The sequence below is a fragment of the Canis lupus genome, chromosome 20, assembly GCF_011100685.1.
Source record: "Canis lupus familiaris isolate Mischka breed German Shepherd chromosome 20, alternate assembly UU_Cfam_GSD_1.0, whole genome shotgun sequence".
Taxonomy (NCBI): Eukaryota; Metazoa; Chordata; class Mammalia; order Carnivora; family Canidae; genus Canis; species Canis lupus.
The window spans coordinates 12,813,190-13,280,825 of record NC_049241.1 but is presented as its reverse complement, the minus strand read 5'-3'; the positions used below and the strand labels follow the sequence as shown (position 1 = coordinate 13,280,825).

Below are 467,636 nucleotides of genomic sequence, written 5' to 3'. Positions count from 1 at the left end.
ATCCCAAATGTCCATTGACTGTTGAATTAAACAAAATGCAGTATCCTTACTGTGGAATATAATTCAGCTAGAAAAAGCACGAACTACTGAGATACGCCACCACATGGATGATTCTTGAAAATTTTATGCTAAGTGAAGGAAACCAGGCTACATATTAAATGATTCTATTTCAATGAAATACCCAGAATAGGCAATTCCATAGAGATATAAAGTAGATTAGTATTTGCCAGTGGCAGGGAGGGAGGGTGGGAGGTATAGGAAGTGATTGCTAACAGGTACAGAGTTTCTTTTTAGGGTAAATATACTAAAAACCACTGTCAGGGGGGAGTTTTATGTTATGTGAATTATGCCTCCATTAAGTCATTACAAGAAAAGGAAAGAAGACATAGGTGCCTTTCCCTTGGAAGCTGGTTCCCGATAACGCTGAATGCTCCTCTCAGGAAACACACTTCAGGGAAATGCTTCTCCACTCATCTTATATCCTCAAAATAAAACAGAAGTGTGCTTAATGCTGTGATTGTGGCCATTACCACTATCAGAGATGTGCACTGCTTCAGAGTGCAGTGAGATTTTGAAGAGCAGAAGTGTTTGGCTTAATTAGAACATTGAATGAATGAATGAATGAATGAATGAATGAATGAATGAATGAACTTGTCGTATGCTTCCTCTCGGCATGAATTCAATTCTTAAATAACAAAGCGTGGCTCCCTTGTAGTGCTGAATGTCAGTTTTCTTGCTTCTCTTTCTGTTTGTAGTTTTGGAGGTACTCCCACATTAGCACTGTATTCATAATAGTTGCACATGGAAACAAATAGTTTGCAACATTAAACAATTCATATTACTTTTAAACTTGTAGATGTGTGAGTCTAGAAGTTTGATATTGGTTCTGCATGTTATTTCACAGTTGATTCTCATTACATTAAGAAATAGTTAAAATGGCAATTTAAGTGATAGTTGTTTATTTATGAAATTAAACTATGTTCTACAATAATAATTTACTAAATGTGATCTCATTACAGTGTTTGAACAGGATAAGTAAATTTCATGGTTTATTTTCAACTCTGTCTTTGCAGGGTGAAGCTTTTTCAAATTGAAATTAATAAATTATCAAAGAGCTATGCTGACTCCAGAAAGATGGTCCATTTGGTATCATTGTTAATAGAACATCAACTATGTGAAAATCTTGCTTATAACAACACAATCAATGATTTTACTAAAAAGAATATAAGAAAAAAACAGATTTTTTTGAAATAAATATGTAACAATTTATGATGCAGGTCATAATTTTATTATCCATCTAAACATGGCCAGCTCAGTTGGATGCCCAGGCATGAATGAGAATAATTAAATTTAGTCATATTTGATATTTTGCCAACTTTAAAAAAACACAACTTTATACATGCTTTCCATTCTTGTGGTTATAAAGATATTTTTGTCTGAGTAGGAAGAGAACTTGGTTTATAACTTTTAACTATTTCTACATATTGCCCATGGCTCTCTCACAAGCTGACCTGGCACACCCCAAATGTCCATTGGGGTGTGCCAGGGGAAGGAAGGAACTAGCTTCCCTGGCAAGGCTCACATGAAATAATGGATGTGTATAAGCTATAAAATACCTTGTAGATTTAGATATCATTTCCGACATATTTCTGGGTTAACACTGTGGTATGCAGAACAGAAAAGACAGCATATTATCATAGACATCTTTGGTTACATCAATATTCATGGTACATCAGGTTCTTGGTGGTACAGGTTATAGAAATATTAGAATAAATGACCAAAGGGGGTTGTTAGTCATTTAAATGAAAGGATACCTGTCTTTGGTCATTTAAGCATAGCTAGACTTATAAGCAAAATCTCAAGTTGGAGTTCCCTTTTGCCTTATAACTATTAGGGATTTCCCCAGGATAATAAAAATCCTCTCTCTTCTTGTAGATATTGTTATTTAGCATTAGTTTTTGCCTCATTACCCAAAACTACAAGTCATCCGGACCTTTTACTCCTCCGAACGGCTGATCAACCACTAAATCCTATAAATTCCCTCCATGATACATGTCTGAAATCCATTTTATACACCTTGTAACTGTTTTATGCCATGTGTCCATCATTTCTTCCCTGCAACAGCCTCTCTCACTCCAGCTTCACCATCTCCACTGTGCATTCTCCCCACCTCTAAACCCATCCATGACTTCTCATCACAACATGACGAGAAGGCCCCTGACTGCCTTTCCACCTCATCTCTCACTTTTATTTCTCTCTTTGAAAAGCCATGACCTCTCTCATCTCTCATCTTGACAACTGGTATTCCCTTCTGGAAGAAGCTTAAGGAAGCAGGTTGATTACCTTTGCCTGCAGAGGGCATTAGAAGGAGTGTGTGTGTGTGTGTGTGTGTGTGTGTGTGTGTGATTTACTTTGAATTACTCTTACCCTTGCCTTCTTTATAGAGAATATTCTGGATTTTCTTCATCCTGAAATCTTATTCAGATATTGTTGGGACTTCTTACCCTCCATTTCCTATGCTGCCTGTTTACATGCGTACTAGGTAGCTAAAATAACAAGAGAACCAGCAATATATTCTATTTTATTTCCTTTTCTCTTCTTCCTTCCTTTCCTCCTTCTCCCGTGTGTTTGCTGCTAGCTGGCTATTCCCCACTTCCATAGCCTGTTGTCTCCTTGTCATTTACCTTCCTCCACCACCTGCCCAGTCTTGTCCTAAAGACCACATTCCCACGGTTGAACTGGGAAAATACAAATTATTTGATTTATCATATAACCATGCCTGCCAGGTACTGCTTGGCTAACTTTGTTAGTCCTCTGGTCCAGACATATTCAAAGCTCCCTGTTTATAACGGCAGCCAATTACAGAGTGCTGATGCCACTAATTACAATCTCCACGTCCCATGGCCTCTGCTCACCCATGCCCTCCTCTCTGACCAGCCCACATTCCACCTTCCTCCTACCCCTTGACCACTTCTTCCTTCTTTTCCTAAACGTCCACCACCTCAAAGCATTTGTGAATAGTAGGTGGACAAAGAAAAGTGCTTCCAAACAAATCTGAGACTTATTTCTCCTGGCCTGTATTTGAACATAATTGAACTCCTCAATTAGAGCTTCCATTTGCCCTCAAGAGGTTTTACATTTGTTTATATTGTTTATATTGGAGATGTTTGCTTTGTTATCAATCTGTTACTCCTGTCTTCCTCAACTCATTAAAATAACCTCTTTCCCCTCCCCTCACCTCCTTCTGCCCTACCCCCCAATCATGGACTCATTGGTATACATCTTCAGCCCTTTTCAAGGGTGGAAATTAAGGACAGCTCAAAGACTAATCCTTGACCTTCAACAGACACCAGAATGTCCCACTATCCTAAATGGCCCTATAGAAATTGCTCCCAAAATTCTGACTAATTTAAGACAATGTTAGCTATTAAATTTTTGACTTTTTAGAAGAGTATTTCACAGTAAACTAATACTTACTATCACCATCCTTCCAGAAAGAAAAAGCATTTTAACACAAGGAAAAGGGGCACAAAATCACTTGAAATCTCTTAGCAGTTCTTCAAATGAAGTCAGTATAGCTTTAGAAACAATATGACACGTTGTCCTTACTTTTCTTTGCCAAGACCAGCACTTGGGAAGTATTTCTGGCTGACCTAATTAGTCATCTAAACAGTTCTGTTATTCATTCATTCATTCAATTCATTCATTTGTCAAATACCTAGTTTGTGCTATTTGGTGTGAGGTCGACTTCTTGAGCTCTTAATTCATTTAGCAAGTGTTTGTGAGCATCTACTATGCTACATTCTGGACATTGGGACAAAAAACAATCTTTATTCTGTAAGTATTCATAGTCCAATTAGAGAAAAACAACAACAAAAAATTAGAGTGAGAGGGTCTCAATTTAGGATCCATGTTTTATGTCTACATTTCATAGGTCTTTGAAACATTTTAATTTGGTGTGTGTGCAAATTTGACATTTATGGATTGGTTTATGTCTAGCTCCCCATGAGACCATGAACTCCTTGAGGACTGGAACCAGGTCCATTTTTGCTTTACTATTACTCTGTAGTACTTAATGGGCATTGTCGAGTGAACAAACTACTAAATGTTAGTGTGATGAATCTGACATTATCTTTAGGATCAAGTCCAAATTCTTTACCAAGGCGCCTTCATTCCTCAATCTACTGTTTGAGCGAAGCCCCATAACTCCCTTCTCATTTCATTATAAACAGGCCTGAGGATAAATTTGGCTCACTCTGCTTTCCTCCCTTGGGACATCTCCCATCTCAGATCCTTCTACCCCTCCCCTCATTGTTTACTGACTTCTTTCCCATCCTTCTTTATTTTTTTAAAGATTTATTTATTTGAGAGAGAGTGAGTGAGAGAGAGAGCAGGAGCAAGGGGAGGGGCAGAGGGAGAAGCAGCCTCCCCGCTGAGCAGGGAGCCTGATGTGGGGCTTTATCCCAAGACCCTGGAATCACGACCTGAGCCAAAGGTAGATTCTTAACTGACCAAGCCACTGAGGCACCCCTCCCAACGTTCTTTAAACTCTCAACTCAAATCCCATCTCTGTGAAGCATGTGTTTGAGTTCCTCAGGAAGAAGACTCTGAGAGGAGGGTGGGAATGTGAGGAGATGATTACGGGGTGCTGTTGAGATCAGCACCTGTAGAATGTAAGGAAAGCAAGCAGACTGGGTAAAGAAAAAGTTGGGCTGCAATAAAATCTCAACGAAGGCCACAGCCAACCCAAAGAGCTCTGAAGCTGAGGTGGCCTTTCAGGGTTGCCTCTCGTTGAAATGAGTAGGGCCTTTTTAAAAAAAAGACATATTTATTATCTTGAGGGGTAGAGGAGAGAGAGCACATGCATGTGCACATGCAAGAGGTGGGAGCGGCTGGGGGAGAGAGAGAGAGAAGGAGAGAATCTCAAGCAAACTACTGCTGAGAGCCTGATGTGGGTGGGACTCAATGCAGGGCTCAATCCCAAAACCCTGAGATCATGACCTAAGCCAAAATCCAGAGTCGGTGGCTTAACCGAATGAGCCATCTAGGCACCCTAAAGTGGGCTTTTAAATTCCTGCATTAGCAGGTCACTGATGCAAACTGCCTCTGGAAAGGGGTGGGGTCTCGGATGAGAAGACCTCTCAGCAGCTACAGAAATAAATCCTTCAGTCCTTCAGGGGGTATGGCCACAGCACACAGCACTCTCACTTCACCAATATTCTCAAGTTTTATCACTCATCAAAATCATCCAGAGGGCCCCAATGCTAGAATTTTTGATTTAGTAGATCTGGAGTAGGACCTGAGAATTCGCATTCCAGAAGTCTCCAGATGATGTTGAAGCCCTTGCGCTGCAGACCACACTTTGAGGACCACCACAGAACACACTGTGATCACATAAAGCCTCAACTCATTAATTTCTGACATTTACATTGCTCTTACCGCTTGCTGCCTTGTGCTGTATAATTTGGGTGTATCATCTTTTCCTGAGTCTCACCCTCTTGAGATTGCAAAATCGACATGTCATGTTATGATTTATGTTTGTTATGGACTGAATATTTGCATCCCCTCAAAATTCATAAATCAAAGCCTTAACTCCCAATGTGATGGTATTACTTCCCATGGGAGGTAATTAGATTTAGATAAGGTCATGAGAGTGGGGCCCTCACGATGGGATCAGTGCCCTTCTAAGAAGAGGAGGAGATACCTCTGTCTATCTGTGGTGTCTCTCTGTCTCTCTTTTTCTCCACAAGCACACGTCAAGGAAAGGCAAGGTGAACACACAGGCAGAAGACAGCTGTTTCTAAGCCAGGGAGAGAGGCTCACCAGACACTGAACCAGCCAGCTACTTGATCTTGGACCACTCGGACTCCAGAACTTCAAGAAATAAGTATCTATTGCTTAAGCCATCCAGTCTATGGTGTTTTGTCATAGCATCCCAAGCTCACTAAGACCATGTTCTTCCTGAAAGTACATGGAAAGCCACTAGCAGAGTTGGAGCAAAGTGGGGACATGACCACATCTATATTTCTAAACGAAAAGGCTAGAGTGGGAAGAACTGATTCGATTTGGAGGACAGAGGTTTGTCAGAGAGGATCCAGGGACACCGATTAGGAGATTTATGGTAATCGGAGGGAGATGTGATTGTAGGTAGAGAGAAATAGCCTGACAGGTGAGTTTTTAGAAGGTAGTAGTACCAAGCCCCGCAGATGGACTAGATGCGGGAGATGAGAGAGAGGGAGAGGTCAAGAATGACGCTGTGGTTTCTGGCATGTGCACCTGGACGTACTGAGGCACGTTTCCTGACCACTGGGAGAGCATCAGTGTGTAGGACACACGGTCTCAGATACAGGGCTTTGACGCATTGTGGGGAGGGGGTACTTATTCTCAAAAGTATAAAATTAAACATGCTTTAAAAAATTAACTCAATAACTTGCTTCATTTTTCTTCTTCTTCCTCCAAACCTGATTTTTCCAGGGGTAAGGAGACGTAAGTGATTTGGCTTTTGTCTTCAGGAATGCTTCTTTGAATATTTGACCATCAAAAACCAGTTTCAAGTCTCATAAGAGAACATCTTGTTCTGAACTGGCTGTACCCAAAAAAAAAAAAAAAAAAAAAAGTGACAAAGAACATCACATGGGCTGGCATTGTTGCCAGAATATCAGCATCTTACCAAATTTGTTCTCCCATCTCAGTTACAAGTCCTAGGCAGTCTAGGAATGAGAGAAAAAGGAGAACAAAAGGAAGGGAGACAGAAAGCAGAATATGATCAGCGTAGATAACCGGGTTTAGTTCAAGCAAACCTCCTACGATGAAGCAGAGGTGTTTAAAATAATGATACATTTGGGAGACTAAAGGCATTTTGGTTTTTCTAAAGGAATGTTTTTTCCTGTTTAAATCACATTTTATTATTTTTTCCACTCAAATCAGTCTGTATTACTATGATTATTTTTGTAACGTATATCTTTAAATGGTTTTAATATATAATATTTTAATATCTAATATCTTGTGGAATAAATTTTAACATGACAAGATGGCAGAAAAGAAATGTGCCTTCACTATTCATCTCAAATACACAGGTAACATTCTGCAGTACTTTTAAAATCTAGGCTTATTTATCCCTTTTTCTCGTTTTATCCTTCGAGATACAATTGATGTATAACATTGTGTAAATTCAATGTGTACAATTGTGTTAACGTGAAAGATGTTTATAACATGTTATATATTACAATATGATCATCACCCTAGTGTTGCCTAACACCTCCATCAAGTCACATGATTACCACTTCTATTTTGTAGTGAGAATATTTAAGATCTAGTTTCTTAGCAACTTTGAAATACACAATACAGTATTGTCGATGATAACCCCAATGCTGTGCATGAGATCCCCAAAACGTATTCATCTTTTAACCTTAAGCTTTAACCTTTAAGATTTAGGAGTCTCTTTCTCATCCTGCTATGAACAAATATATAGCTTTTCTCTTCTATTTTTTTTATTACGATAACAGATACAGATAGGTTTTAAAATTTCAAAAAATCAAGAGACTTATAAGGCTACAAGCAACGGGGATTTTTTTGGAAACTATTATTTGAAATAGTTTAAGGTACAACAAGCATTCCTTAAGCATTTGTCACCAGGCAGAGATCAAATGGATTCATTAACCTTTTTTCCCTTTAAAAAGACTATCTCTTTACCAACACACCTTTTTTTTTGTGTGGCTCCCTAGGCACGTTGTCCACCCCCCCCACTGCCACAAAAATATCAAAGGTGATGACAAATGCTATTCACACTCTTTTTTTTTAACTAAGAAGAAATTCAGTTGGAATTCTCCAATTGCAGTTTAAGTTGATTTGTTTATAAATAGTGTCACTCTGAGGACGTACAAGGCAATCAGGCAATCAGTAATAATTTATCCTTTGTCACAAAACCAACTCGGTTATGAGTGTTGCAGACATTCTGGGACACAAAAGTTTCAATCTCCAAGTTTAAATTGCAAAACCCAAGTCCAGGAACACCTGGGTGGCTCAGTGGTTGAGCATCTGCCTTCAGTTGAGGGCATGATCCCGGGGTCCTGGGATCAAGTCCTACATCGGGCTCCCTGTGGGGAGCCTGCTTCTCCCTCTGCCTATGTCTCTGCCTCTCTCTGGGTCTCTCATGAATAGATAAATAAAATCTTTAATTAAAAAAACCTACAGGTCCCAACAAAGAAATCACATGCCACGGATAACCAAGAGGCCACATACCATCAAGAAGCTGCTAGCAGGTTGACTTTAGTTCCCTTCCCACACATGTCCAAACCTCAGGTCATTTAGCCAAGATTTCTGAAGCGCTCACTGCATACCAGCTATTGTTCGGGTGCTTCGATACTACAGTGAGCTTTCTGTTGCTTTAGTTTTGTTCTGATGTTATTAAATAATCTCTACACCCAAAATGGGACCCAAACTAAGAACCCTGAGATCAAGAGTCGCATGCTTTACTGTCTGAGCCAGCCAGGAGCCCCACTGTTGTTTTTTCAAAGCTACCAAAAAGCAAACGCTACTCTTTAATTTCATGAAGCTGGTTTTACCTTGGTTTTTACTTCACCCAGGAATCCCCATCACAGAATTCCAGAGTGGAAGGTTCTTTGAAGATTGTGAAATGAGGGGCGCCTGGGTGGCTAAGTCAGTGGAGCACCCAGTCCTTGGTTTCAGCTCCAGGCAGGATCTCAGGGTCCTGGGATCCAGCCCCATGTCAGGGTTCTGCACTCACCCAGGAGTCTGCTTCAGATTCGCTCTCTCTCTCTCTCCCTTTGCCCTTCCTCCCACTCACACTAGGCTCTCTCTCTTTCTCTCTCTCTCTCTCTCTCTCTCTCTCTCAAATAAATCTTTTAAAAATTATAAAATGAGAAGTCTACAACAGGGCTATGTGAAGGGAGGCACATACATTTTTTTCTGTCTCACCTTTCTCCCAAATGATTTTATATCATTCCAGAGGAGTCAAGAAATAGAGCCTAATGTAGAAGCAGCATCTGTCACTCAGTAACAGGGCCACCAGATGGATAGATCAGTGACTTCCAGGAGCAACTGTCCTAATCTAAAGCCTCCAGGCAGAATTTTCCTGATCACCCTCTTCTCCTTCTTCCTACAGCAAAGCTCAAATAACTGAAGCTCTTGTTTTACAGATAATGCAACTACAGCTCCTAAGGGGCTCAAGGCTCAGGGGGTGAGAACGGGGAAAAGTATCTAACCCCAGGCACCATTTTAGCCCTAGTTACTCAAGTCTTCTTGGGGAGGGCTTGGAAAAGAGCCATTTTTTACAATCTCCCCCAAGTACTTCTAACTCAACAAGCCAGGTGAGGCCCAGGGACCCACTCTGAGGACATGAGATGGGGGAGGGCGATGGGTGAGAGGAGCCTGGAGAGATTAGTTAGCATGTAAGATTCCTGACCTTCAGACTGATTTTTTAATTTCTCAGGGGCACATGACGTCTGAAGCATCCCCAAACAAGCCATACTTAGGAAAAGTCAGAATTATTAACTCAGAGCATTTGGATCACCAAACCACTAGGAGAAAAATAACATGGTAGTTAGAAGCCATTAAGAGGTCACTATGGATTACAGGCAGGGGTGGGGAGTAGAAGAATTTACTCCTGAAAACTGATTTCATTAAGTCACTTTTTGCAGACCAGAGTCATTTGCCACCAAGATTGGACCAATTAGCATACTCCAGGGTGTATTTCAGCAATGGACAACCAGGAATGCTCTAGTGCTGAGGCCAGACGAAGAACCCCTTGATTTCATTCATCTTGCCTGCCAACTATTCCTGAATCCTACAGATGAATTTCCTCTATGCTGAACTACCTTGGTTGTTCTCAGATTCATTTTAGGATTAAAAAACAAAAAAACTGGAAAGTTGCAAATTCACTGTGCGTGGGAATATAAACTGGTACAGCGCCTTTTTTTTAAAAAGCTGTCAATCAATATCCACCACAATTTAAAATAGCCATGTGCTTTGATCCAGGATTTAGACTCCCAGGAATTTATCCTCGAGAAATATCTGCAGAAATTGGCAAAGATGTACATAAGTGCAAACAGGTTTATCGAAATATTTTTAAACAATGAAAACCAAAAATAACCCAAATGCTCAATAGTGAAATGCTTAAATAAATTAATTCAGCTATTTTAAAAAGAGTTAGACCTATATAGTATTTTCCTGAAGTGTATAAAATAAATGAATAGTGCTTATAGTATGATTCTATTTTGTTTTATAAAAACCAAATACAAGTTGTATATACTGTGCCTGATTTTTCTCTGTGTGTGTGTATATATATATATATATAATTCATATATGAATTGTCCATGTTCAATATATATCAACATTTTACATGTGTAATATATGATTGTAAAGGCAAAGAAAAAGCCTGGAAAGATATAGTAACTAGTTGATAGTAGTGACCTGCTGGCACGGGGCTTAGGAGACCATAACTTACAAAATGAAGGGCTTCTAAGGATACTTTGTGTATTTTTTAGAGTTTCTAGGTTTACTCTATACATTTTACTATTCTTTTAATTTGAAAAATAATAGTTAAGAATTTTCTAATGAAATTATGGATAGTCACTAATAACATAATTGTTAACAAAGGTAGTAGAAATTCAGAAAATAATCAGAGTAAAAAAAAATAAAGATCGTTCCAAAGCCTCTTCTCCCTTCTGCAGGTGACATTCATCATCTCCATCTCCTCTAAAAAGCTAGAGATTGGGGCACCTGGCTGGCTCAGTCAGTGGCATGTGTGACTCTTAGCCTCAGGATTATAAATTCGAGCCCTATGTTGGGTATAGAGATTACTTTTAAAATGTTTTTAATTAAAAAAATAAAAAGCTAGAGACTAGAATGGACAAATACTTTAGAATAATTTTTTCCTGGGCAGCCCGGGTGGCTCAGTGGCTTAGCGCCACCTTCGGTCCAGGGTGTGGTCCTGGAGATGGGGGATCGAGTCCCACGTCAGGCTCCCTGCATGCAATGGAGCCTGCTTCTCCCTCTGCCTGTGTCTGTGCCTCTCTCTCTCTCTCTCTCTCCTGCTTCTCCCTCTGCCTGTGTCTGTGCCTCTCTCTCTCTCTCTCTGTCTCTGTCTCTGTCTCTGTCTCTCATGAATAAATAAATAAAATTTTTTAAAAAGAATATTTTTTTCCTATGGAAAAGAGATTTGCACTCCCCTTTCCATCCCCTCTTCCTAGACTTCCCAAATCCAGAGTACCCCTAAACAAAAAGTTCTCCACCTCTAGAGAGCATTTGTACAAAAAACAGCAAAAACCAAAAAAAGTCTGACCACTAGAGGGGGAACATTACACATGAAACCAGTGTAAATTGCCACTTCCCATAAAAACATTCCCACAGATGGAGGTACACGGCTGGCTCCTAAAGCAGTTGTCCAAAGCTAACAGCCCACAAGTAATAATCAATGTAATTCAGTCCTTGGCTTGCCTAATATGTCCCAGAGCAAAAGGTTCTGTTAATAAATAAAAAATTACAAATGTGAATGTGGTTCCCATATTAGTGAGGTTTTCTTCCCTCCCCACAAAACTGAGTATTTACAAATGTTCTGGAACAGAGGCAAATGTTGAGTTGGAAAGTGCCCTGAAACTGCATCCAGTTTTCAGCCCAGCAGCAGAGTGAGTGAGAAACTCAAGCCTAGTCTCACAAGGACCAGGGTATTTAATCTTATCAAGGAAGCTTCTCCTGCTTTTTCACGGTGCTATTCAACAAGCCTGGTGCCGGGACACTGTTCCTTTCATTCTTCACGCATGATCTCAGTGGTCATTATCAGCTGTATTCCTTTCATGGATTTGAACGTGGTACAAATGAGCTGATAACTTTTCATCATTATGTCCAGAGGATCGGTGTTTCCCATACACCCGGCCTCCCCCACCCATGCCACCTCCAAATCCACTTCTTTATGGATACATAATCATTTAATAAAAAGAAATAGCATACTGGGGGAGGGGAAGATGTGATGAAAACATGCCTTTTGAAAATGTGTAGCCTCAACCTCGGATATCTCATTACCACATGGAGGATGATTACTGCATCAACCTTCAAAGTTCAGAATGGACGTAAAACAGGTCAAATGTCTACATGCAGATAACCCTATTCTGACTATGTTAGACCTTCCTGCCTAGAATTCGACCTTTTCTAGAAGTACTTCCACTTAATTTTCAAAATCTAAGACAAATACGTTCAGTAACTTGCCCAAAGTCAAAATACTAGCAAGTGGTAGGACAAGAATTTAAACCGAGACAGTCTGGCTCCAGAGTCTGTGTTCTTAACCACGAATCCGTTCCACCTTCCTGCTCCTGGCCTTTCTTCTCCTTGAGGCTATCTCCTGCCCCAGGAAGCTCCCCTCCTCACTCCTCCCCTCCCCACCCAAACTTACAATAAAACCACGGATTTAATGGTACGATGGCGAGAGCGTCTCAAAACTGCTATGAGCCCTGGTTCTGCCCCAAGCAGCTGTGTCGCCCCAGCACCTTTCAAAACACTGTGAGTCCCGTTTCCTAAGTGCACACTGGAAATACTAACCAAAAATAACTGGTCCCTCCCAAGATTGCCTGCAGGTTAAATTAGACCATGTACAGAAAGCACCAAGCACAGTGCCCAACTAAGGAGTGACTAAAATTGTTGGCTGGAAGACAAACCAGCCAAGTAAAGAGGCAAAACAATCACAATTTATGGCAAAATGAAGACAAAATCCACCAGGAGAAAGTGAGCTGCTTCATGAAAGTAAAACTTTGATCTCTCTCACTGGCTTCACAATGTAACCGCCATCTGAGGGAGCAGATATGGGTGACATGCAGGGTCCCACTACCATGTCACCCTGAGTAGAGGCTGCAATAGTGGAGGGGATTTTACACTACGCGCACCTAAACTTGTGAGGTCCTTTTGGGGATTCCTATATCAAAGTGATTCCAAGTATGAGACTATTTGAGATAGTTCACACACAGAATTGTCTTTCAAAGGACGGGAGTCCATATATCACCTCTGCATTTCATAGATCTTCCAAGATGAACAGAAGTGCTCCTTAACAGTTATTTTTTTAAAGATTTTATTTATTTATTCATGGAGACAGAGAAAGAGAGGGGGAGCAGAGAAACAAGCAGAGAGAGAAGCAGGCTCCATGCAGGGAGCCCGATGTGGGACTCAATCCCAGGATTCCAGGATCAAGCCCTGAGCTGAAGGCAGATGCCTAACCACTGAGCCACCCAGGGATCCCGCTCCTTAACGGTTAATTTCACTTTCTCTTGTGGTCATTTAAACTCAATTCTTGACTGTTTTCAAAAGAGATGGAGAGGGCTGGTCATTATTCTCAAACTCGCACACTATCGGACCTTGTTTTTCTCCTAGACCAGCAGCTCCTAAACTTTTTGCTCTCAGGACCCTTTGACATACCTACAAATTATTGAAGACCCCAGAGAGAAGCTTTCATAATGTAGGTTATATCTAAAGACATTTAGCATATTAAAAATTAAGACTAGGACTTTTTTAAAAAGATTTTATTTATTTATTCATGATAGACACAGACAGAGAGAGAGAGAGAGAGAGAGAGAGAGAGAGGCAGAGACACAGGCAGAGGGAGAAGCAGGCTCCATGCCGGGAACCCAACGCGGGCCTCGATCCCAGGACTCCAGGATCACACCCTGGGCCAAAGGCAGGCACTAAACCACTGAGCCACCCAGGGATCCCCTAGACTAGGACATTTTTAAAACATAAAAGTATATAAGCTTATATTCTATGTAGGCTCTGGAAAATCCCACCATACACTCATGAAATCATGAGAATAAAAAGACAAATAACATTTTAATAGTATTATGAGAATAGTTTTGACTCAACCCCCTGGAAGGGAGCTGGAGATCTCCGGGGGCCGCAGGCCACATCTGGAGACTTGCCCACTTCACTAATGCCTCTGAGTGCTGTGTGCCAAACCCTCAACTATTTTTTGTACATCATATTGATTTCTAAGTCTAATAATTTATGAAGTGAGAATCTAGGTCCTGGACCAATAATCTCAGAGAAGGATTAAATGAGAAAGAAGAATTTCAATGACTAAGCAGAATTTCCTGAATAATCATCTAAAACTGAAATGTAAATTGTTTTCTCTAGCATTGAAAACACCACAGAAATGTTCATAGGCTGAGGAACATGTTGTGGGCCAATGGACTGCCCTTCTTTTTCTGTGTTCCTTTTTAATTACTATTATTTTGTTTTTGTTTTTGTTTTTTTTTTAAAGAAAAAGAGAGCACGTGTGTGTGCAAGCGTGGGGATGGGTAGGGGCAGAGGGAGAGGGAGAGAATCCCAAGCAGGATCCGCCTGACAGGGAGCTGGATGCCAGGCTCGATCCGACCACTCTGAGATCACGATCCAAACTGAAATCAAGAGTCAGACGCTTAACTGACTGAGCCACCCACAGTCCCTACTGTTTTAAATACTGTTAAGAATTAATTATGGTATCATATGATACCCAAGAATGATATTTGCATCGGCATTAAACCAAGCAGTTTCTTTGTGTGGTGGATTCAAGAGAAAAAGCTTAAGAATTATACAATTTATGTAGCAATAACTGGATCCTCTTTAATGAGAACTTTATGGGACAGATGGACCACGTAATATTGAGTATTTTCAAATTCAAGTTTTTTTTTTTTAAGATGTTATTTATTTATTCATGAGAGACACACACACACACAGAGAGAGAGGCAGAGACACAGGCAGAGGGAGAAGCAGGCTCCATGCAGGGAACCGACGTAGAACTCGATCCTGGGACTCAGGATCACGCCCTGGGCTGAAGGCAGCGCTAAACCGCTGAGCCACCCAGGTTGCCCCAAATTCAAGTATTAACAGAAATTTGGGGATCAATCATGCGAGCCCTCCCCCCCTTTTTTTTTTCAATGTTTGAGATAGAGGTTTCACGCTTTTTTATTCAGTCTCTTTGTTCTTTCTTACTGCTGGCCCATCATGCTCCTATTGGCAGTAACCCCTGGGGACCAGAACCATCTGCCAGTACCTTCTTGCTCCTCCACCTTTAATAATCATATTGATAATAGGAGCAAGTACCTAGTAAACACTTACTCAAATACTTTGTGCTAAACTTCATTTTTGCATCATTCCGTATCTTTCCACAATCCCAAGCGGTAAGGTACTCTTACTATTCCCATTTTACCTGAGAGGACATTGCTTGCCTTTAGGTCGCACAGTTAAGTATGTAGTGGGGTATGGTTACGATCCCAGATGATTTATTCCAATGTTCTCCTCACATGATGCTAAACTGGCCTTTTAAAGACAGTAATTGAAGAAATTAAAGGGACATCCTTCCATGTCACTTAAAAGTAATAAATACAATTTTATTTAGAGTGTCTAGAGCAGAGCAAAGTTGTAGCCTTCAAAAAAGCAACCACAAAGGGCCCTTCCTCATTAGCAGGTGAACCTTTTATCAGTGCCACCTGACAAGGCTCGGCTTATCTCTTTTCCTGATAGTCTGTTAGCTGGTTTCACTTTCCCCTAAGCGTTGATTCAGAGCTTTTAACGTTACCCTGTTGAGGTGCCAAACTGACATGTTGGAAAAGAGTTGCTCTGATCAGTCTTCCATTTCCTCAGCAAAGAAAACAGGAGTTTGTCAAACGTGGTCCAAACTGGGAAGCAGGAGAGCAATCTTATCTGACCTTCAATTATTCTGAAATGGAATCACCTTCTTGCCTGACAACTGTGACTGATTCCAAAGGCCTAACCAGGCTTCTCATAATGATGACTTTGGTGTCAGTTAACATTAGGGGCAGATTAGAATCTGAGCTGAAAAATTCTACCCCTTAGCACTGATCCCCTCAACTTTCTGATCCTAAATAGGACAAGTTGCAGAAAAGAGTGTTTCTCACTTTATAGCCTACTTGAATATGATCTGTAATGAATTTGCTTAATCATAAAATTAAACTCCCGCTCTCATGGTCTAAACACCAGAGTCAAAGGAAGGAAGAAGTTCTGGCCCGCTGCCAAGGCTCCACGTGAGGCTCTTGGAGTTAATAATTTCCATGGTGTTTCAAGTATTTGACACAACAAAGGCCAGCTTTCACTAATAGCACAACCGATGCCAGCAAATCCATAAATACGAGGTCTGTTCTAGGGTAGTCTGTATTATACAGACTTAAGTTTCAATAAATGAAATGAAAACCAAAGGCAAGAAAGAAACATTTCTGCTATTCTCAGATAGGAATCTGCAAACTTCAGTAATAAGTGCTTAAGCTAATGGGAACAGACCGTCAGGGGCACATGATTTCAGGCGGGAGGGGTGGGGATGGAGGAGAGAGTCTCATGAGGTACCATGTCCTTGGGCCAAGCCACTGCCCTTTCTCACACTTAGACATTTCCAACTGGCACGGGAGCAGTATTTTTCAGATAGAAATACATAGGGTGGGATCCCTGGGTGGCGCAGCGGTTTGGCGCCTGCCTTTGGCCCAGGGCGTGATCCTGGAGACCTGGGATCGAATCCCACATCAGGCTCCCGGTGCATGGAGCCTGCTTCTCCCTCTGCCTGTGTCTCTGCCTCTCTCTCTCTCTCTGTGACTATCATAAATAAATATAAAAAAAAAAAAAAAAAAAGAATACATAGGGTAACTGGGTGACGGGCATTAAGGAGGGCCCGTGATGAGATGAGCACTCGGTGTTAATACTATATTTTGACAAACTGAATTTAAAATGATTTTTAAGGGGGATCCCTGGATGGCTCAGCGGTTTGGCGCCTGCCTTTGGCCCAGGGCGCGATCCTGGAGTCCCGAGATCGAGTCCCGCGTCGGGCTCCCGGCATGGAGCCTGCTTCTCCCTCCTCCTGTGTCTCTGCCTCTATGTCTATCATGAATAAATAAATAAATCTTTAAAAAAAATAAAAAAATAAAATGATTTTTTAAAAAAGAAATACACGAGATTTTGTGTTCCATGAAATGAATCAAATTTTCATAATCTAGATTGAAAAGTGGCATCCCCACTCCCGGGTCAAATCTGGCATTGGAAATAATTTATTAGGTCTTCGCTGTTTGTGTGGTTTTTTTGTTTTTGTTTTTGTTTTTTTTCATCTGAATTGGCTGGCAACATAATTTAAAAAAGACTTCACATGAAAATGCAGGTATCCAGCTACCCTCAGAAACTGGACAACTGAGCCACTCGGGACTCCTATGTCTTTAGAAAGGGCATCACTCACACTCAGCCTGCATCTTGCCTGGCTCTGTTCCCATGACAGCCCTGCTCTGTACCTCCTGTTTTCCTCCAAAGAGCCAACCTGTAGGTTAACTCCCTTATGAGAAATATTGTCAATGGTAGGGCTAGTATTTGTTAGGAGGAAGAAATGCTTGCAAAATACCATGTAAAAAATAAATAAATCCCACCCCGGTCTCTTTTATGAACTTCCTGAAGTCTCAGAAAACATATTTCCATGTGTTTTTAAAAATATTCCTTTCACGGGCAGCCCCAGTGGCGCAGCGGTTTAGCGCCACCTGCAGCCCCGGGGTGTGATCCTGGAGACCCGGGATCGAATCCCACGTCGGGCTCCCCGCATGGAGCCTGCTTCTCTCTCTGCCTGTGTCTCTGCCTCTTTCGCTCTCTCTGAATAAATAAATAAATAAATAAATCTTTAAAAAAATATTCCTTTCACTGTCAACTACGACTTTTACCATATGCAACAAATGATTCTATGTGTAACTTGAAAACATGATCTATTCTGAAAAAGTGATTAGCAAGAGGACTAGATCTCTGAGATACTCACGGATCATAGGCCTGCTGCCTCATTTTATGTCAACAACAGAATTCTTGGTGAAGGAAATCTAGGGAATATAGAATTTACCAATACACTAGTGTGGAGCCACTACTCCACCACACCCCCAATCAATGCTTACTAAAATAAATGGCACCTTTCATTTCTTTGGTGCAATAGTGAAAACAAAGAGGCTTTGTCAAAAAAAAAAAAAAAAAAAAAAAAAGCAGGAAGGAGAAGAGAGGAAGGAATAAAAAAATGTAAAAACGGATGGAGATCTGTATTCCATTTTAAGCTGCAGGCTGAACCACACAAAGTCTGAGGTATCCAGGGGCAGCCTGGGTGGCTTAGTCTGTTAAGCAACGGCCCTTGGCTCAGGTCATAATCCCAGGGTCCTGGGATCGAGCCCTACATCAGGCTTCCTGCTTGATGGGCAGCCTGCTTCTCCGTCTCCACTGCTTATGCTCTCTCGCACTAATAGATAAATAAAATCTTAAAAAAAAAAAAAGTCTGAGGCATCTATGTAATTTGATATTTTCCACAAAGGAAGTGTCACACTTGATCACCACCACCATCACTGTCCATCCCCTACCCTCTTCTAATCATGTTTACAAGGCTTTAAGATTTTATTTATTTAGAGAGAGTGCTAGACAGAGTTCAAGGAGTGGAGGGAGGTGAGGGACAGAGGAAAGGAAGAGAGAGGCTCTTAAGGCGACTCTGCTGAGTGTGGAGCCTGATGCGGGGGTCAATCTCATGACCCTGAGATCATGACCTGAGCTGAAATCAAGAGTTGGATGTTTAGCTGACTGAGCCACTCAGGCGCCCCTTATCATGTTTATAAGGCTTTAAAAAAGAGGATATGACTTGTTTCCCACTCAGCTCATCAGGTACAGTCCTGAAAATCAATTAAGATTGTCCAGGAAGGAGGACCAAAGCTAATTTAAGAGCAAACCTCAAATTCCCTCCATCCTTCCATGGGGCAAGAAATAAGAGTTATAATTACAGACCTAATGCAAGAGCTCCTTAAAAGCAGACAAACAAAACCCATATTTTCAATACTGGTACTGGCGCATCAACCAAGTAGTCTGTACTGCTACAACAAGTATTTCTTTAGTGCAGAATAAGTGATCAGTAAACAGACAATGGAGGACAGTAGAATGTGGAAGTCATGTTGGAACATATGCAATTTGAAGTGTGCTTTGTGATAAACAGGGGTAAACTTTCTTGTACTTTAAGAGAAACCCTTAGCAATATATAAAACCTTCAGAAAAAATAAATTTAAAATCTCATGAGGTGTAAGCAGTGGTTTGTTTGGTGGCTTCAAGAATTGCCACATCTTCCACCACATTAATTAGGATCTCTGAAAAGACAGTATGAAGATACTGCCCATACTCCTTAAAAAAAAAAAAAAAAAAAAACAAGCAATGAAGAAGTGCACACCCCAATCATATTTTGACTTTTTAAAAAAGATTTACTTATTTAAGAGAGAGAGAGCACACAGGAGGAGGGGCAGAGGGAGAGAGAGACAATAGACTCCCTGCTTGGCAGGGAGCCCAATTCCAGGAACCTGAGATCATGACCTAAGGCAAAATCTAGAGTCAGATGCTCAATGGACTGAATCACTCAGGCGCCCCAGATTTTGACTTTTGAAGTGTTCTCCCTTAAAAGCAAATGTCTTCCAGGACTGGTCTTGGAGAATGAAGAAGGAACCCCAAGTGTGTAAGGCTGCAAAGGGCTGACTGGCTGTAGTGCTGGCTACAAGTGCCACTGGAGAAGTAAGGGCTCTACTGGTTTCATAGGATAGTATTTTTGTTAATGCTCTAGTTACAAAGTTCCTAAAGTTTTGAATGCTCTGCCACTAGCCCTACTTTTCTCTTACGTCCTCTATTTTTTGTGTGCAATTTTGCAGAAGGTGAGGTTTTTCCAGAATGCATAGATGGCATTAAAGCTGACGTTATTCTACTGCCATTTTGTCTGTTCACGTGTCAGCATGCAACAGTATAAAGTAGTGGTCATGGGTGTCTGTAGTTGGATGCACTTATTTGGTTTGTAACCTAGAAATTCTTAAATGAAAGGTTTGTTAGGATTTCATTTTATAATGCTTTTCAATATTATGTTGCTGCTAAAAATGCAATTGTAAAGACTAAGCTAAAACACACCCCAAAATATTTATGCTATAGAACATTCATTAACAAGAGAAGAATCCAAATATACACACTAAAAATATAACCATGTTAAAAAGAATACAAGCAGGTGGGAGGTAACAAGTAAAAACAAAAACTGCACTTTAGTGATGACTTTAAGAATAAAATACCTTATTTTTTACATTAGCTTTTTCAATTAAGCAAATAATTTTTTGGTTTGTTTTGCCATCAATTGGTTGAAATTTATAGAGAAACATTCCATATCCACAAAGTGAGAGATTAACAAAAAGTAGCTGAACAGCACAGCAGCACCACTGTTTTTCAAGACAAATATGTTAATGTTAGCAGGCGGCTATGCACGGAAGTAGCAACCAAGTGCTGGTTGAACGCTCATGAATATGACCTGACTTAATTTTTGAACAACCAACATAAAGATGAGCCATTTCTTTCAAATGACATGCTAGAAATGTCTTAAGGGTCTTCAAGGACTGGGGAATCGTGACGGGATCCTGGTGACAGGGGCATCTGGCTGAAAGCCATCCCTCTAAAACAAGGTGTTCTCCTGACACGTGAAGCAGCTGCCGGGTTTTACAGGACTGCCGGCCAAGCTCGTGCCCTCGCCTCGGCCTCTTCCACCCAAGCACAAAGAAGTAAGGTTGTAATGAGGTTCCTGGCCAAACAGCCTTGCTTTCTGGAATAAAAATTCCCACAAACTGCTCATGCATCAAAGTTATCAAATGGCTAATGGACACGAAAGCTTTATAGCCAACAAAATATATACGTATCACAAAGACCTTTCTTTAAAAGAAAATACAATGGAGGGAAACAAAAGGAGAGCGAAGCCTGCTTTAGTGGATACCAGTTTATTCAACATAGTGCATGATTCAGAGGATCTGATATTCCACAACCAACAAGATTTCCTACTTCCCTATTATAAAATACCAGATACCCTGAATAGAGTTAATTCAAGGTTCTCATTCCTTTTCTCCATCTAGAATTAGACAGGTTTCTTCGTAGAGTACACATTTCACATTCACCCAAGGCTTTGGGGAGAGGGGTGAAATAGGGCTTATAACTACCCCTCCCCGAACCAAAGGCACTTAATGTTAAAAGATAAAGCACAGTCGAGTCACCCCACAGACATTCCTGCACGTTCAGATTGCTGAACTTGAGCATACCCCCAGGAGCCCACGTGGGATTCATCATAACAATGTAAAAGACACTGATTTCCTTGAAAACACAAAGTGCAGTATGAATATAAAGACTCATCACCACCACCCCATCCTTTTTTCAAAATAATACCTACGACAACTCTTATTTTACATGATTAGTACCACCCAAGGTTCACACATGGAAAAAAATAGCTAAAAAATAATCTGTCATAAACTCTTACTATGAAATCACAATAGAATCTGATATACGCATAGAATTTGTGTGTTGGAGAAGGCCTCAGAGATCATGCTGTGCGTCCCCTCACTGGATAAATGAGGTCACTGAGGCCCTGGAAGGTCAAGCGCGGGACCCTGAGGTCTAGCCCTGGTGGCAGAGCCTGGGAAGAACACATGCCTTCTGAAGTTTAGCTCAAGGTCTCCTTCACCCCCTTCTTCTTCCAAAGACTCTCCAAAGTAAAGCACAGCGATCATCTCCCGAAATGCGCCACACAATAAAGCACACGTGCTGACGCAGGTCAGCGATTTGGTCTCGCAAAGCAGTTCCTTTGGCCACTGGGCAGGCATGCAACCCACCTCAGAGTGGGAACTCTTCAGTCAAGGTCATTCAACATTCTGAGGAAAGCTGAGGGCAGGTTAGACACGACTTCTTGGATTTGGGAAGGCTCATCTCGGCTTAGCCCGTGGTGGGCTGACGGTCAGCTGCACAGCGGAATCCTAGATTGGACGCAGAGCTGTCTGGTGTGTTCTGGCTGCGAGCAGCACAGCGATACCTGTAGCAGTAGGACTGTGAGAGACAGAGAGAAAGGTGAGGATTCTCAGACTCTCGGAGAAAGGCTCTCAGCGGTCAGATTCATGCTGTACCCGAACGCCAGCTCTGGGACGGCATGCCTACCAGCAGACAGCGCTTCCCCCGTGAACACCCCGCAGGCACACTGAGCATGTACATTTTGGACATTCACAGTTCACCACTATAATCCAATGTTCACCTTATAAACAGACCTAGATATGGTGCGAAGATGTTAGTGCCAGCATCACTTAGAACAGTAAAAAAAACACGTAACAAGCAATGACCACAGAAGTTCTGCACATCCACATGTTAGATTATTAAGCAGCTGTTAAAAGTCGGGTTTTAATGTAATACTTAATGACAGAGGAAATTCTCATGATACACTATTAAATGAAAAAGTCAGAATACAAACTGTGTGTGTGGTACGATCTCAAGCTGTATAATTACATACGCCAAAGAAAGAAAAACTGCAGATTCAAAATGTACCACAATACAAACAGTCCCATTCAAATGTCCTGTGATAAGTATAGATTACTTTCAACTTTAAAAAGTTATTTTTACATTTAGATTATATGACATTAAACCAAATAATAAAGCTAAATGGCAACTGAGAAAATACTATAACAACATGAAGATATGATTTTATTTTCAACAGAGTGGCAAAAATTAAACAGCAAGCCTAGGAACATAAAGAGTAGGAAAGGCTGTGAAAAAAACGTTTTTTGAAATACACAGCTTTTGGGAGTGCCTGGTTAAGCGCCTGCCTTTGGCTCAGGTCATGACCCTAGGGTCCTAGGATGGAGCCCCACATCTGGCTCCCCACTCCACAAGGAGCCTGCTTCTCTCTCTCCCTCTGCCACACCCGCCTGTGCTCTCTCTTACACTGTCAAACAAATAAGCAAAATCTTTTTTTCTTTTTTAAAAGGAAATATATTGCTTTTGGATTAGTTATAAAGCTATCCTTTACTGTGTGGGAGATGTTTTGTATCTGTTTTATTTCCTAGGAGCAGAGAACACATACATCCCTGTGCACAAACACCAACAGACATTGAGCACTTAGCACCCGCCAGGGATACTAGGCACTTCAACTGTTAGCTCACTGAATCACAACAGCCCAAGAGATTAAACAGGTTATCCAAGATGATACACTTGTTGAGGGAAGGAGAATTTGAACCCAGATCTGACTATGGTGTGCTTGCCTCTGTAGCAAAATTCTATACTCCTACATAGAAAGACAGCACATCTCATGCTTCCCCCCCCACCACCCAATACATCTGTCCTGCATGTACACACATACTTGCCCAAACAAGAAAGCCTAACACTTATCACTGGACACCTAGTAGGTATTCAGTGAATAACCACACATTACTTCATTTAAATACATCAAAGCTTTCCATGTTCCAAAACAACCATGCATGAAACTCTTATATCCTAGGATTGTACTTTGATACAAAATAATAGAGAATGAAAATAGCATAATTATCCTGTATAGCAGGAGCATTAATGCTGAGTTGACCCAGTAAACTAAAGTCTCTGCCAGGCAGTTAAAGAAACTTCACAAAGAAAATGAATAACTTTGGGATTCATGGAAAAGAGAGAATTTGTGGAGGGAAAAACAGGTCTGCATGACAGGTGGTTTTTATTTTTTCTTAATTCTTATTCTTTTTCTCACAGGAGTTAAGTGTTTCTAATCTTCATAAAAATAATCTCTTAAGCTGCCACAGAAGTTGTTTAGAGTATATCCACCATAAAAAGAAAGATATAGTGGCTTGTCTTCTACAGATAGCGAGAAACAGCAACCGGTTTTCTCATTTTCCCTGTGGCCAGTGAGGAATATAACATACTACCAATATTCAGGCAGGCAGAGAGAAGATGAATAAAAAATATGCCTGAAATAATGAAAAAATTGATGACACCTGCTATAGTACTTGTGCCTGACATGCAATGGAAGCTCTATAATGACTAGAGGTTACCACACAGGAGGATGCAGCAGAAGCCTCATCCCAGAGGCACCTGGGTGGTTCAGTCGGTTTAGCGTCCAATTCTTGGTTTCAGCTCAGGTCTTGATCTCATGGGTTGGAGATGGGAGTGCTGAGTCTGGCTCTGGGCTTATGGGGAGTCTACTTGAGATTCTTTTCCTCTGCCCCTCCCCCCAACTCATGCTCACCTGTTCTCTCTCTTAAATATATAAATAAATTTTTTTTTTTTTCCCAAAGAAGTCTCATCCACATAGGCCTTACTCACTTGGCTGCTGTGAAGCAATAGTGCTTGAGTATTTCTAGAATCAAACTCCCATAGATAATCCAGAGCCCCATGCTACCAAGTATGTGTAGTGAATTCTACATTGGGGCAAGAATCAAGTTCAGGGCAGGCAGGCACCTGGAGATGAACATTCTTGTTCCATAACTCTACCACAAATGACAAAAAACAAACAAGTATTTCCTGATTGCCTGCTGTGCACACCCACAGAGGAAGCCTGACTGGCCATGGTCCTGTCCTACGGGATATCACAAGCTGGCTGAGGGAACAATGACAACACATCAAACAGCCATAAACCATACCAGCGTTAAAAGATTCTGAGGTTTTTATTAATTTAGGTAAAGGAATTGTCCCTTGGAGAATGTCAAAGTCTAGGTAAGACTTTGGAAATACTTCTTGAAGGCAAAACTTGGCCATAACTGGATTTAAATGATTATAGCGGTGGTCTTCGAACTTGAGCATACATATGAGAATAGTCTGAAGAATTTATGTACCTACTCTTAGGCCACACATCCAAAGATTCTGACTCAGTCTATCTGGTGTGGAGTTCAGGAATTTGCATTTCTTTTTTTTTTTTTTGATATTTTATTTATTTATTTGACAGAGAGACAAGAGCACAAGCAAGGGGAGCAGCAGAGGGAGAGAGAGAAGCAGATTCCCCATTGAGCAGGGAGTCTGACGTGGGGCTCGATCCCAGGACCCCAGGATCACCACCTGAGCCGAAGGCAGACACTCAACAAACTGAGCTACCCAGGCGCCCCAAGAATTCGCATTTCTAACAAGCTTCTAGGTGCTGCTGATGCTATGGGATCCAGCTGCAGCTAGAACAGAAGTGATTTATAGAATTTAGGAAAGAGGAAAGAAGGTATATTAAGTCGAGAAAACAATGACATTGTAGGCATGAAAATGGAAAAACTCAGGCAAGTTAAGGGAATAGCAAGGCATAGCCTGATTATGTCAGAGCATGGTTTATTTATTCATTAAATATTTGAGATCTTACAACATGCCAGATGCTATTCTGGGCAGGAGGGATAAAAGGCAGAACAAGACAGATAATGCACCTGTCATCAGGAAGCTTACATTCAACAGGGAGCAGTCAGGCAATAAATAAACCGATGGATTCAAGATTGTTCCTGGTTGGGGTCAGCTTGGAAGAAAGTAAAATAGGGAAAGAAGAGTGGGACTGAGTAGGTGGCTACTTTAGACAAGGCAGCTGGGGAAGGCTGAGATGGCACCAGGTGAGTTGAGTTGCCCATAGATTTGGAGAACAATAATTTCAGGCAAAAGCAATCACTATATCAAGGTAATAAATGATATATATATATATAAAGCAGGAGACAGGGGTAGATAAATAGGATGGAGTTACATTACAGGAAGTCTTCTCAGCAGAAAGAATTTCGGCTTGATACAAATGGAAATCGTGACAACCACTGTGTTCACTTACTCATCAGGAAGAGCAACAAGCAAAGCCTTTCTGAATCTGTCGCCCAATGATGAAACGGGGCTATTACTGGAATAATGTCAAAATGCTTCACCTTATCTTTACATAAAAAAAAGTAAAGCACTGGACACATAGAAGTTATTGTAACTGTTACTTTAAAATGAACACAACACTCTTAATTATAGAAACTAGCATTGACTGTCTTATCTATGTTTGGGGGTTAACGTGCTTCCTCACTAACAAAAGTATTAGCCAGCGTCTGCATAGGACTTAAATAGCTTCTGTTGGAAAGATAATGCTGCCAGTATCTGAATATGGATTTACAGCTGACCCTTGAACAACAAGGGTCTGATCTGCACTAAGTTCCATATACAGGTGTATTTTTTCGGATAAATACAGTACAGCTCTGTAAACTTATTTCCTCTTCTCCTTATAATTTTCTTAACATCTTCTTTTCTCTAGCTCACTTTAAGAATACAGGAGCTAAAACATACAAAATATGTATTAATCAGCTGCTTATGTTATTGACAAAGCTTCTGGTCAACAGGAGGTTATCAGTAAAGTTTTGGAGGAGTTAAAAGTTTTATGTGGATTTTTTTATTGCATGGGGGGGGGGTGCTCTTAACTGCTGTGTTGTCCAAGGGCCAACTGTACGTTTGCTACATACATGCAGAAGTTACTTGCTATATGAATGACAAAGATGAGTAATATCCCTAGTAACTAGGGTATGGGACCAAGGTCTTTGTTGGATGTCATATTTCTACATGCAACTTATCTCTCAAATTATATAAAAAATGATTTTAAAATAAGATGCTGCTCATATGGCACAAAATTCAGGCTGTAACAACTCTGATAAACTGTGCCCAACCTGAACACTGTGTTCAGAAGGATTGTGAGGCTATGATGTAAGACAGTAGCAAAGAGATCCATAATGTCTAAGACTTTTGCCATAGCCATATTTGAAGACCCTGGCACAGAGAAAATAATCCCATTTGGAGTAGGAATGAAAGTGCACCAATAAATGTGGGTAAAACACTCTCAACAGTTTACTTAGGAAGCAGAATGAATGGTTTTTACTGTCATTTTTATATTTATTATTTATTTTCTAACTTTTATGCAATGAATTTTTTTTTGGTAAAAGAATAAAATCTTAAAATCAGTGACAACAAAAACAGCTAGTCCTTTATCAGTTCACAGCAGTCCCTAAAATCTTCGGTTAATTCAAATGACTGTGTAGAACTAAACACTAAAAAGCAAGTCTCACCATAAGTTAAAGGTTGAAAGGTCAAGACCACCATAAGGGAGTCAGTTCACATCATCATTCCATTTCAAATGAAGTCATTCACTCAGCAAACATTTATTAATAAGTAGTTCATTTTAAATTCTGATAATGGAGGGACTAATAGAGCACATAATTAAAGAAGAAAATGGCCTGATTTTAAGTGTCCTCATTGCTTTTTTCTTTTTTTCCAGCTCTACATTTAGCACCAAAAATGGTTATTAATGATGTTAGGTCTTTGAGTGACCGAAATATGGGTCAGTTTACTAATTAAGAACAGAGGTAGTGAGAAGGACCCACTTTAGCCTTTTTTCCATCAAAATGGATAATTACTGTGTGAAACTGATCTCAATATCTACACTCAGAATGTGATCCTGTACTCAGAACAATCCATTTAAGATAATGACTTACCGGCCTTGGGGCTCTGAAGTCAAGGGGGACAGCAATGCGGTTTTTATGAGTAGAAGACTTTCAGGGATAAATGGAAGTTTTAAGGAAAGTGTAGCTCATTATGATAAAAATCATCATATAAAATCACACAGCAGACCCTAGTCTCTTGATTTCACACCCATTGCTCTTGCCATTGACACTAGATCAACTCCTTTCTTAGTAATCTTGGTGTAAAGTGGAAGGAGGGTAAGGATTTTCTACACGTTATGGGTTGGGTTAAAGACTCCACAGGGATTAGTCTAACAACATTCAAGAACAACAGCTAGTATTTCTTGAGTACTTACTATATGAACTGTTCTAAGAAATTAACATGTATTAATTCATTTAATTTCCCCAATAATCCTCTGAGGTAGATATTATTAAGCATCTGCATTGTATACATAGGAAAAACTGGGCACAGAGGTGCTAATAGTGTGCCTAGGGTCACTTTCCATAAGCTGTAGATCCATGATTATAGCCTTTTCAAGTCCATTTAAGAGTCTGGGCCCTTAACTCAACACCATGTTGTCTCACAGTTTTTCTTTATGTGCTCTCCTCTCATTACTGAAGCTGTACTTTGGGTGGACTTTCAACAAGTTATGAATAATCATCAGAGCTTATGTTAGTCATGCAAACTAGCCCTAGTCCATGATCAAAAGTGAGTCACCTTCTAAGCAAGGTATTTTTTTCAAAATGAATTACAACATTTTTTTTTCTTTATACTGATTTCCTTTCTTTTACTGATCTTCACCTATGTCATAAGAATCATTTCAAGGATTCCAGCTCTCTAGTTAGTTCATTAATTGGCTCCTTATTCAAAAGGGAAAGGGGGAAAACAATCTAATCATAATAAACATGATGGTTAGCAATGATGCTACCAGTAGTATATACTGGATGCTGATATATTTCAGTCCATTCATTCCTCATAAGAACCTTATAGTAGTAGGTGCAATTACAGGTGGGCATTTTACAAATGTAAAAACTAAGGCTTAGAAAGGTTAAGTAAGAAAGGTAACAGACTAGCAAGGAGCAGTTATAGAATTCCAACCCGGATCTAATTTCAGAGTCCACAACTCAATAATTTAATTATAGCTGCCACTCTTAATCTAGTGAAAAGGATAAGTGCTCTGAAAATAACTCATAGCCAACACTGTTGTTTTCCTGATATCACTGAAATACCAAACTGATGTTAAATGTCCTATATCATCTACAATTAACTTGACCAAAATCCTGGAGCTAAATGGCTTTTTTACTGGAAAATCCTATCGATCCTACTCTGTCTTATTACTCTGCTATTCTCTCTTCTGGAATAATCTCTTCATCACTCTGAACATGACTAAATTAAAACTTATCTTTCAAGTAGATTAAGAAAAGCTAAAGATGTGTAATATATGCTTTAATGAACCCGTAAAATTTTAAAACAAAGAGTTTTAGCTAATAAGCCAAAGGACAGAAAATGGAGTGATTAAAAATGCTTAACTGAAAGAAGTCAAAGAGAGAAAAGGAAACAAAGAACAGATGAGACAAAAAAGACTACAAATATCAACATGGCAAATTTTAACTCAGCCATATCAATAACCATATTAAATGTAAATGATACAAACAGCCAATGAAAAGGTAGAGATTATGCCAATAAATTTAACAACTCAGTTGAAATGGACAAATTCACTGAAGGACACAAACTCCAGAGCTTAATCAAGAAGAAAGAGATAATCTGCATAACCCTGCTGTGTTAACTAAATTAAATTTATGGATACAACTCTACTCCTAAATGGTCTCTTTGGTGGAATTCTATCAAGTATTTAAGGAAGAAGTACTGCTAATTCTACATGAACTGTTCCAGAAAATTCAAGATGAGGGAATATTTCTCAATTCAATGTATAAACCCAGCAATATAATGATACCAAAACCAGACAAGAAAGCAACAGACTAATACCCATCATGAGCATATATGCAAAAATGCTCAATATTTTAACAGATTGAGTTCCAAAACATATAAAAAAAGATAATACATCATAACTAAGCAAGCACAGTATAGGAAGGCAAAGATGGTTTAACATTTGAAAACTGAAAATCTATGAGCATAATTTACCATATTAACAGACTGAAAAAGAAAAACCATACAAATATCTCAATAGCTATAGTAAAGGCTTCCAGCAAAATTTACATCCATTTCCAAAAAAACCTCTCAAAATGCTAGGAATAAAAGGAAACCTTTAGGCTTAAAAAGAATTATCTCCAAAAACTCTACAGCTCATATACCTAATTTTGAAAAGTTGAATGTTTAATCCTTTACAATCAAAAATGAGGTAAGAAATATTTGTTCTTAACCACTCATATTCAATACTATATTGTAGGTTCTAGCCAATGCTATAGAGCAAGAAACTAAAAAAGATTTTAAAAGAATTGTCTATATTCACAGATGATATAACCACCAATGTAGAAAAAACAAAAGAATTTACAAAAACAGTACTAGTACAGCTGACTTTATGAAGGCTGCAGAGCACGAGATAAACCAATTATACCATGTAAACATATTTATTAAAAACATATATTAGGTTAAAAGATATTTTAAAAGAATAAGCTGGGAAGCTTATGAAAACATTTAAAATAAGCAAAAAATATGAAATGTTACATAAACACATCCATATGCATGGCAATGGAATACTTTTAGTGTTCATACTTAAAATGTTTTTTTACAAGCACCACTTTCCCTATTTTCTTGAGGAAAAATCTTCTGGTCCTCAAATCTTATGGAGTTAAATGGATTCTCCATTTTTAAAAGTATCCTATGCCAGAAACAACTAATGGTAAATTAAGGTTTGAGATACTATTCTGCAAAGAGAAATTCACCTGTTTTTCATGGAAATCTGTTTCCCCAACAAGAGGATTCAGATACATTTGTAGTAATAGCTTGAATGAAAGAAAAAATTGGAGACTAAAGACTGATATGTACGTAAACATTTAAAAGTACTGGGATGACCTAGGGCAATGCTTTTATTTTCAAATTAAAATCAGTATGGTAAGGATATATTTGCCTACATCTTGTCATAAACATAGGTGTAAAGCATTAAGTAAACTCAATTATGAACTTCCACCTAAATAACTGGAATAAAATTTTTAAGAAATACAGAGGACACACGCACATACACATAATCTACAGAGATTCTCTTTAGACCAACCAGTGGTTTCCAAACTTTGCAGTATGTTTTCATCCCCTTGAGACCTTTAAAATCCTGATGCCCAGGTCATACTCTAGAGAAATCAAATTGAGGTGAGGGGGGAACAGGTACCTTCCGTCTTTTTTATAGATCTCAAATAATTCCAATGTGCAATAAAGTTTGAGAACCACTGTTTTAAGGTAAAATTTGATACTACATCCATTGTGAAATAAGTCACTAATTTGGAGCCCTTATGGGTTGTTTTAAGTCTCTAAGTGCCTGGACTAACTGAATTACCATGGAAAACTTCTTGTAATAACCATCTGCAAAATGCCATCTTTGCATAGGGATAGAAAGAAGCTGAAGTGTTGGAGATACTAAAAATATACGATTTAAAGAAAAAAGGAAGAGGTGGTATTCAATCTCCAAACTCTTCAAAAATTTTACTCATGAAACACTAACTCACAATGATTACCTAAGAACAACCAATTCTGACACTGAAATCATAGCCCAAAGAGCAGAAACACTCTGAGACTGATGCTTATTTCACAAAGCATATACTTTGTATGTGAACATTTGTGATGTTTCCATTCCAGTATACCACAATCCACCCTCCATTTCCAGCTTTCACCTTAATCTCAACAGAGAATCTAGAAATCTCAAATAAATTAAGGGTCTACTTCCAGAACAGACATGCTGGAAATAGTATATAGCCCACTCTGGTTCTTGGGACAATAAAGGTCTCTCAAAGGGTCAAGATTCAACAGATGGCATTTGGTTGACAATAGATCATTCACAATCTCTGCTTCTTTTTCCCATGCCTGTGTCCAAATCTGAAATGGTTATTCTTTTTGGCTTTGATGAGGATAGGTACATATGAGCAGAAGTGGATGGGACATTTTAGGGCTAATGTTTATAGTGGATCTATTAACCTGCTGTTAGTACACCAATACAGAGTTTAATGACTTGACTTACCTTATGACACATGTAGGATCCACCTTTCTTCACTCGGTCTTTCCCAGAAGGGGGGCCTTTCTGCAGATGAAGAGAACTCATTAGTCCAGAAAGCACAGATATTTCTCATAGACTGGCAGAGAGTCCAAACAGTCGTTTTAGTCCAACCAGCTCTTTCATGGCTGCCTCAAGTCTCCACATGCTTTTCTGCCCCTGGGCCTTGAACCTGCACTCATGAACCCTAAATGCCCACCTCTCTAAATCCTATCTACCCTCTAAGGTCCAGCTCAGGTTCCCACTTTGGTGAAATCTTTGTGACTACAGCAAGCAATCCCCCTTCTAAATCCTGATAATAGCATTTCTAGATGACTAATAAGCTGCTTGGCAGCATCTATCACCTTCTCATGCTGATATGCAAATTTATCCTGCATAACAACTGGCTTGTTTAAGTAGACTAGCTAGCCTTTTTGTAATCCTACTATGCAACGCCTAATAAACCCTTTGCTGACTGAAGGATTCTGCTTTTCATTTAAAAAAAAAAATTAGGTCAGGTTTTTGAGGTATACATACAGTAAACCGTAACCTTTTTAATCCTTTTTAAATGCACATGTCTGATGAGTTTTGACAAATGTATAGGCATGTAACCACTATCATAATCAAGATACAGAACATAGTTTATCTTTTTCAAAATGATTTATGTAGTGCTACTATGAACAAGCATGGATGCAAATATTAATCCATTTAATCTCCATAACTTCTTCTTCTTTTTTTTTTTTTTTTTTAAAAGGATTTCATTCTTAAGCAATCTCTACATCCAGCATGGGGCCCAAACTCACAACCCTGAGATGGAGAGTCACATGCTATACCAACTGAGCCAGCCAGACACACCTGTCCATAAGAACTTCTAGGTAAATTAATAAGCAAATAGCAGAATAAGGATTCATACCCAGGCAGCCTGGCTCCAGTCCATTATGCTCCCTGTTTAGAGACTAGGAATGTAGGAAATTGGGCAATGCCTACAAGGAGGCCAGAAGAAATAATGGCTACCACTGCAATGAAAACCAAAGCCTGAAACAGCAAGACTTTTTTTCTAAGGAGAGCTTCGGATAAAAGTACACTGGAAATGAACATCTTAAAACTTTAGTTGCCTCAAAACACATGAGTCATGCAAAAAACATCTTAGAGGTACCAATAACCTCCTACAAACCAGAACCACATATGGAAAGTTTGGGGGCTTCAAGGATTTTCTTTCTTTCTTTTTTTTTTTTTTTTTGCTTTTCCTTTGTTATACAAAAAGTCAATTAATCATACAGCTGCCTGCTTTTTGTCTACTGAAAACGAGACAAGGTTGAACAATACCGCCTATCTTAGTTTTCCTTTTTCTTGTCAAGTACCTAGAGACAAGGGCTCAGACATAAGTGCCAGAAGTTAAAAGAACCATGTTTTCTCCAAGCCTGACTAACATACTGACCTGCAAATGTCAACTATGTGGGCAGAAGTTCAGGTTTTCTAAGCACTTCCAGGTACTTAGAAAGGGTCATAGACCACGCTGCTGGCTTTTCTTCATTTCACTGCAGAGCCACAGTATTGCCATGGCCTTAAGTGCTCCGTGCTGCACTAATAAACTTTCAGTGGTTATAAATGGGCAAACTATACCTGTGAAAATAATGACTGCCAGCACAGCCTGCTTCTCAGGCATGTCTGGAATCTGTCAGACATTACATCAGAATCTGCTGGGGGTGTTTATTATTCTATAGAAGTCTGAAGCTGAAAGGAACACATTTCTATCTGTGGCGCTACCCTACATAATGGCCACTCTCCCCTACATTAAATTTCTTGCTTGGGAATTCTTGCAGTACACTGCTTCACACCAATGTGTGTGGCTTTCTGAATGTTGTTACAGTGCACCAAATGACAGCTTAAATTCTGACCACGTATCTGGTATCATGCAAGACTAAATTCTTTTGTCAAGTTACATCTAAGAACATGAAGTAGCTGATGTGCCAATAAGGAGTGAGAACACAATCATTCCCTTTCATCACTGTCTCCAATGAACTAAGGCTGCAGTGAATAAATATGACACTCAGTAAAGTGACACAAACACTAATGAGAGTCGTCATGTACTGACACAACCACAGTAGTTAATACTGTCCTTGATTTAGGTGACTGCTCAGATGATTCTTATAAATACAACTATTTTTTGCCATAAAACATGACAAAGGATGAGCTACAGCTGTTTGAAATGCTTACCACTTTGCAAACACAAATAAACCAACCCCTACCCTGCTGAAACACAGAAAAATTACTAGGAGCATGTATCAATTTTAATAGGGTCCCCCCAAAATTCACATTCACGTAAAGCCTCAGAATGTGAACTTATATAGAAATAGGGACTTTGAAGATTTGTAATTTTTGTAATTTGTTAAGATGAGGTCATACAGTATTATGGTGAGCCCTAAATGCAATGGCTGGTGTCCCTATAACAGGAGAAGAGGACACAGAGAGACACCCATGGAGGCCATGTGAAAATGGAGGCAGAGAGCCTGGCATGATGCAGCTACAAGCGGGGGATCCCCAGGACCTGCCAGAAGCTAGGAAAAGTCAAGGAAGGATTCGCCCCTAAAGACTCCAGCGGAAGGACAGCCTTGCCAGAACCTTGATTCCAGAATTGTGAGAATAAAAGAACAAATGTCTGTTGTTTCAACAAACAAGTCTGTGGTGATTTGCTGTGGCAGCACTCGGAAACACTAATACAGAAGGGAAATGTCCTCATTTCTATTTGTCAAAGAAAGGATCAATACATCAAAATTAAAATTGTCTCTCATGATCAAGTTTGTTAGTGCAGGTTAAAACCACTTAGGAAGCTACCAGTGGTGGTGCCGAATGCCTCATCTTTCTGCCTATTGTGCTCACAAGAACAGAGGCTGCAGTGTTCCACACCTCTACCACCTGTATTAAGAATCTAAGTAAAAAGCCACAGTGAGCACAAGGACTCCACCCAGAAACAGACAAGGACCCAGGTGAATGTTATCTCTGAAGGTACTACTACCCATAGCTGCTCCACTCCCAGATACCAAAATATTAATGTCTCTAATGCTTGGATGATTGCAAGGAACAGCAAAAACAAAACAAAACAAAACAAAAAAACCCTGCAAGCTTCTAAATGTCTGCCCCAATAATCTCAAAAGGCCACGATGCAGCTAAAGTTCTCGGGAAAAGCAATAAAGAAGCAATGCTCTGAGTATTTGTGCAGAGAAAGATACCCTCATTTAAAACACCTGGGAAGGCATAAAAGTCTTAAACAATGAAAAACCCACAGAAGATACCAGAGAACCCTTAACAATAAGACTGGTTTGTTGAATGAGAAATAACCTTGCAGGAAGGAGGGTGGCCAACCTGCTCAAAGCTGCCAGGGTGTATTTCATAGGAGCATGAACAATGGCATTTTTGTGTCATCAAGAGAGACACTACCCTTCCCCTCCTTTGCATACCCAACACGATGACAAGGAAAGCAACAGAAAGGACAGAGAATTTGACAATTTTTCATCAAGTTTTTGACTCTGCTGAGTAAAGAAAAGTTGTCAGAGTCAAAAAAGCACCACTACTAACAGGGAATCAAGCATTTGGTTCTCATTTATAACTATTTCTTTTCTGAAATTTTCCATCTTTTTTCATTTGTTTCAAACATGTTCATAATTGTTCACTGGACAATCTTTATCAAGACTGCATTAAAACCTTTGTTGGACAATTCTAACATCTCTGTCATCTCAGTGTTAGCATCCATTGTTTCATTTTGTTTGGTAATTTCCAGGTTCTTGGTATGGTAAGTGATGATTCAATTGAAATCTGAAAACATTAATATGTTACAGGACTCTGGATCTCATTTAACCATCCTGTTTTGGCTGGCTTTCTGTGACCCTAGCTGGCAGGGGAAGGGAGGGAGCCATCCTCTTACCATCAGGTGAAAGTAGAAATCCAGGTTCCCCACTCAGCTTCCACTAACACCTCAGGAGGGGCTCTTGTTATTTGCTGCTGCATGGAGGTGAGAGCTTTGGCTTCCCACACAGTCTCCACTCACACCACAGTGAGGGTGCTGTCATTGCTGCTTGGCAATGATGAAAGGCCTGGCTCCCTACCTTACCTTCTCTAATACCACCCCAGTAGGGGTGTTATGGCATCTCAAACACAGCCTCATGAGGGTGCAAACCTAGGTTTCCCACCTGGCTTTTGCAAGCTTGGATGAGGACACACTTTTTCTGTAGTGTTTGGATGAAGCAGAGTGGTTACCAAAAGCTTTCTGTACAGCTAGACTAGCCCCTCCTATTTGTTCCTTTAGCTTGAGAGGGTAGGCTTTTCTTGGGACTTTGTATCTGTTAGCATTTGTAGGTTGGTGGCTTCTTCAGCTCCAAGTCTGGGATAAATGGGTCAATAAGAAAATCCATGTAACTCACCATCATTTCATTCCTAAGGTCCGAAGGTCTGTAGTTACTCTTCCATCTTTTCACCTTTCTTACAGTTCTTTTATATGTAGTATGCTGAGTTTTAACCATATTCAGCGGGAGGAACAGGGAAAATGTATATCTACTCCACTTTCCCAGAACCAAAAAACCTCATCTTCATTTTTAAAGATTTTTTTAAATTTTTATTTATTTATGATAGTCACACAGAGAGAGAGAGAGGCAGAGACACAAGCAGAGGGAGAAGCAGGCTCCATGCACCGGGAGCCCGACGTGGGACTCGATCCCGGGTCTCCAGGATTGCGCCCTGGGCCAAAGGCAGGTGCCAAACCGCGGTGCCACCCAGGGATCCCCTCATCTTCATTTTTAATTTTTTTTTATCTTCATTTTAAAAGCGCAGTTTTGTTGGACATAGAATTCTTAGTTGATGGTTATTTTCAGCACTTTGAATATATCAGTCCACCTTCTTCTGGCTTCCATTGTTTCTGATGAGAAATCAGGCATTAATTGTATCATTGTTGCCTGTATGTGATAAGGTGTTTTTCTCTTGTTCCTTTCAAGATGTTCTGTTTTTTAGTTGTGTGACTATGAATTATTTAGGTATATTATTCTTTGTGTCTATCATAATTGAAGTTATTTGAACTTTTTGGATCTCTGTAGATAATTTTCATCAAATTTGGTATTTAAATAATTTCTTCAAAAATGTTTTGTCCCTTGGGGTGCCTGGGTGACTCAGTTGGTTAAGTGTCCAACTTCTTTTTTTAAACTGTGTTGTGTGTGTATATGTTTTTAAAGATTTATTTATCTATTCATGAGAGACACACAGAAAGAGAGGCAGAGACCTAGGTAGAGGGAGAAGCAGGCTCCATGCAGGGAGCCCAATGTAGAGCTCAATCCAGGGACTCTAGGATCAAGCCCTAAGCTGAAGGCAGATGCCCAACCGCTGAGCCACCCAGGCATCGTGTGTATGTGTGTGTGTGTGTGTGTGTGTGTGTGTGTGTGTGTTTACAGATTTTATTTATTTATAAATAAATAAATTTCTCTCAAATTTTATTTGAGAGAAAGATAGCAAGAGAAAGTGTGAGCAGGGAAGAGAGTAAAGCAGGCTCCCTGCTTAGCAGGGAGCCTGATGTGGAGCTCAATTCCAGGACCCTGGGATCATGACCTGAGCCAAAGGCAGACACTTAACTAACTGAGCCATCCAAGCACCTCTAAGTATCCAACTTTTGATCTCAGCTCAGGTCTTGCTCTCAGGGTCATGAGTTCAAGACCCATACTGGGATCCGTGCTGGGCATGGCCAACTTAAACAACAAAAAAAAAGTTTTGTCCTTCTTTCTTCCTCCTCTCCATCTAGGAATCCTATTATACAGGTGTTAGAATTATGTTGGAACACAGTGCTCTATTAATTTGTCTCCAGTCTTTCTCCCCTCCCCCTCCTTCTTTGGCTTGGAAAATTTCTCTTGATTTATCTTCAAGTTCACTGATTCCTTCCTCTATTTATAATCTGCTGCAGAATTACTCTAGGAAAATCTTAGCTTAGTTATTGTATTTTTCACTTTTAGAAATTTCACTTGACTCTTTCTTAACATTTTCATTTGTCTATTGTGATTCCTTGTTGATGCACATCACATTCCCTACTATATCTTTGAATATATTTTCCTTTAATTCTTTAAATATAATAGCTGCTTTGAAGTCTTTGTTAAGTCCAACATGTGGGCCTATTCAGGGTCAGTTTCTACTTAACTAATTGTTTTCCTTAGTATGGGTCACACTTTATTGTTAATTTGCATGTTTATTACTTTTTAGGTGAAAAAGTAGATATTTAGATTATTTCCTCATGTATGCACATGTGCTAGTTGCTCCATATCTGATTGAACCACGACTGGCAAGTGTTAATAGTTGCTAAAGCTGAGTTACTGGTACATACTCTCTACTCTTACTTATTATAATCTCCGTAACAAAATCCTAAAAACATAACATATATTCATATATGCTAATGTATGCACAGACTCCCTTTATAAAGACAGTCATTAAAGAACTATTAATGTTTCCTGAGGAGGAAAGAAGGGCTTGGTACACAAGGATAAAAGCTGTGGACCTTCTGAAATTCACATTCACAAACTACTTATTCATTTTTTAATGAAAAAAGAAAAAGAAACATTTAGTACAACAAAAATTAAAATGATCTGGCATGTATTGGTTCTGTTTCACTGACACTCAGAGATAACACTGTTTATTAAAGCCTAAAAACACCTTTTATTTTGCATTCACCATCTCCTCATTAAAATCCATTTTTACTTCTAAATAGCACAATACATTTTTCAAAGCAGGAAATAAGTTATTTAGCCTCTGAAAAAGGCTTAACCACCTATTCACAGACTTCCCTTTTTACAACCATCATCCTTTCAGGAACCAAATGAGTGAGGTACCACTCCAATGGTATTCAGATACTAGCTATTAGCCTTTCAATTATTGTCAGAGTTTGGGCAGGTTTGGAAAGACTTCAGTTTAAGAAGATGTGATTATACACACACACACACAGTGGAATATTACTCAGCCATCAGAAAGGATGAATATTTACCATATACATAAACGTGGATGGAACTGGAGGGTATCGTGCTGAGTGAAATGAGTTTCTCATGTCCCCTGAAATGACACTAGATTCTTTTTGCCTAATATGCAGTCCCCACTATCCATTAAACTTCTAGTTATCTTGCAAGATCCACCAAGATCCATCCAGCATGAGCTCTACAGTCAGACTACCTGCCTGGGTCTAAGTCACAGCTCTGACATTGACAGTGAGATTAGTCTAGGTCCAGTTAGGCAACCCATCTACATTCCAGGTCCTTCCCCAGGAAAATGGAGATGATAGAAATGATAATAGTATCTATTTCATTGGACTGAGTGGGGATTACATAAGATAAGGCATATAAATCCCTTAGTAAGTAGTAAACAGTTGCTGTTACTATTATATAGTATTAGTTCATGACTAACTCAGGTTTCCCAAAGCTACCCATAAACTTTATAATCCAAGTGGTTGTAATTTCTAAAATTCCAAAATCAAAGAAATCACTTGACCCATCTTTTCAAAGGCCAAACCTCCAAAGGGAGTCCAAGTTCTAATAAAATAGCTGACATGTTAATCAACCTGTAGAAGGAAGACAGACTATCGTACTTTACAATGAAATTCACATAGCTCATCATTTCATGCAGAAGTTGTCACCACAGCATCAAAATTAGCAGAACGTGAACATTTTCAATGGTAAAACCAGTATACAAAAACACTCTAGGAGCCACAGAAAGAGTGGAGTGAACTTCACCTCAAGAAGCTTTTAAAAGCTTTTAAAAAACATGATTTGCCCCTGCTTACTTTCTCTCCCCTTGCCTGGTCCAAATGATACTAAAAATACCTGAGGGGAAAACTGAAATTCATCACTTTCAATTTGACAATGGCAGCTAACCTGTATTTAATATCATTTCTGAGAAGACCCAGCAATCCTGTACATATTTTAAAATGCTTTATATACTGTTTTCATCTGCAGATTAAATCCTGCTTCAAACCAACTAATGACAATTTTGAAAAAGTAATGGACATCCAGTAAAGGAATGAATCAGAAAAGGTCATATATATCTGCTCCTCACTGAGTCTCCTCATTTCATCACACTCACCCCATGTGCTCAAGCTAGTATCTTCAGGAATAATTGTAGATTCCTAGCTGTCCCTAACCCCCATCCCCAGTGGATCTGATTAGCTCAATCTCTGAAGAAGGTCTCTAATTGATAGCAGTTATCATCTCCATGGTCCAAACCATGGACCATGGCCACTACCATGGCCTCCTAAAGGGTCTTGCAGTTTCCTATGTGGTACCTAGTACCTAGTTGGAGCACAGTAATATTGGTAGAAGAGATAAAAGACTATGTCACAATGAAAGAAACCGGACCCCTCCCCCCAAAAGGAGTATGTACTTTATGATCCCATTCATCTAAGACTCTAAAAACTACAAACTAATATACTGTAACAGAAAGCAGATAATTGCTTGGGTATGGGAGGCAGAGAGGGGCAGCATGAAGGGATTATGGGGGATACAAGGAAACTTTTGGGTGATGGATATGTTCACTATCTAGATGGTGGTGCTTTCATGGATGTGTGTCTGTGTATTTTTTGTGTGTGTATATTTTTTGATCTCTGTGTGTGTGTGTATATATATACACACATACACACTGAGATATAAACTTATCAACTGGTACACTTTAGTTTTGTGCAATTTATGCCAATTATACTATAGTAATGCTCTTCTTTAAAAATAAAAACAAACAAAATAGTATTTTTAATAAAATATAAAGTGTGACACTTATTCAAATAATCCAGGGGAGGAGAGGAGCAAGGATTAGTGGGTGGAAACACAGATGAAACAATATTGTACATGAGTTGATGATTATGAAAACTAGGTAGGCAGGACATATGGGGGTATAATGTATTCTCTTAACTTCTGCATATTTGAAATTTTCTATAATAATTTTTAAGTTAAAGGAAAGAAAATCGTAAACCAGGATAAACTAGAAGAAGAAAAATACTACATCTTCCAGAGCCCCAGACAGCTGGGAGTCCCAGACTTCCTCAGAAGTCTGAGTGCAGGGGAAAATGGAGTTCAAATGGGCAGATTTTATTCTCCACTCTATAACCCTGAGAAGTGGGCATGTTCCTTTGAGAGCTAAGTTCTCTTTTCCCTGGTTGGCTGAAAGCTAAGACTCTCTTGCACACTTGATTTCCAGTTGAGCCTTCAAGCTGTCAGATCACACAGGCTCCCAGAGATAGGGTTCCAGCAGCCTGAAGTTTAGGATAAAAGACAAATCACCCAGTTGCCCATCCACAGTACCTCCTGCATGCTGAAGGAGCACCTGGATAAATAAGAAGTGCTGCTTCAACACGCATCTCAGAAACACACAAAGAGGAGCGACATTTTTATCTACTTTTTCTTCAAGCCTCCGCTCATGTATCTTCTAAAAGGCATCTCAGTCACCTCAACCAGTTTTTAAAGAAAGGAACTCTCGGCCACTGTTTGCTAACTCGCAATCTCATTTGAGCCTCACCAGAACCTTAGGAAGCAGCAAGTGTCATTATCCCCATTTTAAACATGAGAAATACTGAAATTCAGAGAGATGAAATAAGTGGAGTGCCCAAGGTCCCACAGCTAGCAAGTGACGGGGCCAGGAGTGGGGGTCCACTCACTTCTCTGCCTGTCCAGCTTGACTGTCTTCCAAGCTCAGCAGCAACTCCGCCAGAAATGCATATATAAAGAAAAGTCAAATCCCAATAACTCACTCTTTTTATCCAATGCCAAACATGTCAAAGGATTTTAAGAGTAAGTAGATGACCATTACTTCAAATAAAGCTTTTTCAGTTAGGTATAATTTCTTTATGCCCTAGCACAAGGACCTATGAAGAAGGAACTGCAATTAGTTTTACACATTACATGAGAATAAAGTCATGATGCCCAAAGAAAGGTCAAAGAAAAAAACTAGGGATTAGATTGGATAGAACAGCACATTAAACACAAAACCAAATTAACAACCCCTATAGTATTTTGTCTGTAAAACCAGCATGCCCTGGGTGGTGATTACCCTGTTAGTGAAATGAATGAAAACAGCCATTTCTTCCATGCTGCTTGTTTCACCCACGCTAGCTTAAAATGGAAGAGAATTTTCAAAATTGTATTAAATTTGCTCACATTGTGGTGACTTCTCCATTTTCCAATAAAAAATGTCATTTCATGGCCCAAGGTCCACAGTAACAATTCTTGCTTCTTGCTTACTGGATATTTAAAACACTGATTCTAGTTATAGCAGCTACTAATAGCAACTAGTACTTACTGAGAACATATTCTAAGCAGGGATTGTTTTTAATGTTTGTAATCTTCAAAATGATCTTTTGATATAGGTTCCATTATTGGTAGGGCCACCAAATAATTTATTGTCCAATAAAGATACTTTGGGGAACTAAAGGGGAGAGCTATTAACAATTATGCCAGGCACAGCCAAAAACGAAAAATGTTTAGACACTCAATCATTAGCTTCATTTTACAAATCGAGACTTAAGGGACAGAAAGGTTAAGCAGCCTGTCCAAGGTCACGTATCTAGTAAGTCAAGGTTCAAGTCCAGGTCATCTGGCTGTAGGCTCATACTCAACCCCTGCCATGTGCCCTTCTGAGCTGGTACAGTATCGTGTTTTTTTAAATAAATCATTCCACAGTTCAGTTTGAAGCACACACATGAACCTCTCTGTATTTCACAAGTTCGTGGCAAAAAAAAAAAAAAAAAAAAGACTAAAACCCAAGGAGAATGATGAGTCTAGAGTTCATATTTTTTTAAAAATAGGGGATCCCTGGGTGGCGCAGCAGGGGGATCCCTGGGTGGCGCAGCAGTTTGGCGCCTGCCTTTGGCCCAGGGCGTGGTCCTGGAGACCCGGGATCGAATCCCACGTCGGGCTCCCGGTGCATGGGGCCTGCTTCTCCCTCTGCCTGTGTCTCTGCCTCTCTTTCTCTCTCTCTGTGTGTGACTATCATAAGTAAATAAAAAAATTAAAAAAAAAAAAGAAATAAAGAAAGAAAGAAATAAAGACATTCAATTGCTCTTGGATATGCAGCTGAAACATGTTCCTTCTTAGACGTTCTTCTCTTAATTACTTCTCTCAGCATATGACATCAGTTCATTTCGCTCAGGAACAAATCCACGTTTAAAGCAGCAACACCTACCACTTACACATGCACACTTAGACCAATACCACAGATGCCTTTGGTGGTTTCCCCAGCCCAGACCACACTGTGCTTGGGGGTCTTAACCTTATACCAGAAGGAACAGAAGCAACTGTTCCATTTCATAAGCCTGGTGTGTAAAGTCTGGGGTGGTTTTCAAAAACTTCCAAGGAAAAATCATGTCCCGGAAACAAGGTGATAAATAGGGAGTTCAACATTTTCCTTTCATTACTAAAAAAATGATAGGCACCATAAAAGGAACCACAATATCGGGTAGACACGTAGAAAGTGTTTTTGTGAAGATACAAGACCACTTGTGGACATGCTTTTTATGGCAACATGATACTGGCATGTTTCATTTCCCCTTTTCTTCAATCCCTCAGGACTACTGTCCTTTTACATTTACAGTTCTTCATGCATCTTCCCTCAGACAACTGCAAGGTTTGCTTCAATGCTCCATTTAGTGTCTCTGTCAGATGGCACTTCACCAGATGGGCTGAAAGATCATGCTCTCCCTCCACCCACCATCACTATCTCTCATCTTCTATATATCCCTTTCTGTGGTATAATAAAAAATAGACATTTGGTCTTTGTCCCTAGTTCCTGGCAAATGGCTCCTAAAACCCTTGGAATTTCCTAAGTGATGACTGTCTTTCTTTTGTAAGATAATGAGATGTTTCATTAGGGACAGGGGTTGGGTGTAGCTACCTTCAGGAGGGGGCCTGGTTGCCAGAAACACCAAGCCGTTAGAGGGGTTGGAACTTTCAGGCCCATCCTTGACCTCTAGGGAGGACACTGGGTTCCATTACCAATGGCCAATGATTTGATCAATCATCCTTAATTAAACATCCATAAAAACTTCTAGACAACAGGGTTCAAAGAGCTACCAAGTTGGTGATGTGCTGGGAATCTGGCAGGCCTAGAAAGGGCATGAAAGCTTTGTACCACTCCACCTCCACACCTTTCCCTAAGCATTTCTTCTATTTGGCTATTCCTACCTTGTACCCTTTATAATTAATCAGTAATCCTAAGTAAAGTAACTTCTTGAGTACTGTGAATTGGTCTAGGAAATTACCAAGCCTGAGGAGGAGGTCATGAGAACCCCCAAGTCTGTAGTCTGCTGGGCAGAAGTGTGGCTAGTGTGATGACCTCATTTGCAGCTGGCATCTGGAGTAAGAGCGGACTTGTGGGACTGGGCCTTTGGTCTGTAATGTCTGAGGCTAACTCTGGGGGCAGAGGGAAAAGCACTGGGTTTATGATGGATTATTTGCAGAAAGTACCAGTAAGAAAACTGCAGAGATCCCACAGGATGAGCCATGGCAAGAGGCATCACCAGGGAGCCACCATACAGGCAAAGAAGGCAGGAAAGCCAATCTGTGCTCTGTCACCTTATTCTTGGCCTGAGTGTCCTCACTTATGAAATGCAGGTTTTGCACTAGAAGCCCTACGAAGTCCTTTCTTCACCACTATTCAACACAGCCTGGGGGATATATCCCCAGACCCTTCCACCTTAAAGTTTCTCCATCCCAAATGACTTCACTTCCTCCAGGGATCCTTTCTACTAATTCTTGCTAAGATGAGAGGTAAGCAACACAAGCATCTTTCAGGTGCCTTGTGCAAGGACTTGAGCTTTTTTTTTTTAATTGTAGTGAAATACACATAACATAAAACATACCATTTCATTCATCTTTAAGTACAAGTTGATCTTTCAATCAACATGGGCTTGAACTGTACAGATCCACTCATATGCGGATTTTTTTCAAAAAAACACACTGTAGTCCTATAAATGTATTTTCTCTGACTTATTAACATTGCCTTTTCTCTAGTTTATTTTATTGTAAAAATATAGTATACTGGGAAGCCCAGGTGGCTCAGCAGTTTAGTGCCACCTTCAGCCCAGGGCCTGATCCTGGAGACCTAGGATTGAGTCCCACATCAGGCTCCCTGCATGCAGCCTGCTTCTCCCTCTGCCTGTGTCTCTGCCTTTCTCTCTCTGTGTCTCTCATGAATAAATACATAAAACCTTTAAAAAAAATAATATATTATATATATATATATATTTAGGGCTTCTAGTGCAAATATATATATATATATACATATATATACATATATATATGTATATATATGTATAGCATACTATATATCACATAGAAAATGTGTGTTAATTGATTGGTTATGTTATCAGTAAGGCTTTCGGTCAATAGCAGGCCATCAATAGTTCCCTAATGGAGGACTCAAAAGTTATATGTGGATATTCGATTAGCTGGGTGGTCAGTGCCCCTAACCCTCGTGTTGTTTACTAACCCTCATGTTGTTTAAGTGTCAGCTACATACTGTTCAGTGGCATTAAGTACAAACTGTTGTGCAACCATCACTACCACCCAAATCCAGCACTCTTTTCATCTTGCAAAACTGAAACTCAACCCATTACACACCAAGACCCCATTATCCCTTGGCAACCATAAGGGCTAAATGCACAACCACCATTCTTTCTGTTTCTATGAATCTGACTGTTCTACATACCTCATTTAAGCCAACTCATACAGTATTTATCTTTTTGTCACTGGCATATTTCGCTTAGCACAATGTCTTCAAGGTTCATCCATGTGATAGCCTGTGTCAGAATTTTCTTCCTTTTTATGGCCAAACAATATTTCATTGCTACATGTAAACACATGGTACATGTTTGTACCATATTTTCATTAACCATTCATCCATCAGTGGACACCTGGTTTGGTTCTACCTGTTGGCTATGGCAAATAATGCTATGAAAATGGGTGTACAAATATCTCTTCAAGACTCTGCTTTCAATTCTTTAGGAAATATATCCAAAAGTGGAACTGCTGGATCATATAATTCTATTTTCACTATTTTGAGGAAACCAATGCTGTTTTCCACAGCAAGTCCCAGGAATAGTTGGGAGCTGAGTTCCAATGTCTCCACCTCCTTATCATCACTTATTATTTTCTGTTTTTTAAATAGTAGCCATCCTGATAGGTGTGAGGTGGCCAAGGCCTCAACTATTAGAGCCACTCAATCCAACTTCCTGGCAGAAAGGAGAGAAAGTGGGAGAAAGAGGAAAGAGCAGCAAGGTACTAAGAAAATGGTTTATACTCTGACCTATCAATGGTGGGTATTTATGAGCTGCTGAGAGGCATGGACTACAATAATTATGAAAATAAATGGCAGATTTTAAAACCATTGTTAAAGACCATGAAATATCTAGGATGGAAACCAGTCAATGTAAATATGGAAGCAGCAACTATTAAGAGAAAGTAAGTAGCCCACTGAAACTCTGCAACAAAGAACTAACTTTTTCATCATCTGCTATATGGAATATGCAGCTGTTTTTTTTTTTTTAATTTCAGAAGGCATAATATGCTAATAGGACATTCATGGTCTATCTAATGGCTTAGTTCTAAAGTACACCTCATTCTAAACAATGCACAGTATCATCCTAAAGGAAAGTAACTTCTGGGTGAGCTACCTAAACCACCAACATCACAGGGTACAGACTATATCTGCTGAAAGGCTGGCTCCAGACCCAATTAACTTTCACCTCTCATAATGATCGTATAAAACTGTTCAGTCCTACTTGCAAAGTCAGATACAGCTCTAAGCACTGCTTGAAGTGAGAAAAATAAAGTGTAGCCTTCCTAAAGATTTCATTTATCACATTTTCTTACTCTCACAACCTTCTGTGTTCATCAATGACAACTCATTACTAAGTTATGAAGAGAGTATAAGCAATTATCTTTGCCAAATGGTATTTATAGATAAACATTATTTTCAAAGAATACTTAAAGACTTCCACAATTTTATTTTCAACCTTTAGAAAGTGGACAAGTGGTAAGAGCCCAATTCCATACGTTCTGTTGCTTCATTAGAAGTAATGTGTGTTTCCTTTAGTGGGTAGAAACTAGAGACTGTCCACAGAAAGAAGTGTTATTTATAACTGCACACTACCAGATGGCTTACCTCCTTATCACTTCCCTATAAAGGTCCAGAACAAATGTCTTCCATGGATTTGACTTCAGAGTGAGGTATCAGTTCACAGCTTGCTAACTTGCTGTATTTAACTTGTCATTACACATGAAACATAGTGGTCATAATTAGATTCATCAAATACTTAATGCATATCAGCCACTACATTAAAATTTTTCTTTGCATTATCTTACTAAAACCTCTCAGTAACTACACCAGTGAAGAAGCGGAGTGAGAGTTTAAGTGACTTAATGTAGCAGGTTAAAGCTAGGAAACAAGGTCCAACTCCAAAAATGCATGCTTTTTAACATATTATATTTCTTCCATACATACAATTAAGTACATATGCATGTATATGTAATTAGATGAGTTTGCTTGATTCCTTAAATCTGTAAGCTCCATGAGGGCAAGGGAATTGTGTCTGTTGGATTCCGAGAACCCAGCACATGAGTCTGGCATTGAGTGGGCTGCCAATAAATTTTCCTGAATGAATAAAAGTATATACATATATAGAAATCACACATGTGGATATGTATATGCCTATATTATAAATGTGTCTACATATCCACATGAAGAAAAAATCCCAGAATAACCTGGCAAAAAAAGATGATTTAACTGTTCTATTTTTCTCTTCTCAATAACATGGTTTTATTTCCAGATCCTTAGGGAAAGAACAAATGAGTCACACTATGGCATAGGGAGTCATGAAAGGTAAGGCTATAGAAATGGAAAATGACACTATATTACTTTTACAATTAATTAACAAGTCAAATGGTAGGTAGAAAAGCTTATCTGCCAACTCAATAATTTTTAAAAATAATTTAGTGGAAATAACAGATTAGGAAGATAAGGATAAGAAGCTGATTTAAAATCTCAAGATAGAAGGAATGAGAGGCATAAGTCCCTGCCTCTCCCCTGCTTTTGGAAGAAGCCACTGCATGACACAGCAATTCACATCTCCTAAATTATCTTCCATATTTATAACACTTCCTGAAATTCCTGACTTAAAGTAGGCAATTTGTGATAAAATACTACAAGGAAGTAAGTAGCCTTTCGTGTTTTGTTTTTCAAATAACATCTGGAGCCTGGTAAACCTTGTACAAGTCTCAAGATCAGAAGACCTGGGATTTAATCTTGACTCTGAACATCAAATTCAAAATCTGGGACAAAGTCAACACCTCCCTCTCCTCCAAGAATTATCATAAGAAATGAGTCTAAGACCACATGCTTCCTTTTGCACAAGCAGGAATATTTTGAGGGTATGAAAAATACAGGGAGAGAGACTGTGAGAAAAAGCACTGTGAGGTTTTCAGGGGGGAGGGAAGCCCTATAAATGTAAAGAATAAGCACTTTGACTTGACTCCTCACAAAACCTCTGGGCAGCCTACGGTAAAAGCAGATGATCATACCTGGATGCTGAGTCTGAGGCCTATCTCTTCTTTTGGAACCCAAAACACACTTTACACTAATAATCTAGAAAGTTAATATGGGAAAGGGCTTGGGTGACTGTCTTCAAGTTGATGACCTCACTCCTTTTCCTAAACAAGTGGGAACAATTCCACCTCTTATTGAGAAGTGCCATGGGAAAATGGTTTATGGACTGCTGTGTATAAAAACTATAAAGATGAGAATTATTCTGTGTGCTGGGAAATACACATATGTTAAGTTAGCTTTTGTTGATTGCCAAGCATGATGAAATAGAGACCCTGACTGAAAATGTTAGGGGATAAGATACTGGGGAGAATATTGGGAGATGCATTATAAGACCACGAAGAAAACTGTCCAGGGGAGCCTAAGTATGCAGAAGACGGGATGGGAAGCCCATAGAGTGGAAGACAGGACACCATGCCTGGTTGAGAGGGTCTGGTCCTGGAGGCAGTGTCTAAGCTTCTGGCTGTCAATTCGTACCTTAGAGCACACCAAAATAGGCTGAAACCTCTGCAAATGACCCATTATGTAGGCCTACTTCCACCTAGAATTTTGTGAGTACCCCTCTGACCAGAAAAGTTGCTCAGACCTGGTCTTTCAGCTTTGGACCCAAATAAATAAGGAAGCCTCTGCAAGTCCTACTATACACATCTCTTCTTGGCCCTTTCCAAATAAACAGAGATGCATGGAAAGAATAAACAACTTTTGAGAGGAAGCCAGAAACCTGGGCTTTGGTTCTGACGTCCCAAACATTAGTGGAGCAAAAACATTCTATTGCCATAGAAGTAAGGGATCATAATTGGGGATTTTGAAATTCAAATTCTCTGTAGGCAAGGGCTATGATGTATATGCCTTCCCCTAGCACACAGCACGTGTTCATTCAATGTTTAGTAAATAAAGGAAAGAAAAAAGAATTCAATCTGGTCCAATGGAAAACAAGAGGAAATGCTGGGAAAGGATTTTTAAAAAAGAAATGTTCCAACTGAGAGGTACCTGGAAAACAATAAGTGGCTCTAGAGTAATGACTATGTGGTGGGCGAAGTGCTAACTGCTCTAATCTCTTTTTAATCCCCAGAAAAACCCAACGTCCTAAAATGTGGTTATTACTTTCACTTTGTAGATGAGGAAACAGAGTCCAAAGATGTCATCTTCCCACAAAGCCACCATGCCATCAAGTGGCAGACTAGGATGTGAACCAAGGGCTGATCATTTTTAAACTGTTGGTGGGAATGTGAACTGGTGCAGCCACTCTGGAAAACTGTGTGGAGGTTCCTCAAAGAGTTAAAAATAGACCTGCCCTATGACCCAGCAATTGCACTATTGGGGATTTACCCCAAAGATTCAGATGCAATGAAATGCCGGGACACCTGCACCCTGATGTTTATAGCAGCAATGGCCACGATAGCCAAACTGTGGAAGGAGCCTCGGTGTCCATCGAAAGATGAGTGGATAAAGAAGATGTGGTTTATGTATACAATGGAATATTACTCAGCCATTAGAAACGACAAATACCCACCATTTGCTTCAACGTGGATGGAACTGGAGGGTATTATGCTGAGTGATGTAAGTCAGTCGGAGAAGGACAAACATTATATGTTCTCATTCATTTGGGGAATATAAATAATAGTGAAAGGGAATATAAGGGAAGGGAGAAGAAATGTGTGGGAAATATCAGAAAGGGAGACAGAACGTAAAGACTGCTAACTCTGGGAAACGAACTAGGGGTGGTAGAAGGGGAAGAGGCCAGGGGGTGCGAGTGAATGGGTGACGGGCACTGGGGGTTATTCTGTATGTTAGTAAATTGAACACCAATAAAAAATTTAAAAAAAAATAAAAAAAAATTAAATACAGCAAAAATAAATAAATAATAAATAAATAAATAAATAAATAAATAAATAAATAAAAATAAATAAACCAGTCCTCTTAACCACATTACTGCCAGCTGCTCCATCCATCATTGCCTACACTCTAAACCAGCACCAGATGCTGGGGCAGTGGCCCAAATTTATTGTGCCCTAGGAATCACTTGATACATCCCTAGCAAAATGTATAGATGAAGCAATAAGCCAGACAAGGGCAGGATGACTCACCTAAGGCCCCATGACATTTTCAAGTTAAACCTCAGATGGAAACCCAGGCTATCAACCTCTGCTTTCATCATCAACAATGGTTCTGCTATTCAGTGCAGCAGGAAGAACCTGACTGAGATGGCAAATAATCACATTAGCAAACTCTTCCCTCTTTCATTTAACACCTCTGTTATAACCTCAATCCATTATGTTGACCTTCTGCCTTCCAATCTTAGAGGCCATGGCTTTCCCCTCCCAGGAGGGTCATACACTGTGAAAAAGATAGCTCATAAAAGCCCTTTTACCGAGCATACCAAGCTAAGAAAGACAATTTACAAGTCACTCTCCAAGGCCCCTAACTGGTTATCTAATAGGAATCCTTTAAATGGCTCTCAAGCTCCCATAAGGATGGGAAAAATATATGTTAGCAAAACTAAAAAAACAAGCATACACAAACACAGGCACACACATATGCACACACACACACACCTCACTATTTTTACCTTCACTCTGAGCATGGAGAAGGGTGAGTGCAGGGCATCTGCGGCTCAGGGTACCAGTGGGGGGTACTTACTTCAAGGAAACGAAAGCAATGAAAGAGAAGAGACAAAATCCCTTCTCTGCTTACCATGACTTCCTCAAAGGGCTGCACACTGTCCTTCCTATGTTTGGATGTCAAGGACCTAGCAAAGTGACTTCACCAACCACTGCCATCCATGCAAAATGGCACCTCCTCAGTGATGCCCTCACAGCTCCCACCAGCAGAGAATGGAGGCTTTCCACTTCTAGCACATCAGCAACAATTCTTACCATAGGGCCTGCTGATTTATCTGATCACTACCCATCCTAAAGGCTTCTTAACCACCAGGCCTGTCTCAAGCATCTTTATATTCCCAAGATAGCCCCAGAACACAGTAAGTGCTCACTAAATGTGGACTAAGCCCCCCTTCACAGTGTACCAATGACAAAAGCACAGCTAAATCCATCTGCTGGAAGGGAAAGCTACTACCTTAAATGACAGTGCTGACAGTCACAATGATCTCCACAGCCTGTCTCCCATGGAAAACTGAACTGATGGAGAAAAATGAGAGACTCTGCACTAAGTATCAAAATGCAGCTGTAGACATAGAAAAAAATTCAAAAAAGTTTCCCTTCAAACTACTTTAAAGAAACTTACATAAAAAAATAGCTGTATGGCAACAATATCTGAAGAGACATAGCCTAATATCAATATATATATAGGGGGGAGAGGGGAAGTTTTACTTGGCTACAAGCTTACTAGTGGGCCAACAGTGAGGTGCTGCTCTTCCTGTTGCTGCCACACTGCTCATAATAAAAGTAGGAGGACTCTCAATGACACTGCTCTAGTACTAATAATGATTGAAACCGAAGCTGCCACATACTTGCTATTGCAAATATCGCGCTGGGTGACACAAACATTCTCACCCTCCCTCATAAGTCTCTAAAGTAACAATCATCATCCCCACTTAAGAAAGAAGCAAACTGAGTCCCAGAGTAGTTAAGGGACTTGCCCAGCGTCTTACAACTGGTTAGCCAGAACCCAACCAACAACATTCAAACCCAGTTCCATTGGATTCCACTGGCTCACCTCTTAACTACTGACACAATTTGAGATCTGATGAGAGAGAATGATGAAAAAGGATAACCGCAGTATTATTAGCATGGGTCAAGGAACATCTAGAATACTGAGTATGATTGTGGGTGCTCATTTAGAAAAGGGACTTCCCTCCTCCCCCAACCCCAGTCATGTTATTTAGAGGAATGTAACCGGGGTTGCCTTGGATTGGAAACCAAGTAATTCAAGGTGCACCGGAAGGTTGGGGATACTTATCTAGAAAGAGAAAGATGAAGGGGCACAGGCTGTGACTATCTTCAGGTATCTGGAAAACTTTCACGTACAAGACAGAGAGAAGAAGTGTTCTGTGTTCTCACTAAGTGCAGAATGAGATGAAGCTTCAGGAGAGATTTGGTTGGCTAGAGGAACCTCCCTACAATGAGATCATCTGATAACAACAATCCAGGTGCAGGACCATAGCTGTCAGGGTATCAAAGAAGGGATTTCTGCAGAGGTAGAGGCTGGAGGTTTTCACTTCCCACCTTTAAGATCCACTGATCCTCCAAACTGAGAGAGGAGGCCATAATACATTTGAATGTCCTGCTCTATTTGCTCAGGAAGAGTCAATAGTAACATGAGGTTGTAAAGGTAATTTTATTGTAAAGTAGAAACAAACAGCATTTTTACGATCTTTGAAACAGCAACTAGAATTAGCATTCACTCTTTTCAAGCAAAAAGCAAGTGTTTAGATAATGTGTTTGAAGAAAATGTGTTTACGGGATCTAAACATCTCAGCCATATACATTCAAGCTTATTTCTATTTCTCAGTGGTTTAGTTGCTGTCGTTGGATGATCAACCTTGCTCAAGAACCATGGGAAAAGTGGCAGTGGATAAACATTAGCTTTTCCTCCAGACTGATTTCCACCTTCCACTTGGAAGAAAAAGATAAAATTCTTTTCCAAACACAGTCCTGAGATAGTGATATTTTGATCACCCTGCCTTCCTCTTGGCACATACTAAATACAATGTAAACCATAGGGCAGCCCAGGTGGCTCAGCGGTTTAGCGCCGCCTTCAGCCCAGGGCCTGATCCAGGAGACCTGGGATCGAGTCCCACATCAGGCTCTCTGCATGGAGCCTGCTTCTCCCTCTGCCTGTGTCTCTGCCTCTGTCTCTCTCTCTCTCTCTGTGTCTCCCATGAATAAATAAATAAAATGTTAAAAAAAAAAAAAACAATGTAAACCATATTAAGTTATCATGAAGTTTAACTCAACTTCATTAACACTTTAATGCTTTTTTCATCTTTAACACTAGGTTATTTTTCTTTCAAATTGATTTACTCATGCATCCTCATTAAAAATATGTGAATGAGGTCCTTAGAGCAGGTACAAATCCTCCATCAGGTCCTCCTAGTACAACCTAGCTACTTGATGACTGCTTGCTGCATTAATTAAACTGTTGTTGGGGCAGTCACTGGGTCTTGCAGACTCAACTAAGAAAATGATGTGCTATTTACCGAGTTTTCCCAGGCTGAAACAAGGACAGTCACACGCCATTGGCAGAGGACAACTAGGAGACAGGCTAAAGCAGGAGTCTAACATTTTTGCTACACAAAATTCATTCATTCATGCAGTGGCAAGAGGCCAGAAGAAGGATCAGTGGAAAAAGGAACAATCAAGTGTGGAGTTTAGAGGATGGACAAAAGTAATTTAAGTCCAAGTCCCAAGGGACTTTCCATCCAATGGAAAAGAAGTATTTGAGCAGGACTGACAAGTTTGGAACCTGCCAGGACACTCTACATACGGATCTCAGGTCAGAGGGAAAGCATGTGCCGTGTGTGATGCGCTGCAGACAAGACTTACAGCCTCCCGGCCGTAGGAGGAAGATGGCGGTGGAGTCGCGCGTTACCCAGGAGGAAATTAAGAAGGAGCCGGAGAAACTGATCGGGAGAAAACGTGCCCACTGCTGCTGCTGCTGCTGCGTGTTTTCACCACCAATAACGGCCGCCACCACCGAATGGACGAGTTTTGCAACGGAAACGTGCCGTCCAGCGAGCTCCAGATCTACACTTGGATGGATGCAACATTGAAAGAACTGACTAGTTTAGTAAAAGAAGTCTACCCAGAAGCTAGAAAGAAGGGCACACACTTCAATTTTGCAATTGTTTTTACAGATCCTAAAAGGCCTGGCTATCGAGTAAAGGAGATTGGCAGCACCATGTCTGGGATGAAGGGGACTGATGACTCCATGACCCTGCAGTCACAGAAGTTCCAAATAGGAGACTATCTGGACATAGCAATCACACCTCCAAATCAGGCACCACCTCCTTCAGGGCGCATGAGACCATATTAAGTTTTATTTACTATTTCTTGAATTATTTTTCAATCAGTTATGTAAAATAAATTCTTTTTCCTTCCCTCAAAAAAAAAAAAAAAAAAAAAAAAGACTTACAGCCTCCCTGGTCAATTCCATACCATGACAAAGCAGTTTTGCAAAACAGAACACAATTCCAAAAATCTCCAGAGATATATGATCTAATTGAACAATGAAATTCCATGCTGAAAAAAACAAAACAAACTCAATCTCTGACTAATAGAATCTGGCAAGCAGCCAGTTATTCATTCAAAGAAGGATTACCTTTTGGAAAACTTTATTCCCACCAGACTTGAATGAACTATGAAGAACTAACAAGTTTTTCATTGTAAGGATGACTATGTGGTATGCCAACATTAGGTAAGGATAGGAGGAATATCAAACACTCATTATAAAGATTACTTTCTTCTCCTCTGTTTCCCGAAGCCAACATTCCTCATCAACTGGGCTTCACAGAACCATATAATAGAGAAATTAGGTAGCCAAAACATAATTTAAATAAAAATAGTAAACAACAATACTTTGAAGGTGTAAAATATTTTCACATGCAACATCATCAAATTTGATTTCACAAATATAATTATTACCAATTTGTAGATAAGGAAAGTTGAGCTATTCCACATTTAGAGATCCCTTCAATATTAAGTGGCAGAGCTCTAATCTGAGTTACTTTGACTAAATCAAAGACCGGAACTGTTTCCCTCAGGAAAAAAAAAAAAAAAAAGCCACCCAAATGAAACTATATACCTGGATGTTAGAGTGGGAAAGATATTATAGATCACACCATCCTTTGCCACCACCAGTGAGCAAATCAGCGTGGCATGTGGGTAGTGAGAATGAGTATGTGGGTGTTGGAAGTTAGAGTGCTACAGAAGCTCTATGCAATCTTTTACGGAAAGCAGTATATATTGCCACAGATTAATAGGGGCTTTGGGGTGAAGTAACTGAAAAGGAAAATATAATGACCTTTAAAAAAAAAAAAACTTAGTTAAAAAAAATAGTAGCAGCAGCAATGGCCACATTCTGGGTTCTGTCTATGTGGAAAGAGGTGATGCCATCTTAAGCAGCTCCAGAGGACACACACATGCATGTGTATATCTTCCCTATAACCTTCTTCCAGCTAAGATCAAATCAACCTTCACTTCATATGGTCAAATACCTCAGCCTCTCTCGGGACTGTGTGTACAAAGCACACAGGATGTTTCTACCACCTGCTTTGGCCATAAATGACTGTCCAATAAAATAAGCACTAATGATTAACTTTTGCTCCCTGGAAGCCAACTAAGAAAAAGATATTCCCTGACTAGCCTTTGCATACAGAGGACTGGCTTTTCTTAAGTTTCCTAAAGAAGCTTTAAAATGACTTTCCATTATGGGTTAGGCTTGTGGCTAACATATACGCATCACACTGAAGAGGTCAGTTCCTGAATTGAAATGTTTACTAATCACATGGATATTCTGGTTCAAAACTCTCCCTGAAAATGTCTGTTCCCAACTTTGCTTTTGAAACAACTGAAATATGAATAGTGGTCAAACTCCCTCAACTCTTGGTATCTGGCACTGGCTTTGTTATAGGACCAACTATTATGCGACACATTTTCTTCCAGGCACTGGAGATACACAGGCCAGTATGGAAAGAAGGCAAGTAAATTAAGACCTCCGTGAGAAATAGGAGTTTTAACCAAAACCAGATGAGAACTACTATAGCTGTGAGGAAGTGCAAGGCTCAAATTACAGAGCAAAGGCAAGCCCAGAGGTAAGTCTTTCCACTCTAACTTAGTCTCACCTAGAGGTCTGTTGATTCACAAAGGCTGAGAAACTAAGCAGAACTTTCAATAGACTTATAGCCTAAGGAAACAAATGGGTTTTGGGGGCCCTTTGAGGAATAAGAGCCATAGTAAAACCCCTGACTTTTGGTTGGCATCCTGACTATATTCAGACTAGCTCTCACAGGAACCTAAGCTCAGCTTCAAGATGTCTCAATTCCTGATTGGAAAAAGCTCATCTGAAATAGAAGTTTCCAGAGGCAAAGGTAAATCCCCTCTAGAGAAAGATCACACTATCCAGATCTCAATAATATCTATAATCTTTTGCATACCCTGTCTCGTACTCATTCAAAAATAATCAGGCATGTGAGAAAACATGATGTGAGCAAAAACCAAGAAGAGAGGCAGGTCAACGGGGTAGTCAGATACCAGAGTTGTCAGATGCAGACTTTAACATACAATGACAAGACAAAAAAAAAAAAAAAAAAAAAAAAAAAAACCCACAGTGAGATAGCACCTATACATTGACTAGAAGAGCTTAAATTAAAAATGTTTAACAATGTCCAATGTTAACTCAGAGAAAAGTTTCCATTCTTTTTCTCTGGTTAAAAGAAATATAGTAAACTGTTTGTATGTTAAATCTAAATGGTAGGTATCTATTATACTATTTTCTGTACTTCCCTGAATTTTTGTTAAATTTTATAATTCAATGTTTAAAGAAGAAGTAGAAGGAGTGGCTGAAAGAGATCAGTAAGAATTAAGTTATTTTAGCCTTCAGAAGTTGTGTTCAAGAGTCTGTACTTTCCTCTTTAGACAAGCAGCCATGGAAGGGGTTTCAAATGGAGGAGTGACCGCATCAGACTTGATTTCTAGAGAGGTCATTGTGGCTGCACAGGGCAGAGGGAGGGAAGGCAGAGCCCAGCTAGGAGCCTGGAGGTGTCCCTTGAATGTAAGATGCCAGTGGCACTGGCAATGAAGGAAGTTGTAGAGATTTGAGTGACGGAGTCTGAGTTTTCTAGGAAGTTGGGACTTAGTTCTCTAGGCAGATGAATTTTATCCCAGTCAAATCAGGAAGCAAACGAGGCTATAGTGTGACACAGAGAAATCTAAAATGGGAACAATTTATAAAGCAAGGACAACATCTAAGATAGAGCCTGGGACTGGTGAAAATAAGAAAAATGTGAATTTTTCTGTAAATCCTTAGAAGAGACACAAGCAGTTCTAAGACGGAAAGCTAATAAGCACTCAGCTCGACAACAGATGGTCAGATAGATGCATTCACAACTTGCCAGAATTCTGAAGCCTTGTGTACCCCCTTCCAAACATGCAGATGCTTTTATCTGAGGGGGAAAAAATTCTATTTCTGATTCTGACAGCAAATGCCAAGTCACATCTTGCCAGTAGAGAATGGTGTCTCCCGACCACAAACCAACCAAGAACTTCACAACCTTATTCTCATTTTGGAGAGAAGAGTTGTTTCTGACCACTACTTCCACCAGCCCTGCCAGAAAGTACAAGGGAAATGAGGGGGGGATGACAGTTTCTGAAAAACTCAGCTCTTTCATCTGCACCCAATGAGGTAGGTTTTTGTCTCCAGATTATTCATGAGCAGCCCACGTGTTATTCCGTGAAGAAAAATCAAGTTTATCAAACAAATTTATCCTCATATTCTGAAAAATGGCCTGAGGCACAGGGCCTGACAATTTCTTCAATTACTCAAGCTGCTTAACTCTTACGGAGAAGAGATCGAAGAATTAATTTTATCATGATTCTTTGTGCCTTTTCTAAAGGGTAAAGTTTAAAATTGAGCATATTAAGTTCCCAGTCTAGATAGTTTGGTTGTATAATATATATTTATTTAGGTCTGACTTATGAATGTCTAGTTTGTTAGAGAAAGGACTTTTAAATGGTTCTTTCCCCCCCAATATGTTCACACAACAAAAAATATTCAGACATGTTCTTTTTAAAGGAAGTACCTCCCACCTACATGCCCATGTAGTGTTTCAATTTTTAGGGGCAGAGAAGAATCCTAGTTGTATTCAACATTCTCCCCATATCAGAGTAGGTAAAACTTAGATAAAACGGTTGTCTTAATTCCCAAGGCATATGATGCATTGAACTGACATACTGCAGAGTTCGGGAAATAATCACCAAATGACTCAACTTCCTGACTCAACATTCACCAGAAAATACCCTTTCTCATTTTCTCTAAATGATGCCCCTGAATCAAAATTTCAGCCAATCAAAAGTCTGGCAATTAGCTGCATGATAAATACCATCTAGCAGATCTCAGTGGTTATTACTTTAAAAACATCAATGAATTCTGCATAGTTATTTAGATAACTCACTCTAATCAAATTTATGAGACTGAATATAATTTTTAAAGTTACAGGCAGATTCCTTCAAATAATTATCACCTTTGCAATCTAGCAGCATATAAAATGCTCACAGACATTTCTGCACAATGCCTTAAGCTTGAATTAAGAGACATATGCTTAATATCCCTTTGGGGAAATTCCAAGATTAATTTCAAGAGCACACAAATACTCCTCAGAAACACATTAAATCCTTGCCACAGCTTGCCTAGGTAATGGATGTAACCTTACGATACATAGTCTGAGAATGATACTCACTGGGTTATGCGTTTTTTCAACAGAATGGTGAACGGTCCACCAGTCTGAAGTCCATTCCCACACGTTCCCTACTATATTGTATAAGCCATAACCATTGGGAGGAAAGGCGTCAACCTAAAAATTAAAAAAAAAAAAAAGGGAAAATGCTGTCAAACTACTCACCTTGTTTAGAACACTTCTTTGCTGTGGAAATGCACTATAAGTTAAAACTTCAAAGCATGAATATTAATTTTCATCCCGACAGTCAAAATGCAATTTGGCCAATGTAAAAACAAAGAAAGATACACTTTTTGGCTTTGAGTTTTAAAGGGGAGCTTAGAAACCTAAGGAGAGTTTATACTACATGGTAGGAAAGTCAATAAAACTATTCCTAACAGAGAGACTAATAATGAACATAAATTGAACCCATATCTTAAGGCGGGGAGTGGGGGGCAGAGATGATATTTCAAAATCATTACAGAAACATCATATTAGACTCAGTATAAGTCTTGTCATCAGAGCTAAGGTATGTGGCCACACAATGTCTTTTAGCACTAAAAGATGCCAACCCACTTCTGTCCTCTACACCAGCCCCCTCCAACTCACAATCTTATCTTTAAGCCACAGTCATTATCATCAAAACACTGAGGGGACTTGTTTTTCTAAAGAAAATGTGAATTCATTATCAAGCATATTTGTAAGAGAAGGTTTGCAGTCAGTCTCCAGAATCTGGAAGTATGAGGCCAACTGTACTGGTTTGTCAGGGAGCAATTATATCACATTTCAAAGGGAGGTCAGACAGTCTGCCACATAATATTGTCACAGACAGAGAGCCAAAGTATAAAGCTTTTTTAAGAAGGAGAGAGGGGAGAGGGACAAGAAAAAAAACTTTAACTGAGCAACAGTTAAGTACAAACAATTATGCCATTGTGTATATTCAACATAAAATTTTTCCCAACATTTTTCTAATGATAATTCTCAAACATAAGGAAAAAATGAGATTTTTAAATGAAAAAATGTTATCTTTGGGTTTTTAAAAATCTTTTAAATTTTTAATTAATTTCCTTTTTTAAGATTTTATTTGAGAGAATGAATGAGTGAGAGAGAGAGAGAGAGAGAGAGCATAGGAGCAGGGGCAGAGGGAGAGGGAGAAGCAGGCTCCTCTGCTAAGCAGGGACCCTGGGATCATGACCTGAGCCGAAGGTAGACACTTAATTGACTAAGCCAAAAAATCTTCTTTTTTAAAGTATTTATTTGAGAGAAAGAAAGAACAAAAGCAGGAAGGGGAGCAGAGGGAAAAGTAGAAGCAGACATCCTGTTGAGCAGGGAACCTAATATGAGGCTGGATCCCAGGCCCCTAGGATCATGATCTGAGACGAAGGCAGACAATTAATCAACTGAGCCATCTAGGTGCTCTAAGAATCTTTTTGTAAAAAATAAAATAAAATAAAAATAATAATATTATTGTAAATTCACGTTTTTTTTTTCCATACTAATAACGTAGGACTATAGAAATGAATAAACTAAACTTCACTTCTATTTGGCTTCAGAAGGTTTCAGGTCCACATATGAATATGGAAAAATCTGATATTTGGGCAATTCAGAGCACTTCAAAGTTATGAAGCTACTCCCTAAAAAAACCTTCATCTGGATGAGTTGGAAAGCTAAAAAATTGTTACCATGCTGCTTCCATACTCAGCACTCATTATGGAAACAGCAGTACTTATTCACTGCTTCATTCAGTAATTCCATGCATGTCAACTGAAGGCAGGAAGGGTTCAATGACGTAAGACATCAAAGAGCTTACTGAGGGAGAAAAAAGAATATACTCAAAACAAAAATCCAATTCTGTAAGACTCTGGGATGAGTAGGAAAGTGAGTGGGGGGAAAAATGCCTCAGAAATTCGCAAGAGGGAGAGGCTTTCTGGCTGCAGAGATTTCTGGCTATACCCTCTTCTACAAAGGTAAAGATGTGTCCTTGGAATCAAGCTCAGAGTTCAAAATTCAGAGGGAGAGTAAAAGTGAAGAGGCCATAGGCATGAACTATTCTTTCAAGAATTTGGAGATGATCGAAAAGAGCAAGATGGAACAACAGCTGGAAGGAATAGGAAGAAAAAGAAGAAATTCATTTGTTTCAAGCAGAGAGAGGAAGGAACCAGGGGCCCAAGACCAATCAAAAGGTGAAACAAACATTTTGGAGGAAGGCTCAGAGAACACACAAGAAGAGGGGGCTCTAGAGTCCATCTGGCTGAGGTCCTTTTTATGTGCCCATACTTAGCAGCTTCTGAGCAACCAACTTAACCTCACTGGTGCTATTAAACCATTAAGGCTAGGAAATAATAATACATACTCAAAGACTTAGGGTTTTCTTCCCCCTTTAAATAATTTTATGTATAAATGAGGTAAAATCTGGAGGTCACCAACCCCAAAATCACCATCTGTGAATATGCCATTAAGGAGAATAAACCTTGTAATTGCTCATTGTTAAATTAATTGCACTAACTAAAGCTTCCTCCCAGGAACCTCAAAAGAAAACAAATGTGTATGAGAAATATTTCAAACCCACTTATTTGCAAGTAAATGAACTGATAGGCATTAAAACCAAAACACACTAATAGTTGTATAATAGCACCTTTGAAAAATAAAAACCGAATTCTTTAGATTCACTGTGGTCAAAATAGTGCGCTCAGTGCAGACCAGAAGTAATAACATATATAAAATACAGGTGAGGGGGCCGTTTCACTGCAGTCCATCCCATCACTGAAAATAAATTCCTTCCTTCAACTAACCAGACCTTGTGGACACAAGAGCAGCTAAAATGGACGTGAGATAATTCTCTGGGAATTTCAGTCCCATTTTGCTGAGTTCCATTTTGAAGATACGGATCTTGTTATGTCTTATTCCAAACACAGGTGGAAATCGCCTCTCTGTGGTCTGCTGCTTCTTTCTCCCCAGGTCATGTTTCTTAAATTAGTTCTTGGAGGGCCCCTGGTGACTGTTCTAATTTTGTCTCACAAACTTCCATGACAGCTTCTTCAGGTAAGTTCTGTTGAATTTATTCCAATATAGACATCTGCTGAACTCCCAGCTAAATGTTCTAATGCTAAACATCTGTAAAGTGTCCTTACGCCACAGGGACTTTGTGTTTTCTAAAAAGGGGCCCTGACTTAAGGATAAATGACTATTTTCCTTAGAGGCATAAGGGCTTAATTAGGATGTGAAATTCTATAGCAGTAAGCACCGTAAAATATTCATAACTGTCCAATCCAGTCTTCTCATGGCTCTTTACTAAAACTGACAGGGGCTTATATAATTTGGTCCATCAGAAGCCCAAGCCTTAGGATTCAAGGCTTGCTGTAGGGGCCCTATTTCTGACAGCCTAGCATCCCAGGAGGGAATCCTAGCTGCTAAGGCCCTTGTCACGCCAAACTCTCTTGTGTGTTCACTGCCAAAGAAGGCCAGGTATGGGCCTGACACTCTGTGCCACCTGTGTTCAGGGTTAGTGCATCGCAAGTGAGTTGCTACACACTCCTTACCAGCATGTAACACTTGGTCACCATTGTCCTGCTGCCTGCATTTACCAACATCTTTCCTGAGGTCTCATAACATCCTCACCAAGCACCAAAACTGATATTCTGTACATCCCACAGTACCAGTTCTGCTGACCAAAAGTGGTCCATGAGGCACTGGCTGGGCTTCTCATATATATAAAGTCTCAGAAAGAGCAGAATCCTTTAGTCCCAAAGACCTCAGATCACTCATTTTGCTGAATACAAAGTTGGAGGAACCAACTCTGAGATCAAATGATTACTCTTTTGCCTTCATTGGGTAGTACATCATTTCCCATTAGTTTGTGACAGTTCCTTTATCACATGCTTAACACATATATATGGAGTTTCATACCCATACATATGCACCCCTATATCAACTGAAAGGCTATATATTCTTATGAAATATGTTATTTACATTAAATGCCAAAAAATGAAACCATAATGCTTTAACTACTATGGTTCAAAATATTTTTAGATTTCTGCTAGCTCAAGTGTCTCCTTACTCTTCATGTTTTTCAAAAATGTGTTGGTCCTTCTCTTTTATTTATTATTTCAGTCGAAATTTTGTTTTGTTTTTTTTAAGATTTTATGTATTCATGAAAGACACAGAGAGAGAAGCAGAGATACAGGCAGAGGGAGAAGTGGGCTCCCTACAGGGAGGCAGGACTGCATCCCGGGACCACAGGATCACGCCCTGAGCCAAAGGCAGACGCTCAACCACTGAGCCAGGCTTCAGTCAAAGTCAAAGTCAAAGTCTTAGAGTCATTTGGCCACCTCCCAATAATGTACCTATGTTACATTTACATGTAAATTTTGGAAGAATTATTTTTGTGTGAAACAAAAATATAATATGAAAAAAATGACAGCTGTTTGAAAGAGTGTTGAAAAGAAATTATTCTCTGCAACGACAAACTCAGTACGGTGCTATTTACCCACCACAAGATTTCTTTTCTCACTGTTCAGACAAAATGAAATGTTTTTAATATTGCTTCATTAGTGTATGGCTTTGCCACCAGAAGAGCAATGAAAAAGGAACTCTCACACGCTTGTGGAGGGAAACATGTCACATGCCCTCTAGAAAACAGGATATATCTAAAATGTTTACCAAGAAAGTTTTCTAGTCTTTGACTCATTAATTTCATTGCTGGGAATCCATCCTAAACAAATCATCAGAGATACAATTCAATATTTATGTACAAGATGCTCCTTATTATATTGTTTAGCCAAAAACACTCCCCCAAAACCCCAACAAATATAATCTAAATGTGCAGCTTATTAATAAAAGGCAAATAAATTAGGGCTCATTCAAATGATAGATCATGTATCTGTTACAAAACAATGTATTTGTGAAAAACTGTTAATGACAGATAACACATTCCTAATATTAAGCTGGAAAAAACAGGATTTTAAATACTGCATTCAGCATGACCCAAAAGCAGCATGTAAAAAATATGTAGCTACAAAAATATATATATACACACACATATATATTTATGCTTTCCATATATTCCATATATATGTATATATACATATATAAATGTGTTTATATTTCTATATACATATATATGCATTTATACATTTCATATATGTGGGTGGAGTATATGTGTGTGTGTGTGTATGCTGGCATATATGGGAGTTACGAGCATGAGCTTTAGAAACAAACTAACCCAGTTCAAACCCCAACTGTGCTGCTTTCCAGCCGTGTAACCTTGTGCAAGTTAGTTATTCTCTCTGTCCCTCAGAATGCTCACTTGGAAAATGAGGATAAAATAAATGGTACCTACTTAACAGAGCTGAATTTACATCAAGTGAGAGAATTCATACAAATGGCTTCGCACCAAGCCTGGCACCCTGCAAGCACTCATTAACTACTAGCTCTTACTGGCATCATTAACACAGAAAAGAGCAGAAGGAGGGAGGCCTGGGTGGCTTAGTGGTTGAGCATCTGTGTTTGACTCAGGTCATGATCCCGGGGTCCTGGGATCGAGTCTCACATCAGCTCCCCAAGGGGAGGCTGCTTCTCCCTCTGCCTATGTCTCTGCTTCTCTCTCTGTGTCTCTCATGAATAAATAAATAAAATCTTGAAAAGAAAGAAAGAAAAAGAAAGGAAGGGAGGAAGGAAGGAGGGAGGGAGGGAGGGAGGGAGGGAGGGAGGGAGGGAGGGAGGGAGGAGAGAGCAGGAGGAAATGTACCAAAATGCTAACAGGGGTGATCTGTGGGTGGCAAAATTTCAGGTCCTTTTAATTTTCTCTTTTGTACTCTTGCTATTTTCCAAATTTTCTGTAAGTATGACGGAATCAGAAAGAAAACTGTGTTATAAAAAAAGAACATTTGCTTAATTATTAGGAACTGCACGTGCATGAGTGGATGAATGCAGGAAGAGACTGGTCAGCGAGTGAGCAATGCTTTCTCATGTCCACATTCTCGGGAGCTGCTGCCCATCTTCAGAAGTCTCGCTACTCACAGGTGCAGTTCCTCGGAAGCCATCCTCCCCGGTGTTGGTCACAGGAAATTCGCCCTGCCAAATGTTGGCATAATGCTGGCCTTTCGGCTGGAGTTTGTTGCCCCAGGGGAAGAGTCTGTCAGAAGAGACACAGGCATCAGCCTGTCAAACAGGCACAGTCTTCTGGATTAAAGCCAAGAGAAGGAATGCAAAGAAAGAGCATTGCTCACTTGTTCTGAGTGAACTATGTTTTACATTTCAAATATATAAATAAACAAAGCTTTTAACCAGGACTTTTTTTTTAAACTTCCGCACAACTAGCTCATATCAAGTTCACAACAACCTCTGTGTTTCCCAAGTACTCAAGAGGCCTGAAATAAATCACGTAATCAGAAGAAGGACTTATAGAAGGCTGGGAAAGTAGGCATCATTCTGAACTTATATGGTAGCACAATCAGGCAGCATCACATCACACTTTTTTTATAAAGCCTCTGCTATTTTAAGGAGCCTTTCCTAGAAGATGTGACCCAGACATGAGTTTTCTGTCTCATGGCTCTAGAAACAGAGAAATAACACTGCTTTAGGAGATGTCTAAAATAAGAAAATCCTGGGGTGCCTAAGTGGCTCGGTCAACAAAGCATCTGCCTTCGGCTCAGGTCATGATCCCATGGTCCAGGATCAAGCCCAACATCAGGCTCTCTGCTCAGCGGGAAGCCTGTTTCTCCCTCTCCCTCTGCCTGTTGCTCCACCTGCTTGTGCTCTCTCTCACTCTCTCATTCTGTCAAATAAATAAATAAAATCTTTTTAAATAAATAAATAAAATAAGAAAATCCTAAAAGCAAGGCAGCCTGACAAAAGGCTCTGAGGAGGACTATGTAAGAGAAGAAGGGTTGAATGTGTTGAGCACACTTTGGGGCTGCAGGGAGCCAGCTTCACCGGACACCTGGTGACCCATGCATCAGTGTCTCCTAAGTAAGTCCATGGAGATGAAGAAAGCCTAGGAAGAAAAAGCTGTTGTTTTTGTTTAAAATCAACTTTCTAACCAAAATAAGTTCCACAGATTTAGAAAAAGGTCACCACACAGTTAGGCAAGATGAGATCCTCCGAGTACCTATTTTGCAGGCCTCCGCGACAGCTGTATTCCCACTCAGCTTCCGTGGGCAGACGCTTTCCCGCCCACGTGCAGTAGGCAACAGCATCATTCCAGGAGACGTGGAGGACTGGATGATCAGGCCTGGGGAAGAGCAAAAGCAGAGTGAGGAGGAGCAGCAGCTGTAACAGGAAACAGGAACTGGCTTCAGCGAAGCACCCACAATCATCCTCCATTCCATCTGGGGCACTAAGGCAGCCCTGGTCCCCAGCTCAATCCTCAGCTGTGCCACATCTGTCACCTTCCACCACAGGTTTCTGACATCCCAGGCTCGAATGGATTACAATCCCTCTTGGAACTAGACTCAAAACATTTCTTCACTTGCAGGCAGGCCCAGAGCTCCACAGAATCTCACTTGGTACAATGGATGTGGAGATGCACTACACACTTCCCCCACTAAGGAAGGAGTGCTGCTCCAGCTGCTGGGAGTGCTCCCTCAGAGTTTTCCACAGCTGCTGCAGAAAGCCACTTCACAACCACCAATGATAATCAGAGCCAGGACATAAAGGCCCGGCCATTTCAGCCCACCACAGCTCTATCCTACCAGCCCTATTTACCCCAAAGCCCCCCCCAAGGGATCAGTGGGGACTTCCTGAGCCTGCACTGTAGTCTTGGCTTCTCCCTCTACCCAATCCTGCTTCCCCCCAACCCTCCTTTGCACAGGTTGTTTGGCTTTAAACTTCGTGCCTTTCTACTGCAGATTAGCCAGCTATATTTGCTTCATGCTAGCAGATTCCAAACTAGTATTTTTTTCTAAGGGCATAGAAGGACAAGGAAGGTTAGGAGAAAAGTTTGAGAATAAGGAGTAACACACATTCACAAAGCACTAGATAGCTTTAATTCCCTGTTTACACTTTTTCAAGTGGACTACACACTCCTAGTCCATTCCTTAAACATCTTTGAATTCCCTACAGCAATTCCACTATAACTTTCATTTATTCTTTCAATAAATGTTTATTGAGTACCTATTATGTGTTATTTACTATTTTCAGCATCAATCAGAGATGTACTTTTCTAAGAAAATGGACTCAGTGGATAAAATACATTCCCCTCTGGGTTTTCCTTCTGCCTTAGCTTTTTCTTCTATTAAATTCATGAAAGAAAATGTCACTTGGGAACTAAGAGGCCCAGTTGACCTGACGTACCCAAGAATCCTAGGATGTTGTGTCTCACCATCAATTTCCACCACGAAGGCTGCCAGTTCAGGCTTTGCAAGGTTTCTGCCCTTTGGCAGGGGGCTCTGTCCCTAAAGCTGAACCTCAGGTACACTTAGCTCCCTGGCAATGAGGGCAGAAACCAGGAATGTTGTCAAAAATAGAGGCTCAAAACCTCCATCTGAAAAAGTGGGTTAGGAGAACAGTTTTCTTGGGCTGTCGGGATTCTGAGTCCTGACCCAACCTTTCTCCATCTCCAGGGCTTAAAGTGCTACTCTCTATTTCTGCTTGAGATAATTATTTCCTTGCCACCCTGGAGACTTGCTGACCGACTTGCAGCTCTGTGGTTTTTCAGTCAGATGGTGGCTTCAAAGTATGTCAGCCCAGAACTGAATATCACAAGAATCCTATAACCAAGGCTTGAGCTTCCACAGTGACCACCTGGCCAGACATAACCACTCTTCCATAGGACAGATGGTCTTCTTTCTCACAGTGACCCACTCATGAAAGAGAGCAGACAGACAGGTTCCAAAGATTAAATATGTCAAGAGATTTGTAATAGGCTTGTCAAAGAGGGGAAAAAAATCTGCAAAGGCAACTCTTTGGCAGGCCAAATGAGGAAGGATGAAGTCACCTAGCAAGAGCTTTCTCTGAGTTAGGCACAGTGCTTGGGTATTTACATATGTTATTTCCTGTTTTATTTTCCTACCAATCCATTAGAGTTTGTCATTCTCACACTCTTTTACAATTGAAGATGGCTACTGAGTTCCTTTTCAACAACACAGGAAATCTATCTATTTGGCAATTAAACATGTCCACTGGGGAAAGAACCACCAGCCTCACCTGTGTAGAGTAGTAGAGTCAGGCCCTTCTGGGTGTCTCCAGTTAGCGCCTTTAACAGGTAACCACCAAGGAGCAGCTGCAACCTCAAAGCAACCCAGAAAAGCTAAGGTTAGCTATGATAACTCTAGAAAAACACTGACTCAGTATGTGCAGGAAAAAAAAAATTTTAACTTACAATCTTCAACTTCCATTTCAGTTACCAAACAAATACTCTTACCAGAATATCAAAAATAAAGATTTATATGTAAGAAAATCTTTCATAAGACTATTATTCCATATCATAAGCACCAGCATGACTAAATAGATTATGTCTTTAAATGGTGTATATCTCCAAGAATTTTTATTTTTTTAAAGACTGATTTATTTATTTATCTTAGAGGAGGGAGAAGGAGAGAATCTCCGGGAGATGCCCCCATCAGTGCAGAGCCCTATGCAGGGCTCTATCTCATGACCCTCACAACACAACCTGAGCCGAAATCAGGAGTTGAAATGCTCAACCAGCTGAGCCATCGAGAGATCCCTCCAGAAATTTTTAAAAGATGCAGTGCTAGCTAATCCTCTATAATGTCTAACAAGTGAGAGACAGATTGGACAGCTCCTATTTAAAAGATAAGAAAACAGCACCTGGGTGGCTCAGTGGGTTAAGCGTCTGCCTTTGGCTCAGGTCATGATCCCAGGGTCCTGGGATCTTGCTGCAACTGGCTCCCTGCTCAGCGGAGAGCCTGGTTCTCCCTCTCTCTCTGCCTGCCACTCCCCCTGCCTGTCCTTGCATGCTCGAGCACTCTCTATCAAATAAATAAATAAAATCTTTTAAAAAATAAATAAAAGATGGGGAAACAACCTTACAACTAAGTGCTGGGCTGAAGATCAACTAAGGTGGTCAGATATCAAGCTGAACCATAGAGTAAGAAGCTGGAGTGTGTTTTCAAAAAACCCTGGTTCAATTTCCAGTGTAATATTAGCTGGGTAGCCCTGAGAAAGTACACTGCTTGTCTGGCCCCTTAGCCTTCATCTGTGAAATGGGACCAGGACCCCTGCCTCATCTACCTCAGACTACAGAGGAGGTTGAATTCAACAGGACCAGGAAATGCTCAGCCAAATGTTCCCAGGACCTTATCTCCTACTATAGTTCTAGTGACCCAAATAACAAGAGCAAGTGGCCCTCACTTACTGAATGGTTAAGAACTTGGCTTTGGAGTCAGTCAAAAGAAGATTCAAATCACTCACGGTGTGACAGCAACCTACTGAACCTCCCCAGGCCTGTTTTCTCACGTTTAGATGGAGATGGTAACAATACTTACCCTCGTGGGTTATGACAAGGAAGAATTATAACATACATTAAGGGCTTACAAGTATGCCCAGCACTAGCAAGCACTCAGTAAAGAGAACTAGTCTCAACCAAGGTCTCATGACAGGAGGAGAGCCATAAAAAATCTTCATCATTGCTGTTGGTAATCCAAACTAAAGAACAGAAATTTGCAAATGACTCTTGTAAAATATACACTACAGTAGACTCAAGGTTATCCCCATGACAATGCTACTGTCAATCATTTGCATCCTGATGAGCTGGGTTGAGTGGAAGAGAAGGGGGATGGTGTTCCTGCTAACAATTATAGCAATCACTGAAAACACCAAATTCTGTTCTTGTTCTTTCCTTCACATCAGCACAATCAGAACATTCATGGTATTCCAATTACAGTTTGATGGGAAAAACCAAATTCTCTTCTATTTCAATGAGAGAGACATAATGTCCTTAAGGATACCACTGCAAGGTGTTTTATTTTTCAGAGACCAGGAGAGACAAGTCACAGCTTATTTCTATTTCACCTCGGGATGTTCTCACTAACCAGACTGCTGGATATTCAGGGACCAAGGACAGGTAATTCATTCCATGTCAAGGGAAAATGTGCATTGAAAGCCCAAGTTAGAGGCATCTGGGTGGCTCAGTGGTTGAGCATCTGCCTTTGGCTTGGGTCATTATCCTGGGGTCCTGGGGTCGAGTCCCACATCAGGCTCCCCACAGGGAGCATGTTTCTCCCTCTCCCTATGTCTCTGCCTCTCTGTCTCTCATGAATAAATAAACACAATCTTAAAAAAAGAAAGCAAGCAAGCCCAGGTTATCCCACTTTTGTGTTTCAATATCTTCAGATCACTCAAACCTAACTCACCCCAACAGTGATCAGATGGGCCACCAGAAGGTTCAATGTCTGTCTTAAAATAATAAAAGAACTAAAGACAACTATGGCAAAATGCTAAACGTTGTTAAATCTGGGTGGTAGAAACTAGAATGCCTGTTTTTCTTTTATCCTTTTGTGTTTTGAAACATTTCATCAGTGGCAATTTTTTAAACTGGTTTATTCATCTCTTCTACTACTGATGGGCATTTGGGTGGGTTCCAGTCTAGGGGTATTATGAATAGTGCTTATATGAACATTCTTAGGAGCTCATGACTTTCAGCAAGCATACATATGCATCTCTGTTGACTGTACACCCTGGAGTGGAACTGCTGAATCACAGGGTCTGCATATGAACAGCTGTAGTGACAAAGGCCAGACACCAGCCTTCATGGCCCATGTGTTCCAAGGTTTACCACCCCTTCTTCAGAGGGGAACTTCCATGGAGCTGGCTGATGCAAAACAGACCATGGTGTGGCTATTCCAGGGGCCCTTTAGACTGTTTCTTTTCCTCTCTTCTTTCCCTCAATTCACTCTGGTTACAAACATTTGCTGAGCACTCACTATCTGCCAGCCACTGAGTTGGATTCCTAAAAGAGATCTTCAACTCCCAGGAATCCTCAGAGTATGATTTAAGACAATATATTGATAGTGTTTAAATTATTTATTTTACATATTTATCTTACATGGTTAATTGCACAAAGTTCAAAACAAAATATGGATCTAGGTTCTTCGTTTTCCTTAAAAATGCCAATAAAACTCAAATTCATAGGTCTAGGTACCACCTTACAGACGCTAGTGCTATTGTCCCAACTCAGTGTCCTCTCCACCACACACACACACACACACACACACACACACACATTTTCTCATTCTAGATAATCTGCTTTTCATTTTTCCCAGGATTTCTCTTTTCTGAAATCTCTCATATTATCTTAGCAACCCATCCCAACAGACCACTAGCTGACATGGCTTGAAAATACGGAACTATACAATGATCAACAATCTCAGTGATGTGGGCAGTGAGACAGGACAAACAGACTGGCTCAAGATGAGGAGGGGACACCACAGTAACACTGTCCTTGTCCAAAGGCCACAATCTAGTTTTTCTCCAAAATATTAAGATCTGAGGTAAGTATGCAGATATATCTACAGTACTATAATATTATTTCTAATTAAAAATTACAAAGTAATCCATCCTTGGCATCCATCCAACTGAAGGAATACTATACAGTCATCAAGACACTGCAAAGTGGAAATATATAGATAATATGTTATGAAGATAAACTACAGAATAGAATACATATTTGGTTGTTTCTGTAAAATTATGCATATGAATGTATGGTAGTACACTTGGAAGAAAAAAGTGTAGAAGAACGTACTTGCACTTACAGGGGCCAAGATTTGGGGAGTAATACACTTCTTAAGAATGGGCATGTATTACTGTAATAAGAGTTCTCAATTTCAGAACTACTGACACATTATGCCAGATAATTCCTGGTTATAAGGGACTGTTGTGCACTGTAGGATGTTTAGCAGCATCCCTGACCTCTTTCTACTAGATGCCAGTAGCACCCTCCCTCACCTAACTGCAGCAGCCAAAAGTGTCTCCAGACGTTGCCAAATGCAGAATAATCACTGCACTCTGATAATCAGGGGAGAAAAAAATCCGTCTTTCTTAAATGTTAACATATAATTCATAGAAGCTCAGTGGTAAGTGCATCCAAGCCTGGAGCCAGGCGACCTAAGCCTGAAAAACAGTGCCATCTTTTACAAGCTGCATGATCTTGGGTTTCTTAGTTAACCTCTCTAGGTCTCAGTTTCCTTATTTGTAAAACAGGGTAGTAACACTTCTCTCCACTTCCCTGGGTTGTTGTGAGGATTAAATAAGGAAATATACATAAAGAGCTTAGAGTAGTACCTGGTACAGAGCAAGAATTACAAAAGTGTTAGCTATCATTATTACTATTATTTATTCGTTATTGCACATTGCCATATTCTTTTAGAACTTTCAAAGAACATACATTCTAATCAGTGAAAATCTGCCCGCTAATACTTCTTCAGCATAGACTCCAGTCACCCCCCCCAGTTCACCCTTTGCAGAAGAAAGATAAACTGAGAAAAGCATTAGAACATATGTGATTTCCAAAGAACTGTCAAGAAGAGTGTATAGTTGTCATCTTCCATCACAATCACGTGATGAACCTATTCCTGAAGCAAGCAGCACCATAAAGTGGGGGAGGGGAAGAGTATGAGAGGTATAGCAGATGCAGGAATCCACATTCACCAAACGCTAAACCAAACAAAGCTCTGGGACCTGTATGAGTACCTATACTACATGCCCATCTGTAGTGACCAGACACACAGTCAGGAACCATCTCCCCATGTGACACATTATGAAGAAAAAAACAGGTAATCAAAGTCGCCCCACAAGAGAGGTCTGATGCAATCAGAGATAGGACATCATTCATCCTGGGAATCATGCCCTAGGAAAGCCTGCATGTTTCCCAGCCCAATTTATGGCAAATCCAATCCCATCCAATGTCACCAGGTGCCTTCCTTTTCCAAAAGTCACTGTTAATGCTATATTTTTTTAAAAGCTTGTTCCTGAACTACTAGTTAGTGTCCTGAAAATAAATGCTATCCTACTATGTTCAGGAGCTTATGAAATAAGTAACTTTTGAGAGTCATATATGAGCCAGCTAATCAAGATCATACTGCAAATCATGATATCTCTAGTTCCTTGGCTTTAACAAGAAGAGTCTTCTGGTGTGTTGCTTGCAGAGTAGCAGCAGCAACATAAGTGGACTGGCATCTACAATAACCCTCATCCTACAAAAAGAACTTTTCTTTTTTTTAATGTAGTTGCCCACCTACACATTTTCTGTTCAACTGAGACAATTCCAGAGTTATAGCACTCCCTTATATCCAGGGGGAAAAGGACTTTAACTTGACCTATTTCCAGTCAACCATCTCCATAGCAACTGTCATGGGTTTTAAGTTGAAACATCTGTACCAGACAGCCAGTGACCAATTACAATGTAAATAGGATCCATGTGAGTACTGATGTCCCCTTGAGAATTGGACTTCCCAGTGCAAAGACATTGTTTCTCACCTCTCCCTGGGGACATAACCAGCCTTGTAGTAACAGTTTAAAGAAAAGAAATGGAGAAGATATCAAAGGTACCTTTATTCTTGCCAGAGGTGGTAAATTATGCTTCTTATACACACACAGCCTAGAATAAAGTCAGCACAGGAGAAAGAAGAGCACTGTGTAATTATGCATATTCAAGCGTAAAGATGTCAAATTCACAACTTTACAACTGTTCTCTTAAAAATTAAATGCATTTAGACAAGCAAATTAAAAAGATGGACATTTCTTGAAACATAGTATAAACATGACAGTTACCCCTATAAAAACAGCCCGGGAAAATTTTCAACTGGCACCAGTGAACAATGAGAAATTACAGATCTGTTCGAATTCATGAAGTATAAATAAAACTGAAGGAGAATCCAGCAGCGAAAGGAATCAAATGGAATAGAAAGCACAGGGTAAATAGAAAGTTTCTTCCTTCAGCACCCAATACAAATGTGGAAAGGAAAGAACCAGGCTTGAATAAAGAGTAAAAAGAAATTCATCATTAAAATAGGTAGTCAAGTCTGACAGCTTATTTTAAATTAAATCCTAACTTATGTACCTTCATTACTTAATAGAATTTGCATGAGAGAAAAATGCATGCTTTTTCAAGTAGAGTACAAATATTGATGAAACGTAAAACATAACTGAAAATTTTCAATACTTTTTGCTTCAGTTCTTAATAAAATTTCTCATGCTAGGATACACTGGATTCCCAGGGCATCCACTCAGTATATTCTAAACATTTCTTACACGTCCTTAAGAGAAGAGTGGATACTCTATGCACAGTCACTCATTATACACAATGTACAAAAAATGGCCCAAGCAATCTTTGAACTCAAAGAACTCTTAAGAGTGATCTAACTTTTCTCATTGTTAGTTGTATGGGGAAAGTTGATTTGGGACTTTCTTTAGTGAAAGAAAGAAGAGAAAAGGACTTTTTTTTTTAATAATTTTTTACTGCTTTAGGCAAAGAGATGACCATGTATATCGATATAACCCATCTTCATAGCAATTTGACAATACTCAGCAAGAGGCTACATCACATGTGTACACAGTGAGGAGACTCACTGAATCCCTTATTTGTACACCCATATGAAGGAACAGGACGGTCACTAAACATTATCTATGGGAAAAATGTAATTGCTTGGATATATGCTTGCTCTTCACAGACAGAGAAAAAAGCCCCTTATAAGTGTACAAGTCTACTTAAAACTATGCTTACATGTAGACACACAAAAAGATTCATACCCCAAGAAAAGATTAGTAGTACATATACTGAAATGTCTGCAATGGTTATTTCTGGGTGGTGAGATTATGAGTGATATTTAATGTTCTTTCGTGGGTGCCATTTTTAGTTTCTAAATTATCTATACTGAACATACTTTTTATTCAGATTTTCAAAGTTTTTTCTTTTAACAGAGCTAAGAGACTTAATTTTACATTGAAAAACAAAAATAAGCAATATTAAAAATATTAATTAAAAATTATTTATGTTCACTATCCTACTACAAACTTTATTTTTATATTCATCTTCCAGTTTCATCAATAAGTAAACATATTTGTACACCTTTTTTTCCAAACTATATATTGATCATTTTCATTAATTTTACTAAATACTTTCCTTTTTCTTTCCTATGTTTTATCTGGGCTTCATAACAAGCATTTTTTAGATTTTTTTTTTTTTATTCATGATAGACAGAGAGAGAGAGAGAGAGAGAGAGAGGCAGAGGGAGAAGCAGGCAGGAGCCCAACGCGGGACTCAATCCCGGGACTCCAGGATGGCGCCCTGGGCCAAAGGCAGGCGCTAAACCACTAAGCTACCCAGGGATCCCCATAACAAGCATTTTTAGTGGCTACACACAATATTTTGTCATGTTGATATAGTATAATTTACCAAATAATCTCCTAACATTGAACCACTTAGGTTATATTAAATTTTGGGGGTTTTCTGCTATTATACATAATAATACAGTGAACATCTGCAAACATCTTCACTTACATTTTTTTATTTTTCACTTTTGCCAAATTTCCTGAAATGGTACCTAAGAGTGTCTATATAGCTCTTGCTAAAACTCATTTTTAAAAATCCATACTGTATTTTTAAAAATCTATAACATTAATAGATTTTGTGGCTAGTTTCCCTCTGGAAAGAGGGCTGACCATATGTAAAAGCTCATGGCACTCCAGAGCAAGGTATTTATCATAATTCATTACAAGGAGACTCCATTTAGGCTCCTTAAATGCTAGTGGCTTACTTAGATCTTTTTCAAATTATGAAACAGGGAAATTTCAGAAAGTCTGAATGCCATCTGATTGATTCTGACTTTCTTCTTCATGCCTTACAAGCTCTGAAGCTTCTGAGGAAAAAGGGCAAACAGAAGACACAATATAGTAAAAGCATCCTAAGAACAGGAAATTCTCTCACACAGGTTATTTTGGAGGTAAATCAGAATATGAATAATCCCACCTATTTTTGGCAAAAGAGAAGAAAAAGAGGAGAGTCATCACCCCAGAGAACATCACGACAAAAGGGACAGGACTCTTGCTGCAAATTCAGCCCAGGTTCACAGTCAGAGATGATCTACTTCCTAACTGTGGTTTAGCGACAGGCATCTACAGAGGGTCACGTAGCACCATGGTTCAACTGCTGCCCCTTGAAACTAGAGGCTAGCATTGAACTAGCTAAGCTCAGCCTAGCACTGCAGGAGCACAGAACAAATTTTGAATCCTCCATAGAGCTAACTTCTCCAGGTCACTGGCCTGACGTGAACATTTCACCCAGCAGCTGGACACTGGTACCAATGGCAGGATGGTGACTACTGATTCTCTGTGTTGTGACAGCACACAGGGTAGGAAACATTTACTTTTTTTTTTTTAACAACACTGTGTATCTTGCAAGCTCTGCGAGAGCTGGTAAAACAAACACAGGCTTGGCAGAGAATGGAAACCTGGCTCTAACACTCAAGTATGCCATGCTTTCTTAGTATGGCTGCATGCTTAACACAGGCATGCTTACAACACTGAAGAGTTTTAAGGGTGGGATGGATTTGGGAGGCTATTTAAGCTTCCTCATACTACATATGAAAAAAATGAGCCATGAAAAGTGGTAGGCAGAGCCAGGGAAAGAACCTAAAACTGCAGATTTTCAATTCATGACTCTTTTCTACTATCCAAGCATTTCCCAACAGCTGTTTCCTAATAGTTTATGACAAGATGTTGGTAGGTAAAGAGGCAGGCAGTGGTGGGGAGGTTCCACAGTCAAAGCAGTCTAAGTAGTCAGGAAGGCACTGGGTTAATCATGTTAAACAGTTGTTTTTTTTTTTTAATTGCAGAACTTTTCAAAATCTTTAAACTATAACATGTTGCTTAAGTTTTGAGTAAAGAGATACAGTATGCACCTGGGTCAAGCAGTCGTCCAAGTGATTACTGGGCTCCAATCCAGCCTCTCCTCCTATTTACTAGCTATGTAACATTGGGCAAGCTACTGAACCTCTCTGAGCCTTGATTTCCTCAATCAGTAAAATGAGTACACTAAGAAAACTTATCTAATGGTCATGCTGTGTGGATTTAGCATAATAGTAAGCAGATACATATATTTATGTATAATGTAGATGTCAGTACATTACTAGAACTCCATAAAACCAATTCAAGATGTCATTCATTCAGGGCACCTGGGTGGCTCAGCAGTTGGGCGTCTGCCTTTGGCTCAGGGTGTGATCCTGGAGTCCCAGGATCAAGTCCCACATCAGGCTTCCTGCATGGAGCCTGCTTTTCCCTCTGCCTATGTCTCTGCCTCTCTATATATCTCTCATGAATAAATAAAATCTTTTTTTAAAGTTGTCATTCATTCATTCATTCATTCATTCATTCAACAAGCATTCCATGAACATCTGCCCTATGCCAGCCCAGTGCTAGGCCCTAGGGGGGTGCAGAAGCAAAGCATACAAACTGGGGATAAAGACAAATAAATGAGTAGATGATTTTAAGCCTGCATTAAATACTATGACCAAGAAGAGCTCAGTGAGCTATCGGAGCCCAAGGAGGGGCACCCAACGACAGTAACTGGGTGCTACTCTGCAAATGCTTCCTATATGGGATGAGAAGGAGGAGCTAGTGAAGCAGGACAAGGGTGGATAGGGCATTTCACAAAGCAGGCTGCCTGTTTTATAAGTGTACCTCACTTAATTAGAAAAGTTGGGCATCAATAATTTTGTTAAATGAAACACATCAAAGATCTTCAGAACCTTAGACCTGGAGGGATGCCAAGAGGTCCCTTGGTTTCAACTTATATCCAAAGGCATCCTTTCTATGGTGTCCCTAGGATGAACAGGTGAGGCAGGATAAACACTGGTCCTCATTTGATCAGGGCCGTCCAGATTTACACCTGTTATCCAGCATAATTAAGAGCATCCCATTTCACCCTCAAAAGTGTTCTGATTTGGACAATAAATTACATGGTCACTCTACCAATAGATGATCTCCCTGTCTCAGCTTAAGCAATTCAGGTGACCCACATCACTTCTTTGCAGACAGTCCCTCACATCCAGATCACTCCAATCAACAGAGGATTCCTACTCAAGGCTAAAATGAAATGTCTTCCAGAGACCTTCTAACTGCTGGCACTCATTAGGCTCCCAAGGGTCACATGGAATAAATCAAATTCCTTTCAGATCATCTTTCAGATGTTTGTAGAATTATTACAATTCACTCAACTCTTAGTCTTCTCTAGATTCAGTAATTTATTCACTCTTCTCCAGCCTCTACCATCTCTCTTTTTTTTTAAGATTTTATTTATTTATTCATGAGAGACGCAGAGAGAGAGGCAGAGACATAGGCAAAGAGAGACACAGGCTCCGTGCAGAGAGCCCAATGTGAGACTTGATCCCAGGACTCCAGGATCATGCCCTGGGCCAAAGGCAGGCACTCAACCGCTGAGCCACCCAGGTGTCCCAAGCTTCTACCATCTCAAAGGGAATCACCACCTCCCCAGTTGCTCAGGCCCAAAACCTATTAGTCATACTTGAGTCCCTCTTCTCTTTTTCCCCTTATGGGATCAAAAGTCCTTCCAAATATCAGACCACTTTTAGCATCTCCACTCCTACCACCCTGCTCCATGACTCAAACAAGTTTCACCAACTATGACAAAACCCACACAGAAACCAAAGTAGCCCCTTAAATGTTAACTAGGGGGGCATCTGGGAGGCTCAGTTAGTTAACAAGCAATTGCCTTCGGCTTGGGTCATGATCCCAGGGTCCTAAGATCAAGTCCCACATCAGGCTCTTTGCTAGCAGGGAGTCTACTTCTCCCTATCCCTCTGCCCCTCCCCCCTACTTATGTGCTCACTCTCCCTCTCAAATAAATAACTAAAATCTTTTAAAAAAATAAAAAATAAAATGTTAACTAGGTCCAATGACTTCTCACTGCACTTAAGAAGAAACCCAAACACCTCTGAGGCTACAAGCCTTATGTAATACACCTGCTGCCTACTTTTCCAACCTGTCACCCTACATTACAATCCCCTTTGTTCATCACTCCTTCATTACTGGTCATGCTGGTTCCTACTCCTCATCCAGGTTTCAGCTCAAGTGTCAGAGAAGCCATCCTAGACCCCACAAATAAAAGAGCCAAAAGAACCCAACCACACTACACTGCAGTTACTTTCTATCCTGTTACTCTGTTTTATTTTATTCACAAGCTTAGTCAGTTAGAAGTTCACTTGTTTAGAGTCATAATGTTATAACCTCCAGGAGAGTGAGGATTTATACCTGGTTCCCTGCTCTAACCACAGCACTTAGAACACTGCCTGGCCCATAGCACCTACAAGATAAATATTTGTTTAATGAATAAATTCACCTGTTTCTTAAGTTTCCATGTTTTCCAAACCCCTCCCCACTTTGGGTGACCATCATCTGGATAAATACCAATTTCAGATAGAGTCTTTCAGTGGGATATCCTTTTGAAAAGAGAGAGACTCAGCTCCTAGCTTATGACTTTTACCCAGTGGGAAAGATCCTATGCTGGTTCTCAGGTACCAATAGGTCGGTGCTGCTCTCCACATTACCTAGAATTGAGGCAAGCCATTTCCTCTCCTGGACCATGGTTGCCTCATCTATAAGAGGAAGGTTTTTTTACCGGATGATTTTGAAAGCTCCATCAATTCTAAATCTTCATTTTTGCATAAGTTCTTCTTAAAGCTGGATATCTCCTGAGTATGACTCTGTACTCTATAGTCAATCTTTGTCTCACAATAGAGGTTTACAATGCAAACATCAACATTTTGGAGGCATGGGATATCAGACATTACTTCTTTATCCAAGTCAGATCTCAAAAGACCTATGACTTGACAAGAAATTTAAGGACTCCTTAAAGAGACATTTCAAATCTGAGCCTCTGGAATCCCAGCATGTCTCATTCATGCTCATTCTGATCAGGTGTCTTGCTTTGGAGCAGTCTGGGAAAAACTAGACCCTGTTATCCTATTATATTGGGTTCTCACCTTCCAGGGTTATCGGGCTTTGCTTCCTGAGCCTACACCACACACCAACTCCTCAATCAGACAAACAACTACTCTTTTCAAAAACAGACACAAAATACAGTTGTGTGACTATGTTCTCTTCTTATCTTATCCAATCAGCCAGCCCTGGCCCCCCATCCCAAATAACTCAGTTACCCTGACAGACTAAGCCAGTGTTCTCTTGCCAAGGAAAAGCAACTTCCCAACATAAGACAGGTCATACCAGGTCTGAGCCCTGCAGCATTCAAAAACTAAATTCTCCAAAAGATGATACCCAAATGGCATTTTTCCCTTTTTTTGGCAAATATTTATTAAGTGACAATTACTATGCTAGGGATACAGTGGTAGAGTGCATTCTCTCCCACCATTATATTGAATATATCTGGGAAAGGGAAAGGCATTCAACAAATATCTTCACAGGGATGCCTGGGTGGCTCAGTAGTTGAGTGTCTGCCTTCAGCCCAGGGTGTGATCCTGGAGTCCCAGGATCAAGTCCTACATTAGGCTCCCTGCATGGAGCCTGCTTCTCTTTCTGCCTGTGTCTCTGCCCCTCTCTCTCTGTGTCTCTCTCTGAGTAAATAAATAAAATCTTAAAAAAAAAAACAACAAATACCTATACAAATAATTATAAGTGACATAAATGACATAAAGGGAAAGCACAAGAAGCCACAAGAACAAATAAATGGAACAATCTAAATTTGGAATGTAGGGTAACAGAAGACCGTTTCTTAAACTCTGAGCATCTAAAGGGCAGAGGGGAGAGACATTTTTCATCTCTGTATTCTCAGGAATAGCACAATATCTAGAAGACAGTAGGGCATTTTTGATTGTTTGCTAAACAGATTACATTTTTTTAAAAACAGACCACATGTTAAGCTAGAAAGCAAACTTTCAAACAGAGAGACAGAGGCAGACTCCTTTGCATCACTAGAAAAATCAAAGAACACCCCCCACCCCCCAGGGATAATGGCAGATAATCAAGGAAGCATGAATCCAAACAGCTCAAACAATATGTCCCTGTATAGACTCAAAAGAATTGAAAGCAGGGACTCACACACCAATGTTCATGGCAGCATTATTCACAAAAGCCAAAAACGGCTATTAGATGTGAATAGCTGGAAACAATAGACATGTCCATTAACAGATGAATGGATAAACCAAATGTTGTCTAGAGAAACAAAGAAACATTATTCAGCCTTAAAAAAATGAAATCTGATACATGCTGTAACATAAACACACCCTGAAGACATTTTGCTAAGTGATGTAAGCCAGACACAAAATGATACTTCTCTGAGGCACCTAGAATAAAGAAACTTATAGAGACGCAAAGTACAATCAAGGTTACCAGGGGACTGAAGGAAGGGAGAATGGGAAGTTATTGCTCCTGGGTACAGAGTTTCTGTTTGGGATGGTGAACAAATTCTGGAAATGTATAGTGATGATGACTGCAAAACATTGGGAATGGATTCAGTGCTAGTAAACTGTACATTTTAAAATGGTTAAAATGTTAAATTTTATGTTTTTGTATATTTTACCACCCCCACCAAAAAAAAAAAAAAAAAAAAAAGGATATATCACTGATATTCCTCGAGCCAAGGACTCTGAGATAATCTAAGAGGATTTATTCCACAACAGCAAATCCTTTCAAAATATTACAATTTAGCAGAATGTTATATATGGCATTATCAAATCTTACAAATGGACAATAGTAAAGCAAAGGAAAGCAAATTTACCTCAATTTTCAATTAGAGATAGTACGTTGGAAGAAACCAGCGTAATAACATTTGCTAAAAGATTTTTTACATGCTAAGTCCTGTATTAGGTGGTTTCTTGTACATTATTTAATTTTGTCTTTATAATACTCTACTTGGTGGGCATTATTACTCCTACAAGAAATTGATTAAAACAAGCAAAATGCTAGTTACTGTGAAAAAAAAATAACCAGTGTTGTGCTGGAATAAAAGGAATGAACAAAAATATAAAATCAGCACTAGCGGTAAGCAAGACAAAACTTGTGGTCTATATCTGACCAGGTTACCAGACTGATTGCCTTAAAAAAAATTAAAGTCAACATTCTCCTGAGAATTATAACAGGACCTGAAACTCGATACTGAAGGGAAAAGAAAATGAACCAGTGTAACCCCAAGATGATCCAGATGTTGGAATTAGCAAAGATTGTAAAGCAGCTATTATAATAACCATCAGCCAAGAAGTAAAGGTAAATATTCTAAAAATGAATAAAAAGATAGGAGTTCTCAGCAGAGAAATAAGAAATGTATTTTAAAAGGAAACTTTAGAATTGCAAAATACAGTATCTTTAAATCTCACTGGATAGGCTCAAGAGCAGAATGAAAATGACAGAAAAAAGAGAGAACGTGAAGACATGTCAATAGAAAGTACACGATCTGCAGAACAGAAAGAAAAAAACATTTTAAAACAATGAATAAAGCCTCAGGAACCTGCAGGATTACATCTAACACTCATGTACTGGAGTCCCAAAAAACAGGAGACATAAACGCTGAAAAAAATACATGGCATAATGGATGAAAACTCCCGCAATATGGTGAAAGACGTAAATCCACAGATACAAGAACTTCAACAAATAGAAGAATCTAATCTCTAAGAAAACAATGTCCAAATGTCCAAATTATAATCAAACTACAAAAAAATGACTTTTTAAAATCTTCAAAGAAGCCAGAAAATAATGACACCAATACATATAAGAGAACAGTGATTCAAGTGGCTGTTTTCAGAAACCAAATGGCCAGAAAAAAATTAAAACTACATTTTCAAAGTGATACAAGAAAAGATGTGCCAACCCAGAGTTCTGTATCCAGTGAAAATATCTTTCAGAAATGAAGGAGATGTGAAGATATTCTTAGATGAGGAAAAAGTAAGAGAATTCATGGATATAAGACTTGTTCTCAAATAAATGCTAAAGGAAGTTATTTAGGCTGAAAGGAAATGATAGCAGGGGAAAACAGGAAACTTCTGGAATAAAGAGCAACAGAAATGGTTTGGGTAAATATAATATTTTTCTTCTTTAAATTGAAAAAATATTTATGCATGAATGTCACAAGCACAAATTATAACACCATCTTGGATCTTTTCAATGTATGCAGATGTACTATGTATGACAACTATAGCATAGGGGTAAAGGGACATATGTGGTTATAAGGCACTTATATTTACTTGAAGTGTTAAAATGTTAATTCTGATAGACTATGAGAAGTTAAGTACACACATGGTAATCCCTACAGCAACTACTAATAATACCAAAGATAGAACCCAAAAGCAACAAATTAAAATTAAACATATAAATGGAATACATATCTATCTGTTCAAAAGTGGGTTTAAGAGACATAGAAGAAAGACTGACAAGAGCTGACCAATGCCTAAATGGAGTCCACAAGAGAGGTAAATAAGAATGAGGGAAAGGCAGTATTCAAAACAGTAATGTTAATAAGAATAGTCTGGACTTGTTTTTAAAAATGCCAGTTCTGGGATCCCTGGGTGGCGCAGCGGTTTGGTGCCTGCCTTTGGCCCAGGGCGCGATCCTGGAGACCCGGGATCGAATCCCACGTCGGGCTCCCGGTGCATGGAGCCTGCTTCTCCCTCTGCCTGTGTCTCTGTGCCTCTCTCTCTCTCTGTGACTATCATAAATAAATAAAAATTTAAAAATAAATAAATAATAAATAAATAAATAAATAAATAAATAAAAAAATGCCAGTTCTCAGATCCAGGATGGCCAATGATACTCAAGCCAGATAAATGAAAGAAATCAATTCCTATAAATACCATAGTCCAAATGTATAACAAAGACAGGAGATAATCTTAAAAGCAATCAGAGCCAGGGATGCCTGAGTGGCTCAGTCAGCTGGGTAACCAACTTGATTTCAGCTCAGGTCATGATTTCAAGGTCATGGGATTGGGACTGACTAGAGCTCCACAGGGAGTCTGCCTGAGGTTCTCTCCCTCTCCCTCTGCCCACCCCCACCTGTGCACCCACGCTCTCTCGCTCTCTCTCTCTCAAATAAATAAATAAAATTAAAAAAAAAAAAAAAAAGCAGCCAGAGTCAGATCACCTACAAAGGAATAGCAACAGACTATGAATGCATGGCAACAAGAAAAGCCAAAAGACAGTGAAATCATCCCTTCAGTGTATGGAGAGAACAAAACCGCCAACCTTAAGTTTTTACATAGTGAAAACATTTTAACAATAAAACAAAATTAGAGATATTTTCAAACAATTGATAATAAGAACATTTACTACCAAAGGATGCCCTGTAGTCAGAAGATACATTCTGTCTGAGATACAGAAAAGAGGGCACAGATAGTAGTAATGATAGCAGTAACCAAATATTGATTATATAGAAATGTATTAATAATATCTAAGAACTGGAAGGAGAGAACAAATAAGAATGAAATAGTGCGTATCAGTAATACATAAGTTGGATGGGGATAATCGCAAGGTCCTAGTATTATACAGCAGAAAAATTAAGTAACTAAAATTTAGACTTTAAATGTAAATATCAGGGGCACCTGGGTGGCTCAGTGGTTGAGTGTCTGCCTTCGGTTCAGGTCGTGATCCAGGGATCCTAGGATCAAGTCCCACATCGGGCTCCTCACAGGGAGCCTGCTTCTCCCTCTGCCTATGTCTGTCTTTCTCTATGTGTCTCTTATGAAAAAAAATGAATAATCTTAAAAAAATAAACAAATGTGAGTATTAAAATAGCTTAACTAGTAAATGAAGAGACATATAGTATATAATTTCTAAGGAGACAAATAAAGTTAGAATAAGGAAGAAATCGCAAAACATCCTAGAAATTGAAGAAAAAAGAAGAGAAAATGCAGGCAGTAGATAGAGCAAAGAATAAAATGGTAGAAATAAAGTCAAATATATCAGTAATCATAATAAACTGTATATAAACATAAAAAAACTTGACTAAAAGACAAAGACTGTCAGAATGGACTTTCTAAAAACAGTTATATACTATTGACAAGAGATATACCTAAAAACATCAAGATACAGAAAGTTTGGAAATGAAAAGATGGAAAAGTATATGTTAGACAAAAACTAAAGAAAGAAACCGCTGTATCTGTGTACCGCTGTAGATAACAAAAAAATACACTTGAAAATAAAACTTATTAGAGAAAAACAGAATCCTTATATGACCAAATTCAACAAGAAAGATACATTTCTACATTTATGCACGTACACTGCTAAGCTTAACAGCAAAGCTTTAAAATATATAAAGCAAAAACAGAATCACTAAGAGATAGGATGTTGGACATTAGAAAATATTTAGATATAAACAATTACAAATATACTACAAAACTTGTGGAAGTAAAGGGATCATTTAGAAAGAAATCCATAGATCAAACAGCTTAAAAAAGAGGGCCCAAAAATTTCAAAACTAAGCATTAAACTTGAGAAGTTAAAAAAAAAAAAAAAAAGTAGCAAGAAAGCTAAGTGACTTTTCTCAAAACCAGCTGGTTAACAGCAGAGCTGAGGTTTAAAACCAGTTCTCCCTCACTTAAAAGCTGTGATCTTTTCCTTATGGCTTTTCTGAATAAACAAGCCCCAAAATCAGTTTGAGAAAGAAAAGTCTTGGTGGTCGTGTGAAAAAAGAAAATTCTCAAAGGCGAACTGAGGCTGTCCAAGGGAATGGTGGTTACACTACCAGAAAAGTAAAACTTCTAGCATCAAAAATGAGGTTGAGCCATTTATCCATCAGGCACATGTTTTGAGTTATTTTAATTTACTTTTCCTATGTACTGGAACTTGCCTTTCTGAACAGTTTCTGGCTTGGCTTACACTATTTAACTTACTAAAGCTTTTCTAAAAATTATTTTTGGCATATGACCTCAGAATCTTGCTGGGCCCCAAGGCATTTCTCACTACAACCCATGCACATTTAGGTAACTGAATCACATCCTTACTAATGGCTCTCTTTCTCGCCTAGTCTTCAACCAGTTGTGATTATATAAGAGACAGTCAGGCTGTGTTATTCCCTGCCTTTTGTCCTGGTCCAGCATCATCCAAATAACACACCACCCAGCATTACTTGGGCAGGATATGGCTGTCCAAAATTGTTCTTTACTTTAAAAAAAAAAAAAAAAAAAAGACTTGGTAATTCTGATTCCTCACTGAAATCGGCTTTTGATTAAAAAGAACTCAAAATAACCTACCCTCCTCCTTTATCAAGGACACCTATTCAAAAATTTGTTTCCTTATAATGTTAGCAAATTCAGAAAGTGCCAAACCACAAACCAAGAGATAACCATTGTTTCTCAGGCTCTCACCAAGAGCAACTGTCTTCTCCCCACTCATGGCCATCCCTCATGTCAAAGATTTATGAGATATATTAATAACACAATTATTAAAATTAAGCATACTTTTAAAATATTAAATATTTTAAACACTACCTTTATTTCAACAATAGAAGGTTATTTTGAGTAAAATACCCACAAAACAAAACAAAAACACAGCAACAAAAACTAGCCTTAATCCTTTATAGGATTTAATAGCTATACTTTCCAAGACACTTGTTCCAAATTGGGCATTCAAATAATAATCACAAATAAGTAGATTTCAGCATGCACATGGGCTCTGTTTTAAACCATTAAATTCACACAGTATCAGGTATTTTTGTAAGCAAACCGTAAAAGTCAGTTCAATGTTTTGTCTCAAAACTTTATATTAAAAAAAAAAAATCTAAGATGACAGCAGCAACAGCATAGTTTTGAGATCTCTCCAAATCTGTGCATAAAACCAGTCAGAACAACTGAATAACAACATCAAAAACCCAAGAACAATGTGCACAGCCAATGCCACTATCTGAGGTCTTGCCATAGGGTTCAAGTGCGAGTCTGATCAGGCCTGTGGACGATTTCCAGTTTGTAGGAAATGCAGAGGACAGGGAAAACAGGTGAGCTGCACCATGAGTGTGCAAACAGCATTCAGACCATGGGAAAGTTCACAGGTTAATCGCCCTGGATTCTTTCAGAGATAAACTGTAAGGGATAAAACTAGGGTGGGGCAGAGGAGGGGAATGGAGCAAAGGAAAGGAAACCTACAATTAAGACTCCTGAAAGACACAAGTTTACCCTTTAAAGGATAGGATTAAACTATGGTAGCCATGGGATGTACACCTGGTGATAATACTATAAAGAAGTACAGGGAAGCATTTACTTTAAAAAGCAGGATAGGGGTGCTTGGGTGGCTAAGTGGTTGGTTGAGCATCTGCCTTCAGCTCAGGGCATGATCCTGGGGTTCTGGGATCAAGTTCTGCATCGGGTTCCCCACAGGGAGCCTGCTTCTCCCTCTGCCTATGTCTCTGCTTCTCTCTGTGTCTCTCATGAATAAATAAATAAAATCTTAAAAAAAAAAAAAAGAAAAGAAAAAAAGTAGGATAATGGCAACTTTAGGGACAGAGAAGGGTAATAAGGCTGTGGCTCATGGGGGGCGGGGAGGGGGGGCGGTTACCAGAGCATGCAGAGAAGTTCTAACTCTGATTCAGGTGATGTTCACCTTAGGATAACTTAGTAAGCTAAACATTTGCTTTGTGTGTTTGTTTCTTTTTTAAGGAAAATTCATATCACTGATATAACCTATCACAAAAAGAACATTTATGATGACATTTAAAATACATTTATTTAAAAGTCATATGAAACACTTAAAATAATTACATGAAAATAAACAGTATCATAAAATAATTACATGGAAGTAAACAATATTACTAAATTCTAGTTAGCTACTGTAGCCTAGGCAAGGTTCCAAGGCCCATTTTGTGTGTTTAAAAGGAGACTAACAAGTGTTGCTGAGTGTTAATGACATGCTATGCCCCTAAATGAGACTTCTGTCTTGACTTATACAAGTCCTGAAAGAGATCTGAAAAGGGATCTTGATCACTCCGTGATTCAGGACTATCTTATGCTTTGCCATATACCACCTTAACTCATCTCCTATTTCACTTCAAATCTTCTCCTGGACCATCCCATGTCCTATACTTCTGGAAACACTGGGCAAATAAAAGGTCTGGTAGGGGTGCCTAGGTGGCTCAGTCAGTGAAGCAGTTAAGCATCTGCCTTTGGCTCAGGTCATGACCCCAGGGTCCCGGGATTCCCTAGGGTGGAGCCCTGTGTTGTGCTCCCTGCTAAGCAGGGAGCTTGCTTCTCCCTCTCCCTCTGCCCCTCCCCTTGTTCACACACTCTCTCCCAAATCAATAAATAAAATCCTAAAAAAAAAAAAAAGGTATGGTGCATGAGGGTATGTCAGTCCTAAAAAGGGGTTTAAAAACAAAAACTTAGTGCTCTCAAATCATCAACAGATTCATTTTATTCATTCCAGCCCTTTCTAAACATGCTTAAAAGGTTTGCTTTTCCATTATGAGCATTTAAGCAAGAGACCAACACTAGGATCCTATGAGAGCTGCTTGTTATCATCCTAGTTACAAGCACACACACTTCGCTAGGTACTCACAGGGCACCTTCAGAGCCTAGCAATAATCTGCCTTTGCCTTTATGCCTAATGTGTTTGGAAGTTCTCAAGTGACAAGAGGCCCCGTATCTGAAAGAGCAAATTACAAAAATAAGTACAAAGGCCCTCCCTCATCTGAACTCCATATCTTAAAACAAGGCACCACATCCTGACTTGCTGGCTCATCAACACTAGGCCACCGTGACCTCAAAGCCCTTTAAAAAAATAATAATAATAAAAAAATAAGAGGTGTATCAGATTACATAATAAAATAAATTAAAAACGTGTAATGAGCAAAATAACCTGAAATTTAAACCCAGCTCGGTCATGTTTTAAAAACATTTATGTAAAATACATACAAAAATGTGGCCTGATTCTCCGATAAATGAATTGAGAGCAAGTCTGGTTTTACCTCACTCTCCCCCACCACTTTTGCTATGTTCATTTCAAAAGAAAGAAAACGGGAGCCAGGACGGTTTAAATTTTTTGGCACTGCTGCTTGCAAAGGAGAAGAACAGTGACGCCAACACATAAAGACCAAGTTCAGGCAATTGAAAGGGAACTTGTGTAACAAAGAAGATTAGGGTTGAATTTCTGTCTTCAATCTCTGTATCTTAATCTGTCTCCCTTGCAAGGAAGGCTAACCCCATTTCCTCTCTCCTCTCACTACCTCCTGCCTCTTCTGCATTTCCTACCCTCTTTGTTTTGTGAACCCTCAACCTCTGAACTTACCTACACTCTTTTCCTTGTTTTTCTGTTTTCAGCCTCCTTATGAGACATGGGTGTAAACAAATATTCCAACATACACAAATCCCAAGTTCCACTCACCACACAGGTGCTTATGGAAGCCCAGTCCACTGTTGCCATGATTTCTGAGAAAAATACACCTAATTCACATTCCCAGGATCCTCTCCATGAAAGCAGGTGCACCCTGGGTGGTAAGGTGCAATTTCCTATGAATATCCAGAGCAAAAGGTCCCTTTCATGAATACCATTCTGATCGTAGGAATTCATGAATGTTTCCATAGGAAGCTCTCTCTCCACTTACATCAAGCTGGAAGTACAGAAGTTAAAAAAATATTCACATTTAACCCTCCATTCTAGAAATGACTACAAGTAAAAGAAACCCAGAAACGCCCATAGCCCAGCTGAGGCCTCCTCAGCAACAAAATGTGGCACTCAGGTGCACAAGACAGAAACTTAAATCAGACCCAACACTTCTTCAGATACTGTCCTGGACATGTGCTATTTTCCTCAAGATATGGGGCCCTGGCTCTCCTGGGCAAATCTAGTGCAGGAATGGTTAAGTGTGAGGGTGCTGAGGAGGGTGGCATTTGTAGTTTGGAGTTTTCGAACCAGACCCTTTCTAACAAACAGTAGAGAAATTTAAGAGCCTATTTAAACATTACTTACTGCCTGTTGGATATCAGTCTTCACTTGTTCACTCAACATGCCTTCAAAAACAAAGGAGTCACCAAACTTCTCAGCCTAAAAGGAAAAAAGAAAATTAAAATCCAGAAAGGTCGTAACAACATTTTTCACATGTACCATTTTCCTTGTGTGCACTGTAAAAGTGATTCTTCTTGTCCAAATGAACTTCAACTTTTTTTTTTTTTTAAAGATTTTATTTATTTATTCAACAGAGACATAGGGAGAGAGGCAGAGACATAGGCAGAGGGAGAAGCAGGCTCCTCATGGGGAACCCAATGCAGGACTCGATCCCAGAACCCCAGGATCACGCCCTGAGACAAAAGCAGACAACCACTGAACCACCAGGTATCCTCAGCTTCAGTTTTTCTTTTGACTTCCCAGAGGATTCAGAAATGACTTAAAAGCATCTGGCTTCCTCTTAAAACAGGTTAATGTCAATCACGTACAGAGACCACTGTCTTTCCAGGTTCATTTAGCTGATAAGAATGCAGACTCGAGGAGATTAGCTTTGGAGAATGTGATTGCTCCTGTTGATGGAAACACATCTCCTCAAGTATTCCAAATGACTTGGAAAACAATAGTATTCTTTACATGTCAGATTACATAACCAACCTTTGTCCTTTGTTCTGCTCCTATAATCCAGCTAAAAGAATTAAATGACATTGTTTGCTGATACTCTGATACACTCCAGTTCTACTAAGGGGTCAACTATGTTTACAAATCTCAAGTGGCCAAGTGAAGCATCAGATGGAAATCTGTACTTTGATTATTTTCATTTAACATTACTGTCTCGAGTCTTCATCTACATCGTTTTATTTGTTGCACGTGACCTCTTTCTTCAAATGCCCATATTAATCCCGTGGTCTCCATGATTCTGCTCTTCTAGGTTCCCTCCTCTTTCTGACTCTTCTTACTCATCTTCTGAATTACATGGGCTCTTCTTCTAGCCCCTAGAACACTGCTGCTCCCTAGTGCTCTGTCCTTGCCCTCCCTCTGCTCTTTTTCTGCACCCATGGCTCTCAGGCTTTGTGCAGTGTAGATCACCTGGCCAGTTTATCAAACTAGAGTTTTGATCCTGGAGATTCTGATCCTAGAGGTCTGGGGTCACGCCAAGGACCCTGCATGTGCAAACAGCTCAGCTGGTGATTCTATATAAGTGATCAGAGAGATCACACTTTGAGATACACTAACCTGCGGCTAAACAACCTCCTTCAATCTCATTGCTTTAATGATCAGCAGCATGCATGTCAAATGACTCTCACATCTCTACCTCTAGGACAGGCCTCTCCTCAGTGGATGATATTAACTGCCTGCTAGGCCTTACAAACACCTCAATCTCCTTTCCCTGATCAGCGCCTGTCATCTATTCTTCACCCCTGCTCTTTTTCCTCTTTCCCTCGTGGGTAAGTGCCTAAGCACCTAAATCATCCCTTCATCCAATGAACATGCATCAAACGTGTTCTGTTTAGGGGCACCTGGGTGGCTCAGTCAGTTGGGAGTCTACCTTCGAGTCAGGTCACAATCCCAGAGTCCTAGGACTGAGCCCTGCATCGGGTGGGCTCCCTGCTCCATGGGGAATCTGCTTTTCCCTCTGTCTCCTCCCTGGCTTGTGCATTCTCTCTCTCTCACTCAAATAAATAAAATCTTAAAAAAATAATTGTTTGGGCACCCACCCTTGTTCTGTGCCTGACTATGAACTAAGTGATAGAGATACAAGGTAATAGTAAAGAGGCACAGTCCCTATCTTCATAGCACTTACATGTGGGGGCACAGACGAAAATCAAGTCAGAGAAAGAAAGGAAGAAAATAATTACAACTTTACTTGATCTTGTAAAGAGTATCAAGAAAAGCCTCTCTTTAATAGAATGGGCAGAGGAAGTCTCCTTGAGAAGGAAACATTTAGCTGAGATAACTCAAGAATGAGAAGGACCAGCCATGGTAAAAGGGGATCAGGCAAGGGAAGAAGGAAATTCTAAGTGGGGAAGAAAAATATGAGCCGAGACCTCAAGATGGAAAAAAATGCTGAGCTTTCAAGGAATAGAAACAAGACCAGATGGGCTTGAACACAGTAAGTGGAGTATGATATAAAATGAAGGTGGAGGGACAGAAAAAAAAAAAAAACTGTAAGATATCATAAAAATATGAAACATTTATCCAAAGTAGGGGTTCTTAATACTTTTGTGCCCTGACCCTTCTGGCAGTATGGTGAATCTTAGGGGCCACCCTCTCAGAATGAAATATTTAAATGCATAAAACAAAATCAGTATGATTTCAAAGAAAAATAGTTATCTCAAAATATTAATAAAGTTTGTGCTGTAGTAATATATACATGTTCTTTATTAATATATTAAAGAAGATCTAGTAGAAGGTCTCATAATTATCATCATTTCTAAAGTGGAGATGAATGCAAACAATATTTCAAGATATCTACAACAACAACAATACATGACAAAAATGTTTGTGATTTCTATTGGTGACAAACATATAGGTACTGCTACTATTACTATGGTTTATCATCTGTCTCATAATTGAAGGAAATGCTAAATTTCAGTCAAAGAGTAGCAAAAAGCCAGATGTCATTTTTCTCCATCTACGTTCCTGGATGCCCTAAGTTCTGTTTATTCTATTTTCTTTATGGAGAACCCTGGTTTGAGGGTAGACTTACATAGACTCTTGAGGAAACTGACCTGAGACAATCTATATGAAACAAAAAGAAGAGGGACTTCTGTTTACTATAAACAGGTAGAAAAGAGAAAACTGCTTTGTATATTTTAGGAAATTCCAAAGGACTGTGATGCTACAAAATCAAATTTGAAAGTCGTTCTGCTTTCAGCATGTACTCTCAAATTACTTTTTATTTAAAAGAAGAAAAATAAAAAGAATAAAAAACAAAAAAAGAAGAAAAATGATGTCTCAAATTACTTTTTATTTAAAAGAAAAAAAATGATGTTTGGGGCTGGGGTTGAGGGTAAATAAAACAAAACAAGGAATTCACACACTATAAAGGCAAGAGTAAAGTCCTTTGGTGAGAGAAAATGGGTAGCCTACAAAACAAGTATATTTTAAACACTTAGAGAAAGTTTCATAAACTAGAAAATCTCCTTCCCATTCCCTTTTAGAAGAAGTATCTACTTCCAGAACCTTGTTTTGGGATTCAGTGACCAGAGAATAACCTGGAACTGCTATAGGAGAGCCTATGAGTTGTCAGGCATTGAAATAAAACCCACAGGAGCACCTGGGTGGCTCAGTCAGTAGGGTGTCTAACTCCCAATTTCAGCTCAGGTCATAATCTCAGGGTCATGAGATCAAGTCCTGTGTCAGGCTCTGCACTGGACATAGAGCCTGCTTAAGATTCTCTCTCTCTCCCTCTCCCTCTGCATGCCCTCTCTCATCACATGTTTTCTCTCTCTTTTTCTTTCCCTCCATCTCTCTCTCAGAAAGAAAGAAAGAAAGAAAGAAAGAAAGAAAGAAAGAAAGAAAGAAAGAAAGAAAGAAAGAAAGAAAGAAAGAAAAGAAAGAAAAGAAAACCACATAAATGAAAAGCTGTATTTCTGCATCTATTGCTTAATGAAATATGTAATGCTTGCTGAACAATCGAAGTGTAATTTTTTTTGACAGGGAAAAGTGGCCTTACTTTAGATGCTATCTGTGATCTCAAAAAGCCTGTGCAGGCAATGGCACTCTCTGGCATATTAAAGCACTGACACAATACAGCATGATGGTTAAGAACACAGACCCTGGCATCTCACTGCCCAGGCTTGAATCCTAGCTCCACCACTAACTAGCTGTGCCAACTCAGGGCAAACCACTTTTCTAATCTTTAGTTCACTACCTGAAAAATAACTGACCTCGTGGGTTTGCTAAGAGAACTGGATTAGATGAAATATATATTAACTGCTGAGCAGAGTACTGGGCATCCAAGAAAAACTGGTTAAACGACATTGGAAAAGAACAAGTTCTTCCACCCCATCCCAACCCTATTACCTCTGTCAAATAGCCAGTGGAGTTCACAAACTTCTCAAAGTCAGCATTACTGACTTCATAGGCATCCATGTAGAAGGCATCAATAGAAACTCTCCTCGCAGGTGCTTCCCCATCTTGCTTTATCTGAGGATCATCTGTGCCCATTGTAAACACTCCGGCGGGGATGAGGACCATCTGCAGGGAAAGGGGAGATGAGGAGTCATGCCATCACAGCCAAAGTGGACTAATACAAAGTGCAGAGTGCTTAGCACACAGTAAACACCCAGCAGATTTCAGACACCCACCACAGAAATCACTGTACAATCACTAGAATCACTCCATGCTCCTAAGAAAGAAGGACTAGTCTCAAAAAGAAGTGAAAATTCTTGGCATGCCTGGCTGGCTTAGTTGGAAGAGCATGCGACACTTGATCTATGGGTCATGAGTTCAAGCTCCACACTGGGTATAGAGATTACTTAAATAAGCAAATATTTAAAAAAGGAAAAAATGAAAATTCTTTAGGAAAGTAGTTCTTTATTCTAAACTCTACTCAATATATGCCATGGAAACAGGTCCGGAGCAATAGTCACCAAACTGCTAATTTCTGGAGTACAAAAGCAGGGAGATATTCCACTTCTTTATACATTTGAGTATATTTTTTCCTTTAACATGCTCTCATTTCTTTTGAACCATTTTTAAGATCAAATGCAAAACATGTCGTATATAATATTCTTAAAAACCACCAAGTAAATGTGGGTCTCCAATGAAATAGAAAAAGCTTAAATCATTGAAGTAGAATATCTAAAAAGCTTAATAAGGAACTATGTCTTGTCCTTATTATATCCTTGTCCTTAATTGATTCCTTATTAAAACTCTAATTGCAATTACTTTAATCCTATCTACTGTCTCACACAAACTCTAAACTACAAGAGGCCAGTGGACTGCCCTGTTCACATCTGTATTTCCAGCACTAAATACAGTGCCTAAAGATTGCACCAAAAATATTCGGTTAAGAAATGCAGGCTTGGGGCACCTGGGTGTCTCAGTTGTTTAAATGTCTGCCTTCAGTTCAAGTCATATCTCGGGGTCCTGGGATCAAGCCCTGAATCAGGCTTCCTACTCAACCAGGGGTCTGCTTCTCCCTGCCTCTGCCCCCTCATTTGTGCTTGCTCTCTCTCAAATAAATAAATAAAATCTTAAAAAAAAATAGAAAAGAAATGCAAGCCTATGCTCATCATGAATCATTAGGGAAATATAAGTAAAAACTAAAAAGAGACTATACATCATGCTCGCTAGCATGATTATAACCAAAAAGACTGACAATAACGAGTATCGACAGGGATGTGGAAATTAGAACCTTCATATATTGCTGGTAGGAGTGTAAAATGATGTAGTTGCTTCAGAAAAGTCTCCTGGTTCTTCAAAAATCTAAATAAAGAGTCACCATATGATACAACTTCACTTCCAGATATATAGCTAAGATAAATGAAAATGTCCATGAAAAAAACTTAAGTGTTCACAGCAACATTATTCATAATAGCCAAAAAAATGAAAACTCCAAAGTCCATCAAATGATATACAAAATATGGTAAATCCACTAAATGAAATATTATTCAACCATAAAAAGGAACAAAGTACCAATACATATTACAATATGGATGAACCTTGAAAACATTATACTAAGTGAAGGAATCTACTCACAAAAGGCCACATATTGTATGACTCCATTCATACGAAATGCCCAGAACAGACAAATCCAAGGATACATAAAGTGTATTAGTGGTTGCCAGGAGTGGGAGGGAAAAAGAAATGGGAAATAACTGCTAATGGATATGGGTTTCTTTTTTGGGGTGATGGAATGTTCTGGAATTACTGATGATGGTTGTGAAACCTTGTGAATGAACTAGGAAACACTGAATTGTTCAATTTATAAGGGTACGTTTTATGGTATGTCACTCTATCTCAATTTTTTTTTAAAAAAAGAACACAATCATACCATCTGTCAGAAATATATTCTGCAGACACAGTATCTTGCTTTCCAATCAGCTGAATGAAAAATCAATTTATTGACATAAGAATCATGAAGCCTCTAATCTATGAATAAGAGTTCAAATTGAAGAATAAAAAAAAAAAAGGAAGCCAAAGAAAGATAACTAGTTGGAATAAAAACAGAAAACGTGACTTAGCAATAACACCAGAAGATCTTAAAAAAAACAAGATTAAAAGAAATGGAAAGTAGCAATCAACAGTCATCGACTCTTACTTTCTATTTCCATTGACCATCTTTGCTAGTCTTTAATTCTGTGCATATATTTCCCAATGAAAATGAAGTTCTTTTCATCCGTGACATATGGATAAATGCCCAATGTATTACTATTACTCTAAGAAATCATGCTTGACTACTCCTGTCCCCTAATCCCAGCATTACAGAGGTCACTCCATCTTACTGGATCTCCTAAATATATGTCCCAATGATCTCTCCCCTCTTTTTATTCCCAGACAACTGTAGGAGCCTCACAACTAGTCACACTGTCTCCAGTCTCATCCTTTTACATCCCTTCTTGCTCCTGTCTAAGCCATTTATCTTCTGTTCAGTCATTCATTCAGCAAATATTTAAGCACCTACTGAACTTTCTGAAACCAGCCTTTGGTATCCAATGCAACTCATTACAGCTCTGTTTTTAACATTAAAAGACTGGAAATAACCTAAATGTCCATCAGTAGTGGATGGGTTAAGTAAATTGTGGGCCATCCACACAACAGAATATTAAACAGTCCCAAGTGAAGGAAATATATAATGTTTATAAATATAAACACTGTGATCAATCAATTATAAAAGCTAGCATGAAGGTTAAAAGACAAAAGTAGTGAAAATAGCTCATTACAATAATTAGCTAAGAGATAAGCAAGATGAAAAGATATAAAAAAAGAGATATCAAAAACATAATACATGGCAGTAGGGAGTAAAAATGTTAAACTTTAAAATGCAATCAAACTTGAGTTATCTACTTAAAACTTATATCTTATATTACAGGTATAAGTTGTTATATATAAACCTTATGGTAATCACAAAGGGGAAAACCTTAGTAAATATACAAAAGATAAAGGGAAAGGAATATAAGTATACCACTAAAGAAAGCCATCAAACCACAAAGGAGAGCAAGAGAACAGAAGAGGAGCAGAAGAATAACCAAAAAAGTCAGAAAACAATTAACAAAATGACAGTAAGTACATATCTATCAATAATTATTTTAAATGTAAATGGACTAAGTTCTCCAGTCAAAAGACACAGCATGGCTAAATAAATTAAAAAACAAGATCCATCTTTATGCAGTCCAGAAGACACTCACTTTAGATTTAAGGACACACAGAGACTGAAAGTGAAGGGAAGGAAAAAGATACTCCATGAATATGGAAACCAACAGGAAGCTGGAGTAGCTATACTTATATCAGACAAACTCAACTTTAAAACAGAGACTACAATAAAACACAAGAAGTACAACATAATGATAAAGGGGCCAATCCAACAAGAGGATATAACATTTGTAAAAATTTAAGCAGTCAACATAGGAGCACTTAAATAAATAAACCAAATATTAACCGACCTGAAGGGAGAAACAGATAGCAATACAATAATAATTGGGGACTTCATACCGTCTTACATCCAATACAACGGCAGATCTCCCAGACAGAAAATCAGTAAGGAAATAGCAACTTTAAACAATGTATTAGACCAGATGAACTTAACAGACATATACAGAACATCCCATTTAAAAACAAAAGAAACTCATTCTTCTCAAGTGCACAGGTAACACTCACCGGGATACATCACATGTTAGGCCACAAAACAAATCTTAATGTATTTAAGAGAAATGAAATTACATCAAGCATCTTTTCCAACCACAATGATATGAAACTAGAAATCAATTCCCTAAAGAAAACTAGAAAATTCACAGATATGTGAAAATTAAACAATGTGCTACTGAACAATCAAGGGGTCAAAGAAGAAATCAAAAGATACATAAAAAAAAATCAGGAGACAAATAAAAATGGAAATATACCAAAATTTATGTGATGCAGCAAAAGAAATTCTAAGACAAGTACAGAGCAATAAATGCCTACCTTAAGAAACTGGTTCTTTAAAAAGATAATCTTTAGCTAGACTTATCAAGAAAAAAAGAGTACTCACATAAATAAAATCAGAAATGGAAGAGGAGATATTAGAAGTGATGCCAAAGAAGCACAAACGATTATATAGTGAAGATCATATAGTAAATAATTATATGCCAAAAAAATTGGACAACCTACAAGAAATGGAAAAAATTTCTAACACACAACCTACCAGACTGAATCATGAATAAGTAAAAAATCTGAACAGATTGATTTTTACTAAGGAAATTGAATCAATAATCAAAAACTTCCCAAAAAACAAAAGGCCAGAACCAGACAGCTTCACTAGTGAATTCTACCAAACACTCAAAGAATTATAACCAGTTCTTCTCAAACACTGCCAAAAAACTGAAGAGGAAGGATGGCTTCCAAACTCATTTCATAAAGCCAGCATTATCCTAACACCAAAACCAGACAGGATTCTGCAAGAATAAGAAATTACAGGCCAATATCTCTGATGAATATAGATGTAAACATCCTCAACAAAACATTAGCAAACTGAATTCAACAATATATTAAAGGATTATATACCATGATCAAGTGGTATTTTTTTAAATTTTATTTATTCATGAGCAACACAGAGAGAGAGAAGCAGAGACAGGCAGGGGAAGAAGGAGGTCCCCTGTGGGGAGCCCGATGTAGGACTCGATCCCAGGACCCCAGAATCAAGACCTGAGCCAATGGCAGACAGACACTCAACCACTGAGACACCCAGATGCCCCAATCAAGTGGGACTTATTCCTGGAATGAAAGATTGGTTCAATATCTGCAAATCAGTTAATGTCATATACCACACTAATAAAATGTATGCTAAAAATCATATGATCACCTCTATAAATGCAAAAAAGCACTTGACAAAATTCAACACCCTTTTATGATAAAAACTCTCAAAAAAGTAGGTATAGACAAGACAAACCTCAACTTAATAAAGGCCATATATGACAAGTCTACAGCTAACATACTCAGCAGTAAAAAGCTAAAAGCTTTTCCTTTAAGATCTGGAACAAGACAAGGATTCCCACTCTTACCACTTTTACTCAATTTAATATTGGACATTCTAGCCAGAGTAATTAGATTTAAAAAAGAAAGACATCTAAATTGGAAAGGAAGAAGTAAAAATGTCACCATGTGCAGATAACATTATATACAGAAAACCCCAAAGATTCCACCAAAAAACTCCTAAGCTAATAAAAAAATTCCAGCAATGTTGCAGGATACAAAATCAATACAAAAACAAAATAAAACCTGTTATATTTCTATAGATTAATAACCATCAGAAAGACAAATTAAAATAATCTCACTTATAATTGCATCAAAAAATAATAAGATATCTAGGAATAAATTTAACCAAAGGGGTGAAAGACCTGTATACTTAAAATAACACATTACAGAAGGAAATTGAAGATAACACAAATCACTGGAAAGATATTTCATGCTCATGGATTGGAAGAATTAATATTTTTAAAGCATTCTCATGATTCAATGTAATTCCTATGAAAATTCCAATGGCAATTTTCACAGAAATAGAAGAAACAATCCTAAAATTTGTATGGAACCACAAAAGACTCTGAATAGACAAAGCGATCTTGAGAAAGAACCACAAGCCTGCAAGGCATTATGCTCCCTGACTTGAAGCAATATTACAAAGCTACAGTAATTAAAACCATACGGTATAGGCATAAAAACAATGAAACAGAATAGAGAGCCCAGAAATAAACCCACGCATACATGGTCGATAAGTTTACAACAAAAAGGCCAAGAATATTAAATGGAGAGAACAGTCTCTTCAATAAACAGTATGGAAAACTGGATAGCCACAATCAAAAGAATGAAACTAGACCACTATCTTACACCATACACAAAAATTAACTCCAAATTGATTAGAGACTTGAACATAAGACCTGAAACCATAAAATTCCATAGGCAGTAAGCTCCTTGGCACAGGTGTTGGTGATGATTTATTGAATCTGACATAAAAGTATAAGCAACAATAGCAAAAATGAACAAGTAAGGCTACACCGAACTAAAAAGCTTCTGTATAGCAAAGGAAAATATCAACAAAATAAAAGGCAACCTAATGAATGATAGAAATTTTTTGCAAATCATTTATCTGACAAGGAGTTAATATTCACAATATATAAAAAACTCATACAACTATATATATATATATGATTAATAAATGGGCAGAAGATCTAAATACACATTTTCCAAAGAAAACATACAGATGGTCAAAAAGTATATGAAAAGATGCACATCATCATTATTATCATGGAAATGCAAATCAAAACCCCAATGAGATAGCATCTCACACCTATTAGAATGGCTATTATCAGTATGCTTCACAACTGTTACAACGGCTAATATCAGTAAGACAAGAAATTAAAGTGTTGGCAAGAATGTGGTTATAAGAAACCAATGTGCGCTGTTGGGGAGAATGTAAATTGGCGCAACCACAATGGAAAGGAGTATGGAGGCTCCTCAAAAAGTTAGTATTATTGGGATCCCTGGGTGGCGCAGCGGTTTGGCGCCTGCCTTTGGCCCAGGGCGCGATCCTGGAGACCCGGGATCGAATCCCACATCGGGCTCCCGGTGCGTGGAGCCTGCTTCTCCCTCTGCCATCTCTGCCTCTCTCTCTCTCTCTGTGTGACTATCATAAGTAAATAAAATTTTTTTTAAAAAAGTTAGTATTATTTAAAGAACTACCACATAATTCAGCAATTTCACTTCTGGGTACTTATCCAAAGATAACTAAAACATTAATTTAAAAAGATGTATGCACCTCAATGTTCAATGTAGCACTATTTAAAACAGCCAAGATATGGAAACAGTCTAAGTGCCCATGAATGGATGAATGGATAAAGAAATTGTGGTATGAAGGCACCTGGGTGGCTCAGTCAGCTAAGCATCTGCCTTCTGCTCAAGTCATGATCTCAGGGTCCTGGGGTCAAGCCCCACTTCTGGCTCCCTGCACAGTGAGGAGTCTGCTTCTCCCTCCCCTCCCTCCAGATCTCTTCCTGTCACACATGTGCTCTCTCTCTCAAATAAATAAATCTTTAAAAAAAGAAAAACTGTGGTATGTATATGTGTGTATATATAAATGTATGTTTTTCTATATGTATATAGAAATATAATTCAGTCATAAAAAGGAATGAAATCTTGCCATTTGCAACATGGATGGAACTTGAGGGCATTATGCTAAGTAAAATAAGTCAGAGAAAGATAAACAACATACGATTTCTCTTCAATGTGGAATGTAAACAAAAGAAAAACCAAGCTCATAGATACAAAGACCAGATTTGGTGGTTTCCACAGGCAGGAGTTGGGGAGAGGGGTAGATTAAAGAAAACATAGTAGTTAATTGTACCTCAATGCAAAGAAAAAAATTTTTAATAAAAAGAAATTCTGTAAAAAGAATATTGAACCAGTACAATATTTCAAATTTATTCTAGTGATGTTTTTAGTGCACCTCATAGATTACTGCTTGGAAAATACAGGGCATATAGCAATTTCTGTTATTGTTGTTTTAGGAGGAGAATGGAAATACCTTTACCACATCATCTAAAACCTAAAATCTTTTTTTAGTTGTAATAAATATTTTAGAAATCATTAAATATATTGCTTAATAAATTGTAAGGTAAACATCCTTACAACCCACCCTCCATAAAAGTACCTTGCCAATCACTTTAGAAGCCCTTCCTATGCCCATCTTGAACACAAATCCTCCCCCTCGCCAGAGAAACAACAGTCCTGACTTTTAACTTATTTTTAAGATATAATTGATATATGACATTAAGTTAGTTTCAGGTATAACATGATGATTCAATATTTGTATGTATTATGAAATGATCACAAATCAACATCCACTACCGCAGTTAAACTATTTTTCTTGTGATAAGAACTTTTAAGATTTCTCTTAGCAAATTCCAAATGCATAACATAGTATCATTAACTATGGTCACCATACTGCACTATCTTGACTTTTATATGCATTGTTACCTAATTTGCAGTTTAATTATTTAACTATGCATCTCTAAACATTATAATTTTTTTTTAATTTTTTTACAATATATGGCTTTTAGGAATCTCAATCTATAGGTTCCCCCTTTACCTCTTTTTTCCCCCTTACAATTTATTTGTTGAAGAAACTGGGCCATTTGACCAAGAGAGATTCCCAAAGTCAAGATTTTTGTTGACTGCAACCTTATAATGTAATTTATCACTACTCCCTGTCCTCTGTACCTCCTGAAAATTGACAGCTGAATCTGGAGGTTTTACCAGATCGACATTTGATCTGGGGAGAGTAAGACTCCTCTGTAGGTGGTGGTGTCTTCCTCATCAAGAAGCACAGAGTGTATGCGTTACTCTCTTTCATGTTATTAGCAGCCATTGAGGTTCAATTCCTCCAGGGTTGCAAAATTATGATATTCCAATTATATCCGACCTTCTTAATTTATTGCGGAAATGTTTCTATAAAGAAAAACTTCCCCTACTCAATTACTTAGCTACTCAGTGGTATATTTATGGGAAAGCCAAAATAAATTCTTGATCTTTTCCCTTATTCACCAGCTTTCAAAATAAAGAACCAGTTCCCAAGAATAATCCCAAGATGATGAAAACAAACAAAACAAAAAATAAAAATAAAACTGGGAAAGGGGTTAGGCTGTGTGCTATCTCCATATCTGGCAAAACCCTGTATCTTCAAATAGTGTTACTAAAACTAAAAGAAAGGTATTACTACAAGGCAGGGTCTGATGAGACTATTCTTACTAAGACCAATGCTGTCTGTCATAATTCCCAATCACTGTGGTTACCAACGGTTATCAGGATTCCCAGAATTCCATAAGCCCTCAAGATCTTTCCAATAAGTCATAATATGCTTGAGTTAGCAAGAAGGAATTCATGGTAGCTGCCTTCAGTACAGTTCATTTGACACAGCATCCAGAATGCACAGTAGGGAGAGAACTCTCATCAAAAGCAGATAAAGTAGGGAAGGGAGGGATCCCTGGGTGGCGCAGCGGGTTAGCGCCTGCCTTTGGCCCAGGGCGCGATCCTGGAGACCCGGGATCGAATCCCACATCGGGCTCTCGGTGCATGGAGCCTGCTTCTCCCTCTGCCTGTGTCTCTGCCCCTCTCTCTCTCTCTCTCTCTCTGTGACTATCATAAATAAATAAAAAAAATTAAAAAAAAAAAAAAAAGTAGGGAAGGGAGCCTGTGTACATTACCAGAAACACCAGTGACTGGAAAATCTCTGCTTTACAATATAACCAATTCATGTCTGGATTTATCTAAATTTTAAAAATATATCCCAATATTATGCTAAATCTTCTTCCCTGTCAGTCACATGTTAATCAGTAAGAGATTATAAAACTAAAGTAGGTCACTTGTGATTTGTGAAAATAGATTTCTGAGACAGAACCCAAACGGCAGAGTTGGAGGAAGCAGGGGGAAGTGAAAGTAGGTGGTGAAATAGGAGAAATGACCTGCTAATTTGAAAGAGTGACGAAGCTCAGATGTCTGTTTGTTTAGAGAGAGCTCGTGAGTGGGGAAGGGTAGAGGGAGGGACAGAGAGAATCTTAAGCAGGCTCCACGCTCAACACAGAGCCTGAAGCAGGGCTCGATCTCACAACCCTGAGATCGTGATTTGAGCCAAAATCAAAAGTTAGATTGACTTTTAGAGGCTTGACAAACTGAGCCACCCAGGGGCTCCTCAGAGAATGTTTTAAAAGGCAGGGGAACCCACATATTTTTAGGTGAATTAGGGGGGAAAAAATAAAATTAAGCAGCCACAAGCAAGGAAAAAGGATGAAAACAAGAAAAAAAAGACACTTTTAATAAATTAATATGGAAAGATCTTGCCAAGACAAAGAGCTAAAGTAAAAAAGCAGGGTGTACCATAGTAAGTATTTATGTGAAAAGGAAGTCGGGGAAGAATACAGATTCACATATTTTTGTATTTTCTTATATTTGTAGAACATAGCTCTGGGAAGAGATACAAGGAACTCATGCAGTGGTTGTCTGAGAGGAAGGTTATCAGTTAAGTATGAAATTTTTCACTATACACCATTCTATATTTTTTTCCTAAACCATGTAAATATACAATCTGTTCAAAAAATAAACAATAAAATAAAGCATCAATCTGATCATACCACTTTCCTACTTAAACTCCTTAGGTATCCTCATCACCTTTCAGGGTAAAATAAAATTATCTAAACATCAAAGCCTAATCTCTCCCCATTTCCCTCACTATGGATTCCACCTACACTGTATCTGTAAACAGTCAATATTCAAGACCACTTCCTTCAGGTCTTTACTGCCTGCATTTCCCTCCTCGGCTGGGTCATACACCCCTCATTTGGATTCCTCTAATAAATATCTCCATCTATCCTAACAAGTGACACACATATTTTAATGATGGGTTTTCACCTTCCCCAGATCCTAGGCTCTTTGGGAATCAGAAAGTTTTCATTTCTATATCCTAAAAATAAATAAAATAAAATAAAAATAAAACCACAAACTCTATTGACTGAATGAGATCATGAGTATGATGCAGAATATGCCACCTGAATTGTTTGTAATTGTAAAAATTCTTTTTCTAACACAGTCCCAGACATGGATACCATGTTTGCATTGTAGTGAAACCTTTTTAAAAGACTCTGCGCAAGAACCAAACGAGGTTCACACATTATTCTCGTTAGCCTTCAAATTCTGAGACACAAGGTTCCTCAGTCCTTAGAAGTCAGGATTTCAAGCAGCTCTGCAGAGAAGTAGAAACACAGAAGACTTCAGACAAAAGCTCCAAGTGTAGTTTTAAAATGATCAGATACGAGGTTTCATGAAGGACTTAAAGAAAAAAATAAAGCTTTCCAGCAGCAGACAAGTAGGTCCTACTCTGAGAACAGGTGTTCAGCTCTTAGCGCAAAGAGAAGACACACAAGAAGCTGTGCCATTGTACCCAGTGAAGTTTTACAATCACCTCATTTTTTCATCCTCTTCTCCCTCAACGTGAGTACCAACAATGCTAATACAATCACAACTTCTACTGTGGAATCCCGGCCTAGTTTTTTTTCTTCTTCTTCTTTCATTACCCATCAAAGATTAGCCAGCACTGAATAAGCCAAGTTTCCATTCTGGAGGCTACAGATAAAAATAGCCTGCATTGCTGAGTGGATCATAATTTCCAATTTACACAAGTGGAATGAAGTTTTCTGTCCTACAAATGTAAAATGTAGTTCTACTGAAATCCAAAGCATCAGGTGTTTCACCCTATAGGACCCTAAACCAAATGAAAAGAAGCATTTGAATCAAGTCTCCATTGACGTTCCAGATTCCAACAATCCATTCCTCCTTGAAAGTAAGTTAAAACCTCCTTTGCTACACCAGTTTGTGCCGTTGCCATTCAAGTAAAAAAACACATAAGTCAAAGTGACTCTATTGCCATTAGAATCATATTTGGGGGGTTCCTCAGAAGCTCAGTCAGTTAAGAGTCCAACTTGTGATTTCGACTCAGGACATGATCTTATGAGTCAAGGGTCAGTGGGGAGTCGGCTTGAGTTTCTCTCTCTCTCTCTTTGCTCCTCCCCTACACAGCGTGTTTCCTCTCTCTGTCTCAAATAAATAAATAAATCTTTTAAAAACACACACACATTTGGGCTTGGCAGCTGCAGTGGGCATCTATTATTCGTAACCACCCAACCCTCATTCCTTCCTATTCTTGTCAGTGGAACTGACATCCCTTTGAAAACCATTTGTTCAACTCTACATGGCTCAGGTAGAGCCGGTTGACTCTACTCCACCTACTGTGACTCAGGTGTAGCCAACCACGGCATTCTTTTGACCAAAGAGATGTTATTAGTGATAGGCCCATGAGTCACTCAAAGTTAATCTTAAAACTTTGGCTGGACTATGAGAAAAGGGATGCACTCTCTCTTTCAGCTACTTTCTCAGTAAACACAGAGACACTGCCTAAAAAAATGGCAGAAACACAGAAAAAAGAAGAGCCAGGAGATGGTTAAAAAGGAAGATCTTGGGGCGCCTGGGTGGCTCAGTTGGTTAAGTGTCTGACTTCAGCTCAGGTCATGATCCCAGGATCCTGGGATAGAGCTCCACATCAAGTTCCCTGTTCAGCAGAGTCTGCTTCTCCCGCTCTCTCTGCTGCTCCCCCTGCTTGTGCTCTGTCAAATAAATAAAATCTTAAAAAAGAAAGAAGAAGAAGAAGAAGAAGATCATCATCACCTGCCTGAGGCCCTGAAACCAGTTGTGTCTGTCGTCATATCTACTCTTGAACTTTGCCACAATGAGAGCCCATAAACGTCCCCTTTCTTGCTTTTTTTCTGCTTAAGGCAGTTCTGTGCTTTCTTTTACTTGCTACTGTGATATTTTTGTCTTAAATACAAAAATGAAATAAGCATATATGAATACTTGTGTGTAGTTCTCCCTTTTCCTTCTTTTCTCTCCTCAAATCTAAGATAATACGTTAAAGGCTTGGAAGAAAGTGGGGTAAACAAGAGAAGTATGATCTCTGGATCTGTCCACAAGCTGCTGCCTTAGCTGTCTGTACAAGGCTAATCTATCTATACCATTGTTTTATTCTAGTGCCACAGACACTAACTGTAGATGGGATAGCATTAAAGTTCCTTCAAGTCCTGGGATTTATGATTCTATGAAGCCTCGGCTACCTCATCTGTAAAGTGACGAATATCTCTTACTGGATTCTTAGGAGGATGAGATACAGCAAAAGAATATTTTACAAAGGTTACTTTAGAAAGGGTGGGACTATTCCCACAGCAGTTTCTCCATAGTGTATGCACCAAAAAAAGCTAACAGACCATTCAAGAAATTGTAACAGAATGTCAAAAATGTGTAAGGCACTGGGGTGGGGGGGGGGGGGCAGGGCGGATACACAGATTTAAAAAAAGGTCTAAAAATGCTTCCCATGTAGAGTACCAGACAACTACACATAAAACACCAGAGAAAATATACAAGTTGCCATAAGGTAACAACGCAATGTTGTGGGAATTTAAAGGAAAGAAAAACCACTTCTTGAAGGAAAGGTTTCAGGAAGGAACGGTATTCAATCCTGCCTTGACACTTGAGTAAGCATTACCTTATCAGAAACATTCTCATATAGGAAATCAGGACTAAAATTACCCATACATAGATACACTGCACACAATTTAATCACTCCGTGATTCTAAATGTCTGTCAAGCAACTGTTTTCAAAGACACAGGGAAATTAAAACATTTTGCTACCTTGTACAAAATAACCTGTGCAGAAATTGTCAGCATAATTTTCTCATTGAGAATTATATTTTTAACCAGAAGGAACTTGAATAAAATTTTTAAATATCTAAATTATTGCCCATACAATTTTTACTGCTATAACTTTCCAGTGAAACTGTGAATTCCTTGAGGGTAAAGCCCAGTGCTATTTACTTTTTTGTGTTCCTCATCTTGACAAGTGTTCATTAAATGAATTAAATAAAATACAAAAAAAAAAAAACCACTCACAGTTGAAAAGTGTTACATTAAAAGGTGTGAAAAATGTCACCCCCAGAAATCTTAAATTACTAACACTTCCCAGAACACATCATGCACTTGCACAATGCTTTGTACCCATGCAATTCTCCTTCTCAGAATGTCCTTCAATCTGTCCTTCAATCCCTAGCTTCTGAAAATGTCTCCTTTAAGCTCTAGCTCTAATGTGACCTTCTCTTTGAGGCACGTCCTGATTTGTCCAGGAAGAATGAATCATTTCTTCCTCTCCAAGTGCTTTGTACATACTCCTCCTATAGAATTGTCACTATGTAAAAATGATGCTTACAGATGATTGTACGTGGAGGGGGAAGGGAGACAGGAGGAAAGAGAAACAGAAAGAGAGAGAAAGGCAGGAGAAGGGAGAGGGAGAGAGAGAAAGAGAGAGAGAGAGAAAGAGAGAGAGTGAGAGAGAGAAAGGTAGGGAGGGACACATGCCATGAGAGAGAGCATACATTTACCAGTGGGTAAATAGTAAATGTCTTGAGGGTAGGGCAGAGGTCTTTTTCTTTTCCTTATGCCCAAGATACAGGACAATGTTATAAAATATGTGTACCAAATAAACATCCGTTGAGCTAAACTAAATAAACTGAAAACAAAAAAAGCAGAGATATTACAACCCCAATCTAAATCTCAGAAAGTTATTTTATGGATATAAACAAACTGTTTCTAAGTATATATGAACAGGCAAAAGACCCAAAATGACCAAAACAATACTCAAGGGGAAAAACAAAGTTAGAGAATCGATGCTACCTAACTTGAAGAGTTATTATAAACTTAAGAGTAATCAAGGCAGTGTGTACTGGTGAAAGAACAGAGAGATCAATCAAACAGCACACAGAGCCCAGAAAAAGACCTCCATAAATATAATCAACTGATCTTTGACAAAGGAGCTAAGGCAATACAGTGGAGCAAGACAGTCTCTTCAACAAATGGTGCTGAAACAACTGGATATCCACATACAAATTAATAATAATAGATACAGACCTTCCAAGCTTCACAAAAATGAACTCAACATGGATCACAGACCTAAAAGTAAAATGTAAAACTGAAATTCTGAGATGACATAGAAGACCTAGATGACAATGGGAACGGTGATGACTTTTTACGTACAACATCAAAGGCACCATCCACAAAAGAAATTGCTAAGCGAGGCTTCGTTAAAATTAAAATTTTCTGCTCTTCAAAAGATAATGTCAAGAGAATGAGGAAACAAGTCACAGACTGAGAGAAATCTGCAGATGACACATCTGAAAAAGGACTGTTATCCAAAACCAAGAACTCTTAAAACTCAACAGTAAGAAAACAAAACAATATGATTATAAAATGGGCCAAAGGCCTTAACAGATACTTCATTGAAGAAGATATACAGATGGCAAAGATGCTCATCATGCCAAGCAAAAAATGCAAATTAAAACAACAGTGAGAAAAAAATTAAAATTAAAATTAAAAAAATTAAAAAACAGAGAGACACTACACACCTTAGAGTGGCCAAAATCTGGAACAATGACAACACCAAATGCTGATGAGGGTGTGAAGCAACAGGAACTCTCATACATTGCTGGTGGGATGTAAAATGGTACAACTACTTTGGAAGATAGTTTTGCAGTTTCTTAAAAAACTATGCATACTTTTGCCATATGTTACAGCAATTATGCTCCCTGGTGCTTATGAAAATATTTGGTATTTATCCAAACATCCATACAAAAACCTGCACACAGGTGCTTACAGCAGCTTTACTCCTAATTGCCAAAACTTAGAAGCAAGTAAGATGCCTTTCGGTAGATGAATAGATAAATAAACTGTGATACATCCAGACAATGGATATTATTCCGAGATAAAAAGAAATTAGCTACCAAGCTATGAAAAGACCTGAAAGAAGCTTAAATGCACATTTCCAAGGAAAGAAGCCAATCTGAAAAGGCTACATAGTATATGAGTCCAACTCTGACATTCCAGGAAAGGCAAAACTATGGACACAATAAAAAGATCAGACAGGGGCACCTGGGTGGCTCAATAGGTTAAGCACCTAACTCTTGATTTCAGCTCAGGTCATGATCTTCAGGCTTTGCAGGGAGTCTACCCCTCCTCCAGCTCTTTTGTATATGTGCACGCCTGTGCGCTCGCTCGCTCACTCGCTCGCTCTCTCGCTCTCTCTCCAAGACAAATAAAAAAATACCTTTTAAAAATCTGACATTGCCAGGGGAGTGGAGGGAGAGGAATGAATAGAGGGACACAAAGGATTTTTAGGATGAAAATACTATGCTATATGATAACGATGGATATATGTCATTATACATTTGTCCAAACTCACAGAATGTAAAACACCAAGAGTGAACCCCATGGAAAATTACAGACTCTGGTAATTATGATGCATCAATGTAGACTCATCAGTTGTAACAAATGCACCACTCTGATGGAGGCTGTTGATAATGGTGGAGGCTGTGCATTCTGTAGGAGCAGGGGGTATTATGGGAAATCACTGTATCTTCCTCTCAATTTTGTTGTGAACCTAAAAATACTCTAAAAAAAAGTAAGTCTTAAAAAAAAACGCTTTTTAAAAGATTAAGGGGGAAAAAAGGGCTATCACTACAACCATGCACCTCTCCCATATTGAATTTCTTGAATTCAGAATAAATCGTTAAGTGTCAGGTTAGAACAAAGTCATCTACACATGAATCAAGATATTTGAAATCAAGGAAATCAGAGAAATAGAGAACGGCCTCCTATGAAGTCTTTTGACAACAAGGCTACTTCAGGTTTGATCATTAAATTGAGTCCTTGAAGACTTGTAAGCGATGTTTTCAGCAACTGCTAGTTTACTAATAGTATGAGGTGCCTCCAAACATTATAGAAAGTGGATTCAAGTGACAATGAGCATAAAATAAAAACATGTATGGGAGGAAGGATGGAAGAAAATGCAAGAATTGGCCAAAAATGACCCATAGAATACCTAGTCCAGACACAAAACCACTCTGAAGAAATGAAAAATGTTTATCTTATAAACGTAATTAAAAAGATACTGGCACCCACATCTCATTCTGAAATCAAAAGGAAGTTAGACCATTTAAAATGAGTAATGTTCTGTACTGCCCAGAAGGTTCTAGGGAAAAATTTGATACAGATCAATGCGTAAATGCAGTAAGACAGCTACCCTGTTAGTTACAAAGCAGATAAAAAAAGACACGGGGCTTTGAAAGGAGGAACTGATTATCAAATACCATGAACGGTAGAAAAGAATGAAAATATTTGGCCAATACATGGTACAACAATAACTAGGGCTCCCACCACACAAAAAGATAAACACTAATAATGCAGCACATCCTCTGTGGAATAGGAAAATGTTAAAGGCCAAAAATTACACAAAATGGAGAAACAACGAGAAGCCTAGCTACCAGCCTCCTAACACTCTGCATCAGAGACACAAAGTTATAGTCGTGACCCCTACCGCCCTCACTCCCTAGTTAGGGAAAGACATCTGAGACCAGTATCTCTGATAACTGTAATGTCAGAGTAAAGAGCTACCATGGTGGCAATATATGAAAATACTTGAAGGGAAGAAAAAGTAAGAAGTCAGGTAAGGCCTGCTGGAGGACATTACCCCTCACCCAAGTCCTCAATATTGCTCAGAATTAAACCACAAGAAAGAAAAGTGGGATTTAAAAAATAAATAATAAGGAAAGAATGTCCTGGGTATACAAGAAGGAGCACTGGTTTAGGAGTCAAACCCGTAGCTAACATGTAAACTACCACTTAACACATCCAGGCACCATGAGAGGCGCAGGTAAATAGCACGAATAAAGCAACTGCAGTTGACTTGGTCATTCCCAGGTGCTAAAGGACTAAGGATAACAAGACAACTGGGACAAGCCCTTGCCCTCAAGACGCAGAGTCTACTGGAAGAATCTATCGATAAAATAAAGACATAGACAGAGACCACTGTCCTGATCCCTTCACAGTTGAGAAGCCCAGACTGACGAAGTCTGTTGGCCCTAAAGTGCAAAGCCCGAGAACCTAATGAGGAAGACAGGGTGGAGTGAGAAGGAAAGGAGTAAGAGGTAAGAAAAGGAGGCCCAAGTGTCCTCAAACCAAGCTCCCTGATGCGCAGGATCAGGGTGAGCTCGAAGATCCCGCCGTCTCGGGGGCAAACAGGAGAGAGGAACTCTTCGTCAAATAGGATCGGCACGTGCGCGATTTGGGGTGTGGTTAGAATCTCCACTTGCCTTCCTGAAAAAAAAAAAAAAAAAAAAAAAAACCCTGCCTTGCCCATCCCGACCCTGTCCAAGAACCCCGCGGACCCCACCCGCTTTCGGGGAATGAAGAGAGCACCTTGGTGGGCGCGAGCGGCCGCTCTCCCGGGACCTGGCCGGGGGCGTTCGCTTCCCGCGAGTATCGGTGCGCGGCCGCCGAGCTGCCATGGTCCCCGCGCCGCTGGGGAGTGCCACAGCCACAGGAGCCCGCGAGGGAAGCCGCGCCCGCGCCCGTACTGGCCTCTTCGCCCCCAGCCGCCTCGCCAGGCAGCAAGAGCAGCGGCAGCAGGAAGACGAGACCCAGCCGGGCGCAGTTCCCACCAGCCGGCCCTACTGAGGGCGCAGCCATGTTTTCCCGCGAGCCATGTGACCCGCCGGGTCACGTGGCCCCGCCCTCCTTAAAGGAGACAACCCTGAGTTGATTTGGGAGGTAGCCTTGGAGTTGCGCTCTCTCTCTCCAATTTTTCTAGGTATTTCTCCTTTGGAGCACCCCTCCTTGGCTCCGCCGACTTTAAAACACAAAACCCTACAAAGCTCAAGGACTTCTAGCCAACTGTGAGCCCCATTATTATTTCTTGGTTGAAAAACGATCATCAAATGTGTTGAGCATTTGCTAAATGCTAGGCAGCATGCTAAGTAAGCAAACTTTTTGAAATCTCATTGATCTTCACGGACCCCTGTAATATTGAGTCCACCAAGCAATTAAAATGACCCGCCCAAGGTCACACAGTAAATAAGTGTCAAAAACGAAATTTGAACCCAAGGGAATCTAACTTAGACCTTGAGTTTGGCCATTATGCTGTACTGTAGGCAAGTAAATAAGCTTAACAAGACATAAGGGGAAGATGAACGTGTTGAAAGAGTTCGCCAACAGGTGCAATTAGAGAAATCCTAGGCACAGCTGGGAGAGGGACAACAGTAGCTCTCAAAGAGTCCCAGACCAGCCAGCATGAGCATCACCTGGGAACATGAGAGAACCGCAGTACTCTGGTCACCTGGGCGGTTAAGTAGGTTAAGCATCTGCCTTCAGCTCAGGTCAAAATCTTGGGGTCCTGGGATGGAGCTTTTGTTGGGCTCCCTGCTCAGCTGGGAGTCTGCTTCTCCCTCTCCTTCTGCCCCTCCCTCTGCTTGTGTGTGCTTTCTCTCTCTCTCTCTCTCAGATAAATAAATAAATAATCGAAAGAAAGAAAGAAAGAAAGAAAGAAAGAAAGAAAGAAAGAAAGAAAGAAAGAAAGAAAGAAAGAAAGAAAGAAAGAAAGAAAGAAAGAGAAAGGAAGAGAGAGAGAAAGGAAGAGAGAGGAAGGAAGGAAGGAAGGAAGAAGAAAGAAAGAAAGAAAGAAAGAAAGAAAGAAAGAAAGAAAGAAAGAAAGAAAGAAAGAAAGAAAAAGAAAGAAAAGAAAGAAAGAAAAGAAAAGAAAGAAAGAAAAGAAAGAGAGAAAGAAATGCAGTACTCAATCAGAATCTGTGAGGACAGGATACAGCAATCTATGTTTTCAACAAGTTTTCCAGATGACTCCAATGCATACTGATGCACACTAATACACGCTAAAGTTTGAGAACCACCGTTCTATAGGACCATGTTTCTTTTGTTTTTTCTTTTTTTTTTTTTTTTTTTTTTTATGATAGGCACACAGTGAGAGAGAGGCAGAGACACAGGCAGAAAAAAAAATCAGAAATAAAAGAGGATAGAAGGGGGAACTCAAAGTTTTAAAATGACATTTCAGGGGCACCTGGGTGGTTCAGTTGGTTAAGCATCTATCTTTGGCTTCCAGGATCCTGGGATTGAGCCACACATGGCTCCTTGCTCAGCAAGGAGTCTGCTTCTTCCTCTCCCTCTGCCTGCTGCTCCATCTGCTTGTGCTCTCTGTCAAATAAATAAAATCTTTTTTAAATTATTAAATAAATAAATAAAATGTCATCTCAGTCAACTGTAATATGTGCACCTGATTTAAATATTGATTCAGACCTACTGATCTCCACATTTTTTAGAAAATCAGGGAAATATGACCACTGAATCGAATTGTGATACTTGATAAAATTAAGCAATTAATATCAATTTTGTTTTTAGGTTTATAGAATTGATAATAGTATTTTTGGCTATGCTTCTTAAAAGAATCCCTTCTTTGAAATATATGTGTTGGGATATATACATATGGATAAAAAGATACGCTGTCAAGGATTTACTTCCAAAAAAAATGGATGATGGGGGCAAGGAGATGGCTAGAGATGAAATAGGATTGGTCTTGAGGTGACAATTGTTGAAACTTGTTTATGAGTGTCTGGGTATCTGTTATATTTCTCTACTTTATGTTTGGATTTTTTAAATAAAGAATAAAGTCCTTTCCTCCTTGTTGACTATTTCACAGTTTTCTAAGAGCTTCTACACACTTCTTATTTTAGATCGCAACCACTTGGCAAACAACCTACAATTATTATGCCCATTTCACAGTTGGTGAAGCTAAAAGGTCACTGTTTTAACTAAGGCTATATATATTTACTATGGACAATCTAGATTCCAGGTCAAAGATAATTACTGTCAATCTCTTTGCAAAAGTTCAGTCTCAGCACATGCTGTGTCAGCTGCCCTTCTGAGAACTGAACACCTTAGATTCATGATCCTGCTAAACCATTAGGGTATGACCTCCATGAAGGCAAGGATCCTGCCAATTTTCACCACTGAATCAGCAAAATTAGGCCAAAGCCTAGCACATAATAAACACCCAGTAAACATTTATTGAATTAATGGACAAATGAATGAATGGCAGTAATCATGACCTCTTTCTCTTAAAGGGAAGCAAATTATTGAGAAAATAATATAGATTTAGGCTTAAAAAGAGCTATGTTTAAAGCTGTCCACTTGCAAGAGGTCTGACAGAGGCAAATCACCTTTCTGAGCCTCTCTTTCTATGTGAAATAGGAATAACAATATCCCCTTTTTAGAAATTTTATAAAGGTTAAATGAGTTAAAGCATGTAAAAGACTTAGCTCAGTACTTGGAATTTCCTAATACCTCCCCCCAAAACTTTGCTATTATTAGCAGTCATCATCCAAGATGGAAGCTTTGTATGTACTCCAGGAAGTATCAATCTTTTCTCTCAAGCCCTTGAATAATTTCTCACAGGTCACCAATCAAGGAGTAAGTGGAAAACATTGATGAGAAATCCCTAGGTGAGGATACTTATGATAGAAATTAGAAGTAAACCTACAATTTACATGTCAACTCTGTACAAATAAGGGCATTTTATTTAGAATCTCTCCAACCCTCCAACACCCTTTTGAAGTCCTTTGGCAGGTCTTCTTGCCCCTTCTACCTAACAAAGCTGAATGAAAGGATCCAAGTCCTGAAAGTGTGTGTATTTACTAAGCAGCAAGGAGATTACTGTGGCTTCAATAGAGCACAGGGAAGATAAAAAGGGAAGGATATCAGAAAGGTAGCAGAGGGCCAGATGATGTCAACTGTGATAAACTTTTACCATCAGTCAAAGGTGGTGCCCTTGAACAGTTTTGAGAAGACACTTCACACTTTTCTTGATAATCAGAGTCAATTTCTCTGCCAAGTTAGAGATTGCTTGTATCCCCCGCTGGTCTCTGAACACAAGAAATCCAAAGTGCCCTGATGGCAGCCATGACTTTTAGTTCAATGGGACCCTTCCTGTGTCTAAAGAAAAAAATTCACTTGCTTGAGGACAAAGACCTCCAACTCTGCAGAGCCCAGAGTTATAAGGATGGGAGGAACAAAATCCCTAGTGAGTCATTAGGAGTGATAATAAGTGGGACAGCTTCTACTACAATCCCTTGATTCCTAAAACTCTGTATTCCTACTACTTGGGGACACAGTGCCATATAGACATCTCTGTGTCCTTATAGGTGTCCTTATAGGTGATCCCATCCTGCAAAGGATGGCCTCCAAGCTGGTTTCAGTTGTGCCTTCAGAAACTCATTCCCACTCTCCATGAGGACAGCTTGTTTCTGGTTGATGTGGTATGATATAATACCAATTGATCCCATAATCAGGGGTTACCCTGCATCTCCTTCCTTATGAAATGGGTCCCCTGCTGAAGTGCTATGTTGGTGGGAATGCATACCTGTGGATAAGTCATTCTACAAGCTCCCAGGCAGTGGTGCTGGCAGAGGCTCTTGGAGCAGGAAAGGCAGAGTTTAAACTGTGTTTATTGCAAAGATTTTCCATCGTCACCATCTTTCAAGGCCACTCCTGAGCATAGCTATGATGTAGTTACCTTCCATTTTTAGGTTGCATCCTTATCGTGAGCCTGCTCATCCAAAAACCCACATTGGGCTTTTTTCCTCCTACTTCTGTAGGTCATAAGGGACCCCTAAGTGACCCTAGATGTGAGTGGAGGGAGGGTCACTGGTGCAATGGTGGTAATGTGCAGCTTACTGATGTCATCAGGTCTTGCTTGGACTTGATCTTGATGTACCATCTTATAATGGATTTCTGCTGAGCTTGCCTGATCTTAGGACTTGGTAGTTCTGGTAAAACCAGTTAATAATGCAGTTCCAGGACCATGATTACTTGGTAGCCAATAATTTCATCTCTATCAGAGCTTAGGAGCATGTCAAGAGCTGCTTTTTAAAGCATTCATGATTGTGTGAGTCAGGGTTCTCCAGAAAAGCAGAACCAACAGGATGTATATATATTTATACACAGAAGGAGATTTATTATGAGGAATTGACTCACATGACTATGGAAGCAGGCAAGTCCCAAGATCTGCAGGGTGAGTGGGAAAGCTGGAGATCCAAGAGAACTGATGTCACATCCAAGTCCAAAGGCCTGAGAGATAGGAGAGACAATGGTGTAGTTTCAGTTCAAAGCCTGGGAGGCTTGAGATCCAGTAAGAACCAATGTTTCAGTTTACGCCTGAAGGCAGGACAAAAGCTTATGTCCCAATTGAAAGGCAGTCAGGTAGGAAGAACTCTCTCTTAATCAGGGGAGGATCAGCTTTCCATGCTAATCAGGCCATCAACTGATTAGATAGGGCACACTAACACTAGGGAGAACAATTTGCTTTAGTCAATCTACCAACTTAAATGTTAATCTTATCAAAAAACACCCTCACAGAAACACCTGGAATAATGTTTGACCGAATATCTAGGAACTTCATGGTCCAGTCAAGGTGACAGAAAATTAACTGTTATTCTCTGTTGTGGATGGCCCGACTTTGCTTCAGAATCCCAGAGGTCTCATGCTGTGATTCTATCACTTGGGCTTGTCATCCTCTTCATTCTGCTTCTTCCCTGCTGCTGAGCTCTTTCTACCAGCCCCATTTACACCTGGCCTTCCATGTCCTTTGGTGTGTGGGCTGCATCAATAGTCCTAGTTGGGGAATATGTTGTCTCCAGAACCAGATCAGCCCTTGTGCTTCCTTCTTCATAGTAGGGGATGCATAATGTAGCAATTTGTCTTTTACTTTGGAGAAGAAGTAAAGGTCCTGGCACAGGTCTGACCAGAAAACCCGCCTTTACTAAAATGAAAAGTTCCTGAATTTTCATGGACTTATCACCCTTCTCTGGAGTGTGTGTTTCTTATGAAGGTCTCCAGTGTGCTAGCCCCCTCTTGCTCATCTTGTCTGATTAACATAATATCATTGGTGTAATACAGCATTATAATATTCTGTAGGATGTCCAGATACTTTAGTCCAGCTCCCTTCAAACTATATTACTACACAGTGCAAGAACATTAACATAGGCCATGAGTAAAACTGTCAAGCAGGGCCTGGCAAATTTTTTCTGTAAAGGGCCAGATGACAAATATTTAAGTTTTGTGGGCTACATATGATTTCTGCTGCATATTCTTCTTTGATTTCATTGTTGTTATTATTTTACAGACTTTAAAAAATGTAAGAACCATTTATAATTCAAGGAAAAGAAGCTATCGGCAGCTATGGGTGGAATTTGGTTCTTGCTCTGAAGAAATATTTTCCCCATTCCACTTTAATGTGAACACTTTCCAATCCTTCTTCCTGATTGGGATAGGAAAACAAAAAAAACAAACCAAAAAAACCCCCATATATTTGCCAAGTCCACAGCAGCACATTATATACCTGAAGCCTTATTGATGTGCCCAGGCGACAATGCCATGTCAAGCATAGCAGCTGAGAGTGAAGCTAGGATTGGGTGAGCTTGCTGATGTCTTCACTCCTTTCAGTGGGCTGAACACCCTTGGCCTCCTTCGAACTGTAGATGTTTATCAGCACGTTTATTGGTTACTCACCTATTTTGCCATCCACACACAGGCCCGCAGGGCAAGTCTTCTTGGCTGCCCCTCCGCTACTTCGCCAAACTGTCAAATTTGGCTATTATGAATAACGTTGCTACAAAGAGCAGATGAACATTCATGTACAGGTTTCATGTGGACATATGCTTTCATTTCTCTTGGGGATAAACTAGGAATGGGACTGTTTGGTCATATTTCAATTCCGTTTTAACCTTTCAAGGGAACTGCCAAACTGTTTTCCAAAGTGGCTGTACCTACATGCAAAAAAATGCAAATGGACCACCATACACAAAAGTAAGCTCCAAATGGATTAAGGGCCTAAATGTGAAACCTGAAACCATAAAAAATCCTAGAAGAGCATGTAGGCAGTAATTTTTCTATATCAGCCGTGGCAGTGTTTTTCTAGATATGTCTCCTGAGGCAAAGGAAACAAAAGCAGAAATAAACTGTTGAGACTACATCAAAATGGAGCTTCTTCACAGTGAAGGAAACCATAAACAAAATTAAAAGACAACCTACTAAATGGAAGAAGATATTAGCAAATAGCATACCTGATAAAGGGTCAGTCTCCAAAATATACAAAGAACTTACACAATTCAACACCCAAATAACAATCTGATTTAAATGGGAAAAAAGACATGAATAGACATTTCTCCAAAGAAGACATCCAGATGGCCAAGAGACACATGAAAAGATGCTTAACATGACTCATCATCAGGGAAATACAAATCAAAACCACTATGAGATATCACCTCAGACCAGTCAGAATGGCTAAAATCAAAGTGAATGTACCATTTTACATTGCTGTCAACAATGCATAAGGTGTTCCGATGTCTCCACCGTGATAGTTAATCCTAGCATCTCTTCGAACATAAAATCTTTTTTCTCCATTATCAGGCCCAAAATTTCTTCAGTTTGGCTGTACTGGGATTTAATCCTGTTTATAGCCTGGTAGCCACATAGGAGGTAGGGCAGCTCCTGGTGCCAGGTGGACCTGTTACCTTGTAAGGAAGGAGGCTTTGTAGTATCTTCCCACAGGGGAGAACTGCTAGTTGGGAGAGGCCACCTCCACAAGCTCTGGACATTCAGGGAAGTCTACAGAACCACATTCCCAAGGGCATGTACCTGCCCCATGTTTCAGGTCCAAGGCTTTTCCAACTTGATCCCTGACTTTAGCATAGGAGACCTGCCTTAGGTGAGTGTCCAAACATCTCTGGACCCCTGGGTTCTAACAATTAAACCACCAACCTGCCATTCAGCTGGGTCTGGTCTTGCACAATAAAGGATAAGGACCTCTTCAAATAGCTGCCAAGGAGGCTCTCTGGCTCTCACACTCAGGTTTTCGTTTTTTGTTGCTGTTGTTTTCCTCATGCTTAGGTTTTTGTTTTTTTTTTTAACTGTTTGTCAACTGCCCTTGGTTTTTCATCGTCCTTTGTAGGGGGTGGGGGTGAATGCAACTTGGTAATAACCAGACAACCCCGTTATCCTTGGATATATTGTACCTGTTGACCTTTCAAATTCCTGACTCAGCACAATAGCATAGACATTTCTTTCCACATGGACATTTTCCCAGGTCACAATCAGTAAAATTTTTAGCAGTTGGGCTGCCACCCTGTGCCAGGGACATATCCCACCCACCATTCAAGATGAGAGTCCTCACTGCCACCCAGGCAGTGGGTGACCCCATCCCAAAACCCATCTTATCACCTGTCAGATGATTCCTCTCAAAAATAGGTGCCAGTATTTCAGTAGAAATGCAAGAGAGGGGTGCCTGGGTGCCTCAGTTGGTTAAGCGTCTGCCTTCAGCTCAGGTCATGATCCCACATGGGCTCTCTGTTCAGCAGGAAGTCTGCTTGTCCCTCTGCACCTCACTTCTGCTTGTGTGCATGCTCTCTCTCTTTCCCAAACAAATAAATAAAATCTTTAAAAAATGCAGATATTTTTGGTGGTAACATCTGTGAAAACTGCAAGGGGAGAGAGAATGAGAAGGGGTTGGCATCAAATCCTCCAGACTGCAATACAGGCATGACACCTGTGTCTTCTTTTACTTTCACCTTTCTTCCTGAAAGGAGCCAGGAAGAAACCCTGGGCAGGAAAATCTTCTGAATCTAGCGCTTGTGACAGTTAACTTCATGTAACAGCCTGACCAGGCCATGGAATGCCCAGATATCTGTTTAAACATTATTTCTAGGTGTGTTTGTGAGGGTGTTTCAGAAGAGATTAGCATTTGAATTGGTGGACTGATTAAAGTAGGAGGTCCTCTCCAATGTGGGTGGTCATCACCCAATCAGTTGAAGGCCTGAATAGAACAAAAAAGTGGAGGAAGGTTTAATTAGTTTTCTGACTACTTGAGCTGGAACATTGATCTTCTGCTCTTGGCACTTAATGGTTCTCAAACTTTCAGACTTGGACTAGAACCTGCACCATCAGCTTTCTGGCTCTCAGGCTTTAGAATGACACCACCAGCATGCAGATGGCAGATGACAGGACTTTTCAGACTTTGTAATCACATGATCCCCTTCCTTATAATAAATCTCATTTTCCATGTCTGTGTCTCTTGTATGGCTACGTTTATATCTATCTTCCATTGGTTCTGTGTCTCTGGAGAACCAATTCAGTGCTGCACTGAGAAGGCCTAAGTGAGCACAATGGCAACCTCTAGAGCAAAGATTGCTCATCAGAGGATTCTTGCACAAAGCCAAGATGGCCAGGCCCTGATCTTCCCAATGCATCCAGTCATTGGCTGGAGCTGCTCAGAAAGTGTGTCCTCAGTTTAAATACTGGCTGATCCCACAGGGGCTGCTGCTGGAGGCTGTCAGTTGACTATACTCCTTGCTTAAGATTTTATTTATTTGCCTACATGAGAGATCACAAGCAAAGGGGAGGGACAGAGGGAGAAGCAGACACTCCAGAGGGAGCTCGATCTCAGGACATTGGGATCCTGACCTGAGCAGAAAATAGATGCTTAACCGACACAGCCACAAAGGTAACCCACTGCAGGTCTGGTCTTCAGGGAAAATCAGAGCATGCACCTCCTAGCTGCCAGCATGGCTCATAAGGCCCTTTGTAATCTGGCTCCTCCTCTTGTTTCATCTTCCATCAGGTGCCCTTTGCTTACCATGTTCCAGCCATGGTATTCTTCTCACTGCCCCTAGAACACAGTGAGCACTATCCACCTGGAGATCTTTGCACTTGCTGTTCCTTCCACCTCGGATGCTCTAACCATGTCATGACTGGCTTTTTCTCATCATTCAGGTCTCAACACAAGTATTACCTCTTCAGTGAAACCTTTCCTGGTCTCCACATATAACTCGATCCTTCCTTATTATGCCATATCATATCACCTCTTCTATTGTCTTCATGTACTGGTCAGTACCTGAAATTATTATTATTTTTTTTACTTCTCTCTCCATGGGGACAAGTATAGCATCCTTAGTGTTGAACACTATATCCCCCATGATGATAACAGCACATGGTATGTATACATGCTAAGTAAGTATTTGTTGAATAAATGAATGAATCATTAAAGGAGTAAAAACCTTCAGACTCTCGTGGAACATCAGCAAATAACAATGCTTCAAAACATTTGTGAGATGAACCCTGGAGGTTGAGTTTGTCTCAGAAGCTTGCTGCCTGACAGTGTCATGCTCACATAGACCTTCACGATGTGACTTTCTGTTTTGTCAGCCAGGAAGGTCCGTGAGATGGTTATAATAGCATCTCCATCATTTTGTGATGATCCACTTTAATTAATTCAGTCAGTATTTGTTGCATATTAACTAATTACCAAGCATGATTCCAGGCTTGAGAACAAAACAGAAAAATTATTTCCCTTGTGGAACTGGATTTAAATAACTCAAAACATGTGAAATACTTAGAACATTGCTTGGTACATAGCAATACTCAAATTATTAGTTATGATTATTACAATTTTCAAACTATTATCAAAGGCTTTTAATTTTTTAAAAAAATTTTGTTTGTTTGAGAGAGAAAGCATGCATGGGTGTGCATGAGCAGGGGGAGGGAGAGAGGGAGAGGGAGAGAAAGACTCTCCAGCAGACTCCCTCCAAGCACAGAGCCTGACGTGGGGCTCCATCTCACAACCCTGGCATCATGACTTGAACTGAAATCAAGAGTCGGATGCTTATATGACTGAGCCACTCAGGTGTCCCAAGGTTTTTACTTTTAATATAACACTTTCCTCTGTATATTTAGAGAGTAAAAATGAGAAGTCCAAGTAATTAGAGGCAGGAAAATGTTGCCATGCGGTTCCTCATTAGGCATTCCTCCGAGCCATTGGGTGGTGAAATCCCCTTTTTAAAAAGCCTATTAACTTAGGCTTTTTAGTTTTGCTATTTTATGGAGGCAATGAGGAAAACTTACACACAGAGAACTTCTCAGTTTTTGTTTGTTGTTTGTTTTCTTCTTGTAATAGTTTGGTCTTCTCTCCCTCCTTGAAAGCAATCCCCCCTCCCAAAGGCTTTCTTTAAGAAAATGCTTTAAGAAAAAGCAAAGAAGAGATACATTTGAAGGATTCACAAACAGAACAGGAACTCCAGAAAAGTTAACTATTCCATATCGGAAGGGAGTAGGACAGTGTCAAGAATAGACCTCCCCTGCCCCCCCCCCCCCAAAAAAAAGAAGAGAACCCAATCTGAAGATTCTGTAGCAGGTGCTCTTGGTCTTCACTTGGGTGCTGTCCTGGTTCACTGCCTACCTGCCCAAGAGGCCTGCTGTTCCCTGCACACTTACTTCTGCAATTGGCTTGCCTTGCTCAGTGTCCTCTTTGTCTCCACCCCACCCCCATACACAGTTTCTGCTTCATCATGGGGCAGTTCCTGTTTCCAGTATACCCAGGACCCTTCAAGGCCTCAACACCACTGCGCACCCAGACTCACTAAGCATTGACTGTGCTGCTAACACTCACAGCATCACTGTCTCTCCACTCAGCTGTCCCAAAGAGGAAGCATGGCTTGTCCAGTTCCTCAGTCTCACACCACAGCCTAGCATGGCCATAGCCTATGATTTAGCTTGACTCTAAATGCTCTAACCATGGTTCCATCAGCTACCATTAGACGTTCAGGCAAAACTATAGGGTGCAGCAGAACTATTTAAAATAAGGCTTGGCCGATCTACTCCCAGATTCAGTAGGTCTTGGGGTAGGGAGACAGAGAATTTATAATTCTAACAAGTTCCCAGATGCTGCTGCTGATCAGGACAGTTTGTAAACTACTACTTTCACAAAATACAGGTATATCTTGTTTTATTGCATTTTGCTTTACTGGGCTTCACAGACATTGTGGGTTTTTATTTTGTTTTTTGTTTTTTGTTTTTAACATATTAAAGGTTTGTGCAATCCTGCAGGAGGCAATGTTTTAGTGCCATTTCTGCACTGCATTTGCTCAGTTCATGTCTCCATGTCCATTTTGGTAATTCTCACAATATTTCAGTTGTTTTTCATTATTACTATATTTGCTATGGTGATCTATGATCAGTGACCTTTGATGTTACTATTATAATTGTTTGGGGGCCCATGAACCACACCCAGGTGATGGTAAACTTCATGAATAAATGTGTGTTCTGATTGCTCCGCTGTTTCCACATCTGTCTCCCCAGGTCTCCCTATTCCCTGAGACACAAAAATATCGAAATTAGGCCAGTTAATAACCCTGCAATGACTTCTAAGTGTGCAAGTAAAAGGATGAGTTGCATATCCATCACTTTAAATCAAAAGCTAGGAAGGATTCAGCTTAGTGAGGAAGGCATGTTGAAAGCCAATAGGACAAACACTAGGTTTGTGCCACTCTTGTGCCAACTGTTAGCCAGGTTGTAAATGCAAAGGAAAAGTCATCTTTTAAAAGATTTTATTTTTAAGTAATCTCTACACCCAACATGAGGTTCAAACTCATAACCCCAACATCAAGAGTCACATGCTTTACTGATTTGAGCCAGCCAAGTGTTCCAAATCTTAAATAAAGTTAAAAGTGCTAGTATAAGGGCACCTGGATGGCTCAGTCGGTTAAGTGTCTGCCTTTGGTTGAGGTTATGATCCCAGGTTCCTGGGATCAGCTCATCAGGGAGTCAGCTTCTCCCTCTCCCTCTGACCCTCCTCCCTGCTTGTGCTCTTCCTCTTTCTCTCTTTTAAATAAATAAATAAATAAATAAATAAATAAATAAATAAATAAATAAATAAATAATAGTCTTTTAAAAAAATAAGTGCTACTTCAGGGGACACATGAATAATAAGTTATTGCTGATATGAAGAAAGATTTAGTAGTCTAGTTGGAAGATCAGACCAACCACAGCATTCCCTTAGGCCAAAGTTTTATCGAGAACAAGACCCTAACTCCCTTCAATTCTGTGAAGACTAAGAGACATGAGGAAGCTGCTGAAAGAAACTTTGAAGCTAGCAGAGGTTGGTTGTATTTCCATAATATAAAAATGTAAAATAAAGCAGCAAGTACTAAGGTAGAAGCTGCAACAAGTTATCCAGAAGATCTAGCTAATGACTGAATGATAATTAATGAAGGTGACTATATTAAACAACAGATTTTCATTGTAGACAGAATAGCCTTCTATTGAAAGAATATGCCATCTAGAACTTGGATAGCTAGAGAGAAGTTCATGCCTAGCTTCAAAGCTTCAAAGAATTGGCTGACTCTCTTGTTCTGGGCTAATGGCTAATGCAGCTGGTGACTTGAAGTTGAAGTGAACACTCATTTACCATACCAAAAATCCTAAGGCCCTTAAGAATTATGCTAAATCTATTCTGTCTCTGCTCTATACTGGAAAAACAAAGCCTAGATAATAGCATGTCTGTTTACAACATGGTTTACTAAATATTTTAAGCCCCCTGTTGAGATACTGTAAGCCCACTACGGCTTGGAAAAGAAATCATCTCAAAAGAGTACCATTCACTGGCAATGCACCTGATCACCCAAGAGCTCTGATGGAAATGTACAATGGAATTGATGCTGCTTGCATGCCTGCTAACACAACATCCATTCTGCAGCCCATGGATTAAGGAGTATTTTTTACTTTCAAGTCTTACTGTTTGAAAAATACATCTCACAAGGCTATAGCTGTCATAGACAGTGATTCCTCTGATAGATCTGGAGAACATCAGTTGAAAATCTTCTGGAAAGGATTCACCATGCTAAATTCCATCAGGAAGGGTCATGGTTCATGGGAAGAGGTAAAATATCAACATGAACAAAAGTTTGGAAGAAGTTGCTCACAACCCTCAAGAATGAGTTGGAGGAGTACAAGACTTGAGTGGAGGAAGTGACTGCAGATGTGGTGGAAACAGCAAGAGAACCAGAGTCACTGAATTGCTGCAATCTCATGATCAAACTTGAGCGGATTAGTTGTTTCTTACGGTAATTTCTTGAGATGGAATCTACTCCTGGTGAAGATACTGTAAAGATTGTCAAAATGACAACAAACAATTTAGAATATGACATAAACCTAGTTGATAAAGCAGCAGCAGGGGTTGAGAGGATTGACCCCAATTTTGAAAGAAGTTATACCATGGGTAGAATGCTATCAAACGATATCACAAGCTACTAAAAGGAAGACTCAATCAATGTGGCCAACTTCACTGTTGTCTTATTTTAAGAAATTGTCACAGCCACCTCAACCGTTGTCAACCATCACCCTGATCAATTAGCGCCATCAACATTGGGGCAAGACCCTCCACCAGCAAAAAGATTATGACTCACTGAAAGCTCAAATGATGGTTAGCATTTTTCTTTGCAATAAAGTATTTTTAAGTTAAGGTACATATTTTTTAAGACAAAATACTATTGTACACTTAATAGACTACCATATAATATAAACATAACTTTTAAAAAGATTTATTTATTTATTTATTTATTCATGAGAGAAAACATAACTTTTATACTGCATTGAGAAACCAAAAAATTCATTTGACTTGGTTTATTGTGCATATTTGCTTTACTGGGGTGGTCTGGAACCAAAACTGCAATGTCTCTGAAGTCTGTCAGTAAGCCAATAGTGCTACTCCTTTAGTACCTCTGCTGGTTGGGCATTTTTCTCTTAGCAGTGCTGGGGGCACAGCAAGCACTGTGATTGACATCTCTGTACAACCCATAATTTTCCTTCTCCAAACTTACCATCCATTTAATCTTCCTGATGTTCCTGAGGAGCAGTGATTGAAGAGAAAAATGAGAATCTAGAATGACACCAAAAGAAGTTTAAAGCAAGTAAAAGATGTTTTATGTGCCTTTGGAAAGAAAAAGGAAGAAATAAGATAAGAAATCACAGTCATGATTCTCTTGCAAATCCTAACTTTCTCAATGTTTGAAATCAAATAAAATGAGGGAAAGGAATGATTCCCATCTTTATCAAGAATGAGAGCTTATTTGTAAAGAGGGAATATATAAATACACATATAATAAATATATGTATTTTTATTTCATATGTTTGTCCAATAGCAGTTTTACTTTTCATATCCACTTATATAGAAAATGAAATGCCAAGATGCCACCATGAAGGCAGTACATTAGCAAAGGAAACTGCATATTAAATCACATCTATCAATCTATATCTATATATCACCTGTATATATTTGAAAGCTACAAATATACATTACTCTATTACTCTTTCAGGCTTCAGCCAATGCTTAGCATATAAATTAACTCCCATTCCTGTAATTACTATTTTCCCTTGTAATTATTATTTCCGCAGACCTATTACTTTAGATCTGTGACCTAAAGCTTGGCTATCACTGAGAAGTAAGTTCTTTCTGGATAAACCTGCCTATCATAATAGAAGCTATGGATATGAGCTATGGACACCTGTAAATGTGGCCATACTTTCTGTCATCTAAAAAAAAAAATGTTTTCAAAGCAGGGGCATATATCCAGTAAATGGTCTTGGAACCAAGGAAATATGGCTTTATGTATTCCTTTAAATGACAAAAATATATGAATTCATTTTCTCTTCTTGTTTTTATTTCTTGAAATTTGCAACTGTGGTCAAAATAGAATGTTGCCCAATTCCACAAAAGAACACTCTGGTAGGCAGAATAATGACCCTTCAACAATGCCCACATCCTAATTTCAGAACCTGTAAATATGTTACTTCACATGGCAGATATAATTATGTTAAGGTCCTTGGGATGGGGAGATTTTTGTGGATTATCAGGATGGGCCTAGTCTATTCACAGAGGTCCTTAAAAGCAGAAGAACCACCCCTCCTTCCACAGTTATGGTCAAAGCGAGAAGTGACTAGGGAAGAATGGTCAGAGAGATGCAACATTGTTGATTTGGAAGATGGAGAAAGGGGCCACAAGCCAAGGAATGCAGGTGGTCTCTGGAGGATGGAAGAGGCAAGGAAATGGCTTCTCCCCCTTGAGTCTTCCAAAGGAATGCTGCCTTTGATAGCACCTTGATTTTATGTTATTTATTTGGTTTAAAAATTTTTTTTATTGGAGTTCAATTTGCCAACATTTAGCATAACACCTAGTAGCACCTTGATTTTAGCCCAGTGTGGCCCCTGTTGAACTTCTGACCCATAAAACTATAAGATAATAAATTTTCATTGTTTTAGCCACTAAGTTTGTGATGTTTGTTATGGCAGCAATAGGAAACTAACACAAGTGTGTATTAGATTTGAACATTCTAATAAGGTGCAAGCTGCAACTCACAGGCAGAAGGTCAGCAGATGCACAGGGCATCCTTTGGAGAGTCAGACAACATGCTTGGGTTGGGACACAGCTGTATACCAGAAAGGAAGCTATCCTTCACCTTCTCCCTCTCATTGCTCTCCCTTGTCATTAAGAAAATGAGAGTGATTTTGCACGGCGTAGGAGCATGAGGATAACGATTACTATTTAGGGCTCAGGTACAGACCATCTGAACTTAGATGCCGGATATTTGGGGGATTCAGAGAAATGCCAACTACAGCCCCTGGTGATCTTGAGGTCCCTTAGAACCCTGGGAAATCTCATCTCTCCCTCTGAGAACCAGGAAGTCACAGTCAATTCCTGGCCAGGCAGCCCAAAGTTCCTGGAGTCAGACTTCCCAGCTCCCTAATTGCAGATGTGATACCTTAGTGCCTATAAAGTATAGCATGATGCTGCTCATCCTGTAAGTTCAGCATTCATCAGAATCACTCATAGGACTTTGTTAAAACAAAGATTGATGGCCCTCACTCCATGTATTTCTGATTCAGTAGATCTGGGATGCAGCTCAAGAATTCACATTTCTGACAATTTCCCAGGTAATGCTAGTGCTGCTTGTCTGAGGACCACAGTACGAGAACAATGGACATAACAAATAAAAACTTAGGACTCAGGCAGTGCTTGCTGCTTATAAGCTGAATGATCTTGGGCAACTTACATTTTGGAATTCTTAACATCCTTCCGTCTATCAAATAGAGTTAACAAAACCGACTTCTTAGGATTAAATAGAAGGATCTATGTAAAGCACTTAGCACAGAGTAAGTCCACAATAAAAGGTTTCTATTATAATGTGCTTACCATTATCTTGATGATTAATGCCAAGTTAATAAGTGTACCATACAAGGCACCAGAAAAACATCCACAGACAAGGTAATGGCAGACAATAAATGTCACCTCACAAACTGCCCTCCTACAACTATCAGAACTTCCACAAAGTCTCCCACCCACAGAACATCATTTAACTTTGTAACTCAAGGGGACTCTGGAGGAAAAGAGTCTAAAAATGCATCACCCACAAAATAGAATGAACAAGAAGCAGAAAGTCTTAAAACAGTTTGAGAGAATTTGTCTAACAATAGAAAACGGAAAGTCCTCTGGGTGTGATGCAATGGCTATAGAAATGAATAAAAGTAAACCGGGCCAGGAGCAAATTAATTTGATAATAATGCAGAAAATAAAAAGGAACTGTGCCATGCTCATGCCTCTGGGAAATCTGACAAAAAAAAGTAAAGGGTTTTATTTTTTTCTCCTCCCTGTTCTAGGATAATTGGTATTACCATCATGTAAAAAAAAAAAAAAAAAAAAAGCCACCCCCAGAATGACTTCATTGTCCTTCCACTTTGAGGAATTCTTTTTTCAGGACACAGTGACAGAATGACAGGTTAGGTCACTGGAAACCCATGACATTCTTGTGATTTCCTCATGGAAAAGTATCTCTTTCCTGGTGGAACCTGGTCATATAGATGGAAAGCCAATAGTTCAGTGGAATAAAATCCAACTCTAACAAGTAGTGGATTGAGTTTATTATAATTTATATAATAAAATTGATATAATTAAAAATTTGATATAAATAAGTAGGTAGCATTAAGATTTTAACTCTATCTTCTGTTTAAAACACAGAAGGAGCTGGTCAAGAGAATAATAGGAAAGTTCACTAAGTTAATTTAATAGTTTCAATCTCAGTGATCTGAACGTCAGTGGACAGAGAGTAAGGTTTCTCATCCCTGCGTAACTTCTGTTTAGCTGTGTGAGCTGGAAGGCCTATTGACTTTTTAGACGTCCCTTCCTTCATCAGCCAAAGGGCTTGAGTAGATCACTCTTTCTAAAATTTTCACTATCAAGTGGTCTTTCACATAACTTACATTTCTACTAAAGGACTTCACATTGTAAGTGACTTCGTATAACTAGCTATTTAATTATATGCCTTTGCTTGTAAGGAGTAAAGTTACATTAATAAAAAAAAAGAGACTGTAGTATTAACTAGTAATCTCTCATTTACTGAGTATTTGCTACATGCTGAGCATTTAGGTGCATGATCTCATTTCATTCCTTCAACAATGCAGTGAGGGAAGTTCTAGCCTGATACCCATTGGACGGGTAAGGCAACTGAGCCTGAGAAAGCTGAAGTAAATTTCTTATCTGGAAAGGAGCCAATTCAGTGTCTTGCCCAAAGTCACAGAGCTAGTGTGTGTTAAGCCGGGATTTGGAAGGGGCTCTTGGACCTCTGCAGGGTGATCACAGCACCCCTGCTATTTAGCACTTGATTACACTGACTCCCACGATGGTGCCAGCATATTGCATGGTTACAAATGATTTGAGATTAGACAAGGAAATCATCAGGAATTCAGGGATTTCCAGGTATTGGTCACCCTCAGCGTGCTAGCGGCATCTCACCTTCTCCTGAGCATATCTTCTGTGCTCCCTCCGACCCCTCCTCAGAGTTATTTTGGTTCCCTCATCACTTAGATTGGCACAGGGCTCACCCAACACCTGTAACCTGGGAAACTGAAACAGTCATTTATCCTAAACTCCTTGTTTCTCCATTTAAATCTAAAGCTCAGCAATTTGACTAGATCTGCTTGCCTTTTCACATGCAGCTATGGGGCCTGGGATGCACCCTAAATGGTTTGAAACATGGCAGCAGGAGCTGTGGATGGGCCAATGTCCTTTAATAATTAATAATAACTACCGCTTAAGTGCTTGTTATAGATGCTGCTGCTTAGCAGGAGTGTCTATCTTTATTTAATCATTCAAACAACAACCCGGCAAGGTAGACACTATATGGGCCCCTTTTCAGATAAGTAACTTACCTAAATTAGTGAGTGGCAGATCATAGGATCCAAAACCATATATATTTTTTAAAGATTTGTTTATTTCTTTTAGAAAGAGGTGGGGGAAGGAAAAAGAGAGGGAGACAGAATCCTTAAGCAGACAGCAGAGCACAGAGCCTGACGCCAGGCTTGACCCCAAGACCTGCGATCATGACCCAAGCCTCAATCAAGACTCTGTTGTGGGCAGTCCCCTGTGGCTCAGCGGTTTAGCGCCACCTTCAGCCCAGGGCGTGATCCTGGAGATCTGAGATCAAGTCCCACGTTGGGCTCCCTGCTTGGAGCCTGCTTCTCCCTCTGCCTGTGTCTCTGTGTCTCTCGTGAATCAATAAGTAAAATCTTTAGGAAAAAAAGGTCAGTTGCTTAACCAACAGAGCCACCTATGCGCCCCCAAATCCCTTTCTGAATTTTCTCTCTGACAGCTCTATTGAGAAATAGTTTATATAACATACAATTCATCCATTCACCCATTTAAAGTATACATTCCTTGCGTTTTTGTTTTGTTTTGTTTTTTTGCCTAATCACAGAGATGTACAATCATCATCACGATTGATTTTGGAGAACACCTCAACAAGAAATCTCATACCCCTTAGCAGTTACTTCCGTTTCCCCCAGAATCCACACTCTCTGCCAGCCCTAGGACAACAGTGATTTACTTTCTGTCTCTGTAGCTTTGTCTATTCTGGACATTTCACATGAATGGAAACATACAATATGTAGCCTTTTGCGACTTAACATGTTTTTTTCTTTTTTTTATTTTTTATTTTTATTTAACATGTTTGTTTTCAAGAGTGATCCATGTTATAGCTTGTGCCAGTGGTTCATTTGTTTTTCTAGCTGAATAATATTCCATTCTACACTGAGTATAGATATATCTACATTCAATATTAGTTATCAATATAGATATATGCTATGTAGATATATCTACAGATATTCTTTTTTAAACTTTTTTAGAGAGAGAAAGAAGAGAGCACACAAGCAGGGAGGGAGAGGCAGAGGGAGAGGGAGAGAGTGAGAGAGAGCATGAGCAGGGGGGAGGGGGAAAGGTAGAGGGAGAAGCAGACTCCCTGCTGAACTTAATCCCAGGACCCTGGGATGATGACCTGAGCCAACGGAAGATGCTTAACTGACTGAGCCACCCAGGCACTCCTAAATTGGTTTAATAAAAATTTTTGCATAAATGTACTTTTCTTAGAATATGTACATGAATATTAAATAACCAAGGCCACCTAGTTTATAATATAGGGATTTCCATTATCACTTTATTTTTTTAAAGATTTTATTTCTTTATTCATGAGAGACACAGAGAGAGAGAGAGAGGCAGAGACACAGGCAGAGGGAGAAGCAGGCTCCATGTAGGGAGCCTGATGCAAGACTCGATTCCAGGACTCCAAGATCACACTCTGGGCCAAAGGCAGGCGCAAAACCGCTGAGCCACCCAGGGATCCCCCCTCCATTATCACTTTAAATGACTTTTGGAGACCCAATATCCTATTCATATCTAGGATCTGTATCTAAGGAGTATATTGACTACATGTGTTTATATAATAAATACCTACTAAGTGTCTACCATGTACCAGGCACTGTAGGAGGAACTGGGGAACCCACAAAAATCAAAGAACATAGCATTGGAAATTATTTTGAAAGGCATGCATGCATTCTAAACTCTACCCAAATGTGCCAACTCTCTTTGCTAATATGGGCTTTACAGATGCTAACATTTGCCAAATACATGTCTCTAGTAGGGTGTCCCATCCTATGAACACAAAGTTTCCTATGCTTCCTGAATAGGCTTCTTTTCTATGTGGTAATGATATAAACCCATTATTTCTTTTCTCCTAAAATAGCCTTTCAAGGCAAAGTCTACTGTTTGCTCATTTCGCTTCTACTGCATTTCAAATGAGACGATGACACACAATAGGATTCATAATTTAACGGCTGCAATTAATCAAAATTTAATTACTTGCTGATTAAAAATCGAGCCATAAAATTCATGAAAGTATTTCTTCTTCTTTTGCCTTGAGTATGGATTGACTTGCCACCAAGTGCCACTCTGTTGCTCCTCAAAACATTGTTCCAATAATGTTAGCATTATAAGAAGTCTTTCTTTCTTCCTTTTCTTTTTTTATATTGATGCTTCTTCCCTTGTGATAATGTTCTGAAAATAAGTGCAAGAGAAATAAAGGTTAATTTAATCTCAGAACCTAATTTCTAATACTGATTTGGGGTCAGACATACACATTCTTTTTTTTCTTTTTAAAGCAAGGGCAACAGACATAATAGATTTTTTTAATAGAAACTTTTCATCCACTTCCTAAACCAAGGGGACTTTTTCAAAACCAGATGAACTTAAACACTTTGGTTTTTCTGAAGTTCAAATTATCATTCAATAATGCACAAGTTAAAAATAATTAGTAAATTCTTACCTGAATCATTTTTTTTTAAAGGACTGGATCTATTCACTTGTTACTGTATGGAAATATTTTCACTGGACTTCATTACAATGTCTTTTTTCCATTCAAGTACAAAAGAACATTTTCAGAAACTTAGAAATAAAGGCCTTATTTTTCCTATGAGTGGTATTCTTTTGGAAATAATAATCTTTCTCTTTTAATATCCTCATTTATTTTTGATGATAAGAATTCAGTATGCTTTATTCTTGTTCCGATGGATACTAATCTTTACAGAATGGCTCATTTGCTTCAAGGATTGCTGATCTGATTTCCTCTGTTTCTCCAGGTATTTTGGGTGCTGAGTGATGTACTTTCTGCTTCCTTGTCCTTCTCCTCCTAAGAGGTAGCACAGTTATAAGTGTAAATAAAAAGACTTGTTTGAGGGAGAGCTGAAGAGAGGAACTGCTCAGGAGATGTTATTTCCCTCTACTTGCTATTCTGTGTCCAATGTAAGTGTTTCAGTGACAGAGGATCATCCTGACAATGTGTACCTCTAATGCGGAAATATCACTGTGTGAATGGACAGATGCCCAGACGGTGGTGAAGTAATTAAGGAAGGCCAGAGGCCCTGGACAGCATCTAGGTGATTTCCTAGCCACAGCTGCTAGGTCTGCAAAATATTAACTGGAAAGAAGAAACGACCCGGAAAATGGAATTAACGACCAGCTGAGGACAAAAACTTATGATTTTTAAAAAAAATTTTATTTATTTATTCATGAGAGACACAGAGAGAAAGGTAGAGACATGGGCAGAGGGAGAAGCAGGCTCCCTGCAGGTAGCCTGATGTGGCACTAAATCCCCAGGACCCTGGGATCACAACCTGAGCCGAAAGCAGACGCTCAACCACTGAGTCACCCAGGCATCCCCCACAGGCACCCATTAAATACCAGCCTAAGACTGACAGCCAGGCACTCCAGCAACCAATAACCTGTTCCTGTATGGATCTCTCCACTTCACCCAGAGGCCCATCGAGTCCAACTTCCCTGGGCTGACCCTGCCTAACCGATCTGTTTTCATGGAGAACTGATGCCATATATGCCATCTGAGTTGAACTCATGAGACAAGTTATCCATACCCTAAGACTACAATTAAAGGGAAATACTACTTCAAATCTGGGAACAAAACAAAGGGGGAACAAAAGGAAACAGTTAACTTGCTTGAGTCTGGATACACTGACATAGTACAAAAAAGGGAAAAAACTATGAGTTCTAACTGATGAGCAACTGGAGGTGGTATGCCTGATTTACTGACTGGGTCTATTGATCATCAAATAATTTTCCTAGAAGAAGGCAAAATTGAAGCCTCTAAAAATTCAAGTTTTCCATTTCCCCTTTCACATACTTAATTCCCTTTGCCATTCTGGTTGACTTAGAAAGACCCTAAGAGGGATATATTGCAATAAATGGAATTACTCATAACTTGGAGTTATTACTCATAATTACTAGCTTGTTTTGAATTTTATCTAAAAATTATATGTAGATTTTAAAATAATTTATTGCCATTAGCTACTACCTTTAAAGATAAAATTTTCAATAAAAAAAATAAAGATACAATTTTCTAGTGGAACTATGAAATGGTCACAAAAATGGTAATAGAAATATCTATAAATGTGGCAAAATTTTAGTTCTTTGAATAATGTAGACAAGTATAAATACATAAACATAAATCGTTTTCAGATTAAATGGATACATATTTTTGAGAGTGAGTTTCAGACACCATGAGATTCCACTTCTAAATACTTTAGGGTACATCTTCAAAGGACAAAGACATTCTCCTATATAATCACAATACCATTATCATACCCCCCCAGATTAATAGTTCCACAATTTTTCTTTAATATATAGTCTAACATTTAGTTGCTCAGAAATGTCTTCTACAATTTTTTTTTTTAAAGATTTGTTTATTTATTTTAGAGAGAGCAAGTTGAGAGGAGTAGGGAGGGTGAAAGAGAATTTCAGGCAGACTTCCATGCTCAGCACTGAGCCCAACTTGGGGCTTCATCTCACAATGCTGAGATCATGACCTGAGCTAAAATCAGGATTTGGACACTTAACCGACTGTGCCACCACCTAAGTGTCTTTATTTTTTATTTCTTTTAATCCAGGATCCAACCATGGGTCACATGTTTCATTTAGTTGTAATGTTTATTTTTGTCTTTTAAATCTAGATAGCCTCCTGCCTTTTTTTTTTTTTTTTTTTTTCCCTTTCATGACATTGATTTATTTGAAGAATTCAGGCCAATGGTTTTCTGGACCTGATTGTATCCTCAGACATTGTTGGCAAAAAATTGCTGTGTGATGCTGTATAGTTCTAATCATATCAGGATCCAAATAGTGTCTGGTTGACCCAGTATTACTGATGATAAATTCGATTGCTTAGTTAATATGGGTGATTGCCATATTTCTTCACTGTAAAGTTCCATTTTCCGTCTTATGATTAGTGGGGTGATTCTTTTAGGGCCGTGTGCATATCTTTTTCCTCATTAACTTTTGCTCAGGAGGTTTGCATCCATTGATATCTAAGGAAGTTATTACACTGGATGTTGCAAAATAGTGATTTTTCTAATTTTATATTTTCTTTCTACATGTACTAGCTGAATTCCTCTGTGGAGAAGAACTTTCTGTTTTTCTTTTGATAAACAGATTTCCTTTCAGTTCACACACTAGGATAAGAGAATAAGGCCTTTCTGCAGATTTCTTCAAGTCCCCAGATCTAGCTTGGCTACCAGAGGTATTTAGGATGACACAGTCTTGCAGATGGGAAGCAGGAGATGCGGAAAAATGCCTGAGTTGATAATAAACTCTTGGTTAAGCATATGTCACAGGGAGATAATGTATAAGGCAGTAATGGTCTTCTTGATTTGGTTACATGTTTGTAGACAGTGTTGGCAGTGATTCTCAGAGATGGTATAGCTGTCACTTCCATATAGTATAAAGTGGTACTAAATTCTTAACTTTTGCATTTTTCTGTAGCTGTTATGCTGCCTCCCAGGACTTAAATCATTGATGACTTGCCTAAGTCTCCCCCCCGCCCCCCGCCCCCAATGCCATGTGCAAGTTTATTGACTGGCAGTTTCTTCTAAATTCCAGACCTAGGACAATGAATACAGGACTTGTCCCCTTTCATGCCCTCTTTTTGCTTCACAGGATGTCCAAAACCTGGCCGTGGGAAAAACATCTCATTTTCCTAGTTCCATGCCAAATTGGTCTCTCTCTCCTGCTCATGTCCAAACACCAGCTGCACTTTTCCATCTCATCTAGGGCTGCTATGTATGTCTGTGCGTGATTTCTTCTGGCTGCTCTTGTGGTTCCAATAGTGAATTAAACCGGTAAATGCTGTGCACCTATTATGAATCCAGAGCTGAACTAGATGTCACAAAGGGTACCCACGTATAAGACTTGATCCCTATCTTCAAAACGTTTATCTTATTGGAGAGACAGTATCACACAAAGACGGAGCTGAGAGATTGTCTAGTCTGCCAGGGGTTTCTCTGAATGAGTTTGTGGGTGTTGATACAAGAAATTCCAAGAACTGGTGTTAAAATTGTGAGAATCTGTGTCGTGCTGGGGCAAATGTCCAGGAGTTTTCTAAAATTCTCAAAGAAACTGTGACTCCATGCCTTCACCAAAAAGTTAACAATGACCAAGATAGACTAGTTGGAGGACTGACTTTATAGTCACTTTTTCTCTTTACTAATAGTAAAACATGATAGCTCTCATGTTCGATGGCACATGGAGGTAATGCAGCAGTGCCAAAAAATAGATTGAATTCTCTGACTTCAGTGTCATTCTGTCTTGCCATTTAAGAGTGATTTGGAGAAGCTATTAAAGTATTTAAGGCTCATTTGGGCCCTTACAGGCAATTAAAATCTTTTGCCTGGGAGAAAATTGGGACTAGCACTGCCCCAATAGTCTGAAGTTTGGTGTGGAGCTGAGTACTATACTGTAACACATCAACATTTTCTCCAAGCTTGTTGATAATGTTCTCTCACTTTGGTATAGCTTGGGTGAGCTTGCAAAGCTTTTTCATATCCAATGACACATTTGATCCAGTTACGTTGCCAGGGCAAAGATTAAAGCCTTCATTCTATCAAAAAATGGATTCTTTGCAAGGTTGGGTGACTGGCTACAGTTACATGGATGTTAAGGGCACAGCTGAATGTCAAACTCTTTGTGATCCTGGCTTTCTCCAGTATATTTTGCTGTGTTAATCAGGGTGGCATTTGAAGGTGGGCTTCTAGGAAGATTCATTCAGTTGCAGTTTTTAGCTGTACACTGCTGATGAAAACCTGTTTCTATTTGTAGGGTTTCCCTGGGGGTAGGCTGGTGTGCTAGTTTTGGATATTCTTCAGACTTCTGCTCAGTCTATGATACTATCCTGACTCTGCAAAGCCCTCCTACTTCCCTGCATGAGCATTTCAAGGGCAAAGTCATAAATGGCAATTTTCAGGGCTGGTCATCACCTTGAATTGGATCTTGAGAATTAGATTCTTGGTTTTCTGGACCACTGTCCAATAGCATATAATGTAAGCCATATACAAAATTTTCAATATCATAATAGTATGTTAAAAAAGTAAAAAGCAGGCAAAATTTTTATTTTATTTAGCACAGTACAACCAAAATGTTAACATTTCAGTACATGCTCAATATAAAATTTGAGATGTTTTTATTTTTTTGGTAGTAAGTCCTTGAAATTTGACCTATATTTTAAACCTCCTTCACATCTCTGTTAGAATTAGCCACATCTTAAGTACCTCAATGGCTAGTGGTCATTGTTTTTGGAAGCACAGTTCTGGAAAATTTTTCCAGGAAAAAAAAATACAGATTAACACAAAGAAGCATTCTCCTACTCATAATAATGAATTGAGTAGTGGCCCTTTTATTATGACATACTTCATCATTAATCATCAATCATCCAGCATTGTAGAGAGCCTCTTAGCACCATAGCAAATTTAGCAAAACTACTTTTTAGTGACCCAGTAGCTTCCAGAACCTAAAGAGAGTTGCAAACTATTGAATAGTCTGCCATATGCCTGACATACATTCTGTTACGACGCTTTTGTTTACAAACTTTTTTTTTTTTTTGGGGGGGGGTACATATCTAGTAAAATGTGCAGAGAGCTAAGGCCTGCTGGGTAGGAGAGGGAATACAAGCATGAATAAAGTATGACCCCTGCTTTTAATGAAACTTGTGGTTTGGAAGGAAGAAAGGATAAAGCAGGTAAGGGTCAAGTGTCCACTGTATGGTGAGCATGAAAATCACTGAATTATAGCTCTCAAACATGACCAAGTTTTCTTCAGAAAACCTATATTAGAATTCCATTGTTTCTGCACATGAAATAATTATCTTTGAGTATTTACCAGTTAATAGTGATGACTGATTTGTTGAATTTGTTTGAGAAAGTAGAGCCTAAAACCCTTTAGAAATGGAACAAATTGTTTTTATGGATAGATGGGAAGGGTGTAGACCTTTTTGTTGTGACAAGATGGGAGTATTTCTTGATGATGGGGAGTGCTAGCTTGAGGCATTAACCATGAGGTTTTAGTGCCCAGTAACAAGGAGCTACTCCTGACAGAGAGGAAGGGCAAGAGTGAATACAATGAACATACTTTTTGTCTACTTCAGAACACTGCCCATTCCTGGACTGCTATTAAATACTTATGTGAGCAGATAAATACAATGCATATGTCTTCATTGGGGAGGCTCGGGAAGATAGTTAATGCCCAGGGTTCAGGAGTTAGCCCATCACTTGTGTGAATTTGGGGACGTTAGTTAAAGTCTCTGCGCCTCAGTTTTTCCATAAGTTAAAAAAAAATCGTTAGGGAGTAGGATTTGATGAGAAAATGTACATAAAGAGCTTAGAATAATGCCTAGCAATGCCATGTACTCAGTAATTATTATTAGTTTTGGCATTATTTTATCAACAATATCTATGGTGGTACCTTAGTTTGTTCCTGAAGTTTCACAAGATGGTTAACTCTATCAACCAATGATGATACAAAGTAGGCAGATTCTAATGACTTCCTCCCTCTAAGATGGCAAAACTGGGGCAAAGAGATGACCATGACTGGCCCAAAGGCTCAGAGGCTGCTCCTAAAATGGGGAAGGAGGCCATTTAAGGCAGTGGTGATGGATTTCTCCAAAGAAAAGGACTTAGTACCCTTACAGGCTGGAATTGGAATCCAGGCTGCACTACTTAATTCACAGGGTCATCTTGGGAAATTACCTGATTTCTCTGAGCCCTCGGGCCTGCATCTATCAAGTAGAGATAATAAATATGCCCAGGGTTGTTGCAACTCAACAGCGCGATGCATGAAAAGTGCAGGTGGTCTGGGCTCAATAAAATCAGTCTCTCCAATTATCATTATTACTATTGTTGTTACAGCTACTATGTGGCGCAGCAGGCAGTGCCTGCCTGGGATGCTGTGAAGTGTTTTGGCTCGCCACTATGCCCCAGCGCCTGGCACAGTGCCTGGCACCCAGGAGACACTCAGGGAAACGTTTGTGGAACGAATGCCTATCGTGTGAGGAAGGGAGAGCAGCCTGCTGCCTTTGCTTCTTAGCTCAGCCTTTGCCCTTCTTCCCAAGGCCAAACAGCTTGCACGCAGCTCGAGAGCCCAGGCGCTCCCTGGCAGGGGGCAGCAGCCCACCTCCTCCCAGACGCGGCTGTCGGGGCTGCTGGAGGGCGCCCCGCCTGGACGCGCACCGCGGGCGCGAGCGGCTCTCCCCGAAGCCCTGATTTTTCTGGCTGGCGCTTTATTGACTTAAGCATTTTCAGCTCCGGGGAGCAAAGGGGCTGCTAGAAGCGGGGTCAGGACCTAGGTCGCGGTTTGTATTTGTTGCGTGCCTCGCGATCTCCGCGCCCGCGAGTCCCGCACCGCGCGGCTCCCTTATTTGCGCACCTGGGGGGGGGGGGGGGGCTCGCGTTCGTCCACCTCCTGCGGCCCGAGGAAGGGCACCAGCAGCTCGGGGGCTCGCAAGCCGCTTGCCCGTGTCCCCGCCTGCGCGGACCGTCGCTCCCACAGTTAGTTTTCTGTGCAAAAACCCGAGCAGGGCGGAGCAGATTAAATAAAGACAACCTCGCGCCTTTAATCCTTGACCGCAAACACTGGCGTTTCTGTGCCCTGGATTTCTGAAATTCTTGGCTCAGGAACTCGAGGCGCGGGGAGCGGAGGAGGAGGGTGGGTAGCAGCTCGTAAAAACTTCCCAAAGCAGAAACCCGAGCTGCTCCCCGCCCCCCTCTGCCTGAGCTACCTGGATTCCAGGGTAGGGGGCAGCTGGAAGAGGAGCGTCCCCAAGGGCCGGGGCGCCCCCCAGGGGTGGCTTCGAGCCGCCGGCTCCCAGCCCCGCCGGCGCTCCGCCAGCAGCCGGATTCGAAGCCCCGACGCCCCGCAGGACGCCCCTCCCTGTCCCCGCGCGTTTCTATTTAGAGCCCAGCCCGGAGCCCAGGGGATTCTGGGACTCGTAGTCCTTCCCCCTAGCCCCAGGCGCCGCCACGACCCCGGGCTCGGACTACATTGCCCAGGGAGCGTCCCGGCCTATATAAGCAGTCAGGCGCCGCTTCAAAGTGCAGTAACCATGTGGATGTTCTGCTGAAGCGTTTCCTCAAGCTCGCTGGGGTGGGAGGAGAGGAGGAGGTGGTGGTGGAGGAGGAGGAGGCAGAGGGTGGAGAGAGAGAGAGAGAGAGAGAAAGCGCACGCACAGAGGAGGTGTGGGTGTTCCGTTTCCATCCTAACGGAACGAGCTCCCTCTTCGCGGACATGGGATTACCCAGCGGCTGCTAACCCCTCTCCTCGCCCTGCTCCCCCAAACCGGCGTGGCTCCCGGGCACCAAGGTAGCGGCTGGGGCCGGGCAGAGGGCGCGGGGAGTTGGCACTGCCCTCCCCGGGCGCCCAAGTTTTTGCCCCGCTCTCCGGGAGTTCTTGATGGATTTGCATGCACTTGCATGCGTTTGGGGGTTCTTTAGCTGGGGGCATTTTTGGGGTGTTCGTTTGAGGCTGAACAAAAATCCTCGATTCCAGTGACTGGCCTTGAAGGCTACCCATTCTGGACTGGAATGGCATTCCCCCAAGTTGGAAACTGTTGCAGCAGCTGCAGGAAATGGTGTTTTCTTGGTGTGTGTGTGTGTGTGTGTTGGGGGGTGTCATATGTGAGTCCGCTCAAGGAAACAATCTTTTAAAAGTAGCCCTCCCTCGAGCTGCACGGTTGGGAGAAAAATGCATGGCGGGGAGGGCGGGGGGGAGGGAGCAGTGGGGAGGGTTTTTAAAAAACGGAAGACAAGCCGGGGAGCGGTGAGGGATGAAGTGTGGACGGAGCTCACGGCCAGTGAGGATGCGGGCTTCGGAACTTGGCCTAGGCTCTGGGAAACAAGTGCTTTGGGATTTGCACGTTCCAAGTTTTTGCGTGCCTAGTCTCACTTGTCAGTTACATACTGGGAATAAGTAAGCAAAGTTACCTGTAATCTTTGTCCAACTGATCCCTCCAAGCTTTCCTGTCTTGTTTGGGGGAAGGGCAGGGGTGTCTCTCCAGGAAGAAGGCTAAAGAAGGTGGCAGTTTGCAATTTGAAACATTGCTCTTAGTGGCCCGCCTTCCTGGTCTTATACTTAAGTTTTCTTTCTTTCTAAATACTTAGGAGCTGGCTTCGGAGGAGCAGGATTCGCACAGCTGGAGTGTTTTGGCAACAGAGTGCCTGACCTCGGTCAGGTGAGTGTGAAGCCTGAGTGCTGGAGTCAGTAATGACTTTTTGTTTTAAGTGTATTTTATGTCCTCTCTAAAGAGCCATGGAGATTAGGAGCAGAAAAGAAAAGCAAACTCCAAGGCTTAGTGTCCAAAATTTGTCACTGCTTTCTGTGAGAGCTTTAGGGAGCATTTGAGATCCAGAGGGCAGTCCTGCCTAGCTAGCACTTTTGGCCCAGGCTCAGACTTAAAGCAGCCTGAACATTTATGAGAGGAGGGGGGAAAACCCATTAGATGGAGCGATAAAAGAAATGCCCATTGGTGCCTGGCAGTGTGCTGATGATTTAAATTCAGAAGGATGCAGTACATTTCATCTGTCAAGATACGTAAGCAAAAATTAACTGCCTCTTTCAAAAATAGTCACTTTTTTCTTGCTGTAATGTGTGTTTAATCAGAGTAGGTTCGATTGCAAGAAATGAAAGTGGTTGCTGGCAATTTGAAAGAATTAGTACTTTAAAAAGGGAAGTTCTTGAAGTGTGAGAGAGTGGCATCCAGTCCTTGACTTGAAGCTGCCTGAATGTCAAGGAATCTGATGAGTCCCTCTTGTTTGGGTGCTTATTGTGGGATATGAGTTGAGGGTAGCATTTATTTGTAAAGACAAGCAGCTCCTGTCATTCCGCCCCCACCCCCCCCAAATGATCAGACTCTGCACCATAAGAAAGGGAGGTTTTAACAGCTGCATATATATCCCCATTGCTGCAGATTTGGCCGTCACAAGTTTTTTCTTCCAAAAAGGCCAGGAGGAACAGGGTAGACAACAGAATAACATGGTGGAGGACCAGCTCTTTGTAACTTCTTTAACCTTCTAAATATTTAGCTGTTCCCTGGGTTACAATCTTTGGGCTTTTTAAATTAGAAAATAAAAGGCAGACACTTCATTATAGTAGTATAGTGCTTTTGTTTCCTGTTGATAAGATCCGTAGGAGTGCTGGTGGAGTGGGAACCATTTGGATGTGTGGGGTATAGTTCATTCTTGGAATTCTGTTGACTTTCAAGGCTACCTGGGCACTCAAAAGGCCAAGGAAAGGGTTAAGTTCCCCTTTTTTGAGTAAGCTACAGACCAGGAGAAACTGATCCATAGACTCTTCTCCAACTTGTTGCTAAAAATAATACTGACACATTAAATCCTTGTAAGCCTGGTCCAGAGCCAGATATCACAGAAACCGTGAGTCAGGTATAGGTGAAGAAGCTGAGGAGTAGAGAGAATGGGAACACTTGTGTAGTAGCCAGTGCACAGTGGAAGCAAGGAATATAACGCCAGGTTGTGGGACTGTCCTGTGTTCCACAGACACATTTAAGTTGGGAAGAAGTGAAGGGAGAAGCCAGGAAAAATGATAAACTTATTTCGGTTAATGACATAAATCTTACTTATGTCCCACCAGTGGTGAATGGGTAATAATACTTACCTTGACTTAAGGGAAACGATGTGGCTGTAGATGGAGGGATAAGAGTGTGGCTATTTGAGGAGGTATCAGATGTCATACTGATTTTGTTTTAGAAAGTTGTAAAAGCTGTATGCTGAAACCCTGAATGAGGAGAGTAAACGAAATCAAACCACACCACGAGGAACATTGTCTAAGTTCAGCACTGGGTTCATGTCATAACTGAAATCCATCTTGATCATCTACATCAAGGCATCTGAGCAGGTTAAAAGAATCCGGTATTTCTCAGTCTGAATAATTTGATGGCTTAAGTTGCAGTGAGTCTAAACTGTGAAGTATCGGTATCTTTTCATATACTCTTCAGTTTGGTTTGTGGCCAGTTGTGCAGAACACTTTTTCATTTCTTTTTTCCTTGTGTGTGCAAGCATGTGTGTATGTGTGTTTTGAAAGTACAGTCTGTTCTTTAAATAATTCAAATCAGAACAGAATATACTATCAAGATTTCCCTCTGAGCAGGCAGGGAAAGTTCTTCATGCTCTAAATAAGTTACTCCTGGCCTCCACTTTGAGGAAATTGTTGGGGGTTGACAATAGTACTATCCACTTTTAAATAAAGTGGTTGCCTTTTGGGAGGGAATTGGGATCTTTTCTTTAGGAATGACAGATGAAATGGTTGCTTAGAAGAAAGGAAAGATGAAACCAACGAGATAAATCTCTTGCCTTTTTCCTCAAAATATTTTTTTGAGGGAAAAGTGGAGAAGACCAGCGTATTAGGGATACAAACAAATGAAACTTCTAATCCAATGGTATACAACTAGCTGACTTCTAGACAAAGTCGCGTGGCTTTGTAGCTCATTTATCTCAGGGAAATTCTGATTTCTTGACAAGCAGCTGTTAAATAACAAACCAAAATGAAACAACAAACACCAAATATGAACAAGAGAAAACAACAACAAAAAAGTAAACATAGGCCTGAAGTTAGGTTTCTAGGTCAAGCTGTCCTTGGATACATCTAATTAAGGAGTCTACACAAGGCCAATGTCCCATCTTGTTTACTGTTGGTTTGATCTTTTAAAATAAAACACATTGCATTTTCAGGCTCTTTATTAACTGGAAATGCACACAATTTTTTAGTTTACTTTTGCTGTTTTAAGCTTTTGCAGTGCTCTTTTGATGAAATCAGTTAAGGCTTGAAGTCAATGGCATGAATGACATAATTTTTATGATTCTGACCAATTTTTATAGTGTCTCTGGTTCTGAGTTTATTGCTAATGAGCTTGAACTGAAAATACCACTAAAACCATTATCTGTGGAGCTGTTCCTCCTATTGAACTATGGCTGTGGTCTTCCCTCAGTTGGCACAGTTTAAGACATTTGATGTGATAAAGCTCTTTATGTATTTCTAATACCTGCTAAAGTTGATATTCTCCTAAGTGTTTATTCCTACATTCAACAAATTCCTTGAGCATCTACTATGTATTGGGATATATTCTAAGTGCTGGGTATACAATAATGAAAGTCCTGTTCCCAAGAGACTTAAATCCTAGTTGGGGGGAAGCAGACATTATAAATAAGCAAATATTATTGTATAACAGTGCTATAGAGAAAAAGAAAGCCAAGTAAAGGGGAACAGGAAATAACAAATGTTGGTGAGAATCTGGAGAAATTGGAACTCCTGTGTACTGTTGGTGGGAAAGTAAAAAGGAACAGTCACTGCAGAAGACAGTATGGCAGTTCCTCAGAAAATTTAAGCAATTACCAAATGATCCACCAATTCCACTTCAGGGTATATAACCCAGAGAATTGAAAGCAGGAACTCAACAGATATTTGTGCATTCGTGTTCCTAGCAGCATTATTTACAGTACCCAAAACGTGGAAACAACCCAAGTCTCCACTGACCGATGAATGGATAAACCAAAAGTGGTATATCCATATAATGGAATATTATTTGGCCATAAAAAGGAATGCAATTGTTTTACACGTTACAAGATGAGTGAAGGTTGAAAACATTACGCTAAGTGAAATAAGGCATACATAAAAGAGAGGAGTAGAATGATGCTTGGCAGGGGCTGGGGGAATATGGAGTTTGTTTAATGGATACAGAGTTTCATTTGGGGAAGATAAAATTCTGGAAAGGGATGGTTATATTAGTTGCACAACTATGTGAATGAACTTAATGCTACTGAATTTTACACTTAAAATGATTAATATGGTAAATTTTATGTTGTGTCTGTGTATTTTACCACAGTAAAAAATGTCAATAAAATAATGTGAAGGGGATAAAGGAGTATTCAGGTGGGGATCTGGAATCAGGGAAGGGATCTCTAATAATCTTTGCGTTTGAGCAGAGAGCTGAAGGAAGTGAGAGGCTAGTTGTATCTGGCCAAGAGGGACATTCCAAAGGGCAAGAGCAGAAGGTGGAGAGGCCCTGAGATGGGAGCAGGTGCAGCACGTTAGGGAAAGGCCAGGGGGCCGGGTTGGTTGCAGCTGAGGGAGAGTGCTAGACATTCAGGTGAGAGAGGGGGTCAGGGTCAGATCCTGCAAGAGCCCAGTTTTTGCAGGTGAGCCATAATTTATTTCTCTGAAGGTTTCTTAACTTTCTCAGAACTCTTAGTGTGGTTCTCAACATCCCTGAGCTACATTGTCCTTTCTGAAGAGGCTAGTGAGGCTGGCAAGATCACATACCATATTGGAACTTGATATCGGGTGAGGGTAGAGGGTCAAACCCAGATTTCTAGATTGGTTAATCACATGACTGACCTGGGATTGTAATCCACTTTAGTAGGAAGGGAATATTCTTTGATGAATAAATGAACCTGCAGTTGGTTTGAGTAAGGAATTTTAAGAACTTAATGATATTCTTGGTGGTTTTTCTTCAACACAAACTTTGTGCACTTTGCTACTGCCCACCCCTCTTCCTGTCTGTCAGGTCTTATTTCACAGAATTACACAAGGGGAATTCATGCTTGGCTGTCTAGCATGATCCTTGGGGAATACGAAGTTCCACCTAAGTGATTCTCTCTGATAAGTGGACTGGACCCCTTCGTGTGTACACATTTATCATGTACATACATGTTGTTACTTATTGCGTAAGATAAACATATTCAACTAAACAATAGGAAATAAAGATAGGTGACAAAACCAACCCTACCATCCCCCAACCCTACCATCCAAGATGAAGGGTTCAGACCCCTCCCATGTATACATATGTAAAAATTATGTGTATATTTAAATTTCATAAAAAAAGACTCATGCAGTACTTCAAGTTTGGTACCTTACTTATTGCACTCTATCCTGAACCTCTGTTCTGGTTACTAAATAGACATCTGTGTCTTCATTTTTCTGTACCTTTGATGGACTGCATTTGAGTGGTGATGTGTAGAATCAGTAGGGTAAAAAAAAAATTATCAGGGGCACCGGGTGGCTCAGTGATTGAGTGGCTGCTTTGGCTCAGGTCATGATCCTAGGGTCCTGGGATTGAGTCCCACATTGGGCTCCCTACATGGAGCCTGCTTCTCCCTCTGCCTGTGTCTCTGCCTCTCTTTCACTTGGTCTCTCATGAATACATAAATGAAATCTTTAAAAAAAATTGTCATTCAGCTTTCATCACCCATCTTGGAATCCAAGTCTTCTCGTTCAATTTATACTGTTTTTTTAAAGAAAACTGGGTGGAATGGAAGGTAAAGCACTATTCAAATTTAGCTATCACAGGGATAAAGCCTAGTAATCATTCATTTCAATACAGAATTTCTTATTTCTTCTTCAGAGTAGCTTAATTCTGTGGGGTAGGTAGGGCCAGGCACTCTTTTCTGTTTGCACTTAAAAAGAAAACTTCACGGCAGAAAATTAGAAATACATATAATAGAACTTAGTTTAATGAACTGGTCTTTACTCATCACCTACCCCGCACAGTTATTAATCCATGACCATTATGCTTTTCCCTGTATTCTGATACACCTTCTCCTTTTGTCTTTGGTGAGTTGGAAACAAATCCCAGGCATACCAGTTCAGTCTGTCTTTTAGTATGTATCTCTAGTATTGGGATTAAAAAAAATGATAATCTTATTCATCTCAAGGGAAAAAAAACAAATTTTTTAATTGAGTCTATATTTTCACTTCCTTCCAACATGTATAAATGCATGCATACACATATGTATACAATATCATATATATATACTTACAATAATATATATGCATATTTTACAGTTTGAATTGGGATGCAAATAAGGTCAATATATTACAGATGGTTGTTATGTTGTCTTTTTTTAAATATTTTATTTATTTGAGAGAGAGAGTGTGTGTGCATGCGAGCACAAGCAAGGGTGAGGGGCAGAGGAAGAGGGAGAAGCAGGTTCCCTGCTTAGCAGGGAGCCCAATGTGGGGCTTGATCCCAGAACCCAGGGATCATGACCTAAGCCCAAGGAAGATGCTTAACTGACTGAGCCACCGAGGTGCCCCTGATTGATGTTTCTTTTAATTTGTATAGTTTCCTTACATATTTTTTTTCCCCTGTGCATTTAATGGTTGTCCCTGAAATAACTGGGTGATCTATTTTCCCACAATTGAGATATTGCTCACTGCGTCAGTGTGGTATAGTTGAACATGTGCTTCTGTTCCCTGTATATATCCTATCTGGTTGTTTAATGTAGAGGCTTGATCAGAATCAGGGTTTTTTTTTTTTTTGTTTGTTTGTTTGTTTGTTTTTTGTTTTGTTTTGTTTTAGAGAAGGGCATTTCTATTTTTTTGAACTTTATTCAGGAAAGTGTATGATATATCTGGGTATGTCATCTTGTGATGTTAGCAACCAATGATGCTCATTGCCATAATCTATTAGTTCATTTGGATTTGTAAAACTCCTATTTTTCTTTTTTCATTCATTAGCTGAACTATTTTATGAAAAACTTCCCTCCACTAAGTTTTTTTTTTCCCTTGGGGTATATAGTTAATGTAAGAAAGACAGAATCTGTACTTGAAATTCTTTCTGTATTTTACTAGTTTTCAAAAATGAGTTGATTCCCTACCATGATATGTGGCAGCAGTTCTCAACGCAGTGATACTGGGCAGTATCTGGGACATATTTGGTGGTTACAACTAGGGAGAGGGTGCTACTGGCATCCAATGGATAAAGGCTGGGGATGCTGATAAATAGATCACTTAGCCCTGCCACAATACAGAATTCTCCATTTCACAGTAACAGCTGTGCTACTGATGAGAAACCCTTGTACTAAGATGACCATTTGGTGGGGGGGTTTTTTGGTTAGTATCTTTATGAACTGATGGATTTAAACATATTTTATGTTTCTCTTTAGCTATTCTTCTTGATGATCTAAGTGCCCATTTTTGCTCAGCAAGAGAGAGGTTATTCAAATTGGTTAAAAAAACACAACCCTAGTAGTCTTTGATAGCTTTCTTGCTTTTGATATAAGAGGATGTTCTGGGCTCATATTCTATATTTCTAGTCCCAGACCTGGAATCAGCCTTTTCTCCAAGGAGCCATAGTTCTTTTGAGTGGGAATGGTGTTTGGAGATCTCTCCTCAGGGCCAGATAGGTATTCTTATTCTCCTCATACAGGTCAGAAAACGAATCAAAATGAAAACCTGAAACCTGAATGCTTTCAGTGAAAGTATTTCCAAAACATAGTCAACACATCTTTACATCTTTGCCTTTTTAAAAGGGATTCTGAACGTACTCAAAACTTTTCACTTGGGTATCAGTTATAGCCTTAGTATACTGCTACTAAAATACAGTAGTACTCCCCATATAAGCAGGAATGTTATTCTTGTTCTGCCTCCATGACTTCCATACTGTATGGCAACCCATTATGAGGTCCTGAAATCAGTTAGTGGGCCTCCCTCATCAATTTTTAATGAAGTGGAGTGGAATAGAAAACATCAAAGTGTATTGTATGGCTACTTGGAAGGAACTGTTGTACATTGTAACAAACTCTCCCACCGGGCATTTGCAGTCTCTCTCCATATACCAGTGAACGCTGGGTTGTAAGTTTAGTGCATTTCTTATGTGGGTTGCAGTCCAAAGTTTGAGAAACATTGTTTTACATCTTTATTCCTCCAGTTGTGGTCACCAGACTAGCATTCTTGGCTTCAAGAGTGAGCTTGTTCAAAGCGTAGACTCTCAGGCCCCACCCCAGACCCACTGAATCAGAACCTGTGTTTTAGCAGAATCCCCATGGGATTCATGCACACTCAAAAGTATGAGAATCTCTCTGCTGACCCTCCTGTGCTTTTTCAGTATTTGTCTTATTTTTATGGTTATTTTTTCCTGGCTGGCTCTCACCTGTCGAAACTGACCTTTGTACTTGCCCCTAGCAGGCTTTTCGTTTTCAGTGAAGTGGAAAGATAGGCTAAATCACCCACTGAAGGTGAGCATATAGGCCTGGTAGGGACTCTCTGTGACAAAAATGGGAACTTTTATGCTTTCATGTGGGCACGCTTTTATTGGCAGTATCAGGTAGACGTGGAAACCAAACAGTACATGTAAAACCTGCTTGAGGTTGGGAAGTCACAGCTATGAGCAAGACTGCACTTTAACGTGCTGTTGTCAGACACTTTGAGCAACTTAGGTTTTATCATGTTTTATGACCCGTTGGATTAGCAGAACTCGCAGACTGCTTGGTCTAATGGTGCTCATCAGAAATAAATGAATGTAAGAAAAAACATCACTAAGAAAAAACATCACTAACCTCCACACTCTTTGCTGTTTGTTTGCATTACAGAAGGAGCTCTGTCTGGGAAGTGATTTTGTTTTGCAAAACAAGCAGTTTCAAAACTTTACCATGCACTTGTTTCTGAATAGAAAAAGCTGATACAACACCTAGACATAGAGACATTCATGTATTTTGCCTTGGTGTGTCTGTGTGTGTGACCCTGTTTCTGTGCCTTTGCCCATGTGCTTTCTGCCTGCTGTCCCCATCCCTACCCTGTCTTTATCCACCTTGCCAGATACTTCTTTTCCCAACCCGAATGCTTCCTTCCTCTTCTAGAAACTCTTTTCTGGTCTTTTGAAAATCATTGTGATTTGAAATTACATTTTCCTTATGGGCTTTGTTGATTTTTAACCTACAAATGTACCAGAGAGTTGTGTCCACAAACTGTTGAATGAAGTTTTTAATCTCCATGTTTTATCTCCCATTGAAGGATGGGGAGGCTGTTTGTCAGAAGAATCTAATTTTTTGTACACTTCTCCTAATTAAATATTTCTCAAATTGGTGGTTTGCTTTGAAAAGCCCCTTTTGCCATGGAGAGCAGAGAGAGGGCCATGTGGAAATGTATTACACAGCTCCTTTTGCTAGCTTGGGCCATGTTGCTCATAACAGTTCTTTGGGGCACGAGGCATGAGAATTTGTTGTGTGTTAGTAAAAGGGAGTGGAGGTAAAAATCAGGTAGTGAAACAAAGCTCCTCTCAGGTTGTAATGGTATTGCCCTGCCGAACCACAGGATGGGGACTCCGGACGACTGAGTGTTGACTGCCTCTTGGGTATGGGCAAAACATGTCACATCTGTGCTTCTGTTTCCTCTGCTGTAGAATAGGTATAAAAATACCTGCTTTGGGTTATTGCTGCCAAGTTGTAGAATAATAAATGTTTGCAAGAAATCTTAGAGGTTAAAACAAAACAAAACAAAGCCTCTGTCCTAGAGGAGTAGTTCTCAAGCAGCGGGGTGATTTTGCCTTGTAGGGACTTTAGGCAGTATCTGGAGAATTTTTTTGTCAAGGGAGAGTGTGTACTCCTATCATCTAGTATAGGTAGAGGTCAGGGATGCTGCTAAACATCCTACAATACACCGGATGTGTCCGGTGTACACAACAAGGAATTGTCTGCCCCCAGATGTTAATAGCCGTGAGGTTGAGAAACCCTGTCCTAGAGTGATTTTCCCCAGACTGAGGCTTTTCTCTCTGAGGATGTTAACCTAATTTGATTTGCTAGTTATGTGTGTGTGTGTGTGTGTGTGTGTGTGTGTGTGTGTGTGTGTGGTTCAGGTTGTAGATAGACGGGTGTCTCTTCAGGCTGGGGCTGACTTTAACTTTTTAATAAAATAAATACCACTCCCCCTCATGCCCCAAGTACTGGCTTTGGTTTCTGGAGCCCTGTGGTCTGTTAGTTTTGACCAGTACATACATGGTTGTGTGGCCTACAAGAAGTCACTCAGGTTTTTTGTTTTTGTTGTTTGCTTTTTCCACCTATAAAATGAGGAATTTTGGCTAGATAATCTCTACCCACCAAATATAAAATTTTCTGACTGCCAACTTTGAACTTTTGATTAGCTTCTCTTATGTTGGCCTTGGAGAATAGGAAACATGAGAGCACACATCAAAATTAACATCTTTTCTGAAAAATAACCATGTAGATAATGTACCTGTTTGGAGAATAGGGTATTTAGTAGGCATGTTTGTGAAAAGGCAAGTAGGTTTCTCTTTGTGGATGTGTGTGTTTTTCTCTTGTGTGTTTAATGAGCAACATTTAAACTAGAGAATTGTTTTGAACTATAGGTTTACAATCGCTACTTCTGAGATTGTCATAGAGGGCCCTGCTTAAAGTTGAAACTTTTGAGTTGGTGACTTCCTTTGGGACTGCCTGAAAACGAAAGCAGAATGCAATTTTCTATCCTCCGAGAGAAGTGCTTTTTGCAGTAGAATAAATTATCCCTTGATGGGGACACACTGCATTTCTGAGGACGGTCTGATCAGCCACTAATTGAACAAGAAGGCAAGGAGGGGGCTGTATGTAAATATGTATGGTGGGTGGTGGGGGGAAGCCTCAGGCTGGGTGGCCAACTCAAAAATATTGTGTTGCTCATCCTCGTTTCACAATAAAGATGGTATCGTCAAGAGTCTTTGCTCAAAGGAAGTCCCAAAATTAACCATGAGAGTACCCAGTCACAGAAGCAGAGACGATTGTAAAGAGAACCTTTTTCCTTGTCTTGGAAGAGTCAACTGTAAATGTGGTAGGTTTTCTCTTCCCTGTATTCAGAGCCATATTACCATATATGTACCTGGGTGAGGGCATCTTAAGGAGGCTTGTGCTCCTCTAGAAGGAGTGTCCTTGGCATCCAGCCAGGAGATCGATCAAATGCAGGCAACTCTTCCTTTTTCTGTGCACATTCTTGTTTTCCCTCTCAAAAGTCTTGTGGTTTGCCTGCCTTTGCCCTCTGGGGGCTGCTTGACCTGAAAGTGAAGTGCTGCTGCTTTTTTGTGTTGGTAGCAGCCGTGGCCCTCAGGTCTAATCCACTTTTCTGGGGGACCAGCTGCTGATGGCCTCCTGAATCTCCCAGCGCTTTTAAGTCTCTGTGCATGAGCCCTCTCTTTGCCTAGCTTTTAAAGGAAGCCTTTTGATTTTATTCTTTTTATACAATCATTTTTTAAAGCAAGCAACAATAAAACCAGCGCTAACTCTTTGGCAAAGGCCCTCTGTTTTTTAGGAGGTGAAGGTAATGTGAATATGCCAAGAAAGAACAGAAGACTGATAGATTTCTGCTGGCTACATTTTTTTAGCAGAAGAATGACTTTTTGAGTGCACTGTGCTTTGAGGTCAAGTGGCAAAACTCACTGACTGAAGGGGAGATCCAGAGGGGGCTATGAGGTGGGATGTGGTAATTTATTCTTCACCTGGCTGTACTTTGGTGCCCTGGGAATGGTGGGCACAGTGTTCTGCTGGAGTTGGTATTGACAAATTCAGATAAATGCATCTCATAGTGTGTCCCTTGTTTATATCCACTCATTGTGTGGACTTGTTTGTTGATAGGGTAACCCTCAACTGATTGTAAGCCTTAATAAGTTTAGTAAGTGTAGTTTATGAGAGTGGAAAATACAGCAACTTAGCATATAAGAATAATCACAACAAATAGACGTGTTTCCAGTGTTTTACTTCCCGTGTTAAGTAAGCCCATTATTTTCTTTTACACATTTAATCCTCAACACAGCCTTATGAGACAAGCTCTCACAATCCCCATTCTGCAGATGAGGAAATTGAGTTCCAGAAAGAGTTAGTAACGTGGTCAAGGTTATAAACTTCCTGTCATGCTTAGAATAAAAGGCAGACTTTTTATCCTGATGTAGGAAGGCCCACAGGCCCTGGCTTCTCTCTTCTCTGACCTTAACCTTGCACTTTCTTCGTTTTCCCATTAATGCTCCAGACGTTGTGGCTGGCTTTCTGTTTCTTGAACTTGCCAAGTTCTTTTCTGCCGTGGGGCCTTTGTACTAGCTGTTTGCTCTGCCTAAAATGCTCTTCCGCCTGATTTTTGTGCATGACTGCCTCTGTCTTGACTTTCAGGTCTTACCTTAAATGTCTTAACTTGCACACTCTGACCAGCCAAAAGTAAGTTGTCGCATGGTCATATCATTTAGTATTAATTCTCTGCCTAGTACTTAACACAATCTGATTTGTCTTGTCTGTAAACAAACGATCTCTCTTCCTCACTAGAATATAGGTATCACGAGAACAGGAACCTTGATTGTCTTCTTTTTACTTATATTCTGCACACCTGGACTAGGGAGAGCACGTAGTAGGTATTCAGTGAATGTGTCGAATAAAAAGATGATTTCAAATCAGAGGGTCTTCTCTAAAGTCCTGCATATTCTATGTTTTGTATTTTAATCCTGTTCTGTCTAGTTTTTCATATTAATGCTGTATGGGTCCTAAGCACACAGCTAGTGCCAAACAAAAACTTAAAATTTGTAGTAGGATTTTTCAAACTTTTGGGTCTGAGGAACTCTTGACATGCTTAGAAATTACTGAGGACCCCAAAGAACTCAGTTGATGTGAGTTATAACAGTCTGTATTTACCTCTTTGGAAATGAACACTCAGACATCACAAAAAATAAGCTGATCACACATGAACACAGTAACATTTTTTTTAAGAGGGGGGAGTGAGAGGGGCAGAGGGAGAGGGAGAAACTTAAGCAGGCTCCACACCCAGCACAGAGCCCAAAGTGGGGCCAGCCCTCAAGACCTGGAGATTGTGACCTGAGCTGAAACCAAGAGTTAATCTACTGAGCCACTCAGGTGCCCCAGTAACATTTTTAAAAAGAACAGTAGTTATATTTTCCAAAACAAACAGAAAAAATAGAGAGTGGCATTGTTTTACATTATTGCAAATTGCTGGAAATTGGGCTTAACGGAAGATAGCTGGAATCACATATCCCATACCTGTTTCTGCCTTCAGTCTCTTGTGACATCACATGTCCTGCAGCCTCTGGAAAACTCCATTGTTATGTTGAGAGATGGTTTGAAAGGTAAATAGTGTGTTGGCATTATTATGAAAATAGTTAGGACTTTGAAGAGCCTCTGAAAGGGTATAGGGAACCCCTAGGAGTCCCTGGGGTGTCATTGAGAGCCACTAGCTTGTAGAATAGCAAGGTACTTTGAAAGGTGGGTGGTGGCATGGAATAAGTGAGAGATGGAGAAGTTGAAGGCTTAGGTACCAGAATGCAATTGATTATCCCTAAGTCTGGATTCTGTTTAGAAATACATACATGGGGATGCATTTAAGCTGTTTCTGGAAAAAAGAAGAAAGAAAAGAAAAACTGTTTCGTATCTAAAGCACTTCCTCAATTGTAAAGGACACTGAAAACTTGGAAGCTAGTGGTACTTGTCTTATGTTCATCCTTTTCAGATGAGCAAGATTATACCAAGCATTCTGGAAATTCTGCAATGGGATGGGTCATTAAAAAATAATAAAGTGTGGGTTCTTCTCCATGTCTGAGAATAGTAGCTTCAAATATAACTCCCTTTATAGCTGTTACTCTACAACCCTTACTTAGTTCTCCTTGTAGCTTTTGGACTCAGATGGTTATATTCTATAATAGAGATTAGATCGTCTCAGTGCTTTATTGGTCTCAGGTTCTGTCACAACTGGTGTTAAAGACATCAAAGTAGAAGCTGTTAAAAATAGATGAGATATTCCTTGCTAGCCAACTGTTTAAGAAAGGCAAATGATTGCAATCCAGGCCTCTGGGGAGTATTTTGAATGTCTTGAGTGATGTATGTAAGATTGTCAGAATTAATTGGGCAGTCAGACGCTGGGGAACTTGGACCTCAGGAAAGGAATGGTACACTGAGGGGCAGGTATGGCAGGGAGTCCTTAGTTCCTGACGCCAGTGCTTAGAAGGACCTAATTTAAGAAGGACCCAATGTCAGTGGGGCTTTTTCCCTCACCAGTTACAGCCCGAAGGGCCAGGTGACTTTATCTTAAAGGAGACTTGCTTCTATATGTTAATAAAAATCTTTTGGTCCAAATATTTGGGTCCCTGGCTTTGGGGTCCATTACCTGGTATAAATAAATCTTCTGATTTCTTTCCTTGCGTGCCTAGAATTATGTGATACCTTAGGTAACTTCTTGGTTAATGAAAGTGTTCTAATTTTGTCTTATTTCAAGAGTTGCTAACTTTTAAATTCTGAATTGTGTGTAGGCGAAAGTTGAGATTTTTTTTCTTTTTAGAAAAACGACTATAATGCAATTAGTTAAGTGTGTGCAGGAGAAATAGATGGGAAAAATTACAATAAGTGAGTTTTCTGCCACGGTCAAAGCTTTTAGCAAAAAGAAGAAAAAATTCAAAATCCATCCCGATGCTTAAAATGAATATACTTCTTTTTTAGTAAGGATGTGATTTAGCCTTTCTTAACACCAAAGTGAAAGAGGTTCTAAATATTGAATTATTCATTTGAAGACATTTCCACCTCACCCCCCCCCCACCCCCCGACGCCTCCCACAGGGGTCTGGTTTGATGTTAGAAGTGGGAGTGGAGTTGAGGTCTAATGGTCTTGGTGAGTTTGGGGGCCGAAGAGCAACAATACCTTGGTTGACCTGTCCAGATATCACCCACCTCCTAGGCTTAGAGAGGATCGAAACATTTCTGGGACTTGTGTTTATTTCAATGTGTTTCCAACAGTATGGACAAAGTAAGAAGCATATATCAAATAGAAGAATGACAAGTGATGGGCAGAGGTGAGTGAAGGCTTTGGAGGAAGAAAAGGTGAACTTTGTCAGTCTCATTCCTAAATACAAAAATGAGTATTTGGTAAGGGCCATGTTGGGCTGAGCACTCTGTGTGGATTATTTGTTTTACCCCTCACAATAAGCCTGAGAGATGGGAAAAGTTCCCTCCTCCCTTTTCTTCTCATCAGGTGACGGAGCTGAAGTTCAGAAAAGTTGGTCAGCTGCTTAAGCAGATGAGGCTGGAATTCAGACTTAGGTGTTCTCCATCTGTTTCTAGCCTTTTTGGACACACGGGGGATGGTCAGTGGGGTAGGGATACTTCCTGCCAGGGACGGAATGTAGATATTTTGTTTCTCAAGTTTCTCATAGAAATCTGTTGGAAAGGTTTAACAGGCTTCTATTCTCTCTCCTTGCTCCAACAGTATAAACCTGATTTTCATTAGTTTTAGGAAAATAATCATCTGAAAACAGTTTAAGTTCTTTTAGGTCACAGATAAGATGACACAATTACATTGGACCAAAATCTTCTTGTCAAGTCCCAGACACTGTTCAAGGCACTGGGATTCAGTAGGAAAGAAGAATTGTGCTGTCCTGTGCTCGTAGGCTGACAGTCTAGTGGTGAAGACCAGTAAACAAGCCAACCAGTGAAGAAGCAATTTTTGGACAGCAATAATGCCCTAGGGTAATGAGGGTACCATGTGGAGGGGAATGTCAGGCAGCAGTTATAGCATGCCCAAAGGCACATGGCACGTTGGGGGATCTGGAGACAGTTCATCATGGCCAGAGTGTAGAAGGCAGATAGTACAGAGAGATAAGAAGGGGGAGGTAGGCAGGGACCAGATCATGAGGACTCCCAAAGAGATTTTGGAATGTGTTAAGTAGAGGAATGACACGATCTGATTTATGGTTCTAAACGATCATGCTAGCGGGAGGGGGAAGATCATGGTGGCTATATGTGTAGAATAGATCTAGGGGCAAAGAAGGATTCAGAGAGAGTCTTTATGGAGCCCAGCTGAGAAATGATCCTGGCTGAGATTTGGGTGGGGGCAGAAGAGGTGAAAAGATTTGGAGGATTCCAGAGATAGATTAAAACTTAAAATCAGTAAGATTTGATGCTCAGATTTCCTTATTTGCTAAATATTTACTTAGTACCTACCATGTGCTCGGCATTGGTGATCAGATTAAAATGATATAAAAAACAGATTCCCAGAGCAACCAATCTTGCCTTTAACTAGGACTGGGAGTGTGATAGGGATGAGTATATTCTTCAAGGGAAGAGCACCGGCAAAAGCCCTGTAGCAGGGATAAGGAAAGGGAAGACTGGAAGTGCTGCCAGGTTTTGCAGTGGTAGATGACATGGGTAGGGAGAAAGAGATTGGGCAGACAGGTGAGTTCTTTCTGGTATATTGAGATGCTGTTGATATCTAGAAGGTGAATCCCAATAGTTGATGGCTATGAGGTACAGATTTAGAAATCATATAGAAGTCACTGGAGTCAGCACAGAGGGCTAGATGACCGGAAAGGGTGTAGAGAAGGCAAAGAGCAACACAGATTCTGAGGGAACAGATTTGGAGGACCACTACTTCTGGTTTCTGTTCTCCAAGAAGAACTCCGAATTTGTATGTTTTTATTCCCACCTTTCTTTTGAGCAGAATCAACTGTCTCTTTTCATAACACGTTGCTCAGGGAGTGGTTTCAGTGGACAGAGAACTGAAGCTGAGCCAGCGGGCAGTGTGAGGCTCCACAGAGCTGCTGTAGTCTTCACCTGCATGAGCACCTCACAGAGGCAGCAATCCCCTTCTCTGCCCTGCTCAAGCCACTCTGGGTGAATCCTGTTTTAAGAGGTGCATCAGTCTTGTCAGAGCAGTGGTGGCAGGTGGTGTGGGTCCAGTAATAGCTTTCGTACATTGCAGGCTTACTTCCTGCAGGTGCTTTACTGAGTAGTTTATGCACGTGATCTTACTGAACCTCATGATAGCCTGCTGAGGGAGCTACTCTTCTCATCCCCATGTATGGATGGAGAAAGGTTTAGGAAAGTTACAGACTGGCCTGAAGTCCTACAATGACAAAGTGACAGAGCTGGAGTTCCCTGGCGCTCTGATTTTGGAGCCTCAGCTCCTGCCAGCCCTTGGGTAGGGAATACTCTTAAGGACTGGCCATGTCAGGAACCAGGGAGGATGGTGGTGCTCTGCAGACAGAGGCAAAGTCCTAAGGAGATCAGAGAGTATTCATGTTTTGAAAGGTTTCTGAGCATCAGGACACAGATCAGTAGCAAAAGTTCTGGGAGGTGGTTTTTGTGTGGGGGTGGAGGGGGTAGTGGAAGGAGACAGGAATATTTTCTTTTTAAAATTTTACTTAGCGAGAGTGTGCACAAGCAGGGGGAAGTGGCAGAAGGAGAGAGAGAAGCAGACTCCCTGATGAGTAGGGAGTCTGACACAGGGCTTGATCCCAGGACCCTGAAATCATGACCTGAGCCCAAGGCAGATGCTTAACCAGCTGAGCCACCTGAGTGCCCAACAGTAATATTTTCTAACTGGGCTCTCTGAACCTGGAACCATTGCCTTAACCATTTGAACCCTAAAGCTCTGCTGGGTTTTTAATCAGAAGTGAGGCCATCCATAGGAGACATGGTAGGGGGATTCCATTATTGGGCAAGAGATGAAATTACATGTTAGATAGGTTCCGTCCAACCTTTATGCTATGAATCTGTATATTTGGAAATACTAGAATGCACTGTGGTTGGGAATTGAGCATAATTCCATACAGTTTAGGTTTTTCTTAACAGGTGAATTAGGATAATTATTTTCCCTAAAGTAAAATATTTTGTTCATTGTTAGGATATCCCACCTGACTTTTTTTTTTTTTTTAAAGATTTTATTTATTTGAGAGAGAGTGCACGTGTGTGCACATACAGGAGTGAGGAGAGGGGCAGAGGGAGAGGGAGAAGCAAATTCCCTGCTGAATGTAGAGCCTGACTCAGGGTTCGATTCCAGGACTCCAAAATCGTGACTGGAGCTGAAGTCAGATGCTTAGCTGACTGAGCCCCCCAGGCGCCCCCAGCTTCTGACTTTATACAGAGGCTCCTTTCCTTTGTTGAGTTTAAATTTTGAAGCCCTAGAATCTTCCTGAATTCTACTTCATCTCATTAAAAAATAATAAGTAGCTAGCTTTGAGGAGTAAAAGTCTACCATTCTCTGTTCCAAGCACTTTTCATGCACTGTTTCATCTGTTCCTTACAACAATCCCTGTAGTTAAGTGTTACTCTCATTTTACAGATAAAGCAAAAGCAGACAGGTTTAAGCGGGCTGGAGGGCAGTGTTGGGCTAATAATAATAGCTTGCACCCAGTGAGAAGGTTGGAGCTCTGCAGCTGACCACCTGAGCCTTCTCATATATGTTGTGTGGCCAATAGCAAAGAGCCCTGGGTGTTCATATAGTGTTTGATGTCTCAGGGTTGTGCAGATGGCAGTTTGGCACTGGCTGTTTTTGCACTGGGGGGTCGTCGGCTGTTTCTGTATTGGGGGGTCGTCAGCTGTTGTGTGGGCAACATGGGAGCACCGGGTCTAGCTGTGGGGAGTTGGCCAGCACAGATGGTCCAGATCAGATAAAGAGACAGGTTCTCCCACCCTGTTCCGAACAGGAAGTCTTCCAAAAGATTGTGCAGAGGCACATTGCTCACTAGCCAACTTTCTACCCCCTCCCCTCCAGGCTCCAGAGGCTTGTTCTTTTGACTTTCCTGGCCTTTGTTTTTCCTTCCAGGATAGCTTATGATTGCCCCAGGACTTTTCCTCCCTCTCTCCCTTATCTTCCTATTCTTCTTCCACTTAGCTAGTGGTAGGTGCTGGGAGATCTCCAAAGCTTCCCAGCCAGACAATGAGGTCTCTAGTGCATTTGTTTTTGAGGGGACTTACTGCTTGAGACCTTTGCAGGAAGAACTGCATCCCCCCACCTCCTGTTTTTGGCTGTTTAAAATTGGGACCTCTGTCACATTGTCCAGTTTGGTCTTTAAAATTGGGACCTCTGGCACATTGTCCAGTTGAGGATCATTAACTGTGGAGGATGTCCTGATTTTTATTTTCGGGGAACAATGTAAAATGTGGCTAAAGTTTACTTATTTAGTGGTCTACTTAACAAACAATGTCAGGAGGAATATTAATTTCTTTTTTTCTGATTTATCACAGTGTTAGGTGCCCATGGTAGAAAAATTAGGAAATAGAATTGTGCATAACACAGGGGGCACCTGAGTGGCTCAGTCCATTAAGAGTCTGTCTTACACGCAGGTCATGATCTCAGGGTCCTGGGATGGAGCCTCCTATCGGAGCCCCTCCCCCTGCTCATTCTCTCCTTCTCTCTCTCTCCCTCTCTCTCTCTGTCAAATAAATAAAATCTTAAGAAAAAAAAAAAAAAGAAAATCGAGTCTTCGTAATCTTATCACCAGAAAGTAAGGATGGTTGACGTTTTAGTCCATGTTCCAGGGGTCATTGATTGTTGATGAGAAGCTCTGCTTAAGAGTCAGGTAGACCCGAGTTATAACCCTCGTCTTGGGCATCTTCACCTTGTGTACTCTAGTTTCCTCAACAGGAGAATGAGAATAATAGTAGTACTTGCCTTCTGTGGTGGTGGTGAGGATTAGTAAGAGAACTTTTGTAAAGGCCTCAGCACCTTGGGGAGCATGATGATGCTTGATGAATGTTAGTCATTGTTATTAGAAATGGTAGCACTGCAGGGCTGTGCTAGAGAAACACTGTGTCTAGACATCTTGTGTCAGTTATCAGCTGCAGGCAATATTGAGTGCATCACTCTGGAACACTGAGCTGTGTCTGCTGCTTTCCATGGAGAGCCTGGAATCTTTTCAGTAAGGTAACCAGGTCATGACGAAAGTTAAGAAAACCAGGGGTCAGTCACACTGCTGTTTCCTGGCCTGGTCTCCGTTGAGGCCAAATGGTCAAAAGGACAGAGTTAGTCACACTAGACCAAGGCTTTCCTGACTGAGCGCATACCTGCGCTCCTGTATCTAGCACTCCCCTGTGTCCTTCTGGGAGGCCAGAGTGTGAAGACACAGATTTGATGTGACCCAAATTCAAACAGAACTTGTTTTCCAGGAATCAGTCCCATACTATACTGATGTCCTGACCCTTTATGATAAGACTTTTAAATATAAACACATAAGGGAAATATATATATATATATTTTTAAATTTTTAAAAATTTATTTATGATAGTCACACAGAGAGAGAGAGAGAGAGAGAGAGAGAGGCAGAGACACAGGCAGAAGAAGCAGGCGCCATGTAGGAAGCCTGATGCGGGACTCGATCCTGAGACTCCAGGATCATGCCCTGGGCTGAAGGCAGGAGCCAAACCACTGAGCCACCCAGGGATCCTGGGAAATATATTTTTTAAAGAATTTATTTATTTGAGAGAGAGAGAGCACAGCAGGGGAGAGGGGCAAAAAGAGAGGGAGAAAGCAAACTCTCCACTGAGCAGGGAGCCCAATGTGTGACTCAATCCCAGGACTCCGGGATCATTACCCGAGCTGAAGGCAGATGCTTAACTGACTGAGCCACCCAGGTGCCTGGCACATAGGGGAATATTGATGCCCTTAGTGTTTCTCATTTGTGCAGCTTTTTTGGATATTGTTTAAAACATTGTTTTGCCTTTAGGTATAAAATAGTTAGGAAGAAATGACAAAATGATAGACTCGATTATGGAGAGTGGAACTTGGCTGGCCGATTGCCCATCTGCACATGATTTGCGTGTCTTTCTACACGGTCTACAGATGCTGTTTGTTTGAGAGTGTGTTCTCCTGTGCTGTCTTTCTCTAGGTATAAGTTCAGGTTCAGTGAAATGGTCTTTCTCTTGCCAGGTCTGGGTTGTTTGGAGGGAATCATTTTTTCCTTTGTAGATTCTCGCAAACAGTGAACTGAGGTTCATTTTCAGTTCCTTTTCAGCACCTGGCACTCCTGCTAAGTAGGAGAAATGCTTCCCTAGCTTTCCTGATGATCATTGCTGCACACTTTTAACAGAAAACTTGGCACTCAGCAATTTCAGGAGAGAATACTTTTCCACACCATTACAACTCTTCTGGCTTTGCAGGTGAATGATTTCTAGCCAGGGAACTTGAGCAAAGACATTGGAGAAGATGTATAAGGGGTTCTGAGTTTGGATAACGATCCTGAGAAGACCTGGGTTACCTTGCACATCTATACCAGATGCCTGATAAAGCCATGGGGAATTAGCTGGGGTCCATACCAGCACACTGTCTTCCCACAAATCTGAGCTTGTTGTTTTTTATTTTTATGTATGTGTGCGTGTACGTACGTACATACTTCAGAGGGGGAGGTGTTGAGGGGGAGAAAGAGAATTTTAAGTGGGCTCCAGACTCAACACGGAGCCTGATGCAGGGCTCAGTCTCACGACCCTGAGATCCTGACCTAAGCTGAAATAAGAGTAGGACGTTTAACTGACTGAGCCACCCAAGCACCCCTAAGCTTGTTTTTTAAATGTCAAATTAGTTTTTATAATTGGCTCCCAGTCCTCAATATTTATGGCCCTCATGAAAGTTGTTCCTATGAGTCATGTCAGTATTTTTGTTGATATTTGTGTATGTGTGTGTGTGTGTGTGTGTAATGATTTCTGGGCTGTGGAGAGATTTCCTGGAACTTAAGAGCCCTTGCTAGCACTGCTCTTAACTAGCTCTGTGTATTCCTGACCAGGGTTCTTACCTGGCCTGAGCTGTATTATTCTTACCTGCATTGACATGGGTTTGGACCAGGTGCTAAGATCCTTTCTCCTCCTGCAAGTGTTTGGGTGAAGGATAAGAAGGAAAGAAATTGAAATAGTATTTGGATGAGGTGGGTAGAGTTGTTGAATTTTTAAAAGGCCACTAGAGCTTTGTGGTATTTGTTACTAGGTTTCCTTTTATTAATTTTGTTGCTTTGGTATCTTAGCACAGGGGCTGCCAGACCCAAGTTTTATACCAGGTGTTTCCTTCTGACTTCACATTGCCTGAGGCAGATTGAATATGTTAATGTTTCATAAGTCAGACTTTCCAACTCCTTAATCACTGCAAAGTTGTTGGCTGACTTCCCTACAGTCTTTATATTCACTATTCATTATCGAGGGTCCTCAATTTGTAGAATTGGATTTGGGTGTGGTTGTGTTAGAAACCGGCATTATTGTGGTTGGAATATCCTGAAATAAATGATATATGGAAAAAAATGTTGTTGCATATGTCCTTGCTTGGCTCATTTAAGTGCCTGCCTGTCACACACACATTTAAATTTGACTTTTAAGTAGGGCGCTTTGGAAAATTGAGCTAAGCCAACTCTCAGTGACTTTTTTTCCCCTTCTGAGCATTTCTTTTCCTCTAATAATGTTGCATATTTTACTTTGTCTAGGCTTTTCGAGAAAGACATGTCTGACAAGATGTCTAGTTTCCTACATATTGGAGACATTTGTTCTCTGTACGCGGAAGGATCGACAAATGGATTTATTAGCACCTTGGGGTAAGAGCACCTGATTTCTTGTGTAGCAGGATTTCTTTAAGACCTTTTAATGCCCGCTTAAAACCTGATTTTTCTAAGATAATGTTACCATTTGACTTGGCTTTTTCAGGGGCAGTGGGAATCATAATACCAAATCTCATTTTGGCCAACTTTACCTCTGACACAAAAATACTGTTTTCTTATAAGTTCTAGAAGAGCAAAATCTCATTAATTAGGACTCTTGTCATTCAGAATTTATAATAATTTCCTATTCCTTTATAAGAGGGAAAGTGCAAAGTATATTGGATAAAATTTTAGGATTATTTTTTACAGACCCCAAAGGAGTGGTATTTAGCTTTCATAAATAACAACTCTTAATTTCAAATGCTGACTTGCTTGTCATTTAAGCAAAGACCAGAACTTCTCTGATGCTTCTCTCTCTTGTTTGAAGCAGAATCTTGCTTATTTTAAATTGCTCCACACATTTGAAAGTTACATATTGCACAAAGTTCTGTAAATCAGATTTTTGTTCTTTTGTGCTTCCTTCAATTTTTTACCCAACTTTTAGGAGAATAATACATTTTACCGTGTCTTTATTTGGTTATCTTCTCCCTTCTCCTCCTCCTGTTTCGAGAAGAGGAATGGAAAAGTGAAATAGCCGCAAAGACAGAAAGAAGCAGATTGGAGAATCAAGATGGTTAACTCCAGAAGACACAGGAATGGTCTAGATTGTCTTTGTGTAGAAAGTAGTAGTTAGGGACGCCTGGGTGGCTCAGCGTTTTAGTGTCTGCCTTTGGCTCAGGGCATGATCCTGGAGTCCTGGGATCAAGTCCCACATTGGGCTCCCTGCATGGAACCTGCTTCTCCCTCTGCTTGTGTCTCTGCCTCTCTCTCTCTCTCTTTCATGAATAAATAAATAAAATATTGAAAAAAAAAAAAAGGAAGTAGTTAGGCCCCAGGTTGGAATTGTTGAATTTGGCAGGATCTCAAGTGAAGAGAAGGAAAGCTGACAGCTTCTCTAAGAACCTCATTCTTAGAGAAGCCAGAACGTTTCTTTTAATCATAGTTATTATTTAAAGCATGCTTGTTCTCTGGTATTTGTGCAGAATGAGTACTCTCAGGCTCTCATTTAGGTCACTCCAACTTCAAGGAGCAAGTTATTTCAGATACAGAAGGATAGCTCAACTGGACCTCATTGTATACAAATTAGGTTTTCAAAAGTCATCTGATAAAAAGAAGTCATCCATGACTCTGTGATCACCAAACTCAGTGACTGTTTCTCAGTCTTTATCTTTTTCTCTTTTTTTTTTTTTTTAACCTCTCTACACTAAAGACCCACCCTTCATAATTTAATTTATCTTCTGTGGGTTTTGTTAAAGAGGCCTTTTGCCACTTGTGCCTCCCTGATTGTCCCTTTTTTCTTCTTGGCAGATTCCTTCCTTTTTCTTTCCCTCATGTTTGAATCCTCTATCCTCTTCTTATTTTTCAGCAGTAAAGCCATGGTAATAAACAGCAGAGATAAACACTTCTGTAAATCCTGTGGATTAAAAAAAAAATTTTAATTTAAATTCAGTTTGCCAACACATAGTGTAACACCCAGTGCTCATCCTATCAAGTGCCCTCCTTAGTGCCTGTCACTCAGTCATCCCATCCCCACCCACCTCCCCTTCCGCAGTCGATTATTTGTTTCCTGGAGTTAGGAGTCTCATGGTTTGTCTCCCTCTCTAATTTTTTCCCCATTCAGTTTCCCTCCTTTCCCTTGTAATCCCTTTCACTATTTCTTATATTCCACATATAAGTGAAATCATATGATGATTGTCCTTTTCTGATTGACTTATTTCAGCATAATACCCTCTAGGTCCATCCATGTTGAAGCAAATGGTGAGAATTCTGTGGATGTTTATATAGCACTGGCTCAGTACTGTCCACTCATAATACCTTTAATTCCCAAACATATCTTTATTGTGAGTATTATTATTATTGCTCTTTATAGAGGCAAAACCTCTGAGCTTCATAGAGGTGAAGTCACCTGCCCAAGGTTTCATAGCAGTGAACACTCCAGACTCCAGGACCAGTGCTCCTAACATTTGCCCTTGGCAGGGTAGACTTTCTATTCCCTGCCTTTCCTGACCATCTGACTCTGGCAGAATTGGTTCACCACCCTCCTCTCTGTCTGCCCACAGCTCTTATCTGGATGCCTAGTGAAACCTCAACCCCACCTTATATCTCCTCTTTTCTCTGTGGCCCTGATTTCTTTGAAGAGTGCCATTGCCCCTCCAGTCACCCAGGCTTCTAGTTGGCAGCTGAGCCCACTTGTGGCAGCCTTTGAAATCTTAGTGCTGCCTTTCCCTTCATCCTCTTCGTCCAGAGCATTCATTGTTAGAATTCCTTTGAGGTACAAATTCTTTGCTTTATAAGAGTTTTCCTCAAGTATTGTAAACAAATTAATAATAAGAACCCCCCCTTTCACTTTTTCTATATTGTGCAGATTATTTATTTTGTATTTTGGGCTCTAATACTTACCTCAGATAGTATTCCCTTTGTTCAAAATGGACTTGGAAAGTAAAGTTTGGGCTCTTTTTACTTTTAATATTTTTTTTTTTTTAAATTTTTTTTTATTTATTTATGATAGTCACAGAGAGAGAGAGAGAGGCAGAGACATAGGCAGAGGGAGAAGCAGGCTCCATGCACCGGGAGACTGACGTGGGATTCGATCCTGGGTCTCCAGGATCGCGCCCTGGGCCAAAGGCAGGCGCTAAACCGCTGCGCCACCCAGGGATCCCTACTTTTAATATTTTTAACAGTTTTGGAGCACTAGTTGTGAGTGACAGTGAGTGACATCCAGGTTTTGTGGAATTTGGCATCTGGCTCCCCAGCCACATTCCATTTGTATAGATGGCAATTACTTCCCAAATGGCTTTATTGACTCCTTAAGCTTTAGAACTTGAGTCAGACCTTGGAGAGTCTGTGTGTGTGCACATGCGGAATCAGAGGTATGCTTCTGATTCACCTGAGGAATATGTTAAAAATAAAAGTTTTTGGGTCCCATCCTGGAGCACAGCTTTTATAGGCCTGAGGATGATGGGGACCTGGTATCAATATATTTTAAAAACAGTCTGAGGAAAATCACCTTACTTGAGACTTTTTGAGACCAACTCTTTAATTTTATAGTTAGAGGAACCGAGACCAGGAGGAATGAAGTCATAGACTCATTATCAAGCTGCTAGTAGATGGTAAAGTGCCATCTACAATTCATTTGTCTTCTGGCCTAGGCTGGGGCCCTTTGTCCTATGCTCTCATCCTTGTTTGAGGACTTGTTGAGTAATTAACCCAGACCTATATTGGATTCCAAGGCACTCTCCCACTTCACATATTATGTTAGATCTATCTGGTAGCATTACTATATTTACATTCACAGGGGCTCTAGGGGGGAGTTTTATATGTGCACATTCTGCTCTTGATTTTTGCATAAAAACTCAAGCCATTGACTACAGTTGTTTCTCTTCTTGATGGTGAGAGGTCTTATGTCTTAGATCCAAAGGAAGCAAGCTGCTGGTGGGCTACTCTGGGCACTTTGATTCACCCATAAAATAGATAACTGAGCACCTAGCCTGGACAGGAAAATGTATTAACCCTGGGCATCTTGCCAGCAATCTGCTCCTAGGAAGCTCTTAGCCTACTGTACCATTTGTGCTTCAGGCCAGTGAGATGGGCAAGAGAGGAGGAGAGGCAAGGAATGCCTGGTCCAGCAAAGACTCAGGTAAGGAGGGCCTTCATGGAGAAGATGGGGGCTTTGAGCCAGTCTTGAAAGGCCAGACTTTAAGAGATGGAATGGAATTTTGGAGGAAGGGGCAGTAAGAGTAAAGGCAAATTAATAGTGCCTTGTCTTTGGGGTAAGGAGCAGCCCAGACTAATGGAAGAAACCCTGGAAAACCATAGTATATGAGCTGGCAGCAAGTTCTGTGGTCACTTGTCAAATGACCAATACCAGTTTTAGGAACTTGGATAAGTCATTTAAACTTCTCCGCCTCAATTTCCTCATGTGTTCAAAAACATTCTTATAAATCTGTTCTTCTAAAAGAGTTGCACAAGTTATAGGTTGGTCAGTCTGGACTGATAAATACTGGGTCTGTATAAAAGTTTGGGCTGGTTATTTATTTCTAACTTTTTGCACTTTCCCCACCTCTATTTTGGTTTCCAGTAGTTCCATATGACTCTCTCTGCCAGCAGTTTCTCAGATGGCCTCAGGCACAGTTAGTTCCCAGCTGTATTTTGTTCTTTTTTCTTTTACAGCCCTTAGGTTATATTCTCTTTATTAGTTTGCTTTTGTGGCTCTTGCACTAGCCTTGAGCTCCCTCAGGGCAGGGCCTGGTTCATATTCATCCTCCATCCCAGGGTCCAGCACTGTGCCTGACACCAAGTAGGCCCCTCAGCTACCGTGAGTTGAATGCACTCACCCCTTGCTATGCCTCCCGATTTCAGCATTTCGGCATGTTGTACTCAAATCCATCATGGATGTGGTTAAGGGAAAAGAGCCACAGAAAACAGTAGGTTAATGTGTGCATTGCAGAAGCAGAACCTGGGCTTTTGGATTCAGTTGAGCTCCCTGCATGGGAAACCTTTAATGTAAACAGCCACCTGGCAGGAGAACATGGCTATCTAAGTTTTGCATGGAACAACCCTGGATATTCATTTTTTGCATAGTGCTTAGGTTTTATTAGACTTGGCTTGATACACCATTTATCTTTGTCTTCACAGCCTAGTTGATGATCGTTGTGTTGTACAGCCAGAAGCCGGGGACCTTAATAATCCACCCAAGAAATTCAGAGGTAAGTTGATGATCCTTCCTGGAGTGAGTACTTCTCATTTGAAAGTTCATCAACATCAACGTGTTGCTGTGTGTCTGTGTATGTGCATGTGTGTGTGTTTAATAAGCAATTGTAGGTTTACTTATATTTTTTAAAGTATGATTTCAATTCCAAGCTTTATGACCTTTTGAAAATGTATGAGTTCAGTATCAAGGTTGGAATGGAATGGCTTTTATTAGGGTCATTTGTATATTGCATATATGTCGATCAGTGCAAATTCAGCTTAAAGCCTTACATTTGTGCAACTCTGTCCCTAAACAAATAGGATTTTTGGGTCTCATCACGAGGAACATGTGTTATTGCAGCAGATCTCACTGTGCCTTTGGGGGCTCTGATATTCTTAGATGCTTCAACCTGGAAGGAGAAGTTGTCAGTTATTGTACATAGTTTTTGAATTAAAAGACTTAGGCAGGTTAGCCTTCCTACCAGTAGCTTCCCATTATTATTGGCTTTCCTTTTAGGCCTCTTATATTTGATATTTCCTCTAAAGGTAGCTTAGCTTATTCAAGAAGATGTTTAAAATTTAGTTGTGATATTAAGATGATAAAAATTATGTTTTTCTGTTTTGTTTTTGTGGTTTGTAGTTCTCAACTCCAGCTGCTAGTAGAATTATCTGAGAGAGATTTAAAATTAAACAGATACTCAGAGCCCCACTTCAGACCAATTAAATGAATCTCTTGAGGTTGGGGCCTAGGCATTGGCATTTTTTTTAAGCTTCCCAAGTGATGTTTTTATATTGAGTTGGGGTTGAGAACCCATTGGATTAGTATTTGACTCATGGCCTCAGTCCCAAAGGACTCAAACCTTGCCATTTTTAGGTTGCATCATTTGAGTGATAAATTCTTTTTTTTTTTTTTTTTTTTGAGTGATAAATTCTTATTGTTGGTTGTTGTAGAAACTGACTTTTTTGGATAAATGCTAAGGGAATTATAATAAAATAGAAGGCAGACATTCAGATGGAGAGAAGCCATTTAGAAGATGATTGGTGTTGAGCTGCATCCAGTTGGCATGAGACTATCAAGAGAATATTTTCACCTGGGAGGTGGTGAGGGGGACTGTTGAAAAAGAAAATTTTGCCATAAGCCCCATGTGACAGGATCCTGAGCAGCTGTGGCCACTGCAGCCTTTTCTTTTCAATCCTTCCTCCACGGCTTTTTCCAAAGCCGAATCCTGTATGCAGTAGAAATGAAAGGTTTGATCTAATAATCATAATCTAGGCAGTTACTTACAGAATTCTCTACACTGAATAATAAAATATGCCTCAGTTTATCTTTGATCAGTAGACTCAGTGCCAGGTACTTTTAGCTCATGGATTAGGTCTGTCTACCCTGGGAGGTTAAGGTTGAGCTTAAGTGTCTTGTCTGAGGTCACACAGCTGGTGATGGATAAAGTAGGAAGTGTAGTTCTCAATTTCAGTTACATAGACAGATCACTTGGGGCACTTTGAAAAATACTCATGTCTGAGTTCCACCTTCAAGGATTGTCATTTAATTTGGCATTGGTGAGTTCTTTTTTTTTTGAAAGTTCCCCAGGTGATTCTCCTGTATAGCCGAGGTTAAGCATTACCGCTAATAGAGCCTGGGCTATAATCTACTGGCTTTATTCCTTAGGGGTGAGCTGGTTGAAGTATGGCTTTTGCAGCTGGAGCCAAGTGGAAGGAGCTCACTGCTTGGGTCCAACGTGAGCTCTTGTCCTATCCTGCGAACAGGCCCTGGTATCTGTGAAAGTAACCTGGGAAAGATGTTCATGCTTTGTACAAAGTGAACTAGTGGCTATTTGAATATGGGTTTAGAATGTTAAATAGGACCATAGCCAGGGGAAGTCAGAAGACGGATATGTTTTCCTGGCACTAGGGTAAAGTGCCTGATGCTTAGATATATATCTGGTGGCCAATTGAAGGGACTGTTTTGAGATAAAAGTTGACAGTCTGATAGAGACCATTTGGAAAGAACCAAACTTTGTTTATGGCCTGGCCTGGTTCTACAGGTGGTCACATGACACTGACTTGATATGTTGACTGCTTTTCCTCACAAATTAAAAATAAAGGTTTCTAGGTTGTGAGATGCTTTGCACTTGTGGGAAAATCTGGTCCAAAACAAGCTCTGCGGCAGGCTTTGCGAATGTAGGTCAGGACTGCCTAAATTCCTTGAGTTGCACCAGAGGCCCTCTGCATGCAGGTGAGGGGCCTAGGCAGAGGGCTGTGGAGATCTCCACCTTGGAATCTGGGCAGCAAGATTTAAACACTTTCCAAAGCAGTCCTTCAATTCTAGTAGAATTCTTTGGGGGAAGAAAAAAAGCATTATTTGAAAAAAAAAATTTTTTTTTTCCCTTTAAAATGAAGAAACAGATTTCTTTTTTTGGAATGGATTATTGCCTTTCCAAATACAAGTGTATTTTGAAGTTGAAGTAATTTTGATGTTTAGAAATTGTGCATAGGGCAGTTGGACAATTTGAAGGCATTTCTAGTCCATTTCCATGCCGTGCCATTACACCCTGGAGTTTAACAAACACATATGGAAAAGTGAGATGCTGGCAAGGAGCCAGCTAGGATGATGGAGTCTTTATCTGAGCAATCAGCAGAGCTACATTTAGTCATTTGGATTTGTTGTTGCTTCCATTGTTTCCTTGCCAACTTATTTCCTATATTGAGAACCATTATAACCTGTTCTTAAGTAAATGGAAACCAAAGGCCTATTTATGTAACGCTCCCTGTGGCTTCTGACTTGGGAGTTTTAATTTTATGAGCTCCTTTTGAAACCTGCCACCCTAGTGGTTAATAGCATAGACCCTAAGATCAGGCTTTATGAGTTCAAATCCAAGTTCTTAGCTGTGTGACCCTGGACAAATTGCTTAACCTCTGTGAAGCTTGATTTTCTCATCTGTAAAATGGGAGATGATATTAGTTGCTACCTCATAAGGTTACTGGGAAGATAAATATATGTTTCAAATTCAGTACTGAGGGAACCTGGGCCCAGTAAACCTTACCTAGTCCTATCCTTTTATTCCCAGTACTTAGGACAGAGGCTTGTGCTCCTAAATGGTGGCAGAAGGGAATCCAATATGTGAGTCCTTTAATGATGTGAGAATGTTGTTTCCCTTTTTCTGTCTAAATGCTTTTGTAGTTAGGGTGTACACAGGGACCCCGTGGCCTAGATTTGAGTCCCTCCGTTCCCATATATAAGCTAAGTGGCCTTGGTAGATTAATTTTTCTGAGCTTGTTTCCTCACCTCTAAAATGAGGCGGAAGGTAATAGGATTGAAGTTAATAGGGCTAAAGAACCAAATAGAGTACTTGTTGGTACATAAGATCTGGTCAGTGACTGGTAGCTGTTATTTTTCCCAGTAAATGCAAAAGAGTTAAAATCTTGAAGATATTTGCCTCTTTCTGATGGGTAAAAGTATGTTACCAAGTAAATTTTTTTTTTTTTATGATTCCCTTGAATGTATCTTCTGCCCCGAACTTCATCTGTAGGGAGAAAAGATTGGGTGCATATCTGGTTCACAGAAGCCAAGTCTCCTTCGTTGTCCAAGTAAATTTTGGACAGTGGCCCCTGTCCTCTAGGTGATGAGAAGAGCAGCAATGTAGAATAATTCAGTTACTTTAGTCCTTTAGCTAATGTGGTACACCATTTGAAAGCAACAGTGTCTGTGGCAGGTAAGACTCAATCTCTCTTCTCCCTGATTTGTTTTGGCTTTTGCCCATAATCTTGAAAGAAGAAGGAAGACAGACATCAGTTTGAAACCGGCAATAGAAACTTTGTGGTTAGAGAATTCCTTTTTCCAGATGATGTTTTCCTCTTCTACCCCCACCCGTCTCTTCCCCCTACTAAATATAATGGCACCTCCTCTAAAGAAAAGAAGGAAATTAACTACCAGTCTTATTTTGATCCCAGAACCTTTACTGTTTTAAATGTGATCTCCAGGGGTGTTGGAGGAGGAACAAGACCTGGAGCTTTTGGGGAAATAACATAGGCATTAGTGTTGAACATGCTATTTGTTGTGTAATCTGCTTTTCCAGATTGGGGCAATGGTCAAGTTCTTACCCCCAAAACCTGATCTTCTCCATTCAGTTCAAGAGGCCAATCATGGCCCTCAGTTTTTGTTGTTTTGTTTTTTTATCTTGACATACCAATGTCACCGAACAGAGGTTTTTAACCTTTCAGGAACCCCTTACCTTCAGAAGAAAAGTTGTCTGCAAGGAAATTTGGCTTAATGTAGGAAGAAGTTTGGGCAGGGAAAGATGAGCAAGGCAGCATTCTGATAGCATTCCATGGTTTATATGAATTGGGGGAAGAGGTAGCGATCAGGCTGAGTGTGTGGATGTTCTAGGGAAGTGTCCTCCTTGTCCCGGGTTTCTTTTTTTCTCCTACTCAAGTTGCTTTTAAGCAAAATAACCCATTCAGCTAATATGTCACGAAAATGGGTGTTCAGCTCAGGGAACATTGAAGCCCTATTGTGTCCCAGCTGTTGGCCTTGCTGATGAGGGGACGAGTTACACAGTCCCCCTTACTTTCAGAAGTCTTAGGTTTTTATGGAGAAACAGACCCATGTTATAAATACTAGTAGCTAACATGAATAGAGCATTTACGTTTTGCTGAGCACTTCTCATGGATTATCTTTTAATCCATGTAACCTACCCATGAGGTGTAGCTGTTGATGTTGCCATTATGCAGATGAGGAGGTGGAACCTCTAAGAAATGGAATAACTGGGGCAGCTGGGGTGGCTCAGCAGTTCAGCATTTGTCTTCAGCTCAGGACGTGATCCTGGGGTCCTGGGATCGAGTTCCGCATTGGGCTCCCTGTGGGGAGCCTTCTTCTTCCTCTGCCTGTGTCTTTGCCTCTCTCTCCGTGTCTCTCATGAATAAATAAATAAAATCTTAAAAAAAAAAAAAGAAATGGAGTAACTTACCCATAGTCAATTAAATGCCACTTCTTAGAATGATTATCATTCATCCTATGAATGTTATCAGACACCTCCTGTGTGCCAGCTGTTTATAGGCCGGGGAGGAAAGATACAGTCTCAGGGAAGTCAATGCCAATGCACAGTTAAAATCTTTAAGGAACTTGTTCAGAGTAAATTGTTGTTCATACCACAGCTGTTTATATGCAAGTAGATGCAAAGCATATGAAATATCTTTCTACAAAATGCAAAAATTGCCCCTCCAGTCTAGTTTGCTGGGGCAAAGTAGATGATGCTACTTCTCATGTGCATTCTCTTGTTTAGCTCTGAAGCACCTCCTCAGCCCGGGGTGCCTGATGCCATTTTGGCTGATAAGGGTTGAGCATCTGGGCCAGTGTCTCATGACACCAGAATGTTAAGAGTGAGGCCAGAACCCTCTTCTGAAGGCCTGGGCACATTGCTTTTACTCTTCTGTGCCCTATGGGCCCTTTCCCACACAAAGCACAAGTGTTCCTTCAGTTTATGGCTCCATCATCTCCAGTCTCTAAATGAAAATGGGCCAAGTAACTACTTTTCTGACTGCTAAAGCTCTTACGTTGAATTTAGGACTGTTTAAATGGGGGAAGAAAGCCACATGGGAAGGTGGAAGTCCTGAGTCCTTTAGACTCCCTGTGTTTCTAACTACCACCAGGACAATCTGTGGGATATGCAGCATGTTACCTACAACGTGATTTAAGTACTGTTTGTGGTGAGAATGAAGGTCTGAGCTGGTAAAACCCGCTCTCTGGGTATCTCAAGTTGACTGTCAAGTCCTGATCGCTCAGCAGGTGTCCTACTTAAAACAGTGACAGCCTGGAATCACAGTCTCAGGATGGCACTGGGAAGAAGAGCATGTTGCTGGGCTATGACAAGCCACTCTTGGACTTAAAGCCTAGCCATGAATTTGAGGATCAGGCTTGTGGCCCTGTCATCTTTTACTGTGATCTTCCTCAGTCCCAGAGTGCTTGCACGGTGTCAGCCTGCCTATCAGGGGGCTTGTGGACTTAGTTGGGATGTCTTGGTTGAGAGAAAGAGGTTTCACATCTCATGTAAGCACTTGCATCTCTCCACTACCCCCCCTCCCCGCCTCCCCAGCAGCTTTGAAAGGGGCCTCAAATAGGAATGGCATTTCTCATGGTTGGGTGATAAGTATTTGAGTATCTACAGTCTACTTATGTAGACTTGTGTTTAGGTTGAGGTAGGCAGTGGTTCTTAGCCCTTGCGGGAAAACTGTTAAGACTGCAGTAAAGAACACTGTCTGACCTGGGAGCCAATGTCTAGCCCAGTGTCTGCTGCCAGCTGCTGTGATACCTTGGCGTAGTCATTTCGTCTCTCCATACCTCATTTTCCCTATCTGCTAAGTAGAATATAGGCAAAGTGACTTCCAAGATCTCTTCCAACTTGGAACTTTGTGACAAGTGCCAGGAACAGGGCAGTTAACATTTCACAAGAGAGCATTGATGTTTAGGAGTCTTGTGCTGTCCAGAAGTAGATTTTTATTTCTTTGGGATTGCAGATCTTCTCTGTCAAGATAAGACAAATGGATGGAAACAGCCAGGCCTTACCCTCAGGCCAGATGGGGACACAGCCAGGTTTTGGGTTGCAAAGGTCTCTGGACTAGGGTGACCATAACAAACTCACTGGGTTAGCTTTCTTTCAAACCACCCTCCTTTGCTGCACATTCTTAACTGTTGCTAGGCAACATTCATTCTTTTTTTTTTTTTTTTCCTTTGGCAAAGTATTGGAGGAATGAACCCATATCTTAGTTTTAAATACCCACATGCAAAGGGGAGGGCCTGACTTAAAATTTGTTTGTTCTTTTAATTCTAATCCATGACAGGCCTTTCACACTGGGGGTAAAGGACATAGTTTCTGCTTGTCTTGTTAAATAAGGCAGAAAAATCCGTCTTTTTTGAGGTGCTTGTCAAGTACATGCTTTGAGGCATATTGAAGGTTTTGTGTGTGCATGCGCGTGCGTGCAGCTGCTTTGTAGAAAGTCTGTTTTAACTTTGTGTTCACAAAGTGAATTCAAATTTAATAAAAAGATTAGTAGGTTTTTTATAATCTTCATTTCAGATTTACCAGCTTATCTCAATCTTGCACCAACAGACTCCGTTTAAAGAGAACAACACTGTAATTTAAATCCATTCCCCAGGCAACATAGAATGCTCACAGTGTGTCACACATTCACTGGGATGATGCCTGCTGCTTGATTGTGCTGGAGTCCCACACACTGCCGCATGTGTCCCTCACTGGATTTCTGCCTACTTAGAGCCTTGAGATGTGTCTCTGGAGGAAGGCTCTGGGCATCCTGCACATCCTGCACAGAGACCTTATGCTTACATTGATGGCCTTGGTAGCCTCCTTTATGAATAGGAGTCATCCATGAAATTAGGCTCCAGACCCCTGTTTTATATTCACTTACCCGTAATAATTCATTTGCTAATGGAGAACAGATTTCAGCTTCAATGCATAAAATGCTTCTAGTGCAATTGGTACTTTTACCTTGTCATCTAATTGAATCTCAGTATTGGTGTTGTAGCTTTCTCCATTGGGACAGCAAGCAAGTGTAATGGGGTCATATTATAAGGTTCTCCTGAAAGCAGAGCATAGTGGTTGATTAAAGACTTTTTCTTTAGGCAAAGGCTTTTATAATCCTGTCTTCAGCACATTGATGAAGATAGTGGTGAATCACTTGAGTTTAAGATAACTTTTTTCTTTTTCTTTCTTTTTTTTTTTTTTTTTGAAAGATAGGGAAATCAGATTTAATCTCCTAGGGTCCAAGAATAATTCTCAGTCAAAATTGGAATGAGGACACAGCTTGGTTTCTACATACACTATCTTTTAGGCTAGGCTGTGTTTGGGCCATAAGTTTATTTTTATTTATTTATTTATTTTTAAATTTTTTAATTTATTTATTATAGTCACACAGAGAGAGAGAGAGAGGCAGAGACATAGGCAGAGGGAGAAGCAGGCTCCATGCACCGGGAGCCCAACGTGGGATTCGATCCATTGTCTCCAGGATCGTGCCCTGGGCCAAAGGCAGGCGCCAAACCGCTGCGCCACCCAGGGATCCCTTGGGCCATAAGTTTAAAGTTTATTTTTTTGTCCCATTACCTTGTGTATTTAATGGAGTTCTGTTTTCTCTAAATAATAGCGGATATCTTGTGTGGTACATATGTATATTAATTTAACCTATTTAATTTGTATAGTTACCTTTATATACATTAATCTGTTTAATCCTTGTAATAACCCCATGAAGCAGCCATAGTTAACCTCCTTCTATTGATGAGGGAGCTGAAGCAAAAATTGTTGAATGTTTGGTCTAGGATTACTAGGTGGAAATGGCAGAGCCATTAATGATAGGCTTTAAACCCATACAGTCTGGTATCAGAAGGCCTCCTAATACCTACTGTAAACTGGTTTTAGAAGGGACTGGTCTTCAAGTATTCTTTCACTAAATTGCTGATTTCTTACTCAATTTCCTCCTCTACGCCCAAAGTAAGCCCTTCTGAGATGCACTGACATGGGGGTGAATATATACTGTAGGCATGAACTTGTAATGGTCCTGCTTACCAACCTGGACTGTACTGTTTATATAGCTCTTTTCTTTTGCTTCCCCCCCCCTTTTTGGTAAAGATTTTATTTATTTATTTGACAGGGGGAGGGGGCAAAGAGAGAGCACAAACAGGGAGAGTGACAAGCAGAGGGAGAGAAGCAGATTCTTCACTGAGCAGGGAGCCTGACAGACGCAGGGCTTGACCCCAGGACCCTGGGATCATGACCTGAGCTGAAGGCAGACACTTAATCAGCTGAGCCACCCAGGCACTGCAAAATATAGCTGTTTTCTATTTTTGTCTCTATAGCTAGATTTTGGAGCACCTGGAGGGACCAGATCTTACCCTGCACTCCTGGCCCAGTGCTTGGTATAATATTCGTCCTTACTTAGAAGCTGGTTGGGAAGGAATTCATGTTTTTTCTGAAAAGTTTTTCACTTTGCCTATTTCTCCCAGTGTTTCTGTCGGTGACATTTTATGTCAGCAACTGATTTTTTGACACGGATGCCTTATGCTGTTTTATCATCTCTTTCCACATTACCTGAGTCTGAAATTTGGAAGAGATTTTGTATAGTTGACTTGTCTTCTCCCTGGCACATTGGACTAGCCTACAGGTGTCTTCTCTTTGACCTCCATTGTTGGATCTCTTTTCTCTCCTTGATGCCTATAGTTTTGAGATTCTTTGTCTTCACTAAATTCATGATCATGAAAAAAAAAATGCTTAGAGACCTTCCCCTATTGTGCCTGGCCTCCTCTTAGGCTCATGGCATGCCTTTGTTCTTGACTGTCAGAGCACCCCTATGGTGTTGGGTGGTGGTTTTATCCCTACTTTACACCTGGGCATACTGAATCCAGAAAGTCAGTAACTAAGCTAGACTCAGGATAAGAACCCAAATGTGGAGGGATGGAGAGTCTCCAGTGTACTACTCAAGCAGACTAATAGAGCTCTGCTGCTCAGGAAACATTTGGGGCCTCTTACTAAGACCTGGGTTCCACATTTAGGGGGCATATTGCTCAGGGGGAATAAAGCTCAAGGAGAGGGGTAACAAGGAGGATGGATTGCAAAAACAGTTGCATTCACGTTGCAGGAAGAGTAATGGAGAAAACTTAAGATGTTTCAAGCCAGGTGGAGCTTTTCTCACTTAAGTTCCTACAGCAGCCTCCTTGTTGGTTTCTGCATTTCCCTCTCTGCCTCCTTTTTGTGCTCAAGTGTGGGGCCCCCCTCTGGTCTCCCATTCACTGCAGCCGCTGGAATTGGTGCAGCTCTGATGATGTCACTGGCTGGTGGAGCCCTGGTTGTGCTTAGGATACTCATACTTCCAGGGTTCACGGGACCCTGCATGAGTCACTCTGCTTACCTCTCAGCCTCATCTGCAGTCCCACGCCATGTCCTGTGCTCCTGCCAGACTGATTTATTTCTTCCTGGCAGCCAGTGTGCTTGCTCTATACTCTGGGCCTTTGCATGCCCTTTTTCTTTTTGCTTAAGTGATCTCCCCATCTCTGTCATTCCTCCTGGGACTCCCTGTCTCCCTAATGCCCACCCATCCTTCAAACCTCAGACATCCCCCTCTGGACTATCTTCGCTGACCCCCTGTGTGCAGATAAGCTGCTCCTCCTTCCCAAAGACTCTGAAGCCAGGCTGCTTGGGTTTGACTCTTGGCTCTGCATTTTACTGGTCATGTCACTGTGGACACATTACTTAGCGTCTCAGTACCTCTATTTCTTCGTCTTGAAAATGAGGATAGGATTGTGTCTGCCTCACAGTGTTTTTGAGAGGATCAAAGGGGCTAATCCGTGTTAAATACTTAAAGGAGCACCTGGCCCCTATTACATGCCATAAAACTGTTTGCTGTTATGGCTGGTTTATGACTTTACTCCTACCCAACTCCAGTTAATTGTGAGGTCAGAAACAAGGCCTGTCTCCCCTGAGGCTTTGTAGAGGTCCTGGATTATAGGAGGGTCTTAGATCTCTCCTTAGAATGAAGGAGAAGAGCCTCTGAGGCATTGCTTCTGAATCTTGAATGTGCATAGAATCCACCTAGAGATCTTGTTAAAAACCCACATTCCCATTCTGTAGGTCTGGGGTGAGGCCTGAGATTCTGACAAGCTGCCATAGTCTCGTAAGGCTCTAAGGACCAGCTGCCAGTCTTCTCTTACTGTAGGGCTCTCATATAGAAGATGGATATCCTGAGCCTAGAACGATAAGAATTAGCGCTAGCAGATAAAAGTGACCAGAGGCAGAGTTTCAGATTTAAGGAACTTGCTTCTGACTATAAGTCCCAAGCTATTGCTCAGGAAGAAGCCTGCTTCAAATAATTGAGTTTCCTCTCATTCAAAGGGGACTGACCATTTGTCAGAGATTTTGAAAAGGGAATTTCAGCTTGGGGACAGAGATTAGGTAGATGATCCCATTTGACTGTTAAGTGTCTGTTTTCCCACCAAAGGACCCAGCTGTTTGTTCTGTTTTTGCTTCCTGTGGAAGCCTTGTGGTTGGGGGCATTGGGTCAGCAAACAGCTGGGGAGAGAACAGATATACACTCCAAATGAGAGACTCCCAGGGATCCAAATGTGTTCAGTCTAATCAATAGAGAACATTGCAAAGTAATGGAAAGATGGAATTATTGACTGCTTATAAAGGTGAACAAATACAAAAAACCAAAAACCTGAGTCAAGCTCCTACTGAATCTAGTTTTAATGAGTAGTAAGTTAGATATAGTGGGGAGGCCGTGGAGCATACTGGTTAGGAGGGTTGGCTCTGGAATCAGATGTAGAGTCAGGTCCCTACCTTACTTAATTAGCTGTGTGACCATGGGCAGATTCCTTCAGCTCTTTAACCTTATTTCTTCAGTTGGTAACTGTGGTTAATAATACTATGGAACCAATTGGATTATTCTAGGATAAGGTGGTGCATACATATAGCATAGTTAGCAACATGCTGAGCACAACCTGAGCACTCAGTAAGTAATTGAGTAGCTGTCATGAGTAAATCTGCAGTTAGCAGTTGTCAGGACATCTCTCAGGAAGATCAAACATAGCTCTTGCCATCTTGTGTAACACTGATGTCTGTTTTAATATTTCAGTATGTGAATTATACAAAGGTATCCATAGCCACACTTAATAACCTTTCTGAATGTCTTAGATTTTATTGAGTGTGCCTCATAATCAAGAGGGAGCTCTAGAGTTTATGGCCTTTAGAAGAGAAGCCATCAGACCTTTTTTTCTAATTGCACAAGCTTCCATCAGAGCCTCTGTTACTGATGGGGCATTTGCTCCAGATGGTAATCCTGCCTTATGTATAAAATTACAAGCCTAGCTGAGAGAGGAAGTTGTGTTTATCTTAACCCAAGCAGCAGGCATTCCAGCCACTCTTGACAGACAGGAGGAAGATATTGCCAATCTGCTGTTTTCCTGAAAGTCCCCCACCCCCACCCCTGTGTATTTGTTTTAAGTTTGGAGGGGTTCTTGCCAGTTGGTCTGCAGAGTGACATTCTCCCTGGCTTTGAGAACGGTTGAATCCAAGGAGAAGAGATGTCCATTGGCTACTTCCTCAGTCATATCAGCCAAGGCAGAGGCACCTCTCTCCAAGGCAGAAGGCCAGCATGGCTCCTCTTGAAGGCAAAATTGTGTTTGTGTCCATGGGCACTGGTTTGGGGAGATAAGTGGACAGTGGTCATAGGTATGGAGAGAAGAATTTGTCCCTTCGAAGAGTCCGTCTTTTTTTCTGTTACAAAGCAATAGTTGGAGGTCAGTGCAGGAAAAACTCCAATTTGAGCAGTTGTAATAATTGAGAAAATAAATTGGGCAATTATTTCTCTTTTTGAAATTTTAAAAGTTCCTTTTTTCATCTGGTATTTTTCCGGGTACATTTGAGTTCCAATTTGGGTGCTTTTGAAATGTCTTGATGTTTGTGCTGCTAAAATTACATGTGTCTAAAAATGTTATCAGTGATGACACTTCTATATAAGCTCTCTTGGACTTATGCTAGCAAATTTCTGTGACTGAGGTCCTCCCCTCCCCCCCAACCATTCCCAGTAATGTAGCATTTCAGGTACAAGTAAGATATAGAATAATCCAGCCTAGGTCTAGCCATCTAGTGGAGGCCTAGCTCTTGAGAACTTTGCCTCAGTTTTGTCGACAAAGAATACTGGGGTTTTGTTGCCATAGTTTCAGTGAAAAATTTGACCTTAGCTACAATAACATACAGTTAGAAAGAACTAGCTAATCAGTTTTCTAAAATTAGTGTTCTCTAGTGCATAAACCAGTAGGAACAGAGTATTTAATTAAATATTATACAAGAATATAAAAGCCCAAGGGAATGCAGTCCCTTGACTGGGTAGGGGGAGGGAGGAAACCCCTAATCGTCCTTTACTGCTCTCTTTTAAGCTAGAAGAGCTTTTCCTTTTTTTTCTTTTTTTTAATGATAGTTTTGACTTTATTTTCAGATCTGTCAGGGACTAATATATAAAGCTTGTTGAGAGAGCAAAGCAGAACATGCAACATTATTTCCAGTTGTCCCATATAGGGTACCTACTAACAAGGCAAGATGGAAATATGATGTTGGCCGGGACCCTGACAAGGATACTTGTTGGTGATCTTGTAGCAGGCTTGGTGAGAAGGAGAGGCATTTGAAAGTTATTTCCTGTCTGAAATCTGGGTCTTTTTGAGCTGTGTAGGTTCTAGACTCTTCTTGTTCCTTTGAATGCTTCATGTGTGAATAAGGAAACGCCTCCTTGTTGGCCTCTCATCCTGAATTCCGAGTTACAACTATGTTTTTCTTCCTTCAACCCCACAGTCCATTCAAGTCATTGAGTGCTGATTGAGCTCCAAGCAATGATACACATATAGATTATATAAAATTCAGCTTCTCTTGTCACCCACCTATTAAGAACCCCTGCAGTGGCTCATCTTTTTGATGATGGGTGAAAATGTTACCAATATTGTGTCTTCCCAGAAAGTTGTGGTTCCATTTCTTGAATGAAGTAAGTTTCAAGGCCTATATGGATACCTCTAGTTGACCTTTTTGTCTAATTTATCATCACCTGTTGTGGATGTTGCAGGAGTACAATTATGTTAATCTGTCAGGTGTCATTAATTGAGAACATTGCTCAGGCTCTTCTGGAACCTCCAGTTATATCTCCTTGTCAGTTACATCTTGGTAAATTTTCTCTTTCAATTTCATTTTTATGATTTGGTTTTTTTTCCTTTTACCTTAAAGGAATTAATTATTTAATAGAATTTCAAGTGTGGTGCATTATACAAGGGAATATAAACTTTCTCCACTTTTTTTTCACAATTTTGCATGTTTCTGTATTGGCATCTTGACTATTGCAATGGAAAATATGTTCTTGGCAAGACTCTTAGAAACATAGTCCCAAAGGTCATTGGATTGCACAATTTTCTTGACTATTTATAAGGTCATCTACCTGAACGAATACAAATGGTCCCTTGCCCTTAAGGAATTTGCAATCTTATGAGAGATGAGCGAGAACTAATTTGAGGATTATTCTTGGAGAATGTTGAATCCTATACATTTTTTAAAAAGATTTTTATTTATTTATTCATGAGAGAGAGAGGGAGGGAGGCAGAGACACAGGCAAAGGGAGAAGCAGGCTCCGAGCCGGGAGCCCGATGCGGGACTCGATCCCGGGACCCCTGGGCCAAAGGCAGGCGCTAAACGGCTGAGCCACCCAGGGATCCCCCCTACATATATTTTTATTTCCCTGATGCTCATTGTTTTCATCTATTCCATCAGTTCACTGTACCCAAATGATTTAAATTCATCTTAAAAGCTTAAGAAATAAATGCCATTAGAGAACTTGCTGGAAAAGTGACAGCATGCATTTTAAAGTACTTCTGGTTGACTTGGCTTTCACTACCCATTTGTCCTCAGGCCCTTGCATTAATATGGATAATTGAGTTGATGATACTTAGCAAATATCATTAAAGAGGTTGGATGTGGCAGGCTATTGGTGGTAGGGAGAACTAGTTTAGGGCTCTTTATTCTGGGTAATAGTTGGCTTGAACTGGCTTTAACAAAAAGGGGACTTTTATTGTCTCCAACAGTTCTGGATAAACAGCTGCATTGCATGGAGGGTGGGGATGCAGCAACGGCCCAGAATAGACCCTCAGGCATTGAGTACCTTCAGCAACCTATGTCCATCTCATCATTTTCTCTCTCCGCATCTGCTGCTTTGTGTTCTTGTCCTGTTATCATTTGTTTTGGTGGCAGGGTTATACTACACTCTTAAAATGACATGTGAAGTGTTCACTATTTTACTGTTCTCTGGGAGTTTCTATAGTGTTGGAATCACCTGTTCCTATACGCTTGGTGAGTAAAACAGACTTGGCCATGTGTTTTCTTTATGGCAAGATTAACTACTGATTTAGTTTCTTTAAAGAGCTATGTCTACTTGGCTCAATTTTGTAAGTTTTATGTTTCTAGAAACTTACGCAGTGTTATCTAAATTTTCTAAACTGTAATATCCTCCTGTTAGGTTGTTAATTCTTCAAGTGTCTGGTTTGCTCCCTGTGGTTGGCTTAAGAATGCCCCCTCTACGCATGACGTCTGTTTTATTTTGTTTTGTTTTGTTTTTTAAATATTTTTATTGGAGTTCAATTTGCCAACATTTAGTATAACACCCAGTGCTCATCCTGCCAAGTGCCCCCCTCAGTGTCTATCACCCAGTCACCCCAACCCCCTGCCCACCTCCCTTTCCACTACCTCCTTTTCCTTGTTTTGTAATTGCTAGAACCTGTGAATATTACTTTATTTGGTAAAAGGAACTTAACAAGTGTTTTTAAGTGAAGGATCTTGTGATGGGAAGAGTTTCCTGGATTTCCAGGTGTGCCTGATGTAATCACAAGGGTCCTTGTAGGAGAGAAGCAGGAGGGTTAGAGTCAGTGGTGGCACCTACAGGAATGGAATCAGCAGTTTGGAGTGACGTGGCCCTGTGCCACAGAGTGTGGGAAGCTGGAAAAGGCAAGGAAATGGATTCTCCCCTGAAGCCTCCAGAAGGAATGCAGCTTCACTGACCCTTTGGTTTTAGATGTCATGACGTTAAGATAAATATTTGTGATTTTAGATGTCACGACATTAAGATAATATATTTGTGCTGCTTTAAGCCACCAAGTTTTTGGTAATTTTATAAAAAATTTTTACTTTATCACAGCAGGATTACTGTGATAATATTCCTAGTATTGTTCATTTGTGTATTGACATGTTTTTCAGTCTTAAGAGTCTTCAAATAAACGAATTTTGGATGTATTGATTTCATCGTAGGTTGGTTTGCAGTTCCTTAATTTCTGCCCATTATTAACTTCTATCTTTATGGGTTTATTCTGCTCTTTACTACTCTCTTTCTTTTTAAAAAATATTTATTTATTTAATTCGGGGGATACAGGGTGCATGCACGTGTATACACACACACACACACACACACACACACACACACACACACACACACACATATGCATGAGTGGGAGGAGGGGCAGAGGGAGAGGGATAAGCTGGCTCCCCTGCTGAGCAGGGAGCCTGACAGGAGGATCTATCCCAGGACCCTGGCATTGTGACCTGAGCCAAAAGGCAAGCACTTAACTGACTCAGCCATCCCCCAGGTGCCCCTCCTTTACTACCCTCTTAAGTTGGATAGGCAACTTCAAGTTTTCAACTTCTTAAATTGTAATGTAAGCATTTAAAGTTTTAAGTTGCTTTTAAGCATTGCTTTGGTTGCATCCTACATATTTTGATATGCATTTTTTTACTTGAGTTCTAAATATTTTCTTATATTTGCTATTATCTTGTATGTATGAGTTATTTAAAAATATTTTATACTTCTGCACATGGAGGACTGCCAGTTTTTATTTTAAAAAAATGTTTTACAATTTAGTTGTATGTTGGTCAGATAATAACTGTGTCAGATCAGTCCTCGATAACTGGAGAGGCTTGCTTCATGGCTTAACTTGTGACCAATTTTTATACATATTTCATTGTGTTTAAAAGAATGTATTTTCCATTTCTGGAGTGCAATATCTCATATATGAATTCATTAGGTTCTCTGTTTGCTTGATCTACCAATTATTAAAAGACATTTGTTAAAATTTCCCACTGTTAACTTTTTGGGTTATAAAACTCTTCTATAGCCTGATTATGGTGGTGGTTATATAACGTATGTATGTTTTGAAATTCACAGAACTGTATACCAAAGAAAAGAGTGAATTTTACTGTATGTAAAAAATTTTTAAAAGACTTAAGGATTTCCCACTATGACATTGGGTTTGTAGTCTTGCCTTGCAGTTTGTAAAGTTTTTGTTTTTTTAGTTTTTAGTTTACTAAAGTTATGTCACTAAAGAGGAACACTTGTAAAACTGTTAACTTCCTGGCGAACAAAGTATTTTATCATTATGTAGGGAAAATTTTTATCTGTTTATGTCTTGAAGTCTTTTATTTGCTATTAATATATGCACACCAGAATTGGTTTGTTAGTATTTATTTGGTGTAATTTTTTTCTTTAATATTGAAATTGTCATTATGTTTTAGAGATCACTCACAAACACACCAGATTTTTAAAAGTGTTTTACCATCTTTGTCTATTAATTGGAATCTTTAGTCCATATGCATTTGTTGTAGTTACTGATGGTTTTGGATTTATAATCTTATTTTGTGGTTTTCTTTTTTACATCAAATTTTTTTTTCTATTTTTTCCCTTTCTTGCATTAAGTTTCATTGAAGGTTTTTGTTGTTATTGGTGCTGGTATTCTCCATTCCACTTTAACCCCCTCTTCTCGCTTGAGGCTTACACTTTTTATGTTTATGATAGCACTTACCTCAGATAATTTAATGTGTATGTTTAAGCCAAATGATAATAACTGTCCTTCTTTTTTCTGCTATAATGCAGGGACCTTAGAACATTTTAAGTCCTGTCACCCTCTTAGTATATGTTTTGTCTTTCATAATGTTAATACTTTATTTAAACTACTTGATTTACACTAGTTTAAATCATTAAGATATGATCATTACACTAGTTTAATCATTTAGATATGATTTTGTTTTACATTGTCATTTTTAAAATTGACTTACATATTAGTATTTACCAGACCTTCTGTCTCAGATATCTTTTTGTCTCAGGAACCTCCTATATAACTTAGAATGTCTGTTAGTGGTAAACTTACTTGCTTTGTTTGGAAATACTCATTTTGTTTGTCTGAAAATGTTATTTTTATTATCAAGTGATAGTTTTGCTTGGTATAGAATTTAGGTAGATGGATACTTTCTCTCAGCTTCCCTATTTCTTTTGGAGTTTGATTTTGTTGTTAAAAGTAATTGACAGAGACTTGACTATGGTTGATTAACTCTTTGAGGATCTTATCTTGGTCTTGGATTTTCTCCAGTTTTATTGGTATGAATCCAGGTGGTGGTTTGTTTTTATGTATTCTGTATGGTATTTGTTAGATTCCTGGACCTGAGGTTGCTTTTTTGCTAACAGTGGAAAATTATGAGCCTTTATCTATTGGAATACTCCCTTTCCCAGCCGGAGCTTCAGGTAGGCTATCCTTAACATCTTCATATTTTTCATCATTGCTCTTAATGCTGCACCCTGGGTGATTTCTTTTGATCTATCATTCTTTATTAATTCTCTTCTAATTCCTTTATTCTTTCAGAGTTAATTTCAGTTATATTTTTCATTTTTAAAAGTTCTCTTTGTATCTTCTAAAAATATTTGGTCATTCTCATTCTTCCATATTTTCAAACCTCCATTTTATTTCCTGTTACGTAAAAACCATAGTTTAAAAATACCCTATCTCTAAAAATGCCAGTAGGTAAAATCTCTGCAGATGTTACTCTATTTTCTGTAGTGGCTCATTCTAAAAATGGTGTCTTACTTTCCCCGTGTGTTTTGTAATTTTGACTACTAGCTTGTTTTTTGGAATGTCATCTGTGGGAATTCTTTGAGGCCTGTGTTAAAGCTGTGTTCCTCCAGAGAAGATTGTTTCCTTTTGCCAATTGTCTGAGGTGCCACACCTCAGAACGTTAAATCAAATTCTCTGCCTGAAGTTCTCTGGAACTTTGTTTTCTGCTTAAAGTTTAAAGATCTCCCACATAGCATGATCTGGGTGACAAACCAGTATGGGGTCCCACTTATGGTTATGAATTATTAGAAGTTTTTTTTTTTTTTTTTTCCTGTAGCTAGTACCAAAGTCAAGATAGACAAGTTACCTTACCTTCCTATTTTTCAGGGTGGGCTCGTTTTTCATTCACCAAGGTGAAACTCCTTAGGGATTCAAACTTTATGCAAGGGTCTCCTAGAAGACTTTTGACCTTGAGTAGGTGCAAAACTTTATCTTCTATACCCAGCACAGATATCAAAATGGGAGCTTAAGATCACCAGGTTTTCCATATAAGCTCAGGGTGAATGCTGGCTTTAGGGATTGACTTAACTCCTGGGGGTCTTGTTTTCACTTCATTATTGGCCTCTGGATTCGTTCCTAGTGAACTACTTCAGTACATGGTTTAAAAATGTGTTTTAATATTTCATCCAGCCTTTTTTTTGTGTGTGTTTTGAGGGTCTTATTTAGGATATTTAGTCTGTCATACTGTAAGAAATGGAAGTACACATCTGCCAGTTTTTGTCTCACTGCAAACTCGTTTTCTTTGTGATGGAAAACATAACTGCCAATAACTCCTAAAATTTATTATTTTATAGCTTTAATAATTAGATACTGATTTCTGTTGTCTTAATAGTCAAAAGTTCCAAGACAAGGACTGGTTGAGCTTGGGTCTGATTTTTTCCTCTGGATCAATCAAAGGCCATGAAGTTAGAGTTATACGTGTTAACCTGGAATCTCCTAAGAAAACCATCTGTGTTAGAATCAGTTCTTAGACGAACAAGTATTGGACATAGAATCCAGATGTCTACTGTGGTGGTCATCAGGGAGAAAGGAACCATATTTGAGTGTATTAGAAATGATTTTGACTGAGAATAAGGGAAAAATCCACCTAAGAGTGACTTAAAACATAAGGTCATTTATTGTTAGTTAGAAATCCATAGATAGGCAGTACCAAATATAGTGAAAGACTCCACTCCAATATCCTGTCCTTTCTTGGTCCGCATCCTCATAGTAGGATGTTTATAGGTTTATCTTTTCATGGTATTGTCACCTCATGGTTACAGAGTGGCTCTTGTGGCCCCAGACATCCTGTTTGCATTCATGGCAGGAATAAAGGGGGTGGGGCAACTCTGTGAGCTCTCCTCTCATTCCTATCCCTTTTATTAGGCAACAGAAGCTTATCTTCATGTTCCCTAGCAACCTACTTTTATTTCATTGGTCAACATTGGACTCCATACTTAGCTCTAGCTGTAAGGAATTTGGGGGAAGTGATGCTTTATTTTTTCAGCTTCTTTATTAGGAAGCAGCCAAGGAAAAGGTGTTGGAAATGGTTTGGGCAGGCACAGGATTTCCATATTGTGGTATATTGATTGCACATAGAGGGCTTCACATGATTTTCTTTACATCTGATTTTTAGTGTTTGATGATTAAAGAATGCTGGTTTTTATCACCAGTAAATAGTGTAATGGACCCATCCATAAGATGAAGCAGATCAGTTGAAGTCGGCATGAAAAGGCATCTTAAATGAATGAAAGCAACTGTGTGTGTTCATCAGATGCCAGTATCCATCATTAATAATATGACTGTTGGTGAAACATAATGAGTAATAGCCACTTGATTTGTTTTATTGGCCTGGATATGAGAAGTATGCCCCAAGTTAATAATATCTGCTTTTGGTTTGGCTGGATAAGTGGGGCTATGTGAAGAAAAGCATCTCAGACACATGACTGGGTTTCCATTGACCAAGTCTGGGGGCTATCCATCTCAGTCATTTTGGAACAACACTGCCAGCTCATACAGGGAAATGGATAGTCTTAGATTTTATCTTTATCTGTCCTCTCTCTTATGTGATAGCAATGTTGAAGGGGCATTGATTGAGCTTGCCCTTAGGTTTGTTTTGATTGGAATAGCTTCTTAAGAAACAAAAGCTCACTTGAATCATCCAAAACAGTTTGGTTAATAACTTGTATCCTCAAGAAGATTAAGCCTGTGAGAAAAACTTAAAATAAATTTGATGATCTATTTTAAATTCAGTATTTTTTCTCTTTTCATCTTAAGAAGGAAGTATTTTTTCCTAGAAAGTTGTAGAGAAACCTTTCCATTCTTATGTTTGTGTATGGAGGCTGTATATGTTACAGTAAAGAATTTGGCTCTGGAAACATTTTTGTTGGGTTCAAATCCTAACTAGTGTGTGATCTTCGGCAAAAGTATTTTTTTTCTGTCTTGATTTGCTCATGACTAAAATGGTCCCAACAGCTTTAGAGGGTTTAGAGGACTAAAGGATAGAAGAAATGCTCTTAGAGTAATGCCAAGTACATTGTAGGCATCTAGCTAATGCTCAACATTCTTATCATAATAGTGATGTAAATTGTTTTCCTTTTTTTATTTTAGTTTTTTATTTTTTTGAGTTTTGCCACTGAGTTGGAAAGGAATTACCCTTTTCTTTAGAAGGATAGAGTAGAAGAGCAGAAAATGTCTCCTCAATGTACTATAAAAAGACATTAGGAATGCTGGTGCATTAGAGTGTGTGTTTGCTCAAACCTTTCATTTACCTTTATATCATTTGGTCGTCATCTTACCTTTATGCAGCTGGTGGTTATAACCATTTTTTCACTGAGGGAAGATGACCATATAAGTTATGAAACTTGCCTAAACTTGCAGTTCTAACAAATGGAAGAACATGGCTTGAGGCTAAGTGGTAGCTCCTGAATCCTTTCCTCTTCTCCAGAAGTTCTTGCCTCCAAGAACATGCATTGGCTCAAGCTCTCTCTAATGGTATTCTTCTGTCCACTTTGTAGCAGATATGTGCTCTGTCTTCAGCCCACAGAATGTGAAAGTTCTATTATGCTTTCGTTGTTTCTTCTTAGGCTTCATCTACTTAAAAGGGTTGTTTGTCTTAAGAGGGGGCAAGTAATTGGAAGGCAGAAGAGGTGGGATAATGCTTAAAACTCAAATAAACCAAGCATTAGGAAAGTTTTTCTGGCTTTTTTCACTTTTGCATTATGGTATGCTGTATTCTGTAGTAAATCTTGGCATACCAACCCCAGGTGAATAAGTTTGGGCATGGCTGGTAGGACAAGGAAATTAGAGTGACTTAGAGCATCCAGAAAGCAACTCAGGGTTTAAGAACTGAAGGATCTGAGTCCCATCCTTTGCTTTGTCCCTTGACTAGCAGCGTGACCTCCAAATGCTGTGCTGTTGACATATCTAGGCCTCTGCTTCTTCCTCTGTGATGTGACTAGGTTGGGTTGGATAATGAAACACAACAAAACTTTTACTGAATGTCTGTACCAGTCAAAGCCTGAGGTAGGCACAATTTATATTACATTTATATTTACAATGTCTTAAATCACTCAGGTCCTGTGTCTGATTCATTTTAGTCTCTGTTTTGTGAAAGATTAGGTCAAACATTTAGTTCTTACATCTTACTTAATAAAAAGCCCCTAAGAATTCCTTGAATTTATCACCCACATTTACATGAATAAACACTATGTATGCATTTATTAAAATTATATGGCTAAGAATTTATAATAATATCTGAACTCAGCCATAATGAAAGGTTTTAAAATAAGCAGTGAAAAAACTGGTCTTCTATCATCCCTTGTTATTGCTTCTAGACTCCCTACTTCCATTTCCCCTTAGGTGACATGGATTTGTTTCTCAAAATTGTACTCTTGTTCAGTATGTCTTCAAAGGAGTTTGGCATATTGGCAGAGAGATTGTGTGATGGTGATACCAGAGACTGTAATACTACTTGTGTACAAATATTAGCTTTGTCATTTACGATGTGTTAATGTCTTTGATGCTTAGTTACTTAAGCTGTAATATCTCTATCAAAAAAGATGGTCTGCTATGCATCTCCTAGGCACATGGTAAATGTTAATTCCCAACTCTCTTCCTGTCCAGTTACCTTTGGAGTATAGGTCCAAGGGGTTGAACCTCAAATTCATCAGAGTCCTCTTCCTCCTATCCCAAAGACACAGTGGTAGTATAGTAGGTAGGATATGAAATAGGATGTAAGCCCATTTCTTTGCAAGAAAGCCTTAGATACCATTTTGATAATTTTATTTTACTCTATTAAGTTCACATTTTCTTCTGTATCCACTTAGAAACACCAGCTACAAGATTGGCTCAGGCTGGCTACCTGCCTGTGACAAAGCCATCCTATCCTACTTCCTTATTACTCTCATTGAATTAATAAGAAACCTCACTTAACTCCCATTGGCCAAGATTACGGAGGGTGATTGGGCAAGTACTGGCCAAGAGGTTATTAGAAAATGTCATTTAAAAAACTTCTCTAGGGACGCCTGGGTGGCTCAGCGGTTGAGCGTCTACCTTTGGCTCCGGGCGTGATCCCAGAGTCCCGGGATCGAGTCCCACATCAGGCTTTCTGTGTGACGCCTGCTTTTCCTTCTGCCTATGTCTCTGCCTCTGTGTGTGTGTGTCTTTCATAAATAAATAAAATCTTAAAAAAAAAAAAAACTACTCTAAATGGATTCTGTTCCCAGCTCTGCTCAGGTTTGTTTTTAGTAGTGGATAAAGTTAATATCACCTTAATCTGATTTAAATGGAAAGACACTGCCAATATTGCATTGCAGTTGAATTAAAACCAATGGCATTGAATTCGGCTAATTAAAATTGAAAATTAGGTCTCAGTGTTCTTGTTCAGTTTTTCATGTTTGTTTGTGCAGCCCTCAGACACCAAGTTGGAGTTGGTTTTCCACACATTTGGATTTCCTTTACCATGATGTTTTCTAGCCATGTTATACAAGAACTTAAGAAAGGGGTATGCATGTGTGAGAAAGTGGGATATTCTTGACTTTCTAGCAAATAGTCCTTTATTTCTCATTTCTCCGATGGCATTTAAGTTTAATTGAGTTCATCAAGTTTACCTGCTGTTTAATTTACCTCATGCAGAAAATACATTTCAGCACCTTTCCTGAAGCCCGCATGCCTCCTTATGAAGTGTACAGGTAGTGATGAATGAAATCTTTGTCCTGTTGATTGGAATTCTTCCAGTGACCCTTTCCACTGGTCACTTCAGTTATTTCAAGGTGACATGAAGGACCTTTTATTGTGTGAAGGAAGAGCACGAAATATCTCAACTCCAGTCCTGAGTTGTTTTTGGGGGCTAAATTTTGGGACTCATGGCTAAGTGGTCTTTAAAAACTTACAAACCCACATCCTCTGTCAGAGAAACAAGTTTCAAGTATTTGTATTTTACACTTGGAGTAAAATGGTTCTAATTCTCACCTAATCTGTAAACCCTGTTAAAATCTGGGTTGTTACTCTCCTTTCTCAGAAAAAAAAAAAAAAAAAAATAGTAGAAGGCGACTTCTGGGAACAAAAGGCCAATGTGTGTTCTCATGTTACTAAGGAAGCACATTTCAGGAGAGGATAGCACCTTCTAAATTCTAATTTACTCCATACTAAATAGTTTAAATGAATACGAAGCTTTGCTTTTTTTATAGTTGACAAATGGACTGACAGAGCTATTTAATAATTATCCTTTCCATTTTATCACACAAATATTTTTTTTTAAATTTTTTTTAATTATTTTTTTTATTTATTTATGATAGTCACAGAGAGAGAGAGAGAGAGAGGCAGAGACACAGGCAGAAGGAGAAGCAGGCTCCATGCACCGGGAGCCCGACGTGGGATTCGATCCCGGGTCTCCAGGATCGCACCCTGGGCCAAAGGCAGGTGCTAAACCGCTGCGCCACCCAGGGATCCCCTATCACACAAATATTTAAAATGGAAGTCACAGATACCTTAAAGACTCAGCAGGGCTGTTTAAAAGCAGAAAGGTTTGAAATTATTTTCTTCTTGCAAAAAAATAAAATATAAAAGGACTTCCAAGCTTCTGAAATTCTGACTGCTTCACCAAGAATGAAATATTAAAGTATTTGTTTTTATTTCTCATAAACATCTGTCATGAAGTTTGAGGGTTTTTTGTTTTTTGTTTGTTTAAACATCCAACATTTTGATATCTGCCAACAGGTCATTTCCTCCCATGTGTGTTTGATACCTCTTCCATCTGAAAAGTGCAGCTGCTGGACTCCAGTGTGGGTGGTGGAGAACTTTTCTGTGGCATAAGCCAGGAATTGAAGTCTTTGATCCCTGGTCTTGTTTTATCATCCGTAGCCTTTGACGTTTTTTTCCCCATAACTATGACCTGGATTGCTGAGAAGTAGCAAAGTATTAGTGTAAACTACTACTTTTTGTCTCTTAGCCATGTCTCTGTGTTTTCTCCTATGGGGTTGATTCTGGTCTAGGTAAATGCTCCATGCTGTGTGAGCCCTCAGCGGAAAGAAATAGGAGAAAGAAAGGGACATGGATATTTCCACTAACCGTAGGGTGAAGGTGGTATTATTTTCCCACTCCCGAGAAAACAAAACAAGATTTTCTTCTTGAGACAACTCTTCAGTGTCCCTGTTTTCTTTGGAGGTCTATTTTTTGCTGATGAAATCAATGTCTGCAAGATTTCCTGTGCTTCCCATCCTCTTTTTGAAAGTCATAATATTCACCTGTCATTGAATTGGCTAACAACTTGGCATATGCCAGAAAGAAAGTTGTTCTTGGGGTTGGGTTCTTCCTATGAAAAATTCCCCATAATTCTCTGAGCAGGGCCAGATTGGAGATTTCTAGTCCCTGTACTGTTAAGACCTTGCTCCAAAGGGCCATAGCAAACTCTGTCCATATGGTAGGAACACCATAGGTACAGATGTTCCAAAAACACAGGACAGCAGAAGGGCAGTGACTTGGCTGCTGCCAGAGTGCACAGTACCCATCTAACCCACTGATAAGCAGGCATCTACCTGACAGGGTTGTAATGATGAATTTATTGGCCGTTTCATAGAAACCATTTAATGCCTGCGGTGTAATAAATGATTGCAAACTTTGGTTTTCCTTGTGCCTGGCATAAAGTTAAAAGAAAAAAAAAATTCCCTGAGTGCACAATTAAGCCAACTGTCTTTAAGTTAGGTTCATCCATGATGCATGAGTGAGTGACATGCATTGCTGACTTAGGCTTGAAGAAATGAATAAGAAACACTGATTTTTTGAAGATGATTCCAGTAGAAACTAAAGTGACTGGAGGAAAGGAGGACTGGGGATAGAATAGTGCCTAGCTCTGTGTTTACATCTTACACGGAGCTGTTTCCCCCCCTGCATGGAGCAGGCAGTTGAAGTGCTCATCTGTCGGTATGTAAGGGGGTGGTAGCTGGGAAGAGAAGATGCCAGCTGTGGCTTGTCACAGTGGAGGTTTGGAGGCCAAGGATGGGGACATAAGGATGTACCTCTTTACAACATGTGTTTGGTTGGTTTCATTTTAGTCTTAGTCTGCACGGAAAAGAGAGAAAGAGTGTACACGCATGCAAGCACCCAGCTGGAGCCTAGAAGGGAAAAGTAATGAGAATGGGGAGAGTATGTTAGAATCACCCAGCATTATTGGATTTATGGGATGAACTTTTTGACTTGCCTCTTGCTGTTGGTGCTGAGATTTCAGATGTGAAATCATGGAATGATTCAGAAACATATCCATAGAAAAAGGCTGTCTTCTGATAGCTTTGGCATTTGGAGATTTTATGAGGATAGATATTTCAGATTTCTCAGCATTGCCAAGAAATGCCTGTGCTTTTTATCTAGAGAGTTTATTCCATGTCTTAATTATAAAAGGTTGGGTAGATATTTCAGGATTGACATTGGTCCTTGCTTGTAAGACAAGGTCGTAATAGAGCTAGCTCCTGGCCTTGGCATGTGATTTAGTACCCATTCAGTAAATTTTTCCCAAATTCATGCAGTATGTGCTAGTTGTAGTAGGGTAGAGATAAAGATAGTATTCCAGGTGCAGTGCTCTTAACAGTTTCTAAAAGCTTATTCTCTTATTACCAATGAGGAAGTTGGAAACAAGAGAGGTCAGTTCAAGGTTATATTGCTGGCAAGTCCTGTACTATACAGACCTTATCCTGTTCATTTTCTTTGCTCTCTTAAGACATGGTTTCTTCTTGCAACCAAGTCTACTTTTAATAGGAAAGATAATTTAGTTGACTTCCAATAACATAATTACTAAGTACATTCTGGAGGTATTATGTTGAAACAGACTTACCTTCCATCTTGGTGTGAAGATAGCAGAGGTAATCCTATTTGTAGGAACTTGAAGCCATTGATTGAACAAAACCTAAAGGTCTTATTTAGTCATACTGCTACTATTAAAGAACATTTATAACTCTCTTGATATGCTAATATGTTATATACATGACCTCATTTAGCAGTTGAATGAGTCCCGTGAAGAATGTAGTGATGGTATCCTCATTATATAGATGTAGGAGCTGATGCCCACAAAGCTTAAGTAACTTGACCCAGAGCACAGAGTCATTGTCTTTGTCTTCAAGTTACTATAACAATAACAGAGACTGGGTCACAAAAGAAATTTATTTCGCAAGTTGTGGAGGCTAGGAAGTCCAAGATCAAGGTGCCAGCAGACTTGGTATCTGGAGTGAGCTCATCTTCTGGTCCATAAATAACATATTCTAGCTGTGTCCTCACATGTTAGAAGAGGCTAGCTCCCTAAATATCTTTTATAAAGGCACTAATCCCATTTATCAGGGCTCCACCCTCATGACCTAATCATTACCTCCTAAAGGCCCTGGCTCTTAATACTATCACACTGGGGATTAAGTTTCAACATACAACTGAAACTGGTGCAGGGTCATAAACCTTCAGACCATAACAGTCAGTGAGCAGCAGATTTCGTGATATATACTCTCTCACTGAAATCTGTGAGCCTAGCATTTCTCTGTGGGGGTGGGAGCAATATATTATTTTTTCTATCATCAGAAATGAGCGCAATGCTTGACACATTAAAGGTGCCTATAGGGTTTGAGAGAATGAATTTTTGCCCAGCCACAAATGTAATCATTATTTTTCTTTAGGAAGATTAGTTTGTTAATAGTTAACTTTTTTGTGTGTGGTATGAATATATTGAATTAATACTTTTAATTTTTAATTTTTTTAAGTAATCTCTATATCCAATGTGAGGCTCAAACTCACAACCCTGAGATCAAGAGTCCCATGCTCTTCTGACTGGGTCAGCCAGGCATCCCTATTAAATCAGTATTTTGATGCCTGCTGTGTGCTAGGTGGTGTCATAGGTTCTGGTTTGCTCAATGCTCAGTAGGGCTGGACGCAGGATGCAGGTTGCAGGGAGGCGGGAGGCCAGGCAGGAAGCCATGAGGGTGAGGTCACAGGGCTCACCAGCAAGAGGATGGGTGGAGGATGGACAGTAAAGGGGATTGAGGGCTGAGGTTCTGGTTCACTCAGCAGTGACCAAGAGTCATGGTGGGTGTCAGTGACAGAAAGTGTGTTTCTCAGTATTCATTGGGCAGATAATAGGAACATGACCCTGTTTTTAAAACAGCAATTTCTTGTCTTGTGGGTAGACAAATTGGGTTACATATGTCTGTGATTGATGGTATAAATATTTCTGATGACAATCCAGAGAAAAAGCAAAAATGGCAATAAAGGAATTGTTGCTCATATATATTTTTTTTAAATTTTATTTATTTATGATAGTCACATAGAGAGAGAGAGAGAGGCAGAGACATAGGCAGAGGGAGAAGCAGGCTCCATGCACCGGGAGCCTGACGTGGGATTCGATCCGGGGTCTCCAGGATCGCGCCCTGGGCCAAAGGCAGGCGCCAAACCGCTGCGCCACCCAGGGATCCCTGTTGCTCATATATTAATTGATAAAGCAACCCTCTTCTGTAAGAACACATGGCACCCGTGTGGGGGCTGGGAGCGAAGAAAGATTTTGTTACTGAGAGCATGATCTGGGGATGGAACTGTACCCACATGGAATGTTTTCCATTTGGCACCGGCTGCGCTTTTGAAACAATGCACCCTGTTCCATAGAGTTTCTAATAAATACTGAGCAGCATTGAGTGTTGGAGAATGCAGTGTTTTTATTTATAGAAAGCACCAGAGTCCCATAATCAAAGTCAGGGTATTTGGGGGATTAGAATTGATTGGAGGGATTACTGAATGCAGCCATTTCTAACTTCTCCATCTTTTCAGATGAGGAAACTCTCCTTGGGTGTTTGCCGAGTCAGGTGACTGAGCCATGGTTGTTTAGCTAGGTATTAGAGAGAGAGGACCAGAAACTAGGTCTTTAGAGGTAACTGATCATTTTTAGCATGTGGGTGTGTATCTTTTCAGAATGTTTTCTATTTATTTGGAAGCATATGCAAGTATATAAAAATATATATTGTTACAAGTTTCTTAAACCTATAATTATTCTTCTACAACTTGCTTTTTCTAACAGTATTTCTTTAACTTTTTTTTTTTTTTTTTTTAATTCGGTGTCTGGTTCTTTTCTACTGTTGAGGATTATTCCACAGTATGGACATGCCAGTGTTAAGTTGCCATTCTCTGAATGATAAGCATAAGTTGCTGTTTTTTATTATCATGAACAATACTACAATTTATTTACTAAGAATTTATATAGTTCCTACCTTATGCTGTGCACATAGTAAGTAATGTAATACTGATAACTGTCTAATGAGGCAGAGAAGTTAAATACTTTGCTTCATGCCACATGGTTTGAAGCCAGGATTTGCACACAGTAGTCCAGCTCCAGAGCCCGTGTTCGCAACTACTGCACTGAGCTGCCTTTTAGCAGTGAGTATCCCTTGTGTACCTGTGTTCACATGTGCAGAAATTTCTGTATGATGGGTAGCACAGAAATAGAACTATCCAAGAACCTTTTTTATGGCATAATGGCCAAGCGTTCAGATGCAAGATGGCTTCTGAGTGTTGATAATAATATCAGTGACTAGCTTTTATTTCACGTTGTGCTAAGTACTTCATATGCTTTCTTAATTGCACAAGTAGAATAATCTCTTGGGAGGTGTGTGTGTGTGTGTGTGTGTGTGTGTTGAGAACATTTAAGATTTACTATCTTAGCAACTTTCTAGTATATAATATTTTTAACTATAATGACCATGCTGTACATTAGATCCCCAGAACTCATTCCTGTTATAACTGAAAGTTTATACTCTTGAACCATCAGCTCACCTTTTCTTCCATCTCTTATCCCCTGGTAACCACTGTTCTGTTTCTAGGAGTTTGGCTTTTTTAGATTCCACATAAAAATGATACCATATAGTATTTGTCTTTGTGTGACTTACTTAACATAATGCTTTTCAGGGTCCATCCAGGTTGTTGCAAATGGTTTGGGGTCTTTATTTCTCAAGAATGAACAATAATCCATTGTATGTATATGTCACATCATCTTTACCCGTTCATCTATTGACAAGCACTTAAGTTGTTTCCATATGTTGGCTGTTGTGAATAATGTTGAAGTGAACATGGGAGGTATCTTTTAAAGATACTGATTTTATATCCTTTGGATATATACTCAGAAGTGGGGTTGCTGGATCATATGGTACTTCTATTTTTAATTTTTGGAAGAATCTCCATACTATTTTCCATAGTCGTTGCACCAATTTACATTTCCACCAATAGAGATTACCCATTTAGTGAGTGGCAGTGACTTGAACCTGGGTTTCTTCAATTCCAGAGCCTCAACTGTTAATACTGTTTAATTTCCTTTAGACTATGTTCAGTTGTGTCTCCATTTGATGAAATATTTTGGCTAAAAATTTGGACTTCTAAATAGTCATCTGTGGCTTTCTAACTTAAAAATTATATCTTTTTACCATTGGAATTAAGCTTACAAAGTGATTTAAGATTTTTCTTCCAGATTTTTTTGTACAGATTTGGTATATTTCCTCTCTTATCAAAGTTAAGGTGTAGGGATAGGACTCTGAAGCCCAGGTAAGGAAAGGAGTGTTTCTGCTTATTTTAAATGTAAACATGAATCAGAGGTTTCATGTGGATGCCTATCTTCCTTCTATAATCAATTACTTCGGCATTCATTGTAAATTCACTGATGTTCATAAATTCACAGCGTGAATCCATTGAGTTTTAAAGTAAGCTTTATTACAACCACATAAACTACTCCCCACCCCAACTCCCTTTCCTATAAGAATATTATGTGTCCACTGAATAAGTTTATAAAAGTGTTTGGACAGTCTGCAAACTAGTCTAGAATTTAGCTTAAAAACTAGGACAGTATGCTTTAAAATAGATAATATGAGAATTTCTTCTGTTAACTGACAGATTAGTAATCTAGGGGGAAAATCTTACCTGGAAGTAAAGTCATCCAGTTGAATGCCTGATATGATGAAAAATTTGAAGAAAGCTGAGGATATTCTAAAGGCAAATAGTGCAAGAAAAAAAAAAGCAATTAGAAACTCCTGGAAAGACTCAAACTGAACTAAAAAAGAAATGTATTCATAAGACATGATTTCATAGGCTTTGGAAAATAATTACATGGCCATAATAATTTAAACACAGAATCTCCCAATAAAAAGACATCTTCTTAGATAACCACAATACCATTATTGCACTTCTTAAAGCTAACAATTCCTATCCTTACCATGTTGATTTTTCTCTGATTATCTGTAAAAAAAATAAAAAAAAAGTTAATATGTTCAAACTAGGTTCCAAAACAGGTTCCCTCTTTTATCTGAGTGTCATGTGTCTTGAATCTTAAATTTTAGGTCCTTTTAATCTAGAAGAATTTCCTTTTCCTTTTTACTATACCATTGGCTTAGCGGTATTTGATGTTAAAAATAAGTGCTTGTAGTAATTTGATTAAAAACTTTAAAGGGTTAAAAAAAAGTACAGGAGACTCTTTTTAAAAGTCTTATGTTTTCCGTAAGCATATTGCAATACTAATTCCTTTTTATTTATTTAAAGATCTTTATTTATTATTTATTTGAGAGAGAGTGTGTGCAGAAGTAAGGGGAACTGCAGAGGGAGAGGGAGAAGCAGATTCCTCTGCTGAGCGGGGAGCCCAACATGGATATTGATCACGACCTGAGCCAAAGGCAGATGCTTAACTGACTGAGCCACCCAGGTGCCCCAACAATTCCTTTTTAATGCCTCAGTTCAACCACTTCTAATGCAGCAACATTTGTTTATCAACTATTTTGGGCAGGATTCTTTGCATATGAAGGTGAATAAAAATAATTGTTCTCAAGAATTAATTAATTAATTATGAGAGGGAGAGAGAGAATCTTAAGCAGGCTTTAAGCCCAGTGTGAGCCCACTGTGGGGGCTTGATTCCACAATCATGAGATGATGACCTGAGCTGAAATCAAGAGTTGGATGCTTAGCCAGCTGAGCCACCCAGATGCCCCTTTCCTCAAAGATTTTTGAACATCCCTGCTAAGGGATTTTGCCATATGGAATTATAATTTTTTAAAAAAATAGTAGCTAATGGATTCTTTATTAGATGCTGACCACTAAATGCTTTAAATGTATTTTATTTAATCCTTACCCCACCCTATGAGAGGATCCTTATGTAGACCAGGAACCTGAGACCAAAGGGGATTAAGTAATTTTGTGTAGGGTCACTGAGCTAGTAAGAAACTCAGCCTGTATATGAGCAAGGACTTTTTGATGCTGGACCCTCAACCTTCATTTCTAAACCACATTGGGATTCCTAGTTTTGACATGTTAGCCATCCCTCCTAATAGGCTAGCATCATGTTCTGGTTCACACTATGAATTATGGAGTTAGACTACTTGGTTTTAATCCTAGTTCTGATACTTGATAGCTCTGTGGCCTTGGGTGAGTTACTTAATCGTTATGTGGCTTCATCTGTAAAATGGGAATAATAGTCCTGTTTCCTAGGTCATTAAGATGATTAAATGATTTCCTATTTTTAAAGACCTTGGAATAGCACCTGGCTCATATATTAAAAAAAAAAAATAACTGGTACATGGAGACACCATGCTTACTATATATGTGAATGGATGGATGATGGATAGATGGACAAATAAAAAGTGGGAGCAAGTTGTAGGCTGTTTTTTCTTATATTTCATCACTGAAGGGAATCCCTTAACATATAAGATTCTCTGCCAGGTCCTATAATACTTTGTTGATTTCTTGATGTTTAATTTCTGACCATTCCTTTTCAATTTGTTTTTCTTAAATCCTATGATTAATCAGGAAGTGTGAAAGGTGACTATCATGTTAAGCTTTCTGTGGAAATAGAACTGGCTTTGGACTTTCCTCTCAAGGAGAAAGAAAAAAAAAATTAGTCACTACAGTATTGATAAATCTCAAAAGGTTCTGGAAGAACAGATTAACTTTAGTGTGTGGGTAGTAGATGCAGTCATTGACCTGACCCTCTGCCATGTAATCTGTCCCCAAGGTCTCAGGAAGGGAAGTAGAGGTGACAGTGGATTATGATAGGGTGACTGAGCAGTTAACAATGGCTACAGAACTTCTTGATTGGTTTGACCAAATTTTTTTTTTAACCCTTTGAACTTTGCTAATACAGAATTGGTTATAATGTAGAAGGCTAGAGCAACTTGGAGATGGCACTTTCGGATGCTTTCAAGATGGCATTTTTGCGGGCTGATGTGACTTTAGAGCCTGTATTGATTTCGCTGGAGATGTATAAAGGATAAGTGGAGAATCTTGTATTTACTTCCTTCTGATATATTTTCATTAGCTGATGTGGTTGATTGTGATTTGCTGATTACTGTTTTGTAATTGGTGTTAGTAAGTGTCAGGTAGTTTGGGATGTAGTCTCAGATGAAAGAAGCTGATGTGATTGGCCTAGTAAATTCTTCCTGTGACTGGTAATAATGTGAGTGAAATTCTGTCTTAACAAATGTAACAACTGCCCTAATTGAGAAGGATGAGGTGGAACTTTCTATTGTCTACCTTTATTCTCTGAATAACATATGGCCAGTCCTAGTGACCAGAATGATAATGGGACTGAATGGTTGATGATGGCTCCAGAAATCCTAGTCAGTTTTTTTTAACCTTTTGAACTTGCTAATATGTAATTGTTTAGAATATGTGTACTAATAACCAAAACTCATTAAAGAATGTTTCTAGGTTTAAACTTAGTGATGTTTTTTGGCTCATTGTGATAAACTGACCAAAATGGGGGGAAAAGAAGAAAATAAGGAATGTATATTAGTTAATTTTGTGTCTGAGTTTTGAATCTGGAATGGATTTTGGAACAGCATTCATTACATTTGCCTAAGGATGTCTTCACTCCTTCCCACCACCCCCAGCCAATGGCTTGTTATATTCATGGTTTACTCTGAATGACTTAAAGGTGGTTTTTTTTTTTTTTTTTTTTTTTTTTTAATGTGAGATAAAATAACATGAGTAATAGACCTGTCAATAACTATTTTCAAACATAAACAGAGAACTGTTTGTTTTTCTATGAAGGTCACATTGAGGATTCAGAGCTCATGGTGGCTATTTTTTTTTTTTAAGGAAATTTTTTAGACGAATTGAGTACTCCTAGGTCACTGACATTTATTTAGCTTTGTTTTTAGTGCTTGTTAACTTTGCAAGCATGTAAAAGATTGAAATTTAGATGCGTCTTATCAAAATATCTTCATACTCTTTTTTTTGTTTTGTTTTTAAAGATTTTTAAATTTATTTATTTATGATAGACATAGAGAGGCAGAGACACAGGAGGAGGGAGAAGCAGGCTCCATGCCGGGAGCCTGACTCAGGACTCGATCCTGGGACTCCAGGATTGTACCCTGGGCCAAAGGCAGGCACTAAACCGCTGAGCCACCCAGGGATCCCCAATATTTTCATATTCTAAAAAATTCTTAATTTTCTAGGTTTTATAAGAAAAACTGTTAGGTTAAAATGTTAAGTTGGAACAAGTAGCTTTGTATTTTAGGTTGTAATGGTCTCCAGTTTTATTAAAAGTTTGTCCTGTAGGGATTCCTGATTTGCTCAGTTGGTTTACCCATCCATTCTTGCTTTTGGCTCAGGTCGTGATCTCAGGATCCTGAGATCAAGCACTACCTTGGGCTCTGTGCTTTAGCACAGTCTGCTTGTCCCTCTGCCCCTCCCAAATCTCTCTCTCTCAAATAAATAAGTAAAATCTTAAAAAAAAAAAAAAAAAAAAGAAAAGCTTGTCTTGTAAACAACTACAGATATTTTTTTTGACTGAGTGGGTGAAGCAGTTGGATTCATTGTTTAAGCTGAAAGGATAATCTGACATGTTTATATTACACTGAGCAAATTGTTGATAGCAGGGATCATTTAAATATGCATTACCAATATCTTAGGTTTTAGATTTGCCAACTCTGTATGTTGAGACTTTTCAGAATCTTTAATTGTACCAGTTCATGGTTTTCCCTTTGAATAAACTGCAGGGCTTTGCACCTAGCTGAAAATAAATCACCTTCTAAGGCAATACTCTTTTATTCATTCATTCAAAAAAAAAGAAAAATGTGTCTGCAGTGTACTACACATCATGCTAAACATTGAAATGATTATACTGAGACAAATGAAGTATCTGCCCTCATAGAATTTACATTCTAATAGGATAAGACAGACACCAGGCAAGTAAACCGTAATAAACAAAGTGCATCAGAGGGATAAATGCTGTGAAGAGTATACAATCAGATGATGATATATAGTGTGATTGGGACACAGTGGTGTGGCCAGCGCTAAATTAGGTGCTGGGGTAATCTAGAGAAGATAACAGTGGTTTGATACTTAAAAGTCTATAAGGAGCCAGCCATGTGAGTCTGTGGTGGATGGTTTGCTAACACCTGAAGACCAAAGGTAAACTCTGTGATGCAGTTGCATGGAGGGCTGGAGGAAGAGAAAGCGTTCTGGGGGAGCCCACCAATATGTCCTAACCCATCCTCACTCTGTGGAGTGGTCAAGACTATGTAAGATGTAACTTGTCCTCTCTATTTGGATGCCGAGAAGTAATTATGTAAATCAGATTTTGATAAGCTGTGGAAAATTGAGATGACAAAAGTTTGATTTCCTAACTGGTTATAGGAGCAGTTGCCCGGAGTCCTGCTAGTTGTGTGGATTTCCAGTGTCCCCTTTCCTACTGTGCTTACTCTTTGGCAAGGAGAGGAGACTGTACTGGATTCAGGATGTTTGGGGTATCTGTGAATCAACAGACCCACATACTTGTGTTTGGAATTTGGTAGGTTCGTGGTTGTTTATTAAATAAAACTGACTTCATTTAGAGGTTATATTAGTTTGTTAGGGCCGCCAGAACAAAGCACCACAACTCGGGTGGCTTAAACAACAAAAATTTATTGTCTCATCTAAATTAAGGTATTGGCAGCCTTCTGATAGCTGCAAGCAAGAAATCTGTGCCTAGCATCTCTCTCCTGGCTCTCGGTGATTTGCTGGCCATCTTTTGCCTTCCGTGGCTTCTGCTGCATCACTCTGATCTCCACCTTCATCCTCACTTGGCATTCTATGTGCGTGTGTGTGTGCCCATCCATTCGGAAATCCCCTTTTTATAAGGCACCACTCACACTATTCTAGTGTGACCTCATCTCAACTAATTACATCTGGAATGACCATTTTTTTCAAAAAAGGTCAGATTCAGAGGTTTTGGGGATTAGAACTTCAATGTATGATTTTGGTGAAAGGGACCCAGTTCAGTCTATAACAGCAGTGTATATAATTTGACTAAATTTGTTGTCTCTCACAAATGGAAAAATGGACATTGCCTGAAAATTTCCTGAAGCTATTAACTTTTTTTTTTTTCCATTTAACTTGTTTTCCCACTTAAGTACCTGGAAGCCATGGCCCTCTTTCTGTTTTATAACAACTAGTGCTTATTGAGCAGTTATTGGGCTCACTAGGCTTCTCTGTGCTAAAATCTTGACAGGCGTTACCCTGTTGAATCCTCACACGCACCCTCTGCGGATAGTTCTGGAATCAGCCTCCTTGCAGCTGAGGGAACTAAGTCTTCTATAAAGAACCTTTGGCCTTGTCACCTTATCAGCTCTAGTTTCAAGGCTATTCTTTGAATGGATTTTAAGCTGCTGGATTTGGTGGAGTCCCAGGAGCCTGCCATAACCACACGAATTGTACCTACAGGCAAAATTGTTTCCTATTTTGGAAAGTTTCTTACCTTCTGAATTGTACTCCCTTGGGTCCAGTGCCTCCCTTGGTCTTTATCCTTGTAAGATCTTGTGTCAATGCGCGGCAGTACTGTGAAGATTAATTAGTTAATCTTTGTGAAGCACTTTGAAGATGAAAAGCTCATGGACACTAAGTAAAATTAAATTTTGTCTCATAGTGCCAAGGAATAAACAGTTTTTTCTTTCCTGCTTGGTGTCAAAAGCTTCCCTTAGCATGCAAGAGAGCTCGCACACATCCTCACAGGGAGCAGCAGGCTGTATTGATTATCAGCCCAAGGGGAAGGTCTGAATGGTGACCAGTTCTCTTTCTGCAGACTATTGACCAGCTGACTTCCCGCTAAATAGAAATGTGATGGATATTGAGACACGTTTTAAATCTTAACTTCTAGGGAATTAAGTGCAACCTCAGAAATTCAGAAATGAATGTCACTGTAGTTTGAAAAGTGATTCTGATGTTGTTGGGCTAAGTATATCAAAGCCAGAAAGAGTATTGATATTTCAGAACATTAGGTTGCAATTGTTCCCTTGTCTTTTTCATTTGTTACCTTTTTTGGCCTGAGGTTTGTGCCAGGATGTTCGGATGTCTCCCTCTTAATGAATCTGAGTGGCTTGGTGTTGGCTCAATCTTGTCCATTGCTCTTCCTGGTAGCCAAATCCCTAAACAGTGTGTTACAACATATCCTCAAATGAACTGCATAAAAGCGTGTTGGAGATGGGGGAGAAGATAAATTCCCAGGACAAATAAATGTAAAAAAATCATGACTTGTAAGAATGTGTAAGCCAAATTGGGAGCCAAACGAGATTGAATCTTAGATTTCTAAAAGACTGTATTTTAGCCCTCTCCTCTTGAGTAGATATTTTGAACAGTGCTTTCAACTTGTGAGCTTAATAATTGCTTTTCAAAAGAACAATGTATCTCAGCCATATTTTGTTACATAGAAGTTGTTTTCTCAGAATATATTGACCTTTACTTCTAGTCTCACCTGTGTGAGCAAGCCTCTGCTGAATTTAGCTTCTAGAACCTCAGCTGTGAATGAAGAGGCACGGTAAGGAATAGGTGACTCAGTTCAGCCAACAGTGAGGCCAGGTGAGCCAAGTGCAGAGCCAGATCGGAGCTGGAAGTGGAGAGAAGTAAGCAGCAGTGTACGTAAGCCCAAGAGATAGACACACATACACTCCCACACTGCAAACATGGAGGTGCTTCCCAGGTTCTTCCTGCCTCCCTGCTTGTCTGCTCTGCATTGCTCCACCTGTCTAACCTGTATGACTCTGGACAATAACCAACCTGTCCTGGGTCTTGGCTCCTACTAGATAGTCTCCTGGCTCCAAGTGCAATCAAGAGGAGTTTTTTGTCTTTATTTCTCCTCAGGAGAGTTCCCTTCCTTGCCTGTGCTTCCTGTATTCCTCGTTTAGGCAGTCCTCCCTTCAGCAGTCTTTCTCCTAGATGTGTGTCTTGAGTAACCACAGTGTAGGTTAAGACTCCCTAAGTGTGAATCCTGGCTCTGCCACTTAGAAACTACATGTCCTTGGGAAAGGTATTTAGTCTCTCTTTGCCTCAGTTTCCTCATCAATGAAATGGGGGTTATTAATAATACCCGTTGGATGTTTTCAGAATTAAATGGGTTAATATATGTTAAGCTCTTAGGGTATGGCCTATAATGTGTTCAATTAGTGTTAATTGAAAAGGAAATGAATTTTCCTCTTTATCCTTTTCAATTCTTACCTAGGTAATGTTGGACAATCGCTGTTATTGTTTAGTTCTTCCTCTTTCTTATTCATTCTTACAGCACTATTGAGAAGGAGAGAAAAAACTTAATTGCTGATAGGTGAATTCCTAATTGAATTCTTGTAATGCTGCAAGTCAGAGGTGAAATGATAAAGCATAAGAAGATATATTCTTTTGTCATGGGACTTAAAGTGTAGTGGGACGGGGAACATGTCAGCAGGGATTACAATATAGTATAAAAGGTGCTAGATTCCAAATACAAACCAAAATTAGAGGTAGGACAAAGAAGACAATAATCAACCATATAGAATTGGCTTGGGGGCATGGGTTAGTCATGGAGGGCTTCACAAAGGAGGTGACACTTAAGCCGGGTTTTAAAGGATGAAGAGGCATTTTCTAGGCACACAGAATAGGAAGAAGAATTCCAGAGAGAAATAAACTCACATGTGAAAGAATGGAGCTACAAACAGCATTAGGAATGGGGCACCTGGGTGGCTCAGTTGGTTAAGTGTCTGGCTCTTGATTTTGGCTCAGGTTGTGGGATCAAGCCCCACATTGGTATTAAGCCCCAGGTTGGGATCAAGCCTGCTTGAGATTCTCTCTCTCCCTCTCCCCCTCCCTCCCCCCCTTCTGCCCCTCCTACCTCACCCCCATGAACATGCTTGCTCTGTCTTAGATAAATAAATCTTTTTTTTTTTTTTAATATTTGTTCATGAAACAGAGAGAGAGGCAGAGAGGCAGAAACACAGGCAGAGGGAGAAGCAGGCTCCGTGGAGGGAGCCCAACGTGGGACTCGATCTTGGGTCTCCAGGGTCAGGTCCTGGGCTGAAGGTGGTGCTAAACCACTGAGCCACCCAGGCTGCCCTTAATCTTTAATTTAAACCCCTTGCAAAACAGGGGCACCTGGGTGGCTCAGGTGGTTGAGCATCTGACTTTGGCTTAGGTCATGATCTCAGGGTCCTGGGATAGAGCCCTGTGTCAGGCTCTGTGCTCAGTGGAGAGTCTCCTTGCCCCTCTCCTCCTCTCATGCACTCTGTCATATAAATAAAATCTTAACAAACAAACAAACAAACAACCTTAGGAACACTGCAAGAGGTTCACCACAGCCAGAGGAGAGTCATGCTATAGGGATGGTGAAGCTAGATGAACAAAGACCAGGGTCATGGGGAGTCTTGTGGGCAAGTGAAACAACTGGGACTTGATCTCAGGCAGGAGTGTCATTGAACGGTTCTAGCAAAGGAATGAGTTTATTACACTTGAATTTTAGGAGGATAGCTCTGCTAGCACTGTGGGTAAGATGTGTGGAAAGGGAATTCTTCAGAAAGCCAAAGACCAGGTGTTCTACAGCATGGGTGAGAGATGGCGAAGAGCCTGGGCTGTGAGGGTGGTCCGGATGGAAATTTAAGAAATACTTTAATGGCCCTTAGAATCTGGTGGTATATGGGTGCTGATGGAGGAGGCAGCTCTGGGAACATTCCCCAAGTTTCTGCCATGGGAGCTTGCAGGAATGGCAGTGCAGTTAACCATGGTAGGTAGTGTTGGAGGAAAAGGTAAAGTAGTGCTGAGTTCAACATAGGATGTGTTCAGTATCCAGTAAGCACTTAGAAAAAAGGGTCTAGGAGTGAGATGTGGCTAAAGTTAGATTCATGTTAAGAGAGTAGCAGGTAGATAGCTGGTGACAGCTGTGGGAATGGAAGAGATGGCATGGAAGAAAGAAGGGCAAAAGAGTAAAAGCTAGTAATTCAAAGAACACCAGCATTCGGGGGACAAGTAAAGGGAAGGGAGAAAACACAGGGGCAGAGACAGTGGGGAAAAATAGCAGAACATGCGAGAAAGGATGCCAGGTGGGTTAAGAAGTTCAATGATGGAATATTCAACACCTCCAGTACTCCATGTGAATCAGTTATGTTGAGGCAAGAGAGCACTTATTGGATTTAGCAGATGTATGGTTACTGGGGGTCTATGCCAAAGTGGGGATGAGGGAGCCTGAATGCAGGAACTGAGGAAAGGAGGAGGTTAAAAAAACAAAACAAAAAAAAGTGTTATTACAAAGTTGGGCCATGAAGGTGATGGTTGTTACTGTAGAGTTTTATGGTAAAACTTCCCAGTGTTAATGATGTTTTAGAGGAATACAGAAGACAAAAAACAGGATGTGAACTGAGACAGAGTAAAAATAAGTCATGTTCTCCAGGGAAGGTCCTCACTGTCCTTCAGGACACATATAAGCTTTCTTCTGTTTCTATTTTAATTTCACCTCCCTTCGCTTCCCTCCCATTCCACAGAACTTTGCTGAACACCTATTATGTGCCAGGCACTAGGGGATAGCAAGCTAGGTGAAGACAATATCCCTGCCCTGGAGGTGATCTCACCTGTTGGGGGCAGCTAGTGGTGTGAAGAACTAATGACAATGTCAAGTATGGCCAGTGGGGTATAGAAAGTGTCTGTGCTTGGGAGGGATCATGTCCTGAGTGTGTCATGGGGATGGCTTTAAGTTGAGGTAGGGATTGCAACATGGGTAGGTACTAACCAGGTGGGGAAAAAGGCATTTCAACAAAGGAAGAATAGCCTGAAAAATCAAGGAGAGAGGAAAGGCCAGTTAAGGATGGGCACAGTTGTATGGCTGACTTGGAGGGCAGGAGTGAGTCCAGATATTCCAGATGAGGCTGGAAATGCTCCTGAGGGCAAGTATACAGGACAAATTTTTATGCTCTCTTCAGGGCATGTGATAGAATCCAGAGATTCCATGAAAGTTTTTAAGCCAGAAAGTGGCTTAAAAATAATTAAATTTGGCTTTTTTTTTTTAAAAAAAAAGTTCATTCTGGGGATAGTGTGGAACATGTTTGCTTCTATCCATTTTTTCATATAAAACGTAAAATTTGATTTTTAAAACATTTAATTTCTAGCATAACAACAGTATATATATATATATATATATATATATAGCATGCATACAAAATATATTTCTAACAGCATGGTAAGATAACGTTATAGCAATACTTTTACAAATTTTTAAGCAAATGATATTTTAGGTTTTTATAAGTGAAGTCATTGTCATCACCCTTTTTATGGAAAAATGAATATTGAATGTCAAAGAACAAAGCATAATATCGGAGATTTTAAGCTCAGATCTCTGGTGCCTTAAAAAATGCTTTACTTTTTTTTTGTGTATTGTGAGAGATCCCGGAATCCATGATTCCCCAAACTAGGAACTGGTGATACCAAGTGTTTACCAGCATAGGTAACACAGCTGTTTTATAGATGTCTCTAAAAGGGTGCATGGATATTTTGATATTTAAGAAATAGATCTTTGAGGTTATCGTGGGAGTTACATAGTTTTGGAAACCATTTTTTAACCTTTAACTTCGTTCACGTTGAACTCTAGAATAACTGTGGTTTTTGAAGACCAGCTGTCGAATGCACTCACGCATATTTAATTAAGTTTTTTTGAATTGCTATTAAAGATCTGAAGGCAATTATATTCAGGTTCAAGGAAAGGACTTCCTGTGGGAATTTAACATTTTTAAACTGTTGGCTTACCAAGGACTGGTATTTACTGATATTCTTGACTTCAGGAGTCCCAAGTATAACAGCTGAGGGTTATATTGCTATTCATTTCCTCTCTACTCTCAACTCTACAATTGACCTACCCTTCAATTTGGAGCATTGCATATTTTCACACTCCAGCTTTGAGGCTTACTATTTCAATGTTCAATATAAGTACTGTTGCTGAGAGAAAATGACAACATTTCAAGCTTGGTCAGAGTCAAATAAGAAGTTGTTACTTGGGCTTCTTTACCAATTCTTAAACTCCTAAGTCTCATGGTATTATCAAATTAAAAATATAGACTATTGACAGAGACAAATACCATATGATTTCACTCATATATGGAATCTAAAAAACAAAACATATTAACAAGCAAAAGCAGAAACAGACACATAGAGAACAAACTGATGGTTGCCAGAGAGGAGAGGGTGAAGGTTGGACAAAGTTGGGGAAAGGGAGTGGGAGGTATAGGCTTCCAGTTATGGAATGAGTAAGTCATGGAAATTAAAGGCACAGCGTAGGGAATACAGTCAATGGTACTGTGATAACCTTGTATGGTGACAGATGGGATCTACACTTGTGGTGAGCATGGCGCAAAGTGTGGTCTTGTAGAATCACTATGTTGTACACCTAAAACTAACTGTAACATTGTGTGCCAACTATACTTCAATTAAAAAAAAAAAAAAACTCTAAAAGGATCCTCACAGGATGTAAATAAAAATCCTCAGTAGAAGACTTAGGCCGTCTGAGCAGGTAACCTAACTTAGTACATCTGCCAAAAATACAATTTGGATTCATCCATTCTTTTGTGTTTTGTTCTTGATTGATGGCATGAATTTTAAAATGAAACTAAGGTTTCTGTTTCTGTTTGTATGTTGCATATGTCTATGCATGATACAGATATGTCATATTTTCTATTTCCAGATGGTATTGCCAAAATTAATTCATAAAAGAACTCTTTTAATTGGCTTAAAATTAAGCATTTACATAAATTGTTACAAAAATTCTCAGAAATATAATAGAAACTAACCAAAAGGTTTTTCAAGTTCATGTGATCTGAGATAATCTTTGATAAATAAACACTGGTTTTTAGTTTGCTGGTTTAATAAAAACAGTCATGTCTTTAGGGTTATTAGCATTAAGTATAGTACAGGTAAATACCTTTGTCTACCTGGGTTTACTAATCATAAAAGCTTACACTATCTCTATATTACAAAACTTGCCAATAAGAGAAATAACTTAAGATGATGGCTAGCTATTTAATGTCTCATCCAAATATAATTGTTAAAAGCAAGTAATTTAAATGTAAATTAGATCAAAGTTTATACTAAGTTACAGTAAATATTGGATGTTCATGGAAAACCTAGATTATTTCCAAATTAATATATTAAGATATTGATTGCTAACTATAAAAAAGTTACATAGACTATTGAAATATTAATTTCAGCTCATTGAGAAATTTTGCACTTCTCATAAAATATCCAGCTCTATGTTCACAATTTTTTTAAATCTATGAATAGCATTATGAGAGCTGTGCTAACTTGAGTTCATGTAAAATCATTCTCTAAGTAATACTTTTGGACTGTATAACCACTCATTGAAGATGAATGAGGTTTCTATGCTGAAAGAATAAAAGCCTGGTTTTTAAAACTCTCAAGAGACCGCTTCTTGAGTTCTTTTCTTCCCCCCACCTGTATAGCAAATCATGAATAGAAGAATCTGAATGCCTGATAGTCAAACAAGCAAAGAAAACAATATGGAAGACTATTTGCTTATTTATTTTACAATAAACCTTAAAATTGCAGTTAATTCTTCAGTAGTTGGGGATAAGTCAGGTATATCCTGTATTATCTACATATTTTTGAAGCTCCTTTTTTTGCTTCAATTACTTTGTGTTTATATTGGGCTATTTTGGGGGACCAGGTTTGTCCTCACTTATCAGTAGTGATAACAGAATAGGAAATAAATTTATGAAATTCAATCCATGTTTCTATATATAATGTATCAGTTACCTTCATTACATAGTAATTAAAAAACATCAAGGGCATACAACAATGAGTGTTTTTTGCTCATGTGTCTGGGGTCCCTGAGGTTCTGCTGATCATACGTGAGTACATCCATGTGTCTGGGGGTTGGTTCGCTGTCAAATGGGGTGAGGTGACTGGGTGACTTGGGTCTGCTCCACATGTCTCTCATTGTCCAGCAGTCATGGCAGTGGCTCTAGAGAGCAAGCCTCAGTGCACAAGCTCATCATGCTTGCATCGTGCCCACCGACCAAAGCATGTCAGTCTGGGCTGAGCCCACAGTCAAGAGGCAGAGAACCCTCCCCCGCCCCCAACACCAGGGTAGATTGGTACTGCAGATTACATGGCAATGGGCATGTGTACAGGGAGGAGTAAAGAACTGGGGCCAGATGTTTCAATCCACCATATAGGATTTATAATTTTTACCCAGAACATTTCATTTCAGTTCTTAGCTACCATGTATATTTTCTCTTCTCGTTGGGATTTCATCAGTGTTGTCTGGTGGTAAAGAATAGAAACCCACTAAGGTCAGCTTGAGGGTTACAGTAAACCCAACAGGCAAGCTCACAGATATGTAAAAGTAGAAAACCAAGAATGGGTAGGTCTCACTGGGACTAGGTGTCAGCCTTGGAGGCTGTTCTGTTTTGTCTGCAGGGGTCCATGTGGCTTCTGTTAGTGCTGCTCCTCTTTCTGTTTTTTTTTTTTGCCCATAACCCTACATGGCCTCCTTATTCTCAACTCCACACAGCCTTTCACTTCAAGTACTATCATATCTCCCTGTCTGAATTCTGTTGGTCTCAAATTCATGTCCCCTAATCCTAGCTAATGCTTTGGTGGTTCTCAGGTCTACTCTTTGAGTCTCCCAGGGCTAAGTTCCCAGACTTTGTCTCTTTATTTACTCCTTTGCTTACTGATCTGGTCCAGGGTCATAAGTTGAAATGCTGTCATGATGCTGATGACTCGTAAGTTTCTGTCTCCAGCTTAGACTTGTTCCTTGAACTCCAGGCTCACATATACTACATCTTATTCCATATTTCCATATAGTATATCTACTAGAAATCTCAAGCATTTACCCCAGATGGACCACTTGACTTCCCCTTAATAAACCTGCACTTCCCAGTCTTTTTTCAGTCAATGGTTGTTCTAATTTTGTATTTGTTTAAGCTTTGAAATCTTTTTAAGTGTTTATGTATTTATTTTAAAATTATATACATATGCTACAGTTCTAAGAGAGTACCTCATTATAAAAGAAAGCAAATTTGCAAACTTGATATAAAGTAAAATCGATCATAAAAGGCTAATGAGGATGCTACATATTTTCACTTATGAATATCTTAAACACAGTAAGTACTTAAATGTACCTTAAATGTGAATTTCATTTTTTATTGTGGTAAAAACACTTAACATAAAATTGACCATCTTAACCTTTTTTAAGTGTTCAAGTCAGTAATGGTAAGTATATTCACATTGTTATGAAACAGATCTTCTAGAACTTCTTCATTTTCCAAGTCTGAAACTCTATACCCATTAAGCAATAATTCCCTTATCTCCCCTCCCTTCACCTTAGCCTCTGGTAACCAGCATTCTGCAGTTGCTATGAATTTGACTACTTTAGATATCTCATATAAGTGGAATTATACAGTATTTGTCTTTTTGTGACTGGCTTATTTCACTTAACATAATATACTCAGAGTTGATTCATGTTGTAACATAGGGCAGGAATTCCTTATTTTTAGGGCTAAATAATTGGATCACATGGTGGTTCTATTATTAACTTTTAAAGATTTTATTTATTTGACAGTGAGAGAGCACAAGCAGGAGAGAGCAGCAAAGGGAGAGGGAGAAGCAGGCTCCCTACAGAACAGGGAGCACAACATGGGCTCAATCTCAGGACCCTGGGATCATGACCCAAGCCGAAGTAAGACACCCAACTGGCTAAGCCACCCAGGCACCCCGCTGTTACTAACTTTTTGAAGAACTCCATACTGTCTTCCATAATTATTGCACAATTTCACAATCCTATCAATAGTACAGAAGGATTCTAAATCCTTCATATCCAAGATTTAGAGTCTTTATAACTTCTCTCTCTTAATTTGGATTAGATTGCTAATGGAATCCATCAGTAAATGCTCTTGATTTATGTTTAAAACATATCCCCCATCTGACTGCTTCTCATCTTGTTCATCACTGTCACCCTTTCCCTAATCAACATTGGCTCTTGTCCTGATCACTGTACTTTCCCCATACAGTCTTCTCTACAGAGCAGCCAGAACTATAACTTAAAAACATAAGCTAGACCTTATCACTTTGCTCAGAACCTTCTAATGGTTCCTAACACACTGACATAAAATCCAAAGTCTCTCCCTTGCTTATAATATCCTCAAAATTCTCATCTCTTTACTTAGTTAGCTTCAGACAGTGACCTCCAGCTGTGCCTTAAACACACTAAGGTGTTCCTGCCTCAGGGCCTTTGTACTTGATATACCCTCAGCCTAGGTGGCTTTATTCATAGACTTAAAAAAATGATTTTATTTATTTATTTGAGAGACAAAGAGAGCACATGTGTGTGGTAGGGTGGAGGTGAGGAATAGAGGGGCAGAGAGAGGGAAGGGGGAAGGAATCTCAAGCAAACTCTACTCCTAGCATGGAGTCAAGGCAGGGCTGTGAGATCATGACCTGAGATCATGCATGACCTCAGCTAAAACCAAGAGTTGGCCCCTTAACCACCTAGGCACCCCTCATAGACTTCTTGATTCATTTCTTCCCTTAAGTCTGGTGTCTGCTCAATGGTGACCTATTCAGAAAGGCTTTCCTAAACTACCTTATCCAAAAAGTCACTCACTGTCAACCTTCCTTGAGCACTTACCATTCTTAGACATCATACCATGTTTCCTTGTGACTTTATTATTGGCTTTTTTTTTTTCCTCCAAAAGAATGTAAGCACTGTTAATTCTGTCTCAGCATCTGGAAGACTGCCTTGAAGCACTTGGTAGATGATCTATTATTATTTGTTGAATGAATGAATGAAAGAATACTTTGTATTCTTGTATCTAAACAGCTTTGGCCATGGTGACAGAGATGCTTTGTGCACACATGGTGTCCTGGATAGGGGTAACTTCCAAGGAAAATGCCTATGGTGTATCTTCCTGCTCCAGCTGGTTTCCCCAGCTCTTACTTGTGGGCTGTTCTGAGACGTGAGTGGGAAAAATAGAGATGCCTCATCCAACTTCTTATTGAAAATAATAATTCAAAGATTGATGGGGCTGTTTGCTTCTGTCCTCTTGGCCCCAGATCACCCTTCCTAAATGAGTCTTGGCTGTTCTTTATTACCTGCAATCACATTTCCAATTGTAATGTGAGGGCAATGCCTCATTTGCACAATGAATGTTGGAAATGGGTTTTAAAGCAAAAAGCAAAGCCAGAAATTCCTCCTGCAGGGGAGATGATAGCTTGACAAGTCTGCAAATTATATAATGGGATCTCCTCTTACCTGCATTCTGAAAGATACCAAAATTTCAAAAACAATAGGCTTTTCTTCCCCATTTGTTTGGGATATTCTTGGCACTCTCCTACCTGCTGTCCTATACTTAAGGGGCTCTGGGATTAGAATTATGTGTAATAGCTTTGTTTTCCCCCAGCTGGGTTTGTGATGAAGTTATTCTGATGGAAACATTCAGTTAATTCTAAAGGATCTGCACACACTTGCTGAGCAGAGCACTGCTACCTTAAATGGTCTTCCATGCTGTGGAAGAGAGCTCTTCTGATGCGTCAGTCAGAGTGATAATGTCATAGGATTGGAACATTGTCTTTGTCTGCTCACGCCTCCTCATGGCCTAGAGAAGTCTATTTCAGTTTTACTGGTCTGTTAGAAACAAGGATATTTAAAATAGGTCTTGTAGACTCCTGGGGTCTATCAATTTCAAGAGATTCAAATATGATTGCAACATAGGTTTTCATTGCTTCACTTGGGTGCTCTTGACACAAGTATGTTCACTTTCTGAAAATTCAGGTTCTCTGCTTAGGGTTTGGATACTTTTCTGTATATATGTTACACTTCAGTAAAAAAGCTTTCTGAAAAAAACAAAACAAAACAAGCCAACCATAATTCCTACTTGCAAGAAAATCTCTTCCTGGTGGAGATATTCAAATAGATCACATATGCAGATTAGTGCTGGGATTAAAGAAAGCGTATTATAGAAGCACAAATAAAAGGGATTGAACTCATCTTTTAAGGGGAGGATGGAGAAAAATCCAAGATTTAAATGGAATTTATCACTTTTTCCTGGCTTCCTCTATACACGATCAGGATTTATATAGAGGAAACCAGAATAAGTAGGTTAGATTCTAGTTCTGTGATTAACATGTTTGGAAGATAAAATATCCTTGCTTAAAAAACAAAAAAAAATTATTAAAAATATCATTGCCCTCAGGGAGCTTGTCTCCCTAGACCTACCTCTCTTTTGGCATGGATATCTAGATGGGTAAATGAATAGAGTTGAAAACATGGCTGTGGGTTGTCCATTGATGTGTTTTGTTATTGTGAAATATTTAGTATTATTGATGGCTGGCAATGACCCTGTATTGGAGGAGAATGGTGTTGGTGTCTATGTTAAGGAGTGGTGGGGTAGTAATTCCTTAAAAAAAAAAAAAAAATTGACATCACTATTTTTTTTTTTTTAAGATTTAATTTATTTATTCATGGGGGGGGGAGGCGGGGAGAGGCACAGACACAGGCAGAGGGAGAAGCAGGCTCCATGCAGGGAGCCTGACGTGGGACTCCATCTGGGTCTCCAGGACCACACCCTGGGCTGAAGGCAGCGTTAAACCGCTGAGCCACCTGGGCTGCCCGACATCACTATTTTTTTTTTTTTTAATGTTGCTGACTATGAAAGGGTCTGATGAGATACACAAGGTTGTAATATTTCTTTTTATTATGATGATTGAACAGAGTTATAATGGGCAGTGATTAGCAAGCATTGCAAAGAAGTATAAAGCTAATTTCTCTAAAGTAAATGCATTGAGTTCATAGAAGGAACTGTTAAAAAGTTGATGGGTACGGAATGATTGGGCACTTTGAGTCATTAGACCCAAACTGGTCTCTGAACAGTGGGTTTCAGACTCATAGGCACCTAAGAAATACCCCTGTAACAAGTTCAAAATGTAGATTCCTAAGTCTTGTTCCCGGATTTCATGGGTCTGGGGGAAGCCTAGCATTATGCAGGTGTGGGTGGTTCACAGGCTGTTCTGTAAAAAGTGATGGTTGGAAATGATGATAGGGAGAGAGAGGAGGATTGGTGGAAGGCAAATACTTGGAAATAAAAAAACTATGACATTCAGTAAGGAGGCAGGCTAGTTCCCAAGATAGAAAGAAAAAATTTGTCTAGAAGGGAGCAAATGTGGCAGGCAGTCTCTAGTATTGGAAGGATTGATGTTGGAGCAGACAAAAGGAATTGAACCTTTTATCTGTAGAATGCTGTGATCTATACTTAATATTTTTGTTTGAAGATGGCTTACGGATAAGATTAATATTAAAATGAAAATGTCATTCTAGATGAATTTGTGTCTTTACACATTAGAGCTGGAACTAACCTCAGAGTGTAGCTTCTTGATCTAACTTCTCATTTAAGATCGAAGACTCAGTCAGGGAAATGACTTGTGAGGGGTAGCAGAGCATGGGCTACAAGGCAGAGGTCTCCAATAGGTAATCATTCCACTTACTTGTTTGTTCATTACTTATTAAGTCCTTATAATATGTCCTGGGTTAGGCTCTGAGATACTACTGGGGAAAAAAATTGATACAGTCCTTGCCCTTAAGGAGTTTACCGTCTAAAGAAGATGCCAGTTGTAGAACAAGTACAGGAACTTCTGTGAGTTCTTTTTCCCAGGAGGTCAATTATAGCAGGGTTGTTTTACTAGGCAACAAACTTTGCATTATGTACACCCCTACTGATTACCCAACTTTTTTTCATTTTTTAGATTAAGCTTTTATTCTAATTTCTGTTAATATACAGTGTTATATTAGTTTCAGGTGTACAATTTAGTGATTCAACACTTCCATACACACTCTGTGCTCATCAAGACAAGTGTACTCCTTAATCCTCATCACCTATTTAACCGATACCCCCACACCCTTTCCTCTGCCAACCATCAGTTTGTTTTCTATTATTAAGAGACTGTTTCCTTGCTTCCTCTTTCTTATTCCCCTCCTTTGCTTGTTTTGTTTCTTAAATTTCAGATAGGAGTGAAATCATAAATTGTCTTTCTCTGACCTATTTTGCTTAGCATTATACTGTCTCGCTCTCTATCCATGTTGTTGCAAATGGCAAGATTTCATTCTTTTTAACAGCTGAATTATACTCCACTGTAGATAGTTAACACATCTTCTTTATCTGTTCATCAATCAATGGACACTTAGACTGCTTCCATATCTTGGCTATTGTAAATAATGCTGCTATAAACATAGAGGTGCATAAATCCCTTTGAATTAATGTTCTTGTATTTGTTGGGTAAATACCCAGTGGTGCAATTGCTGGATCATAAGGTAGTTCTATTTTAATTTATTGAGGCACCTCCATACTGTTTTCCACAGTGGCTGCACCAGTTTGTATTTCTACCAACAGTACACAAGAGTTTGTTTTTCTCCATATTCTTGCCAACACCTGTTGTTTATTGTGTTGTTTATTTTAATTATTCTGACAGCTGTGAGGTGATACCTCATTGTAGTTTTGATTTGTATTTCCCTAATAGCAAGTGATATTGAGCTTCTTTTTATATGTCTGTTGGCCCTATGTATGTCCTCTTTGGAGAAATGTTTATTCATGTCCTCTGCCCATTTTTAAATTGACTTATTTGTTTTTTAGGTGTTGAGTTTTATAAGTTCTTTATATATTTTGGATATTAACCCTTTATTGGATATGTCATTTGCAAATATCTCCGTAGGCTGCCTTTTAGTTTTGTTGATTGTTTCCTTTGCTGTGCAGTAACTTTTTATTTTGATGAAGTCCCAATAGTTTATTTTTGCTTTTGTTTCCCTTGCCTCAAGACACATATCTAGAAAAGAGTTGCTACAGCTGATGTCAGAGAAGTTACTGTCTATGTTTTCTTCTAGGATTTTTATGGATTCAGGTCTCATATTTAGATCTCTAATCCATTTTGAATTTATTTTTATATATGGTATAAGAAAGTGGTCCAGTTTCATTCCTTTGCATGTTGCTGTCTCGTTTTCCCAACACCATTTGTTGAAGAGACTGTTTTTTTTCCCTCATCGTATGTTTTTTCCTGCTTTGTCAAAGAAACATAATGGTGGGTTTATTTCTGGATTTTCTATTCTGTTCTGATGATCTGTATGTCTGTTTTTGTGCCAGTACCATACTGTTTTGATTACTACAACTTTGTAATATAATTTGAAGTCCTTAATTTTGATGCCTCCAACTTTGCTTTTCTTTTTCAAGATTGCTTTGGCTATTCTGGGTCTTTTGTGGTTCCACACAGATTTTAGGATTTTTGTTCTAGTTCTGTGAAACATGCAGTTGGTATTTTGATAGGGATTGCATTAAATGTGTAGGTTGCTTTGGGTAGTTATAGACATTTTAACAATATTTGTTCTTCCACTCCATGAGCTTGGAATGTCTTTGCATTTCTTTGTGTTGTCTTCAGTTTCTTTCATCAATGTTTTATGGTTCCAGAGTTCAGATCTTTCACCTCTTTGGTTAGGTTTATTCCTATGTATTTTATTATTTTTGGTGCACTGATTAGATAATTACCAAACTGGCAATCTAGGCATATGATTAGCCATGCAGCTTTATAGCTATATTTCTGGACTAGCAGGTTGTGGATGGCCCCCATCTCTTTTATTTGATGCATCAGCTTCTGTGATTTATTTGGACAGTGTATAGCTCTTCTTCTCAAACTGTACCATGTAAGGCTATCGCCCAGGCCCACATTGAATGGCAAGAGTCTAGAATCCTGGGGATATTAGTAGGTCTTCTGGGTCACTAATGTTGATCTCTATAATTACTTTAGTTTCCCTTAGTTTTGGTCAATTTTTTTTTTTTTTGGTTAAGTTTGTAATAACAAGTACAGTATAATTAGAAAAATACCTTTGCTGTTGAAATTTGTCTAGAAAGAAAGACAGCTTCTATGATTGCAAGTCTTTAAGCCCTTTTTTTTACTGCATAGAAAAAATCATAACTTCATTATGGATAAAAGATTTCTTGAGTCCAACTCTCACATTAGAGCAGGAAAGACTACAATTGTAAGTGTGACCAATGTTATAAAGGAAATGGGAAGGATACCAGGGGTGTCTGTTTCAGGGTATGGACAGAAGCCATATTGGTTTCTTACCCCCCCGCCCCCCCCCCCCCCCATTTTAGTGGATAAGATAACATATCCCAGCACAGAAAATCTTGGAGGGTAATAACATTATTACTGGAAACTCATCAAACAACCAGTTGCTAGTGAAGTTGCATCTTTCATATATGTCTTGAAATAATAGCTCTTTACTTCTGACTCATAGTTTGTTTATAGCAAGCAGAGGAGAAAAAATTATTACTTTCAGATTGCCATAATGCTTAACATTGTTGAGCTTTTTAAAGGTTGTAAGTGAATGAATTGAGCTTTTGTGTAGGCAGGTTTCTTTTTTTTAAATTGTTTGATGTGAGGTTAAAAACTACATAAGATTCTATAGAAAACAGATTTTCTCTGCACTTTTTTTTTTTAAGAGTGACTTTTTCCCATTTTTTGAGTGGCAGCATTAGAGACTACAAAATACTTACTCCAGGAGGGAAAAATTCAGTTTTCTGGCCTTCTTGATGAATTTCCTTCCATTGTGTATTGGCCTCCATGTTCAAACTAGAAATTCCTATGGCTGACAACAAGGGCATTAATCTAGTTATTCCAGGATCCTTTGCCACTTTAAAATTGGAGAACTTATGGTGTTTGTAGGGTGAAAAATGACCTCAGTCCTTACAGCCCAGTAATCATGTGTTGTATGGTGGGCTTCCTCAGTGTTTGTGTTTCTTTTGTTCTTTTAAGGGAGGGCCCTTAAATACCCTTGTGTTAAGTAATTTTTCAGTTGACATTTGTGCTGGGGACTTCACTGTTGAGGGCTCTCCTAATTGCCAAAATGAAGTATCTAGTTTCCAAAGAACAACAGAAAAATTATAAATGACCAAACATCAGAAAGGGTTCTTTCTTTAAATTGAGGATTTTTTTAAAATGCTCTTTACATTTTGTCTGTGTGAGCAGAGTTCTAGAGATAGATGTGTTGATGAAGTGTTAACAGTGACCTTTGTAGTGTCATCAAGGGGGTAGGACTCAAGGGATCAAAGCATCTTTTGTTTTTTATCTTGTTAACTTTGAGCTTTCTATATTTCTGACTAGAACAAAAATTTGATTGATCTGTGTGATACTTCCAATTTCAACCTACCAGAATGTTTCATTTGGCTCTACCTACCCAATTGTATGAGTTAGTTATCATGACATGAACATTAAGAAAGTCCATTTAGGCAATTGACTAAGTGTGATGGGCTTGAGATCACATTGCCTGGATTTAATTTCCATCCCCACAGTTTATTAGCCATGTGATGTTGGAAAGAGTACTTAACCTCTCCCAACCTTGGTTTCTGGTTCTAAAGATAAGTTGCTTTGGTGATGAAATGAGAGGATACTGCAAAGTAGTTACATAGTACACAGAACATTGGAAGCATTTATGACTATTTTTGTAAGATTTTTATTTTTAAGTAATTTCTTCCTAACATGGGGCTTGATCCTACAATCCTGAGATCAAGAGTTCTCGGCTCTGCTGACTGAGCCAGCCAGGTGCCCCTGGAAGCATTTCATAATAATAATACAGAAAATTTGTTAAGTTCTACAATTATTGGTTATATAATGATGATCATACTTCATTAATATCAATACATAAATATGCTTCTTTTACATATTATATATGATTTAGAATAATAAATTAGAGGAAGCATCAGGTAGATCATGTAACTTGAGCAAGTGCTATCTTCATGGAAATTCATTTATTCTTTTCAGAATAAATGTGAGATGGTTGGTTGCAGGCTTGCCTGTGCTTAGAGGAGATGTTGGTCAGTCACCCACTCAGCGTGTCCATCTTTGGTGGTTTCCCTTTAAATACAGAATCTCTTACTGATTTGGTTCCTTTCTATAGGAAAGGCTATATTAGAGAATGGCACTGAACTAGAATTTTTGTTTTAATGATAGAGAATTGAAAAAATGGCTATCAGATGGCATAGTGGATTTTTTTTTTCTTTTTTGGTGCTGAATGAAAAAACATTGGATATAGACTTTATGGGTAATTGTTTTCTTTCATTGCTTTTTCTTTAAAGCACATCCCACTCTCAGCAGATTATAGGTATGTTTCATCTAGATTGGATGGCTAAATATAACTTCGTTTTGAATGTTAAATAAAACCAACTTTGTAAACCATGTGAATTATTGCAAGGCACCCCCTGATGGAGAATCTTAACTTACTCAGCATTCAGGAGTGAGAAGGAAGATTAAGATTAGTGATAGTTAAATAAGGAGTTGGCTGGTTGATGGTTTTTCAGAGAAAGTGGTTTTTCAAACTTACTCAAGCCATAAGCTAGTCCTTATGACCTATGTCACCCTTTCAAATAGGAGACAGGATAAGGGAACCTGAGAAATTCCCCATATTTTGCTTTATGGAAACTACCACATCAAATATTCAGATCAGCATAATTCTCTAATCTCCTGATATCCTCAGCAGGATGAACAAGAGTTAAAGGGAGGTTATAGATGAGCAGAGTGGAGAGCTTTTTGCATCTGTGTTCTACACCTCACTGATAAAGCACATGAAGGATGTGGCTTTAGCTCTGCTGTCCCAAATGCTTGCTGATACTCCCCCACAACTGTCCTTATCCCCAGTGTTTTGCAGGGACAGAGGTTTCATGGCTGAGCTGATTGGTAGCAGACTCTGGGCAAGCCACAGGGGTTGAACTGAGTATGCCCAGCCTTCTCTAAGCCCTCTAATCATGGAATGGGACTTCTTCCCACTGGGAGGAGGGATTGAGGGGAAAGAGGCTAAGTGTGTCACTCTTGGGTAGATTCCCTACCAAGGGAAACATCAGGGAAGAAGAATGACGGTTCCTAACTTGTCCCTGTAAATATTTATTGTTTCTATAAATAAGCAGTATGTTAGGTGCCAAAGCAGTTAATTAAATTCTGTGCCTCTGGACTTCATAGCCCTTAGGACTTAACTGTATTGACCCTGAGTTATAAATCTGTTTCAAGTACTGGTAAAATTTCAAAATAACTCTCCTAAGAAGTAACCCCAAACTGCCCTGATAGCCCAATCATCTTGGATGGTGTTTTTGCAGAGGCAGCATTAGGATAGAGGAAGAATGGCAAGTAGTAATCACTCTTGTGCTACTGGGAGGTCCATGAGGTCCTTGTCCAAAGGAGTTATTTGTGTAGATGAAACTCATCTACTTTGATTATCTGGGCTCATGTCCTGAGTATACTTCCTTGTTGGAGGTCTCAAAACTCCCAGGAAAGGCTTCTTGGTGGTTCCCAGACCACTGTTATATATGTCGGTTACTTTTACATAATTTTAGGTTGCTTGCCATATTCTATATAAACCTCTTTCAGGAAAATTCAGCATGGTAGTTGTAGTCTATATCAGGAACCATCCCTCTTTGGTATTAAATGAGTCTAGGACAACAAGTAACGCCTACCCCATTACAAGTTTCATATGAAGTAAACATCTATTCTTGCTTTGTGCAGACTCCACTGTATAAAGTACTAAAAATAACCAAATTAAATGCTCAGAAACCATTTGTAATATAAAAAATGACTGTAGGGGGAACTGTGTTGTTTTCTGCCCTGGTTATGACTGGATAGTATAGGCCAGAAATCGTGCCCTAGAACTAGTTTTGTTAGGTCATTCCAAGACTTTTCTGGTGTCAAAGGCCCTGCAGGTTTTTCTGTGGACTTGAAATGTCATCTTGCCCACACAAACTGTTAAAGAAACTTAAAATGATTTAGATGGGCTTGCTTGCTTGCCTGCTTTATTTATTTATTTATTTAGCCTAAAAGAAATTATCTGTTTGGGTTATGAGGACTTTGTGAGTTTTTTTTGTTTGTTTGTTGTTTGTTTTTGTTTTTGGTGGGGGAGACTTAAAGAGAGAAAGGGAAATAAACAGGCCACAGGGTAGAGTAACCAAAAGACAGAGATGTTAGGCCTTTTAAAACCTTAACCACGTTTCCCAATGTTGATGTTGTTTCTTAAGCTATGCTAGCATGAGACATGAATATTCTTGTGCTCTTATACTGGCCTGAGTCCTCTTACCAAGTAGTACATTTGCCAGTGTTGTCAAACTAGCATCAGAAATGAAGCTCTGAGCTCGCAGGTTGGCTGCATCTGATTTTTTATCAAGTAGGCAATTTCCCTCTCCCCCTAGCAAATAAATAAGCTTTCAGATCCAGAAACCTTAGAGTGTGCCAAAGGAACAGCTGGTTATTTTAATGCCTAAAGACTGTGTTCCTGCTGCATCTGTAGGAAAATGCTCTTCTTCTAGTGTATGTCCAGGATGAGCCCTGTTGACCCACTTCTCTGTGTGCTGTGAAGAATGGTAGTCACCACCTCCTTGCCCCACCTGCTAGCACATGTGCATTTAGAGATGCACACAGTCATGTGAGCCTCTAGATACCATTTCAATTTGTGTTCTCATATCCAAACTTCAAGGGGAACAAAGATCCAAGGTGGTAAGTGACCAGCCATGTTGCATTGAAAGGAAGTGGAGAGAAGATCCACATTTTGGATTTAAAGGGACTAGTAGTTGGCTGGACGGTGCGTTTTCTCCAAGCCCTTTAACCTTTTAAATGCATCCCTTCATGTCTGTGAAGGTTTCTAACCCTTTGTTTGATATCACTCTGAAATAATTAGCTTTCAGGAACCTTAGTATCTCAAGGAAAGTGAAAGCAATAGTAGACTTTCTGGAAGAATTTATGGAATGTGTCATCCTTCTCACAGTGATGTGTATGCTTAAGGGAAACTGTCTCCTCTTCTGTAAGATGTCTATATTCTGTGGGCTGGTGGCATGTCTGAAAACTTGCAGAAGACAGGGTGAAGTCCAAATCCAAACCCTACAAATAATTGTTTTCTCTCTCTTTCCATTTTAGCAATCTTTCTTTCTAACACTTCTTTAAATTCTTCTTTGGGAAGTAAAAGACTCAGTACAAGGGTGAGGGGAGAAAAGATTTTTTAAAAAATTAAGGCACTTTTCCTGTAAGATTTACTAAAACAGGAAATTGGATTTGGAGCTGCTTTGGAATCAGAATTCTATATATATGTATGTGTATATATATTCATATATATACACACACACATTATATATATAAAACTACACATACACACACATAAATAGATATTTAAACATAAGTAGTCTCATAAATAATTTCATTTTAAAAAATGTAAATTCATTGGATAATCTCATCTATAATGTCTAACTGTTATATCTGAACTTTATGCTATAAAACTGTACATATATAACATTGAAAAAAGAGGTTAGGGTTTGAATCATAGCACTGACTCGTTTCAGTTTGTGTTATATGTTTCACAAGATAATGTTCGGCAGTTCAGTGGGTTTGAAACTTCCTGAAAGTTTCAGCAGTTGGAATCAGTACATTACAGGCCTCTCCTTGGCAAAGTATTCTTTCTTTTGTAGTTTCTTTGCATTTTCTCTTCCCATTTGCAATCCTTGCTAGTAGAATCAGGATACTCACATTTCTATCATCCAGCTGGCTGGTTTTAGGGAAGATAGAGCTGGAGCCTGTTCTTCTTTGGCTTTTAGCTTTCACTTGCCTTATTTGGTAAAGCTGTGGGCTTCGTTGTTCTTGGAAAGGGCTGTTTCACCAGTTTCAAGGACTATTTCCCACTTTCATCTAGTTCTGAGCTGGAAACCAGAGCTTGCTTGCAGCTATGTGGTGTCTGTTTTGAACTGTGACAATTGCAGGGTTGGAGTATCCTGAAGAATTCTCAATGTATACAGGGCTGATGGTGATATATCCCTCACTAATGAGATGTTTACATGTAATATATATAGTGCAATATAAACTTCCCCTTGAAACTAGGACTCATGAAAGAGGCTGGCTTTTTTGCTTTGTCTCAGCCTGGAAGGGGCATGTCCTTCTAGCTTTCCCAGTATCTTGCTATCTAGATCACCTTTCCCCCAATTATTATTTCCGGTTTTGCTTTCTCGCTGCCTCTTTTGGGGCTTTTTCCTATCCTTTTTAAGGAACAGATCATTTTGTTCACACAAGAACTCCACATTCCAGGTTTTAATACATTTCAGAGTTTATTATTCTTAAGTACCTCTTTTGATGTTATTTATAGGAAAATTTGTTCTTAACATGTTCCATTATATATGAAGTCATGTTCTTAGCACCACCTTTTAGCTCCCCACACCTTCCCTTAACCAAGTGAAATCTTGAATTCTGACAACACATTCTTCTCTTGTCTCTAGGTGACATTGTTTAAAAAAAATAATTGGCATATGTTCTGCATAGTGAGAAGGTATGGCTTATTTCTTGGAGTTTATATTTGTTTTGTGTTTTACCCTGAAAAGGAAGTATGTAGACCCCCTAGTCCTCAGAAAGATAGTTAACTTTTTTTCTGATAAAAGATGGGGATGGAGATGAGGGGGAGGAGAGGAAATGAGGTTGATGTAAGCTAATCCTCCACTCATTGCCAAAAGGACAGTCATTTTTTTTTTTTTTTTTTAAGTAGAAGGAAGTTGGATTTATTAAGGGCTTGGAGGGAGGGGGCTGAAGGAAATATTTTCACCTCCCAGAATGCGGAGGCTGCCACTCAGTGGGAGAAGCAGCAAAGCTCCCAGACTCACTTTCATTTTCAAGGACCTGTTGGTAGAACATTTTTTCATCTTTGCTGCACTTCTCTCTTCTAGCTCTGCATGTCACAGAAAGACTTCTTGTTCCTTTTCCTTCCCCTGCAATTCGTTTTTCCTGTGTATATGGAGTTAAGGGATGCTACCACTATAGGGCATCCTAAAACGCTATGAAGAGGCACATGTGTGACATCTAGAAATTTACTGGAATGGAAGACCTGAGGGAGCAAAACAGAAGGGCAGCCTCTGTGTGTTAAATACCAGAATTAAAAATAAATAAATAAATAATAAATAAACAAACAAACAAACAAACAAATAAATACCAGAATTAAACTGACCATAACACTGTCAGAATGTATTACCTGCTTATCCAAGCCAGTTGAGGGAACAACACTGGTGTACGTTATCCTCCTTAGTTAGTAATTCTGTGCTGTTCCCTGACCCAGCAGCTATTTTGGCAGCTGGATGCTCAGTTCAGTCCTGTCAGGTTTGGGTATTATTGCTTTCCTTTTTAGGAAATCACAAGTTTGCAGGGATTCAGAGCTATATGGTAGGTATGTTATAAACGTTTGCCTAGTGCTGGGTTAAGTGGGTAAACCCAACCAATTATCTGCCTACATAGGGTGAACAAGAATATTTTGATTTAACTACCTGTGGTCCTTCTGCATTAGAGTTTAATGTTTCTTGGCTGGAGTTAGTTCCTTGATCCTGTTTGTTATTCCTTCTTATCCCCCCCAAGGCACATAATTCTTGGTCACACTCAGTCGAACACTTACAGTGTGCCTGGTCTGTTCTGAAAGCTTTTGCCCACAGTTTGCCATTTCTTCTGCATAGCGACACCAGGAGGCTGGTTCTGGTTCTATCTTTGTGTGACTATTGAGAAAACTGAGTCTTGGGGAATTAACACGCCCACAACAACACAGCTAGCAATGTACTTCCTTGCCAGATGCTTTGCTATACTGCCTCCCAACCCTGTTTAAGTCACTATCCAGCTGCCCAGAGCCTCGAATGGTTTTTTTGGTTGTACTAGTATCTTGACACCATGGTATAAGGACTCCTGCCTAGATTAAATGCACATAAGTTACTTGTTGTGATTGCTGTTTCTTCGATAAGGTCACCCCTTGGCCTTACTTTGTTGCCATGAAGCCCTTTACACTTCATATCCCTGTTCCCTTATTGTGATTTTTCTCTGACTCGGGTTCATTTACATTTCAGGTAGCTCTCAGACCTTTAGGTCCTTTAAAGCAGTGGCTCTTGAGCTTGACCCTGTCTCAGGATCACCTGAGAGAATAAGAAAGCAGATTTTTTTTTGTATATTTTTTTATTGGAGTTCGATTTGCCAACATATAAAATACCCAGTGCTCATCCTGTCAAGTGCCCCACTCAGTGCCCATTACCTAGTCACCCCATCCCCCCCAATGAACTCCCCTTCCATCACCCCTTGTTTAGAGAAAACAGATTCTTTATTTTTTATTTATTTTTTATTTTTTATTTTTGTTTTTTATCATAGGACTTGATGACTGGTGCTGATCAGTTCTCTGAAAACAGATTCTTGAACTCCGTCCCTGCAGTGAGAGAGGGCTTGGGAATACTTTTTTTTTTTTTTTTTTTAAACATTTCCCTGGAGATTTTCATGAGCAGTTGGCCTGGCTTTAAGGCATTGTTTCTCAAACTTGACTGTGCAGGTAAAAGGATGCAATGATCTTGTTAAAATGGAGATCCTGCAACAGTCTGTTGATCGTTGTCTGTGTGAGATCCTGCCTTTCTAATAAGCACCCCGGGATGCTGTAGCTACAGGGTTATGGTTGTTGTTTCAAGCAGCTAGCACCTGCATGATGCATCTTGACTGTACTTCCCTTACTTTTCAATCAGGTTAGTGAGTAGTATCTTACAGTGGCTGGAATTTGTGGCTTCCAACAATCTACTGGACATACTTGTCTCCGGGGTAAAGTGAGAAAAAGGAGCAAGATGGAAACTGTCTCTTGGAAAAGGACTTGTTAAAAAGGCAGGCATCCTTAATTAGTAGCTTCATATCTAATCTTTGTCACTGAAGGCTGCAAATCAGGCTGCCTAGAGTCTTCTTGAAGACAGTTTCTAGCTGCAGAGGTTTTTAACACTTCTCATCTGACTCTGCTAAATAGCCTGCTGGAATCCAAAATAGAAGCTGTGTAGGGAGATTCTCTCTTAGCATATTTCAGCTGCCAAGCATGCTGTGTTAAGCTTGTATTGATTTTTTTTCTTGGAATTAAATCAGCCATACACAATCTCCAAGCCCTCAGAGACGTTTTGTTCAGTCTGATATTTGATCCTGGAGTGTGTCCCCTTGAGCATCTCCACCTGGTGGTACCTAGACATGGTTGTCTATCAGAATCATTTAAGAGCTTGAAACATTTTTTTTTCCACTATGGAAGAAATACAGTCTCCTCATGAAACAGTGACTATTGGTGGAAAGGCTTGCCTCCTTTTGTTCTCTTCCTAATCCTAGTTGACCGTTATCAGATTGCTCTGTAACCTCCCATATGTCTTTTCTCTGCACTTACTATTCTTTAAGCCTATTATTGAGAGTGTATTTTAACATTACAGTGGGTTTTTGCACCTTGTATTCAAAGCTGCCATGACATCCTTTTTTCACTTGGCTTTGCAGACACTTTATTCTGCTGGTTCTCCTGAACCTGGCTAGCTGCTTCTTCAGGGTCTCCTTGACAGTCTATTCCTCTTTTTCACTTCTAAGTCTTGGTCTGATCCAGGGCTTGGTTCCTGGCCCTCCTCTCTTCTCTGTGTTCGCTCTTCATGCAGTCCTTTGAGGTGTTAAGAAATATGTTTCTTCAGCCCACATCTGTCTCCCAACAACTAACCACTCACACCTTCAACTTTCTAATTGATGCTTCCACTTGAGTGGACCTCAGAAGCATCTTAAACTTTGAATCTTTCTCAAACTGCCCGGTTCTCCTTGCCCCAAACCTCAGCTGTGGCTGTTTTTCCCTATCTCAGTGTATAGTGATTCTTGTTGCTCAAGTAAAATCTTACATTTTCTGATTCATCTCCATCCTTTACATACCACATCTTAGCCAGCCGTGTCCTTGCTCTGCCTTCAGTTATGTTCCACATCTGCCTACTTCCCACCTCCTAGTCTACAGTCACCGTCATTTGCTGTCCAGACTAGTGTTTCTCAGCACTGGACCTCATTGCAAGAAATATAATTCATATTGCAACCCCGTGGGCATATTCATATGTGTATACATATATGTGTATGCATTACATTTATATGAATATGTGACCGAAACAGAAGGTTCACAAAACAGTACTTACCTTTACTGTTATGGTGTACCCTGATACTGTACTTTCTTTACTACACAGAAAAAAATTATTAGTGAAGGCCCATTAAATTGATTTCATTTTTTTTTAAATAAAGATTTTATTTATTTATTCATGAGAGACACAGAGAGAGAGAGAGAGAGAGAGAGAGAGGCAGAGACACAGGCAGAGGGAGAAGCAGGCTCCATGCAGGGAGCCCGACGCGGGACTCGATCCTGGATCCCCGGATCATGCTCTGAGCTGAAGGCAGACGCTCAACCGCTGAGCCACCTGGGTGTCCCATTTCATTGACTCAATTTCATTCATGAGCTGCAACTTAAAAAACACTGGACAGAATCCTTACTATTGAAAGTGATCCATGAAGCCAAGAGCTTTGCCAGTAACTGGGGGCTTTTTAGAAATGCGAATCTCAGCCCTTCCACGGGCTCATTGAATCATACTCTACATTGAAGGAGATCCTAAGTGATTTGCCAGCACTTGAGGTTTGAGTGGCATTGTCTGGAATGACTATTGTGGTTGTCCAGTAGCTCCTTTTTCTAGCCATGTCCCCTGAATTCTTCCATGCTGTGCCTGGAGCTGGAGTGGTCCTTTTTTTTTTTTAAGATTTTATTTATTTATTCATTAGAGACAGAGAGGCAGAGGCAGGCTCCCTGTGGGGAGCCTGATGCGGGACTCAATCCCAGGATCCAAGGATCATGACCTGAGCCCAAGGCAGATGTTCAACCACTGAGCCACCCAGGTGCCCCTGGAATGCTCCTTCTAAGACCATTCAGGATAAACAGTTCCTTTGCTTATAGGGCTTCACAGTTTACTTAGAGTAGAATCATATAGGACACCGTATCAAGCCAGGTTCTCAGCCTTGGCCGGCAGAACATTGATATCCGCTAGGTGAATAGAAAAACAAAAAGTAGTACCTGGAATGCATCACAGAATTGGATAGGAGTATCTGCATATGCAACTGAGATTGAGAACTGCTGTTTGACTCGAGATCTGACTCCGGCCTACCGCTCAGAATTTACCTGTGTGTGGCCCCTCTGTGCTTGCTCAGCTCTAGCCATTGTCAGCTTTATTGTTCCTTTCACAATGGTGAGCTAATATCTGCCCCAGAGCCTTTGTCCTGCCTAGAATTTTCTTCTGTATTATTGCAGGGCTGGCTTCCTTTGTGTGTTTGCATGGATGTCAGTATCTCACAGAGACTTCCCCTGACCATCCTCTCTTATTATCATTAGCTGCTTCGTCTCATTTTTATCCCTCCACCTAGCTTTATTCTTCTCCAGAGAAGTTGTTACTCCCAGAACTATATTTTGCATTGTTGCCTTACTTATTTATTCTTTATCTCCTCCTCTGAGATTAGAGTTACATGAGGACATAGACTGTATCTCTCTTGCTTACCATTGTATGCCTTGTCCCTAAAATAGTGCTTGGCCCACAGGAGATGCTGAATTAGCATTTATGAATGAATGAGAGTCAGTAGAGTAAGTACATAACTGTATCATGGGTTTTTTTTTGGCTTTTCACCACTGAGTCTGCCCATGCTGTTTCAAGACCAGGAGGCAGGAAGAATGCTTCATTCCTAGTAAACTGTAACTCTGGTCCACTCCATATATTTTGATTCAGTACAGTATTCCTTGTCTGAACGGCAGGATAACTTGATTTTTTTCCTAAAGGGACTTGAGTGTCTTCAGATCACCAGATCTTAACCTTGAGCTGGTTTTGCTTTTTCTTGGGTAGGGTTTGGGAGACTTTTTCCTTTAACCTGGTCATTTTTTTTTCTTTTTGAAGAGAGGCTTATAATGGGATAACAGAAACCTATAGCATTTAGGACTGATAGCAGAGTGTTAAATGTCAGAGATTATTTTGGCTGGATTTGGAGTTGATGTACTTCAATGATAGCTTGCTTTATCTTAGTCAATTTCTTTTTAAATCCTCATTTGGAACAGTGTCAGTTTAACAGAACTGACATAACTGCATTACATAATCAGACTTTTAAAGGATGCAAATTGAAAAGTCATTGCAGTTAGGTTTTAGAACTTCTTTTCTTTTATATGCTTTGAGGGTTGGTCTTCCTGCTTTTGATCTGAGAGCCTTGATCCCTCCTTCAGCAGGTTAATTCAGAGCCAGGGTTCTAAGGAATTCTTCAACCAAAAAAAAAGAACACAGTGAGAATGTTGTCCATGTTTAATGACAAGATGTGAGTAAGGTCAGGGGACAGAGTCAGTATTAAGAAGTGTCACTGGTACGTATCTGCTGTACCATGGAATGCCAGGAAGGTGCTCAAGTGACCGTGGTTAAGATGCAAGAGTCAGTCTCTGCATCCAGTGTTGACTGGCCTATTTTAGGTTATGTGTTTATTTACTGTGGTCTCTCTTAGGCATGTTGTCTTTTGTTTCAACACTTTGGTGATATTCCTTGTACATGAAGCATTTGCATCAAATTTTGCTCATTAATTACAAAATACATAGTCTTTCATCTACTGCAAGACCCATATCTGGCAGTTTAATCAAGGTCATCCCTTGATGACCTTTATATTAATCATGATTCTTTAGAGTGCAGACTGAAAATCTAGCTGATAGAGGAAATTGGCTTATGTGGCTAGCTGGCGGCACAGGAGCTGAAATGGTATTGTGTCTTGATGGGCTACGTGCTGCCATTTTCTCCTTGTTTCATCTCTGCTTTACTGTGGTTGGCCCTCATTCTCAGGCAGGCTTCTCTTGGTGGTATCCACACTGGTCTCTGGATTTTCATGCTCTTCAACCATGCCAGGGGAAGGAAGATGTCCCTTCCTAGTTTCTCCTGTTGATTGAATCCCATCAACTCGGGGGCCATGGGTTCTTAACACTGTGGCCAGGGGACACAATCCTTTCATTTACGGTTGGGTCACAGTCCCACCTTTGGAGCAGGAAGGTTGAGTGAGCTCCACCCAAGTAAAGGGAGGAGGCTGATTCCATGGGGAAATCTTAAGTAGTAGTGGAAAAGTGTTTAGTCTTAGCTCAATGTGCTAAGAGCAAACAGTTGGCTTTTCTGGTGTAATATTGGAAAGTGAACCATGTTCTGAAAACTCAGGACCTGTTCTGTGCTAAGACGGAAACTCATTCATTCGGGACACTTGCTTTGTCACTTGGTGCTATGTCTAACAATATCTGTTGTTGATTTGTTACTCATAGTTTCCATGTTTAGTATTAACTCGCATGTTTTATGGACTTAGACACATCATTTCCTTCTGTGTGTAACCGTTACAATTATTTGTAAGTGGGAGGCCTATGTAAGGCTACTTTCAGCTCTGAAATCTTATGATGTCATTTAGGCCACTCTCCTGTTTCAGAGTAAGGATATGTGACTCGAAATGACCACTGCCAGTGGCAGTTTCTGGGTTTCATTTTATGTTTTATCTAAGAGCTGAGATTAGGAAGAAGTGATGACAACAGCAAGGGGGCTGATGATGGATTTTTCTCCCTTACAGCGTCGAAGTCTATTCAGCAGTAAATATAATAATTGTGTGCAAAGTTCTGATGCTAGATCCTTTAGAGAATACAAAAGTGAATAAGATGTCTCCCTGCAATCTTGTAGAATACTGGAGAAGATAAAGACAGATTTAGCTATTACGGTTCTATTACAAGGCATGAGAAAATAAATACTGAACAGACTCCTATTCTGTACCATGAGTTGCCCAAAGCAGAAGATGTTGAAGACATTATTAAAGATATGCGGGATAATGTGGGAGGTGAAACTGGAAATGCAGATTGAAGCCCCTTGAACTTGGGTACTGGCTTAAGGAGCTTGGGCCTTTATTTTGGCCATGAGAGCCTTTAAAGATGTCTGCCTAGGGAAGGATATGGTCAACAAGTATTTAAGAAAGCCAACTCTAGTGGGGAGGTGGAAGACAGGAGCCACTGAAGCTATGGGCAGAGTCCCTATGGGAGATCATGGTAGCAAAATCCAAGATGGAGGCAGCATGAAAGATGGTGTGGCCATAGGTGTAAGGTAAATTTACTAGAACCTGCTCACTGGCTTTGGGAGATGTGTAGGAGAGAGATAAGTTGAGATAATTTAAGTGCTCTTTCCTGATTCACTAGGAACTTAGTGGTACCATTAATCAGGAGAAAGGATGGATTTAGGGTGGGGACAGGGACAGAGAATGATTTGACACTGCTTCTTGTCATATTGCCATGGCCACGGAGTAGGTGTTCATTACCTATATCTTCAAAAATGCCAGATGATATATTAACAAATGTGGAGACACATATCAGGCATTTAAATTCTGGTCTGCAGTTTAGGAGAGCCATTAGAGCTGGAGATGCAAGTGCAGATGTCTTCAGCTAAGAAGTTGTACCACTCAGGACTGGGTCTAGCTGTTACAGAACAGAAATACAAATCACAGGGACTTAAACAAGGTGGACATTATAGTGGCTGCTGTCACTGCCCTACCTGACTGCTGGCATCCCCATGTGCTCCTCCTGGGTTTTGTGAGCATTCACCTCCTACAGCCCAAGCTCTTGTCTCATCATCAGAAGACTGCCCTTAGGCTCTGGAAGAGACTTTGCTTTAAAACATGGAGAGCCAAAAGTGCCTGGAAGTCTCTACCATTCTCTACCCTAACCCTAGACTGACTGATACGGAAAAATGAAAGCCCAGCAACCCAGCATCAAATTAGGATAACAGGAGGCATAATTTATACTCTAGGATTCTTCATAGGGTGGTTTTCTGTAAATTCTGCCTAAAAGTCCACCCTGAAGGGTTTTTCTCTCCTCTCTAGTGCTTTCTCCACCTCCCTATAGGTTTGTCCTGGGAGCACTTCCTTAATAAATCATTGGTACATGAATTCTTGTCCCACTCTCCCCTTCTGGGGAACCCAGCCCGAGATGGGTCCTTACCTCAAATAAATGAAGTCCAGATTTAGGTGTCCTGGGTCTGGTGTGGCATCTGCATGGTTAAGGAGATATGAGTCCCTTTTCTCTGCTCTCCTATCCCTAGAGTGTGCCTATCTTCAGGTTGTCTCTTTATCATGAAATGTCTAGTTTAGCTCCAGTCATCATGTTGATGTTCCACGGTTTGGAAATGAGGAAAGGGCACAAGGACACACCTACCCACTGATTGAGCCTCCTTTAAAAGCCTTGACAAGAAGCCCTTTACTTACTGGCCATCTTACTGGAGGCTGGGAAGTGTGTGTGTGTGTGTGTGTGTGTGTGTGTGTGTGTGTTTAAATCTGGGTCCCTTGCCACTACCAACAATAAATTGTTCTGTTAGAAAGAAGGGGAATGAGTACTAAATAAGCAGCAAACAATCTCTGCTACAGAAGTTAAAAATCAAAACTAAGCATTTGGGTGGTGTTGCCCATGGAAGCCTGAGTGAGATGGAGAAAGTAGAGGATAGTATTAAAGAAATGGTTTATGGACTTAGAACTGGTTTTAAAACCCCTCCCCTGCTCTAATGTTTACTTGATATATATAACTTGGGCTGATTGCTCAGTCTCCATTTCCTTGTCTGAAAAATGAGGTTGGTAATCATATAGGGACCTAGCTCAAAAAGTAGTTATAGGAATTATTAATATTAAGGTTGATGTTGTATATGGAACTCAGTATAATACTTTGTATACGTTACAGTCAGTTTGGGCCTTTACCTATGAGGAGCGGGGGCATTGGCTCAAGGATGTTTTCGAGAGCAGGGAAAGAGCAGGTAGTGAGGAGGGACAGTGAGACAGAGAGAATGGGAGCTTGGAGACTGCCAGCAAGGTAACTGCTTCCGGGGAGGGTAATGGATAGTGTCAGATGACACCGACATTAGGGAGAACACCATCTGGAAAGTCAGCACTTTTTAGCATTTAGGTCATTGATGATCTTTTGAGAGAACTTTGGTAGTTTAGCTGGGGCAGAATGTTCTTAGGAAATCAGAGAGGCCAGGTATGACCAGCATTTCATAGATGGAGAGCTATGGTATACGTTTGTATACCTGCCCTGCCACTGCCGTGCCCTCCCTCCCTGCCCCCACCTAATTGGTTAGAATATGACCAGAAATTAAATCCAGATCCCCTGCTTATGAAGGCCTTGCTGTGAATGCCAGTAGAATTTACAAAATAGTGATAAGCCCAAATTATAGACAAATATTGTTCTTAAAGGGCCCTCACGTTTCAGAAAGCTCACTGAGCTTAAATTGGTATGTATTTTTTCAGGTAAAGCCTCTAATAGTGAAGCTCCCTATAAGCCAAGAGTTGGGAAAAGAGTGTTTATGGTTGAAAACTTATGGCTGTAAGTCCATAAAAAGATGAACTCTTCCCATGTGTTTTCTTTCCTGCTCTTAAAGTATTAGTTTTTAATAATGGTTATACCTACCCTGCATTTGGTTCCAAATCTTGGATTTAGTAGCTAAGTGAAATAATAATCTGTTACTTGTGTAAAGTGGGGTTTGTGCTCTGCTGATCCTATGTTTACAGGTGGCAGAGGTGGAACATGGGGTTTATTTATGGTCTGAAGGGTTCAGTAAGTGGTCACAGATAGATGTTCAGTTCTCTGAACCAGGTCGTTATTGGAATAAAGGTGTGAGCTGTTACCTTTCCAGTTTGGGGTTATGTGGATTAAATGACTACCTTTTTGCTAGAACCCTTTTCATTCTCATACATGGAAATTTCTCTCCTCCCTAAAATCTTAGACAACTTCTTATGATCAGAAGTCCTCATTAGCTGCTCGGTATTTTCATAATCCCCTTCATTTGTATGCCCTGTAGTGTTTAAATCCAGCAACTACTCCATGCTTATGACACAGGAAAAGACACAAGTCACTCTATGGGGGAATAAAAATATAGCTGTATTTCACATTAAAACAAGTTGACTTCATCTTGTTTCTCTGGGTCAATAAAAATGTGTAATCTCTTAGAGGCTGATATTCTTAGTGTATTGATATGTCAGCAGTGGTTTGTGGCTTACTCATTTTCAGCAAACATGGGTTAGGATTATAGAGTGGTAAGTGAGTAAATTAGCTCAGAGAGACCTGGGCAAATGAGAGAATAAGTGTATGTTCTGTCTAAGGGCGGGGGGGGGGGGGGGGTGGAGGAGGGGGTCCTCTTACTTCTAGCTGTTTACTGCCATGCATAAATATGAGCCAGTATTGCCAATTCCTGTTTTTGTTTGTCTTTTAATGGAAAGCTGGAGAGGTGGATGTTAATGTGAAATTGCCTACTTTTAAATAGTGGCAATTAATATCAGTCTGTTCAAAACATTGAGCTGGCCAGATAGAACATTGTCTATGAGCTGGATTTGGCTTTAAGCCCACCAGGTGGCAACTCTTGCTAGAGATAATAACATTTTTAAGTGAAGCTACTGTTCATTCAATAAATGTGTCCATATGTACAGGGGAGGGTTTTGTGGGGCTGAGGATCTGTGTAGGTGACAATGGTGTCCCTTGAGTCCCCATGGAGCTGCCATCTACAGTGCAGTGGACGATTAAGACAGCAATCTGGGGCCATACAGGAGCAGTTTGGTAAGGGAGGAAGGATAAAATTGATGAGAGGACTTGTGGCTGGCATCACCAAGGAAGGGTGCATTAAGTTGGATTGTGAAGGCGATGGGGCACAAGGGGCCATACTAGCTATGCAGGAGTGAAGTAGAAGTGACACAGCACATGCATTTAGGTAACAGTCAATGACCTGGTTTGGCTAGAAGTAAAGTACCAGTGAACTTTTGTCCAGAGAGTCTGATCTGCTGTGATATGTGATCCTATTCAACTGCTCCTCATCACAGGCCACCCTCCTCACTTGACAGGCCATTCCTGGCTCTCTGCTTGGTGTCTAACGTACACAGAGTCACAGTGGTCTCCTCTCTTGGGTTAATCCTCACACTTCGATTAGCAAATACATACCGAGACTCATCCGTGGAGAGGCTGATAGTGTTAGAAGACTGTCAGAGTCAGAGGGTTGGGTTGTTAAACCATCCTGGAGCTCACTCGCTGGGTAGCTCTGTGATTTTGCTTTGAATTTACCTATTGGGGAAGGGCGTGTGAATGACACAAGGTTTGTGGGGCTGAGATCTACATGACCTTGCGCAGCTCTGGATAGCAAGTCATGCTGAGCTTAAGTCCTTCTCCCAGTGAAGGTTTGCTCCTTGTCTTCTTGCTCTGCCTGGTTGCAAGGAAGTGAGTCTTTCTTTTCTGACCTGTCATTGCTCTTTTCCCGGACAGGTTCTATGGCAGTCAGATCTCTGACTATGATGTGATTCTTGACAGCAACAAGAAGGTCTTCTCCGACTTCCCTTGGGGTGTTTCAGGAAACCCTAGTTTGATCAAAGAATTAAAAAATAAAAGCAAACTTAGGATACACAATTATTACATCCACCTTTAAGATGGACATAAATATGGGAGTTATGGTAAAGGATCCGTCTAGTCTTACAATAAAGAAATTGTTTTAGCTTTGTTCAAATGAACTTTTCCAAAAGTATGCTAGAAGTTAGTCTGTCAGTTGGGAGTGTCCCAGTTGAGATGTGATGTCATGTAAGTCACTTAACTTCTGTAAGCATCCACTTTCCCTCCAAGAACATTGTGAAATCCACTGCCTGTTCTGGTTCCCCTCTATGGCTAGGATGCCTTTTGCTCATGTCTCCCAGTGTGGCTTTCTAAGCGAAAGGTCATATTCTAGGTATGTTCTAATTAGTACACTGGATCATTACAAATTTTTTTTTTCCTGGCCATTATATTTTGGAGCCACATAACACTGACACATTCTATTCCCATCACCCAAACTCATTCCCAAGACAATTTTCCTTGTGTCTTACTTGAAAAATGAGAGTTTGCTCTGTGTTTGAATGGGATGAGATTGTATTGTCCCCTTGGTCCAGTTTGTTGAAGCCCAATTGTTGCTATTCAGTGTTCTTATGAGCTCTCCAAACTACAAGCCATCTGTAGCTTCAACACAAAAGAGAAATCTATTTTTGGAGAAATCTATGAAAGTGAAGCATGCTCTCATTTAGAGTATCGGTAATATTTACTGTAGGTTTTCCACGTGTAGAACATTTCATCTTTACTATAGCTCTCAATGTGGATCCTGTATTGTTAGCTCTATGTTGCTGGTGAGGATATGGGATATTAGAGAGGTTGAGTCTATTACCTAAGATCACGGACCCAGAAGTTATAGAGCTGATCCTGAACCCAGAGCCTATGTTCTGAGCTTTGTCTGCCGTTGCAAATCAGCAACCTATAGGCTGGCTCCTGCTCACACTTGTTTTTTGTTTAACCTGCACGGTGTATTAAAAATTGAGTTACTTGCTTCACCCTTAAAAATTTCAGATTTTACATGCAAAGACAAATTTTTGGCTTTTTGGGAAAATTCACATCTAGCCACATTGGGTCAGCATTTCCAGATGGCAACATTTGTTAGAAATTGAGCAGCAGTTTTCCCTTTGCTCACATTCCTCCATTTCCTGAGGCCTTACCTTAAAATTCTGGAGTGGCTACTTCAGGTGGTTGGGTTTGTGCTGTGCTTGATATGTGAAAACTGGAAATAAGAGAAGTAGTGAACTCTAAAAGTGAAAATTCCTGAATGAAATTGGTTTGTTGAAGTCCTCACCCACCTAGACAGTGGCAGTGGTTTTTCACTTGGATTCCTTAGGGGTCTCAAGTTTATTTCCCTGGCACTAAATTTTGACACATGTATTCCTGTGAAGCCATAACCACAGTTATGATAATGGAGATAGTCACTACCCCTAAAAGTCTTATCTTGCTCCTTCATGATCCCTATTCCCTCTTTCCTACAATCACCTCCCCGCCCTCCTTGCCCCCAGGAACTCTGATCTGCTTCATCACTATAGATTAGTTTGCATTTCTTAGAATTTATGTTTAAATGGAATCATACAATGTGTACTCTCTGTTGTTTGGCCTCTTTCATAAAGCATACTTAGGTTAAGATTCATTCCTGTTGTGGGGTCTGTCAGTAGTCTGGTCTTTTTTTTTTTTTTTTTACTGTTGAGCATGGTCCATTACATACCTCAGTTTGTTTATCCCCTCAAGGCAGATATTTGGACATTATGGTCCTGGTTTTTGCCCACTCATGCTCCCTCAAATTCTTCCCATGGGTTAGAATGGAAGTTGAGGATTTCTAAGATCTTAAATTATTCTGTGGTTCCAAGGAAATGCCAGCCATGGGTCTTCCGGATGGCTTTACTGGGGAGCATGCATATGGACTATTTGAAGATCCCCAGTCTAGAGCTCAGAAAGAACATCATCTCTGCATGCCTTCCTATTGTGTGTGTGTGTGTGTGTGTGTGTGTGTGTGTTTCTTTGTCTTGTGAAGAATTTAAAAAGCTTTAATTTTTAGCTTCTAAATTGAGAACACTTTCCTGGCATTTGTCAAATATATGTGAATGTTTATGTGTCTTCCATGTAAAATGATAGTCTGTGGGCTGCTTAGAAATTATATTGTAGTGATTATGGTGTGAAGGGTGGTTTTCTGGGAATTTAAAGTTAATGGTGGTGGACACATTCCTTGGGTAAAGGTTAAGATTGTGTCATACAAGCTAATTTCTATGGCTTTCCCTCTAAGACTGATTTGCTCCCCAAAGATAGGTTGGATAAAACATCCATAGCCTTCATAACACAGTAATAGAAAAATAAAAATACAAACTCCACTTAATTTCTTGGTTGGGTGATACAACTCATGAAACCACATCATAATTTCTGTGGTTTTCACAGAAATCTGTTCACTGTTACAAAATTGCATTTATTCCTGGAAGAGAACGTGGTCAAACCTAACTTGGCCAAATATGGTGTCACTTCCATAGTATAAAAAAATCATTGATAGTTAAGAAAAGTCACCTGGGAATAGCATCTCACACTGTCTTTTATGTCAACGAGACCCCTTTTGAAAGACATTTTTTTTTCTCTCTTACTATATTTAAAAAGTTGGGTTTTCAAGACCCAAGTATCACCTCACATTCTTACATACTAGATTGTGTTATAGATAGTATTTTTTTTGTGCCTTTATGCTGTATTTAACTTTTAGAGAAATTATGCTAATTTTACATTTCAACAGTCTTTAATTATATTTGTAGGCTTTCTTGTGAAATTCTAGAGCAATGTTTTGGAATAAAGTTCTTTTTCTTTTTTCTTCTGTTGGTAAGAGTTGAGTGTGGAATGGTTTGGTGGACATTAATTACCTGTTAGAAGTGAAAGGAAAGAAACTCATAATTTATGTTCAATTGATTTTCAACGTGTATCCAAGACAATTAGGTGGGGAAAATAGTAATTTCAACAGGTGGTGCCGGGACAAGTGGATTTTCACATATTGGGATCCCTACCTCACATCATAAACAAATGTGAATGCGATGGATCAACGATCTAAATATGAGAGCTAAAACTATGTATATCTTGAAGAAAACATAGGTATAATTCTTCATGACCTTGAATCACACCATAGTTTCTTGATATGACACCAAAAGCATATGCAATAAAAGAAAAAATAAAATAGACTTTATGAAACATGAAAACATTTGTGCTTCAAAGGATAGCATCAAGAAAGTGAAGAGGCAACTCATAGAAAGGGAGAAAATACTTGAAGTCACTTTTCTAGTAAGGGAATTGTATCTAGGATATGTAAAGAACCCTTAAAACTCCACAATTAAAAAATAAATAATTCAGGGGTGCCTGGGTGGCTCAATGGTAGAGCATCTGCCTTTGGCTCAGGGCATGGTCCCACGGTCCAGGGGTCGAGTCCCATATCAGGCTCCCCGCAGGGAGCCTGCTTCTCCCTCTGCCTATGTCTCTGCTTGTCTCTCTCTGTCTCCTGTGAATGATTAAATGAAATCTTTAATTAATTAATTAAATTAATCAATTCCAATTTTAATTTTTAATTATTAATTAATTCCAATTTTAAAATGGGCAAAGGCTTTAAATAGGCCTTTCTCCAAAGGAAGTTTTCATGTGCCCAATAAGCACATGAAAAGATGTTCTATATCATCAGTCATTAGGGAAATACCAGGAAATCACCAGGATGACTAGAGTCAAAGGTGAACAATAATAGTGTTGGTGAGAATTGGAGAAACTGAAACCCTCATGCTGTTAGGATCATGAAATTATGTAACTACTTTGTAAAATGGTTTGGTAGTTTCTCAGTAACCCTGCAATTCCATTCTTAGCATATACCCAAGAGAATTGAAAATATGTCTGCATAGAAAGTTGTACACAATCATAGTAGCTTTATTTATAATTGCTAAAAAGTGGAAACAACTCAAATGTCCACCAGCTGATAAATGGAGAAACGAAATGTAGTCTCTCCATACAATGGGATATTATTCAACCATAAAAAGGAATGCCATAATATGGATGAGACTTACAAACACTATGCTGAATGAAATAAGCCAATCAAAACAGACTGTATATTCTTTGATTCCATTTATGTGAAACGTCCAGAATCCATAAAAGCAGAAAGCAGAGTAGTAATTGCTAGGTTCTAAAGGTGGAGAGTGGGACGTGACTGCCAATGGGTCTGGGGTTTCTTTTCAGGGTGATTCAGGTGGTCTGGAATTAGATAATGGTGTTAGTTATGTCAACTCTGAATTTCCAAAAAATCTACTGGATTGTATAATTTAAAAGTGTGAATTTTGTTGTATATGAATGAAATCCCAATGAAAAAATGAGTCCATATAGAAACATTTGAAGCTTACTGGTAACAAAACATGAAAATGAAACAGACATATAACATACCAACTTTTGACTTAAAAAACAAGTGAAAAAAAAAGAAATCAGAGGGAAGGAAATAAGGCAAGACCTCTTTTTTAGATGACAGTTTTCAGTTGTGCTTGAGAATGTATTCTAGGTGAGAGGTACATTATAATTCATTAAACAGTGGTTATTGAAGGCTTATGTACCTGCTAGGCCCTTTGTAACATGGTGATGAATAAGACCCAGGGCCTGCGTTTGCAGGCCATTGCAGAATTCTGGAAGTGGGAGGTTGGAGTTGATGAGGTATATAAGATGGAAGTTAGACGTCTCTGCTGAGACACCAAGACACAAAGGGTAATGCATACATGAGGGTGGATTCTGAACATTTATGAAGGCATTAACTGTAAAGACTTACAACAGGACTACTTGGAAAGTTGAGTATGTGTCTCTTTTGCTTGGGAGTAGATGGGGGTGTCTGATTCCAACTAGGAAATATCTAGGGGATGAAAGGGGTTATCTAGGTGTGTTAATAAAAGTATTTCTGTACATTGATGTCAGTTTGCCCAAGCAAAGAACTCAGGATTTTTCCATTGGATATATACGGGCCATGTGTGAGAGTTGGTATGGAGATCATTGTAGCTGGGAAGGAGGCCTCTGCAGAGAAGATCCTGGGAGCACAGTGCTGGATCTTCAGAGACTGAGGAGGGGCTATGACTGCCAGAATAGATAGGTATCCCCCTGAGGAGGGAGTACAGAGGAGGGACCTCCAGCAGTGGCAGGCTGATCTCCAGGATGCCTGTTAAAGTGCCAACCAGATCAGATGGACACCATGTCTTTACAGAGGCAATGCCCCGAGAAGGGTATGGTATCCTTTATGTAGTATTCTAGCTGGAATTGAACTGCAAGGAAACTTCAGACCCCAACTGAAAACTACTTGGTTTAAAAAAATGGAGGATTGTGTTATTAAATGTCAGGGTCGTGACAGATGACGATCAGCTGTAGTAATGTTATAAGCAAATGTCCCAGATCCTAATGGGATTGTGAACTGGAGGGGGAAATATTAGAAAGGCCATTGTTGGATCAAATGATAAAGTAGAGGTGTGGACTATAGGCTAGATAAAAGTACAAGATCAATGTTAAATTTACTGATATTGATATTGTGCTGTGGTCATGTTAGAGGATATCCTTATTTTTAGGAAATAGACACTGAAAGAAGTGTCAAGGGCATAGTTTTAATGCAACTTAGCTCAGGAAATTATTTCATATTTGTTCCTGTATGTTAGATATTCTATATGTATATACAGAGAGTATGAATGATAAAGCAAATGGGCAAAGTGTTCATAAAAGGTGACTTTGAATAGAGAATAGTTCATGTGTTACTATTCTTTCAACTCCTCTGTAAATTTGAAATTATATACAAATAAAAATCTAAGAAAAAAGTACCCCAAAAATGAAAAAGTCAGCTTTAAGCACATATCATCTAGGGCTGGTGTATGAAGTCAGCTTGATACCTCCAGCCAAGTAAGAACTTTGCTGCCCTTCTTCCCACATCTGCTGCTACCCAGATGGGATCTGCAGTGAAGTAGGCAAGACAGGAGTAGAGTGGGGAGGATGGAGGATGGAGGCATAAGATGGGAAGTGGGGAGAGTGAAATCTTAGGTTGAAATAATATTGGGAACTTTGATCATTAAATGGGTCTAGATACTTTTAATTTCTGTATTGGCAGTATTTGCCACCTAGGATAGGATAGTTAGAGTCTTGCTGTTCCTAGAGTCTTACCCATTTTTTTTTTTTTTTAATCCAGGGAGAGAAAAGAACCTTTTCTACTGAATACATTTTAAAATGGTGTTAGATATTTTCTGATTAAATCACATGAATCCACATACCCTTTATGTAGACAAGTCATAAGGCAGTCTTAAACTGAAGGCACTGTTTGGGATCATGGGGGCGGGAATGATGATCCTGCATGGTAGGGAGGAGTAGGATGGAGGACATGCCTGTCTTCCCTGGGGAGCTGAACTTTGAGGTGAACCCACAGCATAATAGATGAAGAAGAGCCTAGGCAAAAAATGACGATTGTGCTGATTGAGATGGTGGCATGGGAAGACAATTTCTGGCAGGGAACAACTTGGTAAAGATATGGAAGAGTGACATATGGCACATGTTCGTGAGAATTGGAAGTAGTTTGGAATGGCCAGAGTGGGACGTTGGTGGAGGAGTGCTGTGAAGAAGTAAAGCTGGAGATGGGCCATATGAGGGGCCACGCATTCCTGGCTCCCATTCTTTCTACCACGCCTGAACTTTTGAAGCATCTGAACGTTCTCATTGCTAAGCTCTTTGATAGAGGTGCCTACAGGACTTGGGAATCCAAGTTGCTAGCAATCTCTTGAGTCTGTTAGAACCTTCCTAGCAGAGTAGTCCCCCAAACCAGCACTTCTCATCACCTGGGAGCTTGTTAGAAATGCAGAATTCGGGATCCCTGGGTGGCACAGCGGTTTGGCGCCTGCCTTTGGCCCAGGGCGCGATCCTGGAGACCCGGGATCAAATCCCACGTCGGGCTCCCGGTGCATGGAGCCTGCTTCTCCCTCTGCCTGTGTCTCTGCCTCTCTCTCTCTCTCTGTGTGACTATCATAAATAAATTTAAAAAAAAAATTAAAAAAAAAAAAAAAAGAAATGCAGAATTCCAGATCCTTCCTCAGAGCTGCTGAATTAGTGCCTGCCTTTTAACAAGAGCCTTAGATGATTTGTCTATTAAAGTTTGAGAAGTGCTGTTTTTGTAATTCATGTATTCCATAGGCCACTGTTTCTCAGGGTGTGTGATTGGGGACCATTCACATTAGAATCACCTGGAGAATTTGAGAGAAATGAGGATTTCTAGGCCACACTCTCTAGTTAGACATCTGTATTTTAGTAAAATCTGGCAATTATGGCAATAATTGATATACCCTTGTTTATCAATTATGATATACCCTTGTTTGAGCACCCTACTGCCATGTGAACTAAGAGAGTCAGTGGAAATCACCTAGGGAGTTTGGGTGGGAAACCTTGCTCATCTCCCACTTTCAGACCAAAGAATTAGAATGTAGGAGGGAGGGGCCAGAGTACTGTATTACTTTGAAAGCTCTCTCTGTGACTCTGAGGATGAGCCAGGGTGGAGAATCACAACCCTAACGGATTTTAGGCAGGGGAGTCGGTTATAGAAAGAGAGCTCCAGCTGTCAAGTAGAATTTCAAGTACAGCAACCAAAAAAGCTGCTTTCTAGACATAATTCGTAAAAGTCTAGAATGCTTTTTGCCTCTCTCTGTTGTCTTTATCAGTCCATCTTGTCACTTTTGGTGCCTTTAGGGTATTGATTCCTCAAGAAGGATAGGAAGGACGATTTAATCCTGTGGTTCTCAATGGGGGGGGGGGGTAATTTTGCCCCACCCAGAGGACATTTGGCAAACTCTAATAGACATTTTTGGTTTTTAAGAAACTGGGGGATGGGTTACTACTGACAACTGAAGAGTACAGGCCAGGGATGCTGCTAAATATCCTACAGTGCACAGGACAGCCTGCCACAACAAATAATTATAGGTGACATCCACAATGCCTACAACAGTGTTGAGGAATCCTCATATAATCACCTTTGTTTGAGGGGAGGTTATCGTTTTTGAAATGCTTCTTGGAAAACTTTTATTATAATAAGCCACTATTTTGGGTGGCAATGTGTATCTTTCAGGTAGATGTTTTGGGGAGAGAAGTTTAATAATCATCATTCTTGGCAAATATTTTGACTTCAAAAGGCTGCTGATGGTATTCTGTGTGTGTTTGCAAAGATAAAAATAAAGTGTAAGTAAAGGAAAACATAGGTCATGAAATTCAGAAAACGACTTTTCATTTAGGGTAAATATATGATCTCTTTGACTCTTGATTTGTTTGGTTAATTCCTTTTTGCTGGGTCAGAGTCAGTGAAAGGGCTTCTTTGGAAGGAATCTGTTTATTGACAGTATGAGTAATATGTAAAAAGCCAAAAACATGTGGAGAAGAGGTCCTGCTCACAAATGACAGGGGCCAGTTGGGAAATCTCCCATAAAGGGGGCAAAGTACTAAGGGGCTCAGAGTTGGCTTTCTGGGTTTTCAGTGGAGACCAGTAGAGAAAGGACCAGAGCTAGACAAGTGAGATAGTGTCTTCTCTTGGTTGTTTGTGTTCACTTGCCCTCTTATCCTCTGTGGAGAAGTGGGTGCAAGCCTGCAACGACGGGTTTGTTGATTTCTTGAATAGAAGTTGGAGAACAAGTGAAGAAAATGCACTGTTGAGGTTTCCAGGTAGGGGAGAGTAGGAGAGAGCAGGTTAGCAGTATCAGCTTTTCTCATGGTCAACTGTGGGCCATGTCGGAAGGTCTGGCCCACTTCATAGAGAAGTAAGGTAATTCTGGGGCTGATATGCTGCATATAATGCAACATATTTCTTACTCTTTTATATCATCTGTCCCTCTTCCTGCCTCACCCCTTGGCTTCAGCAATAGACTCTGCAAAGCTCGATTGAGGGGTCTTCTCTCACTGACTCTCTCACCTCTCCACACATTGGATTAGGTGACTTTTCTGCTTCATACCTTCTAGAATTACTGGTGGGCTCCTCTCTCTCCCTGAGGACATTTAGGACCAGATTTTACTGACTCTTTGTCTCTAGTCCACCGGCACTTAAGAAATGTTTGGTGAATGAAGGAGAAATCAAATTATTTTGAGACAGCCTGTGTTTCCTTTGTGTAATGGGAGTTTCTAATTTGAAAAATATTTTTTCCAGGAGGATCCCAGGATGACCAGTCCAACAGCTTATGTAACTCCTTTTAGACTGGATGTTCCAGACCTTCTGAATGCCCTTTTGTAGGAGATTTGACATATTCACAGAGGTGAACAAGTGCTGTAGCTGTCTAAATAGCTAGGGCTATTACACAGTGAAATTTCATTTGCCTTTAAGTCTGAGAGGTGCCAGGGATGTAGAATTATGTCAGAGAAGAGCTTTCTTTCCATAGTCTATGGAATTACAAGCTATTCGCTCTAACTTAGAGCTGGGCATCCCCTCATTTTTGGGTGCATTTCAGTCTATTGTATTTTTTCTTTTTTATTTATTTATTTATTTATTTTTTTTGTTAAAGATTTATTTATTTCAGAGAGTCCAAGAGCATGCTTGGGGGTGGTGGGGAGGGGCAGAAAAAAAGGATCTCAAGCAGACTCCCTGTTGAACATGGTTCCCCCCGCATGGAAGTTCGATCTCACAATCCTGAGATCATGACCTGAGCTGAAACCAAGAATCAGATAGTCAACCAACTGAGCCACTCAGGTGCCCCCACTCTGTTACATTTCTTATTTGACCAGTCTATCCACTTTTTCCTTTACAGAATATATTGATTTTCAGGTAGATTGGCAAATTGGAACAGGTTACATATAAAACAGGATTTCCTTTTAACTTAAAACAACATTGTTTTGAGTTAGACATCTGTATTTTAGTAAAATCTAAAATGGTAAATGGGTTTTGGGTACAAAACCATGTACCCAAAACCCACCTTTAACAGTTTAAAGTTAACCTTTAACAGTTTAACAGATTGGCCCCAACTCAGGGCCAATCTTGTTTCATCTGCATCCCCCATTCCCCTCTCCCTGATTAGTTTGAAGCAAATAGACATCCTAGCATTTTGTTACAGATTGCATTTTTAAACTGTTGCCTATTAATGGTATTATATTTGGCTAATACAGGGAGTCAGCGGGGAAAAGCCTGTCTCAGTCACAGTCTCTCTGGGTGTTAGGCGTTGGGCCAGGGAATGCTCATTGCCCAGGGTGTCCTGCGAGTAATGCAAATAACTGAGGCCATTTGGGGAGGCAGTGATGTAATCTTTGTTGTGCCTTTCCTCTTCTCCATTATAAACCAGCAAATGCCCAACCCAAACCCCTGGCAAAACAAATCATGTTTTCCCAGCAGTGGAAATCAGACACTATTGTTAACCTTTCTACATAACGGGAAAGTGTGTTTAATCCTCTTTTTTTGTGAGAACAGCTATTTCATTATTATCTTTTATTGAGGTATTACATACACAAATATACATATATACACATGTACTTTAAATGCAGATATCATAGAAGTTTTACTCTCTGTCTCTCATGACCCCCACTCACATTGAGGTAGAGACCACTTCCAGCACCTCAGAAAGTGCCCCTTCCCAGGAAATATTACCTCTCAACAAAGGTAACCAGTATTCATGCCCTGTATCTATAGATTAGTTCTGCTTGTTCTTGAATTCATATAGATAGATTCTTTTTTTGTTTTGTTTTGACTTCTTTCGCTCAAAACAATGTGAAATCCATCTATGTTGTATGAAACAATAGTTGGTTATCCATTACAGTGTTTCCTCCTAGCATTGCAGTGTAGAATGAATATGCAGTTGGTTTATCCATTCTATCACAAGGGTGAATATTTACTGAGTGTTTACTCTGTGGGAGCATCTGTACTAAGTGTTTTAAATGAAGTAGTTAATTTAATCTTCTAAGTTAGTTTGTAGTTAGCTGTTGTGGTTATTGCCCTTTTATAGGCAAGAGACAAAAACCTACAGGGATGAGATAATTTTCTCCACGATGATACAGCTAACATGATAGAGCTGAGGTTTAAATCCAGTCAGCTAGACTGCAGAGCAGTGTGCACTTCAGCCTTTCCATCTCTGGGTTTTCTGTGACTTACCTGACCTGGAATATATGCTTCCATGTACTCTATCAGATCTCAAGGGTCTGTGGTCCCTTAGGGATGACTCGTTTGCCAGAGGAAGACATGCAGACACAGAGAGCTTTAGTAACCTGGCCAACACTGCTCAGCTAGTGAGGGATGGAACCATGGCTGGAGTACCCAGAGCTTTCCAGATTTGCTATCTCTTCCTTTTTGGCATTGTCTTTGGTGATGTTAAAAGCCTTTGTTTGTTTCCATTGCCAGCAGAGTACAGTGGTTTTTCACTCTGTAGGTCAGCTCGGACTCTTGGTTGTAAGCAACAGAAACTAAGATAAGCCAAAAAAGCAAACTGTTGGAAGAACAGTGGGTAGCTCACAAAATCAATGGGGAGGCAGCCAGGCTTAGGCACTACTGGAGCTGTTAGGGGCACAACAAGGTTCCTGCTTAGGGACCCTTTTGGGGATGGGGGAAGAGGACACTGCCCCTGTTGCAAAGACCCATCACCTCTCATTGATATACTATGCATATTGCCCAGGGACATCTGATCCTGCTATCACAGTGATCTTTAGCTGGCTCTGGGTCTCTGCATCTGTCCAGGTGCAAAGATTGGCAGCTGCCTGTGCTAAGGCTGCAGCTGGAAGGAACTTGTGTACACTTTGGTCTTGTATAAATGGGAAGAGGCCTTGCTTTTTTTAAGTAATTTTTTACTTTCTATCTTTGGGTTAAAGCTGATCCATTTCAAGTAATGCTTGCGAATAGGTAAATAAAAATTTACTTGATTGAGCTAAAGTAGATCAAAAAGGAAGTGTCCACCTGTGTTTCCACTTTTTAAATGTGTTTGTGAATGATGGCTCTACAACCATGAAAACTGATAAAGCCAGAGAATAGCAGGCTTTCCTGTAGTCAGCTTGGGTTTTCTTTCTTTTTTTTTTTTTTTACATGTATTTTAAAAATTGAAATATGTTTGACATATAACATTATATAAATCTAAGATATGGAACTCTTGATAATTTGATATATTTATATATTGTAATATGATTGCCATTGTAGCAATAATTAGCATCTCTATTGCATTACATTATCTTTTTTTTTACCGATTGGAATAATTCTGTCTGTTAGCAAATCTGATGTTTATAGTATACTACTGTTGTCTACATTCCCTATCCTGTACTTTAGTTCTCTAGGGCTTATTTACTACCTGTCGTAAGTTTAAACAGTATCTGTCCTGAGTTTTCTACCCACAGAAAGCATCTGCTTGCCTAAGGGGGGAACATTACCTTGTTCTCCTTTGTCTTTTAATAACAGTGTGTATTTTTTTTTTTACAGACAGGCAATGAAAGGTTTATTTGGCAGTCCGAGTTGGCAAATGTCACTTAACTTCAAAGGGCTCCTGTCATGACTTGGGAAATGTGATTAGCAAGCAACAGACACAACAATGTGTTGTACTGGTTTCCTCTTTTAGTGAACTGGAGTTAATTACTTGTTCAGGGAAGGCTTTTGTTGAAAATAGAGTAGGTTTTGCTGTAGTGAACTGCCACTTTAGAGTTCTTCCACCTTGAGTATCCATTTATTCATTGGCCTGATATTTTACTGAATGCAGTGGAGACAGAATGATGAATAAGGCAGGTAAGTCCTGCCCTTGTGAGACTTTCAGTGTAGCAAAGTTGAGTTGGGAGGATACTTAAAATATGGATTGTTTTGTATTCCCCTTTCAATACTTCTTTTTAAATCTTAACTGCCTTACTGGGGAATTAATCCTCTGCCTTTTCTTTGTTAATCACGCTGTCTGTTCTTTTGAAATATTTGTTCCTCTGCCTCTTACCCTGTTGAAAAGAGGGCAACATATGAATGATCAACCCTGAAATTTTTCATACTTGTAACTTACATAACTCTCCCCTTGATTTCTCTCCATATAAAATTGTGTTTACGTATGATAGGTGAAATGAAGAATTTCAAAAAAAAAAATAGGTTGTTGATCATTTGTGTTTTTGGTCATTGAAGTAGGTTTGAAGAGCCCAAATTCTATGAGAGAAGGGACTGTTTTTGTCTGATTAATTGCTACAACACTGAGTGGTGGGTGGTGGTGAGAGTGAAATGGGTCCTTGGCATTCAGAGGGACAGACAGCCTTAGAGGCTGACTAGGTACACAGCAAATGCCTTCTTCCTGGGCGCTCAGCTGAACTACATTTTTTAACTCCTTGTAGCATGGTGGGGTCATGTGAGATTGGCTATCATTGATAACTGGCTATTAATACAGGTTTTATGTTACTTGCAAACCAGTAGAGTTTCTCACTCTCTTTTCTGGAATCTCCTCCTTCAAGTGGACATGGAGACTCGAGGGCCTGGCTGTGAGACATATCTTTGGGATATATGCCCTGTAGCAGAATTGCTGGATTATATGTTACAGGTTCTATGTATCTGCATAACTTGACTCACCCTAGTAGTGTACCTATCAACAGTGCAGAAGATTTCTGTATTCCCACTGATCCATGGCATTATCCATCTTGCTGCCTTTTGTCACTCATTTGCAGAATGATAACTAAGCAAGAACTGAAATGCCTTTGGGTACAAAAAGGTTGTTTAAAAAAGTTAAGCATTTTCATTGATACTTGCACATTCTTTAAAAAAGTGAAATATGAGGGGTTTAGAATGAATTTCATAGATAAGGGTGTTTTCTTTTGTGGGTGATAACAATATTTTGGAACTAGGTAGAGGTGGTGATTGCACAACGTTGTGGTGTACTGAATGCCACTGAATCGTTCACTTTAAAATGATTAGTTTAGGGCAGCCCGGGTGGCTCAGCGGTTTGGCACAGCCTTCAGGCCGGGACATGATCCTGGAGACCCGGGATCGAGTCCCACATCGGGCTCCCTGCATGGAGCCTGCTTCTCCCTCTGCCTGTGTCTCTGGCGCTCGCTCTCGCTCGCTCGCTCTCTCTCTCTGTGTCTCTCATGAATAAATAAATAAAATCTTAAAAAAAAAAAGAAATAAAATGATTAGTTTAAAAAAAAATAAAATAAAATGATTAGTTTTATGTTATGTGAATTTCACCTCAAAAAAGTTCAAACATTGATAAAATGCAGAATAAAAATAACAGTCCTATATCTGATACCTCATGCCTTCCACGTTCCAGAGGCAGCAATTTAGAATATTTTAACATTTTTTACTGGTATTTACCCGTTTTTCTAGATGATGTGTATCTCTTGATGTCTGTAGATTAATCTATTATAAATCTCTTCTGTTGACTTCCTGTTCTTACAGATGAGGTTGGCTTTCTGACACCCTCTGCTCCTCTTCCATCCTCGCATTAGAGTTGTACCACTTCTTTTTGGCTAGACTAGTATTCAGTCTTTGATTTTTGTGACTATGTAAATATTGTTCGCTCTTGAGCTATCAACATACTTGATTTTAATGTGCAGCTTTCCCGTGGAGTTAGTAATAATCTTATTTTTCTTTGGGTACATAATTCTTTCATAGCACATACTGAGTCTTCTCTCCTTGTGAAAAGCCTCTGTATGTTTCCGTGTAGGAGGGGGATGGAGGCATGTGTCACTCCTGGTTCCCACCACCGTGCTCAGCCCCTGGAGCCCTTTGTCCTTGCTCTGGGTTGGGCAGTAATGTGTCCTGCACAGTGTTATCCTGGGTTCCTGAGCTTTTCCAGGGTTCCACTGAGCAAACTGGCTTCCTTCTCCCTGGTACCCCTCTGCAGATACTCAGGCTTCATGTCTCTTTATCTATCCATCCCTCCATCCTCTTTCCATATTCATTTATTGCAACTTAGGAAGATGGAACTGAGTTTAGTAGAGGGTGGATTTGGGTTTTTCTGTTTTCTTCTGGGGAGAGGGAAAGAGGGAGGAAGGGTCTTTATTCTGCCCTGCCTGGTCACAGATGGGTAGTAGCTACATTGTATTTATAAAGCTGACTTCCTCAACTTTTCTCCTCTTCAGCATCTCTATCCTTCTCCTGCCCCCTGCCCTTACTCCTTAAATAATTCCTGTATTTCCAACCTGCTAGGTGGTGGATGGCTTATTCAACATTTCAGCTTGAATGTTTCATAGGCATCTCAAACTAAGCATAGTTAAAATTAGTAATTTCTTCTTTTCTCCCCAAATCTACCCCTCCCAGCCTTCCTTTTCTTAGTAGGCACCAATAACAAAAAGGAGGCTCCCTTATCAGGTTCTTTGCTTATAGGCTTTGGTTGCTTCTCACTGCTGTTAAAAGAATAATTACATGCCTCACCAGGGTCTATACAATCCTACATAATGCAGCATCTGCTTATGTCTCTGGCCACGTCTCTTGTAACTCTTCCTGTTGCCTGTTACCTTCCAGGCCATCTTTTCAAATTTTTTTTAACCTTATCAAAATTTCTTTCACTGAAGGGCCTTTGCACTTGCTAGTCCTTTTGTATGGAAGGCTTTGCCTCCTGATGTTTATCAAGTGGCTCCTTCACACCCTTCAGTTCTCTGTCAGACACCACTGTCCTGGGGGTGCCCGTCCTGATGACCTTGTGTAAGATGCAACTCCCCTCCAGCAGGATACTGTATCAGTATATAATTCTTTCCTCCACCATACTTTTGACTTGAGTAATTCAAGTTGTGTCTTTAGTTTTTTGCTGTCATGAAGAAACTTGCAAGATGGGCTCAGTGTTCTGTTTTCAGCACCCAGCACACACTAGGCACTTTAGTAAATGGTAACTGAATCAGTGAATAGATTCCTGGGCACTTAGAACTGGAGGTGGCTTGAGAGAACTTCCCTGTCATTACTTGGGGGAGCTGTAGAGATGATAACAATCTGGGCATTAATTCAGCAACGATCACTTGCACTCTTTCTGTACTCCTAGGCCCTGGGTAACAAGTATATGCCAAACAGACAAAAATCTCTGCACTCAGGAGGCTTTTGTTGTAGAGATGTGGATGGTGTGTAGAGAACAGGGTTTCGGCTGTTCTTTGGCAGCCTTTATTATCTTAGTCCCTAGGAGGCTCCCTCTGAGAGAGCTTCTTTGCTTTCTCCCCCAGGCACCCTGTTGCGGAGGGCTCCATAAACACCTATGGCTCCTCTTGACATCTTCTGGGGTTTTTTTGTTTGTTTGTTTTTTGTTTTCTCTAACGTGGGGCTTGAACTCACGACCCTGAGATCAAGACCTGAGCCGAGATCAAGAGTCTGACACCTAAATGACTGAGCCACCCCGGCGCCCCTTTTCTCTTCTCTTAACTATGCACCACAAGTGCTCATTTCATAGTTAATGCATCTTCAAGCAGTTGACTGTTCTCCCTCCAACCAAGTTCTGGGATGCTGTTTAAACCATAGAAGATTACTCATGGCCTGTTCTGTCTGGGTTCCAGCCCAGTCAGCCCTTCAGCACTTAACCCAACCCTCTATTCAGCAAACTACTTCTGTGTTAGCCCAGTATGGCATCTGCTAAAGCTTAGGAATATTCAGGAGTAATTTTTTGAAAGCCTAGTTTAGTTTATTCTTCAAAGGCCTAAAATAACCCTTGTCACATAAGGTATTCTTTGTGGCATTTCTTTGGCGTGAGGATCAAACCACTGTGTATGTGTGTATATGTACGTGTGTGCACACGTGTGTACATGCATATATAAAATATACACACACACATATATATATACACACACATGTATACACACACATGAGCACACACACACAGGTACTCCTTTCTCTCAAATATGTATTATATATTCTTCTACTGGATTTCCTGTATTTGTGTGTTTCTATACTTAGCACAGTATTAGCATCCAGTGGAACTTTAATTTTGCCCTGCTGTGCCGTCCAAATAGCAAAGGGCAATGTGGAGCCGCTGACTTGCAGAATTTTGGAAGGTTAGTTTAACATCACATTTGAATTGCTTAATTTAATTTTCTCTTTGAATCAGTTGCTAAGCAACTGGGAAGACAGGACAAAATCAGCAAGGCTAATTTGGTTCTGTTACTAGTTTGTTAGCATTTCTTATATTTACATAGCTGGTTGGTTGTAAATATGCTTAATCCAATGCAATGTTTTGTCCAAGGAAAACGGTTAGTATAGAAGTTATGGCAAGGCTTTGGTTGAATTGATAGTACTTAAATTTATACTCTCATCCTAGGTGAAGGTAAAGTCAGTCACCTGAAGTTTTGAACCTGTATTGTGTAGCCCAATTATTTAAGTGGGGTGTTTGACTTGGCTGTCCCAGGAACACTTGTAGAATGGTACTTTCCATTGCATGTTAATCCCTTGGCATTATAGTTCCAGCCTGATTGTTCCTAGAATCAACTTAAATTCTTTTGTTTGTAATTCATACCATTTAGCAATTATCATATGAAGTGTGTTGGAGGAAAAAAAAATAGACCATTTTACTCTCATTATTGATGAAATTTGAAATTGTTTACTTTATTTGGCCCATAAAATAAATTCTCTGTCAAATATTAATATCAATGGCATACCTGTTTTTGAATGCCTTTTAAGTGACGTGATTATCAAGGAAATCACCTTTGTCCAGCCCACCTCTATTTACTGCCAAAGATAGGACCTTTAGAGCTGACAGTTTCCCGGTTGTATGTGATTATTTACATGGTAATTGGGGGTTCACATATGTCAAACTGGTAGGAATATTGTCTCAATGATGATATTAAGTTGCTACTGATACAGTAAATGACAGTAATCTGTGGCTTTCATAAAATGTGGGGACAGCAGTTCTATCTTTTAATAGATTATTTGTGGTGTCCTTTGTTTTCTAAAAATCTAGATGACCTCTTTTATATGCCCTAATGATTACTTTGAATTAGATGGATTATGTTCTTGATAATTATGGGTATCAGTGGTTTGGTTTTATATTTACCTTATAACTGCTTATGACTAAGTAGAATTATTTAGTGAAGAAGATTACAGAAAGGAGGAAAGTACTTTTTCTACAATTAAATGATCTTTTATATTTTTTCCCCAACAGTGTCAATTATTTGTTCAGTACTTTGTAAAAATTCATTGATCCCAACTAGAAGAAATAGTCTGAATTAGAGCAAAGTCCTAGTTGATAGCAAATTAACTTTTGTTGTTTTGAGAGAGAGATTTGGTGAAGACCATAACTAGGTATTTTCCTATTCAAGGTCCTTTAAGAGAATCTGTTTCAGTGAACAAATGAGAATAAGTGTGTGGTTAGTAGATTGAAATTTCCTTAGAAGCTTGTTCTTGAAATACTTCAGGGTATACTTTTTCCAAACCTGGGTTTTTGTTCCAGAATTATTAATTTTACTCTACAAAGTACTTAACCATTTGAAAAACCCAATTATGTCAAAATGTAAACTTCTCAGGGAATAAGCTTAACTGGCTGTGTGATAGTGACAGTGACATTGAATTAACTGACTTTCTGAAAGCCTCAGTTTCCTCACCTGGCACCTTACATGTGGTGTGAATTAAAGGTCAGAGGAGAGATTCCTAAAAGGGCCTTGTCTTGTCATTTGTACTTACGTATAATGTTTTTTCATAGTTTGAGTGCATCTGGTTTCTCAAAAACACTTTTATTTGTTTCACTTCTAGATTGCCTCTTTAAGCTATGTCCCATGAATCGCTACTCTGCCCAGAAACAGTTCTGGAAAGCTGCTAAGCCGGGAGCCAACAGCACAACAGATGCGGTGTTGCTCAACAAACTGCATGTACGTATTGTGAGGGGCCTTCCCTAGATGAGGGTCTTAGGAGCGGCCACCTGGGTTGTGTCTGAGTAAAATGGATTAGTTATGCAACTCTCCAGCTCTGGGCACTGCCTTTCACATGTCCTTTGATTAAAGGATGAAAGGGAACTGGCCCTACGGAAAGATAGTCCTAGTCATCCTGGGATACCTTGAGAGTTACTGTTTTCTTAGCCAGTGTCTTTCTCGGATGACTCTAGCGAAGAGTACCAGTTATGAGCGCAAGTTCTTGAGGCAAATCCTGGCTACGTCACTCACTCATTGTTGATTTTGGGAAAGTTAATTAGCTCTTTGGTGGCTTCATTACCTTCTTAGAAAATGGGAACGTTAATAATATCCACATCAGAAGATTAGTGTGAGAAGTACATAAATGAAGCCTATAAAAGGCACATAAACAGTGCCTGCAACATAAGTGCTTAATAAATTTTAGCGTATCATTGTATTTATCTTAACTATTAGTTGGCATATAAGTGAGAAGCTTATTCTGCTGATGTGCTGTGTGACGATGAGCAAGTTTTTGAGCCTCCCTGAGCATATTTCTCCCTCTGTAAAATGATGACATCATTTTCTAGTGTCTAGTATCTAGATGACCTAATTTTTCTCTGAGGCTAATTTGTACAGAACTACTTTGAGATGTTTAGAAGGACATGACATATATCCAATATAGTATTATTAAAATTGCAACCTGTTCACTATCCCCCTTTATTGCTTTATTTTTCTCAGTGTCATTTATCATAATTTTTCTAATTTACTTTATTGGCTGGCCACCCCCACGAGTATATAAACTACTTGAGGGCACAGGTTTGGTTTAGGTTTGTTCATTGTTGTCTCTCCCATGCCTACAATATGTGAGACTTAGTGATTTATTTCACTTCATTTTTTTAAGCACCACAGGCTGTTAATAATTTTGCTACCTTTGTACTTTCAGTCTGTCAATTTAGAACATTCTTCTCCTGACTCTTCCTAAGACAAGACCTTTGCCTCCTTCATATCTCTGTTTGTTACTTCAGTGAGGTCTCTTCTCACCTCCTTATCTAAGCAATCCCCTGCTAACTGTCCTCCCCTACAACACTCTCTATTTTTCTCAGCACTGATAATAGTCTGCAGGTATATTTAGTTCTTCCCTTAATTATCCTCCCTCATTCATTAAAATGACCACTCCACAAGATGAGGAATAGTGACTGGCTTGTTCACTGCTGTGTCCCTAGTGCCTGTGATAGTATCTGGCATATAGTAGGTGCTTATGAAATATTTGTTAAATGAATGAGCACCATTGTAGGTGATCAGGATAAAACTGACAGCATCTGAATCCTCTTGGAGCTTAATAGCTAAGAGTAATAGCTAATAAGGAGTAAAGAGGTGGTGACAAGATAGTGAAGCAAGTTGTATTACAAGGTGAACCTAAAAGTGCCTTAGGAGGTTGTGAGAACACCTAGAAGGGGCACCCAAATTCATCTTTGTGAATAAGTGTAGGTGATGTGATAGGGATGGCTTCCTCGAGGAAGAAGTGACAAACCTCAGTCTGAGACACTGCGAAGGGTGTAGAGAGTAGAGAAGAAGAAAGAACAGAAACAAATAGGTTGGTTTGAATACTTCAGGAATTGCATCATTACTTTCATGATTTTAGGGCAGACATTCTCAAGCCCAACAGACTCCGTCTTAATAGAAAATACTACGTAACTCTATGAACAGGAAATAACATTCATAAATAATACAACCTCTGAAGACACCAGATTTAAAAAATGAATTATAAAGGAAAAATAAAAAGAAAGTAATAAATCTTACAATTGTGTGCTTTAGTAAGTTAATGCTTGGGCAGGATTACTCTAGAGGACTTAAGGAAGTAAATAAATGCTCACTCCTGTTTGCATAAACTCTGAATGAGGCAGCCAAAGACTGTGACTCAGGTAGGTGTGTAGTCGTGGCCCCCAAAAAACATGTTTTTCATAAGTAATTTTCCAAAATGGTGAGCAGATCTTGGTAGTATTACAAAGAGTGCAAAGTAGATTCTTCCTTTTTTTTTTTTAAATAGACTTGCATTTTGGGTAAATGTTTTAGTGGTAATTAATGGTAATTAAACCATGTAAAACTCTGCTTTGTGTTGGTATGTAAAGTGTAGTTAGGAGCTAGACCTAGAAATTACAGATAGCCTTTTAACCCATGTGAATGTCAACCAGACATAAAACTATACAATGGCATAAAACTAGGATGAATGATGCTTTTTCCTTATACAACACTGTACTATGCATTTTGGGGCATCCAGCATCCCTGGCTCCTATCCATTGAATATCACTAGCACCCCCTGCATCCCCCAACCATTATGATGTCTCAGGGTCCTCCTGAAGTCAGTGCTGGGACTATGTGAATCTAGTTGAATGGGTCAGGCAAGATAGTCTAATCTTGCACATCTCTCTCATTAGCTTGTTAGTACTTATGCCTTTTGGGATTATCTCAGAGGAAGTATGTCTTTCGTAGTTCTGACTTTTCTTTTTCTGGTATGAAAATCATTCTGTTCAATGAGATCTTATTCATACCTCTCAAAAACCTTCTTTTTCCTATGCTTATTATAGCAGGAATTGTAAATTCAGATTCCTTTTGACCATGCAGGAAGCCAACAGGAATAAAAGGAACTTGGTAGGCCTGGTTGCTAAGTGGAATGTTCATGTGTGTGGGTCCACAAGGGGGCAGTTCCTTCCCCTTGCTGTTGCCATGTGGGAAGGTGAGCCCAGAGCTGCTGCTGCATTTGCTACTTTTTGAAGAGAAGCTAAAAATTCATGCTTTATATCTGAGATCTCAACTTTTAAAAAATGTCAGCACCTATTCAATTAAAATTTGAAGCATACACTCAGTACAATAATGTCTTAAGCTGGATGGGGTTGTTTAGCCACCCGTTTGCAACCTGTGATTAAGTGTTATGTTTCCTTTCAATGGAAATTCCTTTTAATGCTCCTTCCCATGAATGAGCTGTGAAAAAAACTGCAGTTGAAAAAAGATTAATCTTGAAGGTGATCAAGAACTCTGAACTCTTTATTAAAAAGAAAAAAAAAAAAAATAAATAAAATAAAATAGCTCTTACATGTTGTTGGTTATTAAAAAGCATTTTTTAAAAGGAAACAAGTACTTTTCCCTGATGTAGGATTACTGATATAACTTGGATATTGACTTTGTGCATTTCCTACTTTCCTCTTATTTGGACTTTTTTTTTTCTTCCTAGTGTCTGGAAGTCATGTACATGTTTTAGTGCAGTCATTAAAATGTTGTATTTTGGGCAGCCACTTGCCTTTGGGGGTTGATGGCAAGTCTCCAGTGGGTTTTCGTTTTTATTTTTGTCAACTACTGTGCAGCACCCCAATCAAAGGTCAGATTATTTTAAATTAATGCCATTTAAGGAATTAGTTGTCTAGACCACTTGAGATCCTTTTGACCAGGATAAACAACATATAAACAGCATTCTGAGGGAGAATGACATCTAGTGGCTGGTTATGGTGTGTTCATTCCCTCCACAGGACTGGACTCTAACTTTTCTCGTCATGATTTCTCAAGTCTTTTGGCAAAATGAACTTCTCCCACTTGCTAATCACATAATGTGTTCTGTAGGCCTTGACTACTGTTTGCTGATAGTCTTTTGACCTGTGCTGTTTTGGTTCTGAGAAACGGTCAATTATATTAAGTCATAGTCTTGACAAGCTAGGAAGAGCCAGAGGAGTAACAAATCTCTTGTCTTTCAAAGCCTGGATCCTTTATTGCTTGTTTTCAGAAGCCTTAATTCCATATCATATTACACAATGTAGAGCTTTTTGACCTTAAATAACCTTTCCCCACTGTTCCAATGATCTTTCTATAGTAACTGAATAACGGTCTCTCTATTTTTCTGAAATAAAATAACAGGTGGCTATGATAGGGTTGACCTTGATGTTGCTTGAGAAACATGGTAATATCCATGGTGAACCATGGTGTTAGAGACCATAGCATTAAATGTGATTGCTTCCTTAGAAATTCAAAACGGTCCTTAACCCAGTATGTCAGGGAAAAGAGCAATAGATATTTAAATTATTAGATTTTAAATTTTGAAAAGGTAACACATTTAAGATGACTTAAAAAAAATCCAGGCTATTTTCCACAGAGATATGATGAGGTTTTTGAAGAAATAACACATATGAGCATTATAGGAAAATAATTCCAAAATATACATGAGTAAGAAAAGGAAAAAAAAAAAATACAATCCCTAAATCTTACTCCTCAAATATAATCTTGGTTTATATTTGGTGTGTTCCCCACCATTATATTCCTGTATTTCTACTTTTTTAAAAAAAGATTTTATTTATTCATGAGAGAGAGAGGCAGAGATATAGGCAGAAGGAGAAGCAGGCTCCCTTGATGTGGGACTTTATCTCCAACCCGGAATCATACCCTGAACCAAAGGCAGATACTTAACTGCTGAGCCATGCAGGAGTCACTGTTTCTACATTTTTTTTTTTCCTGGGTATTTCTATGTTTTGAAGTATCAATGGGAGCATACTGCTGTCTTCTCTTTAACTCACTTTTTTCACTTAATATGTTATGAATAAATACAAATCTTTTATCTTCGTTTTTAATGGCTACATGCTTCCTTCACTATATGCCAGTGCTGTAATTTTACATAGCCAATCCTTGTAGGGTGAGTGATATTCAGAATCCTGACAGCTTTTTATAGTATTGAAACTAACTGTTATGGACTTGTATGTGTGCAAGATTGTCTTTTTTAGGAGATATTTCTAGAAATGGAATCGTTGAATCAAAGTCGTACCCATTGAAAAACTTTGAGAGACATGGCCAGATAATCCTTCAGAATGTTTTGTCAGTTCACTGTCTTACAGTGTAGGCCATTCCTTAGGATGTACTTGAGGGGTTTAACAGACTAAATCGTGTTCTGTTCAAGGGTGAGGCAACCTCAATCATTGGGCCCAGGTATGGGTCTGAACACATTTGGTATTTAAGTATTTAGTAAAGAGTAAAATGAGTTGAAGAGTTTTCTCCTTAAACAAAGTATGCTTACGCTTATAAGAAAAAGCGAAATCTTCAAATGATCCATAAGGTTAATGCATTGAATGTTCATTCAGTAGTTATGTAGACTTGGTTATCATTCAGCCTTTTAACAGTGTTTCAGATGTGACCTTCAGTATTTTAAGAAACGTTCTTAGGTATTTGTTCTCCAATATTACTTTCTAATTTTAATTCCTGTCTTTTTAGACAAATGCCCTTTAATGCTGGTGATATTTAATTAGTTTTTAATACAGAATATATGCCTTTATTTACTCATTCATTCACTCATTCATTCATTCATTCATTCATTTGAGACACCAAGAGAGGCAGAGGGAGAAGCAGACTCCCTGTGGGGAGCCTGATGTGTGGGACTCAATCTCAGGACTCCAGGATCTTGATGAGCCAAAGGCAAACACTCAACCACTGAGCCACCACCAGGTGCCTCTGGAATATATGCCTTCTGGATGACTAACTTGATGTTTCTCTTTAGACATGCCACCAAACACTGAGCTGCCACTCTTGTACTTCATCTAAACGTAGGTGGGAACTTAATATTTTAGATTAGTGCTTCTTAAACTGAGGCCACTGAAAATGGGGAGTAAAGAGAATGTCATGAGAATTTTCTGTCTTAAACAGTCAGCTTTACATCATTTAAGTCCAGGAAACACTGCTTTATGGTTTACTAAAGATGAGTCCTTTCAGTGTGAGGTTTTGAGTAGAGAAGAAATATATTTGTTGGAAAATTTGTTTTATTTTATTGACTGTATTGATTTTTCCTGCTTGGACATTTTTTCTTTCTTGAACTTTCTGTCCATATTAGCTGAAAAACTGCTAAGCAGAAAGCACAAATGCCTAAAAAGTCTGAACCTTCCTTCCAAGTGGATTCAGTCCAGTGTTGTGTTTGGGAGACACCTGCAGAACCCGTGGATACTTTAGAGACCTCTGGAGAGGTGCAGCACAGACCTGAAACTAGGGAGAACAGGAGGTGGGAGAAGTCATAGGGAAGGTGTTGATGGAGGGAAAGAGAGAGCCAAGAACTGCTGAGGGCAGTTTGGATGCCTAGGATTGCCATGTGGTCCGCACTGGTATTATTTCTGGATATGTCTTGAACCCAGTGGATTTTATCCTTGTGTAACAGAGAAGCAAACTGGTAACTAATTCGAGGAGAGAGCGGGAGGGAAACCTTTGAATAGACCATTGTTGTGCAGGGTTGAGACAGATGTAAGGAATTTAGAGTGATCTACATAACATAGGCAGATCATTCCCTCCTGTAAAGTGGTTTCTTTTTGGTTTAGGATTGCTTTCTGCAGTTTATTTTTGTCAAAAGATGTACCTTCCTAAAAATACCTACACTGAAGGTAGAGGTGGAGCAGATGCTGAATTTGAAGCAAATGGAAAGATTCTTTGCCTCTCCAACTCCCTCTACCAGTTGAAATTCTCATCATTAGAACATTTCTTAATTTTGGAAATGTATATATAATAATAATGGTTAGAATCTATTGAATGCCTATTATGTTTAACGCACACATTTTCTATGATCTCTACAACAGTCCAAAAAAGCTTGCATTGTCCTCATTTTCTGAATGAGAATACTGAATGAGGCTTGAGGAGATTAAGTAACCTGGCCAAGATGGTAAAGCTGGTACATGCTGGAACCAAGCCCAGAAGGTCCTTTGCAAATGCAGACTGTTCTTGGGAAAGAGGTCCCTTAGCCTCTTGGCATCTGGGGGCATCTGGCCTCCAGGAAGAGAACAGTGGAAACTCTTCTGAAATGCACAGCTGGTCACCAGGGGTTTATTATCCATCAGATTAGATACTGAATTTCTTCCCTGTTAATTTATTTCTCTTGGACCCAATCTAGATGTGGGGGACAGGGCTTGGAATAACAGTTTCTTTATTGCCTAGGACAAAACTATTTGCCCTTCAGCTTTGTTATAATATGGTAACAGTACTTTCTGAGATGTACAAACAAATGAATAAAAATGCCTTTCAGGTTGATGGCCGTGGCAGACTATTCTGGAACCCTCTATTCAGCTTTACCAGTTCCTGAGCATGCCAGATTTGGACTAGTAATGTCTCCCAGCTCAATATGTACCTATAGATTTACAGTTAACTCAAATGCAAGTCTGAGGATTATCTCTGCTACTTAGTAGATGTATAATCAAAAAAAAAAAAAATCCAACATCATTACATTTTATTTTTTAAATCGAAGCATAGTTGGCACACAATGTTACCTTAGTTTCAGGTGTACAGCATAGTGATTTGGCATGTCTATATGTTAGGCTGTGCTCACCACAAGCGTGGGTCCCATCTGTCACCATACAACACTATTACAGTATCATTGACTATATTCTCTGTGTTTTGTCTTTCATCCCCATGACTTACTCATTCTATAACAGAAGGCCTGTGTCTCCAATGTCTCTTCACCCATTTTGCCTAACCCCACCTCCTTCCTTCTGGCAGCTACCAGTTTGTTGTCATTATATATTGGTCTCTCTCCAGTTTTTCTGTGTTTTCTTTGTTTTTGTTTTGTTTTGTGAGGGCTTGAACTCATAACCCTGAGAACACAACCTGAGCTGAAATTAAGAGTTGGACACTTAACGGAATGAGCCACCTAGGTGGCCCGTGTTTGTTCATTTGTTTTGTTTTTTAGGTTTTACATGTAAGTGAAATCATATACTTTATTTGACTCCTTTCACTTAGCATAATACCCTCTAGGTTCATCCATGTTGTCATGCATAGCAAGATTTCATTCATTTTAATGGCTGAGTGATACTCCATTATGTGTGTGTGTGTGTGTGTGTGTGTGTGTGTGTGTACACATACCACAACACAGGTAAGTGATTTTTAAAATAAGACATTATTAAGCAAAATTTCAAATGTACACAGAAGTAAATGTTATAGAAACCCCTTGTGTATCCACTATACAACTAATTGCAATGTTGAATAAACCTTTTAATCTCTGTTTTTTTCTTCTTTAAAATATGAATAATGATCTTCACTTCAGGGAACTACTATAAAAATTAAATAAATTATAGTAATATCTAACAATAATAACCAACACTCTGTAAATGCTGCCATGACCAGGCACAATGGTATGTGAGGGTGTAGGTACTATTTTTATCCTCATTTTACAAAAGCAGAAACCGAGTCTCATGAATGTTGAATAATACATTCCAGGACACAGAACCAGAAATTACCCGAAACTAGCATTTAAATTCAGTTTTATTTTACAACAAAACCTTAAAAGAGGGCTTTTACAAATCATAAAAGGGCTATGCAAATTTTCTCCCACCCCTACCCTATTTTATTCAAAAATATATAAGCTTTTGACGTACGTAGTCTTAACCTAAGCAGATGTCCATGAAGGCCTGAAAAAAAAAAAAAAAAAACCTTTAAAAAAAGCCAAGAGGGCCAAGAAAAACAAGGGCAGAGTGGGTTGATTTCCTGAACCCCTTGCTCATTTTGCTTAGCCTCAGGGCATACCTAACTATTTGCTTATTTCTGTGGTTCTCATATGAACTGGCGACATTGGTTTTGCATCACTGTGGAGAAATAGAAGCCATTGTTTCCTCTTTGTGACCAGTCTTCCTTCTCCCTGTTACAGCATGCTGCAGACTTGGAAAAGAAGCAGAATGAGACAGAAAACAGGAAATTGCTGGGGACCGTAATCCAGTATGGCAATGTGATCCAGGTAGGTAGGTCAAGGCTGCTCTTCTCTTCCGGAGCTAGAGCGTTACAATGAACAGAACTAAAAAACACTTGAGATCTGGTGTGGACAGCTTTCATCAACAGGACTCCCATGGAGACAGCCAGTCTGTTGCAAAAGGTCTCGTGTTTCTTCTTATATGGGGTGGATTTTTAGGCTTTTGAGTTGGCCCTCTCTCAGTGCAAGAACCCACTACTCTGCCCTGTAGTTGGTAATTTAAGTTGTGTGCAGATATTTTAAGTGGGAAGTTCCCTATCTGGAAACGAGCCTGGCTGCTGCACTTTTGTTACACTTGCCTTCCTTGAAAGTTCTATTAGGTGAAAATTGGCTTCCCCACAACTTTTATCTGTTGGTTTAAGAATTACTCACAGGGCCAATAAGAGCAATTCTGTACCTTCAGATAGAATATTTGCTGATAGGTCTCATATCTTGTCTCATGGGTTGTGAGGTTTACTTGTTTATCCCTTGTGCCTTTAAAGTTGGCACGGGGATAAAACACACATGAGGAAATAGCTACTGCGGGGTTTGCTAAGAAAATCTATCTGGGTCTATCCTTGCAGAAAATAGTGCGTGAGTCCAATGCCAAATGTAGCCTTTTTCTTTCTTCCTTCTTTTCTTTTCTTTTCTTTTCTTTTCTTTTCTTTTTTTTCTTTTCTTTTCTTTTCTTTTCTTTTCTTTCTTTTCTTTTTCTTTTCTTTTCTTTCTAATTGCTTTCTTGCTTTCTTTCATCTTTTTCTCTTTCTTTCCCTTTCTTTCTCTTTCTTTCTTTCTTTCTTTCTTTCTTTCTTTCTTTCTTTCTTTCTTTCTTTCTTTCTTTCTTTCTTTCTTTCTGTATTTATTTTAGAGAGGGAATATATGCATGAGTGGGGGAGGAATAGAGAGGAAAGGACAGGGAGTAGAAAGAATCTGAAGCAGACTGCCCACTGAGTGCAGAACCCAACCCAGGGCTTGAGCTAGCGATCCTATGATTGTGACCAGGGCCAAAACCAAGAATCTGAGGCTTTACCAGCTAAGCCACCCAGGCGCCCTTGTAGCTCTTTTCTGTTTATGTAGATGCTGGATCATTTTGATACACAAAGGGTAATAGTTACCAATTTTTAAAGACCTGACCCATTTGGTTATCTTGCTTCATTATTTACGTTTCTGAAAGATATTGCTTATCATTTATACTTGACTGGCTACAAAGGAATTCTTTCTCATCGTTATTTCTGAAATAGCAGTGATAATCTGGAGCCTGGAAAAAGTACTATTGCCACATTGGTAATAGCAACCTTTTATGTTTAAATGGTTTATTATTATTTGGCCTTTTGGATAGTAAAGTAGCTTTTGAAAATAGGTCCTACCAATCCCACTCCACCTCCCTTTCAACTTCTGTCCAACTGAGAAAAGACACAAAGGGCCAGTCAGGTGGGCCCAGATTTCAGTATCAGCTTTATTACTGGGCCAGACCAGTGCCTTCAAACTCAGGACTCCCTGATGTCGTTAGAGAGTACGGCTTGAACTGAAGATGGAAGGTGGGCATAGGGGCTGAGAATGTAAACTTTTAAGTGTATTCCAATTCGGATTATGGGACTTAATGACTGAGATTTTGGGCAAGAAATGTTCCCATTGCCTCAATTTGCTCACTAGCAAAATGAGAATAATCATGGTATCGTTTCCTAAATGATTGAGAGGTATCTCTCAGAGTAAGCTCTGAATATATTTTAGCTTATATTACTTATTACTTCTTCAAAGCCTGGACCTTGGGATCCATCTCTAGGTAATATCAGTTTATAAACCAACTGAGTTCAGCACCTGGACAGATGTGCAGAAAATCAGGGGCCACTCACCAGGGTAACAATGAAGACTTAAGAGGGCATTGCCTTCCCCTTGTGTATAACAGCCAACGGACGTCAGGAGCTCACAAATCAGACTCATGACCCTAATAACATTGATAGGAGCATGTGGATCTCCTAAGAAGGTTCTAGAAAGTGTATCGATTAACATATAAAAAAGGGATATTGGCAGTTGGCAATGAAGTTCCATGCTGGTCTTAATATTTCTCCAGGATTTGGGTAATCTTTCATCTACCCTTCCGTCTTCTCTTATAGCCTGTTAAATTTGGAAGCATTAATTAATACTTCCTGGTACAGACCCACTATGAGACAAGTTGTTTCCCATTTAGATCTTTGGTTCTCCCAAGAATTAACAATAAAGTAGTTAGCATTGAAGATGGAAATTTGGGACACCTGGCTGGCTCAGCAGTTAAGCATCTGCCTTCAGTGCAGGGAGTGATCCTGGAGTCTCAGGATCGAGTCCCACATCGGGCTCCCTGCATACAGCCTGCTTCTCCCTATGCCTATGTTATTGCCTCCCTCTCTCTCTCTGTATCTCTCATTAATAAATAAATAAAATCAAAAAATTAAAAAAAAAGAAGACGGAAATTTATAGCAGCCATGTTATTCCATATGAAACGATACCCCCTAACGACCTAACAGGGTCATCTCTTAAACTGTTTCTTATGCTCAAAAGTGCCTTTCCTTAGCTCTATGTTAAAGTCAGGGATATTCAGATTGCAGTTCCTCAGCTCCTTTATATGGGATTAGGCTCCTTCCTACCTGTTAACAGATGGCAGAGTGCTGTTCCCTGCAAATGGTGCTCTTGACCTAAACAACATCCATCTTGTCCACAGCCATGTTGGGGGGAAAAATAAAATATTTCTTCTTCCCTCTACTTCTCCCTTTGCTCTTCCTTATTTTCTAATTATTCCCTGCCTCAGGCACTTCTAGGACTCTCTAACTCCACAATTAGCTCAGAAGTGGAAGGAAGGTTTGATACATATTTATGTGACTAAGAGAAATCATAGAGATTCAGAGACCTGCTGACACTCACCTTATTCTCCCTGTGGGTTTTCAGCTCCTGCATTTGAAAAGCAATAAATACCTAACTGTGAATAAGAGGCTTCCAGCTCTGCTGGAGAAGAATGCCATGCGAGTGACTTTGGACGAGGCGGGAAATGAAGGGTCCTGGTTTTATATTCAGCCATTCTACAAGCTACGATCCATTGGAGACAGTGTAAGTGCAAACTCTTGGCCTGGGGAGCGCTCCATGCCAAGCTTCCAACTGGAACTGTATATACAAGTCAACTAGGAGAACTTTATAGCTGGAACCAGAGGCTTATCCTGTATGAAGAGAAGGGAGTCACTATGGAAACCAGTGTTTGGGAAACAGGGAAATTTGGAGAGAAGTGTGACCTAAATACGGTAGCTGTGTTTTTCCTTCTGAGTTTCTGAAAAAAAAATTATATGACTACCCCATTACCTCAGTAACTTCACCAGGAAAACAGCTAGCCTGTACTAACGTCCTGGGGCGTGTCCCTGTCATTCTAGATCATTAGTGGAATAGAAATGCCTCTCTATTTTGGAAATAAAGTAAAGGAGTATAGAAGATAACTATATACAGCAGGGAAGGAGAATGGATTTTAGGGTTATCTTTGCTTTTTCCTTTATTGGTAAACTGGCAGGCTCTCCATCTTGTTGCAGTGACTGCAGTTGGTCCTGAGTTGGCCCCTTTCCTGAGGGGTCCTTAGAATATTAAGCCACTGAAATACTTTTCCATGTGACTTAGAACAGTTCTGATACTCACCAGCTACATTAGTATGTCATTATGTGGGCATACACTTGACAACAAATATGTTTAAATGCTATTAAGCCCAATTTCTGACCTTGTTAGGATTGGAAATAGCAATTTTTTACTAAAACGAAATGTGTTCCTTAAACAGCTTGAAATCTTGTCAAAATGTTTAGCTAGCCTAAACCTCACACTGGTTTTTGCCATATTCAGTATTACTATTTAAGTTTCCAAGCTTTGGGCAGTGTACGTGTTCATTTATATGTTGGTATATGTATGACATTATATGCAGTATGACAGAAGCATGTAGAAGCAGAACATTCCTTCCCAGTTGGTGTATAATAACTATTGATGCTCAACTGAGAAGAGAAGAACAAGTCCAGTAGAGCTTAGTTTTCACCATAAGTGTTGGACTTTTTTGAGATCCTTATGTATATATATTTGGAGTTAAGGAAAATTTAATTGTATATGCCCCCCAAATGTAGCAAACTCATCAAAATAGATGAGTTTTACCTCTTAGGAAACCATCATTTCTGTCCTCCTTCCTTCTTCCTTCATAATAAAAGACAAATGTGCTTTGTCCTGAATTTCATTTTCAGCAAGTCCTCCTTGATTTTATTATTTAAATGTACCTGTTTGGCTGTGCCTTAGTTTAGAAGTTAAGATGGAGTTGAAGGACTGGTTATCCTTTGTAGGATAGTGTTTTACAAACAAGTGTCGGTCTATTTGTGGACTCTGGGATCAGTTTAGTGGCTTATGACTTTCATTTTGGAATGTGGATTAGAATAGATAGTATCAGGCTGTCCTAAACATAATGAGGATAAGTATTGTTTTAGGGCAGTAACTTATGTTTCAGATAAATATAGATATGTATATCTATATATGTACACATATACATATACACACATATGTGCACATAAGTAGGTATGACTGGAATATAATAGAGATGTATTTCTTAATGTGGCATGTACTCAAAAAAATATGAAAGTCAGTGCTTTAGATGGCTTTTTCTTTTAAAAATAGACTTCCTTCAGGCAATGTTCTGCTTCTATTCCTAATACTCAGAGCTTATTTATGTATCTGTTAACATAGGAAAAGAGGGATATTGATAGTTGGCAGTGGTATCCCATGCTGGTCTTAGCATTTCTCCAGGAATTGGACAGGGATTGTGAGACTTCACTGCCTGGCCTCTACTGTGAGGGGTTCGGCTGAGCTGGCTGAGGATGTTCCAAATCCAAGGGGTGATCTGAAGATGCCCAGCTGCCCTCTACCAGGGATTTCTGACCTGTTTTGTGAAAACCTCTGTTGGTCTCTTCTTTTCCAGGTGGTCATAGGTGACAAGGTTGTACTGAATCCTGTCAATGCTGGCCAGCCCTTACATGCTAGCAGCCATCAGCTAGTGGATAACCCAGGCTGCAACGAGGTAAGGAAAACCAAGTTATGGCCTGTGAGCAGGCATATGTGCAAGAGCAAGCCTTCTTGGGACCAGGGCATGTGCATGCTGAAAGTGACCTTTTTAGGACTTGGGGTACTTACAGGTAAGTAACCGAGTCCCAGGACCAGGGCTCCCACATGGGGCTGGGTGAGGGCCAATAGTTACCCTAGGGCTCATTTTACTAAGCCTCATATAACTGGGAGATTGTTGCCAAATTTGTTAAGCCAGTGAAGGGCCTCTTTTACCAAATTTTTCTGGCTTAGAGGGGCACCTTTTTCCAGTTTATTTCCCTTAAGAGAATGTCTTTGGCTGATTATTAAGATGGGTGTACTACAGGCCATCAGCAACCTCGCAACGGGGATATGTTGCTTTTGGCAGTACAGTTCCTTGGCCTCAGATTGACAATTATAGGACCAAAGGATGGTAACTTGATTGTGACATACATATTTGCCTAAGAGTTGGGGACACAGTCTGGAGTCGTATGGAATGAAATCCCAAATCTGCCATTTCCTAGCTCCATGTTTGTGGGTTAGTTACCATATGTCTCCCTCATCTCCCTGTGCATTAGTTTTCCTGTCTGAAATAGGTGTGATGGTCATTACTGGTTTTTTTGTTTGTTTGTTTGTTTTTTAATTAGGATGTTACTGAGGACTAAACGTAGTAGTGAATATTAGTGCTTAGCCCAGTGCCTGGCACATATTTAGTGTATAGTGTCTGCTCTTGCTAATGATTATCATTCACATTTTAGAATATATTCACTGGACTCTTTTTATCTTTATTAGTACTTGTTTTTATTGAGCTTTTACTTTTTGGCTACAGAACAGGAGACTTGGAGAAGAAAGGCAGGAAGCAAGGTTCCTTTAGTCATTTCAAGCATATGTGGAATGAACACAAATGCACCCTTTATTAACAAACACATATGCCAGGCCAGTTGAATTTGTGGTTCTTGTGATCTTAATGGTGTGAACTGGTAGGATTTGGGGGCAGAAGCACAGCCCTGCTTCTTGGGCAGTATGAGGAGTTTTTGGGCTGGAAGACAGAGTTACTGGGAGGGATGTGTGAAAAAATAACTGTCATTTGTTTTTCAGGTCAATTCTGTCAACTGCAATACAAGCTGGAAAATAGTCCTTTTCATGAAATGGAGTGACAACAAAGATGACATACTGAAGGGGGTAAGCTGGATACTTCTCAGGTCGGCAGCACTTGGCTCTACATGGTGCAGCAGCTAAGTTCTCTTGTAAAATTCACTTTCCTTAATTCCTCCATATGTCAACTTTTAGGGTGACGTGGTGAGGCTGTTCCATGCGGAGCAGGAGAAGTTCCTTACCTGCGATGAGCACAGGAAGAAGCAGCATGTCTTCCTGAGAACTACCGGCCGGCAGTCAGCCACATCTGCCACGAGTTCAAAAGCCCTGTGGGAGGTGGAGGTAAGGGATGATGCTGGAGCGGGAGAGAGAGGATTCATGGGTTTGTAGGGTACTTAAGCCCACTCTTTAAAAGATGGGTCAGGATGACAGATGAACAAGCATGTCAAGCTGCATCTGAAGGATGCTGGATGTGCTTGTGAAGGAAAATGATGTCTACTTTAGAAGCAAACTTGAAACTAGAAGTTTCTTTCTCTTGGCCATCTAATCATCAGCCTCCATGTCTTCCTTTCCCTTGGTTATTTTTCTGTCACAATATGTAATTGAGTGCCTACTCAGCATGATACACAGGTGACTCATGTCAGTGAGCATAGAAGGAGAGACACTCAGACATCAGTGGATGGCAGAGTGGCCACAGACACATTCTTCATGCTCCAGAGATTGAGATGAGGGAGGGAGAAGTTCAGGTTGGGTGAAGGAGATGGTGTCTGAGCTGGTAGTTACAGGATGACATGTATTTCTGAAGGCAGAGACGCGTAGAGTGTAAGTCATTTCATGTCAGACGGTGGCACAGGATTGGAATAGGAGACAGCCTTGAGGTAAGGCTTAGCATCCCAGTTCGGTGGGGGGCGGGGGGGGGGGCGGCAGAGGATAGGAAGGGAAGTGAAACAGAAACTGATTTTGGAGACCAGAGCCTAAAAGGCCTCTATCCAGGCATGAGTTTGGATTAAGTCCTAGGCAGGGATGGAGTTTGGAGAGTAGTTTTGAGCAGAGGAGTAACACAATCAATGCACTAGTTAAGGAGATAAATGTTTCGCTCACAGCATGTCATTTATTGAGAGGGGTAAAAAGCGACTAGAAACATGGGACCCAAGAGACAATGGCATGACTACTTGGTGACAGAGGTGACAAGGGCCTAAGCTGCAGAGACTTGGCTCCTACCCCAAAGCCCTTCTCTATATGTAACTGCAACTCTTGGGGTACATGCATTTCTCTGTCTTGACTTGCCTCCTCTCTTTTACTTCCTTTGCTTTGTTTTATGTTTTTATTGCGGTACAGCAGACATAAAGTGCCCAGATCAAAAGTATACAACTTGATGAATTTTTATGTACACGTATAAGTCATATCACCAGCACCCAGATCAGGAAGTAGAAGACTAACAGCACCTAGAAGGCTCCCTTGAGCCTCTTTACAGCACTGTTTTGTTTTCCTCCTAGAGAAGTAACCAGTGATTTGACTTCTGCATGCATGGTTAGGTATTCTCTATTCTTGAACTTTGCATAAATGGACTCAGACAGTATATGATCTTTTTCTGGCCTTTTTTTTTCCTTACTCAGAATAATTGAGATTCATTCATGTTGTTGCATGTATCAATAGTTCATTCCTATTGGTGAATAGTTTCATCATACGGTATACCACAATTTGTCTGTTTACCTGCTGATGGACATTTGAGTTGATCCCAATTTTTGGCTGTTACAACTAAAGCTTTTGAGAACATTATAAATGTGAACAGGTCTCTTCATAGTCATGAACTTTCATTTCTCTTGGCTAAATATCTGGAAATGGAATAGCTGGATCACATGGTGGGTGTATGTTTTTAAGAAAAAAAAAAACTACCAAACTGGTTTCCAAAGTGCTCGTATCATTTTATATTCCTACCACCAAGTATGAGAATTCTAGTTCTTCCACATCATCACCAACACTTGGTGTGGTTAGTTCTTTTAATGCTAACCATTTTAATAGGTGTATAGTAAAATTTCTTAGTGCTTTTAATCTGCAGTTCCCTGATGGCTAATGATATTGAGCATTTTTCCATGTCTTTATTTGCCATCAATGTATATTCTTCATTGAAGTGTCTGTTCCAATATTTTGCCCATTTAAAAAATTGTCTTCTCTTTTAACATGGATGTTGTAGTACTCAGGTTTTTCTTGGCTATTGTATAAAAATTTCTACAGCTTTCATGATGAAAGGAACCTATATGAAGTTTTCAATTTCTACCTTCTCCTTATTCTTTTTCTCCTTCTCTCCACATCCATAGCACTTGGGAGTTTTTTAGTTAGTGCCTATATAGAGACAGTGTCAATCCTGCTAGATTATATATAAACCACTTGTGAGTTAGACCTTTACATTGCTCGCTGATATCACCATTGCACTCAGCACAGGGTTTTATATGTTCAAAACAGTCTTTCAGAACCACTCTTCATGTGCGATTTGGATACTAGTGCAAAAAAAATCCCCCAAAAAACAAAAATCCATAGCCCTAAAAAACTTCTTTTTCTCGGGTATATTTAAAGTAGTAAGTGGAAAATAAAGAAAAACTGAAAATACAGGAAAAAAAAAGAAAGTAAACCATCATTTCATTAACTTAATGTGCCCATTTCCATGGAGCTGTTTATTCTGTGAGCAGGTTATTTTAAGCACAGTTGACATCACTTTACAGACATTTTTGTGTATTGGTTTAACATGCTGTCATAAACCCCCTCTCCAAAAAAAAAGTCCAAACCCTGCAAAAGTGGCTGACTTTTTAGTACATTTAAGAGCAGGTACCTTGTCTATTCACTTGCAAATTGGTAGGAATGAATTAAAGATCACAAGTCTGTGTGGAGGGTGTTTGAGGTATGGTCTTCTAAAACTTCAGGTACATAACTCAGCAGTCTACTTCAGAGCATCTTCTCTTTTTTTCCTTCTGAAAAGAAACAGCTGTCTAATTCTTATTCCCTAATAAATTGTTTCCTGCCGGTTTTTCCTTGAATATCCTTGGAAAACATTGAACATCTCCCACTTTTATATTGTTCTGGAATCATAAGTGTTCCTTTAAAATAAAAAAAGGAAAACAATATCATGTTTAGCATTTCTTGTACTGCAGGTCTGCTAATGACTGATGCTCTTAGCTCTCATTTGAAAATGAGAAAATATATTTCACCTTCACTTTAAAAATCTGTTTTTTTTTTCCCCAAATAATAGTTTCACTGAAATACAACTCATATATTTAAAGTGAACAATTCAATGGTTTGTATTAGGTTTGTAGAATTTGACCATTATCACCACAGTCAATTTTAGAACATTTTCATTACTCCAAGATGAACCCTGTATCCATAGTGATCCCCTCCTGGTAATCTCTATTCCTTATCTCTATAGAATTATCTATGCTGGACATTTCCTATAAATGATATACTACAATATGTGATCCTTTGTATTTGACTTCTATCACTTCTTTCACAACGTTTTCAAAGTTCATCCATACTGCCACGTTTATCAGTACTTCATTCTTTTTTATTGCCAAATAATACTCCATTGTTACGCTATATTTTCTTACTTAATGGTATTTGGATTATTTCTACTTCTGAGTAATGCTTCTGTGAACACTTACATACTGAGTTTTTGTGGTAGGTATTTCAGTTCTCTTAGGGGTGGAATCATGGGTCATATGGTTAAAACTTGTTTAACTTTTTTGAAGAACTTCCAAATTGCACTAGTTGATACTCCCACTTGTGGTGTCTTAAGGTTCCAATTTCTCCACATGGCCTTCATTTATGAAGGCTATTTTTGTTAGATTCTGAATTCTAGGTAGACAGGTTTCTCCCCCCTGTACTTTAAAGTTGTGCATCCATTGTCATCTTGCATGCCTAATTTCTAATGTAGAATTCTGTGGTTTCTTACCTTTGTTCTTTGTATATAGTGTCTTTTTTTTTTCTTGGTTGCTTTTAAGATTTTTATTTACATTAATCTAATTATGATATACCTTGGTGGCTGGATATGTAGGTGTGTATGTGTGTGTGTTTATCCTACTTTGAGGCTATTAAGTTTCTTGAATCTGTGTATATATCAAATGGGAAGATTTGGGTTCATTGTTTCTCAAATATTTTTCTTATCCCCGGCAACCCACACAGACATGCTGGATCATTTAATATTGTCTGACAGTGACCATCGTCACATTTATGGGTCACATTTTCCTGATTCTTATCTGTCCAGTGCTGGATATATGCTGAACATTGTGGTGCTACTCTGGAGTGTCTATATTCTGTTGCTTTCCTTTAAAGAGTTTTGAGTTTTGTTTTGTCAGTAAAGTTACTTATGAATTAGTTTGATGCTTTAGAGCTTATCTTAAACACTTGTTAAGTCAAGTGTGTTACAGTCTCTCATTATTAAGGTGTAACTCTTTTTGACATTTTTCCTGAATGCCCCAAGTGTTCTATGGAATCTCTCAGAGCATATTCCAGTCCCAAGTGAGCAATGAGAACATTGAGCTCACAACTTCCCTGTCATTCTTCATTTGGTCTTGTGTGGTCTTACCTAACATATATGCAACTTGGTATTCAACCAAAGACTCAAGGAGGCCCCTGTGTAGACATCTGGAGCTTTTTTTCTGAGTAGTTCTGTATTGTGCTCCCACAAATACAGCCACCTCAGTCTCCCTAAATTCTGACATATCTCCTCAACTCAAACCGTGTTGTTTTCTTAGATTCTCCTTTCCAGTTGTACCATCCAGAGAGGACCTCAAGGCAGAAAGCTGTAATAACCATGAAGATCACTTTGTTCCCTTTTCTCAGAGATCACAATTGTGTACTGCCTGTTGTCCAACATCTGAACAAAGTTGTTTCCTATATTTTATCTAGTTTTCTAGTTATCTAAAGCAAGTTCATATATTTTGTGCTGTGTCTAATTGTTCATGGCACCAATTACCAGTGCCAGTTATTCCATCATGAAGAAGCTGAAATTACATATCTTTTTATGATAAATTGGCCCAGGCTCTGTGAGTTTTAAGTTTCAGAGCACTGGCTTATCTTTGTGTTTCAGCACTAGTATAAGTATAGAATGCTTTCATAGTTTCCTCTGAAATTTCATTTTATTTGTCATGTCTTTTCATGGATGAGTTGTAGAATCTTTTTTTTTTTTTTTAAAGATTTTATCTATTTATTCATGATAGTCACACAGAGAGAGAGGCAGAGACACAGGCAGAGGGAGAAGCAGGCTCCATGCAGGGAGCCCGACGTGGGACTCGATCCCGGGTCTCCATGATCGCGCCCCGGGCCAAAGGCAGGTGCCAAACCACTGCGCCACCCAGGGATCCCGAGTTGTAGAATCTTAACTTCTACTTTATTATGATTAAAGCAAATAATCTGAAAAACATTCAACTTTTTAGCCATTTTTTTCCAGCCATTTCATATTAACTGGGAGGCTATTTCTTCTTTGGAGAAACATAGTACTTCCATATGTTGGAGCTCTGACATTATGTATGATACTTACAATGGCTTTGTTGGAAGATACTGATTTATTTCAGCTAGTAAATATCACTCCTGAACTATGACTTATGTGTGAAGTCTCAGTGTTATTTTAATATGGGTTGACACTTCTTCCGCTCTTGTTAATCTCTCTTCCTCTTGCAGGTAGTCCAACATGACCCGTGTCGGGGTGGAGCAGGATATTGGAACAGCCTCTTCCGTTTCAAGCATCTTGCTACAGGGCATTACTTAGCAGCAGAGGTAAGTAGCAGCTTCTATGTCTTTCTCTTTTAAGGCTGACACATTCCTTTTTCTTCATTTACCTGTGGCCATTGGGAATTTAGATGCTCAGTTACCTTGCTTTTCCTTCTGCTTTTCTGTTTCCTCTTGCCTCATTTCCCTGCTTATAGAAAAGAAAAAGTAAAGATGATTAACACATTTTAGTACTTCACAGGGATTCCAATTAAGATGTGGGGAGAAAATATATTTGAAAATAATAACTATAATGGGAATGTAATGTATGGCATAATGACTATAGTTAATTATACTGTATATTTGAAAGTTGTTAGAGAGTAGATTTAAAAAGAAAAAAAAGTAAAGAATGCTAATCTGGGATTTAAAATTAGAGAAATTTTTGCTTTTGCATTTTGCTCTCCCCACATTTTTCCTCTCCCCACATCTTATCTACCAGTCCTTGTCCTAATATGAATATCCAAGACTCAGCTATAGTGAAACATGGTATGTAAAGCCAGAAGCACTAAGACACATAAAAAATTAGACAACTTTATAAAGTATTCTGGTTCTCAGAGCACTAGTGGAATAGACAAGGTCTTATCTTTTACTTGCAGATATACCAAAAATCAAGGAAATTACTTTACTTTTAATGTCTATAAAAGGTTTTTGAGGAAAGGCAAGACTAAATACTGAAGGACAGGAAGAATTTACTTTTTTACTTTTTGTGTTAAATTAGGGAGCCATCATACTGTGTGACACATCATACTGTGTGACACATCATACTGTGTGACACATCATACTGTGTGACAGATGCTGAGTTTTACTCTTATCTGCTAGAAGATGTACAATACATTTTCATATCAGATTCTAGTTGTACATGAAAAGATACCTCTCATGGTCTGGTTCCACTGTGGGATGGCTCAGAGATAATCAAGGTGATGTGTGGATGACAGTATCACTTCTGCAGCTGACCCCAAAGAAGGCCAAATCTAAATGTACTGAACCCCCAGGATGCCTGATACTCGTAAGAACTGATGATTTCAAAATACTTAAGAACCAAAGGTCAAGACTAAGTTGAAATTTAAAATGAAGCCTTAAAGAATTATGGACCCAGCTAACCAGCTGTGAGAAATGTCAATTACATGGTTTGCCAAAGTGGTTATGTTCTGAAGCGAGTGTAACTCTTGCTGGAGGCCACACTTTTTTTTTTTTTTTTTTCAATTTCTACCTAAAACTAAGCAGGATTATTAATGACTGGATACTGATCTTTTATTTATCTCAGGGTTTTAACTGTTGCTTTGTTAGTGAATTCATTGTGTTCTTCTCTCGACACTCGAGAGCCGTCGTCTGGTAACTGGTAGACCATTCCATGTGTGTTGTACTCATGTTGTGTGTTGTGGCATGCTGGTTTCATGAACAGAGGGAAGGGACAAGTTTTTAGCTATTCAGAGATGTTCGCAGGCCTTGAAGTCTCCTGCAAGTGGGGCCGAGTCCTGGAGTAATCAATGGATGTTTTAATTTCCTAATGATTCTTTTTCATCAGGTAGACCCTGACTTTGAGGAAGAATGCCTGGAGTTTCAGCCCTCAGTAAGTATGAGCAAGAGCCTTCTTGTCTCCATCTGGTAGGGTGAGGCCAAATGATCTGGAACCCCATTTTAAGAAACTACCACTCATCATTGAGCACTGGGGAAGGGGAAATCTTAGGATGCCTTAAAAGAGGGTCTTTTATGTTTCCCTTGAGGGCAGTCATGTCTCCCTGTGTTCTGATTGGTCTAAGACTGTCAGTGATGATGCTCTTTCGGTATGTTTATTCAAGGGGTCTTCACCTTTAAGTTGTAGAGGTTGATGGTATCTCTTGGAATGCCCCTAGGCTAGAGACAGAGATGGCCCTTTAGAAGTCGGCCTTTTACAAATGAATATCCTATTGCAGTTGACCTCAACCTCACCCAGATTTTTTCAGGCAATGAGTGTGTGAGTTGGATAGTGTCATTTAGATGATGGAGATAACACATGAGGCGTGGTGTTCCTGACATCTGATTAGACACTGAATTGTCTAACCATCTGTCCTTGCTTTCTGCAAACTCAGAAATAGACTTTGTAATGTGGTTTGGAATGTAATAGCAACTAGATCTTTCTTTAGAGGCCGTATTGCCCATTAATGCTGCTTTGGAGGCACTTGGGTGTTGAATTGTCCACAACTGTGGGTTAAAGAGGGCAGTGGTTGTATTACATGGAAATAATAAGTATCTTGTGTAGTGCTTCATTCTGGTCTAGGATTTTAAAAAAATGCAAATAGTTGCTACTCTGTTTGACGTTGTGTGTTCATGTGATCATCTCTGGTGAATATGGTAGATGATATTGAGGCCATTCCTTTTATGCAGGTAGAGGGTTTTGAAAGAACTGACAGGCTTTAAAGTGGATCCATTAATAAAGGGATTGGGATGGAGATAATACAGATGCAGTTACCTTTGGAAAGTCTGAATTCTGTGGGAAAGATAAACCTTGCAGTTGGGTTTGGAAAGAATGTTAGCTTTGGAAGGAACGAAGAGGGGTTCTAGCTGAGAGCTTCCCGTTATGAGTTCCTGAACTTGCTGCGGGAGTTCATCTCTTTCTTGATTCTTGAGGTAGGAGCTGAGGGTCCTGCTCCTTCCTTTCATCTTCCTCACCCTCTCTTCCAGAACTCATTTTGAAAGCTACCCTTCCACACGGACTGGAAGGTCAAGAGCACTGACTTGCTCCAACTTCTTGCCAATGTGCAGGGAAATCTTTGCCCAACATCTGTGCGTAGTGTTCATATGGCTGGTTTTCAGGGGCTTACACTGGCAGGGGCATCATTTTTCATCAGGCAGTTCTTGTCCTTGCACCTTCTTTATTTTGGGAGAAAACTGCCTCTTTGTGACTTGTATCTAATGGTATTAGCACTGCTATCTGGGTTGTAACACAGAGTAGGTCACCTCTCGGAAATACCTTGGAAGGAGAGTTGTGGCTTTTGTCACTGAGAGCTGATGTCCATTTGTACCTTGAGCTTTGTGAGGAACAGGGCTGCTCTCCTGGCCTGTTGATGAATGAAGGGAGGTCTGGCATTCATAGTGCAGGAGGAAGAACATAGTGATCAAAAGCAAGGCAGGGAAAAGAGGCAGACCTGGGTATAAGTAGCAGAGCCACCCTTGAATGAGCTATGTGACTAAATGAGCTACTTTCCCCTCTGTGGCCCTCGATTCCCTCCTCTGTGAAAGTGGCAAATATGCTCATTGATAGGATGAAGTGAGGTGTGGTGTGTAAGACGTGGCCTGTAGTAAGCTCTCAGTAAGTAGCATTTGTGTCAGCTGCATATGATCAGTAGCATTTTTCATCTCTTTAAATCCATGAGTTCATCTAATCTGCACAGCAGCTGTGTGAAAGGAGTTAGGGGAGGTTTTATGATCTTTGTTGAACCGATGAGGAACCAGAGAGTGGTCCTAACTCATCACATGTCTTGGTTCTCTCAGAGTTCGGTCATCTTTCTATTTTTTCATGCTTCTTCATGCCATGGTGGTGGGAAAAGCTGCAGTGTGGAAACTTTGTTCTGCTTATGGGTCATGTACGTCCCTGAGACTGGCTCTTAGTGCTTGTAGGAATCTTTGCCTGGAATCTCACTTGGCTTGTTCAGCTTGTTGTTCTCAACGTAGCAGCGCCCATGAGCCACATGCTTGACGCCAGAGGGAGAGGAAGGACAACCACAAGTTGTCTCTTGTCTGGAAGGCTTTTGTACGTGTGCCTTTCCTCCCACTAGGTGGCAAACGCCGACTGCACATAAAGAACATGAAGTGCTCAGTCGCAGGTCCAGATACAGACACTCCGTGCAATTTTAATTTTTCTTTAGTGTTCCTGGCTGAACACTAAAGAAAAGGTCGGAAATTGAACTGCCAGCCTGTAGCTGAACTAGGTGTCTCAAACTAGAATCAGATTAGGGCTTATTTTAAAAGTGGTGTGTGGAAGACTTTGCAGGTCAGAATAGTTAGAAGAGGACAGATCTTTTTCTTGAACTGAGATATTTGTGCTCTCCATTTACTTCATACTTGAGTGTAGATAGAACAACAAATTGTAGGTTTGTTTAGGTAGTGTTACAAGGTATTAGAAGAGAGGGCATAGGGTAGAGGACACAGAGCTTTGGGAGATATTAAAAGAACCATTTGTATTTTCTTTTTCTCTCCCTTCTGTCTCTCTCCCCACCCTCCCTCTTCTCTCCCTCTTTTTCTCCCCCCTGTCCCTCTCTCTCTATCCCCTCCCTTCCTCTCTCCCAACCTCTCACCTCTCCCTTTCCCTACCCGTACTCCCTTCTTTCTTTTCTCAGAGAAAAATTGGGGCTGCTGATGAACTCTTAGAGCAGACTATTACCTGTAATCTTAGATGTGGGGCCCTGGAATTAAATTCTCTCATGCTCTCTCCTTTGCCTTCTAAATTGATTTCCTTTTATCCAGTCCCCGTTTGGAAAGGAGTCAGTGCTTCAGCCAAGCAAAGCAAGTTTTTGACAAGGAAAATGTGATTTCCCCAGTAGATACAGGTGGATGTTGTCTTCTTGCAAAGACATAAAAAATTAAAAATAATCCCACATAGAGTCACAGTGCTAGGAGACACCTTGCAAAGCCTATGAGAGGACGTGACAGTCTAAGCATGCTGCTTAAATCTGCTCAGGCAGATGGGCTCTGGAGCCTAGAATGTGCTTTTATAGTTTCTCAGGAAAGCTTTCGTCATTGGTCATTAGTCTTAACTGTCAGGGATTTTCTTCAGCCTCTGCCAAATCCCTTACATAGCAAGAGAGGCCCCCTTTTCCCTGAATTGTCATCGGCAGTGCTCCTTGATTAATTACAAACATTTTTTTCAGGGCTAGTCTGACTTCTCAAATATTTTTCTTGGCCACACTGGGATCTCTGCTTATGAACACTTGGATTCAGGCTTATTTTACTTTTTCTCCTGGGAAGTAGCTGTATCATATTATTGCTAGACAATTTAACTGTAGATTAACACAATGACCCATAACCAGATCCACAGGATGAGTTTTCTCAAAGTGCTTCTTTTCTCTTCCAACTACTGCAGATGGATGTAGCTATACGGACTTCTTCATCACCTATATAGCTCTCTTTCCATGGACATCTGTTACTGTAACCCTGCATTGTTTAAACATTTTTATTGCAACACAAGGAGGTAGAGTGTAAATATTCTTGGCATGGGTGGCCGATTATCATCTTTTATGATTGCTCTGAAACTATGGTTCTTTTCCTGCCAACTGCTGATGTTCACTATTGTTTCTTTCCTGTTCCTGTGGACTATGCAGTGATTGTAGTGAGTGGAGGATCTGGCGTGCAGAATCCATGATTTATGACTTTTCCTCCTCAGGTGGACCCTGATCAGGACGCCTCTCGAAGCAGGTTGCGAAATGCCCAAGAAAAGATGGTCTACTCCCTGGTCTCTGTGCCTGAAGGCAATGACATCTCCTCCATTTTTGAGCTAGACCCCACCACTCTTCGTGGAGGTGATAGCCTTGTCCCAAGGTATGGTTCTAAAATGGGTTATCCTGAGGGGGGTCAGAGCTGGTATATGTGTCTTGGCTGGGCTTCTTGGAATCCAAATCATCACTGCCTTTCTTGAAGCTTTTGTAAAGAATTTGTTCTGGTTGCCCATTGGAATGGCATCTGGTTTTTTAATGGCTCATTATTTATAAGTTCCCCGAAGTTGAATAAGAAGTACATTATTTTGGTAAATAAATCAAACCATAAGTTCAAGGAGCTCCACATTTCTAGTTTCCTCTACTCACATCCTCATTCCCAAACTTGAGAGTTCTCCTAGTCAACTGAATAAACAGTTGTTAAGAAATTCTTTAAAATGGAATATTTGCAGTTCACTGAGTACGTAGTAAAGTATTGGGAAGTCAGACCAGTGTCCTTTAGTTATTTTGTTAAATTTGACTCTTAGTTTGATTGCATAAGAATGTATTTTGATAGAGGGAATAACTGGATTCTGAAAGGGGTCAAAGCTCATGCTTAACACCACCATCTGCAGCAATACTATTAATAACGGCTTACATTTATTGAGTGCTTAACTACATGCCATATTCAGTGCTAAGTACTTTTATTTGTGTTATATTATGTCATCTTCACAAAACTCTCTGTGAGTTAGGTATTACTATTTGCCCCTTCTTATAGATAAGGAGACTAAAGCTTGGAGCTCAAGCAACTTATCACACATCAGCTAATCCCTTTGCAGAGCCCATAATCTTAAATGCTGAAGACAGACAGGGTAGTTGGGGGCAATTCTGACTCTTCAACACAGCATTGGCTAGCAGTGACCTCCGTGGCATTTGTAGGTTTAACACATGGCCCATCTCACTGAGTATCATTTTGTGTTTCATTATTCATGTATGTCATTGCCAATTCCCTGTTCAACGTGTTGGTGATACTGGTAAGTGCAGTGTGGGTACTATCAGGAGTGGAGGAGAACCTTCTCTTGTGCTGTCAGGGCGATGAACAGAGGCCAGTGTCCACACAGAAGAGCATTTTACATTGCAAGGAGGCTTTTCATTGTGATACAGTAAAAAGGCCACTTGATTCTTAAACTCTGTGAGGTTGTGAATTCTATGAATATCTGGGGAAAGCTATAGATATTTCTCTAGAAAATCCAAGTATGTGCCCAGCTTTGCATTCTCCAGGTTTGGAACCCCTAATTTAGACTGCCTTTTTTTTTTTTTTTTTAAGTAACAGATTTGTTGAGAGGGAAATCATATGCCGTATAATTTACCTAAAGTCTCAATTCATTGGCTTTTAGTATATGAGCGAGCAGAGTTAGGCACCTATCATCAGAATTGTAGGACATTTTTCACGAAAAAGAACATCATCCCTTTTCTCTGTTACTCTTATTTTTCCATGCTCCACTTCCATCCTTAGACTCACCTGTGTCCTGTCTTTATTGATTTGCCTTTTCTGGACATTTCACATAAATGGAATCGTGTAACATGTGGTCCTTTGTGACTGGCTTATTTCATTTAGTATTTTTAAGATTCATCCATGTTTATACCATGTATTAGTACTTCATTTTATCTTATTGCTGAATAATATTCCATTGTGTTGCTATACCACATTGTATTTATCCAATTATTTTTTTCTTATTTTTTTTAAAGGAGGGTTAATACCCATCCTTTAAAAAGCTTGCTTGTTTGTTTGTTTGTTTATTTATTATTTATTTATTTATTTATTTATTTCCCAACATAGGGCTTGAACTCATGACCCCAGAATTAAGAATTGCTTGCTCTACTGACTAAGCCAGTAGAGCACCATATATTCATCGAGTTTCTACTTGATGGCCAGTTGGGTTGTTAGCCCTTTTTTGCTATTACGCTGCTGTGAACATTTGTGTACACATTTTTGGAGGGGACATAAGTTTTCATTCTCTTGGGTGTATACCTAGGAGTGGAATGCTGTGTTATATAGTAACTCTGTCTAACCTTTTGAGGAACTGCTAGACTGTTTTTCAACATGGATGCACCATTTTACATTCCCACCTCTTGTATGTGAGAGTTCCAGTTTCTCTACATTCTCACCAATACTTGTCACTGTCTTTTTTTATGTGAACAATCCTGATAAGTGTGAAGCAACATGTCCTTGTGATTTTGATTTGCATTTCTGTGATGCCTAATGAGGTTCATCATCTTTTCCTGTGCTTTTTGGCCACTCATGTATTATCTTAGAATTTTTCCCATTTAAAAAATTGAATTGTCCTTTTATTACTGAGTTTTTAGTGTTCTTTATTTTAGATATAAATCCCTTACCAAATATATGATTTGCAAGAATTTTCTCCCATTGTCTAGGTTGTTTTCTCACTTCCTAGATGGTATCTATTGAAGTAGAAAAATGTTTAATTTTGTCGAAGTCCAATTTTTCTATTTTTCTATTTTTTCTTTGATTGCTTAAGCTTTTGGTTTCTTAAGAAATTATGCCCATTCCAAGGTCACAAACAATCATGCTGATGTTTTCTTCTAAGAGTTTTATAGTTTATGGTCTTTACTCTTAGATCTTTGATGCATTTTGAGATCCCTTTTAAATATTGTTTGTAGTAAGGCACATTGCTTTTTTTTAAGATTTTTATTAATTTTGAGAGAGAGAATGTGAGTACAAAGGTAGGGGCAGAGGCAGAGAGAGAGAGAGAATCTCAAGTAGATTCCATGCTGAGTGAGGAGCCCACTGTTAGACTTGATCTCATGACTCTGAGCCGGAATTAAGAGTTGGACCAACTGACTGAGCCACTCATGCACCCCAGTAAATTGCTTTTTAAAAGCTTCCTTTCTCATTGATTTGTTAACTAGACAGGTATAGGTTTGTAGAACACAATTACATTTTGGTTTAAGTAAGTTTCCATATGTTATGGCCTCTGTTCTGGAAATTATTTAATAAATTTCTTTAGGCTCCCAGGAGGCAAGGGAATGACAGTTATATTACATACTAAATGTTTTAGTTTTCTAGGGATAGCAAAGAACAGAGCCCTTTGATTTGACATATCACATTGTTTTATTTTATTAGAAGGTGCTTCGTGTCATTCCCTTGGCAAAGAGAGTAAGGTGCTAGTTGGCCATATTCCCCAATGGGTTGGAAATTCACATAATCCTGTAGGAAGGGGGAAGTCTAAGCTTTTAGGTCAGATGGCCAAGCAGCTTTGGCTGGTTAGAGACCCCTGCTTTTGTATCCACATCAATTCATTTATGTTTCTCTGTTGGAAAACTCTCAGTGGACTAGTTGTCCATAGGTAGATGGATTCTGAACTCTTAAACAAGGGAAGCCTTGTATTCACCAGGGAAAAAGTGTCCAATATGGTCTACCAGTGTTAATTACCAGTTATGATCTTGAACTTGGTCTTAGCTTTAAAAATTTTTTTTATCTGTTCTTGCCTTTGACCAACAACCTAAGAGCCACAATTAAATGGGCTTCTTATTCATTGGTCCTGTGGAGGGATAAAAAAAACCTTAGGGGTAGTATACTCATTTCCCTGTATCTTAACATTATGCTAAATATTACTTGTTTGAAGATCAGGAAGTCTGAAGGTAGATAAATGAATGTCTCTGAAATGGTATCAGCAAAGGAATTTTTGTGATGGTCACTGGTTACAAGGCGACGCCTGGGTGGCTCAGCAGTTGAGGGCCTGCCTATGGCCCAGGGCGTGATCCTGGAGTCCTGGGATTGAGTCCCACAACGGGCTTCTTGCATGGAGCCTGTTTCTCTCTCCGCCTTTGTTTCTGCCTCTCTCTCTCTCTCTCTCTCTCTCTCTCATGAATAAGTAAATAAAATATTTCTTTTTAAAAAAGAATCTTTCCAAATCAAAATGAAAAGGATAATTGCAAATCCTGGATATACTAAATATGATAATTAAATTGCAATATACATGAAATAGATGCATTACATGAACATTGGGAGAGCATCCAACTTTGTGACTGTTTTATAATTGTCCTGATCTCATGACTTTTGAGTTAAGGATTGGGAATGGGACTTAGAATGAATTGATAGAATGCCCTTTGTATCTTAAATATAATTTGACCTAGAACTTTATAGAATGTAATTATCCAATAAAAACCTAAGCTGCAAGCTTTGGTTATAATTTGAAATTAAGAAAATGAGTGCAAGTCACTCAGAAGAAAAAAGAATTGCAAATCTCTATCAGATTTCTTATTTGTGTTTTTTCATGTATATTTGTTCTAGTTAACGTAAATATCACTATGGTTGCCCGTATTTATAATGTTCAGGGCTGTTAGAATGAGGGAAAGCAGAAGGCAGAGAGGATGTACTGAAGATACATGTCTGGTCTGATGCTCTCCCCATCCCACCTCTTTTCCATGTCAGTACCATTGCTCTAAACTCCTCCTAACACAAATGACTTCTATGGTCCTTTGTCTGTCCCAGCCCCACCAGTGTTCAAAGTTCACTCAAGTTTTCTGTAACAAAAAAAACTTCCATGACTTCCTGAAGCCTCATTAATCTCCTCCTCTGAAAGTCCTTCAGGACTTGACTGTCTCCCAACTTAATGTTTTTTAATGTGCATTTCCTGTTACTTACTATTGCTTGATGTTCATTGATCTTGTCTCACTAATGTGGTAGATTCCTGATGCAAGAACTAAGCCATTATTTCTATTTCCCTAAAGCAAAATTGAAAAACATGGTAAAATTATCCATGTTCACTATAAAACAACAGCTACAAAAATTTGTTAGTGTCATGGAGAGCAAAGAAGCAAAAATTATGTAAAATTTACTATTGAGAGATAACTGTTAACATTATGGTTTATGTAGTTTTAGGTCTCTGGGCACACAAATAACATGTATATAATTTATTATAAATAGAATTATGAGACATTTTTACATTTTCCATTGAATATATTTTGTATACATTTCCAAGTATATATCAATTATAATCATTTAAAATAACTAATATTCTAGTGTATGTACTATAATTAGTCCATTATTGAGACATTGGATTGTTTACAGTTTTCCAGTATTGTAAATAATGCTTTGTTTTTATTTGTACTTGTACTGTCATCTCTTAAGTGAAAAATCTAAAAATGGGATTGCTAGATAAAAAGATAGATACATTGTACTTGTTTTATAAAGTGCCAGACTCCCTTCCAGTGTTCCCACCAGGAGTGAGGACAGATCATTTCCCTAAGCTCTTATAAATACTGGGTTATGTCAGTCTCTAAGATCTTTGGAATATGATACAGTAAGATGATATATAGTTTTAATTTGTATAAATTGTATACAAAGGAGATTGAATGTATACTTCCAAGTTTATTGGCCATTTATATTTTGCTTTATTAAATTACTGGCTTATGTTTTTGTCTCATTTTCATTTCCAGTATTGATGTTCTTTTCTTACTGATTTTAAAGATCTCCTTATAAATGCAGATTAATCACCTTTATATGCCATGTGATATTCTTTCATTTTCCCAGGTTGTCTGTCCTTTCTCTTTAAACTCTGTTCATGATTTTTTTTTCTTTATGGAAGATATAAAATTTAAACTGTATTTTAAGGTGTATCCATCTTTTAAAATTTATGACCCTAGTATGTTGCCAAATGTTTCAATGGCTTTCCCTACCACAAGATTATTAAATATTAACTCATTTTATCCTAGTAATTTTATTTTTTGCTTTATTGATCCATATGAAAATTTCAAGTGTTGCTTCATCATCTCTCATGATACATGTTAATATATACTCGGTAAATACTTTTTGTTACCCTGTCTTATGCTCAGTTTGTTCTGAGATACTTTTTCATAGGAATGATCTTGTATTTAGAAATACAGCATATTCCAATGTTAGAATCATTATGATTTCTTATTGTAAGCATATTAGAATACATCTCAGTATGCAGACGTTTTCTCCTTAGTCTATATTGTCTAGTGTATGTAGCAAAAAACCATTTTGGTATCCCTCTGTATTTTGATAGAATATATTTTAGGCCAGGGGCTATAGAGAACCTAAAAATTCCTGTCCTCCAAATCCTTTTTCTTTATTTTCCCCTTTAGAAACTCCTATGTCCGGCTGAGACACCTGTGCACTAATACCTGGGTTCACAGCACAAATATCCCCATTGACAAGGAAGAAGAGAAACCCGTGATGCTTAAAGTAAGTTCTGGAACTTGGCTGTCTCCTTTGGTCTTGTGCTCCCTAATGAAAAAGCTCCTTTGAGAACAGATGGGGGAATAGGGAGCTGTGTTTTGTTGGTTTGGCCAGTGTGTGGTCATGGACAAAGTTGAATGCAATGAAAGAATTCTCTCCATGGGACCTGGCTAAAGCAAGCCCAGGCTTTTTGAAATAACCAGAACTTTTTATTCCATGGCTTTTGCCCTAAAGATTGAGCAATTGTCTGGATTTCTTGTCTGCTTGAAGGATGATTTTAGCTCAGGGAATGTTTGCTTGTGCCTTGAGGCGCATCAGATACCTAATCAGCTTTCCCCAATCTTTATTATTTCTTTATCTCTCTGTGTATTTAAATATACATTTTTTTAAAAGTTCTCTCAGCCCCTTTAATTTCTCTCCCAGAGGCCCACCTCTCCTTCACTACCTTTTCCAGGGTCATAGAACATAAATTCACAAACATAGGGATTTTATTTTTAAAAAGTGAAATTTTTTTTAGTGATGGGGGAGGTTGTTGGAATTTTTTTCTTCTATTTTTATGAACATTTTCAGGTATATAGAAAAATTGAAGGAATGGTACATTGTCTACCCTTATAAAACTGAGTCAGTAATTACCATTTTGCTTATTTGCCTTTTCCTTATGTATTTATAAACATGTTTTTAAATTACAACAGTCTTAACACGCTTCCTTTAATAAATGGAGGTATGGGGTAGCCTGGGTGGCTCAGCGGTTTGGTGCCGCCTTCGGCCCGGGGTGTGATCCTGGGGACCCAGGATTGAGTCCCATGTTGGGCTCCCTGCATGGAGCCTGCTTCTCCCTCTGCCTGTGTCTCTGCCTCTCTCTCTCTCTGTGTCTCTCACTAATAAATGAATAAAATCTTAAATAAATAAATAAATAAATAAATAAATAATGAATGAATGAATGAATGGAGGCAGGAAATGATACCAGAGCCCATTTTCTGCTTCATGCTTCCCCACAGTAAGAATCTCTAGAGAGGTAACAACTGTTAGTGATTTGAGGTACTTCTTTCCAGATATGTTCCTATGTCTTGTTGATTTTAACGGCAAGGTATAGCTCCAGCTTTTTGGATAGCCCAGTGTCCCGTAAATATAGTGCTTGTTTGAAGTTTTGCTTTCTCAATCCAAAAGACAGTTCCATGAAGACCATTTTGCTTTTCAGATTGGCACCTCCCCTGTGAAAGAGGATAAGGAAGCTTTTGCCATAGTTCCAGTTTCTCCTGCTGAAGTTCGGGACCTGGATTTTGCCAATGATGCCAGCAAAGTGCTGGGCTCCATAGCTGGGAAGCTGGAGAAAGGCACCATCACCCAGAATGAAAGAAGGTGAGGCTTCCCACAAGAACCAGACACACTCATCCTCAGCCCCTGGATTTTTTTTTAATCCCTTGCTGCAGAAAGACTAAATGCCAACTGTGAACAGTTTTATGTGAGAGGAACAGGCCTTAGCCTTTATATGTGGCTTCTACTGGTGATTTTCAAGAACCACATTGACTTCTTTGAGTCTCTAAAGTTGAAAAGATCATCTTTTTTCTTTGTCTCTAATTTGGCCTCTGGGGCTACCTAAGTAAATGTTAGGGGCCAGTGTTACTCTGAAATAAAATTTGATGGCTTATATTTTGTGAAGGTGGTTATCCTTTTGTGGACAATAATGTGTTGTGTGTATTTTACTCTTTTTGGTAATTGGTTGTCATGTTTAAGGAAATTGGGAAGAATGGATCTGCTTGTGTTTGACTCATCAGGGCCGAAGTCTTCTAAGGTGAAGCTTCCAACCTATTGGATGTTGACTGTTCCCCATCTCTAATAGCTTCTTTCTCCCTAAGGTCTGTAACCAAGCTACTGGAAGACTTGGTTTACTTTGTCACTGGTGGCACTAACTCTGGTCAAGACGTACTTGAAGTGGTATTCTCCAAGCCCAACAGGGAGCGGCAGAAGCTGATGAGAGAACAGAATATCCTCAGGCAGGTCTGTGAGATGCGACATACCTGCAGTCTTTGTAAGAAATCAGTAGGCTCACTGCTTTTACAGAGAGCATGGATGGCTCCCACCTGGAAGGCTTGATCAACTGACTTTTCAAGAAAAGAGACTTGATTTTTATAGAGCAGTTTTGAGTTCATAACAATAGTGAGTGGACAGCACAAAGTTTATACCTCCTGCCCACACACATGCATAGCCTTACCTATCATTAACATTCACCACTGTAGTGGTGCATTTGATACAGTTGTTAAACCTGCATTGACACATCATAATCCCCCCAAATCTATAGTTTACATTAAGGTTTGCTCTTGGTGTTTGTACACTATTTGGGTTTAGGCCAATGTATAATTACATATCCATTATTACAGTATTATGCAGAATATTTTCACTGTCCTAAAAATCTTCTGTACTGTGCCTATTCATCCCTCATTCCCCTCAACCCCTGGCAACCACTGATCCTTTTACTGCTATCATAGTTTAGCCTTTTCCAGAATGTCATATAGTTGGAATCATACAGTATTTAGTTCTATGTTCTTTCATTTAGTAATATGCATCTAAGATTCCTCTGTAAATTTTCATGGCTTCCTAGCTCAGTTCAGTTGAAAACATACTAGTTGACTATCAACATGTGAGAATTTACCTGTTGGGAACTCCAAGAAGTGTTCACTTGACGACTTCATTTTCGTCAAAAACATTAACAAGTTCTCTGTGTCCTTAAGGTTATTTCATATGTCTGGGAAGATTTGGAGTATTTGATAAATAGTGACCTCTATAAACCATCACAAAATCTTACCATAAAGAATGAATAAATGGCTTACTGGACAAATATAGATAGTATTACCTGGTATAAATTTAAATAAAATGGTGTAAAGATAAATTATAGGGAGGTAAGTGACAAGAGTAGATGAAGTGCACAGAAATGCATACCATATAGTTCTCTACAGCTATATATTGGCTACATACTTGGCTTAGAAATTCCTGGCCACTAAAATCCAAAGAGAAACCTATTCATTACTAGTCCTGTAGTTCTCCATGGGAACTTGGGATTTGAGAATCCTTTCTCCTGTCAGTTGATGATAGACAAAATTTATTAAAACTCCATCATGTTTCAGCAAGGATTTCCAGTCCAAGAATAAATTATGTCCAGCTGTTCCATGGGATGACTCCCAGATTAGACCTCTGGCTTAATGCCAATGCTCATTTCCACAGTGGTAATTCCTTGAGGGGCCAGAATGATCAGATTCCAGGGCAGAAACCTTCACTGAGCACTATATTTATGCAACTGACAATTATTATCTACTTTATCCTTAAGACCCCCTTGTAACTCAGTGATATTCTTTCCATTTTACTGATGAGAAAACCAAAAGCTACCTTGACTGTGCTTTATACCACTAGGGAATAATGCAGGAGTGAGTTCAACTTAAAATTTGCTAATTCCAAAGTCTATACTTTTAACCACTGCCCTACACACCACACTTGCAAGTGTTTGAGGACCAATAAGGTCCAGGTGGCCTGAATTCAGTGAGTAGCCAGTCTCAGTTGATGGATTGTGTGTAATTTTCAGATTATTGATGTTGATCTAGAAAGATTTGCCTGTGCAGTCCCACCACCTGTGAGGTTGTATTAGTTTAAGACCAAGGGTTAGCCATTAACTCTGTAAATGATGGCAGCATTCATTCTTCCTTCTCACAATCAGATCTTCAAGTTGTTACAAGCCCCATTCACAGACTGTGGCGATGGCCCCATGCTGCGGCTGGAGGAGCTTGGGGATCAGCGGCATGCCCCATTCAGACATATCTGCCGGCTCTGCTACAGGGTCCTGAGACACTCCCAGCAAGACTACAGAAAAAACCAGGTTGGTATTCGGGATGGATGGGAAGTAATGGGCAGCTTCATCCCTGAAGTTCATGTACTCGCCTCATGAGTTTTAAGTCTCACATCTATAGTTACTTAATGACTAGAGATTAGTTTATTAAGTTCACGCTTAGAAAGGAAATAAATTTTTGCAAGCCTCAGAAGATAGAGTCCTTAAGAAAGATGCCAGAGAAGTTCCCTTCTGCAGCCACCTTTCAATGAGAGTTTTCTTTTGGCATTGGTATTACATTTTTATTGCCTTATGGAAAATGATTACATGGGTTTATATTAAAGGAAGAGTGGAATCTTTTCTTCCTGCTCCCTTCCATAGTCTACATGTCTGCTGGTAACTTTATTTTGATTTTGGCTCATATTTTATGACATTCTAAGTCCTTGTCTATGTCATGGCACTATATATATTATCCTCTCCCCATGAAATAAATGTTCTAACCTCTCTGGGGTTTCCCATTATTTTGGTATTTTAAGGAAGCCTGTGAACTGTGTTACACATTTAGTAGTTCTCAGCTGGAACTAATATTGTCCCCCAGGAAGTATTTGACAATTTCAGGGGACCCTTTTGAGTGTCACAACTTGGAGGTGCTCCTGGCACCTAGTGGATAGAAGCCACTGATGCTACTAAATATCCAGGAATGCACAGGACATCCCCATCTGCAAATAGTTATCCAGCCCGATAGTCCGTAGTGCTGAGGTTGAGAGGCCCTGCACTATGTTACTCTAAGTACTGTAGGTGCATAGATGATGCTTATGAAAACCTTGATTCCCAGTCTCTGCGTTGTGTTACAAAAAGCTTTTGTTTGTAAACTTTTGACTGCCTCAACATCTGGCCTTTAAATTTAAGCTTTTCTCTGTAATTAAGGTTTTTTATATTTTGTCATGAAGATAGTATTAAACTTAAGCAATGCTCTAAAGTATTAGATATAATGTTGTTAGCAAATATTGCTAAGCTTTTGACTTTGCCTTTGGTATTGTTGAAATTAAAAGTATCCTATACCTATGATGTTGCGTTCATTAATCTGGACAGGTGGTCTTTGGGTGCTCTGATTGCTTTAAATTCACCTGCGGTGTGTCAATACCATACTCAAATAGTGCCAAAGAGATTTTATTCTCTTTCTCTGCTATCTTCAGATAAGGATGCATTGGAGCCTGTAGTGTGTGCCAGCACATTTTGCTTCTACATGAAAAGACCAAACCATTCCCTCTTACTGCTGCTACATTGACTATCTCTGCTTATTATTTATGGATTCTATGCCACTTGGCATAAGTGTATCTTTGAGGGCTGGTGAATTCCTAAATGTGCATCCTTATTGAGCATGGGCTGAAAAGTGGCCAGTGTCCACTGTGGACACTCTGAGTAGTTTTTAGGTTTTTGGAATTAATTTTAAAAAATTAAGCCAAGTTTCAAGGGCTTTTGGAACTTTCAGTAAACAAATTGTCTTGGGAAGGGAAATATTTTTGAATAGAAAGAAGCAATATCTTCAAGAGGCTTCCCTGAGTTCCTCATATATTGTTATGGAACATCATGTCTGATCCCCAAAGAGAGAAGCCAGAGATGTTGTCATAGGTTCTATGAATCTGGTTGACTGGCTTAGGTATTCCTAACTTGCTTCTGCTACCCATTGGCTATAAAAATGTATTTTCACCCCAGTTAAAGAATACAGAATGGGGTAATATTGTTCTAAATAGCTAGGTAGGCTTAAGTATATTTATTCAGCAGCATAGAGGAGCAAGGCACAGTTAAATCCTCTTGAATTAGTAATAAAATCAGAGCTGAAAAACAGCTTTTGACCTTTTAGGAAAATAAGTCACCACATTAATATTTATACTGTGCACTTACTAAAATGCCCATCTGTACATACAGGATAATTTGCTTAATTACATTTGTGTGGCAGGTTTAGTAAAATGAAGGATGTGGGGGAGTTTGCAGCTGCTATCCTAGATTAGAAAGTTGTGGAAAGATGCTCCACTAGGATTTCCCTTACAAACAATCATTCTCATCAGGGACTGTTGCTGTTTTCCTCAGTTTTGGGTTGAACTTAATATTTTTTGGTCTCTCTGTCAACCTTTCTTTTCTTCCTTAAAAGGAGTACATAGCCAAGCAGTTTGGCTTCATGCAAAAACAGATTGGCTACGATGTGTTGGCCGAAGACACCATCACTGCCCTGCTTCACAATAACAGAAAACTCCTGGAAAAACACATCACCGCTGCTGAGATCGACACATTTGTCAGTCTGGTGCGAAAGAACAGGGAGCCCAGGTGAGGCGGAGGTGGGCCTGATTGGCAGAATGTGTCTGACCAAACCAGTCATGGTGCTTTGGGCTGGGTTTCCTTTTTGAGGGCTGCCAGAGGCAGATGTCATTTAGGCCAGTCTTGAGAGGCTCTTGGATGAGTAGCGGAAAGAACAGACCTGTGGTGGAATCCTAGCTCTAACATTTACCAGCTGGGTGACCTTCACTTTCCCCTTGAGCTTTAATTTCCTTCTATGCTAAATGGATGGTTATGAAAATTGAATGAGAATAAATGCATGTGAAGTACCTGGTACTTCGTAGATGCTCAGTCAATGGCAGATAGCACTGGCCACTCAGTGACCATGTAGTACCCCCCGATTATCAGTTAGAACACTTCCCCCAAATATCATAAGAGTTTTTTTTTGCAAACTTAGTTGTTACTTGAGTGTTTTTATTTTATGTTAGGATTCTATCATTTCTCATTCTCATAGATCTCCCCACCTTCTTCCTCTCTTCCCTCTTTTCTTCTCCTGATTCAGATCCACAACATTGGGGCAACTGGGTGACTCAGTCGGTTTAGTACCTGCCTTCACCTCAGGTCATGATCCTGGGGTCCTGGGATCGAGCCCCACATTGGGCTCCCTGCTCAACAGGGAGTCTGCTTCTCCCTCTCCCTCTGCCCTTTCCCCTGCTCGTGCTTTCTCTCTCTTTCTCAAATAAATAAATATTTTTTATATATAAAAAAAAAGATCCACAACATTTTAGAAGTAGGAAATAGCTTATAATATAGATATCGTGAACAATCACACTGGAGAGCTGATAGTGTTGTTACAAAATGACTCCTCCCACCCATGAAGTTAAATGATGCCTTGTGGAGCATTCTCATGTACCAGGGAGTGAACTAAACCAGCACTTGACATGAATTAGCTTATTTAATCTTCAGGACAGTTCTCTGAGGTTATACATTATCCTCTTCTGTGGATGAGAAAAGTGTAATACAGCAAGGTCAAGAAATTTCTCCAAGTCACACTGCATATCAGAACATAACTAAAGGAGAATCAGCACAGGGATTCCAACTCAGGCCTCAGAGCCTTTCCTAACTTCTCTGGTCCCCCTCCATCCACTGCTTCCTTATGTGGATGTCTTCCTTCTTTTCATTTTTGCCTCATCACTTCTCCATCTGCCCCAGTCATGGCCGCTTTCCTCTTCTGCCTCTTTCTTTCTTTTCTTATGGTGACTGGGTTCCTGGTGGTGCTGTAGATGCTGGCAGCCAAACCTGAAATGTCTCTGATTTCTTTTGTCCAAGGTATGGACTGTCCACTTAGCAGAGTCAGGCTCCAAGAGCCAAACCTCCTCTCTGGCTACAGAAAATGTTTTGTTTGCTTTCTCTTTCTCGACAGATTCTTAGATTATCTCTCTGACCTCTGTGTGTCCATGAACAAATCGATCCCAGTGACCCAAGAACTAATATGTAAAGCCGTGCTGAATCCAACCAATGCCGACATCCTAATTGAGACCAAGTGAGTGGGGAAGGGAGTAGTCTTGGGATTTAAGATACAGATGAGAAAAAGATTTAGATAGAGCTTGTACGGTTCAGTGGATGTCTGCACTCCTGACTAAGAGAACTTTACCCTTTTGGGTGAAGACTTGGTCTGAAGTCAGACAGGCTGGCATGAGATCTGTCTAATGCAAAGGTCTTGGATAAGGGAATTAAGTTTGCTTCTGGAGTGGCCTCCTCTATACTTACTTTTGCACACTGGTTTAAAACTAAGTGTATTCACCAGAGAGCATTTTGTACACACTTGGTTTAATTTTAAGAGCTTAATGCTCTTAAAGTAAGATTATTAGTTTTAAAATGTAAAGGAGGTAATTCATTGATGATATTAAGATACTGCAGGGAAGAGTTTTTTAAATTATCACTGTTCAAAAGTGTTTAGTGGTACAGAGAAACTTTGGTAATAGTAGTGATTCATTTTTAGCAAGGGAACTGTTTTCCTGGTAAGTACAATGCCAGTAATAAAGGCCAGTGTTTAGAAAACAAATCAAAACAAAACCTCAAACTCAATTAGGCACTAAGCTAGTGATTTGGTTTGTTTGTTTCTTATGCATGACTTGATTTTGTGCTTAAGGCTAATGCAACTTCAGCATATGACATTGGGCCTGAATAATTGTCTTTGGGGACTGTCCTGTGTGTTTAGCAGCATCCTTGGTTTCTACCCAGTAGATGCCTGTAGTACTCCTCCTGTTCAGTTGTGACAAACAAAAATGTCTAAATGTCTGCCGACATTGCCACAGGTCTCCTGGAGAGGGTGCAAGGCAGATAGAATCACCCTGCTTGAGAACCACTGGCATAAAGTATAGGAAGAAGTTAATGTTTGGCTTTTTGTGATCCTGCCACTAAGGAACAAAAAATGATCATCTCTGTCTTTCTGCTGAAAGTGAAGCTAAATTTCAGTGTATTGCTACAGTTGATCCAGGATCAGCAAGTATTTCAATGGAGTGAGTTTTCCCTCTTTCTCTTATTTTCCAGGTTGGTTCTTTCTCGTTTTGAATTTGAGGGTGTTTCTACTGGAGAGAATGCTCTAGAAGCAGGAGAAGATGAAGAGGAGGTGTGGCTCTTCTGGAGAGACAGCAACAAGGAGATCCGCAGCAAGAGTGTGAGGGAACTGGCACAAGACGCTAAAGAAGGCCAAAAGGAAGACCGGGACGTTCTCAGCTACTACAGGTCACGAGAAGTCCCTTCGGGCTCAGTTTGGGGTACCGTGAAAAGAATCAATGAGGATTTTATTGGTTACTTGTTGATTGTTCCAGGGAGTCATAAGTTGTTACCTGTCTAGCAAATGATGTGCATTTTAGGAGTTTGGAGTATGAGGTCTCATTGACACTTGCAGAGGGAATTGATTTCAGGCCCTGGCCTGGTGGGCAGAACAGTTTATTGTTTGCCTGTAGCAGCACAGCACATACATGCATATTGTAGTATTTAGGAGTCAGACTGTATGGTCAGACTGCTTGGGTTCAAATTCTGACCTTCCTACATACTAGATTTTTGACTTTTTTTCTTTTTAAAGATTTTATTTATTTATTCCAGGGAGAGGTAGAGACATAGGCAGAGGGAGAAGCAGGCTCCCTGTAGGGAGTCTGATGCGGGACTCGATCCCAGGACCCCAGGATCACGACCTGGACTGAAGGCAGACACTCAACCACTGAGCCACCCAGGTGCCCCTAGGTTTTTTATTTGGCCAAGTTATATACCTCTTTATGTCCCAGGTCCTTTATCTGCATAGAGATAGTAGTGCCAACCTCCTTAGAACTTTGGCAGACAGAGCTAGGAAACAAGTGTGCATATTCACATTTATCTGTATATTTGTATATAGGCACCCATATATCTTCTCTATTTCTGTATCCATCTGTGCAAATTTGTAATGAAACTTTGAGTCCACATCAATACTTGCAATTTCATTCCAACACCATTGGGTTATTGTAGCCTTCACATTTCCACATATGCAGCTCCCTCCCATGACAGAGAAACCTGGCTGGCCTTTCCCTGGGGGCTGTACCTGTTTGCTCACTGTCTGTTCCCTAGGGAGTGTACCTGTTTGCTCACTGCTGGTTACCTCTGTCAGCGCCAGGGTCTCCCTGGTTCCAGCTTTAAGTCCTGCTGGCCCTACCACCTCAGGGAAGGCAACGGAGAGGTCAAGAAGGGGGAAGAGAGCCAATAGAAATTTTTCAAAGAAAAGAGAAGGGAAGATGGCGAAGTGCTTATGGCATTTTTTTAATGAGTAAAACTTGGCCATTCTAGTGCTCTTTATTCCCTCCTGTGTTCCCTGCCCCTCACTCCCGTTCATGCATACAGTGTGTAAGTAACCTTCCACATTCTCGATGTATTTTACTCCATTTGTATGCATTCATAAAAAATACAGACTATTTTGCCAGCTCCTGGAAATTTATGTAATTGGTACTTTATTCTAAGTTCCATTCTGAAACCTGCCTTATTTATTTTGTATTGCTTCGGAGATGTGTTCGTGTTAATGACGGTAGATGTACTTCTCTAATTTTGAAGTACAAAAGCTGAGCAGGGTTCCATTTTATTATGCTATGTTTTCATTGCTCCTTGATATTACATCGTATGCCACAATTTTGTTTTTCATGTCCGGGAGCATTCTTATTCAAAAGCATTGCATATGAGTAAGAGTTTCCATTTCATATTAGTAGTAAAGTGTTGAATTGGCGAGCATGCATATTTTCAGCTTTACCAAGCAATTCTAGATTGGATATTTTGGTGCACACTCCCACCAGTTGTAAATGAGAACTTTGTTTCTCCTGGTCTTTGCTGACTGAATATTGTGATGCTTTTTAATCTTTGTTAATATTATAAGCATGAAATAGAATCATATTTTTTTTATTTGCATTCACTGGTATCTAGTGAGATTGAGACTACTTTCAACTCATGGTTATTGATAATAAGCAGAATTTTAGCTTCAGAAGCCAGTATTTGCCACTTTGGAAGCCAGTAGCTTTCTTATTTCACATTAGAAGTTGTTTACTCTTTTAACGTTTGATACATCTTCCTATGAGGGTGAATGAGAAAGAGTGCTTCCCTAGTCCAGTACAGGAGGTGACAAAAACCACATGTAGTTGGATGAGGAAGAAAGCATAAGGTATTTTGAAGATTCCCCTACTTTGTACATCGTGTTTTTCATGTAAAAGTCAAAAAGGAGGCTTATGAGATAAGACCCTAAGAGTATTATAAAATTTCTAGTTAGACTCAACATGGGAGATATCTTGAACATTTCCTACATGGTCTTTATATACTGTATAAAAAAAACAGCTGAAGAAATAGATAAGCATTTTACACGTAACATTTTCCCCCATTTATTTCATAAAATAAACAAGGGCAAAGTGGAATCAAATAGTCACATAATTACTCCACCTCAGCAAGGTAGATATGTATGACTGGTGGTATAGCTTGAAGTGTTCCTTTATCTGCTTGGTCACAGAAGCCATCTAAGCATGTCGATGTTCAGGTGTTCAATGTCACTCCTGTGAAAGTTGGGGATATCTGAACTGTCTAATGTGTGTTCCCATTCATCTTCAATGACTTCTGATTTCTTTTTGTAACCTTCCTTCTCTCCAGGTATCAGTTGAACCTTTTTGCTAGGATGTGCCTAGACCGCCAGTACCTGGCCATCAATGAAATATCAGGCCAGCTGGATGTAGATCTCATTCTCCGCTGTATGTCTGATGAAAACCTGCCTTATGACCTGAGGGCATCCTTCTGCCGTCTCATGCTTCATATGCACGTGGACCGAGATCCTCAAGAACAAGTCACTCCTGTGAAATACGCCCGCCTCTGGTCTGAGATTCCCTCGGAGATTGCCATCGATGAGTGAGTCTGGCTTCTCCCTGCACCGAGACCTCATGTTGCTTTAAAACCTCATCATGTTTGGGTCAGGGTAGACAGACAACTTATGGTAAAGTCTAGCTAAATCATAACAGAAAGATGAAGTCTTTTTTTTTCCCCATCAAGCTTAAAATTAAAAAGTAGATGGCAAATACTGCTTTTTTTGAAGAATGTGAAAGATGGCATGATTAAATTTATGTCTTGTCTCTTTTTAATTTTTTTTAATTTTTTATTTTTTTTAACATTTTTAAAAAATTTTTACTTATTTATGATAGTCATCAGAGAGAGAGAGAGGCAGAGACATAGGCAGAGGGAGAAGCAGGCTCCACGCACCGGGAGCCCGACATGGGATTTGATCCCGGGTCTCCAGGATCGCACCCTGGGCCAAAGGCAGGCGCTAAACCGCTGTGCCACCCAGGGTTCCATTGTCTCTTTTTTAAAGTCAACAAATATTTGTCTCTACTTTGTGTCCGCCTTAAGTAATATGTCAATGAACCAACCAGAACACTATCTCTACACTTGAAGGGAAAGAGATACAAACAAGACAATTGATTACATAGCTTTTTTTTTTTTCTTTTTTTTTTAAGGATTTTATTTATTTGAGAGAGAGAGAGAGAGAAAGCAAGAGACAAAGCACAAGTGAGGGTGTGGGTGGGGAGGGGCAGAGGGAGAGGAAGAAACAGATACCCGCTGAGCAGGGAGCCTGACACGGGGCTCCAGCTCCATCCCAGGACCCTGAGATCATGAACTGAGCTGAGGGCAGACTCTTAAGAGACTGAGCCCCTCAGGCGCCTCAAATGATTACATATCTTGATGATAGCTGCTAAGGGGGAAAGAATAAAGTAAGGACAGAGGGTGAGATAGGAGTGTTGGTGAGGGGGGGTTCTCGGCTTTGTGGCCGAGCAGCTGAGAAAGGCCTAACTATAAAGTTCTTGACTTTTTTTTTCCTTTTCTCTCTCCTTTTCTTTTAGCTATGATAGTAGCGGAGCTTCCAAAGATGAAATTAAGGAGAGGTTTGCCCAAACCATGGAATTTGTGGAGGAGTATTTAAGAGATGTGGTTTGTCAGAGGTTTCCTTTCTCTGATAAGGAGAAAAATAAGCTTACATTTGAGGTAACTCATAATGAAATGATCTGTATGTTTTATCTGCTTTTCATCGGTCATTTTTCTGTTGGGTAAATAGAAAATATTTTAGCATGTGGTAATTTCTATCATGATACTCTGGTTTTGTAATAAAAAGGAATTCAGCTCAATTTTGTTCAAGAATAAAATAGAATTGATAGCAGTTACTTGGCTTAATGGTAGTTAAGCTCTTAGAGTAAGTACCCAGGGTGAATCCTATCATGTAACATGATAGACTGGTACGTATACTCTGTATTTTATATTAAAAACAACAGGAAAGAAACAGACTATGAGATCTGTCACAGATCCTTTGAGGTATATAAATTCTTACTACATTTGAGTTAAAATGTTTCTCTTTGAGTCCCCCCTTTCCTTGTGAGGAGTTCTATTTCTGAGGATTGCAATATTGTTATCTATGCCCTCTGGCTATAACATGGCTTGCCCTGTATTCTCTTTGGGAAGCTCCACAGACACATGATTAGGCCAGTTGTTTATTAACTAGTTATTAAAAGAAGTCAGTAGCTGTGCAGTTTTTTGTTTCTTATTTTTCTCCTTATAAAACGAAATTTGATCAGAAATGGCAAGCAAGGTATATGCCTTCTCTTACTATAAAGAGGGACAGAATCAGTCATTTATCAACTAGTCCACATAAAACTGAAGGGTACACTTTAACACCATTTCTCTCTCCCTCTCTGTCTCTCTCTTTGTTTTAATATAATAGGTTGTAAATTTGGCTAGGAATCTAATTTACTTTGGTTTCTACAACTTCTCTGACCTTCTACGATTAACGAAAATCCTCCTGGCCATACTGGACTGTGTGCACGTGACAACAATCTTCCCCATTAGCAAAATGGCAAAAGGAGAAGAGAATAAAGGTAAGAATGTTGTGGCAAAGTGGAGGAGTAGGATTTGCTGGCACCCACACCCCAGGGACATGCCCTCCCAGACTTTCCCCTTACTACTTGTATCATGTGTTTCCCTGTGAGTTCCTGTCCTTCCCTTGTCCTTTTCTTCTGGACTTTTCATTTTGGATATTTTCTTATTCTTCCTTTTTTAAAATGATTTTATTTGAGAGAGAGCAAACACAAGTTGGGGAGAGGGGGGAGGGACAGAGAAGACGCCAACTCTCCACTGAGCAGGGAGCCCAACTTGAGGCTTGATCCCAGGACCCTGGGATCACGACCTGAGCTCAAGGCAGACACTTAACTGACTGAGCACCCCAATTATGGGCATTTTCGAACAAAAAGTAAAGCCGAAAGAGTAGCACAGCAGACACCTGTAGATCTTTGAGTCCTTGATTATTCACATTTTGCTCAAATTCCTTTAGATCTATGTATGAGTCTAGGGTGTCTATTTTGCCAAACCATTTGAAAGTTATCTAACCAGTTTCATGCTCATCTCTTAAGAACATATGTCCTGTCCTCATTTTTGATATGTTGTGATCAATCAATGATGATTTAGCATATGATGAAATAAAACCCAGGTTTGTATTTCCAATCTGTGAATAGGAAAATCTGCCTTTCCTTGTTTTTTCCTCTGTTTTAGGGTGAGGGTAGGCCCATACTAGGTACTCGTGTCTGGATAATTAGTGAGATTGTCTCTACAGCTAGAAGAGAAAAAGTACATCTCCTTATCTCCCACCATCTGTCAGGTCCTGTGATCAGTCATTTCACATATTTTTCACCATCTCATCCTCTGACTGAGCTCCTTTATTCTCATTTTAGAGATAAAGAAACTGAGCCTCAGAGGTAATCCAGTGTGCTCAAGATTAGTATTCATAGCAGCACTTAATTTGTGCCTCGTTTACTGCTATACCCCTAATATTATGTATAGCAACAAACATATGCTAAGTGACCAGTAAAATTTGGCAGGTGAATTAATACACAAAAATGCCCCTTGGGGAATTTCAAAACCCATGTGTTTTCTGTTACTCCTGAGTCCCCAGAGTTTTGATGGGTATTAACCTTTTCTGATTCCTAGGGTCTTGAGAATGTGTCAGAACAGGGACATGTTAAATAATATGTCTTGAGTCTCTTCCCCATGCCAGGTGCCTCAGACCACTCTTCTAGAATGTTGTCATGACTGAGGTCTGTCCTGACCCTTCCTAGGCAGTAATGTAATGCGGTCCATCCATGGGGTTGGAGAGCTGATGACCCAGGTCGTGCTCCGGGGAGGAGGCTTTTTACCCATGACTCCCATGGCTGCTGCCCCTGAAGGCAATGTGAAACAGGCAGAGCCAGAGAAGGAGGACATCATGGTCATGGACACCAAGTTGAAGATCATCGAAATACTCCAGGTAACCATCAGCCAGGCGTGGTGGGAAGTGTGCTTCACAGGGTTACCATTTGGATCTGCCCCTCCCTGCTCTTATAAAGCCCTAGACTTTCTGGGGGAGAGTATGGAGGTAAATTCTTAGCTCATTGTTCAGTGCCATTTATGAACTAGCTGTCTTTATCCCTCTCCTGTCATCTCATGCTCCTCCCCAATGTGCCTTGTTCCTCCAGTCATGACAAAACTTCCTGTAGTTGCCTTAGCTTTCCATAATCATTGACCTCTATGGCTTCACCCAAGCTGCTCCTTTTGCTTAAAATTCACTTGGTTATGCTTCTACATAAAGCTGGGTTCCTTGCTTATTGTTCATAACTAGTTTAAGGTTCCATGAACTTGGCAACACCTGCCTCCCTCCCTCCCTTCCCTTTTTCATTCATTCATTCAACAAATATTTATTGAACCTGATTCTGTGCCAAGTACTTTTAAGCACTGGAGATCAGACTGAACAACATAGATTAAATTCCTGCTTCTAAAGAACCTGCATTTTGGTAGGACTCTTAGGCATATTAAACAACAAATATTCTGTGTCAGAGAGTGGTAAGTGTTAAGGATGCTAAAATCTAAAGGAGGATCAGGATGGTTGGAGGCCGCCAGGAGGAAGGAAGCCAGGGATACTGTTTTTGTTGGGGTTATCAGACAAGGCCTCTCTAGTAAGGCAATGTGATCAGAGACCCAAATGAAGTGAGGAAGCTAGCATGTGGATATCTAGGAAAAGTCTCGGAGGCAGAAGTAATAGCAATGAGAAGATCTTGAGGTGGGAGTACACTTGGCAGGTTTTGGAGCAGGTTGGATTTAAGAGGGAATGGGAGAGGTTGAATCCGAGTGGGGGAGTAAGTACAAATAACTCTTTTGAGTGGATTTGCTATAAAATGAACAGAAAAATGGGGAAGTGCCTGAGGGTGATTGTTGGTAACAGGAAGTTTTTGTTAGAATGTTTTTTAAGTTGAGAGATTATAGCAAGTTTGTATGCTGAATGGAATGAATGGAATGGTCAGCTAGAGAGAGGGACAAGTTGTTGACATAGGAGAGAGGATAATTGTAGGAGTAAAGGCCTTGCATGGGCAAAAGGAGGTATGGGAGCCAATCTACTGAGGACAGGGATTGGTCTCAGGTATGAGAACCCTCCTGATCTCCTGACAGTCTGTGTTTTCCTCTTTCTGCTCGTAGGTCATTTTTATTCATCAGCAAAATCATTTGCTCCTTAATGAAAATAATGCTGTTACCACTTTTTTTTTTCTCTTTTGTCTCATGTTGCCTCTTGCCAACCCCAGACCATGTAGTAGGTGATTACAAATTATTATAGACTTAAGAATTTGTTTTTGAGTCTGAAGTCACTTTTACCAATAGTTTGAAAGCATCAATGAGAGTCCTCAAATATTTAGTGCTGTAAAGATTGACTTTAGAAGAAGCCTCATTGAATTTTTGCCTAACCAAAAGTTGAGAAGGACTTCTCAGGCTATGCCTTATGCGTCCCAAGTATGTTAGTATCATGAACATGTATCAGAAGTGATGCAGTATAAAACTTGATAACACCCTTGAGGTCCTCTCAGTGTCATCATCTTAGAACAACTGGTTGGTGGAGTCATTGTTTCAACAAATACTTCCCCCTTACCATACGTAAAGCACTTTGCTGGGCACTCAGAAAAATGCACAGATGATTAGAACAGAGATTATACCCACAAGAGATTTATAGTCTAATAGGGAAAAAAAAGGAAGTAAAACTATGAGAAAAGTATTCTCCTAGGACATGGGGGGTGTATCATTTGATCCCATTTAGTAAGCACCAGAGAAGGTTTTTACAGAGGAGATAGATTTTATCTGTGCTTTTACACCTTAACGAGGTTTGTAGTATAGAACCAAGGGGACATTCTCAAGTCCCCTTGAACTTGGAGCAGGTTGAACCAGGGCATGACATCTCATGGACCAGTAGTAACTCCCCTTGGGCAGAGACAGAGTGTGTGGAACGGAAGTTGTCAAAAATGAGGTTGGAAAGGAGGACCAGGCCAGATTCTAGAGAGTTCTGGGTGCCTAAAGTGTTAGGACCTAGTTCTATAGTGAGCCTTTGAGAATTTTCATAAAGGGGACTGACATAAAAATAAACACCTTTGGGAGGTAGATCTGGTGATGGCAAGGCAGGAGCTAAGGAGGATGTGAGCAGGGGGAAATCATAGGAGAGATCCAGTAGAAGTGGAACCAACAGGACTTAGTCTGTGATTAGATGTTTGTATCAGAGAGGAGTAGATGTTCTGAGGTTGACTGAGGTTGAGAGAACTTGGGCAGGACTGACATTGTTTTGTACAATACTGAGTTTGAGACTCTGGCAAGACACCAGATGAGATGTCCAGTAATCAGTAGGAAACAATGACCAAGAGCTCAGAAGGCAAGCCAAGGTAGTAGTATCTCAGTCTGGGAGAGGTGACTGCCCTGGGATTGAGTCAGGTCACCAAGAGGGCAAGGCAGAGACGAGAAGAGAATGGAAGGGAGAATGTCCATAAGGTCCTCAAATAATGCCAAGCAGTTGCTTTTTTTGTTTTGATTTTTTTTTTTTTTTTTTTTTTTTTGGCTCTTGCAACAACTGGAAAATGTAACTTGCTTCAGAGTAGAGGGCAAAGGAATGTAAGAAGTAAATGAAGAAGGAACCCAAGAGTTGTTTTATAAATCAAAGGAAACCATCAGAAATGAAAAATATGGACCATGCTAATTTCTAGTAGTAAAAGCATGCATGTATTTCTCTGTGGATTCTTTTAAATTAAGGCAGCTAACTTCACCCTTCTCAGGGCCTAGAGTTGGCGTTTAATAGTTGCTGAAGTCATGTTTTATAGAGGATGGAGTAGGGAGTGAGTGATTTATTGTTCCAATTATTAAATTAATTGTCAGGGTGCTAAAGTTTGTACTAGAAGCTAAGGTGCTATGGACAGACTTGATATACTCCATAGAAGTCTGTTGTTAAAGTAATTGTTGAAATCTAAGCCAAATATTTGGCTCACTTAGTGCTTTAAGGTAATTGATGCAGCAGATACCAGGCCCAGCCAGAGTGCAGTGGCTTGGCAGAGTGTTACAGGTGGTATGCTAATGTAACCAATCTGTTTCCATTTCCACTTGAATCTTTAGTTTATTTTGAATGTGAGATTGGATTATAGGATCTCCTGCCTCCTGTGTATATTTAAGAGAGAGTTTGATGAAAGCAATTCCCAGACTTCGGAAACATCCTCTGGAAACAGCAGCCAAGAGGGGCCAAGTAATGTACCAGGTTAGTGATTCCACAATGGGATTTCAGCCATAGAATGGGGTGTGAGTCTAATAAAAACTGAGGATTCCAATAGTACATTCTACAGAAAGGATAAAATACTAATATTTTGAAGTATATTGCAATGGAGAATGAAATCCTAGGAGTTACCTTTTATGGGTAGAGGAATAATTGAAAGAGTTCTGATCTCTTCTGGGTTAGATCTTGTTTCCTTCCATCTTGGAGTCTCTTAGTCATAAGACAGCTGAGAGTTGTAGTGTTGTGATTACATGAAATGCCAAAAAATATTTATTGTCCACTAGCAACTTTTACTCATGATGGAAGTTTTTCCCTGCCCAGGAAATAGTGATGAAGGGGAAAGGGAAAGGTGGTGGTAGACACAATTTCACCTCTCAAGGCCTGAGCTTCCTTGGCATGAGGTCATCTGCTCTACTAAGTGGATCATGAGTGGGTAGAAAACCAGCAGAAATGTGGAACAGTGCACACCAGAGCCACTGGACAGTGTGATGTGGGTTGACCTGGCTTCACAGCTTTACAATACAAGATTCTGAAAGACTTGAGGTTTAACCTATAGGCAGGGACAAGGCTATTTTTAGAAAAGTTCACCAACAGCCTATGTTTTTAGGCCTTTCTACATCTGAAACTATGTTCTATAACTTTCCAGGTACTCTTGACTTTGAACACATTGAAGAGCAAGCAGAAGGCATCTTTGGAGGAAGGAAAGTATATTTTCAGTGTTCAGTTTTGTAGGTGGTTCTAAGATTGGGAAGCCTCCTTTTGTGTAGCTCTAAAAGGCTTTTCCCTCATTTTTCTAGGAAACAGCCTTTGGGTTTAGTTTATTTATCGGCTCAGGTCAGAATGATATTAATTGGCTGTGTCTGTGTGTGAATATCTATGTTTCCTGCCTGGGATAGAAAGAATGGAAGTAGGTTTCCCCAAGTGCATGTATTAAAAGATTTTTTTTTAATGGTGCAAAATAGAGTTGAAAGAAAGAGGGAATTGAAAACAAAGTGAGGTTAGCAAGATCATGTGTTTCTGCTGCTGGTGGACGCCATTTTTGTCTCTGAGCTCTTTAGAGACCATGCAACAGCAACAACCAAAACATACCTTGTCTCTAACATTAGATGACTGCATGATCCCCCTTTTTAAAAGATCAGATTACTCAAGGTTGACTTAAAACATTATTATGAGACTAAAATACCTTTAAGACTCGAATAGCCACAAGCTGGTATAAATACCCTATGCACATAGATTTTTTTTTTTTTTTTTAAGATTTAATTTATTTATTTGAGAGAGAGAAAGAGTAAGAGAGCACAGGCAGGGGGAGGGGCAGAGGGAGAGAGAGAAGCAAACTCCCTGCTGCGCAGGAAGCCCTATACAGGGCTCCATCCCAGGACCCTGGGATCATGAGCTGAGCCAAAGACAGGTGTTTAACCAACTGAGCCACCCAGGCACCCCCACATACTTCTTTCATATACATATTCTTGGTTCAGTTTTCTATTGCTGTGTAACAACTACTCCAGATATTTAGTGGATTTTTTAAAATAATCCTTTTATTACCTCTCACAATTAAATGGGTTGACTGGGCCTAAGCTGGATGGCTCATCTACTGGCCACTGTTCAGTCTTTTTGGGGGCTGGTGATTAGAACTGGCACATCCAAGGTTCTTTTACTCACATTTTTGGCTCCTTGGTAGAAATATATGTAAGACTGGGAACTCTCTCTCCTTCCCTTCCTCTCTCTCTACAGGAATGTCTTGGCTTCTTTGTAGCATGGTGACTAGCTCTAAGTGCAAAGGTCCCAACAGGATAGGCCAACAGTATACAACACTAATCAAACCTGCTTTTATCATGTTACTAATATCCTATTGGTCAAAGCAGATCACATAGCTGAAGGCCCACTGTCACTGTGGGAGGGGCCTACATAAGGAGGTATATACCAGGATGATCTGTTTTACTGGAGGACACCAATGTTGGCAGTCTACCCCAGTGCTTAATGTAAAACCAAAGAAATTCGAAATAGCAATATTATTTGCTATGATGAAAGATGTTTTTCTGAAACAGAGTACATTGAGTTCAGCGTGATTATATTCCCGTGTGCTCTGTGGTATCTCAACTCTCCCATCATTTTCTAATATTGAACATCAGTGAAATTGTCTTCACACCTTTTTGGACCATGTAGCATGAATAGAATATTTTCCTGCGAAGTCCTCTCTGTGCTTTTCTTGCTAACCTGCTAGCATTAAGGTCTCAACATTTGGCATTCGTTGGATTGTAAGTACAATATAGCCACAGACACAATCATTGAGTGGCAATGCTCAGTTATGTGGTGGTCTGCCATTTGATCCAGGCCTTGGTCACTAATTTTTTAATTATATAAATAACACATAGTTATCATAGACACTGAGATAACCTCTGACAGTTTGCTAATTAATCTCAGTTGAAGGACACTGAGTTGTCGTGATTCGTGGCGACATTCCTCAAAGCGGGGTCTGCAGACTGCTTGCTGCCAGTTTGGGACATAAGTACAGAACATGAGAGGAGGGACACCTGGGTGGCTCAGTGGTCAAGCATCTGCCTTCAGCTCAGACAAGATCCTGGAGTCCCAGGATTGAGTTCCTCATTGGGCTCCCTTTAGAGAGCCTGCTTCTCCCCCTGCCTGTGTCTTTGCCTCTCTCTGTCTCTCATGAATAAATAAGTAAAATCTTTAAAAATAAAATGAGAGGAATCATTTGGGCATTTTTACAGTAACCTGATACTGCCATATCTAAGTGCATGACCAGTGGACCTGGTATAGACTGAGACGTCAGGTAGCTGTGAAAGTGGAAATAAAAGCAACTGGTCCTTTGCCACAGGTACTTTGGTAGGCACTGGCTTACAGCATCTTAAATAAAAAATCAACTACTAATTTAGGAGAAACACAACTGTGTGCAGTTTTCCCACCATAGATGAGACCTAGCAGAAGAACACTCAAATCGAGGAGCTGGGAATCTGGATAAAAAAGCCAGTTCCTGTCACTGTGGGAAGGTGGGGACTTTGATTTACAATTGGACTGTGGTGAGATCTTCATTGTCCCCTCACCTCTTAAGATAGTTGAAGTTAAAACAGTAGTGTGTTATTACAGAAGCTCATTAAAACTCAAGCCTGCTGAGGTTGACTGTGGGGTTAGAACTCTGACTGGTGGGTGAGTCTGTGTGACAGAAGGGTGCGTGTGGCTCATCTGGCCTCTCCCCTTCCACGCACTCCTGTAGTGAGGAGAATACCCCCCTGGACTTGGATGACCATGGAGGCAGAACCTTCCTCCGAGTCTTGCTGCACTTGACGATGCATGACTACCCACCCCTGGTGTCAGGGGCCCTGCAGCTGCTCTTTCGGCACTTCAGTCAGAGGCAGGAGGTCCTGCAGGCCTTCAAACAGGTAGCTGGGGCTGCCATTCCTGTATGTGTGTGTTCGTTTTTGTTGTTGACTGTCCAAGAGGCTGTTGTGCACCACTGATACATCCTGTCTGTTCAGGTTCAGCTGCTTGTTACCAGCCAAGATGTCGACAATTACAAACAGATCAAACAAGACTTGGATCAGCTGAGATCCATTGTGGAAAAGTCGGAGCTCTGGGTTTACAAAGGGCAGGGCCCTGATGAGGCCATGGATGGTGCCTCTGGGGAGAATGAACATAAGAAAACAGAGGTGAGTGGAACGCCGCTCATGCTGCCAGAGCAGTTGGATGAGCTCCTCAAACAAGGGAATTTCCTCCTCTGGTTTTCAGTAGAAGTGCAGATTGTAGGATGAGCTTCATTCTCAAGAGATCTGCTTGTTAAGTGGCTGTAGTAACAGCCATTCTCCTAGGAAATAAGCTGCAAAATGGAAATTTAGCTGCTACTTCCGTGTCACCTTGGACCGTGGGGGAATAGACTTCGTTGTTGAGTAGATTAGCACCACATTTCCCTTGCAACCCCCCTGGGGAAGAACCTATTCTCAATAGGCTGGCCCATCATCCTCTCTCACCTCAGTGATATGTCAGAAAGGAGATGATGAGCAAGTGACTCAGGCTGAAACCCAGCATGGCTGTAGAAAAACTGTCAAACTCTCATTGTTTCCTAAATGCTGATGCCATTCCGAACAAACAGACCTATTGCCCAAGGGCCGAACAAACCACACTTACATTTATTTTGGTCCTTAGGAGGGGCATAACAAGTCACAAAAGCATGAGAGCACCAGTAGCTACAACTACAGGGTGGTGAAAGAGGTAAGTAGCCTCCTGCCTTTTTTTTCCCTCCTTTATTAATTCTCCAAGGAGCTACAGTTTTTGATAGTCAAGCTGAAGGTGCAAACACTTCAGCTTTTTTCTTCATGTAAAGTTAAACAGGGAGAAAGAAGCTTGCAGAGGTTACATACATGGGTTTTTGGTTCAGATCTTGGTTCAAATCATCCTATGCCACTTTTATCTGTAGTCCTCAATTTTCTCACTTTTTATAGGTTCAGCCATCACCTATATTTATATAGGTTTATAATGGACCAAAGGATTCATTGATATCATTGTCAAGGCTTTATCTCAGTGGACAGCATATAGTGTCCCCCAATTAGGGCTCTAGTTCTTTAGAAATCTTTGCATAATGTGGTTCAAAGTTGGGAGGTTGGGAGCTTTGTGTTTTGTTTTGTTTTTGTTTTTTTTTTTTTAACCCAGAGCAAACTCTTCCCAAGTCCCTGGCAATGATGCTGAGTCTCACCATTTTAGAAGATCTTTCTGAAACTACCCCACTTTTGGTTGAAGCCATAATCCACTTCACACTCTGGAAGAGCATGTTCTTAGCCATGTTGAGATTTGGTTTGATGGATTTATAGGGATACTACATATTGAAGGAATCTCCCTCATTTTAGGTTTAGTGTGCTGTGATCACTTCTGCCTCCCTGCTCATGACCAGTGCCTACAGTTTTTTCTCAGTCATGCTTCCTAGTTTTCTAAAATTGATATCTTTCATTTTTTTCAAAAAAAAATATTGTCTGGCTTTACTGAGGTATAATTGACAAAAAAAAAAATTGAAATCTCACTAAAGCATGTCACACAATAATTTGATAGATATACCCTGTGGAATGATTCCCACAGTCAAGTTAATTAATATATCCATCATCTCATACAACAAACGCTTTTGAGGTGGGCGAGAACTCTTACGGTTTACTCAGCAAATTTCACATATACAGTATAACTTTATTGACTGTTGTCACTGTGCTGTACATCGGAGCTCAGAACTGAGATATTGGTCAGAGGTACACACTGTGGATCTTTCTTTCTGACAGATTCTGATTCGACTCAGCAAACTCTGTGTTCAGGAGAGTGCCTCTGTGAGGAAGAGCAGGAAGCAGCAGCAGCGCCTGCTCCGGAACATGGGTGCACACGCCGTGGTGCTGGAGCTGCTACAGATTCCCTACGAGAAGGTGAGTGAGTCCCCTCCTGTGGCTGCTGCTCCCCAGAGTGGGGCAGATCCCTGGGTTTTCCTAAATTCTTCTTATTAGGATATCATTGGCGAAGACATGAAGCTGATGTGAATATAAGGCATATCTGGCCCACCTGTATGAAACATTATAAAATTCCATTGCCCATAACCTGCCTCCTGTTTTAAGATTCTAAATAAGAGTCCATTAATTCTCCCCTCCTTCCCACACCACACTGGGTGCAAAGGTTGGACAGCTCTACCTGCACGTGGGCTTGTGCTCCACAGTGTCCTCTGCAGATGCCATCCAGGCAGTTTAAGCACTACAGGTTACTAAATGCATGTGGGATTTTGGGGCTTACCCCAAAATCAGTCAGTCAGCAGTGTGCTGACATCTGGTCAAGTATTTGGATATATCAGGTGATACTTTGCTCTAAGTCCTTTTCTCCTGTTAGAAGTTACACTCTCTGTCCCGTTTTTTCATTTGTCATTTTTAGCATTTGGCCTGGACATGATAGGGTTTAGGGAAGTAGAGCAATAGTGCTTTGCACTGTGCAGCCTGACAGGGCATTTTCAAAAGTGTCTATTCACTTTCAAAATCCAGTGCAGTTGTCATGGTGTTCCCATTTGACAGATCAGAAGACTGAGGCTTGGGGAACTTTAGAGTCCCAGGACATGGACTTCTGTCTCTTGAGTTTACCAGAGACTGCCAGAGAAACTTGCCAGTGAAGAGTTGCCTGAAGGTGGCTCACTGCTAGTGCCTTCGGGGTACCAGGCACGGCATGGAGTCATTTTCATTTACCAGTTCATTTAATCCTTAAGACAGCACATGAGATAGGTCATAATTGGAGTAGCTCCACTTGAGAAGACTGTGGCCAGAGGTACAATACTTTGCTTACTTGGCCCAGCAACACATAGCAGAGCCCGCTCTGCTCAGTTATAGTGCAGTCGAGGTCTTATTTGCTATACCTGCTGCCCTGTGCTCAAGGAAGTTCTTGGTGAAGGCCACCACCATGGGCATGGGGACCATGTGATTCAGGCTAGCCAAGCCTTTCAGTGGCACAAAGTATATGTTTAATTCCTCTAGTAGGTCAGGACCTTAACTAACTTCAAATTAATTACAAGTGTGCATGTCATCCAAGTTTGATTGACATTTAGACTAGAACCAGCAAGTTGATTTACCTTGCTATGTGTAAAGAATGTGAAGATGTAGTTTGCTGGCCTTATTTTTGCCTCATAATATCATCAGTTTCCTGAAAGATATCCATCCATAGAGTAGTAGAATAACGAATAGGTAACCTGATTTGGTTGGAATTGGTGGTAGAACAGTGTGTGTGTGTGTGTGTGTGTGTGTGTGTGTGTGTGTGTTACTGGTTGAGAGCAGATATACCTTCTGGTTATGTGAGGTCTTTAGAGCTTGCCTGCCTTGTAAAAATCCATTTCACATGATGAAGCCTTTAGTTTCCATGAGCCCCAGCAGAGTCTCCCTTTAGCTGAAGAAGTCAAAGAGTACAGAACTGTTTGAGATTACTGCTGTCAACCAGCAGTGTCTCCCTGTCCCAAGGCCTCTGATTTCTAAGAGCTGGAAGGTATGCCACTTTCTCTGTTAGTGGGAGACAAATGTAGTATCTACTTTGTTGTATGGGGATTTGCTATTAATGTCCCCTTAAACTTGCTCGTTTTAGATTGTTAAAGCTGGTAGCTCAGATTCCTTCTGTTAGTTGTTCTGACAGATGTGTCCTGTTTTCTCCCAGGATTATTATCTAGACCATGGTGAGCAAACTGCAGACATGAACCAAATCTAGCCCACCACCTGCTTTTATACAGCATATTAGCTAAGAATGATTGTTCCATTTTTAAATAGTTATATTCTTAGTGGTACCAGCCTAATGTCCTCTCTTTCGCTTTTCGACCCACAAAGCCTAGAGTATCTGTCTGAACCTTGGTCTAGAGCAAAACCAATAGCTAACATTGATTGTGTGATTACCATCTGAGCACTTGACATGGATTTTGTCACTTAATCTTCATGACAACCATATGAAGTGTGCATTTGTATTACCTCCATCTTACAGATGAGGAGACGGAGGCCTTGAAGAGTTAAGTAGCTTGCCCAACATCATCCAGTGGTGAGTGGCAGATCCAGGATAAGAGCTAAGCAGTCTGGTTTCAGGGCCTGCCTTCCTAACTGCTAGACTCTCTGGCCTCTGAAAAGAGGTAGTATATATGAGAAGACATAGGGAGGCTACTGTGAGCTAAATGAATAGGAGGGATGATTCCGTTACTGGAATTCTCCTTTCATTTTTACTGTATTAAAAGTTTTCTTGTTTAGAATCGGTCAGTAGGTTTTAATCCATTTTCTTATCATGGGGCATCTAATGCTTTACAACTACTGAGTATTTGTTTTTTACTGTAGGAAATGAGAATCACATAATCAGCTGTGTGAAATGCCTGGGGCAAATATTATCCCATCTTGCAGATGGGAAAACTAACTCTTAGGTTAAATTTGATGCTGGGGTGACAAGGAAAGGATTATGACAGGTATATTTGCCTAGATTTATAATCTAAAGATATTTCTAGACTAACGTGTTATCTCTTGCCAAAAGTTAATGCATACATGCATATGTTAGGCAGATTAAAAAGGTTGAGCCCAAGAGCTGGGGTGATGTAGGCTCACCAACAGTGATCAGTCAGCTGCTGCTCTGCTTTCACTCTGTTCTCAGAAATGGGGGATTCAGAAATTTCGGAAATTGCTAGAAATGGAATCCAGAGACTCCCTCTCAGCTTCCACTCTGTATTGCATTTTTCCCAAATAATTTTTGTAATCTGCCGGCTAGTGGAAGAGAACATAAGAGAATTGAATAAGTTACTGGCTTCTTTGCAGTTTCAGCAGTGCAGCACCCAGCACCCCAATATTTTCACACAACACGCACTCAGGACACACCTTCAGAACTCCACTTGGCAGGTGATGGATGTGTCATAGAATGAGGTCTGCTGGCCTAGCAATATGTGCTGTCTCCTACTGACCTTATATTGTCCACAGCCTGGCCCTATTTTCAACCTGTTTTTCATCTCCCTCCTTCCATATAGGCTGAAGATACCAAGATGCAGGAGATAATGAGGCTGGCTCATGAATTTCTGCAGAATTTCTGTGCAGGCAACCAGCAGAATCAAGCCTTGCTACACAAACACATAAACCTGTTTCTTAACCCAGGGGTAAGAGTTAAGGCTGGTTTGGAAACCTGTGAGGGGAGGAGGGCAGGAAGCAGTACGAAGAGCAACTTGTGCTTTTGCTATTGTGACCATGGGGACTTGTTATAATGCAACATTCATTCCAAGGGGAACATCGGGACCAACTCTCAGGAGGACATAAATACTCCCCATCTTTTTAGGGGAGAAGGCAGGAAAGGAAGGGAGGAGATGGTAGGGCAATGTAAGATATTTATATTTTCTCTTAATATTCTTCATTACATCCAATTTTAGCACCAAAGAGTTGCTGGTTCTCACTCTCCAGCCATATCCTTCTGAGATCATGCATAAAGTTTTCTGTATACATAATACATTATGTACATACAAATATATAATATATTCATATAAAGCATAATTGTAAGATATATTTTAAAAGTATGTGTTGTGCATTTTTTTTTTAAAGAAAAATGGTGATGGACTCTGCACTTGATTTTGGACTTTGCTTTTTTCACTTAATACATTGTGGCTATTTTTGCAAGTCATAGATATATAAATTTTTCTCATTTTTGATGAGACTTTGTAATGGCTACATGGCATTCCATAGTTTGGCTGTAACTTTTTAAAAGCCATCCCCATATTAGTGAACATTTAGGCAATGTCTACTGGCTTTGTCAATCTTTCTACAGAGGACATCCTTGTAAATACACGTGCATACACACATTCATTAGGACCACTAGAGCTTTGGAGGAAAGGACTGCTAGACTAGGGAGTAATACTCCCTCTTTGTTATGTATGGGAAAAGAAAAGACAGAAGATAAAAAGTTTAAAGTCCCCTGCCTCACACTAAACATAAAACTCAGTAACTCTGGGTTTAAAAAAAAAAAAACAAAAAACAGAATAATCTTCCTAGAAGATAACATGAAAATATCTTGATGACCTGGTGGTAAGTGAAGTTTGATTACACAGTATACGAACAGCACTAATTATAAAGGAACATATCAATAAACTGGACTTCTTTTAAAAGTTCAGTTCACCAAATGACATCATTAAGATCATCCACAGGCAAACCAGAGGGTGGGAGAAGACATTTGCATTGCATGTGTCCAGTAAAGAAGTCCTATCCGGAATATATAACAAACTCAAAAAAGTCAATAATGAAAAGGACAACCCACTTTTTTTTAAATGGGTAAAAAAAAGTTTAAAATGAAATCATCCATAGAGGAAATCTAGACAACAGGACAAGGTAATCGGCAGAGAAGTGTAAATTAACTAAAATTTGCACAACAAAGTATGACTAAGACCAAAACCACCAAGAACACTATAAATCTGCAAGGGTGTGGAAAAGCTGTAGTGTAAAATGGAAATTGTTCTCATTTTTTGAAAGCTGTTGGGCAGTACTTTACCAAGCTAGACGTTTATGCTCTACAACCCAGCAATTCCACTCTTGGGTGTCAACCCAACAGAAATGCACATATATGAAAGTTTACCAGAAGACACATTCAGGAATGCCCAAAGCAGCACTATTTGTACTGAGTGTAGTATTAACTACTTACCTAAAACTGGACACGCCCCCAAATGCCCATGAGCAATAGACTAGATAAGCACATTGTAGTTTATTCATGCCACGGACTATACATAGCACTGACCATGAGCAAACTGCTGGTACATGCAACAACATGTTGACAGCATTGCAAAATGCAAATTTTGAGCAAAAGAAACCAGACAGGAGAGAGTATATGAGGCTCAAAAGCAGGCAAAACTCATCTGTGGTTGCAGAAATCAAAACAGGAGTTAAATTGGGTGACGAGGCATTTCGTTTCTTGATCTGGGTGCTGGGGTTTCCTGTGTAGTTCATTGAGTTGAATACTAGTGATTTGTTTCCCTTTCTGTGTGTTTATTATGATTTAAAAAGATGGCAGAAAGTGAGAAAGGAGAATACCTCTTTGTGGATTTAAATTCTTCTCTCTGTGTGTTTTGGTAGACTATCTTTCTCACTTTGTACTCTGCTCTAGCCACAGAGTTTTGACCATTTCCCTGTGCTCCTGCCCTCACTCTTGTGCCAGATCCTGGAGGCAGTAACCATGCAGCACATCTTCATGAACAATTTCCAGCTCTGCAGTGAGATCAACGAGAGAGTTGTCCAGCACTTTGTCCACTGCATTGAGACTCATGGTCGAAATGTCCAGTACATAAAGTTCTTGCAGACGATCGTCAAAGCAGAAGGGAAATTCATCAAAAAGTGCCAAGACATGGTCATGGCTGAGGTGACACTTGCATTTATAATCCTATCTAATAAAAAACATAGGATTCCGGTGGAAGGTAGAGTACTGTAATTAAAAGAATTGATCTGGGATATGATTGTAGGCCATCCTACTTTACTGGAGGTGTGACTGTTGACTTCCCCAACCCTAAGTGTGCCATTCCTATAAAATGATGGTGTGGTGGTATTAGCTGAGATGCCAACTTAGTGAAATAATAGTGACAATAATAGCTAAGATTTATTGGAAGCCTCTGATACCCTAGTCACTGTTCTAATCAGTTTGCATGTAATCATTTATTTAATCTCTTGACACAGCACTATGAGTTAGGTATCATCTTTGTCCTCAGTTTTACAGACAAAACTGAGGCACAGTGAGGTTAGATAATCCATGTGGAGTATTTATCACAGTATCTGGCACCTAATTAGAGCTTATAAAGGTGAGTTGTTCCTATGTAAATATTACTGTATTTGTTTTGACTTCTGTGCCAGCCCTTTTTGGATCTTCTGTATTTCATGGAGTGCTGAAATTGATTTAATCTTAAGTAGATTTATGAGAAGCCCTATACAGTCCTGGGGACAATGTATAAGTAAGAATGCCTTGATTTTTTGATGAGGTTGAAAGGAAGGTGTATCTTAATGAGAAGTGGATAATTTGGAAGTGTGAAGAGAGAAAGCAGTGCATGAAAGAGTCATAAGAGTTATTACTTTTCAAGCATAAAAAGATGGAAATGGTTTTAAAAAGAAAAATCATAGCCTATTAGGTTGGAAATGCAAGTGCAAACTTAAAATACACATTTCCACTTGATACATGAGTGCTGGTCTGAAGACTTTCTCTTCCTTTGATAGTTTTTTAAGGCCTCTGTCATATACCTGAATCTGTTGATTGAAACGATGAATGAAATTTAGATGAGTTCAATAATATAGGTGAGACTGGTTTTGGAAAGCAGATGCTGGCAGAGCATCTCTATTTCTCTGCAAATAGATATTTTTTAAATGGTGTCCCCACCTCCTCTGCAGGCTTGTAATATAAACAAGCCCTGTTCTTTTTATAGCTTGTTAATTCGGGAGAGGACGTCCTCGTGTTCTACAACGACAGAGCCTCTTTCCAGACCCTGATCCAGATGATGAGGTCAGAGCGGGACCGGATGGATGAGAACAGCCCTCTCATGTACCATATCCACCTGGTGGAGCTCTTGGCCGTGTGTACCGAGGGCAAGAACGTTTACACAGAGATAAAGTGCAACTCTCTGCTCCCACTGGATGATATCGTCCGCGTCGTGACCCATGAGGACTGCATCCCTGAGGTGAGCAAGCCTTTCTCATGGCTCTGCACATGGCGTGTGGAGCTGTGGCTGGCCTAGATGAGACCTCAATGGTGCAGAGACCTGCAGCTCATTTCATACTGAGATCTCAGTTGGTGGAAACATTGTCTCGAATGCCAATTTTGTGGATGAAGAAAGTTGGGGGGATGTTAAGTCTTTCCTGTGGTCTCCTTGAGAAGACTGGGAATCTGCTGCTGTGCTTCTGCTCTTGGAAACTTAATAATTCAGCCTGTTGAGCAAAGAGAATTTGATTGGAATGAATATTTGAAAAATGAGATTGAATGGGTTGAGGTATAGTTCATGAGCATATAAGACCTATTCTGCAGGTTTATTCTTTAAAATGAAAATTTGTGTTGCAAAAATAATGAGTGACGATTATAAAATATTGAGAAACTATATGTAACCAGTAGGAGACTTAATCTATAATTCCACCACCCATAATAAATACCCATTAGGTTTTGGAAAGGATTCCGTCCAAGCTTTCCATTTCCTTGCATATGTATATTGGCTAGTAACAGAAACGACAACAACAAAAAAGTGGATCATTTGGTATATGGTTTGCCTTTGTATGTTTAAAATATATACTGTTAATTTATGTCTTACACTAAATATACATATATTTAGAGCATATGTAGTATGTATCTCCTATATACTACTGTGTTTTAGAGGATTTTTTTGAAAAGTTAATACATTTTGAAAAGTTCAAATAAAAGAGACTGAGTAAACTATGAAAAATCTTCTAATCTGTCCCCTCCCACCCCACAGAAAATCATTTATTATGTTCTTGTACCTCCTCTAGAATTCTGTATATAGACATTCCCCCTCTCCCTACCTGCTCCTCCTTTTTAAAACACAAAAGGTGATATTCTGTGTACATTATTCTTCTTTTCATATCAGTCCATAAAGAGATTCCACATTCCTTTTTTATAGTTACTTAAAAACTTTATTGTATGGATGTACTGTAATTGCCCTACATGGTTGTTCACCTGACTTATGTGGATATAATGAGATGGTTATAACTGGTGATTTTAATGGAGAAAATGACAAGATTGTGTTTTTATCACACACCATTCTATCAGACTTTTGGACTCTTATTTACCTGATAGATGAAAATGATTGTTCTGACATAGTTTTGATTTGCATTTCTCTTATTCCACATATATCAAATTGGTTTTTCCAGAAAGGTCTGTTTCTATCTCCAGGTTAAAATTGCATACATTAACTTCCTTAATCACTGCTATGTGGATACGGAGGTGGAAATGAAGGAGATTTACACCAGCAATCACATGTGGAAATTGTTTGAGAATTTCCTCGTAGACATCTGCAGGGTAAGGCTATCTGGAATGGAGGGGTAGAGCAGAAGTGTGTGTTCACGCATGTCTGGACATCCTTATGCAGGCATCAAGAAAATATCCACATAATTTCAGCTTGCCAATGTAAGGCACAGGGAGGCAGATGTGGCTCTTATCCTTGCACATGTCTCATTTCTTTCTACCTTTTACTCCTAGCTGAGAATAGATTTTATTCGTCCCATGTCAGGGAAGATGGATTATTTCTGCTTTTCCTTTCATCCCTTATGAATTGATTTGTGAATAATAATGTGAGACAAATTAAAACCACATTTATAAGTTTTCTTTTCCGTGATGATATTTCTCCTCAGACACCTTCCTGAGCTTGAGCATTTCTCTCCTCCAGTGTGGTGTCGAGGATTTTGTAAAGCACTTGCCTTTGCATCTGTTTTCCTACCCAGCAATTGGGTGGGGCTTCATACTCTTGATTTGTTTTTGCTCTAAGCTTAACATTAATTCTAAGCCCGCAAGACCTACTACCTAACAAGGTATACCGTATATTCAGTATGAGGTTTGTGGTGGTGGATTTGGGGTAGAAGTTGCCAGTAACCAAGAAAGGATAATTTTGAGATGAATCTTAATTTTGGAAATATAATGTTAAGTGCATTGTAGAGTCCTAGATTGTCATATTTTCTGCTTCATGGTACAGTTACCAGTATAAGACAAGGAATGTTACAAGAACTTGTTTTATTCCTAATCAAGGACTTTATTTCATAATACTCAGGTAATGGTATCACAGACATATATGTATTTTTTAAATCTCGAATTCCCCCTAGTCTTTTAACCCCATAAATCTAGGTTTTAGAGATTGTAATGGAAGGCCTGTTTCATTTTGATTTTATATATTTTTTAAAGTAGCTTCTACACCTGTCTTGGAGCCCAGTGTGGGACTTGAACTCATGACACTGAGATCAAGACCTGAGCTGAGATCCAAAGTCAGAGTCTTAACTGACTGAGCCACTCAGGCACCCCTGCTTTGTTTTGTTTTGTTTTGTTTTTTAATCAGTGCTGAGCAGAGTTTTCTGGAAAGGACCAGATATTAAATACGTTCAGCTTTGTGGGCCATCTGGTCTCTATCACAACTACTCAACTCTGCCCTGGTAGTTTGAAAGCAGCCATGACAATATGTAAACATGTAGGCATGGCTGTGTTCCAATAAAACTTTATTTATAAAAGCAGCCACCTTAACTTTGCTGACCTCTACATGACATTATTCAGAAAGGTAAAATCAGTAACTAACTTCATTCTCTTTATTTGCCTACAAACTGCTCAGCATTAAGCTTAGAACATGGTAGTTAGTTAATAAAAGTTGATTCTTGTTTGCTGTTCATAAATTTTTATTATAAGCAATGTTAGTGTCTCAAACTGTAGGACTATTGAATTTGGTAGTATAACTTGATTTTTAAAAATGTATTTTCTAAACCTTTTCTTTTAAATATCTGATCTTATTTTAAGCAGCAAAATTAAGTAGAATCAAGTAAAATCTGATGTCTCTTCTTATCCCAAAACTTAAAGGCAGTGACTCTGACTCACAGCGCACTACTTTCAACAGCATTGCAAATCAGTAACTTTTAAAAAAAAATTTAAATTGTATTTAAATTCAACTAACATATAATGCATTCAGAAGTTGAGGTCACTGATTCATCAGTCTTATGTAACACCCAGTGCTCATTATATCACATGCCCTCTTTAATGTCCATCACCCAGTTGCCCTGTCCCCCCATTCCCCTCCCCTCTGGTAAATCAGTAACTTTTTGAAAATTGAAGTATAATTGACACATAATGTTATATTAGTTCCACTGTACAACATAGTGATTTGACAACTCTGTATGTTAGGCTACCGTAACATTTTTATTTTGTGAAAGAATGTTGTAGATTTGGAGAATATCACACACAGTGGACCTCACTGATATATTTGATTCTCTTGATTATGTGAATTAGGAAACCATGGCCTACAACAGGTGAATGGCTTAACCAGGAAGACAGTTTACTTTTAGGGGAAAGTAAAGACAACTGTAGGTACTATGCCTTTTGTTGCCTTTTAAGGTTTTAGATATGCCACACGTGGCTAGGAACTTGAAACCAATGGCTTTTAGGGCCCATACCAATTTTAATGTTTTGTCCATCAATATGTTATATCTGAGTTGACTGGCTTCTTTTTCTGCTTGATTTATTGTTATTGTTATTTTAATATCTTAGAGGTAGAAATATTGACCTACAAGCCTTTACCTTTCATTTGTTAAGGGTATCCAGCAGGAGTAGTCACAGATTTCTGAATTCTACAACTGACTTGCAGGTTTTGGCCTAATGTCTGAAGCATCCAATTGCCTTGCAGGCCTGTAACAACACCAGTGACAGGAAACATGCAGACTCAATTTTGGAGAAGTACGTTACTGAAATTGTCATGAGTATTGTTACTACCTTCTTCAGTTCTCCCTTCTCAGACCAGAGCACGACGCTGCAGGTAAGAAACACAAGTGCAGGTGCAGAATATTCATGGCCGAGCTTCAGCAGTGACTGTTGGTGCAGATTTGGTACTGAGCAGCTGTACAGGAGCCATTCTGCAAGGCATTCATACAAGATGCTTTTCTTTCTGTGGAGGGCCCCTCGGCTAAACAAGCACCTGAGGATGCTTTTCCATACCAGATAATTCTATCAGTGATTTATTTATTTTTTTTCCCTTAAGATGCCTTTTCTTCTCCCTTCAATCTTATTGATTGCTCCTTTACAACCTCAGAAGGAGAAGCAGCTTTCAGATACATGCTAGCATGTTATTAACACTTTCTAAAAAACACATTTGGAGATCTCCGTTCTTACTCCCAAGTGTGTGCCTAGAGTGCATCCAAAGTGGTGCATAGCGTGAGAGGCCGTGACAGCCATGGCAGCAGGGCTGCTACATGGCGTGACTCCATTGACATGTGTACTCCACTGTGTGTGGCGCTCCTGGGGTTGCGCTCTGCAGCAGCCTTGCATGAGGATTCTCACTGTACTTCCAGTTTCAAAGGTACAAATCCATGGAGCCTTGGAGATTATTTCATTCTTTGACTTGGAAAAATCATTCTTATTTTTATAACTTCCGTCTGGCTCAACTGCCTTGCAAGTCTTACTGCAGGTGCATTCGTACAGCCTGCAGAATAAAAGCTGATCTTAGTCTCCATTGGTCAGAAGAGAAATATTAACCATCCTTGTCACGGAAAGAGGTAGATGCTGTCCTAGGGTTGATGGGAGGCCCAGGGTTGTTGGACTACAGACAAATAATCCTAACGAAGGTAAATTCTCCAAGGGAAGGGTGATTCATGGTCAGTATAATACAGTACATTAATTAGATACTGTTACATGTCATTAATATACAAAGAGTTCATGTAAGCCAAAGCAACCTATGAAGTAGAAGATACTATTCTCATTTTGTTGCTGAGTGAGTGAAACTCAGAAAGTTTAATTACCATGCTCAGAGTCACAGCCATTAGGTGGAATAACCATGATTTCAACCTACTTCTCTCTGACTCAAAAACTTGAAGTATGAAATTTTTAGTGGGATAATGTCTATATATATTCTTGAGTAATTAGGAAGCAGAAACCAGTTGGAAACCAAGCGCGTGGGACGCCTGGGTGTCTCAGCGGTTGAATGTCTCTCTTCAGTTCAGGGTGTGATCCTGGAATCCCGGGATCGAGTCCGGCATCGGGCTCCCTGCATGGAGCCTGCTTCCCCCTCTGCCTATCTCTCTCTCTTTGGGTCTCTCATGAATAAATAAACAAAATCTTAAAAAAAAAAAAAAAAAGAAGAAGAAGAAGAAGAAGAAACCAAGCTCATGAGTTACTAGAGACCAGAACATGCTCCTCACCAAGTACTATTACACCAAGAGCCAACTAAGAAAGCTGCTTTGGTTACTAAGATTGGACTCGCTTCTTTTTATAATTTAGAGTGGCAATCACCACTGCAATGCCCATTCTTCTATAGATTGTGAAACAGTATTGCAAAACCAAAATGTCAAAGTAAATCAATCAAATTAATTGGAAAACCATTAAACAGGAACTTTTGTTTTGGTTTTCCATCTTGGTCACTACTCTTTGCTCATATTGCCTTTAGACTGAAACCAATTTTTGGACCACCTAATAAGCTAGAACTGTCAGAGAGATGAGTCTTCAATATAAATGTTGTAAGTTCCTAGTGAGACCCAGGTTGTCTATATCTACTTAGAATACAAAGTCCAAAGTGGTTTTAGCTTTGTTTTCTAAGGGGGAGCTAATGGATTTCTAAAGCATTTATTTTCAAGGAATACTATTTTTGGAGCTCTCATAGCCTGTCTTTTTTTGTTTATATGCTGAAAATCATATGCCTCATTTCCCCAGCTAGATTTTTACGTCCTTCCTGGCTTCCTTCCTTGTTTGTTTTTTTGTTTGTTTCCTTCTTTTCTTTCAACTCAAACATATGAGGAAGGAAAATGGTGAACTTGGGTTTGTCTGTGTTGCATTTATGTTGCCAGTGGAATGTCTAGGAAGAGCTGGAACTGTGGGATCCAGGAAGGAAGAATAAAATTTTGGAGACTTTTGAGCAGGATAAAGCTGGTTTCGAATCCTCACTCTGCCCTTTACCAGCTCTTTGGACTTGCCTTGGTCACTGAACTTCAGAACCTCTTTGCTTACATTTGAAACAGGAACATAATACCAACCTTGCAGGTTTTTGTGAGCACTAGAGATAATGTTTATGAAACATCTGGCATAATGCCTGTCACATAGGAGGTGCTTTATAAATAGGAACTTGTGCTTTTCCCCACTAGACTGTAAGGTACAGTAAGAAAGGCATAGTTATGCCTTATGTGCACAGTTGCCTCAGGTGCTGCTCTGTCCCTATTCTTGCTTCGTGCCTGGAACCTAGTAGATGTTAACTGTTTGAGATAATAAATGTATCTGTGAGACTCAGGAGAGGGAAATAGTAGAATCCAAATATAAACATTTTCTGATTGAAGTTGTGGCCTGGAAATAGAAATTGTTTACTAAAAGGGACTGAGCAGAGTGCAAATAATTAAAGACAAGATACAAAAGAGGCCAGAGGAAGGTCTTTATCACACACACAGGATGGGATTAAGAACAAACAGGGCTTCATTATCTCAGAAAAGGGAGGATTTTATGAAGAAGGTGATGGGCAACCATGTTCTTTAGTCCAAGAGGTCACATGAGCTCATGCCCCCAGATTGCCCATTGGAAGGGGTAATTAGGAGGTAGCTACCCTGGCCAATTAATTCATCTTTTGTTTATCCAGGGGTCGGATGGGAACAGAGTAGAGGCCTAATAAATATTGGTTCGCTTGAATAAATTTAGTTAAAGGATACTTTTTTCTTTGAGTTTGGGTTTTGGGTTCTCATCCCAACTCCAGCATATACTAGCCAGTGGGGTGGGTGATGATACCACTGTTACTTTCTTGGGTCATGGTGAGAAGGGTACAGTGAGATATGCAAAAAGCACTTAGCACGTGGGAAGTATTCTCCATAAATGGCTTCTCTTATGGGACCCTTGTGCTCAGGAGCTTAATATCAGGGTTTCTCAGCCATTGTCTCAGGATCTCTATGATCCTGTCCTCTATTAGTAACAGTTTGCTCTCTTGGGTGGCTGTGAGGTGTAGAACAGAAAGTACTTCCTTAAAAAAAAATGAGAGATTCTGGTTTGCAGGTGAACTTAGTGGAAGGAGCTCAAAGAAGCCAACTCACTGCTCTGCCACCATTTATTATTATTATTATTCTTTTGTATACTTTCTTTTACCGTTTCTGGGGCTCCAGTTTTTATTTATAGCATAAGGCAATTTCGTGTGCCACAGGGTTGTTAGTTGAGGTCCTAAATGAACTTTTTGCTTGAAGAATGTGGCACTTATTATGTGTAAGTTTCTGAACATTGTTCATAGAACAGGTTCTGAATTTTTATTAACCTGCTGTATTTTCATCTAATAGAATTCCTCCCCCTGCCCAGCACTTTCTGTTGTTTTTTTTCCATCTCAGAAACCTAAGTTTTTCAGTGCTTTTTCTCTTTGCTATATTTGCTGTTTTTTGGAGGGACTACACAAGTCCTCGTCCCCCAGATTAAAAACCAGTGGAGTGACTCACTGTACACAATAATGCTTGCCTTCCAGGTCCAAAGCTACCCTGACCCAGGTAGCTTCGAATAAAGACCATAATAACTTTGAAATGCATTCAGAAATCACTGTCAAACTGATTAAGTAAACATTGTTCTTTCATTTTAAAAAGAGTATAGGTTTATACTGTCATAGGGATAGATCCTACTATAGAGTTAACTTATTAGTAAATGAATACTTAGAATAACCATCAGAACTATCTTCTGTTTAATATCATTGGAGACATTGCTAGAAATAAGTAAGCATTCTCAGTGAGATCCACTTATCAGTTTGTTTTTTGCTGATTAAAAACACAGGTTCTACTTATAGGAAATAGTGTCTGGAAAGAACTTTGGGTTAATCTGCCTCAATTCAATGTATTGGGTGAAGTTAAAGCTCAGGGACCTGAGGTAATTTGCCTCAAGTCCTATAGCCAGTTGGTAACTGGATAAGAATACCCATTTTCAGACATTGATTCCACTGTTTGTTCTTCTGGTCAGACTTGGATGGTGTCAAGTTTGTAGATGACCTTAAAATGCTTCTGATTTTTTCCTCCTTGGGCTAGGCAACTTCTGGAATCCTGCTCATAACTGGTCACCCCTTCTCACTCTTGCAAAGAGTCTTACCATTAACGCACGGTTCAGTGCAATGTCTGTTTCTGATCAGTGTATCAGTGATCTGCGGGAAAGTCATACCACCTGTCTCTTGGCCTCTCTTCCTTGCAGACTCGCCAGCCTGTCTTTGTGCAACTGCTGCAAGGTGTGTTCCGAGTTTACCACTGCAACTGGTTAATGCCAAGCCAAAAAGCCTCTGTGGAGAGCTGTATTCGGGTGCTCTCTGATGTGGGTAAGATATCAGTGCAGTTTGGATTGAGTGCAATGAAAATGAATTGCCTAATAGTAATAAAGGCTGCTGTTTCTTTAGCACTTATTCTAGCTCTTCTAAAGCCCTGCTCTCAGAAAGTTGCAGAGGCAGAACTAGCACTGAGGTCTTCTTGATTGCTTAACCCTTGCTTTTATCTACCAAGCCAGCATCTCCCAAAGTTAAGAGCCAGTAAGTCCCAAAGAAAGCTAGGCTTTGAAAAATAAGAATCTATGCATGGTTCAATGTTAGGCAACTCTTGGCAAGTCACAGTACACATGAGCTAATTCAAGGCTCTGAAAAGTCTCTCATTCAAGAAACTAGTTTACTCTAGTAAATGTATTTGACCCTATGGAAACTTCCTGCAAAGTACACGTCAGATCCCAAGGAACATCCTTTCTCAGAAATGGTACACTGATCCCTTTTGCCTCTCGATGATAAATGGTGCTCCCTTCCTTCCTCCCCACCCCTCCCTCGTCATTTCACTGGCAGCTTTGAAAGGAAGTCATGAAAATTACTGCTCCCTTCACCCTGACTTAATCAGACTCTATTCCTTAGTCCTGCTCCCCTTCATAACTGTTAAGCAAAGGAATCATCTTCCCGCCTAAATTTAAGAAAAGTTATCTCCCCATAGTAGCTATTTAGATCCTGCAGACAGGCAGCAGAAGAAGCAGGAGGGTTCTTAGCACTGTTTAATAGCTGTCCAGCAAATACAGATAGTGTTTATTAGGGTTTCCTGCCTGATTTCAGTCATCCCATCCTGATTTCCCTGAGTCTTGTCTGGTAGGTATTGGTGTCTTTTTATTACTTACACAGCACCACGTCACAATAAGAGATGAGGCTTTTGAAAGTGTGTACATTATAGGTTCATAATGTGATATCTCAGAACCAGGGCTCTGAGAAAGTATCACCAAAACTCATTCCTCTGCCCATACAGGATCATACATCACGAAGTTGTTGCATAAAGTTTGGGCAGGTTGCCGAGTTGACCAGCCCAATGCTCATTAGGAAGATGCAATGTTTTAATTGTCTTGGCACTGAGAAAAGATGGAGGGAGGTGATGTCTGTAAAGTGGCAAAGCATGAAAACAGCACAGCACCGCAGGAATTCAGACCTGTATTCCTTGAGGGATACCTCCTCCTGTCTAAAATCACACCAAAGTTTACTGTTTTCATGGTTTATCTTCAAAAAGATTATCCAAGGCACATAGTTGCTAGCTAACTATATGCTATGCATCCTGGTTTTTATTTTTATGTTATTTGTATCGTTTCCCCAGATTTCTCAACTGCTTTATTAAAGTGTCAGAAATTTGTTGGCTGGCTGATGGTTCCTTTCCTCAAACTGTGTGGTTTTTTGTTTTTTGTTTTTTTGGGATTTAAACAGTTGCTTCTCAGATTGCTTCTTCCAGGTGTTGGTGTCATTTTTGCAATTAGATTCAGGTAATATAGCACCTTCCTTGCTTCCGGTCTCACAAAGCATTGAAGACAGGAAATCGTTGTCTTGTTTTTTGGAGGTTGTTGGATTTTCCATATGGAAAAAAGGATTGTTGGTCTTATTTACCTTTTTTTATTAAACTTTTTATTTTGGAATAATTTTAGACTTCTAGGAAAGTTGCCAAGATAACACACAGAGTTCTCATATATTCCTCATCCAGTCTCCTCTACTGTCAACATCTTACATCACCAGGATGTTTTGGTCAAAACTACAAAACAGATGTTGGCCCAATGCTATAAACTAAACTCCAGACTGGGCACCACTTTTTTTCGTAAATGTCCCTTACCTGTTCCAAGATTTAGTCTAGGCTCCCATGTTGAATTTAGTTGTGATAGCTCCCCAGTCACCTCTGGTCTGCAACAGTGCCTCATACTTTACTTGTTTTTTATGGCATTAACAGTCTTCAAGAATGCTGGTCAGCTGTCTTGTAGAACATCCCCCCTTGTGGGCTTGATTGTTACTTTTCTCATGATTATACTGGAGCTTAAGAGGGGGAAGAAAAGAGCCTAAATAGGAAGGATAGCTTATGTTATTATAAATGTTATCATTTGTATTATGCTTGGCTTGAATTGGCATTTTGTAGATTGTTGTGTAGAATATCACTAAGACTTTTTGGAAAAAATAGTTTGTTAGCCAAATGAATCCCCATCTTGATAATTCTTAAAATGTTTGAACACATAAGATGCCTTAGGATGTCTGTCAATCACTGAAGAAACCATTGAAGTTTAACTGACTTGCCTAAACTTTGACCTTAGAATATGTTAACATATCTCTAAGCTACTGCCTCCCCCCCAACCCCCGAATTCACATCGAAAATCCCTGACCAAAGGATGGAAAAGTTCATTTGAGCTCCTCAGTGTTCACATTCAGTGCCATGCAAGTGACATGTTTTGGGCATGGAAAAATCTACCTGAGGGGTGATGGGTAGTTAAGTCTGTCTTTGGGGCTTCTCCCATGCAAGTTGGAGGCTCATGAGTCTTCTTTGTTCTGTGTAGCCAAGAGCCGGGCCATTGCTATTCCTGTGGACCTCGACAGCCAAGTCAACAACCTCTTTCTGAAGTCCCACAACATTGTACAGAAAACTGCCATGAACTGGCGGCTGACTGCCCGCAATGCGGCTCGCAGAGACTCTGTTCTGGCGGCTTCTAGAGACTACCGGAATATCATTGAGAGATTGCAGGTAATGCCTGGCCCAGAGAGGAGTGAACCTGAGCCTAGGCCTAATGTGGTTCCCACACAGCAGTGCATCCATGAGCCAGAGAAAAACCCAAGTTTGGCCATAGAGAGATGTCAGCATATGAGAGGATAGTCAAGTACAGTAATACATGTAGGACCAAGAAATGTAAAGCTACTTGGGAAGAGAAAAGCTCCTAACAAAGTCATGGTTTTTAAAGGTTATTCATTGATTTACAGATTTCTTTATGTAGAATGGGGACTCTGCCCTTATCAGGAAGGAATATTTAAGTATTACAAAAGGATACTTAAAATAAGGGCATGAGAGCTTCATTATTTTTATCACCCTGGAATATTTAGCCTCTTGAATCAGATAAGTATAATAATGCCTAAGAAAAAAGCCTTTTTTTTTTTTTCCAACTGAAAATAAAGTATTACTAACTTCTACCTGGATTGTACTTTTTTCTTAACACCTATGAAGATATCTGTCCCTTTGTTAAGGGGAGAGTAGTGAGTATTAGGTGTATGTGAAACACTTAAACATACATCTTAACATTGACATCTTTCTTTAACAAGCTCTTCAAGGGATTCTCTCTCACAACCTGGGCCACAGTTGGAGATTCTCACACTAAAGTTGAGCCTGCTGCAGCAGTTAAGGGCATGATCTCAGGCCAGTGCCTAAGGTCAAACCCCGACTCCATTGCTTAGAAATGATGTGTCCTTGGGAAGGTTACTTTATTTCTCTGTGCTTTAGTTTCCTCATTTGTAAGGTAGGATAATAGTAACACCTCCCTCAGGGGGTTGATATGAGGATTACAAGGCTGGTTCTTAGTGCCTGCCTAACACATCACAACAGCCATTATTTCATGCTTTTCTGTTGTTCTAGAGATTGGCTGGCCTCAGTAAAGTGTTTCTTACCCAAGGTCTTGAATGTAGTAGTTTCGGTAAGATGGCAGCTGCAGTTGGACTTATCTTAAAATCTTGCATATGTTGGGTAGTTGATGTTGGGACCCTCACTGGAGTTGTCAATGGAAGCATCTACATGTAGTGTCCCCACGTGAGGTTGGTGCTTACTTGCAGCGTGGTGCCAGGTCCCAAGATGAGCACTGAGAGAGTGAGAGAGAGAGGCAGACAGACAGTGGAAGCTATAATGCCTTTATGACATGGTTTCAGAAGTCATATAGCATCACTTGTGTCAAATTCTGTTGGTCAAGGCAGTCACAAGTGTCAACTGAGGTTCATGGGAAGGGTCATATAGACCACCGTTTGATGGGAAGAGTGTCAGTGATACAGTGTAAGAGGAACATGCAAGAGAAGATATATTGCAGTGGGTATCTTTGGAACATACGGTTACATATATGTGGCATAGAATAGAGCTGGTGTGTAGTGAACACTTGATCAATGACAGCTGCTATTATGATTATTACTATTACTGTCATTGCTGTTATGACTGTAATAGTTATCATTAGATAAAATAAATGAATCTTCATGAGGTTACATAACCTGCCTAGAGATGCATTCATCGGCCCCACTCATCCTAGGCACTAGGGTAACAGTGGTGAGCAAAGCCACAAATGATCTTTGCCTTCATAGCTTCTCGAGTTTTGCAAGACAGACATTAGTCAGCTAATCACATGGATACAAGTAAAATGACGAGAGACAATGCTGCAGAGAAGTGAGAAGTGCTATGGAAGGCTGCTGAGGAACCCAATTGTGCCCAGAGCTGGGATGGTGATCCAAGAAGGCTTTACTGAGGAGTGACATTGGAACCAAGATCAGAGGAATGTAGGACTTACTTAAGGAAAGGAATAGAAGGGAAGAAAACAGCAGGTGAAAAGAACATCATATGGGACAGAATATGACACATTCAAAGACCAAAGGAAGGTTAGTGTGGCTGGAGCCCATAGAGCTGCGAAAGTAGGAAGGAGTTCTTAGGTGAGGGAAATATTTTCGTCCTTACTGTGACAGACCAGTCTTAGAGATAATTTGGTTACAAATACAGTGCTTCCTGACTACTATATTTTTAAAGGGGAGGCATATTGTAGATTCATAACTTTGAATGCACAATATTTTTGCCTGTTCAAACTAAATGAATTACCTGCAACCAAACACACCAGTTTCTTGTGCTCTTCTTGGATTTATTATATATTCTTGGGAAATAAAATATGTAACCTAGCTAATGCTTGTTATGAAGACCTGACTAGCGGCTCAAAGGATCCTCCTTATCTAATGATTTATTGTCTGAGTCTCTGTAGTTACAAGATTGCCTAGGACAGCAGAAGTTATCATAATGTAAGAACGTTCACTTGCAGACTGACTACTTATATAATTAAACCCCATTGATACATCCCCCTCACCTAACACCAGCATATTTCCCTACCCATTGCTTCACCATTCTTATCTGTTGGTCTCTCCTTGATTGCTGACTGTTAAACATTTGACAATACAATGCAAGTCAATTGCAATGTAAAGTTCAAACCTCGCAAAAGATGCAGGATTTGATGAATCTGATGTTGAAGAACTGCTTCAATCCCTTGCAAATGCCATAGAGAGCTTTATGTACTCTCAAAGGGGAAAGTGAGAGAATTTTGCAAAAATGACCCTCTTTTTGACTGTTTTGTGAACGTCAATATGAATTAAGGGGTATTACAGTATGCTCTTATTGGGAAAATTTCCCCCTGCCAAAGAATTTGATTGATTTATGCATTCTTTATGTATCCTAAATATTATTGAGTGATTACAAATTTTGTTAAATATAAGAAAATAATATTCACATGTTTTCGTTTCAGTTTTGGGGTAAAAGATAAATCAGTTCTTCTTTGAACATTCCCTGTGAAATTTGGATCTCCTGTTGAGCTGAATGCAATTTAAGTGGCCTTTGCCATGCTAATCTCCTTGGTTAACTAGGCCTGCCTATATCATCCAACATGCTGTGTTCAGCCCCTGTCTTAGCCAGCATGCTTCTAGTTAGGTTCTGAGCTACCAAGCCATCCAGCAGACTTTAGCATCTTTTGAAGATAATTTCTCATCTGTTTTCTGCCATTTGCCTTTATATGGTGTTTGTCGTGTTGGTTTTGCTGCTCTTTCAACTTCTCTCTGTTTTCCTCTCCTACAGCTATGTGTTTTGCATTTGAAGACCATCATGCTATCAGGGTACATGTATTTAGCATGTTGATACAGCATGTTCATTCATTTGTGTGCTCATTTTTGTATGACTTTTTATTATATGAATAATTCGTGCTCATTGGAAATAATTTGCTAGTACTCACAAGTACCCATTTATGGAAGAAATTTAGAATCATCTGCAATCCCACTACCCAGAAAAAAACAGTAGTGATGTTTTGATAATATTTGGTATATATCCTTTAGATAGTAAAGTTGTTTCTAAAAACTTGGATCATATAATCCGTGGTATTGTTTAACCATTTTTTTCACTCTCACATTGTAGACATTTTTCCATGTTGTTGAATGTACTTTTTGCATCATACTTTGAAGTTTGTGGAATGATCCCTTGAGTGGCATAAGGATCATCTCAATAGAAGGGCTGGTGGGGCTGTTTTTACCTTGTTCTCTGCCTCAGGAACTTGGGCTTTAGATACCCCCGGGGCAATGTTTAATAACTTGAGAAATTTACCAGACAGTACTAATAGGGTACTCTAACCTTGCCTAGCTTGTGGTCATTTTTGAGGTCAGAAATGAATGTTCTCACCCTCCTGTAGTGAGCCTCTGCCTGAACTGATCACCAAAGCTGTACTTCTGTTCCAGGACATCGTCTCAGCCCTGGAGGACCGTCTAAGGCCCCTGGTCCAGGCAGAGTTATCTGTGCTCGTGGATGTGCTCCACAGACCTGAGCTGCTTTTCCCAGAGAACACAGATGCCAGAAGAAAGTGCGAAAGTGGTGGCTTCATTTGCAAGTAAGCAGCCTCCCGCTCTGGGGTGGTCAGTTGCAGAGCCCTGCTGACCAGACAAAGCACTTGTTCATGAAGAGGCAGACGCCCGCCTGGTTTTTGACTTTGATGAGTACAAGGTCATGTGTTAGAGTCCTGTTCTGACCTTCTAAATTAAGTTTGTGGGTTTGGATGTACTTAAACTTGTTTTGGTGAGAATTTCTCCTTTTAACTGCATAACCGATCATCTTCTGTGCCACAAGAACTGACAGAGTGCCTGCTGTGGGCTTCAATACAGATGAAGAGAAGTCATGACCCTTCTGCCCTCAAAAAGCTCAGACCTACCAAGACCCCACAGTCTTATCCTAACATCTTTGTGGTTTCTTAGTTTATGCCTTGGGACATGATCTAAAAGAAACAACTGGTTCCATGACCAGAAATCTCTGATTGGTTGGTTGTTTAACTTGAGAATGGACTCTGCCTCTGAATTTCACACTTTTCTGGTCCCCTCAAAGGACAAGAAAGATTATGGAGGAAGGAACAGTGTTTTTTCTCCTTAACGATCATTCTCATGGGGTTTTTTTATACTGGTGGCGTATTTTAGTGATATTATCAGCACTCCTTAGTGGATAAAAAGCCACACCCCATAAACTCACAGGCTTGAATGGACCTCTGTCCTTCATCTCCTCTCCCTACAAATGTCTCTCCCTCCTGTGTAGAGTCCTGCCCGTGAGCCCTTTTGCTGTTACTGACCAGTGGGTGTCGCTGTTTAGACGCCATTGAGCCCCTAACTGGCTGCTATCCCTACAAGTGAATGCACCGAAGCATGTCTAGCCTGGGAGTCCTTGATAAATATTTGTTCATTAACTGACTACTTACAATAAGTTGCTTGTGAAGTGTGTGTTTGTTAAATTTAAAGATCATTTCAGGGACCTAATGCATGGTTTCCCCCCCCCGCCCCATTCAGGTTAATAAAGCATACTAAACAGCTGCTAGAGGAGAATGAGGAGAAACTCTGCATTAAGGTCCTACAGACTCTCCGAGAAATGATGACCAAAGATAGAGGCTATGGAGAAAAGGTACTGAACTTTATTTTCTTGTCAAAACAAGGTTTCGCTATTAAATTGAAGTGGGATGGTGGGTTAGAAATCCACTGTATTCAGGCATATTGACCCGAAGGGACTTATTTTTTAAAGCTAATTATCCTGTCATGAAAGGTAGCTAAATCATATGCCTTCTCTTTTAAAAGTCATATATATTTAGTTGTCTTATAGGCTGCTTGCCACGTAATTTAATGTCAGGGAAATAGTAATAAGATTTTTCATCTAAATTCCCAGTGGAAATGCAAATGCCTCTTGTGTATCAAGGTTTGCATTCCTGAGTTTTGGGTTCCAGCTAAGCATACCTGTGGGTTTTCTTGCTTCTTTCTGGTGAGATGTTGCACAATCCTTCCAGTGTACTAAGAAACTCCCTCCAGTTCTAACTGGAATTAGGACAGGCAAACACATCACCATTTCTAGCTCAGACTGGGAAATGGGCAATCCCTGGGACATGCTGCTTCTTGGCATAGGCAGTGAGCGAAGATGACAGAGACCATTCCTCACACTTTTGATTTTGGTCCAAGTGGGATAAAAACAATCTCATTGCCCCTCCTTTCTACCCACCTCCCTTAAAAAAATTTGAGGCCTGATATCAAAATTCCACCAGTTTTCATTTGAAGGTAGTATGTTCACCATTAGTTTCCTAGCCACTTGAGCAGCATTTTATGAGTAGGTAAATCCACTGATGTCATTGATTTGTCAAAATACCCAGTAAGTCACTGATTCATCCTTGTAAGAAACCTTGATAATTAAATCACAGCCGCCTTTGTCATAGTGGGTGGTGGCAACCAGGTTATTCCAAGTATAGCAGTTTGTAGGGATCTTGATTTCTGATGTAAGCAATATTCTATGTAAATATTAGAACAGTTTCACATGTGAAAATATGAAAAATAAAACAGCAAAGTACACAAGCCCTTTGCAGTATAAATTCCTTCACCATCCCCAAATCACAAGGCTTTGAAATATCACTATAAATTTTAAAAATACATAAATTAAAAGGTGAATGAATGTGAACTAATTAGGAAATAAGTATCTGTAGCTTGGTGGCAACTTTATGGCAGAAACCTGCTAGAAAAGAGTTTATAAATATAAATGATACAAGTGAAGGACCCCTTGTAAAAATGAGAAATGATGAGACATCATGTTCATACAAACACTTGTAGAGACGCCTATTGTAGGTCTTACACTGAAACAAAAGGAATGGGCAAAGGTTAATAGCAGAGAGTACCAGACAACAATTAGCATTTATTTCAGATCTTTATTTTTCTTAAAGTGAGTTTTAAGAAACAGTTTTAAAATATAATTCTAGTTACAGAAATTCACTCTTCATGATAAGGTACAATCCACCAAAAGGGCCATAACTAGCTATGAGTATATTTGTAGCTTTGGGGGCTTAAAACTTGATTTTAAAATGTGGAGACCAGTTTTCTCTTCTTTAGAATATCTGTTCATTTCTGTGACTGAGATTTTTATAGTAAACTTGGTCTCTACTCCCACAAATGTTACAAGTTGTGATTATACTTCCATTTCTCTTGTTTTTTTTTATATCATGGAAATTAGAAAAGCTAGGAGTCGAGTCTGTTGCTTGGCAATTAAGTACCTCAGAGTCTTTGGGACACAGGGAAGGTATGCTTCCCCGCTCACGTTCCATGCCTGTTGGTGCTAACTGGGAGAACATCGTCACAGACCATGGGAGATACTGGGTCTGAGATGTTGTAAAATTATCTGTTATAAAGCTTATGAAAAATGATAGAGCCTGGGACTTTAAGAGGGCAGTAGGTGGAAGTCACTATAAAAGAGTAAATTGTCAGAGTTTAGAAGAGGTTCTTAGTCCCTGGCTCACATTCTTTTTTTTCAGCTGGTGAAGAAATTAGCCACACCCAAGCAGAGAGAGTCTTAAAGGAAAGATGGCATGTCTTTCCAGTCTGGTTGGGGCTCTCCTATCCCTTCTTGAATATGAAAATACCATAGGCAGATGTGGGAAACGCCATGCAACCAAGGAAGACTTTCCAGAAACCCATGTTAGTCAACATCTTTAGTACCTATAGCACATACTTAGAATGCTTCTGGCTCCATACTTTGTGGGAAAATGCTACTTAGCTATTCACATTGAATTTAAAAGAGTTGGTGGGGGGTGGCGGGGGGGGGGGTGTTGCATTAAACCATTTCCATTTCTTCCGCTCCGGTAGTGGTTATTAAATTCGTCCTGTTTTAGTAAAGCTTTTTGAAAATGGTTTTGATGCTTTGCTGGCTGTCCCTGTTTGACTAAAGATGCATGACGTATGGGGCAGGCCAGCTCTTTCAAGAGTGGAAGGAACCCAGAGCCAAAGAACTAACCTTTCTCAGGCAAACCAGTTGGCTTTAGTTGATAAAATAAATGAGGTGTTCTTTGGACTGGATGCTCAGGGCACAAGGGCAAGTGTGAGGTCATTTCCGTCTTCCTGGCCCAATTTTCCTATTAGTTGTCTTTTAAGTAGAATTTGTCCCATGACTAATGCCCTCCTGGGATGTCCAGAATTGTTCTGCCTCTCTGCCTGATTCTGAGTCTTCATGGCCATAGTCTGGTCTGGCATCCTTTTGTCCAGCCCTCTCTCCATACATGAGGCCATGGCGGAGAGCTGAAGTGACTTCCCAAGGTTACATGGCAAGTGTGTGACAGGATCAAGAAAGCCAGGGTCCTGAACGCCAGTGCACCGCCCTTTCCTCCCATCCCACAGGTGGTGTTCACCCTATCTGTGGGCCAAGTTTTCTTGTCTTCTAAGCCATAATCCTCAAAAATGATGAGACATAGATGTCTTTATTCATGTTTTCATTTAATATTTTGGATTGTCCAAGTCACAGATGAAAATGAAAGCAGAGATCATTCTTTGTTATCCTGTTAAAAAATGTTGAAATGTTGGTGTGCTTGTATGGATCTACTTGTCTGGAAAGACAAAAAAAAACAACCATTGAGTACTACCACTCACACTACCAGATAGACTAAAGCATAGCAGAATCACTGTAAGACTGACTGAGGTTTTTTAAATGCTGTGCATACCCCATTGGTGTCTCAAAGTACATTCTTTGACTTCTCGTTAGGTGCCAGCTGCTATACTAAATATACCTCTTACCTTACATCAGGTCAGCCTCAGAGATAGCAATATTGTTACTAACTATTTTATACATGGAGGAGAAAACTTAGGCTCAGAGAGGTTGAGAAACTTGCCTAAGGTCGTCACACAGCTAATAATGGGGGAGCCAGGAATTCAAACTGGAACACCCTGACTTCAAAGTCCTTGCTCTTCTCCATTCTATCACTGGTGATTGACACCATTTGAATGTTTTGAAGTCCACCCACAATTTTAATATTAAAGTTTTGATTGTTACTTCATTATGTGATGACATGGGGCAGTGGCCCTGACAGCACTGCACATAGCAAAATTTAAACATCTCATCTTCAGCTCAGTTGTGATGTCTTACCTAATTGAAAATAGTCTCCACTTAATGGCAAACTGGCTTTACAAATTGTGATTGTCCCAGGGTCATCCACGACCTGTGGTTTTGGTCAGGTCCCAAAAGAAAGCATCAAGTCAGTAAGTAGCCAGCGATCTGTCCTCTTGCCTTGGTCAACTCTCTGAGAAGTGCCTGTCCAAGAATTATCACATATGATGCCAAGCTCAGGGCTGCTAGAAGAAGATTGTCACAAAAATTTCATCATGATCATTTAGGAATATATATATATAATATATATATATATATATATATATATATATATATATATATATAAAATGTTTCTAAAATGCAGAGGACCAACAATGAATATTGTCTCATAGAGTGGTAAATATAAATATTAAAAATGATCACCAAAATAACAGTGAAATACGGTTTTGTATGAGGCTTACAATGTCTTTCTATCCTGTGTATTCAAAGTTAATAAACTTTAAAATTATATCAGGACTTTGTCACTACTCTTTGTGTGCAATGCCTACTAAACTCTGCTTTTAATCCACAAATTAGACCATGTCTTTATTTAAAAAAGATTAAAAATTCCCATAGCTAACCATCTCTAAAATTTAATGAATCTCTCTGTAACTCAAAGAATATCAAAAGCCCTTAGACCCAGCTTGAAAAGAGAGCATAGTTATATGTTGTCTTCTCTGTGGTCTACTATAGGTTTTTTATTAGTGAAAGAGCTTTGGAAAGAAATTCAGAAGACAAGAATTAATATAAAAGAATATCTCAGAATTTATTTAAAATCTATTTTCTCTTCTAAATAGTTGTAGCTGTTTTACTACTACAGAGTTTTTACCTCAAGTAACGTCAGGCGTTTCTTTTCATACAAATTGGCAGTACCCGTTAATTACCAATGCTTCTTTTCTCTATGTGAATAAAGTATTAGCATTTCCAGCTACCAAGATTTCTAATAAGGAACTTAAATTTGCAAATATACTATTAACAAAGCATAATAAAAATAATTTGAGGATCATCTCTCCCCTTTTAAACAAGCACAGTTGTGATTAATGCTCTAGTTTTTTTCTTTTTCTTGAACTTGATGGTAATCGTTTACTCGTTACTAATATCACTTGAGTTGGCTATAATCATCTTTGGGGGAAAATGTGTTTTTTTAATCACCACTAGTACCAGGATTGGAGCTTTTGGTCTTAGGATATGTTGGTCATACTATTTACTGAAATTGAACCTTGTTCTCATTTAGCCCAATCGCAGTTTGGACTCCAGATCCCCATTGAATGGTAAAATGAATCAAAAGAGAATTTTCTCCTAAGCTACGTTGATCCAACTGTAGTCTTTGGCTCCCTCTCTCCACCCTCTTCCAAAAGACCATGGTTCTTGACTGGGTAATTTGCCCTCTGAACTCTTGATAAGTGACCTTCGAGGTTTGATACCTGCCATGTACATAGCCTGACAGCATCCTGCCCTCATCCTGAGTGGTGTGGTGCATTGCAGATGTCACCGTGAGCTGTAGTGGGTAGTACTCCAAATCCCTGCACCTCTTCAAGTGGTCCCCGTCTAACAATGCTCCAACTTGGGAGGCTCCGTGCTCAGACGAAATTTCTAACACTTCGCTTGTTGGTATTTCCTAACATTTCCTTCTTTTTCTCCCCTTTTTCTCTTTTCCAGCTCATTTCCATTGATGAATTGGATAATGCTGAGGTCCTAATTTCATTTTTTTTTTAAATGTCCCATGGTGATGTTTCCATGACACCCTTCCAGTGAACACTGTGATCTGTCCCCTAGTCTCTGCAGTGTCCAGTATCTGACTTTGTGTAGTGTGCCTTCTGGGCATGAGCTGAGTCCTTTGTGTCTATGTTAGCATTTCCCATGAGTTTGTTTGCCATTTGTCCTTGGAGATCCCGTCTGCCTCTAGATAAAGATTTTCTAAACTGTGATAAGATTTCAATCATTCACTGTTTAGAATCTCAACTGAAATTGTGGTTGATGCTGGTCATTAACCTATCTCCGAAACTCAGTGTTGATATTTATAAAGAGCTTTTCTATGTGCATGCAAAGCATCAATGCAAAAAGAAATAACTACATTGATATAGTTTGAAATTGGTAAAAAAACAAAAACAAAAAAACACTGTTCTCTTGGTCCACGTGTTGGAAGGTATGATATAAAGTGTGTGAGTGTGAGGGATGATATAAAATATTATCAAAGTGCATTGTGAATTCCAAAGTGCTCGTTGAGACTGTCTAGCTGCAGGCCTACAATGGGATTAGGAGTATACTATATCCGTGGCTTTTCATCTGGGAAAATGATCTAGAGATCAGGAAATTGAAATGTCATCTGATAGTCTGTGCTTATGTATTCAAATTAGTTTTACTTATCCACAGTTATCCTGGGGATCAATGACTGGTCCTTTTATTTGGGATTTGGGGGCCTCTGAAATATTTTTTGTTTGGTGAATAATTTTCAGCATTTCCTGCCATATACTTACTTTGCAATACATGTAATACAATTAAAGTATATAAATGAGGGAATTTAATTGCTTGGCAAATTGAGCATCCTGAAAAAAAATTTTTATTAGACTTTAAAAAGTCTCTTTCCTGCTTTTCCTCTTCAAATAACTATTACTTCTTTTGATAGACCAAATAATACCTTACTTTGGGTAGGATAGAGCAATCAGATAGAATATGTTGTCTAATATCTACCACCATCATCTCAAAAGCATTAAGAGATGGTTCAGGTATACCTCGTGAGAGTGAATCACAGACATAAAACTGAATTTGGTTCAGTTCTCTCAGGTATGGAACTCAGAGAGGTTAAGTGACTGGACTTAGCTTGCATAGCCAGATAGTGGGTAAACTAAAGCTAGTGCACTGCCAGCTCAGCTCCTCACTTGGTGTGCTTGCTGTTCGGCCACAGTAAACTCTGTAAGCATAGACTTTTCCTTTTATTAATCAGGCATGGATGGGGAGGAGGCCATGCCCTCTGGGATGAGTAGGTGAGAAAAGGTTGTACAGTAAAGACTGAATTAATGGCTTTAACTACAGTGATTTTTGCCATTTCCTGTCTCGTTCTTTCTCTTCCTGGTTATTTCTGTGCCAGAAAAATATCTGATGCTGAATTTGTATGTTGGCACCTTTCATTACTCTTCTTTCTTTTTTTATGATAATTTATATGAGAGAGAGAGAGAGAGAGAGTGTGCGCATGCATAAGCAGGGGGAAAGGCAGAGGGAAAGGGAGAAGCAGACTCCCTGCTGAGCAGGGAGCCCAGGATCATGACCTGAGCCGAAGCCAGATGCTTAACCGACTGAGCCACCCAGGTGCCCTCATTACTCTTATTTCTACCAGGAGTTGTAAATACCTCACTGATTTGAACTTTTCCTCTGAAATACTGAAGTTGTGTTTCTATTTGCTTAAGTACAAATGAAGTCGGGAAAGGAACACCTTCGCTAATCGGAGTCTGCAATGTTATTAATATACTGTTTTGCGCCATAGTAATCAGTTGATGTGTTTGCTTGCTCAAGATAGAACTTGGGTCTCCTGGCTGGGAGTTTATTGCTTGCTTATGGAAAGATTCCACAGTTGGAGCAGGTGTGTTTATAATTATACTCTAGGAAATAGAATACTGTCTGTTTATAAAAGAAGAATGTTCTGGCAGCCACTTGGATTCTTTGAAAATTCCCTGAGGAAGCAACTGCGGATCCCCTCTTCGTTGTTGCCCCTGGCAACCGTCAGAACCCTGGGACACCAGCACTATGTCCCCAGTCCCGCAGGCTGTTGGATCTGGTCCTCTAAACAGAGATGGCTGATTGGCCTTTTTCATCAATGGCTGTTCTAGAAACTAAGCAGCTCCTGTGTTTTCTCCTCTTACCAAGCTTTTTGTCAGTGTATGCTGGTGGAAACCTGCAGTCCACAGCTGGAGTTTCAGCAGAAGTTTAATGAGAGTTCTTGCTGGCTCAGGATACAGGCAAAGCCTCACACCTAGCTTGCAAACCAGTGTTCAATTCTAAACATTGTGGGGAATCACCCCTGAAATAGTGTGAGGCATATATGGTGATCCCGTGAAACCCTGATTGGGGGAGGACCACTGCCTTTTGATGATAGAGGCCACTTGGGCATCTCAAGGAAGGAGATGTACTGTGAAAGACTCGTGAAAAAGCATAGTGCCTCCGTGTCTCTTGTCAGTGCTCTGAGAAATCAGGGTGAAATGAGGACAGAGTTCGGAGTCTCTGTAAGGAAAGGTCATGGTATGGAGCCCTCCTAGTTGTCTTCTAGGACAAAATTTCATTTGAAACCAGGAAGAGGAGGGTTTTTTCTTTTTTAATGTTTATAGCTTGATCAATTGCTATATATGTATACACACAAATCAAGATAGGAGATGTTTCCATCATCCCCAGAAGATTCCCATGTACTCACTTCTGGCTTTAAACAGATACCAATTAATGCTAAAGACATCCAATATATGACTAATATTTGAGTGCCTGTTACCTTCCAGGCATGGTGTGAGGGGGTATGAATATGTTGGTGCCTCCAAGTAGACATAGCATTTGCCCTTCTGAAATTCACAGTTTTGTGGAGGAGATGGGCAGCAGTACAAACTAATGTTCAGTGGCAGCTGTCAATCATGAGAATTGCTAGAATGGAGAAGTGCAGGGGGTTGAACACCTATAGTTTGGGAACTTCTGCCCGAACAGGAAAGTCAGGTAACAAGCACCAGGTGGATAGCACCAGCAGGTAATCGTGTGAATCACCTTTCTAAACTGTAAAGTGCTGTGCTCACGGAACAGATGATTTCAATCCAATACTCAAACCTGAGGTGGAAGTGGTAGGCAAAACAGTAATCCACCTCATTTTCATGTATGTGTCTGTTGAAGGGAATGGTATGTTTAGAAAGTATGTGCTCAGTGGGACATGCTGCATTTCTTCATGTCTGAGATATGATCCCCATTTAATCATTGTCACTTGGAACCATGAAATCTCCAGAGCCTCTGGTGTCAGCTAGCAACATGGCCTTCCTGCATTGCAACAGAAAAGCTAGAGTGGCATTCCCACTTGTTCAGGGTGGCTGCAGCCTGCTTAAAGTGAGCCCTCAATTTATCCCACCTTGAGGTGCTTCTGCAAGCAAAGTATGCTACTGATGGAGAATTTTGTAAAATTCAGGGGGAGTGGTGGTGGGGGGGGGGGGGGAAGAAACACAAGAATTATTAAATTTCACCTTCAGGGGGCGTTCTCATGACATCCAACCCAGGCTAGAGGTGTCCTACTTTTTTACATTGCTGTGAACTGCTGGGTTGGGCACCTGCCAACATTCAGGCGGCAGTTACATAAGAGCTGCTTTTTTTCCTGGAATTTAGGCTCACTGCTGATGTGTGACCTTCAGCAGTAATTGCCAATAAATGCAGCGGGGCTGTTTACTGTTAGACACTAGCAACCATAGAGCAAGCAAGCTCCACTCAGAGCGCACAGAAGCTATTGCAGGAGGATTTGGGGGAGTTATGTGTGTGTGCGTTTTGATACTGAGATTATTACACAATGACTGAAATTGTATAGTTTAGTCAAGTTAGAATGTGTTTTTTAAAAATGAATTTTGCTATTAAGTTCCAATGAACGTGTTCTGTAAAGGTGAAACTACATCATTGGGACTAAATTTTTACTTCTTTGTTTCTAAAAACAAATGCCGTTAATAAAGGACATTGTGTTAGCAGATGTGAAAGTTTAAAATTGTTCTGAAATGCTAGATCACATATTTTAACTCAATTTTCTTTAAAGCTTTCTCATCTCTTAAGGTGGGTTTGCAAAGGCTCAGGAAGGATGGGTCCCAGCAAACATATTTGCAAGTGTGTTCACTGTTGGCTGGTTGGTTGATTTCCCTCCTCTGAGGTTTTGAGTGGGTGAAAAGGAACTGGAGGCCGATTCAAGGGTACTGGAGTTCATATGTTCCCTTTGATGTGCTGAATATGAGGGCTATAACATATTTGCATTTCTTGAACTGTATTCAGCTTCTGCTGGGGATGGTCCATGGAAGGAGACTTCATCTTTCAAAAGAAAATTCTAGAAGCTCATGGTTAATGGAATGATTTATGTTGATGGCAGCAGAAGACAAAAGGTGTTTTTGTTTGTTTTTGGTTTTTTTACAAGGCTGTGGTCTGTGCTAGCCTGTTGGAGGCATACATGAAGTGTACGTAGGTATGTGAGTGGGTGCTGTTGTACATACACCGGAAATAGTAACTCTAGGAAGACTCAGAGCTTTTTTTTTTTTTTTAAGATGAGAAGGTATGGTTTCCTTTGTTTATAGTAAAAATTCATCCTTCAATAAAATGTTAGGTATGTTAGATATTACAAACAAGTGTGTCAGTTTCTTACAAACACATACCTGGCTACTATTAAAATACCATAGTTTTGGTGCCTTAATTTGTGGCTGCTTGGGATTCAGTGACTTGAGATTCATTTTGATTTTTTTTTTAAAGAATTTATCTATTCATTAGAGACAGAGAGCAGAGACATAGGCAGAGGGAGAGGGAGGCCCCCCATAGGGAGCCTGATGTGCAATTTGATCCCAGGACCCTGGGATCACTACCTGGGCCAAAAGCAGACACTCAACTGTTGAGCCACCCAGGGATCCCTTGAATTTCTATTTCAAAGATAGTCATTTGAAATCTTTTTCCTCTGGTTAGATTTGCTGACCTAATCTAAAAGCCCTGGGAAGACATAAGATCAGTGAAGAAATATGAAAAGGCAATAGAATACAGTCATGAGTTTCTAAGTTCAATAACCACTCTCCATCATTTGCTGGTTTGGGAGACTTTGCCTTGATTGGAGGTATCAGCGCCTGAATATAGTGACTGATCCTGGGACTAGGTAGGGAAAACAAGACTTGTCAAAAATCAGAAATGACCATTTTCTCAAAACATCCCTCTTTAATGTATGGTCATTGAGGATGACCCTTCATGTAAAACAATTTAACTTGATAATAAAAATGTCCTGAGAAAATCACTTCATTCACTTATTAAACATTATGTTCTGGTTTTGGCATTATATATTTATGTAGCTATTATCTTATTTGAACAATGTAGCTAATTATAAATCTGCTTCTGTTTTTCAAAATTGCAGCTTAACTGCATGAAATAACCTCATCCTCAAGGAAATAGAGCTGAAATCCTCATAGGAGGAAGTACTGGTAAAGGCTGTCTTTTTTTTTTTTTTTTTTTTTTTTTTTTACCAAATTATATGCCAGATAGATAAGGTTTGGCCTTTGCCATGCCTGAAATCATTGTATGTCCTAGCAAGTTGTATTATATTTAGGGAACTTGCTGTTAGATATTATGAAATGAAGTTTACTGAAAATATACAAAGCATTGTTTAATGTTTTAACTGGAAGAAATCCTAAAGAATATCTGCTCCAATCTCCATGAACTACAGGTCAGAACGTGGAAGGCCAGAGAAATTCAGTGCCTGGCTCAGGTTCACAAAGAACCAATGTCTAGATGAGCTTGTGGACACATGACCCTCTGTAGCACTCTTGGTTTTTCTATTCTGTTTCATGAATGGATAGCATTAAAAAAATTGTCCTTCCATTTAGTGATTCCTAAGGCTGCAAGGCATTCTCTGTTGCCTCAAAAGGCTTCATGAAATGTTCAAGGAAGAAATATAAATAATTTTAATTTAATTATTACTTTGGAAATTAATTTTAAAACAAGAATGACAGTAGTAGAGTGTATAATCATTAAACATTTCAGAAATCAGTGGTGTCTAAGTGATTAAGAAATAGCCATATACTACCTATGGGTATTCTAAAAGTATTCAGTATACTTCTTTGAACAAAGAGATCTCAAACAAGAAAATTTTTAAAACAAAACCAAACCCAACCACTTCCAATTCAATCTTCATTTCCTTTAACTTTTGACTGGCAAAGGAGTAGGAGAGTAGCTCTCTGGTTTCCTACAGTAAACCCATGCCTATAATCTTTTTGTTCTAATCATATAGGATCAGTATAAAAGAATATGTTGTAGCCAGTGCAAATCGTAGAAGATAACATGTTTTTTCATTGGTATCTCTGAGTGCTCTAAAATGCATGGGCCATTGCTTTAATTCTGCTTTTTCTTAGGTGTCCCTTCTGTACTAAGAGAGATAGCAAATACGTTTGTACAGTTTTTTTTTTAAGATTTTTTATTTATTTATTCATGGGAGACCCAGAGATAAGGCAGAGACACAGGCAGAGGGAGAATCAGGCTCCCTGCAAAGGAGCCCAGTGTGGGACTCAATCCCAGATCCCGGGATCACGCCCTGAGCCGAAGGCAGACGCTCAACCACTGAGTCATCCAGGCGTCCCATATTTGTACAGTTAATTCTTTAGTCTAAAGCATATAGAATTTAAGAACAGAGTTGAAGCATATTCCTGGATTGTGATTTTATTTATGTCTTGAAAAGACCTATAACTGACTTCTGTTTTTATTTTCCTTGCCATACTGCAGTCTCTCCTGCCATTATATATCTCCCCACTCCAACAGGAAGCTAAAGGCTCTGGAGATAAATTTTTTCCCTGAGGCTAGTGGAGTTGTGCTCATGTCTGAAAATTTTTCTGTCCATAATTGAGTGAGCAGCCCTCCACGTATCCCCCACTATAAAGTAATCTTTGTACTTAAAGAGATCTCCTGTATCTTTTCTTCATTTTACCTGTTGAGAAATAGAAAGCCAGAAAGAAGCCATTAAGTTATATAATAACAGTTTTATATCAAGAACATTTTTTTTTTCATCTTGGATATCAAATCACCAAAGAGGTAGCATTGGGTTGGATTGAGATACCACCAGATTTCATAACTTCAGTCCTTCTGTGCTTTCAACGTCTGTACTGGCTCACCAGCCAACAGCCACACTCTGGCCTCAGTATGGATATGCTGTGTCTCTGGAGCACTGCTGAGCAAGGCCAAGGTCACTCACTTGCAGCGGGAGCCTTGGCCTCATTCCATATTCCCAGACTGTACCTTGAGCTAGCCAGCCATGCCTGGTGCATGACTTTGGTGCAGGGAGGTCTGGGTAGGGTCTGGTGGTTACATCTGACATCAGTGAGTTCCCTGCCCCAAGCACGTGCTCTCTGGAGGACAGAATCGTGGAGCTGTCTTTCACAAGCTTTGGGCCTCTGGGAAGGGGAGTGTACCTGAGGCCTCTGTTGTTTTTACCCACCCGTTCTCTTTCTCCCTCTCTGCACCTTGGATATCCTTGGATATGTATATGATTGCTTTTTCTCTTTTGGTGGATGAACAAAACACAGGTGTGCAGTGGTTCTTCCTTTGGCATCCTTTTTTTTATTTTTTTAAAAGATATATTTCCTTCTTGGTCATTAGTTTCTTTCCCTATTTTAAATTCGTTTCCCTATCTCAAGGCAATTGGTTTTTCCAACATGATCACATTTAGTGCAGTTTAAAAGAGAAAGTATCTCCCCACCTCAATTGCTCAAGACCTGGTATAGCCATGTCACCTCATCTTTGATCTTGCTTTCTGTGTTTTGTCCTTGAGTGTTGGTCTCTGGACTCTTTGTCACCCACGAGAATGAAGTGCCATAACTAACATGCTTTGTTTTACTCCCAACTAGCTCCCACAAGCTCCGGATTCTGAGAACTCCACAGAGGTGTGTGTTGTTCACCTATATTTGCAGTGACAGCAAATATGGGTGCTTCTCAGTTGTCCTTGTTGAGTGTCTGAGCTGTCGTGGTGAAATTTCTGTCCTGGTGGTAGGTGCAGGAGGGAAATCTTCTGGCTGGGCTGGGAACTGATGGTTTCTGTAATTGAGGTGGCTCTCAGTGTAGGAAAAAAGTTCTGAACTGCTAGAACTAAACCAGAGTGTCCCTCCAGGTGAGATGTGCCTCTCTGAAGGCTTTCAGACAAAACTGTCTCAGTCTTGAAATGTTCAGTTGAGAAACTCTGGAATGTCGAGACCTTTTTGTTAGACAAAATAGACTCTGGGTTCTGTGCAGAGATGATGCAAATTTGAAGTTCTGGATATTAATGCATAGTTGTGGTGAATGCTGTTAATAAAGTCATAGTTTGACACTGCATGCTTTCTGTTCTTCCTATTGCTAACTAAACTCATTAAATAAAGGACTAGAATTAATTACTGCCTCTAAGCTTTTTGGAGAGACCGATTTCTAAGTATCAAAATTTGCTTTCAGAAGCTATTCTAAAATCACAGTAGGGTAAAGCATGAATAAAAGTGTATTTCATTTGAGAAAAGTCTAATGAAAATCTTAAAAATGAAACCAACAGATTATCAAATAGCTGAGTTGCAATGTGGCTGCTTTATAATGATCAGCGTCTAATATGGTAATCAGAGTTCTTCATTGTTAGCAGCTTGGATTAGAATGCTGTGTACCAGTGGGTTGAGGAGAGCTGAGGTGCCATATATGTGTCTGCTCAGAAGTGTATATGCATTGATGTTCTGGTGCATGTGCTATGCAATTATGCATGTATGAATTGTGAGGATTTGCCCTCTTGGTGTCTTGCATTATAACCCTTTTTGGGCTCATGTAAAAGTACATAATATAGCATATGACCAAAAAGTCATAAACCTGGTCATTTAAATACTGCATTAAGGTTGGGTACAGAACAGTTGTTAAGCAGTATTCAAAGTAATTGAGCATTTAGAATGTATCCGGGGAAGAATTTTAAAAGGCCTATAATCCTTTTGTGTAACTCTTTGCTCAGTATGAGCTCTTGGTGTATTTTATTTGTGACTGATACTGAAGATGGTCCTGTCTGCCTAGTGTTGTACTTAAAATGGAATTTCTGCATGCTTAGCAGGAGCTTGAACCGAGCCCCCCCCTGAGGCAACTGGAAGACCATAAAAGGGTACGTAGTCTTGGATATTGGGAGCTAATGGCCATAACACCTCCCTCAGCCATGTGCTGTAACTTAAAGACAGCTTTTGTTGGTGTTGATATTGTTAAAGCATTAATCACAGCCATTTGTATCAGTGAGGCTAACTGGTGAGTTTCCCTATTATCTACCCCCGTAGGCCCTATAGGGCCAATGCCTGAATGATGACCAGTAAGCTTTTCATGACCTCTCTTCTTTTTCTGTAGTGGCTTTCTAGTTAAATGAAGTCCTAAAAAATTTTTTTTCTGTAAGTCACTGATAATCATTATGATTAACTTACAATAAGCAAAAAAAGTATAATGAAAAAGTTCATAATTATGCTGTTGAGCTATAAAAACAGCTAATGATAAAATATTTCCTCTGCTCACTTTTTACACAGGTATGAATGTGTGCCAACGAACATTTTTATTGTCCTTAGGGTTATTCTATGTGTACAACTTCTGTACCTTGCTTTTGTCATTTGATATTATATATGATTTTCTTTGAAAGTCTGAAAGTTAATAACTGTCTGAAGTTCCACAAATGAACGAGTGCTTTGTATTATTTTCCTGATGAGGAAATGAAGAAATGAACACATTTCTTTGGGTAGATTTTTAGAAGGGGCATTCTTAGGCCAAAGGATAGATACTTTGTTTAGATGCTCATTCTGCATTGCCAAACCATTTTCTATAAGGCTTACATACATCATTAGCATGCTGACCAATTCATATTACTCATTTTTGGAAGATAATCAGATACCCTGGATTTCTGAGTACTTATCATATGCCAATAACTGTGCTAAGATTTTTACATGTGTTAACTCATCAATTTAATTTTTATTAATGCTGACATTGGCCCAATGACAGCCATTTCACTTCATCCCCATTCACACATTAGGAAAATGAGACCCAGGAAGATGAGGCACTTTACTCAAGGTCATGGGGTTTAGAACATGGCAGTTATAGCAAAGACTGCCTTGGAATTGTGGTCATCAGTGTCCTGGAAGATTTATACCTGAGATAAATGGGTGGCCTGATGCACCTTTGTTCTGCTCATATGCTCCAGCCCCTGCTTAATCCCACCACATCCCAAATTCTTTGCATTCTTCTGGGATTGTAATTTCTCAGGCTATGACCATTTAGCCTTTTCCTCTAGCATCCTGGATCTCTTTACAGTTAGTTGACCAAGGGCCCATTGCACTCCTATGTTTTCCATCCATGCCTGTCCTGTAAGAATTACCCCGGGCCTTTGAGGTAGCTGGTAAAGATGCAGAGCCAATCCCTCATGCCCTAAGTTCCCAGGGGACACAGTATTGAATGCTAACTAAGGGTGTAACCTTTGGAATTAGAAACAGGTTCAAGTCTCAGTTTGCCAAACCCTAGCTTTGTGATTTGGGGCAAGTTATTTATCTTCCCTGTACCTCAGTTTCTTCTGCTATAAAATGGGGGTACTAATAGTCTCTGCCCCTTAGGACTGTCCTACTGAGCTGTGCACATGAAGCACTTAGTACAGTGGCTACAATATGACAAAGGATATTAACTCTTGTAGTGTAGTTACCTTGCAGACCAAAATGCTTCAATGATTAGGTAGACAATAGTAGCAAAAGGAAGGTATTTTTAAATTGAGGTGCGACCTTAGTGCTGACTAAAGTGTGAAGGGCTCACCACTCATGTGAGAGGGTGATCTTTCCTGCAGCACATGATTTTTAAGTGGCTGGAACCTAGGAAAGCTAAAAGGTCATTTTTTTCTCTCCTGTGCCTATGTGGCCATATTAACTCCTTAGTGCCCTGTTCAACACTTGGCTCTATTCCTACATGTTTGAACCAAACTGCAAGATAGGAGCTTGGTTTCATTACTCTGTATCACTGATCTACCATTTTCACTGTTCTAAAATGACACTTACTACAAAAGAAACTCTTGGCCTTTGCCTTTTTCAGTCTTAGGTAATAATGTGTGTATGGAATGTCTTACCAGAGACAAATATCTGATATCTGGTTGCATACTAGGGGTGTAAACTTCTGGGAAAAAATTAGTGTTATTGTTTAAAAAGAGTTGCATGGCCAAATGTTAAAACTGAAGTAGTGACGTTATTTGAGTCATCTTTTTTTTTTTTTTTTTCCTTTTCTGCAATCAGGTACTCTGAGAAGAGTTTTGTGTTCTTGAGTAATTTATATCATGATGATTAGGAAGGCTTTTTTCTGTAGTTTTAATTTTTCCTAAATTAAACCACTGGCTCAGAAAACAGAATTTTTCTTAAACCTAAGTTTTTACACTAGGGATTTGCATAACTTTTTATAATGTTGTCCATTTTCTTTATCCCTTTTCCCCTAAAATTATCAGTCTTTATTCCTTCCGAAAAGGAATAAGTCTCAACTTGTTTAAAAAAAAAAAAAAAAAAAGGCAAATCCCACGTGCTCTGTGGGATTTTTTTCCCTTGCAGCTTAAACTTTTTTGTGTGTATGGAGAAAGGTGAGATGAATATGTGCCAAAAACCTTATAATTAAGGGTGGGGGGAGAAGTTTGTAGGGTGGAATGTATGTGTGTGTGTTTTTCCATAATTAGCACATTTCATGATATTCTCTTATGGGGGAAAATGTACCATTTGATGCATCAGTTGCTATGGTAACTGCTAGGGTTTTTCTGTGGAAGAAGAGACAAAATGGTAATGTAAGATCCCTTTGTAACTTCACTTGGCATCCAGGCTGCATAAATGTGAAGTTCCTGTTCCTGGAGTCCACGTGTTCCCAGATGGCATGTGTTCCTTTCTTTACCTCCCGCTTGCTTGATTGCAAACTGACCATAGTCGTGCCAATTACCCTCAAGCTCAGGAGTGGGAAATCTGAGTTGTTCCTGCCTGAGGTGGAATTGTAGTGTGAAGACTACAATTGAGACTTTCTTAAAGATGCATGTTGGTTGGTTGGTCATGGTCACCCTGACTTTGACTTGACCATTCAAACCCTATGATCTTCCATATCCTTGCCAGGATGGCTACATTGGTTGTCTTCTGTGGTTGCGGCTTGTAGGTCTCAACCCAGCCATCTACCTCTCAAACAGTTGTTCTTGTGATGCCCAGAGGGATCCAGTTAGAGAATTAGGATGGTTTACTGCCAACCATTCTCTTTTGTGCGAATTCAAAGACTGTATGTTTTGAAAGAAAATCAAACTGATACATCATTATGTTGAAAAAAGGAAATCATATTCAATCTCCTGTTACATTCAGTATGGAGGTAACCTTTTCTTTCTCCTTTTTTGTTCTGAGTAGGCTTCTGTGAATGATCCTCTGAGATTTGTATTTCTCTTATGAAGTCAGCCTTTCAAATCACCGTGCTCTCTTTCAGTGACTGCTTTGGAGGGCATCAATGTGTTTGTACTGGTGCTAGAGATGTAAACACCAGCAAAGCTAGATCTTTATAACAAAGTATGGTTTTCTAAGCCATTAAAGAATATTGTACCAAATGCAGTCTATTTAAAAAGTATGTGAAAACCTCATAAATAATTTCCTCATTGGGAACATTCTTGGAATTTTGTATTTACAGTCAAGATGGGCAGCAAGTCTCATGAGCTAATAGAAGCACCCTCCTTTGCTGAACTACAATGAGAGACATATTTATGGGTGGGATGGAGAGAAGAAAATAGAGGTTTCTTCATTTCCTGAACTTTGAGTTAAAAATCAGTACTGTCCACCCTCCACCCCTCCACCCCCGTTTATCCCATCCCACTCTGTCCTTGGAGTCTTTGACCAGCAGCATGAATTAAGAAAGTAGAAAAACTTGGCAGTATAGTCCTGGGACCTTCCATGATTTTGATGCTTAACTAAGGAGTTTTCTACCTTCCTTCTTTGTTCCCTGGTCCCATGTCCCCCTGGCACTCTCAGGGCCCTTCTTGCCCTCCTGTCTGCTCCCTCCCATCTTGTTTTGCAGACACCCCACTTGAAGTCTCCAGACCTATTCTTGGAGCTTATTAACAAATCACTTTAAATTCTACTGACTCGTGTTACCATTACATATCTCTTCAGAAGAACTCTTGAGCCTCTATTTTAGACACCTGCTATATTTCAGCACCCCTTCTCTCTGCTAGACTTCTCACTCACCTCTGCTGATGATTTGCCAGAGGAACTCCATGCCTTACTACTTTGTCTCTGGGAAAGAGTCTGGGGGGAGAACCATACAGCTCCTAACTTTCAGAAACTTCCAGACTGGGAGATGGTCTGGGAGTCACTTAGCAGGACCAAACATAGAACAGTGCTGAAAATAAATCCTGCTGCTTTGTGCTACTTTGCTAATGTCCCTAGTATTAGAGAAGAAATCACAGTTTTATTTATTTTTTTGGTTGGAGTTGTGGGAAAGAGTTGTTATGTCTTCTGTCCAAGATTCCTTTGATAGTTATATTTTTTTAAACACTGTCTTACGGAAATGTTCAAATATATACAAAAAGAATCAGAAGAGTTTTGAGAACCCAAGAACCTACATTCCTAACTCAACAACTATCAACTCATGGCCACTCTTGTCTCACCTGTATCCCTACCTATTTCCCTCCCTTACTATTTCAAAGCAAATGTCAAACTCATTTCATTCACAGTACTTATTTATTGATTGGCATGTCTAATGTCTGCCGCTACTTTATTTTCTATAGCATATTTTCTTCACCACTTGGCCCATTTAACTATTTCTATAAGAAAGGCTTACTTTCAGCTCATTATATCATTATGCAGTATTACTTTTATATCTTAATATTTTCTTACAATCTTGAGAATAAATCCTGTGCCTGGGGTAACATTTTTATATTGCTATATGAAAGGTGACCTGTAAAGTTTTCATATGAGTTTTATTGGCAGGCCCCAAAGGGACTTTTTTGTTTTTGTTATTGTTAGTTGCCCTTCAAAATTAATGTTCTGTATTTATCACCATGAGGGAGAGTACTTGAGATATTTAATATTCTAGATTGCTTTTTTTTAATGATGTGCTTTCCTGAGAAAATATTGAAGAAGTTAACTTCATAGTTTCCAAGTGCTTTTATTAATAATTTATTTTTTCACTGAGTGAAACTGAGCCAATTATAACTGAGTACCCCCGTGTTTTTTTTAGTATTAGTAGCTCAGTTATGCATTACATTCAGACCTGATTTCATTATCCTGTTTGAATTAAGGGTGAGGCGCTCAGGCAAATTTTGGTCAACCGTTACTATGGAAACATCAGACCTTCAGGAAGAAGAGAAAGCCTTACCAGCTTTGGCAATGGCCCGCTGTCACCAGGAGGACCCAGCAAGCCTGGGGGAGGAGGTAGGCTGTGTGGTGTGCTAATTAGCTGCACGTGTGAATTGAGTGTGTCACATGAGAGCTACATATTTCTCCTTAACAGGTTGAAACTAACAGATGAATTTGGGTGGCAAGTGTGTTTTCTAGCAACTTGTTTTGTCTTTGGTCTACCATCAAAGTGATCTCTAAAAATATTTCCCTGCAATTAGATATTGGCTAAGTATTTTGCCCCTCTTTCCAGTACAGCAACCCTCTGGGTAATTTTTGAATGACTCAAGAAAATTGATTTTACTGCCCATTTTCTTGTGGTCACAAGGATTCATTCTTTTCATTAAATAAAAATGATGTTAGCAGTGAGGATGGTGAAAGCTACCATTTATTGTACACCTACTGAGTGCCAAGGGCTCTCCCAAGCATTTGACATTCTTGTTTGCTCCTCCAAGTACCCCACCCCATTACATGGCAGGTACTATTATCTTTTTTTAACGGAAAAAAGTGGAAGCTTGTTAATGACTGGTCTGTAATTTGAACCTCAATATATCTAATTCTGATTATGCTGTATTCCTCCCAAACTCATAAGGGAGTTAACATATTAAAAAAAAAAAACTATATAGAATTGTTTAAGAAAAACTCCTCAAAGGGATCACAGAACGTAAACACAGTTACAGGCAAAAGTTGCAAGAACATTAAACTCAACTGTAGGTGTGAGTTTTGGTTTTAAGGGGGCCAGGAGCTCAGTGCTCTCTTGAAGCACAAATATGAGTTGTCTGATTCCTTGTCTATAATGATGACTGTTACACACTATAGGCTTGAGGGGCATTCTGTAGGTAGCACCAAAATACTCAATGATTTATAAAGTTATCCTAGCAATTTCTGGGAAGGCATCTTGGCATTTCTCACCAAATGAAGCGTATTTGCTCACTTCATGGGACTCTATAGCTTCAGTGAAGATATAGTTATTAGAACGTCCCAGGAAGAGGGACCTTAGCATTTCATCTGAAAGTTCTCATGCAGAAGTTCCTCGCATAACACCTCAAACATATTTCTCTTTACTTTTGTAGTGGGGTCATTCCAATAGTATGTGAGGCCTATGGGAGGCCTTATGAGGGCATTTTAGAAATGCATCAGGGATGGTTTCTGCTTTAAAAAGCTGTAAGAGAGAAGAGACACAGCCCAATTTCTGCTCTGCACTATGGATATAATAGATCTAGATAGTCAAGAAAAGCAGTGTAAAGGAGGTGGCATTTGAATTGAGGTCTGTGGGGAAGGACTGTTAGATGATTTCTTCTTTTTGAAATCGATCAACCCATGTCCCCGTATACATTAACGTTTCAGTTATTGGCAATAATAATGCAAGGCAAGTTCATATGTAGGCACTTCCTAAACACAGTTGGAATGCATTCCACTAAAATGACATAGGCCCTGTCTTAGGTTTATTCATGTCATCTAAAGCTCAGTGGGGATGGGAATTTCATCTGTTTTCTTCAGTCTCTAGTGCCAGCTCTTGGTTCCATGCCAAGCACTGAGTAACAATTTATTGAATAAATGAGTGAATAAACGAACAAACAAACAAATTATGTGAAAGGTTGAGTTTGGGTTTGTTAAAAACAGGGTTAAAATCATTGTTATAGGCTATATTTTCTTAGGAGTATTCTAAGACATGTATAAGATTGGTTTGTCTCTTGAACTCAAAGTTTTTTTTTTAATAATTCTGCATCAAGTCATTGTATTTTAATGTCAGGGAGTCTTGGCTGGATGGCTTTAGGTCTCTTGCTAGAAATCTGTCATTCTTTATCTTACCTGCCTGAGTCTATACACTATCTCTGTTACTTACAAACTGGATATCTTCCTTGAAGACAAGTGACTTCATCTGTTTCCTAATAATTAGTACCTTCCTTGTGGGGTTTTTAAGAAGGTTAAAAGAGATAATACTAACAATAAAATATTTAGTGCATTGAGTGTTGGTACATAGTAAGTATGCAATACATACTCTGCTTATGGTTAAAAAAAAACAATGTTCCATCTTCCTAGGAGGAGGCTCTGGGTCCAGCTCCACGAGCAGGGGTGAGATGAGCCTGGCTGAGGTTCAGTGCCACCTCGACAAGGAGGGTGCCTCCAATCTGGTCATTGACCTCATAATGAATGCATCCAGTGACCGAGTGTTTCATGAAAGCATTCTCCTGGCCATCGCCCTCCTGGAAGGTGGCAACACCACCATACAGGTAAGAAGGCAGCTTGCTGCTGTGTGGCATCCCTACTGAGCAGGAAGAGAATCTAAGACCTAGACACCTGGGTAGTGCCAAGGCTCTTCTATGATGGACAGCTCATTCTTAGAGCACAAAATTCTGTTCTTATGAAAAGCAAATTCTACCAGTATTTTCCTTGGTCATTCAGTCATAATTCAGACTTGGTTTCAAAACATGAGTTACATTTAAAAATTGATAAACTGCTGAGGATGTGCAAAGAAAATTGGTCCAAGATCTGGGGCATGGTAGGAAGTCTATATATGTTTGTTCAATGAGTGATTGAGTGAAGTGTATTTATAGTTTTTATCCAAGATCCTACATAATCCCATCAGTAGATGTCCAAAAAGGATTTTGGGTTGTCTGTGCTGTTTAGATTTAATTTTTGTATCAATAGACACTGCAGCTGTTGCTAGCTATAAATTTCTGTACCTTTCAAGTGAAAAGTTCAGTAAAACCATTTGAACTAATAACATCAATTTGAACTAATAGGAGAAAGTCAGGTTAGGTCAGTCAGAGATGTGTAGATGATTTTTTTGGCAGCTGGATACGATATATGTTTTAAAAGAGTAATAAATACTTGAAAGAATTCTTGATAGAAGTCCTTAGTGAAGTAATTTTAATGAATTTAATAATTACATATTAATAATTTTCATGTCAAAATGGCAATTAAAATTATTTCTTTAAATATTTTATTATCCCCTTCTTCATGTAGCCTTCCTTCTCTGTTGGCTTTTGAATAAGGGTTTACTTAGCTGTGTGTTTGTGTTTGTGTGTACACATACATACTGATAACTCCTTTATCGAGATATAATTAATATACCATAAACTTCATCCTTATGTGTATATCTGACTTGACATTAAATTCTTGAGTCTGAACTTAATTCAGAGTCCAGGTTAATGGAGTCTTGGTTCTTAGTACAAACTAGAAAGGGAAGTGGCTTGCTGAGGATAGGTTCACCCCAGGCCAGGCTGCATTCTCACTGCTCACTCTCCCAAATGCCCTGCCCTTGCACAAGCTGCACACCCACCTGTGGCAGTCCTGTCTTCTCACATTCCCTTCCCAGCTTGCCCTAACACACACTTTCACTATTAGGTGGGGCTGTAAGTAGAGATTTGAACCAGTGGCAGAGTCCACTGCATGCCTGAATATTCACATTGGCACTGGAGTTGTGACACACTGGGATTGCTGTTTGATTTTGTCACATGCGAGTCTGACCGTGAGTGTGGGTGGGTCCTGTGGTCCTTCTCATCATTAGGATGTGGCCCACCCACTGCCGTGTCAGACTGGAAGCAGTGCTCAAATCCTCCTTGTCTTTCAACCACATGATTTCCAGTAACTAGATCATTTGAATTAAACATTTATTGAGCACTTTGTGGGTATACAGTGCTTTAGTAGAGACTAAGGCTGTGGTTTCTAGACCCTGGAGCCAGATGGTCTATGAGAATTTTCTTCAGGCATAGTCAAGTATGAAAAATGAAGGCAGTGTGGTGAGTTTTTCATAAATTAAGTTGTATTCAATTTGAAAGACCATCTTACCGTTTTATTTCTGATATTATATCCTCTTCAGTGTCTATACTTTAATGAAAAGATTTGAATATTGGATGACAGTTTTTTTTCTTGACTATTGACTAAAGAAGTTGGAAACCCTAGGTTATTCCTTCCCCTTCCCAGTTTTCTTTTAAAGCTTTACTAATTAGAGAAATCCTAGAATCCTAGAAGCTCAGTCTTTAAGAAATTGAAAATTCTAGCAAGGATACAAGAATGCAAACACATACACATAGGAAGCTCTGTCTCAAGGATAGTGGTAATACCATCCAAAAGGTAAGAATGATAATGTGGACCCTCCAAGGAAGAAGTAACAACATCTATGTGAGGAGTCAGGGGAAGGTTTTTTGATGAGCTTGGCTTTGAAGGATGGCTGCAAGTCTAAAAGGCGGAAACTGGGTGTGGAGCTGGGGCATGGAGTGGCTGTTGTGCCACTTGGGAGAGAAGAGGAGGCCCAGAGAGCAGGAACTGTGGTGGTGCTGATAGAACAGGGACTGGATCCCTCTGACTGAGCAGAACTGGCATAGGGTGGTGAATGGGGGCTGGCAGCGGGAGAGTTGGGCAGGGCAGCCCTTCACAGGGCCTTGGAGCTGCATGTTAGGACTATAAATCTGGCAGTGTAGGACAGATAAGTTGAGGAAAGCAGGGTCCAGAGGAGGCAGCCCAATAATTATAAAGCTAATTAGCAGTAATTTGGGGGAGAGCTAATGAGAACCTAAACTGAAAATAATTCTATGATAAAATTGGTCATAACTTAGGAGAGAATATTTTCTAGGAGGGGCACAGGGGAACATTTGAGGTACTGGAGATATTTCCAGTTACATGAGTACATACCTGTTTCAAAGTCCGTGACCATACAGTTAAAATAAGTTTATTGTATATAAGTTATACCTCAGTAGAAAAGGAATGATGGAGAGAAAAACCTAGTGGGGCAAAAGGACTAGGGACAGGATATCACAAGTGCTGACTCTCTAATGCTCCCTGCTTGAGGTGGGAGCCTACACTCATTGATAGTTGGTAAATGTTGCCCAAAATGGCACCTAAAGGGATGTTGGAGATGAGAAGGTCAGAGGTCCCAGTTGGCTCTTGGAGGCTTCAAAGAGTCTGGATGACAAGATGCATGAAGGCACCATTAATTAAGGAATAATGAAGCATGGAAAGGGCTTGCGGGGGCTGAGGGCCGCCGGCGCTGAGGCGGGCTGGCAAGATGAAGTCTGAGGTTCTGGCAGGATGCCGTGTTTTTCACAGTGTACCCCTGATGGCAATGGCAAGGCACACAGAAGCTGTTTTTCCTTCAAGTTCTTTATCTTGTAAAGTAATTATGAATATTAGTTTCATGTTTTCACACATTTATTACTCATATGCTCAGGCTCCAGATGAAATGCCATGATAGAGCTCCAGTAGTTCAGCCTCTCAGGGAGCGGAGATGTTTTCTCTCAAGGCAGCCAGCGTGCTCATGAGTGGGTGAGCCAGGATGGGAGGGCATAGCACTGAGGGCATGCATGCTCGCTCTTTCCTCCTCCCTCTCCCTGTCCTTCCCCACCCCCCTTCTGTGACCTCAGAGGGTGGAGGGGAAATCTAGCCCACCGCTTCAGTAGAGACCTGTGGTTCCAGGAAAATTCATTCTAGCCCAGAGTTGACTTGCCAGATCTCCCTTGGCCCCGAGCTTCTCTTTCTCTGGAGAAAATGATTTGGAACTCGGTTGTGTGTGGAGCCAGTTAAGGACAGGAACCTTGAAGCCCCAGGGGGAGTGATGTAAAATTTCGTCCTGCTTTAGAGGAGCTGGTTTGAAGTAGTACGTGACCAGCTGGGAAGTTAGTCTGAGTGGGGTTAAAACTGCCATTGTGACTATTAATGATTGCTGAAATGCTGTACTCCACTAAAGGCAGGGTCAGTTCCAGCCGGAATTCCGTGCTTATTATCACTTCCTGTTCAGATTGTCATGTTATGGCCTCAGGAAGGGAAATTGGTCTGAGGTCAGGTGGGCTTCCATAGATTAATATTTTTCAGTGACAGGCCATAGAAAGGGTGATCACAGGAGAGCATGGAGGGCTACAGAGTTCCGGAACTGCATGTTGCCTATGCGGGTAGAGGGCCGCAGAAGGACCCTTATGCTTAGGAGCACTTCATCACAGGATTTGGGATGTGTTTCACCCAAAGAAGGAGAATGAGACCCACCTTCCAGTCTGGGTCTGTATGGGATTAAGGAAGTTATTCCTGGGTTTCTGTTCCTGTATCTATCAAGTATGAAACATAAGAATGAACCCTTGGGATCCTTGTCACTATGAGTCAGAACCTTTAAACAGTTATTAGGTATTTTCCCAGGAATTCCTGGAACCTAGTAGTGATGGTTGGCTGGTTCCATTTCTGAAGTTTCCTTGGCTTATGAAAACAATTATTAAAAATATGGTTGAACAAACTTCAGGTGAGCCATACAATGGCATACTATTCAGCAATTAAAAAGTACAAACTATTGATAAATGCAATAACTTGAATGCATCTCAAGAGCATTACACTGAGTGAAAGGAGCCCACCTTAAAAGGAGACCTGCTATATGGTTCTAATTATATGACATTCTCAAAAGGACAAGACTGTAGTGATGAAGGACAGATCAGTGTTTGCCAGGATTAGGAGTGAGGGGACAATATGACTCTAAAGAGCACAAGGGAGATTTTTGTGTGACGACTCTGTTGTGTGTCCTGCTTTTTGGTGGTGGCCACATGAGTCTATCCATTTGTGAAAGTTTGTGGAACTGTATACCAAAGAAGGTCGGTGTTACTACATGTTCATTTTAAAAATTAATGAAAGTAAAAACTGTAATGATGATGATAATGGCCGGGTGAGTGTTTGTTATGAGCCAGGAACTATGCTCCAGCATCTATCGCATATCATTTCATTTAATCCCCACGCTCCCTATAAGAGGCAGGTTCCATAATTACCCCTTTTTACAGAAGAGGAAACTAAAATGAAAAATTATTTTTTTAAAGATTTTATTTATTTATCCATGAGCAACACAGAGAGAGGCAGAGATACAGGCAGAGGGAGAAACAGGCTCCACGCAGGGAGCTGACACGGGACTAGATCCCAGGTCCCCAGGACCACGTCCCAGGCCGAAGGCAGCACTAAACCGCTGAGCCACCCAGGCTGCCCTAAAATGAAAAATTATTAAGGAACCTGCCCAAAATCATACAGAGTAAATAACAGACCTAAGAGTTGAACCAGGGCAGCTTGGCTCTTACAAATGCCTCTTTGCCTGTGATGGCTTCATTCTGAGGAATGATGGTAAAGATCCGAGGAGGAACAGTAGGTGCTTTATAAAGAAAGATGACTTGCTCCTTCCTACAAGGTCAGTCCTTGCCATCTTTAGAGACAGAGGCATAGGTGGGCCAGGGATGGGAGCTGTGCCGGGCACGCATGACCCCCATTGTAGCAAGGAAGAAACTGAAGTTCCGTGGGGGTTCTACAGAAGTAGACTTACTAGCATGTGCCTCTTGTCTCTTCTCGCCCCCTGTTTTAGTTCTGTTGCTTAGCAGCACCCCCTAAATTTAGTGGCTTAAAGCAGTGGTAATTCTGGCACCTGTCACAATTCTGTGGGCTTGGGCTCAGCTGGGTGGTTCTTCCCCTCCATGTGATCTTGGCATTGGCTCAATGTGGTAGTCGGCTCTGCTGGCCACTCATGTAGCTGTGGCACTTGGTGCTGGTTCTCAGCTGGGAGCTCATTGGGGGCTGTCACTGGGACTGCCTTGGTTCTCCTCCATGTGGCCTTTCCATGTCATTTGGAATTCGTAGAGCACAGTGGCTGGGTTCAAAGCAGTGTTTCAAGAAGCAGAAAGTGGAAGCTACAAATCCTTTTAAGCCCTGAGCTCAGGGGGATTCCTAGAATGTCACTTCTGCCTTGTCCTTTTGATCAAAGGCAGTCATAAGGGCAGCCCAGTTATCAGGGCAGGGGAGAAAAAGCATCTCTGGTTGAGAGGAGGGCATGTACACAAAAGGAGGGAGGGTGGGCACGTTTGGAGACTGGCTCTGCCCCCTGCCATTATAATTGATTGAGCACCTACCATGGGCCAGTCCAACCCCTGAGTTGGGTGCTAAAGTTTCAAAAAGAGGGAGACACCATTGTGTGCCATAGAGGAGCTTTGTTCTCCCTGGAAATTCAGTTTCATCTTGCAGAAATGACAACTCATCTTCTTCCCCTTCAGGGTGATCTGTGAATATTCAACCCATTCCTGAGGATAAAGTCACGGGGGCCTGTAGCTCTCTAAAAGTTCTGAATTTCATTGCCCAGACCTTAGAGGATTCAATTATGGGAATCCAAAAATAAAGACATGTAGCACTTGCTAGCAGCCCTCATGGAGAGAGTTTGCTCCCTTATTCTGAAACCTTGTTATCTGTGACATCATCACCTAAAGCCTTGGAATGACAGGAAGCCAAATCCAGGATATTTCCCAGGCTGGCATAATGGACTCCTAGGGACGGTGTCCTCAAGTTTTCTAGCATCTTCTCTCTCTGCCCTGGCCATCCTGAGGGTAGATCTAATCTCCAAAACTCCTCCTACCCGAGTGCCATCAGAGCAGCTCAGACTTCATGATCAACGAACCCTCTGCTTACCGGAACAAGATGGTATCACTGCCCCTGGGCTCTGCAAGGGGGGAGTGACACGTTGCCCAGCCACAGAATCAAACTCCTCTTTGAGCAACCCCTGTTTTTTCTCCCCACTCTTTCACCCCCCTTCCTGCCAGCCCTCAGAAGGAATCTTTCCTTTCTGCTTAGTGTTTTGTAGCAAGTGGGAAACTATAAAATAAGCATTTGCTTATGAATTAATTTTTGGCACACTCCGGGCTCAGCAAGCCTTACGGCACTTGCATATCCGTCCTTCAAGTCCTTGCCAATTTCTGTGTTCCTTCCTCCTGAGACGTTCCCACCAGCACCCGGGGGAAGTTCCCTGTGCTTCCTCTTCCCTGCAGGAGGGTGGAGGCTGTCCTTACCTGGAGAAAAGGAGGAGTAAAATATATCTTTGAATATTATCTGTGTTTTCAGTTTTGTTTTTTTTTTTAAAGCAAATACAGATGTTCGGGGATATATGTGCTGACATGACCATCAAGAGCCTCTTAGCAAATTAAGGGGACAGACATAACAAAAAAATTTTTTTGGACTAATTGCTTCCGGTTGCAGAAGCACAGTGAATTTTATGTATCAAATGGCTGCCCACAGCTATTCTTATGCCAAGTCTAGCCTACAGACACACCCAAAAAGGGCTTTCTTTTCTGCACGTACGCAGCTGGAGATGGAAAATGTGAGAAGTGCTCCATCAGGAAACTGGCTTGCAAATTCATCTGAGAGAGATCCTAGTCCTTGGGGCCTTTTCCCCACCACACACTTATTTTTTGTGGTTGGCCTAAGAAATCAGCCCAAGAGCCAATGTCAGATAAGAAATCTCCCACTCCTTCCAGAAGAAGTCACCAGAAGAGCACACTGGAGTAGCATGTTGGTCTAGCTACCTCTGACCAGTTAACAGAGAGATGAGGGCAGAAAGAGCAATTTGATTTGCCTTTGCTAGAGATGGAAGGCCAATTTGTGAAGAAGAGCAGCCATGGTTTCACAGGGCGCTCACCCTTAGAAGGAGCAGAAGATTGGTGTGTGAGCAAGTTACGTAAAAGGGTGTTGTTTTTGGCAGGGAAGTCAGGAATGACTCATTTCTGAGTGGTGTTTTCTGACCTCAGGTTTTATCCATGTGGGAAATTAGTATTGCCTGCCGCAGTCAGAAGACTGTTCCTCCTTGCCCCAGGGTGAGGGGGTTTGAGAGCCATTGGCATTGAAATAAGAGAGGAGCAGGTGGCCTGTCCCCAGTAGGCTTCCCTGGACACTGCCCTTCAGCTGAAGCTGTAAAGGGTCTGAACCGCCGCCCATTGGCCCTCCTTTGAGAGTTGGTGGCAAAGGGTCAGAGACTTTGGGGACACTGCCGAGAAGGGAAGCCTATGACGTGGGAAGGAGCTTGGCTTCTAGAGTGGAAGCACCTGTGTTGGAATCCCAGCTCTGCCGTTGGCCTGTGATGTGACCTTGGACTTTTTCAGGATGCTTTGAAACTCACTCAGTTTTCTCATCTGTAAAATAAGAGAAAAACTAAGCCCTTTCCTCATGGAGCTGTGAGAGGATAAAAACAGGAGCATGGGGATAAAGTGCCTGTTCCAGTAGACACTACACACCTGTGAGCTGCTGCCATGGGGACTGATTGTGTGGAATGAGGAAGGTCTGGGTTCGAGCCCGACGTCTGCTACGTCCCTCTTGAGGACCTGGGGCAGAGTCCTTAACCTCTGTCAGCATGGTTGCCAAGTGGAGAGCAGGATGGTGACAGTGTCCCTCTCACAGGGCTCCTGGGACAGTTAGACAAGGTGTCCACAGAAGGTGCCTCATGCAGTTGCCAGGGTTGTAGAAACGTCTCAGAATTAGCTGATTATCTTTATTAATAAATATTTTTCATTTAAAAACTGGATTTCAGGGGTGCCAGAGTGGCTCAGTTGGTTAAGTTCCTGACTCCTGATTTTGGCTCAGGTCATGATCTCAGGTTCGTGGGATGGAGCCCCAAGTCATGTTGGACTCCACGCTCCGTGGGGAGTTTCCTTCTCCCTTGGCCCCTGCCCCACCCCACATTCTTGCACTGATGCTCTGTCTTTCTCTCTCTCTCTCAAATAAATCAAATAAATCAATGTTTCTTAAAAAATGGACTTCCATTTTTTAAAATAGGTTTCTTCTCAGGAAGCTGATGTTTGAGCTTTTGCTTTTATGTAGCAGTTTACAATCCAGTGGGCCTGGGGGGTACTGTTTTACCTCGTGTTCATCCTCAGTTCACCTAAGTCCCTCTGACTATATATTTGAAATGATGATGGAGGTCCAGAAGGTTGGGACACTTTCTTACCTTAGGTACTGGTTACTTATAATGACAGATATTCTGGGTAAATTGGAAAGCAAAGGGCAGTCCAGTCACTCTGTGGCTTTAAGTACTCCCTGACCAGCCTTTCCAACCTCCTCCCCGCCCACTTTTTTTTTTTTGGTCCAAGTAATCTCTTTGATCACTTGTCAGCACATGGTATGCACTATACCTCCTTAGCAGCCTTTTCCATTCCCAGGAAACTAGTGTGTCACTGAACAAAGATCTTTTTAAGTTTTTTGGTCTCAAAATTCAAGTTTTGATAGAAACTCAACATTCAAAGGTGGTTGCCATTCTTGGGAACATGAAACGCGAATGACCCTCCTGAAAAAGGAAAGTGACCCCTTGCACAGTGTAATCCTGGTCGTGGCAGCTCTCTGAGCGATGGTGGTCACAAGAGAAGGCATGGGCCTGTTGGCTTAGTTTTGTAATTCAGAGCAAGAAATGACTGCAGGGATTGTCAGCACATATATTTGTGGCTCCTCCTCACTTAGATATGAGAAGCATAGTCCCATTGGTGTGCTCCTAAGGGAAAAATGTGTGCACCAGGCTGATGTGTTTTAGAGGAATTGGAGACACAGTATTATTTTTCTTTTTTTCCTGAATAGTAAAGCCAACAATTTAGGCAGAAGTGGGCAGGTACACGTATCTGCTCTTGTGGCCTTCCACTAGAGGACTGCATTTACTGAGGGTTATGGAGAGATCTTTGGAAGCAGAATGTTAATCTCTTTCCTTCATGCAAAACCTAGAAGGAGGAATTGGTTTCTAAGAGGTGTCTTCAAAGAAACCCTCGGATTTTCCATGGTCTTCAGAATTTGACCAAAGAGCAGAAAAAATGTCTGAGAAGACTCAAAAAAAGACTATATATTGAACCATCATTTCATTTTATCCTATTAAATCCACAAGGAGCCCAGATTTTCCTTCTTTCTTTCTCTTCCTTCAGGTCTAGTGAGAGGTCTGTGCTGTTCCTAACTTTCCTTAATGACTTCTAAGTAGGGAATGCTGCTTATGAACTTCCAGGTTGACACCTCATTCTCCTCTTTTGGCTTGTGATATGTTAATCCAGGGCTTGGCAAACTATGGCCAGTAGGTCAAATCCAGTCTGCAGCCTGCTTTTGTAAATAAAGTTTTATTGGAACATAGCCTTGCTTACTCCTTTAATATATCTCTGGCTGCTTTCATGCTATGAGGGCAGGGTTAGATAGTTGCAACAGAGACAGGATAACCTGCAAAGCCTAGAATATTTACCATTTAGCCCTTTACCGAAATCTTTACCAACCCCTGTGCTTGTTGAATCTTTGCTGTCTAAATATTAATCTGTTGAAGGGGAAGAACCATGGCTTTTCCTCCTTGTTCTGTGCTGGTATGACAATGGTGGCCTTTTAGTAAATATTCACCAGATGACCAATATCCTAAGTCCCAAGATATTGTGGCCACTTACTCACCTAATAAATAGGAATTCAGGGAAAGAGAGATCCATACTTTATCTTTCCCTTCTTTTTTTCAGGAGGTGGTGGTTTGCAAGGACAGTGGGATTGACAGTGGGACTATGTTTTAGAAGACTTTTTTTTTCCTCCCATAGGTGATCTTTCCTTTACTGTCTCTACTCGGATATATTCTATTACCCGTTTACCACCTTTCAACGCAGATTTGGAAAGCGGACTAAAGCAGCTCTTTCCTGTAGGGATTTGTCCATGTGGCTCAAGAGTCTCGGTACCTGGGATTGCAGGTTTTTCATCTGTGAGCTCTCTCTGATGATCCTACCCCAGACCACCACATTTTAAATTAGTCACTTCTTTATGGCCCAGTGCTCAGCTATTTCTGTACCTCCTACAAAGGTTTCCTGCTGGCCTCGGGGCATTTATAGTTAACCTTAAAATATCTGAAATGTTAGAGCCTGGGCTCCAACCTGTTTGTCTTCTTTATCTCTAAACTCCCTGGGTGATCTCACCTACTCCCATGGCTTCCAGGTACCATTTTATGCCAACAACTCCCAAAAGTGTAGCTCCTGACTCCACCTCTTTGCTGATTTCTAGATTTCTGTTTAAATCTCTTTTGGGCATCTCTACCTGTGTTAATTCTAGGTTAGGATGACATCAAGTGTACCTGTCGCCTTCCCTCCTCTGCCCCATTTGCCCTCTTGTATTCCATGCACTGGTCAATGGGCTCACCAGCAACCCTCCTGTTTCCCAGGGTAGATACCTGGATGTCACTGGTATCTTTCCTCTCTTGCTTTTTGTCAGGAGCTCATTCTGTGGCCACTCCACCTCTCAGTAGTTTAATGGTCGGCATTCAGTTAGAACTTGTAATGAGCTAGACACTTGGCACCTTGAGGTGAAATGATGTGGCCAAATGGGCCCAGCTAGGGTTGGAGGAGCTGGGATTTGAAATGAGGCACTCTGGCTTCAGAATTCCAACTGCTGACCACAATGTTATACTGCCTGCCAACACGAGGCTGTCCGAGTTCTGAGCCTGATTGTTTCTCACCTGGATAACTGGGATAGCCTCTTAAAGGCCTCTCTGCCTCTGGGCATGTCTCTCTTGCATACTGCTGTCAGTGATGTACTCCCAAGCAGAAGCTCGATCGTCTCATTTCCTGTCTTAACAGCCTTCTGCAGATGATGGAATCCATTACCACCATGATGAAATCCAGTGACACCCTGCATGATCTAGCCCTATCTGGGTTTCTCTGCCCACACCCCCACATTCATTGTCCTGCAGCCGCATCTGTTCATTTGCCAGGCCCTTCTGTGTACTCAGATGCCTCTGCTCCATGTTTCCCTTTGCCTGGAATACTTCCCAAGCCCTGTCTGAAATGTCTCCTGTTTTGGAAACTTTTTCTCAATCCCCTGAGCAGAGGTAGTGGTCTCCATTTCCAGGCTATTCATTTACCATAGCAATTACTACTCTTTAAGTGAAGGTTCATTGTAAGACCCAAGGGAACAGAAACCAAGTTTGTCTTCACCTTCAAGTTCCGTAGAAAAGTCCCTATGTGAGATGAAGGGAACTTGTCTGTACATAACATATCAGTGTAGGGAATCCTACTCTGTAGGGTCATTCTGAGAACAACTAGATGAGATGTATGGAAAACACTCCGCTCAGTATGCTGCTTAATACACAGTAATTGCTCATGATTACTTTTTGGTTATACATTTTTTTCTCTCCACTCACCCACCTAGGACTGTAATTTCTTCCAGGATCAAGCCTTTCTCTGATTCCATGGCACCTGGACCATGGTGGGTGCTCATTAAATGTTCTCATCGTTCACTGAATGAATGTAAATTCTGACCTTCTGTGGCTACCATGATACTTTAGCCTTATTATCCTTTTTTTAAATATAAACATTAGGATGTGAAAATTTGTGGCTAGTGGCTAGAACAACTATAAAAGGGCACCTTCTTTAGGGGTGGAAGGAAGTTAAGTTTAGCTGAGTCCACATACGTAATGTGAATTTGGAGAAATATCCTTATGGTGCCAGGAACACTAAGGATCTGTTTGTTTGTTTGTTTGTTTTTTTCTTTATAACTACAGGTAGTAGTATATTATAATAATGAGGGCCAGAATCTGAATGTTCATGTTCCAGGAGCGAGGCTACATACCTCCTCTGTATGATCTCATTCACTCTTTAGGGTGATCCTGTGTGGGTAGGCGCTGCCATGACCCCTTTTTGCTAAAGGGTAATAAAGGCTCTAAGAGGTCAAGTTACTTGCTCAGGGTCACCGAGCTAGCTGGTAATTGTGTTTGGGTCTATTTCCTGCCACAGCCTGAGGTCTTAGCTCTCTGTGTTGCTGCCTCCCTATGTGAGAAGCCTCCATTAATTTCCCTGGCTCACATGTGGTCCACAAGCCCCTCCCTGGGGACCAAGGAAAGGGGCAAGGGACCCCTTTCGAGGACCTTGCCTCTATTTATCAGGCAAAGTAGGATTTGTGGTTTCACTCTTGGTTGGCCTTTTGGTGGATGAACTCTTTGTGGAGGGTGCTATGCCTTCAGAAGATAGTTTGTGTGGTTGTGTCTGTGCTTTGTGAAGGACAGAGAGGGAAACCGTGGAAGTCTTTCTCTTTTAGGCTTGCTCTCTTGTTTGCCAAATAAAAACTATTAGTGCTTCACCTCTAATAAGTTCCAAGTTCCCAGGTCTATGAAAGTTAACGATGAGGAAACTCTTCTTGCATAACTTCCTCTCTGTGGAGACAGAGATGGCTCATTTAATTAGGGCTTCTATGAAAGGTTAGATGACATTATTAACAATTTTTGTTTTTTTACTTGCATCAGAGGAAGCGTATGCACTGTGGCATAGCATGAGGATTATTTAGATTTCAGCTTTTATTCATTTTGCACCAAGAAGCTCACTGCACTGGATTCCCCCCATATGTGAGTCTTCGGTGGTTGAAGAATACTTATTTTGGGAGAAAGAAAAAGGAAGAGTGCCCCTTCTAGGGCAGGAGTTGTACATGCTGCTATTATGTACTTTATCGGGGCTGGGTCAGATAGCTCCAGTTACAGAAGACAAAAGTGAGTCTCCAAAGGGCCAGAGCTCTTATCCAAAGTCACCCAGTTGGCAAAGCTGATATTTGAACCCAAGTCTGCCTCTCAAACATCTCTCAACTCTTCCACCATGATAGAAAGCCTTGAAGTTGCATGGGCCCAATGCCAGGGAGATACTCAGTGCTCCATTTTCACTGAGGGGCTACTCACACTGGCAAGCAGTGTCTGTCTGTTGGGGCGGGGTCTAGGAAGCATTGGTTATTTCACCTAAGAGGCAAGAAATCACTGCTTGGTTATATCATGAATTTTCGAAGTCATCTTACCAATCTACACAATGGAAGCATGATGAGTTTTATGATAATGTATCAGCTTTTCCTTGGTTTCCAATGGTGTCTTTTATTGGGCAGCTTTCTCTGGTCAGAGGTGAACTCCCTGACATAAGAAGAGCTCTTGCTCAGTTATGTTTCTTTGAGTTTTCTGGAATTCGTGTTGGCGGGGAGAGTGGGGAGTGAAAGCCAGGGTGCATTGCAGATGGCTGTCGCAAACCCCTCTACTATTTCCAATTAGTGGATGCATGTGTGAGTTGTATGCCTGTCTTATATTTACAAGAGGAAGTATCCCGTTTAATTTTATTTTCACACCAAAAGCCCAAGTGTTAAGAGAACATGGTGTTTTAACACTCCCTCGGTTATCAGCTGCAGCGCGGAGGTTGTATATTGTCACATACAGTTTTCTGAGTATATTTCTACATTTGTTACCTGGCAACATTGCTGCGTCGGGACATGGAGATGTGTTGGTTCCTACCAGATCTGCACTGTTCATATTGTAGAAGGTAGAGTCTGTTTTTCTGGCAGGAATTTACAAGAGGAGAAGGCAGGAGACTAATGGAATTGGGTTGAGAGGTGGGCTGAGGCATTTCAGTGACTGTCCCTGGACTAGGGGCTCAGCAGGGATGTAGAATTGTGTCCTGCCTGAATTTATGCATAACTGTGTTGTTACCCACCCACCAGTTCTGAAAGAAAGGAAATCGCCTAGTAGGGATGACAGCCACAGGATCTCTTGCTGGGGTCACTGTCTGAGCTACTTACTTAGATCCCTACAGGGTCTTTGTTTAGCTGATGTGATGCATTGAAAACACTATGTATAGAATTTAAATGCTTAGCAGGGCCTGTATATACTCTTAGGCTCTCAGAGCACAACCACGCCCCACCCCATGCCTGAGGTAATGAACCCCTGTCCTTCGAAGACATTTGTGTTCAAAACCCTTGTGTCACAGGTTTGAAAGTCCTCCACACACTCTGAGACTCAGAGAAAGCTCACTGAGACCAAGGGCATTGAATTCTCTAGCACCTGTGACATTTCTTGACAAATGCCTGAGAGAGACAAGTTCCCATGGCAACAGCTTCTAAAAGAGTTTTGTGGCATCAACAGGTTAGAGGTATCAGAGTCTGCAGTGCATCCTGCAAGCACGCTCTCCTGTTAAATTCCTCCACGCCAAGACACCAAAAGGGGGAGTCTGCTCAGAAACCCCAGCAGGCACTGGAGAGCTGGCCAGATTGGGATGGATTTCAGGGCACATTTGTGTCTCCCTGCATTGCTCACTTTTGAAGGCCTCTCTGAGGAGGAGGCCTTTTTAGTCCATTCCACTCTTAATGTCTTGCCTTTTAAGAGAGAAAAGGAGTGCTGATTATGCCTGGAGGCATTTAGAAGCCATCAGTTAGCTTTAAATATATAAATATATATATATATATAAATACATTTTTTTAAATGTTCTGATCTTTAGAATACCGAAGAACCCATTTTATTAATGGTTCTTGGCTCTTGGAAATTAATATTACCTTTAGCATCATCCAGAAGTGTTCTGAGAAGCTATACAATTCCTTAAGATTTTTTTTTTTTTTTTTTTTTTTTTACAACTATTGAATATTTTTGTATACCTGAGCAAGACCTAACCCTGAAGGTTCCAAGCTTGGCTGGTTGTCCTGAGCACCCTTAACTTGGAAATCTATATCCTGTTTAAACTTTAAGATGATCCCTAACTTGATTAAAGTCCTCGACCAGTAGGCCGAGGAAAATGCTTCAGAAAAAAACAAGGTCATGCTGCATTTTTTTGGTAAGCACAGGAATCAACAAAGAGATGTTATATAACTTCTATTTATATCCTCCTTGCTCACTATCTGCAGGCAGACAAGAGTCGCTGAGAAGGGATTTAATGAGCTCTCTGGGTTTGCTCACCTTCCTGAGCTGGTAGGAACCAGCTTGTTCTCAAGTGCGTCAGCAAAGAATCTGGCTGTGGGTGGGCGGCCGGGGTAGGTGGACGGACTTGTTGCCATGGTGTTCTTTCATTCTCCTGTCTCTCAGAGATCTCACTCCCCCCTTCCCTGACTCCTTCCTTTCCCCCCCTTTTCTTTCTTTCTTTCTTTCTTTCTTTCTTTCTTTCTTTTTTTAATCTATAAGCTTCCTTGTTTCTCACACCTACTCATGATTCTTGGAGCTGTCTCCGGAAACAGAATATTTCCCCCTCCCCCAACAGCTCCCCCCATCCCAGGAGCTCTCCATTGTGTAGCTCCAGGACATCAGAAGAGTTTCTGCTAAGGTATATTATGTTCACCCTCCCCTATTTCTTTTCCCATGATTTTTTTTTAATTACTCACCCCTTCCATTATAGGGACCAATCCCAGAAGTCTTTAATCTCACCCAATGGAAGCTTACTCTTCTTCCCTACTGGATTGCCCCCCAACCCCGTGGATTCCATAAGAACAGTGGCTATGCCCCAAAGGAGGAGGGCTGTTTGTATTATCCCTACATTCTCCTGTGTGTTCTTGCCTGGGTGGGTTGATGTCTCCTGTCTCACATAGCACATTATAAAATAGAACCAAATGAACACAAGAGAATGTGTTTGTCCCACAGTGATCATTCCTGGAGCTTGGGCAGTTTCTGTTACCTGCAGGTTGAAATTATTCAGCCTGCACCAAAGAAGAGGGGTGGTGGCTCCTCCACCCATTTCTCAGCAGGGAAGTGGAACTGCCATTCTGAGAAGTCCTCTGTGGCAGCCCCCAGGAGTGCCCACCACAAAGCCTTCTGAGATGGGCTTGCGTTACCGTCCACCTTCCCACCAGAGCAGAGGTATTGAAAAGATGTGAGTAGGGAAGTTTTAATGAAATGTTCTTAGAAAAGAATAAATAGCTCCCATGAGGATAGGCTTAAAAAAAAAAAAAAGCCCAAACCCACCCCTGCCTTGCCCAAGAGTTGTGCAACTTTTAATAGCAGTAGCCTGTTTGAATAATCAAAGGCAAGCTGACTTCCCCTTATTAACTTCTGTTAGAGACATCTGCATAAAATATCCCCAGATTCCAGACCAAGAAGGTAATTTTTTTTTCCCTCTGAGTAACTGGAGGGACTTTCCCTTTGGAGCTCTTCCAGCAGAGTTAACTTCATGGTTGAAAATATTTTCTCATTAGAAACTACCAGCATTTTGAATCCTGACATGGGGATGTGAAAGACACCTCGTACACAAGTGTGTAGCCTGGGCCTCACAACCTAACTGACATTCACAACTGGCTTTGGGACTTCTGCTATGACCCTTCTTTGCACTGAGAAATCTATACCCACTTAAATTTCCTAAGGGTCCCCTAAGTTCCTTTTTGAGGCTGGCAGAGGCACTCTTGATGTTTCTATCACTATCCTATGTCTGGGTTTTAAACTATCCATCAAGGTGGCCAAGACACGGACTAGGGTAGTCCTGTAAACCATCTAACACCTTCAAGTCACTTGTTTGACTTTGCATTCAGGCCTGGCGGGGGGAAGTGTATTGCATTTGAGAAGGATGTATTTCAGTTGCCTTCACCATACGGTGTTTGAGAAATGTGTTTTTATTAGCCTCCTTGCAACATAAGCCCACAAACTGTTCAGCCCAGAGCCTGGGTAGTTATCATGTCTAGGAGTGAGCCACGTTCTGAGGCTCACAAATGATTGTCCTTCCTGCTCCATAGTTAATAATGCAGGTGTCAATGGGGCCAGAGTAGTTAACAGTTAACTAGATGGATTACGGATCTCCGGCCAGCCTGAGCCCATCACAGAGGCATGTGTACAAACCCGATAAGCCTGTGAGAGGTGAGAAGGCCACATCAGCCACCTTCACCTGGTCCTTGGCATGTTTCATTTTCTTCATTTGGTAGGACTTTGGGCTTTCACAGAGGGGGATCTTTGGGTTATTGAGTTAAACTTTAGCTGCCATGATGCTCATCTCAATTCAATTTAAGGTTTTTGGAAATAAACCTCCTTCAGGATTACTGTGCATTCATCAAAAGAGCAAACACTTCTTGAGCACCTGGTGGGTGCCAGGCATTGTATGAATTGACCATGATACAGTCAGGGATGAGATCAATCTGGGTCCTGCCCTCTAGGAGCTTACAGCCAGGTGGGAGAGATGGCCAGTAAGCCAGTTAGATAAACAACACCCTGGGAAGAAGCGTGAGGAAGGAAACAACCGGGTACAGAGTGTCAAGGAGAACCCACTTAGTATGATCAGGAAAGGCTTCTCTAAGGTGGTGCCATTTGAGCCCAAACCTAACAGATGAGAAAGGAACCAGCCATGTGAAGAGCAGAGGGCAAAAGTGTTCAGACAGACAGGCTGGCATGAGCTTGGACACTGGCCAGAGCTGAAGGAGGCCAAGGAGGTGGAAGCATAGCGATAGGGGGAGCAGGAATGGAATGATGGCTAGACCCAGTAATACGCTTGTCGTCAGGCAACCTGACTGCCAACTCCTAGTCAGTGCTTCTAAAGGGCACCAAGTTGGCTCAGGCCATCACCCGCTTGCATACACGTTACTGATGCCAAAGCCATAATATATTAAGCAGCACTTACACAGATGAGTGCTGTGTAATTTCATCCCATCATCTCCATCTTGTTTGGCCGTCTGTATGTCTTACTGTCGGATCCCAGGGATGTTCTCTACAGCCACAGGGAAGCTACCTGATAGGCCAGTACATAGTGAGGTGGGTCTGTGGGGTTGGGAGATACAGGTCCTGGAACTTTTCCTTTCAGTCCACGGGGAGCAGGGGTTAGGTAGGCTGTCACCTGAGAGTTGGTGGAATTGAGCAGAGGACTGAGGGTGACTGTGGGACCTCCATCAGGAAGGCACTTGCTTTGGTTGATGTTTTGCTATTTGCCAGCCAGTGTCCTTGCCCCTGGCAGGCCAGAGTATATTTATTTTTCTTTGGATTTTATGGTCGAGTGGATTTGTCATATGCTTGCTGAGAGCAGGGAAGGGAAAGTGACTGGTATAAAAAACCTCTGAGGTGCCAGGCCTCTACTAGGCTTTCCCCCACGTTCCCTCCTTTACTCCATCCAACAGGCCTCCTGGGTGGTGCATATCCTCTCCCCCCCCCCCCCCATTACAGGTGAGGAAAGGGAGGCTGCAAGGTAATAAATGGCCCATCCACACACACCCACCCAGCTCCTCAGTGCTCCCTGCCCATCCACTTCCACCTTGCTAAGTCTGCAGGATATAGAGCCCTTCCTCTGTGCCCTTGCTGCTGTCTGTGCAAACACAGGAAATGGGTGTGCAAAGGATTGTTCTTGACATCAATGCAGAGCTCAAGTTGGATGCCCTGTAGAACCTCGTAACTGTGCGGGCAGGAAAAGTCCATGTTGATGAATTGCCCTGAGTACACAGGATGGAAATAAGACCAAGATTGAAGTTCTTCCCCTCCAACTTCTGGGTTAGTTCTCTTTCTTGGTGGCACAGACTGAACCCCCGCGTGAAGTGGGAAGGAACAGGCAAACTCAGCCTCAGCCCCTGTGCCCTCTTATGTGGATGCATGATCGAAATTTTTGGTGATAGAGTCTTCCATACACCTCTTCTCAGGCCTTGTGCAGGTTGAGGCTCACTGAGAAGGCTTTCTGTGTACCCCCTAGCAAGACTGTGGGCAGGCGACTTGGGACCTCAGAGTTTCACCCTAACTGCCAGAAGTTACTTTTCATTGAATCATAGAATCAGCTCTGGAGGGCACCCTCAGAGGCACCTCCTGCAGCCACAGACATGCACTTGAGGTTGTTCTACAGCTTCTTCTTTAGTTGAGTGGATGTCCATGGACTGAGATTCTAAAAGCTCCCTGAGTACTTTAACAAAAGTGCTTCTTGAGGTCTGATCAAAGTCTTGTTTGCTGTAGACCACCTTTCCTTTTTATAAGCCTCATGCTGACATGAAGAGCAACCACAGTGCCTTCTAGCACTTGAGGAAGATTACCAAGGAGGGTCCCTACTGTAGTCCCCTGCGACACTAGTCATCTTCATTCTCTGGAAGCTTTCTATTTTTCTCTTCCATCTTTGACTGGAAGAAACAGCTGCCAGTATGCACCAACAAAGGATGCTGGCTTCTGGCACTCATAAGGAGGTTTGAGAATTGAACCCAGAGAAAATTTGTCATCTCCTTAATGTCTTATCTCTGGGTCAGAGATCCAGAGTCCTCTAGAAGGATGTCTAACCTGTCTTTCTAAAATCTGATTTTATTGTTAAAAATTGCTGGAGATGTTTACTTATAGTTTACCTACACATATAGGGACTTTGTGAGATAAAACCTTTAAAAAGTCTTTTTAGGAAATTTAGTTTGTTGGTGGTTGTTGTTGATGCATATGTGAGAAACTTAGTGTTTTGAACCACAAGGAGGAGGAACCAGACTGCTTACCAAATAGGGCAGGCTTTCTCCACTGGTGCTGATTCCTATGGGTGCTGAGAGATAAAAAAGGAGAGGTATTAAACTTTCCATCCTAGTAGAAAAATGGTTCTTATAGAACATTTATAGAAGTTGGACTTTACTGCTTGCTAAAACTGGAATTAATTCACCCTGAAAAGAGTCATGAAGAGCCACTGCCTTGGCCTTGACATTGGAGCTCAAGCCCTAACTTGGAGCTCAGTGACCAGACTAATTTGAGTGAGGATCACCTTGCCCTCCATCTCTTCTCTCAAGCATTAGAGAACTTTTTTTTTTTTTTTTAAATTTATGATAGTCACAGAGAGAGAGAGAGAGAGAGAGAGAGGCAGAGACATAGGCAGAGGGAGAAGCAGGCTCCATGCACCGGGAGCCAGACGTGGGATTCGATCCCGAGTCTCCAGGATCGCGCCCTGGGCCAAATGCAGGCGCCAAACCGCTGCGCCACCCAGGGATCCCATTAGAGAACTTTCTTTCAGAAAAAAGAACTTGAAATATGGGCATCTTTCTAACCTAGACTTGGTTTGCTTCATCACTTCTTTCTTTTGTGCTCTGACATTTATATTACCAGTGAACTCACTGAAGCTAAAGACATCCTCACAGAGCTTGGTGAGCTGAATGTTCCAGATGTTTACTGGTTAAACCTATCAAACCTTGCCAAAAAATTTCCTCCTTAGAGTGATAATCTATACCAAGGGAGTGTTTGATTCTTAATGCCTAATGTTAATTATTAGACTCTTTTATTATATCATACTTTTCCTGAAGTAAAGAATGGTAAAAAACAGTGATGGAAAAATAGTCCATATTGAATGTTTAGGGGCCATCTGCGAGGAGGTTCTGACCCCAAGCTTGTATTCTGCCTTTGATTACCTTGAACTCTGAGAAATGGAAGCAAAATTGTTTAGTTTTATGTCTAAGGGAATCTGAATAACTTCTATAGTGGAATTCCAGCTGGATTTTTTTTTAACTTCCTTTATTGTGACAGTTGCTGAGAACTGCTATTCACTGTTTTTGCCGTCCATTCAGAGATCATTTTGACCTGCTAGTATCAAGCCAAAATTGTTTATCACTGGACATTTTTTGGACATTACATACCTTTCCTTTGAAAGGGGGAGTGATAGATAACAGCAGCACCTTACATTTGAATAGGTTCCCATAGCAAAGTGTTTTTCACACATAATGTTTCATAACTGCAACCTTGATGGGGCCCTAGCTTCTATGTGATGCATACAAGGCAGGTGGTAAGAGTCTCCTTTTTTCAGATAAGGAACCGAGGGCATAAACGCTATTAAGTAAATTGCCCAGGATCACGTGGCTGGTTCGTGAGGAGCAAAGGCTAAAATTTAGGTTTCCAGACTTCCAGTTCTCCAAGCAGCTGTGCCTAACCACGTGTGCTTTATCACCTAGTTCATGGTTCATGATCTTAGGTTTTGATTGTCGTCCTTGGTTTCTAAATAAAGGACTCAAGATCTCTACCCGCCACTGTGTGACAATGGTTTTGTTAACATGTAACCCCTAACCCTGGCAAATCTTCAACTAGCAGAAAGGGGTTCGTTTGAGGGCCCATCTTAACAAGTAACAAGTGCATCAGGCCTCACAGGAAAGTTGGGGCATTCACATGTGTACCTATCACAGCTATTCTTTACTGTGAGAATAGTCTGTGTTTGTGCAGCTGAGAGACTTTGGGTGGTGGGGGGTGGATTATAAAAAGCCAGGAGGTGTTTAGAGGTCGACAAACTCTTGCTCAGGTGAGAGGTGTTTAACAAAGCACAGCAGTCTCGAGCATGGGCCGATGCTACAGACAAGTGGGGCCTGAGTCCTAGGGCACTGCCACCATTTCCTAGCTGTGTGACTTGGCAAGTTATTTAACCTCTTTAAACCTCAGTTTCCTTGTCTGGAAAGCGAGGTTAATAATAATACACACCACATGGAGTAGGTCTACGGATTAAATGAGATAGTATCTATAAAGCATTTAGGCAGTTCCTGGAAAATAGGAAGTGTTCAGTGACCATTCCCTGTAATAAGATTTATAGAAAGAGGGTCCCCGGGCAATGGTGAATGCTCAGTTAACCACAGGTACCGGAAGAGAACCCCATAGGTAGCCATTGGTAGCCTTGGTAGCCATTGCTGTCCTGTTGACACCTGCAGAGTATCTGTTCAAGCCAGAAAGGTCTGGTTGGAGGTCCCCTCAGGTCCCAGAAGCTACCAGGGCCAAGTCTGAGGTCCTGGGGCAGAGTGAAAAGAGAAAAATCAGATTCCAGGGAACAATTCCCCTCAGCCCATGAAAGTTCAAGCATTGAGCACTGTTTGGCAGTCACATTTTTCAAATTCTTGGACTCGGTCTGAGGACTGAATTCATTTTGCAGCAGATAAGTGACCACAGTGAATGTCATAGGCTGTAGTGGTTGGGTCATGTCATACTAGGCAGTGAAATGGAAAGGCTCATTCTCTGGAATCCCTCCAGGCCCAGCACAAAGGCGCCTAGAAGGTGGGCCAGCCTCAGCATGGAAATGCTTTCCTATGGGGCAGAATCAAAGTCCCAAAGCTGTCCTGGTAGCGCTGTGGACTCCTGCCCCCAGACCGCCCCTGCTCCTGTCCTACTCCATCCTGGATCACATCTACCTCCATTTCCTGCCACTCCCCATTCTTGTAGTTAAGATGCCTATAAAGGGCTTCTCCCTTCAGAAAGGCCTTGTGCTCCTGTAGGTGCGGGCTGGCTGGCTCTGTGTTCTGGGGTGCAGAGTCTGTCTTTGCCCTCCAGTCTCTGAACCCTGGGGAAGACGGCTTTTCAATAAGGTGCTCATTTGCTTACCTTCCCTGTGTGTGCCCTGTGCACGGGGCAGGCCTCTGTCTCCTATTCTTCTCCTGGGACCCCTTGCCTGTGGTGTGATTGAGGCTGTGACCTCTTGCACCTGAAGAAAGGAGTATCCAGCCACCCCCTCCCACACACTGCCTGCCTGTTACTAGAATAGTTGCCACTGTCTGCTAGTCTCTCACTTCAGGGGGCCTCTTATTTCAGAAGCCAGATGGGCTCATCATGAACCGTGCTCTGTTTCTTTGCAAGGACTTGAATGGCTGTAGTGAGTGGCTATCAGGCTAATCAAGCAATACCTTATTATTTTTGAGTGATCTGAAAGGATGTTTTCATTATTATTTTAAACCAAGACCTCAGCTCCTGAATCTCTCTGCAGCTTAAAGCAGCCCAAGGAGGGCAAACTGTGTCCACTTGACAGTTACCCAGGTCAAGAACATGCCCTCAGGCCACTGTGTCAACCATCCATAACCCAGCATGGTCAAAAGTGAGTGGCTTGGACAGTCGGAGACAAAGATTCCGTATGGCCTTGGCAAGTCCATTCCCCTGCTATAGGCCTCAGTTTCCTCCTTAATAAAATCTGGAGGGCTGGACTAAAGTGGTAGTTTCTAAACAATGTTCTTTGTTGCCCTGTTATTCCAAAGAGGCGTTCTGGTGACAGAAAGATGGTCCTTCCTGCAGCTGAACTGTTCTGTGTGTCTCTTAAACATAGGGTCTTTCTGTAAGGTGGTGTTTGGGGAGGGAGGAAGAATGAGTTTCTCTGCTGAGAACAACATTGGAAACTGCTGGACTAGAGTGCTTCTCACTTTAACATTTCATGATCTGTATTTCCTTTTTTGTGGTTCTTGTTTTTCAACTTGGCTTGCAACAGCCACACCTAGGTCCCCTCCCACCACTGCCCTCCAGAGCCCCCGTGGAGGGGGCCACTGTCAGTGGTCACTTGCTCACCTGCTCCGACCCCTGACTTCCTTCCTTAAAGCCAAGCCAAGCAGACCTGTTGTCTCTAATGTTGAGGGTTGATGCTGTGTGTCTGCCCCCAAACCAACCTTCGTTTCCTTTGAGTTCCCCATCCAACCACTGGTGCTGGTCCTCCAGGGGTTCCTTAAAAAGGCAGGATGATAGAAAAGAGTGGAGGGAACAGGGAGCATGGGACCTCTCCCAACCCAGCTGTATGATCTATAATAGGACAAATTTATGAACGATAATATCTATCTTGGCAGTCTCCTAAGATGCTGACAAGACCACTTGTATGGAAGGGGCTTTAAAACCACATGTGTTTTGGAGATACATGGAGAGTGATGAAAGGTTAGCCTTGAGGACAGCAACACAGATCCCTCTGCTGGCGGAGAGGTCCCTTCTCTGGACAACTTTACATAGTTCTCTAGCTTTCTGGAAATAAAGCTGATCTTTTCCCCCTCTCTCTTTTCATTGTGACACAATTCATATACTAAAAAATGCATAGATTTTAAGTGTACAGTTTGATCAGGTTTGACAAATGTTTATATCCATGTTTGTCTTCTATGGCTGCTGTAACAAATTACTACAAACGCAGTGACTTAAAACAACCAGATTTTTTTATCCTACAAGTTTGATCTGAGTCTTTTTTTGTTTTTGTTTTTTTGTGTTTTGTTGTTGTTGTGGCTGTTTATCTGAGTCTTAACTAGGCTGAAATCCAGGTGTTGGCCGGGCTGTATTCCTTTCTCGAGTCTCCAGGGGGAGAATCTGTTTCCCCTCCTTTTCCAATAGAGGCCGCCTGTGTTCTTTGGGTCAAGGCGTCTTGCTCCATCTTCCCAGCGTGCAGTGGCTTGAGTCCTTCTCAAATGGTCCCCCTCTGAGCTCTTCCATCATCTTCCACTTTTAAGGACCCTTGCAATCATATTGCCTCCCCTGATTATCCCCTAAGATAATATCACTCTTTTAAGGTCAGCAGCTTTGTTCCCTTTGCCATGGGAGGTAACACATGGTCACTGGTTCCAGGTTTTATTATTGTTGTTTTTCTGTCTACCACCAGCCTAATCAGGGTATTTCCTTCAGTCCAGAAAGTTCTCTCATTTCCCTTCCGTCTCCCCCCTCCTCACACTCCACAGGGACATCCTCTGTTTGGACTTCACTTACCACCATGTAAGGTTGCCTGCTTTAGGCCAGATGAATTTTGAATGACTAGGATGGGGTGCAGTGAGACCTTTGGAAAACAAAACGATCTCTACTTGACTACTGGCTCTTAATTGGAGAAAGGGGCGATTCATTGGTTCAGGGAGGAAAGTGGATGAGTAGCTTGTGGAAAAGACCCTGCTTTGAGAGCCTGAGGTCTGGGAGGCCAGAGTACCCACCTGCTGTGGTCTGAGATTCCACTTGATCTGGGGAAACAGTCTTGGGGGGGGGTGTCCCCTTTCCCTTCCCAAGTCCTCCAAACACAGTATCACGGAAAGAGGTTTAACAAGCAGGGATGAACTGTCCAGGGCCCTGGTTTCTCCAAATGCAGACAACCCTAGGCACCAGAGATGCGTAGTGAATGCCTCCAGGAGCCTCTAACTGAAGGCTCCTGTTCATCAAGCCCCCGGTCTCTCCCCATAGCACATCCTGCCTCTCTGGGGGAGGTCTCTTAGTTCTTCTGCACTGCTGTCACTTTTCACTTCTCCTCTTACACAAGATAGCACTGCTTCCCTTCTGGGGACCAAGCTTCTTCCTTCCAGAGTGTCTTTATTTAGATTCTCAGACGGGAGACCTGAGGCGACAGCTTTTGTCTCTCACAGCGTCTCGGTGAGGTTACGTTTGTCACAGTGTGGGCATCTCAGGGGTGTGATAAATACTTGATGTCCATTATCTTTTAGGGTGCCCTGATCTCTCAGAGATGAGTAATAACTACCTCTATGGCATTTTTGTGTGAGATAACACACATGAAGGCTTACTCTGAGTTCCTGGCAGCTTATTAGCAGTCGGGAAACATCGGCCATTGTGTGCATATTACTGTGATTTTTTCATTAGATCTTCATAACCACCATGCAGTACTGTTACCATACCCATTTTTCAGATGAGAAAATCCAGGTTTCAGAGATGTTGTCACTTTCTAAGGTGACATAGCTTATGAGTGGCAGAGCTGAAACCCAGGCGTCTCCAACTCCAGCGACAGAATCTTCACGCTTTACTAACCATGCCCTAGCCACTTACAGGGATGCCTTCACTGTGTGGTGTTTACATTATACAGATGTGATGGTGGTACCAAAAAAAAAAAAAAAAGACGATCAGTGGGCACTGTGCTAAGCACTTTGTGGGCACCGTGGCGGCCCTTCCACATGGGTTCAGAGAGGCTGAGTAACTTGCCTTTGGTCACCAAACTAGTGAGTGAGGGACCCAGGAGTCTGATTGGAAAGCCTGTCCTCTAACACCTTCATTAAAGAATCTTTTCCTTCCTTTGAGGCACTGGCAATATTTCTCTTATCTGATACTTAATAATAACCATGATAGAGCATACCTCTTATTTCAGCTTGATGGCTGGGTACCTCAGAGACTTGTGACTGCCCTGAATCATCTCTTTCACCTTCTAACCACCAGCCTTGTTTAGTTCTGGTTCTCTGTGCTTATTCATGTCTCTGTACCCCAGTGTCTACTTTATTATTTTGTTGACCACACTCTGTTTATAAAGCTGCTTCAGATCCTTGAAGGACTAAGGACTGATATAAATAATGCAAAATAAATATACTGGCCATTGCAAAACATATATAGAAGTGTGTAATCCTGTCGCTTGCCCTTCTCCCGTTTCATAAGAGGTTCTCTTACTCTGACCCTATCAGTTGACATCTGTTGGGTTAACCAGCTAGACGTTAAGCAGTGCAGTTTGTAGCCAGTGATTGGTCTGCACTGTGTTGCACTGTTACTGATGACAGATGGCAGGCTTTAGTTATTTATTTATTTGCCTACCTACTTAAAGTATATTTGGTTTTTTTGAGTGACCAGATTGTCCAAAGGATGCTTTTTAAGTTGCCTCCATGCAACAAGAAGACTTAATGGGGTAGCAACTAAAGTTCATTGCCCCAAGTGGCCACCTTCCAGTGCAGTCTCCCCCATGACCCTATGTGGGAGAGATATTCTATAACTTACCTTGGTAAAAAATGTAGTCACCATAATTAGGTGGTGATATGAGTTCTTCGTGCCCACATTTCTCCTTTTGTTTGTAGATGCATCAGCTCTCAAAGAAGTGAACAGTTAGAACTTGCTTTTTCATATTTGAGCAGTTTTCCAGAATTAATCTATGTCGGGGATTTACTTCTGGCACAGTCACTGAATATAAGCAGGGTCTGATTGAGAGGGTGTAGTTACGATGATCCATGAAGTATTGAGTTGTATTCATTCTTTCATCAAATGGTTAGGAAGCTCCTTCTATGTGTGGGGCTCCTCTGGGTGCTCTGGAGACAGCTGTGAAGCATACAGGTGAGGCACCTATCCTCTTGGAGTTTACACTGTATATAAGACCTACAGTAAGTAGGTGAATGACAAATACAACAGAGACCAGTTGCTATGAAGAAAATAAAACAGGGCAGGGAAGAATAAGCAGTTTCTGGGTTGCTGCTTCCATAGGATTATCAGGATGGCCTCACTGGGGAGGTGATGTTAGTGGGAATACCAAAGCATGAGGGAACCCTAGCCTAGCCAAGGAACGAGCCAGGAAAAGCGAGGAGAGCAAAACAATGGCTCTGAGTGTCTGATACAATACTCTTTGCCAGCATTCTCTTGGGTCAGTTTCATAGGGATAAATGGCTATTTTGGTAAAAACATCCTTAGGGTGATTATTAAATTACTGCATCTTTTCCTTACTAGGCTACCAGTTTCATGGGGGGCAGGGTCTAGGCCTCTTTTTGCTCACTGTTGTATCTCCTATGATGGACGTAGTGCCCAACACATGACAAGTGCACAGTGAATGGCTGGAAGGATGAATATACAGATAGATGTATAGGTATGTGGATGAATGAGTAAATGGATGGAATGACAGATGGAGAGATGAAATAGTAAGAAACTGAAAAGAGGACTTCAATGTGGTAAAGGGCAATGGAGGACGCTAAAGACTTGAGCTTGGTTCAAAGTGTGTGGGAGTCATGGAGGACTCTGACACATGCAGAATAAGGCAAAGCAGTAGGTAGGTGATGACTTGTACTGCCACTGGGAGTGGTTGGAGGGGAAAAGATAGAATCAGGGAGCACAAGTAGGAAGGACGGATCTTATGCTGTATATTGGAAACATCCAGAAGTAGGGAAGAACAGTGAGATGGAAAGGAAAGAACATAGTCAAGAAGTGCTTTGTAGGCAAATGAGACTAACATTTGTCAATGCAGCATAGAGTCTAGTAGCTAGAAGAAGGGTCACAGTGACTACAGTTTCCTTTTGGCAAATGAAAACGTGGTGGCTCTCCTGGGGCATGCTGAATCTGGCAGCAAGTGTTGGGGGCCATGGAGGCAGGGTGAGATGGAGGAAGTAAGAGGCTATGACAGCTGATAAGATTCTACTTTTTTCTAAGATTGCAAGCCTAGGGCTACCTTTGGTAGAGAAATGCCATCTTTCTACATGGGGGAGGATATGAAATTGGCAGAAAGATCCAACTGGGAGAAGAAAATATATTGTTTAGAGCTTTGTTTTATTCCTCTGGAAATGACCGTATTGTATTTTTATGTAAATAATTCACAACAGCGTGGTGTTTGCAAAGGGGTGAAAAGAGAACACTCATAAATGAAGTTGAGACACCATATTGTGTTTTTACATCAACATTGTATACTCTTGCTTGTAGTGGGCCCAAAAACAAATGTGCATCCAAGAGGCAAGCTACCTGTTAACTTGGAGCTTCTTCATCTAACCATTTCTGACCTGTCCTTCAAGACCTGGTTTGAAAATCACCTTTTCTACAAAGATTCTGGGATCACTCTGGCCCACTGTCACCCTTGGCAGCTCTGAGCTTCTATGATGTAACTGTCTGTGTAGCTTCTGGAGCACTTGTTACTTACACATTTTTTTACTTATGGATTTGTCATCCTAACCTGCCATGGAGCCCTACAGGGGCAGGTAGCACATCTTACTCATCCATATATATTCACAGGGCTGTGCAAAGTGAAGGGGCTCACAGGAATCTTAAACATAACACATGACAGGACCTGCAATAACCACCAAAAATACATTGTTTCCATTATTAATGGAGTTGTTTTGAGTGTGTGCAGGGGCTGCATCTTAATAGACTGGAATCTCCCATCACCCTTTAGCATGTGTCCCAAGCCTATATGACTGCTCATTAAAGACATCCCATGGCAGATTGCTTTAAAGTCTCTGTGTAGAAAATCTCAAGCCATACGATCCAGAGAGCGATAGTGCATGGGACCATGTTTAACTTTGGTCCAAACCTAGACTGTTTGTGAGGTTTTGCAGCAGGCTCTGATCTCTGTGAGGTTTTGGTGTCTTGAATGGGATTGGATCACTGATCTGTCACAGTGTTGAAAATTTGTGGGTTTTCCATGGCAGCACTCCTTTTTCTGCCGGTTAACAGAAGATAAGAAGTCAGAAAAATTCTTCAAGGTCTTCTATGACCGAATGAAGGTCGCCCAGCAAGAAATCAAAGCAACAGTGACCGTGAACACCAGTGACTTGGGGAATAAAAAGAAAGATGATGAGACAGACAGGGATGCCCCATCACGGAAAAAAGGTAAGTGTGGCGTGGCCCTCCCTCCAGCTGGACCTCCAGTCTTTGAACTGTATTACGACTGAAGCTTTTGGGAGAAGCAAATCAGTCTGGTTATGATAGAATTCTTCCTAAGTAACCAGAGCTGAACTACCATGCATTGGTGGTTTTCCTTGTGTAAAAAATTTACATACCTTCTTCTTAGTCAAACTCAAGGTTTTATTGGCAGGAACTACTTTTATAATCTTTTCCTGTAATTTTCTATTCAATGTTAGGAAAAGTTAAAGAAGACATACACCTTGGGGGTGCCTGGGTGGTTTACTCGGTTAAGTGTCCGACTCTTAATTTCAGCTCAGGTTATGATCTCAGGGCTGTGGGATTGAGCCTCGCATCAGGCTCTGTGTGCAGCAGGGAGTCTTCTTAAGATTCTCTTCTCCCTCTCCCCAGTGCTTGTACGCTTTCATGCACACTTGCTCGCTCACTCTCTTTCCCTCTCAAATAAATAAATCTTAAAAAAAAAAAAAAAGGACACACATTTTAAAACTGGGTATCCATCACTTAAATTCCCCCTTATTTTCAAAATTATTTGGAAGTTTCTAAAGCTTTTCATTCATGATGAATGAATGAAATCATTCATCACTCAAAGAGAAGTCATACTTGGAAGTAGGTAGATGCACCAGTGTTGGAATCAAATGGCTATGAGGAGGTTAATGAGCCACTCTGAGCCTGTTTCTTCAGGTTTAGAACTGGGCTTCTCAGACACAGCACATTTGGTATCTGGAGGATGAGTTGCTGGAGGGGCTGTCCTGTGCACTGTGGAATGTTTAACAGCATATGTGGCCTCTACCCAGTAGATGCCAGTAGCCTGCCCTGCAGCCGACTAGAAGTGTCCTCAGATTTTGCTAATTGTCCCCTGGGTGGGAGTGGGCACCAAATCAGCTCTAGTTTATAACTACTGGTCTAGAATGGGAAAGGTTAACATTTACTGAGTTACTCTCTATGAACCAGACACTGTTCAAAGTCCTTTACATCCTTTACTTCATGTAGAACTGAGGTTAACCCTGTAAAATAGAATTGTTAACCCCATTTTACAGATGGGGAAACTGAGGAGCGGAGGTTGACTTGTCCTTGTTAAGGCTATACAGCGAGTAGGCAGTAGAGTCAGGATTTGAACCTAGGGGCAGTCTGGCTACAGAGTGTCTCACTCTTCACTCTGATGCCTAGTTGCTCTGAGGATTTGATGCTGTGGTACTTGATGGGAACCACTCAATCAATTGTCACCATAACAGTAATTCGGGTTGCGGTCATTGTTATGTTGACCCTCTCAGAGGCTTCTCTAGTTAGAATCCACTGATGCTCTCCCCGTTTTGCAGATGAGGATGCTAAGGCCCAGAGCCACATAGGTTTGTGAGGCTGACAGAGCCAATACTAAAGCTTTTCCTCTAAAACAGTATAAGCATAGGTGAAATGTGAGAGCCATGAGCCAGTGGGCAGAGCATGACTCCGTTTTAATCCTAAGGACTAAGAGAAGTGACTTCTTGGAGTGTTTGGCTAACCTTAAAGATTTCTAGTGAATACAAGGACTTACATTTTCTAATGTTATCTTTTGTGCAGTGGCTAGTACTCCTGAGGACTCAGCAACATTGAGTGTCTTATGTTTGCATTCTAGCCAAAGAGCCCTCGACACAAATAACAGAAGAGGCCCGAGATCAGCTCCTGGAAGCCTCTGCTGCCACCAGGAAAGCCTTCAGCACCTTCAGGAGGGAGGCTGACCCCGATGACCACTACCAGTCCGGGGAAGGTGCCCAGGCCACGGCAGATAAGACCAAGGATGAGCTGGAAATGAGCGCGGTCATCACCATCATGCAGCCCATTCTCCGGTTCCTACAGCTTCTGTGCGAAAACCACAATCGAGACCTGCAGGTGAGGGCTGGCCCCTGGGAGTTACAGCTCCTCAGACATCTCTGCTCCCCTCACTGCCACCAGCTCCCCTCACTGCCACCAGCTTCCTTGAGTCAAGGATGGTTCTGACATCTGGGCAACTGACATGTTTCTTTGTCCTTCTTCCCTACCATCTCCACAGGGACAAGAACCAAATCTCTTGCTCACCAGTATAGGTACCTACTGTGTACATATTGAAATATGGGTATGTGGTAGCTTACCACTGTTTGGCACATAGATCCATAGGTAAGACTTGGATGGATGCACGAATGATTCTGATGAATCAGATGAATGATTAAATATACTAGACTTACAAAATCTGATACGTAGAAAGTCCTATTAAATATTTTTTGGTTGAATAAATGAAGTTGCCTTCCAGGGTTTTATACAATAGATGCCCAAATATATGTGTTTAACTGATTATTCCAGAAATCTTTTGTTCACTTTTTTATTGATGTTGGGATGATAACAATGGCTGAGGTATCAGGCACTTAGGATATCTTGGATGCTAAGTGTTGCTGACATCATTATATTCATTTTATAGATAAGGGAACTGAGGTTCAGGGCATAAAGTAGAGAACCAGGACTTGAACCCAGGCCGTCTGACAGTGGAACTCATGTGATCAACCACCATGTTAAGATAGCATATTTTCTCCCTTACAGTTTCCCCACCAGCAAAGCCTATATGGAAAGGGCTCAGGATGGATTCCAGAGATGTTTCTTTCTACTGAATGAGCATAGATCTATGGAGCCAATCACTCCCCAGGGAAAACATGCTAGAGCACCAGGTCCTTGGCCATTGCCTGGTTTTGCTTCTGGCTTTGGGAAAAACACCCCTCTCTGCCTAAAAGGGATTGTGGATTAGTAACAAAAGTGTGTCTGAACAACTCCACTAAGATAGAATATTTCTTCCTAAAATAAACAAGTTGACAGTGGTAGTTCAGTTACTTGTATAATTATGGTGTGAAAAGGAAGCAGTGGCAAAGACAAGGTGCATATTTCCCTTCCCAACTTTATTCATCAGGTGATTTGATGGCCTTTCACATGTCACCTGTGGCCAGACCCTTTGGGGCTGCCACCGTAAATCACTCATACTTCAACCTTGCCATATAATCTGTGCCTGGATAAGTTGAGTAAGAAAATACATTGTTAAACAGTAAGACAGAACAGGGAAAAGGAACTGGGTGAAGTTTGCAGTATTAATAATTTCTACACTGATATTTAATTTTAATCAAATTGGTCTGAGCCTGAGCTTTGAAAAGGCAGGTATATTCAAGGTCATCCATCAGCCAAATATGGCCCATATTTAAAAATGAAAGAATTTCCCACAGGCCCCATTGGGCTCTTTTTTCACATTGCTGTTCATTCATTTCCTCCATTGACCTTCCCTGCTTGATCCCTATGTCTGAGTGTGGGGTTCTGGCTGTTTTTCTTTTCTTGCCTATTGCTCAAATATTCCTACTTTGGACTTAGACCACATTGGCCCTAGATCACTGGGACTGCCTAGCTCAGCTGGGTAGAACAAAGTATTCATGACTCAAAGATCCAGGGATTGCTTGTTGTCTCATTGGCTGGCATTCTGTCTGCAGGCCAACTGTGCCCTCTCCACCTTCCATATGTACACCATTAGTCATGAGGGAGACTGGCCAAGGGAGTGGGAATGACACCATGGAAAGCCAGGCTGTCCCACCAGCAAGAAAGCAAAGCCAACTGTGGCATCTTTGTGGATGGAGGGACCTCCCTGCTGCTGGGGCTATTTCTAGCTGAGCTTGGTGGTCAGTGCCCTGTACTATTCCCTCATACTGCTGTTACTGGTCTCCACCCACCTTGGGCTCCAAAGGGAAGTGGGTTGAGACCGTGCCTATGCATGTATGTTTATTTCATCATCTGGGTGAATACTTGCTCTGTGCTCGGCATTGGTGGTGACAGAGACCTCACCCCTTCCCATACAGAGCTGAGAGTCTCAGGCAGGAGCCACTCGGGGAAACCCAAGATGCTGTGCAGCATGATAAGTACCATAGTGGTATCATCCCAGGGGTTTTGTGGGTTCATAGCAGGCAAACCAATCCACTATGCTGGGTCTAGGCTTGTCAGAGGACTTGATAACTGCCGAGTTCTAAGCTAACACAAGACTGACTGGAATAGAATCCATCCACGAATGTCAGAGGGTCAGTCCTGATGTGCTTGTCTCCAGCCTGGTCTGCTTTCATGGACCTGTTCTGACTCTTCCACTGTACCCCCTGATTTTCCTTCTTTACCACCATACCCAGCGTCCGCTGTGGAAGTAGAGTAATGCTTTCATTGAGTCAATTTGCCTTTCCTGTTTGGAAGTTTTCAGTTTTAGTTTCGTACTGTAGCTCTTCACAAAACTGTCCTTGGAACTAAGACGCTAAGAACCCCGAGGACAGACGCACCTTCTAATGAGTCTTTCCAAAACTTGATTCTCCAACACATCGCTCTGTGGAAAATAGTACTAGGGGAAAGGAAAGCATATGGTATATTTTAATATATTTTTTAAAAGTCTTAGCAACTTAATCTTTGAAAGTATCATAAGCATTATCCATGTCAATGGTTTTATACTTTTTTGGTTTTGGCCACAGAATCCTTTAAGATCTTATGCAGAAATGTACTAAGTAAAGCAGATGAGAGCAAAGCTGCTCTCTTCAGAGTAAGAAACTACAGAGTGTGAGAACTTTCCTTTCCTCCCTTACCTACCAGGGCCCTGAGAGGTGTTGCATTTCAGGAATCCCTTAGGATGCAGGGACCAGTTGGAAAACCAATGATCTGAACCAGTGGTTCACAAATGAAGGTTAGAATCATCTTTAAAGACTCCCACTGTGTCATACACACTGAGATGTTGATAAAATTGCTCTGATAGGATGACATTTGTAGAAATCTGGTTCTTAAAATGATAGTTTTGAGTGGGGTTCACCTACTCTGAATGCCACCCTGTTGGCAGAGTCCCAGAACAGATGGTGGATCTCTGGGTCAGGGTTTTCTTGTGTACTAAAGGGAGGAGAAGACCTTCTCATCATGACAGAATTACTGTCCCCACCCCTGGTATAAAGAAGTACAGATAAGCTCCAAGAGAGAAGGAATCTGGCCTTTTGAAGTTGCCCAGCATTTCTTGTCATATTTATAACCTTAACTTTCCTGTTAGTAAATGTTTAGTAGAGATAAGGCCACTGCCTTTGGCTTTGCCAAACAGGCAGTTGCTGCCTTAAGCAAGCTTTGTCCACAGAAGTAAGAATGGGAAGAACTATTCTTGAGACATTTTGCCTGTGCTTTCTATCTTTCTCCTGAGGGGTTGGCTTGTTTCATCTGGCTTAAGGAATGCAGGTCTCTTGCTACTGACATCTGTATGAGAACAGGCTTGAAGTCTTTCTTAATTCACCCATCTTGACTTGATCCCTGGCCCTCCAAGGAAAACCACAAAAAGAACAGTGTTTCCCTAGCTTAAACATGGCAAGGTGGTGTGTGCAAAGGGTGAAATCGACTCCGTGAATGTAGAAAGAGTCCCTGTTAGCCTCCTAGTGATTGGCATCCCTCTATTTTTGTAGAGGACAAAGGAAATGGATCTCAGCTAGGGAAGGAGAGATTCTGGCTTGACACTCTGCAAAGGCCATGAGCTATGGGAGAGGCTTTCAAGAAAGGGCAGCCACTTAACCTTCATGGGTAGTTGAAACATAATAGGCTTGAGGACTTTACAAGTCCCCTTTTCTCCTATCCATTCAATTTAATTCAGATTATTTTAGCCAGTGTTTATGACACACCTGGCATGTGCCAGTCACTGTGCTAGCTGTCAGACACTTCAAGCTATCAGCATGGTCCTGGGTGAAGCTGACAGATACCCCTATAAGCACATGATGAAATGTAAGGAGGGCTAAGAGAGGTGTGTGCCATTCTCCGATCTCATTGGAGTCAGGATGGAGCCTCAGGAGGGCTTCCTGAAACAAATGGCTTGGGACTCCATCCTGAAGGAAGAGGAGTTCATCAGGGTAGAGATCGGGGGAGAGTGATAGGCAGAGGGAATGGTGTGCCTAAAGCCCCAGAGAAAAGAGAATGAAGAGTGCTTGAAGAATAGGAAGAAGCTCATTGCTGCCTGGCAGAGAAGGGCATGGTGGGAGCAGTGATGTCACTGAGCAGAAAGGGTTATGTTGGTAGCAATGATGTCACTGAGCAGAGGGGGGGCATGGTGGTAATGATGATGTTACCGAGCAAGGGGGGCATAGTGGGAGCAGTGATGTTACTGAGCAGGAAAGGGGGCATGGTGGCAGCCGTGATGTCCTTGAGCAGAGAGGGGGGCATGGTGTGAGCAGTATGAGTTTGAGTCTCATTTCTTTTGAGAAGTAAATGGCCTGGAGAGCCATGCTATGAGTTTCAGCCTTGGACAGCTGGGCTCTCTCCTGCCCTCTTCCTGAAGACTTCTCCCTCTTTCTCTGCAGGATGAGGAGCTCAACTGGGCCCTCAAGCAGGTAGCATCTTTCCATATTGGCACATATGGACCTACCATAGTGTTTCTAAGTTGTAATATTAGATGATGCTGGTATACTGTATCTAACTACTCCCCAGTTGATGGACATTTAAGTTGTTTCCAGTTCTTCACTGTCACAAACAGTGCTGTAGGGAATATCTAATACATACTTTGTGAATAGAAGTCAGTATTTTTTTTTTTTTAGAAGTCAGTATTTTATAGAAGTGGAATTACTACCATGTCAAAGGTCACATTTATTTTATATCTTGCTTTTTATAGTACCAGTCTTCTGTGGTAAATAAACATGTAACTTTTATAACTGCTTAAAAGAATTTTTGCAGTTAATTTTTGCTTCTTTTCAAGAAGAGATTTAAGAGTCTCTGACAAAAATCTCTTCTTCATCAAAATAGATTCTGCTTTGTGAGGTGGTTGAATGTGGTTTACTTGATTTTGTGGAGGAAGTACGTGCTTTTTTGTCTCTTGTTAACATTATGGGTTTAGCTGGAGGACATCTGTTTGGGCACATGCACATAAGAACACATTTACTCATTCTTGCCTCTTCCTTTAATAATTCATGAGAATGGCCATAAAAGATAACCTAAGTTTCTACCATGGCAATGGGCTTAAGTCAGCCTGTAACACCTTATTTTGTGATGAACCATCCCTAGTACTAGACTCTGGGCATTCAGTATCCAGACTACACCATCATCTTCTAAACATAAGCATTGCCCTTTGAAATGTCAAATTCCTCTGAACCTAATACCTAGTGGGAGAGACATGGACTGGAGTAGGAAAAAGAGAAAGGGGAACTCAAAAAGGCTTTAGGTGTCTGTCAAGGAGGAGCCCTCCTACACAGTATCACATAGAAAAGCACCTTGGAGAATAAGCTGCAGTGTTTGGTGTCCATTGCCATAGACCAAATCCACAGTTGACCATCATGGAGGCTGTCTCTTCTCTCCAGTGCTATATCTCTCTGCATAACTGCTGATCAATTGAGGGCATCAACCAATTAAATACTAACAAAATGGCCATATGAATGACCTTTTCTTTCTTCTCTCTGACTTTGCCCCCTCCCTACCGCCCCCCCTCCCCGCCATCTGGGGACTGCCTAATTGTAGAACTTCCTTCGTTGCCAAAATAACAAGACCAACTACAATTTGGTGTGTGAGACGCTGCAGTTCCTGGACTGTATTTGTGGAAGCACTACTGGAGGTCTTGGTCTTCTCGGGCTCTATATAAATGAAAAGAACGTAGCCCTCATCAACCAAACCCTGGAAAGTCTGACTGAATACTGTCAAGGACCATGCCATGAGAACCAGGTACCTCCATTTTTATTTGGGGGTGGGAAAAAGAAGTTGTTCATCATTTTGGAAATGTTGACAGGAACTAGTTCAGAAGTCACATAACATTGCCTGTTGGCCTAGGAAGTCACTAGAACTGGAGGTCTTTTATACAGCAGTCAAGAAGGAGCTATGGTGCTTTATCATGCTTCAGAACTGGCCTAATCAGAGACATTACCAGGCTTGTCCTTGGTATCCATGCATGGCATAGCATATCTTGGCTTGATTTTGTTTGATTGTCCAAATTTGAGTAACTTGACTAGGGGTAGATAATAAAGTTGGAGTTAAATTAAAGACCAGAAGGCTGGGCTCTATTTTAAATGCTAGGAAAAGGTTTAAACCTAGCTAGAGAGAGAAACCTCGTTACCCACAAGACAGCTTGAACAATATGAGGAAACGTTCAGTTGAGATTTTTAACACCACAGACATTCAGAGAAAAGAAAGCCCCATCAGTCCTGATGTTGGCCTCTCAAGAAGTAGATTTTTAGAGGGGAACTCAATCATATCTTCAGTAGAATGTCTATTGCTTATCTGTGACTTGTTGCAGACTTTGTGAGTTTTTGCATTAGTACTAGTGATGATTATGATTTTTAACTCTAATTTTGGCTTCATCCTGGCTGAAGGGGATAGACTAAGTCTGAAATTGCCAGTTCTAAATCCATTTGAATAGTGAAGGTGTGATACACTGTGTTACTTGGGGAGCAAGGCCAGGACCTTCACTCAGGGGAGAAGAGTGGCTGACAAAAGGGACAACTCATTGTGTATCAAACACCTGGTCATAGTTGGCTATAAATATGAGGTTAGCATGTGTTGGATCCACTTTCCTTACTTGGTTCGCTGATGAGACAGATGGTGTAGTCAAAGTTAAAATGAAAAGGAACAAGAAAAATTACAACAGGCTTGGGGGAGAAGGTTTTATCTAACATGTAAGTGAATTTCCTTATAACCTCAAGTTTGCTTTTCTGCCAAACAGAGGTCTGTTAAAAGGAACATATTGGAGTAGATTCTGCTGCAAATGGGGACCCTTACCTGGGGGAAGATGATTAATTTGAGTATTGTGTGAATTAAACAGGAAACGTGTTTTCCAGGCTTAGGCCTTAAGCGAGAATATGAAGTATGAAGACCAAGTGCTATAGAGAGAATGGAACACACCTTTAAAGGGGAAAACAGGGCTCAGAACCCAGAATCAGTCACACACCGTATTTTCCCTTAAGAACAAAAGCCAACCTTACTGCACTATTTGGATTAGACACGAGCAATTTATCAGTTACAGTGCATGGGGACTTTCCTGCTGTTTACTGTTAATTCTGAAACTAGCGATTTTCATCTGTCTTTTATTTTTACCACTTTCTCACGGAAAATTTGCAGCTCTCCCCTTGAGACATTACTGGGAGTGGCAAGAATTGTGTTGAAATAGCAGTTCAGCCTGTTGGCTTTTGACATCTGATTTATGACCAGCATTTGTGTAAATGTCTGTGTGTGTGTGTGTGTGTGTGTGTGTTTCCTCAGAACTGCATAGCCACCCATGAATCCAATGGCATTGACATCATCACAGCTCTGATCCTCAATGACATCAATCCTTTGGGAAAGAAGAGGATGGACCTTGTGTTAGAACTGAAGGCAAGTAGGAATTGAAAGCAAAAGACAGTAGCATGTGAAAATAGTCACTTTTGTGTTTTGCTTCCACACGTGAGACGATCAATGTTGCAAAACTAAATACAGGCAGTTCTTTGAGACTAAATGAATGATCCATGTTGTAGGTTCTGACTAAAATGCAAAAATTCAGTCTTCCCCTGCAAATAAGGGTCTTAGGACAGGATACCACCTCCAATATTGATTTCTTAAGCATATCCCCAAAGAAGAAAACCCTCATTTGCATTTAGAGGTTCCAAAGATTATTTAATAGTCCAAAGACCTCTCGGTGTCCAGAGTGTATTTCAAAATGTGTTAGCCTCACTGAGCTATTTCCTTTTAAACCATTCCCATGTTGGGGCATGTTGAGATCTGTCCTCTGTCTTACACCGGTACCCAGCAGTAAGCACTTTGTCACTGTCACAGAACTGCCTATAACTGCAGGGTTTAGCTGAAAAGCTGATCTGTGTCGATTGCATAAACAGTGTCATGGGAAAGAAAGGTCATTAAGGGAAGGTGTTAACACAAAAGTCCACAAGAATTGCACCATTATTTTTATTTTTCCTTTAGTATTTATAATTAAGAGTCCAAATTGATAGCTAATTTGACTTGGATGTGTGATTTAAATGGATTTCTTTGTGAGTCTACTATTTTTAATTCCTTTGACCACATGTGTTGTAGAATTGACTTGAACATCATTCAAGCTCATGCACCTGGCTCCCATTTATCAGAATGTATATGATGAGAGCCTGAAATGAACAGAATTTTATGGGCTATTGATCACCCTTGCAGTGACTTTTTCAACTAAACAATCTGTGGATTGCGATAGAGATTTGTGTGCTCTGAAAAGCCACCATTTGATACCACAGCATCCTGACTGAATGCCTCTGACCTGTACTTGGGAAGGAAAAAAAATACTGCCCCCTCTTATGCAAAATAGCAGGAACTTTCCAATCCTATACACAAAGCAGCATACAGGTTATCCTAGGCCCAGGATCTAAAATGAGGTCAAGCCAAGAAGTGCAGGTTTTGGGCACGTGAAAACTTTGAATGTAATGGGAAATTTGGATTTGGCATGCATACAGTGCTCTTTTGGGTCACTTTTGTTAACTGGTATCAGCTATACTCTCATTATAATATTAGGGGTTATGAGAGCTGATTGTAATACTTTAAGAACAGTACTGTTTAAAAAAAAAAAAAAAAAAAAAAAGAACAGTACTGTTTTAATTGCCTGCCTTCTCTGCCCCACAAGGCTGAATAACAAGGTTTAAAGCCACACCTGCCCCGAAGGCATCATGGGTCCATGTAGCGGTCCTTCCTGACCGTTGTCATCATAAGGTTGCCAATACACCCACAAGCACCCATGTTTAAGTTCCCAATTTCCATTAGGATTTGTGTCAACTAACATTAGGGAGAGCAATGCCCAAACGATTATGCTCTTCCGTGACCCAAAGCAGATTCTGCAGTTACGGTTTTGGGGTCTGCAGTGGCACGTTCCCTGTCGCGTGCAGCTGAGTTTTGCCGTACCGGACCCGTGGCTCTGCCATAGGATGAAACGTCTGTCTATCCAGCCAGGATGCAGCACTCACCGCAACTGGGCACACACAGTCAGGCCAGCCACCCCAAGCTGCTCCGCTCCATTTTCTCCTCCCTTTGTTTGTCCAATTAGAACAACGCTTCCAAGTTGCTGCTGGCCATCATGGAGAGCAGGCACGACAGCGAGAACGCAGAGAGGATACTTTACAACATGCGGCCGAAGGAACTGGTGAGTAGATGGCCGATGGCCTGGCCGTGACACCAAGCAGAGGCAGAGCAGTATTTGTGGCAGAAAGAGAATCCGTTTCCTTGAGTTTTCTTAAAGATGCCAAAGATTAGAAATCTAAGGAGAGCACACACAGCCCCATTCGGCCGCCGCCCGCCCTCACCTCCTCCTTACCCCTCTTGAGAGCCAGGGCAGCGAGTGCACTGGAGGCCTAGCAACCTGGAGTTCAGGTCCACAGCTCTCCCTTTCTGCCAGGTCACCTTGGGCGGGCACCTGACCGCTCTGAGCTACTGTTGTCTCATCCCTAAAAAGATGATAATATCATGTTGGCCGGAGGGTGATTCTGAAGACTAAACGAGGACTAGGAATCAGGCCCCTGACATAGCACCCGGCACACCATCCGCCCTCCTCCACCCCCGTGAACTGTAGAACTCCTTTCTCCTCCTTTTCCTCATTGGCTACTGCTCTAAAGAATCCCCATCTCTTCCGGGGGCCAATAGTCTGGGCAACAGAAGGGTTTTCCTTGGGTGCCAATGTATGGGTTTTGTTTTTTCTTAAAAAACAAATTTTGTTTATTTTTGAAAGGTGATATTCACAATGGGCTGTGATTTCCAGGGTGAGGGTTAGTGCTGCAACCTGGCAGCTCTCGGAGACAGTGAAATGAGCTGAGGACAGAACTCTGTTTGGACTTTTTCCCACACAAACTGTAACTGACAGAAGTAAATGAGAACACTAAAACTTTTCTGTCGCCTGGTGACCTGTGTGCACTGGGGGCTGGGCTAAAGTCCCTTCATGTATCCCTTGAAATAAAGTTAACAGTGAGCCCAGCTCTTTGATCTCTGAGGTCAGGAATGAGTTCTCAGCCTGAGATGGACACCATCTCTGAGTTTATATAATAGCTTATGTAACTGAGGGGTTGGTGGGGGCGCTCAAGGCATCCCTCATGAGTAGAGACAGAATGACTTCACAGAGACCTCATTCCAACTCTCATGGACCAACAACATGCCCCCATCTTGGTGGGGGGGGATGGGTGGGTAATGTGAACACCCAGGGCTGTGGTGCCACAGGCTTCTGGGTGGCCCCCTTGTGGTTGGAGAACATCATTCCCAGCTCACAGGAAGAGTCAAAGGCTTCCTGGAACAAATACGGTTCTAAGAATCCACATAGAAGAGAAACTCTAATGTCTAGGACACACCTGCATATATGTGCATGCACATGCATGTGTGCGCACATCTATATTCTTGCCCCCACATCCCGTGCAACATGTCTATTCATTTTGGTATTAGAACTAACAGGAAATCCAGCTCAGAGAGCGAGCCTCTCAAGGGTCTTTTCTCTAAAATTATTTCAGGGCCTGACCTGATGTGAGTATAGAAATGTGTGACCCTCCGCATGCTTGCTCTGAGATAATGAAAAATAGAGAATGGCCTTCTGGCAATGCAGGAGGCTGAGATGCCTTCTGAATCATCAAAGAAAGTGATTAATTTCCACTTCAACTTAGGGGTTAAAGGCATTTTTGTTCTTATTCTTTGAATGATTAAATCTTAAATGATTTGTTCATGTGATAAATATTGGCTGGCCCTACTTTGTCCAAGGCAATGTGCTGGGCACTGGGGAAGTATTGAGAGAGGAGCAGCAGATCCAGCTCCCGGGCACTGTGAGTAGGGCACTCAGGTAGGTGGGAACAATGAGACTGCTACAGAAATGCACTAGGAGGTGTGCTCGCAGCATGAAACAAGCAGCACGTATGGGTCCTCGGTAGCGGATTCAAGATCAAATCTCAGCTCACTAGCCATGTGATTTTAGGAGTGCCTCTTCACTTCTCTGAGTCTGTTTCCTCATCCAAAATAAATGGGAATCTTTGACACTTCATAAAATGCTGAGGAACATTAAATTTCCCCCCAAAAATGTTGAAATTCTAAACACAGTACTTGGCACATGGAACAACCCCAGTAGATGTTATTTGTTAGTGACTTTATTTTTACATGGAGTAGGGACAGAGGAATGTGGATAGGGAAGAATGTGAAATCAGAGATAATAGTCTGACCAGCTATTCCTCAAGGCTAGTGGATTTCTTACTAGGTTTTCCTGAGATGGCAAAGGTTGGGGGTTGGGGAGAAGAAGGCAAGAGGAAATGCATAGATAGGAAAGGTCTGGCTTCTAGTCTACATTTGTGTCATATTTTATTGTTTCAAGGGATGTTGATAACCATTATCCCCTTGGTCGGCTATAGAAGAGCTCTTGGTCCAGCTACAGCAAATGCATTCCATTTCTCGCTTTGGGGGAAGGTGATTGGTAGTGACTGCCCGTGGCAGTATTGAGAAGGATTCTAAGGCTGGATCCAAACCTGATAGGAAAGAATGCTGAGCTTCCTGAACACTGTCTGCCCCAGAAGGGGAGACTATAGATGCCAGTCCTTTGTGGGACTTCCTTGAAACAGGAGCTTTATTCGTTTGACCATTCTTCACAGGTGGAAGTGATCAAGAAAGCCTACATGCAAGGTGAAGTGGAATTTGAGGATGGAGAGAATGGTGAGGACGGAGCTGCCTCCCCCAGGAATGTGGGGCACAATATCTACATATTAGCTCATCAGGTATGACCTCTCTCTAGGTCCCAGAGCCAGTTGGCACTGGCCTTCAGTGCCAGAGTTCCAAGGTGAACGTGTGCTTCGACTTGCTTTTCCTTTAAGGTTTTAACTTAGGGCTGTTTGTATTCGTGATAATGTGGCTCACAGGTCCTAGTGGCAATCCGATGCAGTGTACCGAGTTCCAGGACTCCTGTTTTCCCACGGAAGGGTCATGGCCCTGGAAATCCCCACGTTTCTTAAAAGCCTCCACGCTGAGCCTTGACACTTTGGTGGTTTATGGCTGTGTTTGGAGAAGGTTGAAAGGCGTCTTAGGCTTTTCATAAATATTGATGAGTCTCTTAAAGAAACCTCGGCCGCCTTGCCTATCACACTTAGAAATCTTTGGGAACGAACTTGTCGTTATGACTTCTTTTTGTTTGCTTTTGGGGGGAGGGGAGTATCCCACCCTGGCACCAAAATGCTGTTTCATAACTCTCTTCCCAAGTGGCTGGGCTTTTGAAGATACTTTCTTTTTCTGGAGTCTGATGAGCCTTGAGCTTGCTGACATGTGTGGGCAGCTTGTACCTCTGCGCCAGGCTTGTGTTTCCTGTCCCTTTCACCTTGTTCAGTTGCAGGAATGAGGGATAAAGCACCCATGGTACGGGCCAGGAGGTTGGCCTGCCCTGCTACATACAGCATGCTGGCAGAAGAATAGAAAACAGGCTCCTGCCCCTCATCTCTTCCGTTACCTGTGGCTGGCCACTGAGAGGGTTTCAGAACATTCTGAGTGGAGACTCCATGTGGCTGTACAGAAAACCCCATGTCCCTCATAGCCACTGTGCCAAGCACACCTTGACGGGATGCAGCAAGCCTCTGGCCACCCCTGCTCCTCTGCCTGCCGCTCGTTATGATGCTTTCTCTATACCCCAGCTTGGAAAATAGCGCATGTGTGCCTGCTGCGATGAGACAGTGACTCCCCTGTTTTCCGTATGTGTGTTCTAGTTGGCTCGGCATAACAAAGAACTTCAGACCATGTTGAAACCTGGTGGCCAAGTGGATGGAGATGAAGCTCTGGAATTTTATGCCAAGCACACGGCCCAGATAGAGGTAAAAGCAGTGGGAGCTCAGGGTGAGGGCCTGCAGTGGGCTCTGCGCTGTCCTGGGGCTGACATACAGTCATCCGTGTGAGCAACAGTTGTTGGTCATGAATGCTGACGAGGCTGTGAGGATAAGTAGAAGGTATTATAGGAAAGTCCAGCAGAGGGACCTGCTGGAGACTGTGGCAGTCAGAAAAGCGTATTCTAAGGAATGATGTCCAAGCACAGACTTTAGGAAGATTCAGAATGAAACAGGCAGAGCCCTAGAGGGAAGAGCTTTGCAGACCTGGGGAATGACAAGTGGAGGCCCTGAGGAAGGAGGCGCTAGGTGAGGGTGAGGAGCTGAAACTCAGTGAGCCACATGGGCAGCCCCCCTGGATCCTGCAGAATCCTGTCCACCATCCTTGCAAGAAGTCTGCATTTACTAGAAGAGCCGTGTGGAAGAGAAAGCATACATAGAGGAGTGGTGCAATCGGATCTGCATTAAACACACATACACAGAACATAACTTATTGATCCTCTGTAGCCTAATAGGGCCATCTCCCATTTAGCGAATGGCGAAATGCTGAAATAAGTCTCAGAGAGGTTGTGTCATTTTCCCGGCTCTCAGCGGCAGAGCTGGAATCGTATGTAATCCAGCGCTGGCTGACCCCAGAGCCTTTGAGTGCATTTTGTTACCTGTGTTGAACACGGACTTCTGTCTCCAGGCTCTAGGCAGTGAAGGATGGCATGCTTTGTTTAGCTAAGGACAGAGTACACAAACTCAGTATCAGTGTTGGAACAAAGATTTTGAAGGGCTAACAGACTCCTTTGGGCCGCATGAATTGTTCAGGATGGAGACTGGAGACTTTAAGAATATATTCTTACCTGATAACTCAGGCGTCTGGGCTGTCCTAATAAAATGCATCATTTAACTGATGAGTTGACCATGACAGTGCATGTGGGCAAATACCCCTGATATATTGTTAATGATGAGAAGCTTGATGGTAAGGCCAGCTCTGTTTTACGGGGCTCTTAAAAGACAAACTTTAGGTGTTTGCAATATAGGATGTCAGAGCTCTTCACTCACTGGAGAGAAGACTGAAGCTTGATCAGGTTAAGAATTGTGTGAACAAGGTCACTCAGCCTTTTAAAGGTGGGGAAGGAGTGGAATGTGTTCTCCTGACTCCCAGTTGTGAGTCTCCTGAAAAGTAGATGTGGGCAGATATTAAATGACGGAGAGAAATGGCCAGGCCTGGTGTCTCTAGCTCTCAAATCCTGCCTTTAGCTAGCTGCCCATTTCTTCCACTCTCCTGAAGGAGTTACCTGTGCAAAGCCAGGGAATACCCAGTTACTCCCTGGGGCTTCCTATAGAGTCTCTTCGCTTTCGGAAGTTAGGCTGGGTAACCCGGGAGTCTGGGACTCTGTTCTTGCCCAGAAGCCTCCTTTCCCCCTGGATTTCAGAAACACTTCTCACATCATGTTCTTTCAGCTTAGGGAGATCCAGGACCCACCTGGCTGTGCAAAGCAGGCAGGCTCTTAATAGCAGGAGACTGTGGAATGGGTCCCTGGGCCTGTCTGTACAGCAGTGTCACCTAGGGGGAGCTGGTTCATGTGCAGGTTCCAGTTTCCAACCCGCCATACCATAATTCCAGTTAAATGAGGTTCACGGAAGGACTGAATCAGTATGACAGTAAAGCTTCCTGCAACCTGATGTCCAGCTAGATTGGGGAACCACTGGTCTAAAGACGATGTCTCCCAGAACTTATAGGGCTAGGGCTAGGGCTAGGGGAACCTGTCACACATCTGAGATAGCTTCCCACTACAACTTGACCTGAGTCACCTTTCTTGCTGTTTCAGGGAACAAACCGTTGAAAGAATGAGAACCAGATCTTCTTGTAGAGGGCGTAGGCCCTGGGCCTCACCTGACTTCTCCAGACTCTGGGGAGGAAGAATAGAGAGAGGTCATGACCCTGTTGTACTACAACCCATACCTCTTTTGAAATCCCTAACCCCCAGGGTGGTGACTAAGTACAGTGTCCTAGAACTTGAACAGTGCTGCCCAGACTGCCTCCTCTCCGGAGATTGAGCCACTCTAGAAGGGCACAGAGAAAACCTGTGAGGTGTCCACTCTGGGGCCCCACAGCACTGCTTCAAAGAGCACTGGACACTACACCAGTGTTAAACAGCCATACTAGTTCATGCACTGTACGTTTTAGATGCTGTGACAAGAGGAGGACAATGCAATAGATAAACCAAAGGCCTCTTTTTAAAATTCCTATATAGGAAAAAACAACAACAATGAGTTCTGCTATTAGAAAAGTTTAGGTGATGTTTGTACCACAGGCCGCTGCTGCACCATCCAGTATGGTGGTCATAAGCCATGTGTGGCTTTTAAATTAAAATTAAATATTCCATGGGTCACTTGCACTAGCCACGTGGGGCAATTGCTCAGATGTAGGGCCAGTCTGTCATTATGGAAAGTTCTGTCAGACAGCCCTAGTCAAGAGCCTCATCTGGATATGTGCACAAAACACAGTGTAAATTGTTCAAGACAAAAGTTAGTCACAGTGAAAACAATGGATCTCAGGCTAAAAAAACAAAACAACCAACTCTTAGAGACTTGCCCAAACTGTTTTGTTTTGTTTTTAAATAAATCTAAGAGACATAGCCCAGTCTGGGGGTTAGAAGATCTGAGAAGACTCAAGAACAAGTTTGTATTACAGTCACCCGTGAATGCTGAGCCTATGACCTTAGCAGAGATCCTTAGTGAGAGAGTTTTGGAAATGGCTGCTTCAGCTCCTTCATTTTCTCACCCTAGATTGTCAGGTTAGACCGAACCATGGAACAGATTGTGTTTCCTGTGCCCAGCATATGTGAGTTCCTAACCAAGGAGTCGAAGCTGCGAATATACTACACTACTGAGAGGGATGAGCAAGGCAGCAAGATCAATGACTTCTTCCTGCGGTCCGAGGACCTCTTCAATGAAATGAACTGGCAGAAGAAACTGAGAGGTAGGTCAGCGATGCGCCCACAGCGCTGCAGGGCCCACCGCCCCGGGGTCTCCCAAGGGTGGGTGCCACGGCGGAGGGCGAGTCTCCAAGCAGGAGCAGAGCCAGTCTAATGGATGGATGGTACTTTCTGCCTCTGAGCGCTGGGAAGGGAAGACCTAGACACCTTTGTAGCTGGTAAGCGGGCTCTAGCCTCAGGGAGGCACCTCCCCAGGAAAGCCTGTCTTCGTGCCCCATGGCTTTGGATTGGATTGCAGAGCCCTAGAGAAGACTCCTGGGACGTCCTTTTTTTGCTATCTTGATGTAGAAAATAAAAGGAAGAGAGAAAAAGCCAGGCTCACAGGTTGGTGCACTTGAGCAGGAAATTGAGCCAGCTTGACTGCTCATTTACTAGCTCACCTGCTCTGAAGACACTGGTCTCCCTTTTATATATAGGGTAGCTCGGGTTTTAGACTCTAGTATCATTTTATAGGCAGTGGAATCATTTGCCATGTAAGACACATCGTTGTTCACCAGCGAGTCCCATTGCGATGCCTGGCCGTCGGGTTGAAATTACTCGTCTATAACGCTTTTATAGGGCTGTCCCAGAAGACTTCTCAGCTCCTGGTTTTCATTAGGATTTTAATGAGATCCTTCAGTACTGACAGTACACGCCACACCAACTGTTGTGACCAACTTAGGAGCATGCTTTATTTCTGTCTGTAAGTCGGGAGCCAGGTTTTTTCTTTGAAACCCTGGATTCCAGCTACAGTGGTGATCTTTTGGGCTCTCTTTGCAGGGCAGGGCTGCGGGAGGGGAAGCTGTGCTGGAGATCCCTTTCTGGGAGCTTCTGTGCTCTCCCTGCCTCCCACCAACCCCGAGGCAGAACGGACCAGCCTTCTTCACTGCATGCTTCTTCCACGTCACCACTTTTTTTCCCCTACCTCCCTGCACCCCTAGGTTTGGCTCATGGCAAAGTGGGTTGTGCATGCACATTGGCCAGGGCCCTGTGCTCACCACCCCACCCCCCACCCCACAACATTCTTGCTCATCTCTGAGGGCTACCTCATCATCCAGCGCTTTAAAACATTAGATGTAAAAAAAATAAAAATATTATATTAGTTGTTTCGGGGCGGGGGGGGGGGTGGCTGGCTGCCTGAGCAGGTACAGCATATGAGTCATGATCTCAGAGTTGTGAGTTCAGGCACCATGTTGACCATACAAATTACTTAAAACTAAAATTGTGACAAGAAAAAGAAAATGTTTCTGGGGCCAAAACCCGTTCCTCACCTAGCCAGGTGTCCGACAGAGGGGCCAGGAGGCCTTTAGCAGAACAGCTACATGTCCTCCGTGATAGGGATCCTGGAAGATTTGGGGTGTGCTTCTAGCTGATACCAGGGTGTCCTGTGGCCTACTGAGGACTCCATGCAGGCTCCTCTAGCTCAAGTGTTGTGAGTAGCCTGGAACAGCTGCATAGTACAATGCTTGGGTGAACAGATAAATAAAAAATATACCAAAATAAGGTAGACATAGACCCCATTCAGTTTGTACTCATATTTTCAGCTGTTACGTTTGCTGGGCTTGTCTGTGATTCCAGCTTCAAGGGTTAACCCTGAATTCACGTATCCAGACCTCCACCATAGTTACTAAAACTGTGACTTCACTCTTGTCAGTGTATGGGTCTACTAAGACCGCTCAGATATATATTCATTCTCACAATTCTGAGAGCCTATTAAAAAAATATATAAACGTTGTATAGGCCCCCCAACAGGCTTACGAACTGACAGAGGGAGTTTCTCCTCTTCTGGTGAGGTGAGATAGCTTATCGTCTCTCTTACTGAGGCGCTGTCTTCAGCCAGGCACAATGGGAAGACCTCAGCCCCAAGAAATGGGGGGATCTCACTCCCATTCCACCTCTGCCACCCACTGACTGTGTGACCCTGAGCAGATGACTTCACTGTTCCCAGACCCTTCCTTACCTGGAAAGTGGGGGATTAAGATGGGTGGATTGTGGAGTAGCCATGTCATCATTCCAAGATTTGTGTTGCATTGCAGCTAATACCTTCGCTTATTTAGTCCACCTTTGTTTCAGAAACAGTTTTCGTTTCAGTAAAGCGTAAACGCAGCTATAGTTGTCAACTGAAAGATTTTAATTGGCTTCAAAGCTATCTGCTGGTAAGAGAGAAATTGAAAACAGTAACTGAATTAAACATGATATGCATATGGGAGGAGAAATGTACTCATTAGAAGTGCAATTAAAATGAAATATGTTTTCCCCTCTAAGTAGCTTATTTCTCTTCTAATAAATGTGCAGGGGGGAAAAGCTCTGCTTTATTCATGAAAGTGCCTTCCCCTTTCCTGAAAGCATCTTAGAATCACCTGCACTTTGGTGCCTCTGTAGCCAGGCCTCAGATAGAAAGTCAAGTCTGAGAGTGATGTCACTTAGTGATTGCTTCTGCAGGTGCTAAGATACTCAGTTCCTCTGCTCTCCTGAAGCCCCCTTCCTTCCCTGCGCCTCACAGAACATGCACATTAAAAAAAATACAAACACATACACATGCACACATGCACACCCCCTCCATGCACTCACATCCTCCCTCACCTGTGCCTCCCTGACCCCTTGTCCTCAATTTCCCAGCCCCAGTGAAGTGAAAACTCTGGGCCAAGAAAACGGGAATATAGTGAAAGAGGAAATTGAGGCAGAGTTGCATATGCTGACATTTTCCTGCTTGGGATTTTCCCTCATGGTTATCACACCCGTCCAAATAGAGCTCCCCAGCTCTATTCTGTTTTTTATATACACAGAGTCCAGGTCCCCCGGCAAGGCCCAGTTCCCTCAGAAGAACAGACACAGAGGCTAGGAAAGAGGGTTACCAAGCGATGCCCTGGTGTAGTTCATTAGGCTGACCTGCCTCCCTGGGGTCATGGCACCCTATCTTCTGGCTGTGATGTAGCCAGTATATCAATCCAGCCAACTTGTACCCCTAATAGTAGAAGACATGCTACAAATAGTACAGTGGGGGATTCAACATCTGGAAGCTATGATTCCATCCTGTGTGAACCTACCATCTGATGGGGGCCGACAACACAGACATATTTTTAAGTGGTTGTAATTGAGGCAACTGACAAGGAGCAGGGCCGTAATCAAGCAGTGACACATTGTGGAAATGTGGGAAAGGCAGGCTTCTGAGGAAAGGTGGGATCTGAGCAACATCTGGAAGGATAGATAGGATTTGGATAAACACAGGCCTAAGAGTTAGGGGACAGGGAAGGTGTATTATTTCCCACTGCTACTCTAACAAGTTACCGCAGACTTGGAAGGCTTAGGGCAACGTACATCTACTACCTCAGAGCTCCAGAGGCCAGAACTATACAAAGGCTCTCACTGGGCTACAGTCAGGGCGTCAGCAGGATACCTTCTAGAGGCTCTAGCTTTGTTGTCTAGCTTCTAGGGGCTTCCTGCATTCATTGGCTCTGAGCTTCTTCCTCCATCTGCAAAGCCAGCCGTGACCAGGAGAGCCTTTCTCACGCTGCATGACTCTGCCTCTGACTGTCCCACACCCTTCTTTCACTTTTAAGGGTGTTTGTGATTATGTTGGGCCTGCTGGGCAATTCAAGATAACTTCCCCATTTCCAGATCCTTAACTGTATCACATCTGTGAAGTCCCTTTGCCTACAAAAGGTAACATATTCATTGATTCCGAAAATTAGGATGTGGATGTCTTAGTGGTGGTGGTGGTTGGGCGGGGGGGGGGGGGGGGGGGGGGGGGGGGGGGGGGGGGCGGAATTACTATTTTCCCACCATGCAGGGTATGTAAGTTGCATTATCTTGCTGTATAACAAATGACCTCAAAACTTAGTGGCTTCAAACAGTAAATATTTATGTCCTCACAGTTTCTCAAGGCCTGGAGTTTGGGAGTGCCTTAGCTGGGTGTTTCTGACTCAGGGTTTTTCATGAGGCTGCTGTCAAGTTGGCAGCTAGGGCCGCCTCACCTGAAGGCTGAGTAGACCCTGAGGATCCACTTCTCTGCTCACTCACGGGGCTGCTGGTAGGAGGATTCACTTCTTCTCCACATGAACCTCTCCATAGAGCTGCTTGAGTTCCACACAGCATGGAGGGTGGATTCCTCATAGTAGATGACTGAAGAGAGGGCGAGTATGCACGTGCAAGGAGGAAGATGCAGGGCCTTTTAGGACCAAGTGTCAGCACGCCATCGCTTCTGTATTCTCCTAGAAGCAGTGCTAAGTCCAGCCCACACAGGAGAAAGGATCTGAGCTGCATTCCTCAAAGAGGAGAGCATCAAAGTCTTCGTGGACATAAATTTAAATGGCCATGGGGACAGTGCACAGAGGCTGGAGGTGCAGCATGTGTTCAGGGAGCCACCCCGAGGCTGGGATGTAAAGGGGGGCCTATTTGGGCAAGGGATATGGGAGAAGAGTGTGGAGAGTTAGACGGGGACATGGGAAATAGAAGACACGTCAAGGTTGGTCTTTAAGTATTTTTTTTGCACCTGGATAGATACTCAGTTGATTTAAAGGACTGAATATTTGTCCATCATATTCAGAATGACACCACAATGTAAGTGTTTTAGCTTTATAAATGATTTATTTGCGACTGTATGCCATACTTGACGGCCATTTATCACAATTATATGAAAGCATTCTACAGTAGCTACTCTTACATACGATATTGAGAACCTCCTTGAAGAGAATTTTGGCTTCCATAGACCATTATTGAGCTTTCCCATTGCCTGTTTTTTTTTTTTTTCTCACCTCATATGAGCCTTTTATACTTACACTAATGTGGAGAAGGTATTATAAATTCCCATTTACCTACCACTCAGCTTCAATCATTATCAACCCTTTGCCACTCTTGCCACCTATCTCTTCTGGAGCTTCCATATCCAGATCAGAAATGGGCTTCAGTCCCAAAAGAAACACCAGTAGCTATTGTCTCCAGAGCACTTGATTTCTCATCTTAAATTTGTCTTGGCAATTAACTTTAAAAAAAAAAAAGTTAATTGTTACTGGAGGTTGACTGAATCCTGGTCAGCTCCTCTACTGATTGGTGATATGAGCCACTTACCTTTATCCTTGTCTGATCCCAGAGGATCACTGACCCAGGTGATGAGATCTCCTCCACAGCTTCCACCCCCTGCTGGGCCTCAGTTTCCCTCATTTATAAAACAAGAGATTTTAAATTAGATGGTGCTTGTAGCTCTAAAACTCTACTCTTTGGAAACATTTCCTGGTTCCAACTGCAAACATGAAATGAGCAATTATTAAATTACCCAGGGCTCTGTTTAATTGTGGCATATCTTTATTTTGGAGAGAAGCTTTCAAAGATTTGGCTGCTGCTCTAGGCATCATTATAGAGCCATTGAATGTGTCATTGGCTGCTGTCCTAAAGTTAAATGATGACTTCATTGGGAAAGACAAACACACTATAGAGACCCACTCTCCCATACTCCATACTTCTTTGGAGGGAGATAATGTTGAATGAGATATCTTTTGGAAACTCTGCTTCTAGCATGGAGACTGAAATTATTGCTACCACATCTATTTTTGAGCATCATCCTAAGTCCAAGTCACCACTGGAGAAGAATTCAGGGGAAAAGGAAGCATCATCATGCATGGCATGGCCAGAGGCTTGTTGTTCTGACACTGAACATGCCCGGCCAGCATGGTATCGCCTCTAGGCAACTACAGAATAAGTGTCTCTCACCCCTTAGTGATGGCTTTGGTACCACATCTCTTCTGTACTTTAGCCTTTGGGAATGGAACTCTACTGCTGACTACCCAGTCAGCAACTCCCTCCCCTAGTTCCCCTGCCCCAGGCATGATCATCAAACTTAGGAAAATGGAAAATGGTTCAATGTCAGGAAAAGGATCATTGTCTGGCTTATAGGCACTGATGAATTAGTGGAGGATTTTGAGCAAAGGAGGATTGGAAATGGTAGCTCCCTGCTCCGGGGCCCTGCTGGGCCAATTCTGAATGCCATGTGTCCCTCCAACTGGAGCCCCACATTTCTAAAAGGCTGATTAAGTTCTTAGGCCTCTGTGGGCATCTCTGGTCTCAGAGCCCTGGAGGAACTGAGGATTCAGTGCATGAACTCTGGACAACCCCAAATTCCATAATTGGTAGTGTTGACTGGGGCATGCAGGGTTTTAGATGTTCCAGCTTTTCTCCTTTTCTTCTCTCCCTTGTCCCCAAATACATCTTCTGTTCCAGTAAGTACTCCAAACAGAAATAAACCAATCTGATGTCGTTATGAGCCTATGAGTCAACCTCAAAACAAATGATCATTTTTTTTTACTGTTATAAAAACTGGGAACAAAAGTGGGCTTGTGGGGCAGAGCGGGAGGAAGGGCTGAATGGGATTCCCAGATTTCTCACTTGTGGCTTTGAACCTTACATAGCCTGGTCTTTGTTTTCACAGCCCAGCCCGTTCTGTATTGGTGTGCCCGCAACATGTCTTTCTGGAGCAGCATTTCCTTTAACCTGGCTGTCCTGATGAATCTGCTTGTGGCGTTTTTCTACCCATTTAAAGGAGTCCGAGGAGGTACCCATATTATCAATTTCAAGGAAACTTTCAGAAGCAGCAGGAAGGTTATGACTTGCATCTTAAATATGATCCCTAGCAGTGTTGGTACAATATCATGGGATCCCACTTACCCATTTTCAGACAAGATGAGATTGTAGATTTCACCACAGATTTGGTTTTGAATCTCACTTAAAATAATGTAGATATTGTGTCCACATTTATCTACCAAGAAAGAAAGAGAAGAAGCTGTACACTCTGAAACCTGTAAGAAATGGTCTCCATGAGCCTCCTTATTTTATATATTGGGAAACTTTTTCTCTGAGAAGTTGAGGGATGTAGCCAAAGCTGCATAGCTTGTTAGTGGCAGAACTAACCCTAGAACATAGATATTTTGATGCTCCGTCCAGTAGATTATTCCCCCATACCATACTTACAGAATTAATTTCAGAGTAAAGAATTTTTAAGATGTGTCTGGAATTTTTTTGGGTGGGAGGGCAAGGGGTTCAGGGAGGCAGGATTTGAACACCTGAAGGCTGCATCTCCTTGGGTATTTAATCTCTTAAGAGCCACATGCCATTACTCGTGCAATAAAACATGATGTCTGTGGTCTCTGTGGCCATCTCTGCCCCGCTCCCACTGTCGCCTTTCAGTCACCTGCCATGTGCTGTCTTCATATCTTGCTGAGGAAGAGGCAAACAACTCGGGGTTGGGGGGCTGGGAGCATCTTTCTGTTCGTTGCTCCTCCATCTGCCTGACAGTGTTCTAGAGTTACGTGCATTTATGGGCCTATGGGGGCCAGCAGTAGCCCCTCTGTTGTTACACATCCATAGCCCCTTTTCTGACACCCTGTATAGCCGTTTGCAGGGGGTGGATCTCCTCAGCTAAATTTTTCATCAGAGCTATTTGGCAAATCATCTCACATGTGTATGTTACAACCTACCAGTAGCCACCTTTTGTGAAATATATGGAATAAAGAGCCCAAAAGTAAGACACCAAACAGTGCAGGAGTCCCAGGCTTAGTTCTTGAGCCTAATAATGCAGATGTGTATATGTAATGAAACAGTGTGTCTAGATCTGATGATTTGTTTGGTGAAGATTAGGTATCCAACATACCCATTTGAGCAGTCAGCTTTTCCATTTGGTCTTCAGTTACACTGTAAGCTTCATTTGAGTGATTATTCCTCCCTCCCCACCCCAAGCAATACTTAACATAAGGCTGGGGGTACGTTCCTCTTTAATGCCATGTTAGGAATCATAAGTCGCTGTGTTGAAGAGATTCTGCGGGCCCGTAGGACAGCAAGGTTTTCTCCAAGGGGGGCATGTGCCCAGTCAGGCTGCAGGTCAGCAGTGGTGTGAGTGGGAAGGGGTCAGTCGTGACACTGAGCCCAGCCTTCTTTCCATCTCATGGAAGCCATCATGCTCATCATAACCAGTTCTCCAATCATGACTTTGGATGTGTTTTCCTCTATCCCCCATTCCTTTAAAAATATTCAAAATCAGTTTTTATTATACACTTGGACCATTTTCTTCACTGGTCACTTGTGGCAACACTGAGGCCCATGTCTGAGGAAAGTTCGTTAACAACTCCCCTCCCCTCATCCAGTAGAATACCTAGATTTACAAAGTCCCAACTCGGTGTCCAGACACAGCTCCCACTCATCCACCTCATGACTCTGGGCAGGCAACTTCAATTAGTTTTCCTTATCTGTTCTATTAAAAGGGGTGCTTAAACCCAGTAGTGGTAAGCCCTGATGTGGGCTTGGAAATTCCTGTGTATTTCAGGTAAAAATAATGGTTGACCCAGTCAGGATCTCTGGAGCATCCTATTTCCGGCCCAGACAAGCTCAAGACCCACTAATGAGATGCTTGTTAAAGGTCCTTCCAAGTCTACAGTGGTGGTTCTCAGTGTGGCATCTACTCTGGCTGGTCTGGAGTAGTGCAGTCTCTTGTTCTGGCAGTGTGGTTTCTAGAATTTCATGTGGATGGACTAAATGGAAAGCATAATTAGATCTCCTAGGAGAGGACATTGATCTGACCTCAGGAAGCCTTTTCCATTATATGGTGACTGAGCTCACCCAGACACATCAATTCATTCTCAGGGAGATATATTTTTCCTCTTGTAAGACATGTTGGGTCTATTTTCTGTACTTACTAGTAACCATTTTCAGGAGGAAGGGCTGTATTAGCCCTGCCTTAAAATAAGATGTAATTGGTTACCTGAAAGTATTTCTTTGAGATCAGTATTTGTTCATATTGAACTCTAAAACCAGGATTTCCAAAATGTCCCTGTTGAATGTCCCCCTTCTTATGAGTGCTGATGTGGCTCTGTGGCACAGTAGGCCTGTGGCTGCCAAGAATAGTGGTGGCCTTAAAAGCTCCTTTTCAAAAGTATAATTTTCCCCCTTTATTTCAGAACTGATGAGTCACACAGCCTTCGAAAGCATGAAACCTGAGGACATTCAGATTTTTTTACTGAATTTGTATGCTTCTGTGATGATTACGGCAAATATAGTACTACTTTTTAAACGTTATTATTTTAGAAATTTTCAAATACAAGTAATAACAGTTAATACACTGCCATGTATCTATTAGCCTAGCTTTAACAACTACCAACATTTTGTCAATCTTGTTTCATCTATTCTCCTACTGTATTTTCTGAAAGATTTTAAATAAGTCTAGACATCTTGTTGTTTTGCCCATAAATATTTCAGTGTGCATTGCTAACTTCTAAGAATATTTCAAAATATGTATAATTACCATAACATTACCATATCTAACAGAACTAACAGCAAATCATGTAATAACTTGTCCATATTCATGTTTCTCCAATTGTCTTAAAGATGTCTTTCTATAATTGGTTTTTTTAAAAATCTAGCATTATTTTTTTAACACTGCTTTTATAGTGGGGAGACAACAGGTTTTTATTTCAGCCCCTTCAGTACTTGGGTACACCCACTGTACTGGTCCCATTTATTATACTGAGATCTTGAGGCAGTTTAAGATGGTGATTAAATACTTAAGAAAATAAAAAGCAAGACACAGACTGGGAAAATGTTTATAAAACATATACCTGAATACATAAAGAACTCTTACAATTCAATAATAAAAAGACTACTCAATTAAAAGGGTGGGTGAATGATTTGACCAGCTATGTCACAAAAGAATGGCAAATACGCACATAAAAAGATATTCAACATAAGTAGTTACCAGAGTAATGTGACTGAAAACTACCATGGCATACCACTAGAAACCTACTAGAGTGGCTAAAATTGAAAATACCGAAAAAATTTTTAAATGAATAAATAATAAAAAAAAGAAGACACTGACTATACCAAGTATTGGTGATGATGTAGAGCAAGTGCAACTCCCATGTCCTACTGAACAGTGGAGTCACTCTGGAAGACAGTATGATTGTATCTTAGAAAGTTAAACATATACTTAGGATTCAGAGATCTTATTTCCATGTATTTGTCTAAGGGAAATGAAAACATACACCCATTCCAAGGTTTGTACTTAAATGTCTGGTGCACAGAGCTGAGAGTTTGGACAGTGAGGCCAGTTTGGTGATTGAAGAAAGTGTCATTAAGCCCATTTTGGTCTGCCACCTCTTACTTGGTGAAAGCATGGATCTGTGAGAGCTCCACTTTGTCTTTCCAGGAACATTATTTACAATAAGTCAAAACTGGAAGGAACTCAAATATCCATTAATTGTTGAATGGATAAGTCAATTGTGGTATGTCTGTATTATGGAATATTACTCAGCAATAGAAAGGACAAAATTTTAGTACACAAAATAACCTGACTGAATTTTAAAAGCTTGCTCAGTGAAAGAATTAAAAAGACTATCTCCTAATATGATTATTTTTCCATTTTTAAGAAATTCTAGAAAGTACAAATCTCTAGTGATAGAAAGAGATCAGTGGTTGCCTCAGGGTGGAGACAGAGCAAGGCAGGAACTGCAAAGAGCACAGGAAACCTTTAAGAGCAATAGAAATGTTTATATCTTGATTGTGTTGGTGGTTTCATATAGTTATATGACTATATAAACTGCCAAAATTGATCACATTTTAAGCTGAGAATCAGTGGATTTTATGTTGTTATTTTTTTAAATTGGTGATTAAGGAACATCACCTTCAGAGGCATACAGACTCCAGTCCTTTGCCGTATCTCCTTAGGCGTGATATGTAATCCAAGACTTGGTTTCCTCCAGAGTAAAATGAAGATAATCATAAGCTGATTGGGAGGATCACATAAATGATAATCAATGTAAAGGGCTTAATATGATATCTAACCACTGTTAAGTGCACAAGAAGTGACATATGCCTCAATCTCCACGCCTTCCTGAATTTCTGAAAAGCTTCTGCCTCTCTGTGCCCATTTCTAAACAGGCTTTCTTTTGAAGGATATCAAAAGGGAAGAAGTTAAGTGGTTGGGAGCAGGGCAACAGTTTCTAGAGAGAAAGTGTCTTGGCAGCGTGGACAAAATGAACTAGGGCAGCCAGCAGGCTCATGGAAGAGCTGTAACTCGCAAGAGTGTCTCTATCCTGGGTGGGGCCTCAATCCCAGCAGTTCTGGAGAAGTGAAACTCCTTTATATAAGTGGCCTTAATCATGTAGTGCTGCTTGTTTACATCTGAAGGAGACTCAAAATGTGACAGCATTTGAAATAGGGTTTTATTTTTTTTAATGAGTGTTTTACAGAACTATATTTTTAGCCATGTTGGCTCATGTTATATAACTAAGCCGTCTCGTGGGACACTCTAAATAGAACTTGAAATAGCAAGAGATGACAAAAACTGGTATAAGCTCTTTGACTACAAGGATAATCTAATTGTAGGATGATGTTAATGATACGGAAGTTGCCTTCCTCCTTCCCTTGAAGAAATCTGATTCAGGCAGGGGACCTGCAGTTTTCCTTTGCATACTTTTAATAGAAATTAGAAGTTGAGGCTTCCAGTTTGCCTTCCCGAAGAGTGAAATGTGATACACGTATGAGTTTTATTGATTGAACAGATTCATTTGATGAGTGCCTTACAGGGTTGCTGAGTGCTTCTCTCAGGGAATTTGGCTAGGGGGAACCTGGTCAGGAAGCAGTTAGGGTAGGGGTGGAGGGGAGAGAAAGACAGGTTAACTAAACAGAAAATAGTGTTCTCCATGGGATGGGTAGAGTGAGTACTGAGAACACAAGAGAGGGTGGCACCTGGCATAGTTTTCTGAAGAGGAAGGGGGTTGGGGAGGTCCCCTGGAAGAGTTGATGTCTCAGCTAAGAGCTAAGATGAATAGGAAAGGGAAAAGAATTTCCTAGGTAGTAGCAAGGCTTGGAGATAAGAAAACATGGATGTGTGACGGACTACGTCTGGTGCACAGAGCTGAGAGTTTGGACAGTGAGGCCAGTTTGGTGATTGAAGAAAGTGTCATTAAGCCCATTTTGGTCTGCCACCTCTTACTCGGTGAAAGCATGGATCTGTGAGAGCCCCACCTTGTCTTTCCAGGAACACTGGAGCCCCACTGGTCAGGACTGCTGTGGACAGCCATGCTCATCTCTCTGGCCATTGTCATCGCCCTCCCCAAGCCTCATGGCATCCGGGCCTTAATTGCCTCCACAATTCTTCGGTTGATATTTTCGGTTGGATTACAACCCACGTTGTTTCTTCTGGGAGCTTTCAATGTAAGTGTGAATGCCTTCATAGCCACGTTCTTGTCTACATGCAAACAGGAATGCCTTCCATTCTGGTTCCTGGAACCTTGGCCTGTGCTTTCAGTGCAGAAAATTGCTGTTCAGGTCAGCTGTTAAAATAGCAGAAGCAAGAGCTGTGTGGGTGGACATCTCCCTCTTAACCTTCTCACAGTACAGTGAACCTCTTAATCTATTATCCGGGCATCCACAGCCTCCTTTTAGGGAATATCCCTCTCAGAAGGAAAGCAGGAAGAGGGAGAGTAGCGGAGATGTAAATTAGTTTTCCCAGTCAGGTCAGAGGTTTGCTGGGACCGGTGATTTTCACCAAACGGTCAAATGTTAATAGTATAAGTCAAATGATCAGATATACCTATAGCACACTCACTTCTGGTGAGGACCACACAGAGCCGGAAGGGGCAGGAGGAGTTGATGAGACAAAGATGGAGCAGGTAGAGAGGTGAGGAGAGAATCAAGGTTATTTCAAAGTCAGTGGTGACATCTGGAAGTGGTATTTCACTGTAGTTGAAGGACAGACGCCAGCTGCACCCATAAGGGGAATTCTTAGGAAGTACAGACAGCTGATACAGGACCATAGATTGGAGAGCTTTCCTGATGAAGCAGAAAGTTTCGACACTGTGGGGATCCAAAAACACTTTCCAGAGGTTTCTGCCCTGAGCATACAAGGAAGCTGAGGTCACTGTACAAAAATGGAAGTAATTTGCAAAATAAGGTTAATATAGTAATCCAGTGCAGCAATAAATGTCCCTAAGTGAGTATTCAGATGGCAAAGCCAGCAAGGACATTAAGGGAGAAGGGACCACTTCAAGCTGACAGGCTCCAGGGGAGGAGGCAGGGTTTCAGCTGTCTTAAAGAATGGCAAGGACCAGGCCAGAAAGCAGGGATTGAGAAGAGCATTTTCCTGTAGGCCCCACAGGCCAGAGCAGTGGGGAAAGCCCAGGATGCTCAAGAGACAGCCAGCAGTAGAGTTTCCCTGCACCATGGTTCAGGGACTGATGGGTAGGACCTGACCCCGAGACGGGTCACCAGGGCACTGCATTGTAGGAGAATGCCCTTGGGCTTCATTATCCAGGTCAACATGTTTCCACAGCATGCTCCAAGTTGATAAATCTTAGGTGATAAAGAGGTTCAATGATCAAATCGTTGAGAAAAGGGGCTGGGTTAAACAAAATTAAGGGGTTTTTCCTGTAAGATTTCTGAGACTTTAATATGCTTGATAAGGGTTATGAATCTCCAAGAAAAGGAAACAGTGGATCTGTGTTTCCTAAACTTACTTGCCCACATTTTGTTTTAAGTATCACTTGGAATTAGTGTTGTAGAATATAGGTTGAGAAACTCTATTCCCAGTAGTGGGAAATGACTCAAGTTTTTTTGAGCAAAGAAATGGTATATACAAAGAAGTATTCTTGGAAAAATGCCCTCACGTAGTGGCATGTTATGTGGATTCAAGTGGGAGGGACTGGAAGCAGGATAACCATTTCTGACCCCTAGCAGAGCTTTCGACTAGGTGTGACAAGCCTGGGTCTTGGTTATAGTGTGGAAGAAAGAAGGAAGGTACAGATGTCAGTTGCAAGGGATAGAATAATGTGTGGTGGGCCTGGAGTCAGCGCCTCACACCTGAGAGCCATGTAGGGCCTTGCTCTGGGTGGGTCCTTTTCTCTGGTCAAGAACATATTACTGTCTTAATGGGGTGTTGAAGGAGGCAACCTCCACTCCAAATTTTCAGTCACAGATGACTAGGGAAAAAATAATGCCGCTAACTAAAGTGAAGTAGAGACCTAATTTTCAGGATGAAAATGCACTTAAATTATTGATTTATTAGGCTTGAGATGACAAGGCAAGCCCTTAATGTTAGCTGTGGCATTTGAAAACATATGACCAGAGTGACAAAGACTTATCAGTGTTACAGAAAGGAAGGTAGGTATCATTCAGTGATGTAGGTATCATTAAGAGGAGGCTACTTAAGAAGGAAATACATAATAAAAAAATGAAATGGAAAAACTTAGTATTTCAGAGGTTGCTGTCTTATGGGATGTCTAGTTTTTTTTGTTTCTCTGGGCTTCTATCATTCCACAATTATCTCTTCTTTAACATAAGTCAGCTGGGGTAAAGACCCAAATTAGACAATTAATTACCATTTATAGTAACAGCTAGATGGGGATAACTGAGATTACTGTAATAAATAACTAGAGTGCATGACAAAAGGGGAACATTCACATGGAGTCTATATGAGACGAAAGAGTGGTTATGAGACAGAGAAGGAACCTTGGGCATGCAAGAGCTGGTGAAGCGGGACAGGGTAGTACCTGGTAGCCAGGTGCAGGCAGAGTGGTGGGAAGGATGGGCTGGTGAGCCCTGTCATGTTGCAAGCTGGCATTAGGTGCTAAGGGTGCACAGACTGCCACATGTGCCCTGGCCAAGTCCTTTGTGGACTAGGGGAGAGCTGCTACCGTGAAGAGGTGGGACTGGAAGCCAGATGTTAGACTCATTAAACAGGGTCAGTAGGAGGTGGGGACACCAAGCCAAGACCGTGAATACATAATTGCTGCGAAGCAGTGGAGGAAACTAGAACAGAAGTTGTTTAAAGAGATGAGTGGATTCAAGTAAAGCGAATTGCTCTGTTGAGGCAGTAAGAGCCGAGGCATAGGAAATGATCCTGGAAAGATAACCAGAGCACGGTGGTTTTTTTTTTTGTGTGTGTGTGTGTGTGTGTGGTTTGTTTTCCTGAAACCCCATCAACACAGATCATCCAGAGTTAGTAGTACTTTCTCACCCAATGGAAGATCCTATACTAATGATGGGTAGAGCATTAGGACAAAAAGACTGGTGGATTGAATGTTTATCCTGTCTGAGAAAGCCTAACGTTCTCTGTGGGTGTTGGCTTCCTCACTTATCTGATTGCAGAGAAGCTCACTTACACTGACCCACCAGATTAACTGGCAGGATTTCCCTAGCACCTATGGCCAAGGTAGCTAGGGTAGCAGGGATGGTTTTCCTGAGTACATAGAAAAAGCTTTCTCTCCAGACTTCTCTTGATTGGAGTCTGTCAGCCTGTTGCTGGAGATGGAGTTTCTGTTAGAGGTGGGGCTATATTACACAGTAAATCAAACTCCACTTGCCAGTGTCACAAAACCAAATCCATGCCAGTTTAAGCAAAGGAGAAAATGCATTGATTCACATGACTGAGAAATGAAGACTCTAGCTTTAGGTGCAGATGAGTTATAGGTGCCTAGACAGTAGCCTCAGGATCCAGTTCCATCTTTGGGCTCTGCGCTGATCATACTCTGAGGCTCAGTGTTATGGCAAGATGGATGCCAGCAGCTTCAAAACTTACCTTCTCTTAGGTTCAAGGTCAGGAAGAAAAAATAAAGTCATCTTTTGCTGCAGTCCCAGCAGAGTTCTCACTGGCTATCTCTGGTTCTGTTGGGTCATATAACTATCCCTGAACCAACCCTTATTGCCAGGGCAGTGTGCTATGCCCATTGACTGGGCTGGAACCCCACCGAGATTTCAAGCGTCCCCAAAGAAAAACTTATTACTTCCAGAAGGAAAGGGGGCAGGGAAACAGAACTCATTCTGAAGTCTGCTACTTCCCACGCCCCCCCCCCCCCGCCAAGAAAATTATTTCCTCTATGAATTAGGAACAATGGAAGACAAGAACTAGCTCCTTCTCATTAAATTGCAACCCTTACAATGCCTAGAATGTAACAGAAATTCAGAAAATGATTTTATTCATGCTGATCACAGGGTTCATAGATTGAGGTGACTTCTGTGTTTGACTAACTCATATAAGAATGTTAGAAATGATTCATATCTCATTTCGAAAATCGTAATTTCAGTATGTGTTAATTTTGTTTTTGTCATATACAAATGCCACTTGATTACTGTTGCTCATGAAGTTATTTGACTACCACATAATTTGTAATATGCCTGAAAAGCAAAGTAATGATATGACTTAGATCTGGGCACTTGGTGGGCACTTGGTGCAGAAGGAAGATGTTTGGGCACAGTTGCGGAAATACCATTGCATGAAAATGGCCTTCGGCTGTCACGGAATCTGCAGTTCGGCATGGTCTGTGCTTATCTGGCTGTTCCCGTCATTATTCTCAGGTCTGCAATAAAATCATCTTTCTAATGAGCTTTGTGGGCAACTGTGGAACATTCACCAGAGGCTACCGAGCCATGGTTCTGGATGTTGAATTTCTTTACCATTTGTTATATCTGCTGATCTGCGCCATGGGCCTCTTCGTCCACGAGTTCTTCTACAGTTTGCTGGTGAGTTCCTGGCATGGGAAGATTTTACATGTTGAAAACTAGGAGTGTCCTGTGTCTCATCACACACCCCTCCTTTGAATAGTGTTTGGTATATCTGGTCTAACAAGGTCACAGGCCTCATTTCCGGGATCTAGAGAAGAAAGCTACCCAAGAAGCAGGGCTATTAGGAGACCAGGAGGTGTGTGATCATGCTGCTTGTGTGCACACTGGACCTTTTGCTTTTCAGTGGTAGACAGTGCCTGCAATCTGGATCAGGGGATGTTTCCTCCACATGCATCTTGCTTTTCTTTTTTTTCTTGGACTCAGCCAGCACTTACCAAGGAGAATGTTTCTGAGACTGTCATCATCTGACAGTTCTCATGGGATCCGCTTCCCAGGGAGAACATGTAGTGACGAAATAAGAGGAGGAGATATTTTCAAACTCCCAAGATCCAAGACAGTGAGCTCAGTAGATTTATTGGTCCAGGAGACCTTTTCACTGGAAATTATTTTGTTCCAATCTGAGCCAAGTGATTGATGTCTTGAGAGTCTATAAAATGAGTTGGTTCAATCACCCTCCTCCTGAGCAGGTTTTTAAATTATAGACCAAATATCTACTTACTTTCCTGTCATTAAAGGGAATCTAGACCTATAGAGTTGTAAATAACAGACCTTTGCCTTGTACCTACATCAAATGACAGGAAGTGTAAAGTTGACCTATCTGTAAGCAAAACCATCCATAAAGAGACTAGAAGTATTAAGATGTGAGGATAAAAAAATTGACCAAAGCCAAATGTTGACTTAAAGCGAGGGACTTTTTGCAAAGGGTAGAGCAAGGAAAGCTCTTCTGGGAGGTGTTCTCCATGTAGCCTCTGGACTGGTTACTTAATTGCTCCGTGCCTCAGTTTCTCCATCTACAAAGTGAGAACAGGCTGTCCCCCTCACAGGACTGCCACAGGGATTACCTGCCACTGTGCACGTCAGGGCCTTAGAATAGCACTACCACACAAGAAATGCTTAGCAATTCTAGCTATTATTACTGTCTTTGTCATCGCTTACTTCCTCTGCCATCCAAAACACCATAAAGAATTCACCATTCAGGTCATCAGGATTAGCTCATTCCATTAGCGGTAGATGTTGGCAGGCTGAGGGAAATGGATTATTTTACCTCATTTTAAAATAGGTCTGGCTATAGTTTGAGGTTTTAGGCAAAGAGGTCTCTGGATGTACTTGTGATTGCCATTATGTGGCCTATTTTGGTCACTCTTTATCAGAGATCTTGAGAGCTCTGTGTATACTTCTGAGCCTTTTTGTCTCCTAAATAATGTCCCTGGGTGGGCATCTAGTTTTGGAGTCAGGGAGACCCTAGCCTTCATGGGCAAGGAAGCAGAGTTCAGTTGGAGGTCTCTCACATCCCAACCGAGGGATCTCTCCCGAGAGACAGGAGAGTCTACTTCAGACAGTGCCATCTCTTCCTGGGGGAGTTTGGCTTTGCTTACATTCTGTGTCCTGTTGGCTTCGTTTCCCTCTCTGGACGTTCAAGCCCCGTGCTTTTGGTCCTTCGCAATGCCAGCCAGTGCCCATCCTAGATGCAGGGCTGTCGTGTGAGACAAACCAGTATCCTCCCTGTCCTCACAGTCCACAAAATCGTCGTTACCACCATTTATTGAACATTCCCTGTGTGCTCACTTCATACAGTCTCTCACCATGACTTCTGAGGTAGATGGTATCTGCAAATGACAGGTGGCGAAACTGAGGCTTGGCGAGGTTAGGTAACTTGCCCAGAGTCACCCAGTAAGTGCCAGAGACCGGATGGCAGCTCAGCTCTGGTGACTGCCGAGTCAGTTCTTAAGCCCAGCCCCGACCTGACCTGCCTTTCATCTGAGCTCGTGAAAAAGTCCCAGCTTCGATGTGGCTGGTATTTCCCAGTGCAGTTTGCATTCTTGCTTTCACGTCTGTCATCTGTCACAGAAACGGTAACTCCGAGGTGCCAGTGCTACCTGAGCTCAGTTCACTTTTAGAGAACTTCCCAGGATCAAACTAAGATTGTGCCTGGATGCCTCTCATATGTGCTTCTGGGCCATGACTTGTCTGTGACCTCAGGTGACATGTTACTTTTGGAGTCAAAAGTAGCATTTAATGTGTTGAGAATCGCAGACAAAATACTGAAACCATTCAAATTATTCCACAAAGAAAGCAAGCCTGTGACAGAAAGGAATTGGAGAGCGGCCTCCAGCAGGGGAAACCCACACCTCCCGGGGCTGTGAAAGCACCATGCCAGCAGAGCAGAAAAGGACAGTGGGAGAGTGGGGCCCCACACTGGCTGAACCCGGTCTTGAGCCTGCATCTGAATGTGTCCTTAGAAAACATTAACACCCCAAGATGAAAAGATGTGAAGCTCATGGATGGGCAGGTTAACAGAAGGAGAAATCCATATGGTCAGTAAACATGAAAGAGTGCTCATCCTTAATGCTAAACACAGACGTGCTAATTAAAACAACGGTGTGATCCTGAGCTGTACCTGTGAGGCTGGGAAAGGTTCAAAGGCGTGAGCATGCTCAGGTCTTGTGAGGCTGTGCTATAGTGGCCACCATCCCCAGACAGCCTGGAGTGTCTATCAGTACAGCCTTTCTGGAAAGCAATCGCGCAATAGGTTTCTGTTACAACATATGACCCACCAATTCCATTTCTGGAAATTCTCCAAAAAGAAATAACTGGACAGGTATGTATAGAGGCAAGAACAGAGATGTTCATCACGGCTTTCTTTTTAATAACATGCAATTGAAAACATCTTGACTGTTTAAAAAAAAAAGTATTTTGGTTAAGTAAACTGTGGTTTTTTTCCATAGAATGACATTGTAGGTCATTATTTTCAACACGAAAATGTTCATGATCGCTTGGTGAAAGAGGCTGACTGTATGCCAGCATTATGGTATATTGTATATATCGTGGTTTTTTCCCAGTGTAATAAGGGCAGAAGAAATAACTCGAGTAGATGGTGGAGTTATTGGTGACTATTGTTTTTCTTTGTGTTTTTCTGTGTTTTCAAAGTTTTTCCCATTGAACATGTGTAATTTTCCAATTAGAAGAAAGTTTTTCCTTTATAGAGTAATGCAACGTGCATTGTCCTAAAGTCAGAAATTATAGATGAGTGAAAAAAAAAAAAAAACCCACTTGTCATTTCCAAGAGTTGGTGGCTATTTATTTAGTCCTACAGCCCCTACACCCAGAACACAAGTGTTACTTGTTTATCATCTAAAGTTGCTCTCACTTGCGGCTTTGTAGTGGGTTGCTGGAAAATATTTAACCAACTTTAACAGCAGCATTAGTCTTTTGTACTCTGATACTGAAGAAATGCCTCTTCCTTGCTTCCTTTCTTTTGAGTCTCCCTACTTCACCCAGTGTCCTTTCCACAGGTCTCAGACACAGATTGGCATTATGGAAGCAGAAGGGTTAATTGACCAGAAAATGAACTCAGGTGTAAAACTATAAATTGAAAGGGACTCAGATCAGCTAGTTCAGAGAGGTTACACGGCTTGATCAGCATCTTACTACAAATTAAAAGCAGAGTCAGGATTCAAATCCTTGTCCCCTGACTCTCTTGGCTGTGCAGCCATTTCCCAAAGCTGTGTGGAAGCAGAACCTTCAGAAGATTCAGTGTCAGCATAGAGGCCAGGTGAAAACTAACCCCTAGTCCAAGCATAAGCCCGTAGAGCTCTCCTCTGTAGCTCTGTACTTTTCCTCCAGCCAAAGAGACCTGAGAAAACCAGCTGTTTGTACCCACATACCTAGAAGTCCCTATAGGCCAACTTCTTGCAAAAAGCACGCCCCTTAGCAGAGGGCAGGCCTAGACTGTGAACCCCCAGCATCCCTGCCATGAGCCGTGTGACCTTGGCCCAGTCTCTTCATCAGGAAATTTTCATTACCATTTACTGTGACATAGCACATAAGCGTGGCTGTGTGCGATGTACCGTAGTACCGTACACAGTATTGTTCACAATAGCACTCTGTCCTCGCGTCTGCACGTGAAGAAGTGGAGGCTCAGGGGGATGGAGAGAGTACCTGGCCCACTGTCCTGATGTCCTGGGGTAGAGCTGAGATTGCACCTCTCACTGCAGGGTCCTGCTGCCTACGCTGGTCTGCCGTATGTGGCCTTCCCTCTGAGACTCTAAGCTCCCATAGGACAGGGACGGGGGCTTGCCCAGTCCTGTGCCCAGAGTGGCTGGCCCTTGTAGAAACTCAGGAACTGCTCCCTACATGAAGACATCGCAGGACCCTTACCACTTTGCTCCCCCTTAGCTTCTAAAACCCACTGGTACTACCCTGTATTTTCTCCATCCCCAGGACCTCTAAGCTGGATGAGTACCACTTGAAATTGCTATTGCTTCCCACCCTCCTTTTCTGTGCTGATTTTTCCCCATCTCGGTTTTCACTATGACAAGCAAATATAAAGTATTAAGATGATAGTGGAATGTTTTTGAGTTTCTAAAAGGGTAAATTCTCTATAAATCAAGTTTTCATTATGAGATATTAGTGTACTGTGTATCTAACACAAAGGCCTCTTAAAACTGTCCCATTGTCTTCTTTCTGTTCGTTTTTAAAGCTTTTTGATCTGGTATACAGAGAAGAGACTCTGCTTAATGTCATTAAAAGTGTCACTCGCAATGGACGGTCCATCATCTTGACAGCAGTTCTGGCTTTGATCCTGGTTTACCTGTTCTCAATAGTGGGCTATCTTTTCTTCAAAGATGATTTTATCTTGGAAGTAGATAGGTTGCCCAATGAAACAGCTCTTCCAGGTGAGTTTGAGATCTTCTGATCTTTTTAATGTTAAGAGAACATTTCTTGATTGTAAGTGAACTAAAAAGAACTGATTAACTTTAGCCATGTAGTTACCTCCCTAACAGAGTATGAATTCTGAATACAAGGCTCGGTTTTTGCTTTATTCAAAGGGCAGTATGGTACGTCAGATGCTGACCCTTAAGAGTCCAGCACCTACATTTAACTTACTCACCGAAGTCAGGTTTTAAACAAATACAACTTACTCAAAAATGGTTTGACTTCATATATCAAAAGCATAGGGGGATGCATCTCTCTGGTTTGGTAAATCTACTTCTAGGAATTTATGCTTAAAGGGAAAACCTGCTGCCTATGCCTATAGGAACAGATGTATATGGAAGAATGTTCACTGGAATTTGAAGTTGGAAGAGTCTAAACATGGAGGTTTTCATTAGATTATGGTCCTAGGAGGTGCACACCCTGCAGATAGGGCACATCTTTGTAAACCTTCAAAGAAAAGGACCCACAAAGGTGTGGTGGGAAATTGCAGGATAATAACTATAATAGGATCCATGTATATTTTTTAAGAATGAAAAAGTTCATATATATCTTTTAAAATAATAGAAGAATGACCCCCCTCCCACTGCACTAGCAGTGGCTGTCTCGGGAGCTCTTTTACTCTATGCAAGTTTGACGGTGAGCTTACGTTATTATATAGAGAGCAAGAACACAAGACATTTCCACTTTTGAGAATGAAATAAAATGATCATCTACTTGAGTGATACCTAAGTGTTCCTGGTCTCAATTAAAATATTTTAACACCATTAAGTAAAAGGTTACTGGGTTGTGTGTTTTTTTTTTTTTTTAAATCAGGTAGCCAGAGGCCCTGAGTCCAAAAACCGAACTACAATTATTATCACTGGCTAAGCCAGGCAGCCTTGTTCTCCCAAATGCTGCATTCCTGGCATGTAACTCTAGCCTCCACGTTGACACTAAGTGAAATTTGCTGCCAACCATCTTAGGGTTCTGAACTAAACTGGTCTGGGCTGAGGATTTCCGCTCATGCTCGCTGATGCTTTTTGTGCAGACTTGGTGTAAACGTTGCTGGAGTCTGTACGTTCAGTAGTATTTGTCGAAGAGTTTCAGCTGTGTGTCTTTAAAGTTGGAGAGGTGCTATTTAAGTGCGATATTTCTAGTAAGCCTACAGGAATTGACATTTCTGGCTTCTTTCCCATCCAGATCACCAAATGAAAGTGTAAATTGCATCTCTGCCTTGAATTTATATGCAGGAATGTAGGGTGTTATTTATGTAAAGAATTGTTTAATCAGCCGTGAATTGGGGACTTCAAACATTTTAACCATATGCTGCCAGATTGTTCATCATAAAATTTCCTCTCTTTCCCAGAAGCCGGCGAGAGTTTGGCAAGCCAGTTCCTCTACTCTGACGTGTGTAGGGTGGAGACTGGGGAGAACTGCTCCTCTCCTGCACCCAAAGAAGGTAGGACCTCGTAGTCTTAAGCCCCATGTTAGTGTTAGGCTCCTCTGGAAGCTTAGATGGTGCACATGACACTGGAAGCAAATTTACTGTTCAGAAGGAAGGCCAGTAGTTAGGGGGAAAGGCTGGGAGACAGGAGGGAGATGAAGGGAAAAGAAGGCAACATGGGAAGAAAGTATCTGCTTGGTTGAATCAGTCACTGTTGACTGGAGCCCCCCTATTTGCCAGGGACTGTGTTGTTCTCTAAGATACACCCGTGTGGTGGAGGAGACAGGCTGTCAGGCATTCACCAAGGTGATTGTTAGAGATTATGTTAAGTGCTAGGAATAAGGAGGGAATACAGAAGATAGGCACCCAGCCTGATACTGGAGTAAGAGTGTCACCAAGGAGATGATAGCTAAACTAAAACAGTAGAATCTTGGACAGTGGAGGAGAGGTAGGTGTTCCAGTTAGAGGGATTAGGGTGTCTAAAGGCCTGGAGGTAGAATATAACCTGTTGAGGGAGATAATGATCATGAGGAAGAGCAGTAGCAAGAAATGAAGCCAGAGAGGTCAACAAAAGGCCAGATCATGAAGGGTCTTACAAGTTAGGCTAAGGAGGTTAAAATTCATCCAAAGGATGAATAGTAGTTGAAACCGGGAATGGTAGTGATAGGATGAGACCTGTGTTTTAGCAGGACTCTTCTCCCTGCAACTGTGGAAAAGAAGGAGAGAGGCAGCAAGACCCGGATCTTCCTCCAAAAATGTTTAAGAATGGACAGCGTCCAATATAAAGCAATTTATCCGGAGGACCTGCTGTAAAATGTTGCTGGATTTAGCCAGTGAGGAGCCTGGCTCCCATGGGATTACCCTCAGCTGAGAGACAAGATGCTTGTGACTCAGAGTATTAAGCAATTTATGTAAGGTCAAATGCCTGTTCAGAGCTGGGACTGGAGTTTAAATCTGAAAAGGATGGGAATATTTGGGCTTTCATAGAGGGAAGAACAGTTCTGACTTGGCTTGAGAAACTAGCAAGGGTTGGTGATGGAAACAGAATTGCCCCAGGTGACTCCTGCTTTTTGGGAAAAAAAGCATCTGATCCTTGATTCCTTAGTTTTATTCTTTCTTGTTCCTGGGTGTAGCTGGTGAGCTGGCTCTCAAAGTCATGGTATCTCTTTTCCCACACGTTGTAAATCTGTTGTTACCCCTGTGCTCCTAGAGCTGGTCCTTGCAGAAGAAACGGAGCAAGACAAAGAGCACACGTGTGAGACGCTGCTGATGTGCATCGTCACGGTGCTGAGTCACGGGCTGCGGAGCGGGGGCGGAGTAGGAGATGTGCTCAGGAAGCCTTCCAAAGAGGTGGCTGGAGCCCGAGGGGCAGGGGGAGCAGAGGGGCAGGGGGAGCAGAGGCGGTGGGGTGGGGGTGAGAGCACAGCGCAGAGCGCTCGCCTGGAAACGCAGCACAAAGGCAGAGCTGGCGGAGCGCAGGGTAGACCGTGGCCCTGGCCCGGTGACTGCCCTGGAGCGGGGAGCCGTGGGAGGGGGCGGCTCCAGCTCTCCGCTCAGTGCTCAGCTTGCCGCAGGGGCCACGAGCTGCTCCCCTGCACACGCCACCCAACACTGGCAGCAGAGCCGGGTGTTAGACGGAGGGTGTGACTTTCCAAGTTCAGCGCCCCGGTTAACTTGTGACAGAGCAGCCCTGTGGGGTGAGGGTGAGCCAGGAAATGTTAGGCCCATCGAGTCTTCCTTCTGCCCCGAGCCCCACAGACCAAAGGGCAGTGGGGTAACCTCACTGATAGAGGCACCTCTTTTCTAGGAACCCCTCTTTGCTGCTCGAGTGATCTATGACCTCTTGTTCTTCTTCATGGTCATCATCATTGTCCTTAATCTGATTTTTGGGGTCATCATTGACACCTTTGCAGACCTGAGGAGTGAGAAGCAGAAAAAGGAGGAGATCTTGAAGACCACATGCTTTATCTGTGGTGAGTGTGGCAGCCCGGCTTTGGCAGGGAAGCTCGGGCCCCAGGGACCTGCGGCGACCTGGCCTGCCGGATCTCCGTGCCAGGCGCTGCCGCCTCCGCAGGCCTCTCCCCTTGGCACTGGGCGGGCCTCTCCTCTGCCTCCCTCCCGCTGGGAGGTGTCGGGAACACTGACTGACCCTCTGTGGCACTTGCCAGCACCCATGTGTCCTCAGGGATGAAGGTTCTGGTGCAGAAATGTGATGGCACATGATTGGAAATGAATGTGTCTTGGCGTCTGTCGTCATTTTGGGCTACCAAGCCTCTCTTGGTCCCCCCCTAGGTAACTAGACTGGAGATCTTTCATCCAGTGCCAGCCTGTGGATGTCTCCACTGCAGATGGTACCAGGCATTAAGGGCAAGACTATTCCCCGTACGGGGTATAGGAAAGGTGTTCAGAGCCTGGGCTCAGGGTCAGACCTGGGTTCTGATGAAGTTTCCGCTACTTAATAGTCGCATCATCTCGGTATCATCCTTCACTCTCTGTACTTTTTTTTTTCCATCTGTAAAATGGGTACAATACTATGTACTTCTCTGTATTGTGGGGCTAAGACACACAGCTGGTCCGTGTGACACCCCTAACCCAGAACATGCACATTGTAGGCCCTCACTGATAAGTAGTTAACGGCTACAGAAGACGGGGGTGAGGGGGACCCAAGAAACTGTTGTCAGTAGAGCCACAGGGAAGTGCATATATAAATGTAAACTAGTCATGTAGGAATCTGGCAGCTGAGTATTCACTTCAGGATTATTCATGATATAGTTATTGAATATATCAATTCATACCATTACATATACTCAAAAAATGAGCATTTTCCATTTTAAAAATTAAATCTTTGCTTTCTTCTCCCTTAAAACCATTTTGAAGTAGTAGTTTTTGTTTTGAAATAATTCCAGAGTTATAGAAAGTGATAAGAACAGTACAAAGAATTGCTACATACTCTTCATCCAGATTCCTCCAATATTAGTATCTCCATTTGCTTATTCATACACACCGGTTTTCTGAGATCGACCAGCATGATGGCCCCTTTCTCCCTGAATATTTCAATATAGCTTTCCTAAGCAAGAACTTTCTCTCCTATATATGCAGTCTAGTGATCAAGGTTAGGAATTGAGCAAAGATGCCATACCGTCACTCAACCTGCAGGCCCTGTTCACATTTCACCCTTTATCAGCAACATCCTTTGTAGCCAGTAAGAGCCCAGGTGGTGGTACTGCCTTCAGCTGTCCTGGCTCGTTGGCCTCCAGTGACATTTTTAAAGACTTCGGTCAGTTCCTGTGTAGAATGTCCCTTGGTTTGGGTTTCTCTGATGCTTTCTCATGGTAGGATTGGGGTTATGCCTCTTTTGTAGGAACATCAAAGAACTGTGGTTTATTCTCACTGCAGTATTTCAGGAGGCACGTGATGCCTATTCCTCTTATAACTGGCAATATTAACTGATCACTTAGTTAAGGTGGTGATCGCTAGGTTTCTCCACTAAAGGTTCGATTTTGTTTTTTCTTGTTGGAATTAGGAAATGTTTTCTGAGGATATTTTGTGATGTGAATATCCCATTATTCCTCAAATTAAACGTAAATCCACTAGCGTTAATATCCACTGATGACTCCTGCCTGCCTCTTTTCTTACGATGGCTGTCCACTGATAATTTTCTTATTTTATCATTTCTACATTTGTAAATTGGCTTGTTAAGAAAGAACTTTCTCTTCTCATGTAGGTATGGATACTATATATGTGTTAATACTTTTGTTTTTGTGACAGTGTGGATTCCTAGATTTCTATGTAATCCAGTGGGTTATAATTCTTTAATGTCATTATTTGTTTTGATGCTCAGATTGCCCCAGATTTGTCCAGCGCTTTAAGCTGGTTTCTCTGTTTCATCATGTCACCATCATTTATTAAGTTCTTCCTTACTATTTTTTTAGTGCTGTGAGATATTCCAGGTTCGAGTTTAACTTGTACCTCTCTGACCCAGCCTGGGTTTCGCCCGTTTTTCTAAAAAGCCCTGGCTCTTTTTAGTGGAGAATGGTATTTGGGAGCTAAGAGCTGAGGACTAGGTGTGTGCACCCCTCCGGTGTGCCACTGCTCCCAGAGCTTATTAGGGGTAGATCTAGAGTATACGTGTACCTGCGTACACGCGGGCATTTGTGTACACATACATATGCCACACACTCCTGTATCTATTCTTATAAACATATGAAAAAGGATGAATTCATACCCCTACCTCTACTTCCAGTTCAACATGACAGTGTTTATCTTTCTCCCTTCCCAGATTTGTGCTCCCTTCTTTGACAGTGAGGAATCTGGTTCCCGTGATGCACCATAGATTTCTTTCCTCCATCCAAGAATACACAGAGACTAGTTTCACAATTGCTCGCCCAGACCTATGCAAAACATAAACTTACAAGCTAGAGCTCAAAATGTGTTTAAAGTTCTTTTAGTCCTCATTCTGTCTCTTCGAAAAACCTTTTAACATGTGTACATTTTGGCATTTCCTCACGATCACTGGCTGCCTCGTGTGTGTGAGCACGTGGCCCCTGACTCACTGAAGCCTGGGCACTCCTGGAACCCGCCCAGCAGTCTCCCCAGCTCCTGACAAGGCAACTAAGGCACGAGGAGACTCAGCAGTGACCAGTGAGGGGCAGAGGCGGGATTCAGACCCAAGTCCCTCTCACTCGCACCCTGTGTTTTCCTGCCATGTGTCTAGGAGGCCAGCGGAATCCAGCTCTTCACAGAGATGGGACCTAGAGCCGCAGCCTCCCCTGCAGACAGTTCTCTCACAGTTTTCTATTCCGTGGCTGCTCACTTGGGGCTGGGGGCTTTCTGTCTCTCCTTAGGCTTGGAAAGAGACAAGTTTGACAACAAGACTGTCACCTTTGAAGAACACATCAAGGAAGAGCACAACATGTGGCACTACCTGTGCTTCATCGTGCTGGTGAAAGTGAAGGACTCCACAGAGTACACGGGCCCCGAGAGCTACGTGGCAGAAATGATCAAGGTGAGCGGGGAGCTCCTGAAGGCGGCTCACAGCACGGCACTGGGAGCCAGCGAGCAGGTCACATGGCAGAGAAAGAGCATCTAATGTGTACTGAGCTACTAAACCCTTAGCTGGTGAGGTATTTAACTCTAGAACTTTGTACTCTCACGTGAACTTCAGAAGCACCAGATGGGTGGTATCATTCCATTTTAAAGGAGGAAACAATGAGGCTCCAAGAGATTCACACAGCCACTTCACTGGGGCTGGGGTTTTAACCCTGATCTAACTCCAGAGCCTGATTTCCCATCTCTGTGTACTCAGCCTCTTTTCTTCATAATGGATGCTTTTCTTTTTTTCTCCTTAAATAAAACCTGATCCCTAAGAGAACTTTTAAAAAAATGATCAGTTGATGTAATGCACTCAGCATGGTTTATTTGCTCATTTGTTTGGCCTCGGCCTAGCCTTTCTGGGAGATGCTTTGCTAATCATTAGGAAGGGATCATATGATGGAGGAATTAGAGTCCCAAATTAATCTTCTTGCTGATGGGGAGCGTGACCACCCTGTCCTGGGAAGAGGGGAAGCTGCCACAGGTTTCCAGAGCACTCTTTTTGGTCAGGACTACGTGGAGGCAGCAAACCTGTGCAGTGGGAGTCCCAGGCCAGCTGTCCTTTCATACCTGTGGTTTCTGAACTCCATTAAAATGTTCGGGGGTGTTGGTAAAGTGAGGAGGCATGAACTGTGAAGTCTAGGGAGCCTTTGTGATTTACAGTAGCTCACTTTGGGGAGAGGGGGCCATCAGTTCTTTAAAAAGACTACACAATTCACTGACTCTCCTTCTAGTTGCCAAGGACTTAAGCACTCAGCCTGATAATGAGTTATCCTAAACGAACCCTTCTGTGTTTTTTATGCAGATGTGATTTTAAAGCTTGTAATATAAAGAAATCTCAGGTGACATCTGTTCCTGTAAATATCATCATTCATATGCAGTAGACGCAGGCAGGTTTTTAGTTTTATTGCTGGCAGGCCAGCAGTCACATGGTAATATTCTTGAACCCCCATGTAACACCAGCTCAGAGGCCTCTGCAGGTTCTGGAGGGCTTTCTGGGGATTCTGTGCCATTTGTACCCTTGAGATCCGTCCTTGAAGTCTAATTCCATGCTTCTCAAATTTTATTGTACGTATCAGTCTGGAGATGGGTTAGAGTTTCGATTGTGATCCAGCAGGCACTGTCAGGACTTGAGATGGTGCACTTCCAGCAAGCTACCGGGGGATGCCAAAGCTGCTGGTTGGTGGATCATGCTTGGAGTAGTAAGAATCCAACAGAAGATACAAAACAGATGCTGATTGAAGAAATGATCATCTGAACTGGTGATGTGAGTGCTGAGGATAGCTATTCCTAATGTTCTGTAAGATTTTAGCACTCTACGGCTTATAAAGCTCTTTTACCTCTAGTACTGTGTTTCATAATTAAAATTACCCTCAGTGGGGAACCAAAGAGGACTTTGAGAGTAAAGAGAAATGGAGGAGGTTTTACAGCAGAGATGACTTTTAAAGGGGTTGAAAGAAAGGGTCATAGATAAGCAGAGGGAGAAGAGAAAAAAATTAACAGAGAAGGAGGAAAAAGACACAAGTTCCAGAATGGAGCCGATGGATGTTCTCTGTTACAGATGAAAGGCAGGCTCAGGGTTAAGTAGCTTGCCCAGGAGGAGCTCAGAAGCTGCGAACCAGGGTGCAAGCCCAGGGTTAACGACTAGGGACTGCCCCTTAACCACAGGAGGGAGCAGACCAGGAGGCAGCTGGCAGCAAGGGGCCAGGTGGGAGTAGGATCTGTTTTGAATTGGGAATTCTGGTGGCTGCTTGTGCAGACTTTCGGTTAGGTCTCTGGAGTCAAGACACATTAGCTGCAAAGTTCTCCTTGTCCCTTCTTTTCCTCCAATTGTTGGTATGGCCAAATGAAGATACTTGGTCAGCCTTTGTGCGGACAGAGACCTTTCTGCATACACACATAAGTACCTTTGTTTGCAGTAAGTCTTGTAACATATAGAGGAAATGACCTCGAGTTTTTACCCTTGTCACACATTCTTTTTCTCCTTTCCTTTGTTTGCTTCTCTTGAAAGTATTTGTGCCCTATCTTTAAATCTTCAGGGGCCAGTTTTAAAGCTTTCTGTTAATCATCTTACTTTACTGTCACAGAAAATCCTGGCACACTTTTAGGTTCCTGTCTCAATCATGAAGACTTAAAGGAGCCTTGTGAGCAGTCACCTGGTGAGGATTAAGAGCCAAGGAGTCACCCCCACCCCCATCCCAGCCTCCCACTGAGCCTGCTCAGAGCCCATTGCTTGGCGATGCTTTGAAAAACCCAGCATTCAGTGTGCTTTCTTCATCCACAGCATTCTTCAGTTGTACAAGAACTTCTTGTCAAAAGGCCTAAAAATATGTAGCATCAGAAAATTCTTAACGCTAAATGTCAAAGTTGCCGAGGAACCAGATGTTCCGTGCCCTTAGTGAGGGCTCAGGCAAGTGTTAGATCCACTGGCTGAAAGGCTATGCCTTTTGTCAGCACCATCCTCAGTGGTGTCCAGTACTGAAGTCACACGAATCCCTGCTGGCGACTCCCTAGGGACCACTGGCCACGGGAGGTTAGTACTAGGGATGTTCGACTGACAGCCCATGGGAACTCAGAGCTGTGGGGGGGCAGGCCACAGGCCCATGTGGTAGACCCATTCGGTCATTCCCTGTGGAGACAGCCACAGCCCAGAGAGGAGTTCCTCTCAACATTTCCTCCTAAGGCGGCAGACCTCCTGCCCACCAGTCCTAGGGAGAAATGCCGGGTGATCTCTTTGAGAAGCCAACTCTGTTCTTCCAGGATCAAGGAGAGAAGGGCAGCTAACAGTGTCAGAGATGGAAGGAAAAGTCACCTACCCATTTGCTTACCTCATGTCCCAAAAAAAATCACAGGAAGGAGACAGGCTCTTTTCTGACTTGTGTTTCTCAGTAAAACCACTTCTTGACTAGTGGGCAGAGGCTGGGGTTGTTCAGCTCTCCCCCAGCTCACGAATTAAGATCCTGGAGACTCATTAAGAACTATGATTAACAGCTGCCCATAGACACCCCAAAACCACCAAACAGAAGGGACCCCAGGTGATCACTTGGAAGGTAGAGGAGGAGCTTCACAGCTGCCCTGAAAATGACTCCCCACAGACCATGGTGTCAGGGATGGTAAATAGATTTTCATCTCAAAAAAAAAAAACATGGAGACAGTACGTTTCTTGCCAGAGATGACAGTAGGGAACTTAGCAGCCAGATGTTCCCCACCATTTAATTTTCATCTAAACAGAAGAGAAGACTGTATATTCTCTTCTCTCTCCCTCTGGTCGTGCCTTGTCTCCTTTCATTAGAGATGGGAACATTGCTGGTAAAGCCAAGGCCAGGCCCATGCCTACCATGACGACCTCACTCCCTCAGCATTGGATTTGAAGGTAGAGAATCCAGGACGTGAGTTTCGGCTCTGCTCCTTCCTAACCACGTAGTCCCAGGGAGTAATGGGACTTCCCTGACCAGAGCTGCTCTCTGTACATAGGGATTAATAACCACCTCCCGTGTCCGTTGGGTGATGGCAATGAGAGAAATGCGGGGACCAGGGTGGAGGGGGTGGCAGGCACTGGAGGAGGCAGGGAGTGGATGCCAGAAGGGCCAGATGAACAGACAGAGCAGTCGGCAGGGAAGCAGAGTGCAGTGCTGAGAGAGCTGACGCAAGCATCGTGTCCTACACTTCACGACTGTGTAAGATGTCTTGGCTGTTGGCACGCTGTTGCTAAGAAAAGTCGGAATGGGCATCTTGACTCCAAGAAGTTCCTCCCATGGAAAATTCCTGCTTCTTCCTCGCTCTTACATTTAGACTTAAGTCCTCGTAAATGTTGGAGCAGGACAAACCTGACATCACTCTTCTCCATCGAATCGGCCTCAAGACTTGTGACTTGTATCCCCGTGTTCAGCAGCGTCCCCCACTCACAGTCACGACCCACGACCAGGAGTTTGGGTGACTTGTCTTGTATGTCAGATTCTGTGATGATGGTACTTGGTTCGGTGGTCAATGCGTCCCTCGGCTCGACGCCCGTGATTGGAGCTGGTTCTGTACCTAGCACCGCCGTGGGGAAGCCAGGTCCCCCCTGTTTCTCTGTAGAGAACTGACAGTGCGCTCGGCCTGGAGATGCAGTCTCCAATTCGTTGACTCAGGCCCCAGGCAGGGCTGTACTTACAGAGAAACATTGACTACGGAGTGCGCACTTAGGCCTGGCTCTTCAAGGCGGGAGAAAAACCCCTGAGCTTCCTCTCCCCATAGGAACTTGATTTTTGGTACTACTGTGTAGAGTTGTAGTGGTCGCCTTTATGATAAGCAGAGTTTTCTTAGTCCTGAGCTGCATTCAGATTTTCACCATACTTGATGTACACAGTCTTTGTCAATAAGTGAACATTCTTTGACTTCTCTCTATTGCTGACTGAAATGAGAATGTGTTAGTCCATAGACAGGGATTTGACAGGCCATACAATCAGATATATGTAACCCAGATAAGTGGTAAATTAGTTGCATCTTTGCCTGCAGGAATTTAAATACTGCACAGCAGGCATGTTGTAGATAAAAGACCAAATATATGATTCCCAGCAAAGATTCAGCAGCCCAATTTTCTGTGACAGTCAAGCTCAGGAGAAATGCCAGTGTTCAATTTATTAAGCAAAGTTACTCTTGAAAGTTAGAAACTCGAGAAACCTAAAGAAAGAAGGTTAGTAAAGAAGACAGAACTATAATTTAATTTATTATTTAATATAATTTAAATATATATAGCATCTGTTTTGTTAATTAAATATAGATTTCCCTTCTATACGTTGGAATTCTACCTTGAAAAAGAAGTTATTTTCAGAGGCATGTTTCTGAGTGAATTGTGCAGGGTGGTCAGATGGAATGCTGTTCATCTATATTTCAACATCCCCTGATAGCTGGATGTGCTCTGGACCCTTCTCTTCCCCCAAGATAGCATGTCAACGGACCACTGGGCTAGCTGGGGGGAACCTCCTCCCACATAGCCTGAGTGTCGGGAGATAGGCTGCCGCTTCTGGAGGAGGGGACTGGTCGGGCTGTACTTTGGCGTAACAAGAGCAGACTGGATAATAACTAATAATAGGTCGTGTTTAATCAGTATATACTGAAATAAATGCTTTGCATGCATGGTGCTATTTAATCTCCAGAACATTGTAGGTGGCACTGTTCCCATTTTACAGGTGGGAAAGTATAGCCCAGCAAGGTTGAGCAGCTTCTCCAGGGTCACCCTGCTGGGAAGGCCTGGAATTGAGATTCACATCCAGGGCTGCTGAATCAGAACCCACCCTGGAGCTGTCCCAACATGTACGGGGACAGTGTGGTTCCTCGTTCACACACAGCCCTCAGCATCAAGGCCATGGTGCTGTTGGTCAGGCTGACTCTGGTTTTCCTAGCTTGGACTGGCTCATCTCCCAGGCAAATTAGCCACCTTCAGAAGAGGCAAGGCCCACCAAAGGCCCCACCTGGGTTGTAGGGGTGAGAGGAGGGAGAGAGAAGACCTCCTGAGTGATGCTGACTGGCTAACACACAAATCAACAAGACAGAAGCTCTGGGCATTAGATGGGTGTCAACTCTCTGAGCTGCCACCAGCACTGCTAATCAGGCAACCACATTGAGGAGAATACGATAGTGGGTGATAGAAATAACTAGAGTTTGGGAAGGCAGAGCCACCTCTTACAAAGGGTGGATCTGAAATATATGTTAATGCTAACTCGGTTAAATCTGATAAACATCATTACTCTCACCTGAGCCTGGAACAGGGCATGATCCTGCCTTTGGTGGCCATTTTTTGAGAGGAGAGAGGTGTCTTGAGTTAAAGGCGAAGGGAGATTCACCAGAACCATAGACAGACGGGCTTCCACACCCGGGTGACTCATCTGAATAGTTAGAACTCCCTGATAATTAGAGTGTCTGATCCATCATCCTTTAAGCCTGGTCTGACTTTTTCTCACAGTGAAAATAGACCGCTCTTGACTTCTCTCTCTTCCCTTCCTTCCCTCCTTCCCTCCTTCCCTCCCTCCTTCTCTCACGTCCTCACACATTATTCCACTAGAGATTTTCTAGTTTGTTCCACCTTGTATTAATTCACGTGACCTCTTCAGAAACTCGTTGTACAAGGTTATAAAAGCAAAGAAACAATTTTCCAAATCAAAAGTAATATCATGGTAGTCAGTGAAATGCTCTTAGAACATAGTGCCTTTTTCACATAGGAGGGGCCAGGCCAGGAGCCTGCATTCCTGGAGGATTTGCATCAAGAAAGACATGTAAGAGCCATCTCTTTTTGGTTGGAAAATACCTCTTGGGTAAATTTTCCAAGCAAAAAAAGAAATTCTATTAGCAAATAAAGCACTACTAAATATCTATGAGGAAGATTCTATGCCATAGGGCATCTGGCCTCAGCACTGGTGTTATCTGCATTGGATAAGAAGACACAGGAAGCAAGCACAGTCAGAAAGCTGTATGTTAACGAGGGCAAAAGATCAAGATGGGAACTGAATTACCTACATGTCACCGCCTTCTTTTAAAAGGGAAACTGCACCTTTCTTGCCCCGAGAGAGAGCCTGTTGCTATGAAATCTGCAGACGGACACTCTCCTAAGTGAGGCCAGCAGCTTTCTGCCTGAGGAACTGGGTAAAAGGACCAAAGGGAATAGCTCCGGACAGAAACGGAGAGCAGGAAAGGCTGGTGTTTCTTAATCAGATAAAAGCGAGGCCCTGGCAATCTGCAGGGAAGGGGTGCTGGCCGGCGGGCGCGGGAGCAGGGAAGTGCCGAGGCAGCCGTCCTGGGGCTTCAGCATCGGGAGCGGGGAGCGGGGAGCGGGGAGCCGAGCAGCCAGGCCTGGAGTGCGGGAGAGGTCAGCACCCGCCCCGCCCATCCGCCTCCGTGTGCTTCATCACGTGCCAGGCAGGCGGCGGCTGCCGATAAAGTGACATGGAAACCCTGTGTTTCCGCGCAGGTGGCCGGTCACGGGTTCGGACTTTTATTCTGGAATTGCAGTGAGGCTGCGGGGAGGAAGGGAGGGCCCGCATAGTCCGGGAGCTGGGGGTGCTGTAGCGACGGCCCTCAGCCATCCTGCCTGACTTGGGGGCCACAGGCCTGGAGTAACGTGGGCCCCGGGCTGCCAAAGCCCTTAGCCAGCCTTAGCCGAGCCCCGTGCAGGTCCCGTGCCTTCCGAAGTCAGCTGGCACCGCGGCCGAGTTGGAGAATATCAGAGCAAGGGAGCCGGGAGGGGGACTTGGCGCTCGCTTTCCGGTGGCTGGAAACAGCGTGTCAGCAGCCCTGGACTCGCCTCCCGGCCAGACGTGCCGTCGCCCCACCCTGTGCACTTGAGCTGGGCTCCGTCAGCGGCAGCTGCACCGGGCAGCTGCCAGCCTGTGTCCCCGCCCAGGCCGATGGCACGCTCTGCCCTCTGCTCCAGAGGCTGCGAAGGCCCCTCGCCCTGCCGCGCCCCAGGGGCCTGCTGCTCCGGGGAAGCACGTGGCCGCCCTTGGCCGCCAGACCCCAGGTCTGCCCTGTCCGAGCGCCCGCAGTCTGACCGGCACAGAGCGTGTGCCAGGCACAGCTGGGACCGGCGAGGGGAGCGGCGCTGTAGCCTCCGGGAGGGACGCCTGTGCTTCGAGCCCGGGGCTGCGGTCTCCCGGGGGCGGCATGCGAGCCCCGCGGCCCAAGACTGCTCCCCACGGTGCCAGGCCCCCCGCCGTAGTTAGCCCAGGGCAGTCCGCACACGCCAGTGTCCGCACGGCAATATCTGCTTACACGCTTCCCCCAACCCAGCAGGCGCGGCAACTCCAGGGATGTATTCTTCTCCCCTTCACACGCTGCACCCGCCTTCTGCTCCTTGCCCCAGTGCCGACCCCCCTGAGCGCCTCCCTTGCCTCCTGCAGCCCCAGGCACCGACCTGCACCTGTAACTCCTTTGTTTCCTCCTGAATCTTAGCACTGACTGGACCGGATACGGCTCACTTGACTAGAAGACTATAGTTGGTAAAGCAGAGAACATACACACCTTGGTAATCGACTCTGGACTCCTGTCAGCGGTAGGCTGTTGCTAAGTTGGGGGGAGTCACAAGTTCTCTGCAGATTTTCAAGCGTGCGGGAGTCAGTGCCTCTAAAGCCGCACAATGTTCCGGGGCCGCCGTGCCTGCGCTTGGGATTCTGTAAGGGGCCTCTCTACAGTGAGGCCTGCCAGTGTGTTGCTAAGGAATGTGGGGATGCACGGTTACTAGACTTTAGGTGCAGTCCTGCGTCTGTGCGGGGTACGCAGGTGGACAAGGCCCTCGGTTTCTCCTTTCACCAACCCACTTCTTCTCAGGGCCTTGATGTGACCACCTATAAAATAAAGTTGAACCAAAGGGCCTCTTACGCCATCTTTAGCGCTACGATTCAGTGAAGCAACTTGCAAAATGCTGCTGGGAGTTCATGAACTATTAAAGAGGGTTTTTGTCAAGAGCAGGGGTATGGGTGTCAGGAGGGAGAGAGGAGGAGACCTGTGTGAACAGGATAGCAAATCTTTGGGATCAGGGTGCATGGAGCACATGAGTAAAATGAGGGACTTGGAAGGCTTGAGGAATTGAGAGGGTGTGCACACAGCTGATGATCTCTGTCACCCTTAGGAGCTCAAGCTTTCTTTCCAGGCCACCCTCACGTCAGTAACATCGCTGGTGACTTGCCCCTCAACCCTTGCTGGTCGTAGGAACAGTAAGAGGAAAGACTTTTTTTCTCTATTCTTTGAGTATATCCAGGCAGGGCTGACCTTAGCTAAAACCATTTTGGTCAAGTGTTGGCCAACATAGAAACCCACAGGATGATAAACACTGTTCGATGGAACACTCATGTGTGAAGCAGCTTAGTCGAGAGACTTATGGATGTGTGTGTATGTGTTTGTAGGTTCAAAGATAAATGCCAAGTATTTTTTCCTGAAACAACAGCAGAGAAATTTGGAAAGCTGTTTAAGTAGGCTTAACAAAAACAAAAACCATGACTGCATAAAGGTAGTAAGAGAGCAAAGTTTGAGAGTCCTGAAACCCCGAAAAGAATAGAGGAAAACCAATAGAAATGGCTAAAATCCCATATATAACCTCTGGGAACGTTCTGGTAGATTTCTTAGCTAACTGAAAATGCAGGGGGAAGTTGCCTAAGCAAAATGTCATGAGCCAGCTTGAGAGGAGGGCAAGTTACCCTAATTGTTCTTTATTAGGAGTCTCCACTGGGCCAACCCTGCCTTGTCCGGTACCAGCTGCCAGCCCCACCTTCCTCTCCTCCTCTGAGGCCTCTGGCTTCCTCTGCCTGGCGGCCCGGGTGCCCAGGACACAGCCGTGCCACTCTGGGACAAGCCCTGCTTTCTCCGTGTCTCAGCGGGGGGGCCCAGCACTCACTTCACCTGGGGTCTCCAATGACTGAAACAGTGATTCCGCAGCTGGCTCTTCTTAGGGATTTCATCAGAAATGGGTGCGGCTCGCTCTCCTGGCAAGGGCCTGTCTTTGTTACACTGTATCATCCAAGAACAACTATTAACTGAGTCTGGGAAGGGTGAGTGGTCATTCCAGCCCAGATGAAGATTATATAATGCGGCCTGTTTTGGTAATGTCATTCAGAGCTCAAGAGCAGAACCCTCTGACACCTACAGTTGGAGGCACTGTGGGCAGCCTTCGTGTGGCTGCGTGGTAGAGGAGCAATCTGTATCTCGGAAGTCAAATCCCATAGAAAGGAAGGACCTAACCTGACTTGGAAGCCAAGCACCACACGAGGCGTCCATACCTGAATTCCAGGGCCGACTCTAGACTAGCTCTGTGACCTTAGGCTGATGACACTGATCGATAATGCTTTTGCATAATGCTTTCCAGCTTACGGGACGCCTTCTCACACCTATTTGATCCTTACAGTAGCTCCTCCTTAGGGGCAGCCCATGATCTCTTTCTCAAGAGAAACAGAGACCCCAGTTGGTTAACTGACACCTTCACTGGCGCACTGTCCTCAAACACACTGGGGGCTTGTGACCTGAAGTCCTTAGCACCTGATTCAGGTCATCACTCTTCCTGCTGACAAACTCATGTCACAAGGCTGTGGTAGAAAGGCACCTGTGAAATGTAGAGATACCGTATGTGGTTTGAGTTCACTGAACTTTGGAACAGAGGAAAGTGGATCTTTGGACTTGGGACTGGCCAACAAATTCCAAGTGTGGGATCCCTTGTTTTTAGTGAACTTTATTTTTTATAGCAGTTTTAGGTTTACATAAAAACAGCAGAAAGCACAGGGTTCCCGTATATTGCTCCCTTCCTACCTCCCCTCCCCACACTCACACACATAGTTTCCCCTCTTATTAACATTTTTTATTACTGCGGTGTATTTGTTCTAACTGATGAACCAATATATGACACATGATTAAATACAGACCAGTTTACGTTAGGGCTCACCCTTGGTGTTGTACCTTCTACAGGCTTTAACAATTATACAGTGACCTGTATCCAGCACTACAGCAGCAAACAGAAGAGCTTCACTGCCCTAAAAATCCTCTGCGCTCCACCAAGACGTCCTTCCCTCCCCCCAGCCCCTGATCTTCTTACTGTGTCCATAGCTGGCATCCATTTTTTTAGTTTAGTTGTTTTTAATGTATAATATTTGCTATAAATAGCAATTTTAGAATCACTGAGCAGAGTTAGAGATCATTATCACCGTTTCTCACCCAAAGCAACAGATTCTGGGTTTTGTTTTGCTGTGGTCTCAGAAAAGTGAGCCCTAAAAATGAATTATTTTAGTCCCCTTCAGTAAAAAAAAGTCACCCCTCCCCACCAAAGGGGCAAGTAATCTGAAGTTCATGAAGTGTCCTGTATTCTTGCTTTTGGAAAGTTAAGGATTACCCGCAGTCCTCCCCTGCACCCCTGCCTCCTCTAGTCACTCCTGTCCCCTGCGGTCCCAGGCTTTCTGGGAAAACCTGGTTTGTCATCCTGCTCAGTAAGATGAGTAGACACACATCTGTCATGTGAGTTGAAGGGACAGTCTTTACCTTTCTGAATCTCCTCAGAGGGGACTGGGAGAGACAAGCCACAGGTCTCCTTCCCCAGGACCCATCTTCTCTCCCCCACCATCTCTCTTGCCCTCCTGCCCCCCACTGTGCCCCCCACCGAGAGATCCAAAATCTCTAGTCCGGCTATTTCAACAGTAAATGCTCCACTGTTTACATGGTAAACAAACTGCTACCTGAGCAGACTTTCTCCGAGGAAGGTAATTGATTACCTCAGTCGTCTTTCTTAGAACAGCCTCTTCAGTTGAACCTGGGAAGAAGAAAAAAAAAAAAACCTCTTCTCAGAATGATTAGCATTTGCATCATACAATCCAACTTCCTCTCCTCCTCCTCTCTGTCTCTCACACTCTCTCACACACACACACACACACACACACACACACACACCCTCCTTCTTTCCAGTCAAGGACATTTCAAGAGGTCAGTACCGCCCCCGTGTCTAAAACTTCAATGTTTGCCTTTGCAGGGACTTTTCCAACTTTACCTAGAAAAGAACTAACCAGAACTTTAGCACTTGTGGTCAGCCTGCTTCCGGCTGTGGCTTCAGTCAGTTTGTCTGCTCTGACAGAGGAAGCGCTTGCTGTGCCGGGAACTGCACTGGCTGGATTGTAGGAGGACCAGGGCAGACGGTGCCTAACGACATTGGTATGCGAGATGCCAGCAGCAAGGAGAGCCAGGCAGGCACGGGGGACGTCTCAGGCCCAGAGCGACAGATGCTGCTGACAGACGCTCCCTGAACCCACAGCCTCCCCCAACTCCACCCTCCTGCACACACACACACACACACACACACGTGTGCACACACACTAAATTCACGTACAGACAAAATGCCAGTTGAAGATGATTTCCTCAAAAAATGCAGAAGCCAAGACACTGAGCCGTGTTTTGGATCTTCAGTGCACATAAAGGCAGGATGCTGCAAACGCTTCGAGGCCTCCAGACTGACCAGCTGGAGCACCGTGTACTGCAGGCTCCCCTGGAATCCTAGAGCACTCAAGCAGGCGCACCATCTCCTATGAAAGTCCAAGCTAAATACAAAGTGATTGGATTCAAGTGTTCTCTGCCCCTGTACTAGTAATTGGGATCGTCTAAGCATTTTCCCTTCGAGACTTAGATTCTCTACGGAGGGAGATGCAGTCGGTGAGCAACCTTACACTGCACCAGAGCTTATCCTACTGTGCAGGGTGCAAAATCAAATGGAAGCTGAGAGAACAGTGTGGCTAGAATTGCTAATTAATTATAACCACTAGGTACTCCTTGGTAATTTGAGATTTGACTTAACAGCTCGGGATGATTATTTAATTAAAATACTGGCAACACGGAGGATTTCAGATTTGGGGATTTACCTGCTTCAGTGCAGAAAAGCTAAAAATACATGCCATCCGGACTACTTGAATTTCTGCAGTTGAGCTGCTTTCCGGTGGTTTAGGATTTTAGTGGGATTCCCCCATCTTAGATCGCATTGTTATGTATCAGAGTTGGAGGAAAGCACTGAGGGAGAAGCTGTGTGGCGGTAGCCAGAAAATATCAGAAATATCAGCCAGAAATCCTTTTCCAGCTCTGCACTCAAGGACTCCACTGAGCTGGAGAATGAAGGTTTATCCCTAGGATCAGGGTATGTGGCCTAAAGTGGCCTCAGGCAAATAGGACATTTCTTTCAAATCTTGGATTTAACTTTTAAAATTTGATTAAATGTCATGTTCTTTGTAGGGCATATTTTGAGTTTAACATAAAAATATTTTCAATAATTTACCATTCAGTGAAACGGGCATTCTAAAAAAAAGATGCATTATTTTCTGTCTGTGGCATTATATACCCTTGGGCCGGACCTTCATGCCCCAGGATGATGGGTGTCTCACTCATGGAAGCCCAAGTAAAGCAAAAGCAAAGGGGATCTGAGTGCATCATCATAGCCACTGAGACGATGAGCACAGCAGCCCATAGCAGTCCTCCTAATACTGGTGGACCACACTCATTCATCCGGCAGGTCACAGCTTGGGAGGGGAGGCTCTCAGAAGTGAAGAACCATGCCCTAGGACCGTCCTTGTAACGACAGTCTGTGCACTGAAGCACGTTGGGGGCAGGGACCTGGTCTTGCTCATCTTGAGACCCTCAATACTTAACCCTCTGCTGGGCACAGAAATTATAAATGTTCAACAAACAGTTGTTTACTGAGGTCTGCATTTTGCATTTGTTCAAAGACCTTTCAGAGAGGAAAGGGACTAAGGGACTCTCCTTCCATGGGAGTCCAGAAATCAAATATGCCATGAAAGAAGGTGGGAATCTGCCACAGAAAACCTCTTTTAATCTGTAGTCATTTGGTCACTTGCTGTTGGAATACGGAAAAGAAACTGCTGCTTAAGCTTTAAGCTGTGTGCAGACTCTTGCGTCAATTTTCTGTGTTCTTTTGAAGACTTCATTAATGTGGACTCTATTTGGAAATCTGTGTTTTTTTTTTTTTATGGGGGGGTTTGCTAAGCAAAGGAACATTGCAAGATTTGAAAGGTAGGTTTCAGATGGCATTCTCTAGCCAGATTAGGCAGTTGAACATATTAAATTGCATGTCAGTAGTGAGTCCTCACCACCCTAGCTGCTGGAGTGCCATGCACATGCCTCTCTCCCTGCATCTCACCAGGCAGGCCCACAGGGACTCCAGGTCACCCCCCCTCCTCCTTCCCTCAGCCAACCCCCTTACCCCAGCCCTCTTCATTCCACGCTTCGGGTTACTCCTGTTTCATGCACCAGGCTGTCCCACACTTTGATCGGCTCTACAGTATCTATAGTCTGAGCTGCCCTTGCCTGTAGGCCCTCATCCCCCACTCCAGCCAAACTGGTTTCCTCCCTGTGCCGGCCCCACTTTGTGGAGAATGCCCTCATGCTTGCCTTTAGTTAGGCCAAGCAGTGGCCCTCCTTCAGGTCCACGCCTTTCCCCAGGAGGATTCCAGCCCGTGATCATCACTGCTGGTCAGCTCTGACGCTGGCCCTACTCTGCCACTCATTTGATAGCACGTAGCCTGCTTTATACCATTCTTCTTTTTTAACATAATATGTCCACTCCCATGAACTAAATAACAAGAGCTGTGACGGCAAGAACCCCATCTCATACTTAGGTTTCAAAGCCATTTCCACTTGACAGAGGTCCAGGAGGCAGCAACCATATGTGTGTGTGGCTCACTGCTGTTCCCTCAGCACCAAGCACATAAGGGAAGTGCTCCTGAAGTAGATGTTGAATATATATTTGTATTTTTAAAATATTTCCTAAAATATTGCTTATACTTTTGATTTAAATTCAAAGAACTAGCAAATATTTCACCCCAAAATAGCAGTTTATAATTCATCAACACTCAGGGTCCCCTGTGAAATACAAGAATTTGTTGTGTCCCTCCCTCCCCAGGACAAGTTACCTTCCCTTTCAGGGCTCAGTTTTCTGCATTACAGATCCAGCTGTGACAGTGATCTCCAAACTCCTACTTGGCATGACATCCTGTCACATCCCAATTGATGGTGTGTCCGTATGCTCCTCTGAGTCTGACAGTGTAAATAGGACACTGGATCTTTCCTCTTCAACTTGTCCTGGTGTGGGGTCGGGGAGTCAGTCTGTAAAAATTGATGACAGTCCCTGTGGATATGTGAGGCCTCTGATTGCCAGCCCGGTCTTGTACTGTGTGATCCTACTGCATTTGTGCTTTGCAAAAAGGCTCACGTTTTCATCAGTCCAGCCCACACCATCTCTCCTTCCTCAATAGGTCGGCCCAGTGAGAGTTAAGTAACCACCTGTCCCCTGTGTGCGCCCTCTTCTGAACAGTTACGTTCATTCCTCCCTTAGCATTAGACACTGAACGTGGGACGTTTCTTTGGTGGGAAGGTGCGACTGTGTCTGAAGGATGGACACAGAAGCAGTGAATATAATCAGTGATAGGTTATTTAGCTGTCTTTCAGTGGCAATGCCAAACTGAAATGTCTTCAAATGCTTATTCTCCTCCTCCTCTTTGCTGTAGACACACAGCAGAAAACCTATTCCCAGACATGGAAACAGCTTAGCTTTTTAGACTGGTCATCTTTGAAATGGGATGTTGTATTGAATGGTCTTTTTTTGCCTGTTGCACTGTGGTGGGAAATTGATGAAAATGAATATAGGCTAACATAAAGGTACATGTGAATGAAGTGCTGATCACAGGGTATTTGGTACAGGAAGGCAGAGATGATCATTTTCTCCTCTGTCATTCTAAGCAACTGAAATTCACCATTTAAGCATTCGCTCTCAGGGCTCCACAAATATTTATCAACTGTCTACCATGTTCTGGTCACTATACTAAGGTAGTCTCTGCACTCATGATGCTAGAGGCTAGTGGGTTCCTAATTACCAAATTCCCCAGATGTTTTAAGCACTCAAGTAAATGTGATGCCACATTGACAGTGGTATGCCTTCTTTGTAATATTTTTCAACTTGTTCTCGTTTGGCTTCAATATTGCTAGACTGTCTTGGTTGCTTTTTAACATTTAGACGTGTCTTGGATTTTGTACCTGATTTTAAGCATGTTGATGCCTTCTACTGTATGACACAGGTTGGCAAACTCCAGAATATGGGTGAAACCCAGCCTGCCACCACCAGCATTTATAAATAAAGTTTTACTCGAACACAGCTACACTCATTCATGTTTGTACAGCCTATGGCTGCTTTCAGGCTGCAATAGCAGAGTCATTGTGACGAACCATTTGGTCCACAAAGCCAAAGATCTTTACTATCAAAAAATATTTACCATAGAGAAAAATTTGAAGACCAATGGTGTACACGAAGTAGAAATAATAGTGTGTGTGCCCTGTGTGCGTGTACCGGCAGAGGGTGAGGGGATGGGCAAGATTTGTGTTAGAATGTTTATCTTGATGGGATCAAAATGGTCCTGGTCAGAAATGACACCAGACAGATGTGGACTTGAGTTCATTTTCTCCCCTTACCTTGTGCTGATTAAGCTTTTACTATTCATCCCTGCCTCTCTGTACAGAACTTCTCTATGATGCCTGCTTTTTAGGAGAAAAGCACAGGTGGGCACAAATAAGAGAGGTGGGAGGAGGAAGTCTTGGCTCATTGGTTAACCAGTGGTGAGAAAAACTTTTCAGGTATAAGCTATAGATATCAAAAGAAAGGATGGAGACAGGAGAGGAGGCTGAATGGGCCTTTCTTATACCAACTGATGGCACCTATCAACGATGTCAAACTGGAAGGAAAAAGAAACAAAAAAAATCAGTAATTTCCATAAGCTGACAAAGAGGGTAATGGAACAAGAAGCCCACTCCCCATTTTCAACCTCTTGACGATCCCCTCCCAAGTAAAAGCTCACACACGCAAATCTGGTAAATGCCAGAACACTTGGGATCTCAAAATTCATTTCACTTCCAGAGTGTTTGCAAATGATTTTCCAAGTATAATGCTTTTAAAAATACACAGCACAGTACGAGGTATCTAGAGCAGTCAGATTCATAGAGACAGCAAACAGAATGGTGGTTGGCTGGGTGCGTTAGTGTTGAATGGGGATGGAGTTTCAGACGGGGAAGATGAAGAAAGTTCCCGAGGTGTAGAGGGTGGCGATGGTTACACAACAGTGTGAATGCACTTCATGCCACCGAACTGTACAGCTAAAAACGACTTCAATGGAAAATTTTATGTTCTATATATTTTACCACCTACTACTCATTAGCCATGTAATGCAGTGGCTGCATTCCTATTTACAGATTAGGGAAGTTGTTTGGAAACCTACCTTTAGTTCTCTTTTAGAGAAAAAGTAGTTAGTTTCGTTTTCGGTTTTTTTTTTTTTTTTTTTTAAGATTTTATTTATTTGGGGGAGAGAGCACACCTGAGCTGGCAGAGGGGGAAGGTGAGGGAAAGAATCTCAAGCAGACTCCCCGCAGAGCATGGAGCCCAACACAGGGCTAAATCTCACGACCCCAGGAGCATGACCTGAGCCAAAAATCTTAACTGACTGAAGCACCCAGGTGCCCTCACTCTGTACTTAGCTTAAAAATGATTTCTTTTTTTTTTTTTCTTTTTTCTTTTTTTTTTTTTAATTTTTATTTATTTACTTATGATAGTCACAGAGAGAGAGAGAGAGAGGCAGAGACACAGGCAGAGGGAGAAGGAGGCTCCATGCATCGGGAGCCTGATATGGGATTCGATCCCGGGTCTCCAGGATCACGCCCTGGGCCAAAGGCAGGCGCCAAACCGCTGCGCCACCCAGGGATCCCTAAAAATGATTTCTAAGAATTGAGAGAGTTCAAGGATATTCAATTAGATATTTACTGAATGGTTTTTTAAAATGCACAGCACATTAATTCTGTAACAACAGAGAGCGCCTGATGAAAGAGGTCACAAAGAAAAGATAGCATGGGAGGACTGCCTTTCTTGACTCCTAGAAATGACTTTCTTTTTTCTTTTTTTTAATGTGGATTTTTAGGAAAGAAACCTGGACTGGTTTCCCAGGATGAGAGCCATGTCCTTGGTCAGCAGCGACTCTGAAGGGGAGCAGAATGAGCTGAGGAACCTGCAGGAGAAGCTGGAGTCCACCATGAAGCTTGTCACTAACCTTTCCGGCCAGCTGTCAGAACTAAAGGATCAGGTAAAGAACAGATGCCCCATCTGCCCCCTAAACACAAACACACCAGATTCGATGGGGGCAGAAGCAGCAGTGCACGTGTTAAAATGCTGACGTTTCCCTCGCATGGAGGCAGAAAAGGGGCCTGAGGCAGAGAGGGTAAAACTGCCCGGGTCTCCCTGTCTCCCCGCCAGTTCCCCTTCACTGCACTTTTACAGGAGAAGCCGGTAGCACTGCTTTCAGTGCTGCTGGTACGAGGTTTTCATATGAAAAACAAAACCAGAAAAAGGGAGAATGCAAATGACTTCAGTGAAGTGCTGTACAGAAAACACCACCCATAAAGCCATACTCTTTTACTTTACCTACTGTCAGATTAAAAGCTATTTCTAGCTTTGCTTTCTAGCCCTCAAATCTATCAACTCTTCACTCAAGATATTTAAGTTCAACATCCCGGGAAAAACCATACTTTAGTTCATTCGGTGGCCAGATCCTTACTGAGCGGCTGTCACAGGCCAGGCATCACGCCAGGTGCTGGGGACAAAACCACAAACAGAGACCAACCCCTGCTCCCCAAGAGCTGACCAGGCTACAGAAGCACTGCTCCATCCTGCTCCCTGTCCCTACGGCAGACACTTGCCCCTTTAAGGCACTGAAGGAGGAGGGGGAGATTTGTACCAAACCCTATGTACTTCCTCCTCCTAGCCCCTTCTGAGGGAACAAAAGCGCACACACCAGCGCCAGGCAGGGATGTGGTGACGGGACGCCACACACGAGGTGAGGTGAGCTATGCGTCCAGGGCTGGCAGGCCCACTGGTGGGCAGGTGCAGGTGCTGTGCCGGAGCTGACGGGGGTCACCTGGCACAGACATGGGACCAGGTCAGCATCCCATATGGGTTTTTAGTCAACTCCATACACAAGATTATAAATTTTGCACAGCAAGAGGTATCAGGCAGGGCTGCCCTGCAGGTAAGTTGCAAGGCCTACCCATGGGGGATTTTCTACTCTTAGGTACATAACTAGTGAACACCCCATCTGGAATAAGCTCTTCTTGGAGATGGTCTGCAGAGCAATGTAATGATCCTACTTTGAATTCTGTTTCTTTGCCAACTAAATTATTCCAGACTATTATGCCCCCAGCTACCATTGGGCCTCACAGTTTTCTTTCACTTGTATTAAGATGCAAATAGATAAGACTAATGACAAAAGAAAGTCTTCTTTATGAATGCTGTCTATAGCACTGAGCTTGGTGGCCCCTTAAAATGAATAACCTGAATGAGTAAAGCTAATAAGTATCTAACTAGATCGCTCTTATTATCTTAGTAACTTTTTACCCTTTCTGTGACACACCTGCCAAATGTTCCAGAGAACTAACCTGTTCGTTGAGTACAGCTGCAGCTGCTTCTCTATGCCCCTCTGGAGAGCCAGGTGAACTTCTTAACACCTTCAGCAGTGCTTTAGTTCCTGTCTCCCTTTTGAGAGGGCTGTGGCTACACAAATCTTAGTTAAATCAGAGATTTTTAAAAGCCTTACAGAAACTGATCTAATACAGACTTCAGTAAAAGAACTGTTGAGCTCTCATTAAAATGGTCACAGGGGTGAGGTGAGTTGAGGAATTCGCAGAAGGCATCTGAGGTGAAGGAGGGCATCCAAGACCACAAATGTGAGCCTCACTCCCTCATTGTCTCCATGAGGGTACTGAGGTGCATGGAAGGCTCTTAGGAAGTGTGTTTCACTCTCTAGGACAATGTCAGGGCTGGAACTCCTGATCCTCCTGTGTGGCTTGGATTTTTGTATGCTGTATATATTTTTGTTTTTATTTGTTTTGTCACCTTACCCTGTTTGCCTTTCAGGTTGACTGTTTACAATCTTACTTTTTTTTTTTTTTTTTTAAAGAGCTTTGTAGTTTACAAAGTTGCCCCACACACTTAAGCACCGTGGAGGATACCTTCATGGCCATTTTACACAGCTAGGCATAAAAGAAACTTGTCATTTTCAAAATCCAAGGTAGAATTTGTTTCTGCTAAGCCTAAATTTTGCTTAAACAAAATATGTAAAACTTCATACATAGGGACTAGTGTTCATTAATGACATTAAAGCTGTGATTTAAACTGCTTGGTTCTGGCCCTTATATTCTTTGTCTCCAAGTTGGCAGTTGGACCAAAAGCCCTTCCCCTGTGAATGAATGTGAACCATTTTTTCTTGGAAGATGTTGTAAGCTAAAAAGAAGTATGAGAAAACCAGTAATATATTCTCAAGTGCCTTTACCAGGACTGATTTGCTGAGGTTTTTAGGTGCCCAGGAAAAATTCAGCACAGCTGCTTTTATTGGGGAAATGTGTTTCTTTCAAAAGGAATTAGTCAGCATTTTCTTTTGATTATGTAACCTTTAACAAACCTTTAAGGGCATTTAAGAATTGACTTACTGAAAATTTTGAATTTTATTAAATTTGGTGTAGTAACAATCATAAACATATCTTAATTTGTTCTGCATAAAAAATTATGCAGATATGTTAGAGAGTTGCTGGTTCTTAAATGGCAATTGTAAGAATTCCTGCCCTCTGAAGAAAACAATTTTTTGAATTAAAAAATAAAAGCCTACAAATGATTAATGAGCAAGAAACTCTATGATAGATATTTTTAAAAACTGCTATGAAAGAATAGCATTCACTGTTAGAAGTACTGGGAAACACACAAATTGCTTCATCACTGAGATATTTTTTTCAATCTTCTGGTCCAAAAAGCATAATGGGGCAATGATAGTTTAAATGTGAATGTCTTTGGTTTTAATCTGTGCTGCTACTGACCACTTTGGTGGTTGTTTTCTTAAAATACCAATTTAAGGAGAAAAACTTGTTGTCTAGGACAAAAGTTAAAAACCTAGTTGGTGGTGTCACTTTTCCTACTATTGCCAAGAACAATTGATTAGAATTGCTAGTCTAAGTGTTAATGGTGCACCTCATCTTGAAGTTTCCCCTCCCAAGAGGTTCTGAATACTAAATATGATTCTCTTACATTCTTATTCCAAGGAGGAGAACTGATGTAAGAACCTACATTTTTTTTTTTTTTTGTGCATGTTTTCTTCATAACGCAAAAGAGCAAATATCGAGAGGCTTCACTTTATTGAAAATGTTACTGGCTTCCTCTGGGACAGTGACCCTGACGTGTTATTAGGAATACAAAAAGCGCTTGAAAATTTAGATCACATTAGCACGTTCTAGTGTTTGGCACTTTTCATGCAAGACAGTTACCTTGCGAACATTAACTGCTTAAGGAAGGGAGGGATAACAAAAGATTAGAATAATTGCCTATGGTTGGAAAATGGAATATTGTTCCTTACACTGTTCTGGAACCACAAAGGGGGACGAAGGTAACAACCGCCCTCTAGGGTCCCATAAGCTAGTAAGAAAGACAAGAAAATAGACCTAACAGTATGATGCAGTGTGAAAAGTTGTGCATCCCACTCGAGACATGAATAGAGCTTGATGGAGCACAGAGGAGGCGGCATTTAGTCCTGTGTGTGGCTTGGAGTAAGAAAGGAGTAGAGCCTGTACATGATGTAGTCTTACAAGTAGGTGACTTCTGAGCTGGCAGAGGAATGCAGTAGGGGGCATCCCAGGAAAGGAATCAGCATGAGCAAAGGCATGAAAACGCATGGCATGCTCCAGGAATGGCACTATGTTCTGGTTGATTCCGTTCATTCTTTGAACCACCACTTGTGAAACAGATTGGTGAGGTGCAGCCCTAGGTACTGGGGTTACAGAGATGAATAGAACCTGTTCCCTTTCTATACCTGATAGTCTAGCGTGGGAAACAAATCAGTAAACGGCTAACTTAGAATTCAACCCTGTAAGTATGTAATGGTGGTGTGAATAGACTGTGAAAGGAGGAAAGCAATTTAGTCAACCTGATGGTTGGGAGAGAATTTGGGTTATGCCACAGAAGCCTCAGAGATGGTACTACAAGAGCTGGATTGCAAAGTTTGAGGACAAGCCTACCAGGTGAAACAGAGAGGAACAGAATATTAGGGATCAACGCAGAGTGTGAACAAGTACATTGACAATAAGTCAACGTCAGTGTTCCTCAGAGTTGTGAGGTTTTTTTCTTAGTATTTTAGGCTCATTGTTAGAAACACAGCTGATTTTAGAGTTTCCTGGCTTTGTAGAATCTGAGTAACCAAGACCTGGCTATGACAGGAAAGCAGTTTTTCAGATCCTTGATCTGTTAGAAACCAGATCGTGGCATCCGTGTGCTGCTGACAAGCAGTCCTTCCTTTGCCTGCCTTCCGTCGTTGGAGGCCAGGACTGGGAGAGGAAAATGCGTTCATTTGCTTCCTACCCTTCGTGTTTTCATGAAAGGTCTTTCCCATGTTTGGCTGCATCTGATTTGTAAAGCTACAATAGTCTTTGCTTCTTGTTAAGACCGAGCCAAAAGTAGGAACGCTAAATTTCAAGCTAATTTTTATATTCATGTAGACATGAAGAAGAGTACTGCTTCGAATGTTTATCCTTTAGCTAAATGGGAATTTTGAAGATTGTAAATGTATCTAATACAAATAAGACACTTCACACTATTCAAAATAGATTTTTCAGTATTCACATTTTGAATATAGTTACTTTGATCAGAATCTGAGGGATATTTTTAAGTCAATTTTGTTTCAAATGTCCAGAGAGAATATGATGTGAGAATATGAAGGTTCACTCTAGTCATTGTTTGCTTTGATAAAGGTAACAGCAACAGGTAATACACAAATAAGGCTTTACACACACACACACACACACACACACACATTGTTTGTGTGTGAATTATTTAAGTAGGTAGTAGAATTGAGCTCAGAAAACCAGAACTTATATGAGACTATGCACTAATGGGCCAGGGAAACCTAACTGGCCAGCACTGTTGACCTTGGTTTTTTACAGACCAGAGTTAGGCCTTAGGGCTTTTGTTTTTGTTTCCTTATAATCATAATTGGATGATGACCACTGTCGAAGGGCTAAAGCCTTTAGCAATTGCCCTATTCCTTCTCACTTATTAGTCACTTAAATGACAGCCATTCTGTCTAAAAGGCTGTGGTTGATCAAAACAGAATTCAGACAGATTTGTATGCCTACTATGTGCTCAACTATAGATAGTCCTTCTCCAAGATCTTAACCTTGAGAAAAATGATATATGTATCCAAAATACTTTTGTGTTTAAGAATGTGAAAATAGACTTGAAGTGATCTTTGACATATTTCCAAGATAATCACTGCTTCTAGAGAAGCAGTGTGATCCCAGACCAGCAACATAAACCTCACTTGTTACTTGTTGGAAATGCAAATTAATGGGCCCTACCCTAGGCCTACTGAATCAGAAACTGTTTGTAGGCCCTTTGATCTGTTTTAATCTTCTGTGTGATTCTGGCCTATGCCAAAGTTTAAGAACCACTATTCTACAGAAATAGAAAACAAAATTAGGTATATACTAGGTACTTGAAATTACCAGGAATAGGACTGCCTGAGCAAAGAATTTGGCAACTAACCTACATCAATAGGGAATTTTAAGGTTTAGGAGATGGGGAGGGGGCGGGCAGAATGTTAGAAAGGCAAACCTAGAAAGTTAGGAGCAGCAGTGAGGTGTCAGGTGATGGCCATTGAAGGGAAAAGGAGGTGTGCTATCAGGTAAAGACTCATTTGTTATAAAAAATACTGTTGTAGAAGCTTTTCTATTTAAAAGAATGACTGAATAGTCAATATCTCGCAAAGTTAAAAGCTGACCTAACCAACAGGCATGAACAGATGCAAATATAAAAGGCCATCTCAAATGCAAGTAGTTATTTATAGAAAAATTACAGAAAAGGTTTTAGTAACTAATTTTGACAGTTGAAAGACCTCAGTAACTTTAAATCAAAGTATTTAAATAAAGTAGCCTTCAGGAGGGGTTGAGCCCCTCCGCCCCATTCCTAAATCCATTAGAATGCTTGTGATTGTTAAGCTTCGTTGTGTTGTACTGGATTCCCTCTCAGGGTTAACTACCAAGGGAAGAGTGAGAGAGAGAGTGTGTCTGTCCCTGTGTCCGTCAGCTGGGGGAGGGAGGTGGATCTGAGCTAAGTATCTGAAGTACCAGACAGTAAGATCAATGAATTACAGATTACACTGTAATCTAGTTGTGAATTTATCCCACATGTCAAATTAGGTTCTCTTTTCTCAGCTGACTCTGTGAAGTATAGTGTAGTGTGTAACACTTACTTAGAAGATTTGTCATTCATCTACGGAAACTTGAGAGGCTAGCTGTAATGTTTTAATTCAATTCTTTATAAAAAGCTACCTTCTGGAATATTCACTCCTTGTAAATTCTCTTCTAAATTATAACAGAAGGTATTTCACAGGAGCCTAAAAATAGTATTTTGATTTAAAAGAAAAACTATGTTTTGAATAAGTAACCACTTTAAAATTGAACCTAGGTAAGTTATTCTTATGTTCTCAGGATATTTTGTACCAAAAATTAGTCCAAGTGAAAACTGAGATTTAAGCATCTACTATGTGACACTCTAGCAAAGAATTTACATATATCTCTGTTCTATTCTCCCCCTATGAGATAGGAATTATCATCCTAATTGTGTGAGTAAAGAAACAGACTTTGAGAAGCTAAGTAGCATAGAACCGTAAAGAAATGGGTCTGATGCCAAAGCCTACATTCTATTTACAAGGATACCTAATTCCTCTCTGATTTTAGGAAACCAAAAATCTACATGCAGGACCTTAGGTCCACTTGTAGACAACAATTTTACCTAATATATATTTTATATTAATTGGCTTAAATGCCCAGCATCAAATCCAGAGCCAGGACCAACTGGTTACGAAAACTGTTAATGCAGAGAACTAAATGTGTCCTAAAAATACCTAGAACAGAGCTAGCTACCCATCAATACAAGAAGTGATTTAGTTCAGCAGCCAAATAATAACAACCTCTTGTTTGGGGTTTTGAAAGCGCTTTTTCATTTGACCAGTCTTAGGAAATGGTCTTTCCTGACCCAAAGCAGTCCTGTGTGTATGGGTGGCAAAGAACAGACCCCACTGAGTACCTAAAGCATTGTCTATGACCTTTAGTCACTCTAGATCTCAGGGACATGTGAGGACATTCCTCATCTTCCGAAATGTGCTACATCATTTTTCCTCTGAAACCAGAATTACTCTAGAATCATTGAGTAATGGAATCGGGACCCCCTGAAGACCATGGACATAGTCCCTCTCAAACCTAGGATTCTAAACACACTGCTTCTCTTGATAGTTTGGTGTGCTGTTAGCACCACACAAAGCCACCATTTTCCAATGAGCTTTTAAATCATTTGGAAATGGATTTGAGAAACAATCAAGAATCCTGTGCTTTGACTGTTTTTTGTTTCTTTATGAAACAAATAGTGAGCAATACTTCTGAATGCCACATTGCATGAGTAGGTCACAGAATTCCCCATTCTGCCTAGGAAGATGTCCCTTTTGAAGTTGTGTGTGTTTGATTTAGTGACGGTACACTATTTGTAGAAAGTGGGTTTCAGTATAAACCATAACCACAGAGGTAAATCTATGGTTCAGTATATGATCTGACGTACAGGAAGTGTCTGGGTCTAATGATGAAACTTTTTAACTTTCCAGATGACAGAACAAAGGAAGCAGAAACAAAGAATTGGTCTTCTAGGACATCCTCCTCATATGAATGTCAACCCACAGCAACCAGCATAAGCAAATGAAATAAAGGAATCTCCTGTACCTTTTTTAATTATTATTAGTGTGGGTATGGCTAATTAGTTCTGATTCACCCACAAAGATTACATTAATGCATAGTACATTTGTAAATAATCAGTTTTATACTGTATGTATATGATTGCTACTCTAAAGGTTTGGATATATGTATTGTAATTAGAATTGTTGGCATAATGAAATTTCATTTGTGCCAAAAATATTAAAAATGCCTTTTTTGGAAGGACTAAAGAAAGCACCTGATTTGCACTTGAACCAGATTATAGATTTAAAAGTATATGACATGTATTTTGTATTTAAAACTAGAATAGCCAGTATTTATGTTTTTTATAAAACTGTGCAATACAAATTATGCAATCACAATGAATTTGTAACTCCTGAGTGTCCTAATGGGAGTGCACATCTTTGAAGCTGGTGTGTTAATACTATGTAATAAATGGTTAAATATCAAATGATGCTGCTGCCAAAATCATATTAATAGTGAGTTTCCTGCCCCTGGGCATTTTGTACCATATACTTACTTAGTGTGGTGATACTGTTTTTCGTTGCTAGTGGCATTAAGCACCTCTGTCTAATAGTGACAGTGCTCCAAGTCAGCATTCATTTTAAGAAAAGCAACTTTAGTTTCAAAGATAATTTTAAGCTTCTGACCTGATCATTTAAACTCTTTAAGTAGGAGAGCTAAATTAGAAGCTCAGACTTTAGCTTGCGAAGTTAATGAATTTTTGAAAGGGAACTTTTTATGCAACATTTGGAATAAAAGACTGCTGGCCAATCAGTGTCATCTCCAAGGTGAATTTTGGTGTCACATTATAAGGAAATGAATAATGGATGGTGTCTAGATTATCTAGTCCGAACAGTAGAGTTGATTTTTTCTTCATCTGAACCAACATGCTACAGTAGCTAAGAAGTATTAAACTATATACATCCATATAAAGATGAAATATGATCTATCCCATTAGAACTCATAGTTGAACACTGACATGTTATTCTTGTGAAAGAGCCACGTTTTGGTTTTTTTTTTCCTTGTCACATGATTTATTTCCTTGATGGATGAAAAGTATGAAAGGAAACTTTTATATCTGTTGCCTAGTTTTGTATATGGATCTCATTTTACAAGAGAATCTCTGCAAAAAAAAAAAAAAAAGTTTAAAAATGTACTGAAAGCAGAGTTCTGAAATGAGTAAAGTTTGTAAATGCATATATAAAAATAAATATTTAATGATGCAGAATATACAGTGGTGGACTGGTGGCTTTCATTTTTGGCATTTCTTTGTGTCTTAACAGCTATTCCAATTAATTACATATTTTCTTTGGGACCAATTTAAAGTGCAACTGGTTTGGTTACCAGATTAATTCAGAAAATGCTTACTTGATTAGCAAGAACTCAGAGGAGATTTACTTGAACAAATACCAGGGAGTGTTTAATATGATGTTCATTCATTCTTCTAGATGAGTGACTGCCAACCAGACCGTCCTGAACAGCGAGCGCCAGGGCATCCATGGTCGAGTCAGGAGTGGGTGCTGCTGAAGCTCCTGCCTCCTGTGCTTTCCCAGGAATGGGGGGCTTTGACTTGCTGTCTGCAATAAAACTGTTGCAGTTTGTTTTCCTTCATGTCCAGTGGTTGGAGTCCTTCAGCAAGACAGGCAGTCAGAAATGTTTCACAAAGTTAACTCATCTATCCAAAGGTAGTAAAACTTGTTCCCTCCTCAAAGCAATGCCTGCCTGGTTGCTCTTTTAATACTGATTCTCTCTGAACTTGGTAAATAAGAATAATTACCACCCAATGTTGGGAACTAGGTCAGGACTGAATTCCAGTTAAATGACTGGTTTTATAACCAATGCTTCTACTTTATAAATTTGATAACTTTAAAAAACAAATGAATAATTTTCCAGCCAGTGCAGTGTATTTTCACAAAATTTTTCTATAATAAGGCTGACCCAAGATGGACACACACTTGAATCTAAAAACAAAATAGCAATCTATGCCGAAGCCCACCACATGTGCTTCAGCCAGCAAGGATTTGTGCTTCCTTGGGTTTCTCTTTGATCTGTCATGCTGCCCAACACACCATGGCAATGTGTGTGGTTTGTCTCCCCAGTCCCATCCAGTTCACTGGAAAGTTCTGCACTGACGTGTCCAGGTTGCAGCGTTTACAGGTTTGTCATGTTTCATCTGAATCCTGTCACTTAAGATATAAATCTTTATTCAGTTTGCCAGCTTCAGCAGAAAAGAAATGGAATTGGAATGCCACCCCACCCTATATGTGGCAGATTCTACCCTTGGAGTTTGGGTGTGAACACAAAGTTAGTATAATTGAAACATAAAATTTGAAGTTAAAACTTCTGTAGCCTTTGATGTGTAATTGTGATTTCACCTTTCTCCAGACATTGCTTTTTCAACACTTCTATTTCAAGGATGGAGGTCCACATCACTTTCAAAGTCGCCTGGTGTTATCAAGCTGAGTAACAAATGTGGTAATAGAATGCTAATACGCAAGAAAGTCTTTTTGGCTTTAGTTTTAAAAGTTTGCTTTAGCACCAATCCAAATTCCAAGATTTTCCCAATTTCCTTACCTAAACCATTTGTTAAAGGGTCTGAGAAATTCCATTCCTCTTTTCTAACATTTATAATATCTTGCCCTTTACTACTTCTGTATATAAAACTGTAATGATAAACCTCCTTTTCCCCTACAAAGAAAGCTTCTACTCTTTGACAGGTCCTAAAGCTTTAAATGATAGTCCATCCCATACAATTTTTCTTAGAACTATATCTGTCTCTACTCACCCCACACACGTACAAAATACAACTTCTTTTATTTCATTCTTTAAAAATTCGATTCAACTTAATTGGTTTGTTTCCAAGTTCATGCTTCTTATTCATTGTTCTTCACTCAGCCAATTTTTTATTTGGTTGTACTTTCTGAAAATGGATTGCTTGATTTGGGTCCTATAAAAACTGCTCTTTCATCCTATTTAAATATTTCCTCACATAAATTATAAAGCAAGCATATTTTATTTCTGGAAGCTAACCAACATGGTCTATGCAGTAGAGCAAACTAAACAAAGCTTTATTTATGTGCTAGTGGGAAATTATCAAGATCTTCACAGTAAACAAAGGAATTAACCTGTTAAAAACTCAATTCTAGATTTTTCTATCCTCATACTGAGGATGGTCTACGGTCCTACTTAGCATGATAATGCATGAATGAGAAATAGCCTGAAAGTTTCTAGCAGTTATTTTAAGGCTGACTTCTGGGCTACATAGATGGAAATTTACTCCTTCAAAAATACTAAATACAAGAGGGGCCTAACTACATACTTCTAGAAGTAGAGCTGGTTTTGCTAAAATAATGTTTTTACAGATTTTCAGAGAACAAAATAAGTGCTTGATAGAAGGTAAAATTATATGACAAATAAAAGTCACCTTTACATAAGACAGAATATCACAAAGGGCTCCTACAGAAGGCTCTTGAGATAATGTGCTCCATCTACCAAACCATACAGTAGGAGTGAAACTAATTTTAAACATAAGAAATAGAGACTTAGAGGGGCGCCTGGCTGGTTCAGGTGGGAGAGCATGTGACTTGATCTCAGGGTCATGAGTTCGAGCCTCGTGTTGAGATTTAAAAAAAGAGAAAAAAAAATTAAGACTTAAAGATGCAAAGCAACTGGCCTCAGGACTTGGCTCCAGAATAAACAAAGGTCTCCTGACTTAGCCAAATACAGGGAGCATTCTTCCCAGTTGCTACCTGCCTTCCAGAATGGGGCTATAGTATCTCATCAGAAATCGGTTTCCCACAACAGTTTCCCCTTCACAGAAAGTTCTTATGGAGAATTGCATTTTGTCCTCCAATGCAAATTGATTTGCTTTGCTTTTCAAATCCCTTTTACAAGTGGATCCACAAATTAGAAAGTACTGAATATGAACACTTCATCAAGACTGAAAACTGTGGCAATGATAAGCTCCAAAAATCTCTTTTACAACTACAAATCTCCTATAGTACTTCTTACTTAACTGCGTTTTTCAAAAAGGAGAATCTGTTCTCTCAAGGTGGCTTCTTCCAAGTGAAAACATTCAGATACAGATGACTGGCATCCTATCCTACCATAGAAGTAGGTGTTTATTAGCAAACCCTACTTTGCTCTTGTTCATTATACTGATAATTTGCTAACAATCAACCAGAATGTTGGAAAACCCCCTTAAAGATTTCAATTTTACAGAAAGTACCCAAAATTCCACCAGTTTTGCATCACAAAGTAGTGGTTAAAGTAAGGTTTTGAGTAAAATGCCATGTGTGTGGTTTTTGTGGGTGGCTGCAGCTCAAAACGACTATTAGGCCTCCTCAGTTATCTACAGGGAAGAGCTATGATGGCGATTATACATGAAGACAATTATGATTATAACATTTTTTTTTCTTCTTTGGCATTTATATACCACATGGGCAATTCTTGCAACCTAAAGGCAACTCAGAACCATAGCCTTTAAGTCTGGACCCCAAAACCTGTCAAAATAAATAAAAATGTAGATCCCTGGTGGGGTTTGACATTTGGTCAACTCCAACGATGCTTATGAACTATGGCTTCTCCAGGTGCTGGCATTTTATATAAACTCATTTGGTATAACAAATCTCTGGCTTACTGGGGTACCATATTTTTAAAAAAGAAAAATTTACCAAAGGAGAAACTTAAAATACTTTAAGGTCATGACAAACCAGTGTGAAAGAGAATCCTAACACCTAGAAGTGAAACTGCATCATCCACCCAGCCTGGAAAGAAAAAAGAAAGCTAAAAACCGCTATAGAATAAGAATGCAGAGTTTGAGAAAACCCCTAAGGTGAATTGTGAACAACAACAAAAAAGAGGCCCACAACATAAGAAGTGCATACTGTATGCAAGAACCACTAATGGAAAGAGCTCGCCAGCATTTCTGTAATTACCTCACAAAAGATGGTTAGTCCCATGTAAAGAATGGAACTTTCAACAATCCAGGAACTTAACTGTTCACTCCAGAACTCAAGTTATTTCATTCTTTTTCATATACTTGTCAGCTGTAGCATCTCATCCAGTCTTGTCAGCAGCTTTCTATAAAAGTTCTCTGGAAGAAAAACAATTGAGATTTGGTATGAAACTGGGACAAGAAGCACACAAGGCATGGGGGCTGAGCATTAACTCACTTCAGAGCCCACAGGGCAGCCGGGTGGGATGAAAAGAACAAGGAACTTGAAATTGGTTCAGTCTTCGTACCAGCCCTACCGCTTTCGTGCTCTCTGAGCAAATCCTTTCATCACTGTTGTCATCACCCCCCATCTAAAGAATGGACATATTACTTACTCCTTTGGGCAGTAGTGAGCCTTAAAGACAATTTATGTCAAGTGTCTAATACATATCTGATAACATGCTCTTTCCCATTTCTTTGCAGCATAATCACTTCCTTTTTCTCATACCTATCCACAATCTCAGCCAAATATTAAATGATCAAAGCTGCTCTCTCTGTTCCTATTAAATGTACCTGATATTACCATAGGATCCTAAATCCTCATGTCTAAATGTGACACATGGGGTCATATTGAGTCATCTGTTTAAAATTGTATCTCTAACATCTAAATTATGTTTTAACTACCAATCTGAACTGAATTCATACAGAAAGAAAACTATCTCTCATAGCTTATGACTTCCAAATAACTATTCCTATATTTATGATCAGTGTTAAGTTAAATCTGACTTTTCAAAATATTCTTCATGGAATGATGTTTTTATCTTCTGGATGATGATGTGTTTCCATAACCAACATTCTTATTTATACCTCCCAATCCTGCTCAGATTATTATCCCTGACATCTGCATGGTTCTAAATTATATTATTTGTCATTTAGCATTCAAATGCATATTTTAAATCAGCTCTCACATAATGGTGGAGAGCCCAGCACTTTCCCTAATAATTTCAAGGACCCTAAGGAGGGTGCTTATAAGTTCCTAATGATTCCTTGTCATTTCTGATCCTAAACTCCAAATGCAACCCGATTCTCATCTCCCCTCTATTTTACTTCACCTCTACTGCTGACACAACCCATCATACTGTCTCCAAAACACATTAACATCTGGGTGTCATGCAAGTAGATCTTTATGAGAGGAAGATTATAACAGTGAATAGGAAACTACTTAAAATTGAGAGTCAGACATCCAAGCCCACGTGCCCTTCTTTCTCTGCCATTGGAGGAGCAAGTGTCCATGTCTACCCTACTCCTGGGGCCCACTTTCTCACCACTCCTGCCCAAGCAAAATCATAATTTAAAAATTCCCTCCAACTTCAATTAAAAACAAAAAAATTCTTCCTTCTTTACTATGCAATTTCAACCCCCAGGTCCCAATAAGGTCCCAACCACTCCTCTATATTAGCCCTTTACCTTGACCAAATAACAAAACAAAACAAAACAAAACAAAAAATCCCATAATTCCCTTGTCCTTAGCTTCCAACTCAAGGATCAACCAGCTTTTTAAAGTAGCTTTTTTTTTCCTTCCTGATAAATTCCTATATTAAAGAAGAAAAAATCAAGTTAGAAAGGTAAAGGGATTCGGCCAAACTAGAACCTAGGATTCCACGGCAGATCACATGATTTTACACATTGTTCTCTATGCCACTGCTTCACTATGCTAGGTGCAGTCCTGCTGATCAGGTGCTGGGAACTCCACTCCTTCCCTGCCCACCTGTTTCGAGAAGACCTGTACATACTAGATAAAAATTCTAAGAGACACAAAGGAATGTAAAAGTTCTTAAGGATCATGGTGGCACTAGCTCATTTCTGTATCATAGGTACCTAGCACAGTTCCTGTCAAAGGGGCTCATTACATTGTGGGGGGAAATATTCTTTGCAAATCTTTACTTAATCTGCTCGAGGGTCTTGGAGCCAAAGCCAGTTAGGAGTCTTTCAATAAAGAAGGACTATCTAGTAGTGGCCCAAAGGGAGTTACATATAGAACAATCACTTACTACCCCTCTTGCTGCTAATTGACCATTTAATCCTACAACTAAAGATTAATTGTAATGCCTCTGGCTCCTACAGTCCAGCTTCATAACTCAAAAGCATCTTCCACTGCTTCCCTCTAACCAAGTGACCCCACTCTCTCCCTTTCAATTCTTATAACAGGGTAATGCATGACTGTGTTGTCTCCACAAAGGTGCAAATTCAAACTCACGTGTACCCCCACACTCCTCTCTCCACCGTGCCCCGTCATCTAACAACACTAAAAGACACCTTCCCTCTATAATCCATGAGGACTGTAGCAGTTCTCAGATTATCCCCAAAGAGACAGAACACAATTTAGGTAACAGAAGGAAGTTAGGGCCGTTTTGGGTAACAAAGAATTACAGGTTCATTTACATATGAACATACATACATACAACATGGATGAATCTCAAAAGCATTACGTTAAATAAATGAAGTCAGGTTTGAAAGGCTACATAATGTGTCATTCCATGTATATGACATTCTGGATAAACCAAAACTACAGAGACAAAAATCAGATCAGTGGTTGCCAGAGACAGGGTGCATGGGAAAAAGATATATTACAAAGGGACACTAGGGAAATATATAAGGTAATGGAAAGATCTTTGGTGTGTTGGTGATTATGTATATGTATACGACTACATGGGCTTCACAAAATTCAAGAACTACCACCTAAAAAGTAAATTTTATTATATGTAAATTATACCTCAGTAAACTTGACTGAAAACATTTCTAAAAGCTAGTGGGGGTGGGGAGAAAAAAGGGCCAGGTCCAAGAATTTGCATTTTTAATTTGCTCCCCAGGTAATTCTTTTTTTTTTAATATCTTATTTATTTATGAGAGACACACAGAGAGAGAGAGAGAGGCAGGCTTCATGCAGGGAGCCTGACACAGGACTCGATCCTGGGTCTCCAGGATCACACCCTGGGCCGAAGTTGGCGCTAAACTGCTGAGCCACCCAGGCTGCCCTCCCCAGGTAGTTCTGATGCAGGCTGTCCATAGTCCACAGTCTGAGAAGTACTGCTAATGTTTGGGTTGCATCACAATACCTTTATCCTTTTTGGCACATGCAATGTGCACACTTTTGGAATGGAGTATCATTTCAGAGTTGAGTAGGAGAGTAAGAGAAAAAAAAAAAATATGCTCACTGGAGAGCCCAGCAAGGCTGGTAGTGAGACTTTAAAAAAAAAAAAAAAAAGATAAGGTGTGCTCCTCCCTAAAAAAAAAGAAATTGTTTTAGAACTTGCAAATGGAGCAGTCCTCCAGTTATGCTTTATTCTCTTTCTATTGCTGCTGTAATAACAAATTACAAAAAATTTAGTGGCTAGGGGGATCCCTGGGTGGCTCAATGGTTTAGTGCCTGCATTTGGCCCAGGGTGTGATCCTGGAATCCCAGGATTGAGTCCCACATCAGGGTCCCTGCATGGAGCCTGCTTCTCCCTCTGCCTGTGTCTCTGCCTCTCTCTCTGTGTCTCTCATGAATAAATAAATAAAACCTTTAAAAAAAATTTAGTGACTTAACACAAATTGCACTTTGGTTGTTTGAGTCTAAAATGGCTTGGCAGTGCTGTGTTGCTTCTGGAGGCCTTAGGGAAGAATCCATTTCCTTGCCTTTCTCAGCTTCTAGAGGCAGCCCGCATTCCCCAGCTTGTGGCCTGCTCCCACTTTCAAAACTTCCAGTGGCCAGTCAGATTTTCTCATCTCAAATTCCTTAACATAATCACATCTGCAAAATCCCTTTGCCATGTAAGGTAACATATTCATAGGGTTTGGGCATTAGGATGTGGACATCTTTAAGGGGGCTGTTGTTCTGCCTATGACATACACCTAAGCAGAGTCTGGGCAAGCACTTAGGTTTAAGCCAAGAAAAAAGCAAATCACCCATCTGTTTTCAAGCTTAAAGGATTTGAATACAATTAGGAAGGTCACATTTTCTTATGGTCCAAACAGGTTGAAAAATCAGTTCATTAACATGACTGTAAAACTGGTAAAGCTGTATAAGATTACCTAAGACAGTATGTTGCTTCCTTTTACCTTCACTATTGATACTCTGATACTGATACAGAACAACTATTAAAGAGATGTGTTTGCTTTTTCAGACACACACACACACACACACACACACACACATACACACACACCTTATTTTCTCCGTTTTACTTTTGAGCATTAGCACTTTAAAAATAAGACCCAGTGAGGAGCTCCTGAATGGCTCAATTGGTTAAGCAACCAACTCTTGATTTCAGCTCAAGTCATGATCTCAGAGTCATGAGATTGAGCCCCACTCAGGCTCCACTGGGCATGGACCTTGCTTGTGATTCTCTCCCTCTGCCTCTGCCCCACTTCCCCCTCTTTAAAAAAATAAATAAGACCCAATGAAACTCAAAGAAAACAAAAGTGGACCATAAACATCCCAGCCAATAAGCCTTGTTGATGGGGGGGTGGGGAGCCAATATATACCTGCATAAGATCAGAAAACTTTAAAAATATGTTATCTGTATCTCTTCTTTGGTGAGTGTCTGTACAAATTTTTGTTCATATTTTTATTTCTTTTACTATTACCGAATTTTAAGTTTTGTTTTTTATATTCGGGTTGCTGATTCTTTATTAAATACGTGTTTTGCAAATACTAAACTTTTTTTCCTGATCTATGGTTTGTCTTTTTATTTCCTTAGCATAGCTTTTCAAACATCCAAAGCTTTTAATTTTGACAAAGCCCAATTTATCAACTTTTTTCTTTTATGGTTCATGTTTTTTTGTGTCCTAAGAAATTTTTGTCTAACTAAAATCCCTAAGATTTTCTCCTATGTTTTCTTCCAGAACAGCAGTGTACAATGAAGCTTTCTGTGATGATGAAAATGTGCTATACTCCAAGCTAACCAATACACTAGCTATAGCAAACCACACATAGCTACTGAGGACTTGACATGTGGCTAGAACTAAGAGCTGAATTTTAAAATTGTATTTAGTTTTAATTATTTAAATTTAAATAGCCACATGTAGCTACCATATGGACAGGAAGTTCTAGAAGTGTTATAGTTTTGATTTTACATTTTGGTCTACGATACATTTTGAGTTAATTTTTGTATGTGTTTGAAGTATGGATCAGGGTTCATTTTTTAAAAATATGGACATCCAATTATTCTAGCACCATTTTGTGACATGACTATCTTTTACGCCCTCTCGA

The 467,636-nt window shown here is 40.8% G+C and overlaps 2 protein-coding genes, 2 long non-coding RNA genes and 1 pseudogene across 16 annotated transcripts; 2 read left to right on the top strand and 3 right to left on the bottom strand.

Moving 5' to 3' along the window:
- Positions 1-20,749: 20,749 nt before the first annotated feature.
- On the bottom strand, positions 20,750-111,577 carry SUMF1 (sulfatase modifying factor 1). The gene is made up of 9 exons (XM_038565800.1): positions 111,279-111,577; positions 93,270-93,443; positions 89,268-89,342; positions 67,545-67,627; positions 65,509-65,631; positions 64,419-64,533; positions 58,425-58,538; positions 31,406-31,465; positions 20,750-21,858 (listed from the first exon to the last, which is right to left on the bottom strand). The coding sequence occupies exons 1-9, from the start codon at positions 111,546-111,548 to the stop codon at positions 21,748-21,750; spliced, it is 1,125 nt and encodes a 374-aa protein (XP_038421728.1). The 5' UTR covers positions 111,549-111,577; the 3' UTR covers positions 20,750-21,747.
- LOC102152299 lies at positions 53,526-54,019 on the top strand (annotated as a pseudogene).
- A 28,432-nt stretch (positions 111,578-140,009) lies between the features above and the next one.
- ITPR1 (inositol 1,4,5-trisphosphate receptor type 1) lies at positions 140,010-459,057 on the top strand. Of its 13 annotated transcripts, none has more exons than XM_038565789.1 (62): positions 140,010-140,256; positions 141,054-141,124; positions 162,886-162,993; positions 167,731-167,801; positions 256,816-256,931; positions 265,594-265,680; positions 268,591-268,749; positions 270,629-270,727; positions 271,828-271,911; positions 272,020-272,166; positions 277,492-277,587; positions 279,104-279,148; positions 282,938-283,092; positions 289,098-289,197; positions 290,390-290,550; positions 291,048-291,189; positions 292,898-293,056; positions 295,158-295,330; positions 296,703-296,822; positions 297,833-298,027; positions 300,437-300,688; positions 301,675-301,816; positions 302,547-302,700; positions 303,934-304,121; positions 307,268-307,406; positions 308,068-308,122; positions 310,654-310,819; positions 310,916-311,086; positions 311,580-311,645; positions 312,695-312,832; positions 315,916-316,041; positions 318,078-318,278; positions 319,327-319,578; positions 320,799-320,924; positions 323,281-323,409; positions 327,774-327,894; positions 330,399-330,583; positions 334,342-334,490; positions 335,431-335,542; positions 340,682-340,714; positions 348,598-348,633; positions 349,803-349,850; positions 355,002-355,134; positions 357,142-357,332; positions 386,332-386,512; positions 388,158-388,411; positions 394,022-394,222; positions 395,753-395,863; positions 397,545-397,640; positions 400,108-400,230; positions 401,206-401,310; positions 404,101-404,293; positions 410,710-410,832; positions 416,305-416,480; positions 420,618-420,782; positions 425,365-425,560; positions 426,946-427,038; positions 428,234-428,373; positions 428,831-428,996; positions 431,868-432,028; positions 449,574-449,735; positions 458,895-459,057. In XM_038565789.1, the coding sequence occupies exons 3-62, from the start codon at positions 162,902-162,904 to the stop codon at positions 459,030-459,032; spliced, it is 8,298 nt and encodes a 2,765-aa protein (XP_038421717.1). In that variant the 5' UTR covers positions 140,010-140,256; positions 141,054-141,124; positions 162,886-162,901; the 3' UTR covers positions 459,033-459,057. The 13 variants fall into 13 exon arrangements, with proteins under 13 accessions (XP_038421717.1, XP_038421715.1, XP_038421720.1 ...); XM_038565787.1 differs by having other exon boundaries at positions 349,800-349,850; XM_038565793.1 differs by lacking the exon at positions 458,895-459,057 and adding an exon at positions 457,338-458,676 and having other exon boundaries at positions 140,012-140,256; positions 349,800-349,850.
- Positions 317,609-331,702, bottom strand: LOC119864640. Its single transcript, XR_005374671.1, has 2 exons — positions 331,495-331,702; positions 317,609-319,825 (listed from the first exon to the last, which is right to left on the bottom strand). It is a non-coding gene; the product is annotated as an uncharacterized LOC119864640 (long non-coding RNA).
- Positions 399,613-403,224, bottom strand: LOC119864641. Its single transcript, XR_005374672.1, has 3 exons — positions 403,123-403,224; positions 402,168-402,483; positions 399,613-402,042 (listed from the first exon to the last, which is right to left on the bottom strand). It is a non-coding gene; the product is annotated as an uncharacterized LOC119864641 (long non-coding RNA).
- Positions 459,058-467,636: the final 8,579 nt, after the last annotated feature.

Coding starts and splice junctions, on each gene's coding strand:
- SUMF1 (XM_038565800.1), bottom strand. CDS start 111,548: ATGGCTGCGCCCTCAGTAGGGCCGGCTGGTGGGAACTGCGCCCGGCTG. Junction 93,444..111,278: donor GGCCGCTCGCGCCCACCAAG/GTGCTCTCTTCA, acceptor CTTTCCCTGCAG/ATGGTCCTCATCCCCGCCGG. Junction 21,859..31,405: donor GATCCTACATGTGTCATAAG/GTAAGTCAAGTC, acceptor TGTCTCTCACAG/TCCTACTGCTACAGGTATCG.
- ITPR1 (XM_038565787.1), top strand. CDS start 162,902: ATGTCTGACAAGATGTCTAGTTTCCTACATATTGGAGACATTTGTTCT. Junction 279,149..282,937: donor GCCTGGAGTTTCAGCCCTCA/GTAAGTATGAGC, acceptor TTTCCTCCTCAG/GTGGACCCTGATCAGGACGC. Junction 404,294..410,709: donor CTGGCAGAAGAAACTGAGAG/GTAGGTCAGCGA, acceptor TTGTTTTCACAG/CCCAGCCCGTTCTGTATTGG.